The sequence below is a fragment of the Haemorhous mexicanus genome, chromosome 3 (assembly GCF_027477595.1).
Source record: "Haemorhous mexicanus isolate bHaeMex1 chromosome 3, bHaeMex1.pri, whole genome shotgun sequence".
Lineage (NCBI taxonomy): Eukaryota > Metazoa > Chordata > Aves > Passeriformes > Fringillidae > Haemorhous > Haemorhous mexicanus.
This window is the reverse complement of record NC_082343.1, coordinates 45,497,650-46,074,365: the sequence shown is the minus strand read 5'-3', so window position 1 is coordinate 46,074,365 and position 576,716 is coordinate 45,497,650. Positions and strand designations below refer to the sequence as shown.

Here is a 576,716-nt window from a genome sequence, read left to right as displayed (position 1 = left end):
TCAATGGCTTCTCAGTCACTTAGAGCAAAGAAAATGTTCGAAAAACTCAAGGAAATTAATTTAACTAGACATGGAGAAAACATCTTTGGCTAGAAATTCAGGCTTTAGCCAACACAGCGGACTTCTGCCAATTCAACTTTTGCCTTAGTCCTAGAAGCAAGCAATGAAAAGGCAGGGGAAAAAAAGAAAGAAAAAAAATTCCCTTCATTGCCCCTTAGATTTAATTGTGTTTTTTTGTAAGCCTCATAAATCCTGCCCAAATCACGTCATCAAGCCACAGGGAAACTGAAACCTTGCCCAAGGCAGGAGCCAGCAGGGCTGTTCAAGCCAGAAGGGTTACATTCAGGGACAAGTTCAATGCACTGCAGTCTTGTTTTGAATGGGAATGTGCTTGTCTGCGTGTGTGTCAGAAAGACACCTGGACACAGGAGATGGTCCTGCCTTTTTCCTCTTTGGATGTTAGAAAAGATCCAAAAGGAAGAGTGGCATGAGTGGAGACGAAACAGACATCCTTGAGGCCACCCCCTAGCCTTTCAAGTGTTTTTCCTCTTGTGCTGCAGTGAGGGGGAGCAGGAAGGGAGGGACAGGGACTCACACCAAACTGGCCAGTCAAAGCACTGTATTTTTTTCCTTTGGGCATCAGACAGGCAGAGGGAGGTGGATTAAAAACCTCAGATATCTAAGCTGAACTACTGAGGGTTTTCTTACCCTTCTCTCTTGTGGCTCTCTCAGACATTTTTGCATGTAACTCCCACCCAGAAAGAGAAAAGCAAGCCTGGAAGCTGAACCTCCATGATGCCCTTGGTGCCTTTCCTCAGTCCCTGTGTATGATGGGTGATGCCCAGCTGAGAAATCAGCAGCACCTCCCCAGGGAAAAAGCAGGACCTCCCCACCAGGCCAGCCAAAACATCACTGTTGGTGTTTCATGTTGGGGAATGTGCACAATAGATCCTGCAAGGCTTCAGCAAGTGCATTGGTTGGGTTTTCACTGGAGCAGGGCTTGGACCAAAGCAGTGGCTAGCACTGCACAGGGGCACATTTACTTGCCTTTGGCACAAAAGTGCCACGTTATGCCCCACTGTGCACCTCCTTTGCCTCAGTGGCAGGCAGACTCCATCTCTCTGGAAGGGATACAGCCAGCAGCAGCAGGCTCTGGTGGGGGCTGAGCTATTGCCAGCAGTGTTTAGTCACCCCTCTACAGAACTGCAGCAGAAACTGAAATTTTTGCTTATTTTTATTTGGCTTTTTTCCCCATCTCCTGCAGGAAAATACATTTAGAAGCACAAGAGCATAAGGCTCCCTCCCGCCAAGCACCAAGCCGAGCCCCCTCCGCTCCACAAAGTCCAAGCAACCTGACCTTTGCCTTCGGTCGGGCTTTTTTCAGACTCATCATTATTTTGGCTGCATTTGTGCTGTGGAGGAATGCAGGTGTTTCCTCTGTTCCCACCAGCCTGCCCATGCTCTGGTTTCTGAAGGATTGGGTAGGTTGCTCGTGCGTGTCCTGTCACGTTCCAGAAGGCATTTGAGGAAAATGTGGATGCAGTTCAGGCATATGACCAGGGAAACAACACATTTGCATGCACTTGCATGTAAGTGTAATTTAGGAAGGCAATGTGCCGAGCTTGCTTGAAAAACTGGCCCATGTTTTTCCATTTGTGGGCTGTTTTTTTTTTAAGGTAAGGAAAGGCAAACAACTTGTTCCTCCATTTGATCTGTAATAACCCGAGCTGGTTCCCTTGGAAAGCTTTTTATTCTCCTTGGCTGCTGAAGTGGATGCCGAATTTTGAGCATCCTGAGCAGAGATGGTATGCTTATGGGGTTCTTTGTTGCTGAAGCTTTTGTTGGACCATTATGAGACTCATTTATATAGCTGTTTATGTATTAAAATTGTTGGGTTGCCTGGAGCTACGGATAAGCGCTCCTTGTTTGACATATCTCTAAATAAATATAGAGGCACATTATTAATGGATACAGCTTTAAAAGCAAACACCCCGAGATGCACTTACAATAAGGGGAGGAAAAACCAAGGTTACATCATGTTGCTAGAAGCCAATTGCTTTGTTTTCTAAAATGTTTCTCTGTAGGACACAGATGATTTTTTGACTCATTCAGTGTTTGAGCATCCAAAAAGTCTCACAGTTGTTCCAAAATTCTTTCAGCAGCATCCCACATGGCATTGATAGACGGTTACAGTGTTTTACTCTCCAGTATATCCTTTTTCCCCAGTGGACTCATGCTTTTGTATTTCTGGAGAACTGTGTCCCTGCTGAGGGAGGAATCAGCATTTTAGGGCTTTTCAAAGTACATAATTTTTCAGTCTGAAGAAGAGCAGATGGCCTGGGGCTTTTACATGTGTGTGAGTGCAAGTGTACTGATGGGTGAACACCCTGGGCCACCAGGAGAAAGTGGCAGCTGACTGCTCCTGCTGTCATGCTGGTGATCCTGTAGGTGCTGAGCTATAGCTGGCCCAAGAAAACATCTCCTAAGTGCAGAGCTGGGTCCCTGACAGGCAGTTATGAACTCACTTGTGCACTCTCTGCCACTCCTTCTCTGGAGAGCAATGTTCCCATCGCTGTGTTGCTTTCTCCTCCTCCTCCTCCCCAGCTCTCTCAGGCTTAGAGCCAGAAGCTCCCACCTGGCTCTTGCTGACGGCCCTGCTGTTTGCTCCTCAGCCCTACCAGGAACTCGTAGTTGTTTGTTTTGGATCTGAAGAGCATGGATTCGAGCAGGGCTGTGACTGAGGACAGGTTGTCCTGCCTCTGAACAGGGAGCTGAACCCACGGTTCAGAACTGCAGGTCAGGTTGAGAGCTGGCATCCCTCTGCTCTCACTGCAGAAGGATCAATGCTTTTGCTGCTATTTGTCCCCTGGGCCAACCACCTGCAGTTTTGGATAGAGGATTCACCACCAGCCACCTATTCCAGGGGCCAGCCAGCTCTCTGCTCAGACCTCCGTGCTCAGCAAAACCCATGTGATGACATCTGGGACACGGGACTGAGAAATGCCTGCCGATCCTCCTGGGGAGCTGCACTGCTCCCAGGGCTGCAGGTGTATCCTGCTTTGGCACGCTGCGTGGCTGCATCCCTGCACACTCCTCAACGGCACTGTTCTGCCTGCAGCAGCCTGCAGCACAAGCCTGACTGTAGGCTGCAGTTTCCGTGGGCACAGGCCAGATTTCCATGACATGCCTGCTGTGCCCTGGGGGCAGGCTGGGACCTTGAACCTTCCCATGGAAAATGGAGCCAGAGCACAGCTGGGTGCAGCAGTGCTAATGCTGGCCCAAGGGGGCCCTATAACTTGATGAGCCCCTTCCTGCTCTTCACTAGCTATGGGGTCAGTTGCTTCTGCTCACCCAATTAAAAAGTTAATACACTGTGTTTGGAAAACCACTGAAGGAGCAGCTTGGCCAAGTGACGCAGCAGGACTCCTCTGTGTGGACATACTGGAGGCATGCTAGCAATTTAAGCCCTCAGAGGGAATGGTGAGACTCCTGGCAGCTACTCTGGCTCCTTCCTGGGACACACGGTCCCCCAGGCTGAGGGCTGGTGGCTCTCTGGAGGGTGAAAGCAAGGCAGGCCTTGTTATTGCCTGCCTAACTGGCCCCTTCAAGTGGCTCACCTCTTTCCTATGTGGTTGTTTGTGCTGCAGTCTCATCTGTAGGTGGGTGAATTGTTCTCTTCCTCACCTGGCAGTACTCCTTTGGGCTAGGAGGGAGTTGGCTGGTGTACTTCTGTTTGTTTGCTCTAGGGAAGCGGTGTGCATTCACCTTCCATGGGAGGGTGCAGGCTCAGCAGCCAGTGTGCCTCTTTTGGAGCCAGGTGTTTGCAAGGGCTCCTCAGACTGCTGCTGGCTCTGGGAAGCATGTTCCTTGGCATCGCTGCCACAAGCAGGGGTGGTGTCCCAGCCCTGCTCCATGAATAGCTTCCCTGAGAGGCTCAGCCTCGAGGCTGGGCAGCTGCAGGAGAGCCACAGACCCAGCCAGGCACAAGCACCCCTCTGCAGGCAGCCCTGGCTGTGGTGTCTCTGCTGTGCTGCATGAAAGTCACAGTCCCTGCTCCCTCCACTCTTGAAGCACTGATGTAGTGTCCAAGCAGTGGCTTCTCCCTGTGGGACCAAGGGTCCCATAGGCTGGGGACCATGCACATGGAATGCAGGACTCAGCAGAAGGGAAAGTAGGGAAGAGTGAAAGAACACAGAAGGTTTATCAAAAGGTGCAGTCCAGTTACAGTGTCACCACTGTCCCAAATATCTACCCCCTTGCACTTGCCTGTGTTGTTGGAATATGGCGAGATGGCAAAGGGGCTGGTCTGGGAACTCATGGGCTGGATGGGAGATGTTTGTGTACACAGCTGCTCAGCTGCTGCTCGGATTCCGAGAAGCTGTGAGTCTGTCAGGAGGGCATGACACCTCTGGCAGCACTCTTCTGTCAGAACAAGAGCACCCATGGCACTTCTAACCTCTAACCTGTGTCCTGGCCGGGCTCCAAGGACTTTTGCAATCTCCCACCTCTCCCACCAGCTAGAATTTGGTTCTCCTTAATTACTCCTGCCCTCTTCTGTGAACAGCCCTCTGTCAACCCGTGGGACAGCTCTCCTGAGGAATGTGAACAGAGCTGGCTTTCATACGTGTGCTGTTAAACATTAGCTGTGTCCCTCTCGGCAGGCAGCCACTTTCCACCCTCTGTGCTGTGCTCCTTGCCACGCATGCCGGCGTGCCTGCGGTACGAGGCACTCGCTCCTCATCTTCCTCAAAAGGGCAAGCAGAATTGCATGAGATCGAGGTGAATGTATTGAACTTCTGGTTAACTTACAGACTTTCACAGAGCTTTGGGATGTGATGAAGGAGACAGAAATGTTGAAAAATATGGAGAGAGAATAAAAGGGCAGGTGGGGGTGATCAAATTCCAGCCAAAAAAATCTCCAAAGCAGCAAACCAGAGATGGATAAAGAATTGCCAGTGAGTCAGGGGGAAGGAATGGCAGCATTGTCTCATGTTCAAGCAGAGAATCTGTAATGGAAGAAGATGAAGTGCCAGGGAACTAATATCCCTCTGCAGCAATTGTTTGATCCCTCCCTTCCCCTCCAAAAAAGCAAGCTGCTGCTGGCTAGCTAACAAGTTAAAAAATCCAGTCCAAAACCTAATCTAGTCTCTTGTGCCAATAAGCGCATCTGTCAGTGTGTCAGTGTTGATCCTCCTTCAGTACATGCCACATGCTCGTGTCTTTACACAGGATGGGCTGGAAGGACCATTAACTAGATTAGAAATTCTAAGGCACAATTAAAAACCATGCTGCTGCTTTGCTTTAATCTTCTCTCCTCTAGCTTCTAGGCTTGTTTTTTCTCTGGGCTGACACAGTCCTAAACTGTTTGGTGGTGGCAGGGTAGCATTACACAACCCGGGCTGGTTTCTAAAGCCTGTAACATTGTGCATTACCTTGGCAGCAACACGAGCGAAAAAAAGAGTAACACGACCAACTGGCAAAACAATAGCTGCATTTACTGCCTGAGGAGGGGAAGATTTGGGCATTGAAGCTGTGCAGCCAAGGACCAAAATGTGCAGCTTGCTCTCCAGAGTTGCCCAAGAAAAAATTGTACAAGGAAAGGAAACGTATTTGTTCAAAAAGCAGCTGTGCATCTGCAGACCTGTGGCAGCTGGAGGTACATGGGAAGGAGGGAGACTGGAAGGTTGCTGGCTCTCAGAGGTGCTCAGTGAGGCAGGATTCATGGCACTGAAGCCTAGAAGAGGGGCCCTGTGCCAGCTGCATGTCCCCCATTCCCACGCAGACCATTTCTCCAGGGAAAGCTATGATGCTGCAGATAACGCCATGCACACTCCTCCAAGACAGGTCCTGTTTTTATTCCTCTTGCTCTTCCTGCGCGGCCTGGCATAGACACGGACTTTCCTCGTCCTTCCCGGAGCAAGGGATGCTCGGGCAGTCCCTGCCCCGCGGCTGCCCGGCAGAGAGCGGCTCCCGACGCGCGGCTGGTGCTTGTGCCCCAAGGGCAAGGAGAGCCAGGGAGAAGCAGCGACATTTGGAGCATTCCTGACCTCCTAGGCAACATCTGATAACACAGGGTGGATTGCAGCCTCTTTTCCGAGACAGGGAATTGCTCCTTCATTGCTACTGCATTGTACAAATGCAGTGGGGATTTTACAGAGTACATAACATATTCTAAAATGACGGGTTTTTTATTCCTTGACTGTTTTCCTCATGCAGAGCCACATTTTATTACTAATAGCCTCATTGGTCCTTGTTCTGGTTCCGAGTCTTTATAGTTACTGTCATTATACAATTTTTAAGGGAGAGATTGAATCCTGGCCTACCTGCATTAAAAATTGTAGTTCAGAAATTAGATTTTTCACAGGTTTGGTCATCTGGATATTTTTGCATTCTGTCCGGTGCTTATTGTGATGAAAATCTCTCATCACCATTGCCTACAGAATATATCAGGAATATACTTCCCCTCCACAGAAAATTAGAGGCATTATAATTGTCCCACTAGGATTTTAGAAATGAATGCTATAATGTCCTAGTATTTCTGTAGGACCCTACTTGCTTATCCTTTTTAAATGCTGCAAGATTTTTCCATATGGTAATGTTTAGGATGCATTATGAAGGCCTTTCATCTTCTTCTGAAGCACAGGATGAAATATGGGTCATGGCTAGAAAGAAGCAGTAAGGCTTTGTGATCTGGTGGTCTGCTGCATCTGATGCGGCAAACCCCGTGCTGCCAGGAAAGCCATCGTCCTTTTGGGAACTTTATGGCTTGGCAGGCTTGCTTTAAAATTGCAGCTACACCTCTTTGATACTTTTTTGGTTGAAATAACAAGATCTTTCACTCTCCTTACTGTGGAGTGCCAGCCAGGTTTAAAATTAATATCAACCAATGTTGAAGAAGGAAGGAAATGAAAGAAGCATTTCTTCCCCAGAAACAGCCCTGCTTTCCTGCCTTTTCCATACGTGCACAGACGTCTGTCAGTCTTGGCACCAGAAAACATTAAAAACAAGAAGTTTTTTAAATACTGGGAATTCTTTCGCGTCTTTAAGTGTCGCCCAACAGGAATGCAGAGGCTGTAAAACGGACAAAAGAGAATTGAGTCAGTCAGTGTTTCTGCAGAGAGCTTATTCCTGCCTAACAAAACATTTGAAATATCCCGTGTGTTTTTGGAGAAGGCTAGAACAAGGTGAAAGGCTTTGCCTCTTGTGCCCTGGAGCATGGAAATTGAGAAGAAGCCCAGAGCTAAGGAGCAGAGGTTGAGTTTCCTGCTGTCCCAAATTCACTCCAGCTCCGTGGCAGATTCCAGGAGCCTGGGATAGCTGATGCGAGATGCCTGTGGTCTTTTTTGCTAGAAATACTGAGTACCTATCCTGGACACTGATTTGGAGCACAATAAACTGTGGTAAATCATGCTCTTGGCACTCTGAATACAGATGTTTGAAATGAACAGAGGCTCTCTCAAGAGATATTTTTCTCAGCCATAAAAAGGAGGAATAGCTACATTGCAAGAGAGGAGGTTAAATCACAGATTTTTTTGTAAACTGCTGTGAAGCTTTGGAGAGGAAGCCATTATAGGAGTACAAATTGCTCTTTATTTTTTATTTTATCTATTGCCTCATTCTGAAATAATGAAATTCTGAATGTACCTCTTTGCTAGCTGCTGAAAAATAAGAGAATGTGGGAGGATTCTTAATGACACTAATAAACCCAGCTGAACACTTTGCCAGCAATTATTTTTTATTGCAAAAATACCATTTTATTAATACAAATGGTCTTTGTAGGATTGCATTTGTTGTGATACAGTTTTGTTTAGAAAAATATATGGGCCAAATTATTTTGTTCAAAATGTTTCTTTTTTTCTCTGGTTAGAATGAAGCACTTAATTTCAGAATTTCATTTTGTAATGGCTTTTCTTTTTTGTTTGTTTGTTTGTTTGTTTTTTGTTTGGACAGTGTAATTTATATGCCACAATAAAAATATAAAGAACTGAAGTGATGTGATTTTAATGAAAGTGCAATTGTATTAGCACTGGATAGTTTTATGCAAGTGGAAGCTTCATTTAGTGGGAAAAATGCCAATATACTGGTGGTCCACTCTGCAGCCTTTCTGCCCTGCTGTGCTTAGGGAAGAGATGGAAATCTTACTGGAGTGTCCAGAACACTCCATTGTTGCTTCTTCTATTCAGTCCTTCTTGTTATTAGCACCTTCCTTAGCTAGAAGGTAGCATGATTTCAACTGCAGAGCATTTTCTGGCTGCAGCACATAGATTTTTCCCTTCTCTTGCTCGTGTGGAGATCGTGGCCATGTGTGACAGGGGATCATTCAGCTAGCAGTGAACGGGGGTGTGAAAATCCATCCCTTCTGCTGCTCCCAGCCACTGGCCTGCCATGCTGAGCTCTGGGGTACTCTGTATTTGTATCTCCACATACAAATGTGGCCGTTGGGTTTGGTAGGTGCTGTGAGAGCCCACGGATCATTTTCTTCCTACCAGCCCCATTGGCAGTGTGGTGCTGGCGAGATAAATGAATTGCTGCATTTTGTAGGGGGTTTTGCCTGCTGGTATGATGGTGCCACTTGGGTTGGGTGCCCCATTGACTAAAGATGATAAATTGTTATGTACAGTAAGTCCCATGAAGGACAAGGAACAATTTTGCCTTATTTTGGGGAAGAGAGATGTGGAAACATCTGCCCTTGGAAGCCACCAAGAATGGAGCAGGAAAAGGAATGAGCAAAGTGGGACCTAATTCTGTTAACGGGCACGCGTTGGAGGTGGTGCGGTGCTCCGAGCGGTCAGAGCCCAGGCAGAGCTGAAACCACAGCTGCTCTGTGCTTTTCCAGGAAAGAGGAATACATGAGGCTCTGCAATATGTGCACTCTGTTAGGCATTGTCTGGAGTGGCTTTTCAGGGAGCAAGGGAGCTCTCTGTGCGTTAGCTGGAACACCTCCTCCACTGAATGTACGCTCTGCTTCCTTGCTTCTCTGGACCACTCCCTCCCGTCTGGCTCTTAGCACTTCCAGCCTTCAAAATGTTCAAATAACTTCGTTTATCCTCACAAGACCTCTGTGGGAGGGATGGGTAAATCCTTAGTTTGCAATTGGGAAACTGAAAAATAATCCCTCATCCGTAATTTGCAGTGAGGGTTCAATGTGCCAGGCAGTGCTCAGACCACGCTGCAAGCACATGCCTGCACACACAGGAGAAAATGGACACTTCTGGGTGTTTCTGTACTGACACAGCTGCCTTTTTATGGCTTGGTCAAGCTGTGTGGGCACTGCAGGCTCAAACATAACTTGCTTTTGGTTTCCCTCACACAATGCACACCTGGTATGAGAGATTCTGGTTCCGGCTGCTTGTAAGAGATGTATTTCCCTCCTGGGCTTGGTCAGTGAGGAGGAGAAGGAGTGAACCTCGTGCAGTGACATCTGTGGCAGTGTGTACTTGGGCACAGCAAAGTGTAACCCACCAGTGGGGCTGGCCAGAGGTTCTGACACGTGCAGGACCCTCTGTCAGAAACCACGGGGTGCGAGGACCCATCAGTGCCGCTGCCTCGGGGCACTCAGGGCCCAGCTGCTGCATCTGGGGGGCTGGTTTGCTCTTCATGGAATCGAGCTAGAACCCTCAAAGGGTCCTGCATGAAATTTGTAAACCAAAGTCGAGCCTCTTTGTCTTGTGATGCTTGCTTTAATTTTACTGTGGGCTGTCAGGAGAATAATTTGTGATTAAAACTGAAAGCTGCCTTGGAACAGCTGCCAGGCTCGGAGATGTCAGTGGGGGCTCTGAAGGGTTTAGTGAACTCCAGATCTTTGGTGCATTGTTTTCCCCACATTTGGATCCATGTGCAGGATCTATTCCCAGATCTAATCAGGATTTGGAATTGCAAAGGGGTGAATGCTAGAGCTGTGATCAGAGTCTGGGAGGACAAGGCAGCCCTTGTGTGATTTACCTTTATGCTGCTGTGAGCTGCTTGAAACCCTTTATAAGAAAGGGGTGAGTCTGATTTGATGAATTTACCAAAGCTCACAGGTTTGTGGTGAAAAGTCTGTACAGCAGGTCTTTGTGAGCCACAGATTTATGACATGTAAATAAGTTGGTGTGCTAATTGTGGCTGGTATTACAGGTAGCAGGCATTTAAAAAAAGTCTCGCAGGGTGATTTATGTGGGTTATTTCACACACACTTGTGTGAAATACATTTATAGATCCTCTGCCTCCCCTCCCCGCGGCTGCAAGGGTAGGAGCAAGGAGCAGCATTAGGTGTAGGCTGGCCCACGCTTCCTCCCTGGGGTGCTGAGTTCCAGCAACCAGGAATTATTAAAACAGAGGAGAAAAAAAATGGCTTTTTGGCTGAGCCTGAGCCCTCCCATCAGTCTTGCCCTACAATCTCTGTACTGAATGGAAATGGTTTCCTCTCTCCCAGCCCTAAGCTTACAGACTGGGTTTCCTGCCTTCCTGTTAGTGCCTCCACCTACCCAGACAGCTCTGACACTTCAGACTTACTGATCAGCTATTTTCTACCACAGCTCTTTTAGCAAAGGTTTTATGCGGCGGTGTAACAGCTGACTAAGCAGCGAGCCTGTGAGTGAGAGAAATGAATGTAGGGCTTTTTTTATCCAGTAACCTGACAAGGCTCCATCTCAAACTGGGAGGCATTCCTCCATGCAAGCAGCCGGTTTTGTTGGGTGGGCTGATGTTCAGTTATGCTCTTGGAGCTGGGAGGCAAGCCCTGACAGGGCCCCCCATGAGGTAAAAAGGCAGGGGAATGCATCAAACACAGTACCTAGAAGAGAGGAGCATAGACACTTTGCATAGTGAAACCACGATGTGAAGATGTGCTGAATGTGTGACTCTGCTTTGAAAACAGTTATCATATGCAAAAGCAGTTAATACATGGGAGAATTCTAGAGGGAGACTCTGGACCAGAAATACGAAAGTTCAAAGTGATTTTCAACAGACAGCCTGTCATTTCAGAAGGCTGCAGAATGGGGCATTTTGGGGTACCACAACTGAGCTGGAACCAGCCAGCAAGCTCCAAACTGAATTTTAAGTGTGTGTGCATACATATATATATATATATATATATATACACATAATATATATATTCCCTCATCTGTGCTGAATTCCTTCCACAGTCAGCGCAGTGTAACCATTCAGAGCACATTTCCATGGTGCTTTCAGTTTTCATGCTCGCTTTTGCAAATTACTTCAAATATATCTCAAGAAATGAACTAACTCTGTCTTCAGTTAGTGATGAATGTACCTTAAAACATTAAAAGCACTCAAGAAGTTCTGATATCTTTGGTTGATCCTTAGCCAAGCTATAGCCTTGTTGGAGTCCCTGTTTTATTCAGACACCATTGGCAAAAACATCTGTAGACTTCCATTTGAACACTGTTGATCTACTGTCATCTATCATAAGTGGGTCTTTAATTTTACTACACCAGGCAGCTAATGAAAAAAAAACCCCAAATCTGGAGCATAATCCTTTGCAAATTTTTAGAATTGAGAAAATTTATGTTACTGTTGTGGCACCTGGTTTCTACTGTGAGGAGGTCTTATAAAGAAGTGCCACATTGCCCAGTGGGTGGTGTTTGAGGGCACAGGGGTAAGGACACCAGCAGGATATTGACACTTGCCCACTGATGAGGCACTCCTGGACAGTGCTGCTCATTCTGGGAAGGCATGTTCCCTCCTTCTGCCTGGAAAAAAGTGAGAGAGAATAGAGGAATTGACAACTATTAACAAGGCAAACCAGCAAAAGTGCTAAATGAGTTCATAAGGAGTTGAGAAAGGAAATAGAGAGCACAGATGCTCAGGGAAGTATTGGTAATGAGAGAAGATTATGTGGATGGACTTTGTGGAGGGATAAAATGTGGTTCAGTGACAAGATGGAGCAAGATTAGAAAGAAAGTTCATGTCTGACCTGTGTGCCTGAAGATGACACGACCTGGAGGGAAAGGTGACTTCATCTGAAGATGCTTTTCCCTTGTGCTTTGTCTTTTAGGAATATCAGTGGTACATTTCTATTGCTCCTGTCTCCACGCTGGTCAGTATCTCCTTGAACACTAACTTGCACAGCAGAAATGATGAAATATCCATTGATATTTAGAAGACATGGCATTCCTCTCATTCAGAAGGAATTTCAGGAGTACCTGTGAAAAGTGTTGGGAAGGCAACTCTTTTGAAACTTTTATTCTTTGTACTCAGTATAACACACATGGTTGGAGGAAGGTTTGCCCTCAGACCATGGGGAACTGAGAAGGATGCTCAGCCCTGGAGTTTCTACTGAATGGGTCAATAAGCCCACTGATGTGCCGGTGCCTTTCATGGCATGCCTAGAAACTGCTGCTGAATGCAATGCAGCACTGACACCTCAGTGAATCGATTTCTCTGAATGCCATGCCAAGCAGATGAGAAGCCTTTGTCAGCCAGTTTGGGTCAAGTCCGTCATCCAATCCCTGACCTATAGCTTGTGGGAGCGGAGTACAAAGGATGAAATCATCAGAAAAGTGCAAAGGTCTTGTGCCCTTGGAGGGGGGAGTTAGATCTGCAAGAGGAACAACAGATTCAAAATAAATCAATAAATCAAAGATGCCAGCCCTAGGCAGATGGGTTTCTGTGCTGATTCTGGTGCCCGTGAAGAAGCACAGCAAAGCAGGGGTTGCCTTGGTGTCTGGGAGGGGCTTTCACCCCCTAGGTTTGAAATGTACTGTTACCACTGGGGCATTAGGGGATACTTAACATGCAGTGCTGCGTGCCTTTGCTCCCCTGACCACAGGACTAAAGCCTGCAGGAGAAGGATTTTTCAAAATGGTGTGGCAGGCTAGCAGAAAAAAAAAAAAAAAATGGGTGCGTGGTGCTACAGCTGTTCCTTGTATGTAAATGTCTCTTTTTACTCTGTTCAGATTCCGTTTTCCTCAGGCTTTCCTCTGATTTCTTTATCTCAGCAGAAGTGGGTCAAACTCATCTGTATGTTCAAGAGGGAGGTCTCAACTACTGCATCTAGTTAAAATACTTTCAGTCAAATGTCACAGCCTCCCCATTCCAGTAAGGGGCATGGCTGCTTCTACAAGCGTGAGAAGGTCCCAGATCATAATGCCAGCACTGCTGGGCAGCCTGGTGGCTTTTCAGCTTTTGCCTCTCTGTACGTCCACGTCGATCCCAGAATTTGTGAGATGCTGGAGAGGCTGGATGTTCTTGTCTCTGTGGTTTGGGCAAGAGAATGAATAGGACTCGTCTGGCTCCAAAACTCAGGATATTAGTTACATGTTGGTAGGCTCTCCAGCAGGGCATGCTGACCACTGCATGTACCAAAACAACCTGGGTTGCTTTTTCTGGCATGACATTTCAGCTCCATGCCTTAACATGTTTGCATGGAAAGTGAGACAGCGGCAGCATTTTCAAAGGTGAGGATGCAGAGGTATGCAGGGACCGTTAGTGGAAGGGTTTGCTTGAAGAGCTGGAAAATTAAATAAGGAGAGTCTAAGAAGGGTGATTTAGGAGTGCAGGGGCAGCAAGATGCCAAAGCTATGGACAGATGAATGGAGTATCAATTTAGAGGAAATTGCAGTGTAACATCTCTGTGCACACAAGTATTATGGGATTTTAGAAGCCAGGCCAGTTTAACCATTTTATCCCAGGCCTGGATATGTCACTGCTGTGGCTGGACTGGCTAGTTCTCACAGATTGCAGGGTATTTCTGGCTTTTTAAAGATTGGACAGTTTTAGGTCTTGCCACAGCTTGATCCATTTATGGCTCCTGGATCCTTGTGTGGGAACAGAAGAAATAAAGTGAGAACTTGAGAAGAGTCTGGAGAATGAAAGCCCAGAGAAGTGAGAGGGAGCAGGAGGTGGGAGGCATCTGTGTGCCTCCGTGGTGGTGGTGGTGGTGCAGAGCAGTTCAGGGGAGTGGGAGGGAAGCCAAAAGGCTGGGGTGAGATGACATTGTCAAACAGATGCAACCACCTCCAGGCCAGGAGGAGAAAAGCCCCAGCCCAGTTCCAGCCCAGGCTGCTTTCTGGAGGCAGCTTTGGCCATGTCACACCAGCAGAGCTGTGGTGGGGTGTGCCCATGGCCTGGCTGACCAGCCCTCCCACTCAGCTTACGGGAGTTTGTTTGGCCTGTGCCAGCTCTCCGTGGGTCACTCTCCTTGTGCACTGGGGCCAAGCCTGCTCTGCCCATGGGGAGGCTGGCCAGATTTCATCGAATCATGGAATAGTTTGGGTTGGAAAGGACATTCAAAGGTCATCTAGTTCAACCCTCTGCAGTGAGCAGGGGTATCTTCAACTAGATCAGGTTGTCCAGAGTCCAGTCCAACCTGACCTTGAATGTTTCCAGGGATGGGGCATCCACAACTACTCTGGGCAACACATTGCAGTGTTTCACCATCCTCAGTGTAAAAAAAAATAATGCTAGTCTGGGACTAACTCCCCCATGGACTCCAGCACCTGGAGGTTCACTACCTCTCCACTCAAGCCCTGTGGCCCCACTTTCCTCTGGGGAAGATTGCTGGAGGCATTGGCTGGAGGGGCAACTTCTCAATTTAATTTGAAGTTTCAGTTGTTATCCTTGCAGGAGCAGGGAGTTGTAGTGGAGTGAGCTGTTGCCATTTCATGCTGTTAATACCAGTGACATTGTAATTTTCATGGCTGCAAAGATGCCTGGAGCAGAGGGTGGGCCCACTTGAAGTTAGCAGCAATAGGGTTTTTTTCATACTCAAGAGAACAAATGATCTTTCCAGCAAGCAACCTTCACTTCTGTTGCCATGATCTGCCCTCCTTCAGAAAGACTCTGCAGCCCTGCAGAGTGTGAAGGGCTACCCATAAAACAGACACACACACACACACACACACACACACATGCAAACAAAAAAAACCCAACAAAGCAAAACGCCACAAACAACGAACAACAACAACAAGAACAAGAAACCACCCACACCCCCCTCTCTGAAATAAAAAGCAGCTGCTGGAAGTGAGAGCTAGACTAATGTGGGGATGAAAGCATTAATGCAGAGCAGAGGTGGGGAATATTGGCTCGGTGGAGTGGGTGGAAGTGTCCTCATGAATGAGCAGCACGAAGCAGGGCTGCCTCAAATAACAAAGAGGAAAGGAGGGCGTTAGGATTTGATAGTACAGACTTTGGAAAAAATGAGAAGTTGAGGAGAGAAGGAAATCATGGCTAATTTAAAACTGCCTTGGAGAAGCAGGTGGGAGGAAGACCTTGAACATTTATTACACTGGGACTTGAAAGTAAGGAAATGGTAAAACAAGGGCTGGAAGGCAGAGCAAGGGAGGGCTCGTCTCCTGATTGCTCTTTAAAATTAACAATGCTGACTCTCAAAGAGAACATTGGGGAGTTTCTGAGAAAATGCAGAAGTCCTGGAGTAAACTGTCCTAAGGGAAGGGCTGGGGAAAGAGAATGAAGCCAGTGGCTTCCAGAAAAATGATGATGATATGATGAGTCAGAGACACTTTCAGTTGCACTGAAATATTTACTCTTTGTCTGCCTGTATCCACATCAAGAAATGAGGGCAACCCTTCTTTGACAGGTTAGAGTTATGCTATCAGGAGGTGTGCTAAGGGGACAAATAACAGCACCCAGAGGAGCTTTATCAGCTCTTCCTGTTGCTACTTGCTTTGGAACAAATTCCTATTGACTCAGTTGGGTGCGTGCTGGGGTGACCAGGAGCAGAGACTGGACACCTCTTCCCAGTGTGCCTGTGTTTCCCTTTTTTGCATGCTTATCTTGACAGAGGTGACAACTCCTTTAAACAAGGCACACATGACAGTGGCAGTGTGCCTTCTTGAAAAGTTGCCTGGGTCTGAATCCCACATTTTATACAAAGAGAGTGAGGGCCATCCAGAAAAAATAGGCACAAGCAGCCAATACAATCAGTTTCAATGTATTCTCCTTTTTTTTTCAAAAAAAGAGGCTGAACAACTCTCCAAAATAATCAGAGCTGTTAAATAACACTTATTCTGTGTGGAGGAAGTACAGTGCTAGGGACTGCTGGCCCATGCCAAGGAAAACACTTGGACTTGCTATAACAATGGCCCAAACTGAAGGAAATGGGAGGCTGTGGTGCCTATGTTCTGGAAGCAGCTGGGGGGAGCGGGACCTGGTGGCAGAGCCGAGGGAACAGAGGCACGTGGTGGTCAGCAGTGCCATGCATCTGGAGCACTGGTTGGCTCGCTCTCCCCCAGACATCTCCCAGCAGCTAAGCCCAAATCAGGTCATGAAAAGAGAGCACTGCCACCATGCAGCAGTTTTGTGGTGATCAATCAAATCACAGTGATTTCACTGAGGGAAAAACGTAGGCTTTATTTGCAAGAGTAAATATGTTTTTTTTTTTTTTCCTTTCCCCTCTGCTATACTAAATATTACCTGCTCATATTCAACAAATAGTCAATATTTCTGAAACACTGTTCAGGACCCAGCACCAGCACCGAATAAAGATGTAGTAATATGTATGCAAGAGTTTTAAAGCTTAGAGTACAAGGATAAACTGAAGAAATCCTTTAAGAACTGTATCTGATCAATCTGATATTCTGCCTCCACCTTCCCCATGCAATATTAATAACCTTGTTTCAAACCAGACTGTGTCTGTCCCACTCAGCCACATCCCATTCTCACAGGTATGTAGATTTTCAGACCTCTGTGCTCAGGTGTCTCCTCCATAACAGCGGTATTGAGCAGTCGGACTAGCTGCTGACGTGGCCCAGGGTGGGGAGGCAGGGAGACAAGCAGCCTGCTCACCACAGGCTGCTGGATGGAGAGTGCTGGTTGTGTGCAGCCAGATTCTATTTGCTGCTGCAGCAGCCCAGCACTGTGGCACTCATGCAGAGACCCATCACGGCTACGTCACACTTCACGCAGAGAGCCGTCACGTGACAAATGCGCCACTTGCATGCATAGGTGTCAGATTAAAAATGAGCAGTGTTTGGCCTGAGCAATTACATACTAGCTGTGCTTGCCTGGTGATGGGAGGGAAGGGCTTCAACTGTGTCAGAGATTTTGTATGGGAAAAGAGATTTAATGAAGCTCTCTAAGCTCACAGTCATTTTCTTGTGCTTTTCATGGAGCAGGAGGTAAAAATGTAGATTTGATTAGTATTGCTGGATCTGTTCTAATAAAAGACATCCTTACTTTGTCTTCCCATCCTCACACAAGGAGACATATTAGCTCCTGTGTTTCTTTTTTCTGCCTCTGCACACGAGCCATGTCTCCCCCTCCTATAGGTCTCCCTGTAAAGGTATTTATTCTTGATCTGCAGTTGCCCTTAGTCATCCCCAGACTCCAGCGCTGTTAGACAGCTGTTCCTGTCCATGGCTGTGCATGGGGCAGCCCCTCTCCCCCACAGCCAGCCCCATGTGCAGCTGCAGCAGGGCTCCCTTCTGGTCTCCAGCATCCCAGCAGCTGCTCTCCTGGACTGCATGAGATCCCCACATGATGGGCTTCATACAAGCAGGACGTGTCATGGTGCACAGCTGGAAAGGGGAACGCTCACAGAAACTGATATAGGGATGAGGTGGTGCCCCCCTCGGACTGCCCCTGCCTGCAGGGAGCAATGTGAGGATGTGGTACTGGGAGGACCAGCATCATGCCAGGGCAGGACTTCTCCTGACCCAGACCTGCTGTACAGGGCAAATCCCTCATGCCCTGGAGGCAGGAACAGGAAGGGAGGAATGGTTAAAACAGGAATTGCTGACAGCCTTATTTTGGTCAATATCCCACTGAAGTCAATGGGATGTTGCTCCAGGAAAAACTGGATAAGGATCTGGGGTTTGGCAGTGACAGAGGCTCTGTCTTCTCACTGTTTATTCTCCGAGCGGAGCCCTAACCCTCTGTTTGTGACTTCATGATCATTTCCAGAGCTGTGCTAATGATGTCATACCCGGGGGATTCTGGCTTCAGGTGGAAAATTAACAGCAGGAGCAGAAGAACTCTTTAATAAACAAAGTTCCTGTTTTCATGCAAATGTCTTTAGAAATAAGGAATGAGGGGAGTGAGAAATATAGAAATTTATGGTATAGAAGCGACACTGTTTGGAAACAGACTTTTTATGAGTTTTCCAAGAGGCGCCAGCTGCTCTTTAATGTTTTCATTTAAGAGTTTTATGTATGAAAGCCCTAGCTTGTGTAAACAGCAAGGCTGAGAAAGTTGCAGGGATTATTGTTAATGGTGAACCTAACAGGCTGGGGATTTGGCTTGGAAAAGACTGTGAGTGTTGACTTTTTTTGGAGTGGAGGTTTTTAACACGGCTGGATGATGCCTCTGATGTCGCTGTTGTTCCCTGGGCTCTCCTGCCCATGCCTCTCACTCTTGTGGCCACCCCCAATGTCCCTCCTTTCCTCCAAGACCTGAGAGAAGGTGGCACAAGCGCATGGGAAACCCTTCAGGCATGGCAGCACCTTCTCTGCTGTGCCATAGCCTTCTCTGCTGTGCCTCCTAACCAGGAGCAAGCCCCGGGTTAGGAGGTGGCCAGGTTTCCACACTGCACCTTGCTGAGCTCTGGAGGCAGGGCTGGCCGGGGTGCTGCTGTAGCAGAAACACAGCCAGCCACCCATGTCCTCCTTGTCCTGTGCCCTGCCCTCACCAACAGCCACTGCTGATCTGCATCAATTCATCTGCTGTTTTGGTGAGTGCCTACCATGCACTCCAGTAAATAGAATTGCTTTATTTTGCTGGAGAGAGCGCTGGAGCCTTTGCCACAAACAGCTTTGTGAGTGTTTTTCTGGTGGGTTCCCTTTGTTTGGCATTTAACCCTCCATGTGTGGCACCAGACTAAAAAAGAAAATAAATTAAGTCCCTTCAGCAAGGCCAGAGGACACCCAGCACCTCCCAGGGAGGACCTGGGAGAGGATCCGTGGTGCTTGCTGCTCTCCATCTTGCTCTCAATGTTTTTCTGCAGCAGCTTTCTGTTTGCTCATCTACAGGAATACTCTGCATCTCGCCTGCCTGTTTTTGAAAAGGTGACTGGTGATGACAGCTAAGATAACAAGAGAGTGGGTTTTGGGGGTTTTTTTTGCCTTCATGAGAACACCTCCAGTTCTATTAATAAAATTCTGAATCTGACTTGTCCTTCTGAGAACTCCCAGCCTCTCTTCACCCATTCAAATCTGTATTTTTAAGCTGCTGTAGGTGGATTGTCGACAATGGTTGTTATGCAAACTCCAAGTGCTGGCTTCAGGAGCTTCTTAGAAATATGCAATGAGTAATCTTTATGTTTCTGACAGGTCTACGAGGAGGGAGGGTGTGCAGTTTTGCTGAAGATAGGTTGACAAAATAAGTGTCAATTCATGACAAACTGACTGCCAAAAATACTCACATCAAACACTGAAAACAATTAGTGAACAATATGACAGAACATCTCTGAGGCTTGGGAGTGCACTGAGGACAGAATCCCTCACTAGTAAATGGATATTTTAATGTTTTTTTAAATTTGGGTCAGGAGAAATTATCAGGTCCTTTGTTCTCCAGCATTACTTGTAGGTTTGTGTCGGTTTTCGGTTTTGGGGTGTTTTTGGGAACTCATAGGCAGTGGCTATACTTGAAAGATAAGCTAGGTATGTTTATTTTTTGAGCTTGTTGTGTGAAGTGAGCACTGATCACACGAGACCTGGCTAATACAGTGGGATCGCAGAGGTGTGAGATGGACATGAAAATCTGAGGAACTGTGTCAGTAGCAACCTGGACTGCAGAGGCTTCTGAACTTGAAGCTGAAACAGCACCCTGTGCTCCAGCAGGCTGATTAATTTCATACTTTGGAAAAAATTTATCTGGAGAGAGATTTCCCTGAATAGAGAGCCGGCTGTTGATAGCTCCTTTTGTACTTGGTCTGCATCAGCAGTATAATATGCAAGCCTTCAGATGCCAAGCTGAGCAAAACAGGGACAAGAAAGACTTCTCAGGGCAGGGGACTGGCAGCAAGATGAGGTCCCTCCCAGATAGCTGTGCACTTGAGAGAGTCGCCATGTGGTGCAGTTTGCCATTTGACCCCAAGCCATCACATCCTGCGCTGGCTGGAATTAGGAAGTTTGGCTTTGCGGTAGCTGTTTCCTGCCTGCGATGAGCGGCTCTGCGACCTGCAGAGCATGCCAGCAGCACATGGGGAAGAGGAGCCAGCACAGCCCCGTGATGGCCCTTGGGCTTGGGGCTGCTACTGCCTCTGACACACAGGGTAAGCCACCTAGGAGTCAGTAACAGCACCAACCAGAGGTCCTGGCTCATCTCAGTTGGTTTTCCAAGATTCTAAGCTTCTCTCCATGATAGCTCACGGTGCTATCACCCTCCCAGCTCTCCCCAAAAAGGACTTTGGCAGAGGGTTTGAAGTGTCTGTCTGTAGCATAGCTGCACAGAGGTGACCCTGGGGTCAGGAGGTTCGGAAGGGCACAGCACCAGGTGCCCTGGATGACCTTATATTACTGTTCATGCAAAGCATCCTGTGTTGCTGTCAGTGGGCACACCCAAGAACCCATGGCATCTTTGCATCATGCTGGTAGGCACCAGGAGGCAAAACCCAGGACTCCACCAGCTGGAAAGCCCCTTCTCTAGGCACAAGGATTGCCTTTTACTACACCATAGCTCACAGATCTTCAGAAGTCGACCAGCTCTGTGAATCCATATTTTCTAATGCTGCGAGGCCCAATGCTTCTGCCAGACTGTTAGTTCCATCACTCTTCTCACAAGTGAGTCAACAGCCATCTGTGCATGCTAGAAATCAAATAACTTTTGCTTTAAGAGGTTTTTTTGTCACTTATAATGAATCCCTCTGCATCGCCCTGTGTGGGACCTAGTGATGTCCAAGATGCAATCAGGAGGAAAGAGTATGATCTGAAGCCACCCACACCAGCCTGGTATCACCTTTCCATCTCAGCTGCACTTCAGCAAGCCAGCTGAAATGAGGCGGTTTTCTCTGTGCTTGGTGCCAAACACTATTCTCACTGAACCAGAGGGAAGTTTTGTTTTTCCCTAAATAGGAATGATTTGGCCTTTGGTGGTGCTCAACTGGAAAGAATCCAGCAGTTTTCTGATCTTGTCAGAGTGGCTGAGATGGCCATAAATCAGAAGGGCTGCTCCAGAAATATTTTTCCTGGGTTTGATTCTCAATCCCACCATGCTGGTGTAATAAAAAGAAAAATTGGGCCCACCACTGGTTTAATTTTACAGATAACCGCTCTCTTTCCAGGCAATCTTTGTGATTAATTTTTCTCACAGTCTGTCTGGAGTTTTTTTGGGTTTGTTTCATAGGGCTGTTGAGTTTTTTTTTACCCTCCTCTCCCCTTCCATATGGGGAAGAATAAAGTGAAGAAACAACATTTTCAGAGAAGAAAGACTTGGAAAGAGTTGCTGTTTTCTGGGAGTCTGCTACAGCTGTTAATTTGTGGAAAACCTCAGTGGAAAGTAAGCAATATGGCAGCATCGTTTTACACGAGAATTCAGCAATGGCCTCGTTCCAAACCATGGCTGATTTAGGTTCTTGGCTTGCACAGCCAAAGCTTCATGTAGTGTCATGCTTTTTTTAATAGATAATGTTGATGCAGCTGTGGAAAGCTCTGATGTTCTTTTTTATTTGAACGTGGAATTGTCGTCATTCAATCAAGCTTAAGCATTGTGGAGCTGTGATGTTGTTTGTCTTTCCTTGTTAGATGTTGGTGTGTGAGCCTGAGACAGGCTGAGATGTTGTTTGAGAACAAAGAAAAGGCTCCCTCCCTTCCTCCTTGTCTCCTTCACAGAAATGCACACAGACACAAACTCCCATCCAAAAAGGCAGAAACGCTGAGAAAATTTGGAACTGGGTTTAAATATTGTGGGCTGGGACCCTTCTGGCTCTCCAGAGCATGCACACTCTTTTCTTCCTGTAGGTTTTGCTCCTCTCCAGCATTTGTCATGCATAGTTGGTGGCATATCAAGATTCTGAGTACTGTACTGAGTGCAGTAACCTCTTTTTCTTGGATGGACATTTTGTTTGTGGAGAATACAGCATGGTTCTCAGTTGTCTGGGCAGAAATGAACACTGAGGAAAATCTCAGCTATGTGCTGTCTATTAGATCAGAGATTAATTTTCCAGTAGAAATGTCCAATTATTCAAACCTCTCCAGCAGACGAAAGAGCTTTTGACAATCTGTTTTTCTGCAAAACCCTGCAATTCAGTTGGCATGGATTAGATGACCTATTAGAGATTAGAAAAGGGGAAATATATTTCTAATTAATGTCAGTCCAGCTGTTAACTTGGGGAATACCAGTGAGTGGTAGTGCAAGACAGCTCCTACAGATATTTCTGTGGTCACAGTTCATGTGTAAATTGCACCTGGACCTTCTTCACAAAGCATTGCCTGAGTTCCCCCTTTCCCAGTAAGGTGATCGTGTGCACCGGACCAGTTGCTGCTTCTTGGCTCTGCCTCCTTTTCCAAGGCAGGCTTTTATGAATGGGTAAGTCCCATTTTTTTTTCCCAGTGTTTCCTTGTCACACAGTGACTGATTCACCCACCTCCTTATCTCTGGGCCATACCACTTGCTTTGATTGCATCTTCCTCACCAGCTCAGCTATGTATCTTGTTTCTTTCCCCCAGGGTGAATTAGGGCAGAATCCTGCAATCCTTAGAGTTTCCCCACAGCATCTGGAAAGAAGAGGAAAACCAGAGATGAGCCAGAAAGAGTCATGCAGACAAAGATGTAGGAATTTGGAGGCGGGAACTATACACTCTTGGAATGAAGCTTCCTCCTGGCTGGCCTAAGGCAGAGCAATTTACGATTCTCTGCAAAATACACAATGGCCTAGGCTGTGCTCTTAGGAGTAAACATTTCTAGGGTGCCTGAGGGGGCCCCTATTTGTATTTTTACAAAGTATTTGGTTTTTTTGAGTTTCAGGCTATATCCCCATTGTCAATATTGGAGCTAACTTGAAGTGGGGTAGTGCCTCATGGAGATAGTTGAGCTAGGTTGAAGAAGTTTAGCTGTTAGAAGTAGTTTACCCACAGCAGTGTATTTGTCAGACTATTATACCTGCCTGCTGTGATCCCTTATCCTGTGCCAAGCCCTGTTTTAGGCTGGCTCGGGACCTTCCATGCAGCAAAGCTGCAATCCTGACTTCTCTGCAGCCACCCGCGGCTGCTCAAGGACCTAAATGCCATAGGCAAGGCAAAGCGTGGGGTTTGGGAGCTGGAGTCCTGCCAGTGCTTCTGTGGACATTTTGCAGGGCTGAACCCACATTCTCTATGAGCACTGTGAAATGCTTTCCTGTTTTTCTCTGTCCATTTGAACTCTCGCTGCAGCCCTAGCCGACGATCGCATTTTGTTTTTAATGACAGAGCAAAAGTGCCAAAATATTTCAGTAGCTCCCCTAGGAACATCTGCAACTTCTTTAGCTAGTATTTTTACAGCTGGCCATAACTTTATTTTATTTTTGAATGCTAATAGTTGTGAATCTGGGACCCTGAAGGAAAACAATGGCTAATATCCCTTGCATCAGGATTTAAAACTTATAAAAAGCTACTCTTGCACCTTTGAAGAAATCACCAGGAGGGGAGCTAAGGGGTACTTTGTCATTTGACAGACCAACTTTCTGAGCTCCAGACAGAGCTTAGACCAGCCTTCAGGCTCAGGATGAAGTCTCTGTTTGGAGCCACCAGGATCAAAACCTACAGACCCCTTATGTGACAGAGCTGCTGCTGCTGCTATTGAGGTTCATGCTGCTGTGTGGCAGGAGAGGCATCTGATCACTGCCTCCAGTGCAGCTCCTGTCATCTGTGATGAAAAAGGGAAGAATGAAATGTCACACCGCTAAAATGATACCAAAGTCTAGGAACAGGAATTAGGTTTGGGAATTTGAACTTCCATCTAGTAAAAATTCCGCAGACCTTTAATTGCAGCTCAGATTCATTATGTGCTAGCTATGCTTAGTTGGTCTAACAATGAAAATAAGCCAAAGATGTTTAGTCATTGTATCAACCTGTCACTCATAATCTTTGTGTGGCACCTCTCTCTCCCTCTACTGAGCTAGAAAAGCATGAAGGGAAAAACAAAGCATGCTGCAGAGCTACCAATTTTGTTTAACTACCAACAAAGCCAACAAAGAAATTTTAGACTGAGCTTTACACTGGCATCTTCTTTGACTCCTGCTGCAGTGGAAACTGTACCTGACCTCACATTCAGATGCAGCCCCAGGCACCACTTCTGAGTATGGCCCCCACCCACCTGTGAGAGCTGCCCCCTGCTTCTTGAGGGCAAAATGCTGGGGGCAGGCAGGTCTGCAGCCACAATTTCCACAATTTGAGCAAATGTACCAGCGGCACTTGCAGGCTGGTGACACAGGCAGGCTGCAAATCAGCACTGGGTGTATCTGCTCTTGAAGTCCTTGGTGGTCTACCTTTCTGGGGGGAGCCTGAGCTGCCAGATGAAGGATGCCAGTAGTGGAGGATGGTGTGAAGTGTCACTTTCTGAAAGCAACACTGCTTCCCAATGTAGGTGGATCCATGCCAGCACGCTCAAGCACCAATTAGATCTGACTGTGAGATTTCCCACAGCTCAGGGGAATTGCTGACGTGGAGTAGGATTTGGGGTTCCTGTTGGGGCTCATTCCCAGCATGGACAGGTAGCTCTGGTGGGCTGTTATGGTGCTCCCCTGGGGACGGAAAAGACAATACCCCTCTCACTTGCACTGGGACCACAAGCTTGTCATTCCCTCAGATCCAGCAGCATTTCTTTCCATGTGCTTCTAAGTGGGAGGGGAAGTAGGCTAGGAAATAAGACTTGATGCTTTTTTCACATTTCCATGGACCTGCCCTATCAAACTCAGTGGCAGCTTTGCTTTTAATTGCAACTCAAGCAGACACAATGTTGAATGTGATAAAATCCAACAGAAATCTATAAAACTCCCCAGATTACCTCCAGTGCTGCAGTTAATTTTTTGTCCGTGACTTCTCTAGGAAACCAGATAGATCTCATGCAATTCAAGAAGGCTTAGTGCCTTGACCTAAGTGCTAAGGTATTGCATGATCTGCCTGCCAGATACCACAGCCCCACTGCTACAGACAGGTAATTGGGTCACCACTTGGGAACTTTTGACACACACAGACTTAGGGCCTGATAGCATGGATGCCCTCAAGCAAGTAAAGGCAATTCACCTATCACCGTGAATCTAAGGAGCACTGAACTCCAACCATTGAGAATGAGGTGGCTTCAGTCCTCTCCATTTCAATCCTACCTGAAGGCACAGAACTTGTCTATGTGGATATCTTCCAGGAGATGCCCAAAGGAGCCGGAGAAGTGCTGTGCTGGCGCGGGACCGTGCAGGGACGCTCGCTGGGTGCTGTGCAGATGTGTGTGCAGTGCCCACTTTGGGACCCTCCACAGGGGCTAATGGTGTCCTTTAGTGCTTTAACACCTCGGCAGGAGGTGTATGTGTGCCACATTTCTCTGTGCCACAGCAAGCCCAGAGAAACAATGCTGGACTGTGACAGAGGAGCATGGCTAAGGAGTGGGCCTGGCAATGCTGCTGTTTCAGGCATGTGTGAGACAGGAGATGTCCTAAAAATGCCTCTGCTCATCTTTCATAAATGGAAAATGCAGGGTTTGGTCAGCTCACCTCCCTCTGTCCCTGCTGTATTTGTGTATTCTGCATATTTTTTCCTCATAATACATCTCAAGACACTTTCCCATCATCTCATGCTGTTATGTCACTCTCCAGTGGGTGAGCTCAGTATGACTAGGAAACACTGAAGGAAAATGAGATGCAGATGTGGTAACTGCATTAATATTCCCCTTCAATGCCGTTGCTGTTGGGGAGCTCAGGCTGCTAATTTGACTTTGCTCCTCCACAGAGCATGCATACATCAAAGTGTCAATCTTATTTGCCTTTTGTTTCAGCTCACCTACCCTCATGGAACGGCTTCTCCAATGCACTTGCATCGTCCCTGGTCATTCTCCATGGGTGCAGCACATCTGGCAGGGACCACAGGGGACACTGGAACCTGAGAGGGGCTTGGATCTGTGCTTCAGTTATGTCATGTCTGAGTGGTGGTGCTTGTTTGTGTATTTTCAGAAAACCCAGAGTAAAAGAGGTTTTCCCCCATAAATTAATAGTGACCTCAAAGCTCCCATGGTGGAAAAACTGCTATGTGATGCAATGCCAGTAAAATAAAAGCAACTGCAACTTCTTAGAAAAAGCAGTGATATTCTGATTAATTGCTCTGTTTTCTGGGGTTTCAGTAAAAATGTCTGCTGATTATTTCTGAAACTTATGATGACTGTCTAAGTGCATAACCCCTTCTTAACATCAATTTGGCAAACAGAAAAGGAAATATATCACACAATATTCCGCTTGTAGGGCCAAGTTCTGTCATTTATCTGCTTGAAAAGCCTCTGTTGACTGCCTTGGGATTTCTCCCTGCAGAATGATGGCAGGACATGATCCAGACCCAATATAAATGTAACATATGAACCAGTATATCTTCAGATGGAGAAAACGTGTGTGGAATTTCCCTGCGCTATCATGTGCATATTTTATAGGCAACTGCATGCAGTTATTGAAAAGAAGCACAGACGTCTGTGGTTAGACATCAATGACTATTGTGGGAGGGAGAAGAGGGAAACTGGAAGGCTTAGAATTTGTGCTTTATTAGTTTACTGCGAAATACAAGGTGAGATAAATGAAAGCAGTTTAGCATAGAACTGTAAGGAGGGAAATTGGCATTGCTGGCAACACTGATGAAATATAATGTCCTTGCCAGAAGAGTATAAATAATGAGTTTCCTGATAAAAAATGTTGATGAGGCCAGTAGGGGGGAGAGTATGAGGAAAATGTATGCATGTGGAAACTGAGTTTTATTTTGGCAGTGACTGAAAATAACCATGAAGCCTGGCGCTTGTAAACCTGGGAATCCTGAAATTAATAATTTTCAGAGTTAACTGTTGGAGAGTGACAGCCCCACGAGGACCATTTTCTTTTCAGGTCTTGCATATTCTTGCCTATTTTAAGTCCCCAGACTCACTGCTGGCCACATGACAGCTTGTGAACCGGTAGTTAGCTGTGATAGCAGCCTTCATTTCAACAGCAGCCACGGAGGCTGCCGAAAGTGCTGAGGGCAGCGAGCTGTTTGGTTAAGGGCTCTGCTTTGGGCAGGTTTCACATTGCACACATCTCTGCAGCGGCTGGTTGATGCCTTCCTCAGGTGTGTATATACCACCAGTACCTGTCCCGAGCTGTTCTGTTCTAGTCCTCTCTCCGTGGGGAGGAGGGTGTACCATATGGTGCTCTGCCTCCTTAGAGCTTCTCGCTTAAGTCTGCACTGTGGAATACCTGGAAGCTCTGGAGGTCTCTTGTCCAAACTCCTGCTCAGAGCTTCACAGGGAGATCAGGTTTTTCAGGGTCTTGCTCAGGCACATTCTGCATGTCTCCAAGGATGGAGATTTCACAACTTCCTTGGGCTGTAGGCCTGCTTCATCAAGTAGGATGATCCTTCTTTATGACTTTAGGTGACTGGTGCTGATCCAGGTTTTAGGCCTTACAACAGAGGATGCTGCTGTTCATTGCCTTTGGGGCGGGCTTGGGCTGCTTGAGTAGAAGCAGATGAAGGAAGATTTTCTTGGCTTGACAGCAAACCTCAGTATCAGCCCCAAGAAACTGGATCTAAAGAGGTTTCCACAAAGGCAAGCCTCAGGCTACCTGGCAGAGAGAAAGAGGATCCTTCAGGGAATAGTTCAGAGCACCTCTGTGAAGCTTCTCTTTTGAAATGCCCTCGAGAAGTACTGGCCTATCTTCACTGATAAGGGCAGGCATGTAGGAAGATAAATTTCCCCCTTGCTTCCTATGTGCATCCGCTATGCACCAGCCTTTCTACCATCAAGCCTGGAATTTGCACCCTTTTTTCTTCATCTGGATGGAAAACTGAGGAGCTCAGAAAAGGCAAAGGGGAGAGAGGTGCTGCTGAAGGGCACGGATTCAACAGTTTGGTTGAAGCTTGGTATACAAGTAATGATAATCCTGATGATTCATCTGCCCTTCAGCTCCTTATCCTGTGCATAGGTTGTGACTGTCCTTCAAATGACTTGGGAATGTGTTGAGATAGAGCAGCTTTTGAGATCAACCACTGTTTTTCATCACCTGGGAGCTGGAAAGTCTGGGTCTTATAAAGGATCTCATGGTCCAAGTCCCAAACCAAATCTACTGTCTTTAAACCTGGTGGCTTTCCTCTACAAATACAAATGTATTGCTGGTTAAGGTCTCAAAACAGCCCATCAAATGCATCCACACATTTAGGGAAAAGCAGACTGCTGATCAGTTAAAAGACTTGCAACTCTGTGCCCCCAGTCCCCATATAGTCAGACCCTGGCAGGTAGCAGAGGAAAAGCATTCTTGGTGGGTGGGCTCCTAAGCTCTCTTCCTCAGTGCCAGGAGCTGTAGTCTGAACAGCCAAGCAGCATTGACATTAGATAGAGAAAACCAAAAACATTACAATTGTCTAGAACAAGCACAACTCCATCAATTCTATACCATGACTTGGAAAAAAAAAATGCCAGAAGCTTTCTCAGAATTTTGCTTTCATATGCAGGCAGGATGCTCTGCTTGAGGATTGTCCCTGACCAAGGAGCTGTGTGGTGCAGTGATCTGGTGGTGTGCTGCCCAGCTGTGGTTCAGACCCCTCCATCCTGGGCAAGCTCCTGGCTGGGAGGATGTTGCAGAAGTGTTTGCTATATCCTCTTTAAATTTTATCTGTGCTTAGTTTTCCTGGCAGATAGGGCTGAACTTCCCAACTATTCATTTTGAAGGAAAAATATAAATAGTGTGCAGAATGTTTCATTTCACATGCAACTCTTACTTTGGTCCTTTGCTCTGTGTTGGGATTTGAAATGAAAAATCACAATGTGCTGCCACTCTTTTGGAAAACAATGCAGGTCACTCAAAGCTAGTGGGGTTACTCCTAACATTCCATGAATGTCTGCAGGTTGCTGGGTGGTTGGTGAACCTCTCTCAGTGCAACAGCATTCCCCTTGGAATAGTTCTTCCCTTCTGCTGCACTTGCAGCCTGGCTTCTCAAGACAGCAAGGCTCATGGGCTCTTGCTTCACTTATGTGAAAGAAAGTCCCGGACAATGTCTTTCAACATTTGGCAGATTTCAATCAAATCCATCAGGAGGGTGGAGATCTCAGCAACTTTATGCTCTCTTAACAAGTTTTGTGAAAATAAACAGCCAGAATAAGAGGAGACAAGTCCTCATTGATATTCCTATTGTGGGAAAGGCTAAAGTATGAGCTTGTATCTCCTTACAGCATCTGGATGGGCGACACAAAGCTCCAGGGTTTTCCCTTGTTATGGAGCTATTTTTTCATTTCCCCACACAAGCCCAGGCGAAGCACTGCACAGTGAGAGGCAGAGCTGGGGCTGGTTTCCTGTCTGCAGTAAAGATGGAAATGCTGGAACCTCTGCACTTCAGTGGGAGACAGCCAGTCAAGAGATAGTCAAGAGACTGCCTATTCCCGGGCCCCTTTGGATCACTGTCCGCTGTGGCAAAGGCCAGTGTGTGAAATGTGTGCACGTCTCCTTCTGGCTGCTGGACTTTTTCTACAATGGAGCACAAATGCTTACCCAGAGTCATCTGTCTCTGGCCTCCTGTCTGCAGAATCTCTTTTATGAAGTAAATGTTTATGCTTTCAGACTCCTTTTAGGCCTGCATACTCATTCAGCACATGGCTGCAGGATAAATCTGTTCTTGCAGTTAGCAAAGGAGTAAATGCATTCTCCAAAATCCTCAGTGAAGCCATGAGAATTGGAGGGACACCAAACCCAAACATTCTTCTCATTTACGCTGTTAGAGCTGCTGGGAAACTGGATATTTTGCAAAGGAACTGGCTTTTCCCCCCACTTCACTGCTCTTTTTTTCCTTGAAGTCTGCAGCAATGGAATGAGTGAATTATTTCCTGGGGCAGCTGCTGTGTAACATCCAATACTTTATTCTTTGAGCTCATAAAAATAAGCGCATCAAGAAGAAAAAAGTGGCAAGTTGCTCAGTGTTCCAGAGGATCGGGTGGCTCCAGAGATTTCATGTTTGTTTTCTTGGCATGTGCTAGATATGTCCATCTTTTCTCTTTCAGCTTCTGCAGGCACCACCTGCCCCTTGTTCTTCTTCAAAAATAGATGAAATAAATCTGAGACACAGGGCCTCGAGGGAGTGCCTAGGGAAGGAGTGGAATAGAAAACAGTAGGAAGAGAGAGGCTTGTGTCTCTCTTCAAGGGATGGAGATGATAGATTTAAAAAAGCCCTAAATGTCTGAACAGTTGGTGAAAACTGTCAGCCATCACGCCTTACTTGCATACTTACATACCTCTACAGGCAAATTCCCATCCACAAATTAAAGGAACAGACATTATATAAACATGGCCTTGGCCCCTCTTATGGCCCCATTCCTCTCCAAGCCATGCAAGGTGTCGTGGTCCCACGGCAATGGCCCAAGCTTAGGGCAAACTACTGGCTGTTTTTGATTGCTTTGCTCATCTTACAGGATCCCTAAGGCAAGCTCTCGGGGTGGAAAATACCACTTCTTTCCCCTGGAAATAAAGGCTGAGCAGGCACTAACCCTAGTCTTTGCTGTGGGATATGAAATATCCAGGCTCACTGGGAGTGAGACATTTCTCCCTGGTTACTGCCTACAAGGCAGGCTGGAGGGAAGGGGAAGGTGTAACCAGACAGCTGGGGAGACCAGTTAAAATGCACAGAAAAGGAAACCAAGGCCTGTGTGAACTGTGCACATCAAAGTTAGCAAGGCATAAGCTCACAAGCTTCTTTTCATCCAAGGCATGCTTCTCAACAGGCTTCCCATCATAAACCTTACCACAATGTGCCCATCCAAACAAATAGCAGAGGAAAGAGCAAAGCAGCACTTGGGCTTGAGGGTCACTTTTAAGGAGCTTGCACCCAAGAGATACCCAGCAGCACTGGGGTCCCACCCATGGTGTTGTTATGAAGCATTGTGGAGAGGGGACCCACATGCAGCATCTGCCCAGGGCAGCATCCTTCACCTCCTCCCCTCCCTCTCTGCAAGCAGCCACAGCATCAGCTGAGGCAAAGCTTGTGAAAGTCCACCTTGCTCTGCTGATTCACACTCTCCGAGGATGTGGCCTGCCTTGCTGCTAGCTGGTCTCCAGGTCAATATTGTCCTAGGGATTTTGGACACTTGTGCACAGGAAGTGGCTGTGTGCTGCATCTGATTGCACTTCAGAGGAACCCTCACAGGCCATATTTCTATGCTTCTTGAAATATTGCAGTGGTCTCCACTATTTCGTAGCTTTTAATGCAAAAAGTCATTCCCTTCTGCTTCATCTTAGATGTAGGAGTGGCAGAACACACCCTTGGAACATTCTTTAGGCAATGGATCTCTTTCATCCATCCTGTGCTGGTTTTCAGGCCTAGATACCCCCTGCTATCACTGAGACCTTCTTGGGCATAGAGAAGGGTGAGTGTGAGACCCCATGAGTGTGTTGAGCAGCAGCAGGGTGTGCTGCCCTACAGCTCTCACAGAGTCTGATTTGGGCTCTCCCCTCCACCCCCGTGTCTCTGTTCATCATCTTCCCATCTGTGAAATGAGGCATCTCTTTGCCTTTGGAGAAGGCTCTGAGATACTTGGGGGAGTTTTTTCATTGCTGTGTGTTTCTGTTTATGGGGTCTTTGGGGTTTAGTGGTGTCAAATGGTATTTAGTGTTGTCCTAGCTATCTGTGGAGGTTGGGAAGATTGAGAAGGACATTATTTGAGCTGAAAGAATGTCTGTCTGTGACCTTCTAAGGCCATAGCTCAGAGAACGTTAAGGAAACGTACAGACAGAAGCTTCCTGACCAATGTATTTTCTTCCTTATAACAATATATGTGAAGTGTTTTGAAGAAGGAAAAATACAGACATGACAAAAGTGATGAAATCAATAAATTAGTATCGTATTAACAAAAAACCACTTCATCCACAGAATGAAGGTTTAAACAAACATTAAATAGGAAAGAAAGTTGCCTGGGAGGAAACCAGTGCTGGAATTAACTATAACCAGATGCAAACAACCATTATCTTTGTGAACAATGTGAATTTATCTCCAGCAATGGTCCAAAGTGCTGCCACTTACTATGATGCTAGGACAATTGTTGGGGAGTCTGCTTTGGCAAGCTGTAGGCTTTTTTTGTCATAAGAGGAAAAATTCTTACATTATGGGAGGGATAGGCAATGAGACATACATATTTTTTAGATTATTTAAGTCCTTTCTTCTCTTCATGTGGAATTAACTAAAAAAAAAGAAAAACAAGGAAACTTTTCTTCTACGCAAAGTCCTGATGAGCCATGTGGAAGAATCCAGAATGTCCCAGTGCCTCACCACAGGTCTGCCACTGCTTTAGTGCACCACCTTGAACAAGTCACTTACCAACACTGTCCTTTTATCCTCTCTGCAGAAGGGATAAAGTATCCTGAAGCAGATGTTAGACAGTATGTTAAAACCAGGATCCAGAATTGGCTACAACAAGTAAAATACCCTGTTATTACAAGAGGGTGACCTCCTCCAGGACAGAAGCATTACAGTGATGGTCTGTGTAATAAAGAGGAGGGGAAATAATAAACAGACAGAGACCAAAGCCTTACCAAGGACACTGTCTGTGAATTTGCATGGGCAACTGTCAACTAAGGCTGATTTGAAGATAAAGTCCACTGGTTCAGCATCCTGGTGGACTTCCTAATCACAGTTTGAGTCTCCCTGTGCTATTTAGCTGTCCTCCACAAGTAGTCCCATGGACACTGCTACTGCCCCTGGAGCACAGCACCACTCCAGATGTACTGGGTGGTAAGAATCTCCTCTTAAATCAATCTTCAAAACAGGGATAAAATGCCAGAGACCTTTAGTGTACTCACTAAAAGTAATAGTTTTCAAATGCTTCCATAAAGTGGCACAGCTGGAGTTTGAGAAGGCTTTTTATGGCTTTGTGTTTTGCTTTATAAGTAAAGAGCAGGAAGGAATACACGCTATGTATGGCTGTGTTTATAAGAGTGGAGAGATCTGGGTGTGTAGATTGAAATCCTGTGTGGAAGTGTGTGAAGCAAACCAAGTATGTCTTTGGGAATTAAAATAAAAATAACCCGTGACCTTTCCCTAATGAGCTGTGTGAAAGGTTGGTAGTGATGGCCAATAGACTGCACTTGTCATAACAGCATCTCATATGCTGTTTCACAGTGGGGGTCACAGCAAGAGCTCACTAGTCCTGATTTCTCCATCCATTTCCAGCATGGCATCCACTCTGTGCCGAGTCCTTTAACTGCACTCATTCTTGCAGCTACAAATTGCTTTACGTGATATACAAGTGCTCACAGTATATTCAGATCCATTTTCTTTCAGTGTGTAGTTTTTCCCCTATGGTTTCCTTTCCCTATCCTGCATTTTTACATGGGAGGTGTGCGTGTGCCATCATGAGCCTTTTATTCATGGAGCAGTTCATTCTGCGCTGCCAGAGGGGCTGGAGTTTTAGGAAATATTGTGTGGTTGCCCACTAGCTCTCCGTTCCCAGTGAGGGAATACGGTAAGGGCTGTCCTTGTGTATCTAATTTAGATTAGAGATGAGTCTTTGACCCACTTTTAGATGTCAAGCAAATCACCTCCAGTGTTTCAAACCAGTGTTAAGTGAAGGAAATCCATGCAGTCCTTATGAAGGTAATATACTGGTATAGCATCATTGATTACAGACTTACCTAAACTGTCAATGTGTACTTGATTGTCATTCTTGAGGGTAATTTTTTCTCTCTCTCCAATGTGGAAGTATTTCGTAGCTGTGAGAGCAGTAGTAACTGTGGGCCCTTCTGGCTTTAAAGTAAATGCTTTCCTCAGTGGGAAAATGCCCTCTGGTTCCACAAAGAGCATTCATACCACACTGAAAACCAAAACAAACACTCATCAGATCTTCCTGCAGAAATTTGGGAACTTGGGTTCTCAAATTTGTGGGTGTGTGTCTCTTTTTAAAGACTAGGTTTAGGAGAGAGGAAAATGGCCAGTGTGAGGGATTTTTTGCTGTTTTCTCAGAGTGCCTGCAGGAGGGTGTGAGAAGAGGAAGGGAGAGTCTCCAGGCGCAAGCGCCAAGCCTGACCTCACCCTGCACCATTTGAGGCAGATGGGGTGCTTGGGGTGGGAACAGAGCAGGGTGGCTGTGCCACCACTTCCAGTGACAGCAGCAGGCTTGCTGGCAAAGTGGCAAGCAAAGTGGTTTTAAACAAACTCAGCAAGAAGTTTGTTGGAGCAAATGCAGCTCTTCTGCTATATAAGGGACTGTGGTCCATCCTTGTGCCTCTGTTTTCCTTCTGAGTGCTTATTAAGTATATTTGCACTGGTGGCACCTAAATACATCCAATTCAGAAGGAAGGCGGTGTCATCTTTTGTCAGATGAGCCAGAGGGATTGTGCTGCTTCATGCAAGCTCTACATGCATCCTCGGACTCTGGCACTTCCCTAGCTCCCTCTGATCCCCAGATCCAGTGTGCTCTGCTCCTCCTGAGCTACTGGGGCTGGTGAGAAAGGGGCCTGTGCCCAGAGAGCCTGGCTGTGGAGCTGCCTACTTTTGGTGTCCTTGGATGCTCAAGGCTGCCTGCCTCTGCTGGCTGGGACCATAGTATGCTGTGGCAAACACAATAATCTATCTGATAAAGCAGAGTTTATTGGAGAATCAGTATGGATCCATACAGCAAATGTAGCTTTCCTTAAGTTGTCAGCCTTTGATGTGAGAGTCTCCTCGGTCTCCTTGGAAAAGTTTCAGGACTTGGTTTCAGGACTTCTCAGCCTGGTGTCCACAGTATGGACCCTGGTGCCACCAAGACCCATCTCCTCTGTGGATATGCTTTTGGAGTTCCCTGCATGAACCAGCTGTGTTTGACCATTATGGCCCATTTGTTCCTACTCATCCAAATCATAGGATTTTAGTGTTCCAGCAGTGGCTGTGTCTAGACAGTCAATTACTCTCTGCTCTCATGTCTCTTAAGAAATTTCAGTGTGAATGTCTTCTTTGACCTTGCATGTATAATTATTTTTCTAGCCTATAAATAATGGATTTCTTTGTTGCTGGTTGGTGCCAATTCATTAATATTTTGTTACCTTCTTTAGTTTCAAACACACTTAGTGTCTTTCCAATCTACTCTTGCACCAAAGCCTGGTCCTTTGCATGGTTCCTAGCCCTTCTCTCAGATGCTGCTTCCACGTTTTCCATAATCCCATTCACTTTAACTGTAGGTCCTCCACTGATGTGCGCTATGACATCATCCTATCTTAGCTTTTGTTCTTTTGCTCGTGAAGAATAGGATGATTGTTTCCCTCTGCTCATGTGTTCAGACTCAGAGAATCTCCTCTTCATTTTCATCATCTCCATATAAAACCCAGGAATCTCAGTTTTGCCCGGTGAGGGAGAAGGAAAGATATGAGGCAAAGTGGGACCAAACCTGGGGGAAGTGCACTTTACATAATACAGAGTAATTTCCCAAGGCATTTAGTAGCAAAGCCCCACGCAGGGCAAACCCAAAATGAACCTGATGAGCACGTAGAAAGTAAATTCCAAGAAGAGTTGCAATGACACTGGCTCTGCTTCCCAGGTAATAGCTGATGGTCCCAGTTCTTCAATTTTCCCTTCTGAAAGCCAAACCAGGTCAGGTTAGCACTGCGTGTCTCGGGTAACCCCTCGCAGCACACGTGTGCTTCTGGGGGCAGGCACAGCACCACATGAAGCTTGGCAGGCAGAGCTCCAGCTTTGGTTAAGGCCCCCTCGGGCACTCCTCTAATTGAGATGCTTAGTATGGGTAATTAGTAAGGGTGCTAATTGTCCGTTTTTAAGATCTCATCTTTCCCGCAATGCAAATTGGCTGGTAGAGAGGTGAGAAGGCACAGGAACTGTCAATATCTCTCTACAGACAGCTCGCTGCACTTAAGGAAGCAGTCTTTGAGAAGTGCAGTGAGTTTACTGTAATCTGCCCAAAGGCTCTGTTGCTAAGTCAGCACCTTGTGAAAATGATAGCAAACCACCCTTTTTCAGGCAGGATAGGATTTCAGTGTGCTTGTCGAGAGGAGCTACAACCCTGACAAGGCTTATAGCTCTCGGATGGGATCAAAAGGGCGACTGGAGCCGTGCACTCAGATCTCTTGGAAAGGTGTCTTAGAAGGAGCACCGAGACTGTACTGTGATGATGCAATTCACTCATGCAGAGCGAGACGTCCTAGCCTCACATTTGCTTTAAGTGCGCTGCTCCACCCCCTCTCCCTGCATTTGGAAGAGCTGGACGAATGCTTAGTAAGTGGCAATAAAGGCACCCGAATGCTCAGGTTGCCTTTCCAGGATGAGGGCCCCAGGTGAGGAGTGTGCCGACAGCCAGTCTGTGTTCCCGGCTGACAACATTCAGGAGGGTCCTGGCTCCCCATCTTCTCTGTCCCGGGTGCCTCACCCTTGGCGATGAGCAATTCATCCCTGCCTGCCTGGGGGCACAGGGGCAGCACCGCAGCAGCGGCAAGAAAAGCAGAGTTGGGCTGAAGTGTTTGAGGCAGGATGTCACTGGCTCTGCACGCTGGCAGCTCTTTACCACAGCCGGTGTGATGCGCCCCGGTGCCTGCAGTGGTTCCTCCCTGCTTCCACCCTCCTCGCACTGCAGAAACCAGGAAACTGGCTCCTTGTGGCTGTTGGTGGGGGTGTTGGAGCGTTCCCCCCACTGATGGAGTATTGCAAAAAAGAGTTTTCCACAGCTCTCCACTGTTTCCCTGGGAGTTAAAAGAAGCTGAACTTTTTCTCGGTTTTACTGAGATCAGTGGGAGACTGACACACAGAGCATCAGAGATGCCTATCCTGCGGTGCCAATGAGTTCAGCAGCAAGGAGAGCTGCATCAGTGGCAACTGCTAATCATGTGTACCCCCATCAAGATATGGGATTTCCTCCCACCTGCATCTTGCTGCTTACTTGGGCTCTCCAAAGCTGTTTCCCACGGTGTGCGTGCAGCCCCAGTCTTGTAAACTGTCCAGCTTGCAAATACCAGCACTAACAACTGTGGGAGCAGTGAATACTCAGTTCTGAACACTGCTCACAGTGAATACTCGGTTCTGAACACTGCTCACTGGGTCCATGTCCCTGCTCAGGCTGCTGGACCAGCTGGTGGCTGGTTCCCATCTTCTCCAGGGATGGTGGGAATAAATAATTTATTCCTGATGCTCCTTATGCTGAAGTATTGGTATGCTGATCTGGAGTGAACAGTGCAACACTCTCTGCTTCACATCAGCTGTGTGAGAGTGTAGCCCACTGCCAGACAAAGAGTCTGATGTCTTGGGAAATAGTCTTCATTTGGCTCCTGCAGCTGGCTGGCTGGTCTGAAATGCTGATGTTTGCATTGTTTACCGGAGGCCCCAGCTGCAGACTACAATTTCCCAAGATTCAGGGTATTTTAGATCTGTGGGTTTGGTTTGGACTCTTGTTGAGAGGCAGTGACCAGTTGTATTAAGTGGAGAGCTGACTTCACATGATAAATCTGGTTCCTGCAGTTTTGGGCAGCAGCTGGATTCATCCAGTGCATTTGTGTATAAAATACCTAGATTTCAGAAGTCCTTTGTTCCATGAGCTATGGAATTTAAAACTTCCTTTTTGTTATATGTTTGTGTCCAAATTATGTTCTTACATTTTCTGCAACTGTGGCAGTGTGGATTTTACTGGAAACTAAGCACGTTTCATAAGTCTTTGCAAGGACATGCACCACCCAGATCTGGAGCTGCACCACTGCAGCAGGGCAGGGCATCCTTTGCCATGCGCAGACCTCAGGCTGCAGTGCTGGGCTACCATTGGGCTCGCTTAAAACCACACTGCCATCACCAGAGGATCTTTCTGCTTTTTCCCTGGTTCATGTGCCACAGAATGTGATGGGAGCGCTGCAGCCACACTGTGTGCAGGAACAGTTTGTTGTTCCAGGTGGAAGTGTGTGACTTAGTGGGACAGTGCTCAGTCTCCACAGGGTGGATGAGCAGAGGCAATCCACCCCACAGCTTCAGGAGCCCTTGGTCTGACACCAGGCAGATGGCAAAAAGGTAGGAGCAGGGGTGAGAGGCAGGATAAGACTGTGAACTTGCAGCAGTGATGCTGCATTAGGTCTGTGTTGGGTTTCCTTCATGCCAGGAAATGTGGGGATGACAAGTGCTGGTTGCACTAGGCTAACATGAGCTTCATGCTTGCGGGGAGGAGGAGGAAGAGGATGGGAGGTCCCATCCATTTTGGGGCCTGTTCAGGCAGCATAAACTCCTTCCTCAGAGCAGGGGGAGCCACCACACTGTAAATAAGCTACTGCATCCTTTTAGACCCATGCAGTGCCAGGAGATATCAGCCCTTCACTGTTAATACTCTCTTTGTTCCAGAGCAGATTTCATCAGTGCCACTGGATGCCTCTTTTCTCTTTCAACAGAAGACACACAAGTGAACCCAAATCCCCAGAACTTCCATTGAGCAATGGTATCATATTAAAAGAAAACAAACTAGGGTGAAGAAAAGCCCATTTATGTCAGTTTGCATCAAGATATGAAGACAGATTTCCAGAAGGTTGTGTGCACAGGGATTGCAGAGTGATTTGGTGAGCGAGCCAGTGCTGTCAAAATGGGAGGCAATGGTGTCAAAACTATTGATGACAGGAGCTGTGCTCACACAAGGGAGCAAATCCTTCCTAGTGCAAGTCCAGGTGCCTCAGAAATGTTCTCAGCCTATACCTCTTTTCCTCCACCTTGGACCAACTTGTTTTTCCCTTTCTGCTTCTATAAACCGCAGCAAGCTCATCCAAGAAGCTGTCATCCTTTTTAACAAAAGGGTGAAATAAACATCCCAGCATCATCCTCGGCAACGTGCCACAGAGAAACTGCTGCAAGATATGACAAGATGAATACTGCCTTTAAATGTGATACAGAGAGGAAACAAACGACACCCACTTGGAAGGAGCAGCACTGAGGCCATGCAGAGCTGATCCAGTGGTGGCAGGATGGACTGCCAGGGTCTCCTCCCTGGCACAGCACGTGGTCCTTGTGACCCAAAGGGTTCACTGGTCCAACCTAGGCCCTGTCTTAGCCATCAAACCAGGATGGATTTCTGTAAGCCTGGGCAGATAACACTGGCAGGGCTCTCACAGATGGTGTGGAGACAACATAGGGCAGCTGCACCTGGTTTTGTTAAGTTGGCTGCAAAAAAGGCAATACCCAAGGCAAGATGATTTTTTGTTTTTTAAGAAAAAGGTAATGCTAGTGGATCTAGACTGAGGCAAGAGGAAAAGGCTTACTTTAAGCTTGCAAAAGAAAACTCCTAGAAGAAAGGGAGCCACTAGGGAAATAAATGCAGTAGCAGGAAATGAGAAGAAAACATTGTGTGCAGGGCTGTCAGTCTGATGGCCTTTGAGCCTCCCAAGGGCTGTGCAGGTGCTCTGTGCCCAGCCTCTTGGCCTGCAGGAATTTGGTGCAGAGCTGTACCCACACATCAGCAGCAGGGCACACTTGCTTCTGGGGATGGGTTTAGGGGTGATCTGACTGCTGAGCTCTCCCCTGCCTTACTCTGCTTCTGTCTGTTCTGTGCCATGCAGCTCCTTCTAAGGCAACAGCAAGTGCAAGGCACTGAAATGTTGCCATTTAAAGGTGATCTACGGCTTGTCCTTCCAGTTCTTTGCTTTTAAAGCTTCTCGCTGCCAGGGACCCACCATAAAACACAAAAATGTAGCATGCTCTTCATGGAGAGACTTGAGTTATTTCGACTCAGTGTCTCTAATCTCAAAAGCACATCAGAGAAATGTATAAAGGATGTAGTCTTTGCCCCAGAGATATGATCTAAACATAGATAAAGCATAAGTAAAAAGATGACATAACAGGAGACTAGAGGGAAAGGCACTGAGATGTTATATCTGGGGTATTGCAGCCTTTGCTAAGTTTATGGAGAACAGTGATGCAATTCTCTGTGTGTGTGTGTGTGTGTGTGTGTGTGTGTGTGTGCATGTATACATACATGTGCATATGTGTATTTACAACCATTACTTTGGCTCTAGTTGCTAAAAATTTATCCCATAAATGATTTGAAGTTAAAAAGTCCTTAGTGATGCATAGTGATCAAAGGGGATGAAGATGAGAAGTGTAAGAGTTTTCCATGACCATCTTGTTTCCCCTCTGAACCTTCCAAAGGCTGCTGAGCTCTGTGTATTAAAATTCCAACTCCCACATACTCTTACATGTCTTCCAGGAGCCCAAGTCCCTGTCTCTACCAGTTTGCTAGAGGGCATTAGTTGTAGTGATAGTAAAAATTCTGCCTGGGACATGTAAATCTTCGGCTTTCCCAATGTCTGTGCTTTGGTTCGCTAGCTCAGAGCAAACCTTGGGTAGCTCTTGTAACCATGACTCGTTACAAAAATATTCTTGTGTCTGGAGAATGGGGATAATGCTTGGCTATATTTCTGTCAGGAGTTCTGATAATTAATTATTTAATCTTTCTGGAGCACTTAGATATTTGGATACCTCTTGATAGAATCACATATTCCCTTAGCTGTCAAACCACAATGGCACCTTTTCAGCCCGATTGGCAATGCAGCTAGAGAGTGTAAAACATCCCCAATGCCTGAACACACTCAGTGACTGGCTCTACCTTTATCAAAGTAAACCACAACAGGTTTCACTACTTGAATGAAATAAAGCCTGAAAGGAGATATGAGAAAGAGACAGTGAGGAGATTAATGCAAGTCTTGATGGAAGACTTCCTGGCTGGCTGCTGTTGCCCAGAAAGTCCCTTAGAGAATAGAATTAGTGGGTTTCATGCACACATAAGTAACATTTTTTCATCCAATGCCATCCATGTTCTCTGTGCTCACTTCCTCTTGTGGTTGTCCACACTTCATGTTCATAGTTTTGTAGCCTGGGCCACTCTTTCTTTTGTGTCTGTGCTGATGGGCTCATCTGCAATGTATTTCAAAGGCAGAGCAAGGTGGGGGAAGAGACAATACCAGATGTTCCTGCAGTCTGGATGGGTGTTTGGCTGTTGGAAGGCTCATAGCCTGCACGGGAATTGGCAGTGCTCAGAAATCCAGTTCAGTGGCACCGAGGGACATCCCATGGTCACTGCTGCCACGTCTGCCCAGGCAGTGGGTCCAGGCGCAGCTCAGGCTGAAGCAGCCAGCCTGGGTCACTTGCTCAATAATTTCTAGTCCTTTTCAGCAAATGGTGATGGTGCAGCGTTCCTCCTGGCTGCCAGCCATGGCAGTGCAGTGCCACCACAGGTGACCTCCACCTTGTGCTGCACTTGGAGCAAGGTAGGCTGTTTGTTCTCTTAGACTGGGAACAAAATGGCACAGCTCAGTACTTTGAAGCAACGCTGGATTTCAGTGCAAGCCAGACTTTGCGGACTTCAGCAGATCTGAGTTTGATTTAGTATCTCAGATTCAGGCATGGATCTGTTCTGGACCTTAGAATGGTTTCTGTTCCCTGTTTACTTTTTGGATGGATAAGATAAACTGAGATAATTGTGATTTTATCACTATAAAGAGTCACAAAATTTTCATCCAGACCATTGATGACTTCGGATATATTGAAACCCAGCTTTAATCTGTTTGTGGTTTTTCAGAATTGTAATACAGGTTAACTGAGCTTGCATAAACTCAATACACAAACTCTGCACCTCATCTTGGTTTCTATTACCTATCTTTAAAGTGGGATTTTTAAAAAAGTCACATTGAAGAAGAGCTTCAATTACATCCTGTTGATAACTAATAATTTAATTGCTACTTAGTGCAAGATCCCACCCCACCAAGGACTGGCATTTAAAGGATTATGCCTGCAGGGGTGAGGACAGTTTGGTTTCAGAGTTGTATCTCCTTGGTGTGACTGATCCTGATGGATTGTGAACAAAATTTTATTGTGAAATACATGTCCTTATTGGAATCGCTGTTAACTTCATAATTGCTCTGTAATTACTAAAGAGAGAGTATCTTACACTTCTGACAGCCAGGTGTATGTATTGCTTAATCTGTCTCCATTATTGACTTGGCCGAGTTCCTGGGGGTGCTTTCCTATTCTCTTTCAGTTGTGCAATACCAAAACTGACTAAATGGTGTGCCTGCTGTTTTGTTCCTGCTTTGGAGCTAACAACAGGAGCAAACAGAGGTGAACTTTGAAGAAGCTGAAGTGTCTGGCCGGCCCCGAGCTGCCACTGCTGCAGTGAGCTCCTTTCCCGGCTGGAGGCTGTGCTGCCGCCCCGCAGGAGGCTCCACACGGGGCAGTGGGAACAGAGCCTGGCTCAGCCCCATCGCCCCTCCTGCCCTGTGAGCATGGAGCAACACTGCAGCCTCTGACAGGCAGCTTTGCCAGCAGCTGAGAAGGCTACCAGGAGGCAGGTCAAAGGTCTTTCTTCTGGAGATCTTCAAGCTGGAATCTGGGTTAGCAAAAGTTTCATCTCAAACAGTGATTAAGAATGGGACTGAAATGAGATAAACAGTGAGTTGTCAGCAGCTTCAGAAGCGATTCCTGCCCTAGGGGAAGTGCCATTCGTCTGTTTTGCTGTATACTGGGTCAGAGCTTATGCTAAAATATTGCAGATTGTCAGCTTTGTCTGTGGCTTTGGGAATATTTCAGTGGCCCTTGCTGCATGCACTGGCATTCTAATGGAGCTTTATGAAAGGGCTTTTTTGGTGTAATCCATCAACAGATAAGCCCAGGGAGAAAGAGAAGGAGAATTCAGCTCCTCTCCCAAGAGAGGTAGCAATGAAGATGCATGCATTAAGCATCCTCCTCTCCCTTTGGTACACCCCACATAGCAGGGCCTCCAAGGATCTCGTCAAGCACAGTGTTAGCTGAGTGGGTGTCCTGCCTTACAAAAGCTTTTCTTAATAATCTTTTTCACTTACATGTAGAGAATAAAGTTCTTGACTTTATCATTCTTTTCCCAGGGAAATAAATGTTTCAGGTATACGTGCCCAAAAACCAAAAACCCCATGGGGTATTGTCAATTTTTATTGACTTTCCGGCAGAGCAGAAATTGATGGCACAGGTTACTGCAGATACAACTTGCTGGTTAGGCGTGTGACAGCCATGCAAAGCTCTGACCTGGCAATAATTTCTCCCAACATCAATGTTAAACTTCCAAGACCACCAGCAGTGTTCAGTTCTCAGGCAGCAGGAGCCCGTGGCAGGCTGCAGAACAGCCCAGCCCATCCTCAGCTCTACCCTCTCTCCCCTAAGTGGCCCATGAGCCTGCAGGGCTCAGATGCTTTTGTTGGCATCCAGCTCCAAGCAGGTGCCCCTCAGGGGAATGCTTATGCCCAGCACCTTTGCTGCCCACAGCCCAGGCTGCCTGTGCCCTGTTTTCTGGGCTCATTACTGGTAACTTTTTGCATCTCAGGCTGACAAACTGGCTTTGTGCACTCCTCTGCCAGGAAGATGGAGGTCCCCTTGGGCTATGGAGGCAAAAATGTCCTCTTTTTGAAGATGTTACAAGTGTCGTATTTCTCTTCAGTCACTGTTTCAAGCTCAGATGATGCTGGCATTGCTTTCTTACCCTCACTGGACTGAAAGCATACAAATTATCTGGCTTCCCCTGCCCTTTTTTCTGTTATCTGTTTATCCACATAGAGTAGAAGTTGTTTTTCCAAGAGCCAAGAGTGCACTTTGTATTATAACAGATGAACTTTTCAGCTGCCACAGCTCCCCTTTTCCCATTTCCTCTGTTGGTAGTGTCCCTTTTCTGCTGAGGAACTTTTTAGATGTGAGACACCCAGCAAAATACTGACATTTCAAGAGGTGCTGCAAAAGAACAGAACAGGGAATTTTTAATTTCAGTAAACAATTTTGTCTTCAAGGCCTCACAGTCGGTGCAGTTCTAGGAAAGACTTTGAACTGGAGAAGGATATGAGATTTTTTTTCAGTGACTCATACTTTTTATAGATTACCAGTTTCTCAGCCTTGGAGGCTGATAAGTCTGTGCACAGAGCAGGTGCAGCAAGCGCCCTGTGGAGGCCTGACTGGGTGCAGGGGAGTTGTGTCAGTGTTGCTGCAGGGAGATATGGCTGTGTGGATGCCCTTGACCTCTCAGCCCCGCTCTTGTGCTTGCTGAGGGGGCTCCCAGGGCTTTAGGATTCACAACCATCCATGTGGGCACAGCAGGAGAGTGGAGAGGATGGATGCATGACTCATGACGCAAAGTTGCACCCTTAGAGGGTGCAGGGAAGAGAAAGTTGATGTGGGGAGTCTTGAGGAGAGACCTGCACACAGGCAGCTGCTTCCCATGACATGGCAAAATGAATTCCAAGTGCCCACAGGTACATGATGACAGAGGCCAGAGTGTGTCTGAGTGGGCACTCAGCTCTACCTCTCAGCATCCCTGGCTCCGAAGGGAAGCCTGAATGGACTTCACAGAGAGCCCACCTTGTTCACAGTGTGTTTTTATTGCTCCTGTACCTTCCTTTCCAAAAAATGTACAGCTCCTTCTGAGTGTTTCGACAGTAAATGGAGGTTGAGGAGAGACTTAAATGAGGCACCACTGTGCTTTGTTACGTACAGTTACTAAATAGTTACAGGTCCAGCTTGGGGTTAAGGCCTGAACCCAAGTGTGACTTTGCAGTAATTTGCAACAGACCAGCTTTTGGAGCTGCAACACTTTGTTGTCTTTTCCTCTGGCTGTGGCATGTTCCTAAATGTCCTCCCTCCAAATACCATGTCCAGGTGCTTTCTACACATATGCAGAACAAATGCAATGTTTGTTTTTTTCCAGGAACACAACTTGGACCTTATGTTCTGTCATCAGTCAGATGAGAGTCAGCTGCTCTAGGGTTGCTCCTATTCCCAGTCTGCTCTGGAATGTATATTCTCCCAGATGTTTGGTTCTCACTGGAAACAAATTTCACATAGGAGCATTTTGTAAAAAGGCCCTGCCAAAATTTGGTCCCACAATTGGGCTGAGTGATAGCACGAGGTCTCCTTCTCCCTGGGTGCTGTGTCCTGTGCCGTGTGGCTCCGTGGGGCGTTGTTGGCTCAGCATTACCCAGAGGTGATGCCGCTCCTGCTATCATGATGCACCTTGGCCCCGGCAAATATAAAAGGCCTCATCCTGCTTGCCTCAGGATGAGTTACCAGCAGGTAACTCTGTCTTTATAACTTTCTGTATAATGTTTGGAGGCAGTGGCTTGTGTGGCACACATTTGTCACTGCCTCTCGATTACCTTGAGGCAGGTTAGCCAGGTTGTAGATTAACTGTGCACAAAAGCCTGGCAATTACAGAGCCATTATGGATATGCCATTATGTATATCCTTATGTTTATGACTTCATTCTTTCTTAACCCTATTTCTCAAAGGCAAATACACTGAATGTGTGGAGCTTTCTCAGCCTGGGCTCACTCAGTCTTTGTGTGACCTGCCTTGCGTCCAAATGAGATGGGCCCTCCTTCCTGCCCTGCCTGCTATCTGCTGATCCATCCTGGGTCTCAGCAGGATGACTGGGACTGAGAGACCTCAAGGAAATGCCCATCAGAGCTGCTGGGACTGGGCTGTGGAAGGAGAGGGCCTTGTTTGTGCTGCCTGCAAGCACCACACACTTCAGTGAGCCCTGCGAGCTCAGCTGAGAGCTGCCTGCCCTGCTGTGGTCACAGGGGCTCAGCTCCACTGGGGCTTGTTGAAAGCAAAACACAGCTTGGTGTCAGGAAGGAAGGCACGAGAACAGACTCTGCCTTGAAACTGCTGAGCGCTGACTATGGAGGAAGAAGGAGTAAACAACCCCTGGGCAGAGGGAGAGCAGGGTGCAGCCTGGATCCCTGCATCCTTCCCACGGAGGTCCCCTGCACAAAAGGCAGGCAGAGTGTGGTGTGGGGATCTGCGGGCACACCATGGAGGTATTTAGATTCCCCTTCATCTGTGAGCTGGCAGGCTGTGTGCATGCCATGCATCTTGGCTTGACAAGGGAATAGCCACCTCTCCTCCCTGCTCTCTGGCTACCATGCCTGCTCTTGAGAGGCCTGGCTTGCTGCAGGCAGCCGGGAGCAGGGGTAGACTCTGGCCTCACAAGGGGGCCGGGGCTGTGCTGGTGTGTGGGGTCATTCCTCTTGGCTGTCAGGGAACCCAGAGCACTTCAGCCTGCAGAGCTACTTCCAGTGCCTTCTCACAAGCTGGCTGATTTCCCTCTTAATGCACACATTATATTGGCAGGGCTGTTGAATGAACGCAGAAAGTGCTGGGAAATGCATGTTGACTTATAGACAGCTGGAGATATAGTGTGGTTCACAGAAACACCCAGAGCTGAGAAAATACTCATAAAAGCAACCAGCCACTCATTCTAGCTTAACACTTCCACTTCTGGCTGGTACAAGGAAGTGCCAGCTCCTCAGGAAAGAAAGTGGGCAGGCTCACTCAGGTGTGGCTGAACTGTGGGAGGAATTTGCCTTGAAAACATTTCTGATTCAGCCTCCTAAACCCAGTCCCTCAGCCCTCGTGCTGGCCCAGGTCAAACCCATCGATGACATCAGGCAAGGGACTTTTGGCACACTTGGGAGAGTAGTAAGAACAAAAGGGGAAAGACAAACCCAGACCCAGATTTTGCAACACTTTTGAGAAACCCCACCAAACCCCAGAGCCAAACATGGCTAAGCTGGGGAATACCACGAGCACAGTCTGCCTCTTGGGCCTGTCTCCCACGCTGCTCTTTCTCTTCAAAGGGCTGCCACAGAGCTTGCAAACAGAAAATAAACTCAATGTCATTGACTTCAGCAAGTCTCTGTGCATGTGGCAATGGTCCCATGAGCATCAGCAGGACTGCCATGCCCTGGAAAAGTGGCTCTGGGATAGGCTGAGGCTGGGAGGCACCATGGGCACGGTAACCCCCTGGCTGTCTTTAGTGCCAAGCTCAACCCATTGCTGCCCATTAGAGTGGTAGACAGGGTGGGGCAAGGGGGCTTCAGAAAGAAATTGCTTTTTGGGAAATACTCTGTCCTTCACCCTGGTGCTATCTGTTGCAGTGGGAGCAGGCTAGCAGATGCTTCACTGACAGTAGTCTTCCACACTTTCAAATTGCCAAGTTCTGCCCCTCTTTCTCCCTTCTCTCCTTCAAAACTAAAGAAAAAAAAAAGTCCATCTACTTCCTAAAGTTTAGAGTTTTCTGGGAGGTGCAGAGTTAACGAGGTGGAAGTCGAAATAAAATGGATTCTGAGCTTGAAAAAAAGCAGAAAACACAGGACAACACTGAGTGTAGTCTTTTGTTGCACATCCTCACCTGCATCAAGGCACCCTGCTGTTAGAAGGAAACACTCCTGCGCAAAGCGCACGCTGACACCCTCTCCCTTTGCAAGCAGAATTAATCATGCTTATGTGCCATATTCCATTTTAATTTTTATTGCACAGTCCAAGATTAAAGGTTAATGTAGTACATCTCCCCATCTCCACTCCCATTACAATGGAGTGCTTTGAATAACTATTAACTTCTCGGTTAACTGAAAGAAAATTGTTAATCATCTACAAGCTTATGTTGCATAAAAATCATTCTCTAACTTTCTCCTTACTGTGGGAGAGCCCTTTCCTCAACTCTGACCTTCAACAACACCTGGTACCTGCAGCCTGCAAAGCACAGAAAATCATACTACATGGGCTTATCTGCCAGCCAAGGTCATAAACTGCGTGCATCAGCGGAGTGCAACTTATTTTTCTTGGTGTTGATGTTGATCCAACATCCAGTTCTTCTGTCAGCAAAGATACAGTTCTCCGGGTCTTCAGAAAGCACCTAAAGAGCTGCTTTGTTTTGCTTTGTTTTGTTTGTAATTTATCAAATTAAGGCTAATCTGCGGCGTGCTGGGTGTTGCTGGGACACACAGGGTGACAGTACAGCCTGTCCTTCCCGCTGCGCGAGGCGTGTGCGCTCTGCGGGGCAGCGCAGGGCTGGGGCTGCCCGCCCCAGGGAGCAGCTCTCCACCGGGAATCGGCCACCTGGGGCAGGGGAAAAGGCCCTGGAGACTTTGGCATCCCCCCTGCCAGAGGAGCCTGCTGGCACCTCAGCTGGGGGATGGTGGCTTCTGCACCTTTCCGCCTCCTTGTGCAGCTGCTGCAAGGGGCCAAGTTTGGCTGCAGAGGTGCGGCCTCCCTGTTGAGTGATTACATGGAGGAGGCTTGAGTCCAGCCATTTGGGAAATAAATCACCCGCTGTTTGTGAAGTAGGAGGGAAACACTTGGGACGGTGAAAGATTGGACTGTAAGCCTCACAAAAATCCCCTTCTGGCTGTAAAGATGGGCTGTGGATGTTGTGTTTTTTAGCTCTTTAAATGATTATTTCTGTGCCAGACTTATTAGGCAAGATATTGTTGGGATCTTGGCAAAGAGATAAATACGGCTGCAGGCTCCGCAGTCGCTTCTCTCCACATCTGGTCACTGTCAGGCCTTCAGCTAATAGGCTGAGGTCTGTGTGCTACAGTAAACAGCCTCTGCAGCTGCTAGGGGCTAAATGTAACTATATATTGCTCCAAACACAAACATTTCCACATTAGGCATTGCATGTCCTCCCCCGGCACAGAGCTGCAGCCACTGACCTCGGGAGCCTGCACTGCATCAGCTTGCCCTGGCTTCTCCCGGGCCAGCAAATTCCGTCTCTTTTTATGGCTGTGGCTCTTGAAAGCGAGAGCAACAGCCCCTGCTCTCGGGTCAAGCTGCATGTGGCCAAGAATTGTGCAACCTCCTGCAGATGGACTCAGTGCTGAACAGCCAGGAGGGACTTGCTGGGGACAGAGGGCAAGGTGGGAAGAAATGGGTGGTGCCAGCATCAGGGAGCTGTCAAGGGAAGGGTTTTGGAGGAAGACACAGATCTCCTGGGACTTTCTAGATATCTCTGGCTGGGTGTTGATGTCCCCCCACCACCTCCCCCTGCAAGCCCTGCAGAGAACTGGGAGCTGCTCTTGTCTGGACTTAGACAAGCTGCTGTGCATGCAAACATAAAGTTTTCTGCATACAGTGCCCAGCTGCCCCAGAAGTGTCCTTCCTCCCCCCTTCCTCCTCCTCTGTACTTTTCTCTGCTGTCCAAGGCCAAGAGCACTTTGGTCAAGATTGTTTTCAGCAAGGTGTTTGCTACACTTGTCTCATGAGAAAGACAATCACGTCTCATCAGTGAGAGTCTTTGTTCACCCATACGATAAAAATAAAATCCACTTCCATCCAGTATTTGCAGGAGAGCTCACTCACACGTGAGGGAATCTGTGAGTGGAGGGGCTTTGGTGTAGCTGTTTTCAGGTCTGGCCTGTTCCCAAGTTGCTGCAGAGTTTTGTCCTTCAGTGCCTGCTCCAGTGAACTGGAGAGATGACAGGGCTCAGGGAGACTTTGCCCCTGTGCAGCAGTTGGGTATCTAAGGAAATCTTTCCAGAGAAGGCTTTTCCGAGACACGGCATCCAACACAGCAGGTGCATCCCAGGCACCAGCTCCAGTTTGGAAATTCAGCATGCTGTGCTGACCGGGCCCTGCCTAAATACCTTCTGATTTATAATCTGTTAGCCTTTTTACACCAGCCCTCCAGCCTGCTTGTCCACTGCCCAGCACCACTTGGTGCTGCAGGGAAGAAAGACGCCTCTTGCTGTTTGGTTGACTCCAGGCTGGATCAGCTGGCCAGGTGCACAGCCAATTTCCATTGCTGCTTTGAAGCTGAGAAGTATTTTGAAAAGAATAGAGCCTTTAGCCTTGTAAGTAAAAGCCATTTATCTAAGGGTGAAAAAGTGCTGGCATGGAAAAATTCCAATGCTATGAAAGTCTCTTTTCCTGAATGTCTTGGATACTTGCTGGATTAGGTTCACTGGTAAGGAGCTCGGAGTTATGAATGTGTCTTTTACAGAATTGAGCTGCAGAAGGAAAAGGCAAGCACTGGCATGCTTGTAAGTGGGACAGAGCGAGATTCCCTGTGGACCAGACATTTCTGAGGTTGCTTTTAGAGGTACGGTCAGTATTGCTGCAGCGAGTTGAGGTGGTACTGAATCCCCCGTTGTAACCAGAGCTGTTACTATTTCCCAGGGGTATAGTATCAGCAGAATACCTTACATAAACAAAAGCTAAGCACTGTTGGCTTTGCTCCGCGGGGCTGTTTAATTACGCTTTGAGCTGCACACGGACAGTGTCAGAGTATTTTATAGACACTAATGAAATTAGCCTCATGATGCTCTGCCGAGGTGGGGATGTGTTATTAGCCCTTTCCCTGGGCTCAGCGTGTGTGTGGTGTAGGATTCCCATCTACACCAGCAGCGTGGAGTGCTCATGTCTGCACTTTCCAGCAGTAAACACCCCGTTGGGATGGGACCTTCTGCAGCCCTTGGTCTGCTCCCCCATTCCCTCTCCAGATAGTTTCTGACTCTTGGTCCAGTGGTGGCAAGCATGATGCCATGTCACCCCCCCTGCTAGGCACAGACTTTCTCCTGGGTCAGAGCAATCTTCCACCACTCAACATCTGTTGGCAGGGACAGAATATTCAGATCCTTCTCTCAAATCACTAAGCACGTCTGCTACATTTCAGGACCACTGTGGCATACTGAGATGCTGGAGAGGAGCTCTCTTGCTTGCATTTTGCATGGCTCTGACCTCTTTGGGTGGAAGATGGGGTCTGCAACAGGTTTGCAATGATCCAGCCCTGCTCACGTGCAGCAGTCCCAGTTTTGTCACAAACACCAGTGCTGGCCCTGGGGTTGTACTGAAGCTACCACTGATGCATTGCTTTAAATAGATGCTAAGCAAACCTCTCTGTTTGTTTTTCTTGACATGGTACTGACTGGTGCTTTCCAAGAAACAAGGAAAAAAAGCTGGATTCACAGTGGTGACTTTGACTCCATCTGGCAAAAGCAAACTAATCTCCTAAAAGAGAAAGGCACAGCCATGAATAGAAAAAGTAAACAGGTCACTGTGAGAAGCAGCCTGTTCCTTTCGACCCAGTGTCTGCCAGTGACAGAATCATACTGGAACTTGGTTAGAAGATCCTTCCACTTTAGGATTTTCTGTGTTATGAGTAAGCCAAAGGTCTTTCCAGACCTTAGATGAGATCTGCATATGGAGTTTAGTGTTGGATTTCATAAGGTTTGCTGCACTTTACCCTGCTCTGCTAGATAAATATTTTGCTTCCAAATCATCATTTGCCTTTCTGGGTCCCATGGCCTGTGAGGCTGGACCAGACTGGGGAACCATCACTCATTCTGCATGAAATAAACTTCTGTGAAGCCCTCAGAACCTCACTAAGACACTCCACTGCTGTGCTACTGCCTTCTAGCTGAATGTTCAGCCTGCAGGAGCTGAGAAACCACCCTGCCTGTGCAGCAGTAACACACTGAAAGTGGCCATTGAAAGTGGTCTCCATGACTCAGAGTGGTGGGAAAATGCTATGCTCAGGCTGTGAAAATACTGTGCTGGAGGTAATTATTTTCATGATGGGCAGAGCTAAACCCCATATTGCAACACAGGCTTAAATATGGATGTGCTTGAAGACTTTGTCAGGCCTTGAAGACTTTGATAGGTCTGGATCTAAATTTTGTGACTGGTTCTGTCTTAGTGGCTGGCTGGGCCATGTGCTCCTGAAATCCAATTTGTCCACCTTGTAAAGCTCCACCTCTGAAGAGAAGTTGTCAACAGCATTGCCTATGCACAGCACATTGGGCGGGCTCCTCATTGAGGGGGTGGTGGTGAAAAATGCACTTCAGTTTTATTTTATGGCTATGTTCACACATCTTATTAGGCATACAAGCACTGACAGGGAGAGCTTGGGGCAGGTTTTTTCTTCCATGCCAGTTGATGAGCTGTGGGGAGAGTGTGAGCACCCCAGAAAGGCTCTGCCTTACTGGCTCTCCCCTTCCCTGCCTGTTGCTAATTAGAGCTCAGCTTAAGCCGTGAAGCTTAAGGGCCACTTCTACAAACTCTCTTACCATGACATGTAACACTGACACCAGTAGGCAGTCTTGGTGTGTATGTAGAAATTCCATCCTCGTCCAAGCTGACTGCTGGCCTTTTGCAACTCTGCTTGAAATTTGGGCTCTTTATAATGCGAACGATAAATCTCAGGTGCTTCCCACTTGGGTTTTTTTCTGCTTCTTGTAGTGCCCTGAATATATGTTAACAGTCTATTGATGGAAATGATAATTAGGGGATTTGTCATGAGAAATGTGCATGAACTTTTCAAGCTGTCATTCAAAAAAAGATTTTTTACACTCAACTCTCGATTATCTGTGGGTGCATTCTCTGAGCTGCAGATTAGATGTGCTGTGTTTAAAAAATGCAGAACTCTTTCAGAGCCATTATAAAGTATAATGTACAATGTTTTTTTCTCTTTATTTATAACCTCATGCTGCATCTTAAACTTTTTTTTCCCAAAGGTAAAGTATTAAAGTATTATGTTCCTGGGGCCTTATTTACATATATTTTGTATTATCAGTTTTGCTTTTCTTTCGTTGCCCTCATTACCCCGGATACTGAGAGCTGAACATACCAGCTTATAGCATCTGTGGAGGAGGGCATGTGACATGGTAACCTTTCCCCAGCTGTTTTCTTTTCTTCTGGTGCTGCATAAGAGTTTCTGCAGTGTGATGCTGCAGAGCCAGATGGGCTGGAGAGGAAGAGGAAGTGCTCTGCTGTGAAAGAAAAAAAAAAGGTCTGTACCTGAAGAAACTTGAGTGAATGACAAACAGCTGAAAGAGAAGGGATGTCTTAGAAACCATTTGTCAAGCTGAAGAAGCATTAGCTTGTTAAAAACAGTTAAAAGGATGAATTGACAGACGAAGGCTCAGTGCAAATTCAGCTGCCATCACTTCAAAAGCCCTCACAGCTGAATCAGCACTTTTCTGTTTCCATACATAATGGATGCAGCCAGCGTGCCATTATGATGCCCACGAGAAGACTTGTGTTAAGCTCTTTAAATTAGCTGTTTATGATAGTCACACTCTGTAGCTGTAACTTATTTTTTCCTGGGCCTCCTTCTCATCTCATCTCATCTCATCTCGTGCCTTTTGTTTTTGCAGCCCTGGGAACAGCTGCCTAAGCAAGGATTTTGGGAAGGGAGTGGTACTGACTCAGTGCTACCATGCTGAGATTTTCAGCCATGCCCTCCATGCCCTGGCTGGCCAGTGAGCTGTCTGTGTGTCCCCCTGGCTTGTGCTGGTGCTGCAGTCCCGCTGTGGGCCAGGAGCAGGTCTGACCTGCAGGGAGCCAGCCTGCAGGCTGTGCAGCTACAGCCCTGGGCACACCTGTACCCCCTCCTTCCTTGGCATCCCCTTCCTGCCTCTGCTGCCACAAACACCTTCCTTCTTCCACCTCCAGCTCCTCTCAAGGGTCCCTGTGTCACAGCGGCCAGGAGCTGCTGCCCTGCCCCCCTCCTGCTGGGCTGTGCTTTGGGGTTCCCCTCCTGCCTGGCTGAGTCCTGTCCATGTCAGGGTTGGGTACAGCTAGTGCTAGAGAAAAACCCAAATTAACCTCACCCAGGCTTTGGCAACCTTTGGGTCCAGACCCCAGGTTCGATTATAGAGTTCTCTAAGAATTGAGACCTGTCTTTTTTCAGTGTTGCTTGAATTGTTTGAAAGTAGCTCAGGATCATTACAAAAAATCCTGCTGAGTAAAGTATTTTTGAATGGTTGTCAACATTAATCCAAAACCCACTGCCCTACGAGAGATTTAATCTCCTATTTTTTGTGGGGGTTTTTTGAGCTGAAGGAATGACGAAGAATAAGAAAGAGTAAAAAAACCCAAACACTTTTTCTGTGAAAACAAAAAAAAATATATAAAGTTGGCACCTTTTTATTCAAATCAGAAAATCTTCTGAAAGCAACTTTTGGCTGAATGTTTTTTAAACTGTCGGCTGAGAAATGTCAACCAGCTCTAGCATCTTATGAAAGATGTTGCACTTAATAAAACTGCAGGCAGAGAGACAGAAATAATACACCCATTCATCTCCCTTAGCCACTCACTCTGTTCCCCTGCTGCTCCAGTCACTCCCGAGGGTGCGAGCCCTATCAGGTGATGTGAGCCCTTCCAGTGGCTTCAGTGTGATTTCCAGGCTAAGCAGACATTTTGTAGCCACAGCTGCAGGGCAGCAGCCTGCAGGAGGTAGGAGAAGCACACGTCCCTGCCCAGCGAGGGGGGATGCACAGCATCTCTGCCGCGGGGCAGTGGGAGCTGTGACACCTCTGGTGGATTTTCTGTGTGGAGGCCAGCAAAGCACAGTGGAGCAAGCAGCAGTTCTGGCTAATCCCCATTTCCTTACACAGGCTTTTTGCTTCCCTCTGTTGACCCTGGGGAAGTGTGAAAGCTGTGTTGCTGGTGGAGGAAGGATGGAGCAGCGGGAGCTCCGTGCAGCACCCTTGCAGTGGCAGCAGCAGGGCAAAGCTGCCTCCGGGGTCTTCTCCTTGCTATCCCTCTCCAGAGGTGGGACCAGAGGGGACAGCAAAGTGCTTATGGACCCTGGAGGCATAGGCAATGTTTCTGTTTGCTGTGCTATTTCGGGAAGTTTTCATAAGGTAAACAAGGCCTCCTTTTGATTCATTGAGGTCATTAGTGAGCCGTAGGATGGTATTTACATAGCTAAGGCAGTCACACGGGCTCTCTCCCAGACGCAAGTTCACCAGGGAGGAGGTGACCTTCAGCGTTTCTTGTTTTGCCCTGGATCTGGCACGCAGGGGGCCTCCCTGTTCCACTGGAGCACCTGGGTATTGTAACCAAAATAAATCATCCTTATCGTGGCTTGTGGCAATACTGCAATGGAAACAGAAACAGGCGCCTGCTTCGCACTTTGTGAAAATGGCATCACTGCGAGGAGTGGGATGGGAGGCTGGAGGATGAGCTCCAGGCAGCTGCAGCCACCACCTGTCCCGAGCAGAGCTCTCCTTTTTGGGGCCAGCCTCCCAGCTTGTCATGGATGAAACACTGTGCACGACAGGGGAACCGATCTGCTGTCCAAACTAAAGCAAATAACTGCTGAGGAGTATTCCTAATGAGAGAAAAGGAGAGAGTGTGGTGATGTTCTGGTTCAGCCTATCACAAGTTGACAAGGGAACTCTCCAACCCTCTGTCTCACCCCTCCCTCCCTGTGCAAGTCACAATACACAACTTTTTAATTTTGGCTTCCTAGTCTGTTTCAATGAGTAGTAGAACCATTTAGGACTGTTGGGTTTTTTCCTGTGGATTTATATAGCTCTCACAGTGCTAAAGGCTGACTGACTGAACTGTCATAGTACTGAAGAAAATGAGCACCTGGAGAATCTACTCAGACCAGCAGTGCTGTGAATACCATAATCACAGGAAAAAACTTTACAGCTTGCGTTGCATAGAGTTGCATTCATACCCAGCCACTCTATATAAGAGCAGGCCATGAGCTGAAGACTGAATTCTCTGATACTCAGTAATGTGTAATAATTCTTTCCCTTTGAAAGAGGATTTGTAGAGACCCTGTCCATCTGCACATTTTCGTGAAGCTTGTAGCAGCAACTTCCTATCTCAAAGGCCAAAATGTTTCAAAGAGGATTTTCCAGTTGGTGTCAAGGAAAACAGATGTGGGAAAGGTGGGGAGATGTGCAGGGAAGAAAGGGCTTATGCTTGAAGCAAAGCCAGGTGAAGGAGGTCCTGTCTCCTACCTTGAGCAAGGCAAACATTCTGCTTGTAACTCCTGGCCATAGGCAGGATGAGCATGAGTGATGTGGGCATTCAGGCTGTTGAGTGCTTTGAGTATGAGACATCACTCCCTCCTTCCTTCAAACCCCAGGCGAAGGCACTGGATCCACCACCTAGGAGAGGGAAGTCATGAGCATCCCAGCAGCAGGGTCAGCCAGGGAAAGTTCCTGCCTTGAGCTAGCCCATGTGATATCCCTGGTGATACTCTGCACCCTGGCAGAACCAGGCAAAGGGCTTTAAGATGAATTGCTTTAATGCTTCCACATTCCTCCTTCTCTCCCTGCCTCAAAGAGACAAACCTTAGCTTTGAAGCCTTTGAAATTACATCAAAGGATGAGATTTCCAGAAGAGCTTAAGGGAGTTGGGTGCGTTTGTCCCATTGATGGTCAAGAGGAGATGGGGAGATGGGTGCTTAATCCCTGGAGGCGCTTTGAAAATTTTGTCTCATGTGTACATCCTTGCTGGGGAGGAATGAGAAGCAGCTGGCAGCTCCTTGACTTTGTAAAAGGCAGATCTTGCCTTTTTTTCTGAAGATAAAACATGATGGATTTGAAAATAATGTCCAAAACTCAAGTTGGCCATGAAAACTTCCAACTGTTTTTTAAAGATGAAGGATCTAAAACCAGCCTGTGACTTTGTCTGATACAAAAGACGGCATCTGTTGATAACTGAGGTGCTGTTACTTACTTTCTTTCCCTTCTCATCACTGTGGGCATTGCATAACCTTGCTGGAATCCTCTCGGAGTGGAGGCTGCAGGTAGTGCCACTTCTCTGCCTCTCTTGGTGTCACCTTTCAGCAGTACTTCAGTACTGTGTTACTTTTTGACAAAGGGTATTGCCACTCGTTTGCTTTTCCTGGTGAATATTAAACCCGTGTGGTTTAACTCATGACACCCTGGAAGGGGAAATTGCAGCATGCACTCTTGGGATCTTCTCACTGCTGCCAGTGCTGTTGCCAAATGGCTGCTACCAGGCTGTCTTGGGACCCTGAGCTGCAGACAGGACTTGCTGGGAGCTGTAAGTGCTGTTTTGGCCAAGCCTGCTCAGAGTGAGGAGCCACCAGGCAAGCATGGGAGGTGCGGGGCTCATCCTTGGGGCTGCTGGTGACCAAAAGGAAGGGCAGTGGGAGGAGGTCGTGGCTGGGAGCAGTGCCAAGGGCTGGTGTTGATGGGCTCTTGCAGAAAGGCAAAGGAAACTGGGCTGCAGCCTTGCTGTTGTGCTATTTTTGTTCAAGGTAATAACAGGAACTCAGCTGTAAATAAAAATAGACAAGTGAAGAATTTCCCGATTCTGTCTCTACTCATTTCTTTCCTGATGAGGAATTATCCCTCTCCAGAAGCGTAAATTCTTTCTGGCTGCTCCTTGGAAACTGGGACAATAACACTGGAAGCGAAAGAAGAGATTACGGAGTTGTCACGAGGGCAGCAGCAACATTTTGTACACTGGGTGCCAAAAATGCCTTCTTTAAAGCAAATAATAGCCGTGCTCTGCGGGGCTCATCCTGACAGCGTGAGGGCGGGCAGAGGCAGTCTCTGCTGCTCTCGGTGCCAGCCGGGGCTGGGCTGGGTGCGGGCTCTGTCTCCCGGCTGCCCCGAGGGGCTCCTGCCTTGGCTCCACCACATCCCTCCCCTCCTGCCTGTCACCCACACTTGGCTGGCACCTCACCTTTGGAAGCACCTGCATTCCTGCATCAGCTGATAATCAAGGAAGGTGTGGGGGGTGTGACCTTCTTTCCCTGATGTTATCAAGTGCCTTTTTCACAAAAGACAACATCTTGCTGGGAAGTCTGAATTTCTGGGGGCACCTTTTTCTTACCACGTGGTCCAGGGCTCTGAAAGTCTCCCACCCTTAGCCACTGAATGTGTCTTTTGGTTAATAACTGCTGCTTCATCATAAAAGTGCCTTAAGGGCACTGTTCCCACAGAGCCAGGGGACTCTGACAAGAATTGGACTAACTGACCTTTGTCACAGCCTTCCTGCCCCTCCAACGGTGTTACATGGTGCTCGCTTGCTCCTTTTCAAGCATCCTTCACATTTGAGGAAGTCCCAAGTTAGCAGGAAATGCAAAGGCATTTTAGCAGGAGTTCCAGCAGATGCTTTGGGGAACCAGCAGATGTGCTGCAGACCGAAGAGGGGATGTGGCGGAGTCAGAGGCAGCGTCACACAACCCCAGGTGACAGCTTAACCCTGCCAGAGGGTTTGCTGTGTGCAAAATGCATGCTCATGCTTCCCATCCCAGACAGGGTTTGTAGGGAGAGCTGGTGACTCACTAGGGGTGGGAGTCTTGTTAAAGCTGTCATATGGAGGGAGCGTCAGAAGCTCACCCAGTTTCAGATGCTGATTTTTCCATTCGTGGCTACAGTAACGAGATGGATAAGCCCACTGTTATTGTCTGTACAGAAACTGAAGGACAAGTGGCATCTACTTTCAGAAGCAAATGCAGGAATGCTGTTGGATTTTTCTTCCCCAGACTGTAAGCAGTAAGATAGTGTTTTCAAACCTCTTATTTTTGAGAAGTTTGATTATGCTTTAACTAAAACCAAAATGTCAATACATAGAAGGCGCTATATCTTCTCTGAAAGTGTGTTACCCTTTTTTATAAAAAACAGTCACTGATATTGATGGATAGATGCTTTGAAGAAAGAGGGGAGGTTCTTGTTTCTGCCCCCAAATCCCAGCCACCATATGATCAAACTCGTGATCAAAGTTTACAAAGTTTGAAACTGCAGAGTAAATAGAAATGCAAAGCAGCTTGTGAATGGAGAGGTGTGAAACCGAGGGTGTGAAACAGCAGATCTGATCTGCCAGGTTAGCTTTCTCTCTCTACTGAGCTGTAACCCACAAAAGATCAGGCAACTCTTCCATACCAGATTTGAACTTGAGAAGTTTTTTTAAAGGCCTGTATGAGATGGATACCCATAGAAAGAGGGATCTGTGTGCATGTGAAACCTTGCTAGCAGAGATAACTGCTTCTGGGAGGCTGAATACAGCCTGAGAAGCCCAAGTTTTGTCCTTACTCATGAATACAGCTTCTGTGGACGGCTGTAGATGTTTGAAGGATGAAGCTCATGGATGGTCTCACTCCCTCCCCACCTCCTGCTGTCTACATCACTGACAGAGTGGATCTGGTGCTAAAGCTTTTTAAGCAAACATGAAGCTCCTCCATGCCTCTTGCCCAGGTTGCCTTACTGAGGAGCAGAAGATGATTGAGACTGACAGTAAACGCTGCAGGAGAAAAAGTGGGTGGTGGTTCTAATTTAGGGATGCTCTCTAATTTTACCCTTGCTCTCTAATTTTACCTGTTTTCTCTCTAATTTAGGGATTCAGTGCACATTGTTTGGCTAAAGCTCAGTGGAGACCATGCAGAAAACTGCTGTATCCATCCACTACCTTCCTGAAGCCTGGATTTTCACAGCAGCCAGCTACTAGTGTTGCTGAAGAGCAGGATACTTACTCAGAATATTACTTTTGTGCTTGTCAAGCATTTCCAGAAAAAATTAGTTGTATTTTAAGGTTTTTTTCCCCCCTAGAGTTTATGACAAAAATATTTTCAGTTCAAAGCTTAGCCCTCTTGATGTTTTTTCAGCACGGCATTAGTCTAGCCAAGCACTTACATCCATGCTTAAGTGTAAATGCATGCCTAATAGAGTTTAAAGGAGCTTCAAGAGTGTCCCTTGCTGCCCTACTGAACAGGCACGGGCAATGTGTAAATGTAGGTGTCTTGCTGAATCAGAGCTAAGTGATAATATGCTCTCACTAGCTGAGACAGAGCAGTGAACTGCATGTGTTAACAAGGTGAGATTTCAGAGTGGAAGTGACATTAGAGGACAGGGAAACCAGTTTTTAATAGCATTCGCTGCACCTTGACATTGCTGCGAGACAAGAGTCTGAGCTGAAGCAGTAGGACTCTGGGACTCAACTTGGAAGTGCTCTGGATGTTCTGCATCTCTGTTGGCTTTCTGTGTGGGCATACAGAGGGGAGGATTTCTTCTGTTCTCATGTGTGGACTCACACACCTTACTTTCTCATGGTAGGACAAATAGGCCACCAAGAAAGTAGGACACTTGGCCTGTCTCCTCTATGGGAGGTGCAGTGCAGATTGGCTTCTGAGAACTAGGACAGTGCCTCCAAAAGTAGAACAGCTGGTCACCCTTTTCGTGTGTTTGTTGACTTACAAATGTATCCTTTAAAGCTCAAGATTTAAGAGACATTTTTGGCCTACTTAGGGAAATGTTTTCTGAAAATAAGGACAGATGCACTGGAACAGACCCAGACCTCTGCTTTTCTTCTGGAGCACTGAGCACAGCTAGCCACTGGAGGATCCACATGCTGGGCAGATAAACCCAACAGGTGCTCTGTGTCACTTCTTGCATATTGAGTGATACCACAGTCACAAACTCTCTTTCTTTGTCTGGGAGGTGTTCACTTTTCAGATTGCAGAACATGGGCAGAAAGACTTGCACTGCAGTATGAGATGATGCTTCACTTCAGGAAAACTTTTACCAAATCAAACTTGCATCCATCTATCTATCATCCATCTATCTATCTATCTATCTATCTATCTATCTATCTATCTATCTATCTATCTACCTACCTACCTACCTATCTATTCCATTCCACCTACCTACATCTATTCCATTAGAAACTGATTTCCATTCCATGGAAAGCATCCACAGAGGGCTTCATTCTCCTGCATTAAGGTCCTTCTCTAAGTGCAATTAGGTCCATAATGTCTACAATCCCATTTGAGTTCTAGCAATGCCAGTGGGATGCTAGCATGTTGTCCTGTTCAGCAGAATGTGCCTGGGGACCATGCAGCAGCCTGTGTGGGTAAACAGGAGCAAAGAGTACAAACCAGGTCAGCTGACATGGTTCTTGGAAAGAAGCTGCTGTCCTCACTGGTTGAGAAAAACCCCTCCATGCCTCCCGTAGTGATGGCCTTTTAGTATTTCCACCTGGCTGTGACTTGGACTAATCCCACAGGAGCTCCTCACCTTGAGCCAGAGGTTACTCAAAGTCATTGTGCTGCTCTGAAGTCTGGGTTCACTCTCTGGGGACTCATCATTAGCCAAGTCAGGTATGAGGCTGAATCTTAATAGTTAGAAAGGAAGGCTAATAGAAAGGGAAGCCTTCCAATTTTTTTTCTCCAGTAAGTGTGCTATGGTAATGAATTTGGAACCTAGTGGCTCCAGTTGGAGTGGGAAGCTTACTGCATTGCGAGCAGGTCTTTAATCCACATAAAGAGGTGTTTCATAAGCCATATGTGATGGCCTGCTTTGAATATTAATACCTAGAGTACTTATTCAGCTCACAGCCATTTCATGGAAATGCCATGCCTCTATGAGGCCAGACAGAGCCCTTGGGTGCTCCAGTTTTGCCTTTTTTTTGCAAAGACAGTTTCAGGTTGTTCTGTACTCTTAATTCAAAATTCTCATTCAGCTTAGAGTCTCTGGAACCACTGCATCTATATTACATAATATTAACTGATTTTAGATTTAATGAAAATGTGAAGGAGACTATAGGACAGCAGGCTTGGTCTACTTAGCCAAGTGACCTGTTAGTTAATATACTTCATGAAGTTACTTAATCTTCTACACGGCAAGCTCTTCTAAAATGAAATAACACAGGAGGCAGGGACTGTTCTGGCAAGCACTGTTTTTAAAAGCCTTCTGCAAAAGCTGGGAAATGAATATTCAGTGTGAACTGAGATGCATTCTAGCTGTGTCAGCCGTGCAGCTTTTGTTTTTTTTACATTTATACCTATGGGCAGAGCTAGGGAAATTACAGCTACAGAGCCCCCGGTGTAGCACGTGCTCCCACCAAGTGCCATTCATCCAGAGCTGGGGGCACTGCACCTATGGCAGGCTCAAAGTGAAGTGGGTCTCTTAGAAATGGACATGGACAGCCCTGATTGTTTTCAATATTAGCATATGCCCGGGATAATGCCTGGGGAAGATGGCTCGGGCTGCTAGGCTGGGCCTTGGTCATACTCCAGCTCAAGCAATCCAGAGAGGAGCCAAGCCAGCTGCCTTGTGGGGGATCCTTCCCACAAAGCCAGACTCGGTAGGCAGTGAGTGGGTTGTCACTTCTGCGTGTGGATTGTTACAACAGTTTTTCTCTCCCAGTGCTGGAAAGGGGGGATGTAGCACGTATTGCTGTTCTCTGCGGGTGGTTACTGCCTTTAAATGTGCTCCCTATTAAAAAGTATTGTTATTTGCTAGTTGAGGCTGCAAAGCACTCTTGTTCTCTGGTGACCAGCAGGACACAGCACATACTTCCAGTGCAAGAATCCTGCTCTGAGGCAGGGCATAAACTAATCCTAGTCTTGACACTGATTAAGAAAATAAGTAAAAAATAGTTTTGGAAGGGAACATTTGTGTGCAAATCTCAAGGACATGGACCTTGCAAACTGTTTTCATCAGCAAACCATCTCATCCTCTTTGCTGTATTTATTCACACATGAGGTAAGAGGGTCACTTAATGCTTTGGACCAGATCCTTCTGGATTTCAGTTGTGTAGCCTATGGTAGGGGTGGTGTAGGTAGGATCACGCAGATCAGGTACCTTCCAGTGACTCTTCCAGGTGACTGGGGAGGGCACAGCCACACCACTGGCATGAAACACTTCAGCCTGGGTGGGTAAGTTCTTGCAGAGAGCAGGGCCTGGAGCTCCTCTGTGAGCAACCATGGCATTACTCTGCTGAGCCTTATAAGAAATCCTACCTGGGCCAAGGACAGCAACATAATATGATAAGAGAGACAGGAGTATCCTCCGGAGACTTCTAGGCACACAGCATGGTGTGGAGTTGTCCTGGGCATCTTTATATCCTAAGCAAGATGGAGGTGCAACTTGCAAAGTACTCTGTGGGATGAGAAAGCAGAAAATAAAGAATGAAAATGTTTACCCAAACCATAACTGTCCACTGATTAATTCAAGGAGTATCAAGCACCATCCTGAATTTTTAAAGCATGTCAGATAACCCAGCTTGAATTTCAACAGGAGGGTAAGTCACTCACAGCAGAGAGGGATGAAAACCTCAGGTGTGCTGCAGGCGGAGGGAGTTTCAATGCCCCTATACCCCAGGGAGGAGGTGGGAAGGTGAAGTGGGTGTTGGGTATCATAACCTCTGGAAAATCCCTCTCCCCTACCTGCCATTACCTTGGATATGGTCCTCTGCCCCAGCAAGTCCCTTCCCCTCGCCTGGTGGATATATTTCATTCCTTGAGCTTGTCTGGGAGATGGACCAGTGGTGCTCTCAGGGGGCAAGGAAGCTGTACAGGGACAAAAAAGAGGCAGCATGGCTTTGAGGGAGAGGCAACAGTGGTCAGAGACAGCTGAAAGTCTGCTCTCCCCCTGAGAGGGAGGGTCCGACCTCCTGGGGCTGAGAACTGCTGGAAGCTGAACATCTGTGTTCTTTCTCCCTGCTCGTGTGCTATCAGCTTGAGAAAATAGACAGGATTGTTTGTCTTATGACTGTCCCTCATCTGGACATGCAGGGAAAGCTGTATCAGGTGGAACAGAGATGCTGTCCCCAGATAACTCCCCCTGCCTGCGGTGGGGACAATGCCCCTATGGCTTTGCAGCGCCACTGGCATCCAGAAGCTGAGCCTGGGTGGCTGCAGCATGAGCAGAGTGGACTCTCTTCTCTGTTACACCCAGCTGCACAATCTGTTCCCCCTTCCCTGTCGGGGGTTATCTGTCTCTGCGAGCTTTTTCTGGGTTTCAGGGGTTTGCTCAGCTCTGACCACAAAGGTACGAGAAAGAGATGGCTGAAAAGGCTGCTCCTGGGAGGGAAAGAGTAAGGTGCTGGAGGAACTGATGAGCAAGGAGATTGAACTGGGTGTAACAAACAGGTCTAGGATGGTGAAAGGATCACCCCTTCAGTTAAAGAGAATGTGAGGTCTGGGAGCTTATTTAGAGGGTGTGGGATTGGGACAGGATGGCACTAAGCCCAGCCTTTAGCCTGGAAAGAATTTAGGCCTTTCTCCCTTTACTGCCCCAGGGGGTGTGTGCCATGCACAGGGTGGGACCGGCAGTGGGAGCACTGGGCAGGGAGGAGAGAGCATGGCTTTCTAGCAACTCTGCCTTTGTGAAGGCACTGACGGAGCTTCCAGGAAAGCAGAGGCTGTGCTCACGGTGGCTGGGTGGTGAACCGGGAAGTGTCAGGAGCTCATGACAAACAACAAATCTAAGGAGAAGGATTCGTTTTTCAAGACTGAAGTAGGCACAGAAAGTGGTATGAGGGTGATTTATGTACTTTAGCAAGGTTTTGGCATTTGTGCCCAGCTTTGTGGTTCATTTCCTCATTCACTCAAATGCATAAAGACTGAACAAATGTTTGGTAAACAGGAACCCAAGGTTTCAGCGATGAAAAGCTTTAACTCTCACCCACAGAGCCGCTTGCAGCATTGGCTTGGAAATGTTTTTGAGAAGATGATGATTTCCTCCTCCTCGGTCTCATGACTGGGGTAGCTGCAGCTGTGACCCCCCACACTGCCTCATGGCTGCACCCCCAGCAAGCTGCCAAGGGCTGGAAGGAGAGAAAAGTGTGTGGTGAGGTGGGGCCCTTTGGGCCAGCCTCCATCGGCGCTGGCAGGGCCAGCTCGGAAACTTGCACAGCTGCTGCCCGGGCTCAATTTGGGCTGTGAATAACTGGAGAGCTTTCCATCACCAGGGCTGTCAGTTCAGGTATTTGCAAGCACTTTCTTTGGTGGTTTCTTTTTAGTGTGGTTGCTGGACAGGGAGGACAGGATAGAGAGAGGAACCTTTCATGCTTCAGCTTCTGCAGCATCCGGCGTTTTCATGAAACCACAAAGGATGTTAAAGAAGAAAGAACAAGAGCTCTGTTTATAGGGATTTAGACTGTCAAAACAAAAAGGGGGCTGTGTTGTTCAGTGACCACTCAGAGTCAAGGAGGCAGAAGACATAGGTTCACAGTAGATGGGCTCCAGGCTGAAGCCCACCCTCCCCTGGCCACAGTTTGCTGCCCCTCGCTTGTGCTGCTACAAGGGTTGGCAGAGTTGGCTGGCACTTCATATCCACTGTGCTTCCCAGCATTGCTGTGCATATTAAAAAGTCTCTCAGGATGATGGCTCTAAATTTCTGCAGCTGCCTGGGAATTTGCCTTGTGCAGGACTTTTCCACTCGGAGCCCCTTGCAGGACACGTTGGATGCAAAGGAGAAGCGTGCAGCACCCCGACAAGGAATGCTTGGGAGAAGGAGTCGGGCAATATGTAGTCCACACACTGACATCTGCTGCTGCACTGGCTGAGACCAAATGTGTCCTTCCACCTGTGTTCATCGCAGATTTTTGTGCAAGCACGATAGTAGGAGGTAGCACTGAAACAGGTCTGAAGGCAGTAGCAGAGAGGCTTCTTCTCCCAAAGGTAGGCTGGATGTTTTTTGTAGGAGCATTGCACCAGGACAATGGCAGTGGGAGGAGAAGGGTGATGACAGCCTGTGATTCTTAATCTCTTGTTCTCTCCTCAGTCTCCAAGCTGACTGAAATGCAAAATGAAAGCAACTGTGCAGCATAAATCAGATGCTGGAAGTCCTTTGCATGATCTACACTCAGTGTCACCACCACAGCTCCTGGGCTCTGTGCTGAGGTGGCCAACAGGGTGTGAAGCTGCCCCAACCACCTCAGACCTTGGAGGAACAAACCACAGGCCAAGAAATGGCCTGCAAACATCCCGAGCCACCCAGGGCTGTTTTGTAGGCATTTGTGGAGAAAGGCATTTTGGAGGGATGCAGTATGAATGGCTGCAGTGCCGTTGCAGACTGAACATCTGTGCAATCAGTCCTGGTGGTGGCTACAGGATCCTGCCAGCTCCCACACCCCAGTGGCAGGCATGATTCCCAGAAAAGCAGTGGCAACACAAGGGTGGAGCGTGAGCGAGGCACAGCTCTGACAGCCCTGAGTGCCCTGCACCAAGGAGCAGCCACACTCTGCCTCCAGCTTGGCGCATCAAAACTTTTCCATCTGAATTAAAGTTGCTCTGTTTTCCTAGATAAAGAGACCCTCGCCCACTGCCAAAATTTCTGGTTTCTCCTCTCTGCTGGAGTGTGGTAACTCTTAGGAAAAAGAGCTGCAGGAGGAGGAATAAATAAATAAATAAGTTCTCGCTCATATTATTTAGTCACCCAGTGGCCATTGGATACCGCATTTAAGTATATTATTAGCAACCCAGGCATTTCAAACATAAACAGCAAGCAAGATGGGGAGTGTGTCTGTGTGTGTCTGTGTGTCTCTGTGTGTGTGTGTGTGTGTTTGCTGCCTCCAGACACTGCTGGCACGTGTCTGATGGGTGGGCTCTGTGCATCCCAAAAGTGTCTCCCAAGGCAGTGGGGAGGGCCAGCAGGAGGGTGTCAGGCAAGAGCCCTCCTTTGCTTTGCAGGGAGGGTGAGCACCCACTTCTGGCCTTCCTGAGTGCTCAGCCTGCCCTGAGTCAAAGGGTTGGCCATGTGTGGGGCTCTGTTTCAACACAACCATGTCCAAATCATCTCCTGTTAACATGCAAGGAAAATACTGGGCTAAGAATATTTTAGAAGCCTTTGGAAGGGCGAGGGCTGAATCAAATGCTACTGTTTTATTATCCAATTTTCTTTTTACAAGCTGTCTATTCAAGGAGTGCCAGTGAAATTTGGATGTCCTATTTTGGGTGTGGAAGAGACTTCACAATTTCTAGTACTTATGGAACCTGTGAAAGTTATTTTCTTTTTGAGTTTATGTAAAAACATTCCCAGAGTCAAGCATGTGGGGATTTTCTGAGGAAAAGGTGTGGAGATACAGTCTAAATAGTCTCCATGGTTTTCATCATCTCGGTAGAGAAAAAAAATCACATGTTTTACAAGGGTATTTTTTCCAAAAGAGGCTTGATTAGGAGTCTCCACATTGCATAAGTGACTTAAAGCTGAAGATTCAAGCTCATTAAACACATTTTCAGTGTACCATGTTGTCTGTGCAGATACTAATTAATCTAGTCTAAGACTTTTGGGCCCCTTTGTAGTCAGGTATTCCTGCCAGGTGATTTTAGCCAATCAGACATGAATTGTTTATAGCACTGATTTTGTGGAAAGCTTGAATTTGCTCCTAGAGGTTTCTGTTGACTCTTATGGACAGTCCTGCTGGTCCACAGTACTTCTGCAGAGCTCTCAGAGTGAATGTGCTAGTGAGTCTTGGATGTGTATCCCACACAAATGTGTCACCCACGTGCATGACTTGGAAAAAACAAATAAAGGCAGAATCTTTACCGGAGGTTCCCTCGCAGTTAAATTTCTTCATTAAGTAGCAGATATTCTTGTCCACCAACAGCATATACCAAATCATCAGCCAAAGGAATTCCTAAAAGGCTGTGGGACTGACCATGAGCTAGCCAGAAGGTCAGTGAGGTCTCTCAGGTTAACAGCAGCATGGGAGGGGTAACTCCAAATTCAGCAGCATCATCCCATACTTGCACGCTAGTGAATCCCACCAAGCTAGCCAATACTTCCAAGAGATTAGTTTTCCAGAACTTCCCATCAACATTTTTCATAGCTAAATTTCTGTATGTCACATCTTTAGTGTTATCTTGAAATATATTTTGGTGTCCTTTAAAAGTGTTATCACTCAGAGACAACACAAAGTGCCTTCAGACACTAGGCAGAGAGCCAGAACCTGTCCTTGGATGAATATTTGCAATTCCTCTTGACTCCATGTTATCTGAAGGTCAAGTTGGACCCAGACTGAAACATTAAGTCAAAGCCAAAGATGTTTTAGGAGGACAAAAGTAGTGATTGGTGGTTTCCACTTCCTTTTTTTTGGTGGTGGGGAAGTAAAATGTGAGCAAGAGGTGGCAAAGGGAACATCCCAAATACATCTCATAGGATTCCATGATCCCTTGGCTTCTAGCTGTCAAAGTGCAAGATATTTTGCTCTTACCTTATAATTTGTGCTGAGCTCTTCCATAACCTTTTCTGCCAACACTGAGCCCAGCCGTGTCTTTGACTGAGTGCACAGGTTTTGTTTTTGCTGCTGACTTTTTCTGTTGGGTCCATCTTGCTGGGTGACACTCCTGTGCCAGGCTAGGGCTGCTTGCAAGAGGCATTCAGCTGGGTGCACCTCCTCCCTCCCAGTTCCAGGAAGGCATATCCAAATGTAATCCTGCGTGCAAACACCGGTGAGTCAGTGGTACTAAATGCTGTCTGCTGAACACTGATGCTGGGCTTGGTCAGCATCTTATGGGGCTCAATCCTCTGCATGGGGATTGCAAACTGGAGAGCTGGGGCTGCCCATGGCTCCCCTTGGCGCAATCCCTGGTGATGTGCCTTTGCCTGGGGCTGTCACAGGGAGAATATCCTGCTTCTGTCCCCATTCATGGCTGGGCTGGCTCCCACACCCCACTGCCATGCCAGCCAGGGAGGCCTTCTCTCACCAGGAAAACACCTCCCTCCAGTTGCTGGTCTGGGGCCACCAGCAAGTTCCTTACTTGAAGTCATCTCCAAATGGCAATGACTCCTCTGAAGCCCACTAAATGAATTTTGCTCTTTACAGATAACGGGTTAGCATTGGGACCTAGAATATTGCCTTGTGGTTGCTAATAACCTGGGTCAGAACTGAGCTGGTGATTTATTCAGGAAAGGCTTTATATCTGCCTCCTAAAGTGCCTGCCTTGCTGCTTTGCCTCTCTCCCTGATCTCTCTTCCGTTCCCCTTACTCTCACTTTCTGGGTATTTCCAGCTACCTCTGAATGAGGCATTAATGCAGATAAATATTACTGCAAAGAAGTAATGGCCAAATACTCTCTGCATCATCTATATGCATTGGTTGGGGAGTGATTTTTCATTTCATACATCATTTGCTATTTCAGCATGTGGCAATTCTGCAAAATAAGGAGGAGAATTAAAGAGCTGAAGAGCCCACCCTTTGTTCTTGCTGTTCCCAGCACTTGCAAGCACAGGCACAGGGTGATTGTTGTCTATTTTCTGGCCTGAGAAGCCTGGCCTGGCCTGAGATGCATTTGGATGAGCTCATGTGAAACTTGTCTGGACCCTGTATTAGGGCACCCTGCACAACTTTATCCTTGTTTTCTTCCTGTCTTTTTGCCTCTCTCTCTTCTTTTCTGGGCTTTAACACAGCCATGTAATTTTAACCTCTTCTCATTCCCCACACCTCCCCTTTGCTGTATTCTGCATTGTTCAGTGCAATTGGTCCCAGCATATAACACACAACTATAAGCTCTTTCCCCTAACTCCAATAAGAGCTCATACCCAAGTGAAATAATCTTTCCCACCTGGGCTGCTCCAGTGGTTTCATATCACTCAATTCTCCCTCATGAGTTGAGGACAAGTTCAAGGTAACATCTGCTCAGCTTTATGTTGCTTGTGTTTGTACTGGAGGTCCCTCGGTTCCCATTGTCAAGCAAGGGAAAGGAATGGCTTTTCCAGAGTTCCACATTTTCTGGGAACATTTGCTGGAAGATAACCAACTCTGCTGGGCTCACCCTGCTATTAGAAGCCCCATTAAAATCAAGGATGTATGTTCAGTGAATTTATTCTTCTGGACCGCTGTGCTTGTTCCACCTTCCTATTTTCCCCTTGAGTTTCTTTGTGAATTCATTTCCCTGCTCTGTCCATGTTGCAGGTGGCACTGGGCTGTGAGACAGGATTTGAGCCACCTTGCCCTTGGCAAGCCACAGGCTTTGGTGGCCCTGCACTTTGCTGTGGTCCCGCAGCTGGCAGTGCTGGCCTGTCAGCCACACTGCTGAGTCTTGTTTCAAATCCTCTGCTGGAAAGAGCTACCAGATTTGCTTTGTGGGGACTGCTCCTCAAAGGCAAAGTACACCCTCACACAATGCTCTGCTGGCAATGCCCACTGTCCCTGCAAAAGCTGTGGGCAACAAGGCTCTCCTGCAAAGCATTTCAGGGGCCTGTTGATCGTGGGGATATATCTGAAGGTCATCTCCTCTGCAATATTGCAAGTGTGGTGGGAACTAAGGGGTGTCTTTCTGAAGATTTCTTCTCCTCATGGACTCACATGCCATGCAGAGCTCATTCATCTCTGCAGTGTGCTACTGAATGCCTTGAAGTGAGCCATCATTTCATTTGCGGTGACTTCCTAATGTGTTTGTTCCTTTTTTTCTCCAAGCAACAGCAGAGGCATTGCTGTATTTGGCAAAAGAACAAAGCCTTATTGTTCAAAGCCTGTGCGCTCCAGTATCAGCTGGGACAAACACACCATTGCACTCTTAGACCTCCATCTCAAAAGCCAGCTGGACAAAGAGTGAAAAGGCTCAAAATCACAAGTTAGAAAAGCATTTACCTTTATCTTCTCTCTAAAGGACTCTGCTGAGTACAGTTTTATATCTGTGCTTTCTTTCAGTTAGTAATACCTCTCTAGAAAGCTGAAAATAGCATCTCTTTCTCTATTGCTTTGTCCCCCTGAGCAGCACAGATCTCTCCCCCTCCAATCGACACTGCCCATGCTGTTGATTTGATTATGCAACTCTGTTATCAATGAATGCCGGTGTGGCTCTGGTCACACAAAGTGGGTGTGTTATCCTTTTCTTTGCCATTGCCTGGCAGCAACAGCCCTTCCCAGGAGCCTCCTCCACAGGCAGGGGCTGGGGTGATGCCTCAGCTCCTGCACAGCTCAGTGCTAGCCTGACCCTGGCAGCCAGCAGTGGACGAGCCCCAGGAGGCTCCTGTATCACTGAAACTGCTTTGTGGCCAACCAAAATGTGCAATGCTAGTGTAACATATCTCATATCGATCCGATGCCCAATTTTCCTCTCATAATTGTGCCTGGTAAAAAGGGCACCTTTCCTGACATACTTATCTACGCCTTAGAAGCGTGAGCCCAGTGTTGCTTTGCCACAGAGCACCTATGTAATTCTTTCTCCATAAGCCAATATTCTCATCTTTCAATTATTTTTTGCTGGTTTTCCCAGCTCCTCCTGCAGCCTGGCAGCCACGCTGGTCAGGAAGCACCCAGAAAGAAAGCTTGCACAACACTGATCAGACAGTTGCTTATCTCTCTGCCCTGGGGTATGTCATGAAGCCCAAAGCCACACTGAGACTTTTTCTGTTGACGTGACAAATTGTAAACTCCTGTTCAATTTCCTGTATGCTAACCCTGCAAAGTGTTTCCTTGCATTTGGGTCTCCTTCTCCCATAGAGGGTCTTAATTTTGCACTACTTCTTTCCTAGATGTATTATTCTGCATGTCCTTTGAGCCAGGTCATTATCCCCCCATGCCACGTATATTTTTTTGTCCTTTTGTGTTATTTTCCACTCCTGGCTGGTGATTGCATCTCCTCCCCACTGTAGTATCAGTTGCAGCTTTAATAAATGCACTGTCTAATGCTTTTTCTAGATCATTAATGAAGATGGTAAATAAAACTGGAGTTAACACCAGTTTCTAGTAATAACCCTACTGGATGCCTCCCCACAAGCTGACAGCTTTGTCGCTGATCACTATTCATCACCAAGCCTGAACGTCAGTGTCCCCATGTGAGGTAATTTATATTCATTTAACACCATTCATCACAAAATTGGAGAAAAGCATGGCTAGAAAGGACCTCAAGAGGCTGATTTCAGAAATATTCCAGAAGCTTCCAGCCTGCTTTTAAACACAGGAAATGATACAGGTTTTATATCCTTGCCAGGCAGGTGGGTTTAGTGTTGATTAGTCTTCCCTTTTGCCAAGCATCTAACTTTAACCTCTCTCGCAGCAATCCAGGCACTTTGTTTCTTACCACGCTCACAATGGATATAGAGAACTGTCTGGAGGACATTTATTCCCCCCTTCTCTGGAAATAGTACTGTCTCTCTCCTGGTTTCCTTCTTTCTGGAGGAAACAATCCCTATGAGTGTTTTTTTCCAATTCCTCTTTTCTAGACCTCTCATCCTACTTCCTTCCAGACTTTCCTGAACTGAACAAGTGCTGTAGCAGCGCTGGGTAAAACTGAGGACACAGCTGTGTATTTTACAGGCTGAGCTTTTCTCTGAGTGCACTGAGATGGCGAGTGCCTTGTGTATGACAAATGGCACTTTTTATTCATTTCAGGTTCCTGCATTGCTGCACTGCTCCACACCTGCCTAATCATCTGTCTCTCATTTTGTCCCTGTGCAGCTGACTATACCTACCTCTGTGCACAACTCTGCTTCTCTCCTTTTTTTCCAGACCTTTTCTCTAACATGCCAGGATGATTTTTGCTTCTAGTCCTCTTTCAGATCTTTGTAGATCCTCTCAGCTTGGTGTCATCTAAATATCTGATAAGGATGCCCACTGTCTCATAATCCAGTGGCTGGACCTCTGTCGAGCCCTACTCGACCCTTTCTTGTATTTTTACAAAGACATTTTCTTTCTGAGCACATTTTTTCCAACCTATTTTGCACTCCTTACTTAAGGTAATTTCTGTAGGGCATGTTTCCTTAAATTTACCTCTTGTAACATGAAATGAGACGGTTCCAGAGATGTACCAAAAATCAAGATACAAGAATTATCCTGCTTCGTCTCTATCCACAAGACCTGTTGCAGGATTAAATTAGGCTGATTTGACATGATCTGTGCCTGGCAAATCAGCACTGGCTGTTCCTCTTCTCCTGGTTGTTTCCTAGGTGCTGATGATTAATTTGTTTAATTATTTGTTCTAGTGCATTTCCAGGAACTGAAATAGAGCTGACTGGCCCTAGCTGCCTCTCTCCTCTTGTTTCCCCTTTCTGCAGCCAGGCAGGGTGCTGCTCTGTGAGGAGCCCCACTGCCCTGTGCTGCTGCTGAGGGTACACGGGGAGTTCCAGCCTGGGCTGACCCTTGTGTGGGTACTGCTGCAAAGCCATCAGATCAGTGCTTTCCTCAGCCTTCCTCTGACCACCAGTCTATGGCCAGAATGGCTCCCTGCTCCCTGCCTCTGTGTCCTGTGCTACTTACGTTTCATGTCTTTCTCGATTTTATCCACCACAGCACATGCTGAGCTTTGATGTCAGCCCTGAGCTGACTGCATGTATCTCAGTTTTTCTGTTTGCTTCCTCCTTCCCTGTGGGACCCCTGAAAACTGACTGACACAGCCACTTGATCTTTCTCCATATTTCTTAACTTTCAGTTTTGCTCAGCGTGACTTAGGTTTGTGCCATTGCAATTTGCTCCTGTAGACAATTCTGACATTCCCGAAAGTCTTGCTCCTTGTTTCCCTGAGTGGTTGCTTACCAGTGTGCTGTGTTGCCTGAATATCTGTGGTGCTCATCACAGCCTCTCAGTGGGGAAATGCAGAAACTCAGACTTTCAATGAAATGATGAGCTTCACCCATTTTCAACTGGACTTTCCCAAACTGCACAAGACTTCTTGTTTTCGGTAACCTCCTTATCTTTTAGCAAAAGTTAGCACAGTGAGCCAAATTCTGACCTCATTTACACCAGTAAAGGCTGGACCTGTGCCAGCAAACTGCTGAAGTTGTTTTGGGCTTACAGTGATGAGAATGAAAGCAGCATCTGCCTCATTAATTCCCCCAATCCACAGAAAGTAAATGATTCCAAGAGGAAATAGCTCCACAGAAGGGAGCCCTGGAAAGAATTAGAGACTGACTTAATGGGCTTAAGGGGGAAAAATGCTTAAACAAATTAAAATTGATCCTCTCTTCAAAACATTCAAGGTGCCAAAATAAATACAAACACTGTTTTGGGAAGGAAAAGGTTAAAAAGCTATAAAAACAAAACATCTCAGCCTCTTCTAATGATGTCCTGTAGCAGAATGAGCACAACCCAGAAAGGGTTGCTGAATCAGCAATACCTACCTGCTGCTTGCTGTTTATCCATGGAACTCTAAGGATGGAGGTTCATTTCCCACTGTATCCACGGTGTTCATTCTGCATTTTCAGGTTTGATAAAATACCCCTAGAAACCAGATGGCATTACAAGTAGGGTTGGGTGAACTGGCCTGGCAAATGGAAACCCCTCTCAGATGCTTCACCAGCCTGTCATGCAGACCCTAGAGCCATGCTCCAGTTGTTTCTTTTGCTTTCTGTTCTGCAGTTAATTACCATCTTTGCACATTCCTTCACCCATTCCACACTGTGCATGGCACTAGGATCAGTGGGCCAAAAATAAATATGTGCAAAGAGCCCGTTCCTGATGTGTTGCTGGATATCCTAGAAGCTGCACACATTCGGCCGGCTTTTGTACAGTGATGTGGAAGGGGAAATATCTTGAGCAACTGGCAAAAGCCAGCGTGATTCAGGCAGGCAGGTGGCCCCTCATGCTGGCTGGGAGATGGGCAGGAAGGAGTGCAAGGCTCACACTGCCTATTAGTGATAGCTGGAGGCAAGCAGGAGCTGTGGCCCACAAATGCGAGCTGTCTTCTTCACCTGCCTCCAGCAAGGTGCTGTCCTCATTCACCCAGGCACCCTGATCCACCTGCCAGAAGAGCTGGGGGAGAATAATTAGAGACTGGTCAAAACCTCAGAGTGACATGGACATCTCTTCTCCTTGTAGAGATGAGAGCACACTGCTGCCAAGGGCAGTCAAGTACACAGGACATGGACCTTCTACTCTGATGGCTTTTGAGGGGGAACAGGGCTTTGTGCTGAGCCCTTACCCTGCAGGGTGAGCTTGGCTAAAAGAAAGCACACGGAGGGAATATGTGGGAATGTACAAGGGCCACGAAGCACTCCCTGTGATGGGAGACTACAGAGTGCTCTACTTCACATGATTCAGAAATTATAAGACAACTTGATAACAGTGCTGCAGTGCTTCCATTTAGGAAAAATGTAGAATTTGCTAGAAGCAGAGGCAAAACAGATGCAGGGGAGAAAAAGAGGGTCTAAATGTTATATGAGGGTAACAAACAAACAAACCAACCAAAACAAAAAAAACAAACCCCCAAAAAACCCAAAACCAAACCAAACCAAACCAAAATAAACAACAACAAAAAAAGGGCTTTTCTAACATCCTAGTATCCTAGTTGACTCTCCAGACCTTTCAGTCTTTATGCCAGGACTAGGTTACATTCTAACAGATGCATCTGCAAACCTGAAAGAAGTTGCAGGCAAGCCTCAGAAATGACTGGGGTGGTACCATGGATCTCTTATGCAATAGGTTACACTTGATGATCATAATGGTCTCTCTTGACCTTCAGCAATGAATCCCTGACATTCAGCTGTGCTCAAGTGTGCCACTTTATTGTACAGCAGTTTTGGATCAGAAATAGCTATTATCAGTGCAGCAAACAGAAAAATTAACAACCTCGTTGCTCCAGCACCCCTTGTGCTCCTTAATTTGTTGTTTCTTTATTTTACGTTGTCCTTAAATTTTTAGTGTGCTGCAGATCTATGTATTGGATATGCAGAAGCACATTACAGGGGTAATTATAAGGCAGCTGGAGGGTTTTGGCAGCTGGGAAGGGGATAACAAGCACTCTTGGCTCTTTGAGAGGCAGTGTGGGTTTGTGGGAGAGGGATTTTAGCTGAATGATAAGACTGTCAGCAGGGAAAGTCAAAGGGGCTGACAATAGTATTTGCATCATTTTGGAGTTAACCACTTCCAGAAAAGAACATCAGTTTGCAGCAAAATAGAAGCCATTGTTTACCCTGCAGACTGGTAATCTTTTGAATCTTGCAGGAAAGGGCTTTTTTCAATGCAGCTTTAAACCCAAAGTATAGGCCATTTTACAGAGGTTTGAGGCCAAATGCTTCTAGAAAGCCACTGTCACAACACACAGCTCTCTGTGTGTGCTGTAGGAGTCTGCCCTGGTGCAGAATCAGGGTCCACATCCACAGCAGTGCACAGCTGAGGAAGACCTTGCTCCCCTTGCTTCACTTTGCCCCAATGAGTCTAGCTTGGGGTGTTTGTTCTCCTCAGAGCATAGACAGCACTACTCTGCTCCCTTGTTGCCTGTGAAGCTCCAGCCTTGCAGCTAGGGAAGGGTGGTCCACACTGGAACCTGGTTTTAGTGAGAGTACAACCAAAGCTGGAGCCAGGGAGGCAGGACCAGGACACATAAGGTGCCTCTCACTAGCATTTTAATTTGGATGAAAGAAACATCTCCTGGTCAGGCCACACAACTGGTTTGATGATTCATACCAGGAAAGAGGATTGCAGCATGCAAGATGGGCTCCTCTCGGGTGACACTGTGCTGGGAGAGGAGATGCAGGTGTGCACCTGAGGTGCTCCAGCCTGTGGCTGCTCGGTCACAGGTAAAAGGGACTGACAGCACACCAGCACTGCTCCTGAGCTGCTTTACTTGCTAAGACTGATACCTTGCCTTCTGTGACTGTGTCAATCAAAATACCCAAATATCTCTTGTTTCCCAAGATCAGAAGTGGTTAAGTTCATTTATACTTCAGAAGGACCCATCAAAGGAACTCTCCTGGTTATGGTGTGATCATGAGGAAGGCCAGCGTGTCTCTTCTGTGACTGACTGAGGACGTGAGGCTGGCTTTCTACTGAGAACCAACTTGTGCCTATCTTTCTCAAGTTTTTCTGCTTAATATCCCTGCCCTGAACCAAGGCTGTGCTAATTTTTCACTAATGTCTGAGTAACATTGTAGGGGAAATATAAAGTGGTGAGGTTACAGAACAGTCCTAGGCTTGGTTGTCAGAAGCCAGAATAATCTTTCACTGTCCCTGGTCAACATTGCCACAGAGGTGATTTCCAAGGTGAACCTTCCAAGGTGACCTTCACAGTAGGACCATTAGCTCCATTTATTTTAGCAAAATCCTCTCTAAGATGATCATACATTTCCTTTGCCAAACTTAAAATTCCCCTTTGGTTTTATGAGTATAAACTGTTGTTTGAATTGCTGAATGTTTTTGAAGACTGACCCTCCCAATCCATGCCAATGATAAGCAAATTGGATCCTAACTTCTATGTCATTTCTCCATCAGAGAACAAAGTGCTTTGGCAGTCTGGATCAAAGGCACAATGTAAATTCAGGATTACTGCTGTTATAGTGAAATGAGCTCCTGGAAAAATCATGTTGACTTCTCTTGTGAGATTGCTTGCAATGTGGAGCCTTTGATGTCTAATGGGTTGGCACTGTATCTCTTGTAGGTATAGCCTATAAACAGAAATTTATAATGAATAAGTAAATTATTTTTATTTTTAGGACCTAAGGACACATGCTTATACACAAGACCCAATGTATATACAGGGTCCAAAGGCGTTAGAAAGAGACTGATAGGTGAGGTGTTCTGTTTAATCCAGCATGAACATCTTTTCTGTACTCTCTATCTCATTAGAAATGGATGTTCAGTCAGCCAGATGAGGTGTTAGTTTGGACAGTGCATCTTCAAATTTTGTGTTGTTGTCAAATTGATGTGAACAAAAATGATATTCTGTATGAACTCCACAAAAGGGCTAGGAATTATGGCTGAGGAAGAGTCAGGACTCCATCAAGGCTCTAGGGGAAACTTCCAGACTTCCAGTACCTGAAGGGAGGCCACAAGAGAGCTGGAGAGGGACTTTTTACAAGAGCATGTGGTGATAGGACAGGGGTAACTATTTAATACTGAAAGAGGGCAGGGTTACATTGGATATTAGGAAGGAATTCTTTACTGTGGGGGTGGTGAGGCACTGGAACAAGCTGCACAGAGAAGCTGTGGATGCCTCATCCCTGGAAGTATGCACGACCAGGTTGGATGGGGCTTCGAGCAACATGGTCTAATTGAAGGTGTCCCTGCCCATTGCAGGAGGTTGGGAACTAAATGATATTTAAGTTCTCTTCCAACCCAAACCATTCTGCAATTTTGTGAAATTCAGTTACCACTTTACATTTTTATTCCAGGCCAGAGAAAATTTCACGTGCTGGGAAATGCCCTAACTTATAGTCCTGATTCCTTCTATATCTGTAAAAGACTTGGGGAAAAAACATTTTAAAATGGGTTGTTGTTTGCAGTCACTCTGCTCTGCAAGGTCCCAAAAATGGTGCTTCTGCCCCTGCAGCAGCTAAGCAGCCCCTGGTTCATGGTAACCTGCCACCAAAAGCCATGCTGGCCCTGGCCAGCTGGGGCTCCTACAGGGAGAGAGCCAAAAGAAACCTGCTTCACCTTCTTGCTTAGTCAGGCTCCCCACCCTGTGACTGTCACAGTGTGCCATGCCCTGACGTTTCTCCTTGTCATTTTCTGAACCTCTGAGCTCTCCAGACGACTCCAACAGGGATGAGCATATTGCCATGGCAACCAAAATACAGAAGCTGGGCAAGGTTTTTCCCCGATCGTCCCAGTCTGTGTCTGTGGGAGCATCTCTGGCACTGGTACAGGGAGTGGCCCTGGAGGGGAGCAGTATGGGGTTGAGTTTCCCAGCAGGAAGCAGAATGTGCACCTCTCATTAACTCTCCAGGGTGTACAACAGACCAGAGGATGGAGGGAAGGTTTCTTTCTCTTTTCCCATAAGTGGGCCAGCGTGGCACAGGTGCTGCATGCAGGACACAAAGGCTGAGGCCAGCCTTGTGCCTGCCATCAATGCTGGAGCATTGGTGGAAAACACAGCTCAAAGGAGAGAGCCAGCACCAGCATGGGGTTCCAGGAGAGAAGCACATGCTCCTGCAGGGCAAGTTTCTTAGCCCAGGCTGATGGGTAAGTTGGGTCTCTCATCTCATTTCTTTCTTTCTTTGCAAAATCAGAGGCAGTGAAAGGGGCATCGTCCAGCACCTCTGGAAACCTCTGCAGACCCTTCATCACCAAGGCTTTGCCAGGAGGTCGATGTGCCCTCAGAGGACTAAAATCCAGGCTTGGGATATGATTGGAGCAGCCCTGACCCTCCCCCTCCAGGACCAGCTGCCACTGCATGTATGCACATCAGGAGAGAGGAAGTTAGTGGGGAAACATCGAGAAACTTCTGAAGGTGCTAATTAAACAACTTTAAGTTATAAACATTTTTAATTGGACTCATTTTTGGTGTCACATACTCTCTCTTGATGAGACAAGAGCTAAAGCTAAAATTAAAGCTGTTTTAATCTCTCTTTCTCTGCTCCTCCTCTCTACCCTGGTTGTCTTTCTGGTTGCAAAGTAGAAAGAAATCACTGAGGCTTCTGGGCTTTGCTGAAGAATGCTATTTTTAAGGTGTTAGATTTGATTTACTTTAAATCTGACCAAAAATTCCACCTTGGGACTAGACCTCCTTTATCAATGTTATAGCTAACTTTCTGCTTTTGCATGTAGATTTTTAAGGAGGGAAAAAAAATGGGCTTGTAAGAGATGCTCGCTCACCACCTTAATGATGACAGCACCATCCTTTGCTCAGGGATACTGCAGCATACCACTGTCTCCTTGTGATAAATGATACATCATAATCTCTTTTTCTTTTTTTTTCTTTTTTTTTTTTTTACTATTACTAAATGTTTCTTAAATTGCAGAAGTGGTTTTGTATTGAATTACAAGATCCAAACACCATCAGGCTTTCCTGTGTGCTCCTTTGTCATTGTCATGGGCTAACCAAAACTCTCCAGGCTTTAAGAGAGTGGGGACTGTGGTCCAGGCTGGCTTGCCCTGGGAATAGCTAAAGACATCCCATTTCAACCTGTCTCTTGTGAGCCCATTGCTGCTTCACATGTGATCTCTACTGTGAAAGACCAATTTTAAACCCAAGGTCTTGAAAGTATTGACTCTCTGTGAGAGCCTTTCTCCAGGGGCTCTGGAGGACAGAGGTGGAAGGGGCTGAAGGTTTCACTGTCAGTCTCACCTTTTCTCTCCCTGCCCTGCAAGTGCTCCTGGATGTGGCACTCTGCTGACAGCAGCGATATTTTGGTCAATGTGCATGTACAGAGATGTCTGCTCATCTGCTGAGCAGCCACCAGCCAGGGATGTACAGCTCAAAGAGGATCCACACTGGAAGGAGCTAGCTAGCAGGTCAAAGGCTGTGCTCTCCAAGGGGCAGCTCCTGTGTTTTGGAGAGGCGGGAGGAGCAGACAGAGCTGCCCTAGGGCTGCCCTGTGCTCAGGTTTCTGCCTTGCAGCTGAGGTTTGCTACCTTTACCTCCCCATGATGGGGTCTGTACACTGAACTTCAGGGGATTTGTGACCTGCCCTACCAAGAAGAGACAGATATTTCTGGAAGCAGCAAGATGGGGTCCTGGCAGCTTCCTCAATTCAGCACTGAGGCTGGGTCTTTCACAGCTTGCATAACCCCAGTTTGCTGTGGGATTTTTGCTGAGGGAATATGATGCCAAGGGCTGCACTCTGGAGGGTTTATTTCACTTCCAGGAGGCTGTCTGCCATTTCTATATTATCTCACATGGTTATGGAGCACTGCAGGTAATAGAAACTTTCAGTTTTCATTGATTATTCACAGCATAGTTTGCTTTGCTAGGCATCCTCGTGGACCACAGAGCCTGCAGCCTCCCAACATGGGTGAGGGGACACATTTCCTTGTCACAGACAAGTTGGCATGAAAATTTCCTTGAAGTGTTCCAGCTCTGCAGATAATGAACACTTGGGTAACTTTCACTTGGGTTCACTCCTTACCAACTGCTCCTGCCAACTCTGGGCCTCCTGGATTCCTCTGGCCCAGCTGCTGCCCCTGAGAGGGTCTGGTAGCCCATTTATGCCAGGACCTTGCCTCCTTACATCCAGCCATGAACTCCATTTGCTAATCCTGATCTCTGCCCTGCAGGGAACTGGTCTGGGTCCCTGACAGTGTGAGCTGGGACCTAGCAAGGCCAGCAAGGAAATGTTGAAACTCAGATATCTCCATTTCACTTTAAATTTTGGGGGGAAATCCTGCAAACCTCTTTATGGAGATTGTATTTTTGCAGCAGCCTGTTTCCTCTTTCCCTCTCCTTCACTTTCTCCACCTCTTTGTCTGCTAAATAAAACAACCTACATTTTTGACCTGAATTACTTTATGTGTCCCTGAAGGCATATGCAGCTTCTTGGACTGCAGGAGGGTTTTCTTCTACAGTGCAGTCAGATACCATCATTAGAGATGACAGTCAAGCTGGATCTCTCCCCCCGCCCCCCCCCCCCCAGTCTGAACACTGTATTTTTATTTTGCAATACAAACAATAACCCCCTGAATTTCTGTAGCACTGGCTGTTAGGGAGAAGATTGGGCTGCTTCACAAACAGGCAGACATCAATCCTGTGGGCAAAATACCTCCCTGTTTCTGCAGGTGAGAACTGGAAAAGTAAAAATATTGCCAGCATCACTTAGCAAGGGCCTGAATCTGCCTGCACCTGGATTCACGTAAATCAGGAGTACTCCGGTGCTGTTAGCAACAAACCAGCAGCCCACCAAAACCAGGACCCCAACCTGAAGATGGCCCCTCCAGCCCCTGCAGCATCTTCCCCTCTGCCCTGCCAGTGCCTATCTCTGATAACCAAATTCTCCCAGGCTCCCCGGAGGGCATCCAAGGACCACGAAGCTCAGAGCAGCAGCAGGACAATGGGGTGGGGTGTCCTTCCTTTTCCCTCACCTCTCTGCTGCTGGAGCTGAGGGAGCAGCTAAATCCCTGCAGAGAGCCTGTGGGTCAGGCCTTAGCAAAGCCCCACACAAAGCACACGTTCTGAGTGGTGAGTTTTTTGAAAGGACAATGAAATTCCTCATTCTAGCTGATTTTAACACTCTGCCTCTAACATGCATGGCAGACTTGCTGAATTAAACCAGCCATGCTAATTTCTCTTGTTACAGCAGCCCTGTGTAACACACAAAATGCTCAGCTTTAGAGGATGATATTATAAAGAAGGACACTGTAATTTAGTGGCTCATTTAATGTGAACCAGGAGAAATATGAGGCATGCCAATGCAGCACTGGGGCTCTATTTATATCCTTTTTGGTGTACAGTATGATTTATAATAAAGGATCATTTTTATATAGTATTAGCATGGTAATGGACCTTACTGGGTTACCATGTCTGAAGTTAGAAAATATTGTATTAGAAGAAGCTCTGCAAACGCCATGTAAGAATAGCCCTTTCTACAATATTAAATCACGATTCCAAGCTTTTTAAAATAAATATTCATGCACTCTATTTACCTAGGAATCCAGCCTTTTATCAGTGCAGCAGGAGGATCTACCTCTCTGAGCTCAAAAGATTTGTGCAGCCTCACAGGGTTCATTCTGTGGCTCCCAGCCCCACTGCTCAGCACCCTGTGGCACCCTCTGGCACTGGGAGCACCTTCCTTTGCCAGGAGCCCAGGAGGGGGGCAAAAGGCAGAGAAAGCAGAAAAGCCATGTTGTTCTGGGGAGCTGGTATCAGAGCTTATGAGAAGTATTTCCTTCCTCTGATCCCCTGTGCATGAAGCCTTGTGCCCCCCCTCCAAGTGTCCCCTGCCTTGGGGATGTTGGTGGGGAGGAGGAAGGACCAGGATTTACCCCCTTGGAGGTTTTTTGGAGGCCACACAGTAAGTAAGTAGTGGAGCCAGGATGAGAGCAGAGCCACTCCTGGCACCTCGCCCTCTGCATGATTCAGAGCTCGTTTCAGAAGCAAGTGGACTGCGTAAAATTTCATTTGTCCATCTAGAAAGCAACGTGTTCTGCTTCCCATTTAAAGTTTGGGAACTTCATGATGATTCAGAGCACGTACAGGAATGCACCTCTACACGGATTTTTAGTGCCAGGTACCACAATGTGTGCCAGTGATTAGTTCTGCCATGCAGGTGGGCAAAGGAACAAAATTTGGTTTAGAAACAAGGGGCAATGAATCAGCTGGAGGATGCCAGCTTGAAGGAGAGCTTGCACAGGCAGAGCACTGCCTTTGCAAACATCACTTCCACCGGAGCTGAAGTGCAAGGTGGGGAGGTATGAAAGGTTTTCTTTAAAGCATGGAGGTTGCTGGTGTTGCTCAACCCTTAAGGAAAGATGCTCAGCCCTTCCTCTCGTCCCTGCTGGGCAGGGAGGAGCTGCAGGAGGCTGCAGTGCCCCTGCTGCCAAGCCCCGGTGCCAGAGTGCCTCTGACCAGCTGCCCAGCTGAGGCTTGCCTCTTGGGGTGACAGCATGATTCTTTTCAATGCTGGTGGGGCTGATGGCTGCACTGGCCATCCTGGACCAACCTGCAGGAAGGGCAGCCCTGAGGAAACCACCTTTGGTGCCATTCCTAACATTGCATGCAGCTGGCAGACTGTGCAAGGACATGCTCCCAGCCCATGGTCCCACCACGTTCAGGACAAGATGGATGTCACCCTGCAGCCCCCAGCACACGATGTCTTGCTGGAGGGAAGTCCCCCTGCTCCCCATTCTCCCAGCTCTGTGGGGACACAGCCACTGTTGCCAGCCAGGAAGGTGACATGCAGGACCAGACAAAGCCAGAGCTGACTCTGCTTCCTGCTGAGCCAACCTCAGGGAAATTACCCAGCCACTTTGAATAAAAGTGAATTAAGCAGCCTGGCAGTAACTCAGGCCATATTTTATTAACTTGGCCAGAACCAAGTAACATTAATCCACCACCCTGAAATTTCTTTTTTTACAGCCATGCTCTAATATATGAAAATATGCTGGCACAATTTTCTGTAGGTTACAACCCTCCAATTAGCAACACTCACACAGTGGGAGGGTTATCCCTTAGATGGAGGCTGAGATGCAGTGTGGACCCCCACACAGTCCACCCTAGCACCAAGGAAGCAAGTGATAGTTTCCCCTGGTGCTTGCTCTGCCTCCTTGGGAAAAGCCCAAGAGGCTCATCACATTTTTAGTGAGGGATGTAGGTGCCTGAGGAGCTTTGGTGGTCACTGGGAAACAGTAGGCACTGGCTTTAGCCCACAGGAGTGAACTGCTCTGCAGAGTTGCCTCCCTCCCTCTCTCCCTTGCCTGTGCAGGAAAACAGTTTTTCTTGGCTCAGCAATTGCTGTGGCTCAGTTCTGCAAAACTGGGGGTGCATCTGCTCAGACTGCTGGGTATGATGCCTCAATGCCCACCCTTGCTTTAGATAAGATGCACCCCAGAAAAAAGTCAGGCATCTAAGGAGAGGCAGAAATCACCTCCTGCACAGGTTTCCCCCTCTGGGCCACCCACCATACTTGGTGGAGTTCAGGACAGGGCTGCAGAGCTGGCTCCCACTTGCCGGTGGCCAAGAGCTCCTGCCACTGCCCCCACAGGAGCTGCCAGGGGGTCAGCACTCCTGGGGAGGTCTTCAGTGGGCTAGCAACCCAGCAGGATCCCAGGGGTTTATCTCTGTGTTTTACAGATGCTGCCTTTAAGCTTAGCACTGGCAAGGGGGTCGCTTTTGGTACAAATGAACACCTCCCCCAGTTTCTGCATTCTTGTGCCCTCTGTAAGCCTACCAAGAAATAAAATTGCCCTGCCTTCCTTATTTATCAGCAATAACAATCCTAATAATACTTCACACATCAGTAGGAGCTTCCATCTGAGGAAATGAATGCACTTCACAGACATTAATGATTCAAGATGCTTAGCCCATCTCTGAGATACGGAGGAAAACCATCCTTTCTTTTTACAAATGGGAAGCTGAAGCAAGCTGTAGCTAAGTGACTTATTGCCATGCAGGAAGGCAGCAGTGAGGCAGGGTGAGAGTCCAGTCTCTTTCATTACTGCCAGTGACTGTGCCTGGCTGCCTTTTTCTGCATTTCTGCAAACCTCTTCCCCATGCCCACAATGCTGCAGTGGTGCTATCAGAGGAATGGCTGCAGGCTCTTGGGGGCCAGACCAACTTGCTCACAGTTCTGTTTTGGGGGCTGTTTGCCTTCCCAGTGCTTGCTTGCTCAAGGTGGGCTGGTCCTTGAGTGGCTGCAGCTGCTTGGCACTGCTTGGACCAGGTCTGCTCAGCAGTTCCTACACTTTGGGGATGCCCTCTTAGTGCAGCGATGTCCCTCTGTGAATGTCCTCAGGGCAGGTGGGTAGCCTGTGCAGGGATTTGAAGAGGATGGCCCACTGGGAATGGGTTGGGCATTGCATCGCATCCTGGGCAGTGTTATCTGGCCTTTCACTGCAGCCTCAGCTGCAGACACACTCGACCATACCGGCGGCTGGGCTGGCAGCAAACACCCATTGCCCAGCGACTGTCCCAGTGCCTGAAGGGTGGGCGTGGGGAGCAGAGGTGATTATAAATAGTCAGATGAACTTCAGCTCACTGGGCAGTGAACTTTTTTGTATATAGCCTCTTTGTAAAATGAAACTAGTCCATGCCTCTCAGGGTGGAAAAAGAAAGCGAGTGGGGACCACACCTCTTCTATTATGTGCGTCGATCTGCCCATCAGGGTCTGGCAGCGCTTGCATATTATATGAAATGCTTGCTATAAACGTTGGACTGCTGGGTGGCTGGTTGTTAACTGTTTAGAGCACAACTTGAAATAACACCATTTAGCCTGAACCAGAGGCTGAAATGGGATTTTCCGCCTTAAGACGCCACCAAATCTGGGTTGTCTGTTTCCCTCTGCTATGCAGAGCTTATAAATAACCCCCTTGTCATCCTCAGAGCAGCTTCTTCTCCTTTTTTTTTTTTTTTTTACGCATGAGAAGGAGGGAAAAAAAATGCAGGCAGGCAGGCAAGCAATAGTGAAAGTGCCACCATGTTGTTCTATTTTAAACCCTGTTTGCCTGCAGTTTCGGATGCAGGCAGGGGAGGAGACCACTGGGTCAGCCCACCGCCGCCTGCCCGGCCGCTGCGGCGTGCGTGTGCCTGTGTGAACTTATTGTTTTATCCTCACGTCACCTTTCAGCCTGTGCCGCCCGCCCTCCCTCCCTCCCTCCGTCCCCGAAATCTTTGATTAATAAGTTTGCTTGCTTTTTATACCCACACATGTGGCGCATCTGGAGCAAGGCGTGCCTCCGCTTTCTTGTTGGGTTTTTTATCTCCCTCTCTATCTATACGTGCGCGATTTTTATTTAATTTTTTTTTTCCTACTTTACTTGCGACTGCCATGGCAACTGTTACATGTTTGGCAAAAAGCTTACGGAGAAGAAAAGGGGCTCAGCGCTCAGCTGGCAGATGTCCAGTGTAATCATGCTGCAGCGCCGAAATGAGGCCTTTGGCCGGCTGCCGAGCTGGGGAGAACAAAGATGTCAGTTCCCCGTGTTGGCGGCGGTGCTTGTTTGGCACCCTTATATGGTTTCCCAGAACTCCTCGCCTTGGCGGCTTTCCATTCCCTTTAGGGCAGCAAACAGGATTAGCACACACAGACTTGTTTTTCTCTTTTCTCCTCCAACTGTTCCAATGACATCATCCCTGCTGCATTCAGCTGCCAGCAGGGTGACTTTGGGGGTGGATTTTTTTTTCCCTGTTAAAAAAAACACCACCGCGCACACACCAGCAAGCACGATGATTTAGGTAATGCTTGCACACCTTTCTCGTTAAATTAAAGCCCCCAAAGTGCAGAAATCTCAGGCTAACCAAGCCAGATGCACTGCATTTTTTCCTCTTTTTTCTTTCTTTCTTTTTTTTTTTTTTCTGGTCTCATAATTGAATTCCTGCAAGATAAAAATCTCCTTTTCCTCAGTAGGCTGTAATCAGTGCTTGAAGAGCTGTGGTTTCCAACTGCCCTCGTCATGTGCTTCCTTATGAAATTCCACAGAGAAATCTTCTTGGCTTGGGCACTGATTTAAAGGGCCCTGGAGTGGGATGCAGCCCCTGTTGGTCCCCCAAAACTGCAGGGCTGCGACCGCCCAGCCTGGGGTGCGGGGGTGCAAGGGGGCCCATGGGGCTGCTGTGGGCTAGTGCAGGAGGCAAGCCTTGCTGTAAAGGAAGGACTTTGCCCAGGAAAGTTTTTAGTTGCTGCTAGCCATGGGGAGTGGGGACAAAGGTGTACAGGAGAAACCCTTGGATTTTCTGCCTTCTGGATGTCTTCTGTCCTGGGCATTTTCTTCTTTCCACCTGGTCTCTTTGCCAATCAAATAACAGAGTCATGTCCCATTCCCAAGGGGTGCCAGCATCTCCCCCCACCAGGAGGTGGGCAGCAGCCCTTGGTGGGGAGGTGGAGGCCAGCTGGGGCAGCAGAGCTGCCTCCCCACTCCCGCACCTCCTTCCCTCCCGGCAGCCCTCCTGTTTTCCTTGGCGCAGGCCACAGGATGTGATGCTTGTTTCCTCCTGTTGATGCAGGCGCAGGGAAGGGGCCCAAAGGGGATGGTGGGCTTTGCATGAAGTGTTGCTCAGTGAGTGAAAAGCTCCCCAGCTCAAGGCTTGCCGCAGACCACTGGATGTTAGTCAGCATGGGAAGAGCTGGTTGATCCAGTTCCTCATTGGGTCGTTCAGTTTTTCCACTGCAGAGGTGGACAGACAGACAGATGGACAGACAAATGTAGACGGCAAAGCGGGGTTGCTAGGAAAGCTTTATGTAAGCGGCTCTCGGCCGGCAGCTGACAGTGCAGCAAGTGTTCAGCTCCCAGAGCTCCACATCAAACCTGGCAGCACATCAAAACCTCTGTTTCATAACCCACTAGAAATAGGATTTTCTAGCAGCGCCAAGAGGACTCGCCTTGTTGTGCAGGGACCTGGGATTTTACCAGTTGTTAATGGTTAACTAGTCAATGCCCTAAAAAATTCTGTAGTGCCCTTCCCCATGATGAAGTACGTGATTTTACCAGGCACTGCTGCCATGCCACCCTGGTCCACCTGTCAATAACATAACTCTGGAGTTAATTAGCAATTAACAGCAACCAAATAATTGCAGAATCAGCTGTGAGAAGAGAGGCCATGATGCTGTGAGTAACTTTCCCAGGAGGGAACTGTCCTCCGCAGGATGTGTAAGCCTGTCTGCAGAGGGACCAAGGCAGGAGTGGGGGCTTCCCCAGGGAAGCACAGATTTCCCGAGGTAGAGATTTCATGGGAAGCAGAAGGCACCAAGAAGCAAAACTGATGTACCTCAATCCTGACACCTTAACCCCCGTGCAGTGGTGACCCTCACCTGCCCACTCCAGATGAAGAGGCTGGGCTGTATCTGGTGGGCTCCTCTGGCTCCCTCCTCTGAGGGAGCAAGGCAAGAGCCAGCCGTGTTTTGCAGTGCAGGACAAAGCTCCTGGAGTGCTTTGCAGAGCAGAGCTGGGGCTTTGGCTGTGGGGAAGGGGCTTGCTGCAGTGCTGGAGGGCAGAGAAACCAGAGCTCTGCTCACATTCCCTGCCTGCTAGCAAAAAACCCCAAGAGCCGCTCTGCTCCCAAGCACCAAGGGACATGGTTGTGTGCTCCCACCCAGGCCTCTCCCCATCCTGGCTCCATGCTGAGATGTGCTGATGGCACAGGAAAGGCACTTACATTTTTTTCAGACATGGAAAAAGCACTGAGTGCATTAGATACATAGATTCATGGAGATGGAAAACACTCAAGTATTCATCTTATTCACTACTCTCTTCTTGCTGATGAAGAGTTATCCCCTCTTGGACATGATCCAGTATTTTGTCCAGCCTTATTTCCAGTGATTCAAGTGATGGGGCTTCCTTTGGGAAACTTCGTCACTGCCTAATGCACTTTGCTGTTAGGAAGTGCATCTTGCCCTGCATTTGGCTTCAGCAGCTTGTCTCTAGGCTCTAGGCTTGCTTCCCAACGTGCCAGCTGCTTGTGGGCTCCTGATTCCTCTAGGCAAACTAGATGTCTTGGATTCACTTCTCTATCTCTGTGGGTCAGTCTTAATCCTTTAATAATTTACTGCTTTCCTCTTCTTGCTGCCATCTGCCCCACACTGGCCTGGTTCTGCCATACACGGGCAAAGTGTCTCTGGGTGGAGCAAGCCTCCCTGGTGCTGGGCTGAGGCTCCATGGGCTGGGATGGCAGTGGCTGCCTGACAGCTATGTGCTTCTCCAGCTCTGGGCCAGGGAGTGTGAGCTCAGTGGCTGGCACAGGAAAGCACAGCTGGAGGGATGCTCTATTTAACACCAACTACTAATGGCCTGAAGGGGTTGTTCTGGCCAAGTAGGACTGCTGAGGCATAGAAACACCCTGGCTACAACGAGCCTTTCCCTTGGCCACACTCCCTGCATAGGAGCAGGAGAGAGGGTTGGGTGAAGGAACCTCTCAGTGCAACTCCAAAAGGGCAAACAGCCCGATTAGTGTGAGCAGGGCGTTCTCGACGCTGTCCCCCCGAGGAGCATCACCAGCGCAGTTCCAGGATGCCTTATACCCAGCTGGGTGCCTGAGCTGGATGGAGCAAAAACTTCCTGCGTAGTCAAAATAGCTGGATTGGCCCAAGTTATATCCCTGAGGGTACCTCATGTAAAGAAGTCTCTTTTCCTCCATCACATTCGCAGAACTGGTGTGAGCACCCCTTGTCTTTCATGGAAGTTACGATCTGCAGCTGATTCTCATGTGATTGTCCTCCTCTGTCTGGAGGTGCAGGGGTGTACCTGTCCCTCACCCACCACCTTGAATTGACCCCACAGAAATACATTTTTGTGGTCACATTCCAAGTCCCTTTTTGTCCTCTCATCCTATTTCCCTTCTTTTGTGTCCCTGTACTTGCAGCTCCTCGGTACAGAGCCAAAGGGGCCATGAGCGCCTCCGCCCTGTGCTCCCAACCGCAGCGGGAGCGCGTCCCGGTCCTCGCTCCCCACCGGCTCCTCCGTCCCCTCGCACTCTGCACCCCCTCTGCCTCAGGCATTGGTCACAGTGCTCAGCACAGCTTGGCCTGGGTCAGATGCCTGCATTCCTCCTCGCCCTGGGACCCAGCGCTCTTCCTCTCTTTTTGTTTCCTTTTGTTTATGGTACTCAATCCAGCTCTCAGGCCATGCGCAAATGCTCTGCTCTTGGCCAAGTTGAATTCCTTTCAAGGAAGATTGCACAAGAGTTCAGGGCTGGTGCTCGGAGCCAGGCCTGCTGGGCTGGATGTTTTGTTCTCTCGGCCCCGGTCCTGCTGGAGGACCTGCTGGCATGAACTCCCGCCAAAGCGGAGTCAGCAGGATGCTTCACGGGCTGCCTGGCTGGGAGGAGCCAGAGCAGCAGTCCTGTGAGGTCAGGGACAGGCTTTGCAAATTCAGTTAAAAAAAAATAAAAATAAAATAAAAGAGAGCAAGTTTGTTTGGGACACTGCTCTTTGTTAAAACCATGCGGATTGATGGTAAACCCAGCTTCCTTCAGGTGTAAATCTTCTTGTTGCAGTGTCACACTGGGGCTGGGCAGTAAAAGCTGTACTGGCTGTGGTAGAGGAGCCAGGCTCTGAGTGGTGAGGAAGGTTTGACAAGCTGAAATAGCTCCCTCCAAGTCAAAGGGGGTGAGGTGGCAGGGGGTGAGGTGGTGACAGCTGTGGCTGTGTCCAGGATCCTGAACCTCCTTCCCTTGGCTCAGGGCTGGGGTTCACAGTCTGGCTGGCTTTTGGTGAGGGAAGGCACTTGACTCTCAAGCACAGGTTGTATTTCAAGTGATGTGAAATCCTTGCTCCAAAGGTTTAAAAAAGCTGCAGGCGAGTAGTAAAAAAAAAAAAAAAAACCTTTTTTTTTTTTTAATGGTTCCTAACTTTTTTTGAAGCCGGGTTTGTTATGTTTGGTTGTATGGTCTGTCTTTGTTGACCTTGTCAACAAAGATATCAGCAAAGAGATGATATGGGAATACTTGGAAAAATCTAATCTATCTGCACGAGCAGGCTGCAGTAGGGTGGACCCTGTGAGAGTAAGCTGACCTGCTGAGCCTCTGTCAATTATTTTTGAAAAATCACTGGGAAAAGTGAAGCTTGAGGGCACAGGAGGTTCCTCAGCAGCTTATGCTGAGATGTTGAAGTGCCTCGGGACACCCATTGCCATCACAACTAAGAAATTTTGTTTACTTTCCTTTACAGGACCTCCCCGCTTTGAAGGAATTTGGAGTGACTTAAAATCCCTTGGCAAATCTCTGTCTTTCTCAGAGGTGGGATTCATCTCAGCTGACTGTAGAAGTGTGAAAGTCACACAATGATCCAAGCTGATCATCCTTTCTCTTCTCTCACAGCATAAGGAGCAACAGGCATCTCACACACACATGTATATTTATGTTCAGTGGGGCAAATCTTTTGCTGGAAGTGCCCACCTCCTCTATGGAGCATAATGGGAACCTGGGAGTTTTGGTTAGCCACAGCTGTCCACTTTAGAGAAGAGGAGCACTAAATGGTATGTCCTGCCCTGGAGAACAGGCTGATTTTTGGTCCTTTGGAGCTGCAGAGGAGGTGCTTGGTGACTTAGGGTGGTCATGCAATGACACACAATTCTTTCTCTGGCTCCTAGCTTCTAGCACAGCTTCTTGGCTGTTGGCAATCTCATAAAAAACCCTGATGAATGCAAAGATGCAGCTCCTGAATAATTCTCACTTCCATCAGTTTCATTTGAGAACATGGCAATATTCTTTCCATACTTTACAGTTTAACATAATGCTGATAAATGATACGACAACGATAAATTTTCATTTTATTTAAAGCTGTTTATCATCCATATCTGTTATGGAAAGTCATCAATTATGCAAAAAGCATGAATGTTTAAATAGCCCCTAAAGTGTCTCTATTAATGGATTGTATGTTATGTATTCTTTACTCCTTGCTTGTGCACACACTGGAGAGGCTTCTCCACTAAGTATCATTTTTGCACAAAGAGCCTGAAAAATGGAACTTGACAGGGGAATCTTAGACAAGCTGGAGGCTTGTTGCAAAATGTGATAGAGCCATAAAAATTCCACATTCTTGGGAAAATCCCTCAGAGCTTGAAGCTGGGTCTGAATCAGAGGAGCAGTGAACTAGATGGATGCAGTGTATCCGGGGTCAAAAAGCCACGCTCTGTGGCTTGCCTGAAGTCCCCTTCCATAGCTTTGCCAGGGCCTCTCAGTGAAGGGGAAATAAATGGGTCCTTCATAAACTCTCATTAGCAGAGGGGTCCACACTGTTCACAGCCCAGTGATTTTTCCAGTCTGTGGTCCTTCCTAAAAGCCACAGGAGCTGAATCCCAACAACTGGCATGTATGTGGACGGCAAAGACTTGTGGCTTGCAAAGGTGTGCTCCTGCTCTAGAGTGAAGGAGCAAGATGGATGAAATGACCGAGATGTCATAAGTCAGGTGATACTGCTCATCTCTGAGTTCGCACAGCGACCTCTTTGCCACAGAGGGCCAGATTCTGCTGGCCGGCAGTGTCTTTGGAGCCACCTTGCATTAAGACCAGTGTAACTGGCAGCCTGTTTTGGCATGTGCATTAAATCACGGGAATGGGGAGCTCTTACAGCAAGGAACACAGGTCAGGGAGCGAATATCAAACAGAGACCCTGTAAAGGAGTTGAGGATGTTGGCATCTTGAATCTCTTCTTTCTTTCCTTTCAAGATGCTGGGGGGACAAAAAGAGTTAAAGTAAGGAAATTAGATCACAAAACCAAATTAACTAAACAGTAGTGCCCTGGCCCAATGCTGATCTCACACATGGTGTGCCAGCAAACCCCGAGAAGCCCAGCACACATCTGGGTGTTTCTGGGGCGGCTCTGTCCATTCAGGCCTGCCAGGGTGTTGGAGGGGGCCCGCAGCTGCCAGAGCACTCAGCAGCGTGCGACAGGAAAGGGAGAGCTTTCTCACACGTCCCACACAAGAGCTTGATTGTGGGGGTTGCTGACGGGTGACCTCCCTGTGCCACCGGTGCTGGGCTGCTGGTTCCTCTGGCACAGGCATCCACCAGGAGACTTTCTGCTCTTGCATTACAATGCCTGCAGCGTTGTAAGTGTCCTGTGTCTGCTGAAGACTCAGGTACTCAAACATCTCCCTGAAGTAATTAGTTGTGTTTTTAAATTACTTACAACCTATGTAGTGCTGTAGGGGATGTGACAAAGGAGGGAGCATGAAGCCTGCAGAGTGGGAAGTACGGTGGCATCTGCTATTTTTAAACATGCCACATAAGGTCACCTCCACAGTATGCCCACACTCAGCACCAGTGTCTACCACCCACCTGCCCTTTATGACACTTGATAGTCTTTGCCATGAAATCTTTAATTTTCTTTCTTTCTTCCTTCCCCCTTGTTGCCATCCAGAGATACCCTTTACACCGCCGTGCACCCTTAAGCCAAGTGAGCAATAACGCAGGAGAGGACTTGCAGCCATTGTGCCTTCAAGCAGTGCATGAAAGGCCTGGGATCAAAGGCTGCCTACATCCAGCACTAGAAGGGTTGCAGTGACACATTAGTAGGACTTTTTTTTTTTTTTCCCTTCCAGTTCAAACAGCCACACAAATTTTCCATTTTCAGCTTCTATTTTTTCCCTAGGTTCATGGGATGAAGATGAATGCCCTCTGAATCCTGGCTTCTTCTGTGGCAGACAGTGCCTCTCACTGCTTTTGTCCTGATCCAACCTGGCTGTCACAAAGCTCACTGTGGCTCTTCTACCCAGTGCTCTGACTGTTGGGCTGGTCCAGAACAGCTCTGCCAGAGAGGGACCTTCTGCTTTACAGTCATGAGCAAATCAGTTTCTCTTGTGCCATACAGAGAAATGTTATTGTGTTTTTGTAGCTTTCTCCTGTACACGGGGATGAAGAGAGAGCGGTTCCCTTGGGCAACTGCCCATGGCACTCAGCATCTCAGTACCTATCTGTGCATGTCATCGTCTCTGTTTTTCACCTTCTCTGCTGGACACACTCTCCAGTGCATCCTGGGATCATGCCTGTCTTTCCATAACTGCATCCTATTGGTGCCCAAAATAATTAACTACCAGCGTGTCCTTTTCCCCTTCAGCCAGTTCCAGATGAGCTCCCAGTTCACAGTGTCAGTTCTCGCTGTTAATCCATAAACTATAACCTTTACATTGGGTACTTTTCATCGTAATTAGATTGCTATTACAAGATGTTATTTCCTGCAGCTAAACAAGACTTGCCTTACTTAAGCAGCCAGCCCCAGGTGACGTTTAGTTGTAACCTTAGTGTTAAACTCTGTGCTTGCCCGCCGTTCTTTCAAAGCCTCCAGTCCACCACGCCATAGCCTGTACTTATCTTGACATGACACATTAGCAATCATCCGTAGCTCTCTGGCAGGGAGACCCAGCCTTGTCCTGCAGGATGAAAGGCCTCTTCCAAGGACCCACTCTTTTCATGAAGAGAAGAATAAAACCAGGATGGCTCCAAGTCAGGTCACCCTGACGGCAGCGTTAAGCACACTACCTGCTCTGGTGCAAGCTGGGGTGGAAAACAAAGGCACAACAGACCAAGGAAGGTCATTAACAACAATTTGATTGGATTACACATCTAAACCCAGGACTCTTTGTTTGATGATTTTTATTTTGTGCTGAGAAGGAAAGCAACCTTACACATAATAGAGCGGTGCTGGGTTCTGAAAGGTGTTGCCTCTCACATAAAGCAGCAGTAATGCTTCCTAAATCCACCTGTATCTTGGTTGAGTGTTCATTTGCCCTTGCTCTCACCACTGCCATTCCCTGTGGTTAAAAATGTTGGTATGCAGGAAAAGTTTCCTCTGACAGTGAGAAGTCTGCGCCACCCCCCTGCCTGAGCCCAGTGGCTGCTTTGATGCCACAAGAGCATGACAGTAAGAGAAATGCCTGGGGAAGTGAATCAATAGCGGCAGGCTGGCCAGCTGCAGGGTGAGGATGGGGTAAATTGCTGGAAGAAACTTTCCCAGCCACCGGAGGAGTTGGGAGAACAATGCGGAGAAGAGGATGTGAGGCACTTCCCGCCTCTGGCCAGCCCTGTGCCAAGGAGTGCCGCAGCCTCCAGTGCTATCTTTGTCCCCCTGTCATCCTCTGGAGGCGGCTGTTGCTGTTGGCTGTGGGTTTCTACCCTCGTTGTTTCTTTCAGCTCTCTCTCAGAGATCTAACTGTCACTGCAAAACAAGGGGACTGTTTTTCGCAACCTTTCTGGCTGGCATCCACTCACCCTGTCCAAAGCAGCTCTCTGGGCCAGACTGGGAGTGCGCTGGGTCCTCTCTAAGACCTGGCTGGTAGAGCAGTGTCAATTCTTTTTTCTTTTTCCCATCTTTTTTTTCCATCCTCCTGTTTCTGAGAGATGGATATAGTGGATTTCTTGTTTGTTCTGCTTTTGCATCACATTTCTCTATTACCAACTACTTGAATCTCCCTATCTATTTCCTGCAGAGCTGCTTCTCTCTGCAATATTCAAGTGCCTTTTGCAAGTGAAAAAAAAAAAAAACAAACCCAAAATCAAAAAGCAACCAAATAACCCAGCCCTGTGATTTTCCTCCCTGCTACCAGGAAACAGGTTTGTTTGTTTTTTAATGAATGCAAAAGAATGCAGATAGCTGTGAGGAAAAGCTTGGGCAAGGAGTTCAGCACTTTATTTAGGCTCCCCCATGTATATCAGCTGAGCCCAGCAGGAGACAAAGCCAGAGCTGGATGTTATTTCAGGAGAAGCCAGGTCTTTCATGGTTGAGACATAGTACTGTCCCTGGAGGGAAACTCTGGGCTCCTGTTGTGCCTGGGTGTTTTGAGCAGAAGAAGGTCAAGGAATTTCAGCAATGCTGCTTTTTTTCTCTGTCTTCCTGGCTCATTGTAGCAGGTTTCCCCAGGGCTGCCCACTGCCACTGTGACAAGTTTGAGGGGCTTCACACCCTTCTGCCTGGCCTGGTATTTCTCAGTGCTCTGGTGCCAGACATTTTTGGCTGCACGTGACTGGAGATAGAACAGGGAGATCCGTGGCACGATGTGAGGGATGGACGGTGCGCAGAGGTGCTGGGGACTTTGCCACTTATGCCACGTGGGCAAGGCAGCCAGCCTGGGTGGCACAGGCTGAGCACCAATAACAGGTTCATTCCAGCTGTGTGCTTGCTGGAAACAATGGACTGAAATCCGGCCTCACTGATGTCCACACCAAAAAGAAAAAAATCCCAAAGTGATGTGGAGATAAAGCACATCACTTCTCTTGACTTACTGCTTGTCACTTCATGCTATTTAGTCTTAGGTGTTTCTACCTTACTACAAGTCAAATTTCAGTCTTGAATCATCACTTTAGCATGAAAAGAAGAAATGCATTACTTAGAGCAAGATGCTTAGATTTCTAATTTAATTCAAATAGCATATATATTGCATATTTATAGCATATATAAAGCAGATTTTGGCCATGGCTCTTTGCTAAATTCAGCACAGATTCAGGTTTGGTCAGACTGAAACAACATTTTTCAGTGCATAAAATATTAATTGCACTTTCTTTACCTGGCCCTAGCCACGATATGGTGTGAATCACATCTTTGGGATACCTCAGTAGTTAAAGGCACATTTGTTCTTTGGTACCAAGCAGCTCTAAGACAGGTCATGTCTAGTTCCAATCCTGACATTCATTTTTCTGTGAAGACCATACTTCTTCCTTAGTCATACAGGATTTTTGCTTCTTTCAAAGTATGTCTTTTGTAGCAGATTTTTATGCAGATTTTTATGCAAGAATGTATTACTAGGTTGTTTTCTATTGATGCAGAGAAATCTTCCATGCAATTTGCATCCCATTAACAGCTTCATAAGAGATGATCCTGATTCGAATGGCTCTGCACAATATGCCAATACAGCCAAACACGGAAGGGATTATGGAGTGCATTGCTCTTATACCCACAGAATGGTTCATATGTTCAAGAGAGGCATTGACTCATCTGACACCTAAGGTTAGTCCTAAGAGTTACTACAACTGATATTTTTCAGCAGTCCTTGGTCTGTGTTTTATCTCCTGCTGGTTTCCATCTCAATTTTTTTGTGCTGGTAGCAGAAGCAGAAGAGGACCCCCAGTCTGCAGCCTTGCATGTGAGCGTCCAGCGCAGCCTGATGGGTGGATGCTGCTGGATTCCACAAAAGTACTGCTGTTACATCATTTCTCTAGTGCTGGAATAGCAGCAGAGGCTGCCCTGGGGCACATATAGGTGCTAGCCAGTGTCCCTGCCACTGACACCTTCCTGGTGGCATATTTACAGCCTGTGCTTTTCCTGGAGGAAAGGCCAGGTGTCTATGCTGAGCCTTTCAGACCTGCTGCCCATCTTTGATGCTGCTGGCACGATGTAGGTCAGTGGGCACACTTACCAGCTGTGGAGGGTGAATAACTCTCTCCCCCAGTGTCAAAGTTTCAGTCCTTAGCCTTGAGGGGTTTTACTGAATTTTGTAAATAGGGTACTGGAAGTGAAGAGCAAAGCTGAGGAGCTGGCCTCATGCTGCCTGAGACCCTACTGCAATGGGGTATCTGCATGGGGAAACAGCCCTGAGCTGTGGAGTGGCTTCTGCTCCCATCTCTCAGAGAAAATATTTGTACACTGTTTTTTAGAAAAGTAATGTCTGTGAGGGATGAGGTGGTGGAGGAACAAAACTGGTGGGAAGCAAGTTTGGAGGAGAGAGGTAGGATGGTGTGAGAGGGAAAAATTACACCCTTAGAAGCTCCTGCAGCACCAGGCCAGCATCTATGGATTTTGCCTTAATCAACACAAGTCTATTAGGATTGCCCTTCGTAAAGAATACTTTAGCAAAATTATTTTAATGACAAGTTTTCGTTATTTTCATTTCAAGTTTTTGAAACCTGAAACTCAGGACTGTTTTGGATTATGGTTCAGGCCACAACACTTACAAGTCAAATGTTGTGCTCCTCAGTATAGCTTCCTTTAGCTACACTTTTATTTCTTTGGGACCTTCTGTTAATTCTCTCTAATGTTTTCCACCATGGCACTGCAATGCCTGCCCTGACACTGGAGGCTTTTATATTCACTGGATGCAGTTAGGATCAACATGCACATGCAGACAGGGTCAGAGCTTCTGGGGTGGCTTTCTGGGGGATTTCAGGCAGGTGATGCAGGTTTCATTTAGGACATTGGCTGTGTGCAGATGCCTTCAGGCTTTGGGGAGCAGAGAGCTTCAGGACTGCTTTTGGTTAAAAGACAAAGTGCTATGCCCAAGGCTGAGGCCTTGACCAGTTACAAAGAATCACAGAATCATAGGCTGCTTTGGGCTGGAAGGGATCTTTAAGATCATCCAGTTCCAGCCCCCTCTGCCAGGAGCAGGAACACCTTCCACACCTTTGAGACCAGGTTGCCCAAACACGTCTGTTTGCAGTGTCACCTCCTATCACGCCTGCAAGGGAGGTAAATGTTTGCACTGTCATAACATTTCTCCTGCCAGAGCTTCCTGCCTGGGGATGCTGCAGCATTTTCTGCAGGGCACACCGCCTTGTGTGGGGGCGTGTGAGATCTCATCCAACAAAAGTACAGCTAGGCAATGTTTTATGTATCTGACATATATGACAATGCATACTGCAGCAAGGAGCTCAGTGTCAAGTCAGTACACAGTTAACAAGAACCTAGCAAATGGTAAAACAAGTGAACATACCCACGTCAGACTGTTCTACACAGTGCATCATCACATCCAAGGCATAAGTTCAAGGCACCCGGCCTGCAGCACTTATTTAAAAATGCGGTGTGAGGTTTTTACCTGTGCCCTGACCCCCCTCCTTAGATTATCTTTGGGTGTTTAAGGTCAGGAGGCACCTTTCTAGGCACTTATTCTGCTGTGCCAGTAGGAGACTGGGTCATGAGAAGACAGAAATTAATTAATCTGGTGAAGGAAGAAATGAATGCCAAGGATACAAATGGGATTGCTGAGGACTACCAGAGCTGCTGCTTTGCATTTTACTTGAGCTGAGAGGCAGTTTCCTTTTCCTGTGTCGAGTGCTCAGCTTTGTGGCCAGCCAGGCAAATGTACGACACTGATTTCGGGTGATGAAGTGTGGAAGTCTAGAGTGGCAAGTTGAGAGTCCTGGGAAGAGACCAAGGCCAGAGGGGAAGACATTGGTAAGCAGAGAGGGCTACAAAACCACATGATATAAAACACTGGGAAAGACTTTAAGGAGAGAGCTGTATTTCTAGACATCTAAGGAAAGGCAGAGAGCTGTAGGGGTTGGGGGTATTACAGCCAAAGAGGCCTTTGAGGCAAGGATTTCTTCTAAGAGCAGGAAGCACTTGCAACACTAGGACAGTCCCTAAAGGATACCAAAGAGGAGGATATTGTCAAGGTAACAGAGGACAAAGAGTGAGTGTGAGTATTCAGAGCCATTGGTGTTACTCAGTAAGCTGCAAGAGGAAACCTGTAGCAGCAGATTCCCAAAAGCTTGCAACAAGATATGACTTCTGTCCATGGCACAACACCAGGTAGGCTGCAAGCAAATTCTAATGTCACCCCATAATATTACACTGGCTCAATTGACACTGAGTTTATGTCTTCCTGTTGCCCTCTTTCTTCTGACCAAAACTATTTCATTAAAGATACAATTACTCTGATTGGTTTGGTCGTCCCCACTGAAGAATGGCCTTCAGTATTGGAGATGTTCAGATGCAAGCAGTGAGTTGAATCCCAAAGACTATCCACTCCTGGAAATTGTTAGTAGGCTGGAAGCCTACTCTGGTGCTCTGATTTAAGACTCTAGTAGCCCAGATGGACTTAAAAATGAGATTATTCCCTTCCTGTTTATATGCTAGATAATCACTATCATGTCTTCCTAGCCCCTACACTGTGGTACAGGCTAACAGGCTTTTTTGGGTTTAGACTATTCAGCCTTTTCCACTCAGCACCATTTCTGGATCATTGCCATTGCTCTCCTTTGCACTTTCTGCAATCAGCTCAATCTCTCTGAACTACAGTGGCCAAAACTGCAGAGATTACTTCAAACAAAGCCTTGACAACACAGACACCAGGGAGAGAATGGTTTCCTGTTTGTCACAAGCTGCACTTCTGTTTGTTCATCTCATTAGAGCACTTTCATTTTTTACTGCAGCATGACCATGCTCATTCATGTTGAGCTGACATTCCTAGATCTTCTTCTCAGAACTGCTGCTGTGCTGGTTGTTCCCCAGCTGGTCTTGTAGTCCATGATGATGCCTATAAAAACCAGAGCTCCATTTGTCCGTTCTGAATGCGCTTCGCTTCCCATCCCTCTACCTCAATTGTCAAGATTGTTTTGCATTCTCCTCCTGTTCTCCAAAGTGCTTGCTCTTCATAGTGTCCTGTGCTAATTTAATAAGTGTTCCCTGCTCTTGTTTCTTTTTTTTTTTTAAAGATATTAATGAAAATACTGTGTGCTGCCAGACACAAAACAGATGGCTTCAGACTTCATTTGATACATACTGCCTGTTTGACAGTGAAACATTTATAACTGCTCTTAGTCTGGTTTTCCAACCAGCTGTACACTCTTCTAATAGCAGGTTCTTCAAAGCTGTGCTTCTTTGCTTGGTTTATGAAAGTGTCAGGTGAGACAAAGGCAAAAGCTGCACTAAAATCAAGATCTAAGACCTACTCTAGAAGGAAATTAGATTGATTTGATGTGATTTGTTCTTGTCAAATCAGTACTCACTGTTCTTCATCTGCTTGTTTTCTTCTGGGTGCTGGAAAATAGTTTATCCAATAACCACTTCCAGTAATTTTCCAGGAATTGAAATTAATCTGTCTGGTCTCTGATTCCTGGTTCCTCCTGCCTGTCCTTCCCTTTTTGTGGCAGGTGCTAGATGTGCCTTTCCCAGTGTGCAGAAACACACGCCCCCATCCCTGACTTCCATGCTGATGGTGCTGAGTGGGCTTCAGCTGCTTTACCTGTCATGGCAGAAGACTTTTAGGGCTTGCCAGTTGGAATATGACTGACTTGTTTAGACACTGTCTGACCTCCTTGTTCTTTCTTGAAGCCAGTATTCTTACCCTTGGACTGCTCATGCTGTTGTCTTAAACGAGGCACTTTTGAGCCAAAACTGAAGGTAAAAATATCAAACCCTTTTGATATTTGACATCATCAGCTCAGTGTCTGCTTCTCTTTGTGAAACCCAGCTCTTTCTTTGGCTCTCCTGCTGCTATTAGTGCACTTCACGCCCACTGTTTGTTGCATCACTTGCATCTTCATGTTGTTCCTCCCCGCTTATGCTGCTCTTTCATACTTACTAACGTGACCTAGTTCCACTTTCTGTGAGCTTCCTCTGCACTTTTGAAACTAACGAAGCACTCATGACTTAGCCAGTTGATACCTTACTATCTTCCCTCTGCACTCGTGCTAACTTGCCCCAGTAGAGAGGCTCACTGTTGTGATGTGCCTTTCAAACGACTTCCTTAGGGCACTGCCAACTTCCCAAATGTTCTTTCTGCCTTGGATTTGTTCCTCTGGGCTTGTGTGTACTAACACTTTGAGTTAGCCAAAGTCTGTCTCAAAGTCCACTGTTTTGTCTTTGTGGGGTTTTGTTTTCTGCCTCCTTTTCTAGAAATCATGCCTTCTAATACTTCAAGATAACTCTTACACCACTTGCTTGTCACCATCACCTGCAAAATCAGTTCTCCTGTTTTAATTAGAATAAAAACTTTCAGAGAGGATGGCCAAGAAGTAGCTAGACAGATGGCAGCTGCAGTCAGTTCAGGGAAGGGCATAGACAGAGTACCAGAATAGAGCCAGACAGAGAGGACCCTGCATATTTAGCACTTAAAATTACTTGCCTATGAACTTGTTTCCAGGAGATGTGGCTAACAGTAGTGGAAATATTTGTGTTGTTTGTGTAAAACATGACCAGTAAAAGTGTGTTATTAAAATACTTTCTCAGTTCTGTTTGTCTGTGTTAGGATGGTTTTATGGTCTTTGCACAGTAAGAAGGCTTAGGCCTTACTAGCATACAGTTAATCTTCTTTATTCAGTTATGCATTGACAATAAAATGTGGTTTTAAACACAGAGATTCAGGCCAAGCAGAGCTGTTTTGTCTTCATTGCATCCATCAATGAGCCAGACCCTCCAGCCTCTCAATGGCCAACCAAGACACATCTGGCCTTCAAGACCAGATTAATCTTTTCCAGACAGCTTTTTCCAGTGCACAGTGTGCACTGCTCCTGGTAATGTCTCACTCTAGCTGCATTAGCACTAGAAAAGCTTTCTTTTCTTATGAAAAACTTTCTTAAGAAAAACTCCAAGCCAAAAACTACCTTTTTGGAGCTGCTTATCCTCTCTTCTCTGCTGCCATCCCACCCAAGCTGACCCTCATCCATCCTGGGACTGTCCCTGGGTGCCTGCCCCTGTGCTTTTCTGGGAAAGCTTTCCTGAGTGGGGTGAAGGCAAGTTGGCTTTTGGCTGTTATCTGTGGCCCTGGCGTGTTCCTGCTGACATCCCTTCAGGTACTGAGAGATTGGCCAGCAGGGTGTCTGGTAACTGCTGCAAGTTATTTTAATAACATTATTGATTTCATTACTTCACTGTAGTTTTGCTTCCCTACATCAACCTTGGCATCAGGGGTGAAGTAGCAGCTAGTTAATGCAGTATAAATGGTGTTTCTTTCTGAGGCATCCTGAACTAAACAGAGCTCCTAAAGCTCCCATGGATATCTGCCCAGAAGCTGGGATGGTTGCTAAAGGAGCTGCTGACTTTAATGCTCCAAACAACCATGTGAGCCCAACTTTGTAACTGATTCCTCTTGATATAATCATATAAAAAGAAAACAACTCTTCCACTATTGTAAAAGAGCTATGATGATACATCCACAGCGGGTATCCTTGCAAGCAGTCTGATTTCTGTTCTTTGTCTAGCAATTGTTGGTGTGACCTGTCCTACGATGGTTGCTCTTTGAGTCATAGGAAGCTCCTTGGGAAAGTGCAGAGACCTTCAGACCTCAGGGAGAATGAACCGATCCCAAGTGTTTGACTGGGTGAACCCACGGTGCTAACGCTGCACATTCTCCTACTCGGATGGGTCTCAAAAAACCAGTTTCTCATAAAAAAGAAAAAAAGCCCAAATTTACAAAATGCTGTCACAGTGCATGCTTCTTTTATGATTAACTCAGAATCAATTCTCATCAGTTGGAGAACACTCCTGGTCATGCTCTTGGTCTTTGGATCAGACTGTACAATGCTTAAAAGCACTGTAAAAAAGGTGGGAAGATTTGGAAGACTTCCCTGTAAAGACATGGATGGGTAATGTATTTATTTTCTAAATACATACCCAGAGGCTTAGACAACTGGTATATTTGCATCAGCCTACTCTTATTAAAAGAAATCACACTGCTGGAAGCAGAGAACCCCCTGAACCTATAGCTCATCTTCCCTGAAGTAAAATCAAAAGTAGCAGTGCCAACTCATCGTTTCCTAAAACAAAGCATCTATTAAAAGTAACTCACCTGAGGGAAAAGCATGTTGTAACAGATAGTCTTTCCACTGCTGCTCTGAGAACAGCCAGGGGCCCAAACCCCTGCACCTACCCCCCACTGCTCAGATCTCCTGCTTTGCCAGGAGAGCACTGAAAGCCACAGGTCAGTCCCAGGACTCATCCTGCTATTAACATGTTTGCAGAAGTAGCTGGAGAGACAATTTACGCCACCTCTTCCCTACTGTTTTTTTTTTTTTGTTCCTGTAATTCAGTTTGTGTCCATCCTGAAGAATTAGTCCACCAAAGAGCTTACCTTGTAGGAAACTGAAGAATGCTAGAGAGAAATTAAGTCCTAGTTAACAAATATAAAAACAAACAGCTCAGTGATGTGCAATACGAGTTCCAAATTTACATTTAGAACCTTTCAAACGAAACCATGAAGATGAGGCCTAACTTGGGTAACATTGATTAGAATGAAAAGCCAGCATGGAAAAATCCTGACTGAAATTGCATTTGAAAATGCTTTCATAAAAATAAGAATCATAAGAAGTGAGCTGGAATATAAACCAAATTTTGCAATAGTACTTTACAAATTGTCTGGATTTTGAAAGGATGCAGAGTGCATGCTAAGATCAGCTGCCTGCCCAGACGATTTTATAATAAATGGCATTACGTTTTTCATCCCCAGCACAATCTCCAGCCATACAGTACTTTTATTTATTACGTGAGTGTTCAGCTGCAATGACAGCTGAAGTGAGGAAGGAAATGGCTTCAAGAACATGGGAAGAATCCCATAAGGTTAAGGGAGTGAAATGGGGAAAGACAATTTAAAGTACAGGTGGTGATGTAAATTATTGAACATTTGAAATGTTTACCCTTGGTAATTTTAATCACATTGTGAAAGCAGTCACTCATGCTTTTGTGAGGCACTTGATTTACTGGAAGCTTTATGCCATCAATTGCAGCTCAGGAGCCAGCCCTGCACTCAGGGTGCAGCAGCACACTGAGCTGGCTCAGAGCCACTACTGCCAGACACCCACCACCATAAAAATAGCAGCAATCATCCAAACTGGGGCACTGGTGCCCAGAAGCACTGAAGTTGACCCATGAATTCTATGTGGACCCCAGAGAGCATCCTGAAAGCCATCCCTACCTCCAAGGAGATGTGCTCACCTGCAGAGCTGTGCTGGGCTGAAGGCTTGGGGTTGGTGTTTGGGTCTTCTTTGCTCTTCTTTTGCTTCTTTGCTTGTGCAGGGAATGAGCTGAGCATGTCTCAGTGTGCAGCATCTCTGACTCTTTCCAGACATGCCTGCTGGGGTCTGGCCACCTCCTGGGTGTGCTGCTCCAGGGCCAGGGCTATGGATTTGCTCCCTCAGCCTCCAAGGACATGTGGACTGTGGAGAGATAGCCTGGGAATGAAGTTGGTTTTGACATATCCCATGGAAATTGTGCCTACAGAGAGCTGGAAGGGCACCTCAGGGTGCTCTCTGCAAGATGAGTATTGTCAGACACAGAGCTGCTTTACAGATTTGGTAACATTTCCATCCACACTGATTCCACCTCTTGCTGGTCTTATCTGACTTATCTTGCCACTGTATTTGGAGATTTCACTTGTCTTCGTTATCTAAAAAGAACTAAATTATTTTCCTGGATGCTATTTCTTACCAAGAAAAGAGTTGTTGACTCAACTCACATTGTTAGCAAATGCTATCAAAATCATCCACAGTATATCATAACGAACACAGAGGTGATCTCGGCAAAAAAGGGTTGGGATAAGCAGGTGATATTTCAGTGTGATTAAATCATGAACAGATCTAATACCTGTCCAATGACTGGATCTCATTTACAATAGGCAAGATTTGGGTGCCCTGCCAGAGCCGATGACAAACTTTTCCTCACCCATTTATTTTCTTTTTTTTTTTCTTCTTTTTCCCCCTCAATTTCCCCTTAATTCCCCTTAGCTGGATTTCCTGAAACTATGTGCTGGATCTTTTGCTGGGAGTTTTGTCTTTGTCATTACTGATCTTAAATGTTCGGCATTTGAACCACTCACTCTGTCTGAACCCAATTTCAGCTATTAACAGAGATATATTGTGGCATAAATGCAGTACTCTTGTTGGGGCAGCTTTTTGCCTTTTTCCTGAAACGGATTTAGCAGATCCATAGGCTGAAGGATTTCCTCTTTACTCTGTCATCAGGGTACTTTACAAGGAAATCCTTCCCTTCCATTGGACTTCCCAGTGAGGTCCATGCTCCCATTTCTGTTCCCTGAGGGGTGACCATAAGGCGATGAAAAAGGTGGTGTGACTGGGCACCACTCTCTCAAACAACCTCCTGCCCACACACCAAATTCCCCTTGTTGTCAGTCAGTGCAATTACCATGATATAAACATTGTCCTGAACGCTATTAAAAATGCAAATAATGTCCGTCCAGCCTGTGAGGAATGGTGAATAAGCAGTTCCTCTGCAGCCCACTTCCTCCTGGCCCCAGCGTGTGTTGTGCAGATGATGCTCTGCTGTGACACGTTTGTGAGCTCTCAAAGTTGCATCTATTCTTTCTTAATCTAAGCAATGAAGCTGCAGACTTAGAACATAACAGCCATTTAGAAACTCTATGACTTTCCCTAACTGTCTGTAACAGTTTCAAGATAAGTCATTCAAAAAAGAATTACTTTAAACTGAGACTGCTTTAAACCAGACCTTTGTACTTCTTGTTTTTACTTTTATCTTGGCACAGATGCTTACCCTCTCTCCAGCTTCTTTGTAGAGTTCATTATGCAAAGGCAAAGAAGCTACACTAACATTGTAATTTTGCTTGGCAAGGTGAGCCACAAAACATATGCTGTGTCATGCCTTTTTATTACTGTGCAAGAATTGCCAAAGCAGCCTAAAGGAGGAATCAAGGACACAATCGTTGTGAGGAAAAGAGGAAACGGTCCAGTTTTACAACACTCAGGCTTGTAACCACTTGCGGTAGAGAGTTTCAGAACTGGTTTAATTTTAAATTATTTTCTTACCAACTGACAACAGCTTTGAAGTGACTGGTGTTTAACACCACCACTGAGTCTGATCCACACTGAGTCATTTTTCAGGGCCTGGAGATCCAAGCCCTACCTGCGAAGCGGGCGCTGTGTAGGCTGGGACTGCCCCGTCCTCTCCCTGCTCCAGGAGATGGCAGATCTAGAGCCAGCCCAAGCCAAAGGAGAAAGACAGCCCCCTTGAGCAGGCACTGACATCCCTTTTCCACCACAGGGAGGATGGCATGTCGTACCTTATTCTGGTCATGCTCCAAGAGCAAAACCTGCACTTCCCAGTCTAGACAACCTGTAATCAGGCAAGGGAAGAGCAGGCAAAGGGAACAATTAATGGGTGTGATCTCAGCCTCTTGCAGCCTGCCTTAAAAACCTCCAAGGACTGGTTTTATGAGTGGGCATCTGTGGGAGCATACCCACGGTTCCTCTGGGGGCAGCCCATGCCATGAGTGCCTCACTCCTGCTCCCTTCCCATCCAGTGCTTTCACTTGAAGGGGATCAAGGAAATTATGTGGCTGGAAAATAACTCAAAATGTAAATTATTCTTAACTAGGTCCCAGATGTGACCCTCCATGCCACTCCTGAACAGGGCTCGGCATGAGCAAGAAGTTTGAGAGGGGAAGAAGGAAGGCAGTTTTCACTATCACAAAATGTCCCCTTGCAATAGCTCCCAAGTACTTTGGTTGCAATTCCTCCAAGCCCATCTGAAACTTCAGAAACAGTTTGAAAGAAGCAGCTGTGTGGAAGGAGGCCTGGTGCCCCCAATGGGAGCAAACCCCAGGCACAACCACTGGCTGCCCACCCACCTCACAGCTGCTGCCCGTTCTCCACCAAGGGTAGGTAGGGGTGCCAGGAAAGCACAGGGCGGCAACAGCAAAGGGCACAACTCCCTTCACCGCTTGTTCCCAGATTTGGTGAACCTTTGGAAGGCAGAAGGAGGAGAAGAGGAAGGGATATTCATATTACAGCATACAAAAGAGGTAATGAAAGTGTGGCAATGCCAGTCACTCACTGCATGCCACGGAATCACAGGGCAGCCTCACCCTTTTTGTTGAGGCCAGGGTGTTCTTTGTGTAGAGGGAAGCAGGAACCACCCCAGCCAGACCCTCCCCCCACCCCCTGCAGGGAAGCAGGAAAGCAGGAACCACCTCAGCCAGATCCTCCCTGCCTCCAGCCACTGCAGGCTGGCCCAGGACAGGGGGATTGGTGGAGGGAGATGCGATGGGGGATGTCTCTGCAGGTCATTGCTGATCTGTCAACACAGGCTGAGTCAGGCTCAACGAGACACTTCTATGAGCTGGGAAAACATCCAAAAAGGAGAAGTGGTGATGTTTGCCTCCTCAGTCAGTTTGCTCACCATTAGTGTTTTCCTACTTCCCTGTTCTAATTAAACACTGTATGTCAGTCTTCAAAGAAGTGGTAACCAGCTTGAGGCAAATGCCAGTGGGAAAGGGACAAGGCAAGAATGCCTTGAGAAATACTTCAGCACCAGGCTTGCTCTCACGCTGCTGATGGCCAGCCCTCCCTGCTTAAAAGCAATGGTGCCTGTGAAGTGCAGACATGCAGGGAGCCATGGACAGGTTTGCAAGTCAGAGCTCAGAGAAGGAGAGCAGAGCAACACCAGTGTGCTGGGAATAAAAGACAGGTTTCCTCAGAGACGCAAACGAAACCTCGCTGGTCCACTTAGAGCTACTCTCAACACCACATATGGCAGGTGTCTGAAGCAAGGCAGTGACACTAAACATGTCCCTTCAAAGGACAAAACGGAGAAGAATCTTTCCAGCTATCAGCTTTTCGTAACTCAGACAAAATGTCAGAGAGGCTTCTTTGATTGGCCTGCCCTTCTCCTCCCAGGGGAGGACACGGAAGGGACACTGGCCCCTGGGACGGGAGACGTGCTACATGCAGCACCCATTGTCAGCACATTTGCTCTGACAGCCACCCTGGCCTCTGTGGATTTTGGAAAAAAAGTGACCACTGCGGAAATCTGTCACTAAAATTTAATATCCTGTTGTCTGTGAGAATGCAGTCCTTTTGGGAAATTCAGTCCTGGCCGTTAAAAATAAAGCAGCTGTGTGGAAACAGTGAGACAAACAGCTCTGCCCTGTGCACCCAAACCAGCATGCCTGGAGTCCTCAAAGTCCAGTTGTACTCAGCCCAGATCAAGTCCATTCCCCACAGGAGAGCTGTTCTGGAAGCTACTTGGAAATGCATCCCAGCAGAGCAGTATCACCCACAGCATTTACCTGTGGTTGATGTGGAGTTACAGTGACATGAGACTTCCCTATGGCTGCACCAGGCTATTTTAAATTCGAGGCAGGCATAAGGCATGTGACAGTACATGTTGTTCATGTGGGGAAACTCTTTCATTAATATTCATGCCTTGGGACTGGCCTAGGGTAGACAGTTTTTTTTGAGCATGCAACACATTTAAAATGCAGGGTTGCCTTTAATGCCTGGAACATTGATGCAGCTGAAATCATTGGTTCACCTGAAATCAGACCTTCACAGAAACCCCATTTCCTCCGAGCACCAACAGACTTATTTGTTACGGGCAGAAATATTCTTGATCTTCAGTCAACAAAGGCTAATCTCTCTCATAGTGAAAGAAAAAGTAAAACCTCAAGAAGCTGCAGGATGTGTGCAAGTTAATTTTTATATGTAAACAGTTATTTGAACCAACACAGTGGTATAAAAACACATCTCTACCCTCCTTTTGCTCCGGAAACACAGTTTAGAGGATTTAGAGGAGTGTGGGTCTCCAGGCCACACTGTCCGTAATTGATACAGGGTTGCCTCAGAAGTGACACATGTCCCCACGGCCTGCACTGCTGTGGTACCTGTGGCTGCAGCAGGAGGCTGCGGTGCCCGAACTGCAGCAGCTGGCTCCTGCAGCAGCACAGCTGCCCGCTGGCTGGCCTGGCAGGGCAGGGCTGCTGCGGGGCGGGCAGCTGTGTGCAGCCCCAGTGCAGGCACTGCAGGCACTCGGGGCAGGAGCTGCGTGCCCCTCATGCCAAGTTGTCTCTGCCTGTGAGTCACAGCCCTGACTCATGAGCTGCTGTGGATTAAGCTGTAATTTGAAGATGTTGCCGCCTACATCTGTCTGCACTGCTCCTCTCCCGGAGGTGGCAGAAACAAACAGTCGTAGAGTCATCCCAAAAATTCAGCCAGACATGCTAGTTCAAACCCCAGGTGAGGGCAGGTTAGGGTAGTGAGCAGGTGAGCACACACCTTGCAGCAATAAACCCGGGGAAGGAGGTTTCCATCCCACTCAGGGGCTGGAAGATATGTGCTGCTCCCGCCTGCCAGCTCCCTGCCATGACTCTCACATCTGCCCGTGCCCAAACCCCTTGCCTGGCCCCAGCACCTCATGGAAAGGTCTCTCTGCTCACCCCACACACCACAGGGGTCCTCTAGCACCAGAAACAGGGGCAAGTGTTTGTCAAATGCATGTGTTAATGCTCTAAGAATCATGAGCACCAGTTCTCTTGCCATTTGCATTGTTTTGGAAAATTAGCTATATTTGGACCCAAGAGCTAGAAACATTTGTAGAGACATATATTTAACTGAAATAACCAATTAAACTAAAATTGCTTTGATTTAAGTGAAAATTCAGACAAGTGGTAGAACCCAGGACAAGACTGAGGACTGAGGATTATTTGTGAACTCCCAGGCACATTTCTGCTGGAAGAGCCAAAATTCTGTACCATGTGCTTATTCTGGCTCTCAATTTTTTTTTTTTCCCTGGCATTAAACCACCTGTTGGAAGACAAGCCGTGCCTTATCCAGCATAAAGGCAGCCAGCACACTTGTCAACAATTTCTGAACAAATGGAAGCATGCATTTGTACAGGATCAGCACTTTGCACCAGGAAGTCACCGTGTTTGTGATATTTTGTTGGAAGCCATAAAGCCACACTTTTTTTCTTCTATCAGCAGCTCACGTGTGCAATGCCTTCACTAAAATGGTTTAACTTCGGCCCTTTGATTAGAGCAGCACAACCCCTTCCCACAGGCCAGTCCTCGGCTTTGGGTTAGTCATTGCTTTTGGTTTACACACAGGAATTGTATCTGATGCGGGAGCAGATAAGCAATGCATCTGCTCAGTCATATTTCCCCAGCGTCTCTCCCTTTGTTCTTTTGCCTTTTATCTGCCGAGTTCTCTCTGCAGACATCCCTGCCCTTGCCCTGCCACTTTTCCCTTCTTTTCTAAGCTGGCCCTTGCCCACCTCCGCTTCTGCAGGAAAACAACCAGCCACTCGCATTCAGCAATGCCCTCGCTATTTACCGATGTCAGTTCCCCCACTCAGAATTCATTTCCCTTTTGTTTGCTTTAGCTAGAGAGGTCCGTGAAATCTGCAACAGTTTCTCCCTAAATGAGAACAGAGAAGAGAGAAGCTCTGCATCCCGCACGTGGCAGCGCGGGTCATCCATCCATCCATCCATCCATCCATCCATCCATCCATCCATCCATCCATCCATCCATCCATCCATCCATCCATCCATCCATCCATCCACCCATCCACCCATCCACCCATCCACCCATCCATGCCACGGCGCTCCCCGGCGTGCCCGCAGCTCTCCCCGCTGGAGGCAGGGGTGTGCGCCGGGCCGTGCGTGCTGAGTCACCGCCCGGGGTTAGCACACCGGCCCCGCCGCAGCACAGACCCATCAGTGGAACAAAAGCGATGCTGACAGCTCCCAGCGCACAGCTAACGCTGATTAAAGGCCGGCTTGTGTCTTCGGGGGAGGAGGAGGGCGAGAAGGGGCTGGTGCCCAGGGCAGCCTCAGCGCTCCTCCGGCTGACTCAGCCAGAACTACCCCCGCAAGTCTCCGCACGGGGAGGGCCCCAAGCCCTTCTGTGGGTACACGGAGCTTCCTTGGCACACATGCCAGTCCTACGGCTTGTAGGTCTGGTGCCTCCAGGAGCAGCCCTGGGATGGGCCGGAGCGGGACAAGATGAGGCAGGCAGGGAAAGAGATGCTCCTGCCCAGGCTGTGCACAGCAGGTATCCCAGCTGGGACACATTTGCTTGCTGGAGTAGTCTGCAAAAGAAATTGCTATAGGCATGAATATTTAAATTTCCTTCCAATGGGTATCAAGCCAAATTCCACATCTCAGTTCCAGGGTGAATCAGGATGATCAGACACGCTGCTTCACAGAACAGAAACGCAGAGGTAAGACCGAATCCCAGCGCCTTCCTCCAGAGGGGATGGAGTGCCTGGCTAATTAATTCAGCAGAAAGGGAGGGAGGAATCGTAGCCCTGCAGGCTATTGGGTTTTTTTCATCTTTGCTTGGAGGGCTTACCTGGCAAGGCTGTTCCCTGAGGTCAGCAAGTTAAAGAACAGTGTCTGTTGAACAGACAACCTGTGACAAAGCTCCTCTGCTGGGGGAACATGACTTGTCTCTGTCAAATACTGCTATTCCCCTGGGAATAAGTGCTCTGAGCACGGGGCAGGAAAGAAAGAGGCAGATACACCTTCCCACCTTCTGGGATCTGCTTAAAAAAGGGCAGGGAAGTGTGTTTAAACTTCCTTTTATTTATCTCTGGGTCAGCTAGACTCGTCCTGGATGACACCAGCCAGATTGTACGCCTGGATAGTGCATCCTAGGATAAGGGGCACTGTACCCCAGTGTGGTGCTCCAGCATTGCCCAGCACCTCCATCCCACCTGGCAGGACTGCACTGCTGCAGCTGGTCTGTTCAGGTGCATTAGCACCAGGGCAGGCTTTCCAGAGCAGCCTTCCCCATGCCACAGTTTGCTTTGGTTGTGCCCCAGCTGGGCAGCCCTGCCTCAGGCAGCAGAAGTGTGACGTGCAGACAGGCTGCAGCAAGCCACCCCTGACACCAGATCCAATGCCTGGAGAAAAGTGTCCTAATCCTGCCAGGTTTGCTCCTTACTGGCACCCACGTGAGCTGATCCTTCCCAGAGCGTACCCAACACTCCCATATCCTTCCCTGGGAAAGCTGTTGGCTTTCTCACCTGGCAGCACTGCACTGGGCAGCTGAGCTGCCACGCATGGGGCGAGCAGGAGGCACCCCTGCCATGACCTGGGCTCTCAGGCTGCAGAGACAGCCTAGCACCCGGGGCTGCCCTGGCTCAGCAGCTTCCTCTGCAAACCTAACAGACGCTCACAGCAAAGAAACAGAAACCAAAGCAGAAAAATGAGGCGTCTGCAGAAATGCTTTGTTGGTGGACTGCTGCTGGGTACTGCTGGTTCTGCAGGGGCCCCCGTTCCTGTCAGGATCTGCCTCTGCTGCTGTTTGCAGCCTCCTCGAGCTGCCTCTCCAGCAAGAAAGCACACAGTGATCACAGCAGTGGTCCCTGGGGATATTACTGCACGATGGGAAAAGCAGCTACAGCAGCGGCTGGGCGTGATGCTGAAGAAGTCATCTTCCTACTGTGTCCTTAATACAAATACTTTATGGAAAATGAATCAGCCCTCTTTGGGCTTTTTTCCAGAGGCCCCTCTGACTAATTTTGTCCAAAACAGCCAGGCTGACCCTGCACAGCGGTATGACGGTGGCAGACAGGACCTGCTCACGTTTGGGTGGAGGCAGAGAAAAACTGTTTTGCAGGCCTGCCCAAAAAAAATCCTCAGGCTGACTCTGCCAAAAACCACACCAAACATATGGTAAACGAAATTGCTGGCAGGGAGCTGGCTTGGACGGCAGGAGTGTTTCAGCACTGTGGACTGCTTGTTAGCTGGCCTGAATTGTATTTATGCTGCTTTAAGCAGCTCCATATTTAAAGAAAAGAAGGCAAAGGAGAGTGCAATGCCAATTTTTTGGGTTTTCTTTTGATGCCTCCCCATGCACATTATTTTTCTGACGATGTTAGTATGGTCACAGTGCTTGTCCTGTCCTGTGGTTAAGAGCACAACAGCATCACAGAAGGTTTCACCTCCTCATATGGCAACAGTCTCCTGTGGAAAAGCAGACAGAAGGGCTTTTCTCTCTTGGAACAGGGACAGTGCCTATTTCACCATATGAATGTCGTGTACATTTCATGGAGCTGATGAAATCATGTACAGATGGGATCCATCTTAACAAAGGCTCTTATTCACAGGGCAGGTTTCTCTGTGGCGTATCTTGGGCCGTATCCCAGCTTGCATAGCCATATCAACCAAATGCATCCACAGAGCCCGGCAAATTTCTGAGAGGATACCAGACACAGAGATGCTGTGCCCCTGCTGCTGTGAACAGCTTGACTTACTTTGCAGCAGTTTGGCCCCTCTGGAAATCTGAGCCTTGGAGTCATGGCAATAAACACGCCTTTCTTCACATGACAGCCTTTAAAAGGATTCAGGTACCAGATACCATTTCCAGGATGCTGCCAGGTGCTGTGGAGAAAGCATGGCAAAGCAGCAAGTTCATAAGAAAGAGGTGCCTGATGTCTTCAGAAATTTGGTCGGCTGCCATAAGAATAGCTATGGTGGCTACAGCTACTGAAAGAGGATGAAAATAGAGCAGAAAAACAGAGGTTCCTTTTTTGAGTCTGGGGTATTGTTTTTCCTCCTTGAGCTAGAGTGGTGGAGTGCCAGGGGCAGAGATCACCTCCACATTCAAGGGCAGCTTTCCATCACCCTTTGCATGCTGCAGCTTGGAGCTCAACCATTCCCCAGCCCTACCCCATCCCTTAGTTTCCCCTATCTCTCTGCAGGATGTGGAATCCTGACTAATGCACTGGCAAGGGGCTTTTTCAAGAGAAGGCAGGGGGACAGATACCTCAGAGCTGCTGTCCTGCTCCTGACTCCATGGGCACACCTTTCTGGGGCTGAGTGATCATCTAAATCAATGGGATGACCAAATCCCACATAATCTGTTTGTTCAATAAGCTGATTTGGATAAGGAAAATCAAAGTTTCAGAGCAGACTTTTGGGGACAATCCAGCCCAAACATGGATCAATAAACTTTTCCCCCTGCTTTAAACTTTCTTAAAGTACATTCAGCACTCAGTCAGTAGTACCTTAGAAACTCTCACTATCTGCCAATGCTCATAAGGACAAAAAACAACAACAAAAGGCAATATACAGAGGGATGACTTAAGAGAGTTTGGAAATTGCTTCCCATATTAAACACTCCTTTAGTCACAGTCACAAAAAAGCATCAAAATTCCCTGCCTCTGATGTAAACAACAGAAAGAAAAAGTCATCTGGAAGGACAGGATGATTCATACCGAGGACCTGACTCGTAATATTCATCAGTGTTGAAATTGCCTCTGCAAGATGACTGCATGTGAAAATGGCATCAGCGAAATCCCAGCTTCTGCCACGAGAAGTATCATTAGCAGCAAAGTGGTGTGGTGAGACTCCAGTGGCACAACCCTTGCTCCGATGAGGGTGAGTAATCGTAAGTCATCCGACCAGTCCCAGCTAAAACAGCACTGTCATTCAGGTAAAACTGCTTTACATAAGGGCAGCTGCAGCATGCTCAGGCTTTGCAGCCATCTTCAACAGCAAAATAGAAGGGTTTTTTCTTGGCCCTGAAAAAAATTCCGGCTGAGGGCTTCCTTATAAAGGAAGAAAGAGCTGCTCAAGTTGGATGCTTGAAGAAGACTGGAAAATTGGCCAGTCTTCTCCCTTATGGTAACTGCCCTGAGCCAAGCGGTAAAAGGGCAAAAAAGGCCATGCTGACTTTATGCATTGTTAGGAGATACTTTCCCCTGCACATTTGAATCTGTTTACTTAATCTTCCAGGCCTTTATCCATGCATATTAAATTCCTTGATCACTATGCATTAGGAGTCATCTTCACACCATCTGTTTGTATTTGTCATCTAACCCTTGTAAATAATAAAATGTACTTTGTTCTCAAGTTCATGGATCCTAGCAGGAGAGCAATTGCTGTTGAGGAAAAGTACTGTGTGAAACTATTGGCAGTGACAGGACTTTTCTTTAGCCTCCCATCCTGCCACTACACAGGAATCAAACGAAAGCCAGGATCCAGCCCAGAGAGCGATGCAGGGCTTCTTTGAAGGGCCAGAAGGGATGATGGAGAGTTCTGCACCTCTGAATGTGATGGAGGTGCTCTTGCCCGTGCTTCTAAAAGAAGGCAAAGGCAGAAGAGAAGGCTGCACTTCAAGGGAGCAGCCTTACTGAGAGTCAGGCATGCCAACAGGACTGAGCTGCTCTGCTCAAGCAAAAACACAGCCAGGACCGGCAGGAATGGCTGTGGCTGTGTAACAGGGTGGCCTGGGCAACTTCCTAAGAGGTACTGGCACAAGAGAAACATCTGAGGAAGAAATAGGTAAATGAGCAGATAGACAATGTTTCTCTCACACCTGGGAGTGGCATTAAAGAAGTGAAATTGTCACCCATCAGCTGAGAGGTAAAGTTCAGAAAAGGCTAGGCAAATATCAAGGGAAACAGTGATAAAGTGCAGTTGTTACAATATGAAATTAATCCTTAGATGGAGCTCTGCCTGAAAATTTTATTAGATCATACAATGAGAACAGCCTTGACACATATTACAAAGGTTCAATTTCAACTTTATCACTGCAGATAAATGTGTGAATCCCTAGGACAGTGGACCCATGAGTAGAGAAAAACATGTGCCATGGTGGAAGACCTCTGTGGACAACAAAAGCTGGCTGGTGAGCAGCACATGGGCACAGTGCCTTGGGGAGCCAGTCAGACATACTTTGCAGAAGAATCACAGTGATTTACATTCCCTAAGGATTTGTCTCTCTGTGTTCCTATAAATTATCTTATATGCCACGCAACTATCAATAAGCACTCCAATTGTTACCATCCAGTTAAAACCTAATGTAGTTGGTTTAAGAAGGGATCATTTAGGACACTAAATAGAATCATATTATTTTTATCTGACACGTTGGTAGCAACAAATTTAGGCAAGAGAATGGTTGTCAAATATTTGTTTAACCGGAAGAGTTATCTGGTCTTGGACAAGATACCACTTGCCAGTCTGCTCAGCCTTGCAAACATCCCACACCAGGAGGTTACCTATTAAGAGATAGACAATGTAACTTGTTAATTGTTAGGGCATTATGACCTTAGACTTTGCCCAGGTATTCAATAACACCATCTGCTGTCTAGGCCTGCAATACTCTTATTTTTACATGAGGATTACTCCTCTTCCTCCACAAAAAAGGTTGCAAAAACAGGGCTAAAGGAGAGTAGGGCAGCGTGGTACTTAAACCTGACTGCCCAAGCAAAATATACAGGAAGCACAGTTCACCCAAAATATCACAGATGTATTGTCTTGAATCTGGAAATCTTGATGTGCTGAAGGCTGAGGGCCTATGATCCAGCCTTGTCCTGCCTGAGAACAAGCTGGGAGTGAAATGCACTCTGGTGCAGGCTGCCATTCACCTTGCTCTTTCACCTTGCCACCAGTGCTGTTTCCTTCACCAAAACAACAGCAATGGTCCAAAGGCCACCATTTAGGGATCACCACGCCTTCAGATCTTTCTCTCTTTGATAGCATGCTTTTAAAGCATGTGCATTTCACACTAAGCAATCACATTTATCAGGTTTTCCAATCCTCTTCTTGCTGACAGTGATGTGATTTTTGGCTTTGGCTTCTTAGGGAATTTAGGGAAGGGAAGAAAACAGTGTGCTTCTCTCAGCGGGTGTCTTCTGGTCAGTGTTTCCATGGGGTTTCATGCAAAGCCATTCCCAGTGCACTGGAAACCTGAACCTACTGGATTCAGTGACAAAAGTCCTAACAACTGAGATGAGCCACTTTCCCACTCTGGAATGTTGCAATTTTTGTGCAAATAGTCTTTTCCTCCCAATAAAGAGAAGCTGAAACCTGATAGCTGGTGAGCTGCCAGATGAAGGAGGAAGCATTAGAGGTGCGAACACCAAAGCGATCCAAAATACAAGGCCAAGAGAAAGAACCCAGAGTGTACTTTAAATTTAAAAGTGCACATTTGTAGTGGGTTTTCAAAAAATGTTTTTATTTAGTTTACTGCTTATTGGTGTATGTTTGAGGAATAAAACAATCATGAATCCTCCACACCCCCAGCTTAATTCCTATATGAGACCTAGGAGGTGGAGTGCTTTACTTGGCACTCTTTTGCAAGAGAGAGGTCAAATATGAAACTGAACATATGAATATAATTAGGAGGGTATGTAAAATATGGGGGCTGGATGTCTTAACAGTGTCCGAAGCAGGCATGTCTTGACATGCCATTGGTTGAAAATGATTTTAAGTATTCCAGTCTGTCGGACAGTGTATCTGATTACATCTGAAAAGAGTTTCTTAGTCTTTTGCTCATATGATTTTTCTCATATTTCAAGTGTAGGAGTTCGATTCTGAAAGCCTAGCATGCAGAAACATTCACATCTTTTTGAAGTATATGAAACAATATCTTTTTATTGCCAATGCTGGTTCTGGAAGAAGATGTGAAAAAGTCCAGATTCTTCCCACTTGTCCTGTATTCATTCTGAGACAAAGAAAGTTCTAAGGACATTTATACGTGTTACCTGGAAGTGCACGTAGCGATTTGTGATGTGATATTTTTTTTCCATTTGTAAACAGAGAAACTGATATTTTCTTACCATATACAGCTGAGTAAGTTTTTTTACTGTTGTTTCACAAATGACAAAGGAATGGCTAAAACCTGTGCCAAAAGTATGCACAAAAATCTATCTCTACTCTTTGCCTACGATTTGCATTTTCTTTTAAACCTTTCCAAGTGAAGCAGTAGGCAAAATCCCCGGCAACTAGAAGCATGTGCAAGGATGCAGAAAGCTTTAGAATATGTTTCCACACCCTGCTGACCTATTCATCAAAAAGTCTGCCAAAACACGTAACTCTTAGTCTAAAGCAAAATTCACAAGAAAGGGCCTCACTTGCATTAACCTACTTCTTTCCAGGTTGCGTGCCACTGAGGGATCTCCCAGAGGAAGAGGAGCTGAGCCCATTATGTGACTTTCCCGTCCTCCCTAGGAACTTTCTCAGCCCCTTGGCAGAGGGGGACACTGGCAGGAGCAGCCCTCCTTCAGCTCTGTGGGTGGGCCAGGCTGGGACTCTGAGTTGAGGCAAGCAGATGCAGTGGTCCTCTGGATGAGGCAGGAGTGAGCTGTCAGCTGCAGGGCTGCTTGACCTCACATGAAGCGGTGCAGTGCATCATCACCTCAGGCCAAATGCTGCTCTAGTGAAAATGCAGTGACTTGGCAGAGCTGCCCCCAGCGGGAACTATGATTCCCCTGCCAGATCACTGGCTTACTGAGGCTGGCAGGGGTGAATGAATCTAGGTTTAGATGTGCCTGTCTTCTTCTTTTCCCAGCTCTCTCTCCATTTGAATCACCATCCTGGTTCATGAGCATGGTGCAGTCCCAGGGTAAGGTTCTCACAATCCCAGAGAACATTTGTGGAGCCATAAACTTGACAGCAATGGCTTCAAATGGAATGTAGGCCCCCATACTGAAGTAGGCATGGGAATATGTTCCTCACCTCATGCCTGCATTGCATGTACCTGTTTTTGAGATTGTAATAAAAACTCCTATTTTATTTACACACACACACACATGCAGGCATGTGTTTTATTCTAGTTTTGTACCTATTAGACAGAGGCCCAATAAGAACAATAAAGAACAAATCGTGCTGGCAGTTTTTTTAGTGCTACTGAGTGATAAGAACACCCCTCTACAGTGAAGAGAAGTCCTGTGCAGAGGCCTCCCCACATTATCATTATTGCTGATGGAGGCAGGGCTGTCATCTTGCTCTGCACGATATAGAGCCCAGCCTTTAAACTCCTCAGGTCCTGGCAGGAAATCAGACCCATCTCCAGCGTGGCCCTGTGCCCCTGGGAAGTACAGCTGGTCCATGTGTCCCTCCCTCCTCTTCAATGTGTACTCTGGCAGCCCAGGGAGGGTTGTCACAGCTGTTGGTGGGTGATGGGAGGATGCCTGTGGGTGCAGCATGAGGGATTTCAGCAGCAGCTCCAAACTGATGCTGTTGCTGAGGCCCCTTCCCAGTCACCCATCCCCACCTGCTTCTTCTCTGCAGAAGCACCCCTGGCGCAGCAGGATAGTGGCACTAGGGCAGGTTTAGTTGCACTGCAGCTGTTGGTGCTGCCAGATTTGCTACAGCAGGCACATAAGCAAAATGCCGAGGGCAGTGCCGGCAGAACCGAGAGCAGGGGTGGGGGAGAATGGGACCACTTCTGCTGACAGCACCAGCTCGTGGTGCCCTCCAAAGCAGAGCTGCAGGTGTGCTGCATGCTCTCCTCTGGTAGCTCACCCAGCTCCCGCCCAAGGCCATCTGGATCAAAGACAGGATGAGACACTGCTCCGGAAACCAGGGCCAAGCTCCTCTCTCCAGCATGGTGCTCTGGGGTGGTGATTTGGTCTGCTATTATGTAAGATTCAACAAAAGCTGTATAACAAAACTATTTTAAGTAAGAATGTTAATTGAAGGCTGAGTCAGGCTGCAGCTAAAGCTGAGATGTTTTTGAGAGGCTTGTACTCTTTTTCATTTGGTCTGTATTTTTTCCACTTAATTACAATGTGTGTGGAACAGCAGTTAGCAATAATAGTAACTGGCAGAGGGAAAATGGATGAACAAGATGATCGTCCTCTTGCCTCTGGATCAGCCACTGAAACCCATCCCAGATCTGCACTATTCAAAAGTCATTCACCTCTGAGGCTGCACGAGGCATATGGGAAGTGCAAGCAGACCATGGAGCAAAGAGGCAGCTCCTTGGTGCTCCTGATCGTGATGGACTGCAGGTGGAAACTGGTGAGATGTGTTAGGGGCAGGCTCACTGAAGGAAGCCTGTGTGACACCTTCCAAGAGCACGTGCAAGACCCCTGAATCAGCAGCAAGTGGCAGCTGTGCAAGCAGCCTCTGCAGCTGCCCCAGCACTCCCACTGGCACGGCCATTCCCCAAGCTAGACACAAGGTCCTTCGCAGGACCCATTGCTGAAGATGACTGGTCCTCATCCAGTCCTCTTTGGGAGACGAAGCGATACGCTAGCCCTGGCCTTTGGCAAGCTCCTTTAATGACTGGAATTTGCGGGAGGAGACTGAGTTTAATTGCCAGTTCCAGCACAGGTCTACCAGCTATTAATGCTGCTGGTGTTCTTTTAATCAAATATGAACTCAACTGTACTTCCTAGGAGGCATCTCCTTCTGGAGCTCGGCATGAGCAGAAGGGATGTGGGTGCCTGGAAAAGGGATGTGTGTGATTTGCTTTGCCCAAAAGTACACATGGACAGAATGAAGTAATCCAATACAACTCTGCTGTTTAAATTTACAAATACATCATTAATGTCTAAACTTGTAAGTATTGCTCCTCAGCATTGCTACACATACACATACTACTCATATGACAGAATGTACAAGATAAAAATATCCTTTTTGACTGGTTTTTACTTAGCATGTTAGACTGCAGTCAGCAAAAAGACAAGGCTATGGGCTGAAGCACAGAGAGGAGCATTTCCTCCCCGCTCTGCCTGCCCAGAATGCTCCCTAAGGGGTTCCCTGCAGAGGAGGGGCAGTGCCTGAGCATCAGGAAGAGAGAAAGAGAGAGAATGAGAGGAAGTGCTGGGAGGTCAAAACCAAATTTTGTTTCCATTCTGTGCTTTCTCAGATTTGGGCACACTTCTGATGACTCTGGTCTCGTTGCAAAATTGAAATAGTATAGCTGCAATGACTAGCAGAAACATGGGCACCCCAACAATATCTCAACGTGCCTGGAATAAACCAAGGCTGCAGCCTAATGAACCATTTTGCAGCTTTTGCATGCCAATGATCAAAATTCCTCCTGAAGGAAAAGTGGTCTGTTCAAGGGACTCTCCTGTAGCAGCTGCCCACCGCTCCCTGTATTATAGTCCTTTCCCTAAAGAGCAACCCCTCTGAAGAGGGGGAATAGGGGAGCACACCAACAGAGTACATCTTGCTGCCCAGCTAGGTGGGCATGTCCGGTTTGCTACCCAGTGTTCGGTAGCTATACAATCCTAGCAATTGGTAGGGAATCAGAGAGGGAATCCATCTCCCCTTTTCTCTCCCCTGAGTCTTTTTGAACTAGCTGATCTGTGTGGAGGCCACATCCATGGGCACCTGCCCCCTGGAGGCCCCAGCCCCTCCAGGTGTCCGTGCTCTGCAGGAAGGACGAGACAACTGCTGCTGTGTGAGTAGAAAAATGGGATTGCGAAATGGCCGGCGCTGCCAGGAAGCCTGGATATCAGCAGCAGCACAGCCTCCCTTCAGCTGGGCTGCCTGCCCCACTGGTGGTGGTCCTGTCCTGCCCCAAACTGTGGGGCCACCAGCCATCGAGGCGGGGAGGCTTTTGGGACGGCGAGTTCTTCTGGCAGGCCCGGGAGGTGATTTGCCAGCTGGAGCTGTCAGCAAGCGCCAGTTTGCTGCTTCAGGGGGATGTTTGGGTAACGCAGGAACTCCCATGTTGGAAACAGCATTAATACCCTTGGCCCACACTTTGAGAAGGTCTGGTCCTCGGTTTTGACTTTTATTTTGTGTGAGGACCCTACTGCCAACTCCCACAAACAGGGAAAAAGCATTTCCCAGCCTGAACTCCCCAGCCCATCTGAGAAAGTCTTTGGCACAGCCTCCTTGGGGCTCCTCTTTGTGCTTTGCTCACGCACACCAGCACTTCCGCACATGCAGAGAGGGAACCTCTGCCCCTCTGCAGCTCCTCGGGGCTCTGCAAGCTGCATCGACATGGACTTAGGGGAATGAAGCACAGACAAGAAATAAAACTATCCAGAAGCCTAAAAAAGAAGGAGCTTTAAAGCCCTCTGTAATTTTTTCAACAGACGATCTGTTTCTGCTCTTATTTTGTAACGTTTCCTGTGGAGTCCTCGCCCCTGTCCAATTTTCTGAGGGTATTTGGAAGCCTGTCGACTCCCGCACAGAAGGCAGGGAGCAGAGCCAGCGCGGTGTCACGGAGGGGTCACTGCTTCCTGGGCTTCCTGTTTATTTTGGGAAGGGGTCACCCGGCCAGCCGGCCGCTCTGCCTGCGCCCCGGGAAGCCCCCGGCCACCACATTCCTGCCCCCCTCGCCCGGGGCTGCAGACAATTGCTGACTGTGGCTCGAAATGCAGAGCACCAAGGCGGGGTGTAAATGGGATAACCCGACATGCCTATTTACTCAGCCTGGGGATAAGGGGCGGAAGCTTTTCCACATCAATTGCCCTTTCTTCTGGTATCTGGAAGTGTCTCTCTGAAGTTTTTCGTTCTCTCGGAGGGTAGTAACCTCTGAATTTCTCAAGTATTTCCATGATCTTTTCCTCGCTGCTTTTTTTCTACTTCTACTTGAAAAAAGGGCATAAAGTCAACTGCGCTGTTAAAAACAGAATTGTCTCCTTTTTTAAAGAAAGCATGCAAATTTTTCTCCAAACTGCCTAGAGCAGAGCCCACCAATGGAGCAGAAGCTGTAGCACACAGGCTCTTGCTCACAGTGCGAGTCCCTGGTAACCAGCCCTGCCCAGGCTGTCTAGAGCAAAGCGTTAGAGCAGAATAGCAGCATCTCCATATTTTAGGACATATCCATGAACGAATGGTAAATGACTGTCCTATTGCTGTTTCCTCTTCTAGGCAGGCTCTGCTTACGTGCCTCGAAGCTCTTCAGAAGTTAACACCAAACAGCAGCATTCGATGCAGCTGTCTTCAAGGAGTAAATAAAAGGCCCCATGTATGGGAAATAGCAGACACTGAGTAGCTGCTCGAGTCCCTCTCAATCCTCTGGCACGTCCTGCCTCACACTGAGAGAGTGCAGTGACCTCTCTCCGGCCTCGGTGGAGTATTTTTGTGCCAGTGGCTCTGTCAGCTCCTGCCATCAGCAGTCAGCTCCAGGCTGCAGGGCAGCCGTCAGCACGCTGCTGACGAGCAGCTCTTGGGGAAGCAGGCTCTCATCCTGCAAGCCCGTAAGTGCACACAGCTTTACATTCATAGTGATGCTCCTGTGAATAAAGTTGTAGCTGGTTGTAAACATCTGCAGGATCAGTGGCTTACCAAGAGCCTGTCCAAACCCTATTTATGTCAACAGGCTGTGCCTGATGACACCCTCTTTGCATCAGTATCCTTTTTCCCACCCATAGCACTAGATTAAACATTGGCCCAGAGTCACCTGCATCTGACTAAATCCAAAACTTCAAGGACTTTCCCAGACTCTCCTCTCTCAGTTCTGAGAGAGCAACCACCATAATTCATTATGAATCAATGAAGGAGAGGTGGTAGCATCCTTCAGCATAATTGCCGTTCCTGTCTTGGCTCTGGCCATTTTGATATTACACTGCAGGACTTCTGCCACAACAGGAGGATGCAAATAAGAGCTGTGGAGGAAGCAGTGTGTATCTGCAGGAGAAGGATGTGAGACAGCCCTCAATCAGAAGGGAAAAAAGAATGCCAAGGGCAGAGGTGATCAAGTGAGGAGCACTGGTTTGGACACAGAGGAAGGGCAGGCCCCATGGGGGATAGGTATGTGGGTGAAGTGCAGGCTGGGGGCACAGTTCTGGGACAAGGGTCTGCACGCAATCACTCCTGCCAGTGCAGAGGATAAGTGGGAAAGGATATAAAACCCTGCAGGGAGGAAGAGAAACACAGCAAGATTTACGTGTAGTTCATTGACAAAAGCAAAAAAACACATTGTGAGAAGGGGCATGGCATTGATGTGGGGGGTGGCAAACAGTTCATCTCAAAGAGCTGCCCCATTACAACCTTTCCTCTCCTCTCCTTCCCTCACCCATGACACTGGGCACACCAGAACAAGACAAAAGCCTTCCACACTGTGCTGGACCCCCATCCATGCCATCATGGTGCTCCTTGGTCAGGGACTGCCCCAGACCTTCACAGCCCTGCACCCCATAAGACATTGTCCAGCACTTGCTGCTCCTATCTATAACCTTGGTGTGTTGCAGCAAAGGGCGTTTCGCAGAGATCTGGCACAAAGGGATGGCTTCTGTTTCAAAAAAGAGGAAAAAAGAACAAGAGACAAATGCATTATTTGTTCGATTCCTGTGCAGTTACTGCTGTAACAGTCAGCAGCTTTGAGGTATTCTTTTTGTGATTTGATACATAAACCACATTTCCTATGTAGCACTGCCACTATTTTTTTATCAGGTTTTTGACATTGAGCTTAACAACATGATTTTGTTTTTTTTTTTTTTTTCCTTTTCCACCAGAATGAATTCAAAGGCAGCAAATGCGGCAAAACCAGAATACTGCTCATCTTGACTTTTCCACGCAGCCAGTTTTCATTAAAAATAAAGGAAAATAAATACAGATCACATTTTCTGTCCTGCAGTTAAAAGCCTGCCACAGCTCAAAGCTTTGCTTTCTTCTTACCCTGCAGCCTCGCTCAGCTAGCACTCCAGCTCTGCTCATGATCTGAAATGCGCAAACACACTGTTTCTTGGCTTTCCACCAGTATATATAAATATATGTAATTTTTTCCTTCGGAGAACCTGGAGGCTAAAGCAAGAGGGCAAAGGAGTACGTGACTAAAACATCCAAACTTCCTCTTTCATAAGCCATCACATGATGAAGTGCAATTACAATTCCTGCCTTGTCCCTGCCAATTGCAGGCGCATTGCCTCACCCGAGAAACCCGGCTTCTTCCCCCGCCCCGTGTGTGTGAGTGTGTGTGTGGAGGCAGCGATCGCTGCAGCCGGCTTGGCGAGGCTCCAGGTTCGGGCTGGAGAAAGAGGGCAGTGGGTAGAAGACGAAAACAAAGATCTGTTTACTTAGCTTGCATGGATAAATCGTCTTTCCAGCCGGGGAGGGGAGGAGGGAAGAGAAACAGCTTTAAAGGACTTTGATGCAATTTGAAAGGAGGGCTGCTCGGGAAAAGCGAGCCGATATTAACCCTTGGCTCCCCGGGAGCACGTCGGGGCCACGGCAGGGCTGCCCCTTCTCCTTGCTCCTGGCCTCCGGCCCCGGCTGCTAGGAGCCGTGAGGGCTGCGGGGGTAGCTCCCGGTGTAGCAGCCCCGGCCGCCGCAACGACGTGCGGGGCTGGATTGGGGGCCGGGGCTGACTTTTATTTCGCTTACGTACAACCCGGCGCCTCCAGGGCGCCCAGCCGGCCGTGCAGTTGCAAAGTCACCCAACCTGGCACGGGGGCCGGCGCTGTAGCCAGCGCCAGGACGAGCAGGAGGCCGAGGCAGGGGGAAGCGAGGCCCCCCCGCAGCCCCGGGGCGCACGGGCGGCCGCGACACGCAGTACCCGGGCCGCGACACGCAGTACCCGGCGGGGAGGGCGGCGCGGGAGCGAGCGCGGGGCGAGAGGGAGCGGCTCTGCCCCCGGTGTCCGCCCGACGGCCCTCGGCAGCCCGGCCGAGCAACAGCGGCGGAGCCGGTGGCGGGGCCAGCCCCGCAGCGCCGTCGGGCGGCCCCCAGCCACGGGGAGGCACCTCCCGGCGGCGGCGACGGACGTCAGAGCTTCCCCAGCCCCGGCCGGCTCCCGCCTCCCGCCCTCTTTCCCTCCCTCCTCCGTAACCTACATAACGCCGTGGGAAGGGCGGCTGGAGCACGGCTGTCGGGGGGAGCAGCCTCCGCCGTGTTCACCCTGCACGGGCAAAGGCGTGCAGCCGACCGTACGTGCTGGGATGCGCCCGGTGAGGGGCGGCTTCACCATCCCGTGGCACACGAAGAGAGCAAACACCCTCTCTTGCTCCCTCTCTTGTCCCCATCCTGTGTTTCAGTGAGGGTGCAGGTGGCGGATGAGCGATTCACAGCGTGGAAGGGGGTCAGGGAAAACAGGTTTTTCTTTTTTGGGAACGAGACGGCGTGTGCTTAGTCTGTGTGAATTTCGCTAATCTGCATTAGAGAACTGCTGGTTTGTGGTTTAAAATGACAGGAAATCTAGAACGTCCTATTTCCTGTGCACAAACGACAACAGTTAAGAAAAAAAAAAAAACCCAAAAAATCCTGGGTAATCGTTCCATTTATTTCTAATGGTGCCTCCGGCTCCGGCTGGGAGAACAAAGCCGAGCGCCGCTCGGCGGGGCGCCGGCCCCTGCCCGGAGGTGGCGATGACCGGCCCGGCGGGGGGGACCTCGCAGCTGCGGAGCGCGCCCGGGGCGCCGTGTCCAAGGTCACGGGGCGAGCGGGGCGAGGGACAGGAGGGGTTACACTGAGTCCCGCACTGCGGGAGGCGCCCCGCGCACCGCTGCGCCCACGGGTGGGAGGTTTCGGCAAAGCCCCTCGGCGGTGAGGGAAACAGTAATACACCAAACAATAATAAAAATAAAATCAGAAAAGAAGGAGGGAGCTGCAGGGCACCCCCGCCCCTCGTCTTGTCCCTCTCCGCTCCCACAGCCCTCCCTGGGGGCGATACGGGGCGGGGGCGCAGCGGCCCCCCGGCGGCAGGAGGAACCCCCGGTGCCGGTGGCGGGGGCGCGGGCAGGGGCCGGGGCTGGGATCGCGGCGGCGGCGGCGGGGCGGGGGCGCCCATCGCGCAGGCGCGGCCGGCACTGTCGAAGAATCGTAGCGGCGGCGCGCAGAGGCGGCGGTGGCGGCTGGAGCCCGGCACGGCACGGCGCCGCCGCCAGCCCCGGCCCCGGCCCCGGCCCCCGTGGCAGTCCCCGCCCCGCCCGCCCCGCCGCGCCGCGCCGGCCCCCGCCGCCCCGCGCCGCCCCGTAGTAGCCAGAGAGCGGGGGAGCCGTGCGGGCGGCAGCGGCCGCAGCCCTGCGCCAGCCGCGCGGCGGAGATGCGCGTCCCCGCCGCCCTGTGAGCGCCGCCGGCGGAGACGGCGACGGGAGCGGCGTTCCCCGCAGCGGCTCTGCCTGCCGGGGCGCCCGCCGCGCCCCGCTCCAGCGCACGGAAGAGGAAGGCGAGGGGGAGGGGGCCCGGCGGACGGTCCCGCTGCGGCCGCGGCTCCCGAGCCTGCCCGTCGGGACTCCGGTGACGAGGGGCGGAGGAGGCAGCGGCCGAAGCCGGAGCGGGGGGCGCTCGCCGCTGCCCCGGGGCCGGGACATGTCGTCGGCGGCGGTGGCGGCTGCTTCCCGCAGGCAGTCGTGCTACCTGTGCGATCTGCCCCGCATGCCCTGGGCCATGATCTGGGACTTCACCGAGCCCGTCTGCCGGGGCTGCGTCAACTACGAGGGCGCCGACCGCGTGGAGTTCGTCATCGACACGGCGCGGCAGCTGAAGCGGGCGCACGGCTGCTTCCCCGAGGGCCGGGCTCCGCCACCGCCCCACGCCAAGCAGCCTCCGCTCTCCGCCAAGGAGCTCCTGGCGCAGCAGCAGCAGCTCGGCCACCCCTCGGCGGCGGAGGCGGCGACGCGGCCCCCGCCGCAGCCCCTGGAGCGCTACTCGCTGGCGGCCGAGCGGCCGCCGCCCCGCCTGGGCGCCGAGTACGGCGGCGGCCGGCAGGTCAACGGGATCCTGGTGCCCAACGGCTTCCCCAAGCCGGAGGAGCCGCCCGAGCTCAACCGGCAGAGCCCGAACCCGCGGCGGACGCACGCCGTGCCGCCCACCCTAGTGCCGCTGGTGAACGGCGCCGGGCTCCCCGCCGCCATCGGCGGTCTGGGCAGCCGCGCCGCCGCCGCGGCCGCCGCCTCGCTCGCCGCCATCTCCGCCGCGCCCGCCCCCATGGCCGTGCCCGTGCCCCAGCAGCCGGCGGCGGCGGCGCAGGCGGCGGCGCAGGCGGCGGGGCAGCCCGGCGAGCTGGGGCACAAGCGCCCCGGCTCCGTCTCCTCCTCCTCCTCCTCGGGTGGCGGCGGCGGCGCGGCGGGGGAGCACGACAGTGGCGCCAAGGAGAAGCGCGGCTCCGCCGAGAGCCTGCCGGCGGCGGCGGCGGCGGAGCTGGCCGCGGAGGGCAAGGGTCGGCCGGGCGCCGAGCAGGAGTGGCTGGCCAAGCCCAAGACGGTGCGGGACACGCTGCTGGCCCTGCACCAACACGGGAGCCACACCGTGGCCCCCTTCGACAGCAAATTCAAGAAAGAGCCGGGCATGGCGGGCGGCAGGCTGCTGGGCTACGAGACCAACGGCTCCGTGGCCAAGCCAGGTGAGGAGCCGGGGACCGGGGGGCGGCAGGGAGGGGTGGCTCTCCAGGGATATGCGGGGCGGGGGATGCCGGGCGGGTTTGGGCGTGCGGGGCGGCGGCCCGGCCGCTTGGGTGGCCGGGTGCCCGTGGGGTGGCCGAGGCCACCCGTTTCCGCGGTTGCTCGGCGATGCGTTGTGACTGCGCTGCCTTCTTACCCTCCTCCTTCCCCCCTCCTCTGCCTCTGCAGGGGCCCGGGCCGCCCGGAAGAGGAAGCCTTCCCCCGAGCCCGAGGGCGAGGCTGGACCCCCGAAGATCAACGGGGAGGTGCAGCCCTGGCTGCCCACCCCGTCGGAAGGGATGAAGCTGCCGCTGACGGCCACCCCCTTCATGTCGCCCCCGCCGCCCACCGCCTCGCCCCACTCCAACCGGACCACGCCGCCCGAGGCGGCACAGAACGGCCAGTCCCCCATGGCCGCCCTCATTCTGGTGGCGGACAATGCCGGGGGCAACCACGCCTCCAAAGACGCCAACCAGGTCCACTCCACCACGCGGAGGAACAGCAGCAGCCCCCCCTCGCCCTCCGCCATGAACCAAAGAAGGCTGGGCCCCGGCAGGGAGGTGCCGGGCCAGGGGGCCAACGCGGCGGCGGCGGGCGGGCTGGAGCCCGTGCACCCCGCCAGCCTGCCGGACTCGTCCCTCGCCGCCAGCGTCCCGTTGTGTTGTACCCTCTGCCACGAGCGCCTGGAAGACACCCACTTCGTGCAGTGCCCCTCCGTCCCCTCCCACAAGTTCTGCTTCCCCTGCTCCCGGCAGAGCATCAAGCAGCAGGGAGCCAGCGGGGAGGTGTATTGCCCCAGCGGGGAGAAGTGTCCCCTGGTCGGCTCCAACGTCCCCTGGGCCTTCATGCAAGGGGAGATCGCCACCATCCTGGCCGGAGATGTGAAAGTGAAAAAGGAGAGGGACTCGTGACTCGCCTGCGCTCGCTGCCCGACATCACCTTGAACTCGAACTGCTCGAATTCTGTATATATCTATAAATATATATATATAAATATATATATATCTCCAAGACAAGGGAAATGTAGACTTCATAAACATGGCTGTATAATTTTGATTTTTTTGAATACATTGTGTTTCTATATTTTTTGAAGACAAAAGGTATGTACTTATTATAAAGGCATTTCTTCTAATTCTTCTCTTTTTTTTCTGTTTCGTTTTTTCTTTTTTTCCCTTTTGTTATAGCAACTATTTGTTGTGCTTCCCTGGTGACAGTTACTGTTCAATGTAGGCTGTGACTTGCGCTGCTTTTTTTAGAGAGCACTTGGCAAACCAGAAATGCTTCTAGCTGTATTTGTATGCACTTGTTTCTTCTATTTTTTCTTTTCTTTTCTTTTTTTTTTTTTTAAATGCCAAATACACTTTCTGACATTGTAAAGATTGCCTTACTGTCTGTGATTCCTTATTCCTGGCCCCTGTCCTGTAGAGCTGGTCGCATGCAGGCTTGGTCTGAGGCAGCTGGGGACAAGAGTGGCTAGCCAAGGCAGGCATGCCCTTTGCCATCTCTCTGGCCAGGCGAGCTTAGGGAGCAGGAGGGCTTTCTCCCAGCAGTGCGTGGCTCGGGTTGTGATGGAAAATCCTCCAAATCCAGTCCCAAATTGCTCACTTGTTTCTCAAGGGAAGTTGCCACCAGAGTAGGATGTAGAGAGGTGTCCAAGAGGCGCTGTTGAGTTAGGGATTTCTGGGTTTGTTTGTTTTTGGTTTGGTGTTTTGTTTTGTTGTTTTTTTTTTTAAAGCAAAGTTGACTGCAGTTCTCGTGATCAGTTCTAAGATTACAAAACTGCATTTATTCACCAGTTGCATACCATAACATGGAATTTTGATAACGAACTTAGTTACATGATTGGCGAAGGTGCCAATGTAGCACTGCCATTTCTGAAGGTCTTCAGTGTCACTTGTGGGGCTTTTGTGTCTTTGGAAAAAGCTGGGGATGTGGGGAAGAGACTTCATTTTATTTTACTTTAATTTTCAGATAGTGCATATGGATTTTGATTTTGCTTACCAGTCACCTCTAGTGCTGTTGCTATTGTTACTATCGCTGACCCGGTATTTCCAAGTAGTGGCAGGTACGGTGTGGTACAGTGACAGCAGTGACTGAGACTCTGCCAAATTGCCCGCGGGCATATCAGTGACAGCCCAAATGTGGGTGGAGGAAACCTGTAATTTCCTTATTACGTATGCTTGAAACAAACCTACTGCTATTCTTTGAAAATGAAAATATAAACTGGTTGAAATGAAAGCAATTAGGGCTGCACATAATGGCCCTGGCCCTGCCTTTTAAGCTACTTTGGAGAACTCTTTTGTAAAGCCACTTCTTTTGATCACGCTTCTGCATCACCAAGCAGACTTCTAAAATCAATAAATCATTGGTTACTAGAAATAGTTCAAGTCTAATAGTGATGTTTTTGTGCTGTTTATAGTTCATTGGCAACGCTGCAGCTGTACGAGCCCTTCTGTCGAGGTGTTTATAACTCGGTTATATGCGGTTGTTTCTGAGCAAAAGGGTGGCGAGGTCGTCCCTTCCCAGGGACCAGCTAATAAACACTTCCAGTATCAGAAGAGAAGGAGGAAAAATCCATTCAGCCAACTATAAAATTGAAGATTTTTGGGTGCTTTTTACTCAACTGTTCTTATTGTGATAATGTTCAAACTGCAATTTAATGCAGAGAAGTTTTTTTTTTTTTTTTGGGGAAGACTACTTTTTTTAAAAAGAAAAGAAATGGTCATTATTAGTATTTGAAGATCAGAACTGCACATGCACAGTAATTTTCTATGAAGTGTTTAATGAGCACACCCACTACATTGTGTTCCATATTACAGGTCAATGTAATATTAGATAAGACTTGCATGATAAACAAATTCATTGAGTCAATATTACGCTTTAAAACTTATAGTCAAGATTGGTGTCTTATGTAAACACATTTAGTCAATTTGAAGAAAACGCACATTATATATATATATACCTATATATATACCTATATATAAAAAAATGCCAACTGTAAAGGATTCTTTGGAACCACTATGATCTGTGTAAATGTGTATTTAGGCACTTTATTAAAAAAAATGAAATTTGAGCTGATAGATGGTAACAAGTTCTTCAAAGTTGCTTGGCATAATACCTTACATGGGATGAAGTTCATGTTTTTGATTAAGGCGGTTTCCCTACACTTAAAAAGGAAGCCAAACTGAATTCCAAAGCCTGCCTAAAAGAGCCCCCCCCCCTTTTGTGTCATCAGGTGTCCCAGCTGTGAGCGTGCCGAGGGTGAGACCTGCTCCTGACAAAGTACACCCTTGTTTTGGGCCTCCTCCTGCCAGCCGCCCGCTCCTGCAGCTCTGGGACTCCTGGAGAGGATGGAAACTCCCCAGCTGGTGATGCCAGGCAGTGGCCCAGAAACAACATAGATGGAAAAGAAATGGCACACGGTGGCTGTGCTCACTCAGCTGACTTTGAGCCCCCAGCCAAGTCTGATCTCCACGATAAAACTTCAGAACTGCTAAAGAAAACAAACAAAATGAAACAAAAAAACAAAACAAAAAAAAAATTTTAAAAATTGAGGGTGTTCATACATAGCTTATTTTTCTCACATTGAATGCTTTTTTCTTTTGGTTGCTTTGCTTAATTTCAATAATATTCCAGTGGATTCTTCCTTTATTGCTACTTCCTGGGCTACAGGCTTTTTTTTTTTTTTTCCCCTATTATTTTGAAGTGCTTTAGCTTCAACAGTGCTACTGTTAATATTCCTTTTTAAACTTTTTAAAAGGTGATACTGTAACTTGTGTAGTATTAAAAGTGTTTTAATGAAGAATGTGTGATTACTATTTTTTTTTTCAACCCACTTCCATTACTTCTTTTTTCAGAGATACTTTTTTCTGGCAGATTTTTTCAACTGCACAGTGCTTTTGTTGATAGCTGCTGAACTAACCTGCTGCCAGTTTGGCATATTACAGGTTTGTTTTTTTTTTTTTTTTTCCTGACACTAAGCATAAAGAAACTAGGAACTTTAAATACCTACTGCATTTTTAAAATATATTTAAAAAGGAAGAAAGAAAACTTGAAAAAGCTACAGTTGTACAATATTATTTTAATATTTTTTTAAATACTGTCCTGACATTTATTTGTAAACAGCAGTATGGGACAGGAAGGGATGCATAGACCTGGTGGGTGCTGCCCTGTGCCTGGGTCCCAGAGGGTGGGAAAGGTGCCACAGAAGGGAGGCTTTGACCGCCTTTGCAGTGGCCTCAGGAAACCTGGCATGTTTGGGAGCTCTCCTTTTCGACGTGCTGTAAACCAGGCCATGGCAACCGCGTGTTTTTATGAACTAGCACTTAGGCAAAGGGTATAAATACATTTGAGAGTGCTCTCTAGTGGCTTGTTATGTCAACAGAGCCCCTGGATCCTTTCCTTCTGCACCTGGGCCAAGCCCTGCTTGCCTCTCTGTCCAGCTGGCAGGGTGGTGGCAATCAGTGGCACAGGATGGGACACTGCTCTGGGGACACCCAGCCACCTGCCTGCCTGCAGTGGGGCACCTGCCCTGCTTGTTGCCCCCACTCCATGTGTCCAGCTTGCCCCCAGAGCAGTGTGGGGCACCCCACAGTGCAGCTGCAGCGCCCACGCCAGCACAGCGTCTCCTCAGGAGGGAGGAGAATGCACCGGACTGTGTGGAAGTGAATGGCACCAGGGGTGGATGAGCTGCTTGGAGCCCTGACTCTCCTGCTTCACTCCCACAGGGCTATGTCCAGGCGTTAGGCTTGAAAATCCTCAGCCCTCAGCACTTCATGTTTCTCCTCCTTGAGCATTTGCATTTAGGTAGCTGCAGCTGCATCTTTTGAAAAATTGAAAAAAAACCCCAAACTCAACCACCACCTTTTCCTCAAGTGGACTCTTGTCTCTACAGACACTGTTGGTCCAGCCCAGTATAAACTACCTGCAGTATATGCTCCCATAGTGAGGAAAATAAAAAAAGGGAAAGGGAAAGGGAAAGGAGGAAGGGAAGAAAAAAGAAAAGAAAAGAAAAGAAAATAAAAGAGAAAAGAAAAGAAAAGAAAAGAAAAGAAAAGAAAAGAAAAGAAAAGAAAAGAAAAGAAAAGAAAAGAAAAGAGGAAAAGAAAGAAAGATTGATTTTTTTTTTCCCCTGTTAAAACAGAAGATGGGCTTGAGCAGTGTATGGATGCACTCCCTGCAGTAGGTGCATTGCAGCCAGTGACCCATGCCATTTGCCAGGCATGGCCATGGAACAGCCCAGCTGCCCTGCCCTGATCCCATGTAGGCCAGCAGTATTCCAGAGCCATCCTCCTTCCCCTGCCCTTTGTTCCCAGGAGCAGATGCCTTTCCTCTGCCAGGGCCAAGGTCAGGCAGTGCTAGAAGCAAATGAATGAAGTGCCTGCTTATCCACTTTATCACAAAGAGCTGCAGCTCTGCTCCAGAGGTAACTCTTTCACTGCCTCTGGACAGCCTCTGGAGCACAGGCTTTGAGCACTAAGTGTGGGGTTCAACTTCTATGGAGTGGTTCCAAATTCTCATGGAACTCCCTGAGAGGCTGAACTCTCCCTCCTGGGAAAGCAGGCACACTAACTTTCTATCTCCCATAGAAAGCTCCCAAGTGCATGTTAGTGCCCATATGGCTGTCTTGCTGGCTGGCACAGGTACACTGAAGATGGGGTGACAGCTCTGCAAGTATTTTTAGACATCACCTAGCTTTGCTTTTCTTTCTGCCACTCTAGAGCTGGTTTTGTAGAGACTGGAATAGAAGAGTGCATGCTAAGCCCCAAAATGTTGCATCAAGTTGAAAACCCCTATAAAACAAACTTACAGAGAAACCAGAAGTGCTCATAGAAGCTTCTTGTAGGTGTTTCTTCATCTCATCACCTCTGACCCAGCAAACACCACAAGAAACACCCTTGCCCATTAGCTCCCATCTCCAGCAGCACTGGGCCAAGTGTGAGAACCTGCCCTGCCTGGCACAGCACCCAGCCATACCCCCATCTCGGGGTCCCCTTGTCTGCCCCCTAACCTGCTGCCTCCTGCCCTGGTGGTCCCCAGCTGTGGAGTGCCCCCATTCCATCCTGGGGTGCCCTGTCCAGGGCTGGGGATGCCCTTCTGGATGGGGGGGCTGTGGCTTCCCTGAGAAATAAATCCTGGGGAGCCTCCAATTTGGAGGTACCTTGGAGGTGTTCAAGGTTAGATGGGGCACTGAGCAACCAGATCTAGTGGAAAGTGTCCCTGCCCATGGCAGGGGGGTTGAAATGAGACAGTCTTCAATGTTCCCTTTCAACCCAAACCATTCTCTGAGTCTATGATTTTCACCTGCTGCCTCTGGGAAGGAGGACATTCACTCTTCACTGCAAAAATGCCGAGTCTGCATTGTCTTTTGCCTTCTTTCACTCTAAAACACTTATTTCCCCCACCCACTGCCAGCCTAAAGAAGCCTCATGCTGTTTCCTTCTTTTCTTTTTAGTGACCCTTTAAAACAGCCAGGAGATAAGTACCCAGAGATTGAAGGGGTTGTTGGGTCACCAGGTTGCTTCCTTGCAGTGACAGCAAGCCCACCTGTTCCCACATGGCTGGGTGGGAATGGGGCTGCTGGGGGGAGTGTGCAGGTGGGGGGCTTTGGGCAGCCCCAGCTGCAATAGGGGGCTCACCCTGCCACCCCCTCAGCCAGCGGCACGAGAAAGCAGATGGACCTTCCCCTTCTTCCTCATCCAGTTTTGGGGGTTTTTTCCCTTCTTTTTGCACCTTTGTGAGCTGAAGGAGGTCTGATTTTTTGAGGGGGAGGGAGCACGGTTTGAGTAGACACCCTTAATTTTTTTCAACCAGAAATCCAATCATTGTTTTCTCCAATCATTTTCTAATCCTTTTTTTTTAGGTGTGTCATATTCTCCAACTGTATGTAGAAAGGGACTTACAGATATTAGACAAAAACTGCATGACAGAATGAGGCATTTAATTTTGTTTGTCCAGACTACTTACAAGTTTTGGGTTTTTTCTGTCTACCTTATTCAGGTGCTGCTAAACACAAGAACAATTAATTTTCTCTTTTTAGATGTCTCACCCCTCAGCTGATAGAAAAATCTAAAATCAGGGTATTGAAAGACATCAATCAAGCACAGGAAGGTGATGCTGAACATCACGTTTCTTTCACTTCACAAAAATTGAGAAATAAATCAGCTTCTGCACACTGACTCATGCTTTTGTAGATCCTACTTCAGAAATTGCAGTGAAGTCAAACCAGCATAAAGATGACTTTTTCCATCACACTTTCATAACTATTCATACTGTAATAATTTCAAAAATCCACATACTAAGTTCCCAGTGATTTTGTGGTGGTGATTAAATAGGATTCTATCCATCTTCCCCATGAGAATACAATTAGGGCAACCTCCCCTACAGAAATTACAGAAGGAAGGTGTTATTTTCCTTGCAGAAAGTACCATGCTGTCTTTATTAACTCTGGGCAACACAACACATCATACAGTAATGGCACTGGCTCTGGGCTTCCCCGTACCTGGAAAGAAGGGGGCTGCATTGGTCCAGCTGGGGCTTTAACTTGCTCTAATTAGTTAAAAATTCTGCTTAGACATCCATTCTGCTTTTCTTGGAGGATACAAGCCATGATAAACATGTTTAGATGTGCTTTTTAATTAGTATTTTGATGTTTACTTTCACACTGAGAGCTCTTCCATTTGTGTGAGCCCTCTGCTTTGCTTTGGAGAGACAAATAACCTGTGCCCTTAACTGAACCCACTCCTCTATGCTCCCAATTAATATTTTTATAATCCAAATGGTTATTTTATATTACCAGCTCTGCTTCTTTGGGTTACTGTGGCCCTTTGTCCAGACTTCTTTGTCTGACCATGACTTGTAAAGGCAAATGACTGATTTCAGCTCCTTTCCTGCACAACTGGGGTATTTCCTGAAATCTGCTTATTAATGGGGAGGCTCTCCAGCTTGTAAGACTTTCTGGGAATGGTGGTGCACTCTGGGTGGTTAGTCATTTGCCTCTGACCACCCCTCTGGGAGGGCTTACAGCAAGGGCTCTGGGGGGTTTTGTGTGTCCTGGCTCTGGTGGAAAGTGTGAACCAGCCATGCTGCTTCCCAGTTATCTTCCGAGCAGGAACATTTTGAATTGCAGCAGCAGCAGTGTGTGTTTCTTTACCCTGTGTCACAAAAGTTTCCTGTCATTTAGTGTTTTGGGGTGGATCCCTTCCTTTTCTGTGAAGAGTGCCAATTTCAGTGGTGCTTTTGATGGATAACAGTCCACGAAGAGCTGGAACAATACCAATAAATGTGGTTTGAGTAAGAACCCTTCCGGGTTCCCTTTTTAGGTGCTCCTTGGCTGCAGAGGGACAGGAGCACCAGCCCTGCCAGCCTCCCCTTTTCCCTTCCCCTGCTGCCAGGGGCACCCTCCTGGTGAGAGAGCCTTGAGAGGTACCTGCAGGGGAAGGGCTGTCCAAGGGCTGGGTCTCATCTGTATTGACCCTTCTCACTGTGTGCAACCTCAGGGTTTGTTTGAGCTCTCTCCAAGGAGCTTTAAAGACATGCTGTGCCCATTTCTTCCTGATTGTGATGGTGCATTCACCCCTGTTCCTCTGGAGCACTTTGTGATCTAAGGGATTCCTATCAGGCCTTGGGCTCTGTATAAAGAGTTGGCCAGTGAAGCATCTCTTAATTGTACCAGGAACTCTTGCATGGCCAGGGTGATGAAAAGAGCAGGAATAATCAGTCATTCCCTGACAGCCTTGGAACTTTCCTTACCTGAATTGTAGCCAGTGTGGAATGCTGTCATTATTACTGGACTTTAGAAAATTCTAGTAATTACTGACCCAGCTTGTGTCCAGGATGGAAATTTGTTGATTACTGAAGCCAGTCATCTCACAACCCTATGAACAGTGGTCCAGTGTAAGGCCCTTGGAGCTTATCTGGACTGCAGCAGACTGCCACCAGTACCTCACTGAGTGGGACACCTTTTGGAGCTCACAGATCCTCAAGTTTGCAAAGTTCTGAGGACCATCAAGGAAAGCTGAGAACAGGTCCTGGACTGAAACCCGGCACTCCTTGAGGGTCGACCTTTGCCTGTTGAGAGATGCCAAGATACTTGAAGTGAGTGTTTCACTGAACTCCCAGTAAATAGGAGGGGTGGTTCTTTACTGTCACCTTCTCGAAAAGGGACCAAATGGAATAGGAACATCTTGTAATCCTCAAGCTCACTGAAATACTCACCAGGGAGAGGCTGGTGAAAGCAGCCTGAATTTGATCCCTCTTGTTTAGCTGATACATGGCATGCTCCTCCAGGTGCCCTTTCTCCCATCACTGCTCAGTAACCAAGTTTTGGGCTTTGTCATGGTACCCACAAGTGTATCAGTCAGGGTCCAAATTGCTGTCAGGCAAGAGTGGTTTAAGGAAATGGTAAGCATTACTTGTGAAACGGTGTCATCTGGGCTTCATTTGCTTTTAAAATGGGGTTAAGAAAGGCAAATTAAGGTGAATTTCCTCACCAAGGAAAAAGCAAAGCTCATCTCCTAGGAACTGAATTGCTGACCCTTAGTTTAAAAAACAAAACAGAAAAAGCAACGTTTTTCTTTTGGAATCTGTTCTTCTAATTCTAAACTGGATTCCATCCTGCCAACAGCTCTGTCATTGACTTCATCAGCTCCATGGGAGCATTCAAACGAGTAAAGTTTCACCAGAAATGTGAGAAGAATCAGGACTTAAATGTAAATTATGAGTTATGACACAGACAGTTTTGCTTCAATTATTTATAAGAAATCATTTCGTTATAAATAGGTTTTTCAGTTAAATGTATTGCTAGCATTACCTTGTTACTTATCCATAATTAATTAAATCATTGCAGATTTCTATGTTATTATAATTTCCATAAAGTATAAATAATTCAGAAGAAATGTTGTTTCTTTCAGGGTACTTGGTATGTTCAGATAAGGCAGAAGACCAATCTGGACCTGAGCAGAGCAAAATTGCTCCATCCTCAACTTTTTCACAACCATGTCTTCAGAAAAACTGGGAAGGAAAGGGGCAGGGGGTGGCAAATGATTGGCCAAATAAAATGCTGGGTCCTGTCCCCAGCTTTGCAGCGCTTTTGTCTCCATGCTGGGCATGTCTTGGCTACTTTTCAGAATAATCAGAAGGAAGGGCAGAATTGAAGGAGTGAAGGACTTCATCCACTGGACTGGCTTTGCTCCACAGCATTTGTTTCCCTTCAAGTAAAAGCAAAAGTGGTTTTGTTGTCACTGCAAGTTTAATTAGCCTTTTGAAAAACAAGCAGGAAATGTTGTTGAAAAATTCACACTTAAACTAACTTTAGAAATGTTTTTCAAGTTAATTTACCTGGGAAATACAATCCTTGTTCATGAATAACAAGAGAAAAACATCATGTTTCCAAGCAGAATCTCACAAGTATTTTAAGACTTTGTTCATTGATGCTGGTATCTCACTGTTTTATAATAAATAGGAAAGGCTGGGAGAACTTCTTGAAGCCATTTATTACTGTTGCTGTCTCCTTAGCAATGTCTCAATGGGAGTTTTGTGAGTTCTTGGATGCAAACTATGTCAGGATCCGGGGTGGGGGCAGCTGGACTCCACTACTGGGATGTGCTCTGTTATTCCCCAAGCCTACTGGAGACCTGGTGAAGGCAGGAACTGGGGCAAGCATAGTTGGGTCAGGCTCATGGAAGTTACAATAGGAATTGCTTCAAAGTTAAGGAAAATAATAAGCTGGAGAACTGAGCTGGAGTAGTGAGCTTCATCTGAATCATTGGATATGCTCTCCAAGAGGTTTTCTGTCTGCTGGCATGTCTGGGCTGCATGTGTGCATTGGCATCTAAGGAAACCATGGGGAAAGAGGCTGGCTTTGTTATAGCTGGCTGGAGTGGAGCTGTGCTGGGTGAAGGAGCCCTGTGGCTGGTCTTAATATCATTTTCCTACTGGGTAGGGAAGCACCAAAGGGCCATGCAGGGCCAAGGCAGCGCATTTTGGCACGCACTGGGCAAGGGAGAATTGCAAGGGGGTAGCACCACCTCCATCAGGAGACACCACGAGGTGCATGGAAAAGGCCTTTTCAGGAGGAGGGCTGAGAAATGTCCTGCGTGCAGAGAGGTGAGTGGCATCCCTGCACCCCGGGAAGCACAGGTTCCTGCCAGCACAGGCTCCTGCCAGTACTTCCTTCCTCCCTCACTCAAAGTTAATGGAGGAAAAGATGGAGCTGAGAGGAACGAGCACATGGATTGGAGCCTGTCAGGCAAACTGTGTTGTAGGAGGTGCTTATGGTGCCCCAGCACTGGCTTGGCCACACGATACATGCAGCTGTGTGCCACATGCCTGGCGTGTAGCTGTCTGACTTTCCTTTGGCTGTAGTCACCCAGGGCACCCCAGCATGCAGGTGTCTTGCGTACGTGTTTAGTGGAGCTACCCTTGGTTATTGCCAGGACAGGGAGGTTTGTTGGATGCGATCCTCTGCAGGAGACAGTTGATGCTGGTGACATCTCCTCTTCTCTCCCCTTCCTAGTGCTCAGATCTGGGTTCACTCTCCAACCCCAGAGCTACTAAATACAGCCAACCCCCTGGGACAGCTGGCCCCTATCACCTGTGGGATAAGCAGCAGCTCAGCAAGCCCCACACTGGCCTCCTTTCCCCCTAGCTGAAGTGGCTGTACATGTACAGCAGCACAGCAGAGATGGGCACCTGGCCTTGGTGAGTTAGGAAGAGCTCTGTTCAGCCATGCAGGAGGAGGCAGGGGCCTCCTGACAAAAGAGCACGGTTAGGTTTCTCCGTCTGGCAGACGGCAACAAAACGATGTTGTTCTTGTTCTGGTGAGTTCCCCAGCCATGTAGAGAGTGGCACAGGGGATGGAGCTGCAATATGATGCCTCTCCAACTGAGTGCAGCCTGGAGAGTTAAGCTTATAGTAGCAGCTGGGGCCATTAACTCTCTAATCTCCTCCTTTTCATTACAGCAGAGTCTCTGAGCTGTGTGTTACACCATTTGCCTGTGGCAGTATCCTGAAGAGATGAGACTCCACTGAGATTAATAAAAAGGAAATGATTTGTTTGAAAATTAGTGGCTCACACATAGGGAGTTTTGTGCAGAGGCACATCACTGCCCACTGCAATGGGCACAGGAGACCTGCTGTGAAACCCAGTGCTCCTATGGACACAGCACGCGGTGGCTGCCTGCCTTCTCCCTGCTCCAGCTTCCCTGGGGAAGGCAAACTCTGCCTGACTTTCTGGAATAGCCATGACCTGTCCTGGATCAGGCTTTTTTGGCTGCTGGGTCCTATCAAGTTTTCCAGATAGCTGCTTGCTGTGAGGGGGCTGCCTTCTAGTGGGGCAGGGACTACAGGCCTGGGGGCAGGGGGCTCCCCCTGCTGCAGTGCCTCAGTTTTCAGGGCAGCTGGTGGGTGGCCAGAGCTGCAGTCAGCTCTGATCCTTCACTCTTTTTTCTTTGCTGCACAAAAGGATGCTCTTCATCTATCAGGCAAGGTGCCTACGAGTGTGGGGCCCCGTTTCCCACATACCCCCTTTTCAGCTCAAAAGGGCTGCTGCCTTGTGATGTGCCAGCCTTGCCAGAACCCCATTCATGGCCCATGGGCCAGCCACAATCGTCCCAGCCTGAGCAAACCTCCAAAGGTGGCACTGGCCCACAGTCCTTGTGCTTATGCTACGTGCAGGTGGCACATCAGAGGCAGCCTGGCCCAGTGGAGATCTGTGTGTGTGTGCATGAGCAGTGGCACAAGAGAAATAAGTGGTGCCAAAGTGATGCCAGGCAGGGACAGACTGCAGCAGTGAGAGGAAGGGCTGGTTTCAGAGCCTGCAAAACCTCCCTGTGTTTCTTCTTCCATCACCAACTCATCATCACAGAGAATCTGTTGTAGAGGTGGGGACTCAGCATGTCCCTTGCCTGCCAGAGTTCAGAGGGGATCCCCAGCAGAGCCAGCTTGCTTTCCCTTCACCCTCCTTTTGTGTGATCTTCCATCCCTTTTTTTTTTCCCCCTTTAAAGCAGATGGGAAAAACTGGGTTTAGAGGTCAATAACCCTGCTATGTCTGTACAGAGGCTGGTCAGCAAGGGGGGGTGGAAACAGTCTCTCTCCCTGCCCTAGGGAGCCCTGGTTCCCCTCCAGGAATGGCATTGCAGGCAGGAGTAAGCGAACGAGAAGAAATTGCCCTGACTTAGCAAGAGGTCATGCAGAAAGATCCATGCTGGCAGACGAGACAGTGTGCTAAAGATAACTGTTTGACAAACTATATTTACTCTCCCTTTCTGGGAGGACTTACAGGGGATTTGGAGCATTGTGCTAATATAAGCCATCCAGTGCCTGCGGTGGAGGAAGCGCCTACTCCGGGCTTCTTTGCGCTCGTGTCTTTACAAGCCTTGAGAGGGGACGCTGCTGAAAATAGCCTTGTCTCCTAATTGTATTCTTGGGAATGCTAATCAGCAGGCTTGTTCTTCCCACCAGCAGCAACTGGGCAGCAATACTGTGTGATCAAATGCAGCTGCTTCCCTCCCCACCACCACCATTTCCCTTGCCAGCAGCACTAGTTGTCCCTGCCGATGTTCCTTGCTAACCGGCATGGAAGGTGACCCACTTTGGAGGCTCTCAGAGCCAGGGAAAAGCCCATTGTCCAAGTTTTCTGGATGTTCTGGGAAACCTCCGGACTGCAGCTGGCTCTCAGCCTTCGAGGACACCCCACCTAAACAAAGGCACTGGGGGGTAGTGCTGGACAAGGGTACAAGGAGAGAATCCTTCTAAACAGTCATGACTTTTCAGCTGATACTCAGTAAGCTTTCCATCACACAGGAAAAGAGGCACTTGAGATTTTGAGTATGCAGTAACCATGACAAATGCAGAAGTACAAAAACAGCTCTAGGCAGCTAGAAAGAACAATCCTGAACAAACAAATTAGCCATCTGTACCATCTCTAGCTCCTGAAAGTAAACACAAACACAGACCCACACTGGAAAGGACTGTACTAAGAGTAAATTAATTAGCTCCACCAGCCCTTGGAGGCAGCAGGGGGTGAGGGGCAGGGACCGGAGGAGCAGGTTTCTCCCTGCCTCCCTTCAGGTTGGGTCTCTGGGCACAAGAAAAACTCTCCTGAGGCTTGGGGAGTAAGGATCAGATCACCAGGGTGCTCCCACTGTGAGTGACAGCAGGAGTGACACTGTGGAAAATCTTCACCCTGGGGGGAGGGGAAGAGAATGTCCAGCATTCATATTTCAGAGACTTCCTTTCCCAAGCCCCAGCCAGTGAGGGTCTTGTGATCCTTCCTCTCTCCTCTTCTTCAGGCGCAGCAGGGTGTTGGGAAGTTTATAAATACAAGCAACTGTTTGCTCTAATCCAGCTTTGGACATAGGGATAAGTAGTACACCAGGCTCCTCTTTCCTTACTCCCAATTTATCCCTGATTGACTTGCCCATCCTGTGGCTACCATTCATAATACTCAGCTTTCTTCGTTTCTTACTGATGTCTCCTTATATGCCAAACACCCACAGAGAGCTGCCTTAGAAAAAAACCATCTTGAGATGCAGAGGCATCAGAGTGGTGTGGGGCGGCTGGGGGAATCTGTGCAGCACTTTTGGGAGCTTTATGCCTCTCTGTTCTGCATGATGGGTGTGTTATTCCAGAGAAGAGTGAGGAGGAATGGGATTTGATAATAAATTACCTCTCTATTGTGGGAGCCTGAACTTTGCAGTGTGAAGACCAAGCCCTGTAAAGGATATCTGTTATGTTGTCAAGAAAGGGAGTCAGATCTTAGTGCTGCAAACCAGAGCTGTGCTCCTCACAGCCACCTCAGAGGTTAGTTGCAGTGCTGCATCCTACCAGCTGGGAAAGGACAGTGATAGGACATGTCTCCATGGACACTTCTCGTGGGTTTGCTGACTGGCTACCACCTCTGAGTCCCCTAGGCTGTCCCCAGCTCCTGTGACAGGTGCAAGGGCTGTGTGTGAACTGCATTGCTCACCTCAGGGGATATGAAGATGAGAAGCTATGCAAGGCATGCTTGCAAAGTCACATTGCCATCTCATTGCTGGTGAACTCTGCAGCAAAAGGAATTTGCTGTTACTGTAAAGTTCTGCACTAGCTGTGCTTAATCACATCCCTTTGGGGAGGGCACAAGCGAGTGAAACTTGAGTTGGGGGCACAGATTAGGAGAGCAATGCAGACTGGAGGAGAAAACAAACACACCCATGAAAGGGTGGCCTAAAATCTGTCACTGTCAGAGAAAGAGCAACAGCCGCATCTGTCTAATAGCACATACCATCGGGGTAGGAACTCTTTACTGGTGCATGACCTTCAAGTCATTGCCAGGAATAGATTTTGGCTCAGATTTCAACCCTAAGTAAAGCATCATCTCCTGTCATGATTTGGAAGCTGAGGCATTTCTGTTTCCAGAAACAAACAAAGCTCACAGGAGGCAGCCCGATGGCCCTGGCTGCTGCAGAGCCCAGCATGGCAGCACCTCCGGAAATAGCCGGGCTCTGCACTTTGGGAATGATGCAGGGCAAAGGGACTCCATGGGCTTCATTGCCCCTGCTCTTGTCTGTGTACGTTGTGCCAGTGCACTGTCTAGCCCTCACTGAAGCTGATAATGCAGCTGCATCTTTGCTCCTAGTATGTAAGAAAAAATGTTTTCAGTTCACTCAAAGGACTGAGTATTTTTAACAGCGTAGTTCGGTTTTTGTCCCAGGCTCTTGCTGATGGTTTTCATGCCAGAGCTGTGTTTCTCTCCAAAGACTCCAAAAACCCAACAGCTGAAGGCAGGCGCAGTTTTTGAAGGGAGGAAGGCTTCCCTTCAATTTAGCAGAGATGCACAATGGGACCCAGGGGCCAGAGGGCCTTCTATTTTCCATGGCAGATGCTACCTACAAACCAAATTAATCAAGTCTCCCACTTTGACACCCTCTAACTTGTTTTATGATGGTGGCTGAGAAACATGGAGTGCTTTGCACTAAATGGAAACAGCAGCCCAGAGAGTGGAGAGCAGTTGGGGGGTGAGGGGACACAAACCTCCTTCCAGGTGTCCTGCTAGCCAGGTTGCAGCCACCAGCCCCACCCTGGGTACTGCTGGGCACTGCTACCTTCCTGCTTTCTGAGATGGCAGTTTTGGAAGAAAACAAAGCACATCCTGTTCTGGAAGTAAGAGAAGGTCCCTGCTCCCAGCAGGGGTTTCAACAGCACTTAGAAATGGGGTCCTGGCTCCCGCACCTTGGCAAGCTCAGGTCTGAATTCACTTCCTCAGACCTAGCAGCCCACAGTGGGCTGCAATGACAAGGTCATGGCTACACACACTTGTGCTCCTCCAGTGATCTTCATACGTGGAGGCAGACAGCATGGGAGTGTGGTAGAGAGTGGGATTGGGTTGAAACAGCACATGAAGGCCTCTGCACATTCTGCCTCTCACAGCCCAAAACTTTCCAAACCAGCCTCAGGAAGAAAATGTTTCACTAAACATCACCTGAAATGAGAGGTTTCAGTTCAGTGAAAAGCCATGTGTGATACACACACAGAAACTGGGGAACTAAAATGAGAACCAGGATGAGCTCTGGAGAGGAGACTACTGCTTCTACCTCTGGTACTTAAGCCACTATACCTTAAGAGTATTTTCTGTGCTTGTTTGAAATGTCACTTCAGCAGCCTCTGAGGAGAATTCACACCTTTTGTTGGTAGCTGTGTCTGCTCACTCTGCCTAGCAAACTCCAAATGGCCGGGGGCACTACTCACCCCAGAGATAGGCAGACTTTCAGAAACAGAGGAGCAGAGAATATTTAGAGGGACTGTTTAACTTTCTAAAGCCTGGCACCATTAGTTGGTTTCACCCAGCTGAGGCACATGCTGCTGCTGTATAGACCCACCACTGCAGCAACTTCACAGATTCACAGAATTGTTTGCGTTGGAAGGCACCTCTGGTCCATCATCTAGTCCAGCTCTCCTGTCACGGCAGTGTCACCTCAAGCAGATCACACAGAAATGCATCCAGGTGGGTTTTGAATGTCTCCAGACAAGGAGACTCCACAACCTCCCTGGGCAGCCTGTTCCAGTGCTCTGCCAACCTCTACATAAAGAATGTATCTCCTGCATGTTGAGGTGGAACTTCTTGTGTTTCAGTTTAAGGCCATTGCTCCTTGCCCTGTCACTGGGCATCACTGAAAAGAGTTTGGCACCTTCCTTTTGATACCCACCTGGGAGATATTTCTACGCATTAATGAGGTCCCCTCTCAGCCTTCTCTACTCCAGACCAAACAGGTCCAGCTCCCACAGTCTCACCTCAAAAGAGTGATGCTCCAGACCCCTCATTATCTTTGGTCCTCTGCTGGATCTTCTCCAGGTCCTCCTTGTCTTTCTTGTACTTGCCTTGGCTAGTCAGGTATAGCAAGGAAAGGCATATAGGAAATGATCAGGACAGACAGGAGAGGTTTTAAATTCACTGTGTGCACTGGAGCACAAGGTGAGTGGCAGAAGTCCACCACACCTCATAAAAGCCCAGTGCAGCTGGATGTAAGCATGCTTCTTCCAAGTTGCTAAGAGAAAGCTGAGCAAGGAAAGCCTAGTTGTGCCTGCTCATCCTGTCGTTTTCTGGTGGAAGTGGTGGTGGTGATGGATGCTGTTATCTGCAGCTATGTGTCCTGCTGGCATTAGGATGCTTAGCAAATCCTGGGATCTAATTTTCTTCCAGCAGGTAACAGATGACCATGTAGGTGAAATCCAGTTTAAATGGAGCTGGGAAGATGCACTGTAGCAGGAGCCTGTGGTTGGCAGGAGATACAGTGACACTTTAAGTCCCTAAGGATGTAGTCAAAGCTGACAGAGCACCAACCTGGCGTAGCTAAAGGAAAGTAAGGCCTTCATAGGTTTAGGTCTAACATCCTACACAGACACACTAATGACTGTGGTGCTTTTAATCCTTCTGAAAAAAGCTGATGCACCTGAAATTCCCTGAGCTACTGGAGTAGAAAACCTAATGCTGCTCCTGGTGCAGCAGGGGAGCCTGCTCCTGGGCATTTTTGGAGACTGAAATCCACATCAGCCGCATGCTTTAAGCGGCCTGAAGGAGCTTTCTTGTGTGCATGGTAACTGCCAAACAGAGAGGGTTCAGTTCATTGCCACTTCCAACAGATGCCCTGCAAACCCAGGAGATAACTCCTGATGGTTAATGCTCTCCCCTAATTCCTGCCCAGTCATAGTTCATATCTGTACATTTGGATGAAGAGGAGCTGTGTATTTGAGGATTTTCAAACCTTGTATCTCCTGCATTCATGCCTTTTAAGAGATCCTCTCTTACAGCCATACATATAAATATGGTAGATTTGTGCCTTCCTCCATCTTCCTTCTTCAGGATAAAAGAGGTGCAATCAGGAGAACTGAGAGGGTTTCTGGGGCATGGCAAGGAAAATTCTTCAGTTTATGGATCATTACAAAGCTCTGGAAAATTAAACTATTTTTCAAGTGTAATGAACTATGCATGTCCTGCACAGCAATAAAAATATCAAAAGTAGTACTAAGAGCTAATGTGGGCCATAAATACCAACTTGTATTTGTAATATTTTCATAGGGCCATTATAACTGAAATATAAATGGACTTTTTATTTTAAACATTTAATATTAATCAAATGGTAATGAAAGTACATAACAAACATCTGTGACATACTCATGGCCCAAATAATAAAAATTAAATGGGTGATGAATTCTTGTGAAAATTTAATTTGCAAAAGAAAGAACATTGCATTAATAAGACATAATTATATCATCAAATATTTACCATTATTTGCTGGAATCCATTTTATTTTTATTTTTAACAATAAAACAGTGGCTACATAAAGCAGTAGTCTGGGGCCCATCCAAACACTCTTTGTCCCCCCCAGGTTGAACAGGAAATATGCTTTTAACTCAGGTTTTGCTGCTTTGTTTCACTGCTTTCCTCTAACAGCTCCAAATGCTGCATTTAGAATCCTGGAATCTCTTTTTTGCTACTCAGTCCACACCAGTAAATTATTTCAACCCACATCTCTATAGAGAATAAATAAAGTGGTTCCAAATTCCTTTGGAGACCTGGGTGAACAACATGGGCTGTCTGCTGGGTGCTGTCACACAGCAGCCACCTTCACTTCTTCAAGGAACAGGGGTGTTTCCCACCAGAGAAGCAATGAGAAGACAAAATCAAGCTGAGACTGTCAAGCTGATATCCCTTTCCACCCAACAGCCCAACTGAGGCTGCTGTCAGGGGTGCATTTAGCAGAGGATGACACCAAGACAACTTATGGCCCTACCCCTGCACTCTGTTTATTCCTAGTCAGGTGCTATGGTGTACTTCCAGCCATGGGCTGAAAGGATTAGGACCTTTCCTAAGATGCTCCTGCAGAGGTGTAGGATCCTGATGGGATTTCCATGCAAACAAGGCATGCCCTGAGCATCTGGGCAGGGTCAGTGATAAAAGGATAGCCCAGGCTGGAGCATCATGCTTTTGAACCAAAGCTCTAGATTCCAGCATGGTTGTTTTGCTATCAGGTTTGCAAGACGCAGTCGCTGCCACCCAGTTTTGTGTTGCACTCGTTTTAGACAGCCCTTGCTCAGCTCAGCCAATGCTGAGAGACTCAGAGGGTTCTTTGGGGTTTTTTAGGTTAATTTGGAAACTTCACTGATTACACACCTGCCAGCATAATTTACACCTCTGAGGATTGGGTTGATTAGAGAATCAGTGTGAATGATTTATTTTATTCATTGAAGGCAGGGCTATGAGTGTGCTGCAACCTGCGACTGAACTGGTATTTCCTTTAATTGTTCAGCTGGGTCCCTGGCAAGCATGAGCTGAAGCTGCACAAACTCGCTCTGTAAACATTTCTAGTAGTCTGACCTTCAGCAGCCCTGCTGAGCCAAACCAATCCCCTCCTGTCTTCTAGCTGCAAGCTTGTGGTTCAACACTCCCAGCGTGCACACTGCACATGGGAGCAGCTTTTTGGCTGAGGATGGAGGAAAGAGGCCCTAATGCCTGGTGCTGGTAGCAACAAGAGGCTGAGCATGGGACAATGTGCATTATCCTCTGTTTTTGGGGCACTACTCTCACCCAGGTGCCACCCAGGTGGCAAGCCCATGTCTTTTCTGTCTCTTGGACAAGAGTGCTCACTGCCCTGGTACCTAGAGAGGTTGAAGGGATGGGAGAGCAGTGAGCAAGTCAACAGTGCTGGATAGTGCTGCTAGTATTTACATTGTTAATGAGGAGCATAATGGAATAGAAAGTACACTGTAAAATCTGTGAGTTCCTCCAGGTGAGGAAGCACATTTGCAAGCACTTTGTAGGGCTGGAAGTCAAAGTGGTCTTGGCAAATGGGAGAAACTGTCTGAGATCAATAAAGTGAAACTCAATATGGGAGAGTGCTCAGCACACACTTAGAAGGAGGACTCAAACACAGAATGATGCTGTGGAGAAGTGCCAGGCTGGCAGCAGCAGAGTAGGGTGGGTCTGGGTGAGTGGCAAGGCAGATACACAGAAGACAGAGGTATAGAATGGGGAGGGGGCCAGGTGGGAGGTGCCAGAGGTCATGCCAGATGTGGGTTTGGGGAAATCACCATTTTCCCCTCATCAAGACAGAGCTGGGCAAAGAACAGTGTTCTGCTGGATGATGCAGCTGAATGTGGAACAGAGAAGGGCACGGTGGTAGCCTGGAAGACCTGGCTTACAACAAGAGATTGAAAGAACTGGTTTGCTCAGGATGGACAACTGGAGGATGAGGGCAGATGTGGTAGCATGTCAAAAATCTCAGGATTGCCGTTAGACCAGCTAGTTTTCAGGTAGGCAGAGAAGTTGAGCTCTTTCTCAGTCAGAGTGAGCTGGGTCACAGCTAGAGAAAAACATACTGCAACCAGCAAGTGAGGTGAGCCCCGGTTGAGGGCTGTTCCTGTCACCAAAGATATCTTCAAAAGGTTAAGCACACATCAGTCAGGAATATCAGCTAGAAAGAGAGGGAAGGGGAGGGAAAGAGGAGCTGGATGGTCTCTTGAGCCATACATGTCCACGACTGCTGTGATTCAGATTGGGGCAGTGCCCAAAATGTGTCTGGTGAATTCCACACGTGCCCAGAGTGACTCCTAATGTTGTCCTAAAATGGTACTTGATTTTAGCAGAGAGGTGATACCTCCTATAAAATGTGATATTTAGGATATCATTAGCATTGTATCCCTAAAGCACAGGGGAGATATTTAATATTTGAAATTATTTTCTACAACTCTACATCAAGCCTGGCTGAGTTTTACACTCAGATCAAAGTTTCTCTGCTGGCATGACTACAATGCTGGCAATGCCAAAGCTAATATATAAGACAAATTGTATGATAAGTCATATGAAATATTGTTTCATCTATATCCAGCACTAATACTGTAAGATGTAGAACAGTAACATCCTTCCTCAAAAATAAAATGAGAAATGCCTAAAAAGAGGTGCCAGGAAGAAAGCAGAAGCATTTCAGCATTGTGCTGGGCACTAGCTTAACTAGGGCACTAGCTTAACTGAGTGAAGCTGATGTGCAGAATAGTTCGAGTTAGCCAGTGATATACTAAAGAAAGGCTGCTGTGTCAGGCATGGTCTGGTTAATCATCATGAGGATTAGGTACAATAGACTCAGGAATGTTGGAGCAAGGAGGCTGCATTTAGACTAGGGAAAAAAATGTTTTCAGGTGTTGTAATTTTAGGCTCAGCTAAATTCACTCACCTTTTCTACCTTTCTTTGTAGATGTACCCTATGGGACCTCCGGCAGCCTGAGCTGTGCTGTGTTGGACAACCTTTGTCTTCTCCCCCTAAGGATGGGTCAGAAGTAGCATTCAAACGTTCTGTACATTTCACTATTTATGATGTATTTAAAGAGTCAGATCTTCTGGTAGGAAAGATAGCTCACATAGAGAGAAGAGTGCAGATCATGACTCCATGGTGAAAAAAAACAAAGGGAAAGGAAAATCAGGTTTTGCTACCAGTTGTCCTTGCTTGTAAGCCCCCTCTGCCTGCCGCTAGGTGGTAACTCCCTGGCTTGCTGGTGTTTCCTGTCACCCGCCATGGTCCCTGTGCTATTTCTCGCTGTTTCCCCAGCTGGCCGGGTTGTGCACCAGCGCCTTTTATGGCAGGGCAGGCGAGGCCAGGGCTTCAGCTGTGCCCCCAGCCCGCCCGTGCTCCTGGGCCAGGCGGTGGGGCGCAGGGAGGGTATATTTAGCCCACCGAGGAGGAGGGCTACAGCATGACATCAGCCTGGCTGGCTCCTCGCAGCCAGGCCACGCTGCACCGCCTGTCCTACACCCTTGGCAGCAGCGCCTGGCGCCGCCCCGGTGCCCCGCTCCTGCTGCGGCCTGCTGACGCAGGCTCCGGCCCAAGTGCGAACACAAATGGCTGCGTGCCCGTGTGCTCCGCCGCGCACAGGGCAAGAGCCAGGGCAAGCCCTGTCACTCACCCGCCGCTCTTTTGGCAGCACCGGTGGGTGTCAGCACGGGTTGGAATTTCAGTCCCTGCCTAGCTCCAGCGACAGGCCCCAGTGCCCCCGACAGGCTCTGGCTGAGCGCGGCATTTATCGATAGTTATTCCAGGGCTGGGAGCTCGGGGGCTCAGAGGTCTGCAGTCACAAGGAACACACATTCCTCTGGGTTTATCCTTCCCACTTCACTGTGAGCGGCGTGACGGGAATAGTGATTCCAGCCTCTCTGGTGTGGTGAGCTGCGGGCACCCACCTCTTGGCGCAAGGCAGATGAGCCCCAGATTGTTTCAGCTCCCCAGCCTGGAGATTTTCCCCTCTGTTTGGCAGCCGGGAGCAATGTCTGACAGCCAGAATTTTTTCCCTGCCTGGACTCAGGGCTTCAGCAGATGTTATGGGTATCTACTGGTCCTTAACTGCAAAAGGGGTCTGGCTTTTCCAAAGGAGCTGAACACAGGCAGTGAGATGTACACTTTGTATTTTTGAGATTAATGAGGCTTCGTTCACATGTGACACAGATGGCTGGATTTTTGGCAGTGCTGAGCACCTATGACTACTACCACATTCACTCAGAACATGTTGGCACGCAGAGCTCTGGAAAATTAGGCCATGTTTCTCCAGTGTAAAAGGCTTGTTGATGTGTGGGATATCAAATGTGTAAAATTATTTTCACTCTGCTTCTTAATAACAATAAAAGGATGAGTCATAATTCCTTTCTGAGAATATTAAAATTCTAGACATGATGCGTCTTACACCGTACAGTGAATCTCTACAGCACAATGTATTAAATGCCCTCCTTTATTACAGAATAGTGATGTCTAATAACTCCCAAGCTCAAGTTTCACTGCAGTATTTATAATGCACATCCATAATACCATTTTCCACTTAGCAGTCTGGGGCAGGTGCTACAATGTGTTGTACAGCACGGGTGCAAATAATGAGATAGGGTGATGTCATTGTATAGCATTCCTCCTAAGGGAGCTAAAAATACTCTCTCCCTCTTTCTCACCTTTCATCATCGCCTGCTTCTTCCCGCCTGATGCTTTTGCACCTGTTTCCATGGTAACAGCTTCTATTGTAGCCCAGACCCTCATGCAGATGTTGTCATTGATCCAACACCTTGCGGCAGCTTTGATGGTGCATTGTCTTCTGTTTCCCACTCTCCTGTCTCTGTTGTCCCCCAGAAAGGATGGGTTGGGGATGCTTCCTCCTGCTCAGGGCCTTTGATCTGAAGGTGGAGAAGGGAGAAAGTAATCGATTCAGCTTTATTACCAATTGTAATCCTTCCTGGAGGGCTTTCTGAGAGCTAAAATAATACGCCATGGAATCAGTTACAGGTTTGCTTGTGTGGTTGTTAAAATGGGTCCCTTAAAAAAAACCCCAACCAACAGAGGAGTCAAGAATGATTAGCATTGGAAGGCCATAATTAAAATCTCTCTCTGACAGAGCACGGAAAACTGCTTTGCTGGGGGATGCTGCTGCTTTACAGCTTGCACAGTCTGATCAGAGGCTTTTATTTTTTTTTGGCCATTTTCTTTCTTCTGCTTTTTTTTCCCTTGTGAAGTGCCTGAGGAAGTTTCCACATTTTGGCTGTGTTCATTGTTCAGGCTCTCCCCATCCAGGCTTGTCACTCCAGCTTGGCTTGAAGGGAAAGGGAGGGAGGCAGCAGAGCTGTGCTAGAAAAGCTGCACCATGGATTACTGCTGAAATGAAATGTAGCTGTAAGGGAAAAAAAAGCAGAGAACAAGGAAATTCTGCTTAATCACCTATTGTCTGCAGTTGTTTTGCATTCTTCACCTGTCACTCCTTGCTGGAGTCGGACGTTTTTCTCCTGATGATGAGAACCTGACAGACGGATGGTAATGAATGTGTAACTGAAAACCTGGGCTTTTGCATCTGCATTATTTATTCACCTAAAGCAAGAACTGCTCTATATTTAGTGTATGATGTCAGGCACCTTGTTTGCATCCTTAGAAATTGGCAGGGAGCCACATCTCACATGACATATGAAATCACTGATAAATGCTTCTTTTCACTGAAAGAAAAACAGCTTAATAAATGCAGCTCTTTTCTGCTTTCATCTCTTCCCTCCCCACCACACTCCCTTCCCCTTCTGGGATTTGTCTCTCCGTGGCAGAGCTCAGCAGCATCTGTGAAGTGGAAATGAGCAGGCAGTACAGCAAATCAAAATGAGGCCGTGGATAAGCTTGGGAAGTTACTGCCCTCCCAAGCCCCCCTCTCCTCCCCCCTTCCAAGTCTTGGGGCTCTGCCAAAGAACTAGCCAAGCTGGGCGGAAAGGAAAGAAGGGAGAGAGGGAGAGCCTCCTCCTCCACCCAGCACGGGCTTTGTGGGGATGCTGGTATTCCTGGTATGTAATGAGTTTCAGTTGGGTTTTAGCAGGCAGGCAGCAGGGGACAGGCCAGGTCCCACTTGCATTGGTGGGTGCAGAAATGGCACGGTGCCCAATAAATACCAGTTTTCTGCCTTGAACACGTCTTCAGTGCAAGTGTCCAGCAGCAACCTTACATTGTGCTTTCACAGGGGAAATGCAGCCAGGGCACTTTCCTGGCATTGCTGCGAAGCCAAAGGCTGGGAAAAAATAGCAAGTTTTATGTGTAAAAATATAGGTTTGAGTGCCAGAACTTCATCTGCCATTACCTGGCAGGGCTCCACTGAGTTTCCAAGCACCAGTTCAGGCCATTTCAGGGTCTGATTCTTAATTCAAACATGGCAGAAGTCAGGAGCGTAAAGAAGACCAGCACAGCTCCTAGCTCACAGGGTCCTGCCCATCCCAACACCTTGGGGCTAGTTTTCCTAAGCTGGCAGGTGCTATGGTTCCACAGCCCATTTTGGCTTTCCAAAGCAGCAGTGGTAGGACCTGTAGGGAGCTTCAAACGTAGCATCAACAGATCCCAAGGTTACAATCTGGGGCCTGAGTGGGAGGCTGCCTCAGATACAGAGCACAGCTTGCCATGGGGCCAGTGTCTTCAGCAGTACCAAGTCATACATGAGAAATAAATTTAAAATAGCTGGCTGACCCATAGAAACAATCAGTCTGTTTACTTTGGAAAGGATTTCTTGCAGCAAACAAAAGCACTAAGTGTGAAGTCAAAGATCTACTCTCCCCAGCGTTTCCCTACCAGGGTTTAGCATTACTGCTGCTGATGCAGACCCAGTGAGAAGCAGAAGTGGGAAGACAGCCTTGCTGCAGAGCTGCTGTGCTGCAGATGAATGACTTTTCCTATTAAACAAGCCCATTCAAGCTTCCGCTCCACAGCCATTTACTTGATGGGCTTGAACAATAATGAATCAGGATTAAAAAAACCTGCCCCTGAGAAATTCAGGCTGCCTCAGCAAATGGGATCAAATAAAGTTGGGAGTATCATGTGGCCTGCTAATATTCAGAAATGACATCAATGTATCCTGAGCTTATTCAAACCAGCATTTTGCTTTGGTTTGTTGAATAGGGCGACCTAGAGGTTAAGCATCAGAGAGACATTTGAGAGGAATTTAACAGAGAAAGGTGGGGACAGAGCACAAAAGGAAATTCTTTCAAGAACTTTAGCATAAAATGTCCTCCATAAAGGAATATGTGAGACAAGGTTTTAGATGAGACAGTTGTCCTCCCAGGAAAAAACATCATGAAGTTGATACACAGAAACTCATTAAAAAAAAGAAAAAAAAAAAAAAAGTCAGCCAATGCCACAAGATGATATCTCAATAGTCCCAGATGTTCTGTGTTCTGGGAAAAAGGAGGGAAGATTACTCTCAGAAATTCACCCTGTGTTGGCACGATACTGAAGGAAACTTGGAGTGAGTTTGTAAAATATAGAAAGATGCTGCTCCTTGGAGTAATGTTGGCAGCATCTATAAATAGCTAGCTGTCATTTCCAAAGGCTGAATGAAGCCTGATGGCCCATACTGGGCAGGAAACAGTACAATGGCTGCCATGGGTTTGGAAATTAGTAAATGTGCATTTATTCCTGATCATGTAATGCCTTTTTTGTATGATATCAGGAGATCCCAACAGCTGTCTGCCTCCATTCCTCTCAGTAACACTGGAAAATCACCTCCTCCTTCCCCCCAAGGTCATGATCCTCACATTTAAAAAGCTGAGGACTTGGGTGGTCCCTTGCTGTACCTCCAACAGCTTGCTCGGTGTCAGATACTTTGCTCCCTGTTTGGGCTTCAGCCATAGCCATGTGGCTAGTTGAGAACAGCTGCCTATACCTGGACCAAGTCTTGCAGAATTGCCACTCACCATTAATGCTCTGGAAAGCTGCAAGGAGCTCATCTCATGGTGACTGGACAAAATTTTTTGTAGCAGTGTTATAGCTGAGAGACTGTGGCAGAAATCTGTGGAAGGGAAGAGGAGCCCCCATGATGAGATGAAGCTGCTGAGCCTCACAACAGGATGCTGAAGGGACATGGGTAGCTGAGGACTTGTGTCTGCTGTTACTCTGGAACTAGCAGCCACCTCCCAGGGAGTGACAGTCAGCGCAGTCCTAACTGCAGGTGAGGCAGGTGGCAAGGAGAAGCCCCAGGTGAAAATGGTGAAGCAGCTTTTTTAACACATTGCCCCCAAAATGCCCACTGTGATCAGACCTCGCTTCCTTTGAGAGGAGAGTGGCAAGTATGGCTGAGACAGTGAGCTGGGGTACAAGAGCAATGACTGTGGCATCTCCCTGCTTCTTCCTGGTCATCTTAAAAGTCATATGTGCAAGGGAGAAGATAAGAACTGCCTGGGATGAAGCAGGGATGAAGAGCTTTAACCTGCACCTGGAGGAATGGGAGGGGCCTTGGGGTGGTCTGGACCTGATCTAGTGTAGCTTGCACTGTCAAGTTTCCTACCACCGGCTGTAGGCCAACATCACAGTTATGTGACATGCAGACGCAGCTCTCAAACACCTAAGCCAGTTTTACATCACACCTTTCTTTATTTTGGTAGGTGTTTCCATAGAGGTTCTCATTTCAGTGTATTAGTCCCCTGTTTCACTGCAACTCGTGCTCTGAATGTGACTTCAGCATCATTTAGCAGCCAAGAAAATGAGGTGAGAGAAGGCTGAACTGACAGCAGGCTGGGGTAGCAGGGACACTGTCATGTGGCCCTATGCAGATGAAAGTCCACTGAGGGGGGGGACTAAATCAAGAAAGCTGTGATTACTTTTTTCCCCTTCTGGTGAAAGCTGGGAGATAACTCACAAAGCTTTGCTCATGAGCAGAGGTGACAGAGAGGGTGTCCAGCGGATACAGCCTTTGTATCTTTTCAGCAGCTCCCTGGAGCATGAAACTGCTCTTTTCAGGCTGAAGCCATCAGGAAGGGCACCTTAAGCTTGCCATTTTTGATGAGAGGATTTAAGGGCCATCCAGCAGAGGACCCAACTCTAAACCCACATGCAATCAATTTGTTTTGATGCTCTGAAATTGCTGTGCTAAACCAAGAAAGATGGATAAAATGATAGAAAATGAGCGACAGAGTTGGGTGGTTCAGCCAGATATGGTGAGTCTCTCTCTGTGACATAAGCTCTCTGGTACATACCTTTCTCTTTGGCCCACAGCAGTTGCATTTCAAGGCCTGCTAATGTGGATCAGTGATAGAGCAATTCTCTTACAAAGGGTCAAAAGTGCTTCTCACATATTTTCACACTTTTTTTAACATAGCAATAAACTGTGTCTTTCCTTCTCAAGCAAAAGGCAAGTTGCTTTGGTTATTTATCTTCATCTATACTTTTGCTTCATGTGAAGTTGCAAATGAGAAAAGTATCTGCATATCCTCTAAGTTCCTAAACCCAAAGCACTTAATAAGAAATAAGCCATTAGTGACCTGCCATTCCTTTGCATCCAGAACAATTTCCAGCTGAAGCCCTGACAACAATGGAATGATCCAAAGATGTTTAATGAAAATTTTCTCAGACTATCTAGTCAGATGGAATTCACAAGTGCACTCTGTTTGCCATCAGACAAATATGATATATATTAGATTCACCTTTACCCATAAACCAATCGAAGGAGGCTTCATCAAAGAAAGTATGCTTCTCATCATGCTTTTTACTGGCAATAGAGCTGTGCCCAGAAGCACTCTGCACTAAGTCTTTTTCTTGTAAATGCCCACAGGCTTCTTGTTCACCCCCACTCATTCAGAACCTGGTGGCATGTCGGAAGGGGAACACCAGTTCCACACAGTTGTTGGTTCTGGTAGCTGGGGAGTCTTCCTTATGCTGAACTAGGGAAGAGAAACAGCTCACTTCCCCCACACTTTTGGAGCTCAGCTTTATTGCAAATGTGATGTCCTTCAATGTAATCAGTTATTCCCTTGTACTGAGCTCTCCTAAGTGCTGATTGACCTTCACTGTCCCTCCAGCTCTTTGTCCCTCCTGGCAACAGATAAGATAAAACCTGTCAATGTGTTGGAGAGGTCTAACAGATCTTTCCTGTGTGCATTACGTGGTGGTTGCTCCCTGACATTGTGTTGCCCACTTGTCCAAATTTGTCTCTGATTGATGGGAGCTAGGAGGAGTTGTTTTAACAGACACAGCAGTCCCGTGGCATGGGGGAAGACAGGGTCAGCTTAGGCTTACCAGTGTAAGAAATGAAGGGTGAAGGCAGTCACCCTCTGCATCTTTGCTGCATGTGGTGTTTCATATCCCTTCCCTATATCTTACCTGCTGGTGAACAGAGAAGGTGTGATAGAACTTGCCAGAGTTTCCTTCCCTTTCTCCTTTGCCTACTTCTCAGTTTCTTTTCATCTGCCTTCTCTGCTCTTTCCTGCTCTTGTCCCTCTCATACCTCTTTATTAGCTCTTGCCTAATTAAGACCTTAAACCCCATCTCTTTTCAGACTGATCATGCCACTGCTGTGATATTTACAAATCCTTTTTTTGTCCCCTCTGCTTCCTTGTTCCTTTTATTGTCTTTATTGTCTCTCTGAGATAGCTCTTCAGGTCAAGGACTGCCCCACAGTTCAGACCTGTGCAATGCCTTGCCAAGTGTTGCTCCAGTTCTGCTTGGCTGCAGCAGACAATGGAAACCTCATGTGCATCCCAAAGCTATAAAGCTCCTGAGCTCCCCTTTGCAGACTGAATCTCCTACTGGCGATGGACTTTGTCACCTGGCGGGGCAGTGAAGCGAGCTGTTTGTGCCTTGTGACTGCTTGGCGGGAGCCTTTCCTTCCTGCTGCCAGATAGGAATAGGGTTAGGTGCTCATTTCCAGGATCATCTGATGGGCACCCCTTCACAACCCAACAATCAAACCAAATTCCAAAGAGCAGTGGAGTTGCTGAACTCCTGGAAGCAGCTGTAGGAGAACATGTTGTGGGTTTGTCCGCAAACTGGAGCGGCCTATGCAGTGCAGTGAGGAGGTGGACAGATCTGGTGGGGTGTGTGGAGGTGCCTGGATCCTGGCAGTCAAGGAGCCTTGCCTGAGTATTCCCTCAGCCTCCTGGGGGGAGGCAAAGAGGGGAGCAGCTAGCTGGAGGCATCTGGCAGGGTGGGCAAGGGCTGGGAGACCCTGACAGCAGTGAGGGAAGGAGGGAGTGGCTTTATGCAGCTGATTAGGTGTCCCTCTCTGCTGTTTCCTGACTTTAAAAGATCCTTAAACCTTCAACTGGAAAGAGTGATACAGGATTGGGCAGCAGCTACCTAGTTTTCTCCTGGCACTCTTGCACACCACCCACAGCTGGTGGGGTGAGGCTTCCCTGAACCAGCAGCTGCACTGATACAGTCTTCTGTCTGTGAGCGGGCAGACTGAGGGAGTGAACTGCTGGCTGCATCACTTCTGTCCCAGGTTTTTAGTCTGGGAAATCTGGTCACTCTGCCTGCACCTGTGGGTGAAAGAGGTCTCTTGTTCCTGTTCTGGCTGCCAAGTAACAGACTGCTCCTTCTGTGCTCCAGAAGCGCCCAAGACATTATGGTGACAAAGACAGGAAAGGTGCCAGCAACAAGATTGGAATACCGCAGGGTGTTTTGGGGCTGCTCAGTAGCACAAGTGAAACCTTGTCTTTCCATCTGGAGGCTGAGCAGCCAGGACCACTCTGGCCATCAGACAAGGGGAAGGGTGGAGCTGGAAGGGGGAGATGTGTGGCAGGACCCAAGTGTCCTGGAATTTCACCCCCTCAGCAGGCTAGCCACATCCTGCTCAGCCTGACCTCTGAGTGGTGGCAGCAGCAAGCCCAGGACCCAGGACTGCGGAGCAGACAGAATAGCTGGTGGGGACATGGCTGTTTTGGTGCCCTGAGTCATCTGCTGCCCTAAGGGCCAGCCAAGCAATACCTACATCAGGCAAAAGCTGGGCCTGAGCATGACCAGCTGCTCCATCACCACCACTGTGCAGCTGGCCCCTGCGCTGGGAAGCAGGACTGTGCCATCTGTTTGGCCAGGGGCAGCACAGGCAGCCCTGCTACTCGCTGACACTCGGCACAGCCTTTGGGACCAGCGCTGCTGGGCTCCTGGGGACACGTGGGGTGTGGGCACCACCTTGCACAGGGGGTGCAATGAACGGGGCCAAGCAGGGACTGCACAACCAGTGGGCTCACAGCAGCAAGCCCACTGTATTTCCCTGGCCTGCTTGTTTTTCTCTCCTTGTATCCAGGCTTTGGAAAACACTGGGGCTCAGTCGCACTGGGAGCCATGTGAGCACTGGGCTGTGGCCGCCCTCCTGCACTGTGGCAGGCTGATACCTACTGTGACCTCCTCACCCCGTGCACTTGGCACAGCTCCTGGCATCAGATATCCCAGCTTTGCATGGTTGCAACTCCTACTGACTTGGGTCAGAGTTTACCTGGAGGGCCTAGAGCAGTGGCACTGCTCGGGGCTGTTGTGTGATGAGAGTGCCTCACTGCTCCCGCTCCCTGCCTTTCCCTTCACGTACAAAACAAGCAAGGCCTGGACTTGTCCCCATTCCCATCCCCTTATCTTGCTTTCCACACAGCCTGAGCAAGCAGACCTGGGAAGGGTGGCCTTGCCAGGACCTGGTCTGCACCCCTTTGCCAGACTTCTCTTCCATTTAGTGGACACTGAAAAAAAGAAAAAAGCTCATTTTCTAGTCATTTAAGTCCATTCTCCCCTATCAGTTGCAGAGACAGCTGTGGGAGAAGCAAGAATTTTCACCCATGTCTCATTTTGGGGCAGGCTTCCCTGTCTCACACGGGGGTGACTCCCTGCTCTCTGTACCTCCACTGCCCAGGGCACACGGGGCTCCTGATACCATGGTGCATCTGTCTCCCTCCTTATAACAGCCTGCCACAGCAGAATTCACTCGCCATCGCTGAGATTTAGCTCTTTCCCTCAGGGGTCTGCTCAGCATCAGATATGCACATGTGCAACATCCATTTAAATCCATAATAAATGTGCACACACATTTTGCGTGGTGACTGGCCCCCTGACTCACACAAAAATGTATTTTAAATGGGCTTGGAGGATTTGGGCCGTCATTAAATTTCAAGGAACAAGGTCCACTCCTGCATTGCTGTGCACCAGGGACCTGGGGATGTACGTATCCTGAAAGACCAAACTCACGCCGCCCTTGCTGCATCCCCCCTTCCCAGCCACCTCCCCGGAATGAAGAAACATGAGACTCCAGCACTTTCTTGGTGGCGTAGACTTCCTGTTGCAATCCTCCTCTCCCTCGCCAGCACAGCGAAATCTGCTTAGCCTTTACTTTCTCACACATGTTTCAGATGTGCAGGGGTGTGATTGTAAACAATGTCATCGGCCGTGCCAGAGCTGTCTGCTCCTGCCGTGCTCCCTTCCCAGCACCCCAGGGGTTCCCGTAACAGGGCGTAAAGCAAACAAAGCAAAACAGTAATCTGCTGTTCCAAAGGCATTTTTTTTGTTTTTAGAAAATGTTAATGATAGGTTATGTGATTACCCTAGGTTTGGCTCCACTTACTCTTTATTAAGCACATCTGGTATTTAGTAACAGTGTAAGTAGCAGGAGTTTTTCTGGCCCGCAAATGAGATTATCCAACGTTGCCATGCAGTATGGAAACTCCTCAGGGAAGCCAGTGAACTGCGTGGAGATACAAGACTTTCTTTTCGGCCGGGCATGCAGCCAGAACAGCTAAAAAATGTGGATTGGCACAGAGCTCTTGCCACGCAAACACTTCTGGAAATTTCTCTGTTCAGGCCTGCCAAATCCTTCCTATGTAACATGAGTTTCTGTCTTCCTCAGCAGCCCGTCTGAAGCCTGAGCTCTCCTGTACACTTTAAAAAGGAAAAATGAAAAAAAAGCTCCAAGGCAACCTTTCAGTCCTGTTTCCAGCATGCCACTGCCAAGCTAACAATTTCACCGAATTAGGGGGAATTTCCTAAAACATTTCTTTGAGCTACATTGAGTGCAACATGTGGGAGACAACTGTGTTTCCTGGAGAAGAAAGGAGAGCTGTCTCACTCGTGGAGACTGCCTAATGTCTAGCAGGAGAAAAACAACCAGCCATGACAAGAAAATGTTTTTTAAAACTTGGCGCGAGAAGCAGGTTTTATTTATTTTGAATGCCTTTTCCAGTCTGGTCAATGTAGTGTATGAAGAGAGGGTTGGTGGAGGGAAGCTGGTGTTTTTGTTAGGGCCCAGGGCTTGGAGTCAGGAGGTCTGGGCTCTATTTCTGGCTCCGCTGTAGCCTTCCTGTGGGACTTGGGTGAAGCTCTTGGAGGTGAGTTGTTCCAGTCTCTGAGCTTCTCGATGCGTTTAATGGGGGTATTGTTTGCCGGTTTCATATGTGCTTGTGTGAACTCAGGCTCCGCGGCCAAAATTATTAATCCTCGGCGTTTCTTAAGGAAAGAGCTGGGAAGGATATGAAGCAGAAAAGCAAATGTTCGTTTGTTGCTTGACTGCGCTTGGCTGCTGCTGTTGCAAGACGCTGGCCTTTGGATCTTTAAACTTGGTTGCTTTGTGTCTAGGGATCTTTGTGGGTGTTCCTGACAAATCTCTGTCAGTTTTGCCTCTCCCACCCCTAACAATGGGACACATGCATTTATACTGCAACTTTGTTGACTTAGTGATGGTACCCTTGGGAAGGAGTTAGTCCGTGTAGTTTCTAGACTTTTTCACTGTGAAGAGAGAATTCAGTGTGAAGGCTGGCCACGAGCAGAGGGGATTCATCACAGCAACTTACAAGCACATTGTGCACTATTTCTACGTGGCCAGTGACCAGCTCTAGCACCCAGATTTCTCATGGCTGTCCTTCCTGTGGATCAGCTGGCAGTGCAGCAGGGAACTACCGGGGTAAAGCTCAGAAAGGGAGTGCAAAAGCACCCTAACAGGCACTGCTGCCTGCTGTCTGGTGTCTCAGCTGTCCTCTGCGATGAACTTCTGATGCAATTTCCAGCCACAGAAAGAACATCTCATCGAAAGAGATGACGCGACTCCAAGCTGCATACCGACATAAGTGGAAGAGGGATCTGGCTCTGCTGCTGCGTGCTTTTGGCCACAGTAACCCTCCCCACTTCCAAGAGGGACAAGGGAAGGGGCAACCAGCAGCCCTTGATCTGTGCAGCACCCACAACATTCTTTGGGAAAGTGGGGAAGGATTAGTAACAATGACAAAACAGGCATAGCTATGCAAAGGACAAACAGATAAGCTTGGGATTTTCCTGTCTGCTGACCCACCCTCTGATAAGCCAAACTAATAACTCTCCATGTGTTAGCTTGTGCACAAGCAGAGTTTCTTTTCAGCCCAGTCTTGCTTCTGTAAACATCACTCCCATGGCTGTGGCTCCTGTGGCTGTAGTGACATCCATAGCTTGTCAATGACGTTTTGCCAAGTAGCTAATGGGTAAAGATACAGAAGGTTTGTGGGGCAGTGGGGTGTGAGGGAATAAGAATAACATAGAATGTAAGAAAGGGAAGGACTGCAAGAATGGGGAATAAGAATGTGTAAGATTCAAGGTGAAAGAACTTCATTTCCTCAGGGATGCAAATGAGAAAACATGGGGATGCAGAAGAGAAAACATCAGACAGGGAAAAGTGAAGTGAAGAGAAGAGCAGTTGAGACCTAAAGAGCCAGACCGAAGAAACTGAGGCTGACGATGGCCAGGAATAAATGGGAATGATCAGAGAAAAATGAGAGATGTAGGTAAAACTGTAGTGTAAAGAAAAGGTGTGGCATAATGAACAAGAGAAGAAAATTGTTTTTGAAAGAGGGAATGCAAACCAAAACATGAGAGAATTATGTGGAGAAAACAGAAAAAGTTGGAGGTGGAAGGAGGAATAATAAGACAGAGGCACGGGAAAAAAACAGGTGAAACAAAGAGCCTCGCACTGTTCTTAGGTTAATGAAGTTTCTTTTTACTAGTTCAGCGTTGTTTTGCAATGTCCCAAGAGGCATTTTGTTTCTGTGGCTCTTTTGACCACTTATGCGAATTATTCTGGGTTCCATGACTAAGTAATTAGAAGAAAAGGAAAAGAGCCTAAAAGTCACCCGGATGTGTCATGAGGCTTTGTCTGAAGGACTGCTCCCTTCAGAGGGAATTGTTTCTAGAAAATAGCTGGGACGCTGACATCCCCAGTGTACATGTGGCTGGCCTCTGTGTCGCCTGGGTAAGCTGTAGGGGCTCAAAGATTTCTGAGCCCTACCCACCCACTTTGCTGCAAATTACTCTGTTCTGCTTGGGAGGGATAATGAGGAAGGGAGGATCCTAGCAGAATCCTCTTGCCAGCATGTCTCAAAGCTGGCTCTGATCCGGCAGGATTTGACCAATATTTGTTGAAAGTGGAGCAACTCAGAGTGCCGGGTGGTTGGTCCTAGTCCCCAGTCAATGGGAAGTAAAAAAAGCAGAAGCAGATTGTAGATTTCTCTTCTGATCTAATACTCCTTTTCTTTATATGCTTTGCTCACAATAACTTGGTGACTTTCATTTACTTATTGAAGAGACACATAAGTGTTTTACATTCAGGAGACACCCGACAATTCCTGCATTCACTAAGGAACCTGAAGCCTGGGAGTGAAAATCAAAGGAGAACTTTTTCTCTAGAATTATATAATCTCTGTTATGGTAATATGGTGTCTAAACAACACCTTGCAGTAAAGGGGCAGAACATCTTAGCTAATCTAAGCAAGGCATGTAACTGCACTGTATGTCTGAAATCATAGCTTCATCTAAAAAATAAAAATCTGGTCTAAAAAGCATTCTGTGCTGGACCAGGACATCATAGCCATGTGCAGCCAAGCACTGGACAAGCACAAACTTACTATGCTGGTTCAGATATGTTTGACACACTCTGGTAGACACTGAACCGAATCAGGTAATGTCTGTCCTCCAGTCAGCATAAAACTGGCACAAACACCACATCATGTGCTCTGACTAATTCAACAGAAACATACTGGTGTGCTTATGCCAGATACAGATCCAGTACACGCAGGAGGTGCTCCTGCAGTGCCAAAATCTCATATTAATGAAGCTGGAAGCAGAGCCATGTGCATTAGCTGCATGTTTTGAATTCTTAGGAGTGGCAGCCGTTCATGGCAGGGGGCTTTTTCAGAACAATCATAAAAGGACTTTCTTTTTTATCCTGGGGTGACAAAATTGTTTCCTTTGTTTTCAATAATCTCAGCATTTGAAAATACTGAATTGGTCCTTTTGTTTGCTGTGTCCATTTATTGCAGATTGTAGTTTCAGTGCAGCTCATGTTAGGATGACCAGGCCCCCCGCCTCCCATCACACAATTATGCCAGTCTGTTTAAAGATGCTGACCAAGCATTATGTTGACCGCCTTGCCATGAAAGCAGTTTGCCATACCAGAACTGTTGCTTAAAATCAAACATTTAAATCATTTGAGACTGAAGGAAATAATTTGGTCAATTGAAACACTCCCCTTGGTTTTTCTTGATGTACATATCCCAGTGATGTGCCAGAATGGCTCTTGGTATTTTCTTGTTAAAGGTTCATGAACAAATTGGGGAAAAGCTTAGAATAATTTCTTTACCTCTGAGGAAAATCACAGACTCTTAACATTATGTTTCACCATCCCTGGTACAGATGATTTATTCCTGGGGCTCATGAAACATTCTTGAAAGAGTAAAATTTTTGCCTTGTGATTGCAGCATATTGCACCAAGTGTTGGACACTTTCAAAACAATTTCCTGAGAGGATGTGAAAGGTAGATTGGGATCCGATCCAAAGGGACGCATTTTTCTCCTTTCCTTTCATATTCCCAGGACGCCTTTGCACTTCTATAGGAAATGTAGTGCGGAACACTCATCTTGGTCAACTAGAAGGAACACTTTTTCTCATTTCAAAGAGGTAAGCAAGTCTGAAAAAATTGAAGCTAAACCTGGTAACTGTAATAATACTTGGCACTTACATGCAGGTTTTCATCTTCTAGCCACTTTACATTAAGTAATGAATCCTCAGGACTTCCCTGTGGAGTAGGTAGCTGAGTATTATTAGCCCCCTTCTGCAAATGGGAAAACCAAGGCAGAGATGTTAAGTACCTTGCCTAAAGCCAATGAGGGATTCTGTCTTAGAGTTGGGATCAGAGGTTAGGAGTTCTTGTGCTTTCAATTCCCGTACCTATTGTGTCACTTAAGTACAGAGCCATAATTGAATATCGTAATGACCCGAGGGTGAAGCGATTCCAGATACTCAGATCCGAGCACGGCTCCTCTGACGGTCACAGACTCAGTGGCGCTGTTGCACGCAGCCGGACAGAGCACGAGTGCCTAATGGGTAGGACAAAGAAGTGTCATTCTCTTTGGCCTCCCCAAACTTACCACTGGGCCATGTTCACCAGGCCAGGTCTCAGCTCAGCTCTTCAGCCAGCTGTGCCTTCACTTTGAGGCAGAAGGCCAAATGTTCACCTTTGATGGGTGTCTTGCCACTAAGAAATGCATCTTCAAAGGCAGATGCTGCTGTTAAGACCAAGGTTATTGTTCATCGACTTTTGTGTGACACTTGTTATAACAGAACAGGCAAGTCCCTTTCTTGCTAATTCATGCTTGTGCAGAAGTGTGAGAAGAAACCCAGGCCTCCGGGCTAAAGCAGATTCTCCTCTGCTTTTAGGAATAGAATTTTTGTGTTCTGCGGTCCTCACATCACCTGAATGGGAGCACAGTCCAGCTTTTCACAGGGCTGCTAGGAGGGTTCACAGATTTCAGCCTTTCCCCTGAACAGTGTGTGCCTTAGACAGGGAACAACATATCAAAAAAGAGAGTATAACATGAAAACCATGAGGAAAATTACCATAAATTGTCACACAGTTGTTAACGTGAATAAAAGAAATGTGTTGCCATTAATTCAGGAAAGAATGCTCAATTTCAGTGTTTCTCAGGCAAAGAAATGTTTGCTTTTTCTTTTCTAAACGCCCTTTTCCATTAGCAGCATTTCCTGCATGTTGTTCAACCATGTTTTCATCCCATCCAGATGCCATCGGGCATTAAAGCCTAAGAACTGGCTTGTGTCTCTCACTTGCTGCCAGTGTATATTGACATGGTACAGGATGAGGCATCATAATGGGAAATGCACTGTTCATTAAGATATTCCTTCTGACCCTGCCATTAATATGGGATGGACACAAATACATCCACAAACACACTGACTCCAGCCCTGCACACAGGGGTGTGTATTATTCCAGCTGGGTACTGGAGTCAGTTTTGAACCTGACCCTTCATTTTGGCAGGGAATCAGAGGTTTTTGGAACTTGAGACTGATCCACACCCCAAGTTTATTTTGTTTATATATAGGAAAAATGTGGAAATCCCCAGATGCTGCTGGCCTGGATAAGAATGATTCTTGCACTGAAAACACAGAACCATATTTGCTCTGCCTATGACAAGATGACATTTTCTCATTCCTGTGAATTTTGTCTCATGATTTTGCCCTGAAAACCACCTAGTTTTACTGATTGGTACCTAGAGATTATAAATATCAGCCTTGCATTGACATTTTAAAACAAAATACCAGAATGATCTTTTTGGAGCTCTCTGACTAGTTCTAGGAGTACTGCAATGAAGTAGGGTGTTTAGAATCAGAAAGATTGTGTGGTAATGCCTGAGTCACATCAATTGGATTGTCAGAGACTACTGGACCCCTCCATAAGTGTGAGAGAAGCTGGGAAGGCAATGAACCTTGCAGGGCATTGGTGCTAACTGATATGTGTCTTGTATTTTAAAATACAATATTTCAAACTCCACCTAGACCAGACTATTGGCTTGTCTGGAGTCTTCTCACTTGGGTTTGTGTCCTCCAGAGAGGTGAGTACACCACTGGAGCAGTGCTGGACCCTGAGGAGCCCCGCTGAGCTGCCTGGAGATACAGAGTAGGTCCTTCATGCATGATCTGGAGATGACCTCCCATGGTCAGAGTGCAGACCATTTGCTACAAAGGAGGTTCTCCACATTGCATTTGCTGGCACTGGGATTTTTGCTATACATCAATGTTTCCAACTGTGCAAACTGTTATAAAGCACACAACACATCTGTCAGAGCAGAGTATGCTTTTAATGTAATGTAGTATGAGCATGTGGAAAAAATAATGGAAACTGTTCTCCACTCAGAACTCAAGCACAACAAACTGTATTTACATCAAAATTTTTAGAACATGTTTTTCTTAAGCATTTCATTAAATATTAAGAAAATGTAAACACACATGTTAAAAAATTGTGCCAATGTCCTATAGATTGCATAGGAAGGACTTGGAGTTTCCTTTCGCATTGGTATTGCATCATAATTCCATGAGGTGATCTTTGTCTGCAAGAAGGACTGGGCTTATAGTTCCCTCCCTGTTACATCTATATGTGCTACAAAGGGAGGGCAAGTCTGGAGCACTGACATGTATAAAGTGTGTTGAAATGTATCTTTATGTGAGCTATTGCCTCTTCCTTACTCTTTTTTATTTGAAAGGGAAATATGCTTTCTCCTCCTGTACTGACACGTGAGCAACCTCAGCTAAATCCTTTGCAGGAGAACAGCAGTCTTTGGAGGTCAAACATTTTACCTCTTCACAAATTAGGGAGAGGGTAATATGATTATATTAACACTCTCAACTAGTCTGTTTTATGAGGCTGTTGCAACAAGACTAGCCAATTGTTTAGAGTGTCTTTTGGGAACTAAAGGCAGAGGAGCCAATGTTGGGCCAGGAAGCATGGAGCAGGATGGGTGGATGGAAGAGGGCCATGGCTTCTGGTGACCAAAGGTGTAGAAATAAAGGAAGAAGTTATGAAGCCAAATGCTGTCCTCTTCTTGCTTTTGTTTTGCCACACCTGCCTGGTTTTTTTGTAATTCCCGCCTCATTCTTCTTCCCTGTTTTGCTCCTTGAGCCTTTCTTTTTGCCTGCTGGAGAAATCCAGAAAACCCTTTTACAGACCACCACCTGCGTGTCCCTGCCACAGTCAGCCCTTCCTGAAGCGACTGCTGCTGTGTCCAGGACTCTGCTGGTGGGGAATAAGGGGCAGAGGAGGGAGGGATGGCCACAAGCAGCACTGTGCCCTGGCAGCTCCTGGCAGAAGGGAGGCAGAAATACAAGGGAAATACAAGGGAACACCGGACAGATATGCAGGGCTCAGCTGGGTACTGGTGAGCATCTCAGGGGAGCTTTATGCCATGTGGCTGCTTGAGTAGGTATGGACTAACATGAATGGACATGGATTTCCTCCATTTTTCCTGCAGTGAAAGGAAGGGTCAGTTATTCAGTCTGGTCAACACCAACTGCTTTAGAAAGATTGCCTTGAGCGTGGCCTGGGGAAAGATGTGGTTGAGAGTATTGCCTTTTTAATCTCCATAGGCCATGGAACTGGATTTTCCCAAAATACCAACCCAGCTCTTGGGCTGTTCTGTGTACTTGACCCTCTTTGGAAACCCAGAATGATGTGGTTAATATTCTTCTCACACCTGCCAGGAGTTAACCCAAGGACCAATAACATTACTGGAATATCAGCTTCTACTTTTTAGAAGTGTTTTTTCTAAATTTTCCCTTAAATATTACCTGATAAAGGGGGAACAGAAGGAAACAGTGTATTGTCCTTCATAATTCCTCATCACATTAGTTAAACTGGGATTAGACTGGAATTCATCTACTTTGTTACACTTGGATTTATCTTAAAATTTTATCTGGGACGAGAACACCCTTAGGTACTTTCCCAGCTGTGACACCAGTATCCTGTGAAATAAACTGACAGGGGTTTATCCCTTACAGGAAATGGTGTACTGAAGCAGGAAGCTGCTCTATCAGCTCACAGCAAACCAGTGCTCTTGAGTGGTTTAGGTGCAGTCAAGCAGTGGAAAGGTTTTCCATGGTAGATGGTATAGAGCCAGGACTACATTAACTGGAAATTACTCAGTATTTCAACATTCTTCTTTTATGAGGAAGCCAGATTGCTCCTCAGATAATTGCATGGTAATTCAGGATCTCTGGACTCCTTTCCTGCTCATTTCTTGTTTTAAGGTGCTGGTGTTGGTGGCACTATGAAGGAATTTACACATTGACTGAAGGGCTGGTGGGTTTTGACAGCTACTGACCCACTGTGCATCCTTCACTCTGACTCAGTGCTGCCTCTCCTGCAGCAGTGTGCTGTAAATCTACCTTAATCCCCACAGAACCCTCTGGTACTCACATAACTACAAAATGTTGTCATTAAAACAGAGACATCCATTTCATTCCATGCTATGACTGATAACTTGGTTTTTTTCCCATGCCATTTTGCTTTTTTTCCTCTGCCAATACCTCACTTAGTAAAGGAATTGGAAGGCTCTTCTTGTACGTGATAAACAGCCAGCCCTTTCTCAATGTGTGGCCCTCGCCTGGACTTGCCATTGTTTGAGGTGTAGATGGGTTTGTGTACAAGCCTGAGCACACACGTGCGCGCTCGCAAAAGCACACGCTGGGTGAGCTCCAGGCTAGCCATTAGATTTCCCCTGCTATTACTCTACTGTACATATTCCTAGTAGATCAGAGCAGAATTTTTTTTATGCGCTCTTCTATAAAAAGTGTGCTATATTGATTGCAGCTCAGTGAGCTGCTGTGGTTGATATCCGAGCACTAACCCAGATAGGGATTAGCATTACATCAGCCATCAGGCGAGGGAACCTGGCGAGCTGCCAGCCTGTAAAAATGGAAGACATTTGCGTCACTGTTCCCTTGGTAATGCTGCTTGGAGCCGTGTCAGCTGTCCCCCGAGGTTGTTTCCTTAATATGTCAACAGACATTCCTGAATCTTTAATGCTGAATAGCTCTTTTTCCTCTTCCAGAAACACTTAGGTGACAGTGTAGCTAGGGTCTCCTGCTGCCCTATGTATTAAAAAATTATATACCTATGTAGATGAGGCTTAATACCTTTTTGGGGGAGGGTCACAGCAGTTACAGTCAGATCTGGGTGAAGCACAAAGCCCATCTGCAGCGGGATTGCCGTTTGGATGCACAGAGAAAGCGGCAGCCCTGTTCAAAACCACTCCTCTGCCTCCGGAGCATCCCACTGGAGGGAGTGAAAGCATCTGTGTTAGATCAGTTGCTGGAATTTGCTAACATTTGGGATAAACTATCTGACCTTGCTGTAGGAATTCCAGTTCCACACAATAACTTCAGGTTAATGCCCGAAAGCTGTGGGACTGTGCGCGCAGTGACCTCTAGCTTCCGGAAGACATTTGTAAGTGCCAATTTTGAGAAAAAGTCCGAGGTTTTATCCAATGACATTTTCACCTTTCTGCTTCTCCGTGGAGCCAAATGATATTTTCATTTTGAAGAATTAGAAATGCAAGTAAGATACACTGCACAAAATTTGAGCATGTGCCCTTTCAGCTGAAAGTAAACATCCGCTATCAAAAAGACCTTTTGTTCTTAGGTGACAGTTTAAAGTCTGCTGTAGTAATTAATCACAGACTTGTAATTTAATAGTTCGCGAAGAGAGAGCAAAGAAGTAATTCTAAGAAATCACTTCGTGAGTAGCTTAAGCTTGGTCAAGGAGCACTACAAAGCGCTCATGATAATTTATCACTGTTGCATGCATTTCACGCAACCCACTGACCGAGCAGGAAAACACTCTGCTGGTTGAAACTCAGTTCTGCCAAGAGGACAGAGAGCTCTGTCAGTCTGCAGTCTTTAGCCAGTACTGAAGGACTTCCAGAATCCTTGCTTGAGGAATTTGACCCCAGCGCTGGAATTCGTCTCCTGCGTCGCCCCCACGGCGAGCAGTTTCCTTCGGCAGCCGTGGGCAGGCGGCGCGGGGAGGGAGGCGCTTGCTGGGGTTACAGACGGGCAGGAGGGGCATTCCCGAGCACCCCGGCTCGACCGCCTGTGTTTGCAGCCAGGAAGGGACTGAGCCCTTCCGGTGGGGTTGGAGACAGGCAGGGCAGGAGGGGGATTCCCGGGCACCCCGGCCCGACCGCCAGTGTTAGCAGCGAGGAAGGGACTGAGCCCTTCATGTGGGGCGCTCGCACACGCCCGTGCACAGACACTTGTGAGGGAACTAGTGCTCCTGCTGCGCCCCGTGCCTGTTTGTCCTTACACTTTGCCACCCTCCCGCTCTCCAATTCTCGTGGCCAGCTTTACCCTTGACGGGCAGGTGATGAATGACTCAGTTCAGTGGGAGAACGTGGAGTGCCCACTGCAGCAGCATCCTTCGGGAGGAGCAGCCATGCCTTCCGCTGTCTCAGAGTGCCGGCAGAACTGGCTTTCCCCTCAACCCCGGGACACCTGAATCCCACACAGAGATAACCAAGCTCAGTGCTTGGTCTGCACCCCAGCTTCCCTCACAGAGCCTGGTGCTCATTGGGTTGGAGCAGATAATGATGGGTTCAGCTTTTGGCCCCACGCTGGCTCTCCGCTGGGAGAGCTGGAAGAGGGAGGTAGGAAATATGTGACTCACAAGGGTGATCCAAATCTGGGACAGGGTCATATGCTGGAGGCAGGTGGAGAGTGCTGATGTTCAAACCCGGGGGTGTTTGGCTGTAGGTTACCAGTCTGGCAAGGGGCAGGAGCAAGGCCCCAGCTGAGCAGCTGGGCTTGAACACAGATGCCAGAAGCAGAACTGATCCCAGCTGTAGTTGCTTTTGCCTCTTGGCTGCTGCAGAGAGGTCTGTGTACAGGTCTGTGGTTGCCTTCTTGAGGGAGGTTGCCTTTGTGCTTCAGGGACAAGAGGCTGAGGTAGAAGAAGCTCCCACAGCAGGATCAGCACACAGAGGGAGGGCAAAGGACAGAGAAAAATTTCCTTCTCTGAGACAGAGCTTGTAATTCACCCCTCCAAGAATTCCCTCCTTACCTCCATTCTCCTGCTATGGACCCCAGATTTCTTACCAAGAGAGATGAGCCCCAGATCTGACTTCAAAGCCCTGACCCTTCCAACTGTCAGCCCTGTGGCTCCTCTCTGTCTATTGCTATCACGTATTTCTATATATAACACAAGGCTCCTGTCTGCTGCAAAGGGTGTTTCTGAGGTAAAGTTAAATACACAGCAAAACCTTTAGAAACAGAGCCTCGAAAGCACAATTGGTCTATCCTGACTGCTTGTGTGTTACTCAAAAAGATTGTTGAATGAAGGTCAGCTCTTGAACAGGTTTGAATTTTTATGATTTTGTGAATTAACTTTCTCCTGGTCCCAGAAAGCTGCAAGTTGAGATCTTTTGTACTACCGAGAGCTAGGCTTTGATAGTACTAGTGATATCTGAATCCCTAAAACTTCTGTCCCTCAAGAGTACTTACAGTCACCAAGCAGCTGCAGCTGAAGGAGGTGGGTGCCAGCTCGCCCTTGAGCTATGCACTTTCTATCAGCTTTCCAATACCATTTCCTCCCTGTTTCTGGGTGCAACAGAACCCAGAACACTCCCTACCTATGCACCCAAAGAAGGCAGTGGGAACCTTGCCATTGGCCTCAGTGAATGTAGAAGTACCCTCACAGCACTGATAATGATCTACAAAGCCCCAAGTAAGTTCAACTTTTTGTCTTCTTCCCATGCATGATCCAGGATGGAAAGCTTCAGAGGCTGTGCTGACCAGCTTTTATATCTGTCTGAAGAAAGCCATCCTCAGAGGCCGGCACAGATTTGACACATCATGTTCTTTTGCCTCATTTAAGCATGCCAACTTAATAGGAGTAGTTTTGATCCATGATATTCTGAAACAGAACACTGAAACTTGCTGGAGGACTAGGCAGTGTCTTGCCTCTGTTTGTGCTGCAGCAATACTCCATTAAATTAGCCCTGGATGCAGTCTGGCAAGCCGATGTACATCCATACCAATTTGCTAGGCTGTCTGCAGGTATTCCCCTGGGGACCGGATTCCACGGTGATTTATAGTTAATCATTGTTTCCCAATGACTTTGTGCTTTTTAAGCCAAATGCTCAGTATTCTGGGCAGGTGTCATATGGTGCAACTTCCTGCTGTGGTAAGCAGAGAAAGTCAGTGGCAGCCCGAGGAAATACTGAGTTAGGAAAGTGTGGCTTTCTGGTGGTAAACACAGGTCCTCAGGTTGCAATCTAAAGGACATTGCTGCTTTGGCTTCACCTGTTTTCCTCTGTTATGGAAAGATAGCACAACTAGAATATCTAAAGTCCCAGCACTGAGCCTTTTGTTTTCAGAGCAGAGCTTGAAATGAGTCACCTACAGGTGAGTCAACTCAGAAGCTGCATGGAGAGGGTGACAGATGCTATGGTAGCAGAGGAGGAGCTATGCCGGGCCCATAAAGAAAGGAATCACATGTCCTTTTGGGATGCCAGAGTATTTAGAAACTCAGGCCTGGTTTTGGGATGGATACTCAGCCAAATATTCCCATTTAAAATGGCTTGTCAGCTAACTGTGTTAGTCCACCCAAAGCAGGTGCTCTGTGTTCAGCTGTTTCTCCTAACACAGGAAAGAAACCTGGTTCAACTCAGCCAGTCAGCTCAGAGTGCAGTGCAAGGGAAATTCCATAACTATCAGGGAGTTTGAGTTAAAACAGTGTGTACAGAGACTTATTTGAGATTCCAGATGTTTTGAATTGTCTTTATAAAAATAAAAGAATCTTTTAATACTTCATCCATGTTATAAAAATCTGCTCTGTTTGTGTTTATCCAAAATTCATGTTTGTCCTGGACATTTCATAGGTCTGTGCTAATGGATATCAAAAGTGCTATGACTCCACATGTCAATTGCAGAAACCCAGCTTGTCCTCCCATGCCCTGACTTAGGAAATCTCTTGCTGGAGACTTGGGCCAGGACAAGGAGCAAATGAATATTTCCTTGTGTAGCTGCGGAATGTGGGTATAGTGAATGCTTGGGAGACCAAAGGGCAGATAGCCATGCTGAATGGAAACACTGGTTATTTCTGGCTAGAATGTGCCTCATGTGAGACATGTATGCTGTATTTTTGGACACCTCTGACAGCCATGAGTGCTCTTGGGGGCATGGATGTGAATAGGACAAGATTTCTGAACCTTGAGGACATCCAGATAGGATGTCTATGAACTTGTCCTGGTGGGTCAAGGAAACATTACTGTGGGTAATGAGTGGTCTGTCAAGCAAGGTAATGTTTCTCACTGATTTCACTGAAAAACCACAGTATGTGCTGGGTGTCATGTTCATGAGACGAGCTGGTTCTCAATGAAATCTTCCAACCAACTTGCTAGTTTCTTGGGTTTTGTGAAAAATTCAAAAGCTAGTCATAGTTGATAATTTCTCTTTTTTTTTTTTTTTTTTAAATTTGTGATTCCTGCTGTTGCAGTTGTCAGTGGAAATGGCTATGTTCCCCAGACCCCACCCTGAACTAAGTGTCTTTAATGGGATCCCATTTTCTATGCCAATAACAGTAATTCCTTCCAGGCAACTTACTCCAATTTTACCTTCCGTTCTGGGGCTTCCTTCAATACAGTAATACATTTCCCACTTATTTCCCTTATTAATTTCTGTAGCAGACTGATGTTCAGATTCCTGTACTGGCTCTGGACGTGTCGCAGATTTTGGAGAGGGATCTTAAGTGAACTGCTGTCTTAGTTGTAGGCTTGGGCATGGGTGAGTGATAGAGTGAGAGTAACGAGTGCCTGTGTGGAGGATGTTACCTGAAGATGTGTCTCAGCAGGTGCAGGTAAGAGTCATCTGACCAAATGTAGGTGTCTATACTCTATCTGAGTATTCATCTTGATTCCCTTTATAGTCAATAGAGAAAAATAAGCACTTCTGGAGTGTGATTCATCTTAGTCTAAAGGAGATGTATAAAGTAAATCAGATGATTCACACCCCAGACATGCCTATTTCTCTGCATTGAATATGAAAGGTGCCTTGCTCAGATGTAGATATCTAAAGCAGAGTGAGACAAATCCCACTCAAAGCATCATCTTTGAAATGACAGCTCAGGAAAATATGCAGAAATAATGTCCTCCCAACTAAGCAGTGTTCAACTGCTTAGCTGGGAGGACATTCATCCACCTTCTCCACATCTTTTCTCTACACCTGCCATTATGAGAAGTGTGTTTATTTTAAAGGATATACCACAAGTCTTTTATTTGTTGACTTCTTCAGCAGGAGCATTAGGGCATTGTTGCAGGTCTGTAGTGTGGAGGGGAGCAGAGAAGGTCTGTGTGTCTGACCCACGCAGAAAATGTGCTGCCAATGTGGAAAGCGTGGTCTGTAGTTCAAGACTCGGTACTGTGGGAAAGCAGCATGTTGAACTTTCGTGTTGCCATGGTGCATGTCTCTTGCATCTCACACCGTGGGCCAGGGAGTATTAAACACTCGTCAGACTGAAAGCCTCTAATCTTTGTCTAGAAGGAGAGAAAGGTTGTATCTGGGAAAATGAGTTTAAATTGGCTTGCTGCTGTATTGTATTTTGTAGATCTTCCCCCTGCGGCCACTTTGAGCTGAACACTGGTGACTCTGTCCTCCATGCTGACTTCTGTCCATCCATCCTCAGGGAATTCTTAAGCTCTGACTATGCTGACTCAGTCAGTGCTTGGCTGCCCTGATATATCCTCCTGTTGACAGTGTAAGTTAGCTATTGCAGTGAGCACAACAGGAATAACAAGGCCTGGAGTCAGATTAGTGCGGACGCAGGCTTTAGAGACATAAACAAACTCCTCTTCTTGTTTTTGCCCGGTAATGTCCTATGGGTACGTGCATTTTAGAGAGTTTTCTCCAAGTGGGAATTTCCATCTGGAAGCAGCATTTTAAAGAGGGCAATCAAGCCAGGACCCTGCTGGCATTGGATGGGGAAACATGATGGCTCATCAGTTTCCTCCACTGGATCGGTGCCACCATGGCTGCTCACCAGCCGCTGGATGGAGGGCGACATCTGCTCAAGGTGATCCCTAGGCAGGAAAGGGCATGCAGAAAACAGGCACAGCCAGACCAGATGTGCAGTGACACTGTTGGTGATAGAAGTGGGACAGCAATGTTGTAACCACATGAGCTTTAAAGGCACCGTGATCTCTGTGACACAGTTGCTCTAGTTCCAAGGGCCGGGGGATGTTTCCTGCAGCTGAGAACATCAAATAATTAAAGGAGAAAAAAAATGTTGCCTGGAAGCAAGACACTCTGAGATAGATTTTAATAAGTTTTTGTAATATTACACTTCCAAAATTGCCGGGCGTCAGTGGTGGGTCCTTAATTTGCTTCCAAATGTGCTGGCTGTTGGAGTGCAATGCGAGGTTCTGTGTCGGCTCAGGCTGGAAAAGATGATTTTGGAGGTCTTATGCAACTTAACTCTGCAGTGAGATGACTTAACTATCTGCAGGCCTTTGCCATTGTGTTTTGCTGAGCATTATCTGAAGCCAGAGGTGTTGTGAGGGGACCTTCATAAACATCTGAAAATGAGACATTTGCATTTCAGTGTGAGGTCTGATGGTTAACATCTGAGGACTGTACTGCAGAGCTGCCAGGTGAGAGGTGGTGGGGCTCCAGAGTTTTACAGGGTGCCAGGGTCCAAGGCCAGCAGCCTGGTTATACAAAGGAGCAGAGCTATGACTCTTGCCTCAGCAGTAGGTCCCCAGGAGGCCGAGAGCCGGAATACTGGAAAAACCGGACAGATCCCTTCTCTTTCCCAATCAATCCTCTGTAGCAATCAAAGTGAAAGAATGGCATGTGACTCTAAGTTGCTGGCCTAAGCTCCTTGACAAGTGCTCTGGGAAGGGGCTTCCAGTGGTCTAGCAAGGCCCATACCTTCTCCCCAAAGAGCTGACAACCCTGTTGTTTCTAACAGCCAATGAGACATGGAAAAAAGACCCAAGATTTTGGTGATGTCTTCATCTCGTCTGTGCCAGTTGCGGTGCAAGACTTCACGCTCCTCCTGTTCAACAAGAACAGTTCTTCAGGAAAACAGCCCCACAACCTTTTAGTGTTTAGATGCTGCAAATTTCCATAAAGGTTTTCTTCTGTTTTCTTGGGCAGGTTCACTTTTGATTTTTTCACCATCAGTGATGTATGCCAGCCTAGGCTGAGAATAATGTTGCAGTGACTTGAATTATGCACCTAGTAAAGTGCATGGGATTGGCATGATGTGGTATGAGGGAACCCTCTAAGGTTTCCTTTAGGATCAGGAGGTTCCTCCTTAGCCTCTCTCTCAGACCAAAATAAGAAAAAACTCTCACATGCAACCCAAAGAGCAAATGAGGATTAGAAAGTTTAGTTCAATCCTTAAAAAAAAAAAAAATCCAAATAAAAAAAAAGAACAGAAATATTATGGACATACTGATAAGCATATTTTTAATACAGTTGTTTTGACTTTCACAAAAAGAACCAAACAAAACAAAACAAAAAAATAAAGAAGCTAGTACAATTGAGGTAATCTGGGATGTAGATCAATGCCAGAGGATTTCAATATTTAATCACAAGTTTTCTAACCTTTCCTTCTGTCTCCAGAATTTTCTTGGGACTTTTTTTTCCACAGCAGAACCATTGCACTTCTCACTGCATTCCCTGTGGTATGGGCAGATGGATCTGAAAGTCATCAGTGAGCAGTGAAAGTAATGCAGGTAAATGAAATTGCTCCCAAAGTCTGGGAGGAGCACATGTGGGGAAGAGTATTTCATTGCACAAATTCCACACTGGTGGAATGTGGTTTTTTTCTCCCTGAAATTATTACTTCATGTGATCAAGGCTTGTGCAAATGGAGGTTGACTGTATATTTACTCAAGGCAATGAACACAGATTACATTTTGGAACATCTTTCTAACCCTTGAGTAATGTTGACTTGTTCCCATTCCCTCCTCTTTGACTATGATCTCCTGTTTAGTGTTTCTTGTTTAATCTAGTAAGCTAATGGGTCATCTTCTGGTGTTGCCTGACTCAGTAACGTGGTTAAAAGCCTGCAGAATATGTCAATACAAGCAGGACAGAAATGAGTGGCCAACAGAATTGAACAGGATGGACTGGTTACAGAGACAGTGAAGTTCATCTGATAGTGAACTGTCCAATTGCCTTCTAGCTCTCCTGTTGGGTGGTTGTTTTGGTTTTGGTTTGTTTGTTTGTTTTTTTTTTTTAATTTTTCTTAATATTGATTTATTTTGATTAATCTTGATTCATATTTAGGCTGTAGTCATAAAATCCCACTGTGTTGGTCAGCAGAAGTTTGGTTAAAACTGTTTCTGGATCAGATACATATTATTCATATGACTTTGGGAGTACGAGAGTGAGTGTTTTCAGAAGTACAGACCCATTTGGAGGTGCCTTAATTTTTGAATTTTGTGCTTCAGCCTCTTGGAAGACGTTTCAGTAAATTGTCCCCAAACTGGTTCCCACAGGATTCAGTCAGAGGAAGCAGTCACTTCATTCTTTTGTAATTGCGTTGTAACCTGGCAAAACTAGGTCCTTAGTCTCACTGTCTTCCTGATTTCTTCACTCTGTAAAGGCATATTTGCCCCTTCTGATGGAACTAAAGAAGGTTTATTCAGTAAACCTGAGTAAATTTCAGTAAATTCGGTTAATTTATTAAGTAATGCTGAGAGTATTAGGGAACTCAGACAAAAAAGTAGCACCGAACTGTAAAGCATTAGCTGTCTTCACATACCACTATTTTTTCTCTCAGTGAAGAGCTTTTGAAAAGCCTCTCTGATTTTCATCTGAAATTAAAATTCCATATGCAGCATATTAAGTGGCTAATTATGTCATTCATTTTACAGCCTTCCTCTGAATGACTTGATTGAAATGAATGGATTTTAATCTTGGGGGGGCGGAGGGAAGGAAGGAATAAATGCTTAGAGGTTTGCTCTGTTCCAGCACTTGTATTTTGAAACCTGAGTTAGGTGTTTAAAACAAATATGGAAATGTTTTTCCTGGAATTAAAAACTGGACAGTTTTGCTGTTTGATAACACCTTTTGGGATGTGGTAATTGTATGTGTGATTGACAGGTAGTTTAAGAGGGCAATTCTTTGGTTCAAGGAAGCAAAGGAAGGCAGCGGAGGAAAGTGCGAAGGAAAGTGTTCTAACTTACGGTTAAAATGTGTTCAGTCATTCATTAAAGCTTATTCATAAAACTCATTATTCATTAGGGCACTTTGGGGAGTGAGGGGGGAAGCACTGAACAGCAGCAGTCATTTATTTACACTAGCAATTTCATCATGGAATTAGATCATGGGGCCAGATTCGCCTCTGCATTTCAGCAGTTCAGTTTCACTGACATCATGGAATAACTACCAATTTAGACTAATCTGTGGCAGAACAGAACCCAGCCCATACTGCTTCTTTAAGAGGATGCCTTGGGCAATTTCTTTGCTGTCTTATTGCTATCTAGGTCTTGGGAAACTTTACAAACTGATAAAAAATTAAAGAAGTATGAGAAATGGATCTTCTCACTGAGCAATGTTCAACTGAATCATTCCATTGAGTAGGAGATGGATGTGAAAAGCATTCACATTAATAATTAGTATCTCATTTTAAAGAGTTTTTACCCCTGCTGTTCTGACAATTTTGAAACAAGCAGTTTAGATTTTCAGTCCTCACATAAAAGGTTTGGGGTGACAGCAGAGGACAGGAAGGGATAACACCAAAGCTCTTATTTTGTTAAGATGATATACAGCATGTAAGATCACAGTAGACAGAAATGGGAAAGAACCTGTAAATTACTGAACTCATGCCTTTGCAAGGAAAGGTGTGTTAGGTAATGATCATTCTTCTTCATAGCAGCACTGAGTTCTTCCTAACTGATTTTTAGCTGAGTCTCACTGATGGAGCAGCCCATGTGAGGCTGAAGAAGTGACTTAGCACCTCATAATTGATACACAGAACTGTCTGCAGGCTTTCTGCCTGGGGGCGAATGTCATGCTTTGGAAATTTCAGGCAGAATTTTTGAAGCTTGTTTTCATTGGCATTGCTCATCCTAGAAATCCTACATGTTATTTTATGATTTGGGTTCTTACTGTAAGACTGAGATAAAAGATACTCCATTCTGTATTAGTGAACAGCAGGTTAGGAGACAAGAGTAAGGGAAACAAACACTTTGAAGGCATTCCTTATCTGTACCCTGATGCCACAAGTATTGTATCATAGATGGGATGGCACTGGCAAGAAGCAAAGTCATAGCACAGCTGCCCTGTGGGTCTTTGTCCTCCACCATTTATGGTCCTGAGTCAAAGGACTCAGGACTGACATACGGCACCACTCACATGGAACCTGAGGAAAATACTGATCCACAGGTCTACTAAACCAGGTGGTATTATGGAGGCACAGCATGAACTTGAGCTTTTATTGAGTCTCTTGTTTTGCTTCCTTAAAAATCCTTCTTCACTGTGACCTTGACCTCTCCTTGTTGTGCAGGGTGATGATGTAAGTCCCAAGGAAACAGCCATGTGGAAAATCTGAAGCTCATGGTCATGGGGCCAGGTTCTCTGATGACAGAAAGTGGAGTAGTTCCCCTGGAGTCAGTGGACTTATTCTAGCTGACAATCTGACCTATTGAATTTCCAGTTCCTTTTGTGGGAACAGCTCAGTGAATGATTTGATCTGAATTTCTGGGGCAGAGCAAGCCAGGAAGATTTCAGACTTTTAATTGGCAGTATAATGTCTTTAGAAATTCAGCCTTTGTCATTTTATCTTCTGATCATCTTTCAGGCTGCACAGCTGTCTCTTACTTTGACTCCTGTACAAAATCCACAGTCTCCATTACGGCAGTCCTTCCCTAGTTGACTACTTAAGTCTGTCCTGGCACAGCAAAGGAAGACCCAGCAATTTCCTTTTGGGACAGGCTGTGTGAGCTCCAGAAGAGAAGGCAGCTCTGCTGGAAAGCAGGGGAGCTGCTTGCCATCAAAGCACTCCCAGAGCAGGAGGTAAAGGGGAGAAGAACCATCAACCAGCACTGGCTCCCTGGTTCTCCCTCAGGTTCATATTCAGTGCTAGAGTGGACACTGGATATTGTGGCAAAAGAGATTAGGCAGCCATGTGTCACAGACAGCTGTGAAGACTGGAAGAAAAGAGGCAAGGCTACACTTCCCCAAAACTCAGAAGTACAGAGAAGACATCATGGGTTCATAGCAGGGTCTTGGCCCTAAGCTGCAGAAAATAAAAGAGGAAGTATTGGCATTAGCTCTGCTGGCCCTTTCTTAGAGTGACACGGGGTGTGTAACCCATTGGTGGGGGGCAGAGTAAACAGGAAGCCAAAAGAAGCCCATTCCTGCTGTTAGCTGTACTGGGCTATAACTCCCATGTGTTTCTGCAGTATCTGGATGAGTACCAACTGCAGACTGGAAGAACTCCATGCAAAATCCTAGAAATGTCTCAGAAGCACTTCCAGTCCTCAGAAAAATGGCACATAGGGAAGGTATCTTCCCCACAGTTGTGTAATCAAGAAGCTGGAGAAACAATACATTGGTATGCTGCCAAACTTGCAGAAAATGGCTGACTCATGCGAGTACGCAATCTTAAACCTGAAATAATTAGTGTTAGATTCATAAGTAGGAAAAAAGTGCAATGAGTCTGCTGAAAGAAAAGCTGTCCTCACTGATAGTGTACTATAGAAGTGTTTAAAGCTGCTGCAAAGCAGAGTGTAGGTGGGGAAGACACGGTTAGTTCAGAAGGTAGAACTGAGAAGTATAAAATAATATCAAAAGCAAATGCATAAATATGAAGCAGAAGACATCAGGGAAGACTTTAGTGCTGTGAGAAAAATGTGCACATGATAGAATGCACAGCAATAACATTAATATGGTGCAAAAGGGCAAAAACAAAACTCTGAGCTATGTGCCAAGAGAGAGCAGCAGCACTTAGTTGGAAAAATGAATGCCACGGAGACAGTGGGACATTACTAAATGTGTTAGGATACAAGGGCTTCCTTGCAGCTATGTCAAGGAGGGAAAGGAATTGTAACCATGCAAAGCTGAATTAAAGCAATGCAATGACCCCATGCCATTAGGCAAAGTAAATTGCAGGTTGAATCAGTGATGCTGGCAACAACAAATCATACTACTTCTGGCTGCACCCAGTAAATTGCCACCACACAGGGGCTCTAAGTTTGAAGCAAACAATTCATGCGGGCAATGGAGGTAGAACAAATTTAAAAAATAATTACATGTGCCAAGCTGGCAATATTCACTAGCATCCTTGCAATGAAGCTGTTGGGAGGCATATCAAGAAGTGTTCAAAGGGGAGGATGTCTTCCAGGCGTACAATTGCCTTCATCTATTTCTCTCTTTTCAATTTGTGCCTCCAGGAGTGACTACAGAAAAAAAAAGAAAAAATAATTGGAGCAGTAGAGGGAGCAGAAAAGAAAGACATTTTTAAGTAATGTTAAGTAGCAAGTCAAGCAGTATGGATGCTGAGACTGCAGACAACCTACCCCTTTCTGAAAGCTGAAGCACCTTCCACAAGCAGGAAAAGGCTGTTCAGCTGAATTCCTACAAATGAGGGCATATCCAACTTGGTGAGAACAAAGACATTAAAGGTACATCGGGTATTGAAAAAAACTTTTGGGGAAAGGAAGAAAGAAACTACCTTGCCACACCCAGGAGAAGAGCATATGCAAATGGTTGTGAGCAGTGCTGGGATCAGATGTGAGATGGAGGAGTGTCTGTGCTGTCAGCAGGATGCCTCCAAAGGACTCTGAGGGATCAGTGCAATGGCTGCTGCGTTCTGGGGATGGACACAGAGATCGTGTGGCAGCAGCAGTGACGCACCATGATCCCACCTTCATCTGTCAGCTGGAAAGAGTCAGGGAACAGACCTAGAGCTGAATTAAACCATCCTGGTGTGGGGACTGTTTACAGTATCCTGTATGACACATCTGTTGATCTCCCAAGAGCCGAGACCAGCCTCAGCAATTTAGAGCATACCGAAGCCTCCTGCTCCCAGATGCACTCACTCCATCCACAGTCTGTTGGGATTTGCAGCCTATCTGACTACTTTTCTCCCACAGCTTTCACATATGTGCAAGTCATTGATATAGCTCCTGAACAGAGATGCAATATGGACAACTGGTATCATCAGAGAATACACCATTTACTCATGTGAAAAAACAGGCACCTAATTATCTCACTTTTAATAAAGAGGCACATACATAGCATATTGCTAGTGAGCAGTTCTACACCTTTAAAAGAGACACGTTCCTCTTGCTAACCTTCAGCTTAATATTAGTATCTCCAGCACAACAGGGAGATAGCTCCAAACAAACTTTTTTTTTCCTACTGGAAAAGCCAGAGAGCAGGGGGAAATTACTACATTTTCAGGAGTACTGGATCTACTAAAACAGGTTGAGGGTAATCACAATACCCAGATTGCAGGGAATGGACATTTTCTTTGGGAATTGTCCAGCTCTCCTCTGGATCTGCAGTCTGTGCAGAGGAAGCCAGAAATACTCTGTTGTAGCCAAATATGACAGGAGCTAGCCAACATCTGGTGGTCTGTTGTGCCACGTTTAGGGCAACCAGCAATGAAAAGTGGAAGCACACAGCTCTTTCCACCATCCATGGGGAGAACAGAGATTTGCTTCCCAGCCCCAAATTTGGCTATTTGGGCTGCTACTCTGACATCTAGTCAAGTGGGTGAGTTTAAAACAATGAAGTACTTTAACAGGCAGAATACACTATGTGGAGGGAACACATCTGTTTCCTTGCAATCCAGCCCCAAATGGACTCCCTTCTGTTACCACCACAGCATTGCCACCAAATGGCAAAGTCAAATTAGCACTTAAAATGCCTGAAATTTTATTAATGCCAAAGAACATGAAGAAAACACATAGCATCTCTCTTCTTGAATGGAGAAACAATCTCACAGAAAAACCAGCTCAATCTGCTTCCATCGTCTGGTACCGTGAGCTGTGGCATCACTAACGTGACTACCTGCAATGAAAGCAATCACGTATAGAAGAAACACCTGAAAGCCAAAGCCTCCCATGACTGATGAAATAAAGACTTCACAGAACTACCTGCAGGACGAGGTATTTTTATCAGATTATTTCTGCTGGACATACCAGGTTCTGGGATGCAAATGATTTTATTGAACACGTAAGCTCTTGTTTCATGTGATATAGCATTTTAAAATGTGCATTTCCCTGAAATGCACAGAAGACACGGAGATAACAGTGAATTATGCACTCTGCAGACCTGACTGAGAGGGCACTGATCAAAGCAAAAGAGCAGTGACTGTGGGGACAGACGTGATACCCCAGAAATACATTGCTGAAGAGCTCGAGCAGAATACAGTCATCTGTGCTCACAAGTGAACAATACACCAACTCCAACATGAAGGCTGCTTCCAGGCATACACACAAGGCAGTACAGTACCCTGGCATGAAAGAACAGCCTCTGCTGACACAGGAAAATAGCCTTGCTTCCAAAAGAAGTGAAGAGAAAAAAAAAACCAAAACAAACACAACCCCCCAGCCCAGTACATTAGCTACAAAATGAGACATATTAAGAATGTACATGTAAAGGTTCTCACAGGTTATGCTGTTCATGTTTAACGCTGTGGTCTCAAATGTGACTAAAGCTACAGAACTGAAGTGCCCATTTGGGACTTGGATATTCGGGCAGAGGATAATGTCACCTTAGCCAGCAGTGAATGAGAAGCACAGGAGGCACAGAGGGAGGGATAAACCTGCAGCAAGGAAAGCTGAGCTGCAGGTAGCAGGCATCTGCAGTCTGGGTGGAAGGCAGAGGGGAGGTAGGGAGCAGCAGAGTCCCTGTCCCTAGGGGAGCACAACCCTGGGCAGTCAGGCTTCTGTGCCTGCCGTGGAGCACAGGAGAGGAGTGACATTTCTGGTGGCCCTGGCAGTGCACCTTACACACACATCATTTTAGGGGACTGTACTGAGGGCAGGAAAAAGCAACTACTGTTCATTCTGAAGACCCTAAAAGACAGTGTGCCTACAGCAACCTTTTCAGGCTTGAGCACTTGAGCACCTGGCCACCAAGTCTGCAAAAGGCATCCAAAAAAATAAGCCCACTTAGCATCACTCAGCACTAGATAAATGCCCTCTCCCCTGTGCCCCCCAAAACGCAATAGGATGCCCACTGATCAAAAAAGGGTCTAAACAGTTTTATTTTCTACCTGCTGTAATAAATTAGGCCTGGCTGTTTGAAAACTATTTGGGGAATGTATTTTTATGGGTCTTCTGCTAAGGCCAAGAAATGCTTGGGGTGCTTGTGGGATTTAGGTGCCAAAACAATGAGTGAGAGGGGTGTGTCATGCTGTTACTGACGACAGAGCTACTGCCTGTCATCCAGTGCTTCTGCGCTAGCACTTCTAAAAAGGGGGTCCCTATTGCTAGCATTTCTGTCCTCACATATCTGAAGCCCATTCTTATTACTGAAAATGTCACCAAAATTGCAGCAACACTGATGGGATTTTTTTATATAATAGTTGATCGTTTATTGGGAAAATTCGGGGTGCCTTTGATCTGGATCATCTCTCAGGTGTTTAATGTCTATCTTGATATGACATAAGCCAGACATAGAAGTTAGAGAGAGAGAGAGAGAATATTTAACAAATGAACCAGATAAAACAAGATGTCAGCCTCCAATTCTTAGGATTAGAGCAGACATATTGCTGGATTCCAGGTCTTCACTGGCACTCATGACAGAAAGCTGCTGCAGATAGGGAGCTCTGCAGGGTCTTGTCACTCAGAGTGCAAATATGGTCTGAAAAGCATAATTTCTTTTTCTTCTTGTTATGGCTTTGGGTAATGCAGATACGATCTTCAGCAGCACCTGAATAATAAATCAAAATGCTAGCAAAATAAAAAACTCCCCCCACCAGAAAAAAAAACAAAACAACCCCCCCCCAAAAAAAACAACCCACCCAATAAAATACAGTACCTCTGTAACACAAAAAAAGAAAAAAAAAAGGCAGCCAGCAGCATTTTTATTGGTTAAGTGATATTTTTTTTTTGTTTTGTTATTTATGTCAATTGGTTTAAAACAAAGCCTCAGGTCCATAGTGAAAAAGAATACATTTTCCATGCTGGTCAAAATCACAAGATTTTTGGACACAAAATGCATAGCCAAAGCAATTGTGGTCCTATTTTTGTTTTTAACACTTAGATAGCATTATGAAAAACAAGTCAGTAACTTCCTTTAAGGACTAATGTCTATAACACAATGCAAAGGGCTTTCCTTTAGCACTGTGGTCTCCTTCCACCATCTGCCGGGCCTCCTTTGCTATTGCAGGAGTTAAAAGGTTCTTTTCTAAGAACAAGATTAGTTCTTTTAACCTTCCCCCTATCCTTCATCTCTCATGTTTATTTTGTCACTTATGAGTCCCCAAATAAAGCAGTATTGCTAATCCTTATTGAAATACATCTGCCAGATTTATGGCCAGATGAGCTTTTTTTTTAAGGTAAAGGAAAGGTTTCCTCTGATTTATTAAAGATAAAAAAAAAAAAAAGGCCAAACATTTTGGGTTAATTTTATTTCCAAAGTGAAAGAACATCTTGATGACAAAAGTAGGTTGTTTCCTGTACCGAACAGACTCTGCTTGAATCCTGTGTTACAGATCTTAACAGGATGAACAGGAATTTGGCTTGGACTTCATACCATAAGCAATGACTAACCAAGTAGCTCCTGCAACAAGTTATTTATTAACAGTGATTCACAAATTAGAATCTACACAAATGTTTCTTTTTTTAAGAGTCCAGGATGAATCTGCCTCAGTACCATTTAGGTGGAGAAAGTATTTCTGTAATACAAACTGGATATATTTACATAGAATTATCAAGAGATGAGAAATGCAATATTCCCTTTCCACACACAGAGTCAAACATACACACACCTCCATGTTATATTTAGACTTGTTTTTCTCAGTTGCAGCACATTTTAGAATGCCTTGCTTCCAGAATATGGAACTAGCCGGCATTTATACATTTACTGTCAAAAACAAGATGCCTTTTTGGGTATGTGAGAGGATCTCATGTGAAGGATAAAGAAGGAATATACATTTTGGCTAAATCTAGAACAGGTGTTATGTCAGTTTTTCTGAGAACTTCCTTGCAGCGCTAACCAAAAGCTGGGAGTTTGTGTGAGGAAAAACTTTGCACCGTGATCTGAAAACACCATTTTTTAAAAAGCACAGATGGTCAAAGATCCCTAGAGTGGGCTTACAAATGTAACTCCAATATCAGCATGTATTATAAAGCCAGCTTCCCCAGAAAAAATTTAGAGAACCTCCCAAGAAATGGCTTTGCTCAGCATTGATATATATTCAGTCATTTCAGTGAAAACTGGAAGGGAGTCTCAGCTAAGGCCAAATGCTTCTGGAAAATGGCTTCTCTTTTTTTTTTTTTTTTCTGAGGAAAGCATAGTTTTTACAAAATAGTGTTATGCCTCTGCAGTGGAAAGTTTCAGAATTATGCAACACGATTAAAAAAAAGAACTAATTAGATGCAGTGACAGGAGGCGGAGGTCGAAGAAAACATCTTAATGCCGAGATTCTTGAAGATGGAGAGTTATTTTGGATGCCTTCATATTTGGGCAGCTACCAGAGGAAAGCCACACTTTTAGAAAATGTTTCAGCTTCTGAATACTGGGTTCCATTGAAGTATTTCTTTTTGCCCAAAACTTGGCAACTAGTTACTGTGGTCTTGAAGTTGTGTGATTGTTGTGGTGCATTCTCCTGAGTGTAAAAACCTGGTAATAAATACCTCAGCAGTGTGCTTTGAGGCTTCATACATTATTGTCTATGAAATGCTTCAAATAGACTTTAATGGAAGACCTCATAAATGTGTAAAAGACTACTGTTATCATTTTTTACAAGATTGAGATTTAAGGGGTGAAGGAAAAAAACCCCATTGTGGCAATATAAGTGCTTAGTTTTACTGTTCATGTATGGGCAGCAGGGAAAGAACCCAAAGTAAACCTGCAGGACCCAGGTAAAATAATTAATTAATGATTGAAAAATATTTTAAGTAGCACCCCCTGTCTTTATAATAAAATTGTAAAAGTGAGATATTTCTAAAAATTAGCTGATCTTGAAGTTTTTCCTTCAATTCTAGTATCTTTAAAGTACATTACAGAAATAGAAGAGATTGTAACCTTTCGGCAAACCTTTTACAGCATCAAAGAAGAGCCCTCTTCTGACTTTGAAGATATCCTGCAATCAATTAGGAAGGCCCTAAATGAGGCTGGAATGAGTCAGGAGTTTTGCAGAATAACTGGCAGGCTTCCACTTAGAGAGGATCATTTGGAATACGAGAAAACAGGGAGGATTAGCCATCCCCATTAAAGACAACAGCATTAGAGCTGTTTTGAAAACACTAGAGCTGCTTCTTGCCTAATGCTTCCAAAACTGCTGTTCTCAGCTAAACTGAACTGATTTGTTCTGTGTCTTTATTTTTAGCATGGGAAACTCAAAATAAACTTGGAAGAAGTTCTTTTAAGTGATATGCACAAGTCAAAATGTGAAAATTGCATCTTAGCACAGCAGATTTGTGCTTTTTTCCTTGCGAGGTTAGTTAAACTAGCGTAATCTAAAGTTCTATGGAAGATGAAGGAGAATATTCTAAAGCTGTTTTCCCTTGCTCCCCATTGATGTGAAAGACTGTGAGAGAAGGAAAGCAGCAGTGGTGTGGGTCTTTCATAATCTGAATTCCCACTGAGGAAATAACCTTGGTCTCAACCAGTGCCTGACGAATTCCTCCACTGATCTGAAAACCAAAGATAACTTCTTTGTACCTAGCAGGCTATCTCTACACTTCCAGAAGGGACAAATTAACTTTAGCTCATCTGTGAAAAGCTAATCAGCTAATCATCAGGGCTCTATTTTCTGAAGCCAAGGAGCTACAAAGCTCTTCATATTGTGCATTCTGAAAGGACACTGACATGCCAACCTTCACATTTGCAAAGAAAAATACATAGGAGTTAGAAATAAAGTGAAAGCTTCCTCCCTTCCTCTGTCCTCCCTTCCTCTGTCCTCCCTTCCTCCCTCCTTTCCTCCCTCCCTCACTGCTAAAAAACAACAAAAAAAGGGTGGCATTTTGCTGTATTCCCAAGGAAGTAAGAAAGAACCAGATTGGTCCTTGTGGAGTGCTTTGCTTATGTTTGGGGTTTTTTTAATCCCCCTTCTTGCAGTGTTATTCTCTGTAATAACACCAGGACTTAAAAAAGACTAAAGGCTCCCAGGGTTGCCACTGGTAAATTTTCATGCAGAAGCTACAAGGTATTTTCCCCACTATAGTAGATCCTCTTATCTGGTTCATTATCAGTAGAATCCCCTGTACAGCAAAATCCAGAGGCAGCAAAATACTCAGGCATGTGCTTAGAGATAAGCTCATACTGACATGGTTTGCTAGATGAAGACCTATAGACAAAAACTGTTATGGAGAAACTGTGATACCATATGGACATTCTCTCAATTGTCACACTGCTTCCACATCTACATCTGCTCTTCAGGCTGAAAGCTGGAGAAGAATGTAGTACATACATTTCAACAGCCCTTTTGCTTCCCTGCAAAACCAATGGTGAAATCTATTTAGCCTTTAACACCCAGCTCTGAGTCCTAGTGAAGGAGACAGGTCAAAAATTAATGGCGCAGCTTAAGCTGAAGCCAAAATCCAAAGTGTTTGTTTTTTTTATAAAAGGAAAGCAAACAAGGACAATAAGTGGGATGGCTGACTGTTATTGGGAAGCATTTTAATTCCAGACTGTACAACAAATGCTCTTCAGCTACATGAAGCAGATAAAAAATATCTGCAGATTTCAGTAGTATCCTGTCAAGTAGGTTTGCAAAATAAAGACAGATGGCAAAGGATTATATTTAATTCTTTTTCCTAATTCATCTTTTCCTGGCCATTCCACTGCACTCAGTCTAACTGGAGAGATTTACCAGCTTAACTTTCCCTCTGTAGCTTACAGTGACAAACCACACAGTAGATTTGTAACTTCCTATCATTAGGAATGTTTAATTGGACACAACTGCTTTTCATCAGCTGTCTTTAAATGCTGCTTCTGAACACAGGATGTTTACAGCATTACAACAGTTGAACTCTGGCTTTATTTTTAAAGTAAACATCCTAAAAAGCCCAGGAATATTGTAGCATTTCTGGTGAATGTAGCTGTCCTGCTCAGTCAAAGAAGAATTTCACGTTGGAATCTCTTGCACAGATGTGCACAATCTCACAACACAACACTAACAGCAGTGTCCTTAAGATACCTTGCTGTTCCTTTCCAGTGCTGGTTTTTCCCCATGCAGATGAAGCAGGGAAGCCATGTAGCACAGCCCTGATAAGGCTGGAAGCATGCAGCCTGAGATTCAGTGTGAGAGGGTCCGTGCTGCACTCTCAGCTCCTCCCTGCCTGCCTGACCCTGCTCTTTCTTCTTCTCCACTCCGTTACTTAATGCTGCTTTATAAAATTCCCACTGTTTTTTGATGTCTTGTTTTTCAAACACCTGGCTTGAGACACGCTGACCCTGATGATCCCAGTGCTGACGATCAATGGTAGCTCCTTATGGAGTCACTGGAGGACTGCTGGCATTCAGCACCTTCCTAAGTGTAGTTTACAGTATCTTCAGAGAAATGAGGAAGAGTGTATCCAGTATATGGCTGATCTATGCTGCCCTCTCCACTCCTCCCAATTGCTCTTAGATAGTCCTTTTGGTTTTCTATGCATTTATCATTCTTCCCTTCGAGTTTCTAAATTTCTCCAGTGAAAAAAAAAATCCAAGAAATGGCAGTTACTTTTCGCCCTGTACCTTTCCTTTTAGTTTCTCGCCTCTGCTTTTCTTTCTATCACTCGCTTTCTTTTCACCAGGAAAAAACCTGAGAGGCACATGTCAGTGACAACAGCACCATCTTCTGTTCTGTAGAGATCATGAAGGCTTCCCTCTTGTGTCTGAGTGCTTCAGACATGAGACTGATTGAATAATCTGGAGCTACTGCTGGATCTGAACTAACTCTTCACGAGTTTCAATGTCTGAACAGCTCTGAATGTATGTGGGGCAGTATGTGTGCATGCAAGGCAACAAGGAGTTCTCATAGCACTTCTCTCTGTGAGACACCTTTACATTTGCCTTTTACTCCTCTCCTCACAAAAGTTCACTTGCAAACATTGGGCTCCTTCCCTGCAGCTTGACTCATTGATGGTTTCTGGGTTTGTTCATTTATTTATTTATCACAATTAGTGTTACATTTACTCTCTACCAATAGTACTGTACTAATTGTCACAATTAGTGAAAATATGCAGCACCAAGAGATGACAAGATGCACACAGACAGAGGATCAGCTTATCAGTCCACACAGAAGACCATAGATCACAGAAGGTCACAGAACATGTGCTGCCTCAAATTTGTGTCACTGTGACAACAAAGGGTTGTTTGGGGTGTAACAGAGGAAAATTAGGTGGGAGTTAGCGCAAGATAAACTTTAAGTCTTACTTGAAAGACTAATACATGGACAACTCAGACTGGCAGCATGGGTAAGTCAGTGTGAAGTCAGTGTCTTGGTATTAGATGAGAGGATAAGGAATGATAGACTAATGGGTCTGAAAATGGAAAGGGAAAAGAAACAGCATGTGTTTGATGTAGCACAGAAGAGGGAAGCAGCAGAGGCACATAAAGGGAGTGGTGGCAAGGTCAAAACGGCAGGTTGAGAAACAGATCTTCACAACAGCAAGATCTAATTAGGGTAAGATTGCTTTTGTTAAGCCAGAAAAGGGGATGTGGATGTGATACACCAACACATCAGAGAGTAATTTTTAAGTATGTAAGTAGATAGGAATGTGCCTGTTTTGGGAAAATTCTGCACTCAGACTTTGCAATATAAAGGGTTTATTCATCTTTCATAAAGCAATTTGGGGATAGAAATGTGACGCTAGTAACTCAACAGGTAGCTTGTGAGCAATCATAGCTGATATACTGTAATAACAGCAGACAGGGTAGTCAGATTGGGATACACAAATCAGACTGGGATGCCGCAGAGGACATACTCCAGGCTCACTGTATGTGGGTAGTAAGTTCAGAAATGAGAGAAGGTGATGGCTGAAGGGACTAGCTGGAGAGACAAGCTGAATTTCATTTTAAAATGATGAAGATTAATACATGCTTGCATTGTGATGTGAAAGAGCTGGAAGAATCATTTGTGGGGCTGGGGAGGCAAATGAACCAAGCACTGGAGGATGAGGAGATAACAGCACAACCACCTTGTGGAAATTGTTGTGACCAGCTTTCCTGCTGCATGTCAATGATTTCCTCTTTCAGTTAGAACACTTCTGCCTCTATCTGTCTTAGCAAAAGGGTTCAAGGACTTTAGGGAAAACTGACAAAAATCAGGCAATTTTCTTCTTTCCCTTTCTCACCTCCTGTAAATTTCTTTTTCTTTTCTCCTGGCAGAGAGGGGAAGTGCTGTCTCAGAGTGAGAGTCACATAAAGGCTGTGTGTGCTGCTGGTTTTCTGCACAACAGCACTGAGCAAATCTAAAAGAAAACATGAATATATGTAACCATAATAACTGGTAAGGTTTATTGCATGGAGCACATCTGGGCTTTTAATGTCATTATTGTGTGGGAGAGATGTGGTGGGAAATTTTCTGCATAACTTTCAGAAATTTCCCATTTCCTTCTCCTTCATGCAGTGGGAGAGAGAAGAAAAGTGTTACGTATCCAGTCCCCCTAGAGACCTTACACTGTGCAAACACACTCCCACAGACTCCTGTAAGGAAAAAAAAATCATGTACAGGGTTAGGTGAGCCTTCCTCTTGATGAACTGTACAGAATTACCTGTAAATGTGCAGGTGGTAGTATGGGACTTTCATGAGAACAAATGGATGTTGTGTGATCTAAAACCATCATTGAAACAAAACTTTTTAAAGACATAGACTTGGCCTGGGTTCTAATAATCTGTGGTGCCTCAGCACTTTAGCAGTGGCTTTATGGCAACAGCATAACACATCCTCCCAAAACTGTAAGTGGGGATTTCAAGGACTTGTAATTTTCTGTAGTTTCTACTGTGGTTTTGTCCATAATCCTTTTCTAAGGTAACCAACCCATAGAATGATAATCCAGAAACTTTTCCTAGTCCAGAATTGCATGTTTGTGTGATCACAGGGGAAAGCAAATACATAAGAACAAATATAGATTTGTCCTAAAGAATATGCAGGTAACTAAAGGCTGGTTTTTTAACTACAAGTCTGAGGGAGGAACCTCAGTCCTCTCATATCGCTAAATTGGTGTAGAATTATGGGCCCCAATGAAAACCAATAAACTACTACTGTAAAGCCTTTAAATTATAAAATCAGCCCAAATTTGGTCAACTTGTTATCATGTGCTGGAAACCCACACCATCAGCAAAGGTACTGTTACAAAGTTCAGAAAAAAATCAACAATAATACATTTCTCATCATTGTCCTGCCTCTCATTGGCTCAGTAACAATATTAAATGACACAGAGAGACCCTGGTTAAGGAAGCAGAGTGTGAAGTGAGCTCTACATCTGGAGTTGCAAGGAGCTGAGAAGTATTTTGTGGCCTATAGATAGAAGTGGTCCATGAAAGGGACATGTTCAGACTGGCCATTTATTTCAGCAATTGTGGTGAACTACTTTTGATGTTTCAGGCAATTCCTCAGTCTTATATTTTTAAGATAGACTAATCTGATTGGTACGACAGAAATAAAGAAAGCATATACAAGATGTCCTCTAAAAAAAAAAATAAATAATCACATCAATGTATTTCAGCCTTTGATCTAGCCTGCATGCTGAGTTTGGAGGGGACCTGGAGAGATCAGGGAATACAGGATACCTTATAAGGAGGAGTTCAGAGTACATGAGACATTGGCAGGTGTGGGATGTTCTGGGTGCTCAGGCACTCTGGTGCAGCAAACCTAGGCTGAAAAGGCTTTGGGACCCTACAGGTGCCTGCAGCTGGCAGGCTGGGGGCCTGAGAGCAGGGCTGGCTTAGGAACAAGGCAGAAGTGGTTGGGATAAGCTTGGAAAGCGGAGAAAACAGAACAGGGCATGGTCTTGGGTGATGCAGGGGTATGTGTTGGAACTGTAGAGTTGGAAAGCACAAATTTAGGGTGCTACGATCAAGGCACTTGACAACCATGATATGAGGGTATGAATGGTGCAGTTCTTGACGCCTGAAAATTACAAAACTCTGCTGAAAATTACAAAATGCTTGCTCATTTTCTCTCTCTTAACTCCATATCCACCTTTCTGGCTTGTTTTTGTTTGTTTTGTTGTCATAATATTCCACTCAGAAGCTCCCCAAGCTCGACCTCCCTTTTTGTCTGATAAGACAATCTACAGAGGAACAGTTCAAATTTAAATGCTGTTGTTTAAATTGGTGTAATAAGACTTTAGATTTGGCTCCCCACTCTGATAAAACTAAAGGCAGAGCAGAATTCAGACAATAATGAAGAAACAGCACAACACAGCCTATTTGATTCTGTTTTGATTACTAGTTGTCATGAAGACCATTAACTCTTCATTTAGTTACAGATTCCAGGAAGGGAAGAGTAAACCTATAGTAAGAAGGGATCCCCGGCTTAGCAATGTTTCAAGCCTGATAAAAGAAACTCCTAAAAGTCATCAGACTGAATGCTTTAAGTGGAAATGAAAAAATTACTAAAGAACAAATAGAAAAAATATATTATGGCATGTAAGAGATTTCAACTATAAGCATCCTATTTACTAAAGCACATTGTAACAATTCCTCCTATGAAACATGTTTCTGTGTGTGTGAAACAAAGTACCAAGTTTTACTTTACATTTGAGTAAAATGTATAATTTGAACTGTTTTCTAGAGCTTTTACCAGATTCTGTAATTTATGTGTAACAGAACACAGAGTGGTCAGGCTCATGGAAACTATTTTAGCTGGAGGATTTAAAAGAATTAATTTCCGCCTTCTTTTTCCGAAATATATTGCATATATAGTCACAGTACAAGCTCAATTCTAATAAGAAAATTCAGTGATTTTGCAATCAGTAGGATCTCAAAGATTAAAAAAATTCTAAAAAAGTTTGGAGAAAACGGATAGCCAGGAAAAGGAGAGACTACTCATGTGATTTGGAGAGGAGCGATTAAGTGGAACCACACTTGGAAAATTTGCAGTAAGCCTTTCTTGTTCATTAGACTCTAATCAAGTACATCTTGGCCAAAGTAATGCCCACACCCATTAGAAAGCACGTTGTGCTGTGCCAGGAATTTGCTATCCATTGCTTTCACAGGAACAGAAGGTTCCAGCTTTGCCTTTTCCTATGACCACATCTAGGAGAGTCGTCTGCCACCACTTTTGACATGCAGATCTCTAAGTTTATTTTTCATGTGAATTGTAATCTCCTGTGGTGAATTTACACTTACTGGATTTTCTGAGTTAAGTTTGGCTGCACTGGTACACTGAACTGCACGGGAGTTTTTCTCTGGCCTCAGTGCTGGTGACCTGGGCCCTTCTAACAACCCAACAGCATGGAGCCAGCATCCAGGAATGCCTCTGACCTGAGGCAGACACAAAGCACTCAGACAAACCTCTGGTACACTCTGATGAGAACAGTGACTGGTTTCAGCAACTTCCTTTGGCATAAATGGTTAGAACAAATATGACAGGTGGGAAAACCGGGCATTTTGTGTATTACTGCTGCCTGATCTTGTGCTGTAATGCACATGAAGAATAGAGAGAGTTTTTATAGCACACAAGGATGGAACTTCACCCCCTCAAGCGAGAGGCTCGCACCTGGGATATCTGCACCATGCCTCCCGTGCTGGGCCAGGATGTGCTGAGCAGCCGCCACGGCTGGGAACGCTCACGCAGGCGGGTTATGACCCAAAACTGTAGAATATTTGAAACGCACACACACGCAGCCAAACCAGTCAATCACGCCGTGTTTTCGCCTCCCGCCGCCCCTCGTGGGCCCCGCCCGCCCCCGCCTGCGCAGCCGCCGCTCCTCCTCCGCCTCCCCCCGCGCGATGGAGGTGGTGCTGGCGGACACGCTGCTGTCCCGCTGCGGGGACCGCGCCGCGCTGCTGCGGGCGCTCGGCGCGCCGCTCTCCGCCGAGCGGGCGGAGGCGCTGCGCCTGCTGCTGCAGCGCCTGGCGGCGGGCGGGCCGGCGGCGGCGGGCGAGGCGGAGGCGCTGCGGCGGGCGGCCTGGGAGGTGGCGCTGGAGCGGTGCCGGCCGCTGCTGCGGGGCGGGGAGGGCGCGGCGGGGAGCGGGGAGCGGCTGCGTGCGGCGCGGGCGGCGCGGGGCGCGCTGCGGCACTGCGTGCAGCTCTGCGGGGCGCCGCTGGCGGCGCGCCTCGCCCGCGACGCGCTGGCCGAGCTGGCGGCAGGCGGCGGGGCGAGCGCGCAGGAGGCGGCCGTGGAGGCGCTGGTAGCGGCGGCGCCGCGGCTGGAGGAGCCGGAGCTGCTGTCGCGGTGCGCGGCGGCGGCGCTGGCGCTGGTGCGGGAGGAGGGCGAGGGCGAGGCGGCGGCGGCGCTGGTGGCCGGGCGGCTGCTGCCGGCGCTGGGCGCGAACGGCGCGGCGCTGCCGCGCGTCTGGGAGGGGCTGCTGGGCGCGGGCGGCGCGGCTGGAGGACCCGGGCGGGCGCTGCTGGCGCTGAGCGCCCTGGCGGACGCGCTGCTGCCGCGGGGCCCGGCCGCGCCGGGGCTGGACGCGCGGCTGTGCCCGCGGTTCTGGCGGCTGGTGCAGGAGGGCCTGACGGAGCGGGACGGGCTGTGCCGCAAGCGGGCCCGCTACCTGCTGAAGCGAGCGCTGGACCTGAGCGGCGGGCAGCGCGCCGAGCTGCGCTGCCCCCCGGACGGCGGACACGGTACGGGCGGACACGGTACGGGCGGGCGGGCAGCGCGGCCCGGCGCGCGGGGCCGCGAGAAACGCGTGTCCTTGGCTTCTTTCCTTAGAGCCGAGTCTGTTTTGGTGGTCTGCTGAGAAGAACGAGCAACTCCTACAGTTTTGGGAAACTTACATTTTGATAATGGAAACTTTGGAAGGAAACCAGGTAGGAGCATCGGGAAATCTGTGCCCATCCTATATAGGCGTGCTGCCTCACTTGTGGCATGTGTGAATGTTTGTGTAAGGCAGAGTATTTCTGCTTTTGGTGATGGAGGATATCTAAGTCAGCATTAGCTGGAAATACTTTTGTTTCAACTCTTACAACACAGTATGTGTTATTCATTGGGAGTAAATTCAGAGCTCCTCTCTGTCATACATCTGGTTAATGCAGTGACAGAAACCTGGAGTGCAGGTAAATTGCAAGACCAGGGTAACTAGCTTAGTGAAAAATCCTATGATTGCACTTAATAGCCTCTCTTTCGTCGAGGGGACTATGTATGGTGGAGTACCTTGCATTAAAAACATTTTGTGAGTCCAGTGTACTTGGCAGAAAGAGTCCTGTTGACTTGAAGCTTCCATAATTGTATGGCGTTGTGGTGTTAACTGTTAGTAGTATGCCCATCTCCCTGCAGTTATTTTATGATATTTGGACATGATTGTCCTGTAACTGAGAAACTATTAATTTAAATGTTTAATTTTAGATGTGCTGTTTTAATTCTGAGGAATAGAATGGTTATTAGTAAGTATTTTTCTGAAAATAGGGTATCATTGAAGTTTTTTTCAGTGCTAAACTGCGACTGAGTGTTGCGTACCACAGGATTTGCAGGTTTTTTTTAATGTACTTTTATTGTCAATTGCTATATTAATGCTATTGATAGTAAATTTTAGTCCGAGTAACTTGACAGCTCCTGGGTTTGAGATATAAACTATTTATACTTGATTTGCATTTCAGATCCATGTCATAAAGCCAGTATTACCAAAACTAAACAGTTTATATGAGCTTGCCATATCAGGGGATAAAGGTAAGATGGAACTTTTTCTACTTAATCTCTTAAATGTTAGTCAGTTAAGTTACACTTCTCTGTTTTCTTCTTCTGTTTCAGTGGCAGCTTTCTGTAATGTTTTGTTTCTCAAATTTGGTGTTTTCTCAGTGGCTGCTCCAGTTTTTGTGGGTTTGCTTCATACATAGGTTGATTGGCAAAGATGCATAGGCAGTGGCCGCTCTGCTCTGAGAAGAAATCCTAGTATATATTTATCGCTTACTATATTGTCTTGAAATACTATTTTTTCTGTCAGAAAATCCAAATAAGTGGCAATTTCCCATTGTATTTTGCTTGACTTAAGATAATGTGAAAATAAAGCCAGAGATTTTTGGGGTTGTAGGAGACAATTCACCTGCACAGCTTTGTAAAAGGGGCAAAAAAAACCCCAATCTAATTTGTTAGAAGTAGGGAGAGGATAAATAAAACAAGTGCTGAGGCAGTGTGTCTAGGGCATATGTGCACATTTAATTAGGTAGTGCAAGATGTTAGAGATTTGTAAAGTGGAAATTAATGTGCAACTTTTGTGGGTAAATACATTGGTATAAATAAAGGAAGGAGGATGTGGCACTTTTTAGTGATTTTAATTTGTAACTTATAAAGTAGATAGTAACTTTGGAAAACTGTGATAATTTTAAAATTATATTTAGCAGGGTGTTTTTATAACACTAATAGCTGTAATGTGAATAGACTTTTTGAAATGTGAATAGACTAAAACATTGTCCAGAATGTCAGTATGTTATGTGTTAGTGTGTCACTGTCACTTCTGTGTCAGTTCAGAAGAATTTCTTTTTTGTAAACAGGTTGTTGGCTGTTTCACCCATCGTGGCATGTGTGCATTTACAGACGAATGTTTGAGAGTGAGAATAAAACACTGACAAAGGAAGGAATTCTTCATTTTCTGGAGCTTTATGAAACAAAGTGTCTTCCAAATTCATTTGTGTTCTCAGAGGTAAGGGTGTTACTGTCACTTGCCACAAGAAACAAATGTTCTGATTTGTAACAGATCTTTACACTAATTGCTTCAGTAGTTGGAATTGGACAAATACTTTCACTGTAGCATAATCAGTGTATTACTGTATCCATAAATCTCACACACTTTAAAATATTCTTTAAGTGGGAAGAAATATTAAAGCTTAATTTTTTTTTTTTTTTACTGTCATATGTGTATTGACTGTCCATCCAGCCTACACTTCAGTAAGGAATTATCTATATTATATGATTTAAACTTCATAGGAGCATTCCCCTCGGAGGTTAAAATTCCTGATTTATACAAACTAAGTCAGCCTTTTGATGAGTAACTTGAAATAGTCAACCTTACTATGCACCCTACGTCATTTTAGCTGTGTTGGCTCTTTGTTGTTCTTCTTTTTAATGTGTAAATCTATTTTCTCTGTCTGTTTCCCAAAGGATTTCTTACTTACCTACATCTTTTGCAATACTCTATGAAATGTATTTAGTAGAAAAATCTCTTTTCTTGTTCACTTTTCTGGTCCCCCTTCCCTTTAGTTTCTTCCTCTCTTTGCTTCTACTAGATACCACTGACAAGAGTATTCTGTGATTTCTGGCTCTGTCCTATGAAGTCTGGTGAAATAAGTTTAGTTAACTTCTATGTAACAGTGCCTTGGAACTGTAGATTTCACCATTGTTCTTGTTTCTTTTTTTCAGTTTGTTATTGGACCACTAATGGATGCCCTCTCAGAAAGTTCCCTCTACAGCAGGTAAACCAGTGGTTTAATTAATCAGTTATTTGTTTAATTTTTTGTTTGCTGTAAATGTTCTAATAATGCTGGCTTAAGTATGTTGGTAAAATCTTAGCTAAAGGAAAACACGTTAATGAAGAATGGTGCTGCTAAACTTAATGACAGGGAGAGTTTCTCAGGAAAGATGGGTGGCTGAACAAATGAAGTATGGATCTAGTGACAAGACTTGATTTTTGCAATTTTCAACGCTCCTTGGTCAAATTGATGGTCATAGGCTTGATCTGGTGGGGGAAGCCCATGAAACCAAGAGTTCAGTGGATTAATATGTTCATTTTGGGGGGGATAAAACTGTCACCGGAGATAGTTTGGATTAGGTGATTATGGATAAAGTGTAGTCAAAATAGGTTGTTTCATCTAAACATGGCAGGACAAGTGTGAGCTCTGCAGGCTCTTGCATCAGTTAAGCATTCCTCTTCTCAGTCTGCAGTATCTTTCCATGGACATGTATGGATGGGAATTCAGAAGGTGAAGCAAATGCCAAATGTTTCAGTATGTTAGAGCTGTGTTGAATCAATACTTCATAATCTTAGTCTTCTCTCTTAGCACTGTATTTCTGGTGAGACATGTTGGCATGTGTAGAGGAGGGTACATGTTTGAGTACACCAAGAATATACAAAGTTGCTGCAGTTAGTATCAAGCTGAGAGAAAGCTGTAGAATCTCTTGACTGACGCTCATCCTTAACAGCCAGGATCCTGAGACTTCTCATGAGGCATAGGTTGTCTCTCTTGGTCTCATGGAGTGTCAGTGAGTGACTTTTGTTTAAAGGCAGTTCTAAACATTTGAGATCTATTAGATTTTAGATTAAATCTGTTATGTCTAATCCTGAAGATGTTAACATGCCAGCTGTGTAACTAATGTTTTAAAATCCAACAGGATGCCAGGTCAGTCAATAGGAGCCTGTCCTCCTTTGGGAATGAGGTTACAGAAGTTTTTGGCTACTTATCTCACTCTTCTTCCAGAAGAAGAAAAAGGTAGGTTTCAGTTTCACCTTTATCTTTTTTTAAATAAACCACAGAAAAACTATGGAGCTGCTTTTGGTATGTCATGGGGGTGTTTACTTGAGAGAAAAAACTCCACTGTTGTCCTGACAGTGGAGTTTCCAGAGAGAAGGTCTTCAGGGACTTTAAGGTATCATGCAGTACAGAGCTGCAGAATTGTTCTAGGGGCAAAATGAAGCAGATTTGCTTTTTATTAATGGAAAAATAAAAAGCCCAAACAAGGTCCTGAGGTCTGAATTGAACAATACTTGGAGATTCTTTTTTCTTTATCTGCCAGACTTTTTTAGTCGTGACTTGTGTAGTGGCACTTCCAAAAGGGCCAGTCCATGGGCTGAAACAGAGTAAGGATTCTTTCAATGTGAGATTGGGTGGGGGAAGATTTCTGAGACTGTTCCAAATTTTGATGCTAGTGTATGCTAAAGTGAAGGTGACCAGAAGTTAATACCTGGTCTAACTGGGTCAAATCAGGGTAGAATCAGCTCTCTGCAGCACCCTATGGGTACAGGTATATCCTGCTATATATTTGTAATGCCACAGATGCCCTATTTCTCTGCCCTGTCCCAAGGCATGTATTTTATCCCTAAACAGGGGTCTGTGGTGGGGAATCCTGAAATGGGTAGCCTGCTTCCACAAACTGTGGATGTGCTGGCTTGTTGAGAATTGCTCTGCCCTTTCCAGTATCCATTTTACTGGTTGAATCACTATGGGCAGCCATATCACAAGCTCAATATCAACTTGAAAAAGGCATTGTTTAGTACTCAAAAGAATCAAATTAAAATTCCATTCCTGAGCATGATGATTAGAGCAGATGACCAAAGTCAAAATTAGGTTTATTTCTGTTTGTCTCTGAATCATATCACCTTACTGACAGGTTTCTTTGGAATATAATTTTTTTCACTGAAAGAATTAGGAAATTATTCTGTTGTCTTTCATTTGATTGTCAGAAATTACAATAACACTCTTCTGCTGGAGTTCATGTTATTTAAAAGCATTGGAGGGCACAAAATCACTCAGGGTTCTTTTGTTTGCTTTTATTTTAAGGTAGCTTCCTGTTAAAATTTATTCAGAAGATGACAAGTAGGCACTGGTGTGCTGTTCCTATTTTGTTTCTTTCTATGGCTTTGGCATCTATCCCTGCATGTAGAGTAATTGGTGCTGAAGGACTTCATGCTTTAAGGTAAAATATATACTGCCTTGTGTTCTTACAGCCTTCTTCCAAAGAAATGTGCTGACAGTCTGGAGAGCCAGAATTGGATTCATGTTTGTTACTTCTGAAAGGATGGTTGTGCATGGGGATAGAAGGTTCTGTCTCCTTTGTGTCTAATTTGCAGAGGAAAGCAATTCAAGAACCACTGTATTTATATCTTTGTATGAAGTTAAAAAACACTGAGTTTTTGCACTTTAGATCTTCATAGTTTCTACTTTTTTAGAGTAATTTTTCCCTGTTCTTCCACAGTTCCTGGTTGATACATACCACCTTTTCTTCTAGTTACATTACAGCCTGGTTCAATAGCAATTGAGGCTATATCACAATGCTGAAAACTGGAAGATTTCTAAATAAAAGTCTAGGTAAAAGTTCATGGCCTCACTATGGACCTTAATCATACTGATATTTCCTAAGTGTCTGCTTTCACTTCCTTGAGCCACTAAAAATCAGTTGTCATTCCAGTTCAATCAAACTGGAGTGTTTAAATAAAATCTTACTGGTGGTTGAAGGAATACTGAATAGAAGCAGCTTACAAAGAGAAAAAGATGTTGGACATGCCTTTGCTGATAAAAGATCACTGAAAGTTTCTTTCAGTTTTTTGCTTGAGTGAGATTTTGATGGCAAACATTGTAACTTGTTACAGATAGAAATGCTAGTATTAAATTACCAGTCTGAACTGATGTGATCATGGGGATTGTTCCTTTAGTTTTTGTTTTGTTCTTTCTTCTCCCCCTTTCTGTTTTTTTTTTAGGTTTGTGCTCATGCAAGTTTTATTACCTGTTTTTGAAAGTACATGTGACAGTAATCTTGGTTCTGGTTTGTTCGTGCAGTGCCTGATATTTGTGCCCCACTTAATAGAATATGTCTGCTACATGCAATCTAATGTATTTAAAATGGTTAATAATGAGAAAATACATTAAAATGTTGACATTTTGAGTGTGTGATTTATACAATGTGTGTTTTTCCTCTTTGCAGAGATGTCCTCCAGTGTACTATGATTACACATCAGATTTTGTTGCGTGGAGCTGCTCAGTGCTATCTTCTTCAAACAACTATGCATTTGACAGATGTGGTCAGTTTGGGGCTTTGTGTTTTGTTTTATTTTTTGTTTTTTCTTTTTCCTTGATGTAATAGAAACACAGTGACACTGTTACAGGGCCAGCAGTATTCAAAAAAATGCTAAATACAGTATTTATACTGATTTTGCTGGATTTGCAGTTTTTTTAGTGGCTATTTAAATTGTGCTGTGTAAGTATGGTATACTTCTGTTACCTTTGGTTTTCCATAAAAAGTATTCTTTTTCATTAGTTTTTATTAGTTGATGTTTTATTGTAGGGTTTTCATGTGGTAGTTGTTATAACAGGATATTATTCCACATCCTCTATATAAACTCAGGTTTTAACAGATAGAAACAAGACTTTCCTGTAGTTCCTAATAATAAAAGTATTTGTGATACCAAAATGATAAAACAACCATTAACGTTGAAATAGCAGGACTGTACTTATTTAGTAATCAAACTATTCATGTTTTGTTTGTTTTATAGCTAGCTTTGTAAATAAGTAGTCTTTCATGTTGTGTGTTGTGGCTAGAAACCTGTCTGAATTTCTCTTTAGAAATGCAGAACTAGTACTTCTGAGTGGCTCTTACCTACATTAATTTAAAAGGTGTCACCAGTGAATGGTGCTATTCTTACAGTCATTCGTTTATTTTCAGGTAGACTTTAATACTTGGGAAAATTAAGTTTTGTTCCTTGGTACTGATAAGTTGGTCCCAAAGAGGCAGAAATGAGTCTGAATCACAAAAAAGAAAATTAATTTCTTTTACTGAAACTTGCCAGATAAAGGCAAACTTCTTGAGTTATCATACAAGTATTATTTATTGAATATTTTGTTGGCAGCTATTGTATCTTGATTAATTTCTTCAGGAGAAAGTGTCCTTCCCAGAAGTTTCAAGCTTTCTTCTGTCCCTTAGACCAGAGGAGTCCCTAAGGAGAGATACTTTGTTATGGACAGAGGTGAGAACTGAAGCTGGTTTTATGTTCATCAAGCCCATCACTGGTAGAAATAATATCACTGTCAGGATAATTTCAAAGGGAAAAGTATGCATACCACATGGAGTGAGACTGTAAATTGTAAATATTCACAGGATATGTGTTTTATGTCTTTTCAAGATGTAGAATGCTGTGAATGAAAGTTCAAAGATGAAATAATTTTTTATGTAGTATGTACTAGAGCCAGCTGATCATGTAGCCATAACTTTTGGTTACTTGTACAGCCATATAATGCTAAAGTGATTTTTTGCATAGTGTCTTCTTGTCATGTATACGGTACATTTTATCTTGCTCCGTGCATTTTTGGCATACAATTTAAAAAAAAAAAAAAATCTGGTCTCACCAGATAACACGTGATTGGAAGAAACCCTTTTGACATAAGGGAATTTTTACCAGTGTTGCTCAATTTTAGGAGCTGTTGTTTTTCTTATATTGGTACCATTGACTTGTTGGGGGTGCTCTGAGCTAGCCTCTGGAAGAGCATTTTTCTGTGTGTAGTTAGAAGGGAATGGTCTGCGAAGGCTTGAGGTAGCTGAGGTGACCACCTGCTGCAGTGTGTGGGTTTGCTGATGGGAGAGTTTGTGTTTGACAGTGCTCTGGTGTGCTGCTGTGAAATCAGTGGTGTCAGGGCACAGCTGCCAGACGTGCTCAAGGAGTAACATGCTGTTCTTCATTCAGCTTTGCAGCTGGTTGCAAGTGAATGACAGGTGCTTCAGGAAGTCTGTAACCTCTGATTTGGGACGTCAGGAGACATCATCATTATGTCAGTATGTGCGCAGTCTTGTGGGACAGTACCTTAAGGCACCTGCACCTGAAAGTAAGTTAAATGTGTATTAATAAAAACCACCATTTTAAAGAGAATTTAAAAATAAATTTACAACAATCCCTTGGATTTTAGAAAAATGGTTTGGTTTTTTTTTTTTAATATTGCACCTGTTAAAGTTCTACCCAACCTGTGTATTCACAATTCTTAAGTTTGAACCTTATTTTTTAATTTCATAAATAAAATTTATATATTTCCTTTCCTCCATAGATTAAAGTCCTGCAGTATTAATTGAACATTAAGTCTTAATATTCAGTTTTAATGCTGCCCTGATGCTTGTCCATTAGATTTATTTTGTCACTCTTTGGGTGGTGTCTGAAAATTCTGGAATGCAGGGGGCAGAGGAAGCACAAGGGAGTCTGAACCCACACAGGTTCTGCCACCTTTCTCAGTAGAGCTTTGTAAAATGACCAGGTGTTTTTATAGAGGGAAAAGAGCCTTCCTTGATCACTGCCACATTTTGAGTTATTTACAGTGTCAGCTTAGTGTCTTCTTTCAGACATATTGAAAAGAATGGCAAATTGATTTTTTTAAAATATTTCAACTTCTGTGTGGCATTTGCCATCATAGTGAATTTTACATGGTTTTATATTGTCAAAAAGTCAAAACTGAACACTTTTAAGTACTATATGTATAGGAGATAAAAAAGCTAGGTCAGAATTTGCTGACCATAAATAGCTCCAGAAACTTCCTGCAGACCAGGAAATTGACTGGATTGTCTTACTGTTGGAGAAGTAGTAACAAAATTATCTCTGTTGATACTTCAGCATAAATGTGCTAAAAATTTTGGCAGGCCTTCTTCCTGACATGTTTGTTTAGTCCTTGGTCTTTGTTATCTGCAGTTCCATGGCAAGCATCTGCATTTCACTTGTAAAAAGTGATGTTTGTAATTCTGGTTTTATGTGAAACTTAACTAATAGGAAGATTTTTAGAGGGGAAAAAAAAAAAGAATCATGTCCAGCTGCTTGAATTGGACCTCCCAAGTGTGTTTTGTTTTCTAAATTCCCAAAGCCAGAAACATACCAGTTAAAAAACCCCTGAAACCAACTTACTGCTATTTAAGAATCATTTTATAAGTATGATGATGAAGTTCTGTATAAAAGATCGATAAAGAGACACAATTTTTTTTTATAATTTCCTCTTTACAGAATAGTTCTGGTCCTTTATGTGGTTAGTTCTGTGGTCAAAATCACAGCTGATTTCAGATGAAGCATAGTGGAATTATGTTCTTAATTAAATTAATTTGAATATGCTAATGTATTTTTTAAAGTAACAGAAAAGTCTGTTGTGAACTGCTACGTAACATATTGCCTAAAATTTATTTGAGCATAAAGACCAATAGAGTTAAATTTATATCTAGATAAAAAATTCCAAAAATTAGTAGTAATACTTATGTTAGCATTGTTTTTTTCTACTATTAATTTATTTAATAAGTTACAAACCCAGAAGTTTTAGAAATTAATGCAAAGGTATTTTTAGTTACTGTGGAAACCTTAAAATATCTTTAATCAGGAGAAAATTGCTTTATGCCTGACTGGTTTGAAGCTAAGCTTGTCTCAACAATGATTCTGTTGGCTGCTGACGTGGAGCAGATGAAGAATAAATACAGGTAAGTATGAAATACCTTGTTTTACGTTTCTGTCTTTTTCAATCCCCTCACTCCTGAAGGATCCAGTGAAGCCTGATGAAGCTGGGAAGCTGTCCTCTTTTCTCTGTAGACTTTCCATCAGCCTGATCATTCCTTAGGCCTTGTCCAGCTGTTGTTGCAGACATACTGGGTAACATTCTAAAGATACTTAAGTGTCTTGGAAACGTGTCCTATTTATTTCCATAAGTAACTTCAGCACTTAAGGCAGATACTCAGAAGAAGACTTTCTTTTTAATTTTTGTTTTTGTGTAGTGGAAAAAGCAACATAGAGTGGATTGAACTAGAGGCTTTCTTGAACCCTCTTCTGGATGTCTTGATGAAACTTGGCAGTAATGCTTACATACCAACACTGAAAGCAGATAAAAGCCTTCAGCTTCTCTTGAAGTTATTGCAGACCCGTTGGTTAAAATGTTCCAAAGCACAAGATGGTTAGTGACATCTTCAGTCTACTGTGTCTTCTGTTCATTACAGTCTTAACTGCAGCTAAGCTACTTCACTGTTTCATGGCCATAGTGTCAAACTAATGCTTGCCTAGAAGTGGTAAATGCAAAAGTTGGCAAAAATCTGGCATGTCTGTTATAAAACTTGCGCTGTGGGTCCAGTGTTGCAGGTGTCCTAAGGACTGGGAATTGAGAATGTGGAAGCGTTCTGAGAAAGTAATTGTTGTCCATTAGGATTAGATTACCTGTTAAGATTTGAAGAGTGTGGCTGCATTGCAAGTATTTATAGGCAAATGAGTGGATTCCATGAATCATTTAGACCCTTCAGAAAAAAGTTACTACAGAAACCCAGCCTAACCTGCTCAGATGCCAGTTTCAGCCAGAGTCTTCCCTGAGTGCATAAAGTGATCCTGCTGCACATCCTGTTTTCTGAGTTGACTGGAAGGCTGAGAGCTGACCTCTCTAAAAGCCTAGTGATCTGTCTGTCTGGGGCTGTTGCCCCCCCACAGATGGAGCACTTTAACTTGTAGACCTTTCAGGAGAGTTTTAACAAAAACTATGGAGTCCTTACTATTCCTTTTGAGAGAACTTGGTCTGTTTGTAACCAGAATAGACCTGCATGTTTTTCCTGAGAGCAAATGAAAAATTGCGGTATTATTTTCATTGAATTTTGGGATGCTGAATGGGAAGAGGAGGGATCTTGGTGTTTGGTTTCTGCTCTCTCAGATTATTTTGTGATTTTATTCAGGGTGTTTATAATGTGGAATAGAAGAGTAGTTTTGGAGTGGGGAGGTTCCATATCTAGACATATCTATCTTATCTATATCTATACATATCTATCTTATTTGTAACAAAAATAGTTTTAGGTTATATGTCCAGGTTTCGTATACATGTCTAAGTGCAGTCCCAAAATAAATGGCCACCCTCATTTTAACAAGTGCTGTATACATTCAACCCCCTGCCCCCTTAAATTTTATCTGTTTGTGTAAAATACTGAGCACTAATCATGCAGGCTGTTAAAGCTGATGTTGAGCCATGGTCTCTCTGACTGGTGAAGTGGGTTCCTTGAAGTGAACTAAACTGGAAAAAGCGTCCACGAAGCCACCACTGCACATTCAGCCTACAGCACAAGGATAGAACAAGCCTGGAACAGAGCCCTACAAAACACGTGCCAGCGCATGCTGGTTTTTTAGTATCAATAATAAAGTTCCTTGTGCCTTTTTTCTTGTGCTTGCTAATGTACCTACAGTGGATTGCTCCTGCTGTGGGAATTTTGATGCCATTAAAATGGCATGTTGAGCTCTGCTAACAGAGTTCCAAAGGTATGGCAAGGCTGAGCACTGCAGTGTCCCCATCCTTATGAAGGTCCCTAGAGGTGCTCCAGTACAGCCCATCATCAGTCTGTTGAGAGGCTTTCTGAATTGCAGTGCAGTTTTACATTAGGCAAGGATTGCTTTTCTTAAAATTGTTTTCTGCAGTGTTTTTGTGCTTCTTCCTTCTGTGCAGGAGAACCAAGTAATAAATCTTTTTTTTCTGCAGCTGTGAATTGACTGAGGTGTGGGGTGGGAAGATTAATGCTGTGCAATACCAAAGTTATGTTTCTGTGTTGATTAAGTGGGAGGTGAAAAGTCCTGTTTGTCAAATGCAAAACAGTAAAATGGTAGGGAGTAATAAAAAAATTTAACCTTGTAAAACAAAAATAATTACAAGTGGGAAGTGTTTTATTTAAGAATATTTTAATGGGTATAGACATGCCTGAATCACATGCTGAAATCATCAGCATACCTCTACAGTTCTTGCTGTCTAAACTGTCATTAGATTTCATTATTTTAAACAGTAAGATTTTGGTAATTTTTATCTTTTGCTGGTGTCACAGAGCCACTGGTAATGAATTGGGTTTTATGTCAAACATGCTTATCTGGAGATTTTATGTCTATAAAGTGCAGATGATGTTTTAGTGATTTAAGACTCATGATGAAACATGATGATAATCTGACATAATTGAACTGTTGGTTCTAAACAACTTAAGCATTAGAAATGTGATCCAATGAGCCATTTTAGTAGGGAATGTTGAAAGTAAATACAATATGGATTTGGAACTTCTGGAAATATTTTCCTTTATATTTTGACTTTTTGAAGGCCTTCCATTTCATAATAGGTTTGCTACATGAAGTGGTAATTAGGGTCATCTCCAGAAAGAAGCAGCAGCTGTAGCCTCTGGGTAATTCTCCTAAACACTGGAACTAATGACTGGTATTTTTAAAATAAGATGGCCATCCAGAGTATTTTACTCTCTTTTCATACTGACATGTTATTTCCTTGGCTTTCAGCTAGCCCTTACCCTTGAAACACAGACTGCAATGGGTTTGTTGCTCAATATGTTTTACAAGAGTGACCTACCTCCCTTGTGTATAAACTTGTGTCTTGGTTTGTGGAATGCTATGTACATGTGGTATACTTGGTAGCCTAGCCTTTTCTTGTGGACAATACCACATTTCGTGTCATAATTTTGTATTTTCATTTACAATGTTAAGCCTGAAAGCTAAAATCTTGTAAGGTTACAGTATTTCCGAAGGTGAATTTTTCCTAACATCAAAAAACCAGACCAACAACCAGCAAGCCCCCAAAAGCAGTTTTCAAGTCAATAAATATTAGGAATGAAAAAGTGTATTTTTCTCACATAAAGTTAATTGCTGCATGTGAAAGCTTTTGGTATTTATTAAAGACTAAGTTCAATAATAAGCTGTTTGTGCAGAGTGTTAGGAGTAGGACAAGTGTGTATTAAAAGTGTAAAAGTTGGGCTGTGGTCTTCTGGTCTTATGTGGGTTTGGTTCATTAATACATTGTGAATCTCAGGAAATAATATAATCTGGTTTGATTCTTTCAGCCTTATGGCTTACACTGTGAAAGAGTACAGAGGTGTTTCAAGTTAATTTTGGCTATTTGAGTACTGTTACTGTACAACTTTGTAACATAAGTAAATCTGCATGATAGAATAAGATTCTTAAGGGAATTGTATTTCTGTATATATACTTTTTTTTTCTTCCACACAGACGAAGTACTGTTCTTTATCTGGAAATCTCTTGTGACACCCGTGGAGAGTATTCTTGAATTTGTTCTCCGACGGCTTACTACCAATGAGTTAAGCACTGTAAGTAATGATTATGAGACATACTTTGGGGGGGTTTGCTTGTTAGTTTGATTTACCAGTGTTCCTAAAGTTCATAGAAAATCTTTGAACACCTAGAAAGTCAATTTGCATAGAAACACTCCTGTTAACTTTTTTGAATGGGCACAGTAAGAATGAAAAAAGAAGTGTCTTCACAAGTACTGTTTAGTGTCTGTAGTCTGCTTTTCTTTTTGCTTCCTAAATCTAAAGAAATCATGTAGTAAGAAATCCTGAGTAGCATGTACTGCTTAATATCTACTAGTTTAGCTGCGGGTTTTAGTACTCGGCCTGGTTATCATCTTACTTGACTAACTTAAACTGTTTTCTCATTGCTGTGCCCAGTGTTTTCTAAGTTCCAACCCAAAGAAATCTAAAAAATGGACTTTCAGATGGCATTCCATTGATGCAGCTCTTTTGATTTGCTCTTTTTAAGCAAATCAAAAGAGTTGCATCAATGGAATGCCATCTGAAAGTCAGTTTTTAGGATTTAGAATTTAATAACCTCCCCCAAACAAACCCCCAAATTAAAAGTTGTTCAATTGCAATGACAGTTTTAGTTTTCCTTCTGCTGTCATTGTTACCAGTAGTTTTCTTTCTGATTTTCAGTTTAATTTTCCCCCTCTTACTGATGGGGATTGCGTTTGTTTCCTCACTTTTAGGTTGGCGACTTGGATCGTTGTGATCTGTACTTGGCTTTAATTCCAGAGATAATGAATTTGTGCTTGAAAGTCAACTTGAAGAAAATGTCATCTATCAAGAATTTCCTTTCATCCCTGATAAATGCATCTATTCGTAATCTTCAGGAGAGAAATTCTGAAAAGGTTATTTAATATATTTTACAACAATAAATATTAACATAAAACAAGTCAATATGCTAACAATTCTGCTAATATGCAAAATTTAGATTCTCCATTACTAATTATATAGACATACTATAAACATAAGTTAACATACAATTACTTATTTCTATTGTGATGTTTATAATGCATAATATTATATCTAATGTGAAGTTAAATAATAGTTTGTGTGAATGTGTATGTGCATACATATTCCTTAGCACACAAGTCTTTATTTGGCAGTGTAATATGAATGTATAATATTTGTAGCTAAGATTTTTAGTACTTTGGTTTTTTATATTGCATTATTTAGAAGTCTGTATAGCTAAAGTAAATTCTTACTGTGATCATGAACTATGAACTCAAAGATTTTTTCCTCAAACATGAACCAATCTTAGTGATCAAGTAACTGTTAAATGAAAATATCTTTTGTGTTGTTTGGCTTCAAACAGAGAAAAAGAAACTCCAGAACCCAGCATTGCTTTGGCATTTTCATATAGTTATGTTGACTGTCCCATAGTTCTATGTGTTAGGCTACTATATCTGAAATAGATACATTTTCAAAAGGTAAAGAGACATTAATAACTTCCATGACAAAAAGGAGATTTAAATTAAGATTTGTTGGGCAGTATACACATTGGTCTTATTATTTGGTATCATTGTTTTGTTCAAGAACAGTTAATAACACCTTAAAAGATAGTAAGTATTTGATTAGCTATTTTTGTGTTTTAAGGGAACAAAGAACTATACTTAATTAATTTTATTTTTTTCCTTCATTTATGTGAATTATACACCTTTTCCAGTAGTTTCTAAGTAAACGTTTTCTGGTTCAAACTTAGTGTTCACTGAGGGCCTTTACACACTTATTTTGAATTTAGGGGAATTATATTTTCATTATGGTTTCTTTAGCTGCTTCAGTTTCAGGAGAAGAAGATGCTGAGTAATAACAGATGAAAAAAGTCTTTCCTATGCTCTAGACAGCAAAATGTAGCTTGGAGATATTTAAATAACATTGAAGGTTTCTTACTATACAGGCATTATATGCTTCTTGGCTTTTTTTTAAATGAGACTTTTAATTTCATGCCTCTTTTGAATGTATATATGTTTATATGTGTTTATCACACAAAATAACCATGGCATGGTTGTGATCTTTTGCATGCTTGGAGCAGCTAGTGTGTCATATTCCAAATTTCAGCTGTTGTGTTGGATTTCTGATTAACTGGACCCACACCTTTTTTTCTAATTGCTCTCCAGCAATGTGTGGGAATTGGCAAGATAGGAGTGTTCCATCACAGTCACACTGCCTGCACTTCATGCCCAAGTGGCTGTAATTTGGAAGATTTATGTGCTTGTGACTTTTGAGCATTTTTGCTGAGCCAGCCCAAGCCAAGCTGCATTAGGCTCAGGGGAAGAAAATACAGAAGAAGGATGCAGACACCTTATGATGTCTGTGGTGATGCCAAGAGGAGGATAATTTGAAGTATGTTATTAGTAGTTATTTGTATTGAATGAGAAGTTGGTGTGTTTGTTCACACATGATATTTTTTTTACTTAGGAGCCGAAGGTTAAGGAGCAAATTAGAAAAGTAGCTGGAATGGCTTCACTGGCAGCTGTATGTGAGATAATGGATGGAGAGCTGGAAGTGCACCTGGAATCTCTGCCTTCTGTGGATGCTCTGAAGAAGTTCATTTCCTTTTCTCAATTCAATGAAGTATTAAAGAAGCCATCTTATATTGAAGAAAAAAATAGGTATGTCTGCTAAAACTTCAGTAATTCTCTAGGACAAACTTGATTAATGTGAAGCAGCAGTGGTTAAGGTGTTGGTTTTTCCTGTTCTTTGACAAAGGAAGAATTCTGTACACAAACTGTTCGCTCAGTTGCTCTTTTGTTTTAACATCCAGGTTTTGGAACATTAAGGCAGCCATAATTGATCAGATCAAAGGTTATTTTGTTAAGTCCTCTAGTTCTGTGAAGCCAGGGCTAGCTATGAACACTGCTTACCCTTAGGCCAGATTAAATATAGGTACACTGCAGTAAGCCATGACATGTACACAAGCAAGTTTAAATGTAAATTATTTACTGTTGGGGAAGGAAACTCAAAAGAAGCCAGAGAGCCAAAACCCAAATACTTGGGTAACAAAAAACCACAGCCAGCACATAGTGATGTTTCCACTGAATACTCTCACAGGGGTTTGACTAATGAGTCTGACTAGGCCCATAATTGATTTTTCTCTTTTAAAAACCACTTCATTTTTAGATTTCTTTTCTGGATACTTGTCCACTCTTGCCTTGAGCTGTATAAAACTTAACACCTTGAGTACAGTGAGTACTCAAGTGAGTAGTACAGTGAGTTTGTGCAGTTAAGCACTTCCTGGTGGAGTAGGAATGTGCAGGATAAACTTAACACAATATTTATTTAAGAGAAGTATTGTTTTTTCACAGCTTACGCGAAGAAACGACATCTCAAGGATGGGGGAAAATTGTTGCGCGCTTTGTTTGTGACCAGTGGATTTGCCTCCGTTTTGTTTTAAACTCATCTGCAACCCTGGCTCAAGGGTGTGAAGAAACCTCAGCAATGTCACTGTCCACAGCTGGAAGGTCAAAAGAAATTTTACAGTCTGCATTGGAAGCCCTGTCCATTCTCCCTGCAGACCAAGTTTCACCTGTGTTTGACTGCATGAAAGTCCTTGTTCCCAAGGTAAAATATTAACCTGCACAGTATTAATAGTTTTTTGGGTGTTTTTTTTTTTGTTAAATGTAACTCTTTTTTTTCTCTTTATTTGTAGCTTCTGGGCTCATCAGAGGCTCTCTGCATAGAAGCATTTGATTTGGCTTGGAAAATTATATCCTCTTTGAGCAACACACAGCTAATATTTTGGGCCAATCTAAAAGCTTTTGTTCAGTTCATCTTTGATACTGAGGTTCTAGCTGTTGCTGCAAGTGCAAAAGGTCAAGCATATACCAAAATAAAAGAGGTCAGTTTCAAGAATTCTTGTGTTTTATTGAGAAGGGAACATAAATTTTGTGTGGATGTAAAAATGTATTTGATTATAAAATGCTTTATTTTCCCTTTAGCTACTCTTGTGAATTTTTCATTTCTGAAAAGGTCCCGGTTTGAGAGTGTTAAGATAAGACCTGAGAATAAGATTGAAGATTAACAAATACATTGTTTCATCTTGTGGCACAGAAAATGAAAAGTACCGTGTCTTTGATTTTTTTAGACTGTTCAGTATCTTCTGCATGCAGTAAAAATATTTTTTTTCATTTCTTTTATTTTTAAAAAAAATAAATTTCCTCTTCCTCTTGACTATTTTTTTTAGGATTTGACACCTGAACTGTCATAAACTACGAATATTCTGGGAAAATTATGCCTTTTTCTAATAGTTTACTCTTTATGAAAACGGTGTCTTAGATGAAAAGCTAGAACAGTTCAAAATTTTGTGGATGCTCTTGGATAAAGCATTGTTACTGCTTCTTTAAAAGCTTCTTTTCCCCTGATGGTCCAGGTGCAGAAAACAAAAACCACACAGTCACCTTAGAGTTCAGGTTAATACTGCATGATAGACCTGCTTCCAGAGTTAAGAAGAAAAATACAATCTTTATTCTTCTTTTGTAAGATTTGTGCAGCTGCCAGAACTTGAGAGTTCTTGCATGTGTCGTGGTGCTCTTTTTTGATTAAGTCCAGAAAACTGTATTCAGTACTGGGATGTTGGTTCCTATTGGCTTTATACACTGCAAAGTTGTTTCTTTTTACATAAACTTTCTTGGGGATTTTTTCTTTTTTTTTTTTTTTTCCCCTCTCTAAGCATTAATTAAATATTTCTGCAGAACAGTCCACAGTGAGTGCAAGACTTTAATTAGGGCAGTAATAATTGTGAATTATCTACCAGTATATTTGTCTGCTTAGATTTAGTACCTCATGTGCTGCTTTGCCCTTAGCACAAAAATCACACTGGGAGGGGTTGCACTTTCCCTTTGAAGTCACCATAAGTAGCCCTGTCCTGGTGTCACACTCATAACTGTAAGTAATAGCAAATGTCTCAAATTTGTTTTCATCCCAGACAAGCCAAAATTGTTTTTAATAAAGTACAGAAAAATGGACACTTCCTAGCTATTTAAAACTGCTGTGATATATCAATATTAGCCTTAATTACCTTGAAATGTAGTCCTATTTATTTTCTCTTTGTTTTTTTTTTAACTTGCTTCAAGTGAATGTTACCATTCTCTATTTTAAACATTTTGCATTTATAGTCTCTCTGTGGACCCAGGCCAAAATTAGAAATGTATGTAAAGATGGTAAATAATCTCTTCTGTTGTAGAAGTTGGTTGGCTTTTACTTTTAATGACTATCTGTAACAGCTCATTGTATGCTCAGTGTTGCAATAACTAACAAGCTGTAGTTAGTATTTTATTTTTCTTGATCTTAAAACTTTATTAAATTCTTACAGTTACTGCCTTAACTTCAGCATTAATATTTCAAGCATTATGTAAGGTGTGTTTTGCCAATGTTGAGAGTGTTGAGTCCGTGTGACAGCTATCCCATTGTCTGCAGTGGGACATACCATGACAGCAGGCATCAAGGAGCTAATGAAGGTCTCCTATACTCAACAAAGGGCTTCTGGTCGAGCCACCTTCTGCCCCTTCATAAGAAAATGAAGATAAAGTTCCCAAGCAAGTGCCTACTTATGTATATTCTTATTCCAGTCCTCGGCAGTCCCTGTTGCCATTGTCCCACTGTGCAATGGTTGTGCAGTTGGAGCTAAAGAGAAGAGAATATATGGACCTGCCTGATGTTGATTTGTCACAGAAGCACTGCTTTAATTTTGTCTACCACAGTGCACTCTGTCTTTTTAATAGTTGAAAGGGGTGGAACAAAGGGGTATTTTTGAGTCAAACAAGGGAATATTGCTATGGTAATGCCGAGAAAGGCTTCCACAGAAGGTGCCCAGGGCACTTCTTTAGCTTAATTTCTTCTGATGCACTCTTCTTTTTTATTTGTGATTATTCTTGTGTTAATTATGGTAGAATTTAAATATCTTAAATTTCTTTTGTGTTTCCTGAACATCTACTATATTAGTGAAACAGTTGAAAAAAATTTCAGGGTTGAGAAATGCATACTAAATGCTGTGCTGCTTCCCTACAGGTGAAACGGTAACTTAATTTTGGAATTACTAGGAAAGTTACAATGCCTGTCTTTGCACTAGAAAATAGGTTTGAATTCTTGGTAAAAACCCCACATGCTTCTAGTGTAGAGCTTTCTTTCCAGCAAGTGTTTCTCCAGACTGCATTGCAGTATTTCGGTTTTAAGTTCTTCATGAGTTTCTTGGTGCTTTAATGCTTAGCAATTCAGAACAGCTTTCTCTATAAAACCAAAATTACTGTCAAGGGATTGTCACATTATCAAACTGTCATTTCAATGCAGGGAAGCAAAGCAGCTTTGTCTGTTAGGAGCTGTTACACCTTCTGAAAAACCATTGTCATGGACAGTTCTAACTGATGTCTAAAAACAAATTCTTAGAAAACCCTACTGTCCATTCTGCATCTCCTCGCCCTCTCCCAGATGCTTGCAATCTTTTTTTCTTAGAAAAAAAATTACTTTGAAAGTGAAATTTACTCTTGCACTTATCCTAAGGAAGGGAAAGAAATATTTTGGGGCCATTTTTCTTGGTTTGTTTTGTTTTTCTTTTTGGAGAAGCTTTAGATAGCAGTTTCAAATATCATAAATACATTCTCCTTAAAAACAACAACAACAAAAAAAAAACGGTACAAAGACACTTTTGCATTTAACTCAAATATGGACTTTGACATGAATATAATCCTCTTTAAAGAACAGAACTAGTGATGTGGAAACTTATGTAAGAAATTTTGCTTAATGTTTAATTTTTTTTTTCTAAATTGGTAAGGATTGATTAAAACACTAGGTTTGTGCTCATGAAGTAAGCCCTGGCTCATTTGTTCTACTTACCAGGAGATTTGTTTAAAGCATCTGGCATTTTATCTGTTTAAGCAAAGATCAGTTCTGGTTTATAAGTATATCCTGGGCCAATTGTTGCCCATTCACCTGCTCTTATATCAGGGAATTATAAACAAATTGAAGACAGCATTAACCTAAACAGAGATAGGATGCAAAAGACCATGAGACCTATTAAAAGAGATATCACTGCAATTTTATTCTAATAGATCTGGCACTTCTGGAAACTAGATTTTGAATCTTTTATTTCTTATTTTCAGATAATTTTCAAGCTCATAGATCTGTCCACTACAAAGACTGGAGTCTTCAATATAGTCCTTAGTCATTGTTGTCAGTCTTGGATATTTCCCGCTGTTGATGAGAGAAGTGCCTTGACAAATGCTTTCTTAAATGCTGGAAATTATAGTGAACTTATCACTGAGGCTTGTGTCTTTGGAACTGTATTTAGGAAAGATCAAAGGTATATTAAAAATATTTGTGATTTATGTTTTAAGTTTTTGTATTTTTTTTTTCTTTTAAACTTTGAGATGACTATTGAAAAACTGAAAACAGATTTTGTATGTTACTCTGCTAATTTTATTGCTTTGTGTTCTTTCATCTCTGAAGACACATTCAGGATGTGCATGCCTTCATAGAAAATCTTGGAGAAAAATGTGCAGCAAATGTTGTTACAGAAAGGTAATGCTTTCAAGGATATATCTTGCAGTATTTGGTGTGAATTGTGTCTTTGTCCTGGTTGATGCTCTGAGAGGAAGGATGCTGATTTTGAAGTCGGCTGCTTCTCATGCAATCATAGGATATCATGTGTTGGAAGGGACCCACAAGGAATATATTCATAACCTTTTAAAAGACTGGTAAAAGGGTTGTACATCACATTATATTCATAATTAAAATACAAACTGTAGAAAAATGGATTTTCGGGAAAATATATCTCACTTGTTAATCTGACTGTGGCTGAAATAACTACTTCCTCGTTGTCTCACCTCAATAAAGTAATATTTTTTAAGATGCTGAGCTAATATATATTGTGTTATTGTAAGAAAGACAGTTAAGAAACTCAGGTTTTAATGCAGCCAGATTTTGAGCCACCTTTTTACCGTTGGTTGCAAGCCTTTTTCTTGGCTCTGCCTCCAGCCTTTGAAATGGAGATGTTTGCTACTGGATTGTTGAATTTTTTTATAGTTTCACTCCCATTTTTATTCAGTTAGAAGAAAGTCAGAGAAAAAATTCTGTCACCTTGTTTTCAGAAATGTCCATAGTTTATAAAACCTGAACTTCTAAAAAAAATCTACTGCAAAAGTTCACTACTCCTGTATTTTGTCCAAGAGCTTTTTGGTCATCATATATTTTCTTGTGATGCTGTGCAGCTGTCACAACCTATAATGTCATTAATTTTACTCTTGCCATGAATTATTCTGGATGTCTGTACTTAACTAATAGGAATGAAGTGTTGTTTGGGATTAGCTATCTGACCAAACTGTAAGCATAAATTAGTTGTTAAAAGATTACAGGCACAAAATTTAAAAAACTTTCTGATGCAGCTTTTTCTATAGAAAAGTTTTTTAAACACCTAGATGTTACTAAAGAACTCTAGATAGGGTCAGGTTTTGAACTCACTAATGTTTTTCATCACCAATGACAAACAGATTTTAAAATTCCGGTTCTGGGTATTTGCATGTTGTCTCACTGTAGACATCTTGATGGCTCTATGTTCCAGATGATGTTTGGTGCATTTTTTATAATTTAGGAATTATCTTTATGACTAAACAAGTAGAGTTTGATTTTGATTTTTATTAATATTTTACAGTACAAATCGAGATGATCACTTTGTGCGCATTTGTGCTGTTAAATTTCTGTGCTTGTTGGATGGATCAAATATCTTGCATAAGACCTTTATGGAAGACATTTTCATCAAACTACTTGATAAGGTAAAATTAATTTCTCTTGGTATATAAATGCACTGTTAGTACAATTAGTAAAATGAAAAATATTTACAGTTGACAGGATGCATTTATGGTTGTTTCTGTAGCCTCTCTAGATTTGCTGAGAAATACACTTTTCTTCGTTATGAGACAGAAGTTAATTCAACCAGAATAGTAAAAATTGCATTTTGCATTTATTTCTCTCTTTTTAGTGGATATTTTGGCTTCCTGGAACATTATCCAAATTTTAATCATTGTTCCATTAAGAATCTCCTTTAGGCTGCATTCTGAAGCACTGCATTTCACTTTAACAATTGCAGACTCTCTCCTAAATTGAGAGAGCTACTGTCTCCATAGAATACCTTTATAGATAAAAATGATGGAGAGGGTTGGGGTCCAATTTCCATTTATATCATAGCTGCTTATGCATTGGCAGGAGTCTAAAGTCAGTGGTAAATTACTGCAGCTGCTATTAGAGCATCACCCATACGTTCTGGTACTGTTGAATCCTGCTTTTGTCTGAAGAAGTAGGAATTGGTGGCCCCCTCATTCTTCTCAATTAAGTGCTGCAGAGAAATGATTAATACTTGTGTTGTGAGATTGACCAAGTGGGGGAAAGTGAGCTTCAGTAGATATTTGCTTACTTTATTGTTTAATTATAAGCTTCAGAATTAAATTCTTAATAAATTAAGTAAATATATTTTCCTAAGCTTATGTTCAGTGCTGATCCTAGCTGTGTAGTGAATGCTGCTTTCTTAGTACAGAAAAGTGTATTTACATGTATTCAAAGTTAAAGGAAGAAAAGGCAATAAAGCTTTTAATTTTCTTTCAGGATGAACTGGTGTCCAGGTCTAGAACACGCTATTATGCAAACTCTTTGCAGCATAGAATTAAAAACCGGGTATGGCAGACACTCCTGGTTCTTCTCCCAAAGCTTAACCAGGTATTGCTCTTTACAATTACTTTTTAAATAAATAAATAGGTACCTACTTTCAAGACCTAATTTGGTGTCATGCAAGGTGTGTATGTTAAATTACAGCAGGGTATAAAAGGCATGTAACCCATGGCTGATGTGGAAGTTCTGTGTTGTAGAAATTTTGTGTAGTTAATTCTTTGTCTAAAGTCTTGGATTTATGGTGCATTTCTAGAGGACATTGCAAACTGATTCTTAGATTTGTGAATTTTAGGAGGCCAGATTGTTCCTGTTAAACCTAACTAAAAGTTTGTGCTGACTATCTGATTGAAAGCTTTTCATTAAGTAAAAACTAAATTGCTAGTTTATGAGCTGTCAATAAATTGACAAGTGTTTCATCAAATGCTGCTTCATAAAAAAATATTTGAGAAGTCTATTAAAGATATTAAAGATAGATAAATGTTTTAATTTGCATCTTGAAAAATATATCTAATACTATGATAAATGTGAGAATGTTCTTTTATTTATTTTTTGTTTTTCTTCATGGAAGTAACTCTAATAATATACTAAAGGATTGCCTGATTTTGTTTTCTCAGAATTTTTTGTGTGAAACTCTTGACAGAGTTTTTCAGGCTGGATTCAGTAATAATCAGGCATCTGTGAAGTACCTTATAGAATGGATTGTTATCTTGACTCTACATAAATATCCTCAATTCCTTGATAAATTCTGGGACTGCTTTTGCTATGTAAGTAAGACCTTTGGCATTCATTTGAAGAGTAATTTGAAGAAAGATTGTACAGTTTGTTACCCCATTCCTTATTTTTTGTGTATTCCAGTCTTCCTTTAAAAGCAGAGGGCTGCTGAGCAGTTTAGCTTGTGAGTCTGAGCAATAATCTGAGACACCGAAAAATGGCCAAAAAAAAGTCAGTTCTTCCTGTTGAGAGATTTCCTTTTATGATGTTTTATTCTGGGCAGAGTGGAGCTGGCATTGGGAGTCAAGAGTAGTCCAATGTAAGAGCCATCAGGACCACATGGATGCCCTAGATCCTGGGTCTGGAGGTCTAAGTTTGTGGTTTCCACAGCTCACCTTTGTCTTTTTTGTCCCATCCTCTTTGTCAGCGAGAACACGACTTGGATAATACAAATTCAATTTGCAGCTTCTAATGCGGACTTTCCTCATGGTGGAGTTCTGTAATGAGATTTTAGAACTGAAGCAGGGTTTGAGTGATGATACCCAAAAGTTGTGAAAGGGTTGACTGAGGAGAGCTCACTGTTTCAGAGTTCCTTCCAAAAGCTCGGGCTGCTGGAATTGCTGTCCTTTTAGCAGATGATAATTTGTTGGATCAAAGTGATTTCATGCTGATAATAACAAATGTGCTATCACAGTGGGCCCATTCAAACCATCAGAGCAAGTAGAAAACACAGAGATTTATGAGAAAGGAATACAGATTGCATTTTCAGAGGCTCTCCTGGTGTTGAGGAATACATTTAGTGCAGGTGGCTCCGTGCGCAACTGCAGTGTGAGCTGCAGATTGAGCTCTGGGTAGCAGGAGCCCCAGGCAAGAGGCTGTGGAATGGTGCTGACCTTTTGCATTCCTGGGGGAATACAGTGAACTTGGGTTCAATTTTAGCTCACTTACACCACTATATACTTCATTCTGATTGATGCGTTAGTGAAAAGCAAATAAGGTGTTAGGAAGAATGAAATCCTAATAATAGCGACCTTGTATTTTCAGAAATTTGGCTGTGGAAACACGTAGATTTTTAATGGTGTTATTATTATTGCATGTGCAGAACATGGTGTGAAAGTGCATAAAGTATAAAAACATTTTGTATATGCATATCTCTTGTTACATTCTTTTTTACTTACTACTTACTTTTACTACTACTTTTTTACTGTAGGATGAAGAAAAACTTAAAAAAACCATCTGCACATTTTTATCAGTGTTGGCCCACTTTGACATCATTCTTCAAAACACCTCAGAGAAGGTACATTTCCCTAAGAGTGTTCATTCAATATTCATTTCCAGTGCTTTTACAGAGTTCTGAATTGAAAATAGACTGCCAAAATGTTTAAGTATCTCTTTAATACCCACTTCCTACTAAGGTATCCTTTGTTATGCAAAACACCAACTCTTCCTGTCACCTCTGTAAAATACTGGACTTTGGAAAATGAGCTAATTTAGCAGGTGTTCTGGATACATAGAGCCTGATTACCTGTGAAATTTTCTAGAATAGCTACCCCAGTTTTATGTAAACATGTGGATGCACCTGGGTTTGTTTTTCTTGCTGCTCTTTTAATCAGAAGTAAGTAGAGGTTTCCTTGTAGGCAGAATAATGATTTTTTAAAGCAAATTATTACCTTTTCAAAGAACAAGTGAGGCTGTAGGTTTTGTCCTGATGAGATGGAAAGAAGGAAATTAATATAATTTTAAATCTTTGTGATTTCCAAAAAGGTATCTTTTGAGGAACTGTTTCTTGGGCCACTCATAACTTCTGAATTGCACATTAAAACTTGACATGAAAGAAGCTTCTTTGTCTTTGTTTCTTTAGAAGCCAGCTTTGAAGAAAGGCCTCATAGTTGTTCTGCAGTGGTGTTTCAGCCATAATTTCAGTGTTCGACTTTATGCATTAATTGCCCTTAAAAAAATCTGGGGTATGTGCAGAATGCTGCATGTGGAAGAATTTGAAGCTCTGACACCAGTTATTGAATCTAGCCTTCAACAAGTGGAAAACATGCACGGCACAGGGTTAGTAACATTCTTTACAGCTTAACATTGTTCTTCTGAGCCATTTGCAGCAAGTTACATTTTCTAAAATGGCACTTGATAATTTTTATGGGGGTTTTTATCTCTATTTAAAAAGAAGTTGTTATGGGGAGACATGATACAGGAAAAAGCAGCAAAGGGAAGAGTCTTGACTTAGTTTTTTTTGTTTGTTTGTTTAACAGCTAAAATCTGACACTGAACCATGGGCTAGTATCCAGTTTCCATGGGATACTTCTTGCCAAACTCACTCCTTTTGATAATAGAATTTGGAGATATGTCTTTCTTTTGGGCATTTCTTGAAATATAAGTAAAGCTTATTTTCTGAATGCTGTAATTTTTTAAAAATGGGCCTTTACTTAATTGTTGAAGTATTTTCTTTCCTATACAAGATACAGTAAATAAATTAGGTTGCCTTATGCCAATCTTACAATTGAATTTTAAAATTTAATTTACGTTGCTTTTTAAATGTATCTTACATTACTTTCTGCACTTGCAGGAATGCCAGAAGGAACTGGCAGCGAATCCAAGATCACTTCTTCTTTGCAACATTTCATCCAGTTGAAGATTATAGTCTAGAGGCAAGACCACGCTATTTGTCTAGTTTTGCAATTGTATTTTCATCTTTTTTGGTATCTTCTAGTGTGGGATGAAATTATCAACGGTTATTCATTTAATAATCCCCAAAATAACTTCACCCAGATTGTGATGGGCTTTAGACTGAGATTGCATCTTAATTTTTTGACTCGATAATGTGTTAAAAACCCAGGTCAGTTAGGAAGAGGTGTGTGTGATGAATGTGCCTATCTGTGGGAATTAATCAGGTTTATATTTGTGACTGGAAAGGTTCATTCTAGTAAACTGAAGAGCATCTACTTAGTTGAGGTAGTTTATTAGGATTTTTAAGGCATCTGTTCCCAGAACTTTCTTGAGGTTGCTTAGCTGGATTGTTTGATGTGAATGGGATAGAGATACATCACTTCCACAGCACCTTTTTCAGCCACCTTTTTTGATATAGCGCAACTAACAGCTGAATAAACATTTTCATCATTGAAAATGGAAGGAAGGCAAAAATAAGGATGCAGATAAATAGAAGAGACAGAAGAACTAAGGTCAAAATACAGGATATTCATGGATAGGAATGGGGTATATGTTTTTGCAGAAACAGTCCCATTTTTGACGGAAGAATTTTTTTCTTCTTTTAACTGTTGTTCAGTGAAATATTTTTGTGAACACAAATATGCTAAACAGTGGAAAGTAAAAGTCCTTAACAGGAGGAAAAAACCCAACAAAGCAAGACTAATATTTGTGAAGCATTTAAATGTATTCAGGGTGCATCTTCACCTTTGTCTTGGAGGGCACATTGGGATAAACAAAAAGTCTGGGTTTTAAACTCTTTGACTTACTCAGTCTTTCCCTTGGGATGTGTGTCTTTTCCTCCTTGATAAATCATGGTTAGCTAGATGTGTTGGTTGTGCTGAGCTGGATTTTACCACTAGATCTTAATGCTCTTAACTGTTTTACTTTTGATGTTAAATAAATCCGCATCCTTTGCTAGAAAGTTCTAAGAGTGTTTGACAACTCTTCAGTGTTACACATACAAGATTTCCTCTAGACCCTTTGCTGACAAGCATAGTGTTAATTATTTGGTATTCTAGAGTTTCAGTACAGTAATCGGTGCAGATCCTCAGGAAAAGTTAAATTCGAGAATAAGTCCAGATTTATGGAAGTTTTGGATAGCACTATAAGTAAAGTTATGAATACTGAGAGATATATACTGGTAAGTGTATTAAGTACCAAGAAAAAACAAGTATTAAAAGCATAGGAGGCTAGATAGTAGACATGTTCCATTAATTATCTATTTTTGCTTGCTTTAGTGACTCCCTCCCTGCTGATAGCACTGTGTTCCATTGCAGACAATCTTTTACATTCTTCCCCGCCTTTCGGAGCTGGCTGAGGATGAATGGATCTCCCTGTCTAGATTTGACAGATTCACTGACATTCCTTTGCCAGCAGCATTTCAGTGGTGCCGTTCCCGAACGGAGCTTCATGGTTTGAAACCAAGTGACTGGTCTCAGCAAGACATGGGTAAAATAGAGCCAATCTGTACTATTTGTAATTATTTGTGTGGGGTAGCTGTGTACATCTGTTTTCAGTCTGACCTCTGGTTTTCAGCTGAAGTCAACTTGCATCTATGTGAGCAGAACATGTCCCATAAAATAACAGTAGATCATGAATGGGATCCCCAGTATTAGCATTTGGATTATCTTCTTTATTGAAGCACTAGTTCCACTCCCACTTGCATATCCATATGAACGTACAATTTGTTGTTACAGGTTCACATTTGGCTGAAGCAGACAGCCAGACAGAGTGGACTGATGTTCAGAAGAAGATTATACCCTGGAAGAACAGTACTCCTAGTTTAGACTTGGAAGTGGCATTTCAGGATCGTGCTGCTAAACTTGGCAAGTCAAACAGCAGATTGATTGTGGTGGCTTCACTTATTGATAAACCTACCAATTTAGGAGGTAAGGTTGATTGCACATAGTCAAACTTTTATTTTAGACCTTGGAGCACACTTAGAGAATAGAAGTTAATTTCATTTTATGTTGATAATTAGAAAATTATTTAAGTACTGCTCAGAAGAATAGGTCATTATTATCCTGAAAGAAACTGGTAGCCAAGGAAAATCCTACCTCCTTCTACAGTTACATTTTAAGGAAACAAAAAGAAGTACTTACACATAGCATGCATTAACTAAGTAGAATTTTGCTCTAAATCATGCTCACTTTCTTGCTAATTCTGTATTTGCTACAGTTGAGTTTTCCAACTGTGTGTACAATTAAAGGAAATTATTTGCCTTTGCATTTTTTTTCTGTAACAATTAAACCAAATCTTGTAAACCTACACGATTCTCATGTCTGTTGGACAGCAGGGTCCCATTTCCCCATTAAGACTGCCTTCACAACATGTCAGCTGTGACATAATAAATCCTGCAAATACTTTGTTGCCATTTGTTTTTGCTGTTAGCAGTTTCAGTAACTGCAGTGAGTAATGAGAAGCCCACAGGCTAGTGCTGTCTGCATTGTAATGCTGTTATGTGTCATCCTCTTTCATTTAACAGGTACTGGGTTTAAAGCTCAAGCTTGTGTGTGGATGTGTCAAACCATCCATCCTTGCTAAGGCTTGGACACTTAACTCCTTACTTTGTATAATTAATATTGTAAAAGCATGTTGTCCAGACACACTGCTTGTCTAATTTTTATCTTTCTGCTAAATTACAAACCACTTTTTTCGTGTAATTTATATGGAACAAGGTGTGTCTTGGAAGACCTGAAACTAATTAAAAATAGATAACTAAAGCAGCCATTTCTCTTTTGCATTCTTTGTAATTTTTACTTGGTGTTCTGGCTTGGTGTTTATTTTCTACACCAATATCACTTTATTTCTTGTTTTTGTAGGTTTATGTCGTACAAGTGAAATATTTGGGGCATCTGCACTAGTTGTTGGCAGTCTTCATTATATACAAGATAAGCAGTTTCAGCATCTGAGTGTTTCTGCAGAGCAGTGGCTCCCCCTTGTCGAGGTGAATGGAAACATTTTAATGGCTAAAAAAAATGTGCTCAGAATCTTTAGTTTGTCAGATGCATAGTTCAGAGCCTTACATTTTTTTTATCTTGAAAAAAAAAAAAATCTTTTTGTTTAATGGAAGCTCCTGCTGTTATCTCTGACACTTAATCTTGTATGTTTTGGGTCAACCTTATAAAAAAGAATTTAGAAAATACTTGCAATTTCTTACTGCTGTGATAAACTGATTATGTGAGCTGTAATTGTAACATCTTTCTTCCTGGTATTGGTGGGGGTATTTTGTGCCATTAAATTTTAGTGCTACTGCTGAAGAGCTTTTAAAATGTTAAGCTATATATATGGACAGAGTCTTTGGGGATGGAAGTCATTCATCTTAAAAAGTGTCCAAATAAATGGTTTGGTTTTTTTAACAATAATTTCTGAAGTTTACAAAAGGTGATATTAATTTATTTTTATATTTCTCTCTACTTTTAATGCACAGGTGAAACCATCTCAGCTTGTTGATTATTTACAGCAGAAAAAAACAGAAGGCTACACTATTATTGGTGTGGAGCAAACAGCTAAAAGTTTTGATCTTACAGAATATTGCTTCCCAGAGAAATCACTGTTATTGCTGGGGTAAGAGCACACACTGTTTTGTAAACCTACCTCTTGCACTCCATCCCTTTCTCTAGTCAGAGTTTGGTCACATGAAAACCAAGTGACACCAGTAAAGGTGATTCTGGAATGGAAAATAATCATGGAATGAGCAGTTCTTGGCTTTGTGTGCTAAAGACCACAAAGTATTGACATTTACTGAATGACCCTTCTCATATTTAATAACCTATGCATACACTGTAACACTTTTTAATAAGGGAGTGAAGGTAGCAACAGCATGGGTTGTATTTTCTGGGAGTGCTAAAGACACCATCTGTCGAGTTGAGCTGTTTGGGACCCTGTCTGTGTGGGCTGTGGTGAGCTCAGTGAAGAGGAGGCTGTGTTTGCCCTGCTGAGCTTGGTGAGAAGGGCTGGAGCAGACTGAGTGTGCATGGCTGGGAGGTGATTTAAGAGTTCAGGATGAGAGGCACAAGATGAAGTAGCAAGTTTTTGCAATACAAGCAGAACATGGGACAACTTCAGAGAAAAGCAGTTATCAGTTTCTGTAAGCAGACAAGCCTCAGATGTGATACAAAGGTGGGAAGGCTACTTAAAGAAATCTGCAGTAAAGCACATAGGAGTGAGAAAGCTCCTGGCATTGCAGGGCTACTGAGTGAGAGCAGGAAGAAGGGCCTGGCTATCCTCTTAGGACAAAGATTTTTTCCAACTTTTTTACATGTAGCTTGTCTTCAGAGTGGAGCGCTTGTAATCACTTTGTTCTCTTCTAATTAAAAACAATAGTTTTAATTACCAGTAAACTTCAGTATTCTCTGGTGTGCTCAGTTTTGAACTTCCTTTGTGCCAAGACCTGCATGTAAACTGGGCAGTTGAGCTTTCCTGCTGTGCCAGCAGCTTCATACCGTGGTGATTTCACTATGAGAGTCTCTGTATTGGGTGCTCAGCGATTGCTGGACCAATGAACTGAAAACCGAGTCTTCCACCAGGTTTTTCACATCAAACTTAAGTCAGCTCTCTCCATGTTTTCTTAGTAATGTATTACTGTTTTTAAACACTTCATTTCTTGTCATCAGTTACCCCACAGGCAGATGCACCATTTGTCAAGAGGTATTTGGATGCTATTTTGACATTTGTGTTTTTTGCTTTCTGGAACACACATGGCCCTCTCTCAGATGCAAGTTACTGTTTCTTCTTTACTAGAAACGAACATGAAGGAATCCCAGCCAACCTGATTCACCACCTGGATGTCTGTGTGGAAATTCCTCAGCAGGGCATCATCCGGTCACTCAATGTTCATGTGAGTGGAGCTCTGCTGATCTGGGAGTACACAAGACAACAAGTGATCAAGCAAAAACAGCAGCAATGACTGCCCAGAGTCTCGTGCCTTACTGTACAGCTGGACAGCTTCCTACGGTGCTACCACGTGAAGTTCTGGATAGATGAGATGCAAACTCAGGGTGAACGAGGATTCTTAACTTTGCATGTTCTGTTCTCTCTAGTGTTCAGACTGATTTTTAAATGCCTTAATACTTTACCTCCTTAAATTGTTGCATTGGAAATAAATGGTATTTATATTGCAAGTGGTGTGTGTGTGTTTTTTCTGCTGAATGTCAGTATAGTACTGTGAACAAGCTCAAATTCAAAACACAGGATTTTTACTGCAGGAACTTCAGTTGTGGTGACTGTGCTTGAAATTGAAGTTGTGCCTTTAACCATAGTATTAAATTATTCCAGCCCTTAGATATACTAGGTTATATGATTTTTGGAAGGCAACTCCACTTACATAATTACAGTCAATGCTGCTCCTTGTTTAAATGCCTTCTAGAGTCACATTAATTAATCCTGCTGTAACCAGTCTGTACCTTTAAATAAAGCTGCATCACTAAGGTAATCCAATTCTACAAAAGGCCATAATGTGAGAATTGTCATAAATAACTGGACATACTTCTAGTAGAGATGCTGACTGAAAACCTATCACCAGTGTAAAAATTCCTATTGCTTATAAAAAATGAGCATACTCCAAACAGAAAATAACATATCACATGCACAGGATGCTTTAGCTCTTCTAATGACCACTGTTGTATAAATAAATATCTGACTTAAACTGTATTTTAAAATACTTTGAAATACTTGGTAAATGACAAAGTTTATTATACAACCCACTGTTTTTGACAAGAAAAGCAAGTTGGAATGGACTTTTTTAAATTTAGGATAAAGGTGGTTCACTTACTGAAAACCAATTTCATTTTCTCTTTCGAATATGTACATAGCAGTATTAAATAATCATTTGTTCCTGTGAAACAATTTTACTAATTATACATTCAGACCCTTAAATTTGTGAACAGCCCTGCACCATATTTCTTTGACTTAAACTCATCAAAAAGCTGTCCATGACTCCTTTTTTTAGCAGACACGTAAGACCTGGCAACAAGAAGAGCAGTCTGCATTTCAGGGAGACTGCTACATTACCAGTTCTTGCACTCAAGCAGCTTCTGTTTCTTTCTCTGGCTTCTTCCTTCTGTAGTTACTCTGACTTGATTTGAGAGCGGAGTTCCTAAGACTTTCCAGCAGCTTCTGGAGGACTATACCCTTCTGTTTCAAGCTTCTTTTTATATTTTAAAAAGTCTCTTCTTTTGTCAAAGTGTTTAACCTGTTTAAAAAGAGAAACAATGTTCATTTTAAGAAACTAGCAAGAGGAAGGGGTTTTGTGTAAAGTCTTTGATCACTGAACTGAAGGAGGATTTTAATGCACTAGTTAGGAGTTTCTTTTGTTGAAAACTAAAGAGTGGCATGTTTAGTTTTTGGGGGTTCTTTACCATTTTGATATTGAACTACAGGTTTTTTTAAGTTCAATGCCTGTTACTTCATTAAGATCTTATATGCTTTTCTCTTTTCACTGCTCTGAACAAAAAGGTAAGTCCAGCAGCTTTTCCATGGTGTCACAGCCTATGTAAGCTCTGAGTTCTAGAGAAGTGTCTAGAGTGGCTGATGTGCATGGTGCAAAGCCCTGCAGAAGAGACCATCATCCCTAGAGATAACAAACAACAGAACTGCACTGTTCAAAGTGTAAGTCAGTGCAGCAGCTGTGAAAGTACTCAGGCTTTTTAATTGCCTTCAGTCTACCAGCTGCAACAGGAACTGTTCAGACCCTCAGAGTGCCTATTAAAAAAGAATTATATCTTGAGCTCAGGAGACTAAAAACCACAACATGAATGAACTGCATGTGGGGCAGGTGCATTACTGTGACATTACACTGCAGGAAAAAATGGCATTTTTATGCACGAGGTATCAGATGCCAGTCTTAAAATGCCATGCACTGCACGGCCTGTGAGGCAAAGTTCCCTTCTGTAGTGGCCTTTAAACAGGAATTTCTGGGTACTTCTACAAGCTTCTAAAACATTTTGGTTTTTTTAATTACAACAATAACCCTGTGTGTTTATCTGGAAGTTTGAGACAGCATGTTCCTTTCTCTTCGTACTATACCCTTAACACTGCTTTTCTTAGTTCCCGGGCCAGTCAGGGCCGCGCTAGGAGCCGTCCTTTCCCGGCCAGCCAGAAGTGTGCAAAGCGAGCTCCGCCTGGCAGCACGGCAAGCCCAGGCTGCCGGGCCGGGCACTGCGGGCAGCTGGAGCTGCCGGGCCGGGCACTGCGGGCAGCTGGAGCTGCCGTGCCCGAGCAGCAGCAGCCGCACCCCGCACGGAGCTCACCCACTGCTGCGGGCAGCGCGACTCGAAGGCCCGGCGCAGCTTCTCGCACTTGGCGGCGTCATCCCCGTGGCTGTCCAGGCACTGCCAGAACTCGTCCCGGGCCCCCCAGCACGCCTTCCTCTCCGCCATCGTCGGCGCCGCCATCCCTGAACACACCGAGGCCGCTGTCCGAGCGCTGTCCGAGCGCTGCCCGCCGTGCCGCGGCTGCGGGGGAAGGCGGTGCCGCCGCCGCCGCCGCCGGGACAGCCCCGCACGGCCCCGCACTCGCCCACTCACCCACCCGCCCGCCAAGGTCGCGCTCCGGAAGCGATCCCGGCCCTTTCCCAGGGCGGGCCGGCCCCGGCGAGTCCCGCCCCGCCGCCGGTCCCTCCCCGCGGTCCCGCACAGACCTGCCGTCCGCAGGGTTCTCCCCGCTCTCGTTCCCTCAGGGCTGCTGTATGTCCCGGTCGCAGATGATGTTCGGAAGTATCAGTTGCCTGATGTGCTTTTCTGTACTTAATTTCTTTCCGGTGTCGCCCGCTGTTGTGTAGCCCGCGATAAAGAGCTGTTCTTCCCGTGAGTCCCGGGCAGTGCCCTAGAGGATTGTCTGCTCAGAGGAACGGAGTGTCGCTGCTTTCCTTTTTGACGCATGAGAAAGACAGCTGGATAAAATCACGGCGTAAAATGTTTGGGGCCGGGACCGGTTTCCATGTGGTGTTCATAAAGCCAAGTCACAGGAGTTGGAACGCAAGTTCCAGTAATGCTGAGCAATGGCAAGCGCTCTGAGCTACTTCAGGCTTTGTTAATTTAATGAATTAGGGGCAAAAAAAATCTGAGAGCACTTACAGCACTGGAAATTTGCCATGCTTTAAATAGCATGACAGTAAGGTAGTGACTGGGTGGAAGGCTGATAAAGATAGCATATCTACATAATGCATTTTTGACAGTTTTCCTTGCAGCAGGGTTCCTCCTGAGAGCTGGTCCATTGATTTCATTCAGCGTGCACAAACCACTCTAGAAAGGTTTCTTGGAACGGACTCTGTCACGGAATCAAGCTGAAAGTGAAGGAAAAATGTGCCCTAGCCATGGTGGTAAAAGAGCAAGAGAAGCCTGGGGGCAGCCAGGTGGTGACCGAGGTCTGCAGCGCTGGTAGAGAGCATCCAGAGGCACACTCTGTTTCATTATTTCATTTGGGACACGGTGGCATTTCCTGCTTGCCAAAGAGTTGGTGGTCTCCTTTTATGCATCAATTCCACCTGGAAATGTGGACCAGTTTTGCAGTTTTGAAAGCTATGGCACATGTTCCCATAGTAACATAGTGCAGTTTTGGGAAAGGTGACATTTGGGCAGCTGGGAAGAGCCTAACTCTGCCAGCTGCTGAGCCCTTGGCAGCTCCCAGATGCCCAGGCAGCTTTACAGGCTGTTTTTTCTGGCAGCTCCCAGAATGTCCAGCAGCTGTCCTGGGAGTTTGCTGTAGCCAATGCCCTGTCTGGTGTGTGAGGCCACCCCGCAGCCTGTTCAGGGGGTGGCTGTAGCTGTCAACCCACCCTGAGCTGGCTTTTTTCCTCAGCACCTGGTAATGATTCTGGCTGGTGCTAGTGGGCATCCTTTCCTGGTCCTCCTTGCAGGTGGCTCACTCATCATGGTACATGAAAACTGTTGTAGGTGAGGGCCAAAGATTTGCACTTCTTCAGCAGAGCCCCCTCGTAAACCAGCCAGATCTGGAGGGGATTTTGTTTGTTGAAATGCCCAAACCATTCCTTTGGAAGTGGGAAAAATGCCAATCACTTGTTATTAAACTTTTAAAAGTTTAATAATAATAATAAAATGGTTATAAAAATAGCAATATAATTAGAGTAATAATAATTTGGACAATTTGGAATAGGAAAATATGCGACAATAGAAACAAAGAGTTACGGACAGTCCGGGTACCTTTTTCTGGGCAGCACAAGCCTGAAAAAGGGCACATGTTAACAGAGGATTAACCCTTAAAAACAATAGCCTGTTGCATGTTCATACACCTCATATATGATGCATAAATTCCATTCAAACAAAGGATTCTGTCTGGTCAGTGTCAGCTTCTTCCTCTTAATCCTGACAGCATCTTCAGGGCTGTGTGAGGTGGGAAGAAGTTCATTTCTTCTGATCATGGAGCAATAAATTCCCTTTCTCTGAAAGATTTAGGTGTCCTGTGGCTGCTACCTCAGTGCGAGTCCTCTCTTTAAAAAAAGTATCTTACACAGCATAGTTTCTATTTTAACATTTTGTTATAACCTAAAACTATATTTATCACACTGCTTAAGGAAATTAATAGAGCATAACTTTCTAATGTAACACATATAATATTCATTTTAATATTTGCAAAAAGCCAATCATAAAATACACATTTTTCACTGGAAGGGGTGCTCTTTTGGAGCAACCTGAGTGTGACTGCTGCTGTACACTGTGTGGTGTATAACACTTGTCCTTGTTCTCTGCCCTGCCTATCTGTTTAAATGTCTTCTGTTTGCTACACTGTGATAGGTAAGAGACAGAAATGCAGTCATATACTTGTTTCTAATAACAGAACAAGGAGTTTAAGGTGAGTTAAAGTTACTGCAAAAATAGAATTTCAGTTGTTCTTATGTTGCAAAGAATTAATGTAGAAGTAAATTTGTATTGTAGCTCACTTAGGACCCTTTTGCACTCAGGCTTTTGCGAAGCAAGCTTTCACAAGCATTAATATTGAAAAGAAAATTAATGTTAAGTCTTGAGACCAGAGCATGTGATAATGGAATGTAATAGTAGGAAATGCCAGTTGTGTTTTAGATTTCAAAATTTATGATGTGTGTAAAGTTGTTTAGTTACTGCACTTATGAAATTGAAGGGATAATGTGATTATATATAATTAATCACAAAGCCCAGATAGCACATCTGGGATATTTGTTATAAATAGTTTATTCTTTAATGACCTGTAACCCAAAAAGTAGTCACTGGAGACAATTGTAAATAACTCTGTGTAATGGATATTAAAGAAATTTAGTGATATGGTTTTAGAAAGTGCATTAAAAAATACACAGATTCAGATAATAAATTTTTAATGGCAATATTTCCATTTGGTTAAACTGCTGTCTATAAGGGAGTGGAGGTTTTTTGTTGTTAGTTGACCAATTCTAAGTATTTATCTTTAGTCTTTTATTTTGGGAAATGTGCCCAGGGAGTAATGAATGGGATATTTATGGTAATAGGCAGAGGCTAATGTTCTAGAAAGATGGGAGGAAAAAATTCCAGATTTGTTAGGTGTGCTGGTTGCCACAGTTGAAGCCTTTGAGCTACATTTCCATTTAGCAGTTAGTGAGATAGATGTTAAAGAAATAGCTGCCAGTTTCCCACTGAAACTCTTGCCAGCAGTATGTTAAAGTGAATCATGTGGTGTTTATACAGTGGTTCAGCTCTCAAGCTCCTTTGTGCCTGTTCTTGCTGATTGGGATAGGGCATTAGGTCTGCTTTGCCTTCCAGTTATTCCCTAACAGCTCACTCCTCACCTACAGCCTTACTAACCTGTATTTAATTGAAATTTGCCCAGCAGATTCTTCATTTGTAACTATAAAGATTTCTCCTTTTACTTTGGAAGCAATTAGCATGTTATTGGTGTCCCCACAACCAATAATAGAAGCAATCCTTGATGTACTGTAGCTGTGTGCTTATACAAGGAGTTCAGGTAATTTGTTTTTCTTTCATTGAAATATTCAGATGTATGATCCTTATCCATGACAGATTTTCAGGGAACTGAATTTAAAAATAACTTCTTTAAGCAATATAGCCCTTTGTCTAACTATTTATTTTGCCGGAAATATTAAAGAAATCTTACCTGAGGTAGCCTGGGGCATTTTCTTCTATTGTGGAATAACAAGAATTTTTTCAATAAAACTAAAAAATACCTAGTTCAAGAGATGAGATATATGGTTATATACTAAGATTCTTTCCCTCCTTCCCACATTCCTTCTTAAGTGTCCATTAAGGATATAACTCTGACTTCTTTGGCTATACAGTGTTCCTGGTGAAAGAAAATAATTATAAAATAGCAAAAACATTACAATGATTAATTGTACTTGGTTTTGCTATTAAAAGGAGTAAATTAAGCAAAGAAGCCTCATTAACTGCAGAGTAATCTTAGATTGGAAACATTTAAGAAGTGTATACTGTACTTTCTACAGCCTTATGCAAAGCACTTCTCTTCATTATTTCATAAAGACTTCACTCTGTGTTTTACTTTTGTGATTTCTTTTAAACAATAGCATGCCTAAACTTCAGATCACTTAGCAAAAATTTAGGTTTTTGTATGAATAAAGAAGGAGGAGTGTATGAGGTTCTCCTCATACAGAAAACTGTAGCTTTTGTTGGGTAACCTTAGCAGATCAGTTCTCCAGATCCCTAAGAAGATGTGAATTATCATGTGGGTTTGTTTGCTTGCTTGTTTGTTTTTCTGACTGTGTGTTGGGATTCTTAACTCCATTTCTTCAGAAGGCTCTCTTTGCTGGGTGTTGTGATGGGTATCCCTGCACTAGGGAGTGCCAGTGTATGTGAACCTAGAGGATGCAGCACACTGGGGTTGGGACACCTGGGGAGGGACAGAGGCAGGAACACTGCCTCAGCTTTCTGTGCAGCTCCGTGGGGACCAGAGGCTGGCTGCGTGCATTCATCAGGTAGCACTGGAGGGGATTTGGCTGGGAAAGATGAGCCATCTGTGCAGGCTGATATGGAGACAGAGGGGAAAGAACAGAAGAATGGTTGTTCTTCACCTTCCCCAGGCTTGTGTTTGGTGATTTGAAGCCTGCTGAGCAAAGACTTGTCTTATCTTCATGGCCTCTCCCGGACATCAGTGGAGTACTTTGGGGAGTGTGGTCTGAAAATCACTAGGTTCCTTGAGGCGTGGTGACTATGGTGAAGAAAAAGCCAAAAAACTGCAGGTTTTGGATTCTTTTAGGTGATGAAGTAATTTACATTATTTTTAGGCACTTGTTTTTAATTCCAGAATTCCATTTTTGTTCAGTTGTTAGAAAGGAAGAAAACAGAAAAAGGGGTATTTTGGGAAAAGCAGGCGATGGTGGGAAGACTGACTAATTCTCACTCTTCTATTGGCTCCTGCTTAGCAATTCTCCAAGCCAACCAAGGATGAGACAAGTTTGCTTTGCAGGAGTTTTGATGCTCAGCTTTTTGCAAGAAAGCTAGATGGGAAACTGGAAATTTGCCTGTTCTACAAGCAGACTTCAGTTTTCAAAGCTCTGTAGCTAGAAGAGGAAAACTCATCTTTTGAGTTTAACTGGATGTCTTCAAATTTCTGTGACATGTTAAGTACTAAAGAAAGAAAGTGGTTCCTAATTCTCTCTAAGACTGAAGCATATCCTAAAAATTTTTATAAAATACCCATTTGCATTCTTGCATTCAGGTATTGTGTTTATAAACTCATCAGCTGAACCAGTTACCTTGTGTGCACTATAAACATTGTCTGCAGTGTAGGTGTACTGTACCAGATGGGATTGCTTACACATGCACAAAGGCAGCATCGTTCTCAAACATGGTATTTGCTGCCAAGATCAATATCAATTTTCTTAGTAGCCAAGTTAGCAAGTGAGATGCCTTTGACCAAATCCAAAATCACACATCAAGAGTGATGCTTGTTGTACAAGTCAGGAGGGCATTTAAAATGTATAATTGGCCAAAAATCAGCTGGAGACCATTATGCAGCTCACTCTGCCTTTTAGGCTGCAGTCATTAAAAACTTGGCAGCTTCAGAAGCCAAAGGGGCAGTGAGACCTATTGCTGAGAGACTGGAAAGCTACATTCACTGGCCCATAATATGTGCTTATAGCCAGGAAAGACAAGTTCACATTTTTTTAAGTATTTACAAATCCTGCTGCTTGGAACTCGCAGAAATCCAGATCTTAATTCAAGAATCTTTTAAGTGTCTGTGTCAGTTGTGAGTATGTGCAGAAGCTGGAGTTTTGGTGTAAATATTCTGTGGAAGGGAGGCAAGAAAGCCCTTCCTTAAGGAAAGGCAAAATATTGCTGAAGTCTCAGTCTCTCAGTTGTCTTGTCCTTTCATGTTAAAAAGAGTCTGAAGAATGGATGACTTTCTGCAGACTTATTTTGGCTATTTTTTTTTTTTTTTGAGAGAATCAGAAACACTACACTCAGATTTTTGAAGTGTTTTTAATGATGCTTCTTACAAAAGAAATTAAGCTACTGTGGATAAAAGGACTTTTTCTTGTGGCTTAATAACTGGGTAGTGAGGCAGGAAATAGGAAAAATCTGCTGTTCAAAAGGAGAGAGATTTCCAAAGGAGCTGTGCTGAGGTCAGTCTTTTTGGTCACTGATTGGTCAAATGATTGGTTAAAAATCCCTTTACTGATAATACTTTTTTACTGATTCAAGAGACTAACACTGAGAGGGGATCTGTCACTGTCATGTAGCCAAACAGCAAAATAGCTCTTTGATTGCTGTTGTTCCCAATCAATGCTCTGATGGCTATCTTGAGGTGTTAGGGGGACTGAATCTAGAAGAGGAGGGAAACCTGTGGATAAAGAGTTGGAAAATTCTCTTCTGAAGGGATCATCTGCTTCAGCAGTAGGATTAAAGAACTGTCTCTGGGTCATTGTAGAAAAATTGCATATATCGGGTTCCTAAGTACATTAGCAATGTGAGCTCCACAACCTCCCTTGTTTAAGCCTTTTCCAGAATTGTAACTCTGCTTAGAAGTTCCACTCTTCACTTCTGAGATGTTTGCTTCCTAGTGTATCTGTAAAGTACACAGATAAATACTAATTACCACCTTCTTTAAAATAAAGAAGGTGCATATATGAAGATCCCCCCAACAGAGTTTCAGGTAGAAAAGAGAAGTATAAGGTTTATTATTTTCAGAAACACTCATTTGAGCTACTAGTCCTGTCCTTAAGAGTTTGATTTCCCCTTAGAAGATTTTTAGGCTACAGGTCATAAGATCTTTATGCTTTCTTTTTCTTACTTCCTTTTTAATGTTCAGGACTTCTGCATAAGGTTCAGATTATTATGGAAATGCCCTAGAACATGCCAGCTAAAGAAGGGAATGGATTGCTTCTCTTATAATAATTATGAGGTAATTAAATTAATCCATCAAAATCCATTTCTGCAAATTGTTTCTGCAGAGGACTTGCATGAAGACTGGACTGTGAAAGAAGCTTCTTAGCCTTGGCCTTCACCAAGAATAGCTCAGGTTTGGAGGCCTTGAAGGCTCCATCCTTTCTGCAGTACAAGCAGGGGACCTGGAGCCGAGCTTGCTGTAGTTTGGCTTTACAGCATGTGCAGACTCCATTTCTTCAAACTGTCCATTGCAATGGGCATCTGTCCCTGGAAGGTGTTTCACAGAAGGCATTTGTTTCTGATTCTATCATCAGCTCTCCTGTGCTTCTGCTTCACATGAGCTGCATTGTTTCTGGCTGCTTTTCTTTCCCCCTTCCTTGAAGAAATTCCCAGTCCCAGGCTGCTGCCTGAGCCCACACAGCCAAGGCAAGGTGGTTGGTGCTATTCCTAGGGCTTCTGAAGGGCTGGAGAATAGACATCCTTTTCATTGGAGGGTGCTTTCATGTGTTTCAGTTGTGCCCGTTTGTGAGTTTATTTGGAATATGACCCAGAGCTATTCAAATCTGTCTAGGCTTTCATGTTCACTCACTGCACAGGGAAACCTTCACTTCTCTGTTTGTTTTTGGGCCTGCAGACACCATAGCAGGCAGGTTTTTGACCAGAAATGGTGTCAGCCTGGTCCTGTTGCTTTCCCTGTAAGCTGAAGATATCTTTATTTTTAGTAACTCTGACCAGCTCAATATTGCACTCATTTTGTTTTAGACTGCTCTGGAGAGCTGGGGATGAGAGATTTGTTCCCAAGTTCATAGGAAACATCAATTAAGCCCCAGAACTTCATGATCTAGAGTCATGCTAGTCTAGCCTCAGCTCCCAAAACAGTTAAGCCACAGTCTGGTTTCAGTGTCTTTTGTTCATCTGTTGCTTACTGTGGTTGGATTTCTGAGGACTACTGATATGAATTCTAGACAGCCATTCTGTCTAGCCATTCTAGACAGAAGATCAGGAAAAGCTTTTGAAAATAAGCCCATCTCTGACCCATGTGCTGATAGAAGGCTCATGCAGTCTCTGTGGAGAGTTGCAATAAAAAATTATTCTAGAGGTAGCAGCAGGAGACAACAGGACAAGAACAAAGGCACACAAGGCAGGAGGAGGACTGCTGTGCCTTCTCGATGCTGTATTCTGCAGCAGTGAAAGCCAACAGCTGCAGTGAGGTCTGGTGATGCTATTTGCTTTTCTGAGATTGTTTCTCTCAATTTGCTGTTATAACAAGCCCACTGGACACTTTGAGCCCTAAGCTGGGGCAGGCAGTTGCCAGTCCAGGTCAGCCCTTGAACAAGTGTGCACACTTGTGGCTGGGAGTGCTCTGTCAGGGCAGGAGATGCACAATGATGATGCAGGAGACCAGCTTCAGAAACACCTGAAGAAGCCTCATGCTGGAGGGACCTGCACTTCTGCCTAAGGAGGAGGTTCAAGGTGGACAATGGTGGGCTAAAAGTGCTAATTCCAGGCTTGTGTTGCTCTGTGCTGCAGAGCAGGTATGGTCCTGCAGGGCAGTGTGGGGTCTGACTCACAGACTGCTGCAGAGATTGCACACAGTGCTTTGGCCTCTGAGGGCAGGCAGGAGAGTCTGCCACAGCTCAGCCCTCCTCTCCAAGGCACTGAATCTGTCCTGGACATCCTTTCACAGTCTGAGATCAGGAGTTCAATCTTGCCTTCACCTGAAGTGTGGCCCAGTTACATCTAATGCCTTTTCAGAAGGGTTTGCTCTGGCTTGTCCTTCTGGTGAAAGCCATCAACTCCAGTTTTTTTGATTCCTCAGCTTCAGACCTGCAATGCTTTGGCACTTAGAGATGTGCACATACCATATGGACATGCTGCATTCTTGTTCTCCTAATCACATCCTGGACTTCACTGTCTGGAAGGTTTTTCTACCCAGTGGCTTACTGTCAAGTCAGGCATTTATGCTTAGGGCAAGGTGTTGCCTGAATAAATGTGGCTCCTTTCCTGTGGTTAACATGGCTAGCTCAGAATTGCTTCACATGGGGAAATCTAGTTTGCACAGTTCCCACTCAGAAGAGAGATGGTTCATGAAGTTCTGTTTGAAGTCCCAGCCCTTGCATGTGTTTAGCCTGTTCTCAGGAAGGATGAGCCAACAGAAGCAATGACTTAGTTGCATTTGGTAAATCAGAGTTTTACTACTGCTGCTATCCATTCTGGTGCATAAATTCCCCACAGTCCATACTGAATGCTAAAAAACCTGCTTCCCTTTTGTTTAAAAACACACATTAGTTGCAGTTTGGGCATTTGGAGCCTTTTGAATACTTACAGACTGCATCAAACACAACAAAATGAAGTGTGAAGATCACAGTAGATGCCACTTTCTGGGACTATGGAAAATGGAAGGACTGTTTATATATTCTTCTCTGGCCTTGCTCAGAGAGAAGGTTTGAGGAGAATGACATCTTCAAGGATGACAAAATTATTTGTCTGAAGATGGAATAAACTTAACTCTGGGAGTTCTGAGGTCAAGTCTCTATGTGTGCCCTTCAGTGCAGTTATTGGAGTTGTACCTGTGATCCTGTCTTGTGCCTTTACCCTCCTCTTTCCAAAGAAATATATATAAAAATCCAGGGGTGTAATCTCTGCTTGCAAGTCTTTAATGTCTGGTCATCAAGAAAAATGGTGGGGACAAGCATACAGGGCCTGGACTAGGGCCTGGTTATTAATGTACAAATTCATGTCCCACACACAGCCCTAAGTACCTGTTAGCATATGCATGTATGGCTGCTCACTGATGCATTCAAAGATCAGTTTTTCCTTTGGTCTACTTCTGCTGGATGTCTGTTTCCTGACTGATGCCTAACAGCATCCCTCTAGATGGCTTTGTCCAGGTAGTGTAGAGCAGATTTTGCTGTCTTGGGCAGACAGGCTAGCAGTGCCGTGAGATGCAGCCTTGGTTGCTTTGATGATGGTGTCTCTCCCTTTTGATCTCTTTGGCCAAATACCACCCACAGGAGAACTGCAGTAAAGGTTCAGTCAAAAGAAGGAAAAGGATAGCACTGACTGAGACTGAGTTTAAAATCTTTTATTATTTAGCTTTGCCAAACAGATAATGGAATCTGAAGTTGATTTGCTAAAATGTTTTGAAGTGGATGCCACCCCTGCCTGAGACAAAGAGGACCTCAGCGGCAGCAGGGACCTTAGGCTATGGCAGCAGTTCAAAAGAACACTTTTAATTTTGTATGCAACAATGTAAACTTCAAAAATAGTAAACTATAACCTTTCCCCCCCCCCCTTTTTACATAGCATGTGATCTATCACAGATAGAAATTTAATGGCGAACCAAAATCGCGTAAGTAAACATCCTGGTGCTTACAAGTTTCATAAAAAGTGTTACATTTGATGTAAATATCTTACATTTTTAACTCTTAACACTCACAATTATGGAGTAAAAGCAACTGGCGATTCACCCCCTTAGTCCATGCTCTCAGACTGTACATCAGCAACCACGCTCTTGCCAGCCCCTTGGATCATTTTCCGTCGGACCGTCCCACACGTGACCGAGATTCCCCCTTCCCCGCATTGGCATTGATCAAGCGCAGCTCCGCACAGGGGTAAAACCTGTGAAGTGAGAAGAGAACCAGGTCTCCTGCGCTCGAACTTGCAGTGCCCTGGGCCCCACGCTCCCACGGGAGCCACGGCGTGCGTGGGAGGCACGTCCTGATGGCGGTGGGAATCTGGGGTCCTTCGGGGCCACAAACCTGAACCCTGCCCTTGCAAGTGCCTCGCAGCAGGACCTGGTTCTGCGTGGATAAAGACAAGAGTTCTGTAGAAGGCACTGGATTTCTCTTGCATGATTTTAAACGTGGACTACAGTCATTTGCAGAATAAGGAGATTTGGGCTCTAGACTACTTTCTCTCTATGCTTTAGTGCAAGCAATTTTTTGCGCTTGAATTTTCCCTGTTAGCAGCGCAACATGCGCTCATCTACATAGAGTGATTTCTAAATCTTCCTTCTGCTCTTCCCCCCCCTCTTCCCGTCCCCAAAAAGATTCCCTTTTTTTTGCTCCTTGAAAACTTTCAAAGTACAGCTCTGGTCAAAAATAAACATGTGATGTAGCATAGCATTTGTTTCTTTTAAATCACAGTGTGCAATGCATCATTCAGTACCTAATGTTCAAAATGTCTGCCCTGCTTTTCATGAAAGTCATTCTTTAAAATAACCTATGCAAATATATTTTGACTATATATTACATTCATTTAAAAAGAGAAGAGAGGTTCTTGGTTTGCAGTTTTTTTCAGTGTACTACTTAAGTGAAAGGTCAGATGTGAAAAAAGTACAAGCAAACTGGACATGCCAAGACTTGATGCTTTAGATGGTGATCATATCAAAACTGTACAGGTATGTACACCGTGTTGGACAGGTGTGCTTCTTCCCAAGAAAAGACCTTTGCATCATCATATATAACGTTAACCACAAAGTTTTGGTAAAAAGAGCATTTAATGAGCAAAGGATGACATGGAAGGGCGAGTTCTCCGGCTTTTATTAGGCAGTCCTGAAGCAATGTCTCCATTCCCTTCGGGAATTTCTTCCTTCTTCCGGACTTTGAGACGTGTGAGGAGCTTTATTACCCAGACATCCCATTCCTCTGGCAAGAGCAGCAGGAGGAAGCCCAGGCCAATAATGATGATGGCGATGACTCGGACACTATTGAAGACAATTTCACTGGTGTAGTGATCAACAACTGTGTGGGACATTGAACGGGTGTTGTTACATGGGAAAAGGCATTAGGACAGTATCCCCTCACCTCCCCCTCACCTCCCCAGCTCTGAGGGCTGGCTGTGGCGGGAGAACATGGCCATGGAGGCAGTGATTGCAAGGGCACAATTTCCTGCTGGTTGAGCACACAGCAGAATATCTCCACCAACAGCACAGGAACTCCTGCTGAGGTGCAGGGACACAGAGAAAGGGGCATTTCCCTTCCCTGCACAGCAGCTTCCGGTTGCAAAGTTTTCTTGTCACCCTGAGTGCCCTGTGAAGCAAGAAACCCTGCCCAAGCTGAGCCATGCACACACTCTGGAGGGATCACACCTTTTGGTAGCCAAATCTGCCAGAGCAGTGCCCAGCTCTGTGTGCACTTAGTCAGCATGAAGCTGGGAGCTGCCACCTGCACTGTGGCACCAGCTGAGCGTGCTGGGTTTTAGGAGCTGCTTTAGGTTGGGGTTGTGTCTGCAATCCCCTGCCCAGCCCTCTCAGACTCTGCAGTCTCTTGGCTTTCACTAAATTTCAGAAAAACTGTCAGAAAAATGTACCAGGCCATGTCCAAAATTGAACTGTCCAGTGTTCTTGGTAAACACCCACAGTGTTACTTACCAAGGCAAGCAGAGTTACTATTACATATCTGCTCTAAAATGTAAGCAATTATATTTGTTTGAATTTAGTGTTAAGCCTGCCTTGAAGACACCATTAAGAATTGATTTCTGCTTTATCCATGGGTTTTTATTCCAGCCCAGAGATGAATGTCTTCAAATCTACTTTGTTTTTCAGTATGCAGGCTTCTTCGGACAGTAATTTTAAAACAAATTTTAGGGATTATGAATATCCATGTAATATTACACAACACATATTTAACACATAAAGAATAAATTTTTAATCAGTGTAATCTCTGTAAGTCCTCGAGAGAAGGTGCCAAACGTTTAATAAATCTATTTTCTTTCATCCCTGCTGTGTATTTGAAAGGCCACAGATTTAATGTATTAATTAAGATGCAAAAGACAGAAAATCTTACCTGCATTCACTGGGACACTCAGTACAATTCCAAGAGAAATCAAGGTGGGGTAGGTAATAGCAATCCCAAAATTTAGTAGAATATTGAATGCTGATGAAGGAAAGAAAAATGTCTTTTAGTACAGTGAAATTAGCCAGAAGGAATGTCACTTGAAACACTTATGCTTTATTACTCTATTTGTTGTTCAAATAAAGAGCACATCAGCTTCTGTTGTTCTTCCTGAAGATATCAGAGGACAAAGCTCTGTCTGGTGCATGGCCACCTGCCTGAGACATTGCTGTTTCTGGGGAGCTCTGTATCCCTCTGGATTCCAGTGGCAGGATCAGGGTGGGTTTTGGGTACAGCCTGTCTCTCAGCATCCTGTGCAGTAATTCCCACTCTTCATACTGATCCAGTGATCCCCTTGGCCCTGCTGAAAGAATTAACACTCTTCATCTGGGAGATTTCAGCTGAACAGGAGCTTCTGTCTGGGTGCTTTTCGTAGAAAAGCTGCCTCCAGTTGCAGGTGGAAGATGCTGTAAATCTAACCCTCTTCCAGGCAGGAACTTGCTAAATATAATTTCATACAACGAAATTATACTATCATTACTAGGAATGATTATAATATCACTCCATTGTAATACCATACACAGTTTGTGGGGTGTTTCATGACCAATTCATAATTGCTTTTGATCAAATTCACCCTTGTTTTAAGGTGATCAGCTCTGGCAGAGTCAGGAGAGCCTTGCCAATCCTGAGCTTGTTGGGAGCTGGAACTTTGACTGTCTTCCAGTAGTACCCATGTATTGCACATGCCAGGGATTGCTTGCCAAGTTCTGCACCTCTTTCTTACAGACAACTTCCTCTGAGTCCACTGATAAGTAACCTGGAGGTACTTCTGGAGTTGTGCTTGTTCAGGGTAAAAGGAGCTGGGACTCAAGACAGAGGCAGAGAAGAGCTATTTCCAGTGGAAATTAATGTTTTAGGAGAGGGGATTCCATCATCCACTGTAGGGACCAACTGTGGCAGCAAGTCAACACATCTAATTTAACAATGGACAACATCATGTTTCTGGTAACCTTTAAAACTTAGATTGGCATCCCTCCCCTCTGGGCTCCTTTGGTGACACAGCAGTGGCAGCAGAAGAGAGGATTGCCACCTATCAAAATTTCCATTGCTGTGCAACACTACATTTTCAAAAGTTTCCTCCTCTTTAGGAGCAGCAATTAGCTACTCCTGCAGGCAGCAGAGGCGTTGGAGTCTGGCCTAAGCTCCTTGCTGTGGGATGCTGATGAGCCCAACATAATGCCCTCCCAGCAGGGCTGCTTCCATCACAGCCCAGGCAAGTGTTACCTGTCTCTGTCACACAGAGTTCATGAGTAGGAGTTAGGACAAGCTTTACAGTTTAGTTCCACAGTCCCTTCTAAAGAGAGCCACTGTGTTTTGGTGTGGTAATAACAGCAGAAGTGAGGGCTACATTGGCCCTAGGAATGGGCCCTCTCATAATATCTCAAGTTAATAATTAAGTTGAGAAGGGAAAACAGCTCCAGTACAGGAGAGGCTTGCAGTTTCCACCAGTAGCCAGTTTCTGGCACCCTCCTCCACCCCCAGCAGTGTGAGAGCTCCCCCATCTACTCACTCAATAAGAGAATTGAAAATCCGCAGAGGTTCCCCCAAGGAATGATGTCAAAAGAGCTCCAGTACTCCACTTTGGTAAAATAAAGGATGACAGGAATACAGGTAACGAAGAGGACATTGAAGACAGCTAACACAGACAGGAATAAGGCAGCTTCTCCAAATTTAGCACTGCCCAAAAGAAGTTTGAATAAAACCTAAAAGAGGAAAACACATGAGTTTAATTTTCTTGCACCACCATCCCTGGAATGCTGGTGTTCTGTTCTGGCACCTATGCAGTGATGCTTGCCAGACACTTGGGATGGCTGCTCGTGGAACTGTGGTGAGCAGCTTGTGTGGCCCAGCCTTCACCCTCCTGGCACCCCTGGAACACAGGCAGGGGCAGCTGCCAACTGAGTCCATGCAGAAAGGGGATTCAGCTCCTTTGTCTGTGCATGTCCTGAAAGGAAAGGTCACTAACTTAGACCCTTCAACCCTAGCTTAGACCCTTCACTCTTTCACCTCCAGAAAACTTAACATTAAGAAGACTGTGGAGCAGGGCAGGGGGAGGAGATGAAGCAGTCTAGATAAAGAATCTCCCTGCATGAGACATCACTGGTCCAGGCCTCTGGACAAGCACAGTCCATGCTGACTGGCTGTCCTTCCACCCTCTCCCTGGGAACTCATCTCCAGGAGGCAGATAGCAGAGCAGCAGCCCCACAGCCCAGAGTGCAGATGCAGCCTGGGCAATGAGACTGCAGGGAGGGATTTGAAAGCTTTGGTTTGTTAGTGGGAAAAGAAAAAAAAACCAAACAGTAGAAACGAAGGCTGTGAACAGCCCGTCTGTGGCTGGGGACTTCCTGTGGACAGGTCCTGTCTGGGTCTGCATTGGTTTTCACCACAGAGCTGCAGAGATTCTGTTGGATACCATGGTCTGGGAACAGTTTTCTTCTGCTACTGGCTGCAGACCAGGTCAGCCAGTGGACTGTGACTTAGTGGTTTGTGCTGCACTGGCAGTCCCCCTCACCAGTGTCAGTTCTGTCCTTTGCCTACACAGAGCAGGCAAGTCTGCAGGGCTGCCGTGCTAGCAGGGCTCTGCCCACTCCCACCATCCCATCACTGGCCAGTGCAGCTGTGTTGCTGCTCTGCAAAATGTCCTGAAAGCCACTTACTCCTTGTGTGCCACCTGAGGACAGTGTGTTGTGTTGCCACCTGCAGGGCCACCTCAACCTATCCTACCCCAGATTGGCATTGGCTCTGCTGCACGTGAGATCTGTCTGCCTGTAGATCTGCCTGCCCCTTTGGCACACCCATGGGAACCGAGGCAGACTCTGAAAAGCAAGAGCAGGGTGGCAGCAGCGTGGCAGCAGCATGTGTTGCACAACAAGCTGCAGAGCTTCATCTGTCCTGGCGTGCAGAGCACACTGCAGAGTAACACCCTGGTGGCACTGCCACCACCACCTCTGTGCACGGGCTCTGGTGGAGCAGCCCTGAGACTCCCATTCCCAGAAGGAGTGGCAGGGTCATGGGAAAGGGAGCACAGCTAGGCTCTAGCCTTTAATTTTCTCTGGTTTGGTGGGCCATGTCTCTGGTCCGGCAAGGAAACACTCTATTAGAGGAATGAGCTGTGTGAAGCTTCCTGACCTTCCTAATGTAAGACATGGTCTGATCTGAAAAAGTGAGTATAAGCATTGCAGCACTGCGCTGAGGGACACAGGCAGATGCTTCTCAGTTGGGCAAGTTTCCCTGGACTGCTGGTGTTAGGGCTGCAGGGCTGTCCTGGCCAGGTCCTGTTGGATGACTGGTGCAGTGCAATTCATTAGACCAGATGAAGCTGTCTACACCTCTTCCTGATCTACACGTCTGAGCCAGGGTGGGCAAATCATGCTCTCCAAATGCTTATTCCTCACTGTGGGCTGTGACTCTGAGCACTATGAGCAGCACAGAGGCAAGTACCCAGAAGTGTTCCAGGCTGAGTGAAATGGCTCTGCTCAGCAGAGAAGGCTGCATCTTACACGTAGTGCAGCTTATCCAGCTGCTCAGGATGAGGTCTTGATTCATAGGCACGTGCTCTGCATTTTAAGGATGCAATTGCTTCCATGATAAGCAATTCTTGAAGCTCAATACAGGCTACATATGTTACTGAAGGAGGACTGGCAAGGGGAGGTAACCAAGTGACTCAAAGAAGCTAAATCTCTGCAGGGTGCTTCCAGAATGAGTGCTTGAATCCAGAATCTATGGAAAAGCGGCCTCATTTTTCATGAAGGTGGGACGTCTGTAAATCCTCCCCCTGCTGGAGAAGCACTGGAGAAGACTATTGCAAGGAAATAGGAGTTTTTATCCTAAGTGAGAGCAGACATCAAAGCGAGGGAACACTTGAACACAGTGCTGCAGAGCCAGCGTGTTTATGGCAGAGCTCTCAAAGAAGGGCACAGGGCACTGAGCTGCACAGAGGTTTGCAAGTGAGACAGGAACAGCCAAAGTGAGTGATGAGGGTGACAGGCATCTCTCTGGGGGGAAGGAGCCAGGTGTGCTTACCTTGTAGAGAGCAGACATTGAGGCAGAGCCCACCACCAAGGCTATCCCGATAACGGAGTGGCTGTGAAACCCATCGGCGTACGTCATCATAACTATCCCTGCAATAGCAAATATAGCAGCCACAATCTGGTTGGAGATAAAGAGAGAAAGCAAGAAAGTGTTACTAGACAACCCCCACGATGGAGAAACAGGCAATGCAGATTTACAGGCGAGCACTGTACTTCTGCATCATCTGCTTATGTAGAAAATAGTAGCAAGCCCAGGCCAATACCCAGGGAGCAGATGCAGCCTGCCCTCGTGGATTCCCTGGCTGCAGGGAAGCTGCAGGCAGAGCTGCAAAGGAGTGGCTGCTCTGGGCATGTGTGACAGGCCAGACTGCAGGGCTCAGGGCCTCCAGCTGAGCTGAAGTGGGGATTTAATCTCTGTCACTGAGCTTCCCCATCAGTGGGTCCCTGCAGCCTGTGCATGACAATAATACACAAGTGATAATTCCCTGCAGCTCACAGAAAAGGCTTCGAGTCCTGTTGAAGTTTCGGAGCAAAAAGGTTACAGAAATAAACAGGGGAATAAAATTCATACAAGTACTTTCCAGTCTAGACGAGTCATTTCAGGAGTAGGAGGAGGTTTTTTCCAGCCAGCTCTGCACATTGCAATGCCTGAGGGGTGTCTCCCAAACAGAAGGAACATTCACAAAGGCAGGGGATGCGCTGCCCCTATTTACCAGGGTGTGCAAAAAACCCCTGGCTTCTCTGGGATTGTCCTGACAGATGCCTTCAGCCTCTCAGGGTGCTAATTCTGGGGTGAATAGGGCTTTCTGTATGCTCATGCTTCCAGGCTTTGCAGGGCTGTGAGGGATGCCCCGCTTACATCACATGTCTTTTGGCTGCATACTCAAGGTGATTCCTCCAAGATGACTGAGGTATTAGTTTATTTTGATCCACAGATGGGTAAGTGCCAACCAGCTGTCCCCTCTGGCAGGACTAGACTGGGGTTTTAAGCCCCATCCACAGGCTGCAGCTGCCTACACATCCATGAGCCTCCTCTCATCTTTCCTGCTTCCCACCAGAAATACTGAGGCTGCTGTGAAGATGCAGCAGGAAAGTCTGTGTGCCAAGATCAGCAAGGTGTGGTGAGGTAGCCTCTTTACCAGCTGCAGATCCCAACCCCAGCAGCACCAGCAGTCTCTTCTCTGGGCTGAGCGCAGGCTGGTGCCAGGGGACACCCATACACCAGACAATCACCCAGCAGATCCTTCCCTCACACTGACATCAACACTTTCAATTTCCCCTAACACAAAAATGGCCCATTTTTGCAAACAAAACTGTATCAATTTCTACACAAGGGTTGCTGTATAATGGCAGGATGGCATAAGGCAGAATACTGATTTACGGCTTGATCAGGGTGGAGCCCAGCACCAACTGCAAAGGCTGGGTATACACACTGCAGATTTGGAGAGTTCAGATACAGCATCAGCATCGTGGCTTGCAGCCCTGTTGGCATCTGGTGTCTCCATTCACAGCTGTGGGACATCATTTCTAAAGTGAAGGTTTGTGGTGGTGTAACTGGGTCCTATGGTCCAGGACAGGCTTCTTTTTAAGGCAAGGAGAGAACCCCCCCTGCATGGCTCTACAGCAGTGTGCTGTAGTTCTCTCACCAGTGTGCTGGTGCTTCTCAAATAAAAATTCAGAAGCACAAGAAAAAAGGTCATTGCATGAGACTAGTATGAAGCAGGTGCAGAACAAGGAAAAATAGATTTGCCTTCACCCAACACATAATTAGGTGAAGGAAAGCTTTGCTGTTGCACCCTGTGTATGTGAAAAGTTTACAAGGATAAACTCATGGAAGAAAAAAATTCCATCAACGACTATTAGCTATAGAAACACTGCTTCCATCTCAGGAAGTCCTTGAGCCTCAAATTGTTGGAGGCTGGAGAGTCTCTTGAGGAAATATCATTACAGGCTTTTCCTATTTAGACAGATTTTTCTAGGTGTCTACTACAGGCAGCTGCTGCAGGCAGGCTTCTGGGGCAGAGGCACCTTTGCTCTGACTCACTATGGCTCTTGGGAGAGCTGCAAGGTACATGGCTCGGGCTTAGCTGAAAGATGGCAACTCTGTACCTTCCTTCAACATCACCTGTGCTAAAGATGAGTTGACAAAGAGTGGAAGATGCAGCATGTCCTGTGGCATCTGCTCCAGGTGTGGCTGTCCTCCTGTGAGCTGTGGGGGGCTTGTCCAGCCTTCACTGAAGGGCTGAGGAGAACCACAACCACATTCCAGGCTCTGGCACCCAGCTGGCACCTCCAGGTGTGTGGGTGGAGGAAGCCTGCCTCAACCCCCTAAGGCAGCTGTGATGCCACTGCACTGGAAACCTGGGGGGCGCATGCATGAACTGCAGAATGAAAAGTCTCCAGCTTTGCTTTTAACATCAGGAGCTGATCAGCTTCAGAGCACCTTCCAAGAGACCGTGTCTCTCCAGTTTGAGATTTGCTAGGATATGTATTTCCAAGTCCCACAGGCAGATGTGCTTGTCTATACGTTATGTACTCAGAAGGTGCTTGCAGGTGATGGCTCTCTTGGATCCTCAGCTGTTTTATTCACCGTAGCATGGAGGGAAACACCAAAGTCAAAGCTCAAAGCAAATAAATGCAGTCTGCAAACAGTTGAGCTGGGGCAGAGGTCCTTGCCCCTTCCATCAAGCATGTCACAAGTGTCAGATGAGTCTTGGCCTCCCTTTGCAGTGTCCTGTTGACCTGCCAGGGGTGCCACAGACACCTTCTCTGGAAGCCTTTCAGCCTTTCCACGCAGCGCGTTGTTAGTGGCGGTGACAGGCTGCTCACACCACAGTGCCCGCAGATGTCACAGCACTGCAGGGCTCACAGAGGCAGTGCTGCAGGCACTCACAGCTTCATTATCTCTGGGTCTTTGACAGCTCCCAGCCCAGCCAGTGGTTCTCTGGGCACAGTGAAGGGCAAGGGGGAAAAGCTGAACTTCATTAGGGGAGATGAAGGCACTTAGAGGTACCTAAAGGGCAAGGATGGGAACTTGTAATTGCTCTTACACTGATATTGCAGCTAAATTGTGATTTATGTGCTTAGAGAGCTAGTAGTTGTCCTTCTGAAGGCCAAGTAGAATAACTGTATTTGCTTTAACCACACTGAGCAGCTGCCTTTCTCACCTTGCCTCTGTCAGTGGGCAGGAACAGGGACACCCAAATGTGTGGTCAGAGCTCCGCTGTGGCATATCCATCCTGCTGCACTGGTGTGGGGATGGAGCAGGAGCGGGGAAAGGCACTCTCCTCCTTGCAGCCTTGTCTGCTAAATCCTCTCTCAAAGGGTGCTTTAAGAGGGTCAGCAGCTCTGACACAGCGTGGCCCCGAGGCACCATGTGCTTTGGAGCCAGGCTGTGTGGTGGCTGCAGCCCCATGGTCACTCCCAGAGAAGCCCTAGCAGCTGTCTTTCCTCCTGGTTGCCAGTCCCAGGAAGAAGGCAGTGTATTGGGGTCATCCTGAGGCTGTCCCCCAGCTGTGCCATTCTTTCTGCCTGTTGCTTTTCACATGGGCTGTACAGAAAAAGAGAGGAAAGAGAGAAGAAAATTATTCTCTCCAAAGGTTCCATGCTATGTCCTCTGCAGACAGGAGTGCCCTGGCACTCCCACTGTGCCACACAAAGCCGGGTGGTAGAACTGCTGTGCTGCCATGTGCTCTTCCAACCTCCAAGGACAAGTGCCTCCTCACTCTCATATTGCCACAGGTCAGGGTGCCACAACTGCTTAAGAGCAAACAGCCAGTCTGTCTGCAAACCCCTTCTCCCTGCACCCAGGTTCCTTGCTGGCCTGCCACCTGGAAGGTGTGTTCCTTCTTGGATTCAGGAGACAGCTGGGCTCCTTCTCAGGAAGCCCCCCTGCCACAGTCTCACCAATGCCAGGTTCCACAGGGAGGGGCTGGAACACATGGCAGGAGTATCACACAGCCACCACTGCTCTGGCCCCTCTTCTGCTTCTCTGCTTCATTGCTGCTTCCCCAAAGTAGCGCAGATAGGAAACAACAGACAGCTGGGCATGGCCAGGAGCAGCACTGGGGTCTGCTTCTCTGCTCCTTCCACTCCTTCTGCCCCTTTGAGAAGGGAGGCATACAGAACAGGATTCATCCCCCAGTGCCTGGCCCCTGCCATGGCACAAGACAACCTTCCCAAGAAGCTGCTGGAAAGTCCCTGACCATCCTGGCTTTTCCATCATGGCAATAAACTCAGGAGAGCCCAAGAAGCACCTCTAGTCCAGCATGTATGTGCCCATGTGGGTATCCCTACGCACACAGGTTGGCTTCTTTCCCTCCACACCACAGCCATATCCCATGGTGGGAGACAGCACATTCAGACTGAGGAGCAAGCTGCAGGTGCAGACTGCAGTGGCCACCCCTCCATACACCATCTCTCCTGGTGTCCCACCAGTGCTACAGCTGAGAGTGCCACAAGAGAGATGAAGACACAAAAATACCTTTTTTTATTTTCATTTATCAAAATGGCCAGCACATCCAGCTTTGATAACAATGAGACTTCTCTAGCTCCAGGATCATTTCAGGATAGCCTTGCTTCTGCACTCAAAAATCACAGTTAATTTGTTTTTAGGTTAGGGCTACTTGGGCAGAGGGGTGGGCAGACACCAGCTGGCCACGCTGAGCTTTTGGCAGGTACATTTTGCAACCATCCCCTGAGCAGCTTCTTGGCTGCCACCACTGAAAGGCTGGCCAAGGTCTCCTGCCAAACTCTCCTGCCAGAGAGCAATACTTCCCGAAAAGTTAACTCTCAGCTATTCCATGCAACAACCTCTTCTTAGCACCACCAGCCTAGGTGGGTGAGCAGGGAGCTCCTCAAGCAGCAGGCAGGAGACAGGAATAATTACAGTTATTGCTGTCGATCTAGATTATTAATTAAAATTAATTGGTGAAACAAGGAAAGAGGGACCCACTGGTGCCTTTTCCTTGCAGTTGCTCCTGGCCCTGGCAGGAGCTCCTTGGCCCTGGCGTGATGGGTTACCCACCCACCCACTCTGCTGCCCAAGGACGTGATGTGCTGAGGGCTGCTAGACTGGCAGCAGGGTCAGCAGGGACCTGGGGTGTTTCCTGATAAACCCTCTGCACGTGGTTCTGCTGCTGCTGCTGAAGGGGCATTCACGTGGGGTGCAGAACTTAGGGTGCAAGCAAACATTTGGGGTGTGACCTACAGCTCCTGGCCAAATGCAAGTCTCTGTGGACACCGACCTTCCAGCAGTGACACGTGCAGACACACGTCTGGGCCACAGGTGGGCGAGGGCAGCCCAGCTCTCCTCTCCTGTCACAGGAGATGCAGAAGACAACTGTCCCACCCTGCAAGCCTGCTGTCCCACATGGGAAGGTGAGGGCCTTGTTAAATTCCCAGGATGGGACCAGAAGTGCATTGTGTGTAGCCAGGGCTTGTGACAACGTGCAGTTAGAAACAACCAGGTCTGGTGGCAGCCTGGGAATGGTCACTTGGGGGGCTTTGCAAGGGCTGACACACATCCACAGCAGCATGGAGACAGCACATATCCTTTGTGACCCACTCTGGAGCAAGTCACCTCTTTCCTGAAGGAATGTGCACAAAAGCCATTGGGCTGGGGGAGCCAGGGGCTCCAGGAGGTCACAGGCACTGGGAAAGGCTGCAGGGAAGGACACAGCCCTGCTCCACGAGGACTTCTGTGCCTGCACAGCTGTCTGCATGGGTGCTGTTTGACTCAGCTGGCAGGAGGCAAGGGGTAAAGGAAAGACACAAGGAGGAGGGGGAAGAGGGGAGACAGAGATAAGGAGTCACTTACCCTCACTCCCATGAACCTGTCCCTCAGAACGATCCATGAAAGCAAGAACACAAAAGCTTTGTTGCAGCAGAACAACACGGAGACATCCGTAGTGTTTATTTTCTTTATTGCATGTAAGTAAAGGTAGTTTGTGAGTGTCCAAAGAACACCAAAGGGTGCTGCCTTGGTAAAAAACACCTTCAAAGTCAAGCCATTGTCTCCAAAAAATCGGCAGCACTCCCTAAAACAAGGAGAGAAAGGCAGCGTTATTACATAAGCCAGTCACAGTCTGCAGCAAATAAATGGCTTTTTTTGCTCCTCTTCTTTTCCTTTAGGGAAAGAGAGGCACACACCTTAAAGAGGAGAAAAAAACCAAGTTTCAGCTTCTGCTGCAACAGCCAGCACCTGCACAGGATACAAGCAGGCAGGGGCTGCAAACAAGGGAGGGGGCTGCAAAGAAAGAGCAAAGGGAGAGGCGACGACAGGAGGTGAAATCTCACTCTTCCCACCAGTCCCTTCACAGTGAACATCTTGAAGCAGTGTGGGGCCATCCTCCTCCCTTCACCCCTGTGGGTGCTGAGGGCCCAGGCTTGGCAGCAAAGCCCCTAGCTTCCTGCTCCTGCTGAAACCATGGGAAGCTGGTGCCCACCTGATCTGCTGTGTGGGGCCTGGAAGAAGCCTTGCAGGAGCCTGGTCTGGGGTTTTTCCACCCAAGGGGAGGGACCTGGCTCAAATCTCCAGCAGCATCAGGGCAGGAGCAGGAAGGGGTGGCAGGCAGCTGGCTGCTCCCCCTGAGGTGAGAACATAGCATGGTAGCAGCTGGGGACACTCTGGAGCAGCTGGAGCAGCAGTGGGGAGTCAGGAGCTGATGTGTGCAGTCCAGGCTGGGGATGCTGTGAATTCCTGAGCAGGAGGCAGCCTGGGCAGGTTCAGCCCTGGCACAAAGAGCACCAGCAGTGTGTCTGTGTCCTGAATGCAGCAGCAGGACACAGGAGGTGATGGGGTGCAGCTTGGCCCTGCTGGCAGGGCTGGCATGGGGCTGCAGGGCTGGGGGAAACCTGCCTGCAGCCAGTGCCTGCCTGGCAGCAGAGCTGCAAGCTGCCAGCTGCATGGAAATTCAGTAACACACAGAAGGAATGAATCAGCCTGGGGGCTGGGGCTGTGGCCAGCAGCCTGCAAGGTGTGTGTGGGGCAGCCAGCACAGTGCCCTGGCCAGCACTGCCACTGCTCACTCCCAAACCTGCAAACTCCCCCTCAGGGGCCCTGAAGTTCTTTACTGGGGTGTTCTGACAAAACCTGACCAGAATTAAATTTCCTGCTGACGATGATGGACAAATAGTTTTTCACTGCTGTCATGAATTTCAAGCTGTTTGTTTCCTGAGACTGGGCATGTAAAGATCATTATTTGGATACTGATGAAAGCACTGTTTTGATCCACTTTCCCAGAAGACAGGGCTGTACCAGATGAGTACCTAAAAACCCCCATCCATTCTTTGAGCCCCATCAGATCTCTGCATCCACAAGTCCACATCAGCCTACAGTCCCTCTGCTACAGCAAGGCTGCAAGGTAGAGGAAACACATTTTTTGTGTTTGTTGGGTTTTGTTGCCTGCTGGTCCTTTGTGTCAAATCATAGCTATGCAGAACTTGCCCATCTCTGGATGTGATGACCCTGTACTTTGGCTGCTGTACATGGGCTCTTTCATTTGAGCTGCTGGTTCTGCATTGTGTCCCTCAGTGTCCCTTGTCCTCTGCAAGACTGCCTGCTGGCAGCAGCCTATTCCCTGCCAAACCTGTTAACTGCCTCTCAGAATCAGAAGAGCTGCCCATCTGCACTACAAACCACAGCCTGACTTCCCACCTGCTGGAGCTGTGCTGGGCTGTTCAGGGATGCTCATGACCCTGACAGATGCTGCCTGTGCTCAGCAGGATCCATTCTCCCCTTCCACAAACACTATACCCACTTCAGTCCCGCACAGCACTGACTGTACCAGACACATGCCACAGGGGACACAGGGACTGCAAAAGGAAGCAGAGGCACACTGAAAAAGCCAGTCCCAAACTTGGTTAGAGGCTTTAACCTGCTTCCTAAGACACCATGGAAGGTTTCACTGCCAAGGTGTCATAGGCAGCCAGCCTCATGCTCTGAAAACAAAGAAACACAGGCACAATTACAATTAAATGACATGAAGCAAGATTAGTATGAGAGGAACAGGAAGGCTGTACTCAAATGAAAGGACAAAAATGGAATTTATGTCGGGATTCATCCTGGGGGAAAAAAGTTCCTCCTGCCAAAAATCTGTTCCACCCATATAGAATTGGCTATCACTACTTCATATACAGTAGAAGCATGTGCTTTTACTGTCCTGTGGGCCTGATTCTTGTTTAGTGTATACCACTGGATTCCTATGGTATCACAGCCTGGATGCCTGAAGCATCCAGTGCAGTGCCACGCTGGCCCAAAGGACAGCCTTGCCGTGACATGGATCGTCACCCTGAGCTGCAGTGCCCACTTTGGGAGTCTCTCTTTGCCCTATACAATAAAGCTTCCTTTTAGCTGTTCTGGCTGGCTTCACCAAACGTGAATTACTTTTCACAGGCGGCTCCAGCTTTTAAAGGAGACCTCCTTATGGCAGAGATTTCCTTATCCAGCACAGAGGACTCCTAGGGCTGTGGAGGGTGCTGCCAGCCATGCACCCATATCCACAGTGAGCCCCGTTGTTCCAAAGAGGGGCACTCCAGCAGATGGGTTAGATGGCTGCCTTGGACCTGGCACCTTCAGCAAAGCATGAGGAGCATCTGGGAGAATGTGGCATATTTTGTGCACCAGAATGACTATGTGCCATACAAGAAACCTCTCACAATTAATTGTCTCCCCAGGTTTGTCCCTGCTTATTGGGAAAGCTGATTTTTCCTCGGTGCTGTAGCACAGCTTGTGAAGCCATACCAGGAAAGGTTTGATGAAGAGAATTTTCAGTGAGTAATGGTAGATAAATAGTTATGGGAAGCAAGGCAGGACTGTGGTATAACCTACACTGTAAGCTCAAAACAGTCAGGGATGATTCCAGAAAAAGCAACCTTCAGCTTAAATATTTGGACAGAACATTTGAACACAAATGTTCCTGCTGTCCACTGATTTCTGGGCCCAGCACAGACACAGGCACATCCACTGTGTTAACCCCTACACTGTGTTAAACAAGAAATTGTCATCTTAGACTGACCAAACCTATTCCTGGTCACATCACCAGAAATCCTGCACCCGCTGCTCTCACCTTCCTCCTCAACCCAAAAGCTGCTTTGGTACTCTCTTGATGACACAGCTTTGCTTGCTGGGAACACCCTGCTTTGCCCATGGAACAGTGGGACTTTGGGTGTGGACAACAGCCAGAAAGGTTACAGGGGAAAGTAAGGGCAAAGCTCAGGTGTGCCCTGGCCCTGTGAATCCCCAGGTCATGCTGGGCGTGGCTTCTCTTTGGCAGAGAAGCTGCCCTGCAGAGTCCCTCTGCTGAGATGATCTCCCCTCTAATCCTCTATGTGAGAAGTAAATTCCTGCAAGTGCCAGAGCTGTGTGCAGATAAGGTGGCAGCACACAGCAAGGAGCTGTGGCATTGCAGGGTGTAATGCTGCATTTTTGACATAAACCATCTTCCTGCATTATTCTCCTCAATTCTGCCATTGTGAGCTGGCACTCCTTTGTAATCACAGCAATTAGCTTAAAATACAAATGCAAGGCATTAACAAAGGCAACAGCCTTTGTTAAGGTCTGTTTAAGACTGGAATGGAATGTCAGAGGAAGGAGACTGGAAGGGAAACGTGCTGGATTAATTGCCACAGTAGCACTACAGAAAAGTTTGCTTCCACCTAAAAGTGTCACATTCATGCTCAGACAACCTGAAGGCTGCTACAGTACTACAGGAATTGGGGTAAAAGATGCTACAGAAAAGCCTAAGGCACGGCTATCTTTTGTTTGTGTCTAAGCTCTAAATTGTTCGCTGGTTTCTTTAGTTTTCATGTACTAGGTCTTGTTCTTCACACACTTTTTAGTGAGTATCTTCATTAACCCAGCAAATGGCAAATTAGCTCTACTCCATTAGGCAAGTCTTCAGCACAATGCTTGCAAAATAACTCCATCACTGGAATCAAGCATCCCTGGTGAAGTAAATCAGAAGTCATCAGTGCCAAAATTCTATGCTAAGTAAGAGTTAATTATATTGAAAGCAGGTGTTGCATTCAAATAAAACTTGCAAATGAAATATGACAGTAAAGCTCCACTTTTCCCCCACTGAGTTAACAATTTTATATTTAACACTATTCACCTTCCACTGCCTGTTTTGTCTTTAACCATTGCTAGGCAGTCGTGACGTTTCCTCACTTCTCTGAACCTCGTGCAAATGAATTTATAAAATCTGGCCAATGCTGGAATGAATGCTTTTTCCCCTATTCTGAAAAAAGAAAATCCCAGCTATGAAGAGAAAAGGTAGACAAGAACGAGAAAAAGTACACACAGTGTGTTGCCCCAGGCCAGGGGTTTGGTCTCTTGATACTCCCTGCAGAACAAACCTATGCCAGAAAGGGTTGTAAGCCATTGAAACTGCCATTACATCTTTGGAAAATCTGCAGTAAAGTAGAAAATTTCTGGGAGTAATACACATCCTAAGGGAATACTTTGCACAAGACAGTTATTTCTCCTTTCCAGACTGTTAACTTTTGCTAGAATTTTTTCATTGTCTCAGTGCTCATACTGGAGCCTCTTCATCCAAACCAGATTTGGATCTGCTGTTGCTCTTAGAGGGTAATATTATTTCTTTGTAGACTGTGCTTCTTACTTTGACCTTGCAAGGTCTGTACCTGCAAATTGAATTTGGCTAAATTGCTTCTGATTTTCAGCAGAGTGAGCATCACCTCCCTGGAGCACAGCGAAGCCACCACTGTGCCAGTGAATCCGTCTTCTTGATTAGAGATTGGCAGGCAAAACGTGTTTTGCTAATCCCTGCACCAATTAGGCCTGCATGGGTAAATAATCTGCAGATGTGCAACAGTCTTACATTTTCTGTTCAATGTACAAAAAAAAAAAGACATGGACTAAAATGTCATGCCATGTCTTCTGGGAGGACTTGTAAGCCAGTTGTAGGAAGCAAAAGAAAAGCAGACGGACAAGATGTGTTGACAGTAATAGGAGAGAAGGAAACTAGACTCAAGTTTAATTTCTCCCAGTGAAAAAGCCCCACATGGACATTTTTTGTAATTCATCCTGTTAGGACCACAGCATCTCTCACGCATTAAGCTCACAAGTGGAGGTGATATGACTGCTGTACACATAACATGCAAGTTAACTCAATATATTCTTCAAGAATGCCCTCCAGGAAAGAAAAGATGTGTTTTGCAGAAAAAAGGATCATGTCTCCAGCTTTGCTTCCTTCCCCTCTGAGCCAGCACTGACCCAAAGGGTAGCCATGACAAAATAAGCCTCTCAGATGGGTGGATTTCAAAGCAGTGCAAGAAAAGGGTGAGCTCATGAAATCCATTTTACAGATGTGCAAGCTGGGGCACAGAGAAGCAAAGTCCCAGGGTGCTTTAAAGTGGCAGGATGAGGGCTGCCTGTTGATTGCACCTTCAGAGAGATGGGGATTTGCTCTTCCTGCATGCTTATTTTAGAGCCAGCTCCTGTTTCTTATCAAGACAGTCCCTGAGCGCCTCTTTCCTGAGTCACCACAGGTTCACATGCCAGCAGAACAGTTGCACGGAGGTTCCTGTGGTGTGTCCCAGATCATAAATGCTGTGAATAAACCTGCTGGCCTCAGCACTTTGCAGAGAGATGCCCGGGACTCCTGCCATGGCTTTTATTGCCCTGCTGGTCTGAGGCTCCTACAACAAAACCTGTGTACCCCTGTCTGCAGCTTTCCTCAGGAAAACTGCCTCCAGGTGCTGGGAGGGCACAAGTTTCTCCTCAGCTTCCATGGGACAGAGGTCTGAGAGCTGTCCTGGGTGTGCTGGTGTGCCCTGCCTGCCGTGCTGCCTGCAGTGCCCACTGAGGAACGCTGCAGCCCATGGCCAAGGACCTGCTGCCCCTCAGAGATGTCTGTACTTATGCAGTCTGTCTGTGCTGGGGCTGCACACTGAACTAGGGCTGCAAACCCTGTCCCTTCAGCCTCGTTATACCCTTCCTAATGGGAATGGCAGCCCTGCAGCCCCAGAGGTAACATTAGCCCCAGAGACAGCTCTGGTTTCTGGAGATGGATACAAAGGGTGGCTTCTCTAAAATACTCTAATGGCTTTTTAATGCCCTTAGTCACATGCATATTTTTCTGTAAGCACATTATTAAATGCAAGACATTACCACAGAAGACAATCAAGCATCCAGCTGCCACTTTTAAATGTCTGTGCCTGCAACTGACTTGATTACTTGTTTCTACACTTAGTTTGGGGCTGGTGTTCTGCCTTTAAACTTTTATCTGTTCTGGGAGTTTCCAGCTCATTTGCAGAAAATACATTCTGATAGGCAATGGAATGAGAAAACTGTCTTCTCTTAAATGAAAGAAAAAAATAAATGAAATAAAAAATCCACAGGCTGACCTTCTCTGAAGTAGAGAGACAGAAGCAATTGGTTTTGCTCAGCACTGCACACGTGCCATACTAGACATTTGCACAATAAATGGTCCCAGGAAATGCTTAGCTATGGATTTACATAATAGACCAGAATGGCTCCAAAAGAAGCAAATAATACAAATCTTACAAACCACCTGAATACACATTTTCAAGACAAGTCTTAGAACAGACTCAGAAACCTTAATGAGAGACTGTTTAAACTAACATTTAAATAAAAAAGCTTTAAAAGGACAAGACCAAACCACATTTCAGAAAATGCAGCAAGTATTCCTGGCAAGAAGAAGCTTTTAATGTGGCAAGATACCTTCAGCAGTCAGGCAGCTGAAATTATCATGAATTATCCAACATTTTCTGCCTTTAGACCCCAGAGGTACCCAGAGCCTGAAGTACTTTACGCTCGTCTAGACAACCGGCACTATACAAATAAAATGTGAGACTGTTGCTATGTGCAAGCTCCTAACACCCACAGACCAGGCAGGCATCACACTTGAACACAGAAATGAGCTTTTTAGTTTCACTCAAAGATTGCTTGCTGAAGCACCTATTTTTTTTCTGAGCCCTTGAGAAATGCAGCCCTTGACTTGATCTGGTGAAGCACTCAGGATTGGCCTCAAATCTTTGTTAGAGCCCACCAGAGCAGAGGCCAGGAGGTGCTCACACTGCACATTCCCCTCCACAGCAGCAGGGCCTGAAGCTGAAAGGGGCAGGAGGGGAATGAAAGCCTCAAGGGCTCCTGGGGGTTACTGGCATGCCCAGGGAGGGAGAGTTCCTGCTGGTGTTTGAGCTGGGGCTGGAAGATGAGCTGCAGGGAACTGACCCATCTGCACAGTGGGCTGTGATCAAGAGTGTGCTGGGACCCAGAACCACGCCCAAATGGAGAACAGGCAAAGGACTGTCAGCTCCAGCAGCACCACGGACAGCCAGGCACAGGCAGCCAGGGCGGGGTGTGAGCAGCAGTTAATGATCTGTATGGAAGCTAATGACAATCCTTAGGGAGCTACAGAGCAAGCTGAGAAAATGAGCAGCGCCACATCATCAGACAGCATTTACTCAAGAGTTCAAAAAAGCCCAAGAATGAAATAGGGAATTCATAACAGGACTCTGTAATTCCCTTAAAACAGCTTTCTTGCCCAAAGCAAATGTCACATTGATTCTTTAAATCCAGTTTGTGCAGTGACTGTGGCTGGCCATAAAATTTGAAGATGACCATTGATTGCTAGTTAAACTCTGCACCTCTTCCTCCTCCTGGGTTCATCAAGGAGCAACAAGGACAGGGAATGCCCAGTTCAAGGAGCATGCTGGCACAGCCAGGTGTTGCAGGCACTTGCAGGTATTTTCATCCCAAGAGATTGGCTGGTGAGCAGATGTCCTTAATGCCTAAGCCCAGCAGGAATGCTCCTGCTTGCACCATGCACCTAGTGGCTGCTGCCATCCTCCAAAACAGGATGCTGACTGCTTGCAGCAACTTGGTGCTGATGAACTCAGACCTTCCTGAGGATCTCCCACTGCACCAGTCACATGGAAGTGGCCTGGGGCTGCTGGGTCTCCCGAGGGACATTCCTCTAAAGGCTCTTGCTCCTCACTTTTATCCCCTACAGCTGCAACTAGAAAAACCCCTGGGGCTCTGCCTGCCTGAAGGGAAGCAGCTTCTCCTGGACAGGGAGCAGCACAGCACCACAGCTCCTCAGCACCAACAGCCTCCTCAGCCACCTGGGCCCTGCTGGGGGAGCACACCCCAGCTCTGGGGAAGGGCATCCCAGCTGTCAGATCTGCTTCAGAGCCTTTTTTTCCTTGCCCACTGCAGGTGGGTGCTGCACTGAAGAGCAGAGGCTGTGTTTTGGACGGCTTGGGAGATGCACTGGCACCACAGTCACAACTAAACTGTGTCCTGCATGGCCAGTATGAATGGGTTTGCTAATGTTGGCCTTTAAAAGGTTAGTTAATCAAACTGGTTTTTGGAAGGAAACCTGAACCACAAACCCACATTATTTTTAATGTAGATTAGGCAATTCCCTGCAGGCCCCAGCAGTTTGGAGAGGCACTTCATGCAATGTTTCAGTACTTCATTTACTGAAAAGATAAAAAGCATGGAAAGCCTTCCATGGAAAGCACTTGGAAAGGGCACCAGGAGGCTGAATTTGAGATCCATAGTGATGGTTTATCACAAATTTTCAGCGAGAGCTTGGACAAGTCCCCCAGCCAGCCTGTCCCCCCTTGGCAGTGGGGTTTGAGGGCCACTGTTATTTCCCAGGGCTGTGCTGAGGTAAATGCAGCCAAGCATTTGTGCTGCATTCGGCATGTGCTGAGGGACAGCATACACAAACTGAGGCAGAGAAAACCCAAACATTCGACTCTCAGAGCTTTGACTGCCGGAGTCAACAGCATCACTGCTCTCCATCACCATCCAAAATTTCCATTGACGTCAGTGGATGTTCTGGGTGTGAAAGGCCTGCAGACTCTGAAACTGTGCAGCAATTGCTTGTGGATATCTTAAGCATGGCCTGATGTGATTTAAATCCAGCTTGTCCTCTTCAGCTGTGACCTGAACCACTTAGTATTTTTTGGAATGGTCAGAATGAAACTTTTAGGAGAAACTGGCCAGCTGGCCTTCTGCAAATTAGATTTTTGTAGTGCTTGGCATAGGCAGGCCAAAAAAGTATGCAAGAATAAAGTGCTTTTCTAGTAGTTGCTGTCTTGGCTTCTGTGCTCTGCTGATATAGAAGTACGGTGCCGATAGGAGTGGGAGCAGTGCTGCTGTGCCTTGGGAGAAGGAACAAGACAAGAGGCAAAACAAAGAGGAGAGAAATATCTCAGTGATAAAACTGGCTATGCTAACACCCTGAGACAGCTGTTACTGAAACATATATATATATATATATACCCTCAGACACATATTTAATTTACACCTTTATGCCTGTGGATTGTCAGAGAGACTTTGTGTGGAGATTTGGCTCCAGCTGGGCAAAGCCCTGTTAGCCCTTGCTGCTGGCACTGCCAGCCTTGAGCCAAGGGCATAAACTAATCAACTTTACTGCCTAAGTAATAATTGTTCAGCACCACGACAGGACACTGGGGAGACAGGAAGGCACGTGAGTCAGGAGATACTAAAAACCACACCATTAACTTGGCAGCTAGTCTGTGAAAAGAAAGAAAGTTATACAAAGAAGCAAGCTGAGAGTTTGCTGACATAACAGAGAAGCTGACACAATGCACAACTTGCACCGCGATGCATTAAGTAAACGGGACATAGAAAGGAAATTATCTTTCCTAAATACTTGTATTTGTGGTCATTTTTAGAGTACCTCCTCCCAAGAACAGGTGAATCTTTTCTGTTTGAAGTTTGTTTGCCTTTTTAGTTGCACTGCTGATGTCCATTTAACACAAAACCAGAGCACTCTCTGCCCTGTACTCCCTTACTTTCTGTTCTTCAGCAGAGTCATCCCAATCTTGCACACAGCAGCAGAGCAAGGAGGGGACCATGGAAGTGGAGTGAGGAGGTCTCAAGACTCTGTGATGGTATCTACCCTCATCCCAGAGCCTGATTGAACAGCACCTTTCAGAGCACAGCAATCTTTGGCAAGCGGCCTCTAAAAGATTGAGAAATTCAGCAGTCACATGAGGTGAACGAGTACAGCTAATGAGTTTGGAGCCAAAAGAGAGGGCTGTTAGAAAATATGATGTCCATTGCTTCTGAGATTGAGATTTCTAAGCAGTTTTACTTGTTTTGACCTTTCTCCCAATAGGCTAATCCTTAAAAAACATTGATGTTGCTAGTTGCATTAAATTTGTGTAACACCTTCGTATAAGTGGCAAAACCAGAGCAATATGTAACAGAAATTGAATGGCTTTCATCTCTGCTGCTGGAACATTGAGGTCTCTCAAGTGGCATACAATAACTGAGAATGGCTTGAAATCAATTTCCTGCTGTCCAAGAGAAACATGAAATTTTCCACTCCCCATATAAGCACTTTGTTGCTTGAAAGTAAACATGCAAATTAAAAAATACTGAAACTGACTGTGTTTTTAAAGGACCAGATAGCACAGAAATGGAGCCACAGTAGATGAAATGCCAAGATAATATATTCATGAAGGATTAGGCAGCAATAACAGTGAAGAGCTGCAGGAAGTCGTGTGGTTTGGATTTTTGAGGGCAACATCTCCTCTACAATATTATTCTACAAATGTTGGTTGAAAAGTTGTACATGTTTTTTTTCACTCAATTTGCAGTGAAATAAAATGTCCTTTCACTGAACCAGAAGCTTCTGAAGAAGGGTACAGGTTAACAAAAAAATCTTAAAAAATTCTAAAATAAGTTTAGAATTTTTTTTATTTGAACAATTTAAATGAAATTTATTTTTTGAATTCCTAATAAATATCAACTCAGTCTGTAGTGGAAAATAATGGAAGTGAAAAAAATCAGCAGAAAATTATATCAAAAAATAGCCCAGATTGTATTGTACTTGAAAGGTGGTTTTATTCTAATTTCTCACCTCTGTATGCTCTTGGATTTTGCCTGTCATCCATTTAGAACAAGATTTCTTTTAAAATTTCAGAATACATCCTAGAAAGCAAAGTCTAATAATGACCCTTTATAGTATCCCTTAACAACTCTTCTCTGCGACTGCATTAAAGGCACTGCTGACCCAAGCTTCACAGCCAAGAAGGGACTTTCTTGAAGAGAGGGAAGGCAATTTTACCCTCCGTAGCCTTACAATATAGTTTACAGTTATCTTCATAACAAGACCTGTGGAGGAAATATTAAAAAGAAATAATAAACCTGATCATGCTCATGCCAGCTCAGAAGCCTTGTCTCCAAGGTATTTTCTCCTCCCTACTCTTCAGAGTTATAAAGGAATCTGTAAAATTGCAGTATTATATGAGGATCCTATATAAAAGCAAAATCTTCTCTGAAGGCTCTTCTCAAGATACAAGTGTACAGAGCATCAACTTCATTTTCTTTCTGAGCATGAGAGGCGGGTCTACAGGATAAATACAGGATAAATACAGGATAAATACAGGATAAATACAGGATAAATATAGGATATGGTTGTCTTTCAGTCTTCTTGCACTCTGAGCTGTTGGCATCTTCATAATTCTCTCAAGCTCTTTTTATGCTTATGGATTGATGGGCCACATTCTTACATGGTTCAGAAGCTGAATCAGTTTCTTGATCCATAAATCTGCAGGCTGTGAACTTTTCTCCTTTGTACACTCCAAAGAAGTGAGCAGGGTACTGAATTTTGTGATAGATTCTCCCTCCAGAGAGGAAGCTGAGCTACTGCAGAACAGTTCTAGGAACATGATTTGTGCCTACTTTTGCAGCTCAGAAAATTTTCAGCTCCTTCCATCAGCTCTTTGAAGCTCCCCAGCCACCCCAGGTGAAAAGCCCGTGACGTTTCAGAGTTGTGGAAGTAAGTAACCCTTGCCTTTCCTCCTCTGCTCAAGCCAGCAGCCTCCAATTCCAAAGAAACTACAATTGGTTCTCTCCTTGCGAGATGTGTCATTTGCCTGGGAGAAAGGGCTTCCTGTAGGCTGGGAAAGCACAGGGTAGAAAAGGAATCTCCCGAGGTCTGCCATGAGCAGCCCATGCCAATCCGCACCTTCTCTGACACAGGAGAGCTACAAAGCAATCCAGAGACAGCGGCAGGTGCAGATGTCCTCCAGCAGTGTCAGGAAGGACAAACTCCATCAGAGCCTTGCTGAAGATGCTGGTGTGAACCTGGGGTCCAGAACCAGGAGAAACATTAAACACATGCCAGAGATCCAAAGAGCTGCAATGCCCCTGCTGTGCATGTCGCTGCACCGGTTGGATCAGGACGTCGAAGCAGATGTCAGCTGCCACGGCTATTTAGTCTCAAGCTCGTTGGAATTCCTGAGTGGTGTAGCTTTATTTACCTCCCTGGTTCCTACTGGAAGTGTGGAGTGGCACATGTGTGGGTCACCCTTGTGCCTCCACTGTTGGCTATTAGAGCAGCCACCTTTGGTGCTGACTTTTCTTCCAGTTGCTGTCAATGCCCCACTCTGGACTTTACAGCCAACATCCTCCTTAGACCAAAAATAGTAACATAAATACCTAATGGGATTATTAGCCTTCAGTTGCTTCATTCAGAATGGAGTAAAGCAAGGATGATATTAAAAAGAACAGAGAAGAAATATAAGAAAAGAGAGAGATCAGATAGAAATTAATTCATTCTACAAGTAAGCAGAAGGATTATGGCACTGAGATGATTACACTGCTTAAAGGTTATAAGAAAATGAGATCTATTTGAAGTCCCTGAAAAAAACAGAAATGAGAACCATGGTGGGGGATACTTAAGGTAGTTTCAGATTTGCCATATTTAAAAAAAAAAGACTTGAATTTGAGATGGAGGAGTTAAATAGTGTTTGTGACTAAAAATTGCTGGAAGCCAGGAAAGTCCCTCTGAATAGGATGCTAACCATTATTATTTATGTGTTTGGATGGAATACACAGCTGTTCTTCAGAGGCCATGCAGAAATTTGTTTCGAGTCTGAAGCCTTCCATAGATACAATGCTTCAGAGTGCTCATCTGTGTGTTTTAAAATGTTATATTATTTATATGAAATATTTTATATATTTAAGGTTTTCCTCTTACATGATAAGAGGTTGTGAAGCACCAAAAGTCTTTGGCCAGAGTATGGTTCCACAGAAGTAGGAAAATACAAAGCAGTTGCATCTTGTCACTGCCCTGCATGTGTGGGGGGAATGTCAGTGTGGTTTGGATAAGGCTGTTACAGCACACACTGCTCTCCTTCCTAGTGACATTTTTTATGTACTTGTCCTTTTTATTTTATATTTTTATTGCCTGCTAAATGGTTTCTTTTGGCTCTGCTTTGTGTGAACCTCGGTGCAAAGAAAACAGTTCTGTTCAGAGAAGCACTTTGCAAACTGCCCTGAGGAGGAGTGAGCTCGTGCCTTGCTAGCATATGATGGCTAGCACCATCCTGATCTTGGCTGTGAACCCACAAACGAGGATTTCAACCCTGTCATTGCTGAACATACCCATTTACTTTGTGAAAGGCTGAAAACCAGAAAGGAGCCCTTATTTGTAATGGTAATAACATAGGAACTTTTTGGCACACGATGCAGAACTCCTGAGGTAATAAACTGGAAAACCCATCTGCTGGTCCAAATACCATACTTGTCTTTTTGGGAACAAAATTACTGAAAGACTAATACAGCATCAACTGTCCCTTCCTTCTCTGCCCAATCTGTGTCAGTGAGGCATTCACTCAGAGGTGCCTCTGAAGAGATGGACCTGGATCCCACAAGAATTACCAGCCTGTGTCAGCCAAACCCTGTCCTGGACCTGGACCCCACAAGAATTACCAGCCTGTGTCCAGCTGCTGATGGCAGAGGCACCAGGGACATGGCACACATGAAGAAACCTGTCCCCCAGGACAAGCTGCCACTTTCTTGTCTTTGTCTTCTTGCTCTCATGCTTAATCCACCTTGCATGCATTAGCCATGTACCTTCACTCAGCCTGTAACACAAGTGTAGCTCCCAGCAGTTCAGGAGCAGTGAAAATTAAGTTTCATTAGTTAAAGCAGTCTGATCCACTCAGGTATAAGTACAGAGCCAAAGTATTCTCTATTGCCTTTATGAGTCACTGTTGTAAGTTCCTGATTATCTGCACAGATCGGCCAGGACTTTGCTACCCTCTAGGAATACACTGCATGTGCTTGGTGTGACAAATCTGGGACTTCTTCCTGTGACAAGAAACCATCCATCCTGCATGTTGTGCAGGGCAATTGGGATTCACTAAGACTACATCTCTGGAGAGAAAACTGTATCATTACCTGTTGGGAATTAGCAGAGCAGATAGAGGAAGAATACAGAATATTCAGGGTGAAGGTACACTGTCTAGCAAGAGCTCCTGGAAGACTTGCAAAGACAGCCCTTGCTTTCAAGTAGCAGAGACTGACTGATGACAGTAAACTTAAGGTGACTCAGAAACATGGTATCTGGATTTGTCTCAGGAGTATGACTGTGACATTTGAAAGTGTCAAATGGAAATGACAACTTTTAACATGGATTTCCCTTAATCGGAATAGATCATGCATTTCATGCTGGAAATGTTCTGGCTGTTATCTGCTTCTGTGCTATTACATTTTGATGTGCCTCTGGAAATGGCTTTAATAAAATGTCTGGAATAGAGCCTGGTAAAGAGTTTTCTTAGATTTAGATGTGCAGATACCACAGGATTGACTGTAGCACAGATGAACATCTGCATTTTATGACAGAAGATTTCTAAAATAGAAGGTAAGAATATTAGGGAAGACCCTCATGTACTACAACCTGATTAAAAGTCACAAAAGTAATTTCTGTTCTCTGACTATTTATAACTAGAGGAGTAAAGCTCCTTCTAATCTACATCAATGAAGCATGCAGCATATCCATTCTTACAGCAATCACTTTTGGCTAAAATGAAATACCTTTGTGACACACAGCTGCAGTTTATGGCACCTTCTTGGATTTCATGAGTAGAGGCAGAACAGGGACTGTGATTTTCTGAGTGAGACTGGAAGGGCTGTGCAAGGGGCCTCCCTCCTGCTTGTTGGTTCTGAGAGCTGAGCTGCAGTGAGGAGAGCCAAGGATTTGCCAGATACGAAATTACCGGGCTCATTTGTCTTCCACCTTCTACTCCTGTGACATGCTTATTCCTTCCTTCATTTTGGAAAATGACCTTGTGTTCCTTGCTTCCAGCATCACACTATTTCCAGAGCAGCTGCAGAGAGAGCAGTGAAAAATCTGCTCCCTGCTATTACAGGGTAAAAGCACTATGAGGGAAGGAAGCACAAGGTGTCCTTGCAGCAGGAGCCAGCTCCTGCTGAAACCTTGCAGCTTGCCACCTAGGAGAGAATTGGACCTTACCTAGCCATGATTAATGCCTGCCCTGTGGGTGTGCCTGCTCTGTCTTCATTTTAATAACAAATTTTTAAGGTCTGTGACAGACTATAATTGTAAAATGGCTTTTCTGGCCCTCTCCCAGATCTGTGGCTCCAGAGGCCAACATCAGAACGTGCTAAATAATTTGGTTGCAGTTATGGCTAACCCTTTGGTTGCAGTTATGGTTAGTGCAATTGCAGCCACGTACAGTGGATTGCCTGGGAAATGAAAATGGTCTGGTTTATAGCAGAAAGCATGAGAGGAGGAGGCACAGGGCTGTTCTGAGAGTGGTTAAAAGCAGAGGAGACAAGCACAGTTAGCCGGCCTGTTTCAGTGTGCCTGTGAATCCTTACACATGCATAGCAGGGGGTGTTGAAAAATTTAACAGAATTGCTGCTGGGGATTTATCACAGCCTACATACCCTGTAAGCACTTACCTCAGTTTAAGTTCAGACATAGATTAATTTAACCAAATAACCTGTTGGTTTTATCTGGAAAAACATGTTTACATCTTTCTAAGACGCTGAGATTTCTTTCAAGCTTTTATTTCATAAACTACTTCTGGTTAAGCCAGCCCAGCCAGGCTGAGCTCAGAATTGCAAGCTTTCTGGGGGAGCTTTGGAGTGAGACTCATAATTTGCCTGCTTCTCACACAGGGCTTCCTCTTTCATTAGTAAGATCCTCACTGTCATTAGTAAGATCTGGACACCTTATGTCACATTCTGACATGAACTTATGATGGCAGAAAGCAGATCTCAGGCAGAAGAGGAACTGGGCCTTTTGAAAATCCTGGAGTTATTTGCATCTACAAGGATGTTTGTAATTATTTCCCTTCCTATTCACCTGCCAGGTTCCGCTACTGCATCACATGTTGTGTTACTTAGGCTCATGGTGAGGTCCATGAAGAGATGAGAAAAGCATCTCCCCGATGTCTCCATCCTTCTGTCCAGCCTTAGAGTCAAAGAATCATAGAATCACTAAGGTCTAAAAAGGCCTCTAAGATTACTAAGTCCAACCATCAACTCAGCCCCATTGCCATGTTCACAAATAAACCACGTCCTCAAGCATCACAGCCACATATTTTTTGAATATTTACAGGAATGGTGACTCCACCACTTCTCTGGGCAGCCTGTTCCAATGTTTGACAACCCTTTCCATGAAGAAATGTTTCCTAATACCTGATCTAAACCTCCTCTGGCACAACTTGAGGCCATTTCATTTCCTTCTGTCACTTGTTAGCTGGGAGAAGAGAATGACATCACCTCACTACAACCTTTCATGGAGTTTTAGAGAGTGATAAGGTCCCCTTCAAGCCTCCTTTTCTCCAGGCCAAATGACCCCAGCTCCCTCAGCTGCTCCTTATGAGACTTGTGCTCCAGACTCTTCCACAGCTTTGTTGCCCTTCCCTTGGCAAGTACTGTGGGACCAAAGCCCCTCCACAGGTTGCTGAGCAGCAGATGAAGTCAGCCCTCACCAGTACAATGAAAAATGGCAGGTGTCAGCAGGTGTGTGCCTCAGCCTTGATGGCAAACTCTGTGGCACAGGTGCTGTGTTTTTTTCCTGCTGAAAAAGCACCTAGCACAAGCTGGTCCAGATCAGGATTTCCTGGATGCTAATTTCATACAAATATTAGGCAATAGTGATACTTGCATGACTGTGTGAGCTAGGAAAAGCAGACACGGGCTTAGATAATTGAGATTTAATATAGCATGTCTCTAGGAGAGGAAGGGAATTAGAAATCAATAAATAGAGTACAAAAATACATGAATGAACTGTTCAGCAACAAAAATGTGTGTGGCTTGAGTTAAGCCATAGAGCCCTGAGCCTGGGAGAAAAAGTGAGAGATCAAAGCTTAAGGCTAAGTCTCCCTATTGCTCGTGGCATCTGAATAGCATGTAAGATGACAGATGCATTAATTAGCTGACTGCATCTCAGGAGCTGAAATAGTTGGTAGGTGGGCTGAGCCATAAACTAAAATAATCCCAGCATGTGAGAGAGAATGAGCAGGCAGCTTCAAGATTATATGGGAGATGGAAGCAAACAATGTCAACTGACCGAAAAGAAAACATGGAATAATGTCTTCAAATTACATAGTAAAAGACTAATCTATCTAATAATGCTTGCTCTTTGATATGAATTTTATTTTATTGCTGTGCTTGTTCAGTAAAAATATATTTAGCCTTTTCTCTTCATTATCAATAGCATATGTCACAAGGATGAATATACCAAGGTTAGGGTATGTGGTCAATGCAATCTTAGAAGGGAGTTTTCACTAATTATGATTTGTGAAATAACAAATATTTTTTAGTAACTCCTCATGTCCATTTTTATTCATGTTCACTGCCAGAATGGGGTAATTGCATTTTATGTGAGGCTGATATTGAAACTTAGATTGTCCCTGGAGATCTTTGACAACTGAGGTTTACAGGTGTTAGGAAATGGCTCACAATCCCACTTAATGTATGCATAAATCATCCTAAAAAGTAAACCAACAGGCACAAACGATTTGGTGTTGGTGAGATTGATTAAATTTCTCATCAAGACAATACAAAAAGAATTTGACAAATAATCCACAGACAGCACAAATGAGCAAACTGCAAGAAATGACTTGATTACACCACCTTCACACTGAAATCCTAGGAGGATTATACCAAATTAAAAACATCAATTCATATTCAGGTACTAATGCACTGACTTTTCCAGTGGGCTGAAGATTGTCTCTACCCATAGGCTTCAAAACGAATTATGGGTGATCAGTTTGGAACTTAAAATAGGAAAGTTAAGTACAGTGTTTCTCACACAGGGCATCAGCCATGGTGGGATTTCAGCCCAGGAGAGAGTCAAAAAACTTTGCTGAAGGAGAGTTTTCCCTTTTGGAAGGTTTGTAGGCAGGTGAGTGCTGGGGGTGCCTTGCCCTCTTCCTGGGGCTTCAGCTCTGCCTGCAGGCAGGGAGGAAGGGGCTTTGGGTGCAGCAGCAGGCAGTGCTTTGCAGACAGGTGCTTGAGAATGGGCAGCCTTCTTCCTGCTGGGAGAAGGCAGGTGCCAGCTCCCTCAGCAAACAAACTTTCGCCTGATCCTGGAGGAAAACCCTGCTTTTCCATCCAGACCCCCAGGGTAAGATACTTGCTGCACAAGGGAATTTTTCCACCCATTCAAAAGCATGACCCCACATTGATCCTAGAGCTGGAAAGCACAAAATCTGTGGTTTCTTTTTCCTTTCAACAGTTAGCAGTTTACAGGAGAGCTCCTGATCTGCAGGATGTTCTATGAAGACTGTCAAAGGTAAACCAGCCTGTTACCTCCCTGGGAAATCCCTGTTCTTGCAGGATAAAGGGGCTCAGTGTGTGTCTGATGTCAAATGGTGCCTATATCCGCATGTATCTATGTACAACACCACAAGGAGACATTTCCAACAGCTTTTACTACTGGTTCACCACTCCTTCCAACTGAATCTTTACAGTTCCACAGCCTTCAGCAAGAATAGAAAATCCAGCAGCAGAACCTCAAAAACGCTACCCAAAATATCCTGACGCCTCACTAAATCTCAGCAACAGAGTCATTCAGAGTCACAGCGCCCTGTGATATCCTTATCTGTCATTCCCTTCCCCCTCTCCCCCCAAGGTACCTAACACAAAATCTGGCTCATTTTACTGTAAATGTGCACTAGGGAATCTGCTAAATTTGGCTCTATCAATACTGCACCTACACAACTTGAATAAAGAGCTTCAGTGTTTGAACTCAGCCCTTTCTCAAAACTTAATGCACTGTGATGAAACTGAGGGAAAGGGAGGTTACTCAATAAGCTTAAGCCCTTGAGAGACAAAAAAAATGTACTGAACAGTAGTTCATATTGTTACTAATTTTAGTCTGACTTTCTTTACAGATTGTTTCCCAGGAAGAGTGACAAAAGTGGCGATGCGGTTTCAGCTATCTGTTCAGAAACCTGGCAGAGGCAATGCCTGTTTTGCTACCCTAATCTCTGCTGGATCCCTAGCAGCGAGGGTGCTGTCCTCTGGCAGGCCCCTGCTACTGCAGGGAAGGGATCTAAAGCACCTCACTATGGCAGGTGGGCAAAGCACTCTGAGATGCACAGGGCTCCAAGCAGCTGGGGATACCAGCTTCGTTATGTCCTACGGTACCTGGATACCTTCCCAGTGCTGGAGAGCTGGTCAGCTTTGCCATGGCCATGTGGGGGTTACCCAGGAGGTACAGCCTGCGGAAATCTCACTGCGACAGCAAGCACGAGCTGAAGAGCTGCACAGCTGGCTGGTCATGGGGGAGGGAGGTGGTGTTTTGTTGAAGGGATCCCACAGCAGGAATGACAATTCCTGTTCAAGCAGAAAGACCAATGGCATGCAGTGGCAGAAAGCAGGAGAACCTGGCATTCAGCTGGACACATTTTCCATCTCCCTGCAAATCACCTGCTCTTGTTTATTGTGTAGTGATGGTCTGGAATGAACAGCTCAGTGGGAGCAGGGGAGAGGCATGAGATGTGTTGTGAAGACTGTAACACAGCTATCGGGAATCACTCAGGCACACTGAGGATTGTGGGCACAGCACCAGGATTTGTACCAAGTCTGATGGAAAAATCAATTAATTCATTCTTGAAGAAGAAACTAAGTTGCATTAACAAATCTTACCTGGTCAGTGCTATTTACATCTTTAATTGCCAGAAAAGGGAAGAACATCAGAACAAGGAGGCGGCAATAAACCGAGTCCCAGCAGAGGAGGGATTGACCAGGTAAGCATGCACTTAAACCAGGACACGTCTTTCAGCTGTGTGCACTTTGTTGAGCATGGAGAGACTGTTTTCAAAGGCTTGGGTGAGTTGAGTGTGTGCTAAGGAGCTTATCTGCTGGAGTAGATTAGATCAGCCATGAGAAGCCAAATTAAATGGCTTGCATCTCACCTGCTGCTGCCAGTGCCACTGTATCTTCAGCCTGTCTGTGCTTGTGGAGATGGATCTGCTTATACCTTACCTCTGGCAGAGAAGAGAGGCCCCTGAGGAGGAGGAAATGTCTGCTGGAAGCCACACACATATGTTTAGGGCTGTTTGCAGGATGGGGCATGTGTCTTAGCCTTTTTGTGTCTCTGACCCTTTGACAAGCTTGGCTCCTCAGGGAGGAGAGCCATTCAGCACTGCTGAAGATCAGCACTGGCACTCCTAAATTTTAGTGATTAGTCAAATTAATTATTAAAGATACAGAAAATAACACTAGCAAGGAATCACCAGGGTTTGCTGATTATTCTCTTTCTATTTGGTTACTAAATGTTGCTGGGGAGCTGGAAGGCAGTTTCAGGTAACTTACACTAGTCCAGATTGTCATCTTCACCAGGGCTGTGCCAACATGAGATATTTTTGGTTTGAAAAGAGTATAAATGAACCGAGAGTTTGGCTCATGGGTGAGGATTGGATAACATGATGACAGAAGGGCTTTATAAACATTTATTATTCAAAATCTCTTCTGCAAATGTGAACACGCCTAGGCAATTATCTTGCTTTAGCTGCAGATGGGCAATTTTGATGCAATTATTATGCACCTTCAGTACTACAAAGCTTTCAGTGCCATTCCTTTTGAAAACGTCTGAATTAAAGGGAATGAAAAAACTAATGAACTATTGCATCTTTTTCCTGTCAGCTGCACAACATCTAGTAGATGCCATCAGCATGCTTCATGTGGAAGAACTGCATGGTCATGGCTGTTAGCCCAAAGGCTTGTAAAACTGAGCTTTTTGCTGAAGACAAACCCATCTGTAGCCTTTGGTAGCTGAGTTGCCCGAGGAAGGATAATTTCTTGTTGCACACTCAGATCACAATGTGACATTGATAACAAGACTTTGTCATCTCTCAAATATCCCTAATACGACGTTTCTACCTGTCCCCAAAACCTGCGGTTATTTACTGTTCTGAGCTAGACAAAAGCTTTTTGAGACTCCAGATACCAGTAGCATAATAGTGGAAAGTGTCTGAGGCCACACTGACAAAGAGAACAGTTTGTTTTTAGCTCAATTGCTATGGAGGAAACACACTTGTCTCCAGTTTCTCGAAACCACTTGTGTCTGGTTTCTTGGAGCAAACACATCCGGGAAGCCAGCTGTTTTTTGTTTTGTTTTGTTTTAATCCTTAAAACAAAGCAAAGCTCAAGGAATATAAAGCAGCAGACAAGTTAGTTTGCGACTTGCCAGCCAAAAGTAAAGTCCACAATTAACTATACATATAACTGGCAAAAGTTTCAAGAGCAATTTCCTCATTATGACTCCTGTTCACCTGAAAATAAAGCCAATTCACTGCTTTCTTTTGAAAAGACTACAAGAAGATATCTTTAGCAGTTTGGCAAATTTTAGTGGCACATTCATTCTTTTTAATAAACAAATCCATGAAATACACATGACATAACTCTTGGTGGTATGATTATATCTGCCCCTAGGTGGTTCTGAGTGACTTATTTGGACCTCTGTAACTTGGATGGATGCTGAGCCAAACCAAGCCAAACCTGGTATATCCCATGCTAAGAGCCAGCAGCCAGCCACAGGACCCTACACACGAGCAATGTTACAAGAAGCAGACTGAAATCCCACAGGATTTATTGAGCCAGCTTAGCTCATAGAGCAGCTATAAGTACTAGCACTCATGCAGATGTTAGGTTTCAGCAGAGCTCATGCACTCTGCTTCCACAACACACAACATTTGGCCCACTATCTCTTCTGATTCCCAAGCATGCACTAACCACTCTTTGAAGTTCTTCTTGTTTTTCAGACTCCTGACAGCTCACTAGCATATTGAGAGAAACCACCTTCCTTGTTTCAAATACCCCCCCCTTATTCTGCTTGATGTCACTTAGCTCTTTCCTCACCTTCCTCAATCCATGGTTTAGCTGATCTTTATCATACTCCCATACAGCTACCTGTCTTACACGATCAAGAGTACAACTCTGCTAAAAAAATACACATGGAAATTGGTAAGGCAGAAAATAATGGCAGGATCTATCTGGAACTACAGAGGAGCATGGTTTTGTAAATTCTCTGGAAAACCTATGAAATCAATAGAGCTCTTTGTTAAATGCTGTAAGACTTTCAGATGGCTGGCCTTAATTGTTAAAAATTTCATGAGCAAGGGCAGGTCTGCATGCATATTAACAGAAAGCAGCTGATCATGTGTTTGTATAGTGTGCCTCTTCTGGCACACTATTTTTAAACACTAAGTTTTTCTATTTCACTTCTCCAGAATCAAAAGACACTTAAAAAAAAGTAATGTGGAGGTGAATTTCAGGGTGAATTTCAGGCTGGTCAAAACCTGAGTTCCCCTCTGCAAGATGAAACACACCTAAATAGTTATTAACTTGGTATTTTTAATATTCACTCAGCCAGACACTTTCTGATAGAAATTAGGAAGAAATTAGTAGCTGTGAGGGTGGTGAGGCACTAGAACAGGGCGTCCAGAGAAGCTGTGATGCCGCATCCCTGGAAGTGTTTAAGGTCAGGCTGGATAGAGATTTGAGCAATCTGGTCTAGTAGGAGGTGTCCCTGCCCATGGTGGGGGAGTTGGAACTCAATGATCTTTAAGATTTCTGCCTTTCTGTGATGAAATCAGCATTCTGTCATGGGGCTCAGTGGAATTATTCTAGATAGGGTCAAGTGCTGCCTGCACCCATCACATTTAATATAGAGAACTTCATTACAAACTGAAAATGCTAGATGAAAATTTATTTGATTATTAAAGATAATTTAAGCTCTCATTTTAGTGGCTTAATACAATTTCTTTTTAAATTTCAAGGTTAATAAAAAATAAATCAAATGCTCTTTGTTCGAATCAACATATCTTTGCCCGAGGACAGAAAAACATTTAAGAAGCCTCTGGCAAAAAGGGGCAAGCAGAAGAAGAATGGGTACATTCATGGCAATATGTTCTAGCATGTATAATTTTGGGATATCCTAGAGACAGCACAATAAAAGATGCAATAAAGCACACCTAAATTTAATAACAGTTATGCCTCATTCAGTGTCTGCAGACCACTAATCATTAACAAAATTAAAAGGTAGATCTGATGTGGCTCTGCACTGAGCAGGTTGGACCAGAGCTGCCTCCCCAGGTCCCCAGCAGCTAGAATTACACCTTGATTCTATGACCTGATGTTCAGGCATCACAGTGAGATGGTCGAACAAGACCACCACTTGTTAGATGGAAAAAATATCATTACAGACAACGTTACAGAGCTGTGGTTTTGTTTTTCTTCCAGTCACTCTTCAGAGGTACTGAAAGTAGAGGTGAGATTCCTGCTATTTTCTAGTGTCCTATTGCATAGGAGGTTTTCATATTGGAAGAATTATCTTTCTGTACTTGGAAATCTATATGTAATTCAGCTGAAGGTATAATAAGCCAGACTAGTGAAGAAAGCTACAGTTATAGTGCAGAAAAGGCAAAATAAAATTTTCAGTTGGCCTGGCTAGCTTCTTTAATAGATAGAGTGAAGAGAATAACATTTAAAAAATGCAGCATTTTGGTGAAGCAAAACATTTCTTCAGATGCAATGCAAGGGCAAGTGCCAGATTATGTAGAAGAAAAAGACATAGAGTCCTCCTCTAGCAAATGGACCTGGATTCACACCATCCAAGGTGCCTCATCTTAGCCATGTACTATGTGAAAGTTAATAATGCTCTGTCACTGAAGGGGCACTTGGGTGCTTCAAGGGACTTGAGATCCCTGAGGCTTAACAGTTGAGGATGCTGAGAGAGATGGGGGATGCCATCCTTCACATCAGGCTTCCAGAGGCCTGCTCCCCCAGTGGGAATCTGAATGTTTCACTCAGGCAGTGGAAGGTTTTTGAAGACATGAAGGGAACATTGCAGCAGTTTCTAAATGCTTGTGAAAAAAACAGCTTCAGTTAATGAGCAAACAGCTCCCAGCTCAAATAGAAGGGACACAATTTATAAATTAACAAACCAAAAGCAACCAACACCAGCTCTAGGTGGGGAAGAGTTCAGTCAGCTCATATCTCAGTCAGAGATATGAGGAAAAGGGAACAGATGAGGCAGTCACAGGAGACTTTGGGCAGGCTTGCTTAGCCAAGAGACCCAAATGATGGCAGTGACCATGAAGTAAATGAGGCTCTTCTCTTTAAACTCTCTGTATTGTAGCCCTGATCCCAAGGACTGGCAAACAAACCAACAGGAGGATTTTTTCCTTTTCTACAGCCAGGATGAAGAGAAACAGTCTTCACTAACTGTAACCCAAAGCAGGTGAACAAGGTAACAAAACCATATGTTGTTTGCCTTTCCCATTTTTGAATCAGATTCTCTGGAAAAAAAGCTACTACTTGGAAAGCTATTTTAGCATTGGAAAACAAAAAATGGTTGTACATGAGTGTGTGAACACATATATGAACCTGCCTGCCCATCAGCTCATACCTTATTTCCCTCCAAAAGCCCTCATGATGTTCACAGACAACATTATCTAGCTGTAGGGCTTTTCAGTTTATGATGCCCTGTTCATATACCTCTGTTGCTGCCAGCCTCCACCTTTGGCTATTTGTCTCTTTTTACCACTTATTGCTTTGTCCAGCAAGCAAGGGTGGCCAGCTCCTGGAGACCTGGACTGAACAGGATCCTCAGCCAGGTACGTGTGCATTTATATGAGGCTGCCTTTTCATACAAACACAAACAATCCTAGGAAATCTGGACACAGTCCATAACCACTAGGCAGCTGGACAAATAGGTTTTTTCCACTTCTGTAGTACTGTCAGCCTCCAACACTTCTCACTGTATCATCCGTCTTTATTGAGAGCTGTTAATTATAGCTACAAAGTCTGTTGCCATACATGCACTTTCCTTTTTTAAAGCAGCTTTAAAGGTAGATGATGCCTTCAAGGTATTTTGACACAGATCTGTGCTGGGAAAAACAAATGCAGAATTCCTTATCACTCCTTCTTGGGTTTTGTAGTTATTTTTGTTGCTGCTGTAAACATCACGGAGAATCTATCTAGGACAGTCCCCATTTAATGAGTTTGTGCACTGGGGGTCAAGGTACTTGGTGTGGTGACCAAGGTAAACAACATTCTGCAAAAAGGCCACCTGTGAAACCTTCTTCCATGTATGATGATTGGAAAAACAGCAAATCCATGCTCACCTCAGCTCTCTGCTTCTTCCTCTATGCAGTAAACTCTATCTCATGCTCTTTTCCCAGTCTTTTTTTTTCCTTTTCCAGCCATAAAATACAGCTACTTTTCTGTCTGTGTGTGCAGGTCATGCCTGGAGGCAGGGAAGGGAGGAGGTGACCTGAGGTCCCTTCAGCCTGGCTCATTTTTGTCCCAAGGTCTCAGTGAGTGCAGAGAGGTCAGATCATCTTGGGCGGGACCAGCAGAGGCAGATTTGCTCTTGAGGTCTCCTGAGAAAAGCCCTAGCAGTGTGGGAGCTTAGCAGCTTGCTTAACTAACCAGAGGCAGTGCTAATGAAATGCAGTTTAACTACTGACCAGAGAGATCATTCCCTGCTGCAAGACACACCATTTTTTTCCAAGCAAAAGCCATTCCATACATACTTTGTTTCAGAGCACATGCCCTGTCTGCAGGTAACAACAATTACTTCTCCTTCTAGTCCTTGCCTCAAGCGCTGTTACCTCATAGGAGGCAGATAATATAATTATTTTGAAGCATCTGTTCAAGCCACAGCAGAGGAGACAAAAGTAATGGAACAACAAGACAAAATTACAGGACATTACTTAATTCAATCATCCTTGGGATGATTTTGCAAACCAGGCTCAAGATTAAAGAATGTGGGTCTGTCCTGATCAGACAGTAGCGAATTTTTATTCTCTATTAGCACTTCACTGATGTCTGAAAGCCCAGAAGAGGTGATTCTGAAGAGATGAAGGCTCTTCAGATTAAGGGAAAGCTTTTCACAGGACACAAATATTTACCTCTTTTCAGAACATCACGGTCTGAAAAACAAATGCAAACTCCAAGTATGATCTGTGAGGTAAAATTAGAAAGGACTGGTGTCCTAAAGAAGGACCCACGACCATTTTCTCACAAAAGCTAAAACATGTGCTCCAAAGACAGTGTTAGCTACCTGAATAGAAGCAATTAGCAAATTAGTCAAACAGAATTTTAAAAGAAATCTCTCAAAGGTATTTCCAGGAAGTTTAGAAAGGGAGGTAAGCATATAAATACCACCTTATGTTCCTGGGCCCACCATGCAGGCTTACCATTGGGAGAGTTACCTCCAGAGAAGATAGGACTGGGCCATTAATTGTGTGGCTTTCTGCCAGCCACTCACATCAAGAGTCTGATGCAGGTACCAAGCTCCATACCATGCATGTATCACCTTCACCATGGTCCAGGAGCAGTTTTTTAAGCTTTTCAATGGAAGACATTGAGAGGAGCAGTATCTCAATTCCAGTTAGGTGCCTAAATCTGGGATGGTGGAGGGCTCCCACTAGCAGCCAGTTGGACCACAGCCTTTTCTCTTTCTCCTCACCCTTTCCTGCTGTTTACCTTACACGCCTCACATTTGTGTTTCTGCTGTAGGTTTTGCTCTCCCTCTGAGTTCTGTGGGGAAACCAGACATTCAGCTCCAAGCTGGCAGTGCTGGAATATGCAGTGTGACACTGAGAAGCCAGCTGTGTCACATTTCCTCCCTAATCCAACCCTTGCTACTGTCTTCAGAAGAGACTGATGAGAACAGGAGGCTCCTCTAGAAAAACTCTGGAGCTGTTATTTTCTCAGGAACAGGCAGCCTGTTGAGCATATTTTTGAGAGCTGGCTGAGGAAATTTTGTTTCAGGGGGCATAAAGACCAAGAGACAGTGGCATTTATTTAATCACGAAAGAGCACAAGTCTCCCCAAAGAAGCAGCTGAAACCACAACTCATGCAATCATCTGGCCATGGCACAGCACAGCTGTATTATGTCAAGGCAGCAGCAAGAAGCCCCTCCAGAACCCCTGTGGGGTGACAGCACACCAATCCCACCGCCCATGGGGACACACTTTCCTCTTCAAAAGGCAAGAAAAGCAGCTACTGTAGGTTTCATCAGTAAGAGGTAACTACTTGACTTAAGAAACAGAAGTTAACACCAGCATCACCCAGAGCTCTGTGGCTTGGGCTTCAGCTGAGCTAACCCCAAACAGATGCTCCACAACCAAGCTAGATGCCCTACGGACAGAAGGTTGGACACTGGACACACATCCACCAGCACTGCCACCACCACAAATGCCATGCTGCTCCAGCAGAAGGCTTCACTACTGCTGCTGCTTGCTCTTTGTACAATTTGGTCTTGTCTTCAGCCAGGACCTCTGGCAGAAAAGTGTATATTCACTGAAAACAGTCAGAGAAGAGATACAGTGGTCCGTCAATAACACAACACCTCCAGCCCCTCTCCAATATCTGTAGGAGAGATAGAGATGACTACAAGTATCATAAACCTCTTGTACAATATCCACATCTTCTTTTAATTAATTGTTTTGATACCAAGCACAAAGGTGACAGACAACTGTAGACATCAAACTGAGCTCTTGCTGTAGACATCAAGCTGATTTAATCTGGAGTTACTCCTAACTGGTCTCTGTCAAACTCAGGTAAGAATCAGATGCTTTATCTTTTAATTTCAATGGTTTATTTTGTTTCTTGGGTTTTTTTTTTTATTATTATTTTTATTTTCCCTAAGAAGCTAATGTGAACTTGAAATGTAAAGTGATTTTATTTTGAGGAGCACAAAGTAAATAGGTATTATTTTAAGGATAATGTTCTGAATTAGACAAATAGAGTTTATAAACTGAAGTTTTTTGAAAGAAAACATGCTTCATTGGATGACATTTGCTAAAAACACTTGGATTTGTCATGTCTTGATGCCTCCACTGCTTATTTATGACTCTCTTAATGTTGTCTGCTCTGGTGGCGAAGCTCCCACTAAGTAGTAATATAAATCAGCAGGATGCCAAAAGTTAACCACACTGCAACATTTTAATGTTGCTGGGTAAGAGAGACTCACGAACACAAACCACTGAAAAATCGATAGTAAAACAGCATCCAGTCATGCCAAATGGCTCTGACCTTCTTTCCCCTTTGAGCTGCATCATGGCCAGGGGTTTGGTTAGCAGTGGGGTTCTGTGCCTGCTGCAGAAAAGGAGGGCAGTACCCATGGTGCAGTGAATTGCACTTCATATGGGTCAGGATCAAACTAATGGACTCAGCTCCTTGTACTCCTTGAGGCTGATGGCTGCAGTCTCATCTCTTCTATCATAGCAGAAATACCTGTGAAATACATTTAGAAACTGGCCCACATTCTCCTGGACCTCAAGTGAAGCTATGGCACTGAAACTCTGTGACCCCTGAAGAACTAAATCACGATTCTGAGCCCATGGACACATAGATCAAAAGTGACTTTTGTGTACTCAATATGTTGGTATATAAAATAAGTGAGATCTACTATGCTCGTCCTCTACCATTGCTGCACCAGTATTTTGATTCAGTTTCAAAGACACAACAGAACTTCAGTGTTACCTGTAACCTCTTCTGTATTTGCAAAGAAAAAGCTTCAAATTCTGGAGGATGAGTAGCAGATAATTTGGGGGTGATATAGAGACAAAACTCTGAATTGGTGAAAAGAACATTCTAAAACATGTTCAAATATGGTTGCAGATCAGGGCAGGGGCTGCACTGTGATGATTCTTTCATTCACCCAACACATCAGGTGCATTCAGTGTTTCAGAAGAGATTTAGCTCTAGCTTCTGGTGTTTTCTTTAGTCCTAAATCTTTATGAAATAAAAAATCAAGATCTAAATTATAAATAAATAAACAATCCAGCTAATCATTCCTGCAAGTCCTTTCCTTTCCTTCTCAAAAAAGTCATTAGGTAAGACTATACCATCAAAATAAACAAGCTTTCTGAGGTATTTTTTCTAAAATATGAACAAACCCCTCTATGATTCCTCCTAGCTGGAACACAGAGGGTGAATCTTTATAAAAGGCATGTTTTCTGCCTAGAGATACACAAAGCTAAGCAATATCTTGCAGAGATTTTAATTTAATCTTTCATGTAGCCAGGGAGTTTTAAGCCCTAGTGCTTTTAATTTATGTTACGTCATAAATTAATAATGTAGGTATGATGGAGGATAGCTCATCAGATTAAATGTGTCATTTTATAAAGCAGTTTGGAAGCAAAAAGTATGAAGTACTCTTAAATTATGCATTAGGTGCACAAATCATTACATGTGTTATTTCTGGACTGGACAATGGTTGAAATGAATAATAATTTAGTTACAGTAATTTTATTTAAAGCTAGTGAGCACTTGCACAAGAACTAGGAGAGTGATGCTGGCATGCTCTTCCGTGGCCTTCCAGAGCTTTCTGTACCACTTCCATGCATGCAGTCCTGCACCACTACATCCTTGGTGGCAACCATGGGAGAAGTTCTCCCTGAGCAGTCTACACTTAGGCAGAACCCTGGCAGCATTTGATGGAGCTGCTCAGGGAGTGTAGAGCAGCTGGAAGCGAATGCATGAGTTCTGGTTTGCTATGAAGAGAGACTCTCTCCCCACGGTGTGCACACGTTGATAGTCTACTTCAGCTAAACCAGCAAGTTCCTTACCATGCAATATGGTTCAATCATAAGTCCTTAATACTTCACATTGTGGCCTAATACTCAAAATCTGATAAAGAAACTGAATAAACCTGCTCTAACATTCAATGTGTCACTACAAAATTTTGGTGGCAAATCTACTTCTATTACACATGCTATAAAAAGGGAAAAAAAATCTGGTTTTCTGTCATAAACCAGCTAAAAACTGGTTTATGTCCATGACAGGTATGTTCTTCTTGTGAGACTACAAAACATAAAAATTCATATATTTACAGCATAGCATACATACAGGTATAATACAGCATGAATTTAAAAACTGTAATAAACCATATCATCTATGCAGAAAGGACTATACATCTCTTCACTGTTGCTACATTTTATGATCCCCCTTTATGTGTATTTTTCCTGGTGGCTGCTGTTTTTTCCATGCCCTCTAATTGTATAGAGAGGTACCCAAAGGACACGTGCTGCCTCTGGTGCCCTCAGGAAAGGGCAGTGTGAAAGCACTGCCTGTGCCAGGGCGAGGGGTGGCTGAGCAGCCCAGTCCTGCTGATGTGGATGGGCAGGTGTCCTGGGGGAGCTTTGCTGCCAAAAAGCATCAGGTACCTGTGGATTTTAGCAGCCTGTGTAGGGAAGATCTGAGAGCCCCTTCCTTTCTTACTTCACTGCTAAGGTGACTTAGACATCATATTTCCACCTTTTCCCACTATTGCCTTTTAACTTATCTTGTTCCAAATTCCTGCCAGTGAGCTCAGATAAGATGTAAAATATAGATGAAAGTAAAGGATAAAAGAAGTAGAAAGTGATTATGCCAATTTCTTTACAGTTCTAGGTCAGAATTGTCTTCTTTTAACTACCCAGAAGTCTGTGAAATACCTCCCTAATGTGTCCAACCATGCCTGGACCACAAGCTCTCCTGAAGATGGTGATGCCTCACATGGAGCGGCAAAGTCCGTGTGTATCTCTTTCTCTATGTTTGCACACATATATAACATGGGGAAAAAAAGGAATAATTAGGAGGGGAGGCTGGACTGTAATGCTCTGACATATACACATGTGACGTCTCAGCTGTAATGGAGCAAGCAGGTGAACAGTAAATAATTTCACAGTAATTCTTGGTGCAGCACCACCAAAAGGCCTCAGTGGGGATAGGGGACATGCTGAGGCAGACACTGTGTAAACACATGGCAAGGAGGAGTCCTCCCTCCTCCCTGAAGGCTCCTCCAAAACAATAGGGAGGACAATGAAATCAGAAGTCTGCAGTGACTTGCTCCAAACCACAGAACAAATCTGCAGCAAAGCTGGGAGCCACAGCTGCATCTCCAAAGGCACACATCTTCCCTGACACCCAGAAAAACCTCTCTAAGTTGAACCTATTCCATCTGCTTGTCAGACACACAAACACACATTCTTTATACAGCCTGGGCAAGCCTACTGCTAATGATGTCCCCCTGCATCCCAAACAGGCTGCAGGGCTTGCACCTGCTCTTCCATTCAGCCCTCATTTAATTAATGAAAGACATGAAACTACCAACTGTATCAATTTACTGCAGCAATGAGTACAGTGCTCTGGGTTTTTAAACCCAGGGATCTGGCAAACCACAACAGCTCACCCCAGAATTCAGCGGTATTTAAAACATTATCTGAGAGCAGCTGGGAAGAAAAATACTTAAAACCAAAGAAGCAAAAAGGTATTTGCTTTTAGGCTAGTATTTGTTGCTGGTTTTAGATTAAGCTGTAGCTTTCTGTAACCTCCATTCTCATCTCTGTATTTGCTGTGAACAAATACAATCTGAAGACTGAAGCTCAGGAAACATGGCACTTATGAAAATGCCTTTAGAACTCTGGATCCTGCTCTGGAACCTGCAATGAATGGTCATATCCATTATCTGCAGCTCCCACATTATTTAAAAGACAAAGAAACTGTAATGATGGCTAAGCAGTAAAATTTCTTAACCCTAGTCATCTGAGGTAGAGCATTTCCTGAGTAATCTGGTTTCTTAGATTTTTCTTGTAGTAAGTTTCCACCTTGCTGCTGCGCAGCTGGGAGCTGAGAAATGTGTACTTCTTGCTGTTTACTTTTCTGAGCTACTTCATTAAAAGTCTATGAGCCCCACTGTGTAACAGAAGGGAAAAGGTTGTTCACATCCTTCCACGTATCAGGGAAGCTCTCTAACATGGGACATCTTGATGGCTGAGTCATCCCATCTGTCCCAGACACCTCTCAGGCCAAAATGAGCAGAGCAGAGCTGAGGGAGTGCTCAGGGAGAGGCAGTCCTTCAAGCAGCACAAGCATCCTCAGCCTCTCCGGGAGGACGGGCACTCAGGGCTTTCCATGAGAGGCTCTGTGGGTTTGGCTCGCTATGAAGACAAGGTGTGCTGAAGACAAAGTGCTGCCTTTGGTTATGACTGCGCTTCCTCCCGGAAATAAACACAACAGCTCAAGTTTAACTGGGATCACAGCTTGGCCTTTGATGTCAAGGGCGTAGTGCCAGGAAAATACTGCAGGACTTTTCACTCAGCTATTCAAGGCTCTGCTCTAGTCCTCAGCTTGCAAAAGAAAAGCTTACTTAGCTTACTCAAAGACTGACACAGAAGTCAGCTGTGGGTAGGGGAAAGAAATATTAATTTAAAAAAAAAATGTTTGCAGAAAACTCTGGATAAATAATTGCAGAAAATGCAGACTTTTGTAGCATGACTTGCATGCGTTGGAAATAAATCTGGATTTCCTACTGCTGAAGTGGAATTATATTAGGAACAATAACAGCACCTAACACAGGACACACAATGAACTCAGACCATCCTTCAACAAACCTGGAGAGGAAAGCAAACACAGGTTTGATGTAACTGACTGATTTGAACAAAATGACTGTGAAATGCAGAGCAGCATGCAAGAGCCACGGGATTAAAAACAAAAGCTGCCATACCTGTATCTTTGCTTTGGAGACTGCTTTTCAGCTGACTTAAAAACATGTCCAAGATAATACAAAGGAAAGAATAAAAAGTTCCAGTTTGTTGCAAACCACGTTAGAGTGAAGGGTGCATCGAATTTCTTAAAGGTCAGTTTTGCTAGCTGGGTTGAGCCCGACCAAGAGGAGCAGACACCCAGGACCACGGCCACACCCCAGAAAATCTTCTTGAGTTGCGTCACGGAACATTTCCAGCAGCAGCGGCTCACCCTTCCACTGCCTTCCGCCCCAGCTTGCATCTGGGCTTCGGCTGGGGCTGGAGACTCCCGGGAGCGCTCATCCCCTGAGGAGAAGAAAACACATGGCTTACTAAGGAAATCCATCCTGCATTTTAGCTTTCAAATCTTAGGCCTGTCTGAAGTCAGGTGCAAAGGAACCCACCGGATCCTGCCACAAAATGTCCTTTGTTTTTAGATCATTGCAAAGCCTCTGGTTGAACTGAGGCATAATTAGAAGGCAAATAACAATTATCGCCTCTAGATTTAGAAGCCTTGGGTAAAATGGAAGTGAAAATTACACGTTGCTTTGATGTACATAGAAAGGCTTAACACACCACTTAAACTCGTGCTGTTAGGGTGTGTAAATGAATGAAAAATGTGGTATTGAGTTTGATAAAGCAGCAAAGGGAATTATAACAACACTTGAAATAGTTATTGTCTCGGAAAATGCAGAAATAGCCAGTTTATGGAATATGGTGTTTCTTAAAAGAGAAGGAGGGCAACATATTTAATCTTGAAGTTAAGAAAAATCACTGCAACATAAATGGCATGATTAATACTGAATTGGATCACCAGGCACTTCAGTGATCCCTGGAAAAACAGGTCTCCTGTGGCTGTAGCCAGATAGCAAAAACTAGACCAAACCACCTGCTGCCTGCCCTGAAGTCCATCTCTGACCTGGCAAGCCTAACTTTTTTTAGTTCGAGTCCTGCACAAAGACTGGACTGGAGCTTTGCCCCATTATAACTAAGCCTGGCACACTGCTGGAAATTTTTCACCTAAAAACCTTGCCCTTTCAACCCTCAAACATGAATTGTTAAAGCCCTGCTATCCTACAGCTGTCAGTCGATAATGTATCCAGCTTGTGAAGGAACAAGGAAAGGTTAGCTGGTTGAGTTCTCAGAGAGATCAAAACATGCTGGCAGACCTCAGCAGCAGGTCACTGCCTTCAGGGCCTTCTACCTGCCTTTAATTCACCTCATTGAACATCTGCTGAAGTTGTCAGTCACCCACACACAACACTCAGCAGTGATTTCTCTAAGAGGCTGACTGCAGTTTAGCTGGTCCATTCACCTAAAGCAGGAAGTCACAGTAGTTCATATTGAAATTCTGGAATCTACAACTTCAAAACTGTCCAGAATTTACTGCGTGCATTGAAAGGTGAAAACACATAAGTAAAGCGAGGACAATGAAAGACTGTATCATTTCCAAACATTTATAAATATTCAAGGCAGACTAAGTGAGGTCCACATAAAAAAACCGAAAAATCCTTCCTTATACTGGTGTGAATTTATATGTGGAATGGAGAATCTCTTATTTCAAGCTAACCTAAATTTGTATTTATATGACCTAATACATTATGAAGGAAAATGTTTCTTTCTATAGAAACAACTATTTAGTTATCTCCCTACAGATAAGAAACACATGATCTGAGCTAAAAGTACCATTAGGTTGCCTGGTAAAGCTGTATTTTATAGGAAGAAGGATTGTGGCCTCTGTTTGATGGCCTGATATCTAAAAAGAATGTACAGCAGCAAAGATATAAACATCTAGCCTTTTTGTGTAGCTTCCAGAGATCTGATCTCTCCACTTATTTCAGTTTTCAATAGAAGATTGTGTGGGCAGCCTCCTACATAACAAGAGATGCACCAGCAAGCCAATGACTTGTCCAAAGTTAATATGACCTTGTATTAAACACATAATGGAAAGGTTACAAGCCACCTGCCAAATGTTTGAATTGAAAACCAGACTGCCTGTGAACGCTCAGCTCGTTCAAAGTAATTCTGACGTATTTTCTTGGTGACACATTGCTTGTAGCTAATGCTTCTTGCCTCACTTGCTGCACAGACCAGTACCAGGGTTCAGTTTATGCTAATCAAGGGTATACTCATTTCTTTTAACTTCACCATGTAATGGGCATTTGCTAGAGCCCTCTTTGCTGTCCACCACACAAGTCCTAGAATGATTACCAAATTTTTCCTTTCCACTCAAGATTTTCTTCCGGGCATTGTCACTGCAATACCAAACACTTCACACACCCTAACAAACTCCAGCACCCTTCTTCCCTTTGACCACTGGGTTTCTGCAGAAAAAAACAATTCAGGAAGCCAGCATGCCAAACGAGAGCTTAAGAGTTTGTGCCTCTGTGTCAAGGCAACTTCACTCAGAGTTTATGTTTTTGAAACTACTTGGAGTGGTAGAAAAAAATGGTCCTCCTTCTTGAGACAGCCAGTGGGGTATCTGCAATTTGCATCTTTCACAGTTACTCCCCGGGGAAACAGGAAACCAGGATTTAAAGCACTCCTGCTGAAGATATTTAACACTAGGGAACGTGCCTAAAGCCACTAGGTATATGAGATTTTAAGACAAGTAGGTGCTCTGAATCACAACACTGAAGCTGTGTTATTTTTCCCTAAAAACAGAATCAATCACAACTGTCTGATGTACCAGACACTCAACATCTGGTAACACAGTGCTGACAGACAGCCCAGTGCAGACACTGTGGTGAAGATCTTCCCCCCACAAAGGGCTGAAGCCACCTGCCCAGGTCCCCACTGTGCTGTGCACGTACACAAGAGTCAGCAGCTCATCTCGACAGCCTGCATGAATATCACTGCCTTCTACTCTGCTCCACAGCAATTGCTCCCTAAAGCTGAAGTTACTGATATTTTCTCTGCTTCGTAGGCAAAATTACTTGTCCAGGTATCTTTAATTTTGTTTTAAACACACCAACAGAAACATTTGCTTTCAGCAATAGACAATACTGTATGCATAACTTCTAAAATAAACTTGCACCTGAAAGGTTAACTTTCTAGGGATGTTCATTCTTTTGATGCATCTACAGACTGGAGGGACTAAAAACTTATCCCAGGCACAATGGATTTCATGAAGATAGGAGTAAAAATCACTGTCTGATGATTAACAGCTACAAGCTGAGATTTGTAATATCTATCAGTATCTGTAGTATCTGTCTGTGAAACCTTATTGTGTCCTCCTGATTGCTTGTGCTGCTGGAGGGTAAGATGCCAAAGGGGCACAGACTTTTCCAGTGGATGCACCACTGACCTGAAGGATACCTGAAGGATAATCTGCCCCCAAAAACCAGATTTTCTTTGGAGATGGTGGACCCTACAGATGATATACAATCATGTGGTCTCATCCTCTCATTTACTGTGGAGGGCTCTTGCCTGCCAGCTGGCAAACACAAAATCCAGAGCTGTAGTTTGCCTTGTCTAGTCCCTGTGTCTCTCCTGGGGACATTTTCCTCACCCAAACCACAGGTGCACAGATGGGGTGACACTAAATCCACATGTGGCTGAAAAGCTTCTCTCTCTCTCGCACTGCACAAGAGTCAGATGGCAACAGAATGCACATGAATTTAAAGATGGTAAAATGTTTTAGAATCAATGAGGCAGGACATTGAAGAATTTTAGTTCTGCAGGCTTTTAATGGGTTTTTTCCACTGCTTCCTGCAGCAAACTGCTCTGTATGCTACAGTATCCCCCAAAAGAACAAATTAAGATAGTGAGGTAGAGGAAAAATGCCTATCTTCCTTTCACTCATCTTGGTTTTTCATTGTCCCTCTTGCTTGTGCATTTTCCTTTTCATAAATCTCAAAGGGAACCATTTCTCCTCCCTCCCTTTCAGTCCAACCTCTGTCCCATGGCATTCAGAAACAAAGGAAGGAAATAATTTCCAAAGCTACTGCCAATGCCATTTGTCTCAGAAAACAGATGTCCTTCTGTTTCTTCTACTATGGCTAAGACCCCCTCAGGTGACTTTGGATACCTGTAGCAGGGGCCATCTACACCCAAGCTATTTAGTCCACAGACCCAGCCAAAGGCCATGAAGCAAAGGAGGCATGGAAAAGCACTGCACCTTTAAACCATTAAAAGTAACACCTTTAAATAGGCTGTCCAGGCCTCTTCTAAAGTCTGTACAAGAATCTTAAGACTCCTGTGCACAGAAAGACAGCTATGGGCTTAGTGTAGGACCACACTGTACCTAAATGTGTGTATTAAAAATACAATACTGATAAAAACCAAGGGTGGCACTCATCTTAGTTTGAGACATCTGCCATGCCGACTTGTGTATCTGAGACAGTGATTTACACTTTCGGCATAGTTAGTAGACAGAAAAAAGACATTTCCATAGCACGATTTATCTCCTCCTAAAGTGGATGATTAAAACGAGCCAGATGAATCACTCCCTCTGAGTGCTTGTTTCTCTCCACCAGCTCCAAACAGTCTGGGGCGACAAGCTGGAAGTAGGTGTCTCTGGTGTGGGTGTCTGAAGCTGGGTGAGATGAGTCCCACCTCTACACCACTGCTGTCAGGAACAGAGGGTAAAGCCACCACAGACAGCACTGGGGGACTCAGAGCTGTGCAGTGCACAGGAACATATTTAGCTGTCATCAATGACCTGCTTTAGCAGCTGTCAGCTAGTCAGCAAATCAGGGAAGGAAGCATTACACAAATGCTGGGTGCCCTTTCCAACCCTTCAGAATGAGAAAGTGACCCTTACAGACTAAGGTCCTGCCTGCTAGGGACAAAACATGTACCTAATGATAATGCTCAACTCTTCCAGGTTCCCCAGGCTAGGAATGTAAAGTAAGCATATTCTTAAACGGTTCTTCTAAATCAGGCTTCTGGAAAAAAGTTCTGATAAGAAAGAACAACCCTCACAGGTCTTTCTGACAGTTATAAATGAGATATCCTGAAGGCATTTCCATTTTGCCAGCCTGTCAAATGTTTTGTAACTGCTTGAGCATTGCGCAGAACAAGCCTGTAAAGCTTGCAAAAATATACGCTTATAAAGAGGGGAGAAGGAGCTGAGGGAGGTCCTGTGAGACAGTGCCTGATCCTCAGCATGGTTAGAGCTCTAGAAATCTATGCAGAGGCATCAGGGCCAGATACTACCAAGGCATATTCTCACAGCCTTGAATGCTGTGCGACTTCTTCACCCAGTATTTACTACGTGGAGGGATCAGTGGGAGACAATTAGTGCCAACACACCTGAGAAGACACAGGATGGCTTCTCATGGTGGTCTCCTGGATACCCAATATTATTTGCCTCAGTAGCAGACTCACAAACTCCTCAAATTTTGTTTTTATCCCCTTCCTGCCTACCACAGTTTTTACCCTGTTCCTACCACACTAACCGTGCACTATTTAGGTGTTCAAGATTTTTGAACTAAGCCGTTAAAAACCAGCTGAGGCATCATCCTGTGAAGATGAAATACCAAATTCACGGAGTGATTTACATCTCTAATTACCACTGTAGCTGTTTAAACCTGAAATGTTGATATTTGTTCAGATCTGTTGCCCAGACATTTTGTTTGCAGTCAGTCAGGTGAAAGAGCGAGGTCTCAGGGACCCACTTTTTGCCTGGCAGACCACCCAGTACCTAGTGCAGCTTTCTTGTGCCATTGTCAGTGATGGCCTCTCCTTTCACAGGTCATCCTGGTGTCTGGTTTTGAGAAACTGCTAATATTTCGTTTCTGAAGCCAGTAATCTCCATATATCAACCTTCCTGCACAGTTGTAATGAGAGCACGTACAGACCAACTTCTGCATCAAGGGACATTCCCTCATTTTCCAAATTAGCTCTAGCTTTGCCAAAGCTGCTTGTAGCAGCTGTAACCTCCTAACAATCCCACTAGAGCCCATCAGATGCCAAAGAATCTGTTCCTGGGCATGCCAAAGGACCAGGACTTCTAACACCCATGCGCCTCTCTTACACCCAGACTCTGTCAGGATTCAAAGACACATTTGAGAGTTCCCGTCTCTCATCTTAGGAGTCATCTCCAAGAAATATCTCCATTCTGTATTTAAAGTAGTCACTGGAACAAGGCTAGGGCCTCACTTTTTCTCCTCTGGGCAAATGACCTCTTGAATTTATGCTTTCCTAATAAGTAAGGATGTTTTCTATTCTGAGCCAGCCAGTTTTGCTGCTAGCTGGGTTCTCCTGGCCTTGGAGGGCCTGTGGACACTGTCTTTGGCAGATGGATTTCCTGCTCCTAGCAGAGGGGTGGAAGGCTGCTCTATGACTGAGCTACTGAAGAGGGGCACACACTCCACCTCCAGTTTTTGAAGGAAAGGTTTCAGCCACTTACCTGCCAACTCAGCTTTGAAACAGAGTGGTAAGTGCTAAGGAGAGTGAGCAATAGTTAGGATGGACATCTTAGACAGCATAAAGGACAGCATTATGTACTGGGCAGACAGGATGATTCATCCTGCAGCCTCACCAGTGCTCTCTGACAGTGGTCAACAAGCACATCAGTAAAGGAGGTGCAGATACCCCTTCCAGGTTTTGAATAGGATCCTGAAAAAATCCAAAGAGCCTTACAGAAAATGGGCAGACAGGGAAAGTGCTGGAATGGCTAAAAGGCTCAGTACAGACCAGGGAACCAATGAGGAGTATACACAGCAATGGGAGCAGCGGCCAAAGCTCTGCAGAGGTTTGCAGCGGGAGCTGCACCATTAACCAGCTACCTCACCACGGGAGTGAGCCACAAGGTGACAAAGTTTCCTAATGATGTGAAGCCAGACAGGTCAGCAAGGGCGGGCAGTGGCCAGCTGCAGGGATGAGAGACAATGTGACTGGGTCACACCTCGGCAGATGGAGAAGTGTGCTGAAAAAGAGGTGCAGTGGGAGTAAACAAACCCACACGCTGCACGCTCGGTGACGGGCTCTGGCCACCAGGGATTATGAGCTCTTCACAGGATGCTCCATAGAAAAGGGCAACTCAGTGCTCAAGAGAAGTGAAAAAAAACAAAATCACTGCCAAAAATACTAGGAACAAAGCAGAAAAAAATATTTTTCTACATCTGGGCAAGATGCAGCTCTCAGCACACCCACACTGTGAGAGATGAATGGCTAGGAAATACATGTTCTTGTTCAATTCCACCAAGCTGGAGGCAGGACCTGATGGACATCTGGTCAGGCCCATATGGCAGCTGCGTGGGATTTTTGAGGAAGCTGCTCCTGGATTCCTACAGGAAAGCTGTGAGTCCCTGTGGGTGGCTGGTGTGTGGGACTGTAACAGCACTAGAATGACTTTGGGTTTGCTCACAGTTCCCCAGTTTTCCAACCGTGGTCAGGGCTGAAGGTCTAGAAGATCAGTGCTCTATTTTTTATTGAATATCAATTAATGTATCACAATAGAAAAATGACAAAACCCCGTAAAACCTTATTAAATCGGTTTTTAAATTAGAATATTTGGTCAACACAGCATTGCACAAATAGATTTTTCAGATGCTATTTGAGAAAAGTTTAAAGTGCTTTCTTTAAATACTTTGCTCTTACAGTATAAGATAAAAATAATTTTACTTAATTTGATCATGAAATAGAATTACTAAATTTAGTATAAATTAATACAGAGAATAGTTTTAAAGTCCACAACAGAATTATTTTAAAGAACAAACCTAGGGTATTACCCTATTAGGTCAGAAGGTTTGAATTTGCTTGAGGCTGCAGAATAAGGGATGTAGGTATATGAAAATAGGTAAAATTGCATGAACAAAAACTGAAACAAAGAAAAAAGCATTCTGAGTTCAGACCCTATTCTGCTATTGAAATTCTTAGTATAAATTAACTAATTATTAAAGTGTTACAATAATCTACGCAGGCTATTCAAACTTGTCTGATCCTCTCACTTTAATTTCAGCAGGGTAGAAAATAGGACTTTTGGTTCATTGACAATCAAGGTGATTCTCATCTGTGGAAATCTGTCCCATATTACTGATGTCACCAGATCATCCATATAGCTTGATTTGTATCAAACAGGCCTAAATTTCTTGTAGCGGGTATTCTCATATCCTGAAGTATAAATCACAGATATAGTGGGTTTTATCACTGATGGTTAATATATATTAATTCCTGTTTTATCCTGTGCTAAATATTATATCTAAACTTACTAAGAGCTGGAATTAAATAATCTCCACGTATTTTTGAAGACATGCCAAATTCTCCTCCCTAGCATACATATGCCCTTCTGCCTCTGTCAAATGTGCCAGCAAGGCTTTCTGCAAAATACATATTCTAATTCCTGTTAGTCATATATAAAGAGGACTGAAAAGTTATCAACTTCACACTGCAGCAATTTGGACTTTAATCCATTTAATTCATCTTCAGAGGCAACTGCCTTGAAATTCCATTAAAAGTGCTGCATTCGAACTGGCCTGATTATGATATTCTACTTTGAATTTTATGAGGTGAGGAGTTCCCCTAAATACTGTCCTTCTTATTATTAACCCGAATTCATGACCAGAATCCACAGTGAAAATGGAAGATACTGGGTGCTTTTTACAGTAGCAGTATTGTGGGACTGGAAAGTAACCACGTGCAAGGAGTAACCCTGATTATAAGTTACGTGTTCTTGATATTGTTCTGCATTCCATTCTTGAATAAAAATTGGATTGAATCTTAGAGTGAGTTACCTGGCGAGGTCACTGGGAGTTTCACCACTTACTTTGAGGGGTTATGGAAGCAGAACTGCTATTAGAACAAAAATCAGACATGAGCAAAACTGTATTCTGGGCAAATTTTGATCAGTCCGTTCAAATTTCAGACTGAACAAAGGGTTGAGAGATGGTAAAAAACCAGTCTGGATTCTCTGCAGGAAGCTACTGTAATAATTATCCAGGCATTTGAGTGCTACATGTCTTTCTTGAGTAATAGTTTTATCTCCAAGGGAATTCAATTACTTACATACTAATATAAAGAGCACATTTATATCAGTGCATATATACAGGGAGATAAGTGAATTCATGCTAACTGGGGAGGCTCTGCTGACTACACTTTATCAAAAACAAGACAATGTTCTTTCACTCTTGAGGAGCTTTCAAAAACTCAGAGCTGCCTGGCTTTCAAGTAAGCACAGTTTTAGACAGAAGACTGTTGTGGCCCATTGGTTTCTTCCATAGTGAATTCCAACTCCACCTGATTTTTCTCCTAGAAGCTAATGGTTTAACCTGCCATTGAACCTCAAACACAATGCTCTTCTTAGCTCCTAAGTTCAGATCCAGATAGCTGGAGCATCTGTTCTCTGTCAACCAATAACTAGATACTAGTGGGACTTGACAAGGACTTGAGCGTGCTCGCAGTGGTTAGAGTAATGCACATATACCCACAGAAGTCCCCACATGATTTCCTCAGTGATGTCCTGGGAGGAAGAAGAGATGCTTCCTCACCTCTCAGCAGCAAACTCATCAAAAGCTGAGTCTCCTTTAAAAAAAGGCAGGTTTGGCTAGGCCCATGTGGGCACGGAGGTACTCAGTGTAACTCCATGCGAAAATACATTGCACGCAAAAATTCTAGTTTCTATTTTCTCTCTGATATTGCCTCATCCTCTTTGCAGTAGAAAGGCTTTTGCAACCCACCATTCCTCACTTGTTTCAGTCAGCTACAGAAGAGAGACTCATGCCTTTTTCAGTCACAAATTAAATCTTACCCTTACTGAGAGTTGTGCTAGGGAATTTGAGGTGATTGTGGAAAAGGCATTTCGAGCTCTTACCTCCTCACTTTTGTACTTTTCATGACTGAATGACAAGACTTCCAGGGTTCACACTTGTTTGGGTTTAGGGTCAGAAGTAGTGAAACTGAACTAAATGCATACCTAATACTTCCAGAAGAGCCAACATACAACTTTTGCATAACCAAAGGGTGCTTGATCTTGGTGTCAAAATTCATGCCTTGAGTAGGGCTCAAAAAATTTCCAGGCTGTATACCCCTGCATTATGTCCAGATAGAGGAGATCCACATGTTTGGAACCAGGCAGCTAACATGGGAAATTGGGGACCTGGTTTCTCCAATAGATGGTGGGCAACTCTGCCCGGAGGCAAGCCAGCTCTGCACTGCTGAAAACACCTTTGCCTGTTTCCTGTTGTCTTTGATCTTATGCCGCAGTGGCTGTCAGCAAAGCTCAGTGAAGACTACAAAGTGAACCTACTTTTCATTGGCCAAATTCCTGCTTCTGCAGGATGCTATCCAGGTCTGCAGTGCATCTCACAGTTTATAATTAACAAAGATTAACTAGGCTGTGGACTCAAGGTTGGCAGTGGTGCTCCAGCCAAGTGGAGAGAGCTGCTTACTACATAAGTGAAAGTGCTGTACTGAGTATAATGTGCTAGGAAAGCAACAACATAAATAATCCTATGTATGAGCCTTGTTGCTGGGAAATTGCTGGGGAATACATGTTGAGCTAACTTAGACTTTTATGTTGAACTAGGAGTCTTTTTGGAACTCTGGCTCTTACACTGAGCTAAAAATCCTACTGTTTACGATTGTCAGCCATCAGGAAAGAAGGACAAAATTCCTTTTACAAGATTTATAAAATTAAAATACAGGAGACAGTGAATAATGCATTCTGGTGACTTCATATTTATTTTTTACTGGTTCTTGTTCCAACTTCTCATGGGAGAAGCCTATAATTAAATAGGTGGATTAGTAATCTGCTTATTTTTTGAAAGCAAATGCCTAAATTGATTCAAGATGACTACAAAATGGACCTTACTTCATTTAGGGATAAGTGGGTGAAATGTAATGGTCTGCAATCCACGGAAGGACTGAGAAGATGATCCAATGGATGCTGTCATTCCTAAGTTCCACCACTGTAAGTGAAACTACTGTTTGTCCATTGTGTGTACATACTGTCTCATTTCAGCCACTAAAGTAAGGAAGCTTAGATAAATCTTTAATAACCTCTCTTTCTGCTTTGTGATGCATTCAAACTCCTGCTCTGGCATTAGTTTAGTAACATCAAAATGATCTTATTTTATCTTTGTATCATTTGAGGAGGGGACACAGTGCAGAAGTAATGAGTCACCTCCAAACCTATAACTCATGAGTTTGCACAGGCGAGATAGTAGACGAAATAACCGGGGGGACATGATCAAAGATAAGCTAGAGGGACTCCCCAGTGAGTAGGATAGCACAGCTAAGAGCAGCTCATTTTGACGCTGCTTAAAGCCTAAGAAAGCATGGTGCCATTTGGGAAGTGAGCCAGGTGTTATGCAACAAGAAACTCCTCACGCCTTTGGAACAAGATCTTGGCTATCTGCTCAAATATGCTGTTGTACTAACTGAAAATACTGCAAGGAATACAAAAATTGGGCAAAAGCTGCCCTGGGCCAAAGCCAGAGAGTAATTACTGTCCATGTGTATTTAACACTCAGTACCCACAGCAGAAGGTACTGCTTTTCTGTCAGCTGAGTAAGTGACATTATCCTGCAGTAATGGGGTGCATGCTGGTAGGTCCAAAGGAGAAGCAGACACACAGCAAAACCAAAACCTGCGTCCATGTGAATTTGCCACCATCACCTTCACCAGTTCTGGTCAGGAGAAGGACAAAACTGCTGCCATAGCTAAGGAGCAAGAACCAGGTAGGTTAAGGTGTCCTGACTGCTCACACCGAATGCTGTCCCCTGTGCAGAGAGGCTGCCTGGGCAAAAGAGAACACTTTCAAAGTTAAGTACTCCATGCACAACCCAAGACAAATTCCTTGCCAAGGCTGCTTCAGTGGGTGAGCACACCCAAACCCACAGCCCTGGCTGAGCCCCCAAAACACCAGCCTCTCTTGCTCACCAGCTGCTTCTGTTTTCTAGGATGCATGAGCACTGCATAGGTCTGCCATGTATGGCTTTCGTAGGAAAAAAGACCAGTGGCCACCAAATCTTGCTTCTACAGGTGTGAAGTCCTGGGTGAGATGTTCACACAGCCTGCCCTAGTGCTCAGTCGTACAAGCATTGCCTGTCTACCAAAACCTTTGGATACCACTAGCAGAATGCTGCTAATAGTTACACAGTATCTATTCAGAAATGTATCTATGCAGCATTTGAGCTTATTTTCTGAAAAGGAAGCTTTAGTCACTGATTTCAGTAAACTAAAGCTTCTCTGGCCCCTGTTGCATCCATTCACGGCCCTCTCATGGCCACAAAGATATGTGTAGAAAGTTTGGGCGTCCATTCCTATCTGCTGTTGGTCTTTTCTTGCCTGCTCTGTCAAAAGATGTGCTGCTTGTTTTTAGGCAAGTTGCTTCATTCTGCAGTTTCTCAGCTGCTCCATCTGCAAAATGAGGATAATAAGAATCTCTTCTCTTAAAGATGCCAACTGCTACTCATGGAAGTTTTTGCTGTGCTTGGGATCTTTAGTTTGTGCTTGCTAAAGAAGTGAAAAAGATTTATTATTAAAGCGATTACAGTGTTGATACGCTTGTGATGAATTCCCTGCAGGCATGCAAATATACTAAAGGCCAAATTTATTTCTCATTCATACTTATACAAGTTCCCTGCAACTCCAGCAAAGCAGGCAGGGTTACTCCAACTGAACATGTGGTTCCTCTGGTTCCACAGCAACTCAGTTTAGATGTTTATGTGCAATAACTGATAGCAGAGAGATATCTTTTTTATAAGAAACTAGGAATATCACCAGTCACTCATTCCTGACAGAACAGTGCAGAGGAAATGTGCTATAGGGGAGGCTGCAATAGCATTTCCTTGGTGCTGAAAGCCTGGGAATAAGCAGCTCCTAGTAGGGGCTAATGAAGTGGGGGATGTGTTTTCTCTGGTGTGATGATTGTTCTGCATTTCTTTGTCAAAGCTGATGTTACCTGTCTCTGGAAGATCTTAAGATGCAGAGCAAGAATGGAGATATTTACCTGCCCAGGGAAGAGAAGTCAGTCCTCAAAGCACACTGTGCTTTCCTGTACAGATAGGGTGAAACCAGTCAATTGGCTGGTCTGAGAGGAATGCCACTGCAGTGTGGACAGGAATTGGTGAGAAAACAACAACAGAAGGAAGAAAAAGCACAAATCAGGCCCCAAGCATATATTTCTCAAAATATGAAGGGTGTACAATGGTACCAGGCACAGAAAACACATGGTATGGTTACTGCCTGCCTGAGCAATGTAGACACAGTTGTCTTTAAAAGTGCTGGTACAGCAGGCTCTGAGCATACTGATGATTCAATCTCCGAAATAATTGGAAATGGCAGTCACGCTTCTGAACGCACCAAGTCCTTATCTTCCTTTTAAAGCAAAGAAGTCACTGCACTGGCAGGAAAATACAAGGAATGCTGGAGGGCTTTACAGCAATGCATATCAATGAAAGGCTCCTCTTGGCTAACCATCCCAGAATGAAACATATTCCTAGTGGTTCTGCCAAAGATCCTTGAAACGCTTTGATGGTGCTTGATAGGGGAGAAAATAATCATAACTGTGAAGCAGATGAAAGTTTTTGTTGTCTTGCTCTTAGCATTGTCTATGCCTTTGCAATGGACTTGGACTACCAGAGGAAGGCAAATCTTTGCCAGAGGTACGGCAGCCAGGCCAAGGGAAGTCAGCAGTCCACAGTGTGCCAGCTGTCTCACTTTATTTTTGCCTATAACTACATTTTTTTTTTAATATGGCTTTAACACCAGCTGGCAAAATTAGTCAATGTTAGCCTGAAAGAAAATGCTGTCAATTGGTTTGGAAAAGAAAGCTCTCAAACGGAGCCAGTCTGTTTCATTAAAGAGAAGGAAAGAAACTCCAGGCCCTATCATACACCATCAAGGCAATTTAGATTTTTGCCACTGATGGTAAAGGAAAAAGGAATCTGAAGTAAAGAAGGAGAAGTCCAACTAGGTCAACAAAGTCCCTGGTGGGCAGCAATAGGGTATCTGAGACCTGTTATGCAGAGCAGACATGGAAATGCTTGAAAGGATTCAATTTTATGGCACAGTGAAGATTGCTCTCCCTTTGTTTCTATATAAGGTAGGTAATAAACTGTATTTGAACTGGTAAAAGAGGAATGAGATGACCCACATTTCAAAGCTGGAACCTGGTAGGTTATTATTATTTATGATTCATAAAGCTTGTGCGGTGCACCAAAAGAAAGGGAGGCGAGCTCCTAGCCCAGAGGAGCCTCCAATGCAAACCTCGAGAGAAACACTCTACTGTGCATGGGGTCAACTCCAAGGGCTTTTTAAATTCTAATTATAGTGTAGTGAAGATCAGGCCTGCTCTTTCCATCAGAAAACTGGGATCCCTTTTCCTATCTCTGCAGTAGGTGGCTTTTATGTTATGGGAATGCAACAGCTGATTATTCTGTGAACTGAAATATGAACCTTCAGGTACCCCTTACTTTCCACTCCTACTTGCTGCTTTTAGTTCCTTTTCTCCTCTTGCACATTTCTGCATTTTCTCACTTTCTGTTCCACAGAGCTTTTGCTACCATTTTTTCTTTTCCTTTATTAATTTCTCAGTTTTTCAGTATTAGTTTTTTCTTTTTCATGAGCTTTCTCTGGAGCCTCACATTCACACTTTATGTCTTGCCATTCAATCATTCCCTTTTTTTAGCTTTTCTTCCTCTTTGCCTCACTCTTTTCATCCCTGTTCTGCCTCTCCTCCTTCTATTCCCCCTGGCCAACCTTTTTCTTTCACCAACACCATTTTCTCAGCCAACGACATACCCCAGTGGTATTCCCCAAATCAGCAACTTTCCCTTTGCGCTTCCTTCAGGAACAGAGCTCTGTATCCATCCTTCAGTCAGGCTCCTCTCCCAGACCTGCACCCTGCCTTTGCATTCATCCCTCCATCTCTAGGACAAGGCTTACAGGTTTCTACCCAAGAAAACAGCTCCTCACCCTCAGATTTCTCCAGGGAACCCTTCTGAGCACATCAGTGTCCTTTTCAAGGTCCCTGGCCATGATCCCTGAAAGTCTTCAAAGGTCCCAGTGGTCCCTAGAGGTCTGCCAGTCCCCACTGCTCTTTGGCTCTTATATCCCTCCTGGCCACAAGACTCCAACTCCACGGCTACCTTGCAGCTGGATGGGCAAACAGAGGTGAGGACAGATGGCTGGAACACGGGGCTGCGTTCCTCACATCGGGAGAACAAATCTGCCGAGCATCTTCCTTCCCTCCTGCCAAGGGTCCTGCACGGCAGATACTCGCCCACGGGTTTGGGGGCTGCTCCCGCGTCCAGAGGGGAGGTCAGGAGAGGTGCTCTGCCTTTGGAGTAAGGGCGAGGAAAGCCCCGGGGCTGAGCAGGGCGGTGGACAGGGGTAAGCGCCGGCGATGCCCGGCGGCGGGGGAGCTGCGCGCCCCGTGGGCTCCCACCGCCCGCGCACGAGTCGCGCCGTCCCCCGCCGCCGGGCATCGCCCCAGCACCGCACTCGGTCGCCCCGGAGCATCCCCGGTCGCGGTACTCGGTCTCCCCGGGATACCCTCGTCCCGCTCGCAGCGACGTCGTTTACCTTCCACTTTGGTGAGGGTGAGGACAGGGCTGTTGCAGGCGCTCAGCGGGGCCACCCTGGCCGAATGCTTCTTCATGGCGAGCCCGTCGCCGGCGGCAGCTCCCCGCCGCCCCGCGCCTACATCCTGGCGCCGCCGGAGCCCTCTTCGGCGGCGCTCCCCGGTTCGGCTCCCGGCCCGCCGCCCTCTGCCGCAGCACCGGGCGGCGGGGGCTGGGGCTCGCCCGCCCGCCCGCTGCCGCTCGGGGCTGCTGCAAACCCGACGTCACCGGCACGGCCCCCCCCGCCCGCCCCCAGGGCTCCCGGGGCCGCCCCCCGGGTCGAGGCGGGGGAGGCGCCCGGACGCCGCGGCGAGAGGCGCTGCGGAGCCCCCGGACGGCGCCGGCCCCGCGGTCCGGCTCCGGCGGAGGTCGCAGGGAGCTGGGACCGTAATGCGGCTGCGGACACCGCTCCCGCTCCCGCCGGTGCGCCAGGGATCCCCGGAGCGAGCCGCGATCCCGGCCCCGGCCGTGGCTGCTGGCGCTGGGCTCCTGCACCTCACGGAAAGGGCTCCTGGCTCATCGCGCTCTGCTCAGTTCTCTTAGCACTGTCTGAGGGAAAAGGAGAATTTACACTCTCCGAACCAATTCATTATTTACTCACTATTTTCCCTCCTTTGTTTTTCTTCAAGTCCAGACACTATTCTGGGTCAATTTTCATCCGTGCCTTTAGTAATTTCTGCCATCCTCGCCACAGCCTTTCTGTTCCTGCTGTATCCTTTTGGAGGGAGACCAAAACTCGACCCAGCAGCCAAGATGAGATACTCCATGGATTCACCAATAATACTCCAACACCTGCAGTAACATACTCTACAGCTTTCCTAACATAATCCAACAACTACTTTTTGGCACAATAAGGCAAAAAACGAAGTATGTCCATATCCACACACATTAAATAAAATGTCATTTGTCACAACTGGATGCTGCTTGTATGTAGCAACCTTTTATGGCGTTTTTGGTTTTTTCAGCAATAACTTTAGGATCCCAAATCATGACATGCCACAACATGTGATAGAGCTACCCCTCTGTCAGAGCACAAAAATCTAACTGGCATTAGTTAATGAGACTTAATGCAAGTGGATTCAGGAGAGAACTCACCATAATGAATGAGTATGAAAGATGTGAAATAGATTTATATCACTGTAAGCAGAGCACCAGAATTCACAAGATGCTGAGCACAGTGACCTTAGCACCCTTTGCTCCTTGTGATTTTTTTCTGTGGATATGAAAATACTCTGCAGATTTATCAGGTTCCAAACTGAGCTGCGTCAGCAGACAGAGCGCAAATACTCAACATTTCTTAAGATCTGGTCAAATTAAAATGAGTGTACTTTGCAAACAAGACCAGGCAGCCATCAATACTCCACAAACATTCCAAAGTATTCTTTGATTACATAAATAGTAGATATTGAAAATCAGTCCTGACAGACTTTTCAGGAAACCGTGGGAAAACACCACCTTACTTCTGCTGGCTAGAAAGTTCTTTATATTTAAGAGGCGAGCTTTCTCAAGGGGCCAGAGCCACATTTTCAGTTTCTGTGGGTCTCACTGGTTGATCTGCAGTCTGATGAAGCTCCAGGGTGTTTTGCACTTCCTATGCCTCTTCTGTGCAACCTTTGGGATGATCCTTTCACAAATATAATTAGGCTGCTTTCAAAGTGATTCTTCTGAAAAAAATCAGCATGTGCTTACTGCTAAGACTACAAAATATCAGCTTGGTCAAATGATGATTACTGGTTTTCATGGGTATTTACAAGACATTTTAGTAGAATTGTCTGACCAATTCAGCTTCCTGGGATGTTACAGATCATAAGCATTTGAGAACCATGGGTCCATCTTGTTTCATTGCACTATTTAGTATCAGAGTCCAATTGGTTTCTGGTTATTGAAAGAAGTTACATAAAGAGAGGCAGATTTCACCTCAGATGGTTCTGTCCATGAAATATTTTGCGATGTTGCAGTGCCTGTTATCTGAGGATTTCAAAGCACATTATAAAATATTAACTTATTTTACACTGCCTTTGGGAAGAAACTTCAGGCTCACTGGTAGTTAAAATACAGCCACATAATTTAAGAGACTCCCTTAGATTCAGGTGACAAGTAACACCAGAACCTGGAGAACTCTGTCTGGCTTCTGCTCTGAGCAGATCTTCCAGGATCATTTCAGCCTCTGCTATATAAGGAGGAAAACACTAAATCAGCATTTTACATCCAAATGTCATCAGTTTTTCCCAAAAGTAAATGGCTGCCTAAGGATAATCAGACTTCTCTTCTGGTTATACTTGTAATCAATAGGATGGTCATAAGAATTAAAAGTATATTCATTAAAAAGTCTTTGTTGCTGAGCACTTATATTCTTTCCTTCTAACAGGCTCATGCTGTCTTCTTTGTTAAAGGAAAGACACAGTAACTACATTCTTTTACTTGGAGGGTGGTGCTGCTCACATAGAAAGCCACAGAGAAAAAATGGGGCTTCGCATGACATGTTACTTTAACCACATGTAATATTTCAGGGTTTGCAGAGTTGTTAACACATTTCAGGCTCACAGTGTTTTATTTAAGCCCGGAACTCCAAATGTGTATTGGCAGTAAGTCTGTTCTGTGGCTGGCTGGCCCCTCTGCAGCTGGTGCTGCACGACACCTAAGAGGCATCTTGTGCTCCTTCCTCCTCTGATGATGCCTTGCACTGCCACAGCACACAAGCTTCCACTCCTCAGTGTTCAGTTTAGTCACCCTGAGAAGGTTTCAAAGCCATTCAGGACATTCAGTATCCAACTAAGGCTGATTTCAACCGTGGGAGAGGACATCCAACCTCTTGTGGGCTGCTGGAAATCCTTTGCCCAATGTATATGTGAAGCACAGCTGATTCACATACAGCTCTGCTCAGCTCCAACCCCTGACCATTTTAACAGTCTCTGGTTTCTCTTGCTGCCCCTACAGGCACACACACTTACACCTGAGATCCACACTAGGCCCCTGTCTTACACTGGCATAAAAATACCAGCCACATATCACAACAACAAAAAAATGTTGTGTTTATTTAATGAAGACTAGGGTGCCTGAGGACTGTGTTCCAGGGACTCTTCTGCATTTGGCAGCAGGTTTGTTACTTTCTGTAGCTGCAGCATCCCCACCTCCCCAGGCTTTGACACATTTACTGCTGGATTACATTTAATTTCATTTACCATAAGCATCTTATAGTATAAGCAATGCAAAATTGATTCACACAAGGTAAATTTTCGAGTCAAATTTATGGCTTTTTAACCTTTAAAACACCACTCCTGTATTCAGGAGGCAATGGAGGAGAAACTGGTGGATGTCTGGGTTGTGGACAGCTTCCAAATGTGGAGAGAAACTCTCAAACCTTGGAAACTGGAGAATGCAGATTTTCATTACAAATCAAGAGCATGAATGTGAAAAAGAATGTCAGATTAAAAATTCAGAATAAGGCAGTCAGAATTTGCCCAGGTTGAAGAATTTGTAGACTTTGTAGTTTGATGGAACTAGTTTTGTTAGAGTTGGCTACCCTTCTTCATTTTAGATTAAAAAATTATATTAATTGGGTTGGTTTTGTACATATAAACCTTTATACAAGTGTGCTAACACTCAGCATCATACTGCTTTCAAAACTATGGGTCATAACCCCTTTCCTGAAAGATTCTTTACTTACACAGGAAGGTAGATTCAAGACAAAACAAAATTCTCTGTTATGTGTGCTATAGCCTTTGATTTTTATGCTATTAGCTAGTTTGTTTAACCAACATAAAACACAATGCCCTGTTGCTAACAGGCACAGTTGGTATTTTCCCAGTTCAGACATTTTCATGTTTAGTGTACTCATTATTAGGACATTTATTAATTTATGTGCTTGTCTTAGCACTGAGGGCAATAATTGTTGTGCTTAGCAACCTTAAAGGAAATGGAGTGTGGACTTTAACTCGTGCAGCCAATTTCCTAATAGGCTCCATCTCATACCAGAATGAATTCATGTGCAAGGAGTCAAACACATGAATAATACCAACACTGGCCACAACCTTCCAGGAAAAAATGACCCTTTCCTCTACTATATTTGAAGTAATTTGTGAATATTGTCCACAAATAATTATCAGTCTCTTTATGAGGAGCTTGTTTTACTTGACTGCTGTGTTACTTTTGGTTGGCTACAATAGCGAATAACTTTATAATCTGTTTCTATTTCAAAGCTCAAAAACCACAGATGTCAAAAGCACATTTCCAGCACAAATATTAGCTATTTTGGAAGTTATGATTTCTGTTCTGCAATCATTCTGAGATCTGCATTGAGATGCTCTCTCTGGTGACCATCTACCACTATTCTGTTTGCAGTCTCCTACATTCACAACCTCCACTCAGAACAAATTCACATTTTTGTCAAATTTACATATAGTTTTTCTCTGCAATATTAACCTAGCTGTAAGGACAATGTCTTTCCAATTTTCCCTCTTCCAGAATAGTTCAGTTACTTTTAGCACCATGTCTTGAATTCACAGAACAAAGCTGTAAGAGGAAGGAGAAAGGAAGAGGAGGAATTCAAACCTCCCCGGCCAAAGGTGCTCAGTAGGCTGCACCACACAGACTCTGCTGTAGAGTCACTGCTATCTATACCTGAATGCCTTCTCTTCCACCCTGGTCAGAAGAGAGTGCTGCAGATAACAGGGACGTGTGAGGTGCCATAAGGGCTGCAGACTGTCTACATGACAATATATATCCAACAGTTCCTAGACATAGATGCAAAGTCCTGGTGAGAATATCTTCCTCTCATTTTTTCTAACCTTCTGTTTTTAACTGCTGTAAGCATTACTGGAGGAGATGGCACTGCTGGATTTTTGCAAGTCTCATAAAATATTAACTATTTCCAATATTTTATGAGAGGCTCTCCTGGTTTTGTGCATAAAGAACAGCTGCATTTCAAATAATACTGGTGAATTCTGCAAAATGTAAGAAAAAAGCTAGATTTAATCTCAGAGTTTTAGCACCCTCCTGGATTTATCTGGCAATGGCTTTTCCTTGTGGATTTGTATATGGAACAATGTCTGACTACAAGACCTAAATCTCCCCAAATCACAAAAAAATACATTGTTACACCACCAACATCAACAATGCAGCAACAATAACTTCTTAACCCTTTAATTACCTAGGATACATACAGTATTAAATATAACTGAGCCTCACCTCTACATTCTTCAGCACCAGCCCGCTCCTGGCCAGTTGTTTTTGTAAAGCAGTGGATGTGAAATGCATTTCAATGTAGTTGTGCACATTTTCTACCCTCGTAAACATTGTGTAAGCTGAGTTAAACCTCTACTCCTGAAACACCCCAGCTCAGGAGGACTTCTAACAAAGACCCAAAGGCCAGGAGAACATGTTTGACAGTAGCTCACACTTTGAGCACTGAAGGAAAAGTAGGTGAGAAACATCTAAAGTTGGAATATATGAAAACAGAATGAAAATGTCTAAAACCTAAAAACATGAATAAAAAAAATCTGCTGTTCTGACTCTGACTCAGAAAGAAAAGAAATAAATTCAGTCTGTGAGGGGATCTTTTGTCCTCAAAAAAAAGGTTCTTTCAGAACTGTCTGAGCAAATAAGCACATGCTCCTGGCCTCAAACATCCAAAAACAGACCACAGGAACTGAAGACAGAATCACATTTCTTTTCATATTCTCACCTGAATATTTACAGAACTATGCACTGCCCTCCCAATTTGTATTAGGCAGGACAGGAACAAAAGATGAGATGAAAAAGAGGCATCCAAAGATCTCTCAGAAAGTAACAGTAAAGATACTTCTGAGGAGACATATTCTGTATTTCAAGTCACCGGTTTTACAGACAGTGTTCTAGGATGAAAATCACAAAATCTGTCCAATTTAAGTTTTGCTGCCAGCTGCTTGAACCAAAGATTAGGTAGGATTTAAGCACTCCCAATGGCCTGTGAAATGGAGAGGCTTTCAACCTACATAAATAACTCGCCAGATATTTGCCAGGAAGAAAACTGCTGCCTATTTAAAATACAAGGATGTGTAAGAGCAAGAAGATCCAGACTGATTCCTGTGTTCCCCTTTTACCAGGAAGACTGATTTTAAACACTTTAAATAACTACATTCTTTCCTGTTCCCCTGTGTATACTCTGCACTTTGTCTTTCTTCTTATTTTTTATTATCAGTATTTCCTTGGTTCTTTTTTCCCTTTGCATTGTCTTTTGTCTTTCGTGTCTTTCCTCTGTCAAGTTCCTCCCAGTGCCAATACTAAAGAGCTTGCAGTATGAACTGGATGCCACATCCACTTATAAAATTACACAGACAAACAGAAAAATCCATTCAATTGTGCCATTCAATTTTTAACTGTTCATGTCCATCCAGTTAGTACTGGGACTTTTGGAAGTGTCTTAGACCTCACGATTTATGGCTTCAAAGTAAATTTGCTGTAGCTGTCCAGAAGCTCTGCACCTCTCAAGCTCTCAGACCCTTTGCTCTATGATTTAATTTCTGACTGCACAATAACAGTGCTATGTCCAGAAGAATTCAAGATGAGGATTAAAAATAATGTCTTAGGCACAGCCTCACCCCAGATTTTCCAAGTATGCCCTGCCAAGTGAGGTTCAGCAGATTGGGCTTCTGGGTTAATTTTCTGGAAGCAGCAAGTCAGATCTCTGGAAGCAAACAGGTTAATTTTCCTGGGAACTCTTGCTGAAATGCTGAAAGCAAGTAGCTGTGCTGATTGCCCTCAAAGAGACCAATCAGTCTGGCACACTGAGTTCCCCCTTCAAGCACAGATATTATTTAAAAGAAATTATATAGGATGGGCCTTTTGGCACCACGTGCTTTGTAATTATATCCTCCCTATCCTGCTATCCTAATCACTCCAGTCTCCCACTCTCACTGAGGCCAATTGTTTTTCTTGAGCCCACTGGCTATTTCTCTTTTTTGGGAGGAGCTTTTCCTTTTACTTCTTTCAGCTGCCATTAGGGCACATATTAATATTGCTGGGTCCCAGCTATCTTATTATGAGACAGCAATATAAACCTGTTTCCTAGATGAGTATCTGCCTTCTGACACTGGGAAAAGGAAAAGAGAGAAAAATGCTGGGGTGGAAATGCCTACTGTAAAATCTAAAAGCACACCAGTGTGTGCAGTGAGCAGTGGCAGTGCAACCCTCCCACTCCATTTCAGGCTCTGCCACCATTGTGGCACCAGGCCTGAGTTAAGCTGCTGCCACCAGTTACTCACCAGTACCTTGGGACAAAACTTGGCTACTTCATGTGCTTTTGAGATCCTATGCTGAAAGGCCCTGAGAACATCCAAGCATTATTGTCATTCAGCACTCAGAGTATATCTAACAGGCTTAATATTTGTAATCTATTACCCTTCCTTAATGAAGAGGATGCCTTTTATTATTAGTGCAGAGGGTGAAGATATTATTGCTACTGTTTCTCACTAGTGCAAGAATAATTAAAATCTTTGGGTCACATGTAAAATATGAATTTTTGAAATGACAGTAAAATAGTGCTTTGTATACTAAGAAGTACCTCTCTTAATACTCTAGATGCTCATAAATTGATTCACAATCTTTACAAAGTGAATTATTTTAACCTCACAAGTGCATTGCTGAACAATGCAATGTCAGATGAATGCCTACAGCAAAGGTATAGTGACTGATGTTCATGGGCAACACCACAGAGAAAGAATAAGTCCTTTGTGCTTGTTTCAAGGCCATGGGAGTTTTGATTAAAAGAGCAGGCTTAGAGACAGGAAACTAGCTTGAGGTTGTGGCTGGAAAGTTAGGAGGGCTGCTCTGTCCCTTCAGAAAGAAGGTACTTTATATGAAGGACCATGGATACAGTCAGGAGATTCATAACAATGTAAAATTAGAATAATTCCACAGATTTAAGTGTAGCCCTATCAGATGAATGCATGGGCAGCAAAGAGTATTGCCTACCCCAAATATTTTGCATTAAATTCAATCTTTTACTTAGACTGTAACATTGTGTTGGCCGAAGCCTTCAAAAGAGGGCTGAGACTGAGGAAAATGGGAGGCTTTTTTCCAACAGTTTACTTTGGATAAACAAGGCAGGATTGTAACATCGTATTTTCTATTTGATGAATTTGATCTAAAATAAGCAAAAACTTTGCATGTTTAATTCTTCAGACAGGAAATTCAGCTTAGCTCTAAAATACTTTGTACATACTGGTCAGATGTTGGTGAGAAGGTTTTTACACATTGCCCTAGGTTTCAGCAGATATGGGGGAACCATACCCTTAGGATCTGTGAAGGAGGTCAGGAAAGAAACAGGAAGAAAATGATGGTTTCTCCTAGTCACTCTTATGCTTCTCCCTGTTTTCAGCTGGTACTGTACTATGGCATGTAAATTCACTACAGTAATTAACTACATTTACTACTTTATTTCTTCCCCACCCACCTGGGCCCAATGTATATGTGTTGTTTGTGGAGGTTCTGTATGATACAGGTTCTGTATGCTTTTAAAGCTATGCTTTAATCCTTTCTCAGCTTGATCCCTGCCAACATTTAGGAGTTTGCAATTTACATAGTGTTTCAAAAAAGCAACGGTTTCTACAGCCTTCCTTGGGATGTGATTATCCATTGGTGGATCTTGTCTTTTTTTCTTGCAGTATGAGATGAAAGAAATTATAGTGGGTTCATGCTGTCTCCTGCAAGCAGAAACCACAAAATCTTTACAGATCTTGTTAAAATAGTCATGGAGATTTTTAAGAATGCTGGAGTAGAAACTCCAAGTTCCATGCTTATGTGACAATGACGGTGAGCAGCAAAGATGTGTCATTCTAAGCTATAAGCCCTGACTTTCACACAATAACAGGACAACTCTTTATAAAGCCTTCTTACTGCTTATCCTTAATCCCCCAACTTCTAGACTGGATTTGGTTAATGCTTTTGGGGAATGAATCTGGATGATTAATTAACAGTGCCAGGGATATCTGTAATAAGATTACACATGTGGTTTTACATTCCCATGACTCAGTTGATTTTCTTTTGAACTAATGGGAACTTTGTTATTGCTTTCAATGCACTCTGCGTTGGAGCTGTCAATGCTGATAAAACTGTAATAATAAAACAGCTAAAAGGAAACCAGATTTAGAATGCAGACAAACAAAAAATATTAGCTTCTAGAGTAGTTGGAGAGAGGGTCATGTTAAGCTAGGAATCCACAGGAAAACTAAAAGAGGGCAAAACAGCAGGTAGAAAAATCCAAGATAAAGAAGGAAAGTGAGGGCTGCCAGATAGGATAAGCCAAAGACAAACATCAGAACACAAATACAAAACATAATTGGAATAAGAAATAGTAAGACTGTTAGGTTAATCCAGAAAAATGGAAGCAACTGCCTATTGTGAGAAAACTCCATGTGTGCTTTGGATAGAGCAGTGGAACTCATCAGATCCTTTCAAGTAGAGTAAAAAACACACTACTAAAAATACAGTTTTCTATTAAAAGGAGGCTTCTTGTCTTATAATGTGTTGTTGGGGGTTAATGCGTCCTTGTGCAAAGAGACTTCAGACTCGTACTTTAGCTGCCGTTTGATCCCTTCACTGTGGTCACCAGGACAAATCCTTTGGAGAATCCAGCTGATTTGTATCCTTCCTGTCACGCAAAGCAGCCTTGTCAGATATTTCCAAAGGAGCATTCACTGTATGGCACATAGATATGAAGCAGGAGTCATGGGGAGACAACTGCCCTCCATTAGAGGCTCCCTTGGCTGGCACCCAATGGTCTTAGCATAACCCTGGGGCAGCATCAGCTTCTAGTGACACTTACAGTAGGATGAGGCGTGCTCTGATCTTTGCTAGGAGCTGGACAGAAGCCTGGATGATCACAGCACAAGGGACCTGAGGGCCAGAGACAGCCTATCTATCTCCCTCTCAATTGCACTGAAGCTCCATCAGACAGGCTCCAGCCTCTGCGCCCTTGGCAGAAACTTTCTCCTGAGATCTGGAACAAGGAAACTCCCCCTGAGTTGACTGCTAGTGCTCTTCTTCCCTCTCCCTCTCCTAGCAGATGAAGGTCTGGATCTCAGGTTAAATTTCCACTGAGAAGCAGGAGAGCAGATTTATACCTTGCACGTTATTTCCAACAGCATCCCCCCAAGTGTATATAAAACATTACTATAATTCTGTCCTAGGGTTATGTTGGTAATAATAAACCACTTGAATTTTGCTCTAAGTAATTAAAATCACAAGTATTTTTTGTTGCAGTTACAGGCAGGAGGCAAACATGGCTGGGGCTTTATTATTTAGATATGTGTAATAATTCAGGCAGCAGCATGTATTTTTTCAACTGCTTTGCTTTCACATAACAGTCTAAAGCCTTGCAATGCACAGTCCCTCAATGCTTCAAAACATAAATCTAGATCCCATACCACCTGATGGAAATAAATAGCATAAAAGCCAAGCAATTTATTCCCGATTAACTAAGTACAAAACACCTTGCAAATAACTTATCCTTGTTTCATGTAGTAACTCACTGGAAAGAAATAACTCTTCAGTGTCAATTTATACCTGGCTTGGATATTGGCATTTCTAATGCAAAACGTAATTACAAACCGAGTATTGCTCACTGGGATCTAAAAAATAAAGCTTTAGACTCAGCCCAGGCTCTCTGGCTCTTTCAGACACCACTAGGAACAAGCCAGCACTTCACCAGAAATAAGCATGACTTGCTGTTAGCTCAGTCTTTCCCCCACTAATGGCATTTCTCTAGGACTGACTTTCTAGAGCAGGTTAAAATGACAATGACAACAGACACATAGAGAAAATAAGAGAAAATCAGTAAGCAAATGCTCTTATAGGAGACTGGGAGGTTATAATGCCTCTCAGCCCTATTTACTGAAGCCCTTAATCACTGCATAGGACATAGCTAGTGCATTTAAAGGAACTTAGGAACCCTAATCAAAAAAGCATATGTACTCCCTTGACACAAGATTATTGTATGGGAATTGACAAGCTTTTTCTTGGTTTCTTTTTGCCCATCAGAAAAGCTTATCTTGTGCTCTTTTCCTGATTGTTTGGATAAACAAGAGAGACTGCAGAACTATGCCTGGAAGGCTTGTGTGAGATAGATGAAAGACTAAAAACACAGTTTTAAATCTACAAGGAGTTAAGACCATTGCATGACTAAGACTGAGATAACTTCTTGCCCGTCAAACAGGAGAAAAGACTCTTGGGCTTGTTAACCAGGATCTCAAAACAGTTTTTTCATTCTTATATTTAAGAGCTATTCTTACATTTAAGAGCTACTTTTATAATCACTGTGTAAAATAAGGTCTAGCTTTAAGGCAAATACATTTAGATGAAAACTGGCCCTTAATTTCTATGCTTCAGTGTCATACAGTAGTAATAATAATAATAATAACAATAATAATATTAAGGCTTCATCTAGGTTAATGCTATATACTTAGAAGAGTTTTGACCCCGGTCTTCCTCCCCTGCCAGTGTATAATGCAGACAAAGATAAGAAAATAAGGTGTTTACGTTTTAGTCAATCCATACCAGCCACACAAGCTTCACCCAATTTAACTGCCAGTTCATGCCTGACTGCAAACTGTCTAAATCCCTAAGGAGCAAGACTGGCTTAAGTCCTTTTACTTAAAGTCTTCTTTATCTTGTATATAACCATACAGCTGCTTCAACAGTTGTTATTTTTCAATGCAGCCAACACCTAGATATTGGCACTCTATCTGATCATTTTCAGTACTTTAGCATTGAGCTAAGCTATTTGTTTTTATCTTGCTACATCCCTATCTCCCCACTATCTTATCAAACACAACTTTGTCATATGTAATTGCTAACCCTAAACAATTCACCTCTAATGGTAGAATAATCTGTTTATCATGTGCTGTAATCATTGAATACCACCAGAAGTAGTGATGAGCACCTTACATTCATTGGAAAAGCCTTTTATCTCTGGTGGGGATATCCTGTTTCTTCCTATTATTCACTTCCTTCCTGGGTCACTGCAGTGGAAAAAAAAACAACGAAAAACCTCTTGTACATTTTATTTCACAGTGATTTCTACTCCTCCTACTATTAATTGTTTTTTTCTTTTTTTTGGTTTGTTGATTTTTTTTAAAAACAGAAAAAGTCTTTAACTGAAGAGATACCACATCCTATTGCATTACCAGTAAAATGACCACATTTCAGTGTGCAGAGATGTATAACAAGTTCAGCTAGATAGGTCTCACTTCCAGACAGTTTATAGTTTCAAAATTGCTTTATCTGCTTCAAGGGAAGTCACCGAAACTCACTGAAAACCTTGCATTTATAAATGGTAGTGTGATGTCACTATATACTGGCAACAACCAGGGCCATTATGTTCTACCTTTCATACCTACCTTTCATTCCTTTAACCCCATCAGCAGGAGCTTTGGGAAAGTTCTTTAATCTGCTCTATTTTTTTTTTTTTGTGTTTCACCTGGAGAAATTATGTTTTCTTTTCTATTTCCAACTCAAAACAAGTACAATGTATTCTGTGTGATGAAATTGCTACCCAAAGGGACTGCCAAGGATTGCCTGATCAGTGCTGAGAGTGATGGCCTTCAGGTACTCTGGTATTGTTTTGGGGTTTTTTTGTTTGTTTGTTGGGTTGGGGTTTTTTGGGGGCAGGAGGGGGAGTGTTCTTTGTTTTGGTTTGTTTTTTGCTTTGGTCTTGTTTGGTTGGTTTTTTTTATAGTTGCACAACTTTGAGGTGAAAGGTATAGAAGAGAAAACAAAAATCATTAATGCTTCCCTTTTCACTTATCTAGCAACATTCTGATATTCTCCTGCCTGCTTATATGCTGCACATGAGCATTAACAAACCTCATTTTAAAAAGAGATTAACAGAAAATTGTACCCATGAATGTAGCAAATGGGGAGAGGGAGCTTATTTGCAAGTTGAAGAATGCCAAATCCTCAACAATTTGCCAGTAACAGAGGAGAATATGAGCAGAATATCTGCTGCTGGAATAGGACCATCTCAAAGAAGAAACAGATTATTTATAAAATGCTAATGATTACAGAAATTCCATAATTAGAATCACTGCTACTTCTGTTGCAGATAATACAGATGGATGAAAGGGAACAGAGAAGGTCCTCCAGGCTTGCAGGGAATTTTTTGCTGTTCAGCACTGAGGATTATTATGAGAATCCAAAGCCTAAATAAGAAGAGGGAGAACGTGAATAAGAAGGAGTAGGCTAATATGTCTGGAGGAGAAAGGCAAAGCAACTGTGGATAATACATAAGAGAAAAGAGTGTGTCAGAATAGTTTAATATAAATCTCAACCAAGAGCCTATTTTAATTTGTTCTCATTTTTCTTTCAGACGTTCCTTCCTCAGTACATATTTTAATGTGAAGGAGCCTTAGGAATTTGCAATGGATCCCAAGAATGACTTGAACTGAGTCTCAGATTCACAAGAACAAAGGAAAGTGAGCACAGAACAAAATAATTTCTATTACAGTCATATAAAATAGCATATTGTAAGTCATACACTTTTATCTGTCACGTCAGTAACGTGCCATGATTCCTGACAAAAGCCATGTATATTAAGTAGGCTCTACATCTCATCAGCTGAAGCCAGAGCAATGGCAATAGGGGGACTGCTTTCAGATATTACACCTTTTGATACATTTGCATTCTGTGTTTTTCTGCTGTACTGCATGGTTCATAATTTCATGCTTGTTATGCTTGCTGTTGACATTACCCCTCAGCACGTTTCAATTTCAAGCTCCATACTATGGAAAAGTGCCCAGGCATATAATCAAAATACCAAATAATGAAGCTTCAACTTAACCAACTTGAGCAGATCTTCAGAGCTCTGTAGCTGCTTACAAAGTGATTTGCTGAGTGGCGTTAAGTAGATATTTAAAGCTAAAAATGTGCATCAGTGCTGTACTGGTGCTGATTCGCCTCCTTCCCTCCATGTCATATATTAACACTTTCATTTGATGTTGGTGGGACTACATTGAACTCCACCCAAAAAGTCCCATCCTCTCCTGAGTCCTGCTGAACTCACAGTCTCAGTATATTTTTCATTGCAGGAGTCCAACAGGTCAGTTTTGCCCCATGTGAAAAACATTGCTTAGATTCACAGCTGCTGCCTATCTGCTTTACTGGCTAAGTAATCCAAAACAATTCTCTTATTTTTTTTTTTGTTTTATGAGAAAATTCAAACAGGAGAGGACTGAAACATGATTCCTCCACCATCTATTTATTTTCTCTGCATTCACTTTGCTCTCTCCTATTTAACCCTTCTCTAAAGAAATAACTCTGTCTTTCCAACCTCTCTTCATTCTGGACCTTCTCTGTGATTCTGGTCTTTTCCCCTCCTCATGTTTTCTCCTATTCCTGCTGAAGCTGGTCCATGAACAGTTGGTCAAAACTGAGGACAACAGATAAATTTAATGTAATAAGTAAGGAATTTAGACTTATGGGGAATTATGCTACTTCAGTGTGCAGCCCAGAAAGACTGGAAGGGTAATGTTTCTTTAAATTTAGCCGTCTGATTTAATGTGATTAATCCTGCCAACAACTTTGACAGAAGTCAGAGGAAGAAAAGAAGGAACTGAAAATACAAAGTCACATTTTAATGTTTTGAATGTTAAGGGAGAAAGAGAACTGGCTAATGTCTGTCTTTACTGTAAGTGAATTTGTGAGACCAAAATGCTGTACAGGTATTGCCTTCCATAACATGTAAATCACATTTACCTACAGAAAGGAGGAATGTTTACATTACAGTCATTCTGCCTGGGACAGAAAGAGACTGCAATGTAATTAGCAGGAAGATATGTCTCTTATAAAAGGTCACCTCTCCTATGAAGAGAAGCTTTGCACAGTCCAACCTAGACAGGCTTGAACAATTGTACAAGAACATTCATTATATCCATTATAATGTCTCAAGCACATTTGCAGCCAACCCAGGCTGAAAATACAATATATTTCCCTAAGTGGATTAATAGGAAAGCAGAGGTCCTAGAATTACTCTGACATATCATTTATAGACATTGTAATCCTGACAACTCTTATGTATTAGAGAAAATCCAAGCAGAGACTGTGCAAGGAGAGCCCACAATTTATTACACTCTAAAATGCAGCATGCTGATCTCTTGATTAGCCCTCAGCTGTAACAGCTAATTGATGTCTCAGAAAAAGTTTAAAGACAGAATATTCACATATATGTGTATATATATATATATATATATATATATATATATATATATATATAGGCTTTTATCTCATCTTCCTTTTTCAATATTCTTATTTATAACCATGTTTTCATATTTATGATCAGGAATGGAGCCTATTGCTTTGCTAGACAATGCTTTTTTTCATTCACTTTATGCCTGCCCATCATTTAAATCTCCTGAGACAGATAAATTTCTTCCTGAGAAGCAAAAGGATGAAATGAAGCCGTACTACAGTCAGGCTGTGGATGCCAGCACACTAAGTCACACCTTGGACTTCCAAGCAGCAGCAGCTGAGAGAAGTCTGCACTGCTGTGGGTGAAATGCTGCATGTGGAAACCCATTTGTGACAGAGCCAGGTGTCCCCAGCTCCCCAGACCAAGCACAAGAGTTCTGCACAGGCACAGCCTCTTGCAAGGCATCTGGGGAGAGGAGATGTGTGCACCCAGACACCCAGAAGCTCTGCAAGTAAAAGGTCTTGCTCAGCCATCCTGGGTGAAGACCTTAAGACTCCTGCAGCATCTGACAGTGCTTTTAGGCAAAATTTGTGACAGTACTTCCCTCTCTGCTACTTCTGTGGATGTACACTCTGGTTTCTCTTCAGATCACATAAGGATAAAGATGTGTTCAAAGAGCTTCAGTAAAGCAGAAAGGTTCTGTTTTCCCTTTCAGGAGCTCAGCTTGCTACTTGTATGAGGAGATGTCCTGACTTTCCTCAGCATATCTGTACAAGCTGACTGTGTGGACTGCCTATTGACCCTCCAGGGGAAAGGTATCTGCAGCCTGGTCTTGAAAATAAGATGCAAATTCCACAGGAGTCAACAGAGAAGCTACTGCTGCTATCTCTGGAAAAATCTCCTGGGCAACTCTGGTAACTCACGAAGTGCACAGTTGGTCTATTCTGCTGAAGTCCATGGAATTGTAGAAGAAAAGAAGTGCCACAGAAGGAAGCACTCAGTGAATCACTTCCTTTTCAGCAATGAACTGCACCATCAGGAGTGCTGGAAAGTGTAGAAGGTTTTCAGTGGAGATTGAAAGAACCAGAGCAAAGGATTTACACCAGGCATGCCTCATCTGTGAACAGCTACCAGACATCAGGTTTCCAGATGAAAGAACATTATGAGAAGTATAGAAAAATTGTGTAGGTATTCAGAACATCGTATTTATAACCTGTACATATGACATCTTAAAGTGCATTGTAAAATAACCTTCATGTAGACACACTATATATAGAAAACTCACTTGAACTAGAAGGCAAGAGAGAAAAAAATCCTGAAAATTTTATAGAAGTAATTCTAGTGATAGAACATCTAATTTAATTTGCTTCCTCAAAATGTCCTTGTGTTCATACATAACTGGTGCATGATAATAATCAAGTAAGAGAAGATTATTATTAGAACCCCCAGTATACTGTATAGTGACTTATTTTGCATTTAAGATATGGCCTATGTCAAATACTTCTCTTCAGTTTGAGCCCCCCTATAAAGGCAGCAGAAACTGCTGATCTGCTTTTTATAAAACATCTTTGTCAAAGCACTACAATTGGACTCTAAGTCACCAAAATGCTTTAGACTTCCACACAAAGCATAATAGGGCTCTTCCTTCTCACTCAGCCATTTTGGCTGGTTGTTACAATCACCTTGAGATTGTTCTGATTTGGCTTTGTTATGTGTTTTAGAGCTGAGACAAGACATTCTGCTTGCAGTGCTACCAGGTGTATTTGGCATTTGCTGCAGCTGTGTGTGGCTGTTGTCAGTGTGGAGCCACATAAGCAGCGACAGCGCAGTGTTGGGAACAAACCGTGGTGGAAAGTGGGGGGAGGATGGTGCATGGAGAGAGCACTGGTAAGAGCATCATATGCACTGCTGTACACTGGGTGTGCTGTCTTTGCATAACTCAAAGCAAACAGAAAGCTGAGAGCCTGTTAGCACAAGCATAGCGAATATTTTAGATACATGATTTATAAATATGAGACAGTCCTGGAAATGGAGTTACCATGAGTAACTAGCACAGTTATTCTTGCACAAAATGCAGCGACCATTCAAACTTGAAAGAATGTGCTAATTAAGCAACACAGTGGAGAGAAAGAAAGGCCCTACTTGCTATATTAGCATAGTTTTATTTCAGAGCTTGGTGCCAGATAGGAAGGTAAAAGGCTGCTTCATCACAGTTGTTTGCTTATAGGCACAAAATCTACCTGATGGTGGGTGGCAAGACTGAGATGACAGAAGATGGGAATCCATCCTGTAAAGAGGAACAGGGTAGATTCAAAAAAGTAGGAGAGCTCCCAAAGCAAATCAATGTGGCAAACTAAGTTGCCTGTAGTTTTGGAGACTCACTCCATGGGCAGGGGATTGCTGCCAAAAGGACACTTGGTTACCACTGCCAAGTCCACACTCAGAGCCCTGGCTGCCACGCAGATGGGGTGTTCTGACAGTGCAGGCTGCTGTTTTGCACTTCTCACTTTGGTTTTTTTTTTACATTATTGGAGCACCAGTCTTCACCAGAATAAACTTGGGTTTGTATTTTAGGTTAATATTGAAACAGATTTGAGACAACCTAATGCCCCTGGGTTTTCTTACTTCATGGGTTGGCAAGAATCCAGACCAAAGGCAGAGTGCAGAAACCCACTGTGTCTGCAGCTTGGTATCTATGAAGAGACCCAAAAGCCCTGGAGGTGCTTATGACCAAGTGTTAGAGAGAAATCAGTCCTGCCTCACAGTCAAAGGGATGTAAGGAATTGCTCATTTAGCACCTTGGTGACCCTCAGTTTAACAAAAGTATACATGTATTCCAGAAACCTGAAAAAGGGGAGAAACTTGTAAGGCTGGAGGATAAATGAGTAATCTCTCCCTACAAGAGGAAAGAGAAGCAGAGTTTAGTTATTCTGAACCTTACAGGGTACATCAATTAGTTTGAAAGTAGGGTACGTGGCAGCAAAGTGTAGAAGCACTTCCATTGCTGACAATATTAAAAACATCAAAAGACAAACACTGTAAATTGGGATTTGAGTTTTAGTTGTTCTGAAGAGCTGTTAGCAGTGGAAATTACCTCGCTACTGACTCCCCAGACAATCTTTTCATGCAGAGAGAATGATCCAAAGGTAATTAGCATCAGTGGAAAAAGCTCCTGGGTAAAATTTGTGTCTGCACTGAAGTGAAGATGAAATGCTTTAGTTGTGGGGGGAGGATTTCATCCAATGCACATCCTGTGAAAGGGTTACACCCAGTGAGCACTTCAGACAAGAGAAACATATCTCCTTTCTGTTCCCCATGCATTCCTCTTTGTTTTCTCTCAGACATCATCAGGAGCTTCCCCTGAACATCTTGTAAATAAGGACTTTTCTTAAGAGTGACAGGACATGCACACCTGCAGTATGGTTATGCTAAGTCAGTGAGAAAACAGTCTGAAATGTGCACCCTCTCCTTCCACTCCTCAAAATAAGGACTACTCACCCATCTTCGTATATTTAAAAATAAAGCATTTGTAGAAGCATGATGTAAAAGTAATTTTAGTAGCTCCATCCATAAGTTTGCCAGCTTGATAAGGTAGGAAGAATATTTAACATGAAAAAATATGTGTGTGGGATAGGAGTAAACCCCCCAAACTGCCTAATGACCAGCTAATAATATATTTTGCCTCACATTATTTGATGCCTAAGCAAATAAGAAAGACTTCAAGAAGAAAGTGTTTCAACTGGGCTATGAAGTCTGTAGGATAAAAGCTATCCAATACTGCCCTGGGTTACATTTGTCATATTTTAAATACACTATTGGTATCCTTTTCCATCATCATTTTCTTAATCCTACATCCCCCAAAATGCATGTGTTCCTAAGCCAAGTTCTGTTTTTAAGAATGAGTGCCCTTGACTCTTAATTTCTGTGGCACTTGAGTGCAACTATGTCAAACCCTCAATGTTTTCTAAGTGTCCTTCATCTTGTTCCACATCTCCAGGCCATGGTACATTGCCAAGTCTGGAATTCAAGTGCATCTCTAACTTTCCTTATCCAGTGCTACTGAGTCATAGCAAAGTGATTAGTAAAGTACATATTTGTGCCCTATTATTCATCCATTTCAGGTGAAAACCACAATCTAAAATTTTATTTGTCTTAGCTCTACAGAGCTGGCACAGTTTTAAGGGCAGACATTTGAGATTGAGTCTTCTGCCTTGCACATCATCAACAAACTTTTCCAGGTAATTTCCCCTTTGGAATCTTTAGTATGAATAATTGTATTACATGTAATTGTGTTAAAATCTTTCCTGCCTAAGGTCCCAAGTGACTTTATATTTCAGGAAGTAAAACCGACATGTTTTTCCTGTAAATTTACTGAGTATTCATACATTCTCCATGTGAGTTTTGAGCTGAAACCTCTGCAGAACCTGTGGGGAAGACACATGGACAAACTAATGGCTTTCTGTATTGTGGAGAGAAGGGGGAAAGGGACACTTCAGTTGTGCAAATGAATAATTTGTCCTGACATGTTGAAGATCATGGAAACCCTAAAACCCAGTTATGTTATGTTAAAGCTTTGCCCAGCAGTGTCAAGCCTGTTTTTATTTTAAAGTCTACTTGAACGACTAACTTAGACCAACCTAGATTTTTAAACACTGCCAAGAAATCATTAGGCAGAACCTATGGAATGTGTCTTGGACATGCGACCTGATGTCAGCCTGCCCAGGAGCTGAACCATCAAGTCTCCCTCTCTCATCCTGCAAGAATGATGCAAAAGATGCCTTACTACAAAGGGAAGGGGTTTCTTTTCCAGATGAAAAACCTCACACATCAGAAATGCCGCCACACATATCAAGTCTTCTGCAAAAGGATCCAACTTACTGAAATGCCAGAAGTCTCCCTGCCAAAAATACAAAGCTTATTTGCCAGTGATACCCTCCTACTCTGCTGCAGCCCACAACTTGCTTAAAATAACTAGCCAAAGGTAAGCTTCAAAGCCTTCTGCCTTGAGCTTCAGTTTCAAACAAAGCAACTGAAATTTAAACAGAGGAAGTAACTGTTGTTCTGTTCATGATTTCACCCTTCAACCAGAAATAAATATAAATCCCTTATTCCTTAACTATTTTGTGGAACTTTGAATCAGGTGAGTGTTCATGAAAGCGCAAAGCATTGTTAAAAGTTACAACAGTGGGGTAACTTCCAGTGTGAAAACACAGAATGCTTGGGATGGCCCTGCTATCTCTGGTCACCTTGCAAGTATGAGGAAGGCGTCAAAAAATTCTCTAGTGCATCCCTGTATTTTCTCTGAAATATTGCTACACAAGTACTAAACACTGGAGGCTGGAAATCCTGAACCATCTTCTAGCGTTAGCTGCTGCCTTCAGTCACAGTCAGCCTAGCAGGCTTTACCTTCCAGTAACCAGAATGAGCCATGAGAGAGACAAGGAAGCACCTGCCCCACTGCCCATAAAACACAACTGTGTCACACTGGTGGATTTATGCACTACAGTTCCCTATATCCTGTCTTTTGCCTGCCCCTTCTGGCTTTCACCCCTGATTTTTGACCCAGTCAACAAGTCAAGCAGGCTCCTGCTTGCCTTTCCTTGGAAAGTTTCTTTTGTCCCCTGGCAAATCACAGTATGTGTTATGTGTTTGCTGGGTGACCCCTTTCTGCCTCAGCCAAATAAACAAACATGACTCCCCTTCATTCCTGTCTCATTCTTCTACCAAACTTCTCTTCTTTGGTTTCACATAAATGTTTTGCAGCTTGACCCTCTCTTCCTCCAATCCTTCTGAGGTTGTAAAGGGCTGGGAATCCCCATTTCCTTATACCTGAGCCATACAGAGGCACTGCTGACTGTGCTGGGAGCCACCCTGGGGAAGCAGATGTTAAAACTTATTAAATTATTTAATTATTAAATATACTGGTTATGAAGCAGCATGAGTGAATTTGAGGAGATGAGTTTCTAGATTTTCTGTAAGTGACCTGAGAAGAGTTAACTGCAGTTTGGGCAGGACAGACGAACATTTTCAAAGATAGAAACCCTGAAATGTCAAAGAACAGAGTTATCAAAACAGATCATTGTTAACAAATGGCTGTTTATTGCTAACACAAAGCAAGTGTACAATTTGAAGCTGGATTCCTTCTGTAAGTGTTTACTGGAGGAAGAGACAAAATTAGACATTTGTATCCTATCACAACTGCTTCCATATGGCCCACTACTCTGCTGTTTTACTTCCAATTACTTTCAATTCCAATTGCTTTCAACATGAATTCCAACTTTTGGTCTTTTACAACGATCCATTGAGTGCAACACTCTCAATATTACTGTAGGTACATCCTATTCCCAGTCTAATTGTTTAGAGGAAAATTAATTTGAAATAGTGAGCAGAATAAACTTCGTGCAATTGAAGCTCTCAAAATATCATTCATGTCTGGACAAGATTTGCCATGTCACAGTTGATTTTTTAATCTATTGGTGACTGCATTGCTTAGTTTGAGTTTGTCACCTCAGTTTTCTTGTCTAAATTCCTGCCAGTATCTGTGCATCTTTGGAAATGAATTGGCACCTCTTTTGTGATAGGAATTAAATCAGTAATGCATAATGCACAGTGGCAAAACCACACTGCAGAACATGATCTGATGAAAGCACCACAGAGAGGAGGAACTGAAATTATTCAGACAGTTCAGAATACTGTTTTCAAAAAATACTCACCAGGACGTTTCATCCATAACTAGTTTCTGTTACCATGGTTTTTCTTCCTGCACATGTTCAAGGAGATAAAAAATGGGCATCAAGTGCACATGCCAGCTGAAAGTCTCATCCCCTTGCTTCTGTGCAATACAAAAATAGTATTTCTGAGAGCTAGGCTGTCTGCTGTCCTCTGCCAAACAGTGGGAGAGTCAAAGGTAGGAAAGAAACCTTTGCTGCTCTCTTTGGCATTCACTGTCACTCATGCAGATATGACATTACAAAGTCACATATGCCAGCATCCATTAAGTGTCTTTACTGTAAATCTCACTTTATTTCTGGGGCAGGCCATCTCGTCCCACTGGAAGGGCCATGAATGCAATAGTGTGTAATTGAAATAACATTTGCAATGCCATCTGAGAAAAGGCTTCAGCTTGGAACTTATTAACAACCTAAGGATGAAACAAACCCACTTGATCTACAATTTGAGGGGTAGGTAAATATCCAGCAGACTTTGATGGCAAGGCAGGGGAGAAGGAGCTTATCATCATTTGGCCTTCTGTATGAGAAAGAAAGAGAACTTAAACAACACTGCCTGGCTACAATGAAAGGCAAGGCAATGCAAGAAAAAGATCAGCTATCCAGGGGCACAGTGTGAGTTCTCAAATATTTCAAACACAGAGACACAGAAGTTAAAAGTCACAGCACTGCACAGGTGGAGCCAAAGGCTGTTTTCCCTCTGTGCAGGATACTGAGAGCTTGCTGGCACCTCAGAGCAAGGGCAGGCTTGGTCAGTGCCAGCGCCAGGTCAGCCATGCTAACTGGGGGAACCATGACAGGGGAGGATGGCAGCAATGAGTGCTTCTGCATGAGCTAAAGATGGGAGCAGGGGCCTCTGGGGGTTAGGTTGTTTGCTAAAATCCATGTCCTCAGAGCTAGCTGGAGCAAGCTGGTGAAAAGGAGCTAGTATCCCACTTTTGTTTTATGCATGGACATGTCCCCTGCTTATTAAGCCTGGGCTCTAGTATCAGAAAAATGTGGAACTTGTTCCTTCCCCTGACTTCCAGAAGGAATGCCAGGAACCACCAGTCTCTCCTTTCCAGACCCCAGTCAAATAAGGAAATCTGCTACCACTCAGTACAGCCCCTGCCATCAGCAAGACCTCACCTACACGCCAGAGGCTTCACCAGAATGATTGCACCAGTCCAGACAGCCAAACAATATCTAGTCCCTAAAGTATGAAACTTTCCCAGAAAATGGCCCAGTGTGGCTGTCATACTGACAGGAAACACTTCTGCTGACCTACCCAATCTCGTTCTGGATTAAGCTGCACAGGCAAAAAAATCATTCCTGGTAAGGAGTAAATTTAGGAGGGTTGTACTCTGCTATGCAGCCACATCTGTCAAACCTTTAGTAGAGGCAAAGGATGAGTTTGTCAACACTGTCACAACAAAGAATGATCGAGACCTGCTTTTAAATTCCAAGTAAAATAAGCCCGTTCAGCCCACTGGTCACAGACTTGTGAACTGCCGAAGTTTTAAATCTCTGAAAACAGAGACATTAGCAGGCATGGTTGCTGGGAGGCAGGATTTAGTCTTTGGATTATAGCAACAGCTGAGAACTCCAGCTAAGATCAGTCTGTCATGACAGTGACGTGGAGACAAACAGATTGATGGCGATGTCAAGGCAACCAGCCAAAAGCTTTCTGAGGTGAAGTGCTTTCTCTGTCTCAGTACAGGTGTTTCATGCATTCATAAACTAAATGTACTCAAAATTTGTGACTCATATAGCAATTCCAGAGCTTGCTTCAGGTTCAGTAATCAGTCTTTGCAATATGCTCAGGCATTAGGGTCTCTTCTCAGCTGTTCTTTGAAAACCATGAGCACCAGTGAGAGCCAAACCCCATCACACAGCATCTGACACCAAACGTGTGTGTTCTTATGCAGTTTTCTACATTATTAATTTTCTACCTGATGGCAGTATGCTCCTATTATTTTTGCCTCCCACTCGTGTTCTGTGATGAAAAGCCTGCAGTAAAAATTCAGACTAATTCCTTTTATTTTACTCTCTCCTGCTGCTGCTCTATCTGTCAGAACTGCTGCAGGAAAGAAAAACTGTAGCAGAACAGACTAATGAAAATACTGCTCTACCTTTTAAGATATTAATACTGACACAGTTTCATAGCTCCCTGTCTCAGACAGTAAAGAAAACAGCTCTTATTTTTCACATCCCAACTATTATTTTCCCATTGTCACAGGGTAGCACAAAATCAGAACCACCCACCACCTTCTGCACAAAAGCCACCCCTCAGAGCTGCACACAGAACACTGTCATCTCCCAGTGGCTTTAGTGATCCAGCTTTCCCGACTTCTTTTGTTTGATTTTTTGATTTGTTTTGGGGTTTTGGTTATTTGTTTGTTTTCTACATCACTATTAGCATCCAGTGTGGGGCTAGAGACAAAGCAAAATATCAACTTCCACCTGCTCTGTGTCCAGAAGGGAAAAATGCAGTCACCTTTGTGCAAATTCTCCTCCACCACCTGATGTGGAAGCACAGTGCAGAAGTGGTTGGGAAGATGATCAGCCACAATATGAACAACCAAATTCGTGATCCCCTTTTCTTTCCTTGTTCAGCCACAATTATGTTACTTAGTCACATCTTAGAACCTACAGTGTCCTTTGTACTTAACAGCTGAGACATGTTATGTTTGATTAGCAATGTTGTATGAATAGTAACAGATGGATTGCTAACAATTCAGGTAAGCACCTAAAAATGTCAATTCCTGGTACAACCCTACAGCTGCAAGTGTTACTAGTGATACTATTGAGATTTAGGGAACTATTTTGCCCTCTACTTTTTTTTTTCCCCTTACATATCTGTATTAGTAAAATATTCCTCTAATGCCCTCTAGTGTCCACAAATCAGAGGGATTCTTGCTACTGCTTTGTCTTGGCATTCCTTTTGGCAGGGAAGTTTACAGCCTTACAAGCTGCTGAAGAGCATGCAAGGAGTTCAGATTATTAAAGATGAGACACGCACTACTTATTCCCGTCTGCTGGGGAGAACAGGCAAGTCCCAGCAAAGCTGACTGGGGCATGCAGGGTGACACTTTGTTTTCGGAGGAAGGACACACGTAACGCTGAAGTTAATCACATGTGAACTTGGAGAAGTTACTGACTCAACCTGGAAAAATCCCCAAACTTTCTCCTGCTCTTCCCCTACCATTCCCATTGCCTTGAAGGCAAAGATGCCCTCAGAAGAGAAGTGTAGTGACCACAATAGAAACACTTTGCAATGTGTTTATCTAAGCACAGATATAATACCGGATGTGCAGGAGCCCAGAAAGGATAACCTGACTTATCCAAGGTCACAGCACACGACCACGAATAGATCCAGACCTCCTGGCTCCCAGACCTGTGCTTAAACCACAACAGTGTGCTCCTTCCTCTCTGCAAATGTGCTGAGAAGTTGCACAACCTGAACCTACTGGTTACATTTCTCTCTGAAGTTCCTGACAGCAATCCATAGCCAGATACTTCAAACTCAGCACTGCGACTGCGATCTGCTGGTGGTCACACACACACTCTTTGTGTCTGATGCTGTACCAAGTCACTTTTAGACAAAAATCTGGTCCATGATTAGCAGCTGAGGTGCAATGTATCTGCAAAGATCTTAGAGTCTATACAGTGAATTCCAGTGCTTTCCACAAGACTTAAAATATGTTGGTTTAGGATCATTTTATTGCCACAAATAGTTTAGCTATTACTATTTATTGTAACTTTTGAGTTGACAGATTCCTATTCACTTAACTAGTTTTGGTTTTAATCTTAAAAGGCAACTGCCAAAGTATCCTGATTTTTTAAATGGGGTCCTCCCTTTAACCCAGTTTGCTGAAGGAACATTTCTCCCTCCCCTTACTGATTTTAAATTCACTGGAATTTTACAGAAACTCAAGAACTGAGCTGCAGCAGCACTACCTAGACATTATGAGAAGACTATTTTGAGCCTGGAAATCTATTATTTAAAATTGTTCTTGTGCCAAGTTACTTTTTCTGATTTCACAGATTTGTGTGATAGTAATAAATCAAATACCTTTTTTCTTTTCTTCTCTTTTCAGTTTTTTTTTTTGGGTTTTTTTTTTTTTTTTTGGAGCTGGGGGAGACCACATATGACTTCTGCTCTATGAACTACTGAAAGTGGCTTGCTGTTTAGTTAGTAATAGGAAAAGGCCAAATCCCCAGCCTACAGATGGAAGGTCAAACCGAGGCATCACCAGATTTGGCTCCTAAAGTGATAGCAGTACAATTTTGGGGGGACAATTCAACAGAAACAAGTGACTGAATGAAATTCTGTTTTACAGTAGAAAACATAAAAAATACTTTTTACTTCTCACATATGAGTGTGCCTCAGGGATGCTCCACAGCTGCAGTGAAGAAGAGATGGAAGGCTGTTGAAATTGCCACTGGTGGTAGCACTTGGCTGAGGTACACCACTACATGCTCTGTGTAGAATGCAAATGCCCTTTAGGTGGAAAGCGTATTTCACCCTTTTTTATTAATTCTACACCACTTAGGCTGTCTTCTTTTCCTCTCACTTCTGGGGCTGCAACGTATAATCCCTCCCTAATCACCCACCCTCCCCTCCCCCAGAGGTGCAGGCTGCTTCCCAAGGGCAGGAGCTGCCCATAGTGCTTGGGGAACCTCTGCTCCTGCAAACCCTGCATGCCCTAGAGCACATTGTTCAGGGCACAGCATCCTTGGGGGACAAAAGTCAGCACAGTACCACATGGGACCAAGAAGGACATGCAAGAAAAAATCCTAGTAATGTTGTCTTAGTATTTTATCTTCCCATTGGGAAATGTAAGATAAAATGATTGCAACCGCAATGCTGATCTTCCCCAAAAGAATTTAGGGTGCCTGAGGTCAAGGAGCAAATGACAAGGGCGAATTTACTGAAGACAGTGTACCTTGAGGGTCATGTATTTAAAGGTCAGAAGTCTGAAGGTAATGGTATGTATAGATGAGGAACTTCAGAAGCTGATAATATGCCCAATTTCCACTGAAATTAATGGAATCGAAGAAGCTTAGGTCCCCAAAACTCCATCTGTAACAATAGATATCTCTCTGCAGCTCCAGGTGCTTCACTAACTTCAAATGCCAGGCCAAAAATCCATCTTTCAGCTCTTAGTACCATGTGTAAGAGGCACAAAAGCTTTTAAAAAAATCTTACAAAAATAATTTAAAAATTACAAAGAAACACATTGTGAAATGTACCTTCACTAATTCAGGAACCAAAGATTCTTTTATAGTTACAATAACTGAAGGGCAAGGTTTTCAAGGGTACATAAGGAATAGGCAGGTGCTTATTGAATAATTATTAGAATTGGTTTTAAAACTATTAAAATAGGAAAGATCAACATGATTTGATTAGTTTCATGTAAACACACACACACCTCAAGCAGAAGGTACTGCCATAGGGCTATTTATTCTAACAGTGTTTGCCAGCAATATTATTCTTTCCAGTGTTTTGAAGACAAATAGGCCCTTCTTTCCACACACTTCATATACCCAGTGAACGTGCTCAAGAATCAGCTTTATTAGACACTGGTAATAGTCTAAATATTGACTTTTGTAATCCCCTTAACAGATGCTGCTTCCTGCCCTTGAATTGACACTCAGAACTGAGTATACCAATGACACCCTGTTTAGAAATTACTTGGGTTATTTAAATCCTAGGATGTGTCACAACAGATATAAAAACTGAAATAAATGTAAAGAGGAAACATCAAGCTTGCTGGCAATATTTAGCTATGGAAAACATCCATAATTCATAAATATTCACAGAGCTTATTTCCCAATAAACATTTCAAATCAATAGTTTTACTTTTAAGCTTCACATGTATCATCTTAACTAACTCTAGATCTGATGCACATTTCCACAGACCTAATATGCTTATTGCAAAATTGTACTTTACTCATGAAAGAGGTTCCAAACACAGAAACTTTAAAAGAAATACAGAATTATTGAAGTAAAAGAAATGCTGATTTCATCTTGTAAATAAATTAAAAATTTTTTACTTTTTACGTGAAAGCAACATGAAATTGCAGTATGGACAACATTCTTGAGCACAGTGGCAATAGTAAAAACAACATAAATACTTTAGAGTATTTTTAATAATACTGTGGTCCATACGTCCATGCACTTTCCAGCCTCGACACTGCTGACCAGCACAGATGCCCCTGCCAGTGTGGGGAAGAGGCAAGCAGGGACAGGGATGCACTGGGCTGGGAGGGGATGTTTCTGCCCCCTCCTCTCTGAACTGTGAGGCTTCAGGGCAGACAGCAGCACATTTCTGGCCCGTATCAGCCCCTGCTGATTTATGCAACTCAGTCAAGTACTTTCTCCTCTCAGTCTGAAGGCAGTAAGGAAGAGACAGAAGCAAGCTCCCAGTGCTGAGCCAATGACCCCTTGCCCCCTTCCCAGGAATCAACCAAAGTAGCTCACACAGTCTACAGTGACAAGCAGCCAGCTGGCCATGGCCAGGGAGGGTGTCTGTCCTGTACGTGGGGCTTTGCTGCTGTAGCACTGGTCACAGACTGCCTTTCATCTTCTGCTTTGCTCATGGACTTCCATATAATGACAGCCTTTTTTAAAATTAAGAACTACTCTAGCAAAATTGTATATCTAAACCTGTTCGAAGTGACAGGAACACATCAGTCAAATTCTGATAGGCTGTTCTCCTATCCTTTATTTTAAAACTCAAGATTGTTCTTTGGACTCAACCTTTTCCACATCACTTCAGATTGAAGTCAGTAATGCTAGCCCATGTCAAACTGAAACCTATTCAAAATAACTGTCTTAGGAAGCCGTGTTGTCCACTCCCTTTGGAAACACAGATTTGCCTCATATCACCACAATGTGAAATTCTACTAAAATTCATGGTTTTATTTTTAAAGTTTACCTACGTTTTTCCTTGTTACTTGTTGATGATGGACTCTCATATCTCTTATTGGAAAATACTGCTGAAAGGTTACTTTTAAATTGCAATGGTATAATACAAACAAGAAACTGATTGCTGACAGTGTTGTATTTGGACCATTACAAAAAACCTCCACACCTTTAAGGTGAAAGTCACATGCATAGGTATTGCTGCTGAACTAGCCCATAGCCCACTTGTTATAAATAATACTTTAAAAATATATCCTTTAAAGGTACCTTTGAAGTGAGGCAAATATGTTTTCTAAGAAGAAATTGCCCTGGTTTATCTAGTTTCCAGCTAAAGCAAGTTTTCACAAATAACCATTTTTGAACTATGCCAAAAAAGGCACAGACAAAAAGCCCTTGGTAGTGTTTCTAGGTAACATTATGAGCAGAGTAAATCATACCTTCTCTTCTACACATGCCAGTGGTGAAACTGTTGCATAAGCAGATCTTTACTTGCTCATTTCATTTTTGCACCTGGTGAGAGATTACCTATTGAGTTACTAAAGCAAAATTTACTTTTTCAATTTCACCACTGAGCTGAAAGATAAATACCTACTTAGATGCTTGAATTCAAGCAGACAGGTCTCTGGAGCACTTCAGAGATTTCCATTCATTTGACATGGAAGGCAGGTGCTTATTTTAGGAGGCTTTCTCCACTAGACATCTAAAATTCAGATCTAAGCTAGACAGTCAGATGCAGAGTTGCAATATGTAGATGCAAGCTGGGTCCTACCCCATATGATTAACATTTTATGAAAGTCAGATGGCCTTAAGTGAAATGTCTCTCCCAGTGTTCTTTCTGCCTTCAAATGGCCATTAAGATTCTGAACTATTTTTAGCATTTCAATATGATTTATTAAATATTTAGGTAAGGAAAATTACTGTATATTGCTGTCAACCTGATAAACAGCGTGATATGAAAAGTTTTGGAGTCTGTAACTCAGACTCTATTTGGGTCAGCACAAGACAAGTAATGAAGGAACTTCATCCTGCAACTACAGACAGTGAAAGGAGGTCAAGAAGTATGAATGCCCAAATGAATAAAGGATCATACACTCTGAAGCTTGGAGAAAGAGAATGAAACAATTCCAAACCAACAGTATTGAATTCACATTGGGAAGTAATTAAACGATACAAATTTGGATTAAGTAGTCTCATCACCCAAGACAATAACTGTAGTAAAAAAGACACTAAATTTAAGAGCAAAATCAAAATCAAAGGAAACACTTCCCTATTAATAAAACAATATTTTTATTCTAGATAGAAGTACATATATTCTGGAAGTACATACATTCAGTTCTATGTACGTCCCATAAAATGTTTTGGTTTTGTGACAAGAAGTGATTTTATGAGATGTTCTCAGCTGACCAGCTGCTATTAAGATGGTAGCAGATGTCCAGAGTGCTGCCCAGAACCCTGCTGCACCCCAGCTAGTCCTTGTTCTGCAAAGGCTCCTCACAGCACTGTTCTAGCACACCCCACAAATCACAGGAGGCTGCACTTCCCACGCACTCCCATTTCTTGTAGGTGTTATGCTAAACACTTACTCTGAATTCATTCTTATGGGGTCACACAAATAAGGTCTATACATCTTTAGGAGAACTACTAAATGGTAGCATTCTTATCTGTGTCTTATATTGCTAAAAAGTCCTTAAGATTTCGAATAAAGTGAAGCAAGGGAATGCTGAAATGTCTTCCAAAGCAATGGAAAGAATGATCTGAAAACCTTAGAGTCAATCAAAGGTACAGTGCTTTGTGGACAGCTCTGCCAAACAAAACCTGCTGTAATATGAATACATCTGGCATGTGGTAGTGATTTTAACAATGATAAATTGTGGGGGATATAAAAACAGGACTAATCACTCCGTATGAAGCATTACTCACCAGAAATGTGCATTCTGAGAAATAAATGAATTCCTGCTGTCCTTTCTGAAATGCATATTAATAAACTTACTGATTTTGTCAGTGACTTTTCCAAGGTACAGTATTCAAATACAAAGTATTTGCCTATTATCTCTCATAAAAATAGATGAAACATTTAAGTACGGCAGAAGTTGTGTCACTGAAATTATCCCCTATTGTTGGTAAACTTTTAAAACTTAAACAGCAAGGGAAGGGCTTTCTATAAAGCAATTAATTTTACGGAAGTAAGTAATCACAATCTAAATTTCAAAGAGTTACTCTACATTTGTATGTGATTTTATTTTTAAAACCGTCATCCTGTAGGTTGAGTGAAACCCTCCACCCCAACTGTGCCTTTCAAGGGCAGCGCTTGATCTGGAAGCTTCCACAGCTGCCTAACAATTCATGCACATCTGGCAGCCCTTCACGTGCCTGAAGAGTGCAGAAAAGAACACAGATGTTGTTTTGTTTTTTGAGATGCTTCAGAGGCCCTCCACTTCTGTATCTCCTTTTGACTTTTTGGCTGCCAGCATCACAAACTCATTGCAAAGCCTGCAACAGGACATAACACACACACACCCACAGCTGCGGGCGGAACAGCAGAGGCGCACAAAATGCCAGCTCTCAGGGGGGAAATGTTTGGCTACTAATGTTTAACTACTGAGTTTCTTTTGTGAATACATCCAGGTGGCTTGTCTCTTAGAAACCATGGTACCTGGAGAATGTTCTCCTTAAAAGTGTGAGACAACTCCACTGGAGTCAGATGTAAAAGAACAATGAGAATAGCTGGAGCTAAGACCAGCCTTCTGAAATTGATGTTACATGGGGAAAGGACTATTACGTATTTGCAAGAATCAATATTAAAAATAAACTTAAATAGTGTAAATTAAGTGATATGGAAAGAGAAATAACCTGTAAGAACAAGAGCAGTACAGCATTAAATAGGTTAACATTTTACCTAATTAACAGAATAGCTTCTAAGGCCGACTGTCAGAGAAAAGAAAGCAAGACACTCAAAGAGAGAGTTCTAGAGCAGAGAAATTCAAATATATCTTGTAAACCTCTCCAACAGGCTTCTTAAGAGTTTCTAATTCAAATTCTTTAATCCTGCCACACCTCCTTCTCAACTCAGTACTTTGAAGATTAAAGCAAATATACTGGAACAAGTGCCAACTCACCCTTTAAAATGATCAACCAAAAGTAAATATTGCACACCAGCTCCTGAAGCTGTAGAGTTTTGGGCCACTCACTAATTTTTTCTTTTCTCACTTTTCTTTGCTATTTTCCCTTCTCAGTTGCCTGCTATGGGCCAATTTCTCAAATCAAATCTTTATCTCCAATTACAGAAAAGATACTGCTCTCTATGTACTTTGGAAAATCTGAATGGACTTACATGACAATCAGATTTTAAGAACTACCCCTCTTCCCTGCCAACTGAGATGGAAAATTCAGACACATGTACCTGCTCTTCTTTCATTACAATTCCATTGGGCCTAGACCTCCAGTGTACAAATACATCAGTGTGCTTGTGCCAGTGTGAGTGGTGGAAAAACATTTACACTTTAAATTGAAAATAAAGTAGCATGTCAATGTCTTGGAAAAAAAAAGAGTTTGATGATTACAACATAATCTTACAACACAGGCATGTTAGAATGTTCTAAATTTGCAAAATCTAACTCCTTAATAATGAAAGATTTTGCATGGTAAACTACTACATTGGGACCACCAATATCAAGAAATCAAAAAGGTTTCTGACTGTATCCACAGAGCTTTCTTTCAACTAGAAAAAAGAAGACATTGCCAGCATCAGCAAATCGCTGTCAGACCTTTACAAAGGAACATTTACCACAGCTATTAAAAAATAGATATTTATAATAGAACTTTGCCTTGCTCTGGTTCACCCTTGCTCATCCACCACACCCATTTGTGATCCTATGATGAGATGTTGCCATTTGTAGGTTTTGCTAGATAGAAAATAGATACGTGTAGGACACAAATATTTTAGCTGCCATTTTAATAATAAGGCAAGCATTTTCTCTTTGCAAAAAGAACATGTTTAAAATCATGGTTTTGGTTTTGATCACCAGACATGAATAATGTGAGTTGCTACCGAACCCTGCTTCTGAACTCTATTACTGTTTGTATCCGGTGTCCAAGGTGTTCTGTGATTCTGTTATTCTATAATATAGCTCTAAGATGCCAGCAGCAGCCAACAATGTTTGAAATATTTTGTTTCAATACAGGGAAAGGGTGGTATAGTGGCTGCAAATGGTACTGCCTTGGAGCTGGCCTCATTGCTTCAAACTGGTGCTGTTAAAAAATACTTGTAGACCTTATTAATCCAGAACTTTCAAAGTCTCTGGCAGCAATTTGCCTGAAAAAGGGTAAGCACGGGCGCTTAGAATGATCTTCTCCTCCATCTCCTGTGTCCCAAGGCATGCACATGACACCCAGATGGGGCTGATGTGGCAAAAGGTGTCCAGACTCTCACCCTTGTAAGTTCCTATTTTCTTTCTCTGGTTTGCAAGGGATGATAAAAGCCAACAGTGCCAGTGAAGATAATCAAAAAGAGTTTCTACTACTGTGAATCAGTTTTTCAGGGTTGCAAGTTCTTCCAGTGACAAATTGCTCACAAAATGGCCCTGTATTAGCTTCCTGGAAGATGATCTCCTATGAGACTTTTTGAAATATCTTGATTGCTCCATCTCTTTTCTTACGGTAAAGTAAGATTGCAAATGCCCAGAGACTTTCACTAATGAGATGTTCAATAAATGGTGGGAATACATTAACAGGTTATGATCCTTTGTGTCATCTCAGTGAATACAAATTCTTTCAAAAGGAAAACCAACCCATAGTATTTTCTTTACTCAGAAATACAAAGTATTAAAACTTTCTGTCTCACATTAGATGAGAGAAACAGCATCACCCAGCATCACTCACCACAGGCACAGTGCTAATGAGAAATCACAAATGCAGTGCTATTACTGAGAAACAATTGGGGTTTTTTGATCATAACTGAAATAAAACATCTTCAGGAAATTTTGCAATAATTTAACTATTTAAAGTAGGAATCTCACTAATTTTTATTTTAGATACCATTTCACAGCTTTCCACTCCAAATTTAGAATATGAATGTGCCATGAGTTTAGGAAGCCTCATTGCAAAACCTTACACATATTATTACTATTTGTACAATTAAAACATTGACATTGCTGTCAGGCAGAGGAGCTTGTAAGGAAATGGGTGTCTTTGGCTATGTTACACATGTGAAAAACAGAAACAAGAACCCTAATGAAACTGTTCAATATGTGCAGTGTCTGTGAGTGCTCCCACCTGTGGGTTTGTTTGGGGGCATACTGCACAGGAGCTTGGAGGAACAAAGGAGAGAGGGAATATACAGTGGTATCTCTGGTTGTACCCTTCTGCCTTCCTGCAGTTTGCAGCCAGAGAGCTTTGTGAAAGAGAAGATACCTTCCTCTCTTTGCTTAGCTGCTCCTTTCCAGCTGTAAATTCATTAAGTTTCCTGTTTACATATAGAATCATGGAATATCTCAAGTTGGAAGTGACCCGTAAGGATCATCTATTCCAACACCCTGCTCCTTGTAGGAGTACTTAAAACTAAAAAAATATGAACAGCATTTTTAGATGATAGAGCTTTTTTGAAATTATGTAAGCATGTGATACAAGATAGGTATTTTGACTTCTATACTCACTACAATAAGCACTTTCTAAGGGAAATGCTTGGTGTCAACCATGACCATGTTCACTGAATGAGAACTTCTCAGTCTGCCTGAACAAAGCTTCCTATTGTTTTAAGAAATCTCTGAATTTCACAGTTCTTTTCCCTGATTTCCCTTTGGTTTGTTTCTTGGATTTTTTTTGTGGTTTTTTTTTTTTTTTTTAAGCTGCAGCGTGCCCAAATGAGAAGCAAACCTTGCTTCATCCTCCTAGGATTCAGAAATCTCTGGCAGAGAAGCCAAGGCAGAAATGCCTAAAAGAAAGAGAGCAGCAAACAGTTTCCTTGAAGCACAGGGATGGAACTGGAACTGCTATACTTCAATTTAAATACTGATGTCAAGATTCTGAAAAGCATCACCTGTTTCAATTAAACACAGTACAGACACATGTTCAGGCTTAAGGGAGGACTTGGAGGGAAGTTAGCATCCCCTTGGGTCCAACTCCAAGTCCTTTGATGAGGAGCACTCCACAGTGGCTGACATTTGAGCCAGCACCTGCCTCCCAGAAAGGAGCCCAGGTTCTGTATAGTTGTAGTGCAACAGGTTACAGAGGGATGTCTCACCAAGGTAATTTAGGACATCTGCAGAAGTTCCTGACTAAAAGAGACATTTTGTCTCATCAAAAAGTGACTGGCTTATTTATTGCAACACAGAGATTTTTCTAACCTACACTTCAGTTTTCTTCTTTTGAAGCAATGTACCATGAACAGGTAACTACTATAGATCAATTGAAATTATTATTTATAGGCTAGAGTTCTACTTCCAAATCAAATCTCAAACCTTTCTGCTTTCAAATGTCTTTTTAATTTGCTATGAACAAAGGAGAGGAAATCTATCATAGAGGAATGAGGCTTGGGCTTACATTTGATCATTTTCCTTTAACTTTGTAGACTAACACAAAGAAATCTTTATATCACTGAGCATTTCAGATAAGAGCTGACAGTACCTACTTGCGTAAGTCAACAGAGGCATTGGTAGACTTTATTCTGTCTAAAAAAAAATAAATCAGGCTGATCCTTCTCCTTCAGCTACATAATACAAGCCTCCAATAAATAACTGTAAATATTTACTTGTATTTTAAAAAGCTGAGATCCACCGAATTATCATCAGCAAACTTCTCACTTTCATTACCTTTTTCTGTAACTGGTAACTAGGAATGCTCCAGGCCAGAGTGTCTCCAGTGCAATCAGAGGTACAAGGCCTGGGTACCACCTAAGTGTGAGGGATATTCAGTCCCAGGGCTCACCAGCTGTGCCCACGGAGGTGCTGTGCCTCCCCAGCACACAGTCACAGCACCACGCCTTCCAGGTGCTCCCCACCCACTCCAAAAGGGTGACAAAATGCCAAATGCGTGGAGTTCTGTCCAACTGCTTTACTGAGCAGCTGTGCACGTGGTACTCAGTGCAGCTTGGCTCATTGGCACTGATTTGTTAAGCCACTATAATATGCTTCTCTTGTTGCCCACCCCCCTAAAATACCTGCTAGCCCAAACCAAGGAAAAAAAGGGAATTCAGCCCTCTGTACTGACAATCTTTTCTGTTGTTTTCCACTCTGCTACTCTCATTTTTTGAGAAGTTCTGATTGCTGACGTTTTATTTAGGATTAAAAAAAAAATCTGAAAATTAGGCCTACCATTACTACTTTTTAAATTTTATTATTTAATAACCAGGTGTCTTCTTGTAGAGCAGAGGCTGCAGATTGAGATGAATGCCATGTGAAATTTGTACCTGCTCTAGGTAGTATCAAAGAGTAAACATAATATCACCAAAAGTGTCTTACACTGATCATTGCTGTGATTAGCATATACAACATATTAATTTAACTGGTTGTAGTAACAAACTACAACCAGCAGTAAAATTAGACAGTTATTAACAACATAAAGTCTAAATAACTGGAATACTTCCCTAATTTTTTAGGTAAATAAGAAAAACAACTTGTGGATTTTTGTTCCATACTCAACATGATAGTGTGAAAGACACTTTCAGCTATTGATACTGTAGAATCATAGAATGGTTTCAGTTGAAAGAGACCTTCAAGATTACCTAGTTATACAATCCCCCCTGCCCAGAGACAAGATGATTCATTTCACTAGGAATTTCCCAGTCAACTGTTTTAATAAATACACTACACATATGTGCACCCAGGCTTCATTTTCACATATTTAGAGATAGTAAAATGAAATTTTTTGAAAACTTGAAAAACAGAAATACAGTTTTTTTATTTATTTTTAGTTCTGCTGCTGTCACATTTCAAAGTAGTTTGAAAATAAAGGCTTGCAAGTATTCAGTCATGAATCACTGCCAACCCACATCCTCCTCATAGGGTAGACCTAAGCCAAGACTTCCCAGCTGAGCTGACATCTGCAGGACAAATGTTTTCCTAGGAACTGAGGCATGGATCATAAAACTAAAAGGAACACAGAAGGTGTTTATACACCAATTTGGTGCCACTAACACCTTCAAAACTGCTGCTTCCCAAAACTGCTGTCACAGGACCTGGAGCTGAGCACAAGGCACCCTCAGGACCAGTGCCACCTGAGAGCAAATTAGCTGCTCAGAGATCCAACATGGGCTAAACTTTACAGCTTCCCAGGACCCAAGATTATTTCTTGACACAAGTCTCTCCACTTATTTCCAGCTGTAAGACATTCTCAGAGTGCTGATGGATTTATGGATAGAGATGGAAAGACACGGAGACACCCACAAGTTTTGACTTTGGGAATACCACAGGTGGGAAATGGTTTTGAGCGTATTGGAGATTGTCTGTGTGGTGGCTCTGACAGAAAATTGGTTAAACAATGCACTAGCACCAAGCTGGGAGGTTTCAGCAGCTCCTTATATAATTTCTCTCTTTCAGATATAATTACTCTCTTTCCAGATTATGAAGTATTGTGCAAACCAGAGATGTTTTAAAGGAAGAGCAGTGAATACCAGATGACTCCAAGCCTTCTGCATCAGTGGCCAGCCTTCAAACTTCCTTTGGGGGTACCATACAGCATTTATATGCAAGCTTTTATTTGAAAATCATATAAAACTTGACTGATACAATTATCTGACATGGACTCATTGACATATGATGGAACCACAAACTAAAAGTAAGACCTAAATTTTTGTTTAGGTTAGTAGCTGGACCCTGATCTTTCCCAGCAGTAAGTTGGAGGTGTTAATCCCTGGCAGGCATTGGGACCACATGACAAGGGGTGTTGCTTTTAACCACTGTGATATCAGCATTGTGTGATACCATGGTAGGCAGTGCAGGAAGTTCTGGGACTAAAAAACTACAGACAAATAAAGTACCCTCTAATCTTATGAAGGCAATCATTCAGAGCTAAATAATCTTGTTAAAAAGATACAGAGAAACTCACAGCTCCACACTTTAGTGCCATGGCAGTTGTGTGAAAAAATTTTGAATGCGTTTGCAGCAGTTATTGTTTTATCACATATTTTCTTCTGCTAAAGTTCCAGCCATGGATAATGGATCACATTTTAAGGTTTTTCAATAAAACTGCTTATAGATCATGACACTGTGAAAAGAAGATCTGAACCAACCATCTAGTACAATTTTGTGTCCTTAGAAACCAGGCTTGAAACACACAGTGACAACATTTATGTTTGGGACCATAAGAAGAAACAAGCATATTGTGTTTTGTGAAATAATGCCTTGGCTGTGAAGAGAAATTCACATCTTTTGAGTGCTTGTGGCTGATGATAGGATTCTAGGATTCCAAGTTCTAATAACTGGAGCAGCATTTGTGAACTCATTAAAAAAAAAAAAACCGGGCGCCTCCTCAGCCCAAATACTGCATGTGCATGGTGTATTTTATGACATCCAACAAGGCAAACAGTGACCAGTTGTGCTTTTATAAACATTTTCACACCTATGAAAATGAAAGAGCAATGACAGAATGAGAAACATTTCAGAAAATCTTCTGTAAATTCAATAGAACATCTTGTTCCACTAAATTTGTAACCAATGAGATGTGAAATCACCAGATCCAAGTCAGCAATAATATAAGTTTGACTTCAACTTACATATTTTTTTTAAGTGACTATCACAACTTGAAGATAAAGAATCCTTGAGATAAACTTCTTGAGACTGGCAATAGCTAAAAGCACGGCTTTTAACTTGAAACTGATGTATATTTTAATGGATGCCAGAAATTTGATCACATACTGGGTAGCCCCAGGAGGCAACATGCAAAGCAGAATGAAATTAATGCTACTGGCCCAACGATTGTACATTTTACACATGGGGGAAAGCAACCAAGAGAGGAGGAGAAGATGGATGATACAGATCAAGCCCATCTCAGCAAGTCAGTCAGTCAACACCACAGGTGCTCCTCAGATTCTATATTTTCACACTTTTGTAAACAGGGTGGGGAAGGGCTTAGTATTTGCATTGCGTTTATTCCGTGTTTTCAGAGCAAAAATTGCAGAGCCTGTGATCAGCTAAGCCACACTGCTGAGGTTGATTCCTATTAATTTTACTGTAAATATGCCCTTACAAATTCCTGAAAACACAGATGAAGAAACAAGAATGCTCTCTGTGGGCCTATTAAGAGCACCACAAAAAAACCCATTGACTCAGAAAATGAATTAAACATTGCAACATTAATTCCTACAGTGCCACCTTGTGTTCAGACACATTTTCTAATACTTTCAACCCCTCAACCATTTATTTGTGCCAATGAAGCCTTCCAGCCCTAGGCACTGATTCACCCCAAGACTAGTTTAACATCTCCCTGGACATTGGAGAAGGTACTTTTCACATGTTTTATCATTAAACTCCTTCCAGAGACCTCAGTTCAGAACCCAGATTCTTCTAGAGCTGGGATATTCCTGAAGCCACTGCAGTACCTGGCAGTTAGGACTTTCCCTGATAAACTGGGAAACAGGAAAACTTCCTGGAGAATGAATGAACTTGCTGCATTTTAGAACTTTCAAGCAAAAGTTTTTGCAAAAAAAACATTCAAGCAAATGACATTAACCTGACCACAACAAGCCACAAAGATCTATATACAAGTATAGGTCCAGATTTAATCTCTCTCCACACAGAGGAGTTTTTTTTAATTTACCAGCAACTCACTTCTAACAGCAAAAAACTGGTGAAAAACCACAAGCAGTCATTCTATATGCAGTGCATCACTAAAGTAGGTCACTTCTATTCTGAAAGAGAAAACTTGCAGAATTCCAGGGTAGCACAGTGAGGAAAGTGTATGTAACAATTATCAAAAGCCCCTAAAATTTCTCCCAAAACTAGTAGCACAGGTGAAGGAATTCTGCTGAAGTTCAGCATATTATGGTCATGTCAACAATATCACAAGAAACTAGATGCTGTACTCAAACCCCCAAAGCAGCAGATTTATTTGTTTATAAATGTATGGTTTTTACATCTTAGACATACTTTTAAAGAAGTTTAATGATCACAGTTCAAGGGTTTCCTGGTTAGATGAGGTTTCCAGATGCAGCAGAGACACCAATGGGGCAGGTAAATCAGAATTTATGGATAGGAGATACATCTACACCTACTGTGCAGATTTGAGGAATTTAGGGTGCACACAGGAGTTTAGCTGGACACGGGGCTCTGTTTCAGCCCTTGTGGTATGAATATCAAACGTGCAGCACCACTTGGTGCTAGCCAAGGACCAGAAAAGCTTAACTGGTTCAGTGAAGTGCACTGCTGCACACTTCCTACAGAGCGCCGGGAGGCAGAGCTCACTCCTGCACAGGGACCCAATAAGAGCAATCCCTTCCAGGGTGCTAAAGCCATACAGGCATTGTCCTAGGGAATGAATCATGGAACATGATGCAGATGAGATTTCTAAACCTCATATTTTACCCAACTCACAAGCACTTTCCCTGCCTCTGACCTTCCGAAACAGCAAACCCTGAAACACCTCCCATAGCCTGGCAGCATCCTCTGTGACACTGCTATCTCACCGAGGCATGCTGTGGTTTAGTGAGAACGAGGAAGGATAGGAGAGCGACCTGGAGGTCGCTTGAGGCAGGAGGAGCTATGGAGGGGCTATCCCAGGAGATGGCAGCACGGCGCAGGATCATGAGCAGCACCACCACCAGGCACACCGGCTGTAACCAGGCACATGAACAGTGTTGCTGGACACTCTAAGTGCTGACCTGCTGCTGTGTGTCGGCACTTCTGGGCCCACACACTGTCCTCACTTCAGTGACAAGTCTGTCGGGTGCCATTTCAAGCCAGGAAGACTAAAGTCACTAATTTCAAGAAATGAAAAGCCACTTTCACTAGAAACTGACAGAAGGGCTGAGGCAGGATGGGAGCTCTAGAAATCATCTAGTCTGAGCCCTGCTCTAGCAGGGTCAGCCAGAGCCAGTTTCCTAGGACCATATCCATATATCTTGAATATCTCCAGGGATGGAGGCTCCACCACCTCTCTGGGCAACTTGTGTCAGTGTTCACCACACAGCCCCACTGTGGATCTCCAGGACCTTTACCACCTCTGCCAGAGTGGAAGGAGCATTCACAGATCAAGCAGCTGAGACAATACTTGACAGTCCCAGCTGTCTTCACTCTAGAGTGCAACTTACTTTTTTGAGGTTTAAGAAGACTTTAAATATTTGAAGGGTGAATGTGTGAGCCTTTCCTTTGCCAAATACCACAGCTTTAAAGAACTGTGAGATTCAATAAAACACAGTTCAAAAACCAAGATGAGAAAGTGAGCAGATGTAAGACAAAATACTTTGACATTTCAGCTGATTTGAGCCTGTGTTTTGCAGACTCCCACTGCAACTGGTAGAATTCCATTAATATGTGCTTATCTGGATTTGTTGAACTAAACATTTGTACACAGTGACTGCTCCTTAGGCAGAGCAACCCAAAGGCTCCCAAACTCTTTGCAAGAGAGCTGCCTCCTTCTCTCTCCCTAACTTCAAAACTTCTCCCTGCAGCTGCAAAATCTGCTTCATTCCTGAAGTACAAAAAGCCTCTTGACATATGAGTCCTCTTCACATTCTGTCATGCCAAAGACCTTGCTGTGCCAAGCTTCCAGATGTTATGACCAGGCCATGGTCAAAAGAGGGAGCACAAGCCCCTCTGCTTTTATTCTCAGGGCTCCATCACCAGCAAAGATGCTCAGTTTATTTACTTCTACTTTTTTTTTAACATGGCATTTTCAGTTCTAAATAATTTATGGAAGCCGTTTGGAAATTCAGAACACTCTTCATCACACAATGCATGAAATCTGAAGATAAATGGATGGTGATTTAGGGCCTGAGAAATAAGAATTCAAAATCAGACAGGATTTATATAGGTTACTTCAGAAATACAAAAAAAAAAAATTCCCCAGACTTGAAGCTATGACTTTCAATCCTTGATCAAAACAAATCCTGGTTCACTGGAGAATTTATGTGTATGTATATGTATAGACATGTATTGCATCTATATGTATGCATGCATGCATATGTGTGTTTTACCACATCTAAAATGAGACTGAACATTTCTATCCCTTTACAAAGAAAAAAGAAAATCCCTCTTTAGCAGGTGGGGACAATAAAATACCAAAGACACTGCAAGGATCTTGGCCAGACGGCATCAGTGACAGGGCTGGCAGGACAAACTTGGGGCTTTAAGCTCATGGCTGGGTGCAGATACCTGTGCCTCTGCTGAAGGACTCAGCTCAGCTGAATGTGGTCACAGTTTACAGACTGAGCCATCTCCCATTTGCTGCCTTCTGACCCCAGGCACAGCAACTACACAGCTGCTTGAATTTCTCTGGGCTGCTACAATCTGGAAGGCTTGACACCCACTCCGTTGTCAAAAGCTCAAAACCACATTGTGTCAGCGACGAGAAGGCGTTCAGTTGTCACGTCTGGTAAGAAAGGAGACATGCAGGGTATAGCTGAGCAAGAAGAGCATCCTATGGGAATGCTCTTGCTTACAGTATGTGGGGGTCTGTGAGGTCTACCTTTGGAAACTGCAGATTTTTAAGACAAAAAGGAAACAACTACCCACCAGCTAGTTTACACAGGAGAGGAAAGCATTGCTGTATCTGTGGGTATTGTGACACTACTAAAAAGAAGCCTATGCTTTTGGCTGCAAAAAATCCCAGTGCAGAAATAAACACAATGAAATCTTTGTGCAAAGAATCATATCAGTTTCATTAAGGTCAGACTTTAAGGGAAAAATATAACATTGTCAATGTTCCCAATTTCATGAGGATTCTCAAGACATCTGCTATTCTGCATCTACCACAACTGTGGATGTGTCCCTGTGAGAATCTGAAATACCTTTAAAAACATTCCTAGTTCTGTTGGCTAGGGAAATATAGTCAAAAATGTGATGCACATGCACTCTGGGATTCAGTCACAAGGTGAAAAAATGAATAGGTAAGAGCAATAAAATGTTACTACACTATTATTAATATTAATATTATTATGATTACATCGGCTACTTTTCAAACCTTCCCTTGTGGATTTCTTACTGGCAGTTCTGGAAAGCTTAGTGATTAAAATACTGAACATCCAAAAAACCAGCAGATACAGCTACTGAATTTACTAGTGCAGTATAAAGTGAAAAGAAGGCCTGGGTATACAATCACAAAAATCAGGGATTGAACCAACAAGCGACTAGAAGGGCTTCTGCCTTCCAACAGAGAGAATGAGTAAAGAAAACAAAAAATTACATCTCCTGTTTCATCACAAATCAAAAGATGTGAGAGCTTCAAGTTCCTCTGAGAACTAGTTAGTCAGAAAATGAAATGAAACATGGACCCTCCAGGCAGTGCACAGACTCCCTCATTAGTGGCATTCCCAGCATTCAAGAAAGTCCCAAGAAATGCCAACAGCAGGATAACAGCAAGGTTCTCACTAGGTCTCAGGCTTCTCAGCAATACTAACAAATCCCACTTCTTCTCAGTCCCCCATTAATATTTCATCTCTTAGCTCACTCAGTTGTACTGCTATGAGTAGGTTGGAAAATAATACCAAATTATACTTCACCAGGTGTAGTATATGCAAGTCTTATAATACATGCACTAGCCCCTTTCTTCACTTACTTTGACTGGGAAGGTAAAACCATGCCACAATCCCATTGCAAGGACTGTTGGGGACATAGTGAGCATCTTGTCATGAAACAGCACTCAAAGCCTTTTTTTTACAGAATGAAAGAAAGGATTTGAGTTTTGAAAGTTTTGACAATATTTTGATCCTGATTTGCACAGTAACGTTTGCCAATACTCAGTGCTGCTGTCCTCAGAAGGGAGAAAAGTCTGCTTCTTCCCCAGCTGGTGCCCAGGAATAGAAACAGGAACCTGCACAGTTAGTGCCAGCTTACACATAACCCATTTGGCTGCCAGCTCTGCATATGGAGAAACATTCTTGCTCCTGAGTCACACTGAGTTCATTTCCCCGTGCTCTGGTAGGGTAAAAAAGTATAATGATTAACAAGAGTGATGTTTCCATCAATTTTAAGGATCTCCTGAAACTGTAAGGATGCTATGAAGTCATCTCAGTAGAAATCTCAATTGGCCATATCTGAAACTAGGAAACTACTTTTTCTGGGACTGCTGAATCTTGTGTTTATCCACCTTTCAACATTAAAGCAACAAACTCATTACTGAGCAACAGCAATATGCTAAAAATGTATTTTTAATTCCTCTTAACCAGAGTCTTCAAGCCCCTTCTTGTTGACTTCTCCTACTTATTCCCTCCTGTCCTAGGGTGACATTTTTTGTCCCAGATTTGCCCTAAACCAGGACACCTCCTTACTGCTACTCTTTCTCCATCCTTCCTGCCATCACCTCTCACAGCTTTGCCCAAGCAGTCTGACACACTGGCATGCAGCAGTGGCCTTCTTCCAACCCCGGCAGCTGCTTTATTGCTTTCAAAATTCTGACAGGAAACATGAAAATGGAAGGCTTGAAAACAGAAGGAAGATTTTTCTGAACACTGCTGCTATCACCCCTCTGGAGCAGGCAGCTTGAGCTTCCAACTAGTCTTTACAGAGTGGGAGAATTTAGCAAGTTGGTACCAGTTGGTACCAGTGCTCTACATTGGTCTACATGAAGCCTTCTGCTCATTAGAGCTTAAACCATTCCTCCACTGAAAGCCTTAATTATATTAATGACAACTACCTTCACCCCTTTATATTTCTCTGGGTAAAAACTACATGTAAATATACCTTCTAATGTTTCTTCACATCATTAGGATTACAGAAAGAGGTTTCAATGCAAATGAGAACAACACTCAGGCTGCCTGAAATAAGTTATATGTGCCTTTTGGTAGGACACAATATGCTCAGTTCTTCATTCTGATTTTTCATGCCCCTATCACTACTCATTTTGAGCACACTACTGTGAAATTACACAGTAAAAGGAAATTAAAGATCAAAGAGATGTGGGACAAATCAGCATAGTCTTTAAAGTATTGCAGCCCTGTACTCACTTCACAAGTCATCTGCAAGTAGACTGTGAGTGCTACTTCCCTGCAAACGCTGCGTGGAAAGCCGAAGGAAGGTGAAGTTAATGTGGGACATCACGTATGTAAGAGAACACAAAGTCCTGCACTGCTTTGCTGTGTAGGTAGCAAAGGACTAACCCGAAAGCTCTCAGTGGGTGTATCTCAACAGCTTGGTGAGCACTGCTTTGGGAATGTCCATGTGAGCTGCTAACTACACAAATGACAGGGTCTTCTGCAGAGATTGGTGTCTGGTGACACCAGAGTGCTGTGTCATTAGGCTGACTATCAGAACCATTCCCTGGTGGTATCACACAGGCTGAGCCTACCACTACTGAAATTATTTCAGAGCTCCTGACTCTAGACCAGGCTTGCTCCGGGCAGCTGTGTGTTCTTCCACATAGAACTGAATTGCCCTGTATGACTTTGCCTGTGTGCTCCAAGGTATGGAGCATACCTTCACAAACTTTTAACCATTTGGTCCCTTGCTGTATGTTATCAAGATATATTAAATTTGGTTTATTTGCAGATGGAATGTAGTATTCCCAAATTTACGCCCAGGCCAAGTCACCTTGGTAAGCATCAAATGGCAAAAGAAAGAGAGACTAAAATTAAAACCAGACTTCTAGGAAAACTCTCAGTGTCAGAGATTTCTGTGAAGGCAGCAGGGAAAGAAATTCAGAATTGGGTCATATTTGAAAAATGGTTACTATTTAGCTGACAACAAAAGGAAGGTTTGAGAGATTTAGTACAGTGTGAAAACCCCAGAGCAATGTCATTAATAGAACTGCTAAGAGAGAAAGTAATGCTTTTCACCTGCAAAACACTTGCATTTAGTAAGAAAGTCTCTACTATTAATTTGGCTAGTGACAATATTTCTCAGGAGTAATCTGGAAGTACAGAATATTCATCTCCAGATAAAAGTGCCTCCTTGTGAGAGAACATTATTTCCTTTCAGATCCAACCCATGTGTATTACCTCCTATATGTTATGGTTATGGACTTGTACTTGAAACGTGGATGCAGGACTCCACAGTGGGCAAATACTTCATAATCACTGACCCTGCTGTTTATCTGTAATTGAAATCTCCAGCCAGGCAGGGATAGTGGTAGTTAAACTTAATCAAAAACCTGCTGGCCTCAAAAAGCAGCAATTTCTAACAAATCTGAGCAACTTCTTTCTCATGTAAGTGCCATGACTAAATCCATTCACTGTCAGGAAAGAACAGAAAAATCAAAACTATCCAATACTCTTGAGTGAAAGGAAAAATATGAACAAAACGTATTACTTAGCAACTTGTGACAATTCATGATGAGGGAAAACTTTCAGTTAAGAAGTTCCCATTGGCTTGCTGATGCATGCCCACATCAAGCATTCAAGACAAGAACATTCCTCTAATCATTTTAATAAGAAATACAAAATAAGCAATTCTGTCTCACAAAATCCATAGAGGAGTCAAGTTTATTTCTACCTTGCATGATGGAGTTTAGTGGAGGCATACAAACTGATTCTTTATTAGCTAAATCGGGTCCTGGGCATAGCATTGGCTTTAATGGCATTTCTTACAGCACCTAAGCCTAGCAGCCTGTCTGAGAGGCAGGGTAAAATAGCCTAGATGGAGCACTCTGTAAACATTGCTGTAGGTCTGTGAGAGCCTGCACTAAACTGTAGTGCTTATATATAATTTGGTTTAAGCCACAAAGATATAATCTGACTCATATATACCAGGAAATCTGATGTGTGCACCAGTGTGCCAACAGCTGTTGCCTGAGACCCTGGGAAACAAAATGTCAGCTGATGACAGGGTTAAACTTATATCAGATAATCCCTCTGCTTGAAAATAAGCAGTGAAGAAAGCACAGCTAAAAGTTGTAATTGCTATGGCTCACTGAGTGTTCCCTTGGGCACTGTATTCTGAAGCCTGGAATGAAAGTTATCAGCACCCTGAATGGAGCTGTCAACCCACACTTATTAGCAAAATTGGTTGATAAGATGAAAAATCCCCTTTTACTTGCAATTGATAGAGGCAATAGCTCAGGCTTGCCAGAAGAAGCCTCTAACAATGATGACATCTGAGGCAATTTGAAATCATCCAGAACTCCTTGATGGGCTTCTCTGAGCTGGGCTCCCAAGGGATCCTCTGAAATAAGCAGAGTCTTGTATAAAAATCTTTCCATGGTTGAATGTTTATATAGCATATATATGTCTGATTTCTAAGCAGTGAAGAATATCTTCTTGATAACAGTATACTCATGGTATGTATCACCATCACAGGAGGAAGATGTCACTTGCAAAAATTTACATTTTTTCTAATGGTGTTACTGCTTTTCTTGTAGAAGCTGGCAGTTCTGCTTGTGAGCTGTCACTGTTACAGAACACAGCTCTATACCCCTTAGTCTACAGAGAGGGCCTGAAGACCAGGAAACATTCAAATCACATGAATACTGTTCTCAATGGAGCAATTTACAGCTTTTCTCAAAGGATGGAGACTCAAGATATTCGTAAGAGAAGCCAAAGTAGCTGAAATGCTCAAGGGAAGAAAAATTGCAGGAGGTTTCATGTTAGGCAATTTTTTTCTAAGCTTGCTGATCCATGCATTGGACACAACCTATTTGTCTCAAGGCTGATAATGGCTACAAGGCTTATTCATACATAATCCCTCTGCAACATAAGAAGAGAGACATTTTTTGTTAGAACTGTTTAATGAAACACAGAAAATTGATGAATCATACTAAGAAAGTGAATGTACCTTCTGCTCCTCACGGGAACAACCACAAACAACATTACTGGGAATCTCTCCTGAAGTCAGCCCAAAAAGAGTTCACAGAATCCAAAAGTTGAGCAGAATCCCCACTTGTTCAGCACAATCTGTATCTCTAGAGCATGAGAAGGAAAATGTGCCTGTCTGAACAATGAAAGCAGCGGGTGGATGGCTGGCATCTGCAGCTGACTTGGGGTAGAAATAGCCACTCAATACCAAGAAGCACTTGGGATTCTCTTTCATCACAATTACTGTTCTCACCTAACACAAAACCTTACAGAGATGCCCCAATATCAAGAGAGCCATGCTATCCACATTTTGACTCTGTACACTAAATACATCTGTATTTTTACTTGCATTCATTAACACTGTGGGGTTTCTATTTTCCCAACAGAAAGCAATGCTGAGCTAATAAATAGCTCAGATCTCCAGACAAGTGCTAAGCAAATCTCCCACAAGCCTTGGGCTGAAACTGGTCAGATCTGCAGTAAGTGCTTTTGCAGAAATTCTTGGGAGAGGCATTTGCTAAACATAGCCAGTACCAGGCTTTTTTTCCTTTAAGAAAAACTGGCATCTGGAAGAGTCATATTTTAAGGAAGACAGCCTAAGGCAATTCATTTTCTTAAAAGAAGCTCAATCCAACACAAGAAGCAGCTGAGTTTCAGTGCAAAATTAGATCTCAAATGTCACAATTGAGCCCTTCAGCATAAGAAGAGATATATTCCAGACAGAAGAGGAAGAGATATATTCCAGACCCTTGAAATCTGCTAAGCTTGAGAGATAATAAATCTTTTTAAGCCTTCTCCTCTTGGGTGAGCTTCAGCATCACAGAGTCATCAAGGAGGTTCCTAAGCCCCGCTGCTGGTTTTTCTTCACTAACTGACATAATCTGAAATGTGGTTTCTAGAAAAAAACTGTCCATGGTTTCATCTCCAGAGGAGCTGTTCTGATATCTGTTCTAATAAACTTGTAGCTATTATGACCAAACTAAGACTATGAATAGAAGATACAAATCTATTTTCACAATAGACTTTTCATATCAGATTCGGCACAGAGTTTCCTTTCTAATGAAGATAAACTAATTTCAGAAAGATCAAGTGAAAGATCAAGTCTTTACTTGGAGAATTTACATGAACCTGGCTATTTTCTCCACCACCAGCTCTACCTGGGAGCTGAGTGGAATTTGTGAAAAGTGCAGACAAGCAAGTAAATTCTAAGGGTAAAAAATGTCTATTCAGTGCTCTGAAGCACTGAATGTAATTCTTAATGCATTTTGCCTTAGCAACACTTCTTGTGTCTCAGAAGCATCTCCATGTAATCTGAAAAGACAGATTCTAGCAAGTCAAACCAGCCTAATTTTACGTCTACAGAAGGATGTTTTCTCAGTGGAATCCTGCTAAAATCAAGACCATGTACAATTAGTCTCCTCTTTTCACTTTAAGTTATTGCATTAAAAAATAAACATGTATAGTGCAGCCTTGAAGTTCATAACCTCCTTGAAGTTACCTGCAGCCATTTGACTCCTGCTCTGTTGTGATGTGGTGGCACTTTATCAGCTTTGTTACCCCACTGACTGCCTGATGTGAAATCTAGCATATGATTTAAAAATACTCTTTCTGTACTCAAAAGGTAACAAGACAACTCATATCTGATCCACTTAGGTGCTTCTTACACATAAAATGAACAAGGAAAAATCACTCTTAATTCCTCCTTAAGGCAATTTTTAGCATTTCTTTTTAGTGCTTTCTCTCCAGGCTATTCATATCCTGGTTCTAAGATGTCATTCAGGTATCCAAAGAAACTTCCCCAGGGACGTGGTAAGAGCAGTCCCCATCACTGGAGGTGCTCAAGAAGCAATGGAACAGGGTGCTAGGTAACCCCAGATGATCTTTTGAGGTCCTTTCCAGCCTGGGCTCTTCTATGATTCTGTCTCACATCCAGTGGTTCCATCAATCTGAAGTGTGTGTAATGTTTTAGCTTTAATTGACCACACTCCTTCTGTACTTCTTAGTCCCTTTTTTTCTGGCAAAATTGGTACATGTGATGGAATATGCAAAAGGAATGTGTGCCCAAGTGCAAAAGCACACTCAGGTTCTTCAGCCAAGTATGCATGAATTACATCAGGATATTCATTAAACGCAGAACACATTAGCAGTATATTGCCCGATTTTACATAATAATTTTTGACTGCTTGAGCATCCTGTGGCTCAAATAGCAAAACCAATTTTTCTGTTTTATAAGTTACTCTCATTGAAAGCTCCAGATGAAGATTGATAGTTCTGCCCACTGTGTAACAATGCCATTTTTCAAACAGGGGCCTGCAAGTGAGGCAACCTTGCTGTTTTTACTACTCCCATAGTAGACTCAAACTCTCGGAGAGCACAGGCCTTGTAAAGGACTGTGATTTACTGATTCATGGTCTTTTGAGGGCAGTGTAAGATGAGATCTGCAGAAGGAACTGGCACATGAAAAAGAGCAAAGATAAATGCAGGGAAATTTACAAAAGGACTTGACTTCAAACAGAGGTGGTGCTTGTTCTTTCCTTAACTGCTTTCAAATCCCAGTGGTGCCTCTGTGGCCCTAAATGTGTTTCAGCACCTTTTCAGGTGCTGAACATACAGCCAAACTTTCATAAAATGTTGAAATTATACAATATGCAGTTGAAAATATATATGGTTAGTGGAAAAATGGTTTTGGCATTATGCAACAGAAATGGTCAAGATTCTTTTATCAGACAAACAGTTTTAGCAAGCTACATGTTTTAAAAATTCAGCAGAGCTCATACAAAACACTTTTGTGGAGGTGTCACTGACCATGTCCTTGGGTTTGTGGTCACATCTCTGTTGTCTGATCTCCTGTTGATATGCAACCTTCAATTCTGCTTTAGCCATGCAACAGCTCAAAGCCCAGGGCTTTGTAATGCCAAAGAGTTTACGTCTTGCTCACACCCAGAATTTTATATATGTGTGTGTGTGTGTGTGTGTGTGTGTGTGTGTTTGTGATACAGCATATTGCACATTATGGAACATTTATCCTCATTCTTTTAGACCGTCATCTACAGACAGTTGAAAATAAATAAATAAATGACATACAGTTATAAAAAGAGAGAAAATAAACGCACAAATCAGGGTAGTGTCAGGAAGGAAACAAGCTATTACTATGCCTTTTCTTTAAAAACCAAACCAAACCAAACAATCACCCAAACCTAGTATTTTCAAACGTATGACTGTGGACACTGCTCTTAATTCACTCACCTCTCCCATTTCACATCTTAGACTTTAATCACTGAAGTCTATATGAAAAATCCCATAGCTCTGTGAGTAATTACTACTTGTGCTAGCTCTCCTATCAACTGATCTTTTTTTTCCTCATGTAAGCAACAACTGCTTTCCTGTTTCTTTCCCTCCTCTTTCTGTTCCTCCTCCTGAATGCTCCTTAGCATGACAGAAAAGATGCTTTATTTTCTTTTTAAATTACTGTTGGAACAACCCTGTATGAAACCCTGCCTTGAAGGTTTCCTGTCAATCTATTAAGCTGTTATGCTTTAGATACTGCAGAGACAAGCACCAAAAAATGCTAGGGGGGTGGAAATCAATAAAATAATGTACTGTATGGGTGAGACATCGTGAGCATGATTTGGTTGAGCGGTAAGTCACAGCATGAATGACCTTTCGATCAAGAGAATGTGAAATGGTAAAAACCACTGACCTGTCAGACCCTGATTAGCAAGAAATGAATGTACAGTGTAAGGGTTAGGATTCAAGTAAGCCCTGAAAAAGAAATGTCACATGCGTTAAGTGAATGCAGCATGGCTACATTTAGAGCAGACTTTCTGGTTTTTAAAGATGTTTCTGGCTCCATCATTACTTCTGAGAGGGGGACTTTCAACATGGAAGCACCTGCACCTATATGCAGACTTGACTAATTGTTTCTGATTTAGTTTTCATATTTTTAAGTTCTGATTTTTGATACCTTTGTGCTTATACCACTGAAAACAGTTTATACCCATCCTAAAAACTGAATGTAACATTTATGTCATATTCTCAGCACTCTTTTTGCACAGATATGTAAAGTATCTAAGGTCAAGTTTCTTTCTGTGTGCACATGGCATATAAAGTTGGTTAAATCCTTTATGTTTAAGAGAGAAGGTACAACTAGAAGAATACCAGGGCAGAATCTTCCTATTCACATTGCCTATTAGACTCAAAATATGTTTCCCACCAATTCAGAGAGCACAAAATGGAATTCAGACATGCAATTGACAAAAAGGAAAGCAAGACCAGTGGTTCCCAAGTATCTCAGAGATAAAAATAATAAATACCAATAAAATATTATTGTTGTTGTAGTTGTTGTTGTTTACATTGAAAAGCCTAAAGCAAATCCTCCCCCTTGCACAGCCTCCCTGCTAGGGAAGGAGAAAGCCAGCTGTGAACTTGTCTACCCATGTGGGCTGTCCTTGCAAGCAGTGCACATGCAGCAGCTAATGAGAATTCACCAATACACTACAGGCATTTCCAGTCAGCCAGCTGGCTCTCACCCTGCTATGGCTCAGCTTCCACAGGGCTTTCCTTTTCACCAAGTCTGCAGCAAGTTATGGGGCCAAGCGTCCCACAGTGCTTTGTCCCACTGCTGGGTCCAATACTGTGAACTGAAGACAGTGAGCCATTCTGGAGGAACTCAAAGTCCAAGCAACCAGAATCTAATAAAGTATGTAGGGTCCAGGGTTCAAGTCCTGGAAACAAAGTATGTAAGGTCCAGGGTTCAAGTCCTGGAAACAAAGCTGTGACATAGATGTATACAATTTTCTTTTTTTTTTTTTAACCTCTAGTTTTTCTTAAAAATCTTAAAAATTCAGCAATGAGCATGAATCGTCACACCAGTGCCAACAAACCCAGCAGTGCCAGGGCTTGCAGACCCCACGGTGGTTGGCTAGGCTCACTGACCTGCTGCCTCCTAGCCTGTTGTAGTGCATTTTTATGTTTATAATGGTTTTGTCTTTGTATCCCCTTATTTTCCCCAAATGGTTTACCCCAGACTGTATACCCTCCCTCTACCTGTGTAATCCCTCTCCTTTGATGAAATCATCCCCAATCCCTGCCCTGGCTCTCTGTCAGTCACTCGGCATCCCATCCCCTCCATCTAGAACTTTCCGTCCAGGATGTTGAGTGATTAGCCGGAGGCTAGGGGTCAACCCCCCAAGTGTTACCCCATACACTGTCCTAAATGTCCATTCTGCCAGTATCTATCCTTTAAGTTCACTTATTGGTCAATAAATGTTATCTACTGTAGGTTGCCACCTCCCTTGAAATGTAACCTTGGCACCTCTCCCCGGGGCTCTCAGCAGCAGGCCCTCTGAGCTGATAGGGGCTCCCCGGAGCTCCTGAAACAAACCTTGGATTAACCCCCGCTAAGAGTCGGCCCCTTCATCTTCCGCCGCTGCTCCAGCGTCTCCTCCGCTGCAGGCGATCAGCCTGGCTGCCCTTTGTATCCCCGGGGCACGGGAGAGTGCTCCCTCCCGCTGTCCACCGGGTCGGGGCTGGCCGGGGTTCCCTCACTGGCACTCAGAGGCACCGGGACACTAACCCGGTGTAATACAAACAAGTGTTTCCTTGCAGGGCACACCAGGCTGAGTAACCAGCTATGTCCTGATACACTAGCAAGCCTCCTTGTAGAGCAGATGCCCAGGCAGCACGTAGCGACACATTTACAGTGCCTACCAAAGGAAACCAATAACAACGATACTCAAAAAAATCCCTGAGCCACAAACCATAGGAGCTGGGGAGAATACTCTGGGGAACTACAGCTGCATTCCTGCCCTGTCTGCGACTCTGCCCTCAAAGCCTGCTGCTGGCACTGTTTGAGATAAGAAACCGTGCTGGACAGATCTCTGGGCTGGATTGTCACAGCCATTCTTGATTCCTAACGCTCTGGTGACAGCTTGATATATTCCATGCTCACTAATTCATTGTGACAAGGACTTGTTCTAACACTTCAAACTTCAAAGCAGGCATTTTTCAAAGGACATTCTGAGTCAGAAAAATATTCCTCTTCAGCTCTGTTTGGCTTTAGCACTGCAAATGTTGGAAAAGGTAGCACATTTTAAAATTTCATTTCCAACTACGGACCATTGAACCAGTTTGATGCAGTGGATGGCCAGTTAAAAACCAAAAACAGGTAGAAAAAAGTAGAAATGGGGTTTCTGCTTTAGTCCTGCTTTTCAGGTTTTTTTTTACTTTTCAGTCTTCTGAAAAACTTTTCAGAAAGCTCCCTAGGATTTATAAGCCTACTGCCTAGGTAAGCTGAACTACCAAGGTGTCAGCAACATGCCATCCATAGCATGAGAGTTCAAAAAGATTAACTGAGCTCTCCCCTTCCCGGTCCTAACTTTAACACAGCACCTGGACACATACACACAACCCCACCTCCAAGGCAAAGGATACAGCTGAAATTTAAACAATGGCCACAGACTTGTACACCACAAACACTGCAAAGACCAGATGCTCCTGTGCCACATGGCACCTAGAAAAATCATATTTATGAGCTCACAGAGATTAGAAACCACCTAAACCATCGGCCTGAGAAAAAATATTACTTCAGTTTTTCATTCAAAAGGTACAGCACAATTTCTACTGCTTTTTGTATGGCCTAGAAATAGCCCCTCAGTACCTTTCAGGTTAGGATGTAGCCAGCTCCTCCTCAAAAAAACTCTGGTTGAAAAACTACCCAAACCTGCATAGTTAAGCAACATGTAGTTGTGCTATGCATTAGAAAGATATCTTCCTCTGATCCATTATTAACAGCTGGATAAAGGCTGAGACATCCATAGGAACATGTATCTAGGTTCATCAGATTCTCAACTTCCTCATACTGCAGAATGTACAACCATTACAAAATGCATGAACACATTCTGGCAAGCTTTTGAAATAAAAAATGTACAAGAAGAAAACTCTTTTGGAAGAACAGATAAAATGTTGAAATATAGACTAGTTTTAAAGGAAAGGGGATTTTGAAATTTTACTGATATTTCTGGAAAGAAAGAGAAACACAAACAAAACCCTCTAGCTATAACACAAGTCTAATTCCTCCAGGTGGTATCTATAGTTATACTATTTATTTTCTCTTTTTCTCCCTCTTCTCCATTTATTTTCTAAAAATATACCATAAATGAGAATGGAAAAGATTGAATGCACTCAGTAATCTTCTTATAAACCATATATGCAAAGGAGGCATATTCTGAATAAAACAGAAGTAAATATTCTCCTTCATTACCCTTGATTACAAGTGACCTTCATTGTCAGTTGAACTTGCGACATTAGCAAATTGAGAAAAATATGACAGACTGCAAAGTTGCATTTCATCTACTTCTAAGATTAAAAATATTTAGGAAATCCCTACTTGTAGGAAAATATTTTTGCAAAGAAATACAGCTTTTAAGCTGATATAATTTCTCCAAAGCAGAGACAGATGAAAGTAAAATTATCAAGAGAAGTGGGGTTTTTACTTATGTTTTTTAAATTTCATCTAGAACAAGCCAAATTCATAGAAGAGCTTAAAAAGTACACAGATATCCTAAAAAAATCACTTGAATTGCTTTTTTGTCTTTAATTCAGTCACTTGAAAGAAATAAACATATATTATGTAGCTAAGTAGAAAACCTTCAGACATTTCAATGGCTTATTTTCTAAATATCAGGCAGTAGTCTAAGATAAACCAGGATCAAAAATTAACTTTCACCATTCCAAAGTTGTCTCATAAAGTAAATTGGAATAATGACATTACCCTCCAAGTAAAATTACCAATCACGATATTAGCAATTAACCAGGAAAACAATTTAGTATTTTTAAGCTGCTTTTAAAATATCTTGTATTGAGGCAATGAAGTGTGTATGGAAAAAGAAAGTATTTTAAGAAAAGGTTTAAAATAACTGTGAAGTATTAAGCATTTTCTTATAGCTTTGAGCAACTGAAGGTTCTGATACTACATTGTAACACAGAATAACTTTTCTGATGGCCCAAGAAAAACCAAAATTATCAAAATGAAGGGCATTTCCCACAAGTACTGGTGTTTTCATTTTCCAGTAAAAATTAAAAATCCAGTTACACAACTGCTTCTTCTAAGATGATTTCTGTACCCTCGCCTTACCACAGCTTGAAGTGGATAACTGTGTATATTGGTTTGGATGCTGACAGCTTAACTACTCATACAGCTTAAAGAAATTACTCTGCTTGATATCAAGCCAACTCACTTGAAGGTTGTACCTCCTGGACTCACATTTCAGAACACTAATTTCACCAATAAATTCATGTTAATGTAATCTGGAAGTGAACATGTGTTGAATAACAATATAAATCAAGAGACAGCCCTATGCTACTTCAGTGAGTTATGAAATAAGGATTTTGGAGACTGTCTGACTCAGAAGTTAATTAAATAGACCCTTAATTGTCACAGATGTATTAAACAAAAGAGTGAAGGGGGGACAGGGTCATTATTTCTTCCACTCTGAGCTTCATTTCTGCACTACAATCTTCAGCTGTTAATGTGGTTGGGGTATCTCAGCGCAGCTCATAAGGATTCTCCTATCATGGGAGGAACTCACAGGTAAACTACACATCAAGCAATATATTAAGCAAGCTTATACACACAGTCACAAATTTAAAGAATAAGCAATACAAGTTTCAGGAGATTGGTGACAAAAGAGCCATCATGCAGAATGGTAGAGAAGTGTTACTTCATGGTTATCACACTAACGGGTGGAATAACTTTGGCCATCTGGCTGGAAATTAAATTCTTGGAACAAATTAACTTTAGCAAGAAACTTCACACATAATTTTTCAGGTATACAATTGATACAGGATAAATCTCATGATCCCAACCATTCCAGTAAAGATCTTCCTTTTCTATGACCTCAAAGATGAAATTCAGTCAGCAATAGCTGAAGCAAACTTCTCTTGACCTGAAGAATGCACTCCTGAGTAGAAGATTGAAGGGTGCTTAACTCGTGTGCTGAGGACACTTGGCCACTTCTCCTGCACAAATAAAAACTACTGATTTCTTCCAAGGGTAAGAAAGGAGTGTGCAGATTTTTTTTTTAAAAAATCATGCTGTGAAGAATCAGTTCACCAAGCGCCAGATGTTTCCCCTCTCAGTATCTTTACATCAACATTTAAAATGCTAATACAGGACAAAGACCAAAAAAAAAAAAATTACCCTAATGCATTTACAATAATAATAGTATATAAAATAAAACTAAGAACTGGCACTTAGATTAGCAGAGAATTACAAACTTGGGCCTTCTTGCTCTGCTAACAAACAGTTGAGTATTAATATTAGTGCATCTTCAGTGACACAAAGGAAGTTCACAGAGCAGGAAAGGAAATTATCTTAGACAATATCTTATACAATAGAAATGTGGAGAGAAAAGAAAGATCAAGGCATTTTTTTTAACTTTTATGATTTCCAGTCATGTTTCACTCTGATCCAAAGAGAAAAAAGAGGAAAGTCAATGGACTATGCTATCACTGGCAACTGGAACAGCAGCATGAAGACACATTCCTGATCTCAAGTAAGGAAGTATGATAACTCAAGATGGATGTCACTGAAAGGTGGACTCTGGCAACCTCTTTCTTGGGGTTTGTCATGCTTTTTATCCCCATATTATGTTTAAAATTTACTTAAAAATTCCAGCAATTGCATGAAGGTCAATACTGAGAGAATAGACAGGGCCTACACCAACTTTTACACACTTGTTGCAATTTGAAAGAAGATCATACTCAAGAAGAAACCCATGAGATGATTTTTGTGCTTCTCTACAGCACTGCAGGGAAAACACAGATGATAATCGAATGCAGAAGTTTCTCTGTGAAAAAGATCTGAACAATTAGGAACTAACTATTAGGAACACGCTTAGGAATAGTTTTATAAACAGCACAGTAGGGTCTTCTGAATTATACTGCTATGAGGGGTCTTGCTTTAAAAATGGGAATGAGCCCACTGGAGTAAAATGTACACCATGTGCTTAATGAGATACCCCATAACTGTGATTTATACCTCTTTGGTATAAATCATAATTATTCAGACAAGTCTAACCAAAGACACATTTTTTATTAATATTTTTAGTGATTAAAATTCAGCTGTCTGTAGAAATAGCTTTCCATTGTAAAATGAAAATTACAGTAATATATGATTATACAGCTTTGAGTGTGGTTAAAATGATGCTATGGAATACAAAAACTTTGAATTCATAGTGGCATTGAGAATTAAGAGGATTATGCAGATATTGTAAAGTCTTGGCTGTACTTTCACAAAATACAAATTGATCAACAAAGTAAATTGGTCTATGTATAACATTCAGAAGCAGATTTTAGAGATTCCTGAGTTATGAACCTAAAAGCATGAAGTAAATCAGGTATCCTCTGTGTGTATAGAACAATTGTTTCAGTTTTATGGCAGTGTCAAAATGAATCATAATTCTCTGCCCTCTTTCCCTGAGCACGACTGTCCAGGGAGGTGCAAGCCAGACTGCTCTGTGGACATAAATGGAGGAAGCAACAAACCTGGGCTTAACAAGAACATGACTGAATCAGCTGGGAAGGAGCACATTACTTGATATATAAAGTTATACATGGAACAGCTTCTTGCTGTTTTGTTCTGACATAATTGCGCATTTTCTGTAGAAATTACAGTAAAAAGGATTTTGTATAGAAACCAAAGCAGCATCTCCCAGGGCCTTCACTTCTTGGGAGGGATTTTGTGGCTGGGGTGGGCACTAGAAAAGGGTCTGTAACTGCACACAGCACTGTTCCTCCTGTTTTGACTAAACTCTCCAACCAACAATAGAAAATACTGCCCAGATGTTATTTGCCTTTTTTAAAATTTTTTTTTTTGGCTGCTGTGTACAACAACTTAATAACAATCTCCCTTGTCCAGCTCAAGAGGGGTAGTAATAGAATGGTTTTGGTGGATTCCTGGTGTGCAGCCAAGGTCAACCCACCACAAAATAGAAAAGACAAGTCAACTGGATGAGAGATGGATGCTTACTAAGTTTTCTTCATGCATAATGAAAAGGCCTCACCTTATTTTTGATTCCTGGAAATTTAAATTAATGAGACATCTGAAGTTTTTTTAGCTCCTTTATTATCAACAAGGATGAGAGACAGTCTGTACCAGCAGAGTTCAAATTTCATCCCTAAGAACTGCAAAAAGATAAATCTGTGATCAAACTACAGAATACAGATTGTCCATTATCAGCTGTTTGAATGATTCATGAGATACCCTACGTTGGCACAAATACTTTGCTTAATCACAACAACACATTTGACATTGCAAAGAGGCTTTAAAATGTCTTTAACTTGCATTTCTCTGCTTTAAGAGTTGAAATAGAGTTGATAAAGTTAGGGCTTGCTTCACAAAAAGATGCTAGATAGGATGATGCTGGGCTTTCAGAGCAGAATCCAGCCCCCGTCCATGGAGAGGGAGAGGAGGAACAGAATGGGGCACAGAGGTTAGCACAGGCCCTGAAATAAGGCAGCTCAACAACTGCAAGGGAGTAGAGCACACATCAGGAGCTGGCATTGGCTCCCTGTGGCTCCTGTTACTGCACTTAGCACTGCAAGGGTGAGATGGCTCCCCAGGACACAGCCCAGTGGAGCACCCTGACCTTGACTTACAGACACATCTGGAGTCGAGGTGTGGAATTGCCATTCCTACTTGTAAAAAGGTAACGTGGGAAACAGAGCTGTGTATTCTTGAAACACAGAAGAAAGATGGCTAGAGAAGCCAGTGCACTCATACAGGAGGACAGATACCAGGATTCCACAGATTATTGAAATTCACTTTTTTCTTCTTCTTCCCAAAACATACAAAATGTTCCAACCTACACTGGGGTGTTTAATACTAAAAAACAAGCAGTCCTGGAAGCAGAACTTTGATGTTTAGACCGATGGATGCAAGGACATATTTGTGTGCCTAGCTACTTGGGCATAAGAGGGGAAATGCTGTATGGTCTCCGTTGCTTTTCATCAGGAAAGGTTAATACATGTTTTTCATCCTTTCTTTTCAAGGCAAACCTCATAACAAAAGACAACCCAGCAGTTCATCAAAGAACATTAAGGGTTTGTTTGGGGTTTTTTAGAGACGTTGTGCACCAGTATTCAAAAATAAAATCAGTATGGCAACTGAATACAGCTAATACATGAAGAGGTCTGGGAGAGTTCAAAAGCTTGAAAACTACTCACAGATGTGGTCAGGTACTCCACAGTAATGGACCCTTGTACAGATACAGCAAAACAAAGAGTGGGAATGTGAAACAGTCTGTGCTGAAATATATTCTAAGGGAAAGAAGATTTTTATGTTCAGTTTGCCCAACTTCCAATGACACATCCAACAAAAAAGTATACTCTAGACAAAGGAATAGCACTACTTCTTTTATGGTAATGCAGTCTTCAGCTTGAAATGGCCTCAGATTGACCTTAACAACATAATTATAGTTTACACTTTTTGTTTTTCAGCCACAGATAAAATAAAAATATTTATGTTCAAAATAAGAACGCTAATTATCCCTTATATTAAAAGCATTTTAAAAAATAATGGTAAAAAAAATGGGCTTCAAATTTTATCTATGTTTATTTTAAGCCTTCCTTATGCTGAGTGGAGCAACACCTTGCCCAGGAAGTCATTAGGCTGCAGATATTGGATGCAGTATTAGAAACAGGTGTCAGGATGGGCTCGTCCTGATCTTAGTCCTCCTTAGAAAACAGTTCAGAGTCACTGATGGAGTGAAGGTGCTGAAGCACCTGGGCCTTTGAAATGACCTAGTATAGCTCTTCTTGTACTCAACACACTTCCTCAAGCATCATTATACTCTGCATTGCACACACTTGCTTTCAGTCCCTTAAATCTGGGCTAACACAGAACTACTGAACGTAAAAATTAAAAATGAAAAAAAGAGAAAGCACAATAAAGAAGCAAGTCATCAAACACATTCAGACATATCCTATAGAATAAAATGAATGTTTTAATGTTTTTCTCAGAAGCTAAATTCTGAGTTTCTTTGGTTTATTCCTTTATATACATTTACTATCCAGGACCATTTACATTTAATATCTACCAGTACTTGCGAGACTATTGAGACATGAGATGTAGTTAACCCAGAGAGCAGCAATTATTTATTTTCACTATTAGGCTTTATTTTAACTATTTTTGCAGTTAGGCTTTTGCCTTTGGCTAAAGATATGGAAGCTACATCACAGAAGAAGTACTCTAGATGCAAAGTTACACAAGAAAGAGAACAAATTGATTTAAAAATATAATGTTCTAAAAAGAATGTTTAGGCCTTTTTTGCACTAACTTTCTCCTGTTTAATGATTGGAAATGTGTTCCCAAAACTTAGTACCTACTAAAGAGAGATGAAGGCAAAACAACCAATCTGTTGCCAGGAAACAGTAAAATAAAATCTGAAGAAAACAGCCTTTAAATTGTAGCTACAATATGTGAGCTTCCATTTCTGAAAATCTTTGCAGTCATACAACTTAAACCATACTCTCAGAGCTGTGTACTCTTCTTCTTCACTGTGAAATCCTAAGACCCTAAGCAAATGAATTCCAAGAACAGGGAAGTAATTCCTTACCAGGAAACCCCCATTTTATGTGTGTCCTGTTCTTACCTTGCTCTCAAAATATCTGGTAATAGCCACTCCAAGAAATAGCACACCTTGGAATTAGATTGACCTATGATTTTCTACAATGGTATAACAGTGAGTCAGAAAAAAGTTGACAGGTTTGCACAACCTACAATATCTCTCTCCCTCTGTACTGCTACAGCAATACAATTTTAGAGTTATGGCAAAGAGATGAACAAAGACTGCCAAAGCATTCAAAGACATCCGTTTAAAAAAAAAAAAAAAAAGAGAAAAGAAAGAAAGAAGGAAATAAAGAGAAATAAAACACTCAAAGGACACCACCATATACACAAGATGATTTAAAAAAGGTTAAGGAGAACTGAAAATCTTGGATAGATAGGTACATGAGAAATACTCTTAGGAAGACAGACCCCTATTGAAAAACAGGTTGTTCTTAATACATTTATCATTTGTCTGTGTTCACATATACAATATATCTATCACTGTCAGGTCTTGAAAGGAGCTCATTTAGTAAGACTTATCCAGAAACTGAACAAATATAAACAGTATTATGCAAAAAGACTGAAGTAATCCATAATTCTATATTAGAAATCTTCCGTTATTCAAACAAATAGTATTTTTCATTCTAGCACCTCAAGATTTTAGCAAAATTTTAAAATGAATTATCATACAAAAAATGATGCATACATAGCTCCTCTGTATGAGAACATGTGGAAAAAGAGAGATAGTAAACCTGTCCTAGTGGTGCTTACCACTGGAGTGCCCATCAAAAGGAAGAGTAATAAACCAACCTGATGTCTGCCGATGACAGCCGATTGAACACTAATGCTTAAAGTCACTGATCTAATAGTGAATAAACTTTGATGTGTCTACCTTCCCTGTGAATTTCCCCAAAATCCGTAATTCAGCCCTTAATATACAACTGCCCCATCTTCAAGCTAACAATTTACAAAGCTTCTTCATTTCTGGTGCTAAATCAAACTCTTACTTTGAAGATCCTCTTCCTGCTGTTTCCTCACAGATTTCAAACTATCATGCAAAACTGAAGTATGGCTAGAATAATGCATGACTTGCCCACAAATAACTTTTCCCATCTACTTCTCTCCTAATTTCCAATTAATTCCTCCAGTGATTCTACAGCTTCCACTGAACTGAACACTTTCAGTTTTCTTAATCCCAAAGCTCTCTAGAAATTATATGTAAATGGTCAGGGTGGGAGCTGCATTTCCAATATATTTTCTGGGCCCAGCTCTTGCCATGCTTTTACAGTGTCATACAGACACTGGTGGTGTCACAGAGACTGAGAACAAGAGGAGACAAACCAGAATATTTTCTTCCATAAACTAGAAGAAATTTTTTTCATTCTCAGCCTCACTGATATCCAACAAGAATTACAGTAATGAAGACCCCTTTACTGCATTTTCACCTCAAGTTTTCCTGTTGAACTGCTATACATCTATCTAGTTCCTATTCTCTCACTTCCCTTTAGTGTTCACTTCCAACCAAAAATTTCCATTAATACATTCACCTGTTGAAACCCTCTCCCTGCTTATGCTTTCACTCAATTCTTTTTACCATCCCCCAAGTTCATCCTGTAACAAGCACAGCAAACATAGATGGAAATCCGCTGTGTACACTTTTCAGAAATGTGACAGTAAGACTCAGCATGCTTGGTAGTCCAATGGACTGGTTTGAAAGAGGAGAAGATGGGGAAATTTGGAAATAATATACCCAAGACAGAAAGTGTTTCAAGTAAGGGTAAAGTTACGTCAAAAGGTGTCTTTAGGCCTCTTTCTCTCAAGCTTCTCTAAAGCACCGTTTTTTCCCCCAGAGTTAGTTTAGAAAAACAGATTCTTTCTGCTATTTGCAATATTTCAACATCCTAAACAATCATTTGCTGCCATATTGTTTCTCCCTTAATTGATATTTTGTCTCTTCAGACTTTCTAGCAGAGGTTATAATGATATCCAGTATTTAAATGGTCCTTCCTTATATGCTCCAATTGTTGGAAAAATCAAGTTATAAATGCAGGTCAGAGGCAAATGGACCACACCAAGATGGGAAAAAGATTTGTGATTTTCTTTGCTTGTTTTGTGTGGGTTTTGTTTATGTTTGGGGTTTGCTTGTTGCACGGAAGGGTTTTGTTAGTTTGTTTTTTTTATCAAGTTGTGCTTCCAAATTGGGGATGGTAATTTGAGAAAAACATTGATAAACAAAACATAATCCATGGCTTTCTCAGGTTGCAAGTCAAGAGACCTACATCATTGAAGCCAACCAGGATTAAATGGGAATTTCTTAATTGATTTACCATCTTCCAAAAACTGCACTCTCTGAAGAAAAAAGAAAATCTTAATTTCTTCCTACCTATATCTAAGTAGTCAGAATAAAATGGGTTCTTTGCAAGCATCTCTAATGGCATTTAAAGATGACAGTCTTGTCAGTCACATTCCTGTATAGGTTGCTATTAAAATCTTTTTATGAAGATCATTTAGCAAAAATGTTTAAGGTAATTTTTAAAAGTGAAAGGTAACAAGCTGCATTTTGTACAGATGGAATGAAGGCTACCTGGCTTGCTAATGAAAAACAATTTCCAGCTGCTAGCATCCAAAACTCAATCTGGAACAAAAAAACTGTGTGTCTAATTTCACATGGTATGTTTAGTGTCCTAGTTTCTGAACTCCTGCGGTAAAACTGAAGTCTCCAGTTCTCCTTTTAAAAGTCTGTTTGTAGCCCCCTGCATACATGCATGGCATGGTTTGCTCTGAGCCACGTGCAAAAGCAGAGTGCAAGAAACAGGAGTTCCAAAGTTGGTACATGACCTCTTCAAGTCCTAGCTCAGACAGACCTGCTTTTGCAATCCTGAAGCGAAGACAGTGGTGGCGGGGAGCATCCCATGTCTCTGTCTCCCTTCCAAGGCTCTGCTGGCAAAGTCTGAGCCACACTGACACAGTACAATGTCCTTGTCATTACCTCATGCAGTTTAAAGGTGCTTGTGATCCATCAGCTGAAGTTCTGCGGGAGGTTTTACAGAAGAGGAAAAGGAAAGATGTTGATGACAGCAACAGCGGGAAGGATGCATACCTGCTCTACTGTGAATACACTATGCAAGGCAAGTAAGAGCAAGAAAAATTAAGAACATGCTTTAACTTCTAAAATAAACGCCCATGGCTGTACCAATCTGAGCCGCAGACTCATTTTTCAATGTAGGTAGGACTACACTGAAAGTCTTGAGATTTTCCAAGCATGAATGTGGCAGCAATTCAAGTTCCTGAGCTGAAAAAAACCACAGAGAGCTTTAAGGAGCTGACAGAAAATTATCTGAGGAACAACTGCAAAGTATAAACACATGGATTTCCAGGCTTTACTCTGTCCTTAGCTAACTAGAGATGTGATGAACACCAAGGGCCAAATAGTAGTTCCGCTCAAGGCAGTTGGAGTTTTGCCATTGACTATAACTGAGCTGTATTTGCCCCTGGAGTCAGAATTTATCATCATCTTCACAGGAAGAAGGCTGTCATACTTGGCTGATGTTTACACTAAATGGAAGTTTCACTGGAGGTTGAGATGAGATGCACAATATAAGTCTGCTACTCTTTAAAATATTTTGTTGGAGAATCTTGTAAGCAGGGATGTTTATGAACACTAGTACAAGAGAAGAGTCAGACCCAGTGTGGGTGGGGTGCTGCATAAACAGAGGTTTCATACTGGAGCCGTTACCCCCAGCTTCTTCACAACACTGTCTGGAATGGCCAAACAGTGGATCTAAAGTCTGGTTTTGTTCTTGGAGCTTTCCAGATGATGGCTGCAAACACAGCATAAATATATTGCAGTCTGTATTGCTTTTGCAACACATGGAGTGGTTTAGGGAATGCTGCCATGAGAGGCCCAGACTCTCTCCAGTTGTGATTTATTCCAGAATCCCAGGCGAGAAAATCTGAGATAATATGGAGCATAAACTCTGCTATTTACCAGTGTGTCTGCACTGATATTATAATTCGCAAGCATTTAAGAAAACATGGTGGTAATAATTTCCTCATAAAACATCAGAACACCTGTAATCTAGCAAAATATTCTTGATACTTACCTTAAGAGGTTATAAAAGCTTCAGGCATGTTCTGACTAATGCAACACATTCACAGATGTACTCAGGAGTAAACACCTTAATCTCGTCTGATAAATTACAGCTTCTACCTCATTCATCTTGAAACTCCTCATTGTATTACCCTGCATTTTTCAAAGAGGATTTTGGTTTTTCACTCCTATCAATTTCTCTCTCCTCATAATAACTCATAACTCTACATCATCTATAAGTTTCACAGACACAGTACTCACGCTCCTCTTATTCAGCAAGATAATAAAGTTTTACCTCTTTAAAAATCCTTTGATTGCTGTATTATCTTTGTTTGAAATTTCTTCTGTGACAAGAAAACCTAAGAAATTTGTCTGTAAAGTGAAATTAATAAGTTGCAAGAGAGGGATACATTTTTCAGAGGTTTTTTGTTCTCCTTTCTATCCATATAGACACATGAAAAAGTAATTATTCAGCATAAGGTAAGAAGTTCATAGATTCTTTTCTTTAAATACGAAACCACACCATTGTGTATTCAGTTACTTCTTTAGTGACAACCTCAAACTTCAGAAATGTAAAATTGTTCCAAATATTACTCAACTATTACACTTACAGAATAATTACTACTTTGACAACCATAAAGCAGGAAGAAGCCTCAGTTTAAAAAATCTTCTGAGGAACTGCACCTTCACGTCTGCATTTATGACTGTTCAGATATATTGCTTGACTTCGACACAATACATTCCTTTTCTTAACAGGGTCACATGGAGTATCAGAAGGATTTTTGAATCCCCAGTGTGGTCTTAAACAAGATGCATTTAAAACCATCTCTAATCACAAAATCACTTCCTACAACTTGTATCAAACCTAGTTAGACTTAAAACCTCTAGCTTGACTTTGGAAAAGACAACAAAGTGACATGGGAAGTTCTAAAATTGCCTGCCCAAGGGGAAGTCAAAATCTGAATGATCAATATTTGGTTCACATGCAAGGTAACAGTATTACTATGAACACATTAGGCTGAAGAATAATTGTAAGGCTGAAAATTGACTTTACTCACAAAGATATATAAATCAGAAAGCATGTTCTTCTTTCTATTAGTAAAAAAATCATGGAATCGTGGATAAAATAACAAAACAATGCAGCAGTCAGTACAGAGATGTAAGCAAGCTTCAAGCAGTGCCACATAAGAGAAACTCCATTTTGTTACAGTGACCCTGCAGCAACAGTTCTATCTGTACCAGATAAACCACAGAGGAATATAAAGCAGAAGGTACAAGATGCTGCTGCAAGCCTGCTGCAGTGTCAGCTCCTCCCAGAGCTCACAGTTGTAGCGGCAGCTTGGGATAGAGATAGGAATTTATATCCATTGCTGCATAAATGCCATGAGTCACCTTCTTCTGAGTGCAGGCCAGCAGGCCCCACAGAGCTGCTCAGCTTTCCATCCTGCAGGTGGCCAAGTGGGTGGTGAGAAAGTCAGGCACCTCTTCAGTAGGTATAATGACACTGTTAAACCTCCTTCCTGGAGCATTTGCAATGGTGGCTGCAGTTTATTCCTGTCCTGGAGCAACAGGCAGAGGTAACAAAGAGCTGTGTGTTGGGTGCTGGCAGAGCTCTGCTCTAAGTCTCTATCCTAGTTTAGCTGTTTGTTCTCCTCCTGGCAAGTCTAACAGGGTTCTCCCCCGTTTCCTTTGAGAATGGTTACAGACCAAACCTTCTCTATAGCTGGGTGGAGCATGGGCATTCCCAGCACCCCTTGAATCTCTCACTTGGCTGAGTGATGTGTCTGTCTTCTGACATGCCACACTCTGTGTCCAGAATAACAACACGGTTTTGTCCCTCCTGTGTGGTATGGTTTAGGGAAAATGTAGCAAACAATTTTTTAGCAACTGCAGAACCTAAATCATGAACAGCATCCCTTTAAATTGGTCTAATTTTTCTGGAGGGTCAATACAGGATCAGAGGTTTTTTTATGGCCAGTGGTGAGTAAAAGCACATGGAAAAGATTGACCTAACCAGCTACTAACTGGCTACAGAGGCTGCAGTGGCCTGGATTCAGAAACTCTGATGGCTCCACCTACACAAATTGGGTCACATCCAGGTTCTACAGCAACTTAAATTCTAGCATTTGCAAATTACTCCCCTTTTCTGTTTTTGCAATTTTATTTTAAATGAGAATTTCTCTAGATTTTGCTACTTCTAAAGTGAAAGCAAGGAGAAAAAAAATAATCTCACAGCATCCACTGAAACTTTACTCATGCCAGGTGAAATATTTCTGAGTGCACTATCTTTCTGTTACTTGAATTAGGGGAAGAATTGACACCAGACATGTAGCTAGCATAGGGTAATAAGCATGAAGCACAGGTTTTCATAGTTATTTGTTAACTTTAAGGAATATCAAGATTCAGAAATCATGGACCACGTTTCCACCTCTGAAAGGGAGAATATTTCAGCAGAACCAGTCTTTTCTACTGGCTTGTTGTTTTTTTTCCCCAAGAAAAGCCTTGATGTCTGACCTTCCATAGTCTGGGCTATTCGTAACTGTCTCTAGATACCAGATTCATTCTTGGCTGTGCTATCTCAGTCACAGTTCCATTAAATCATTTTCTGAATCCTAGTCTTTCCTTTTCCTCCTAAAAGCAATAACTGAAATAATTAGAAAGTAAGCTTGTAAGTCTATCTCCCACCAAAATCAATAGAACTAGTATGAATCAAGAGGTCTTTTTAATGGATTATTTAAAAGTTAAATTCAGCTGGCAAATAGAAACAAACATTTAAAGGTACATCCAATTTTAAACCTTTAGCTCCTGAGAATAGTCAAGTATTTTAGTAATAAAAAGATAAAAGTGAATGGCAGAATCAGGTAAAATAGAACAAGACAGTACTGAGATAATAATTCTGGCCTTGTCATCTGAGGTTCTGTAAGGATTGTTGATAAGAAAAAGTATTAGGAGCAAATGGAAAGCATTTCAGAAAAACTTTCCCCAAACTCATGTAGATCAATGCCAGTTTCAACACAGACTCTGCATTACTGATCCATCCTAACAAATCCAGCAGGAGATCAATTTGACCCAGATACATATAAACCTGTATTTGTCAGAATCCACATGATCTGTTGTCCTTGTGCTGTTCCAGCTGCATAACTATGAAGATTTAGAATCCCAGTCTTAGAAAAATTTACAGTCTATCACAGATACAGTGCAAGGTTCCTGAGACACTTTCTTTTCCAATAGACTTGGTTACTAAATGCTTCTATTTGTCACATACTGTTATTGCTATTAATATTAAACATGCTTTTGCTGTGCATAAAGAGGAATAAAACTGGATTACTTATTTTGGCTGCTCGGTCACATGCAGGTATTTTTGTATTTCCCCATTATCTACCCCACTTTGGCTTTTCCTTTCAAACAAGAATGGTCAATTCAGATTATAAACACTAACAATTTAAGATAACAGAGTTCACTCTGGATAAAAGAATTACCTATTGCAAACTGTTGCTAATTTTCTGCTTTGGCATATGTTCTGCAAGCTTTCACGGAGGCTTTAAGCGTAAGTCTCTTCTATAAGCTCTGTAAAGCTTTAAGTGGCTTTTTGACAATAAAATCCCCATAATTTTTTTTTTCTTCTTGCTTGCTGGATTTGGTGGCTTTTAAGTCTAATTCAAGCTTCATTCTGCATTTTGCATGACTACTGCTTTTATACACAGATTAGTCCAAAGTTATCTTCATATGCAAATATATAAACCAGTACTGCTTCTCTGTGTCATCCAAAGAATTGCTAAAACTTCCTTGTATTAGATTTTGCCAGGTGGCAACCTCTGCAAAGCACCCTGATCCCCTCTGGACAAATGGCCATTGTTCAGTATTTCCTGCAGCAAAGGTCAGGTCTGCAGGAACCATCAAGCCACACTGGCTGCAGACAAACTGATTGTCAATCCCACTCGAGTCAGCTTGCCAATGGCACTGCCTGCCCAATTTTGTTGAATCAAATTGCTTTAAGACACTGGGACTGTGTGCATCCCCCATTGCCAGACAACTCCAATATTACTGCCATTGCTAATACTAAATCTGAAAGCCAAGAAACACAGTAAACACCACACCTCGTCTCACACCACAGAAGAGCACTTCACACAGATCCTGGGGCTCTTGGACCTGAGGTCCCCAGCTCCACTGCTTTGCTCAGCCTTCCTCTTCCTCACACGTGCACAGACCCACTCCGGCCTGGCTGGCAGCAGCAGGTCCTGGGCAACATCTGGTCTCTGACAGGTAATAGATTACTCTGGCCTGTGTCACCTGCTTGCTTTCAGAGCCAAGGCAAAGGAGCTGTGCTGGGATATGCTGCAGTTTCTGCTTGTGCAGATCTGCTTGTTCACCTTGAATTCCCCAGGAGCTCTATGGCAATGTTATTAAAATTACCAGGGAAACTGCTCTGATTGAAAATTAGCAGCAGCACCCCAAGTATGTCTGCACTTGTGTGGATGTGAACAGATTATTTCTGCTGCTGAAATATTTCCACTGTTAGGAAAAGCACAATTAATTACATCTGCTATTCAACATACAAGGTCATTTATTAAACCCACCTATGAATAATCTCATTTACCAACACCAGTTTTGCTTTTCCCTGAATCACCTTCCTGCGAGCAGATGCCAGGCACTTTATAAAAGAGTTTATGAGCCTACAGATTCAAGTCTAGAGGGAAAATCCTGCTGACCAGTCATAAGAGAGAAAACGCTACAGCTGCTGAGCAGCATGTCCTTAAAATATTTGCTGTTCTCAATGCTGAAGGACAATGGGGTCTCAGAGAGGTCTCAGACTTCAAATCAAATCTGCAGCACATAGATACTGTTTTTGCAGTGCAGTTTGTTTAAGAAAATCAAAGGAGCTGGAAATGCTGCATCACACAGCAACAGAACAGTAAAACAAAGATAAGAAAGAATAGAGCAACAGAGGAATGAGTAGACGAGGAAAAAGATGCCCTGGAGGTAGTTGAACAGCCAAGAAAACAAAGGCAGGAGAGGAGGGAAATGGCTGAAAAAACCCCAAAGAGCAGTGATTGTACCTACCTTTAGAAATTACTTTGGTTTTAAAAAATAATTTATAAAATTTTTTTCATAGCCTTAAATTATATGAACAATTGTACTGCTCCAATTCTAGATAAACCTCTACAATAAGGGAAATTGAAAAGGCTCCTCCAATTGAAATAAAGGAAAATGAAAATGGTTTTCCAATTTACAAAAAAACCCGCAATCTCTGTGGGCAAAACACACACTGCATATTGTTATTCCTAAAATCTTTTACAAACTGTTTTTGTACTTGAAATTAAGCATGTGTATAATTACTGCAGAATCGGGAGCTTTTTATTTTTAATTTCACAAGATTTAGTTCCATCACAATTAAACAGCACAGCCTTAAGAAAGGAAAGTAATTTTGATTTTCAGACTTTCAGCACAGTTATGGTGAACTTCTGAAATACAGACAGATTTAAGAACTTTTGAGTGACTTCTGAATTCATGCTCAAACACATCAAGGAAAATTTCCAAAAGCATTTAAGTGACACAGAAGCACAAGTGACATAGAAGCACAAGCCCCAGAACCCTCATACAGACATGCAGAAGTGCAGGATACAACATAGCAATAGTGGTTAAAAATATCATCCACAACATTTACTTCCCAGCTTTGCCTGTAATGTGTACTGATATTTGTGAAGCCCTGGAACTGCATTTTGAGGCTTAGACAAGCATTTAAAAGCTAAATTAGTAAAAAAAAATATTCTGACATTCTGAAACTGTAGAAAAACCTATACAATCTGAGGCTTTCACAATTAGAAAAGTTAATCTATAGACATTACACATTCCAGTTTACAAAATACAGAAAATAATGAACCTGAAAGATTCTCATTCTTTAATCACAGTTTTATGCAGGCTGTAAAAGTGTGTGGAAGGAATTCACTGGGAAAATACAAAGACCAGTTATGAAGCACCGACTTATGGAAATGACCGTTTCAGGGATGAGTACCCATTTGAAAAGACGGTTGTTAAGCACCAGCCAGAAAATGAGGCAAATTACACTGTCCTGTATAGTTCTTACCAGAAGAACTCTCACAAAGGAAAAAAACCAGTGGTATGATTTATGTCTTACTCTGCCACAAAGAAAAGTAAAACCAGTCTTAATATGTTTTCAAAAGGGAAGAAGAAGGAGGTAGCATCAAATAGCAACTGCACCAAGGCTTTTCTCCACACACTACAGAACTACAGTAAAATGTACTTTCAATATAGAACTTTCCTACATTATGAAACTATAATTTCTATTTCTTTGTAAGAGAATAATTTCATGGATGTCCATTATTTTTTCACTATCTCATCACTCAGATTTCCCCTCGGGATTAAATCCAAAGCAGAGGAATCTGGCATTACTCCTGTGAATCACTGGGCACCTGCTAAAGTTCACTCTCAATCCATCCCTATGCATTGCCATAATTTCTCAATGTGAATATGTACTTTTCTTTCCTGGTTCACTTGGCATCCAACACATGATTTGCTACACTAGGGAAAGCAGAAACAGCTGTCCAAGCACCTCCTGAGTTTGTGCTGTCTCACCAACCCCTTGATGGGAAGGCTGGATGCTGTTCAGCAAGCATAACTGCAAGGTCCTGAGTGCTGGTGGGAAAACCCAGTAACACTAATATGGAATAAGTAGTATTCCTGTAGAAATGCAGGTTGCTGTGGATTATCAGTTGAACAGAAGTTACTGAGACCACACCACTGTCTGGGATGCCCAAAGAGGAGAAGCCTGGATATTCACTGTGTACATCTAGTTTGATGCACTCTAAGTGCTTTGCCTTATGGTGAGGCTATGGCCAGGAGAGTGCCCCAGGCATAGGGAGGGATCCCCCTGCAGCCTCCTCCAACAACTGGACCCTCACATGAGGTGTGAGCTAAGCACAGCAACCAGCAGGCACTGCACTGCTGCTTGAAGTGCCACATGGGCATGCAGTCCTGCAGCCTGAGCAGCACCTGGGAAAGAAGCCCCAAACATTGAGCACAGGTAAGGCCACAGCTGGAGGAGCTGCCAACCACAATGCAGGCATCTGGACAGAATCAGACCATCAGAAGTCAGGCAACAGTGACCTACAAACAGAAGTCAAAGGCAAGCAAAATACACAGAGGAGACAAGGATATTAACATCCTAACAAAACATGAAAAGGTGCTGCAAGGGGGAAGGGAATAATGGTCTGCAATCCATGGAGGGAAGAATAAAACGTGAGCTTCAGTCACAGCCAGATAAATCCAGGCTTGATGTTTGTGATGAACTATTCATCACCCTGACAGGTGTCTAATGACACAATAGCAAGCACAGGCTTAGCTGAGTTAAAGGTTTAGAGGCATTGACTCGAAGTCCAATTAAGTTCCTACAGAGGTGACTCCCTTTCCACACATTCCTAAGTAAGGCTGGCTACACAACCAACAATTTGTGCAAGTGTTTCCACAGCTGATTGATCTTCTAGATAATGACCTTCTGCGAAGGTCAAGAAGCCCAGATGGAGGTGGAGCTGTTTATCTGAGCAGAAACCTACATCAGTAGGAGGTGGCCTTCCATTTCAGACTACTGCCAGTGACAAGGAAGTGTCAGTGCTCCCTATCACTACTGAAGAAAAGCGTTCTCTGTTTGCTTTTTCTTCCCTGGTTGCTCAGCAACCACAGAATCTTTTACATCTGTAAATGCTGCAAATATCTTATTTTGAGTCATTTTAATATTCAGCCTGGTGAAGAGCTGATTCATTGTCACTTTTCTTCAGATGGCTATAATTAAGCTTTGAACTGTAGTGTATGTCTCTGGAGTTGGTAGTAGGTTGAAATTACAGTAGATGAAACAACAGTAGGAAAAAAACCCACAGGTTGGGCATCATTTGAAAGGGAACTGACATGCTGTTCATTCTTCATCCTCATGTGGATCAAGCCTGTATCACAATGGCACTTCCCAGAATGGGAATTCTTAGATAAATACATAGAATTCTTCTGCATGCTTAAGTTATTCTGTTTCTATTGGGAAAACGTGTACAAGAGATTAATAAACATAAAGGGTATCTTACTGATGTAACAGTTATTAAAATTATTGGCACTGTAGGGCATGCATAATTTCCATCATGTTTAGTATCTCCCAGCCTCTCTTGAAAAAAACAACAGACAAGCCAAATTAATGTGGATGGATTCTTCTACCACTACATGGCATCCATTATCAGTTGCAGTATTACACACTATCAATAACCTTACCAAAAATACAGTAAATGATCCAGTTCCCCCACAACTTGTCAAAGTACTAACAGGTTTTGTGGCAATCTTGCCGTGGGAGTGCATGAGTTCACTAGTTCCAGCTCTTTTTTCCACTGTGCTGCCTGCTCTACCTGCTACACAGCAGCAGAAGAGAATTGGCACCTATGGCTCACTGGTTCCCATGCAAAGCTTTGGTTTTAAGAATCTGAGCTGAAACAGCTGAAAGCTGAGGTGACACTGGGTTTGAGCAAAGAAGGTGCACTAAAAAAGGGACTGTGCTGAGGGGTTTTCATACTAGCAACTCTTGCCAAGTCTGCCACAGGGTATGAGGCTGTGGGTGACAGCACCTAAATCTTGTGCACATAATATGCCTCTCACAACTGCTCAGCAATGTTACAAGACTCACTGGTTTGAAGAAGTGAGTGGAAGGTAAGGAAGTACAGGTTTTTTGGTTGCTTCCCTCAGGGCTACTGGGCACTTAGCTAATTAAATTGTGTTTATTTGGTGCTTTTGAAAGCCCCTTTCTGCACATTCATAGCTCTTGGTGTTGGCTGCTCTGAAATCAGGAGAATTCTACCACTGACACTTATGGGAACAAAAGCAGATGAAAGTAAGAAACTGTAAGAACCATCATCTTCCCTGTTAAGTTTTCCAAGATGATGCAGGACACCAAAGCTTCATGACATTTTCCCTGCCATGTCGTGTAACACATGACAGGTCTTCTTACTTCAAGCCCACTGTAGTGCACAATAAGTCATATTCAGACAATCCACAAAAGATAATGACAAAGCAAATGTTTCAAAAACACCTCATATAGGGAATAAGAGAAAAAGAGGATGTGACCTCATTGACCTACATGAAACATCAGTACACCAAAACCTTACCAAAGGAAGATACGTTGAACTTAAGAGAAACTGAAACAAATGGAGTAAGATTCAAGCAAAATACTTAAAATTATTTCCAAATAATTTTAGAAGTAGAAAATCCAATTTCCCCAAAGAATAGCAAGATAAAAAATAGGCATATGAAATGACTGCATGAAAAAGTGAGTTCTACATGATCTCATTTGATTGACCTTAGAATTCTCCACTATTCTATTTCATTCTAATTACAATCATGCACAATAGATTCTCTTTAAGAGCAAAGCTGACATTTTAAAACATAACTAAAAGTTCAGCTTTGATATTGCATTAAAAACTACAGGCATTGATAAGAAATATGTTTTAGCTAAAAACTAAGCATTTTATTTTAAAAATTCTTCTTAATAAAGGTGTAGGTCTGCTAGACACAGAGACTACCTCAAAAAAAAATCCACATGAATGTTTTTGACTATGTCCTTAGTTTTTCTAAACAATGATTTCTGATGCAACTCACAAGATTAGAGATTATGACATCTTTGACAGAATATTTAATTATTTTAGGAGTAACTGGACTGCTTAGTAAAAACAGCAATATTATTCTATTAGGAAGTGAGCTGAAGTGATTGGGAGTCTGCAGTGCTGCAGTGAGAATAATACCTGGTGTCAACCTCAGGACAAGGAGGTATGCCATCAATCATGATTATGGGTAAAAATTCATTATTAATTAACCTAAATTACCTGTAAAACAAAGTAAGCTTAGCTATTTGCAGCAAGTGTGTAGGGAGACTCACACATTTCTTGAGTTGTTCAGACTTTCAGTGTCCTTGATCCATTTGCTTTGTCTCAGCCCATGACACCTGGATATAAATCTCTTCTAGCTTCTAACCTTTACAGTGCCTTTTAATAACTTACAAGATCCTGCAGAAAGGTACAACTTATTTATGTGCCTGCAAACAGAGCAGGACCTATTTTTCAAACGTGCCACTGGTAGTACCCATGGTACCTCAAGGAAGCTTCCTGTCCAATGAAGGTTCAGGAGATGCATTACAAGTAATATGGTAACCACTAACAAACCAAAGATGTACAACTCCACTAAGATCTCAAGCATTTTCTACCAGGAGGTCTGATGCTTCACAGTCAGAAAAGCACTTCAAATCCAGTCCTGAGTCTATTTGTCTTAGGCAATGCTGATTCCAATAATCTATGTAGAAAACAGCAGAAGCATTGTCCCTTTACTACCTCCAGAGACTTGAATGCTAAATTCAGCATGTGTTGTGTTTCTGTCCCTTTTATTTCTTAAGCAAGCTAAATACTGTATTAATTTATACAATTCTTCTCTTACAACATGGCCCCCTCCAGCCACCTAATACAAAATACATTATTTCCATTGGGTTCACTCAAGTTTGACAATATACCAAGGAGGTGGTGCTCAGAACCAAACCAAGTGTATTTGCAGTTCAATTCCCTCATTGCTTCAATTGCCTTTTTGCCAGGATGGGATGATGATGCATGAAAAGCCACCCTTTTCCTCCATATAGATCCCATTATAAATTCATGTCTGTGGTATTTTTGCTACTGTCAGACAACCCTCAGTACTGCTGTGTTGCAGACATTTTCTCTTTCTAACAAATATTTACATTGAAAATTTTTGTTTGAAACTGCATAAAGTAAAACTCTTACAAGTGTGGATGTGACTTAGCAATTTTTAAAATACAGCTTTTGCATCTGTCCATATTTCTAAAATGTTTTGGTATTTTTATATTACTTACTATCCCTACCGATATTCTGCAGACTTAGTGTTAGAAGTGTAGCTGCATTAGTAGTATATTACTTTCTCCAATAATTCTTCTCCCCATTTAATCAGAGATTCTGAGGTAATTTTCAGATTAATGAAAAGATACCATTCATTTTTAAGACAGAATTTCCTATCTTTTAGTAACATGTTAAGCAGAGAACATCTAACACTTTTGATCTTTTAAAATCATGGCTGTTAAAGCATTAATTGTATTTTGTTAGCTAATTAGAATATCATCTTCACAGGTACCAATGACTGTGTAATAAGATTAAAAAGGAAAACTAGCAACAAACCACAAACAAACAACAAAACGCTGAATAAACAAAACACCATAAAAATCCAGCAAAACCCAATTTGTCAATAATGTAACCTGGCTGTGCCACAGAACTATATCCTCCACATTCCCTTGGCCTATTCATATTAAAAGCACCTTAAGTTATGAAAAAATAAACAATTCCTTCAGACTATTTGAAGCAGATGATTTCATCAGTTCTAAAACTTAATTACAGAAGTTCTACACAATAGTTTGCGTGGGCATCTGATAAATATTCAATTAAGCAATGTTATTAAAACCCAAAATCACTTGTGAGGAATAGTAGTGCTGGGAAAGCACAGCAGTACCAGCACTGCTATGCAGCAAACGTCATTTAGAATCCAGCACTTGGCATGCTGGTCAGACTTTCTGGTTGCATTTACAGCAGAGATGTACTGAGACTACAGGTTACAACACTCCCAAGCCAGATGCAGGTTCTGAAAGAAACACAAGCAAGAAGACTGGAAAAGAAGAATGGACATAATGCATAAGATCACTAGATCAAGAGCACTAATTTAGGCACATACCTAACAGCTTCTGCAAGAAAATTGCTTTATGCAGACAACATTGACTGTGGAATAAACCCCCACCCCCAAAACAACAACATCAACACAACTATCTAGTAAGTTTTAAGCATTAAAGGAAAAACATAAGGAAGAACCGAGGTTATTCTGAGAGAAAAATAAGAAAAAGCAATAGGTAGGAACTTCTAGGTGGAAGTCTAAATGAAAGTCTATTTTTGTTTCAGTGATTAAAAAGGTCACCTAAAAATTCTGTCAGAATTAGAGATGATTATGTCTTCCCCTGTTAATTAAAAAGAGACCTTGTATCCTAGGTCTAATGAAAATGAAATTACAGATACTTTACATAAGTTGGAAACATGCAGATGCAGTCAAACACAAGGTGCTAGGAAAAATACCAAATATATCAACAGAGCAGAAATATTAAAAAAGGAAAAAAGAAAAAAAACCTATTTTAGATAAACCGCTTACAGTCAATTCATCATAGCAACCAAGGCAACAAACTACAAATAATTTAATGAGAAACTCTAGAAGTTAACTAGATACAACTGTTTTGTGACATTTTTTTCTTTTCCAATAAATACAACAATGTATAATAATTTATACCTAAGCAGTAGAGAAAAACTGAAGACAAGCCACATGGTTAAATATACTTAAGCAATCACCAGAAATATTGATAACTTCATCCAAACTGTAACATTCCTTTCAACAGAATCCAAACTTTTCTCACTGTCCACAAAGCATTGCAGTGATGTGTCTGTATAGGGGCAATCTCTGAGTTTGCTGCTTTAGAAAACAAAGAAAATTAGTAGGGTCTCAAAATTCCAGACAAAGCCAGAATGAAATAAGGTATTTGACCTGAAAAGCAGCATTGAATTCTATCCACACTAACCTACAGAACTACTCTTACCAAAGGAAGGAAAAATAATAATATTACCAATAAAAAAGAAATCATCTGCACAAGTTAGAATGAAAGGAAAACATTTTCAGATGCTGGCAAGAACCTAAAAAGATCACTAACATGGCAAAAAGCAAACAAATAAAAAAAAGCTGTTATCTTTTATTCTCTCTGTACAAAGAATGAAGGACTTAGAAGGAAGTGTTAAATAAAAGATATGAAAATTGTTTCTCCTCATGTTAAGTAACTGTAGATTCCTCAGGTTTTGATGGATAACTGAAAAATAATGAACATGTGGAATCATGACAGAATAAAGCACAGTGGCTTCTAACTTGGGGTCTTCTCAGTAAACAGAAAGGATGCCAAGTCCGGCTATTTTAAATTCTTTATTTATTTCTCATTTCTGCTTAAACTTGTTTAATCTAAACTCATGAGAATGGATGGAATAAGCTCACACTGTGAACAAATTCTTGTAGTACTTCAGAGGATTCTCAGCTGGTGAAGGATCTAGAAAACAAGCCTTATAAGAGTAGGATGAGGGAACTGGGATTCTTTAGACTGAAGAAAAGGAGGCTCAAGGGGAATCTAGAGAACTAGTATAGCCTTTAAAAATAAAAAAAACCAACAAAATCAAAATCACATACTGCATCCTCATTCACAGAGCAGAAAAGAACTTCTTATTGTAATGTGATCTTCAGCTTCCAAGCTTACTCATTTGATTTATTCAATCAAAAGAAAATTCTTTCCACTCCTCCAGAATAGATTACAAATACCAAAAGTGGGCTCAGCCATTCAACAAATGCAGTCCTGGTTAAACAACCAGGGACTGCTACCTCTTTCACTTTTGACATTTCTTAACACTTCAGCCACAAACAAAGCTGTTACACTGATCACTTTTAGAAACTCACTTCAAATTATCTGAATAGATTATAAGGTCTTTACTTGGGCATAAGGTCCCCTAAATTTTCAAAATTAGGCTTTACTTATGAGACCTTTTTGTAGACCTTTAAATAATGTTATATATTTATTTATCTATATAAAGTAAAGAAAATATACTCAGTTACCATGTCCATCACTAACAAATCTAAGACTGAAAACAAGAGCCCACTCTGCTGGAATTGAGGAATGGTTTAATTTCTTTTAAGAATGTGAGGCAATTCAGTAAACTTCCAAACGCACAAGTGAGATGCATAATACACAGCCTTCAAAAAAAAAAAACAAAAAACCAAAAACAATGGGAAATTCTAGCCTTCAGCATTCAGGCTTTTGCAAATCTCATTCTTGTTTTAAAAGGAGAAAAATGCCATGCAACGTCACTAATCAAACAAGTCTGCTCACTTTGTCCATACCATTCTCCTACCCTCTGTTGCTACATCAAAATACTCCTCAATTCAAACATAATTTAATTACTTTATAAATTGCTTCACCAGACATATCCCTCCTCCAAAAAGACTGCCATGCAGTGAAAAATATCTTTTTCAGCTGTATCATAGAGAGGATAGTTAAGCCTGACAGAACAAGAGAGAACACCTTCCTTGCAGATGCCATCACATTGCAGAAGCATCAACATCGAAACCAGAAATTTTCTCAGAGGTTCATTCCAGATACAGTATGCTCCCCTTCCTGTGCAATGCATAAAAGAATTAAATAATGGAGAAAACCATCCAGGAGGGAGCTACCAGCCACAGTAACCAGAGAGGGAAGAGGCCATCACTCAAGCTGTTCACTTCCCTCGCTGGGTTGTCACTGTTTCCTGGACATAACTGTTGACAGGTCAACTCACCAGGTGTTGAGAAAAGTCACCGCCAAGAATAGTGCTGAATGTCATTCTGTTCCTCCTGAACTTACATTCAGAGATGACTTCAGTTTGCTTATAACAAAATAAGGCTATTGTCTATCCCATCTCTAGTCACTTCCTATCTCAGCCTGATCTGCACAAGGCTTGATTTATGTTCCTGCACTTCACACTTCCACCCTGGGAAAGAACAAAACTTGTCAAATACTTCTTGGCAATTAACATGATGTAATCTTTCTGAATGCATTAGTCACCTTGGAATTGGTGAAAAAGGCATTTTTAAAAATCTGTAAAAGATCCAAGTTGTGGAGCAGCATGCACCTGAAAGATCCAGGCTGCCCTCAGTTTGAGGTCACTCACCTCCCAGTGTGATTATTACAGGTCACCCAAGAAGACATGTAAAGGTCCAAAACTATCCTGCAGGACACATGTGAAAAGAGAATAGCATTCCTCTTCAAGTCATTTTCTAACAAACGTCTACAGCAAATCCAAACACCCCATCTCATATTTATAGATGTTATAAACAGGAAAGTTCTCTCAATTACCTTTTTCTATTAAAGAAAAGAAAAACATTTATGCAACTAATACAGATGTCTTTTTTCCAGCAAAACCGGGAGAACCCAAACGCTTTGTCTGACTCCATGAGCTAGTTCCCAATAAATAATAAACCACACACAATCCCTCCTTCCCAGCCATGTCACAACGTATGTTATTTGACAGGTTTGCTGAGCTGCAGCCTCCCCATGTCAGACAAGAAACTCACCAAACCTTGGCATTACAATCAGTGGGCATAACTTGGTATTATTTATATTATGGTAACATTCAGGATCCAGCTAAACTGGTACCATCAGTACCAGTAACAGAATTATTATATAGAGCACTTTCCAACCAGTACTACAAAATAAACAGGATCAAATGGGGGTATAACAAGAGGACAAACAGAACTGGTCTGGGGAGGAAACACAGCAGCAAAAATCAAATCACAAAATATACCTCATACCTGGATAAGCTGGGAGCAATAATCAAAAATAATACCTGTTAACAGGTTACAGGTCTTTTTGGATACCATGCAGGAGAAACTTTCAAGAGGTGGTTCCAGTATGTGAAAAAACCTAGCATGAGAGACGGTGTTCATGCATAACATGCTAAATACATTGGAAAACATAACAATAACTGAAAATCTGTTCCATTAAAGACAAAGTCAAATTTTCACAAGATTGATATTGTGAAACAAAATAAGTGAATTTTTACTTACACTTTACATTTAAAGATCTTTTGCATTTTTCAGCAGTTTAAGTATATGACCAGCTTGCTTTTTACTTAATGGGGATGAATACCCCTGTAATTGAACTGTACTTATACTTTTGTAAAGGCCTCCTGGTTTCAGAAAAAAATACACATGATTTATTTTGAGAAACAGACTAAGAAGAAAATAAGTCTATCTTCTGATGATACTTTTGAAAATTAAAATTTACTTTTTTCACCTTCCTCTTCTTTACCAAAACTGTGTGGAATCAGTGCAGCTACTTTTTATACTTTTAAGACACATAAATATTTTAGGTTATACTCCTTTATCTGGTTCACCTGCTAGTGTTCCCATTTCAGACAAGTTTGTTTCCTAAGACACATGGCATAAGGGGGGATGACATCATGTTCTGATATTTTTTCACTGTTACTTTGGTAGCTAGGCTTTTTATACTGCTTAGCAAAGCATGATTTCATGATCAGCTTGCTGTTATCTTTCAATCCTGTTCCACCTTGCCAGGTATTTGAGAATTATGCATTAAATCAGCGACAATCAAATCAATAAATACACCAATTTGCATGTCCAAAGATAATTATTCCATACAGTTATTATCATAACTGGCACAATATATTCTATTTTGTAGTTTAAATCTACATAGGGAAGCTGTTAGATTATTTTAAGATGCTATCTGAACCTGTAAGACACCACCTGCCAAAACATTCAAAACCTGAATTTAAATACGTGAACTCCTATTTTTACCAGCTAACTCAAAGGGATCAGAGAAGAAAAATCAAAAAAAAGACCAAGAAAACCACACCAAACAAACTAACAGCAACTTTCTGGACAGGTTCTCTCATAACACCTTCTCAGACCTGCCTAACCGTGCTTTCTCTTGAAAGCTAAATAACAATTAGATGGAACCTAGAGCAACCATGGCAATTCCTGTATTTCTATCCTCAAGTAACAGGAATTACTGGAAAGAAGTGTTGAAAGAGCTAATGGGCTATATCTAGGTGTTAGAAAGTCTAAATTAAAAGGACTGTACCAGCCCCAAATAAGCACATCTGAGTTGGGGCTTGGCAATGTAATTATGGTGTTTTCTGGTTACAGTACCCTGTCTGTGAATCCTAAACCTTATTGAATAAGAAGCCATTTAAAAAATTCAAACTTTCTCATTATAATTGTATTGTAATGTTATTTCAAATTATACTTTTATCCATCACCTGCTCATCATTATGGATCATGGACAACACAGAAAATTCCAGTATTCTGAAATAAATTTTCAATGCTCATTCCAATTTCTAAGTTAAAAAAAAAAAAAGTAATTCTGCCTCTGAATTCCACTGAGCACCTAAAACAAGGATCTTAGTACACTGTGGGTACTTACAGACTTCTTAGCAGAACAGCTTAGTCATAGGAAAATGGCACAAATTTCTTTCCTAATGTCTTCCCTCTCTTTTTCCTTAAAGAGGTTTGCCTTGTTTCTCCTGGCCAGGAAAAAAAGCGTAGTACATAGAGTTTTTTCCAAACTCCCTTACTAATTTTTCCATTTCTCCATGAACACCACTCAAGGAGTGCTCTGTGCAGGTTGAAATAACTGGTTGTCAAACTACAATATTCACTGCTGTAACAGTAGAAAAGGCTAAATTAAGACTTTTGCAAAATGCCTTAGATGAACAAATCCATAGCTGGGATAGAGACAATAAATTCAGTGTGAAACTAATGGGCTTTATACAAGTGAACAAATTAACCTATTAGAAACGCAAGGGGGAAATGAATTGCAAGAACAATCAGTCAACATAAAGAAACCATCCAAACATGTCAGTGGGGATCATTACCTAATGTTCTCTTGTGGCACTTGTTCTGATCAAACTTAGCTGTTTCTCTTCAGGGACACATTTCACCAAGGTAACACTAAAAGCCCAACAGCACTGGCTGCTAACACTGCACATACATGCATTTGGTTTGCATGTGTGAAAATCATAATAATATTTAAATCAATGAAAAGCACAGAGCACCGTAACATCAGGATTGAAATCTTCATTTGGATATCTGGAATATTGCATATGAACAGACTCAGTCAACAAGCAAAGGAGGGAGAGAGAACTGTGGATTTCAGTGTTATTTTGACAAGAACAATTTATCTGGGCAGGAAAGGTACCTTTCTCAGACGACTTCCCAGTACAAACCACTTCTGGAGCACAGACCACTTCAATATGTTACTCCATTTCCTGCATCCCTGTTATCCTGGACTGATGCAAGTCTAAACAATGTCTGTAGAAAATAACAGATAGGTCCTGCTGCTTGTTCTGAGATCACAAAATTGTACCTCATTGCCCCCAAAATCTACGTTCCATGGAAGATGTCTCTCTTCTCTGTCCCTTATCAGGAACAGTTGAGTTTGCTAGCCAACAAATTTCTAAGTCAGGAAACAATACTAGGTGAGAAAAGGCATAACCAAGATCTGCCCACTATTTTTGTTTATTATGGATGCTTAGGATATAGTACAGAGAGAAGGAAATGTTTAAACTGAAGGAATCTTCTTAACATTCTCTTTAATTATTTATACAGATATATGCAAAGGTAATTTTGGACTGTGTGGGTTTTTCATTTGGTTATTTCAGATAAAGTTGCTCTTTTCTTTTGGCCTACATAAAAAACAAAAGACTTACAATTGCAAAATAGCCCTGCTAGTGCTCACCTTTTAACAAAACTTGTTTGGGGCGCAATAAGTTCATGTGTTAATGTTCAAGCTCATTATGTGTTTAAATAAGAGAATAACAAATTTATGAAGATACAAGAAACCTTGACACTTCTGAGATTTTCAACAGAAGAGAAGCCTAGTTTTCTTCCTAGTTCTAGCTCTTCAGACCTGTTTGAAACTTTCATGACCTCTCCTATGCCTTTGCTATTCTTCAGTGGTTTTTTTTATCCTATTTATTTCCTTACAAGTTTTCATAGAGCTCACATAAGATGCAAATTTGGCTGCCCGCAACTCAATGTTCCATATGGCATCTCACCCACGTACTTTTACACTTCCATAAAAATCTCTTTCACTTTGTGTTTTATTTTGCTTTTAATCTTTTACTTAGTGAATTGATTCAGAGTATTCCTCAGATTTCCATATTTTATCCCTGTTGCTCTGTTACTGCCAAAATCGTTTTTGTTAGTTGCCATACATATGAATATGGATAGTCCAGCACATCATGACTATCAAAACCAGAACTCAGGTGAGTTATGTGACATTTGCTGAACTGACATTTCTCACTTTGCCTGCAGGAGCTGTGAGGGAACACCAGACAGTTTGTCCAGCTCTTCAGAAAACACTGGTTTAAAGGAGGCAGAGAGCTTCAATACAATTTACTAATATTTCATTCTTAGAGATGACTGGCTACACACAGATTGGGAAATATATTCTTCTGCAGGACAGATATTACATTGCATTCATAATAATTGTACTGATGCCCAGGAGTTGTACAGATCCTATCACAAAGCAACTTGAAACACCTAAGTTTCTATTTAGAAACCTAAGTTCACTCATTTTTAATTGTCAAAATTAACTGGTATAACTCATTATTTACTAGCCTCCCCCTTTACCATTTTTCCCCAACTGCTTTGAGAGTTGCCTTTCTAGTACTGGATACCTTATCTCTTTGGGTTTCCCACAGAAAATATTAGCAGGGTGTTTTTTTAGCACGTTAGTGTCCAGAATGTTGTTAGGGTTTCTGAATTTCCTTTTCTTTTAGGTCTGGTGTTTATCTATAAATGACCAGAACTCTAGTTGGAAGTGCAGCTGGCTGTTAGAAAATGAAAGAGATCTCACCATGACAGATAAGAAACCTAAACAGGAGAGGGGAAAAAAATCACCAGTAGTTGATAGAAAAGACAATTAAAGTGGTAAATGGGGTAGAGAGTGCAGAAAGGAAGAAGCTGAGGGCTCTAAATAAGAGAGTGATAGAACAGAAAGCAACAGTACAACTTCTCACAGGACATCTCCCAGCAGGTGAGATTAATTTCTCTTCCTCTCCCCACACTCTTTGTTCAAATAGCAGCTAATCACTTGCAAATAATGTGTGGTTAATAGTGGCTACTTAAAGATGGCTGTCCCTTAAGTGATGTTTATATAGAACAAGAAGAGTTGTGCTCTACATAAGAGACTATAAATCTTGTACAGTCTACAAGTCTGTAAGACTTGTGCATTAGAAAAGCTCTTGCAAAAAACCTGACCCAGAGTTAAATCTTAACACATAGGAAAACCCCAAACAAACAAAAAAGCTCAAAAGAAAACAAACAACAAAAGCAACCAAACAGTAAAAAAACACCAGAAAAAGGTAGCTACAGTTTCTTCTCACAGGCTGCATTTGGGACCCAAGGCATTTGAACTGTAGTTTTATTTCAGAGAGTAATCTGAAAATTTAATGTTCTTTCCCCCAAACCCTACAACTGATAACTGCCTTTACTTTTCTTTTCCAAGCTTATTTTAAGCTGTATTCTACAAGCTTGTACTGCTTAATTAGTGCTTTATTTCATTAAAGTCAACTGAGAGCTGATTTAAATAAAATGAATGATGTATTTGGTTTGAAGAGGATTTTATGCTTATGGAAATGGTGCTTCTTGCAAACAAGTATCAAAGACTTAAGTTCTCAACATGTTGCAACAATCCCTAATTGCTCACTCAGATTTATTACCTGAAGAAATATATTTTTTTAAATAAGTCAAACATCCATCAAAACATCAATTTATACAGGTTTTAATTTGTTATTAGATAACCACAAAGAAACCCTGTCACAAGGATTTTTCCATATAGACAGACTTTTGTGTCATGCTAAATTGCTCAGTACATGCCAATTATTTTGGATTACATTACATTCTGAAAAAATTACAAGATCAGACCATTGAAAAAATTAAAGCATAGATCAGTGATTACGTTGAAAAGGACAAAATGACTAAGAGAATTCAAGTATTTTGACAGTGCTGGAATTATTTATGTTTGCACCAAAAAAAATTTGGTCTATTTACACACAAGTTGACTTAGAATTCATATATGAGAGCAAAGATGCAATCTTCTAGATAGCTAGACTTAGCATAGACAAATAAAATTATATTTTACGAAGTGAAGAATATTAATATTTTCAAAACAATTTTACATTCACTGTTGGCTAAAACCAACTGCTTAGGGCAATATAAATAATTAAAATTCTCAGAGCTAATATATACAAACAAATAATTTTAGCCACAAGGCTTCTGCACAGCTTAAATTACTCATATGTAATTTTGCAGGCTTGAAACTTAAGAATCAAGTAGTTGCAGCGACACTTCCTCACAAGTCAGTAACCCCAATGAAATACAGCTTCCTCCTTATTTCGCTGAATAAAACCACTAAAGACCTATTTTTCAATTGCAAAGCAGATGCATGATTCTGTAATTACACCCATGGGTGTTTTCAGCTGTTATTTTGGTTACTGGATAAGGCCCTTAATGGTGTAACATTAGCATTAAAAAATTATGAGAGATGAAGAGTAGGAAAAAATGGAACAAATTCAGCTGGACAGGACCTACCATGATCATCTCATCCAACTACCAGCTTTAGGGCTGACCAAAAGTTGATGCATATTATTAATGGCTTTGTCCAAATGCTTCTTCAACGCTGACATGCCTGAAATGTTACCTTATAATAACTGCTATAATGTTTAAATTTCATTCATTACTTAGTTCCAAGAGCTTATAAATGCAAAATTATTTGATCTATATTATTTGTATTATGTAATGGTTGAGAATTGCTCTAATTTTAACACTAGAAAAAAAAAATCTAATGAAATCATCTTTATGAGATGACAATAATTCAGCCTGTTGGGAAATAAATCAACAGTAACAAAACACCCAAGAAATAACAGACTTGCCAGGTTGATTATTGAAATCTGTCAGTGAAATTCATCAGCTTCAACACTGAGCTGAGATTTCTGCCATTACACAAAGCAGATTACAGCGCAACTATTTTAACCTTGAACTGAGAGCTATACATCTCCAGTAGAAGAAGCCTTTCTGCAAGGTGCTGATTCTGTTGTACTGCCCAATTATTCTATAATGCAAGTAATTCAGCTAGAGCAGTTAATATCCAGGGTATTTTATGCCTCTTGATCTCTTATTTCTCTGGTACAATTCCTAAAAAATGGGCACGCAACTTTGCATAGGTTCTACAAACTTCCCTCCAAAAAAGTGTTTCAAGATGCTAATTACCTCAACATTTGAGATTCTTTTACCTCTTCCTGCTTTGAACTGCTTCAGAGAGAAAGGCAGTTTCACCTACTCGTTCCCATGCTGTTCTCACCTAGCATAAATAAGAAGGATCATTTTGTTATAGATAATTGGAGGATCAAAAATAACAACTGTCTAATTGCCTTCTGCATGGGAAAAAAGTGAAGGAAACAAAAATTCACTAGATGTTCACTAGGGGAATGCTCTTGGCTGGAAGGGAATTTTGTATACATGTTTCCATCAATAGATAACTGCAGCACAAATGCTCTCAGTTGGAAGATAGGACCTGACCCAGTCACTCTGCACTTCTATTTGAAAAGTGCAGAACAAGTTCTAATAGCAGAGGAAACTCTAGCCTTGTGATATAGTGGATTTTATTTGTAAAAATACTTTGGTGAGCATGCTCTGGGACTCTCTGGAGGCTTAAGAGTATCCAAGCTTGCCAAACTGCACAGCTTTTACAAACCTATTATAGGGTCAGACCAGAACCCTCAATTCCCTTCTGGACTGCAGTGTTCCTTTGTGCCATTAGTTACTGGCGTCAGTTAGGCAAAATTCTTCTTAGCTTCTATCAGTTTTACCAACATGAAGATGGAACAATTCTGGCCTTTGAAAATAAACAGATAAGAGGTTAATGCACTAACTCAAACAACTTCATTAGATAGATTTTAAACTTTACCAGGGAGTTTCTCCAAGCCACATGCTGCCCATGACACATATGGCTTTGAGGTGGGATAATTTAACAAAAACAGCAACAAAACCAAAAACCTAGGATGGATGTACAACATTCTGATATCTCTAGCATTCCAAATTTCTCCAACACTGTAATTCCATCCCAATGCACACTGTCCTTTGTTTATATTTGCAAGGAGTTCTGGGTGTATATGCTCCTATTCCTTACCTGACTGAGACAGGGCTGTCAAAAACTAAGTGGCTTCCAAAATGCTGCTTATACAAATGATGAACTAGAATACCTTTCTTTTACTGTTTTCAAAGGCTTCTGCCTCAGACTCATTCAGTGACACCCACTCTAGTACAGGCAGATTGTTTGTCTCCATCTGAAGTGGAAAGACATGAACTATGTTTTATTATTTAGTAAAAATATAAGTTTGAGCTTAGGGCAATACAAATTTTTTTTTCCCTATACTGCTGCTTCTATGGCATACCCTGTTAGAAGCCTCAATCCTTTACTCCTAACTTAAAGCTGTAAACAATTGTATATGTATTCATTTTCCCTTCAGCACCTGGGCTCTGGTAGTCAGTTTTCTAGGCAATGGGAAAAAAGAGTAGCCTCTTCTTAATTCCTAGTAGATGCTTTCTACTTATGTTGGGACAAGCTATTAAGTACTAACTAAACACCAAGTTTAAAGAAATTTAAAATTGCACATCTATTAAAAGAAATAATTGTTCTATAATTTAAATTGAACTCCTCAGTAGTGCTCAGGAACATATAATAAAGACCATGTATGGGTAGGTGTAATTGGATGCAGTTGCCTTAGGAACAAATGTTCAGCACACAGAGCAGGAAGCCCTGCTAAAAGGCAAACTCAAACACTTAAGCCTGGTAGCTGAAACCTGGCTTGACTGAAGTTACTGAGAAAAGTATCACATCTGGTACTTTTGGTACTTGGCTGGAGTCAGGGATTCATCCCAAAAGCTTTTTTAATTCTCTCTGTCAGTGCTAAACTAAACAATACATTAAAAAGTGCTGTATTGGAGATGCATTTCCCTGTTTCCCTTGTTCAGTAAGCTTATCACAAAGCAAAAACTACCTAGAGAGTCATAAGAGAGTTTAGGCTTATCCTCTTAAGATTCTAGTTTCAGTACCATTTCCAGTGTATTTTCATTATATAGACATGAGATATTGTGCCTTTAGAGAAATGTTATTGTAGGGTGCAAAAGAATTTGACATGCAGAGATAAAACACTGCCTGGTATATGAGTATCATTTTAAAGCAATATTAATCACAAAGATTCCTATAAAGATGCTATGTAAAAATCTTTTCATTTTGTAGAAATAAATACAGAATGCCTAATAATGTTTGCCAGAATGATTTCTAGTGAGATGCAGTTTTTACTACGCACATAGCAGCCACAGAAGGCACAGAAGTATTGTTCCCAGTACGTGTTTCTTGTCCATGCATTTCTCTACAAAGAAATTACTCATCTGTGCTTCTATGACTTACTCTCATTTCTGTTTTCATTTGGAGAAATATTATAAGACACAAAACCCTGGGTGAAGTCAGAACACATATACAGCCCTCTACCTCTTGAAATCACTATTTGCAAAAGACAAGGATTTTCCTACAGATATTAAACTACACATTACTAAGCTGTAAAGTTTGAAAGCAAGTTGTCTTTGAAACAAGAAAATCAAATACAGAAGTTGTTTATTAAATAAGTTGTTTATCAAATAATACTTCCCAAAGACTGTGAAGTAATTTTATGAATGGAACAAGAGATCCAATTCCATGCTGCACCCCTTAAGAGGATCTTCCTAAGTCTTACAAGCCAACAACCATGGGAAGGCAGTCATTTAAGGTGTCTTTGTGCATTCTTCATATATTCTCTCAAGACAACCTGGCAAGCTGGAGAAACCAGGCAGAAGACATATATCCTCCTGAAATCCCTGAAGCCATGCACACAGTAGCTCTATTCCTTCATGTTAACCTAGTTTTCATTCCAACTCATGTATATTCCCAGACTGATAAAGAGGACTTTACTTCCCATATATTGGAAAAAAGTTCATGTGGCTCTATGTAGGAGTCTCACGTTATACCTACAATAATAACCGAATGTGGGCTTATGTTCATTTCCAAGTCAAGACCCATCTGTCATTCTCATGTCTATTGAAAAAACTTAAATAATTTTTGAACTCCTGAATGCACCAGAATTCACCTTGTCTGGCATAATCTCTGGCTTGCATGAAACCCAAGCTCCCAAATTCAGGCCCATGGAATACACTTGCAATGTACTTAAGAAATAGCTGATGTATACCTCGTGAAAAACAGAGGCCTCTAGTCACAACCTACGAGGTAGAAGTGTCAGGAAGCCAAATCTGTAAAAAAAAAAATTGCCTTTCTGCTCTTTTCTCACTCCTCTTGCTCAACTTGAAAGTAATCAAATCTCCTGATTTAATTAAAGACATTTTCCACGGCTCCATTGACTTTAAGGGGTTTGTTTCTTGACTGCCTTTTTCTACCTTTGCACTATTTTGTAATTTCTTCTCTTTAACTAGCTTCTGGTAAACAAACCTAAACATATTTCTTTTCATTATAAGTGTCTTGTTTCTGAAGCAAAGAAAGACCCACAACTGAGAAGTTACCAGGCCAGTAGTACACTAAATGCTATGCAGCAAAAAATCATTTCAGCAGAAGTACAAGGAAGAATGGTTTCTGTCAGTGATTTCTGTTCCATGGAAAGTGCTAACCAAAACCATAAACAGTAGCTATCATCTAAGCTTAAAAAGTAAACATGATTACCATCTATGCTTGTTCAAAATAAATGGCTGCATGTTAATTAAATTAGTCTTAAAGTTTCCAAGAAACATTGCGTAAAGTGAGCAGGAGAGACAAGAGAATCATAAAGCCATGAAGTTGTAATTCCTGTTTCACAGGGCAAACACTGCACCATTGTATTAATCCTGGCACTGCATATTTCAACTAGGGCAAAATTTTGCAAGCAGAAAAACTCTACTGAACACCCAGGAACCAGACTGTCTGGAAAGCAGTTACTCTTTGAGAATGGAAAGACAACTCCAGGCTTTCAGGACAGGACCATGAATACACCATCAGCATCCTCACACAAGCTCATCAGCTCTGAAGGAGCAGGTCCTTGCTTCACTTCCCACCTGAGCACAAACGTGCGCTCTGTTCACACAACTGCTCGGATCTGGCAAAGCCAAAGCAAGATGTCCTGGAGAAGGCAGAGTCTCCAGGCTGCCACCGGGCTACAAACAGGACAACAGTGAGCTTAAGGGTGGAATGACTTGGCCTGCTCAACTTGGAGAGTGGACAAGCAGGTCCATTTCCACGCTACTTTTGTACCTTAGCTGGTGTGAAGAGATAGCGAGGAAAAGCACCAAATTTGTGGGATTTCTGATGTTTAAGAGTCAAGGAAAAGAAATACTCTTTGGGTTGTTACCATTGGATCAGCTCTGCCACAATATTTATAATTGCAAGGGGATCAATAGGACTCTGCACCAGTACTCAGAAATGAAAATCTGTTTGCTTCCTTTAGACATACAAGGCATAATTCATTTTCATGAATTATCTGACAGAGGCCAGTTACACCAAAATAAAAAGAAACTTTAATTGCAAGATTAAGACCTTATAATTTCACTAGAAGTTAGTTAGTGATAAGTCTCCCTTATCCTGGAGAGGCTCAAACATTCAAATTTCCCTGCCTCAGATGATTGCTTGCTGAGTTAATAAAGCCTATCAGCTATGTGATGTCACTGTTATTTTCCTAAATGTGATGCTACGTAAATTCCAACACTGCTGGAAGAGCTTTTCTCAGAAAAACAACCCAACTCCTATATTGGCCAGATACACCCATGGAAACAAAATTACAGGAAAGAAAATAAGGCACATTTGGTAAAAAAAATGAACATTATTAGGCCCTCAAGTTGCAGAGAAAACTAGAGGTGCACCTGAAACCATTCAGATGAATTTTTTTATAAGGGGAGATGACTGAGTGGAGAACAAGCTTCTCAAATTCTGAAGAAAATGAAATCTGGGATATCTCCGCTGCATCCCTTCTGTCTAAGGACTACTTCAATTAGTGATTCATAAAACAAATACTTCTCTATGGTCTTCCACACAATCACAGCATCTTTTTTTCTTCCAAGGATACGCTGAGGGATAAAAGAACATGTGCCTAGTGAAGACAAACAGGGAATCATAAATACTCAGGGAAGTGGTTTCTACAATAAGATGTACCACATGAAGGCAAGCTATTGCCTAGGTAGGAACCATGATCTGCAGATAAATTTCTATGAACATAAGTGCTCCTTTTATCACTGTTCTCAGAGTAGTCATCATTCACAAGCAACCATGGAAAGTCTATGGCTTCAGCTTCCAAAATAGCAAGAGGGACAGAACTACGCCTTCATGTTCCAAAGGATGGCACTTGCCAAAGGGCCAAAGTGATTTTACATAACTTTTCTGTAGGATCATAAAACAATGCAGGTTGGAAAGGACCTTAAGGATCACCTGGTTCAACTATACCTCATTGCCATCTCCCTCTTTCTCTTGGTTTATTTTATCTCAAGTAAATGGCAGAAATTATCAGCAATTTACACAAGGAACATGAAACACAAACACCTCATTATATGGAAGAGAGATTATGGCACAAAAATTCACCTTGAAGAAAGCTCTGACATGAGCTAGAATCTAGTAAAATTAGCTATTAAGCTAATGAGCATTGATGGTCGTTGTCCTTTTGTGGCTTTGTGTTTCAGTAACACTCCAGTAACACAACAGTATCCGATATCACAGTAGGATACCAACAACACAGGATTTGTAGGCTGATTTCAATACTATTATCTTTTGCAATTAATTGTTTCTATTAAAAAAATAATTATTTAAAGTTGCAAAGATCCATCACACAGTGCATTCCAGAGCTGATACAGAAATTTACCCTGAGGAAGGGTCTGCAATAAAAATAGTTCCAAAAATAAGTATTCATTCATAATTCTTGATAGTTTCAAAATTAGTTTTTCAAAATTAACTTGCTCCCTCATTATTCCATATCAATTTAGAGTAGTATGTGTTTTTAGCAACAATCCATTATTATTGATTAGTGAACATGTTCACATTCCTATTACAAAATAAAATAAATAAATGCAGTTTTCCAGTGGAAGGATTCTCAAATGCCAGGTAACACTCTTCAAAAGTGTTAACATGGGCCCTGACATTGCAAAGATGTACAGCTAGGTTTTCATGGTGGAGACTTCAGTGGTATTTTCTAGCACAGCAGCATTCAATGATAGCATTCATTAAGGGTTTAAAATGAATGCTGGAAATCAACAGACTCTTAATTGCTGTCCCATGAACTGTTTTGCATAAATGGCTGAAGATGACATGTAATTAAAGCTGCACTGAAAAAAAGCTGAAAGCAACGAATTAATTTGTTTAAACAGCAAACAAACAACAAAAAAATATGGTCCATTTTGCAGCCGGTAATTTTTAGTTTTTTCACTATGAAAATGAGATACAAAACACAAAGTATTTATTCATCTGCCTAGTTAAAAGTGGTGGTTACTTAACACTACACAATTAAAACTGTTAAGTAAACAAGTTACTAAATATTCACTAAACATTTATCATTTACTAAATATTTATTAAACAATCAAAATGTTTAGCAAACCAGTTTAAATGAGAATTTGCTTGGCTTGCCAGCAAGAAATTTAAGACTTTAAGTTTGTGATTAATTAAGCTCTATATTGTAACAGGAACCAGTTTTCTATTAAGAAGTAGCCAAAAAAGTTTTACCAATTTTCAAAAGCCTAAGAACCCCCATGTTTCTTCTTTATTTGAATTTTCCTGAAAAAGAAGATTCTGAAAGGCTTTTTTAAAAAATATTCACCTGGTATCTTTGCAGCTGCTCAGTATTCAGCACCTGTACTGCTCTGAAGTGCCTCAGGTGGCCAGACTGCGCTCATTCTCAGTTGCAAGACCACCCAGAGAGCTAAAACCTAGGAGACCCAGGAGGTTCTCCTTCAAAAGAGAAATATACCCTGCAGTATTTGGGATACAAACAGACCTGTGATTAGGTCTCTGAAATACTTAAAGAGACTATTTCAGGGGACAGTATCAAAGTGACTACTACGTCATGAGGGAATTGCCTAAGAAGTTTTTGTGTGAGCTGTCACATGGACACAAGTCAGAAACATCCCTGGTTCATGTACCACCACGTGGGTTTAGCCTGCGGCAGAGAACTGCGACTGACATTAGAAAGAAGAACGCTACAGTGCTTTTAAATCTGCCATGCCATCCAGCACCATTGCTTTCTTTCCCCTGTAGGTGCTCCCGTGTTTTCTTTGGTTTCCTTGGGAACATAAAAATTACTGATGTTAGTACTGACAATGAAGAGTTGAAGAGCATTGATTAAAAAGTAAATCAGGCCTCAGACACCATATGCCTATATTAAAAAAAAATTATATATAAAGCACATATTTTTATTCATCTTCTAATCTTCAGTGCTGACCTACAGATTGGGTGTTGTGGAAGGGCTGTTGACCTATAGATTGACCCTGGGAAGAGAAACTTGGATAGCTGCACCAAGAAAGAGGTTACCTGCACCTAGAGGTTACTCCATGTTTTCACCTGAAAATCAAGATTCTCACATAATCATTTGATCTCAGAAACAGCAGCAGGAATGATGCCACCAAGTCTTGCATTAGTTATAAACTTATTACATTCAGTATTTATGCACTGGAAAGCAAGAAAGCAGTTTAAATTAATTGCTTACAGTTGGCCTGAAAATGGCTTTCCCCAGAGAAAATTATAGTCTTCAACTTATGTCTTTGAACTTCTGAAGTATATCACCTCAAAAAGTAAGTTAAATTCTCCCTCAGATGCAAATACATGAAAATGGTATTTGCACAAACTCCTCTTGATTCATATCCCCACTGGATTTGCTTTTAGCAACTGTGAAATTTCAGCATTCAATGGAGCATGAAAAGAAAATCACAAGGAGGAACACTGGGGATCAGTTGGAAACACTGGTCTTTAGCTATATAACTGATACTCTAATATTTAAAAGTGCTCATACATTTAATTAGCTAAAACCAACACCAAACTGCTACCTTGAAAGGCTGTCAAAATCTCTAAGTGGGAACAGTCTGCCCAGAGGAGTTAGAAGTACCCCATCTCTGTGGAAGTGTTCAAGGCAAACCTGGATTAGGATTTGAGCCAGCTGGTCCAGTGAATGTATCCCTGCCTATGGCAGGGGGGGTTGAAACTAGATGACTTTTAAGATCCCTTCTTACCCAAATCATTCTGTGGTATAATTCTGTGATTGGCATACTCAGACAATTATGCTTTCTGAGCAATCTTCGGGCTATTCAGCCAATGTGTTCTGGTATGTTACTGATATTGGTGACAGCACCTAAATTCCACATTCAGGTCAAGACCTAATGTGCTACACACTGGATGAGTACTATATTGAAATTTTGTGCATTAAAATTATATGGTTTATTTTGTTGCTGCTGAAATAACTATGATTAAACATGAAAAAATATTAAAATTAATATTTAAAGTAGCAGGGAGAAGCAAAGCCAGAGAACTTCATTTAGGGGACACAATCTTTCCCTTTCACCTGAATATCATGTCTCTTAAAAGTTATCACTGGGACAACCTAGAAGGTTGAAGTCTCAGAGAAACGTACTTTCACAAGCCATAATCCACAGACAGGGGTCAATTCCTAAAAAACAGAACTAAGAGGAGTTAAAACTACATACCATTCTCTTCTTTCTGCAGGTATGGAAACATCTGTAAGCACACAAAAAATGTAAGTGAATAAATGAGGAACGCCAAGGCCCATACAATCCTGATTTGTCCATAATAAGCCTGTATTTATGAACACATGCTAAGGATATACAAAAGTCCCTGCTTTAAAAAAAAGACCCTAATCTTAAACAAGGAGTAGAAGCAGGTGATCTGTAGGAAGAAGATTGCAAAATAGGGATAGCTGGCTCAAGCCCACATGAATGTATTTAAAATACTAATCACATAATGACACACTGTGATATTGAATCACCAGAAAATAGACCTAGTTAGGGAAAAATGAATGTTTGGCAAAGGTGATAGTTGTGAACATTTCCTGTGGAAACAAGCACCCTGCCAATTGCTACAACCATTAAAATAGATGACTCTTCCATACTGACCAGGAGGACAGTCCAAGAGTTTTGTGACACCTGTATTTCTCAAGTACAGAAAAGCTGCTAGGGAACTATACTTGGAAAAATATTTAGAAAACTAATTCCAACTGACAATGCTGTGAAATGGAAACTTAAAATATGGCTGTTCACCTCCAAACTTGCCTCTGCTCTTCAACTGAAGTCCCAGGCTTACAGAGGCAGAAATCATGAGAATTCACATAACCTTCATGGAAGAGAACGGCAGTGCTAATACAGCTCTAACAACAGCTTCATCTCCCTACAACAAGAAGACTGTCAGTGGGATCTGCAAATCTCATGGTATTGTTTTGGTGGCTTTTTTATTAAAGCCTTTGATCCCTATGTTCTAACAAAAAGAAAAAAATAAAAGTCAACTTATCTCTTACTGATACTGAGAATTTCACAAATATTGAGCTCTGTTACATCTGTAGCTGCATAAGGATGATTCTGCAATCTGACTCCATCTTACTTGTTTCTTACCCTCTCCCTTTAAATTAGAAAAATCAAATCACATTCTGCAAAATATTCCCCATGGGACACATATGAATAATTGATTTAGACTGGAGAGCAGTTAACCACATAATTAGTTACCGTGGAAATCAAAGAATTCAGAAAAATAAGAACTACCAGATTAGAACATTCCTCCTTCTAGAAGTTGGCAGATGCTATGAAGGGAAGCACAAGAAACCCTCAAGAAAAGTCTCCTCACAGCCTAAGGAGGGGCTAATTCAAATTCTGGATAATGAAGTTTAATATTATCTCCAGCATGTTTCCCATTTTATCACAATTCTAGATCTTATCACTGCTATTATAATTCCTTGAAATCTTCATCTCAAGAATAAATTACATGTTTTCTTCAATATTATTTCTTTTTCTATCAGTCTTTAATTGATGGCTTTTCAGCTTCTTTTCCTGTCTACCTTTTTTCTCTTATGACCACAGTAAGAAGAAAACCTCTCTACCTAAGCAACATTTGCCACTACTTTCCAACACTGTTGTTTCAACCTCTTTAAGGTAAACAGCAAAAACTCTTGAGGCTCTTTACAGATTCCTGTATTCTTCCTCCTTGCTCATCTCAGAGCCTCCAGCAATATTTTTTTGAGAGCAGATAACCATAATTACCCTAAATTTGCTGAAGGCACCCTAACACACAGGAACTACACTACATTATTCCAGCTCCTAAAATCTGGTTTGCAAGTGCAGTCAAACAGCAGAGGTCTTCCCTGAGCTGTGTACAGTCCCAAAATCACCAGTCAATGTAATGTGAAAGTTGGCAGGTAATTTTAGCATTTTCAGAAAACGTGAGGCTTCTGTTTATGATAGCTGAATGTCATTTATTGACATTTCAGCAAGTCACCTGGCTGGGACAAGTCTCCCTAGAGTAATGTTACAAGTCCTTTCTCATTCTGTGCAATCCAGAACAGTTTGTGTCTTAAGCACATTTTCACTTCTTCCTCCTCTCTTTCCAATGAATTTATAAGAATATTAAATACTGGAGTTGCTACATAACCTTGAGGCATCCAGGTATGATGCCAGGTATGATACTGGAGTTGCTACATAACCTTGAGGCAACAGTTTCAAACTGTTCTCCAAGCAAGTTTTGGGGTCATGGTAACACGATCTCAGTTTATCAGTGCTAGTTTCCCTAATGGAGTTTTGCTAAAACAAAAACCACTAAATAAGCAAAAGCCTTCTGATTCTCTCAATTTTATACATCCATCCATACAGTTATATATATAAAAACAATCTAAATGAAGTACAAAAGGAATGCATTGCAGTGCAAAAGAGGTAGATCTGACCCTACAAGCAATTTAGTTACAACAAAAAGAAAGCCACCAAGAAAGATAGACTAAATAAATCTATATTAGACCACACTATGGACTTATTTTCTGCAAAGCAGGCCCATTCTTAATGCAGTCCATAATTATAATCACAGTGCATCCAATTGTCTATAAGGATGCAAAATAAGATGACAAAAAGTACCCAGGTTGCTATTTAAGCTTAACGAAAATAATTTGTTCGCAGTACTTCGGCCAAATAAATTTTCTAACTGCAAAGTCACAAGGAAAGTCCATATCCCAAAACTAGACATCAGCCCAACTTGAAGGAGTATTCAAAGATGTTTCAAAGCAGCTGTGACAAAGTTGTCTTCCCACTTTAGATGAAGTCAGCTATTCAGCTGATACAGATCAACATGGCTCTCCTTAAACCAGGCCATAGAGATGTATCTTCTTCTACATGTCCTTCTACGTTCCTAGTAACTCAGATTTAAAATTGGTAACACACTCACATAACCTATTATTTTTAGACACACTTTTATGAAACTCAGACACTTAGTATATTTATTCCCCACCATTATAACTCAAGTATGTAATTTTGTTATTCAGATCGAATTAGGAGAGAAAATATAACTAGAATAGCAGGCTTAGGCTTGCTATTAACTTTTTCAGACAGAGTTATAAATTTCAACAAATAGGTTATAATTGAGGAGCCAGCATGACCTTTATTATTTCAGAAGGTTCAGCCATAGCAGCTCAGTGTGACTTTGGCTAGACTATTAGTCACTCTGTCAGATAGAACCATTAACATCCAACTCAGTCTGGCATCCATATATGATCTGATCCTTAAAACTGGCCTGAAAAAGCTTTACTTTCAAGAACAGCCCCAATCCAGGCACTGGAATTGCTCTTATAGAAATACCATACTCCTAGTGAGTAAAGCAGCAAATATCTGATATTTCTGTCATAATTGCAATCATAGGAAAAAATAAAAAAAGGCTCTCACATAAGAGTATTAGAATGTTTATTAGTAAAGTCCTATTTTCAGGCAATCAGGACCAGTTCTCCCTCAGAGAAAAACTGAACTAGTTTTGTGTGCCATGCATTCTTGTATCACTCTATTCCATTATTAAGCACACTGCCAAACAGATAATCCAGTAGTAAATATTTCAGAACATTTGCACTTAATATGTAGGGAAGTACAATATGAAAACAACCACTTTATCAGAGCCAGTGTTTCCAGCAAAGCAGTGATTTCTGTTACAGAAGAATCCTTTTATCAACAAAAACCCCTGTGATATTTCAAACGACCTTAAGACAACCAAAATAATGTTATTACTTCAATTAATTGGTAAACTATTCTAGAACTTTTTCATGCATACAATTGACATAATCATGATGAAAGATGGACCAAAAATACACAAAAGATACTAGCTGATATATTACAACGACGCGAGGTAATGCTTCCTTTGTAAATCATGTATGTGATGGAAACAGCTACACCTCTCTTCATATCGTTATCATTTGAAGTTTCTTTCTCAAGTGTATGCATACGGAAGAAACAGCTCCACTCGACATAGGAAAAGACAGATCATTCAGCTCAAGTGCTGCGAAAATTTGACAGAAATTTTCTTCTAAAACAACAGAAATACACGCTGATAACGCGTTACTTGTGGAAATGGTATGTGCATGAGCGTGCAGGGGCTTTTACACAGCTGTCAACCCACGGTAATCACCGTCGCTAGGTGTGCCTGCAACGTGAAGACAAATATTTGACCTATTTTCTTAGCAGAATTTAGCTGTCATCATTCTTAGCACCACGCTCTCGTGAACCAGCCACTGCCAAAGGACTAAGGCAACACGGGCATAGAATTCTTCGGCGAGAGTGAGAGCACTTCCTCCCACGGAGCGAGGTTTGTTCCAGCGGTAAAGCGATCGGCCCCTCGAACCCACATCCCTCTGCCGGTTCCGGGCTGCGCCCGCTCGCCCCGGTCCTGGCAACCCCCCGCGCCCGTCCGTGCCGGGGACTCACGTTTGTAGCTGGCGGCCCAGGGCTGGTAGCCGTAGTAGCCGGTGATGCGGAGGATGCGCTCCTCGATGGAGGTGAGCCCCACGGACGCGCTGGTGAGGTCTTCCACGGAGCGGGACCACTTCAAGTCCTCTTTAATGGCCTCGTCCACCACCAGGTACTTGAGCTGCCGCAGCTGCGGGCTGATGTCGGACAGCCGCCGGGGGCTGACATCGGGGGAGCGCCGCATGCCGCTGCGGGTCGGGAGAGGGGCGTGAGCCCGGGGCCGCGCCGCCAGCGCCGCCGCCCTCCGCCGGCCCCGGGCTGACGCCCGGGCGAAGTTGGCGGCGGGCGGCGGGACCCCCGCCGGCAGGGGAGCCGGCCCGGGCCCGCGGCACCCACAACTTTCCTCGCCGCCCTCCACCGGAGCGACCCCCGGGAGCGGGCGGCGCCGCCGGCCAGGCTGAGGTGAGGTGAGGTGGGGAGGTGTGAGGTGAGGTGGGGAGGTGTGCGGTGTCCCCGTCCCCCCGGCCCGCCCGCTCGGCCCCGCGGGTACTCACAGCGTGGCGGCTTTGCCCCGCGCGGAGCCGTTGGGGAACTCCCGGATCCCCATGGGGAGAAGCAGCGATGGCTGGGGGGCGCCCAGGCTTCCCGGCGGGGCGAGCCGGCGGCTCTCACCGGCCGGGTAACAGGCGGAAAGGAAGGAAAAGAGCGAGCGGGGGAAGGCGGCGCCCCCGTGGCAGAGGGTCCCCGGGCTGGCGCTGGACCCCGCGGGAGAGGCAGGCAGGGAGAGAGGCGGGCAGGGATGGAGGGACGGAGACGAGCGGGCCAGCGCCGCCGCCTGCGAGCCGCTGCCGCCTGCGGAGCGCCGAGCGCCGGCGGCGGGGGCCGGGCAGGGCAGGGCGCGCTCCGCGCCCCCCACCCCGCGCGCTCCCGCCGGCCGCCGGCAGGGGGAGCCCCCGGGCCCGCCGCCGCCGCCGCCACGAGCGGCCCTCGGGCGGGGCGGGGCGGGGCGGGGCGGGGCGGCCTCACCCTCCCAGGGCCGCCTCACCGCCCTGGGCGCCTTCGCCCACCTGGTGTGCCTGCCCGGCCGAGCAGCCAAGCCGTTCCCAGTGCTGTTCGGTGGCGACAAGCTCGGAACGGCGCGGGGTGGGGGGCGGGCAGCCCGAGCAGGGCCGGCTCTGAAGTGACCGTGGAGCCCAGCTGACGAGGGGACTCACCTGGCTAGCCCCGTAAGGCCGCTGAACCAGCACCGGGGTCACACAGCCTTCCACCAAGTCACACTTATTTTTTTTAATCCGCCACCAAGTTTAAGTGGCAAACATGCAGTTAAGCTTAAATGAACATGTGAGCATAGATGTTACCTTATTCAAAGAATTCATTCACAGACAAGTAAGATTAAAATCTGATAATAGATTCTTGGGCAAAACTTGTCACCTAGAAGTATAGACAGTTGAAGTCAAAGAGTGCTTTGTATAGATGTATCCATATATATTTGGAAGGGGGTAAAAATCAAGTCCAAGGAGAAAAGGTTGTTACCCTTCACTAGCTCAGTTTACTTGGAACATTAAACCACTGAGGTATCAAATGTGGAAGTGAGCTGGATCGGTGAAATGCAACCTTTCACTGTGACTGAAGGGAACATTACAGCATCACTGCTGATGATATTCACCATTATCAGAAAGAGAAAGAAAAAAAAATAGCCAGCAGATGAATATCAAACTAAATCTCATCTTAAATACACATGTATTGAATAAAGCACTAACTTTATTTTATTTTCTCTCCAACCCTTATTTTGAGCCTGTGAAGGGGGAAAATGTTTGCTGTTGAGGAAGCTGGTTCCAAAATCCACTACAGATGACCAGCAGTGGTCCAGTAGGGCAAACAGAGGGTAATTGTGCAGGTGTGTGATGCTGCCCACCAGTAATGACAGAAACCCTTGCAGGGCGCACAAATCAGTGCAGAAGGATGATTTTGGTTATGATGAAGGGATAAAAACACCATGCTCCCTAAATGTAAGGATACTCATCACTGTCATGATTTAAGTCTCTCTAGGGCATTTAGGGCAGGAATGGTGATGAAAGGCACAAATGGGATTAATCATTTCAGTCAGGCCTCCCAAGGCCATCACTGGATCAGCACCGTTTGGTATGCACAGTCCATGCTCTCTCTGGCTTTAAGTGGTGGACAAGGATAGGATTTCTTCTGAGAATTTCCCATAATACTCCATGTACCTAGTGCAAAATTCCTCTATGATTATAGGTCCAGAAATAAAACATAGTCTCAGAGCCAGCAAAGGCTCCAAGAATAAAGGAAGCCAAACGTTGTTGACCAGCCAATAGTGACTGACACCTGCTGAGCACTCACCTGCCTCTTGGCATGGGCTGCTGCAAACTAGCACAGGCTGGTTCAGCCCTGCTAGAAATTTTGCCTTCATCACTGATATGTTTAGCTGCTCACCTCCTATAGCACCAGAGAGTAGCTGTGGAAGTCAGAGACCCTATTACACACATATCCATTTTGATATGCCAGAACCATCTTATTCTTCTATCCAATAAAATTTTTTCAGCTGTTTTATTCCTCCCCAGCTGCTGCCATTCCAAGGTGTAAATGAAATGACAGATGGGTGTTTCTCCTCTCACACTCACAAGTGACTTTGAACAGCTTGGGTGCAGCACTGACAAACCTGAAGTGAGCATGCATCTTGCAAGAGAGGAAAAAAATGCATGGCAGTGAACATCTTAAAGTTCACTGAAACATTTAATAAAGATGGCATTTCAAAATTTTGTAAGATGCAACAGCAACATCTACCAAGAGCTACCTCTTAGGATCTTACCAAACCTTGCCATAAGTGATGTTTCTTCTTTAAAAATAGTAGTTGCTGGAGACAGTCAAGTAAAAATTCTCATGTATATTATTTTAATTATGTTCAAGCATTGTAGCTAAAACTGAAATGTTATGGCATTGGACAATAAAGCGTAAAGTATGGGGTTCCACATGACTTGGAATTTGTAGATTTATGGAGCTGTTGAAGATTTTTAATAAAAGGAGAAGAAAATATTGTGGTATTCTAGCAATTCCACAAAGTGTAAGGAAAAAAATTTGCTAAGCAGAATATACCTACTCTGAGAATAGTGAGCAAAATGGTGTGCAGCACCAAGCTGGAGCCACTATGAACAGCTTTCTGAACCTCTTACTAGTGAGAGTTTATTACTTTAGTAAAACACCTGCAGACATTCAAACACAGAAGGGTTAGGAAACTGTATTTTTTTAAGAGGCAGAGCTCTATAGCAAGGGAACAATAAGTAATTATTCTAGTGTGTGGTGCCTTATTCTGTCCTGTTAGATACTCCTTTTTATGTTTATCCAGACAACATGAAATTATATGCTTGACTGATATTCAGCTCTTAAAAGGCGCATTAAGATATATTAGCATTGTTGTCTACAGTGTGATGCCATATCAAAGGAAAATATAACTTAAACTGTATTTATTTTCACCTCCCATCAACACTAGCTTGCCAGAAGATTCTCTGGGATGGAAGTTTACATTTCTCAAAATACTTCTCATTTCATGAGAAAGGTGAGTGCATTTTTCTATTTCCCCAACCCCCACCTCAAGATAAGAGTTTTACATTTAAAAGATTCTCTGACATACTAGACTAAGATAGAAACAGAGTTTCATCAGGCAATAAAACAATCACTACTGCATAAACACCAGCATGAAGTTGATGTGGTCCTTCTTTCCCAGTTCATAAAAATCAGCCTTAGAACCTGAGTCTTTAGAAGACAAATTAGCTCCCTCCTTAAGCAAGGAAACACTTAAGTGCCCTTGTCACCAATTATTCTGCATTTGATGCATAGTTCTACTTCTTAGTACTTTTATATTTAGCACTGAAGGTATAAGCCCAAGCCATTAATAAGATGTTCCTGCCCCAGGGTATTTGGGTGTTGGACAGAAATACAATATAGGTGATAAAAGTCCTATATAATATATGGAAATGCTGTATGGCAAAGCTATTCATTTTCTCCAGCTGGGGTCAAATTTGACTTCCACATGAATATAATGCTGCTGCATAACCCAAATGACTCCAGCTCTATCCATAGCACTAATTTTAGCATGTTCAGATTGAACAGGAATGCAACTTTGAGCAAAATGCATTTCACATACAAAATTTTGAATCAGCAACAACAACAATAAAAAAAGCAGAAACTGTCTAGTGCATCCTAGTTATTTGCTTGCATTCATGTTTTTAAAATATTTAATACCATCTTGAAATGGTTGAAATAAACCCAGAGAACCAAGAAAAACTGATCCAGCAGACAGAGAATGGCCAGTTGAAGACTGAACAAGAAGCAAAGGTCAGCCAGTTGAAGACTGAACGAGAAGCAAAGGTCAGCCTGACCACCTCCGACAGAATCACCCTTGCTCTCTCAAGTAGAGAAACCAACACTGTGCTTGAGAGAGCAGTCAGACGAATTTAAGACAAGTGAGAGCAAATTTTTCACATGAGCTCTCGCATTGCTCTGATCCTCCTGCAATGCGTGGCAAAACCAAATGAGCATCAGAATTTTTGTCATGACACCTTGCTGAAAGCAACTGGAAAGCTCTGGAAATCACCACCTAGCTGCCTGTTATAGTAAAGAAGGGCCATACACAGTTAGTGTCCCAGTTCCTGGGAGGTATGCTGACTTATAGAAAGCTGATTCTAATCTGCTTCTTTGAAGTGGTTGAATATAAATTTTTCACTTTCTTTCTTTGACAGACACAGTGGAAAATAAAAGTCCTTTATGTTTGGAATGGAAAATAGACCTATTTTTTGTTTTGATATCCATTGTTAGATGAGAACTGCATAAAAAAATTAGGACAACTCATCATGTCTTAGTGGCATATGAGCCCTGCCAGTGCTTCTCTTCCAAGTTCCAATCAAAAACTGAAATGTAAAGAGCAGAAAAATAGTAACATTTCCTTCCTCCAGCAAGAGCCCCAAAAGGAGGTGTTAATGAGAGAATGCAGAAGAGACTTCTCCAATATCCCATATCTTGAGAAATGTCAGAAGTGTCAAGTTCAAAGTCCATTGGTATGCTATGTAGCCTTGATACCCCTTCATGTTCTGCCATTTCACATTATTTGGGCTAGAAATAGCAGGCTGCAAAACCCAGGTTAAGGAAAGGCTGGATGCTGGTACTGCAAGTTTTCTATATTTAGCTGTGCATGACTCCTAGTTCTCCCTTGTCCCACAGGTTTGCTGAGAGGCGAGCCAAACAACCAGGGAATGAGGAAGGGGGGGAAAGATATAGGAAAGAGAATTAAGGGCTCCAGATAGAACATGAAAGAAAACTTTTATTGGATTTGTGCTCGGGGAAGGAAGTTGCTTTAACAAACTAGAGCACAATATTCATGTTATGTTTAAAGTGGCTTATCTGGAAGTTGTGCTAGCCCCAAGAAAACCTAATAATTCTCACCCTTCAGATAAACTTATGGGTTGTTTTCTAGTTTTGAAGGTGTTTTTTAAGTTGGATTTTTTTTTAATACCAAAAAATGTGTCACTAGCCTTGGACTGCACAGATTTCTCAGCAGGAGAGATTTCTGAAGAGAAACACTTGGAAACTGATTTGACAGGCAATTTTTACTGTATAAAATTAATGGTAGCTGTTTGAAGCTGCACATGTGTCTGAAACATTAAAAAACCCACAGCTGAATTTTTGATCTGGAAGCGTAGAAGATCAAAAAAGCATTATACTTTTGCCAAATGGTTCCAAAGTGTGGAGCAAAGCTGCTTACTTCTATGTATGCATTTTCATTCCTATTTTTAAGTTAACCATACTTATTTTTCCAGACGTGGAATTAATTTTGGAAGCTACTGTAACTATTCTGTTGCACCAACTCAGACCTCACTTCTCCCTTCTACATACAAAAAAGTGTCCTTTCTCCACCTTTTGTCTCCTACAATGAATAGATTTCATCATGTCATGAATAAAGACTGTATCTCACTACACTTTTTTCCCGGATGTTCTTTGAAATCAAAAGACTTCATTAGAAAAAGTAAATCTCTTAAGACAGTGAGAGCAACAGTACGAACCAGGGGCAGACAATTTGCTATGCAGGTTGCTCCTGCAGATTGCAACACCCCTATGCACTGCATACCCACAGAGAGGCAGACATTAGCACTGCTGTGAGCCTCAAGGCTGCACTGCTTCTTAGTGGAAAATGATATAGCATTAAAAATGAGTTCTTTCATCTTGTATTTCCTTAGTAGATTCTTTTATTGTGGTGATAAATTTGGAACAATGAGATTATTTGATTAAACTTTCTCAGTCACTGCTGAATGGACTACCCTGCTTGTAGAATTAATAAAAAGGCCAAGACACCTCATTAACATGCTTGGTATTGAGCTGGATTGGCAGCAGCACAGCTTAATCCTGCCAAAGGCCATTTGCTGAAGAAAGTCAGAAAGCTTTTAAATCATATTCTTAAAGGTTGAGTCAGGAGAAGATGACCTTGCAAAAGCTGTAGTCCTAACTGTCCAGACTTCCCTTCTGCCCATTCATGCTAGAGCTGCTTACTACACAGAGCAATATGTTAAATGTTATGGTTTCTCCATATGCAATTCAATGCATCAGACTTTATTTTGCTGTGCATGCTGATTGGAAAGCTAGATACAAAAGCTTAGTTTTGAAAAAGCCATATATGCCAATGTCCTGTAGCAGGTTTTTTGTGTTTTAGTTGTTCTTATTCTCTTTTTTGGTGGCTGGAAGTATGCAGGCATCACTTCATGGTCTAAAGGTACATTTTCATTTGCAAGAATTGATACAGATGTACCACACACTTTAACTATTGCCTCACAATCTGTATAAGCAAATACAGCTCAGAAAGACATGGACAAAGTGGATGAAAAGCATGTGTACATAATCATGCCTATCAACAAAACATCACAAAGGTCAAGATTAATACCATCACTGTTATTTAAAATCATTCATCTGTGGCACAATAACTATAGAAAGATTTATTGTCAAGTAAGTTAAATTATAATTCTAACACACTTCAGCCTATAAAAGAGATCTCAACTTTCTGTTTTGGAAACAGTGCTTAGATTATTTACTTAAATATGTACAGTGAATGTCCCAGATAGTTAAAATATTTTTTTTATCTGGTCACCTAGGTGGAAATAGTTTTTTTCTATATAGACACAAGCAACTGCATTTCTCAACAGTAGCATTCTAGTTTCAAGACATTAAAATTTATGGCAAAGTTATCCTCTAAGCTAAATTAACTTACTTCATACCAGTGAAATTTCACCAGCTTAGTAGAGTTGCTTCCAATGTCTAGTCTCTGAACTCACAGGTAGGCTCTCATTGTGAAGGGTGACATGATTTTTGTGATCAATCACCTTAATGTATTTTCAAAAGAAATGTGACTACAAGAGAATCTTATTGCAAATATCTTAATTTCTTCTATTTTTGCTTAATCTAAACACATAAGAATGTCTTAAAAGTTCATAGAACCTTGTGTTGCTCTCTTGGTAATGTTTCTTCTAAAATGCATTTTTATATTCTTTTTCTAGGCTACCTGTATTGGTTTTGTGCTAAAGGTTTTCCTTGTATAAAGGTTTTCGTTTGCTGGCCCTTGCAAAATTCCTATTAAAGTAAAAATAGGTAATGTGAGAAAATTAAAAGAAAAATTGAGCCCTATTAACAACATGATAAATATGAGGAAGGCAAACTAACACCATACATGTAGGTAAGGAAGAGATCACATTATGCTTACATATCTTCATTAGAAAAGGGACACTCCCCTTATCTGTCTTGCAATACAAATATTGTCCTTGAAAGAGTAATCCAAAGACAAAAATTACAATTCCTAAGACAGAGAACTCCTTGGCACTTCAGGAAATGACAGTGCTATGTGAAACAGAGGATCTGTAAGAATGTATCTCCCCCACAGTCTTCTTCTGGTCTCTGAGTTTTTTTGGTTTCTTTTTAATTGAGTATTTGGCTTTAGAAATAAGTGAAAATGTTAGCCTTGACATTTAGAGTCTGTAATAAACAGAGAAAACAAGGATATTGCAAACCTCCCTAACTGGATTTTTTTATTGCCTGCCAGAAATAATTTTTTTTTTGTATCAAATAGCTAAAAAGAGAAATAAATAGAATAAATAATTTTTCTTTTATTTTTCTCCTGCAGTTGAGATTTCACCCATTAAAAAGTTGAAAATCAGCAACTTTTTATGCTTTACAGTGCAATGAAGATGTAATTTGCACCTTCTGTGTCTCACATGGGATTTTTATATTGCCTTGGATGCACTTTCAAAACATTAAAAAAGAAATAAAGTAGCCCAAATAAAACACAACCACTGTTATTTCCTGAACACTGAGCTACAGATAGCATTTTGCAATCCTTCAGTACTCATACACATTTGTGACTGCTAAAATTATTGTCTTGTAACATCAAATGTATTTCTCTACTAAACCAAAACAAATCCTCATCACAACATATTTTAGCCTGGCTTTTGACATCTCTTAGGGAGAAAATATTTATTTATTACTTTTGTTGTCATAAACAAAAGAGCCTTTTTTTGTGGCTTCTCCTCCCACCTGCTGAATTGTGAGTTACTATGATACCATTCAAGACAAAAGCCCACCCACACAATGTAGTTACTGAGGTGGCTGTTCTATGCCTCTAATTCACTTTGGCTGCATTAGCCCATTTAAAACCTGGTCCTTGCAGAGACATGTCATGCTCCCTTCCCTCCCTCCTCCAGTAGTTGTGGATGTTCTTTGCTCTACCTGGTAAAATATTCTTTAATATTATACACAAACAAAGATACTGCAGTATACAGAAGCCATTTTTAAACCCTAATTTTAACAGCCAAATTTAAAAAAACCTCAGCAGTGAAATGCAGCTTTGCTCATGACTTTAAAGAGATATACAACAAACATGCACTGTACCAACAGCAGTTTTCCATCCTAAAACCATAAAGTGCTTTGCTTAGGCGTGTTTGCTGCAGCCTCCACGAGCATTATGGAAGTATCAGGACACACACGTCAAAGCATGGATTCAGTCTTGTCCATCTCCACAGCAGAGACATCAATCTCCATTGCTCACTGGCAGCAGCTATTTCATGTGCCAGGCAAAAATCACACCAGTAAAAACACAGACTCAATATTAGATTTTGAGGGAATCGTTGCTGCTGTTGCTGCTATTACACCATTTAATATTTTGTATTGCATTAGTCAATAGCTACCTCTTTATTTGCAGCCTCCTTGCTTTTTCCATTTTATTACGTTTTAGTTGTCAAACAAGTTTGAAAGGAAATAAATCCTGGGGCTTGTGTAATGACTTGTTTTCCCTTTTCTGAATGCCCATTCTCTGGTTAAGTATGAAGGCTTTTTTCACCCCCCTCCAGAGTTATCCTTTCATCTGATGAAATTTAATTACTCTTGATTCTCATGTTCTACTCATGAATGCTCATCAGCTCCCTGGCCTATGAGCCAGCTCAGAGCTGCAGAGTGTTATCTGTGTCATACCTTTCAGAAATGCAGTTTGTAGCACTAACTTTCAGAAAGGTTCTTAGGTGACATTTTGTAAGGGTAAAAATGAAGCACAAAAGAGATTTCCATGCAGCCTGCAATGCAGGGGGATGTTAGGAGGAGCACTGCTTGCCTGCTTCCATGGCTCCAATGTCACCACATGGAATCATAGAATAAATGGAGGTGGAAGGGACCCACAAGGATCATTAAAGTCCCACTCCTGGCCCTACACAGAACCATCCTCAGGAATCATACCATGTGCCTGAGAGTGTTGTCCCAGTGCTTCTTGAACTCAGGCAGGCACATGAGTGAGGCAGTCATCAAAACAGAAGCAGCCAAATCACAAGGGAAAAGTAAACAGCACCAAGAAAAAAAAAAAACAAAACAGAATCTCCTCCCACTACTCAGAAGCAGAAAAAGGAAAATTTGGGATGAAAAATTTGTGAACATCCTTGAGAACTCATTAATGTGGAATCTAAATAGCTGAGCATCATACAAGAGGGCCTATAGTTGTCCACCAGTGATAACAATTATCAGCATGCCATTTTCTTCTAAAGTTCAAAATACCTTTTCTTACCCATTTCTAGAATAGGCAGGATGGCTGTGGACACCTGCTTATCACCTGAGGTCCATCTTACTGCAGGGGTTTGCACCTTGTGCTGTCTGTGTTGTGGTATTTCTTGACACAGACCAACAAGACAAACAAATATACAGTGGAAAGGTCAGGGAGAGACCAACTAATCTGATTTACAGAAAGTTCCTGGGATATAAAGGAGGTTATTAAGACCTCTTATATGGCTGTGGCTGAGGATAAAAAGGTAACCATTATGCTGTTCACTGATCAATTATATTTTTTACTTGAGTTTAAAAACTTTTTAAAACCCACACTTCATTTCTATACCTTTCCTGAGCACCTGTTGATTTTATTTGGTTTTAAGTTACTTACCTACATGGATTCAATTGCCAGTGTTAAGCAAAAGGCACAAAGAGCTGAAGGGATGGTAGGAAAAATATCCCCTGAGAACTGTGCAATTCTGTAATATGAAACTGCCCAGGTATGTGCCAGCATATACATGTTCTTACCCTCTGTTAGTTCCTTCCCAATAAAGTACGTGTGTCTGCACACACACACTTAGCTCCAGACCATGGCATTGATTAGCTCATTCTCCAAGCTGCTGTACCACTTGTGGGCCCCACTGGATGCAGCTCACATGGGGCATTTTTGCCATCTTCTGCAGGAACATGGTAAGGCCCTAAATTAACAAAGGATCTAGCTGTAGAGGTGTACCAAGAGATTTATCTACCCTCCCTTTCTCTACCTGGGATCCAACTCAAGCATAAATTTTTTAATAGAAGAGCAGTTTTGTAGTCACTGGCCTCTTTGATCATCCAGGCTTTAAAAAACAACCCATTGGTTCTGTTCCTTTTGAAGTTGTACACAGCAGGATCATTAGCAGTAGAGAAGCAGACAGATGCAGTGCTCAGCGTTGGGTTCCCACAGTCACCATAACAACATTAAGTAGGGTTGCTGAGCTGTACCATCACTTAAAATGAGACTGACAAGTGCTGCAGAGTGGTGGGCAGGTGACACAGCCTTTGTTTGGAAGCTGTTCTCTCCAGCAGTGAGCCAGGAACAGGGAAAAGGACCAAACAAGAAGCGAGGGCACTCTGTGCTTGACAGAACAACTGGAAACTTTTAGCTCTGCTTGTCTCCTGGGAAGAGATGAAGCTTTGCAGGCCTTGGTAATTACTTGTGCAGCTCCTAGTTCTGGGTAGTCTGCAGCTTCTGCTCTAATTGTCAAGCTAGAAAAGCTTCTGTAAATGATTGTCTTCTTTCCTCTCTTCCCTCTCTTCCCTCTGCCACCCCAACTCTATGGATCATGATTAGATGCAACTGTAATGAGCTCAATTCAAAATTTGAGAGTCATTTATGCATAAGCACTTGTGTTAGATCTTCCTTTTCTAAACATACTATTGGTGGAAAGTGGTGGTTGAGGAGTCGTATGAGAAAAGTTTCTTATTTCTCCAGAAACTAGATATTTGAACTGTATTTAATTTCTAGGCAAATATAAACATTATCAACATGAATTAACAGTCTCAGTTTATCCGCAACAAGATAACAACTTGTGGCACTCAAAGTCATAAATCCTTTCCAGTGACAGCTCCATGACTATGACATGTAATAATCCTTTGTATTGATTGCTTAGTTCCAGACTGTCAGGCAATATAAATAGGTAATCAAGGACCTGGTTAAAACTGCAAAACAATTGCTAGCAATATGTATTTTATGTTGAAATGAAATGATTCCTAAATTTCTATCCCACTTGGAGATAAAGAGATCACTGAGTTGCAACACTGGATGCTTCATGGCAGAAGGTGGTGGAATTGGCCTCAACCTGCATGTCACCAGTTCTTCTACGGCAGTGTCTAGTCAATAATCACTTCTATCAAAGCAGCATTTCTCAGTGTTGTAGGTAGCTTCAACAGCTAAGACAGAGATTTAGTTAGTATCACCAAAACCTTATGGTTGACATGGAAATGAAAGCCCAGTTCCTAGCTCTGATATCTAACCCACAACACCCAGTAAATGATAGTGAAGCTTCAAGCACCCACCTTTTACAGGAGCTGACAGAAACCCTGTAATACACTTCACTATAGGGTTACCTGGCATGACTTTTCCCACCCAAAAATGCATAAGTATCAGTCAAGTCAGGTGAGTTCACCTTGGAGATGAGTAGTTTGACATTCAAACAACAGCACAAGAGTTTGCTGTCAGGAGGAATGGGATGGGGGGAAATAAACGAGGACCTTAATTTAGGACTTGCTTACCATCATGGTATTGGCAAATTTATGCTTAGTTACTATAAAGCATTGTTTGTGGTGAAAACAGCCACAAGTACCATAAGGGAATTCCCAGTGGAATGAGTTTTGGTGCTACATAGCATCAAGACACTAGGCTGTCTCAGTAGACATAAGAGAAAAATGGCATTTCTTATGAGTTTGGAGAGGTTAATTTCAGAGAAGCCTACAACCTCCAGATGGTGCAAAAGCAAGGCTTTGAATGGGTGAATTCAGTGCAAAGCTCCATGAAGAAGGTTCTGCTGCTGCCACATTTTACCACACTCTATTACTAGCACTTCTTGTCCATGCAATGCAATATATTAATTTAAGATGTGATAATATTAGCTTAATAAAATATATCTACAAGGTTCAGTGTTAGACTGAAAATCAACAATACCACACTGATGCAAACCTCTTCATTCCACCAGGTGCATGCTTGTTGGAATAATAGTAGCTTTGTTTTCCATTGTTCGTGCATTTGTAGTTTTCCACTGCTTTGAAGATTACAATGAGTGTATTGATTTTCTCATGTCTGCACATACAAAACTGCAATATAGCTGTGCCGTTGAAAAGCCTTGCATACTAATATCCTAGCTGGTGTGTCAAGGGAGCTGCTTGTGGGCACTGATCTCTACTTCAAGCTAAAAGAAACTGAGCCCTCTTTTTAGAGTAAATTAGAAACATGACAGAGTCGACAAAGATACAGATCAAATAACTCCAGCAATTCTAAAAGCCAGCATTCCATGACTATGCCAAAGCACACTCTGAGCTTACTAACTGAGCAATTTTTACCTCTAGTAAAATGAAAACTTGCAGGAATCAAAGAGCAAGAACTTTGAAGCAGAACCAAAAACCAGTGTACTTGTGCATCTCAGTACCAACATTTTGTCAGAATAATATCCTGAAACAGCCAAATGCTTTGGCCCAGTGGCCTACAAATTGCAGTAGCATAAGCACTACTGCCCTTAAATATGACTGTTTGTAACTTTAGTCACATGGACATCATCTGCTTTCATTGGAGCTTTTAAAAAATAACATTATACCACACATTTTGGAAATTTTTGAGAGAAAAGAATAGTGCATGCTGGCCTTTGATTTGGTGAACGTGAAAGTTGAATGCAGTGCATATTGATTATTAATTGCAGAGTTCATTACAGGCTGTACTATCTTACAGCAAAACAGTTCAAAGAAGACAGGCAAAGGTAAATTCTAAACAGAAAACTGAAAAACCAAAACAAAAATTATGGATAATGGCTCTAAGAAAGGAGAACAAAGATTGTGGAAGATGAATTAAATCCTAGAATTCCCAGGCTGGCTGGGACTGTCACATGTCTTTTTCCATGATGGTGGTGGTGTTCATCTAGTTCCTCCAGCACTGCTAGGTAAAAGCCACCAGAGCTTGTTTACTGTCATGATGGTGTTAAAAATTAGATTGGCTTCTTGAGTTCTTGAGCACTTGTGGAAGCACTGAAGTTTTATGTTAACACCCCACACCAGGAACAAGGAAAACACCATAAAATAGCAGAACGCCTCATGCCTTCATTCTGACATGAAGACAATGCTTTTAAAACATGAATGAATATGCCTTTCATCAACACTTCACTTTCATTTATTATTGCAGTCAGTTATATCCAGCCACTTTTCTGATGACCCTGTCCGCAGCTTTCACCAGGACTCTTTCAATATTTTTCACTTAACAAGAACAGGACACAGGTCCTGTTTCCTGCAGAAATCCAATCATTTATTTGGGATTAGCCTAATCACTAATGAGACAGTGTAGAACTTCAGGATTCCATGTTCTTCTCCTTTCACTTCTCTCCCTTAATGGCTCACTGCCGATGCCTGAATAAAAAACCTAATAAGCTTGATTGAATGAGCTCTGATCTTCCTAAACATCTAAGACATGGCTATAGCACTGACCTAGGGAGAAAGTGAGATTGAAAATCCTCCAGCATTCATTTGATGTGGAAATAAGTCTCCAGCTTGCACTGTTTTTATACTGTCATCGTCTCCATCCTGACATTTTTAAGTCAGTGGCCAGATTTGCATTTTCTAGAGGGACTTGAGTTTGCTGGCAAGGTTCTTAAAATGTAACTACTGGCCTTGTTGGAAGATAAATATTTCTTCTGGATTCCAAAGAGGTTCTAAGAGTCATACAGCTGAGATTTCTGACCAAAGGAACACTCACCAGCTTAATAATGGCAGCTTCTAGAATACTGCAGTTCAGTGTCTCTTGTTCATGCATATTCAAGATTTTAATCATCATCTTTATCCATCACAGAAATTCAATAAGAGCTTCAGAACTGACCCTTGATCAGATTATAGAGCTAAAGTCAATGTGAGAGATAATCTATTTTCTGTGGCCAGTGAAGATGCACCAGTTTCCCTTAAGGATTGCTATGGGCAGACATATGAAAACACTGTCATGTTAACACCTCTGGGATAACATAATTAGTTTAAAAGGGGAAAGTTGCTGTGCAGGAGCAATTACAGCTGGAGAGAGGAGTGAGAATATGTGGGAGTAAGAGCCCTACAGACACCAAGGTCAGAGAAGGAAGGGAAGGAGGTGCTTCTCATTGAGCAGGTTTGTTGGCAGTCTCCAGGAGGGACTCATGCTGGAGACATGTGTCAAAAAATCCAGCCCATTGGAAAGACTCCCACTGAAGAAATTCACAGAGAATTTTCCTCCATGGGAGGGAACCCATGCTGGATCAGAAGAAGAGTGTGAAGACTCCTTCCCCTGAGGAAGATGAAGCAGAGAAAACATGATGAAATCTTCCACAGTCCCCATTCCCTGTCTCTCCGTGCTGCTCATGAGGAAGGAGGTAGAGAAAATTAGGAGTAAAATTAAGCCTGGCTTCCCAGGGAGGGGTGAGTGGAAGGAGTCTTAAGATTGCAGGTTTTTTCCTCAGGATCCTACTCTGATGTGATCTGTAGTAAATTAAAACTGATTTCCCCAAATCAAGTCTGCTTTGCCTCTTGCAGTAATTGTTGAGTGATTCCTCCCTGTCCTGATTGCAACCCAGGAGCCTTTCATGATTTTTTCTCCCCCTTCCCAGCTGAGGAGGGGAGTGATAGAGCAGCTGTGGTGGTGGGCACCTGGTGTCCTGCCAGTACCAACCCACCACATTTCTCTACTTAGTCATCAACACAAAAGAATTTTGTTACTGAAAAATATTGAGCTATTTGAATTCTAAGAACTGTTTTGCTTGCTAGAATGTCAAGGCTGACACTGACACATGCATACTCTTCATTTACAGGGAGAAAATGTATTTGAACAGAAGGGAAAGCAGATCAGACTTTGCAATACTTTCCAAAATACCATCCATTTATCTCGACTAGGTAAGCCTTTATCAAGATCTTACAAAAAAAAGGTAACAGCATTTTTCTCCTCTTGCCTGCTTTGATCAGTTGTGAGGAAATTAAAAAGGCTGTCACTATTCAGCCTTAGCACCAGAATCCTATTGAGATAAATGGTGCAATTAACACCTCTGAAAACATTTGCTTGACCATTCAAGCAGTCCAGAACATCATCTTTCTCCATGTAAACCTTTTTATAGTTGGCATTTAGTAATATCAGTAAATGTCAGAGATATTAAATAGAAAAATTGTTCTAATTTTCAAAACTCAACCTGTAGAGAATTCTTTTTTCTAACAGGACCGTATAACTTTTCACTGTCCTGGCCTTAACTGGAAGCTTAAATATCATTAATCTGCAGGTAGAAAGATTGCATCCAGGTTTTGATTTTTAAAGCACATTAGCCTAACACATTAACTGTGTCCTGTTTTGAGCTCCTCTGTTCGGGAAGGGCATTGAGGTGCTGGAGTGTGTCCAGAGAAGGGTGATGGAGCTGGTGAAGGGTCTGGAGCACAAGTCCTATGAGGAGCAACTGAGGGAGAGGTGTTTAGCCTGGAGAAAAGGAGCTCAGGGGCACAACTGCTTGAAAGAAGGTTGTGCCCAGGTGGGGGCTGGTCTCCCAGGCAACCAGTGACAGGATGAGAGGACTTAGTCTTAAGCTGTGCTAGGGGAGGTTTAGGTTGGACATGAGAAAAAAATTCTTCACGGAAAGGGTGGTAAATATTGGAATGGGCTGCCCAGGGCAGTGGTGGAGCCACTGTCCCTGCAGGTGTTTAAGGCAAGACTGGACATGACAGTGCCATGGTCTAGTTTGCAAATGGTGTTTTGGTCATAGGTTGGACTCAATGATTAGAGGTCTTTTCCAACCTAATTGGTTTTTTTAATTAAAAAACCCCAAACCAGCAAACCCTTGTTTTACCTATTCTTAGCAGCCCAATTGTTAATTTTAATCAAAAAGCCCTGTTAGAGTACAGTAGAATCAAACTGTATTCTAGTATTAAAGAGTTTGTCTACTCTTCATATGAAATAGTAGATCTAAAAATATGGAGAAGAACTTGGGCAGGTGCTTTGGTTATGCAAATATTAATAGTTGTGCTTGTTTAGGTCTTTAGTTTTTGGGAAAGTTTGATCATTTAGAACATGAGGTGTTCACCCAGATCCTTTAGAAATTATGTATTTGTAGATATCTACTACGCCTTCTCCCAAGACAAGGTATTCAGAAAGTATGAAGTCAGCTCCTTTTTGTGTGTACATCTACTATTGCCTATTTAGGACTACTTAAGAAGATGAACCATTTTATTCAGCAGTAGCCACTTCCTTTCATTCAGAAAGGGATAGGGAGAGCTCAGTACTTCATCATCACCTTTTTAATGCTATCTGGAGTCCCAAGCTGGTAGAGGGTGTTACCACCCCCTGTAAGCATTCCCAATACCAGACAGATAGCAGTACTGTGATTTGAAGTCAGGCATCCTCTCTGAGATCATTGAGAAGAGAATTCAGCCCCAACTTATTCAACAGGATTCATAGGGTTTTCAGAATAATTTCCTACAGATTATCTGTCTTCAGGAGCAAGAAAAATAAAGAACTATTAAATCAATATCAAGGAGATGGGAAATTTCACCTCCTGCTTTTCTTGAAGCATAGGAAGAGAGGGCAATCTGAAAAACCAGTGTGCACAGGGAAATATATGAATTGTTTATAGAAGTTCCCTTTACTGAGCTTTAATTATGGTTTTCATAGCTCCACAAGGCAAATATCTTAATTTTGCAGTTCCATCAGATCAGCATTAACTATTGCAGAGGTCTTGTTGACTTTATACTTCAGTCTGTAAGATGCAGCAATAATGCTTATTTTCCAACCAAACTGAAGATCAAGCCCAGCTTACCCAAGCAGACACTTTAGAACAGAGTGAGGATGGGTTTAAATGGATCCCTCAACAGTGATAGTAGAAACCTGCTGAGCACAAAGGTCACATGCCAGAGCAGGCATTAATACCAGCTTTATGTTAGTCCTTCTTTTCACTCTGGATAGGAGTAAAAACTCAAACAATCAGCTGATGATATTAGTGAGATATATATCATTTCCTCAGTCCCACTTTTCCGCCATGAATATTAATCCTCTCAAGCAAAGAGGAAACAAGAGACCTGTACTCTAATCTCCTATGCAAACCTGGGAGGTTTGTCTTTACTAACACAGATTATGCAATATCTATTTTCCCACATTAAAAATCTATACTTCAATGTTCAGTATTCTGTATTACAAAGATTCATGTCCTACTTCTTGTAAACACAATGAATATTTGTATTCCACTAGCAACTTGTGATAGGTCCTATGATCATGAAAAGAAAAAACAGGTAGAGCATTTATATTTCTTGTTAAGATGGTTAAAAAATTGTTATAATATATTCCTGCAATTAGTCAAGTAAACCATAACACAGCAGCAAACCATAACAGCAGCCTAACACAGAATGTACCTACTAGAGATCACTGATTCAAAAGCTTTTCTAACACAGTTAATGCATTATGTATGCAATAAGTGGCTTCCCCTTCCAGCTTAATCAAAATTAACTGCTTGGATCACAAATACTTTCTATTCTCACAGTACTGAAAACAATTATACAAGTACAAAGAAATTTCAGAGAAGAACTATGTAACTGAAAGTAGGAATCAGCATTGATCTACAATAAGTTCTGCAGTTCTGTACAAAAGTCAGTTAATATTCAGTGATCACATAAAACATCTTCTGTAGAGTTGGAAGTGTGCCTGAAGTGCATCAGCTTCTGAGGGGGGGAGGGGGTCACTAGAAGTACTTTAATAAGAGCTACTTTAAAATGAAGACCTGAGTGTTGTGGATTTCCTAGCAATTAACAAGTGTTTCTCTTCTTTCCTTGAGAAATCCCAGTCCTAGATTCATTATCAGTATTTCTCAGAACATGCCTAACTGATCTTTGGCATAAAATCTCCAACCATTGCCCAGAAGCAAGTTTTTCAAGGAACCTCTGGCAGCTCAGCAGCCCTTTTCAGGACGAAGCTCCAGCCTGTCTCAACCCTTACCAGCAAAGACCTTATTCCATTTGTTTCCTTCTGTCTTCCAGTCTCTGCAGTTAGATGATCACAAAAGTAACCACAGATTACTTCAGCTGAAGCAGAATTCCTATTGAGAGTATTTAGACACAACTCTTCCTATTTTGAGGGTCATACACTTCAGTAGTAAGCATTCATAGAGATGCAGTAGGTCCACGCTGTATTTGTGGAAACATAGAGCTAATTGTAATTCTTTACTTTAAAGTTTACTTCAGAAAGCATCACTGTTATGAAGAACTCATTATACCGTGGGTGCAATACTTATTCAATATGTTTCTTCCAAAGTAAGACTGAATCCCTTACTCAGAAAATATCAATTTGGTTTTCTTGTAGCCTTTCTGTCAAATATTTTATAAAAAGCATTATATGAACTGGCATTATCATGTCATCTTGGTATCAGTACTTTTACAGTAAAAAATCATATTTTCACAATTAAGCAGCATCAGAGGTTCAACATGTTCATCCTCTGTGACTTAAATTTGTTCTGTGTGGGACAGGGAGGATTGTGGAGCCTGTCCTTTTCCCTCAAACAAGTATATCTTATGGCACCGCTGAACCTCAGGACAGAGCATATTCCAAAACCAGTTTTAATTATTCTGTGTTGAGAGGTGCTTTACTGTGATCAAACTATGTGTTTTAAATTCTAAAAGACCTTATGTTTGAGTGGGGGAGCTGAGGAGCTGTGGGGCATTGCCCTGTTGCTCACCAGCACTGGAGCAAGATACCCCTGCATGCTTTGGGCAATAACTCACTTCTCAAGTCTCTAAATTACCAGTTTCTCACTGGATTCTCACCAGGAATCTCTTTTGAGCTACATGGAAGGGAGAATGGGTCAAGCTCATGTCTGCTGACAGCAGACCAAGAAAATGAAAGAACCAGATTCCAATTTCCCTGCTCTGATGTTATGTTGTCATATAATTACAGAACTTAATTTCCTGCCTTTAAAAGGAAAAGCTCATTGCAATACATTTTTGTGAGCATAATCGCATACCCGTGTAATTCAATCCTCGCTGTATTTTATACTGCGCATTTACAAAGTTGCGTTAGGAAAAAACTTGATGGTTGTTAGTTGTTAACACATTTAGGGAATTAAATCAAGCTTAAAACCTATGCTGAAATATTTGACACAAACATCAGAGGCAAAGCATAACACAAATATCTACTATGTACCCTGTTCTGCAGCTCCTTATTGGCTCTTTGGGTAGGAGTGGGAGCATGTACCAATTTACCTATAATAACAACAGCTTCTAACAGAGTTGTGCGCCTCTGATAAATAATGTTTTTCATGCACCTCATTAAATGTGTGGCAGGTGGAGTGGGTGGCTGGGGACGCAGAAAAAAGCCCCTTCTCCATGGTATCACTGGGGTGTAGTTCCAAAGATGGCTTTGTCTTCATTTTGCCCAGAAGAGCAGACACTGACCGACGTCCTCTGTGCACCCAAACCTTCATCTGCAGGCATTCTGGGTCTATGGACTGTGCAAAAAAGTCTAGCCACCTCTAGATTAAATTTCTAAAGAAAAATGTGCTGCCTGTGGTCTGTCGGGCTGTTAAAAAAAAAAATAGCAAAACAGTTTCACAGAAGCAAAACATATACTCAGGCAAAAATATTTATTCCTTGATGCCCTAGTATACGCAGTTCCCTCCCTCAGACCTTGTGAGACCAATTCTTTTATTCACACTATTTCAAAATCCCACTTCATTGCATCCTGCTGTAAAATGGAGGGGTACCTACTACAAGAGGGGCCTGAACTGCTGTCTTACACAGTCCAGTCAGGTACAACTTATTTCTTGCCTTTCCAGTTCCCTCACAGTTTTTGGCCTGTTGTCTTCTCTTGTTCTATGTGAATTTATAGGTGTGTTCTTCAGTAGCAAACACATCTCCTTTTTATTCCTGGTATGACTGACATAAAATGATAGAGTCCAAACAAAATTAGCATGAGTGGTTGGCAGACTTCAAGCAAGCATACTTTGCATAAATCTATTCACACAATGCCCATAAAATATTAGGTGGAAAGTGTAGGGAAGTAAGAAAGATAGCAGTTATCTTAATACAATTTTCTTCTTTGTCATGAAAATCAATTATGTCTTTTTTTCCTAGATCTGTGCCATTATTTGTAACCTGGACCATTTTAGAGCTTTATGAAGGACAAAAGGAAAAATCAGACCACAATGCTTTATGCATCATAAGCTCTGTGTGATGAGTTTAGATCTCAGGGATCCATGCAAACACTTTCAACAAATTTCACAGCGTAACACTTCCAGAAGAACAATTGTCTTTCTGACAAAACACATTCTCCCTGGTGAAAGCAAGAGTACACTTAATGATATTTTAAAAAACCCTAAACCTCATTATTGAAAAAAAAAATCTATTAAACAAGTAATGTAATATTTATTTAAAGGCAGCTAGAGAAATTGTTTATTTCTGATTATTTTAAAATTTGATGCTTTCAAGTTGTGATTTCAATTAGTGTAGGAACCTTGCAGTAACAAGGTTGTGTAGGAAACAGGGATTCATAATGAAGTATTAGTTTCAACTGATAATTGCTGTGAGTCATATCTTTTCCCATCCAACTTTTCACCAGTGTGTTCCTGATATCCAAAACTCCAAGAAGCAAAGTTTATTTTGTATATTATATACAGGCAAAACAGGGAAAGTGAACCACAGCCCCCACACGCTGAACCACAATGTGCCAACTACCAAGTTTAGGGAGGAGAGGAAGCAGGGAGTTGCTCTGGACCACTAGACCAAACCAGAGGAAGAGATTGCATGCAGGGGCAGGCTGAAGGACTCACACCAGTAATTGTTCATTCTGTGCTCACCAGTTGTCAGCAGCTGGCAGCTTCCTGAAGCACAGTTCTGCCAATTACACTGCTTCTGAAGAGGCACTTTGAGCTGACATCTCCCAACTGAGGTCACACTGCACCTCCTCCAATAGCCTTCACCTGCTGGGCTACCCAGCACAAGCACAGGCATCTCCCTCCTCCCACTGCCACCTGCAGAAGCCCCAGGTAGGGCTTTTTAGGGCTTCCTCTCACCCAGAGTGCCTGGGGCTCAGACACCTACCCCACCTAGCCCCAAACAAGAGACCACAAATTAGCACCACTGATACTACAGCCAGAGTGGGTCAGAATTCCATACCGGCAGATGGACTCTGGACCTCAGTTTTGTTGGTATGAGGGACATGGGGAGTTTTGTTTAAAATAAGATCCCTCACCCTTCCCATGTGAGCCTGCAAAGGGTTCTCATTAATTTCTTACATGTAGATCTCTTAAGAACCTTTCTCTTTTTTCACCCTTTCCAGGACTGTCTTGAGGAGCTTCCTTCTAGAGTAATACTGCCTAAAAGGCAATTTAGGCAAGAGGAGGAAGCATGCTTCTTTTAACTCTTTCCAGGCTGCTACAGTGGAAAGAAAAGGATGCTTGTACCTCCACATGGGTTATGAGGTGTTAAAATAATTGTATGGGAAAGTGGGCTGATCTGATGTCTTGGGGTAAAGGGTGCAGAAGGCAGGGGAAACCTTTGTGGCTGGTGAGGCTGATATTGCAATGGAGCATTGTGCTTACCTACTCCATTGTTTTTTAAGATTGTTACAAAATCAAATGAATGGAAAGAATTGTTGTGAAGTAATTAAAGGGCAGAAACAAATTTCTCACAGGGAAAGATTTTAAAATGTAGTTCATTTATTTTGTTAACAGTGAGCCTAAGTGTATTGACTATAGTACATAGCTGCCTGCATGTAAAAAGAAAACCAAGAAACCCTGTAGTAATTATCTATGTAATCCAAAACTATAAAAAATTTCAAATGAGAAAGCCCATGTTTTAGCTTTGCATGAAATTTAACTTTCAGGAAAACACCCATGGAGCAAATTAATGTATTCCTCTTTTTTTTTTTTTTTTAATCTTCCTTATTCAGAGGTTATAATTTGGTATTACTTTCTTTTTTTTCTTCTTCTTAATGTAAAAACCATTATTCCTCTGTGTCATCAATAAAAATTTTTATCTGTATTAGATTATCTATTTGTTAAACACAGAAAAAGTGAGACAAGTATGTGAGTCTGGTTGCTTGACTATTAATTATGACTTTGGCAGAAACCCAACTTTCAGTATCTTTTTTTAGAAAGGATCATAAGTTTCTAAAGGCATTTTTGAACTAAGAGGCAGGGCAGGGCTAGAAATAAACTGCTCAGAGGAAATAGAGGCAAAGTCATGTACTTTCTGGTTTGGATGCTAATCAATTTATGGGAGATTCCTAGAGAGTCTGATATAAAAGTTAATGGGTTTTCTCTGTGGCAGATCTCCTTAGAAAGTTCCCTGAATATCCGTAGGGAACTTAAATCATCCTTCCAATTGCATTTTAAACTGATGTTCTTGAAATATCTCAGTGGAGAAGGTATTCTGTATTAACTTCTGTAGTTGTGACAATAGTTTTTCAAGCAGTCTTCTGCTCTAATCATTTTTAAACCCCGTAAAGAGCCTTCCAAGGAAGTTTAACTGTGGTTGAAATTGTGTCAGCTTTTGCATAGTTTTACATAATCTTACCTTCTTCACGATATGTGGAGCGGAGCCAGCAGCTCAGCTTGCCACCCCCTGGAGCAGGTGGTCACCTGTACCACCAAGGTGCTGCCCTTGGTGGTACAGGTGACACTGGGGTGGCGATGTGGCTCCGCTGAACAGGTCCCAGGGGAGCCCTGGCTTCCTCTACTGCCAGGCTGGGGACATGCTGGATGGAGTGCAGTGCACGTCTCTTCCTCAGCACTGCTGCTGTGTGTCTGTCTTTGGAATGAAGTCACGAGTGTATGGATGTGGCCTGGCTACTTCTGGGAGATCCCTGGGTCAGAAATGGCTACTGCAAGTGCCCTCTCCTTTCTAACTTAGTCTGAAGGATCTGTCCATAAAAGTTCTTCCCTACCTTCCTGTGAGATTTTCTGTGGTCCTTTGCAGGGTGCATGAGAAATTTAATGGAAAGTTCAACTAGCAGGTTTTCGGGTGTCTTAGCTCTTCCCTGACTTCTAAACCCAACAATCTGCATCCAAGTGAATGCAGTGGCCAGAGAGCATGACTGTCATCTCAGCAAGACAGCTTTTGGGCCCAGCAAGGAATGCCATGGGTACCAACTCCATCGATGTTCATCTTGACATGTTGTGCTTCTGGGAGCTGCCAAAGAGAGACAGAAGTAAAACCACTGGAAGTCTCCATGGCACTCCAGGCACATCCTGCCTCTCTATTTTCTGTTTGGCCAACAACCTGGCTCATAACCTGTTTTGGAACTAAATCACTGAAATGGTAGCTAAAGGAAATAACAGCCCAGCTCTGGCTCCTGGGGGCTGTTTGCCTGTGTGGAGGATGGCCTTCCATGTCTCTTGAGAAAATGACAACAGGGAAGGTGGAAGCATACGTGCAATGTTCGTAAAACCTAAAAGAGAGCAGTGGTGGAATGGCAGAGGAAAGCATCCATACTCTCTAAAGCCTGGGATTTTGTTACATCTTTGTCTGTATTCCTATGTTAGATAAAACTTTAGTAATAATATTGTCCATTCACTTCAAAAATTCATGCTGCAGTACTTGCCCCACTGGCTTCCTGCAGCAGTGCAACCCATCAGCTAATAAAAGTCTGCTTAAAGAAACATCAAATTAAAAAAATATGTTTGGAATGAGAATGCAAGAAGGCAGGGGCATGACCACACTGCAGGTTCACAAGGGCTACAGGCTGACATTTTTGGTCTTGAAGCTATAACTACACAACTGTAGATGTTTTTTAGGAGATGACTGAGACAGTTTTAGCATTGGGGTCTGTAACACACAATCTGGTGGCTGAAGGAAAGGACCTCTCAGAGCCAGCTCTGAACAAAAACTTGCATCTTGCTCAGTCTGTTTTTACTGAAGAGGGCAGGAGATGCTTTTACCTCTGTGCTTGTCTGCCCTGTAATTACCATTGTCCTCATCAACCAAGTTGTGATAGGAGAGTAAAATTGATTAATGAAGCAAATTCTCCCTTCTTACCTCACAGTGAAGTTCTGGATGTAGGCATGTTTCTATAGTAACAATAATGTCCTCAGAAGAATTTGTTGGTTTATCTCCTGGTAATAATTCTTTGGAGCCTTACAATGCTTGGAATTTAAAACATCTTCCTTCTCCACAGAAAGCAGGTTGCTTCTTCATTCATAAAGAACAACCAAAATTAAAGAACATACTGACTGACATTTAATATTACTAAAATAGGATATTCTTAAAATTTTATAATGCCAACAAACACCCCAAGCCAGCTCTTCCCCACCCCAAAATAACTAAGCATGGGAGGAATATCTGTGAAATATGCTGAAAAGGATGGATGAAATGGTCTTTTCATTTTGTAGAGCAGGGCAAAGTCTCATGACAGGAAAGAAGGTAAAGGTGTTTTTTCTAAAACACAATCATTTCAGTTCAAAATTAAACCATTCTATACACTCCAGAATACCATCTTTTGGTATCTTTTTCATAGGATACAGGCTTTGAGACACACTTTTCTTGTTTGCAGGTGCCTTTGTACAAACACTTGGGAACATGTATTTTTATGCCAATGTGATAGAAAAACTGCTTGAATTTCCAGAAACACTTGGCCCTTTTTTTGCATTTCCCTGACAACAGAAAAATGACACAATGCAATTCCTTCATGCTGGCTCTTTTCAAGGGGTCCTCTACACTTTCAGAAGGATCGGTGTATTTCAGTTAGTCTTTGCATTGTGCTGAAATTAGTTTGTTGAGAACAGGGTCTTTAATTCTTCCCATTATTTTTGCTCAGTATGAGCTCCATGCCTTTTATCCCTGTCTAAACAGATCTTTAGGGCAGAATGCATACAGGGCCATCTTATTTTCAGGTGAGTTTATGGGTCAGTACAGAATGTAGGAGTTTGATTTATGTGACACTCTGTGTCCTTGCAGAGCATGTTCTGGTACACTCCTGGGGTTCTGTAGACTGTCCTTTCCATTCTAAAAGATATTGGAGACCACTATTCTGGCCTTTATTTGTTTATTTTAAAAACTGTCCCAAATCTGGACATGGTCCTGGGCAACCTGCTCTAGCAAAAACCTTGTTGAGCTAGAGGTTCAACTAGACTAGATCAGCCCCAGAGGTACCTTCCTGTCACCCTTGAGCCAGAAAAGACACAAATTCACTCGAAGGCTGGTTTGCTTGAGACGGAGACTTTAATACGAAAACCCTCTCTTTTATAGACAGATTCGACACATTCTGCTTGATTGGCTGATTAACAAAAACATCTTTCTCACAAACAGTCCTTGAGAAAAACAGAAAAACAGAGTAGGAAAACACCACCTGCAGGTTGTTTACACTAACAAGTTATCATAATTTCTCTACAAATTATCATAATTTCTCTCCAAGTCTCACAAGTCCACTGTGAGAAAACAAAGCCTGTTTTCTCGCTCTCTGACCAGGCTGTTGCATCCCCACCTTCCAAACTCAACCCTTCTGTGATTGGAGGGGGTTATGGTTTGCCTTGGCTGTAACTTCCTGCAGAAGTATTCCCATGCATCTCAAAGCTGTGAGACCAGGCCAAGGGTTCTTTCTACACACGCTCATTTTATGCAGGGCTGGCCACGGGGACAGAAGCTTGTCAGATAGTGGGAGGCAAGGAGAGACACACAGAGATATTACACAGGATGTGCAGAAGTCACTAGGGAAAACACAACTCTCCTCATTACCTGGGAAGAGGCAGCAAGCACCCAGCAGGCTGCAAGGTGAGCAGCAGAGCTCTGGCAGATGTGCTCTGTGCTGCTCTGGGACCTCGCGGCTGCACTCCAGGTGGCCCCAGGGCTGTTGTGCCTCTTTCTGCTCCAACAGGGAACAGATAGAGCAAACACTGATGTGGCTGATCAGGAGGTTTAGGAGATCTGTCAGTAGGAAACAGAATCCTCTGATATCCTATATCCTCCTCAAACACTGTTAAGCTGCTCTTAGGCTCCAGCTTTCAGTATCCATAATTGTTGGTTGACTTATCTGAAGAGATACGCGCAAAGATAAACTTACACATTTTTACCAACTTGAAAATTGTTGCATAAAACCTGTGAATAAGCATTAGTAATGGAATAAAACAACTTTTTAAAAGGTTATAAAAACCTTTTAACTATTGCTAATCAGTTGGTTTAAACTTATAACCCTTGAACACAGAGAGAACCTGACCTGTGGCAAAGAAGCAGCTATAAGCACAATATACTCCATGGTTTTTTGTGGTTTGTATTCTGTAAATACTTTCATTTGTGCTCTGACAGTACTATTAATCTGGGCAAGCATAAATTGTCATAATCAGTGTTTAAAGACTAGTAAACTGGGAATCAAAACAAAAAAAAAGTAGTTCCATTCATGGGAGCAACACTTGTGGATGTGACAGAGGTCTATATGTCATGGCTCCTACACATTGGAGCCAAATAGCTCTGCAGAGGTGATTTTGCAGCCTTAAAGTCTTGGGAATCACTTTAAAATAATTTGTAACTATTTGTCCTTGCTTTAGGTATTTTTCTCCTCAGAGTTTTCAAGATAATGCTAAGAAACTGACAATCACATTTACATCACCTCACAGAAACTATAATTTCTGTCATGATTTTGCTTATTACTTCCAAATATGCCAAAACTCCTACATGCTACTTGTTTCTAAACTGGCAATGTGCAAGATTTTAGTCTATTTCAATGCACCTTTTTGGTATTTGAACCCAGGTACATAACAACTAAAAACCCATGAAAACTGAAACCAATTGAAAACTGGAATGAAAGCTGAAGCCTACAGTGTCCATTTGTTTTTTTCAAACAGTTTGCTATGTCCTAAGACTTTAGATTTTCCAGCTTCAACATCTTTTGTGTTGGACTCCATAAACTAAGCTAAAGAATTATATTTTATCTCAGCATTTTTTATGAACTGGAATACATGTGAAAATTTTTCATCTCCTATAAAAAGGCACTGCAGAAGGTGTGTATTTTTCTGAATGAAAGAAACACCATTATACTTTTAGTTCACTTACAATAATAAAATGGATGGATAGGTTCTCAATGACCATTCATAATATGATATTCACACTGATATGCATAGAAATCGTGGGAAACAGACAGAGATAAGATTTATTTCTGAGAAAAATAGTTTATTTTCATTTGAAGACTCTTACTTGCTTATACTGGGATTCAAAAGAGTATTTATTTTTCAATATACATGATCTCTATCTTACCTGTCAGGTTCTCCTTACTGCCTGAAATAAAATCAGTGCACTCCTAGTAGATGGACTATGGTTAGGTCTGCAAACCAGGACAAATCCTAATAATACCTGTTGAAATGTCTCTCCACATTTCTGTGGGATGAATCAGAATTGATGTGTGCAGTGCATCTTTTTATGCAGGGTTCCCCCTTCTGCCTAGACTGAATCCTGGTTACTTCTGCCAGGAGAGTCCTGCTTTTCAGCGCTTCTCTTCTACAGGTCCATTTGCAACTTCATGAAAAGTTATAGGGTTTTTTTTCCTCAAGGCTATCCCAGCTGAGTGTTGGGTCATGCAAATTCTTTGGAAGGGTAAGCCAGCTTCTCTCTGAATAGTGAACATGCCAGCCCACTTTCCCCTGAAATTTGTTGGGATATAGCTTTGAGTCTAACTGAATACTCATCAGCCTCTGAGGGATCATTAAGCTAAATATTCTATTATTCTGTCTAATATTCTGTCTATTTTAAGGTATCAGAAAGCAAAATATTGGGATTTTTAAGCCATGAAAGAAACCAGTTCCAAAGTATATAACCAGCTCAAAGGTTTTGAACTGCAAACATCCCATGCAAAAGAAAGGACTATGCTGCCTTTCTGTCAGTGGTGTCATTATAATACAACTCTTCCTTGTCACAAGATCTTTCATGAAAACAACCCTTTACTCAAATAGCATTATCTGAGGGAGGATGAAGTTAAAGAGCTGTGATGGAGTGAAGTAAAGAATTTAAAAACTTGTATTATCAAAAGGAGTTTGATGAAGTGACTCATTCTGTTATTGCATGCCAGTATAAGCCCATACTTTCACCATGTTTTCATTGATTTTCATAATATAAAATAATGCTTAATTTTGAGTTTAATGTGTTCTGTATAAAGACAGAAAGATAATTAAAAGTATAAAAGTAATCATCTGCCTATAGCACAGAATATGATACCTGGATGAATTTTACTGCCTTTCTTCATGGTACTCTGGAGCAGGAATTTGGAGACACTGCAGTCCTCCAAGCAAGAAATAGAATAGATGGAGCAGATGACTGGTATATCTTGGACAGTGAAATTTTACTTTTTGATTAAGCACAATTTAATTAACTTTTGGGTTACTTGTGTAGCAGTGGCTGTTCAGTATGGTGAGGGAAGATGTTGCACTTAAAATTATTATACAACACAGTACAATAGGGGGTTGGAAAGAAAAACATTTGGAAATCAAGAAGGGAGAGAGATATTATTCCTCTTGCAACTTTACCATGGTGTCCTTACTGCACACTCTCTTGTGGGTGCTTATAGGCAGTGCTCTGCACAGGAACTCCCTCCTTCAGATCATGGGATGAACCTGCTTGCAGAGTGAGCCAAGGCTGTGCAAGTTGCTAAACCAACTCCTGTGCCTGTTGTAGGAACTGGAAAGTACTCAACAGATGAGTCAGAAAGGATGAGCTCATGGCTCAAGCAGATAAATGCTGCAGAGGATACAGTTTTCCTGTCACTGCCTCAGCCTCAGATGACTGTCAAGTGCTACCAGTCACTCACTCCTGTAACAATTTGCACTAATAAGCTGTATTTGATGAGATCCAGGGTTGGATTTGTCCACTGGGTGTTTGCACACACAGCAATGACTGCTCTCAAAAACCCAGGCTAGTCCTTGTGACCCAGCTTCTCCCTCCCACTGGAACACTTAACAGCAGGTAACAGTGAGCAGAGGTCCTCTGTATCCAGGATTGCCTTCCCACATGTTTCATCTGGCTAATACTGTGAACAGGAAAACTTTCATGGTTTAGAGCTCTCTAATGCCACAGAAATATGAATTTCCACTTTGGAGGCACTGATGTGTGCAGTATGGAAGAAGTGCTATCGCTGCTAACCATTTTGCTTTGCCCCAAAACACTCCAAACTCTAATCTAGCCTGGAACCAGCAGTAGAATGAAAACCACCCTGAAGATGATTTTGCAGCATCAGTAGGCTCTGTGCTGCTAAAAAAAATGCATTCAGACAGTATTACTTTTGCAAACCAAACACCATCACATAGGAAGCCTTGACACTGTGACAGATCATGAAATTGCAATATTGTGTTGCCTGTGGATGCCTTAACATAGCCTTCATTTAAATGATACTTTGGATGGAAATAGAAAGACTGTGGAACAGCAAATTGCACACAGATTTTCAGGCTTGATGATCTTTAGTGTTCACCTGGCAAACTCATGTCAGATAAGAACTTTTATTCCATGATCCCCTGATCCACACAAAGCTCTGTGCCAGTCTCCACTGTCTTCAGTGGGTAAGGTATGTTTGTATAAGCTGTAAGTCAAACTGGCATCTGGTTGAAAATAAACTACATTTGAAAAAAATGCTTTTTGGCCAGCTTTAACCTGAATACCAAAGAGAGATTATGCCTCTGTTTCTAGTACTGCTCTCTCCTAAATCTTTTTAAGACTGAGCATTCTCCAGCTCTCCTGAACGCAGTCCTTCACATTTCCAAGACCAACAGGTCTTTTAAGACAATGGGAGGCAATGATCTTATTTTAAAGACAAGCAAAGACAGGAAGATATGAAATCTGTCTAAAAACCTCATTAAGCAAAGGGAGTCCACAGGTCCTTACTTATCTCTTTGGACCTAAGTATCTAATGTGAGAATTTTCATTCTGCTTTAATTCCGAAAACAGTGCTCATTTAAACAAAAAAACAAACACTGTAAATACAAAAATATTGAGTCCAAGATTATGATACTGACTACATTAGTTTTGTAATAATCACAATAGATTTATGGAACATTTTTGTCCTCTGTTTCAAATCAATGAACAGGTTCAGGCAAGACTTACTTAAATAGTTTACTGCTGATGAAAGTAAGTTAACTGTCCAAAGTCTATGCTGCTAAAGAATGCTTTAGCAAAGGGACAGAGCTCTAAAACCCTCACACATTGCAGTCTACCCCTTGTGAAATACTTATCAGTAATAACCATTCATGGGAAAAGCAGAAATCTGAGATACAGCATTGGTTTCACTTCAGTCTGTTCACAAAAGCTAGAAATTATGTTACAATTTTAAAGTAAGTTTTAAATTCAAACACTGAAGTTCAATAAACATTTAAAAAATATTGTTTCTCCTATAGCTACATGATTCTTGAAGAATATTTTTTGTGTAATATTAACAGAAATCTTTACCAGCTTTGGTTAACTGTCAATATATTTTTGTTTTGGAAGGTGCAAATTCACCAGGCAACCAGTTCCTTTGTGTTGCTAACAATTAGTGTTCCTGGTAATTAATGTATTATATAAGTTGGTTTGCTTTTTTTGTTTTTTTTTTATTTCAAGTCCATGCAGCACCTTGGTTGTCCATTTACTGTTTGTTTGATAACCATAAAAGAGAAGATCTGCAGTATAACCAAAGCTCTCACTGCAGCAATAGTTTTACTTCTCTGAATGTCCAGGTATCACCAGCCTGTCTGGATTACCCCACATTTCTGGAGGGTGACCTCCCATGTCACAAATTTATGCACAAGACTGGACACTGCAACTCTAATTCTCATGAAAGGAGAGAGAATTTTTCAGATACAGCCATTCCATTAAAAGCACACCTGGGATTAGATTGTACCAAACACAGAATGTCCATAGCCAACAGTTTGTAGCTGTTTAGGGCTGGCAATAGGATCACAGTCACTGCAAAGAGAGTATTCACATGGCTGGCTACTGCCACAAAGCCAGGGCAAGCTCTGAAAGGAGTGTGAGAAAAGCTATGTTGACTTATGTGGAGGTGCTGGCCAAAAAAAATAAAAACCCAGAAAACATAACAACCAGCAAGAAGGCAACAACCAACATAACACTGCACATTTGCACTGTGAAATAGCACTGCAACTCACTGGAGCAGAGATGCCAGCCACACCAGCCAGAGCACTCACTGTATGTTCAGCTCAGGCAACAACTGCAGCATAACTCTCATAGCCAGAGAAACCCCAGGCCTGGGGCAAAGCTAAAGCACGGAGGTGTCATTTGCCACACCCTGATAGGGAAGCTAGGCTTGCCAGGAGGTTTTGGTCACGTCTGTGCTGAGTAGTAAGGCCAGTCACGGGGTTTGTAATTGCTCCCTCACCCCCAGTTCAGGGTCCTGAAGCACAAGATAACAAAATAAGAAGATTTCACAGGGCTTCCTGGCAGGCAGACTTCACTCTGCTGGTTAGGTTTCTCCACAAGCCATCACACAGTTATGTTGGACTGGTTTGTGCTGGCTTGAGCTCTTCTGCAAAACTCTTCAAGATTCTTCAAGACTCAAGATTCAGATGGGCTTAGATTAATACATTTTGCTCTCTCACAGGTGTATGTAGCTGCTGATGCTAGAGGCAAAAGTAGGAAAAGGAGGCTGAAGATCTGAAATTCGGCAGGCAATGCCTGCCTCTGGTGGAGATTAGAGCCAGTTTGTGCAGAAACACTCTATCTGAACAGTATTTATTTGTGCACTGTGGGTGTTAATGCAACTCAGAGCCACCTTCACAAGCTGCATGAAAGTCTTTGCAGACTCTTAGGAAGCTTCTTATTCTTTCAAATCTATTCCCATTAGTTTCCAGAGGAGATCAAAAGTGATAGAATGGGAGGTCATAGCCCATTAAAATTTGCAAATGATAACTGTGGCTTCCCATTGGTGAAACACTTTTACAGAGATGCCCAGCAAATTTAGACAAAATTCAGTGTATTCAAGCCTGATCAGAGATCATAGTGAGTGAAAATAGTTACCATTTTAAAATCAATTGCAGCTTTCATGAGTTAGGTGCAATTTTCAGAGCAATCATGTCAATTCTGCAGATAATCATTCTGCAAGATTCAAATATAAATTGTATATCAAAGAGAGAGAAAAAGCCAATTCCTTTTGAGTTCACATGATTGCAAGTGAAAGGCAGCAAGAAACATCAGGGAGTCACTTTTAACAGAAGTACAGATAGCAGGTGTTTAATTAGTCTCAGGTCATACGTATCTGACTAAAAATGTGTCATGCATAGGTAGCACTTCCACAAGAGACTCAGCTGATAATCTGTACTTTCAGAAAATGTGTACAGAAATCATCCTGGCCACAAATAATCACAAACTGACTGCTGCAGACCTGCATAGAGGATAACTTTGGGCATAAAACATCCTAAAGTATACATTCAGTGAGGCTGTAGTTTGTATATAATAGAAAAAACCTTTCTGCTAGACCTTGCCCATCAGAGATGTGCAATTTAAATTAAATGAAAAAAAAAACCTACAGAAAGTTTTTTAATTGCTTGGATTTATTTCCCATCCATCTGACTAAGATGAAGACATGTCATTTTTAGGATCTCTGCTAGTACATTTGGGAAACAATTTTGTAGAGCTATATTAACAGCTATAGGTTTTAAAGCTGCTTGACTTCTTGTGCCAAGAAGAGAGAAAAGACAGTGATGGGCTGATCATGGGAAAGATGCTGGTGCCAGGGAGAGTTAAATGTATATAAGTAATCCCATTTCCATACAAATGAGACACCAGTTAGGGAAAATTTCTAGAAAAATTCTTCTTTACCCAGTTGTTACAGAATCTACTAGCATGGATAGAATCTAGTAGCATCTGGGGACTTCTCCTCAGCAACCAGCCTGCAGGAGAATAAATAAACCCAGATTTTCATCTGTATGTTGTTTGTTTGAGTACACAGCTCCAAAAAAGATTGTAAACAAGAGCTCTTTATGACCCAAACAGATTTCTGAAAATGCTACTTGATGAAGCTTACAAATCTTCTCGTGCCTTTCTATAGTAAGATTTCTCCTGGCCTCCAATACTTCTCATGAATCCCTGAAATGCAGGTTTTGGAAGTATAGGGAAACACCTCAGCCAGAAGAATGACAGCTTAGCTTAGTCCAGAAATTAACCTGATTTATGGTTGAACAAGACCAAGAATTAAAGGACTGTCTTTGGAGACTCTGCTTTAAGCTGGAGGGATAAATTATTTTTATACTTGGATGATCCTGTTTACATTATACCTGATGTCATTAGTTTAACAACTTAATATTTCTTTGAACAATCATGAGAAAAGAATTTCAGAATTGCTTCACATCTATATTAGTAGATTACAAACTAAATTGCAAAAGTTCTCTGACTTCCAGTTTGTCAGGAAATAGAGATGTGATAGTTTATCACTAAACCACCAAAAATTTCCTTTTTTTGTGTGATCTCTTCTTCCTAAGTATTCAAATCCCTTTCTTATTCACATACCTGTGGACCTGATCAAGTTACCCCTAAACCTTCAACTGCAATGAACAAATCAATTAAATTTTATATTTTTTCCCTGCCATTTAAATTTTTTTCTTAATCTCTTTTGAGCAAAGCATAGTACAAAAAAGTATTAGCACTAGAGCAGGTTGTTTTATTCCTGCAGTGGTGGTATTATTAACTGTATTGAAAGAGCATGTCCTTTCTGCTCATGTGATATTTCTCTGCTTATACCTCCTTTGGTCCAGGACCAGGTAGTTTCTTTATTGTCACAAACAGGTATTTGAAGAGTGCTATAATGCACATCAGAGCAGAGACCTGTGTTATTCCCCTTCCCTCAGGAGAAAAATACAAATTCTTTAATCAGATTTCAGTCCCTCTCTTTGTCTTTAATATTCATTGATCATGGACTGTTCTTGTTTTTTAAAACTTAAATATTATTTATAGAATATGAAACAGGTCCATAATGGTACTGGTTGGTTTAGTATCTTGACTAAATACTCTGTTCATGCTTCTATTATGCAAATGTCTTTAGATTCTAAATAGTAAAAATAGAAAGTAAAAAATAACGGTGACATATATATTTATACATACATGTAATATATGTGTGTTAACAGGGATATCAATATGTTAAATTAGTACATTCTAGAACAATTACAATGTTTAAAAATCAAAAGAATGATTATAAAAATACTTATAACATGGGAGGGGTTGTGACATAATCCCTGCTCATTCAGTTTCCTGCAGCACATTTGCCTTTTGAGTGTTACCCCTGAGCTCTTCTTGTTTTTTTCCAGAACCACATTCTCCTCCTCCACAAAACCATAGTGTGATTGTGCTTTGCCCATAGGCACCTGCAGAAATTAATTTTTAAAGTAGAAACGTGGTTTTAGAGATAATTCTGTCTAGCAGATACAGAATAATCCTGAGCCAGTGGCAACACCTTGTTTGGAAAAGTAATATTTAGAGATTTGACAGGTGTTTTGCCGTAGGCATGGACAGCCCTATGGTATGTGACCCGAAATTCCCCGTGACAATGCAGATCCTTTCTGCACACAAAGGAGCTGCCTATCTCCATCCTTCCCTTGATTTGGGCAGGGTTGCAAACACCCAGGGGCACTCCATCCTTCCCCCTTCTGTTTGTCAGTAATTACAGCAGATAACATCACACCTGTGCAAAGTGCTGATCTCTTCTGCCTTTCACCAGCTGGTGGTTCAGTCAAGGCCCACCTTTTTCCTTTTAATTTTGAGAGTTCAAGGCCCACCTTTTTCCTTTTAATTTTGAGAGTATCAGTTAAAGAAAAAAAAAAAAATTAAATCCCGACACATTAATAGATCCAGATTTAGGGCAAACTAAAAATGATATCCCAGCATGTTATGACTTTTTTTTTTTGATTATCAGTGGAAAGGGGGTTTATGAAAGAGTTTCTACATATTACATAGATCAAATTGTTTGTTGGAGTTTGTTATTCCAAATCTTCATTAGACATGCAATAGATAATTTAGACTTCTGAAAAAACACCAAGTGGTCTGCAGCTTTTGAACCTAAGGCTGCCTTCTCACTTGAGGCACTTGAAAATATCTTTTTGTGATATGTATTCATAAAAATGAAATTTGCAGTGGAAAGTGCAGTCCCAGAAGGTCTGCTTCTCAAGAGCAAATGGGATTTATAAATCCCATTTTCACATGCCACTTTTATACACCATAAACACATGAGCCCAGTTTCTGACTATTTATTTGCAGACTTTTACATCAGCTGCATGTTTTGATCTCCTTTTTTTTTCCCCAGTAGAACTTCTTCATGCTTATTAGGTAGATGCAAATCATCTATGAATATTAAGTAACATAGAAAACAAGTAGAGATAATATATAACTTCCACTGATCTCCAAGTTACTTCCATATCCCATAGACTTTGAGCCATGCTCTTCTGGAAAAAGAAAATAAGGTGGCTGCTCAGTCTGCCTATGAGAAACAGGTGTGGGAACTGGGGCTTGTGAGTGAGCCTGAGAAGAAGAGTGTCTTAGCAGCTACTAAAGGATGGAAATAGCTGCTGGCAGGTCAAACAAAAAAAAAAATCCATGCTAAAATTGAAGAAGAGCACTGAGGTACATGACCCAAGCATTGGAAGGACAGAGGGCCTCTGAAAGTGAAACCAGGACAGCGCTGGCCTGGGCAGTCAGTGAGCAGACCAGTGACATTTTGACAAGAATCATCCTTCCAATATTCAAACTAAAAGGTAACTTATGTGTCTGCTGAAGGCCAGTAGGATAAGAGCACCTGAAAACTTCAGCCTATCAATTACTTGAAGATAAAAACCCATTTATATAAGAAAATGTGTACAACACTTGGGCTAAGTGAAGATGGATAAACACCTTCCCTCCAAAGTGAGGAGAGCAGCACAACTATTTTTTTCATAAGTAAGTAAAGCCATCTACCTGGAAAGCAAGTTGTGGCATCATTTATGCTCAACTAATTGAGAGAAGTCAGGGTGTGAAGGCCCTGCTCCCAGACTGGTACTGAGGACCTGCTGGAGGATGAAAGAACCTGGGCAAGATGCAGAACCAAACCTCTGTCCTCTGCAGGTGTCACCTTTTGAGGACAAGGGCAGGGAACAGCAAAGTGTTGAAAGAGATCAGGTAAGATTGGGTGATACCTGCTAACACTGGTGCAATGGAAAGCTGGAAGAAGACATGAGACTGGTGACAACACCCTCCCTCAAGAGTGTGGCCATGCTAAGTTAAAAAAGTATTTGTATCCAGAGAAGAGGCACTCATATTTTTAATCAGGTGGGCCAGAAATGAAGGTGGCCACTGCTATTTGATGCCTCACATAGCCCTTCCAGGTTTCAAAGATGCCCCAGGAGAGTTGCATCAATGAGTTTAGATCAAATTAACTGGCGAGCTTTGAACACACTGAAAGATCAGTTTTTAAATCAGAAACGGTTTAATCAGAAACTGTTTCTTTGAATTGTATATACTTTCAAATTCCTTTAATTAAATTTAAAAGATCAAATTTATAATTGTACTAATCTGTTGTTAACATTTAATGAAGAAGGGGGTGATTAATACTTTCCCCTCTGAACAGAATTACTTTTCATACCAAACTGTCTTGTCAAGAACTCACAAAGCTGAACTTTTCCTTTCAGAATAAAGTACTTCTTTCTTTTCCTTTTCTGCTCAGTCATCAAACCAGGAGAAAGAGGTCTATTCCATAAGCAATCCCACCCACAGGGGAGGCAGCACAGACATCTGTTTATGAGAGACTGCCTTGTGTGATGCTGGCTGTACAGAGGAGGCAAGGGATGAACAGACAAACCAGACCCACATGGAACTTCTCCATGCCTCTTCCCCTAGCCCTTCTGCTGACCCAGTCCTGTCACTCAAACCCTGATTTCCCACACTGAAAGCAGTTTCCAAAATGCTGTTTAGCTCTTGCTTCAGCTGCATCCCTTTTCATACAATCTTTGACCTGTCATGCCAAATGTGCAGCACACTGCATGGCATTGGCAGTGCAGGCATTATCCAGTCCTACAGTTCCAGGGGGAGTGTTATAAATGAAAGCCTGACCATCTCCTGGCATATCAGCCATTTACCTTCATAGAGAATTTCTACTGAACACACCTGCAACAAATCTCATTTCTCCTTTCCTTTTCTTGGATTATGAGTAAAATAAAACACAGCCTATGACATTAATGGTCTTGTAATATTCTTTGAACTATCTGGATGCTAGGAGACACTACAGCTGAGGTCATTTTTTCAAACAGTGTATTGAATTACAGGTTTCCACTTGCTTTTTGTTTTGCTTTTTCCTGTGGGACCCATTTGTACACTGAACAAAGTAGGAGCTTGCTTGTTACAGCTATTCAGTGTTTTATCTCACCTTCATTGTTTTGTCTGACCACACTATTTCCGGGGTTTTTTTCATGAAAGGAAATCTGTTGCTTCTTTTGTGTTTTTCTGCACACTCACACTAATGTCTAGGTGTACATTTACTGCCACAGAAATCTCGTGTTGAGGGACTTTTTGTTTCTCTTCCTTTCTAGGGGGACGATAAAGAGAAATTGAAATGTCAGAGCATCCATTCATGGCATGGTCAGCATCAGACGGGTGAGATTTCTCCTTACAGAGCACTCACATGATACAAACTTGTAACACATGATAATGAGAGAGTTCTGTAACAGCAGATGTGCTGTGGGCATGGTGACACTTGGACTAGTTCAGGTATTGTAGGTGAACCAGCAGTGAGAGCCACAAAGGATTGCAGTATGTGCATTGTGCTAGGGAGCCAGCCCTCTCAAAACCCAGTGCCACCTCACCTAGGCACCACCTCTGGCTTTGAAGCCCAGGTCCTGGCTATTTAGTAGTGGTGTGTTGGAGTGTTGTGTGCCTTTGTAAGTCTTAAATCAGACAATAGGGGGAATAAATTACAGGATTTGTCCACACAGCAAAATGAGGTGTTTCGGCTTCTGCACAAACAGCTGAGTGCAGCTCATCCTGTGGGAGAAGGAGACTCAAGCAGGCTGTGTCACACAGGGAATAACCCAGCTGGTAGTGCATGTTCACTGCTCATGGCCCATGTACTCAGGCAAAACTTTTTATTTCTGCTCCTGTTTGTGGCTTGCAGAAGCAACTACACCACACTACTGGGTGGTTATACACGGTAATTCTGAAATGAGGCCACTCTTTGTCTGCTCCCAAGAGCTGTCACAGTGTCTAAGCAGTGACTCAGGTGGGAGCTCCGTGCCTGAAGGCAGTTTTGCCTGATGTCAGCATTTAATTGCCAGACAGCTCCCTCTCATAGAGGCTTAGAACGTGGGTTTTGCAAGGTTTGACCCTTAAAACTGCATCTTCCTATGGAGAAAGCCAACAAGATTCCTGCACTTTTCTTCCAGAAGCTGTCACTGGCAACAGTAAATTGTCGAGAATTAAAGTCTTTCTGTCCATGTGATCTACAAAAGTTCAAATCAGTGCCCCTTCTCTCTGTGTCTTACTTCCTTGTGGCCCCTTTGGCATGGTCTCTATTTCTGGTCTTTCTTCTCTTGGTGTCCCATCCTGTGCTGTTCATCTCCTCTCCTGCTTCCCTCAGCTTGTAAACTCAGCTTTCAAAACTCCTGCTCCACCATCTGCTCCCACAGGACCTCACCCAGCTCTGCCAAATCTTTGTGCAGCCCTTGTTCCCAAACACATTAGAAAGTAAATCAGCACTCCAGGCTCCTACAGACGTGGGCAGAAAGTCCAAAGAGAGTGGTTTCTCTTTTGCTGTCTTCCAGACCAACAATCAAAGCAATGGGTTCTTCTGCCCAAGAGCCCTGGCTATCTCCCTGTCAAGTGATGTGCAATTGGTCCCACAGCAAACACAGGGCACAGAGAGCAAGTGAGGCCACAGAGAGTATAAAAAGCAAATTGCCCAGCTGCTGAGTTGATGAAAGCTTAGAGCTGACAGTGTCTAAAAAAGCATTACTTCTTCCAGTGAACACCAGATATTTATTATGAAGTCTGGTCTGGGTTTGAAGGCAGTTTTTTTTTAACTAAAAAAATTGGCAAATGTGTGAAACCTTGAATCTGGGTGTACTGTTAATGCCAGCTGAACAGCTTGGGAAACACCAGCGTTCTACACACGGAGTTCACAGGATTCAGTATTTTTCCTTTCTTCCTCTCACTCAGCCTTAGTGTTTTGGTAGCATAGAGAATTGGAACTACCATTTTTTGCAAGAAAAAAACTTAAATACAGCCAAAAAGAGTTTATAGTCCACAGTCTTTAGAAGGAAGTATCAGCTGTTAAGGTTTGTGCACAGGTGACCAGACCTTAGGCTGAACTAACAGGAGAACAGTGTAGAAAAGCACCAAATATTGCACAGAAGAGAAGGGAGAAAACAACTGGCCAGCCACACCTGGGACTCAGTAATCCAACAAGAACTGGGAAAAACTACCAGGCATTTCAGCAAGTGAAACGGGAGCATTGGAAACTCCCTTTAGGTGAAACCCCAAGAGCTAGGGAGGTGCTGATTTATTGGCTGTCACTGAGGTCAAATCAACAAAACTGAGCCCTGTAGGTGAAAATTAAATAGAGGCAGGTTGGTTATTTGGGAAAGGGAAGGTGTTAAAAGGGATTGCTAGGTGAAACAGCCCATGTGATTTGGGCTCTGTGGATTAAGTAATCCCTGCAGCAACATCTCAACACAGCCTGGAGCAGGACAATAAACCTGCTGTTGTAACCATGCTCTGTGCATCTGGCTTCCTTCCCCTGTCAGAGGGGGCAAGAGGGTGAACTCAAATGTCAGGCTGGATGGGTTTGAAGATGGAACAAATACCACCTTAACATCAAGGATTCTAAGCAATCTTCCTAACACAAACCCAACTTTGTTATTTATTTTTGTTTTAATGAGGATTCAGCACAAGAAGAAGTGTTTAGAAGTAGCTCTGTTGATGCAGAACACTGCTCCAAGCCTGTTTACAATCTCCTGCCACGCTGTCCTTTGTAGCAGCCCTTGGCTTAGCATGGCCATGAGAATGATGCCTGTGCTACAGCCACACCTTGGTGCTCTGCCTTTACCCTGTCCCTCTTGTTTTCCTTCATTAATACACTGCTCAGGGAAGGCTGAGGGACTTGGCAAAGCTGGGCAGTTTCTGGAGCTGCTTCAGTAAAGAAGTACATGGGAGCTTGTGTCAGTCTGTCTTGGATGTGTGCCCTTGTCCTCTTCCTCCTTCATTCCCTGTCAAAGATCTTCCCTGGTCAGCAGAGCAGAACTGAAACTTTAGCAGCACAGAAAAATCCTGGGGTGCAGTCTCTTTTGAGCCAGTGACTTTGCTAACTACCCCACGAAGAAAGTTAGGGAGAGAAAAGAGTCCTTCAGTGGAAAAAAACCCCGATAAAATAGATGTGTTTGTAGCTGACAGTCAGCTAAAGATAAACTCAGAAGCAAGAGCTCTGGCAGGCTGCAGCTCTGCAGTGTGGTTTTTCCCAATCTAGTCATATAAAGGGGGGGTTGACAAATCAAACACACAAAAGCTGTAATTCTGCATGTCGCAGGCAATTCCATCAGTAAAGCTTGGCACAACAATTAAAAAACCAAACAAAACAAAACTAAAACCCCCTGCCATGCTGCTTGGTGTGGGATGCCACCTGGGATACCCTAGCCTTGTGGGCAGAGAAGAGCCCTACCAACATCATGGCCTGCTGCAAGCCACAGCTCCCTCAGCTGAGGCCGTGTGAGATGCAGGCAGAGCATGAACCTCCCTTAAAGAAAAGCCAAGGAGGAGGGCTACAGGCACATGGAGGCCTTTGATTGCAACTGCAGGTACTCAAACACTGCTTCCCTGTAGGGTACCTTCAAAAATACTCAAACCCCTATTCCATGGGGGCTTTTTCATTGTGCTCTGTGCTGGTCCTCCAGGAGCAGCTCCAGGGCCTGGGCTTGGTGCTTTGCCTTGAGAGGACGCCCTCAGTCAGAAGGTAGTGACAAGCACCCTGGGTCAAGAGACATGCAATTTATTCAGGAAAGAAAAGAGGGGTCCTGTCCTCAGCTCCTGCTTCCTGGGGTGCTCAGCTGCAGCTATAGGTCCTGCCTCCTGCCAGGCTGTGGGGTCAAGCAGAGCCTCAGAACATGTCCATATGCTCCACAAGCCACGGTGTGGGTGAGGTTTTCATGCCAGCCCAGACTCAACCTGGCTGTCCAGCTCCTGTGTGCACTGCTGTGCCTCAGCCCTAGGTGATCCTCTCCTTCCCACAGGCTCAGCACAAGTACTGTGGTGTCCCATGTCCTACAGGTTACCCTCAAGCAGGAAATGCACCTGAGTTGTTGCATGTGGGAAAGACATTTTCTGTGTGAAATTTCACTCAACCTAAACACAGCCAAGTGCTGGCCTTAGGAGGAGATTGGGCAGAGGTCATATCATTACAGGCGTGCTTTAACCAATATATACTTCCACCTTCCCACAGGGGGATGTCCCATGGAAAAATCTCTCCCAAATAAGCAGAGTAGAGACATATCAGACTTCCAGTCTCTGACAACCTACATTTTGCTGAAGGTTGCTTCATTTTTTGGAACTTTGTGAGCATTTAACCCTAATGCCTGACACCACATGGCAGTCAGCTCTTTGGTGTTCACTTGGCATCACAATGGGGAGATTTCTTCTCCTGGGAAGTGTCTGGAGCAGCTGGGTTTGTAAAGGTACCAGAGATTCACCATGCACTTTTGCATCCCAATAGGTTTTAAATTGTTTGTTTGTTTGTTTTTTGGTGAATTGGGCAGGGACCAAGGAAAGAAGAGCCCAAGGGATCCCCAGAAGGGGATTGTTCAGCAGGAGGTGGTCAGAGGAGAATGGTGACAGGGGTGAAGGGAAGACTGGGAGAAGAAAGGAATGGGCAGTCAAGGAGAAAGCAAGGAGGACTTAAGGCAGTTACTGATGAGGGATCACTTATGACATTGATATGGGTGACAGCTGGGATTTTATGGAACATTTGAAAGAGAGGCATGCTTTTTAGGCATTTTGAGTCTTTTCCACTGCTGTGTGATAAGGGAAATGCAGCTGCAAGAAGGCATAAGGCTCAGATAAGAGGAAGCTAATAAACATATGAATGAGGTTTAAACCCAGCTAGATCAAAGGAATATATTTGGCTATTCCCATAACAAGGGCTTTATCCTTGCCTTGCTATTTCCCTCAGATAGGAAACTCATCCTTTAGTCCCAGGGCAGTTTAGCCTTTTTCCCTAGGTCTCCAAGCAGCACTTGTGAGAATCTAAAAAGAAAATTGATCTTCTACCTTACACTTACTTCCAGGAGAGCCCTCTGATTCTTTTCTAGTCTCAACTACTCACTCCCAGCATCACCCTCAGTCCTTCACAGCTGCACCCCTCAGGCACCAGCTGCAACCCCTCACCAGCCCTGGCACCCTGGATCAGGCCAGGATGCTCCACAGCTCTGACCCTGAACTGGAGAAAGGCACAAGTGAGCAAGAGATGCACATTTGGGTCTTACCTTTTTCCAGGAGTAAGGCCAGAGCTGTTGAACATCCATGGATGCACTGACCTGGATAGTCTGCCTGCAAGGCTGCTCACACCTCCTGCCCCTGCCAGCACTGATGAGAGCCACCATCACTCTCTGCTGCAAGCCCCCACTCCACAGCTAAGGCTGTCAGGATTTGTTTTACCAGGTGGGTTTTTTCCCTTACATTTTCATGATATTCCTTTTAATCTCTCCACAGAGGAGAAACTCTTGCCCTTCAAACCAGCGTCTCCCCACCCAGCCACTGATTGCCATCACCTACATCAGCTGCCTGGCTTCATTGAGGCCATGTAGAGGTGGAGCTGCCTGGACCCCAGAAGACAGGCTTTTTTGTTTTAAGGAGCTCCACAGATCACTCTGTGCCTGTACACTCATCTTAACACAGCAAAGTTAGCAAATATGTTCAGCTAAAAGAAAATGATAACATCTTAAAGATAGCATTGAGTATGATTTGGGGGCAGGATTTGGTCTACTGAAGAATATTAACTCACCCTTTGAGGTAATATCTACTTTATCTGTTGAAAAAAAATACAGCTTTGTTTACTCTCTGTTGGTATTTGCCCAACAGAAAGTATTGTCTAGTTTTGAAAACATATCAGGCCACACAAAAGAGCTGCCAGGCTCTTAGTGAGCTGATGATTCCTTTTTGCATCATCGTTTTCCTTATCTTGGGATCCAGGCTGTCATCTTTAATTATTTTAAAATGAACTGCCGCATCTTTATCAGAATATTTTATCCCCTGGTCACTCTTCTATCTCTTCCTTATCCATAAAAGCAAAGAATTGTGATTCATTTTATTTGATTATTGGTGTTTTGCTTCATTGCTTCTTAAATTGAGGAAACTTTAAAAAAAATATATATTCAGCTTCCCTTAATATTCTGGCTCTCTATTGTGAGTGCCCTTCCTGGCTGCTCAGCTCTTTCCAGCAGACTTTTCTCACATTCTGGGTGATGAAATGCTGTGTCTTCCTTCCAGTTTGCCTGGAACTAATCAGCTCTGTGATGCTGGAGAGGAAAGACTCCTGGAGTCTAGAACAGGTGATGCACAAGCCCAGCTGTTCTGTCTGCATTATTCAATTTCTCCTGCTTTATCAACCACAGATCTTATGTCCTGGTCCCTGTGCCCTTCCCCACCAGCCCAAACACCATGGCCCTTTCCTGTGTACACCAATTTCCTTTATTTTAATTGCAGCCTCTTACTCACAAAAATCAAAGTCTGATTTACACAATCTAGTCCCACAAAGCATGGGCAATATATAGATAAATATATATATACACATATACATATCTGTAGATAAATGCCTAGGTAGCTACATTTCTATTGGTTCAGCACAACACGTGCATCCAGTGATCAACAAAATGCAAATTTGGAAAAGTGGGGGTGAAGCAAAATGGGTTTTAGCATTTTCATTATTACAGACAGAATGTAATAAAGCAGCTCTATACCACGACACCCAAAGAGTCATCTTATAATCTACATGTGCCTCTCAAGAGCCATTAATTAAATATTTTACCATATTAGGTTTAAAATTAAGAAATATTCTGTGCAGAATTGCAATCTCATGAACCTGCAAATACAAGAGGATGGGACACGGAGGTAGAGTAGAAGTGGACCAAATATACAGACTAGGAAGACGTAAGGGTGGGGCACTGGGCACTAAGCTTCCCTGGTACAGACAAGAACTTGATGAGAAGAGGCCCAAAGAGTGGTGTAGGGCACCCCACAGAGCAATCAGAGCTCCACACCAGAGAGCAGAACAGTAACTGGCATGAGAGCAGAAGCTGAAATGAAAGCTGACAGTGGAACAAATGTTGGTCGGTGAAACACAGGCTGATTATATACCAGTTAGCATTGATTCGTGTGCCAAGAATAACAGCAGGCACTGCAACAGAGTGGGGGAGTGTGAGGCACTGAGAAAGAGCTCAGCACAACAGAGCAGGAGATGATTAAACAAACAAACAAACAAACAAACAAACAAACAAACAAGCCCTCACCCCAAGGAGGAAATTATTAAAGCAGCATGAACATAGAGCAGCAGCCGTCTTCTGCGGGAAGCAAATTCTGCAGTGAGCCTGCAGACTAGGAAAGCCCACAAATGGCAACTCTGCATTACTGGGGGAAAATGGAATGGTGAGAGCTGCTAGCCAGCATATGTTTGACCTTTCTGAGAAAAGTGGCATAAGCACCTTCATTAATGACCACGGCAGGGAGAAGAGCCGTTCTGGAAGGAGGTTTGATTTCCGGACCATCTGCGATCCCGCCTGCCAAGCAAGGGGAAGGCACCAGCCAGCCCGGGCCCTGGCCAGTATTCCTCTTCACAGGCAAGGGAAGGTGAGAGAGGCTTCTCCTCACTTCTCATGTGCAGGGAATCTCATTTAACTCTTGAGCACTTGGGGACCTGTCGGAGATTGTGCAAACGAAAGGCACTGCTCACTTGAGCAGAAGCAGATCTGGGCTCTCTGTGACCACCTCTTACTGGGAGGAAGGAAAGGATAGCCAGCAGAAAGACCCAATGGATTAAACCATTTCAGGTCTAGTATTTCACATGGACAGCGAGTGTTTTGGTATCCATCAAGACACAAGACACTTCTTTCTTTCTTTCAAGCACACTTGGCAAGTATTTTTCATCTCCTTTGTTACATTTTATCAATGAGAGGGGTAAAGCTGGAAGGTAGCAAAACCCATTTTGCTCACTGAAAAGAATATGTGATCGTGGAAATATCTGGCTGTCACATACAAATACATACAGATGGGAAGTGCTGTGAAGAAAACACAGATTGGTTGGCCTCATCTCTACAGGAGAGTTTAGTACCGTGACTCACAAGAATTTGTTTGCAAAGTTGGGATGTACTTCAAGAATTATGAACAACCTGAGGACTTGGGCAAACAGGATAGTATAAAAAGATCAATTGTTAGGGGTGTTACCAGCCCACAGAGGTATCTCAAAGCACAAATTAGCCCATTTCCCTTCATGCCTATGATGCAAGACAATGCCCGTATTTATAACGGATGACTGGATTCTGTCACAGGAAGAATTAGGTACTCCTGGAGCTAGTAAAAGTATGGAATGGGATGGGAAAAAAGTGTGACATAATTCACCTGGGATCAAAGAAGAAGGTGTGTTGTCTTGTGCTGAGATATTTTCAAGCAATGCTGAGGAGGAGGAGGAGGAGGAGGATCTGGTTATGCTGCAGAACTGTCCACTGCTGCTTAGGCTAAGTGCCACAGCCAGGAAAGACATGATAGTGGATCCAGGAAGAGTCACCTGAGAAGTTGTCCACAGTGTCATGGAAGGTCACTAGCTAAGTCTCCACAGCAGCCTGATTGAGCTGTCAGTGTGCACTTCTCATCAGCTGCCCTTCAAAAAGAGGATTTTAAACAGACAAAGGGGAAAAGGGCTACTCATGAGTAGAGTCCCTCTGTTTCTGAAGGGTAGATCAAATAGCCTGTTTTGTGTAGCTGTGTTAACAGAAGACTGAGAGAAGGTTGGATTACATTTGAGTAATAAATACAGGAAGAGAGAGGAATTATTTCCATTTAGATAAAAGCTGCTACAAGATCAAGCAGCTGTACACTGACCCTGAAAGAATTTGGCTTGGAAAGAAGAAATTTAACTTTCAGAAATAAAGTGCCAGAGCAGCCTTTGAACAGGGATGCTGAGAGAGGGTATTTGACTGTTACAAGATAACCTTGGATTAATTTACAGAAGAGATTGTGTGAATACTGGGATGGTTCTTGGGTTAAGAAAAGATGGTAACAGATGGGGTTTCAATTGCTTTAGTGTTACTCAGAATTCCAGTCAAAAGGAGACTTAGTCCCATGTGTTTGTGACACAATATTTAGCTGCTGAGTCTCATGCTAGGCCAGGTTCCTGGTTATCCTGGTGCCAGGACAGATTTTCTCTTCTGTGCTTGATGCTGTTCATTTTGGGTTTGTTTGAACTTTTTTTAGGGTACTACAGCTTTTTCAGCCAGCACCAGGATGTTGGTCCAGGTGTGTGGATGCCTCAGTGTCATGGGGACAACTTTTCAGCAGTGCACCAGTTTGCATCCCCCACTGGCCTCAAAGTAGTGCAGCAAGCAATTTTGCTAGCTCTTTTCCATGAAATTTTAAGTGGCATTAGATAACCTGGAGGAAGTCTCTCATGTCTGGCAGCTAAACTGAGAGCATGAAACTGAAAAAGAATATGATGAAAAAAGGCACTGCCATTTGCAATTGAGATGTCTTTGCAACTCAGGGGTTTTTTCCTCTGATCTGAACCGAGTCCAATTCTGCAAAGATTTCTGCACATCAGTAGATCTGAGTTGGGAGAGATCTTCTCATTTTGGGGAAAGTTTGCCTACAGAAACCATGACTATTTGTAAAGTACAGCTTTCAGTCTCTACCCTTCCCAAGCTGAACACTCATCCAGGTTTTCTTGTTTTGTTAGAACAAGAGAAACAAATCCTATCAGCTGACAACAAATTGAAAATGTTGCATATAAACACCTGAAAAGGTACAAACCATTTACATATAACCAACAGAGCTGTTATGTAAAGTGCACATTTTTAACCCAAGAATATTTCCCAGCTGCTAGTCTATAATCTAAATGAGCATGAAGTCTTCTTCCTTCAGCAGGAGCACTATTTAGTGAAAATCTCCTTCAGAACCAGTCTTGGCAGCCATTAAACATGCTGGATGTGCTTAGCCTAAACCATTTGACAGCAGGATCTTTCAGAGGACTGATAACTGAGTAAGACTTAAACCTGTTAAAAACCTATTTTCTGCCATAGCATAAATACATACCTGCAGCTGGTATGAAGCCCAAGTCTCTATTTGTTTTGAATTTGTGCCTCAAATTGAATTGTCACAATTAACTTCCTGCAATCCACTTAGCTGGGTTTTAAGCTAAACAATACCACACAGAAGAACAGAAGTTAATGTTCTGATTTGTGTATGGCCTTGAAATTTGGGTGCAAAGTAGGCCAAATTTATGTAAAGTTTGCCAAATTCCATGGGAATGTGCACTGTGGCTGCTGCATCAGGGCAAGAATATGAATTGAATCTAAGCAAGACAGGAGTTGAAAATCACCTCTGATCTCACTGCCTGTTCTTGCTTCCTCAAAGTCCTTTAAGAGACCACTCTGTCATTACAGAGATGAATTTGGACTCTTGAGATTGAGGGAGAAGCTCCAGGTCTCATACATGCTTCCAATTCTTGGATAAACTATTTGTGTCAATGCTTTAATCTCTGGTAAAATAGCAGCAGAAATACAAAGGGGACAGAATATGGTTGCATTTTTAAAGTGTGATAGAGCCATGATCTACCAAGCAGAAGGGTTTATAAAATCCTTAAACAAGATAAACTGGGTTCTTTCTGAGACAAGTGCAAAAATACAGGCAGAAAATGGAGTGGTAATTCCTTGCAATACTTGACACAAAGGTTTTCTACTGATTTTATATCTCACATTTAACAAGATGTGAGGCTAAATTATGAGATGCAATTAAAATTGCCAGATTGACCACATGACCTCAGGGAATGCCTCACGGAGCTTGCAACATGAGAGCATTAGCACACCATGGTGCTGCTGATGTAACATCTCTGAAAACATTTTAAACCAAGCCTGTATTGCATTCAAGAAGGGTGGCACTTCCTGGATTACAGGATGGTGCAAAGAGCGACGGTGACATAAAGGCAGAAATACAGCAGAAGCAAATTGTTCTCTTAGCTGTCTGCTAGATCAGTTTGGTGCAAACACATTGTCTTGTTTCTTGGAACTCAATGAAATTATCTTATTGGGGGTCTTGCTGAACCAGGGTTGTGTGCTTTCCATTCATCTCTGCTCCAGCTGCCACCTCTGGGAGTTTCATCCAGGCTTACATTTTGCAGCTGGGAAAGAAAGTCCTGGGTAACCAGGACTTTGCCCAGGGGATCTATTTTTGTCCAAGCTTTCAGGATCAGTCTGCTGTCTGTGTACCAATCATTACATTATTCTGTTTAGTCACCAAGCTCACATCTAAGGGCATTCAGGACTAAAACTTGTCAAAAAACTATTTTCATGTTGAGATTGGTTTATGTTTCAATGCATGACTTGCAAATCAAAAACTGCAACTCTTATTAGCCTCCTTTGTGAGAAGATGAGGCAGCAATGCTTGCACCATCAGAATTATCAGTAGCTTGGCAGATACAAGGTTTTGGATTGCTTAGAGGTGGGACCCTGCTGCCTAACTCAGGACATTGCTTTACCTCAGTACCATGGAGGTGAATCTCTTGCCTCATCTTGAATAGAAAATTGCAGCCTCAGTTGCATTTTAATGACAACTAGACCTCACCAAGGGGGTCGCAGTATGAGCATCCCCAAGAACATCACAGGGCACTTCCTATCACAGGGGGATGCTACAGCCCTGGAGCAGCTCCAGTGCATGTAAGATTTTTTTTTTTTTACGTGTACCCTGAAGTTAATAAAAATACATCTTCCTACTCTGTGCAATGCCCTCCCTGCAAGGGGCTTCACTCCTGACCAAGGGTCATTTATACATTCATATTTGTTCTCACCACCTTGTTGATGCCTGAGGCACAGCCAGGAGAGCAGGAGGATTGATGAGATAGCCCTATGGCCCAAAACAAAGTGCTCTGAGATTGCCTGAAGTAAATTTGCAGTTGACCCTTCTGGCAGGTCTGCCCACATTTCTTCTGAGCTCTGACAACCTCTTGCATCCCAAGGGTCTGCACAAGAGGCAAACAGCTTCTGAACAGCAGGCTGGGCAGATGGACTAGGAGGCATTTACAAAGCTCCTGGCTCTTGTAGGGTGCAGCAGACTGTGTTTAAAATCAATGTCTCTGTGTCAGACACTTAGGAGCATTTAGGGCAGAGATGCTGCCACAGATTCTCTGTCCCCATGCACCTCCCCCAGGTTAGCAGGGGTAGGGACAAGTATCAGGTGTGCTTCACAAGTGGGGAGAGGGATGAAGGGAAACTGGAGGTCCCCAAAAAGAGGGAAAGCATGGAGGTAGGGGCATGGTGGCTAATGCCACCTCCTTTTTCTACTCCCTGGCCACAGCACAGCCCCTCTGCAGAGCTACCACCCTGGGTATTGGCAGGACTGTGGCACCCTGGCTTCAGTGCTGTGCTGAAAAATGCATGTTGAACTGGGAATGAGCTGAGCTTTTGACAAGATGCTCATGTTCAGCACTCAGAGGAGCATGGCCTGCTTCACCTACTAAAGAGGACATTTGAAGGATGCTTATCTTTTCAGGGCAAGCTGGTAGCTAATATAATGTGGTCTGTAACTTAGCAGAAAAATGCATAACAAAGTCCTATAGCAATGCTGGTTTTAGAACAATTAATTAGAAATTGTGCAGTTAGCCAAAGAAGACAGGAATTTTTTAACAGGGAAGATAATTAGCATCAGGGACAGAGGATGAGTGGTGGGACTGTTTCTGTCAGACCAGGAAGTCCTATCTGCTCTAATACTGCACGTTTCTTGGCTGCTGTAAGAGGCCACAGAAGAGCATCAAAAGGGTCCTTTCTGCTTTTAAAAGACAGAAAGTCACCTTCTCCCTCCTACTTGTAACAGATTGACTAGTTTTGTTCTAGTGACACCATCCTCTTTGATAATCCTGCTGTCAAATTATTCCCCTCCTCTGTTCACATTGCCTTGGGCACAGGTTCCTCCCAGGGGCTGGGCTGGAGCAGGCTGACTGCCCCTGACCCTCCAAGTCCCACCATGGCCCCCCTTCACTGGCCATCTTTGCTACTTACCTTTGGCCTCAGAGCAGCTGTAGTCTCTGCTCTTGTGCCCCATGGAAGCTGCTCTCCCTGCACCACTCCACCTCCTTGAGGCTGATGTTGTTTGCAACCTTCCCGGGGCAGACTGCCTGACTCCACGCTCTGCATGGGTCAGGAAAACCAGGGCGTTTTCTCAGCTCTCAGCAACAGCAGGTCAAGCTCCCCAGAAGGGGGCTACAAAATGAGGGTCATTTTCTTCTTTCGTATTGATTCTTCTCTCCACTGAACATGAAGCAGGAATTTGAGTTAAATGGAGTGTGGATTTTCATTTTTGCACAATAAATTTCAAACTAGGGCTCCTTTATCCCATGCAAATAGCATTAATCTGCAACAGTAGCCTACTGAACATTTGAAGGACTTTATCCCAAAGGTGACGTTGTACTTCATTACTGGGCAATGATATTTTTTGTATCCCTGTTCAGAAAGCATGCCTCAAATCACAGCTGGCAACTGCTAAACAAATTTAACAGATCTTTGCCCAGAATCAGGAAACCAGCCCAGAAATGCAGAATAAGAATTTGCTAATTCCTAGTTAAACTGACACTACAGTTTGCTGTCTTCTGTTTATGCAAACATGCTGATTAATTTTTGCCCACGTGGGGTTGAGATGGAAGCTATACAGTTGTAGGATAATATGTCCAGATATAATATTGCAGGCCAGGATTCAATCAGTCTAATGCTCATAAGCAAAGCAGTAATACACTCAAAAAGAAAAATAAACCAATTTATTTCTTCTAGATGCACTATTAGTTTTTATATCATTATGTTACCATTAGCACAAGCACTGGCTGACATGCACAGTACAGATGAGTGAATCATACAGTCTTTTTGTGCCAGACATTGGAAATGGTTTTAGAAATAAAGTGGTGGCTGCAGCTAAAGCTAAGGGGTGGGGATGTGGCTTTCTTGTCCCCTCATCTAGTCCCCATCATTAGGGCAGATGATGAAGTCACTTTCTACTCTCTGAATCTCACCTTGCCACCTATTGAGACGGCCCAGCTGAGAGATGGCCCAGTGAGAGCTTAAGGACAATCAGAGAATATGGTGAGCCATGTTCCTAAATGGAGAAGAGAAATTCAGAAGGTTAAGGGGGTAAACCAGTCTCAAAAAAAATCAGGTATAGAGAAAAGGAGTGGCAGTTCTATGGGCTCCTCCAGATACTTGCACATATGCACTATACACATAAGACTATGAAAATCCTGGGATCAGCATTAAATGGATTTGGGAAGTTTTGAGCCTCCCAGAAGAGTGGGTTTCTCTCTTTTTAAGGTAGAGAGTTCATTCCTATCTTTCTAGACAGGCTAGGCACTAAAATGAAAGGCTGACCCAAGGCCAGGCAGTGCCTTGAGCCACATTTGCCCTTGCAAAGTTTCAGTAATGGCACTGACCTATGCTCCTGCTCATGGGTCTGAACACCAAGTAAACTTCAGACAGAAAAAGCTTGTTAGGATAACAAGCATAACTTGCCTCAGGGGCTACAGGAGCCATCTACACTGGGGAAATGCCAAACCAATATCCTGATTCATAGACTATATGGTGCAACTGCAGATAAATGTAGATAAATGGTGAAAAACTTCCACTAAACTTCATTTCAGATGACTTTTGGCAATGTCCTTGCTCTTCCTTCCTCTAACTCCCAGTGACAGGCAAAGAAGCCCAGCGAAAACTGTGTGGTCACTTAGCAGTTTGCCAGGATGATTTCTTCCTGACATTGGCTGTCAGCCCATGCACCTGCTCCCAGCCACACTGTCCCTCCTCATTACCTAAATCTGTCATTTGGCCCCAAATGATCTCACTGCCACGAGTGAGATTGTCTTGTTATCAGCTAAGGCAATGGCCCTGGCAAACCTGCACCATCACCAGCAAAATAACTGCATCACAGTCCTCACACTCAGTGGCAACACGATGACCTTGGAAGATAATTGTGGTAAGAACTCCGTGATAAAAAGTAAGTGGAAAGGTAACTTAGGAAGCAATGAGACTGATATAGTAAGAATTAAAATTACACACACCAAGTACCTAATCTGCATTAAGCAAGATGTAGCTTTGCAGAAGCAGGCTCCAGAATCTCAAAAATATGGTTTCTGTTTGAAACAAGCAACAAGAAATTTTTTTGGCTCTCCAGAAGCTTTTTGATATATGCTGCAATACTGATGGTAGTGCAGAGAAGAGAAACCCCATTTTCTTGTACTGGTGCACACTTGGAATAACACTGCTTCCCATTACAGTAATTTTTTTGCTTTATTTTGCTTCAGTAGAAAGCAGAATCTAGAAGAATGAATAATGGAATAACGTTAGAGCAGTGGTATTTTTAGCAACTTATCTCACTACATTTGTGGCAACGGTTTACAAAGCAAATTGTAACATGTAAATGTAATTGTAACATGTAAATACAAGATTTGGCATTAGCAAACAGGTTCTGTGCAAGTTCCTATCTACCTACAGGATAGCACTGTCCAAGTAACAGCACATAAAAGGCTTTCCTCTTTCCCCTTTTTCCCTTACTCCCTTTTTCAAGAGCCCATTCCATGCAAGTTACCTGCTAACTGCAAAGCACCTAACTTGAAACAGCTTTGTGGGAAATCTCCATTTGCTCCTTTGCAGGACAATCTCTCACTGACCAAAGCAGAGAGCAGGCACCTCACTGTAGAATCTCTTCCACACACCACACCTACATTGACTTCCCACCCCTCCTAGATACTGTCATGGATCCAGAGCTGCACACTGCTGGGAGTTAGAACATCCTGGGCAATGGTTGCTACACACTTGCCCCTTCCTTACACAAGTTCACATCTTGCTCCTGGCCATTGCCAGAGACCAAACACTGGGCTAGACAAGTATTTAATGTAACCCAGAACTGCTGCTCTTATGCAACTCCCCTGGCATAAGCACCCAGCTAGGGAGGTTTTGCAGTGCTGACATTAAAGCTGTAAACTGCCCTGGCCTCCGGAATTATCTACTTCAAAAATAACTCATTTCAACCTCCAGCAAGTCTTCAGCACCCACACAAGGTGCCATTGGTGGACCTTGGGAAGAAACTTTGGGAAGAGAACACCTTCATTAAGGGACAACACAGCTGTCACTCAGCTTCAAAATCAAAACTCGAGTGGGTTTTTCCATTTTCTTTCCTCCAACACAATGAATATCCTGCCAGTCCTTTCCCTTGAAATATCAATAAAACAAGTTTATATTAATGACTGACAGAGAATGACAAGATGGCAAATGTCAGCTGTAGCACAGGAATAAAGTTATTAATGGGATATATGCCTGGAGCAATTGAAGACAGGAGAGTGAGGACATAACCCAGGCAATTCTTTTCCGTGTACAAGTAATTTGCATTTATGTGTACAAGAAATTTGCTTGCATTTCTAACTCTCTCTTGTGACTTTTTTTCAGCACCATTGCTCTCCATCTGGGTTTACATGCACCTGCTTCACAGTTTGCCTCTAGGTAAGGGATGCACTTTATACTGAGGTTCTTGCATGATAATCTTTCTCCTGATCTGGATTCCAGATTCAACTCATCTTATATGCTGGCTTCATGTGAAGATGTAAAAGCTATATGAGGGCCATTGTTTTCATCAGTTTTTCAGATTTCTCAAATATTGGAGTAGTTGGTTCATAAGGACAGGACAAATGCTATTTCACTATTTTTTATTTGCTATAATCAGTCAGTATCTGAAATAAAACCAAACATACCTTGGATTGCTTTTATTTTTTTTTTTTTCCTTTAAAGGAATAACCAGCACAATACTAAGCCACAATTAATATCAAGGTTAGGTACAACACTGGCATTAACAGAGCCTCCTTGAGCTGAGGAAGGCTAACTAAAGGATGCACAAATGCAGACAGGATTTCTTCAAGGCACACATTCCACTAAAGAAAATACTCCCACTTCATAGTGCAGGCAGGCAAAAGCCAGACTTTTTATTTCAGTTTAAAATAACAAATATTCACCTACAATCACAGTATACTGCTTAGTTTATCGCTTCTGCTTTGAATTCTGTGCTTTCACTTCACGTGTCTACATTTTGCATTTGTGTACACGCTGCAGAAGTAACTTTGTATATCATTTAACATCTGTGCATATCTTTTAGAACTTAATATTACATGAAAATTAAAATAAATTTTGAATTTTAAGGTACTGAAAACAATCAATAAAGTTCCACGGAAAAAAAATAGTATAAATGTTTCTTATAGTACAGTACTCATAATTTTACATCAGAGTCATTTTAATGCCATAGTTTTCAAATATTGACTGTATAAAGAGGAGACAAGGGGAAAAATTATCTAAAATGCCTTTCCTAAGTCTGTTAGACTCTGGTGATTTATGATATATGTACAGTATATAAATAAATTTATGTATATATGTACATATATATTGGTTAACATTCGTTATAAATAGAACTGTGTTAACCTAAGCAGTATAAAAATAGCCACTTTCCTGGGAACATGCAAACACAATATGCTCTCACCTAACCTATAAAACTCAAAACAACCAAAACCTTTAGTTCTGATTTTCTACAAATATAAATTTCAATTGAAGACTTTCAGCTGATTTAACCATAAAGTAAGTTTTTCCAGTAAAGATATAAAAAACTGTTTGATGCTAGCTATAATTAAGCTCAAACACAGTATATTTTGGGTTATTTACTTTCAAGTATTTTTCCCACGTGCGCTAAATCTAGACACGCTGCATTTGTTTTCTTTACAGTAAATTATTATTCAGCTCTAAACACTAAAAGCCAAATTACAGGCAATCTGGCATGCTTGCACTGCAGGTAAAAGGCTCTCCTCTACACTGTTCCTATGTGGGAGGCTGTCCTATTATGGCTATTTGTGCTCCAGATCTTTTGTTCATTGCAAAGCCTTATCAAGATTCCCCTATCATAAGATTCTTAAGGCCAGAAGAGAAAGTACTACAACCACTTAAACGTCATCTCATGCTCACTGAAATTCACTCTGAGGTACCTGCATTCAGCACAGTGACTGGTAGCTGGACTAAAACACCTCTGCTGTTACAGTCAAAGAGGTTCCAGCTTCAGAAGTTGAGCAAGATCTTGACTTTTTAGTGACTTTTCCCAAGGGGAAAAAAAATCGGTTCCATCCGAACCAAATGTGACATTTTTCCTTTTTTCTTGCCATACGAAAAACTGAAAAATTGTTTTGCCCTGAAACATTCCCTTCTCCTCCAAAGTGATCCGGATATGAGTTAGAAAAGAAAAAGAAGAAACAAGAGCTGTGTTCAAAGGTGATGCTGTTTCTGTTCCTCCGTGTACCCACCAGCTCAGCAGAGCACACGCTGGGCTGGACTGTGGGAGGAACAGCACTGAGTCCTTCTGCTGAGCAGGTTTCAACCATCTATTAGGAGAATGCCACAAGCACATGACTGTGCCAGTCATGTGCGGCATATGCTGACTCGTTTTTATTCCATTCCAGGCAGCTAAATACCCACTACTGCCCATTTCAAAATACTGAAATGCATCTGTCTTCCTTCCCTACCATGTCCCATCATCCAGAGCTTTGAATTGCTTTTGCTATCTCTCAGGAAAGTATTTCATACAAAAAACAAACAGCACAGAAGACCCAAGGCACACTTTCTTCGGACAACATTTTTCTGGTGATTGGAGGCCCTTTTAAAGAAGTAGGAAATTAAGATGTAAATAGCATGGGCAAAGGAGGGATTGCAGTCTTATTTTTTCCTTCCTGGGATAACTGTTTACACCTGCAAGTTACTGGGTAATAGAGGGATGACCTAGATATTCCCCCCTCCACCACATCTAGAGATATTACTCCGAAAATGTTTTCCAGATTAGGATGCTAGCTATTGGATTAAATCTGTGGCTATCCTAAGTGCACATCCCAAAATCTGCTGTCAACCAGATGCAAGACGGGGCATGCAACTCAGAGAGCTGAATGTCAGTGAAGGCCTCGTCTCCTAAAGATGTTCAATGAAGTTGCTTGTGCAAGCCTTTCTCTCTAGCATCTCTGAATGCAGTACACCTAAATCCTTCCCCCTCAACCAAAATGGCCTTATGTTCCCAGCCACATCTTACATTTATTCCCTATTCCCAGGGTGGCTCCCACATTTTTGCCAAAATCTTTTCTATGTCAGAAGTGATGAATCCTTGTTAAAGTAGCACAGTCTTCCAGCTTTTATAATTTGAGAAAAAAATATGAGGCTTTCTATTTCTTATGGTAAGTAGCATAAATGCACCAAAACAGTGGTATGGATACCCGTGTATTAATTGTTTAGAGAGCTGTCATTGGAAGTTGGGGACTGGGAATTCACAAAAGGCTCATTTGCCTTCTGATCGTCCTTCATGGAGGCTGCTTGGTCTGAGATGGAAGAGAAGGAGAGCTGGTCATGTTCCATTATATGCACTTGGTCCTCTTCCTTGTCCTTCTTCACATAAAACAACTTCCTAAACTTTTTGAGTTCATGGAGTTCACAGAAAGTCTCAAGAACCACCAACATTGCGATAAGGCCCATCAACAGATAACCTGAGTGGAAAAAAAAAAAAAAAATATTAGCAAACCAGGTAGGGCTGGACCAGTTTCAAGCCTGTGACTTTTCTCACCCCAGTCATCTCTGGCCAATATGTTAATTTTCTTTATGGCATAATTTCAGAGCTTTGAACTGTGATATCCTTGGTTTTTTTCCTTTATTAATTCTACAACCAGAAGACCCCACTTAAAGAGAAAGAGTAATACTAGTGGCTTCAAATCTGTTACAACTGTGCAAGAAAAAAAACCATGTAAAGGTATTAAAAAAACCATAATAATAAAAATTTACAACATGCACACTCCCTTACTTACTTAAGACTTTCATGATTAAGTGGCCTTCAAAAGATTTTGATCAGAAGACAGAATATAAACTTTTACCACAATATTCCTGTATATTACAAGCAGAAGTAAAAAAATATGAGAGCTAATTATGGTCACTGGTTATCTGTATCAGTTTAGCACGACAAATCACTTACTACTTCATGAAAAATTTGGAATTATTTCCCTCTAAAATTATTAGACACCCAACACCCTGAAATACCTGGAAAAACAAAACAACTAGGAATGTGTACAAACCAAATAAAACCAAAATGAAAAATTATTGTAAAATTACTCCTGGAATTTGAAAAACCTGACACAGTTACTCCATCTTTTGGGCGCATTTGCAATGTTTTACTAAGGTACACAGATTACCCAAAACCTGGAAGTCTTATCTCAAATGTATTACAAATTACTTTAGCCATGTACTGACTGACTTATTTTTAAAGGTAATAGTCAGCTCTCATAGACTGAGACTTTTGGAAATGGAGATCTCTATGACCAGCAGTATGCTGTACTCTTTTTTTTTATATATTCTCCGAACATAAATGTGTATAGTTTAAAGGAAGGTATTAAAATGAATATTTATTAATCTCAGTGTTTCATCAGATCCCTACTTCTGATCATTACAATTAAATGAGGAGCATGACTACTTATTTATTTTATCATTTCAATGAAGTAAATGAAGCAGAAGCTAAGTGTATAACCATTAGCAGAATGCGCTCATCCAAGGGGTGCACACTGGACATTTTTCAACACAAGTGTGCTGAAAAATCAACACAGATTAATGATTATAATATCCATATGGTCACTGTTCTGTTACCTAAAGGCATAAATATCTCACCTGTAGTTACAGATTATTCACTGGCAGGAACACTCTCCTTTTCCTTCCAGGAGAACCATTAATCAATTTTTTTAATAATGAATACTCATCTAAATCAGCACTACAGCTAAAATTTATTAATTGTTTTTAAACTTTATATCATAACATCAAATGGGAGCTATGCATTTACACAAGGAAGAACTGACAAAGCTATATAAATTGAAAAGCATCTATAAATCTGCACTGAGAATTTGTAATTATCTCTGAGACTCAGTCCAGCTGATTGTCACTTGATTTAGAACAGGACTTGTGTTCTTCTAAAACTTCTTGAAAAGCCTCTAGTACGCATTAAGCATTTTCTGATGTAGAAGTCCAAAATATCTTATAGAAAATTTAGGTTCATGAGATAACATTTTATTTGGTTCCTTGAATTGCTCACATGAAACGAAAAAGAATAATTTAAAACTTATAACCTTAAAACCTATTGAAATTAGATATTCTTATGTCATGACTTTGCCTAAAAGCTACTGTTTCCTTTAAGTATTTTCTTTAGTACTTCCTGCAATTTACTTCCTAATTGTTGTACAGCTTTAAAAAGCTTTAATCTGAGCCATAATGTTTTCTTCAGATTTTGAGTTTTCAGAACAGCAAGCTTGTAACAAGGCCTTTGCCATGTGTGACTTTCCATTCACTTCACCACTTAGCATCCCCAAATCAATTCTGCAGATCAGCAGGTTAAAAATTAAAAGCTACCATTCACAAGATAAACATAACAGGGAGATGAGGAAATCTGCAACAGCAACAGGCCTGGCAGGATAATAAAACAAAGTATTCTATTGGCTAGTTCAAGGCTCTGCTTCAAAGAATGAAAAAACCTCTCATCAGGTAAAACACAAAACCAAGTTAACAGACTCTTTGCCTACATCATGATTGGATCATGACTGGATCATGCACAGAAGCATAGCTGAATGCAGACCAGCCTAAGAATTGAACCTTACAGGAAAGGTTTGCTTTGGGTGCTTAGATCTTTTAACTGATGCCTCGGATGACCCAAAGACTGCTCCGGCTGAAGCTGTATGAGAAACTGCCATCCTTCAAAACACTGTTGCTGGAAAATATTGCCCTCAGTATACATTTACTCAGAATACCAAAATAAAGGTAATTTTCTTCTTAAAATCTTCACTTTCTTAAAATCACTGATCACTACAATTTCTTCTGTGTCAAATATAATGAAACAATTTAAATCTAGCATTCATGATCTTTCTTTTCTACCATCTCAGTCTACTTGACTGTCTTTGACAGCTGGTATGTACCAGTGCCAACTTCAGCTACCTTCTGTTACAACTGGAGTCAGAAGCTTTGCTATTCCGCCTCGTTTTCCACGGCTTCTTGACTCATTTCTGTCCACCTGTCATTTAACCTTATGAGATGGCCTTAGGTTGCACAGATCATTTTGGCTCTGCAATGCACTGAAATGTTAGCCTAAGATGATCTTAACCATTTTCATAACAGTTACATGAGGTTATTTTTTTCCTACTATTAATAAGAGAGTAAATATCTATGGTTAGAATAATGGAATTCTCGTTTTAGCTTTTTCTTCCTTAACTATGAAAACTGACCTTACTTTACAGTTTCCTCTTTACAGAGCTACCTAAATTAATGCCCAGTTTGCTAGCTGACAAGTGATCATTATTCACAGAATGGAGAGGAAAAGTCTGATTGTCAGTTTGATGTTGATTTTTTAAAAATTTTTAATATAAAATGCCTTTTACTTAGCTGCTTAGTTTGACACTTACATGTAATTCCAATTTTATACAGCTCTCGGAATTTTTGATTGTAGCCTTCTCCTGGCACATAGTCTCCAAGACCAATGGTACTCAGGGAAATGAAACAAAAATAAAATGACTCCAAAAAATTCCAGTCATCTTCCAGGACAGAAAATATTGCTGCTGGGATTAAGAAGAAGCAGGAGACAGTGATGAAGCCGAGGACCATAGCATGGATGATTGCAACGACCTGCTTGGAGAAGCCCCAGCGGATGTGGAAGTAGAGCACCGGGCGCCTGGTGACATAGACGATGATGCGCTGCACCACGGCCGTCAGGAACAGCAGCGTGAACGGGATCCCGATGACCGAGTAGATGATGCAGAAGGCCTTTCCCCCATCAGATAAAGGCACTGTGTGTCCATAACCTGCAACAAAGCACAGCAGGCATGGGTTGAGTCAAAGTTAGGAGCTCAGCTGCCAGTCTGATATTGGCTGTACTGAGTGAGAAGAATAAGATGCACTATCAGTAATTCTGAATTCTGCTACTCTTGACAAATGCTGTTCAATGGTCTGTTTTAAGCAGGCAAACAAAACTCAGTACGAGCCACGAGCAAGTAAACCCAAATATTTTTATATTTCAAAATTGTGATCATCATTGTATAAATGCTTGTTTCAGAGAAGGAAGAAAGGCCTAGTCAGGAGTGGAAGCCAGAAAATTTGTATTTGATTCTGGGTTTTCCTGCCGAACTTTTTATTTAGTTTTATAAAGGATGTAACTTTTCTACCTACCTTGTAAACTGGAATAATACATACTTCAGAAAAATGTTCCTACATCTACAGTAGTAACACACTCTAACACCTTTTGTGAAAATCAATTAAATTACATAGAAGTACTGTAATTGACATTCAAAGCTATCTAATTCCATGTCTCCACAGATTATAATCCATCAAAAGGTATCTAAAAGCAGAACAAACATTTTTCACAGCAAAACTCCAAGGATCTAGCCCCTGTGGCTAGATTTCTGCCTCACCATTTACACACCAGGAGGATGAATAGTGCTGCGTTCAGAGTACAGGAATGGATCCCCTGGTGTAGGGGCTGATGACAGCCAGCAATCCCAATGACACAAACCTGTGCGATTGTACCCAGTGCAAGTGGCTGCGCTGCCAAAGCACATTCTGACAGACAGCATTTGGTTCTAAATGTAAGTCATCATCACAGAAGGGAACAGTAAATCCAACATAAACCAGGAATGCTTTCTACTGTTTGCCAACCAAGGAAAGAAAAAAGAAAAAAAAAAGTATTTTGTTTTCATTGCAGCTAGGAAAAGGAAATCTCTTGAGATTTAGGTTGGGCAGCCTTTACACTGATATCAAACCAAGCAAGTGCAGACAGGCCCTACCAATTCTGCAGCCCCAGATCAGCCACCTCATTTGAGTTATATTGCTGCTGTACAGCAAGGCATTTTCCAGAGCTACTGTAACTAGCTATCTTGAACAGTCCAGGCAGAACACAAAGTGAATTCAGGGTTATGCTGCTTCTGATTTCTGAACTGCACTCTGCACCACCCCAGTTTGCCCAGTGCACCACTAGACCGGACATTCCATGAGGCCTCCTGGGAACTCTCTGCCTGCTCTCCTGTGAAACTGGTTGTTCTGCAAGCCCCTTCAATTTTTATATGAACAAAAGAGATTTCTTCTCTACTTTGATGGATTTAATAATAGAATCATTCCTTTTTAAGTTTTCCAGAGGAGTAAACAAAAAAATAATATTTCCTTTTCTTAAGATATATTAAGACATTTCCAGACAATGAGAGACCAGCAAAACATCTTATCACTACAATGTTCAAAGTCTTGTAGAAGAAACACATGAAGTGTAATTTCTCTGTGTTAGCTAACCCAACAGGAAATTTCAGTTGTACTTGAATTTTAATGATATTATGAATAATTTACCTAAGCTCAGTCTTTTGAGGCCTGGTAAATTGTATTAATTAATGGCTTTTTTTCCTGCTCACCTTCTGTTTGCTTTATCAGCTTTGAGATAAGAGGATGAGAACTGCAGAAAGTAGTTCAATCAGATTTATGAAACTGTAGACAAGTATTCTACTCTGTGCCTAATAATGCAGGAGGTCTGACTGGCATTACTGACTACTGCCAAGCTGAGGTTTTCTTGGCCCTGTCTATCAAAAGTCTTGGATCTTAAATCCACCAGGGCACATCCCATCACTTAATGTTTGAAACTATGACTGAGCATGATTTTACCCACACTCATTTTCATGTGACAGTTTACTGCCCAGTTGCCATGGGATTCTTCCATCATCCTTACTGCCTTAATTAATGTTGTGTATTTAGTAAACTTAGTTGCTTCCCTCTTCCAGGTCATTTAGGAATAAGTCAAACAGCACATGCCCAACACAGTTCTACAAGGAACACCACCTGTGACAATCCCTAGGGGAATGAACAAACCAGTCCTTCAAGAACTAACCACTTCTCCTACTCTGTTTGCTACCTTTACATATCTCAGGCTATGGCAAGTGGAGATGAAAAGGATTTCTATTTTTTCCCAGTATGCAACTGCTTTTATGTAACTTTTCTTGACAATCTTAAGTGTCAACAAAGTTGCCGATAATCTTAGTTATCACTGTACAAAAGTCATTAAAACACCCCAAACCAACACGGCTACACTTTAAAAGAGAGGAAATTACAGATTCAAGGCCCAAGATACTTCATTGTCTGCTCTCAGACACCTGTGCTCTATTGCCTCCCATCTCTGCTCCTGCACCTGTTCATACTTCGTACTGTGTCCTCTTCAGGGAGGTGTGTGTGCCCATTAGCCTTTTTCAGTGGAAACCACCATGATCAGGAGCATTACAGTTGCTATCCTAAGGTATTATTTTTGCTATGAGAAAAGGATGCTCACCAAAAGGGCACTACTTATGAAGGTATTTTTTATTCTATCAAGGGCACTTGCTATGGTTGACCAGAATTAAATCATCAATGCAGCCTGTCTGATAACTGTATTACTGATTATGAAGGAAACAAGATTTATTGAATGCTATATTTTCATACTGTATAATGAACATATCAGATAACAATCACCCATTTAAAAGCACTGACCATTGAAAAATCAAACCCTCAGAAAACCTGGCCAAGCACTGCTACTCACAGTGACACTAGAGATAAAGGATATCACCCAAAAGAAAGAAAAAAAAGGAAAAGAATGCATCCAAGACCAGCAGAATTTGCCAAATAAGTAAGACCAATGATCTACCTAGCTCAATGGATGGACCATACTGGATTGATTACACAAAGAGTAAAACTCCACAAGATGTTGACAACAGAGTTTCAGTTCTGTTCACATGTGGGGATTTTTTCCTGAAAAACCTCTTACAGCTTGGAGGATTTCTACTATTATATGCTTATATAAATATAGAAAATGTCTTTATCAGTTCTGATGTAATTCTGAAGGTAGTCACAAAAGTGAAAACATACATACAAAAGTGTTTATTTTTAGAAATAATTTACAATACTTATATCTTTTTACATTTACTTTGGTGCTGAGTTATTCATGTCAATGATGTATTCAATAAAAAATTTTCCTCTTGCTGTACTTTAAGTTAGTCTTCTGCTCTTATATCTTTCTAAAAAGGCTCAGTCATGACTTTTCTACACTTCTCAGTATGTTGCATCCCTCTTGTGCAAGTTCCTCTTTCAGTTATTTTGTTTTCTGTCTTAGCTGTGACTAATTGCTTCTGTTAGATCACTCTGTAGGTAAATACATAGTATTGGCCATTATATTCCAGGTAAGATATATTTTCTCCCTCCATTTTCATATACACCATCAGACTTTGTTCTCCAGACTCTCTAGGTAGCTTCCAACAATGTTACTAATTCTTAACAGCCTGTATCAAACCTAGCACTGCCTTTGAGCAGTTCACACTCTTCTGTCCTCTGTTAGCTTGGCACTTGTTGACAGTGGGTGTTTTTCCCTTTCATCCTTCTCAGACAGTGCTTTGACCAATCTCAGTAGTTGTGTATCATCACTGCTTTGTCTCTTTATAGTTCAGTCCCTCCTGTAGCTCATTAATGAGCTCTTCTCTGTGTTAAGAGGCAGTGGCTGCCTTACAGGTCTTTCAGGACCTTGAATTGAGCATTTAGAGTGCCAGAGTGCAGAGGTGCCATGGTTCTGTGTTGTAATAACCCAGCCTAGACTTCCACACAAATCCCCACATGATGCCTCAAAGGGTGAATGTTTGAATGGGGAAGATGGATCTTACATCAAGTGAGTAAGTAACAGACAAACAGAACTGCTACAGCCCTCAGAAAGCTTCCCCCAGCCAGCCTCTCCCAGGCTGTGGGGATGAAGCCTGGCAGGTGTGTACCAGGTGGCAGCACTGCCTCTCTCTTCCACTGCCTATTCATAGTTTAGAGGTACTATTCCTTCTATGAAAGGTTTTGTCAAGCCACAGCTCCCTCTGGCCCCAGGTGACCTGCTGCAACACCACCAGCCCTGTGTAGCACCCTGAGATTCTCAGGGCATGGAGAGGATTACGTTCAGCACATCCAGTGTCCTCCCCAACACACCCATTCAGATGGCAGAATCATACCACACAGCGTAACACAGCAAGTGTGCTCATCCCTTTGATGATCTGAGTCAGTGTCCTTGAAGAGAAGTCAGATCTTTAAATCAGCTCATAATCTCAAAATGCCCCAATAAATTAAGTGCATCATGCACTATGTATTTTTAAGTTATGCAAAAATCTTTAATTCATCCCAAGCATAACATGACTCACTGGAGTATGATGAAGATGGTCAATGATAATATTTACATAATTTCTAGACTTTCATTTTATAAGCCTTTGACATTTTCCACTGTGTTTAACAGTGAAATACATCCTTCTTCATAAGTGGTGATGAAATTATCTTCCAAGATGAAAAGGAAATGTCAGGTGATGGCAGATCTGTGCGGTAAGAGAGATCACCTTGGTTGCTGCTAGGCTCTTCCTTGCAATAGAAAAGAATAGTTTGAGACCTAGTTTTATGAAGAAAGATGTATTTAATTGTTAAACTTACTGGGCTACCAAACTGGAAACACTTTGGAAAAGTTCCCCAACACCATTTTGCTAAACAAATCAGGGAACTTGGATTTCTAGCCATGCTGAAATACGCCACCCTACATTGCAGAAATGAGGAGGAAAAATTCCACTGTGACAGGCATTTCTAAGTAGAGGAAATCCATTTGGAAATTACATTTTGCTATCTCCTCAGTTGAATTAATGAAACTGATTTTCTGTGCATTAGAAGAGGGAAGAGGAAGAAGTGCTGTAAACCAAAATTGATGAAATAATCAGGGAGGGGAGGGGAGGGGAGGGGAGGGGAGGGGAGGGGAGGGGAGGGGAGGGGAGGGGAGGGGAGAGGAGGGGAGGGGAGGGGAGGGGAGGGGAGGGGAGGGGAGGGGAAGGGAAGGGAAGGGAAGGGAAGGGAAGGGAAGGGAAGGGAAGGGAAGGGAAGGGAAGGGAAGGGAAGGGAAGGGAAGGGAAGGGAAGGGAAGGGAAGGGAAGGGAAGGGAAGGGAAGGGAAGGGAAGGGAAGGGAAGGGAAGGGAAGGGAAGGGAAGGGAAGGGAAGGGAAGGGAAGGGAAGGGAAGGGAAGGGAAGGGAAGGGAAGGGAAGGGAAGGGAAGGGAAGGGAAGGGAAGGGAAGGGAAGGGAAGGGAAGGGAAGGGAAGGGAAGGGAAGGGAAGGGAAGGGAAGGGAAGGGAAGGGAAGGGAAGGGAAGGGAAGGGAAGGGAAGGGAAGGGAAGGGAAGGGAAGGGAAGGGAAGGGAAGGGAAGGGAAGGGAAGGGAAGGGAAGGGAAGGGAAGGGAAGGGAAGGGAAGGGAAGGGAAGGGAAGGGAAGGGAAGGGAAGGGAAGGGAAGGGAAGGATTTTGAAACCTAGTCCATTTCACTAATAAAAACTTACTACGCAACTCTCGAAGACTTGCACTGGCACAATTAGAGACGTGATGAAGGGTGTGGCAGAAACCTCTTAAACCAGTTTTGCCACTAAAGAAAACAGTCATTAGGTTCATTCTCACGCAGCACCAGTAAACGTGATTTAAAAGTGATTTAGACTTCAAGCTGAGGTCATTTAGTATGGTGCTGATCCAGTTCTCTTCAATAATAATATACTCCTCAAACCTTACCAGAATAAAAGTAGTAAAACAATATTTAAATTAATGTAACCATGAAGATTACATCTTCCTCACAGCAATATCTCACCTAACCACTTCTCAGAATAGAATTGTTTTGTTTTGCCAATTTCTAGAATGAAGGGGCTTCTTCCAAAAGTACCCACCAAGCAACCAAAACTCCAAAGAGATTCCAACACACTGATTTACATGCATCTCCTATGTGGTTTTGATTCCTTCTGGGGCTGTTCTCTGCTGCCACTAGCTATCAAAGCCAAAGACTGCTAATTCCTCAGAGTCAGTGTCCTGCAGCTAGGTTTGGACTATGGAAAGGCCTGTGTTCATATAATCAGCTCACAAATGTCACCTGCTGCACCAAGTTGAAATGGCTTTTAACACAGTCAGTTTAGTAAGAAATACTAAATACTAAATAAATACTTGTATGAGCAATTTGGCTGACTGTCAGAAATATCTGAACTAAAGAAACAAGTCATGGATATATTCACTTCTGTGGTCAAAGCCAGTTTCAAAACCAATTTCTACCAGAACAGCTGTATGTCAGAACATTTTTATTTTACAAAGCATTTAAAATCTGCCTTGTCTGTTCCTGCACAAGCAGCAATATTTCACCTGCCCAAAGAAACTGCATCCACAGATGCTGGGAAAGGGGCATGCTAATGAATCAAACTGGGGAGAATGTTTGTATGAGGACAAGGGATACTTTCACACTTTATTCATATTAATATGAAGAAGAACAGGTTGCTCTACAGTCTTATGTTTGGTATTGTTTAAACTGCCTGTGGATTTGTACCAGTGCTAGCAAACCACTGATGTTCACTTCCTGTTATACATTCTGCACCGGCTTAAATAACTGGTGTGAAAATGGGTTTACTGTGTATGGACATGCAACATATCCTCATTCAGAAATCACGGTGATCACAAATAATAATAAAAAATCCAACATATTATGCTGGAAGCAAGAATAGTAACACTTCCAATTTCCTACTGAGTATGTTCCTAGTTGTCTGAAAAGCCTTCCTACAATAAGCCCATCTCACCTCTGACTTCCCGGGGAGTCCTACATGAAGAGACAAGAAAGCATCTCATTGACTGGGACCTTTGAACAGAGTGGCACTTCTGGTGGAAAATAATTACCCATATAAAAATACATTAAAAATTTAGCCAGTAATTTGTGTTTATATGATTTTTAGATAAATGTAGTAAGCCCATGGAATTTAACATATAAATAGTTAAAACTAAACTAAAACTAATGTGAAAGTATTTTATGTATCCTGTAATAATTCAGTTATTTAACACTTACTGTGCTACCAAAGCAGAATGAAAATATTTTCTTGTCCTCAAAATGTTCAGCTTAAGTAAAAAAATACTAGCCAGCCAGTGAACACGAATGAAAAGGTGGAAAAGAATGATCTGACAGAGGCAGTGTGCAACACAGCAGCATCCATATGCCACCTGCAATATCAGTCCCTAACCTACTCTTTCAGATATTCATATACACTGGTGAGCTCCCCACAAAACCTTTCTTCTCCAGGCTCAGCAGTCCCAGTCTCTCCCAACCCTCACAGGAGAGAGGGTCTCCAGTCCCTTCATCCGTTAGTAGCCCTTGGATGGACTCCCCAATATTTCCATGGTTTTTTTTTGCTCTGGGGGGTGCAGAACTGGAGCCAGCCCTTCAGGGTTGGCCTCACCAGGGCTGAGTAGAGGGGAAGGATCACCTTCCTCAGCCTGCTGGCAGCACTCCTGGTGCAGCCCAGGATAATATCAGCCCTCTCTGCCATCTGGGCATGCTGCTGGGTCACCTGCCCCCATTAATTATGCAATGAAAAATGAAAGTGCTTTAAGTCTTTTCAAATGAGTCAAACAAGTAGGATCAGAATAAGGGCATAGATTATGTATCTATTAATTTTCTTAACTAGAGAAAAATTACTGAACCATTTATTTGCAACAAGAAATCCTGTATCTTTTTTGCTATTGTAAGATCATTTACATTTTTCTAGAGAGATACATGCTGTCATTTCAATCAGCAAGAGAAAATCTGCAGTAAGTGCAGGAGGATTCCTGGACACTACAGATGTGATGGTAATTTACTATTCAAAACATTATCATTTTTGATACTCTACACATACCAGCAAGGCAGCAGGAGAAATTGTAAGATGAAGTGATAAAGAAAATGTTTTTGTGTTGGGCTTGTGAGCAAAACTTCAAAACATGAAAATAGCTTGGTTGCAACAGGAGTTTAGATCTTGTATCTGAATGTCAAGAAAAAAGGAGTATTTTGATCATATTACTTAAGAGATCAGATATCTGCCAATCTGCCAATTCCTGCCCAAAATCAATTATTTTGACCACTGGAATGCAAAGTAGAGGCACAGGATAAAAAAAAGGAACAAAAAAAGTTGCACGGTCACCTTGTTTACATTAGTATTGTAGCACAATAAGTATTGATCCATAGTGCATACCACTTGGTAGCATGTACCTAAATTCAAGATTATATTTAGGGAAGGCGGGGTTTACTTCAGATTTGCTCTACTCTGTTCACAAAGACTATAAGCCCAATAATAGCTGAGGTACTCTTTACTGCTTCAGGTTGTTCAATTAGAAAGAAGTCCAGTCTACATGCTCCAAAACTGTTCCACAAGCGTGAACCAAAGCAGGAAGTCAAAATTATCTGTAGTGCACTCTTGATCTGAACCCAAGCACAGGGTCAAGAAATAGGCAGACTTCAGCTGCCTTCAGAATTTGAAGCTGAATTCAGTGCTTCCCTAACATCAGCTCCTCCGATGGTATTCCACAGCAGAGCTATGCCAGACTGGCTTAATTTCACAGCTCCCCCTACTTTCCTGATGGGCTCCAGATTTTTGGAGGAAAGACTTTCAGTTATCATTTCTGAATTTCCATCATAGCTCAGCAGGATGAACAACAACAGTACTAAATGTCAGTGAGGCTACCTGAACCCCAGGTCACTTGATAACGCACAAGGACACTCTGTTAATTTAAGGGAAACTAAATATAACTCTGAGCCAAACCAAACGAATGCTAGTATTTCCTAACTCTCATTTCCTGTCATCAAAAAGACAATCCATGTATCTCTAATAACACCAGGCAAGGCAAGGCACAGTCTGATAGGAATTGCAAATGGCAGCAAGCAGTACCATTTTGTCCATTTACACTCACTGCTGTTTTAGACAGTATTTGCCCATAGCAAGTAAGTGAAAAACATCACAACCCTACAGCAGTGATGCTAATGAGGAAGTGATTCCCATATCAGCAGTGGGGGGGTGTGTACAAGGAAGGAATTGTTACTAGAGCAGCACAACAGCAGATGGAATCCACTGCACAGGAACCAAATGCAGACATAAGATTAAGTACAGAAATCAGTATCTCCCCCCCACATCTGAGATGATTATTATGAGTGTTTGGTGCAGTATTATCTCTTCTTAACAGAAGTATCAGAGGGAAGCAGCTCAAAAGACAGTGACTTAAACTGGAAAATGATAGCACTCTTTCCTGCCACCACCCAGCACTGGATCTTGCTCATCCTGCCTGGATAGATTATGTATGACCAAAACAGGTATTATCAACCCAAGGGAACTGTTACACCCTTCCAGTAGAGCCTATGTGAAAACACAAATTCCTTGCCACCAGAATTATACCTACCATGTGTGAGACAGGGCTCCAGGTGAGACACATTTGCCATTTCAGGGCTAGTAAATAAGCCTGTAAAAAAAACATGTTCCCTGCAGGAAGAGCTTGTGCTCTCCAGGCACTCAGAGAGCAGGCAAAGCTTTCCCACTTTCCCTGCAAGTGAAGATTTTTTCAAACCCTGCCTGTCAGCTACATGGCTCCCATCAGACTGCCTGTTGAGAAACTCCTTTTTGTTGGGACATGCTAAACTTCCAGCCTGTCATGCAGTCTGTGTGGGCTGGACCCATACTCCCACAGAGCCCTGACAACTTCAGCCATGTTTTTTGGATGCGTCATTAAAGATTTCCTGTCCTCTGTGTGCTTCACAGTGCTCCAGGGCAGGAGTAAAGACTAAATGTGAGCGGCTTCAGCAGGCAGAGGTCTGCTGAACCTCTGCTCCAAAGCATTCAGGCCTTCTATCACAGATGATAGTCAAGAGGTATGCATGTATTTGTGGGGGTTTGCCATTTGGGTTTGGGTTTCTTCTTTTTTTTTTTAAGCTAACAGCACTTTTTCTTTTTTCTTTTTTTTAAAGCCCAAAGTCTTTATACTGGAAATTGGTTCCTCTTAGTGTCATCCTGAATTTAAGATCCTATAAGGGTTTAGCTGCAATCCAACCAGGATCCATCTGGTGTTGGGCTATTTTTCCCCCACAGAACGCTTAATAACAGTACATTTCTAGAAACACCTATCCAAAACACAAACATTGTGATGTTTAGATCTGCCTCTAGCAAAGATTTAGCATAAATAAACAAACTCTTATCTTGTTTCAACAATTCTTTTCTGTTATCTCAGATTCATTTTCCAATGGAGAAGTAAAAATTACAAAAGTCTTTTGAATAAAACTCAACCAACAGGTCAAAAGCAAGGTGAGACTTCCTGAGGGCTCCTCTGAGAATCCAGCCAGGAAAATTCCAATTATTCTTTTATTGGTTTACTTGCCCGCTAGGCAACAGATGGTCAAAAATCTGTATCAAAGTAGGGGCTCCAACAGACTACTTTATTATTAAGGTTTCCTAATAGAACAAACTACCTAAGTCTCAGAAGCTTAAATTTGCTAAAAGAGAAATGTGAGTGAGTTTTATTAGCAAAGTTTAACTTGTAGTCCTCTGAAACATTAGAAAACAAGATGAGATTTTTGCACTGGAATGCTCAGGTACGTCTGTGCAGCAGCGTTCCCATAATAATGGATTTTTAAAGCCACTGATCACCAAGATTAACAAGCAATCAAAGAAACAAGTTCTTTAAAAACCTTCCTAAGAACTTCAATACCAACTTCAAGGTATTGAAAGGGGTTGTTGTGGTTTAACCCCAGTGGCAACTAATTACCATACATCAGTTTGCTCACTCATCCCTCATGGTGGGGAGGAGAATTAGGAACAAAAAGTAAAATTTATGGGTTGGGAGAATAAATTTTAGCAATTGAAACAAAGCGAAATACAATAATAATAATAACGACAATAATTATAATGAAAAGGAGAATGAAAGGAATAAAAGCCAAGGCAGACAAAAGAAGCCCACACAATTGCTCATCACCTGTTGGCTGATGTCCATGCGATCCCCCTGCAGCAACTGGCCTCTACCAGCCAACTTCCCCCAGTTCATACACTGGGCATGATGTTCTGTGGTATGGAATATCCCTTTGGACAGTTTAGGTCAGGTGCCCTGGCCATGAGCCCTCTCAGCTTCTTGTGCACCTGCTCCCCGGCAGATCATGGGAAACTGAAAAGTCCTTGACTTGGGGTAAGCACTACTGAGCAACAACTAAAATTTCAGTGTGTTATCAACCTTATTCTCATAGTCAATACAGAACAGAGCACTGTACCAGCTACTAAGAGGAAAATGAACTCTATCCCAACTGAAACCAGGCCAGGGTACAAGCCTTTTTACAGTTCTTCCTGAGGTTCACATCCTGAAATATTCAAAGAAGGACAAAAAGAACTTAACATGGACAATGTTTTGGCAGAGAGAAAATGTCATTAATGATTAGACTTAGCCAGCAGCTTGTCCACGATATTGATCTTCTCATTTCTCAAGTTGATTCAGTAAAAAAACATGATGAGGATTTCACCTTGACTGCAGCATAGAAGTAGTATATCTCACACAATAGATTTTACACATCCAGATTTTGTCTGTAATTCCAGAAGTCAGCACCTATGGAAAAATTCCTTTTAGCAGCTAAGACACATTTAGCATCTAAGTGTCAGTGAAGCTCAGAGGACGCACACTTTCTGAACAGACTGATAGAAGATGTATCTTTCTTTTTACAGAAAAGGTCTGGAACCACAGATTCATTCCATGCTGCAACTTGGTCTTTCCACAGCCCCTCTAATTTTAATGTAACAGGTTTTCAAGTTTTTATCAATTACTTCAGCTTTCTACCACTTGAAAGACCTTGTGAATGCATGGTGTACCACAGGGATGTACCAGGTGCTACTGCTGAACCCAGCACCTGTGCACTGTAGTGCTCTGCTTGAAGCCTGGGACAGTGCACTAGGAAAGAGATTTCTAAAAATTTATAATTCACACCTGTTACCATCCCAAATGCACCCTGGGATGTGCCAAAAGCTTTGAATGTGTTGCAGTGGCACTTACTGCAGTGTTTTAATCACATATCCAGTTACTGAAGAATACCTTCTAGTCTTGCAAACTTAATTTTTTGCATTGAAATGAGCCACAGTTTTTCTTCCTACCGTCTGGAAATAAAAAGAAACAACCAGCTGCAAATTAGTAGGCTTTCCACCTCCACTTTGAAACAAAGATTGCTCTATTGCACCAGCAGAAATTACAGAGCATGAAAACAGTGAAGGAAACTTGTATTGTGGGCAGAAAGGATTTATTACACAACATTAAAAAATTAGGCCATTTCACACTGTGGAGTTAAAATCAAATCTGTAAGCAGCATCTTTGCATTAAAATGCAACCTCACGTAGAAGAAAGTGTTATCTACTAGATGCAGCAGGGGAATAGGAATATTTACTTCTAATCTTGTTATTGATTTGACATCTGGAACTCAGGGAAATTACAAGCATCAACTCTCTTGTTTGGCAGAGAAAGACACATTGTTCTTGCCTATTTTTGTAAGATATTTCAATATTTCATATATAAGTTAGTCAGTCACCATAATGTATTTGAATGTGGATAAATCCTATTACTATCTTCTGTTTCAATAGCTATTTCTCAGAAACATGAAGATTTTAGCAACACATAAAGTCAAACAGAAGCAAAACAATTTAACACAAATAGGAAAAAATCACTAAAGCAACTAACAAAACCACACAGAACTGAAGTACATCACGCTCCACTTTCATGCAAGCATGTTCCATCTGGAATAATAAAGGTAAATTACGAGACAATACTTAAATAAGAAATAAGGACCAAAGTGAGATATTTTACAGATGAGATAGCTTATTCAAAACTCTAAATCTCAGTCCTAAATATGATGCTTGATGATACTCTCACATCTGAATACAGTCTAGCTGAATATGTTCACCATTTCAAGCTCAAAATAGAACACAAATTTGCAAAACTCAATGGGGAAATACTTCAACTGTTGTGAGAACTAGTTTACTGAACCACAAACAGATTTTATAGATACACTAGTCCTATTCAATTACTCACATGTTTAAGACATCCCACATAGCAAACAATTATTGTGGGAAACACAAATTTGATTAGTTACAGTGGAATAAGGACAAACAGGATAATCACAGCTCTGTGGTTGCCCATACTATTTATGTTCACAAGCAGATGAAATGTAGAGGTTTTTGCTTATCTAGAAGTTATTTAGAAATAAACAGGAATGTAGCATTTAGAAAGGTAAACTACACACACAAGACATTTAGCCAGCAATGTAAAGACAGAGCAACTTAAATATTCTGTGGTTTTCAAAACCTATATTGTCTGTTTAGGCTAATGGCAATTTGTTTTAAAACAATGCACTTCACTTTGCTACAAAAATTACTCCGGGTGGGATAGTTGTTGATTCCTAAAATTCTTACACCTATAGGACGACTTTTCTAGCGGCAATACATCATTTTAACCCCCTCAGGGCCAGAATAAGATAGCCGTGCATACAATGAAAGCAGGCAACATTAAATCAGTATGACAATTCATCAAAAAATACTCCAGCTGCCCAATCACAACTCTGGACTCACCAAGTCAGTCAAAGACCATCAACACCAACCAAAGATTTTGAGACCCATTTCCTTAAATCCCTTTGTAGTAAGGCAGCACACATCTCAGAAATGCTTGGCGATCATCTGTGCTGAAGGTTTCATGTTCAGCACCCTCCTGCCAGCACTTGCATTTGCAGTGACCAGCATGGAAAAGGCTGGATTGACACAACCTGTGAATCTGTAAGGAAATCAGCGTGCTGTACATGGCATCTCTCAGATCTCAGCATAAAGGAGAGGGAAATGTAAAATTATTGGTAATTCCAAAAGAAAGACCTAGCACTGAAGAGCCTGAGCAGCAATGAGTAAACTGATAGTTAACACATCTTTACAAGGGACAGATTTCTTTTCAAGCGTCAGGTCCCATGAACACATCCAGTTTCTTGTAATTGTCAATGATAAGAATTTGTAAACGGGGTACCATGGTATGACTGCATTACTTCCTTACTAACTACAAAGACAATGCAATTTACCAGATGACAGTAGTTACCCAGCAGGAAAAAATGAAGTTCCCCTGAAGATATCCAATTCCCTGAAGTTCCCTGAAATACACTGGAGAGAAATATTTTAATGATGGCATCTGAATTAACAAAAAGGAGCCCAGTTAAAATTCTTTCAGCTTTGCTAGCTGACATTTTAATCCAGTGTGAAATAATGCTCCTTTACAAGGGACAGCCAGCAATTGTCAGATATGTTATCAGTACAGGAAACACTTTCTCAGGTTACCAGCTCCTTCCTTGTACCTGTTGTTGATTTGGCTGTGCTTTTTTGATTCTTCCTGTGCTTCTACCACATAGCTACATAAAATGCCTAACTAATCCCAGAATAACTGCCAGGGAAAAGGTTGCTGTTGGTTCTGCCCCCTCTTGTATTGGTTGCAGTTTGCTCAAATATAGTAACTCAGAGCAAATTAATCCAGCAGGAAGGGAATATGCTCCTTCCAGTCTGATAAACTGGCCTACTGTTATGGTCCTGTTGGCAACAGATCTAGCACAGGGCTGGACCCTAGGATGAGAATCAGGGATCCAAGACATCTTCCTACCACTGGCAAAGCTGTTAGGTAGGCTCAGCCCATTTTGTTTTACAACACCCTGAGCAAACCCTTTGCTAGGTAAAGAGAGGCATCCAGCATGCTAAAGCAGTGAAAATGCTGCCACCTTCTCACAGAGGCTACTCAGGCATTCGATCAGTTACGTGGGCAGCATTATCTGGTATGTAGTGTGTTTTCTACAGATAGTACACAACCAAACAATTCCCTAGAAGGAAGAGACAACATTTCTGGATTCTCCACTGAAGTAAAGATACAGAAATGTGTATTGCACACTTTGATGTTGCTTTTGTAAAACTCTATTCAAGTAGCTGTGATTTCCTCTAATATTACTGAGCAGAAAAACTATTACTAAAGGAAAAGAAGAAAGAACATCAAATGCAAGAAAATAAAAGCCTGCTGAAGTGCATCCACAGGATGGGAAATCAGCTTACTGTATGGTAACACAGTCTAGCAGCATAAATGAAGAACTGCAAGACAAAACACACAAGTTCCTATTCTCAACCATACTAATGGCTCATATGTGGTCTTTCCCAATTGTTTTTCCTTTGTTTTAGCTTATCCTTTAGCAAAATACATACAGAAATGTCACTGTGATCTCTCAAGATGCAGAACATAACAGCAGTGCACTAATCAGCAAAGAAGTTTTCGGTATGCACAAGCTTCAAGATCCACTGATAGAACATTATGCAGAAATGTGAAAGATTATCATCATCTTCCTCATGACATCTGGTGTACTGCAAGGTTAAAACCAGGATCTCAGACTTCTGTTTGAGATGTTGAGTGAGCTTCCATCTTTTGCTTTGATTGAGATTCATGGCTAACAATAACTCCCAAGACAAATGACATTTTCCTCAAAGCAGAATACAAAATACTCTCAGGTGGCAGCTAGAAAACCTGACCTGAACATTCAGGAGGCTTCACTGACTACACAGAGCTGCACTAAAGGATACAACTGAAAATTAAAGAGGTATCTTTCCACTATAGGTAGGCGGAATGTAAATACATAACAGCCATAATAAAAAACTGAGGCCTAAATCTAAGGCCTGAGATTAGTCTTGGATTTAATTTTTTTCCTTATCAACATGGATTGTTGATTCACATAGTGCTGCATCCTGTAGTGTTCACAGTTCCTTGAATACCCAACCAGAGTTGCAGCAGTGGACCAGGAGTCAGGTTGAAGTCCTGGATTTCTCAACAGACGTGTAAATGCACAGAGGTAAATTAAACAATCCTCACATTAGAGAAATTCATTCCTAAGTACTAACCACTCAAATTATTTACAGAATTTTACGTTAATTTCTGTGCACCACTAAGAATTTACAGTAGCTGGCATTTTCAAATAGTAACACAATGACATTTCTTTGAGCCCTTTGTCCATTTTTGCTATACTGCTCAGTCAGCATCCCAACACTAACCAAAACAGAGCCATGGAAATCACTGATCATAGAACTGTTAAAACTCTCCAAGATCACCAAGCCCAACCATCAGCCTATATAACATATATAAAGAAGTAACAAGACCTGCTGTGAAGTGTTTAAAATTTAATTGTCCATTAGTAAATCATACAGCCTAGAGCTTCTAAAACTCTAAAAGAGATGGAAGTTCTTTGGTTTGCTTTAGAGTTTTCTCATTTCCTTTAGGCTGTAGGCTTCAAAGGAAAAGGTCTATGCAATTCTTACACAGCATACAGCCGGAAAAATAGCTACTTTGAATAACATACAAAGCAGAGATTCCAAGGCCTTCCCATATTAAATACAATGATCAATTTTTAAGGCTCTTTTCCCCTTTCTGTGGAGGGAGATGTATGGACTTCTATAATGAAGTCCCCAAGAGTTAAACATCCAAACTATTTAAGTTCTAGCAGATCTCCGGATATGTTGCTACTTTCTGAACATGAGGTTTTTTCGATTTTAAAGCCATATACAGTACAGTCTCAGCCTATCAGGGAAGAGGTGAAATCAGATTTTTGCCTTGTGTTTGCACTTGGTGACTTTGAAGTAACACCTCCTTTTCAAACTATATTGTAAACAAAAGAGGATACCTACCCTAACTTGCTTCTGGACTTTGGCATTAGTACTGCATGTTGCAATGTCTGAGGCCGCCAATCACTCAACTGAGCAAAATAGGTGTTCATAGTGTGCCACGTATTTTTAAAATATCAAAGAAAGTAGAAGACCAAGTGTAACATAAGAGAAAATTCAATACAGACTTTAAAATAAAATCATACCTAAGTCCCATTCCAGCCAGTGCTGCATCATTTGAGATTTTCTGAAGGATTACTTTTGCCTCTTAATGCTGAGAAATAATTATAGTTTTTGTATGCATTTCATAGAATCATAGAATGGTTTGGCTTGGAAGGGACCTTAAAGATCATCTTGCTCCAACCCCCCCCACCATGGGCAGGATACCTTTCACTAGAGCAGGTTGCTCAGGGCCCCATCCAAACCTGGCCTTGAACAGGGGGCCTCTATAACTAAATTCATCTCTTATTCTGCTTATTGGAATAAAAAAAAAAAGACAACCATGAGCAATGATGTGTCTTAACCTTATCATTTCAATATCTAATTCTGGTTGGTCTCTCTTTTACCTGCAATCAATTATATGTCTAGTCTTAGAAACCTTCTGTGAAGAAGCTACTATTAAAGAATTTAAGGTTATTCAGCTGAGTCAATTTAAACAGTGCTTAAATAACTGAAAGACACAGAAGGAGGTACTCATACTACAAGGAAAATGAAATTCATTTCAGCCATTTCATTTAATTTTGAGTTATTTTAAGCATATCCAGAAAAAATACTCGGTGTGTCAGACATGAAATGCATGAGGAACAAAATATATGACAAAACCCCATTCTCGTAGTACCAATGCTCTCCAAAGCTGCATTTGCAATGATATTAAATTACGCTTGAAAACATTCTATACAGAGATTCTGGTCACGCCAGAAGTTTTCAATTTGTGGTTAGAGGCAGAAAGCCTCCACTTGCTGCTATCATAACAGTCTGGACTCACAATTTGCAGGAGAAAGATGGAATTCTGCTGTAAAGTTTCTAGCACTAAATAGTATGCAACTTTGTCAGAGGGCACAGACTCAGTTTCTCACACACAAGCAAAGGATACTTGGAAGATTACTGGGCCAGCTTGTTCTGCTGGCAAAACCTGTTTCCCAGCCCAACCTGCAACTGGCACTTCCCTGGTTCCTCAAAGATGATGTGATAACTTCCAAACCTGCTGGAGTGACTGGCACAGAATCAGAGTACAGACCATGGTAATACTTAGGAAGCATCAGTTAGTAAATGTTTGGAGTCTGGTGACAGCTGGTGTACCACTCGGATTCATATGTGCTTTTCCTACAAAGATGCTGGCACATTCTGTTTTCAGAGATGAATGTGTATCCTTTCCTTTCCAAAGGAAAGGAAATCCATATGTTCTTCCAAGAGGCACTTGGATACTTCTGTGAAGCACAGCCACTTGAAAAGCTTTGCTCCATTGATTCCTCTCAGTCCTGCTCTTAACCAGAACCACATTGCTGTTTTGACCTCATTAGAAACAATCTGTTTAAGGTTTAGGCAGGGCTCTTCCATGAAAAAAATGACTGGTACACTTCTCCTAGACCTTCTGGGTCACCATCAGTAACTACTATAGGTCATCAGTTGAATTTTGTACAAATATCCTAACTCTCAAGCAGCTGAGGTCACACCCAGAGTAGCAGTAGGTATTTAGGTAGCCAATTCCCAAGAAACTTTTTATTACTTTTCTTGAATCCTGAAGGCATCAAAACTCTCACAGGAATCCTAATTTTTCCTCAAAATGCTAAAATTCTACTTCTTCACAGGCCAAGAAATATTCTGGTCTTCATATGGTTTAGTAGCTTGTAACCTACTTTATAATTAACCTGGAGCAGTGACTAAAATAGACATTAGTCCACAGATACGATGTTACTCTATTTTAAAAACCCCACAGATTATTAAAATGATGATGCAGTGGGCCAAAGTGAAACAAGGAAAGAACCAAAACAACCAACAAATAAATGAAAACAGGAGAAACAACTGGTTTAAAAGACCTTTAAACAATTATATTCAGATAAAAGTGAAAATCCTAGTAATGGCCAGGAACTGCAGGATTTGGTTGTTAAGTTTTAGAAATCCTGCTCTGAAAGTATATATGACTTTTAACTTAGGACTTGATTTGGAGATGGCAGTAGAATAATAGTACAAATTCCAGCTTTACAAAAGGGCTGAAACATAGAAAATGTTTAATGAAAGGCAATTTTGCAGGAGATTACTCTCTTGCTTTCAACTGTTTGTGTTTCAGCACAGGAGAAATGACCCAAGGTCAAATACAGAAGGACTACAGAGACAGCAGTTGCAGTCCTTCACCAGCTGAGAGCTGCTGGTGGGGCGCTTCATCATTGGCAATTTAGCAAGGCAAGAGGAAATGGAGGATACAGGAGTGAGGACAGAGTTTGTAAGAAAGACATTCCGTCCATCAGCAGCCAGCAGCACTGGTAACACAATAATGCAGTCTTGGTAATCCATGGCTTCCCTGGTTTCTGTCAGGAGATGGTTTTTCTTACTCACTGGCCTGTAAAGAAGGCCAAATATTGGTTTAGAGTGACTCTTGACACCCTTTGTTTCAGCAAGCACAAGCAGGATTTTTGGCTTAGCTAATTGCTGTAGTCCCATGAGAAACCAGGAACTACCACCCTGCCTGGAACACAAGACAGGGAGAGACCCAGATTTCCTCCCTGCTACAGATTACTGCAGTAGAAGAAAACAAGACCTTTGTCCTGGGCATACAAGAGATAATGTGACCAATCTGCTGGCTGTAGCTCATCTCTGTTACTCATCTCTGGTAACTGAATGCCTTCTGTCCCGAAGTCCAGAACCTACTACCTTTCTCAGAAATGTTTATTAACATGGATTTTGACAAAATACAGGGGGTTTGGAGATATTCACACCACACATTTTTATTTTGTGTATTTTGGCAGGTTTGCTTGGTTTTGCGTTGTCGGGGGTTTTTTTTCAGTTTGGTCAGGTTTTTTAACTGGTCAAGTCCCTTCTTTTCTGGTTGCAAATGTGATGTTATTTTTCCTTTTTACTATTTCATTGAACATTCCCATGATTTTGTGTTGTAAGGCAGAGATACCAGAATCATTCAAGCTAGTTTCTCAGTATTAGTCCATACATACTCAACTTCTTTCACAACTTCCCTAGATGGTGGTCTTTTTGTCTCCTCTTCCTAAGGAGCTCTAGAAAACCCTAGTTCAAAACCCTAGTTCAATCCTGAGAATAACATTAAGCCAAACTCAAGTAAAATCTCCCACATCCCAGGAGACATCTTGACCCTGGGGCCAGACTAAAATGTGACAGCAGCAAATCTGGAACGGCTCCACGGGTATAGAATGAAGGAACTTCCCTTGAGAAGAAAGCAGACACACAGGCAGACAGAATGACTCTTTGACTTTGTGTTTATACCACTTAACGTAAGAGGTAGGATGCCTGGTTCCAGGACAGTCTATTGATCTGGAGGCCAACAGCCTTGGGGCCAGTAACTGCAATTACCCTGCCCCAGAAAACCATGTAGGCTTCAACTACTTGGCTTCAGATCCAAACAGTCAGCTTATTGAAAGTAATCCTTTTCCTCTGGCATCTTTCTCAACCTACCTCATGATTTCCTTTGCTCTTAGAATGTCTCCTGTATAAAAACCACTCTGTTGCAGAGCACAGCACAACCTCCCTTTGCTTCCGAGATCATCCATAGCAAATTACCTTTTCCTGTAGATGTTATTTCCAAGTAACAAACAACTCTTAAAAGAAAAACAAAGTTCCCAAAGTTTGGCATCCTCACCCTGGTGAATAGCTGCAATTCATCACAACAATTTAAATAATCTATGAGTGCTGCAGTCAGCGCAGCAGCACAATGAAGCTTCAGTGTTCTGCTGGAGTCAGGGGTGACTACCAGTGAGCCAGATCTGAGTTTAATCCATCACCAAGTTTGTATATTTTCAGATAAGAGGCAACAGAGAATCTTATGCCAGGTCTCTAGACAGACATTTGGTATGAATTATGAAACACATTTATTCCGTGTGTATTAATGAGATAATACAAACATCACCAGGGACATAGCCCACATATTCTGACAAAAATATGTGGCAGCAAAAATAACAGCAAAAATAACATATGCGTTTTACACTGAACTCAAGAATGGGACAAAAACCCTTGTTTTCCCTAAAGCCTCTGTAAACTGTCCTCTTATTTATTATTTATTATTTATTACCTTAAGTTATATTCACATCTTTCTATACATGCTTGAGAGATCCCAGTAGTTTCTTCCACCTGAGGGCTCTACTGTAAGAGCCTACAAATCTTATGATGTCTTTGTAATGTTCAATTGTGATGCTTTCATTGCACTCGCTCATCTTCTATGGATTTGTTCAGATCTGTAATGCACACTAAATATGGACTGGATGTGGGGCTTGTTCCCCTGAGGGAGAAGAAAGGCAAGAAAATCAAGCACTTGTGAGAAGAACATGGAGAAAATGATGCAGCCTGCCAGGCTTCTCTTTCCCTGGTCTCTTCATACAGAATGCACTTTCTTTTGCAGTACATCACAACCTCACAGCCTGCTACTTGTCATAAATAAAGGCATAGTTTAGTTTCTCTTGCAAGTTATCAGTAGCAATGCTTATGAGAGTCAGATCTAACAGAGAACACCCTTATAAATCAAATTATAGATGCATCAACTCCTCATGCAGCTTGGCAGTTAAATAACCTGAATCAAAACTTTCCCTGAAAGCCATATTGTATCTTTACTAGCCCTTCAACCAAGCACTTTCAAAGTAGAGCCTCTGTCAGCATTTTTCTGCAACTACTGAATTACTACTGTTCCTTACTCCATTCAAAATACAGCAAGCAGAAACCCAAACTCAGTCCATTGTGGATCTTGGGTGACAGTTTCTGAATGCAGGACAGTACACCCATCCTCAGCACCAACAATGAGATTGGTACAGGCTGAATTCTGGAGACAATGCTGCTTTCACAAACCACTTTGCACAAAACCATGTTACAGGAAGCGGCTGAATACGGACAATCCTCCCCCCTCTTATTGCCTTAACTCCTGTGGTTCAAATGAGAGGCCAGCTTACCTCAATCAAAAAAATTTAAAACATGCATTGCCATCATAGAAGAGGCAACTTCTCACCTTTCCTCTGCAAATCCCTAAATCAGGGCAAGGCTATCCTCACTTCCTTCTAATGGTTATCTCGCCAACACTACCAAAGTAGAGGAGGATACAAAGCAGCTGTTCCTCAGGATCCCTCTGGTGTCTAAATGTTATTTGAAATTTCTAGCCATGCTTGTAGGTGGCACGGCTTATAGATGAAGGCAAAAATAGTCAAAGCTGGACAGTCAGAATAAGTCTTACAGCCTGTTTGTATAAAATGCCATGGAATATCCTTGCACTAAGAAGACTCTTTCCAGAAACAAACATAAAACTACAGGCCCCAAGTTCCTAAACTGGCAGCTCCTTTCCCTCCCTACCTATTTTCCTTCAACAAGCAGAAGTCGGTGTACTTTTCATATCTCTCGACACAACCAGTATCAATTTCTTTGGTTGCTTCATTCTGTTTACAACTCGTGTAATGCAGTATTCCCATATTGTACCAATATGGGATAAGATGTTAGACACTGACAGCACACCAAGACGAGTGAAAACACCCCCTGCAAGGGTGAGTGCAAAAAATTACTTCATTTTTATTGTTAGAAATAAAAGACTTTTGTACAGATGGCACCACAACAAAGCCAACCAGAAAGAACTGCTTCAGCATAATTATTTGATGGCATCTAGCACTGAAAGAAGCAGACCACAGATGTGTGTCAGGTATTAATTACAGGGAATTTCCAAGCCAGCTTACTTAAATGCACACAACTGTATATTCTTAGTGTTTAGGTTGTCAATTATTAATGACCAAAGTGCTTCACCTTACACATTGCTCATATGGCATTCTGCACAACTGCTTAAGTTGCATAGAGAGGAATAAAGTCAGAAGAGAAACTTGCTACCTGTCACTGCTACAATCTGCTGAAGCCTCACCACCAGTCCATTTCACTGCCCTTTGCTTGCCCGTCCTTCAGGCAGCTTGTGACAGTCCTGTGACAGCCCATGTGCACAGCAATATTAATTGCTTTCAAGTAGCAATTTGCCTGATTCTGCAATCTCCTTTAAGATTTTTTGTTAAATTCATAACTGGCTTTATCATTTTCTTCATGGTTTTTCTCTGATGAGTAAGAAGCCAAAGACTATAATAAGGACGGGAGGGAACTAGAAGAAAAGTCAGGGCTGCCAAATTTAAACATTTCCCCACGGGCTTTATATAGAAAACTGAAAGGCTATGAAAGAAGCCGTGTCCCCTGTACAAGGGGTAGGTGTGCATTTATTTACATATGAGAGACAAATTCAGTCAGCTGAACATAAGGAGCATCCAGCTGCTCCCTGTAATTTCAATTACACACAGAAACAACCCTCAGCTAGCACCACCAGTAGCAGGGTTCTCTTTTCTGCTTTTGCCCTTACTGTACTTGGCAAAGGGAGGGCATTTCAGGTGTACACTTTATAACAATAGAGCATATTTTGAATGTTCAAGCACCTCTGAATAACTGTTTGAGGTGGCCAGGCAGGTTCTTCTGCTTGTCATCCCTTTTAATGACCATTTCAAGAGACTTGAAAGATTTCTTGCACAAGTGTAGAGTCAACTGAGGGGAAAAAAATGCACCTCACCAGAAATACCTGTGCTCTGGGGCGAATTTGAACAAGCATTGGAGGTACTGTATTGGTCTAGATTTATACTTGTCTACTTGTACAAACTCTAATTTATATTAAATAGAGATTACGTGCAGCTGAAGGCCACCACATAAAACAAGAAACAGATGGATTTGGTTAAAAAGGTCCCAAGTCAAAGGACTATCAGACACAGAAGGAAGTACCACCACTTGATGCCTAGTCTACCACATCAGTGATGACTGGATGACCGCAGTTTATGAAACTCACAGAAATAATGAAACTCACCTAACGAATGTCAGAGCTCTGCACACATGCCATCTAAGTGGCATTTTCTAAAAAGTTTTCCATTTGGACAACGGTACCTTGAGTCTTCTTCCCTGGCAAGGCCTCTATGATCAAGCCAGCTAAACATGCAGGGCCAGCTTATGCCTTGCCCTTCAGCACACATGCAGTGGGAAAGATACAGCCTGAGCTGTACTACTGAAACCAAACATCCTGTGCTGTGCATCAGCAGGAAGTGTCAAGGTGTTACCAACTCAGACCCAGCCCCACTGTCCCAATGGTGAACATTTTTTGCCTGAGTCATTTAAAAAAAAAAAAAAAAAAGGACCTTTTTAAATTCCTTTATTATTATTATTTTAATGGGAGTTACTACACTACAGAAAAACTAATTTCAATATAAAAATAGCTCTTGGAAAAAATAACTTAGATTTTATAGTACCTAACAGTATAACTGATTAGAAATAAAAAAAACAGGTCAATTCAGCTCCTTAAGTTTTAAGTGCTTTATACCTTTACTGAAAGAAAGAAAAAATCTGGATGCTGAAGTACTATCACAGTTCTATGCTTTTTTCATCAGCAGTATTCTATATGTTGATTAATGCTTAGAGATTTATTCACTGAAAGCATTTAACTGCTTTAAGTGGGTCACTTTCTCTCTTCTTACAAACTCTAGTAATTAAGAAGTGGGCAGGGGAGGTGTTGTGGGGACACTCATAACCCTGTTTTACTTTTTAAAAACACAACTTCCTTATAACCCTAATCTGTATACTCAATGGCAACTATTTATAGGAGAAGCACTGCCTGTTTGACATCAGTCAGGAAGAACTAACATATGAACAGTAACAAATTATTAAATGTCATTATTAGCATCAGCTGATTAAATTTCCCATAATAGAAGGAGTGCTAACTTGGGGGCAAGGCGGTAAAAAAAAATAAAGAAACAGTGCATCTTTTATATCAATATCAATGTTCTGCCAAGACACAAAGCTCTCTCTCGTTGGACAAATTTTGGGGTGATTTTTTTAAAACTTTTCTTATTTGACAAGCCCTTATTATTAGTGTCAGTGACCTGCATTCAAATCACCAGATCACAGCTTCCCAGCACAAATGCCTGCACTCATCCTTTAGAAGGCTGTCCACTATGATGGTATGTGAAATGTAACTACTGTGAAAATAACTGCTCCTAAAAGCTATGGTCAGAGGAACGTTTCCTCGAGTTTTTCAAAACACCAATGCAAACTGCTATCTGAAAGAAAGGAAGCATTATCTTTCAGTCACTCATATGCAAGTATTAAATGGAAATTGACAATAAAACATGAAAATGAAATTTAACTTCGTTATAACTGGGTTAGCAGTCCATCCCCGTCCATCCGTGTGTGTGTGTGTGTGTGTGTGTGTGTGTGTGTGTGTGTGTGTGTGTGTATCCCCCACCGGGAAAGAATCAGAATGAAAAATAAAAAAAAACCAAAACCAAAGGAGAACGCAAAGGAGTCACCTCTAGAAGCATTTAAAAGTTCAAAGGAAGAGCCGGGCATCTCGCCGGCTTTTCGAATCCGCCAACGATTTCAAGGTGGGGGAATCGGGAGTCTGGCTCTTGGCGCCAAATTCACGGGGGGTCAGTCACGGGTGATGCCCCCTAACAAAACACGCCTGTCGCAGGGGAGAGTTTGGGAAGCAGGCTCCCTCCAGAGCCCCCCTCACGCCCAGGCCCGCGGGCCGGCGGTTGCTCCGTGCCCCCGGCCCCGGCCCGCAGCCCCGGCTGCCCCACACCGGCCCCGCCGCCGCCGCGGGGCCCTCGGGGGTCCGGGCCTCCCCGGAAGGCCTCCGGCAGCGGGCGAACCGCCTCTGCCTTACCCGTGGTGGAGAGGACGGTGCTGGCGAAGAAGAGGGAGGAGGTGAAGTCCCAGTTCCAGTTTCCCGAGGCGTTGCTGAGCACCGAGACGCCGTAGTTGCTGGCCTCCAGCACCCGCATCAGGAACTGCTCCAGCTGCTGCTCCGAGAGGCAGGCGTGCTCCTCCAGGAAGCGCTGCTTCAGCTTGCCCAGCTCCTGGCGCAGCAGGTCTTCGTAGGGCAGCTCCACCGAGGAGAAGACCACGGCGCCGAACACCAGGTAGAGCAGGTAGCCCAGCACCAGCAGCGCGAAGCACCAGGCGGAGCGGTGCTGCTCCACCAGCCGCACGCAGGAGCTGCCCGCCAGCGACTGCAGCATCTTCCCGAGCCGGGGCCGGCTGAGCCCCGGGCCGGGCCGGGCTGGGCCGCTGAGGGGAGCGGGGGCTGAAGGAAACAGGGAAGGCAAGGTGGAGCGCGGCCGCCGGCTGCCCCCGGAGCGGCCGCTGGCTGACTTAGAGGGCGCGGAGCGGCGCTGATGTGGCGCTCACGTGGACGCGCGGCGCAGGTACCGCGGCGGAGGGAGGGACGCAGGGAGGGAGGGAGGAAGGGCCTTCCCCCCCTTCTCCTCCTCCTGCCGCCGATCCTGCTCCCGCTGACTCGTGTTGGGACGCCGGCACTTTCTCTGCCTGCTGTTCCTTGTCTCCGAGTAACGCGTGGAATCCCCCCGTGGCGCTCAGAGAAGCCGACCCGAGAGCCTCCCCCCGCCCCGCGCTGCGGCGGACGTTTATTCCCCTTTCCGCGCAAAAGTCTCTGGAGATTTCCTTGCCCCGCTGCTCTCCGCCCCCTGCCGTGAGAAACCCCCAAAACAGCGATTCCTTCCTCTGTTTGTTTGTTGTTATTATTTACTTATTCATTCATTCGTTCACGTTTCAACGCAGAATAAGGTGACGCAGTGTGAAGCGGGAGGCTGACTTTCATTCAGTGCAGGATGTGATGAGTTCAAGGAGAAACCCAGATGGCAGGTGCTGAAGTCCTCCCTCATGTCTGTAACTTCAGAATGGGGCCTGTTTGGGGGTGCGGTTTGAACCAGGTGACCAGCTCCCCAGACAAGCTAAAGGAGTCTTTGCTCTTGTGAGACACTTTCTTTTTAATAGTGTGGAGTGCCTGGCTAGTGCTCAGAGCAGCATCCATGGTGAATACAAATGCACTGTGCAGCCAGCCCTCTGTAGCCCCAGCCAGAGTTCTTCACAAGTTTCACTGTGAATGCTTCTTTCTTCATCCATCTTGAACTCCAACCAGCAACCACACTGTAAACTTGACAGATGAGGCTCCTCACCAGATGAAAAGGAACAGTAAAAATTACAGCTTCCCAAACTGTCTTATAGGGTGAATAAATGCAGCTTCTAGTAAAGGAGAGAGAAAGTGTTCCCTGGTCACAAAGTTCTGCCATGGCCCTTCCACCTCTCAGCTAATGGCAATTTATACAGACACAAAGGAGTAACTTGCAAATTAGAAATTTACTTGGGCTGGGCTAGGGAATTTGGACAGAGTAAATAAAATCCAGCAACCTATCTTAAGCTGTGAGGTACCCCTCTAAGCTTTAAGGACTATTGAGGGAAAATAATAGAAAAATGAAAGGCAAAAAAAAAAAAAAATTCAAGCTAGAAACTTAAAATTATATGTCAACATTTCCTTTTATACAACAGCTACATGAAGCTATGGGATAAATCTGGCCTGACAGAACAGCTCATCTAGTTACTGGTCTGTTCCCCACTGCCAGCCACAGCTGGGTCATTCCAGGGCCTTGAACACATCCCCCACCCCCGTGTTTCATTAAAATGTAAATGTGCTCTTACATGCAAACAGCAACTGCTTGAATGGATGGTCAGTAGAGCACTGGGGGGATGTGGGAGGTACACAGGAGACAGGCTGAGCAGGAGACTCGCAGGCTCTCCATGATGTGCTGGGAGAACGCATGTGTGGTATTCATGATAGGCAGTGGTCATGTCTTTGCTCTGAAACAGAATTTTCCCAACCTTCAAGCCAAATATTTGTTTAAAGGTTAGAAAATGTTTGCCTAAGAACACACCTCTCTTCAGTTATAGGAAACTGTGGCTGGGTAAGCTGAACCAGCCTCCTTCAGTTTTCCATTTTTATGAATCAGTCACTCTCCATTTTTAGAAGCCTCTCACACTTGAAGGTTTGTTGGGCTGAAAAGAAAAGGAGGACTCTCTGCTGAACAGAGCCTGCAGTACTCTCCTAACTCAATTTTTATCTCCAAAGCTTTTTAGAGGCATGGGCTGAGGGGAACAATGGCAGAACATCACAGCTGTGTCACCAAAGCATTCAGTTCTTGCTTCCAAAGCTAACATCTGGACAGTCTGAGTTTTAGCCACCATTACTGATATTCATATTTTAGCTCAAAGTGCCTAACATTACAAATATTTATAGATTTCTTTGGGATAGGAAGGTGTCTTCATATTCAGTTTTCTGATTTTGAGCGATTGTATTTACCATGATAATACCACATGTGAATGTAGTTATGGCATTCCAGCTTCATTCCATAGTATGCTATATCCATTTACATGTTTTGCTAGTCAAAGATTAGGCTAGCCAAGGATTCAGTGTACTGAACTCTGTGTTATGTCCTGTATAACAGGATGTCACAACATGCTTCAGCAGGGAGTCACTGAAATTGGGGAGCAGGCTGTTACAGGGCAGCCTTTCCCCAGCAGAAGTTTCATTCTACAGTGATCATCCCTCTTAATAAAACATGAATCCAGTTAATAAAGTGTACCACATCATCAACCAATCCAGTTAATAAAGTGTACCACGAGCATTGCTTGTCCACCAGCAATGCTCTGTGGTGACTGGGCTCCTTACTGTTGGAGAAGTCCAGCTGCAAGCAGTGTGGAGAAACCCACTCTTGGTAGGTACTGGTGCTCTCCATTGCACAAAATTTCCTCTGAGCTACAGAAAATGCAAATACAAGCTGCCTGTCTACAGGGGCAGAAAAGAAGGCAGACATTCTAATCCACCATAGAACTGAAACAGAAACCACAGTTGTGTCCTGGAGTGCTAGAAAACCACAGAGAAAATTAGTAGTCTCCAACTCTGCTGCCTGTGGAGGTAGAACAACTCCTCTATCACATCACTGGGCTAGCAGCTTCTATGGCATAGTCCAGAGGCTGAGAATACCCTCTCTTGTATATATGAAGTGTAAGAGCTGTATGAATCATTGACATTTTCTGTTGGGAGAAGTGAAATTGAAGTAAAGAAACTTTGTGTTAATGGCAGTCTGTTCTTCTCTGAGGTTAACTGGAATAATCTTTAATTACCAAAATATTTCCAATGAAAAACTGAAGGGCTTGAGGCATAAGAAGATAAAAAGATGGTGGCCAGAGGAAGAGGACAGCCTGGTGGCAGACAGCGACCAGAGAGGGGGATCGCTGCTCTCTAGTCTTTTGTCCAGTGACTGAAAATGACAATAGATAAAAATAGTAGCTTCAGTGAAAAGCAATAATAGCTCATAGCCCTGCTCCAGTGCCCAGAGCCTGGTCTGTGCTGGGTGGCATAGGCCAAAGAGGAGATTTGACATGGAGGCTCTGCTGCTGTAATCGCTGAGCTCTCATCAGTGAGCGGGAATGAGTCTGGGGAAAGGGAAACACCCATGTTTGGCACTGTTACTTCTGTCAAGACTATAAAATATTTTCAGCACCAAAAAGAAAACTGAAAATTACTCATATGCACAGAAACTTCAAGTTGACTGAAAGGATTATTTATTTTCCTTTTTTTTTCCCCAAAAGAGCCTCTTAGCCAGATCACAAAACTCCATCAGTTTTGAAAGAAAAAGCTCTTCCTCACATTATGTTGTAGAACCTTAAGTCCCAGGAGCTGGGTAAATAAAATTAGTTACCAGGCAATACTTATCCTGCCAAACCTGTTCTGCTCTGGCATACGTACAGCAGGAACTCACAGTACAGGGAACAGAGGAGGTGGTGGTGAGGAACGGTGGGATGAACCAGGACAGTGTGGGAGGCAGGAGAAACTTAAGTGGGGAAAACGTGAGGCAGTATCAAAGCTGTGTTACCCTGACAGCTGAATATCGAATAGCAGCAGGGAACTGATTTGTCCTTCAGAACCTTTCTTCAAATTTTGCATGGATATAAATTCAGTGGTTATGGCAAGTCTGAAGTCTGATCAATCCTAAATTATGTATACGTGAGGAAAGATTGCCATAAATGTGAGGTTCTCTGAATTCACTTCTATTAATGATTCTGCCCCTGGAATATTTTTTAATCACACTGATAAGAAGTAGAATCCTTCATGATTTGGTCTGTCTGTTAACTGAAGGCTGGAACATAATACATTTCCTTTTATAGAAGAAAATTTTTATCTGATCAGTTTTTTCTAAATATTCCATTTGCCAGCTTTTACAGAAGTTAGTACAAGGTTGGCTAGTGGCTCTGATTGAATGTCATAGCCCTGTGGGCAGGCAGGATGTGAATTTATAAGAATCACATCCTCACAGGCACTAACACAAATGTAGTTAAGTTGAGAAGTAGTCAGATGGGTTGCCATGTGTTCTGTTTCCAATGGGTAAGGTGTTCTATTTTGGCTAAATGGAATCATAGATTTGGGTCAAATAAAGTAAAAGTTACAAAAGTTAAGGCAACAGAGCCTGACTTTTCAGGGGAAAAAAAGTAATCTGTGAAGAGGGGATGCATTCCTGTCTTAATTTGGCAGGAGGATGGAGATGGAATAAGAGATGTATTTAGGTCTTTAAAATTTATCAGCAGCATACTGGTGACAGTAGATATATTGCTACGGAAGAAAAAGAGTCAGCAAATTCTGTGTCCGTGTTCAGGTCATTTCCAACAAATCCTGCCTGGCTAAATTCTACTTGAGATGGAAGGGAGAAGGCTTGATATTTAGTGGTTTCCTCAAAAAAACCCAATTTTATGCTGTTTACTTAATGGTGCAACACTGTCCACAAAGGTTAAGACCACTGCTGTGTGATAGCAAAGGAATCAATGTGCCTAGTTTGGACCTACATTTAGGGGAGGGTTTGCATCATGAAGTAGTAGTGTTTAGAATCAAGGAAGTTTATATGCATGGTCAGGCACAATTTCTTTCTTGAGTGAGTCATCCTTGTTCAGTGAAACTATAATTTTCCTTAGAGTTGCAGTAAGTATTCATATCTAACCAATGATCTTGGTGTCCAGGTAGATTAACTGATGGAGAACTGTTTTATTAAGATAAGCATTTTTTGTCATGGAAAAAGTAATGTCATGTATATTTGCCATCAGGTTTACCAGTGACATTATCCAGAAAGCAGCCTGGTTTCTCTAAGAGGTATAGGTCCAATGGGAATGAGGGCTGCATATATGTACATCAATACACACACCCATGTATATACATACATGGTCTTATATAATTATATATATAGCATGCTTCTTCAAACTCCTCATTTCTATTATATTCCAAGTTGTGCCCTATCTTTGTAGAAAGGCAATTACCTATTATTTGTAGGATTGTGTTAGCACTAAAGAAATGTACTAGCTCAGAGAATTCAGGATGTCAACATGACCTTATTAGTGAATTACATTAAATAAAATTCAGCGTTTTCAATAAAGTAACCTTGCCTTCCTAAGTCCTGTGACAGTCACCCAGCAGAATCGGTCTTTTTAGTCTCTTGTTTAAGATGTTGAAAAGACAAATGCTTGATATACTTATTACTTTGTACTGAAAAATAAGGATTCAAGTCACAAAATGCTTTATATCTCTTTCCATCTCCTCTGTAGAATTTTTTGTCCTTCTTCCCCCAGCTTGGCAATCTGTTCTTAAAGGCAATCATGGTGGGAAATAAAAGTAGCTAAAGTGGGCTCACACAACTGTGGGTGTCCAAGCCTCCGTCCTGATCTTACCAGTTCTGAGACCAGTTTTGGTTTTGTGCCAGTTCTTGGGCACCTGGGAAATGATGGTGTCAGCAAAGCCCACCAGCTTTCTCTGGGCCAGTTTCAAAACATACAGACTTAGAATGGATTACACATTAAATGGTCTGTCTGTAATTACTTTTTACAGTAGTTGGGCTCTATTTCCGTGGTTTCTGATTCTGGTTAATTAGAGCGTGGTCCCAGTCTTAGTTTAGTGGTCCTGTTGGGCTATAGTGTACATCCTTTTACCTCTTTTAATTCAGTTTGCATCGCTGTAGAATTTGTGTACTTGTTGTAAATCAATTTTATGCAACAGGCTGAGTTGAACTTGTGTTTCAGTGGTGGACAAAAACTTGGATCCAGCGTGGTGACATTCTCTCTGACAGCTCACGCACTCTCTCACCCATTCACAGAAAGGTCACATTAACTTGTCAAAACAGCTTTCAGCTTCAGCTCCATTTGACTCTGTGTTCCTGGGCCACAGCACGTGTACACAGCACAGCACTGCTCTCTGAGGCCTCCTTGCCCTGGGCTATGAGTTTGGATGGAACAATATGTGCATGCTTGGACTGGATGTACTGGGGCCAGTGTGCTGTAGCCTGGTCTGGACACTGACTGTTCTTTGACTCTGCCTTAGGCAGCTGGGCTCCAGCTACTGGAGATGTTTCTGAGGCTATTATCCTTTGTAGCAGTGAATGTCTTCATGCCTGCAACACAATGGTTCCAGCCCATAGGAGACCTATCATCTCCAGGCCAAGATTCTTCACTAAAGTAGGGAGGTCTGGTGCTGGGTGTAGCTGCCTGCATGTGGATCATACAGGGCAGGTTCTTAGGATGAGTTTCAGATGCTGCCTAGATGCTGCCAAGAAGTAATCAGCTGTGGAAGAAGTAGGGTTGAAGATTTGAGAAAGGATCTCTTTCCTGCTACATCCATAGCTGGTAGCTAGGATATGCTGCAGCTTGCCTTTTCAGGGCTCTAGGCTCCTAGAGAGCAATGCTAGCGAGAGGCCCTAGTGAGAGACTCTTTACAGTGTCTAATATGTAAAATACATTCTAACCCAGATACTCAGGCATACCTGAAAACAGCACTTGTGTCTGACCTCGTGTGTTTCCTGTGCTGTTTGGATCCTACGGTTTAAAGGAGCTTAATGTTTTACTGCAGGGTGGCATAAGTTCCAGTGCTTCCCTGAAAATGTCCCAGCAGGATGGAGGACCCAAGCAACCTCTTCCCTGGGCACAGGCTTTACAGCCAGCACGTGGTGGAGGGGGACACTGAAGCAGGTATCTTTCTTCTGCATCTTCTGTATCTTCAGGTATCCTTCTCTTTCTGCAGGGCAAATCCGTGTGTTTCCGTGGTTGGTCCTGACAGCTCAGAGGCCTAATGGCTCTTCTCTGGGAGTGCAGCACAAACCAACACACTGTACCAGATGCCCTCAGCCATGGCATTTATTCCCTGTAGCTGAAGGCCCACATTACCACAATGAAGTCAGCAGGAATTACTACTCAACAATGAGGAAACACAGGCAAACCGTCTAATTTGGGATACTCCCACCTAGCCATGCTATTTAGACAGGTCCATTTTCCAGGCAACCCTTCTGCCTCAGCAGTGTTAAGTTTTAATAAGTGCTATTATTTGCCTCGCTGAACCAATGTCTGGAACAGCCCATGGGTACTATTGCCACATGCACGTGCTGTAATGAACACCAAAGCCTATTTCAGTGACCTGAATCTTTTGAAAATTTAGTCCTTTATTTTTATCCACTTAGAGGGAGCACAAGCTACAGTGTCCTACTTTTTCTCAACTGTGTCATCTGACTCATCAATCAAAATTGAGGCTGAATCTTCTTATCACCCACTGACTTTCAATCAACCTAACAAACTGATCAGAAGTACAAAGGAAATGTTTTGTCACTCAGCCCTCTACCTTTGCAAATATTGAGTCATGTGAGATTATAATTTTACAGTTTACAAAAAATACAATTTCAGGCCAAAAAAGTTTACAAAAAATACAATACAAGGCCAAATCCTAAACTCTTGGAAGTGTAGGTAAATTTACCTTGGAAAGGTATGCTTAGAAAGAACATCACAGGACAAAGAGAAAAACTTCTGTGAAGTAGGACAACTTTAATATGAGCTTCTGTACTATTGGGTTGCTTAATTTTAAATATAATACAATAGTAGTATTGTTTTATCCACTTCCATTAGAGTCCACTGTACACTCTTATAACATTTACCAGATACAGAAATATAAAAGGTATTTGGCCTACAGGCTGTTAAAGAAGTGGCTTAAAATGTAGGTCTATCCAGAAGGACCTCTGTTAAAAATGTGATAGGTTTTCCCCCTGTACTTTAGAAAATGCATGAAGCACTTTAAAAATAACACATCACCATCACCCTTACCACCAAAATCTGTTTTTCTTGTTGTTATGGCAAAACAAGTGTCAGTGACCTGATCCTATTCTGTCTGACTCATGAGACATACATAGGAAACAATTATAACACATGCTAGAAGATCATTCCTTCCTTCCTCTTAGAAACTCTTTCCCAGAATTCAGCCTGCAATCCTTCAAAATGTCTTCAGCCTGGCCAGGAATAAAGAGTAAAAGACTGAAATATCCCAGTTTCCAAGGTAAACAACCCACATTTCTCACTGTGCCACTATTTGTCTTCTGATGTCTCACACCCGATTTTAAGACAGATCCTCAAAAAAGTTGAAAATATGTTAGGTTGGGACCTAACATTTGCAGCCCTTTCGAACATTGCCAACTGTGGGTTTTCTTTTTCTGCTGCATTGTGATTGTCTCTACCCCCCCTACTTCTTGTTTTAAATTAGTCCTACCTGTGCCTCTTCTTGCTCCTAGTTAAAGTCCTCTTCTCCTACACATCCCAGAAAGTAAATTTTGGACTATATTTTCATAAACAGAAAAATGAAATAAAATTAACATTGTGTATGTTTTTCAAGGTGTCCTTTCATAAATTAAGTCCTAAGCATTACCTCAGTGCAAGCAACTAATGATCAAATCCTAAGCCAGGCTGCAGAATTGACCATCAGCATAGGTTTTCCAATGAAACTGACTTGGTGTTAAATTAATTTTGGGACAATAGATACACAGCTTAGTATTAGGAACAATCTTGCTAACAGGTTTTATGCTTTGGATGATCCTCTGTTTCCAAGTCAACCTCCTCATCACCTTATCATACACCTCATCAACATGAAACCAATGATTTTTATGAAGCTATAACTAATAGTAATCGGATGTATTGCCACAATGACAATTACTTTTATTTTGTGTTCATTAAGTAAATTGAAGTTTTTTTCTAGGCAGTGTGCAGGGAAGGAAAGATGAAAGAGAAACCCTAATATTATTGGTTGTTGGAGTTAATATCACCAGTCAAAGGGACAAATGAATAGTTTTCACACTGTACTGATGTCTTCTGTTTCACTGCAGTTAAATTCTTACTATGGGGAGTTTGACTGTAAAATACAAAGGCTTTCATATGCTGTGTGCCTACCATACCACAATAAATGTTTCTTTTTGAAAAAGCATTATTAATAGAGTGCAATTTACCTACAACAACACAAAACACTCTTGGTAAACAAAAATAAATCTGCTGATGAAATTCAGTACATCTAAAACCTCTTACTGAATTGAAAAGGAAAGTATTGTCTATAGAGAAGCAACTTCTGGGCTGTATACTCTTCTTCAGTTAATCTGAGCTTTGATTACAAATATGTAGTATAAAACATAGTACATTCCAAGGAGCAAAACCAGAAGAATCAGACTGTAATAAAAGAATGTTTCAGTAAGATTTTTGTGAGAATAGTGCATGGTGATACATACTCAACATTACGTTTCACTGATGCTAAGCATTTAGGTTAGTGCTGAGTAGACCCCTTTGTCCTCAAAGGATTCTCAGTTCCATTCCACAGAGGACACAAGCATGAGAACTCAAGGAGAATATGCAGCAAGCAGCTAGAGGCTAAATGATCTCCTGTCAGAATTTCAGTAAGGACAAATCTCCCCTAGCCAAGATCAGTGAAAGGATCTTGTGGAGTTGCCTCAAATGTTTAAGGCAACTAGAAGTGAAATACTATTTGTCAAGTAAAAACAGTTACGAGGATCACACAATGGGTAAGGTTGTATGGGAATATATTGATGAAGAAAATTATGATGGTTATTCCTGCTATCCAAAACCATAGCAGTTTGGTCCAGGGTTACAAAGAACCCCAATATTATTGAATATTTATATCTTCATGCTGTTATCAAATCCATTCAGCCACAAAAATTTATCTAATAGATGACATTACTGTGCTATAATTACTGAACAACTTAATAATTTTGAGCACTGAAAAGAGAGAAAGTTTCAGTGCTTTAAATCTCCTGACAGCTTGCAAGTGAGGAAATTCTGGTTTTCTGATTTTCTATCTGAAAAATGGAGTAATAGAAACCGAAGGTCACTTTCTGAAAGCCAGTCACCATGAGATTGGGAGAGGCATTTAATAGCATAGTCAGGAGTGCCAGCAAGCCCCTACTGACATCATTAGGAGTTGGCATGTGCAGTTGATAGCAGTACTTTCTTGCAATCCCATGAAGGACTTGCCTGCCTCCTAAACCTCTAATCCCCAGTAACTGAAGTCCCTGCATGGAGGAGAAAGCAGTGATGGAATCAGTTGCCTGCTGCCTGGAAATGAAATCTATGTGCAAAGCACGGGGAAGGCAGATTTTTCGACAGCATGTGAAAGGGATGTCTGATTTCCAAGCTGGCCTCTGCCAGAAAGTTTCATTCCCTGGCAGGGTCTTTCCTTGCTCTTTCTCTGGGCCACACTCTTTACCTGTCAGTAATTCCTGCAGGATTTTCTGAGTGCTTGTATGCATGCAGCCATGTCCAAAATTCATCCAAGTAGAAAGGGCTGATGGTGACCGGCATCAGCAGTTGTGCTCTGCTGCCAGTCACCATCAGCCCTTTCTACTTGTCACCCTCCCCTGCTAATGATTCAACAAACCTAGCCCCCACTAAAGAACAACAGTTGTTTCCAGTTTAAATGGCAATGGATGAAGAATCCTATTGGTGTGCAGTCCTTACCTTCCAGCACAGCACCTCAGGCAGAACTGGCCCGAGTGACTTCCCGTGGTGTCCAGGCTGTGGTGGAAATGCTGGACATATGCCAGGGACTCTGCAGCTCCTGGTTTGCTGCCTTCTCCCTCATGTGGCTTTATGTGGCTCATGTATGGTTTTCCACTGGCAAAGAGGACAACAGACCTGAAGGACCATTGCACAAAAGAACCTGTAACAGCTCAGGAAAGCCAAGAGCCTTGCGGTTAATTCCCTAAACAGCAGTTCTGAAACTTGAAGATAGACACTCCAAAATTTTTAGCCACAGGCTTCTTTCTGCTTAGACATTTCCATTCATATTCTGTGATAGATAGACATTATTTTGGGAGAACAAAATGGGCTATTACCACAGGATCATATAAATTCTCCCTGTCTTCTGGGAGGTTCAGACTGAAAGATAATCTGGATGTAACTATCCTAAAACATTAAATATTTATGAAAAATATATATCACAGCATCTTACATACGATTGTGCAATATACTTTCATGACTTTGCTCCCAAGGCACTTCTTTTAGATATTAAATTGATGAAAAATGGTGTGATGCTTTTCAGCAAGAAAAGATCTCTCCTCCAGCCCCCCAAATGAACTCCCTAAGACATATTTCTTCTGCTTTGTGTTAAAGCAGAAAACTGCATTTCCACCTCATCATTTTATATTGTAATGGTTCTGGTTATGAAAATGGAATAATCAAGAAAGCTATTTTTAAAATAGCTTCACTAAAATATAGAGGAAATTTTATTGTCTGCTGAGTTAGAAAATCTGTCTATAATTAGATTTCAATGTCGCTCCTTTTGGTGCATTTTAACATTTCTGCAGACCGTAGTCTTTATGAAGTATATAGTTCCAGAGTATAGCTTTCCTCTTTTGAAAATTATGACCCTGTGGCATGCTTTCAGGAGATGATGTCTTTATATCAGCTGTTACAGATAATCTAATAGTTGATGCAGTCTCATTCCTGTGGCATAATTTGTTTTCATTTGCTTTTCTCTATGTATTGTGTGTTGTAAGATTGTGAGGAAAATTATTCATCTGTATCGAAGGATAGTACAGAATTTTAGTATAAATGTCTCTATTTTGTATTTTACAAGTGATGGTTGTGTATATGAAGTGCTATTTACATGAAGAGCAGTGGAAATTCAACAATTGTAGTATTGTTTCTCATTCTGCAATCTTACTGTATAAATAAAGAAGTTATTAGTACAAAGTTATTAGTATGAAAGATATTTATATAGCTGTCCTTTTGCAGAAAAAATGCTAACTGACCAGCTCTTGTTGAGTTTTTTTATTGCCTGCAATAATGCCTTCGCTTATGAGGTTAGGTTTTTGTGGTAGATGTTTGCAAATTGAGACTTGTTTTCTGGAAACTATACTGAAGGGTAAAAAGTGACTCCTAAAGAAACTGATGGCACCATATTGCTAGTTCATCTGGTTATCAAGACATTGCTATGCTTGTGTCTTCTGGGTACACCTGCAGTATATAGGATATGTATAGGGTGGAGAGATGGAGAGAGGAGGGGGACACACAAACAGCTTGTGGTGTCCCCTGGCCACCTCACAGCTCTGCCATGTTTCCTGGTGGTGTGTAAGTAGTTGCTGCCTCCACTATCCTTTCCTCCTTGCCTTCCAGTCCACTTCTAACATTTGACCAGTTCAGATATGTTCCCCAAATCAGTCTCTGAGCAGCGACGGGGAGGGAAGGGAATGGGGAATAAAGGTGCCCAAGGCCAGATCATCAGCCAGCATTGAGCAGAGTAAACAAGGCCAGTGTAGATGGTTTGTCAGGGCTGCAATTCTGATGTAGTTGCCTTCATCTTTGAGAACAGCAGAGCTGACCCTCTCCTCTACTGGCACACCTTGTTCTCAGGTGTTCAACCACTGCTGGATTTGTGTTTAAATCAATTGAAGTATAATGCAGTGGAAATATTTTCCCTTTGGGACCTCTGGTTTTCAGAAGATATAGTTCCCCTTGTTCTCCAGAAATGAACTGTAAAAATCACACCTCAGCCCACATGAATTCTAACTGTACTTGAAACTTCAACCTAATTAAACTGTTAACTTTAAACGCCAGCATAAAAAGGAAAAAAAGGAACAATTCTCACATTATGTAGGTAACATCTCCCATTTTGGTGGCCTTAGTACCACACGACGTTGAGTTCAGACTAATTCAAATCTAATTAGGACATATACATGGACTTCCACAATCTTGTGATGTAAGTAAGTAGAGCCATGATTTCCAGCTCAGGGGACCCAGCCTGCCTGGCTCTCCTTGCTTACCACCCATGTGGCTGGTGAAACAATGCAATTTCTTTTATCAAAAAGTCCTGACTCCAAAGATCTGTCACTGCAAACAGTCATGGGAGCAAATCACATGCCAGCCTAAAAAATCAATATTGAAGAATAAATTGAACTATAATAGTGTGTCTGTCTGGTTATTTAAAAATAGATGAACAAAGAAAATGCAAAGCACGCAAAGCAGCCAAGAAAGGTTTACAGAGATTACTCAAAGGCTAAAAAATTGCAAGGAAACTCCCCTTCTAGAAACAGCCTAGTTCAACACCCTCTGAAATCAGAGAAGTGCCTTTTCCTTTGACTTTGAAAGCCTTCTCAAACACATCATTTGTGTCTTCCCAAACACAAAGACATAGTAGCTAATTTCCTGAGCTTATATGCTCCCACTAAGGCCCATTGATAGTGCCCAAATAAGGCAAAGGGAAGGGTCTTGGACATGTAACAATTCAGCCTTCAAGCCATGAACTTTCAAGGAAATGGCACACAGCAAATCCATGAACAAACAGTGAGCTGAGATTGTCTCAAGAGGGCCTATTAAATTTTCAGGAGAACTATGAACTCATTCAAAGGGTTCTACTGAATATTGCTATCAAACCTCTGAACTGTTACAAGCATCTTCTGGTGATACTCTTGAGGCTTCTTCTAACATTCTAGAGAAGATGCAGTTTTCCTTTAAACTCCACAGGGTACTTCAAAAGTCTGCAAGGGTTATAATTTTCTAGTAAATATCACTGTATCAAACATCTCTTTTAAAATTGTCTTTCAAAAGAAAAAGTAATGAGAAGGAAACAAAAAACACTTAGAAAACAAGGTTTTGACTATCAAGAAAAAGTGTAGATAGCTGAAAAATTTTGGTATATGTGAATATAGTGAAACTCAAGGATTCATAAATAAATTAATGACATTAATGAAGCACTAGCAGGGATCTGTAAATAATTATACATTAAAAGCTTCTCCAAGTGACACCTTAGTTGGACAAACATCTCTTGACATCTGGATCCATAGGAATAAACCTTTCTGGGTGCCATATCAGAGTCAGCAGTTTCTCTCTAGAAACTAACTTTTAAATAATAATATTTTTTTAAAGTTATCTGTTAGTTATTCCTAGAATTATTCTCTGCAGCTGCTCCATTTCTCATTTCTTTTGGGGTTGTCCTCACTGGGCAGGGGGAACCTGTGAGCTCCAACTTGATCAGTTCCTCAGAACCTGGCCAGGAGATTCATCATGGGCAGGGCTGATCTGATACCAGTTCCCTAAATGTTGTGCTTGAGTCAGCTCCTGGCTCAGTGGTTATCGGAAGCCTGAAGAGATTTTCCTGAAGAAGCTGAAATAAATGTTAGCTTGTTTTACAAGAAGTCCACCCTGCTTTCAATGAGCTAATTACCTTGCAGTCTTATTGCTAGTTACGCTTTTCTAATGCCTTGTGAAATCTGCTGAATCTGGAGGCAGAGCAATTGTGGCACCTCAGGTTCCTTTGTGATTATGGTTTGTCGCTGTGTAAGCAGTGACTGTTCTCACAGCTCACATTGCATCAGAGAAACTCAGAGCATTTTATGAACACTCAGAACAGTTGGAAGAATATATCAATAATTAATAAGATACATTCTTATGTTTGAACATTATATGCTGTCTTTTCTTCTCAGAATGTTTTCCAATAAACAAATATACTAACAGCTTCATTCTCCGTGGCACTGTATAGAGTTTATGATCAATCTAATAGGGTTTAGGGTAGGAAGCAAAACTATGGTTGCTAGAGAAAAGGACAGAAACCACTCAGAGATACAAAAAGTAAATACACAGAATTTGGCTTAGGATATGGAAGCTAAAATCTGCATACTCTTGGAAATGAAATAATGCCGTTTTTAATGACTGCTGTGTCAAGGGTGTGCCCTTACAACTGTTTAAACACAACTCCTATTAGCACCAGTCTGGATTTTATGTTAACACAAGGTCAGAGAGATGAGTCATGCACAGTGCAGTTAGAGCAGATTACTGAACCCACACCCGGGTGAGTGTCCTCTACACTAGCTGGGCATTAATGGTGTGTGACTGCTCTGCTTAAGGTGGCACAACTGCAGCACTCAGCAGGGACAGGATGGATTTTCTCTCTGTCCACAGCAGAGAGCATGCACTCCCATCCTGGGTCACACAAAGGATGGGCAAACATGCAGAGGAAGGGCAAGGTTTACGTAGGGACAGGCAGCCACAGGCATCACTCTGCTCATTCTTGGGCTCTGTGCAGTAGATAAGGGGTTTGGATATGGGAAAATAGCTGATGTAGGGATTTGGCACACGTGAGAGAAGGCAGCCGTCCTGACACCCTGCAAAGCCAAAAGTGTTGGTGCTGAGGCAGTCTGGTACCTGGGTGAGGGCGTGTGCCAAAGAGCCTGCTGGCTAATGGTAGGATGATCGAGGCAGAAGGAGTCTAAGTATTTTTGAGTAGTTGTGCCACTAGCTGGTAAGAGAGAGGATATTTTACAGGCAGAGAACTGAGACAGTGATGAGGTGACTAAATCAAACCTGAACATGGGAGGCAGCCAAGAAATTAACTAACACCTCCATACTCCCTGCCCAGGTTCTTAAAGCAGACAGCGTTACGTGCTCTACTTTTTATCTCTGCCTCTGTGAGAGGCTGTCCCTGTTGAACAGTGTGCACTGCTTTGCATGCTAACAAAATACTGTGCATGATGAAAGGCTCAAAGCCAGTAGCTGTAGCAGCCTTATTTAAAAATGCAATTAAAACCCTGGAATGAGTTACTGTTAGCCAAAGGGGCTAGGAGAAACCAGAAGGTTGGTCTGGATGGGGTTTTTTCCCCTCTATCGTACTGGAGTGGGAATGGAGCTAGAGAGATAACACAGCAATTAAAAATGAGAAATGGATTAAATTAATGATGAAAATGGCTGGGAGAGGCTGAATTTTTAATTTTTTTTAATCTGTGTATAGTATATTAAATGAAGAAGTTTGAATAATCAAGAACTCAGAATGATGCTGTAAAATTAATTGCTAATTAAGAACACAAAAAAAGTAAATGAAAAATGTAAGATATATGATGAGCTGGCTCCAGTTATGCATATCTCTAAGGAGCTAGAGGAATTGTAGTATGTGAATGAATTTGATGGGGTGCTGTAGAGTGTTTGCTTCATCTGGGTTTATGTGCCTAAAGGCAGTGCTGAGTTACAAGACTCACCCCTCTGTAGTCATGGTGAGGGAGTCACTTCCAACACCACAAAAGTCCATGGAGAGACCAGAACAAGTGTTTTTCATCAGAGATAGATATGATGAAACCTGATGATGATAATGGTACTGCTTCACTCAACTTATTACCGTGTTCTTATTACCAAGACTTTAGAGCCTTACTGATATTGAGTTCACACTGGCTCTGTATTCCCTTAACTCCATGAGCTTCCAAAGGAAAAAAGGAAAGAAACTCTGAGACAGAAATGAGGCATCTTCAAAGGGCAAAGTTGCCACTTCAGTTACTGTACCAGCACTAAGCTCAGAAGGGTAAACTTCAAAGGGAGTGAAGCCTCTTTTCTCCAGCAGCTGTATGAAGCAAATATGACACATATCAACACAGACAGAGATTTTTTCCTGAATCCAGGGCTGAGAAAACATCTCTCATGCATCTAAAGACTTGGAAATCAAAATTTATTCCCTCTCAATTTCATCCTTGTGCTTTAATCCTTTAATCAGAAATGATCCCTGGCAAGAATCTTTGTTAATAAGAACATGCAGCAAACTGTAGAGTTGGTGTGCCTCAAAAAGCTGCTGAAATTGTGAAAATAGCCAACAGCAGGACAAGAGAGGAAGATATCCAGAGATCAGTGGTTCATCGTTCCACTGTGTACCAGCCTTGCCTTCTGCTGAAGATTTATGCATCCTTGATCATTTGATCTCCTGCCTGGGCTCTGAAAGCGGTGTGGAGTGACTGTGCACAGGGTAGTCTGGAGGGAACATTCCAGTTGTCACATAAGGAAAGCGCTGCTGTGCTGGTGTGAAAAGAGAGAAAACAGTTCTGACAAGCAGACCATGTCTGAATTATTAAAATGGTACCTACCCTGGCTGCTGGAGTCCTGTATCCAGCATTAGTACACCGTGTGCTACAAACAGGTGGCACCAGGGAGTTTAGGAAAGCAAGGGAAAAACTATTTTGCATATTGTGTTTTTTTTCCTATAAGGTGCTAATTAAAAACAGACACATTAAAAAAAAAAAACCAAAAACCCAAAACTCAGCCCCACAACCCAATGTGTATTGCTGCCCTGCCTTTCCTGAGCAGTCTGACTGGGACAGGGCTGTCTGCATGCTGCCATTCCCAGCAGGACATTGTGTCCACCATTCCAGCTCCACATAAACATACCAGAGAGGACAGAGGGATGGCAGCTCACTGGCAGCATGTTTCACTCATCATTTTGAGCTGGAATAAGGGTAGAGATCTGAAACTCCCAGTTCAGTCTGGAAATAAGCCTAGAACCTCATCACACTCCATCTCAGAGACCAGCAAAAGCAAAAGCCATCAATGGGTAAGACGTGACAGCAGAAGGCCCCAAGCCAATAAATGAACAAATAATCTATTTTAACTTGTGCTTCCAGGGCTTAATCCCAATGGCCTCCACCCTGCCCATCAAATCAGCTGGAATAAGGCTAGGTTCATCAAATTCCAGTGGCTTCTCCTGGATGATTCCTCTTAATGCATGTGTGCAGAGGTAGGCAGGAGAAGCTTGAGTGACATTATTAACAGCTTTAGCCTGCAGTAGCCATCAATGTGTCACTGGTAAAGGAACCTGAGTGTACCAGTGTATCTAATTCCTTCATAGTAGCCATCACTGGTAAAACACCACAGACTCTCTCTAGTATGCACTCAGGGCTTATTAAGTGAGGGCAAAGGAAAGCAGAGATTAATAGCATGAATTTGATGTAGAATTTTATGTCATATTTTTTCCTTAGCCTGTTTGCAGTCTTGAACTCCAGTGCATCCCATTTGGTATTTTTCAGGCAGCATTTTGATATTTAGTCAGAAGGGAAGACCTACTGCAGGCAAATGAAAGATGAGCAAAATATTTCCATCCTGTTCTGCCATGAGCACTGGCTGGTCACCTACACATTTCTTGTTCAGAAACCCTGGGAATAAATTTGCATGAAACTGTAAAAATGCACACTGAAAAAACAAGCAGTGCACAAACTGGGAAAAGCAAGGGCCACAGCAGAAAGATCAACTTGAATCTCTTGGTCAGATTTGTTTTAATACCTTGTACTTCTTCAGATAGATCCACACGGTGTTTCATCAGCTCCTCTGACCTGGTCTCAGTGTTATTCCTTTGACTTTACTTATTCTCTCTTCTGTCAGCAGAAGATATGGGGGAAAAAGGCCTACGTCCACTGGGTGTGGAATGCATCACTCTCTGCCCTAATGATGTTCCTTGATGTGCTCCCTCTTCCATGCCTATGTTCAGATCTGCTCTTTTAATGATCATCTGCACCAACCTCTGAGATTCAAATGAATTCCCCACCCAACTTTCCCCACTTGTTTGTCCCTACTGAGAGTTTTATGAAAAAACACAGCTAACTAACATTACTTGGCATGCCCCCCTTTGGTTTTCTGAGAGATGTTAGAGTGGATATACTCCTGCAATGTTAAAACAGGGAGCCAAATACATCCCCAAGACTTCTACCTTCTGTAAGTAAAAATCATCAGCACTAAACTCATGCATGAGTTCATCACCTCCAACTCTCATTCTGCTTTCAGGAGTAGGTGCTATTGAAGAATACAAAAATAAAATTCCACATTAAATTCATGCTATTAATCTCTGTTTTTCTTTAGCCCCACTTAATAAGCCTTTAGTGCACATTAATAGTCCGGGGTGTTTTAAAAGTGACAGCTACTATGAAGAAATTAGATACACTGGTACACTCAGGTTCCTTTACCAGTGACACAAAATAAATGAGAAGATTTTAAGAAGAGCTTCTGATGGCTTTGAATTGCCTGATTAGCACAAAATTATGGCTGCAATGCACTAAAAAACCCACTCTATAATCAGTGTAATTAAAACCTTATGTACCTCCTCCTGTTTCCCCCACAGAGTGGTCATTTGTTAAATTGCCTCATAAGGCTCCTGCATCCGCTTCACATTTCAGCCTGATTTCATGGTGTAATAGGGCTCTCACAATCACTCTCTGTGCTTGCTTGTTTGTAGGTAGGTGTGTCAGCACTTGTCTAATCACCACTGTACTAACCAGCCAATTTCAGTCAAGCTTTGGGGGTCTCAGAGGTATTCTGGTCCTGTAAGATTTACAACAACAGAAAATTCTGTGGAGGGAGAATTTTCTGCTTTTCCTGAAAGAAATGTAAATACCATCCACGTTATTTGATGTAAGGGAATCCACTCAGAAGCCCAATTAAGCTTTATTAGTGTTCCAGTTTGCCAAACAATTTGTAAGTAACCTGATCATCCCACATGTGCAGAACCATTGCAAAATAAGGAAAACAGGGACCTCTGGGAGACTTCTAAACCAACCAACTGGATAAATGATACTGTCTCATACCTGCTAAACATCTCTCTAACCTGTTGAAGATTCCCAGCCCTGAGGTCTCCCCAGGCAATTGTATGAGCAAACAGCTTTATTCTGCACTGCCTTATGCTATGGCTGAAACTTTGTAACACATTAGAGAAGCTCTGTAAAGTATGGTTCAAAGCCTGCAGTTTGTGGCTGTGTTTGCAGCAATTTTTAAAAAAATTTCAATCTAGAGCAGCCTAGGTAAGGCAAGGAAGGTAAAGCAATGCTGCCGCATTGATTTCTCTCAGGGACATGACTATTGCATAAAGGGCTCTGCTAATTATAGCCACCAGCTATCAACAGACCCCACAAAACCCACAGCAGCACTACAGCTCTTTGGTGCCTGCCACAGTGCACAGCTCTGCCAGCTGAAAGCATCTGTCAGACTTCAGAATTGATTTCCAAAGGTAATGACCCAGCAGGCCCCTGCAATAAAATAAGGCTGGACTTGACTCTGAAAGGTCCTTCTGATAGTGATTTGCTGCCAGAGCACTTTCCTGCAGCACACCTGGTTTTAATTGATGGGACTTCTCAGAGCTGGAGCCATTATGCATGACTCAGCTTCAGGACTTTAATCCCAGAGAGGTCACTAGTAAAGCTCCCTTAAATTTATTTTGGAAATTATATGGACCATCCTTAAAACTAGAAAGCACAGGCAGAAATATGCAATTCAAATTTATCTGTTCATAAAAGACTCAAAAATTACATTGCTTCCTAAAAAGCCAGCAACTATTTTCCAAGTTAAATAGGATGGATCAGTCTGGGTAAAAATGATTGTCTTCATGGAGATATTTCACTGCCTAAACATAAGGCTACATTTGGAGGGATATGTGATAATTTTATGCACAGTTTAAAACAGTGCTTTGAGGAGGATTAGGAAATGCCATCCTCTCTCCTTTCTCTGGCTTGAGGGAGTCCCAACTGCTTGCTCTTTTGCTTCCTGCCCAGCTGACACCAAACTTCTGCTCACTGCCTCTCTGTGTCCCTAGGCTCTGTCTATACATGCTGTAAGGTTTGGGGAAAGAGGCAGCTGAAGCAATATCCAGAAAAAGCAATCTAAACAACTTTCCTTGACCAGACCTTAGCTCTTTGCCTCTCCCAACCTTTCCCTAGGAGTAAAAATTTTAGTGTGAAATTTCCTTTGGTGAAAATCCTTGGTTCTGTTTTCAGCATCTTAAAAATCTACAGACTGCTGCAGTTTGGCAGCAGCTCCCCCTACTCTCTCTGCTGCACAGGGGCCATGTTGGCTTCTGTCAGGTTTGGCTGCCAATGGCTTATCAGTGCAAGAGGGTAATTCCTCAAAAGAGTGAGATAACTTCATAGAACAAGGCAGCAATGCCATTCACACCCTCCTCTCCCTAAGCCTGCCTTCTTGCCAAAAAATGACAAAATATTTAAGCATAACATAACTTTTTAATGGTTTGAGGCATTTGGAGTTGAAACTCTAAGCAATAATTATGCTAATGAGAGATAAAGTCTGTTCTTGGCAGCTGAACACTTTTTTGTTGGCATTGTCATTGATTTGTTTATTTGTTGCTTTCTTTTCATCATTGCTGGCTCTTATTTGTATGCAGTAAATGCCATTTACAGCTGTCCTTGAGAAAACTGCTGCATCTTCCAAAACCTGGTTTTCCATTTCTTCCTTTTTTTTTTTCCTTGTTTCAAAAGTAACAGCTTTTTGAGTTTTCAGGCCTTTGGCATGCCATGGAGTTTTTCCCTGGGAAGGGTAATGACTTTCTCACCAGAGCAGCACAGCAAAGCACCAGGGGAATAAATGTGGGGACTTGCCATTACAACAGATAGGAGAGAAATGAAGTGCCTGTCCACAGGGGCCTCAGCATTGGGTTGAACGATCACATTCCCATTTCAGTTCTTAATTGCACAATGAGCAGGATGGAATGGAGTAGATCCAGGGGGATCTGCAAAGGAAAAAAGCAAATACTCAGCCAGAGCTTGCTGCAGAGAAGAGCTTGCTGCTCTTCAGCTTACACATTTTGAGCGTAAGGAGAAGCTCTATCTAAAGAAAGCCATTTTCATAGGCAAATCCTTTGAAAAACTGGTGATTCAATTTTGTTTTCCTCCTAAGATGGGTCTTTGCTGAGCTGGGCACAGGGAGGGTGAGCAGAGGTGGGAAGGCAGGGGAGAGGAGGCTGCTGGGCATTGCACAGTGCCCCCCTCAGTGTGCTGAGCAGCTGAAGTCCTCAGGGCTTCTGCCCTGCTGGGTTTGGGGCTGTGTGTAGGTGTGCTGTGCCTGCAGAGGAGCCCCACCCACACGTGAAGGACCTTCGGCTTCCCAGCACAGAGTGAGGAATGGAAGCATCAGTTCAGCTGCAATGGAAGGATGCCTCAGTCCCTTAAGCACATTAATGTGATCTGCAGGAGCCAGAAAAGCCCTTGCTGGGAGAGCTGGGTCACAAGCTCCAGGTAGGAGCACTGCTCTGCAGTGTTGGTGACAAGGAGCAGGACTGGGAGTCTTTAAGCAGAGCCTTTAAAATGGATATGAGGCTGATTTCCCAGTTTCCCCTGTCACACCTGTGATGTGGCACACGGCAGGTTTTTGGCATTTCTTAGTAAGACACAACTGATTCTGTTCAGTGGCTGAGTCATCCTGTGACATTGGTTTGAAATAATGTACATAGTGAATTTTGTGCTTGAATTTAAAACTGTAATATTTGTGTAGCTCTAAGAAATAAGGAGCAGAGCACAGAATGTCTGCTGGATCTACTGTCCCTGCACTGTGTTTCTAGCATGCAATAACTGACATTCTTTTCTTCTTTTACTCTTTGGGGGCATTGCTTGAAAAATCTACTACTCACCAGATCAGTGAATCAGTAGATGCTTCTCCTTGTACTAGATCTGCACTAAGCACAGCAAGAAAAAACAGCCTGTCAGACCATGGATGTTCATGATTTTAACACACAAAACACATATCAAAGCTATATGTTCCAGCACTTTGTGTTCCACATCACCATTTCTCCACCATTGTGTATACTTGGTGAACAGTTGAGTTTTTAGGTTTTTAATAAAGAGGAGAGATTACTTCCAAAATTACAGAATCATCTGTAATTGAAAGAACTGCAGACTGACCAAAATACACCTTGTTGATTGCTTGGGATTATGTCAGAAGCCCCTTTCTGGCACTCAGCAGGCATTCCTGAGAGCTGCCCTGCTGCACTGAGCGCAGCTGCTGATGACAATCCCACCACCCCAGCATGACTTCTGCTGTGCTGACACAGCCCCACTGTCTCTAATTCTGCTCCTTAACAGAGGATCAGACCTACTCAGGGCACACTGCTGCTGGGAAAACAATGCAGTACACACATAAAAGAAAAACAATCAGGAATCACAAGGGTACATGAAAGAGCATACACTTTGTGCTGAATGACGTCAATGCAAGCACCAGTCACTGGAGACTGAGGCTGTCCTCTCTGGCAGATGCTTTTCCTGCTTCTCTCTGGGCTCTAGTTCTTTCCTTCCTCATTGCTTTACTCAGTACTCAAAGCATGTAACACACCATGCTGTTATACTGTGCAACACATCTGTAACTCCAAACACAAAAGCCAAAACAAAATAAAAATCAAGGGGGGATGTTGTGGTGTTCACATGCCCTCAAAACAGAGAGAAGCAGAGAAAAGAATGATCAAAACAATTCCTATCTCATTTGCTGCTCCTGGTTTTGCACATGTGGAATGTGTTGGAAGATTGTTTATCTGAAGAAGTTTGGTAATTGGATTCTGGTGGAGATTGTTGATGTTAATTAGCCCATCAGGTCCAAGCTGTGTCCTGACTGTGGGGGGAGAGTCACCGGTTTTCTAGTTAGTTAGTGATAGTTCTTGTTAGTATAATATTCTGTAATATAGTAATTAACTGGCCTTCTGATATCATGGAGTTTGCCCATCATTCTTCCTGCTCGGGGGCACCTTGCACCAATAGGATGTCACCAGCTTTCTAACAGAGAGCAGTGCATGTATGAGAGAGGACACTTCCAGAGGGCTTGGGGTGAGCCACTGATGTATCCCAACTCATTCCTTGATACCCAGGCAAGCAAAAAGGAAAGGAGGAGTTCAGAAGTTGCTGCCGTCTCAGTATCTGTTTGCTGCTGACACCCAGCCTAGGTAATCATTTACACTCATGTTCAGTGTTTGTGAAACTCTCCCCAGATTGCACTTCAAATTAATTTTGCACTCATAAGGAGAGCCCAGATGCAAGCTCAGGACCAATGAATTTCTACCTGTTTCCATGTGTCATCCTTGGGTAGCCCCATGCTTCAGAAAACTCGGGATTTTTCTTTTCAGCCACCTGCAAGATGCAGCTCTGGTGTTCAGCTGTAGGTTACTCAAAGGGACTGGTGCTCCCTGTGCCTGCCTTCTGAATCCTAAAGGAAACTGAAAGAGCCCACCACCCATGACATATCAGGATTTACATTTCCTTAAGTGTATGCCTTGAAATACATTCCAATTCCAGACCAAGAAGGTTACTATAGTTCCTTGAACATAAATGAGGGCATTACATCACTTTTAGAGAAGCAAAGAAAACAGTGATGGGGACTCTGTCCCAAAGTCTGAATTAATTTTTAGTTTTTTGCTGGAGGAACATTTTGATATTTGATTTTGCTGCACCAGGGAGTTTTCTTTCCATTCCAAGAGTCTGAAAATTGATTTTCCACAACCAGGTAGCATGATATCTCAAAGATCTAGGAATCACTATACTGGGTTTCTTGAATGTATTAATAGCTATGTTTTTTTACTAGCCTAGAGGAAGGATAAGGAGGAGGCAGGTGGCAGTCACTGGACAAATAACCTTCAAAATGTGGAAAATACCAAGCAGTTTAAAAGATGCTGGCTGTAGCAAGATTTTTGCAAGTGCTGCTGACTACCAGGGAGATAATTCACACTCAGGTGGATGAAGCTGCACTTGATTTGTGCAGAATGATGAAGGACAAACAAGGCAAGGCAGAACCACCTCACATCCTTCAGGATCTTTCCTCCATTTCCCTTTAAGCAGCCCAGACAACATTCTAAGTCTAAATGTCATCTGAAAATCTGGGCCTCATCACAGGACTTAAATCTCTGGTTTATAGAGGTTATTGAATTTCTGCACATGATAAGATGCTTGGTTGAAATATGCCTCAGAATTAGAGCTGAATGAGGAAGAGATGGTCAGTTTTATCTCACAGAGGATTTAGATGTATTAAAATCTGGTTTTCCTCCAGTTCCAGTATTTCTAGTGTTCCAGAAACTCCCAAATTTCTAGAATAGTATTCTAGATTTCAAAAGCTTGTATTTATAAAGTTTGTGTAAACTGGAAGGGAACACTCTACACTGAGGTGGACCAGGAGGCAAAAGTGCCACAGTTCTGCCAGTACCTGGAGGAGCCCAAATCCCTGGATCCCTGACAGCCACATGGGAAGAGAAAATACAATTTGTGCGTGTGGCAGGTGGGAGACAACTACTGTCAGAGGGAAAAGTGGCTTCTAAACAGAAATTCAGACTCTTGTCAGGTTGTGCATAGAGATTTGTACATGATTCTAATCAAAGAGCTGCTGTGACTGCTGGGATTATTTTGAATATGTATGGCATTGCAGTGCCATGTGACATCTAAAAGAAGTTCCCTTCACTTGAAATTTATACATATTATTTCAGCAGATTTGGAACTTCATGGTTGTAGAGTCCTTTTATACTCTCTACAATCTTATTCTTAATTTGGTTTGTGAAATCAGATTGATTTTAAAGTGCTTATAGATGAAGTTATGTCTGTTTCATTTTTACATCTTGTAAAGGACGTGCACTAAAAGATTGTTTTGCAAAGAGTACATACTGTAACATGGAGAAGAATATAATCAAAGGAGAGAACACCCTTCCTTGTGATTTGCCTAAAGATGAGTTGGATTCTGATATTCATCTAGTTCAAATGAAGCATACTTAAGGTGTTCATTCTTGTACCTGTGGTTCATTTACTAACATGATTTTATAAAATCTTGACACCTTTTATGTTATACTTATGTACTTTCAAATCATCTTAGCTCTTGGTGCATGATGACCCAATCCATTTCTTGGCAGCTGGATTTAACCATGTCAGAAAACAACAGACCACTACAGAACTCACACTGTTGAACTTTGCCAGTTAAAGATCTGTCCTAATTTTTCCCATTCTATAGAAATCAGAATTGGAGCATAGTTTGCTTTACACATCTTCTCAGGTGTTTCTGTTGCCAGGTGCAAGTTTCCTGTGTACATAAAAGCACATGGTCTTTACCAGTATATTCAGTTACACCTTATAGCTGATTAAAAGTGACACTATGTACAAAAATGTCACCTATTTATTGTGTGAGCTTTCTGCTCCGAGTACCCTGGACATGCCCTTTGCATTCACAGCAGGCCTTGGAAAGATGTGCATTGGTTTTATAAGCAGCTCAATAACCTCCAGAGTGTTGTAGGTATGATTTGGATAGTGTGCTGAGATCGTGCTTGGCAATTATTTTGAGCTGGTTTCAGCCTTGCAGAAATGAGGACAGACTAATTAGACTTGGACTCTTCAGCTGAAAAGAAGAGACAGCTGAGAAGGGAGATAATAGAGGTTTATAATGATAACTGAAGTAAACACAGAACAATTAATCTTCCACCCACTATGAGAATTAGAAGGCACCACAATTATCAGCAGCAGGATTAAAACAATGAGAATGAAATGCCTTTTCCCCTAACATCCAATTAAACTGTGAAACTAAGTGCTCGTGGAGGTTGCAGAGGCTAAACTTATAAGTGAATTAAAAAAGGATCAGACAAATTCATGTAAAGATGAATGTCCACCAGTGGTGAGGGAATGTGACAGTCTGGATGCAACCTTTGGCTCAGGAAGCCCCTTGAAAGGAACCTGTAGCTGGGAAGGTACTACTTTGCATTTGTCCTGCTTTCTGCTCCCTATAAGAATCTGTTTCTGGCCGCAGCTGGAGGCAAGATGCTGGGTGGATCTTTCGACTCATACAGTACAGATGTACTGTATTTCCATTACAGTCTTCACTGGGCTGCCATAGCATTATTTCAGGCATCCATATATGGGAAATACAGTAACAGAAGAGCTGTGAGAGATGCTGAGCTCCATGGGATGATGAGGAGAAAGTGGACAAGTCCATCATGCCTTCAGCAGTGCAACTAACCTGAGGTGGGTGCCCAGTCTGTGGCCCTAGGACAGTACATCTGAGTCCTGGACTATTTCTGCATTGCAAAGTCACTGCACTGGAGCATGCATTCCAGTGCTCACCATGATAGGATGGTCACCATGGCAGGAGTCACCACAACCTCCTGCAGGCCACGAGCAGGATGGGTTCTGGGGCCTCAGGCAGCACCATAACGTGGAGAACCACATGCACATATACCCTCTTCAGGACTTTTATTGCAATAAGAGACCTCAAAAGCAAATTAGAGAGTTGATCTCTTGGGGGAGAACAACATGACCTAGACATTCGGTGTAGTGCAGTGACTGCCTCAGTCCTTGATTTTCAAACTCTTGTACAGTTTGCTGCTGCTCCCAGTTGTGGCATGCTCTAAACTGGGAAAGGCACATATACACACACAAAGGCACAGCATTGAGCACATGCAACACATCTGCTTTCTTCTCCAAGATCACCAGCTGGGAGGAAACAGGAACTCTCTACCCAGCATTGTTGCATTGTGCCTTTTGCTGCTTGCAGCCTTTTCCCCTTCTGAGAAGCATAGCCACAGGGCACCATTCTCCATTCAGTAGAATTAAAGTTGTGAGACAATCAAGATTATGAGCTCTCCTGAAAATAAAATTTATTTCATTAAAGGAATGAAAGAATCTCTCTAGATAAAACAAAAACCTATTTCAGAGATCATACAGTAATAAAAAAAAAACAAAAAACTTCTAAGCCAAGGAAATCACTGAGGAATCATTATATACAAATTTCAAATATTGGACAAATCACCTCACCAAAGTGATGGAAAGTGTCCTTTTAGGAGCTAACAAATGAGAGAGAAAAGTAGTCTGAGAGACACAAAACTGAATCAATACTTTCTACTTTCCCCCCAAATGAAGATTGCTTTCACTCTTGTTTTCTCTTAAAAAAAAAAAACAAAACACAGGGGGGGAAAATGAGACAAAAACTCAAAGAAATAGTATAGTTCCCTTTCATCACAGTTCTTTCAAAGCTGATTTTAGATTGTAATCTGCCTGGAGATGCTTCTTGAACAGTCCCATGGCTTCCTATCTGCTGGTCCAGGCTGAATGAAAGGCACAGTTGCTGCTGATAAAATAAGCTTTTTCTTTTGAAAGCATGCCAACTTGTGCTCTCTGCCATCAGCAGGTGAGCCAAATAGTTCTTCTGAGGAGATACGAATTTGGAGACAGCTCAGCTATTAGAAGCCCCAGCATAATAATACCAAGAACAAAACAAAACAAAAAAAACTTGCAAAAGATAAAAGAATCCCTTCTGTAGCATCCATAAAGACAAAACAAAGAGATAACAATCATTATCCACCTAATTTAAACTGATGTGCAGAAAGCATGCAAGGGGATTTCAGGAAATTTCAAAATCACTAATGCCACAGCTCAAATATATAAAAAAGGTTCACCTTTTGATCCAGTGTAATTCTATAAATATATATGTTGCAGGTGATAAAACCTTCAGTGTGACAATCCAGATTGCCCACAAAAAAAAAAAAAAAAAAAAAAAAAAAAAAAAAAAAAAAGCAGTCTAGCGAGCCAGATTGTGCTGTCTCTGCCCACCTTCTGCCATTTGCTTCCCTGGAGAAGCTCCAGCCCAGCTTGCTGCTTGTGGAAAAGGCCCAAGCCAGATGGGAACAGAAGCATCTCCTCAGGAGCAGGCATGGCAGGTGAGGCTGCAGGAGCACTCTCTGGAGCAGGCTGCAGAGGACTGGCTGAGATTCCACCTTCAGTGGAACCTTTGGCCTCTTTGCCAGAGCATTGCCCATGCAGTGGGGCTGGGAAAGCAAGGCATATCCCAAACCTCCCCGAAGTCCTAAACAAACTTTCCTTTATTATAATTGTTTAGCTAAAGACCCAGATGTTTTATGGAAGCAACTGAGAGGCAAATGCCTTAAATTTTCCCATTGCTATCCTCCATAGCAGGCAGTCCCCTTGGGGCTGGAGGGCCAATCCCAGAAGAAAAGCCTGGCAGGCAGCTGCTGGGTGGCCGTGTACCAGCACCCACACTGGGTCTGTGTCTGCGCCTCAGCCACCCTGCTGGTGGCAGAGATTAATCATCAGGCTGCTTTTCTTCTGCTGGAAAAGGTGTCCTTTCCCTTTTGTTTTCTCTTGTTCAGGCGCCATTTCATTTAATTTTATTTCATCATTTTATTTCATTTCACCAAGGAATATGAAAATACTGTCTTGGAGCCCTCAGCATCAAGTGAGGGAGAAAAACCACCCCCTGCCAAAAAGTCCTAATTAAAACTCTACACAGATACAGAAATAGAAAGACATGTTTTGATCTTTATACTGTTATTTGGGGAAAAGCTTTATCCTGGTGATTTTGGAAGCTTTCTGGCTGCCCCTTGCTGAGCAGAGCTGCAAAAAGCTCTGGACAGTATGGATCACACAGCAGTGCTTGTGCTCTCTGCCAGCCTGCCGGGCAGGAGCTGTTTTCCAATCCATACATCATGTACAGTGTGCTCCTGTATTTCCACGAAAGCTGGAGCATTTTGTCAGAACAGCCTTATTCCATGACCAAGTCAGCTGTACAACAAGAAAAGACAGATCTTGGAGGGTAGCAGTGTGGGAGAGGCTGAGCCATATCCATCCATGGGGCTGATGCAGAAGGAAGGGCTCTGAAGGACAGGAAGCCAGTCCAGTGCAGTGTTACTGGGAAAAAAGCTGCTGGCAGGATAAGCAGAAGAATGGAGACAGGATCAGCAGCCAGCTTTGTCCACCTTTCTTGGCTCTGGCAAGCACATCCTCGATCTGCATTCAGATTCCTGCCAAACTCACAGTTCATGAGGATTTTCTACAAAAGTCCTTGCAAAAGCACGATGCTGTTTAAGGATGGCTGCTTTGACACGTAATACTGACGTACTTCATTACAGAGAGAAAAGTCACTGTAAACCTGAGGAGTTCTGTGCTTGCCCAGGAAACTCTTCAGACAGGGGGAACTTCATCAGACATTTCCTGTAGAAGCTGCCTGCAGAAAGTGTGACAAAAAGGTAAAACCCATGTCATGCCTCACCTGGCAAATTCAAAAGCCCTTGATCCAAGTCTGAGGGTGACAGCATAAACCAGTAGTTCCAGTTCACTGTGGTTTGCACGCTCCAGAGGTTATTCTAATAGCAAAACCTATTTGAACTTTACTGAGCCAGCAACACTGGATGAGAACTGGTTGTATATTTCAGGCTGGAAACACATGCCTGGGTCTGTCAGCATACCTGACCCACCTGAATGGTGGGTCATTTGTCAGGGAGAGATGTTGGCATGACGCAGATTCAGACTGCTGTGTGTTTTTATGAATAATCAGGGTAAAGCAGAGATGTAAAGCTTATTCAACAAGATACCAGCAGCTAAGGCTGCAAAGGCAATGACATCCCTAGAAGTTATTGTTTCCCATTGCTGCAGGTAACGTGCAGGATCTAGGGCTATTTGCACTGGAGATTTACAACCAGGACCTAAAGCTGTCATCTGCATTGAGAGGGCTTAGCTTGGGTGGAATACAGAATAAATGAGCTAGTAGGAAAAAACTACAAGGCATAAAGAATAGAGAGAGGAGTAATAAGTGAGTTGTTGAGCTTATGACATTTCAATGAGAATAATCCTTTCTCAGACCACAAAAACATTTAGAGAGGAAATGTTGCAATAAACCTCAGAGAGGCACTGATGAGAGACTGTAAATTCAATTCCAAATGTTTGAGAGGTTGTTAAGTGGACTAATATTAAGTGGAATTATAAGTGTAATGGCATATAATACAGCTTTTAAGTAACTAGGGAAGCATTATGTGAACTGACAATGGTGATCTGTGGCTGTGGGACCTTAATAAATTTATGAGAGTTTATTACTAAATTTCATTTATTGCTATCATAGGAAATGCTCACGCATGAGAACTTTATATGAATTGAGGTAATTGATCATCCAGGGAGATGTCTAAATGCATTTAAGGGAAACTTTGAAATAAAAATTTCAAATTAACAAGAAAAAAATTTAAAATCTATTCAGGGAATATTGTTGTTAGCAGGACAATGCCAAGCCCCTTATGCAGGAAATAAATGTTCCCTGTTGTATTTGATCTTGACTGCAAGGGAAGAAAAGTTTTAAATCAGCCCTGCCAGTACAAATACTCTCCCCAAAGACTCAACAGTCCCAATGAGCAACACTGAAATCAATTCACTAGAGGTCTAAGTACCAGCTTGGGCTCTGGTTGCTCACGTGTAATAATTGCAGCCTCACACTCAGCAAGTTACTGCTGTGATCTAAATCCAGAGAAAAAGCCGTGAGGGTTTCTTCAACATGAGTTGTTCAGGCTGGAAGGTGGCTCCAGGGCCATCTAGTACAGCCTTTGCTCAGCTTTCCCCAAGGAGAAGGGATATGGAGAGATGGGAATATGAGTGTTTTGTGCCCTCAGGTGAGCTGGGGGGAGCACAGGGTCACCTCCCTTCCCTGCACTACTGTAAGCCCCTTGTGGAAATTATATAGAGTCACCAATGGCCGCAGCTGAGCCCCAGGAGCAGTGAGGGAAGGAAGGATGGAGAATAGGAAAGAAGAAGATGTCGGAAAAATTATGAAAGGTAGAGGAAGGGAAAGTGTAAGGCATAGGAGAAAGAGCAAAAAAAAAAAGAAAGGTTTTTACAAATGGAATAGGGACGATCAGAAATAAACTAAGAAATTGATCAAAGAGAAAATTTACTTGAGGAATGGGCAAAGGACAGTAAAAATTACAAAATAGAAAGAAGAAGTCAAGGACAGAAGTTGGGGCTGCAAATGCTACTACAGAAGTCCAGTGTCAGATGTCACTGAGCCTAAATTTGGTCTTTTTATGTTTGAATGTGATATTTTTGATGGATTTTGTGGATTTTCATAGTAGTGCAAAGAGCTCCTCTTTCAGTAAAATTTCAGTTGTACAAGAGTAGATGAACTCAAAACATTATGACCAACAGGTATGGAAAACTCAAGGAAGATAAGATGAAAAGGCTGCAGGTTATACTGTGGGCACAATGAATTACATGTTGGTGAAACCAGCCCTTGGCTAAGGTCCTGAGCAAGTAAGAAAGAAATCAAATCATGTAGTCCGGAGCCACATAATTCAGCTGGGACCTAAATGACAGCAGGCCCGGACCCAGGGAGAGATGGTGACAGCTTCCCAGCTGAATCTCCATCTTTTTCTCTACTAACCTCACCCATCTTTACAACTTTCAAATGCTAAAGATCATCCCTTATTCACTCGTAGGTCTTAGTGCATCAGTTTGCCTGGCCTTTTTTTTGGGCATTTTTATTTGAAAGCCTTAAAATATATGTATATTCATGATTTATCTGCTTGGTAAATGAATTTGTTTAGAAGGCTTTGAGTAAATGAAACTGTTTAATGATGTGAGATGGTTTTCCATAGGACAGTGCCAAATCAGGCAATCAGATCCAAGAAGCAGTGCTGATTTTTACTGCAGCAGAAGCACTGTCAAAACCCTGGAGAAAGCATCTGGCAAATTAGTAGAATATTAAATACAACCAAATAATATAAAGTCAAGAGACATCTCCTGTGTAGCCTTGGGAGTTTATTAGATGTGTTCATTTTTTAAAGGCAGATGGTGACCTTTGGAGCCTCTCTGCTGTACAAGTCTGGGAATGAGCTGGGAGCAGAAATCAAAAGGGTTTTCATGTGAGAGGGTATCTGCAAAGAGCAAGTGGTGAGAGAGCAGAGCTGTTTACACCTCCAGTACTTCAGAAGCAGGCAGCAGGACACTGCCATTTTGAGCTAACATTTGTACTTGGCCAAAATGGCTTTTTGGTGATACATTTCCAGTCAAAGAACTGTGTGTCATTGGCCCTGCACCATCAGGATGCAAACACAGGTCCATCGCCACTAAGCCACCTGTGGAACACACAGGCAGTGGGAAAGCAAAGGGGGGGAAGGAGAAATCAGTGTCTGTCATCATGATAACCAGTCATGATGACTGTCCCTCTGTACTCTCACTTGTGAGGACACACCTCAAAAATGCTGTGTCCAGTTGTTGGCCCCTCACTTCAAGGAAGACATTGGAGGGCAACACAGCTAGCAAAGGTTCTAGAGGATAAATCATGAGGAACAGCTGAGGGAACTGGGGTTGTTTAGCCTGCAGAAGGAGAGTCCTTAACATTCTCTACAGCTGCCTGAAAGGAGGGTGTAGCCAAGTGGGGGTTGGTCCCTTCTCCCAGGCAACAAGTCACAGGACAAGAGGACATAATCTCAAGCTTCACCACGAGGGGAGGTTTAGGTTGGACATCAGAAAGGAAGGAATTTTTCACTGAAAGTGTGGTCAGCCATTGGTAAGGGCTGCCCAGGGAGGTGGTGGAGTCACTGTCCCTGAAGGAGTTCCAGAAATGACTGGATGAGGCACTTAGTACTGTGGTTTTGTTGACATGGTGGTGTTCTGTCAAAGGTTGGACCCCATGATATTGGAGGTCTTTTCCAACTGTAATGATTCTATGATTCTATTCCCTTTTCTTTTCATCTATGTCCCTTTCTAACCATTAGCCCATTAGAAAAAAAAATAAATAAATTGAAGTTATCTATCATTTTCCACTTGTGTATGTGAAGTGTTGCAAGCCAGCAAAGTGATGTCTGAGCGCCACGGTGTGGGTTGAAGTCTGCTCTGTACACTGGATCTGCTTCTCTGGCATCTCTTTGAAGTGCAGATGTAAATATCCTTGGTCATGAGTCATTAAGAGTCTGAGAGGTTTTGAATGAAGGCTGGGCAGCTCAGTGAACCAATATGTTTTTAATGAAACTGTAATTTAATTTAAAAAATTCACTGGGCACATTTTTGACATATTTTCTCTCTTATTTCCATGTATGTTAGGAATGGAGATCTAGGGTAAATAAGGACAGAAGAGTAAACTCTCACTGGAGAATTACTAGCTGCAGCTCTACTTTTGAAATTAATTTCTTGTCTTCCTTGCTCCAAAATGGGAGAGCAGGAACACTGTGTCTTATGTCCTATCCCTGGTGACAAGATTTATGAAGCCTTTGATCAGATGTCCCAGCACACAGAGCAGAGTCTGAGTCACTGAGATGTTCCTGTGGCAGCACCCTGGGAGGCTCAAAGGACTAACTTAGATATTACAATTCTTGTTGTATACGTGTCCCTCACCAAGCCCTAACCCATGGCAGCACCCCTTACTACCCTCTCCTGTCTGGATGCAGGTATGGAACAGGGACACAGTGCTAAGGAGAGCAGGCTGGTTCCATCCCATTTCCTCCTGGGTTCCTGGCAGCATCTGGCCCGACGTGTTCACCTCCCACTAGAAAATCAGCATGTATTATTTACATTCACTTAAACTGAAAGCATCCCTACTCTTCTTTCCCCTTGCATCCCATTTCTCATGTCTTGAAATTGTAATAATCCCTCCTCACCCCTTTGTATCTGCTAGTCTGAAATCTTGTTTTCAGAATAGTCATACACACACTTGGGAGCTCAAGCCCCAAAGAAATAAGAAATCAGATTTTATGAACTGATGTGCTTGTGGGAACATGTGGTGGTGACTTTGAATCTCAGTATCAAAAGAAGAGTGATCTCCTGAGACTTCATTTGGAGTTCTATAAATACTTAGTGTTTTCATTTTAAAAAACAAATTTTTGTGCATTTTCAAACTGAAATGAAACTTCTGGAGATCTCAAAATGTCTCCCTTCTAAGATAGAATCTAAGGTGAATGGAACATAATATACAAAACTAGTCCCAAGAGATATTGCAGAGAATATGATAAGAAAAGTTCATTCCTCTAGCAGAGATCAGATATCAAGGTCACAATCCAAACATCTTTTGCCAGAAAAGATCTTGCAGAGAGAAAGCTTCTTGCATCAAAGAGAATCCCTGGACTATAGTATGTGAGTCTTGCTATCCAATCAGTTTTCATCTTTATTTCCATCTAAATAATTTTTAAAAGCAGACATAAACAAAAAAAAAAAAAAAATTCTGAGGAGCACAGGCAGCTCCAGGACTAAAAGATTGATGCACCTTGCACTGAGGACATTCAAGAGTGGAAGCTGAACGAGGTCTGGATATATCGGTAAATATAATGAGTAATGAGTCATCAAGTGTTAAATCTTTTTTTGTTGTAGTTAAACAAATTGCCTAAGGAAAAAACATAGTTGAAAGCTTTCAATGGAGATGGGATCTTGAAAAAAGAACAAAAAGTTTTTCTCACAAAAAGGCATTTTCTTATGCAATTCTCAGTATGATTTTGAATGCAGGAGGAGCAGCACTGAAGACTCACTTGAAGACCAAGCTAAGCAGGAACTGGAGGCTCGGAGCTGATGCCTCACCCGGGAGAAAGCCTTTTTTTTGGAGGTGATGGGTTCCTGCTGAGGCAAATGTAGCAGGAATCATGAAACACAGAATGTTTCATCAAACCTTTGTCTTGATGAGGAGAAGCGCTGGCTTTTCATCGGTGCTGACATCAGGTGGGATGGATGAGCCCGCCACACCTCAACTCTTGTGAGCAGGTACTGGAGGAGCTCAGAGTAGCGAAAGCACCACTGCTTCCTGCTCAGGAGTGTGCCAGAGAGCAAACCCAGGACAAGGGAGCAGCAACCATCATGAAATGGTCTCTCCCTCCACTGTCTCCCTCCAAAAAGACTGGTATCACCAGCCTCTATGGTCCCTAGGGCTGGCAGTGAAATCTCAGCAGGAGTCTGTCTTGGTCCCTTCAATGACAGTCAAGGGTCAGGCTTAGAGCCTGTGGAAGAAATGGGACTTGCCTGAGTCTAAGGGAGTGTCTGAATCCCCTTTCCTCCCAAAAGCTTCAGGTATTGGAAGGATCAGCTTGAAGAAAGCAAACTGGTGTTGCCATAGAGCAGAGTCACTCAGAGGCTGGTTCATGCCTTCCTGCACCTACTGAGTTAGACAGTGAAGGAAATGGTGCCATCTGGTACCAGATGGTTCAGTGCCTTTAAGATTAAATCTTTACAAGCCAGCAAAAACTTAACTTGCTTTAGTTAGATCCTCATCTTTCAGTCAGAATTGTAGTTGTAGTTGGACAAGCTGATGGAATAGTTTTGAAGAAATGCACTGTAAGACAGCTGTCTTGAATCACATCATCTTACTTAAAAGGCACAAAATAGTGTTGTTGACTGCAGTAATGATTTGATATTTGGGAGAATGCCTATTCCTCTCATCCTTTAAAACTTGCACAATGTCCTGATTCAGCCCTGGAAGCGCTGGTGCAACTCAAGGGATCAAACAGTCAGGGGCAACTCAATCCAGTGCTTTGTGCCCAAGAACTCTGAGAGAGTCACTTTGGCCAACAGCAGATTTTATTTCTTTAAAGTAAGGATATCAAGACCTTGATAAGCAAGGAGACCTAAGGATCAAACAAAAGAAGACTCCGTAAGCAAAAAATTTTTACTGGGGCCGTGAGGGCATGTCAAGTTTTAAGAGCAACTCTGTGTGAACATATGCTATTTCTTCAATACTTTCTCTTTATAACCTTTGATAAACACATAGAAACTTCTGGCACTCGAGGGTGAACCATGAGGCCCAATGATGCTTACAGAGTCTAAAATAATAGTCTGTTTGCTGGCCTAGCCACACCACGTTTACATTTACGAGGGTATCTTTACTGGTGCCTGCCACGCATGATTCAAAGTGCACTTGAGGAAGTCTCCTGCTGTGACTTCTCCATTCTTTGAAAGTTACTGCAGAAAAGTTGGCAGGGCTGAATGATTGAAATGATTTATAGCGCTTGTCTGTTGGGTGAATGATTAAACAGCACAAGTCTGGAGGAAGAAATAACACAAAAGGTTATTCATGTGCACTTGAATTGGTAGAAATACCTCATAAAATACACTGTACAGTTTGAGAAACAACATTTAATGGTGGATGATTACCAGTGATATTCAAGGACATCTCAATTGATGTTATATATTATAATCTAACTTCTTCTACCAATTGTAGCACTTTATATTTTCCACTCTATTTTTCCTCGTAGATCTGACGTGTTCTGTACAGCAGAGCCTACAGCACCTAATGCTTCAACAGCTGCTTTTGCTTCTTTTTTTGTTTTGATAGAGGATTTTAGAACAATTACCAGTCAATGTAAAATAATGTATAATTCCACACCTAGCTTTGTAATGAACTATAGAATGAAAGGCTCCGGAATTGCTGCAATTACCATCTCCTAAAAGGGAATCATTAAAAAAAACCCCAAAAGAGTAGATGATCTTACAAAACGGAGAAGAAAATCACACCAAGCACTAGGTATGTTTGCAAGGCTGTAGTGTTACATCTAGTACAACTGGTGGAAAAACATGCCATCCATATGGTTTGTGGTACAGACACTTCCAGAGATACCACCCAAAGTAAAAGTATGAGGTATAAATGTTTCTCTTTTTTTCATTAAGGAATTTTGTATGATCAATTGCTTAAACTCTGATCCACAATGATATCACTTCTGCTATTCAAGACTTAGATAGGCTGCATTTTAAAAATTTCAAGGAACAGATCAATGTAGAAAGTACTTTTCCTCTCATTCACCCAGCGGACCCTTGGCATAAAGTTAAACTAAACTTACCTAATTTGAAACAGTAACAAAGAAGGAAAGAAGGGAAACCCAGCTGTGCTACATAAAACCTCAGGCAGTCCTGTGGGGTACCTTTAGCTTCAAAGAGTGCATCACTACGAAGGGAAAAGCCATTCACACCCAGATTCAGATTTGCAAGGAAGCCTCTCATAGTCTAAAAGAATCTCATGAAAATGACAGATAATGACAGCAGCAGAAGTAAAATCTAAATGGTCAAAAACCAGCTATTGTAATTTTTAAGTATAATCCGACTATTTCAGTCTCAATATTAAAAATGAAGAGGCTGATCTGTGTTTTATAAAAGACAGCTAAAAATAGGACTAACTAAACTAAAAATAGAGCAGGGAACAAGAAAGGGTTTATTAAATAAAGAAGACAGTACCCAAGGAGATCTCTAAATGAACAATAGCAGGAAAGCATTTCTTATTTCTTGTAGGTAGAATACAAGGTGCAACAAAAGGTAAGGGGAAAAACTTATCTCCAGTCTGCTTTGTAGAATGGTTGTAAAGATGACTTAAAACATTTCTATAAGCACAACTGTCACAATACATAATGAAATACTTCTAAAGAGAAGATTTATGATGGCATGACCAGAAGAGAAAAGGCTGTCAGGACAATCAAAAATCAGTCTCTTCCATTTGCAAAAACAGGGAACATTGACTGTTTCTGTGATCTGAACTGCAGGGACTGGAGCTTTATGGTGACATGGGAATTTTTCTACTGAGTTTATAATGAGATTAAATCATTATAAAAACCAAAACCAAAAAACCAATCAAACAAAAAAAACCAACAAAAAAAAAAAAAACCCCACTGAAGAAATGTACCAAAATTAGTTACTGCATTTCAAATGCTGGTCACCAGCAGTGAGAGCCTTTCTTGAGAGAACATAGAGTCCTCTGACTAGAATGAAAAATACTTTTGTTCAGTAAAGTCCCTGCTTTGTACTGGACTTAACCACACCACAATCAAGACTTAAAAGGCAAAATACAGTCATCTGTGAGGATGGTTGAATGCAGAGCACGACTGCAAGACAGGGTCTCTCACTGAGTTACCAAGAATATTTTGGAGCCCCTTCTCTGTACTGAAAGTGTGATTCTAATGTTACCTCTCCATTTTAAAACCATTATGACTTTGCCATTTACTACAAAGTCAAGTGGTGCCATCAGGAACAACTGCTTGGCTCCTGCTATCTAGACTCCTGGTAATGTCCTTCATGCCAAACAGCTGGTCAAGCCTGAATCATTTGTAAATGGCAGCTCTTAGTATTTTGTTAAACTGGGAGTAGCTGTCCCATACTCTGAATAGTTTGTAGTTTAAGGATGAAACCACAAACTCTGTATCTAAATGCAAAACTATTAGGGAGTTCAGTTTAGAAATTACCAAGACTTGGATCTGGAAGTGGATCCATTTTGCCCACATGTCACTGTCAAAAGAGTGAAGGATGTTATGCAACCATAAGCTACACCAGCACAAAATGTATTTAGAACATAAAGATGTTTTGCAGAAGTGAAGCAATTAAAATAGCTTTCCATCTAAGCAAGGTTATAATCAGGCCCCTAAGACCAACTTTAATATCTCCAGTTAAGTTGGTTCTAGTCTTTTATGGTGATTATGCAGTGTGAAAGTGCAGGCCAGTAAAAAATGAGACATTTTTATAGATGGTAATGACAAAAATTAAAAATTACCCTCCACAGAAAGAAACAAGAGTAAACTAAGAGAAAACAAGAAAGGTGCCAGAAGTCTCTACCAAAGACATTGATCTGATAACTTGATTGACCTGGGATGAAATCAGATGTGGTTGGAGGAGAGAAGGGCTGGCTGGAAAAACTCCCAAGTTTAATAATATTTGATGGTATCTTGGGGCAAGAATGTGTCCTGGTTGCTCCTAAAGTTACTAACAGATTCCCAATGGGCAATAGGCTTAAGAGGCTTTTGAAATGACAAGCTTATGCCACACACTGCCACAGGAGTGCAGGAGGAAGAAATACCTACACTTTATTTATATTTTTATAAGTCCTATGAGCAGGGATTAACCATTCCAAGCATGCTGGGGTGCTGAGAATGTACTTGCTTTCAGGGTCATCCAAGCTGACTTTTCCCTCCAGAAAAATGAAAAGCTGCCTCTCATTTACACAACCATGGCCAAAAAACCATTTCTATTGTCCATATCTCAATTTATGCAAACCTGTTGTTTCAGAAATAATGTAAAAGGACTTGGAGACAATCCCGGGTCAATGGGAGGTTTTAAAGTTACCTGTAGGTCAGTGAAAGGACAGTGACTGAGACTGTCAGAAGATGACTGGGAAGGTGTTGGTATGGGACCAGTATCATCAATGCAGTAGTGGGACCAGGAAATGGGAAAAGAAGGTTAGGTTAGCTGTGTTATTGAGGATAAATCAGTTCATTCCTTGCCAACATTTCATGAAGAAATATTTTTAGCTTAGCAAGGACCTACTTGGTATCACGTCTATCGAAGATTTCTGCACTGTCCTCACTGGTTCTGCTACAGAAGATCTCCATGGATCTGTAACTACAGCTTTATGTAAATAAGAAGACAGATTAGACAGCTAGATAGATGTGGGTTTATTTCTTTCTTAGAAAATACAATCCTTGTGTTTATATTCCTAAGCACCTAATTAGTTAGGACAAATGCCCCTCATTCAGCATTGGTAAGACTTGAGAAAGTAAAAAGTATTTTCTGTAACTTGATAGTTTTGAGCTACAGGTATTTTATTTTATTACAGAAATTTTAAATAGCATAAGGTAATCGAATTTAAACCGCAAAAGAAATTAGAATGTTAGAAGACACATGGATATAAGCCAACAAATTGGCTAAATAACTGTCTGGTGAATATTAGCTAAATGTTTTTCCCCTTAGGAACATTACTAAGCTTGATTTAATTTATTAATATAGCTTAGTAGATAGTATTTCAATTATGAAAATAAAGTAATATGAAACAAGCAGGATCTTCTTCTAGGTGATACCTTGCTCATTTTGTTCCACATTAGGTTTACAAAAATATGGCCATGCCCATATATGAAGGAAATGGAATTCAGCATACTGGAATGACTGCCAGCATTAGGCATGCCACCCAGGGAACTGGCCCAATCACCTTAACAGGATTATTCCTACTGGTTATAAGAGCTGAAACATATTCTGCAGTGCACTTAATACCTCATTCAAAGCACACTGGACATATTAAGCCTAATTAGTCAGTAGTGTAAGATCAAGAAATACAAATTTGTTGCTGGCTTGATACAACACTACACTACAGTCCTTGATTTCAGTCTGTTACAAAGATCTTCTCAGTATGTTTTCCTCTCAGTTATGTGTGTTTCTGTTCCCTGCTCCCTGTGAACACGCATATTAAGTTTTGAAAATTCTTGGATGAAAATACTCTGCAAATGCAGGGATAGAATCTCACATTAGCCAACAAACAGTCAGCAACCCACAGCAGTTTGATTCCTTCTCAACAGGTTTGAAACTGAAATAGTTGTCATGATAACCTTACCAGTTCTCTGAATTATCCAGTTCTCTCCCTCCTCAAACACTGCTTGGAAACTTTAGCATGTGAGTCACCCTGCCTTTATTGCAAGTGTGCTGAGGCACACTGAAGAGATTTCATTAGAATTCTCTGCAGGCTGGAATAGATTATAATAAGATTACTGTCACCAGCAGAGGGAAAACTGCAAAGGTAGATAAGAAATTCTAAAGGTTGCTGGAGGTGTAAGGGATGCTAGAAAAATAGGATTCTTTTGAAATAAACAAACAAGTCAAGTCCCCTTAGGGAACTGATAACAGCAAAATTGCGGAAGTGGTTGAAGAATTGTGTGGTAGAAACATTCCACATTTGCTAGAAGTGCCAATGGAAAAGAATTTGCAAATCATATGAATTTTAGAAGGAAGACTTTGAGGTTAACTGCTTTAAACTTTAACTCTCAGAAGAAAAATATAGCAGTCTCCCAGATGTACGTAACACTTTTTAGAGAACAGCTGGTATAATATACTGCTTAGAGCTGAAGAAGTATGCTCCAGCTGGATCCAAAACTTGTCCCAGGTACAGGAGGAGAGGTTCTGGGTAGTACAAACCAGGTGACTGCAAGAGAAACCTAGAAGAAAGCATCATTTCTACCTCACTTACCTGCAGACTTATTGATAAACAGTGTAAAATAAATACTGATTTCCACCCCAGGTCTACCCACACCTTCACTCCCTTGTCACATTTTGAAGGAGTCACATTCTTAGGATCCTTGTGTTGCCCTTAGAAGGAACAAGTACAAAACACAAGCAGAGCCAACTGATTGCCACCTTTGAAGCCTTCTTTTGCTGTTTTTCTACTTTAACAGCAACAATTGAGAAATTTAACAGCAATTATGACGCAGGTCTACTGGGAATTGCTGGTTGTCACCGCATGTGACGTTTCCTTACTGTTTCATTTTAACCTCTCATTTGACCACATCTGTCATAGTGCATTCTCTCTTGCAGGGTGCCACTGCCTAGTCTACTTCTATAATAAAATGCCCTCTCTTGTTGCAAGTTATGACTATTATAAACATTGTTACAATGAGCAGTTCCCTGCCTCTTTTTTTTCAGAAATAGGAAATACCATATATTCTGTATATTTGTGGCATTTGTCAAAGGTTATATTACTGTGACCAAAACTGTGCTAAAGATAGAAGGGTGGTCTTGCAGTATCCAACCTAAATGGCTAGTTCCAATAAATTTCTTAACAATTAGAGATATTCTTGTATATCAACACTCCAAGCATTTAAATTTAAAAAAATATCCAGATCATGCAAACAGTTCATACAGTTCTGACCTACCTTCACAATGCCTTCTCACAGTTATAACCATCACATGAGAGTGAGTGCAAAACTTACCAATACAAAATTTTTGGAATTCAATTGTATCTCTGAACACCTATACTTTATGTCAAGAGTAACATATTTCGTTCATTCATACACTCATCAACACCTTTCCCATCCTTACAAACTTCACTTATACACATTTGAACTCTGGTGAAACAGAAAGTACGACTTACATTGCTTTCTATTTGCAAAGCAAATCCTTGGTCTTCTTCATGTTTTCTCACTGCAGATCAAAATAGAGATCCCCCGAAGTCATATGTTATTTCCTAGACACATGCCAATTTGAGTAAATCTGATTTATGCTGTTATGTGAATACTTGTACCTCAGTACATTTGATTTCTAAGTGAAGGTGCAGGACTGAAGCATTGCTGAACAATACACAGGTTTTGGTGCTGATATCTTTTTCTTGAGCGCAGGATAAAAATCTGGCTTTCACACACTTTCACTTTCCTATGAAAGTTCATTTTGATCCTTTGTTGGACAGTGAATCCAAATTAAAGAATTTTTTCCACCTGCAGTGAATGTCACAGTTTTCAAGAACCTGCTTCATTGACTACAGGGATAAGACTGGACTATAATTTGCTCTTCTCCTGTCATTGCTGGCACTTGCATAATATTATGATTGCAGTAGGTCTGTTTTAATCACAGCAGTTTAAGAAAAAATCATTGTTAACGACTGAAGCATTTGGATAGATCTCCAGGGAACACACAGTGCAAGTAGGAACTCTCACAATCCCTTTTCTGCAGGATACTGTGTGTTGGATCCTCTGGTAAAAAGAGACTGCAGCTACGCCAGATGCATCCATATGGAAATTGCTGCACATATTCAGTCTACATGGCCATTCAGTCCTCAGTCTCTCTCTTGGGCCTGCCAAAGGCACTGATTAGTGGGCTGTTTTGTTATCTGTGTGCTTCTTCACAAGAACTGCAAATAACATCATTACTGTGCTCAACAGAGACAAGAAAAAATGGCTATAACTCATTATAAAGGTAGGGTTTGGTGCAGTGATTTGAACAACAATGTTCCATATTGCTTTACCAGTTCTTTCACTCAGCCACTGCTGTGAAGTCCCAGGATGTTTCACTGCTAAAGAATATTGGCTTTATAAATAAGATCCAAGACACAAAGTTTTTGAAATCAAGGGTCAGGTAATGATCAGAGCTTTCTAGCCCTCAAAAATCATCTTATATTGTTGAGTACACCTTTTTTTAAGGGAAGATTATTTGAAAACTCTTTTTTTGGTGTGTCAGACATTGCTAAATACATAAATGGAGCTTTCTCTACTCTTAAAACTGTCAACTTAACTAAGGTATATCATTTCCACGGGGCTTGGTTTACAGGCATTCATCTTTTGCATTTACAGCTGTAGGGCTGAGCTGGTGTACTGCTTTCTAATCCTTGACTCACAGCTCACAAGAAGAGCTTAGAAGAGGTTCAAGGTTCTTCTTCCATCACAGACTGGGGGAAAATGGGGCTGAAATGGCAAATCACTGTATCTGTCCTCCAAGTGCAAGGCCAAATTAGCTGTGCATAAGACATTCCTGACAGATTGGCATTTGAAAACACCCATGATAGAGAACCTACACTAGAACAACTCCAGTTTTAATGTCTGTACTATCAGAAACATTTTCCACAAAAGTCAGCATACTCCTCACGTGCTCATCTGTTGCATCCAGAGTGTACCCATAGAAAAGTCTGCTCCTCTCTCTATTCCAGCTATTGTTTAAGTGTTTGACAGCCATTTTCATGCATCTCAAGTTCCAGTTACTGGTCCAAGACATATTTTGACTGCTGTGATGTTGTGGGAAACAAAAAGAGCTTTCTATCTCCTCGCTCTCTTTAGCACATCAATCATAAATTGATCCTGTCCTTATGTTGGTACATGCAAATAATTTACTCCCTTTTGTTTGTTCATTTCTTCCTTCACTCTCCTGAGCTTTGTGTTCACTAAACTGAATCATTGTAGGGAAAATTGGATCTCCTTCCATGGAAATAATAATAATTTGACTGGACAAGACCCCAAGCAACTTGTTCTAATGAAAAAGCCTTCTTTGAGCAGACAGTTTGGCCAGATGACCTTCAGATGTCACTTTCAGACTAAACTATTCCATAATTAATATTTGTAGGTTGGAACATTTAGGAAGAATGTCTAAATTAGCCTTTCCAAAAGCATCATCTGCTCCACATTAATTGTCAAGCAACAGATTTCGTTTAACATCCTTCTCTTCTACCCATGATGGATGAACATTATCTCATTGTGAGGGAAAGGTGTGACTCTTTAAGAAACCTAATGCAATGGCAGTTCTTTGCTGAATAAGTATGTCCTGAGGTTTAATTGGGTGAGGGAATTACACCTCCTTTTTCCTCATTTGAACCTGGTCACAAAGTCTCTGCTTTTGATTACCTATTCTGATTGATTGCCACTGGGCTTTTGCATTTCACATTTTAAAAAAATTTTCCTTCCTCCTCACAGGGGCTGCTCTGCTCACAAATATTCATATATTTAAGCATTCTCATCTACTGGCATCAGCATTAGCCAGCATGAGTTTTCCCCCTCTCAGCTTTGTGCTTTCCAGAGGCTAAGAACACAGCAGGAACGGTGGTTCTTGTTCTCCTGGGTGACTGAGTCACTGGTTCAACTAAATGAAACTCCATTAATTATGAAGGAGTTACAATAAATAAATAAACTCATCTGTGAAGATTTGCTTTATCTGGTTTAACCATAACTAATTGCTTCTTTAGTAAGTGTTAGAATAAGTGAACAAATTTTTATGTTGCAGCAAGTGTACTTGAGTGTCTTTTAAAGGAACAGCTTTTTATTGCTGATTGCATTTTAGTGGGTGAGCATATAAATAAGAAACTTATTATCCATCTGGGAGCTCTTGTCTCTTTCTCCTTAAACATAATTATTTTAGTTCAAAGTCTTCCCTTTACTTCCAGTAAACAATATAACTCAGGATTTTAATGCACAATCCACTCTTTTCCTACCCATCATGGGCCCTGCAATGCAACAGAGGTGAGTGTTCTGCCAGAAAATCTGCATGACCTGTCCCTATCCATCCAGTTGGGACCAATCAGCTATGACTTAGAAAATTAGATCAGGAGGCCAGTCATGCCTCTGGAAAAATCACATTCCTGAAGTGCAAGGTTCAGTCTCACTGCAGATTGCTGGGAAAAAAAACAGGTCTAAGGTGTTTACTGTAAGAATGGATTGGTCACAAAGTATTTAGTGCACCCAGGGTAAACAATGAAATGTAATGATTGCAATATTGTGAAGTGCTCTGCAAACTCTCCCCTGCAGTCTTAAGGCAGTAACCTCATCATGGCAGCAGTGTCCTGATGAATAAATCATTTCAATCACAGGACAGCCATGAAGAATCTCTCTCTGCTCTGCTAGATGCATGCTTAGGAAAGCACCAACTTTGACCACTAGCTTTCTGTTTTCTGTGTGCTGTTCACTAATCCTTTGTTCTAAGAGGTGATTAATCATGGAGAATCACATCTCTCACTGCTAAATTAGCATTAAGAAACCATGAAATATCTCAAAGTACAATTAACATCCTCTCTGTCCGTCTCTCCATATATGTACCAACAGATCAAAATATTTATAATTTTTTTTTTTTGCAATTTCTCTTATGCAAGAAATACTTTAAAATATGGTAATTTTCCATTGTACTGAAGTTCCAGGAGTGAGAAGGTAATCTTACATTGCTCAGTAGAAGACAGAGGTATTTTGAAAATACCTACACTGGAAATCTATTTATCCCAACTGATTCACTGTTTTCCCTTTCATGAAGTCACCAAATATATAAACATTTTCCAACAAAAAAAAAAAGCTCCTTAATTTTTTGTTTTAATAAAATACAACTTTGGAAATGTTTGTACGATTATCCACCTCTCAGAGCAAAGAATGCCAAAGCTGTCAACAGCCTATACTCCATGTATCATCCAGTCACAGAGCTTCCTTTTTTCCCTTAGTAGGCAGAGTCTGTCAAGAATAAGTAATTGGTCAGAGAGGAGGGAAAGGAAGTGCTGAATGATTCTGCAGGTTTCATGCTAGTCAAAACCCCAGTATACATGATTATTTTTGGAGAGGGAGATGAAGACCAAAGCCTTTTTTTGTGCAGGAAGAATGGTCATCTTCACACATCTTGCACATTAGCCACCTGACTGATGGATGTGCATTTACTGCTTGAATCATAGTTGGACTTCAGAGATAACATCCACAGAGATGGAGAATGGCAAATCCTTGTCACGACATCACAGGACCACCTCCTGTTCACAAGGACATCCTTCGTGACATCCTTGTCACGAAGGATGTCCTTGTGAACAGGAGGTGGTCCTGGAGCAGAGCACAGGGCTCAAGGTGCACTCTCAAATTCAGAGGCTGCAGCTCATCACCGGCCCTGGTATTCATGGGAAGATAAAGTCCTCTTCTCAAACTTCAAATATAACAGCTGACATTTGTTAATTAAATGGTTCTTCTCTGAGCTGCTAGGTACCTTCTACAGCAGGAACCTTGGAGAAGAGCATTTATCACTGATGTATTTTTAATAGAGCAACTGTCTCTGAGGAAATCATTGATCATTGCAGCTAATGACCAGAATATCATACAGTGTAATTAATAATTGTATCAGCACCAGCCAGTCTTTTGAAAAAGAGAATTTTTGACCTTTATAGGGTTTCTAATTCTACAATACCTATGATAGAGGCTGGACAATGAAAAGCCAAGTTTTAGGGCTCAGAAAACATTTAACTAGAATCCACTTGGATACGAAGTAAACAATGGTCACAGAACCATTATATGTTGCTCATCATTATTTCTGGGTGCAGCCACAGTTAGTGAAACTGAAAGATCCTGTCCCCTGCATGAAATGAATATGTATTTGCAGAGGAGGAGAATTACACCTATGGCCTTTTTTTGCAGTATGCTCTTGTTCTGTTGCCTCATTCAAGCCTTTCTTATTTTGAGCCTTTAAATAACCTTTAAATATGCGCCTGAGCAGACAAATAGCAAAAAGTACATGTCAGGCTGACATTGAGTCAAGCAAGAAAACAAAAGCAGCAGAAGGATGCAAAACAACACACAAAAACCTGAGACCTCTTGGTCTCAGCATAAAAGGACTTGAGTGGAACAAACACAGCTCCAAGACAATCTCACACATTTATTGATCAGCTGGTGGGAGAGCTAATTGGCTGATACTTCCTTTGAGCCTAGCAGTGAGGATTTGGAGAATGCAAAATTGAGATGTTTCAGATATACTGAGTGAAAGGAGCAGGTCAAGGACAATGTGACAGAGTAGAAGAAACTGGAGATATAAGCTCTGAGGAATGCAGAAGTTTAAAGCTCAGTAAAACAAAATGACAACACAGCAATACACTAGAGAGCAATTAATATTACTTTGTACAAGCAACAGAAATTGTGTAAATCTGAGATAATTGCCAGCATGTTAAATAACCAAGAAAGAACAAACAAACCCCACCTACCATGCACTACTTACAATGGTAAACATCTCTGCATATGGAACAACATTAGAACACAATGGATTTATTCATAGGTGTCTATTCTAAATTATAATAGCCTTTATAAGGCCATGTTTGATTATCAGTCATACTTCCCCAACGTGATTTCTTTCATATTAGTATGGTACCTGGAATTCCAGCAGTGCATTTTAAGAGTCAGATGTAAAGACTACACCAGGGGGGATCAGCAGGGTCTGTCTGGGATGTGACTTTTCTTCCACACTGCCCCTGCTGAGGCTGTGTCCATGGACAGGCAGCAGCTCTACACTGGCAAGTTAAGCAGCTTCTTCCAGGAACTCAAAAGTAAAAAATGACATACAGAGCCTGCTAGCAAATATTTCAGTGAAACAATAACCATTGTGACCGAGTATGGATGAACTTCTCTGTTTTTTCTCCTTTTTATCCAGCTGCCATAAGCGGCTGCCCCCATCTGTCTCTGAGGCTGCTCCCACCAGAAATAAAATGTGGTTGGGTGCTACTGTGGAAGGAGACCCAAAGCTAGGACAAGGCCAGGTGGAAAACATGGAAAAAACAGCTACACGTTCCAGTTATTTATGGCATCATGACAACTGTCCCTTACAGCTCCCATGGAGGCACCAAACCATGCCCTGGCAGGAGGATCATTCTTTGGCATGTTTTCCCTCAGGATGCAGGCACATCCCTTGCAGGCTGCCATGCAAAGCAGCTGCCTAGGGAAAGAGCCAGCTCTCCTACAAAGCAGACTTTGGAGCCTTTGATCATAGGTTCCTTTCACATCACTGCACTTCACATACTTAAAAGTAACAGGAAAAAACAAGGTGAAAACGTGCACATTCTGTGAGAACCTTCTACTTTCCTTAAAGTTTTCACTGTCCTGCTTCATCACCCCAAAATGTGCATTCGCACATATGAAGACCAGAGAATGCCTATTCCTGTGAGCCTAAGTCCTGAAAGGTTTAGCAAGAAGAATGAGAAAGAGAAGATGTGGATCAATAAGAAAAATCTCAAAGAAGCCACAATTTTCTGTGGATAAAATGATAAATCACAAATAGAGAAGCTGCAATCAAACTAAAGGCTCCTACAAACACAGCCTCCTCCAGCAGTGCAGAAAATCTGGCCAGGGAAAGATTTAGGTTATGAAGTACCTTATAAAGAGAGAGAATGAAAAAAGAAATTGAATGAATCCCCTGCCCTGACAGGTCTTGACTTTTAATCACAGATTTGAAATGTATTTTCTGCTCCACTGCTGTCTAGTTTTCTAGACACTAAATCTCCCTTTGTGCTGGTCACTGTCCCATCAAAGTGTCAACCATCACTGTCTCCCACTTTGCCTGGTCTTTGAGTCCTCAGCTGCACCATCAAACCTATCCTTGGGGCTTGGTTTATTCAGCACAAAAGCAAAATGTGAAGTGCTCTGCTGCAGTAAGCTTTACTTGCTTAGAGGATCAGGATTTTGACCTTTTTCCCTATCTGTTCTTAGAGACTTGCATCAAGGTGGGGTTTCTACTGCCCACTGTAGAAAATACTGCAGTCCAGGGTTTTGGCACTGTACACAAATCTGTAGCTGTACAACTTGGACACTTCTGAGGAGGGGCCAAAAATAAAGTAAAATTGAAGCCACAGAGAGATATTGCAACCACTGTTCTCTCTCATAATATCATCTCTTTGTCTGGAAGGAGTGAGGAGCTATTCAGAGAACACCCAGAGCAAGGAACCTTGGGGAAACATTTACAAGAGGGCTGTCTCTGACAACCCAAGGAAGTTTTGACTGGAGCAGATGGTGCTGTGCTTGCCTTTGGTGCCTTTAAGCCAATCCTCCAAGGATAATCACCCTTTCAAATGATTTGTACAACATGATTTGGACAAATACTTTTTCCCATTTTCCAGATAAGATATCCTGATAGACCAACAAAGAAGGGAAACTAACTTCTTACAGGCTTAGTCAGACACGGAGGGAAAGATAAGCCAGGCCTACGAAGAAGAGGAATCTAAGTGAGCACAACAGTGACATCCAGAGGGCAGAGACTAGCAAGCAAGATTTTACCTAATATAAGTAAGGAAATAAACACCAACACCACCACTGGAGGTGAGTTTCAAGCCCACTTGATGGTAGGCTTCTCATCTCCCACAGATATTGCTTTATTTGTGTACCTGACAACCCAGGGAAAGCAAGGGATAAGGAACACTTCTTAGACATAAATGACTGACATATCCCTCCTTTTGTGGGGCAAATGAAGATGGATCTTCCTACACTGAATGGCACAGGAATGCAGATGAGGTGCAGCATCACCCCAACTGGTCCATTCTGGAGTAGTCCCAGCCTTCTGAGGTGACTCAAGCAGTGTTACTGGTCCAGGCAGGCTTGTCACCACTGCCCCAGGTGAACATCCCCTGCTCTTTTCTCTGCCCCACTGGGCATGCTGTGAGCTGACTTTTTGCAGCTCTGGCTGACCGAAATGGATTTCTAGTCTCTCCCCATTGTATGAGTGCTCTCTCTGTCTCTCAGTCCCCTATGCCAGCCCACATCTGGCCCACTCCACTTTCTGCCTCTCTTCCAAATCAGTGATTTGACACGCTTTAAAAAAGTGCAACACAAATATGTACTGGAGCAGGTTGCTGTTTTCTGCAGTTTTCACCAGGGAGATTTAGTGTCTAGAAAATGGGGCAGTAGGAGAGCAGAAGATATGCTTCAAACTAGAATTGTTTGTCTAAGGAAACCCCAAGACCACAGAATCCCTATAATCATTTATGTGACACATGGTGCTCTGGCTGCTTCAGGGGCAGGGATTTCAGACTCCTCACACATTAAAAGAAAGAATGCTGTAGGAGGGGTGCTTGTGCAGTATCTGCTTGACCCATCCAGATCAATCTGGGAGGGTGTTAGATCAGGATTTATTTATTGTACATGGCAGCAGGTGAAAAGGAGCATGTTCTGCCCTCCTGCAAGGCAGGCTTGAGCAGGCTGGGTTTCACTTGTCTGCAGGCTTAGCAAGGCTTCTGTTTCTTCAGGCAGGAATAGAAATCCCAGAGGGGGAGACCATTATCCTATTTACTGAGTCACGATGATTCACTTAGTATTCAGCTTTCATCAGATACTGCAGCTCCTGGAGTTTAAACTAAATCTGTTTCCATCCTGCTGTTATTTCAGCTTCTCACTGGCTTATCCAACTTCCCAGAAACTTCAGCTTTCTGAGAGAAGAAGGTAGAAAGTAAGTCAGGGTGTTTGTTTGTTTATTTATTGAAGAAACATTTGGAGAAGCTTATTTTAAGGGTAAAGTACAAGGAGACTAGGCAGAGGACAAAGCACACAGTATTGTTAAAGTCTTCAAAAACTACTTGTCTTGTTTAGAAAACAGCTTTTATGTCATTGAATGAAATGTTCTCACCGACCGTGAAAACAACGTCAATGAAAGACATGGTGAAAAATGCTCTGTTTTGAAAATTCAGCCAAACTGTGGCATAGCCAGCTACAAACAGGGTCTTCCAGCCAGGAAGCAGACAGCTGTGTCCAGGAAAGGGCAAAGGCACAGCTTCCATGTGAGTGCCAGGGGCAGCAGAGATGCACAGCAGCTGCAACCCTGACCGGCTCTGTGGCAGTAACTCAGTGGTGGGAGATGAGAGTGTGCAGATGGACACCAGAGGGACAGAGACAAGTTCTCCTTCAGACTGACCTGGAACAAGAAATCCTGCAAAAGGGAGGCTTCTTTTCTCCTCAAAGCCCAGTGCTACAGAAAAACTGATGTTGTGCCCAGGATCAGAGGGAGCCTGCAGCAGAACCATCACTCTTCCCCTCCGCCCTGGAGATTTCCTCGTGCTCCCTAAGTTCTCAGTGGGCATCTGGATGCTGCTGTGCATCTCAGATGGGCACAGGTATATTGAGAGCACATTGCTTGCAAATGTTTAGGAGGACCTCTGCTTTCAGCTACATTCCAATCCTCACCCCCTTTTCAAGTCAACAAAAATTCCCACAGATTTCAATGGGACTTTGATTTCAGTCTGTAAATCCATCTCTCCCCCACTCAAATTAGAAAGCATGGTTTGAGCTTGAAGACATATGATAAATTATAATTTCTACTGGGCAAGAAAGACATATCAGTTTAAAAGACATAACACTATGTACAGCTGAGCTGTGTTCTGGTCTTACTCCTAGAAACAGTGCTACTGTCCCAATTTGATATACTCTTTCAGGTTCTCCTTGCATCTCCAAGGAAAGAGGTTTCCCAGGAGCCATTTAAAAAATATCAAACATTACAAGCCACAGGAGCATGCCTCTGAAAAATCCTCCACAGTGAGTAGCAATAATTCCTGAAGGAGCAAGTTAGGACTGATAACATATTTCCAAAATGCAATTTTGACAGCTCCAGTGGCTTGATCTATTTTTCATGGCAAAACAACAGCTTTGAAAAGTGACTTTAATCTTTGCTCATACAGCTTGTACTTCACTGCAGATCCTTCAGGCTCCCAGGGCTCAGGACTAGGATTTAAGGTACTTGAGTCCTCACAAGGGAATGTCAGATTTGCGAATGATCCAGGAGCAAAAAGCTATGCCAAAGCCCCTTAAGGCAGAGTTGGAACCAAGAAAGTCACAAGATCAGCAACACCTTCAGCTCCCAGGTCTGTGGCAGCACTTGCAGGCACCATGTCCAGCTCCAGCCTGGTGAAGCACAGGTTGCTGTGAAATCTCTTGTGAGGACTTTCAAGCACTCCTGTGTGCTTGATGAGAAAGAGACGAGGCACACTTTATATCTAAATGAACCTGGTAGTTTCTTGGGCTGCTGTATTTGTCCATTCCAAAGGGCCATTTTCCACAAATGTTCAAGGAAGAAGCACCTGGCATGAATTATTTTCTTTTTAGCCCTGAATGTTCATTTTTCCCAGTGTTACTGCTGTATTTTGTTTACTAAATCAGATAGGAAAATTTAGGGAGTGTGAAATCACTGCTTTTTTGGTTATCTCTTCATATGGTGAAGTTTTCTGTAAAGGGCTACTGCCATGGCTAGTGAGTGGAAAGAAGAAGTAGTAGAATTAGGTCCAGAAAAAGCTGAATTTATTATATACTCTTTGCTTCATTCTTTGCAAGGAAGGGGAACACTAGCTAGACACCTATGCACTGTTTAACATCTCTTTTCTCCAGCTGGCCTGTATTCCCTCCCCTAATTACCGAGGTGCTGGATGACATCCAGTGAAGACACCTAACACACTGAACAGTCTTGAAGAGCTCTGGAGAATGGGAAATGTCCTACAGCAATGGCTATGATGCTTAATGATCTTCCCACCAAATATAATGAATAAATAGAAGAATAGAAGCTCCTGTAAAGTTACACTTTAGTCACCTTAATTGTGACAGGAGAAAGGCCAAGTTTGGATCTATTGAAATGACTATATGCTACTGACATGAGTGATGGACTAGGAAATCCCCTTCCAAAGGCTCCAACCCAAAATTTTATCCTGTTTTGGGGCAGGGTTAAAATTCAGAGTGTTTCTCCCATTTATCAAGCTCAGTCTCAAGGCAACAAACTGGAGCTGATTTTGGGAAGTGCAGAATAGCACACCACAGAGTGGGAGAGAAAAGGGATGAGCTGTGCTCAGATGGAAGGGGAGGGCTCCTCAGGTCTGCAGGGTTAGATTCGCTTTAGGTACACGAGAAGAAAAAGTAATTTACAAAATGAGGGAGGTAATTACTCCTCTGGGGGGGTCACAATAAATACCACATCTAGTCTTGGAGAAATGGCACTTAAAAAAATGTGGGAAAAATTCACAGTCCAAATTGGAGCAACATTAGTGATCAAAGGTTCAGAAATATGATTTGTCAGGAAAAGATGAAAGAGCTGAACTTGTTTAATGTCCAAAGGAAAAGAAGAGGGGAGCAGAACAACAGTCACCAAAGATAAAAAGGGATTTTATCAAGAGAGACAGCAATCAACAGATTATACTCTCTATCCACATGGGAAAGAAAGGAATTTAGTTGAACTTCTCATTATAAAACACCACTATTTCTGTTAAAAAAGGGTGGACATCTGTCAGGGATTATACAGGTAAAGCTAAGGGCATGTCAAAGCAGGGCAGCAGGCCCCTTGACATCTCCTTTGGAGATTGATTTCTTTTGATTACATTATTTTATCTGTCCTCGGTCATTTCTTTTAAGTGCCCACATTATAACTGCTAATAACAAAAGCAGAGCTCCCTTCCCTTTGAAACCACTTTTCTCCACTGTATTATTGTGCATAATGACCATATCATTAAGTGTCAGCAGGACTAAAGGTTTTCTGTATTTTTGTTTCCAAGCACTGAAGCAACAGACTTAGAGAGGATAAATGCAGCATAACTGTTGATTCTGCTAATGAGGGAGAAGAAAAAGGTCAGGATCAATATAGAAGGAAAATGCTCCACATGAAGTGTGAGGATAAAAGCAAGTGTTAAAGAAAGAAATGTAGAAAACCAAAGTTCCTTAGCAACCCAGAGTGACAACCACTCCAGAGAAATACAGTAGCTCACTGAGAGATATTTGTTACTCTGAAATTCACAATACTGTCTATCCATGTTTTACAGTTATTTTAGCTTCTTCACATGAAATACACATTCATATTTTCTTGATTCCTCCATGAATTGAGGTATTTATGGAACTATGTCAAAACTATTTTAACCTAATGATGTTACAGTGAATATAGCACAGAGCAATCCTTGACCAATTCTTGCAGCTCAGAGAATCTTGCACAATTTCTTCCTCCACTCTTGCTCACCAACAGATAATTAAAATGAAATTATTTACTCCCCTCTATAGATTTTTGCCCTTGGATAGAGGAAACCTTCTGTGCTTGGGAACCAAGTAGGGAAACCCCAAATCTAGGCTGCTCTGAGGTGTGAAAAACAGGCTTAGTGGTGCTCCGCTATTGAAGAAAAAGGATGTTGTTGAGTTGAGAGTGGTTTGGACAAGGTTTGGAAAAGACTCTGTTAAGGAGTTCTAAAGAGAGGAAGAGAGGCTGGAAGGGGGAAGGGAGCTCCTCTGAAGATGGTGAGCCAGATGAGAGCAAGGTGGGTCAGCAGGACTGAGTCCCACTCTGCCATGTATTGTGGCACCAAGTAGTGAGGGATTACTGATGGGGAGCAGACTGTCTCAGTTTATCCCCCTAAAAACATCCTTGTGGCATTCACATTCTCTGAAAAAAATTCCTTCACCCGGGGTCTTTCTCCTGGGAAGCTGAAATGCAGCAAGAGAGGCCTCAGAGAAAAGGAAACCAATTCTTATCTCATTTGCTTCTCATGTGTTGTGCTCATGTGGAATGTGTTTGGAGATTGTTTACCCAAGGTGATTGCTTCATTGGACTCTTCTGTGAGTTGTTTGACTCATTGGCCATATGGGGCCAAGCTGTGTCGGGACTCTGGAAAGAGTTACAAATTTTCATTATTATCTTTTTAACATTCAGTTAAGTATCCTTTCTGTATTCTTTACTATAGTATAGTATTCTTTAATATAATATAGTATAATAAAGTAATAAATTATCCTTCTGAGAACATGGAGTCAGATGCATCATTCTCTCCCCTCATCAGTGGACCTGCGTTTACAATACATCCTGTTTTCCTTGGTAGAGTGAGGAGGGAAAGAGAGCTGTCTTTGCCCCTCACCAGGCATCTCCCATTAAGAATAAGTTACAGTGGATTTCCTATGAAGCCTGCATAGTCAGGAGTCCAATTTCATCCTGTCAATGAGGCTATAGAGAAATTGGCCTTTAGTCCCTTCCTACTGCCATCCCAAATCTGACCCAGATGAGATAAACCAGCAGACACAATCATATTTGACCTGAAGGTCAGGATGCGGAGGCATCTGGCAGTGGTCAGAAATCAAGTGTCTTGTGGTGCTTCTGTTTGAAGTGCTCCCAGCCCAGCTCTGCACTGGCTGCTGGCACTGATCCCCTACCAGGAGCACTTCAGCACCCTTGACTCTGGAGGCAGGTGTGGCTTCTCTGAGCACTGACAAGAGCAGTATCATTTCTCAGTTGAGGGCTCTCCTAAATGATTACAATGCAGAGCAGTGGCTTGAATTGCATAGTGTGGCTGTGGCAGGTCACCAAATGCCAGGGCTGTGGAACTAATTTGGTTTTTTTCAGCTTGATGCTGAAATAGACATTGTGACTGTTTGGACCAAAGTGCTGCATTTCATGTTTGTGTCATGTGCCTCTTCTGCAAGGCAGGTAAGGGTAGATGGAATCTGGGAAACCTAAGAAGAGCTGCACTGAAACCTTAGATGTCAAATGTCCCATCTTAGGCTTGTCAAAGTCAGCAATAAACAGTTTCAAATGTTTGCTCCTACATTTACAACCTTTTCTTCTTTACATCTTGCAAATTTTTTTGTCACAGAAGAGTCAAAAGCATCTTGTATGGGGGGAGTGTGTGTGCATGAACTTTATATAAAGGGCAACTGTAAAAGAGGGTGATTTTTCATTTTCTCACATTAAAGAAGTAAAGTCCTACTTATTTTAAAAGGTGTTTGAGCACATCTGGTATTCCATCATCCTGACTCAAAACATAACTTGATAGACAAGAACTCATTTTTACCAAAGCCAACCAGAAGGTAGAAGATCACACCAAAATACTGACTAGCTCTTCCCCACCACACCATGCTTTCCCGTGCTGGAAAACAGGAGTGTGAGTTACTGACTCCTGCCCCTTGCAAGTGCTGTGAGATCGAAGAATTTTTGGGTCTGGCCACATCCCCTTCCCAGCTGCTGTAAGATATTAACGCTGTCCTGGCTGAAACCAGCACACAAGCAAACAAGCTGGCCTTCAGGAGAAGCTGGTGCAGTTGCCTTTGCTAAGGAATTGCAGAGCAGCACAGAGTGTTATCCAGTGACCTGCCTTCAATCCCAGAGCAGATAAAGATGATGCAAAGATGATACAATTTCTGACTACTCCAGGCACTTAAGACAGCAAAAATAAACAAGCAAACAAACAAACAAAAAAAATAAAACACCACATTTGTCTTGTCACAAAAGCTAAATTATTTTGTTTGGCAATCTATTTAACTCATTACTATATCACATTTCAGCCGATGTGCTAGGTGAGTCACCACCATGTCTTGCCTAAAATAAGGAAAAAGAGGTTGTTTACAAGAGCATCAAAGTGTCTCCCTGTATGAGCCGTATCATCCAGTGAGCTTAATTGACAAGATGGTTTAAAAGTGCAAGCCCAGCAACTTGCCTCTGCTGTGGAAGTGCATTTGGCCATAGCCATTTGAATACAATAACTGGCAAAATTTGCAATTACAACCACTGACATACATAATGATCTCTATCATCTGCTGCACCTTAAGTCAATTACAGAAACTGATGGCTTCAGTTACTGAGTCATAACCTTTAAAACTCAACAGCAACTTTAACCCCAGAACCAAAGTACTGGTCAGATAGGCCATATCAACTGCAGCTTTGAGAAAAATCAGCAACCCTGGAACCTGGAAGCACGAGGGCCTTTTCTGATGAAAGCTCAATGCCTGCAGGTCTTTGGAGGTCTGTGATCAGAACCAGCCCTCGGTGGGTGCCCCATGAAGTGCAGAAGAATTGCCTCTGTGCTAAAGGCATCCAGAAGTACTCTTGTCTGCCTCCAAGGGGCATGAATCTGACTCACTACAGTGAGATCACTTTTTTTTCTTTTAACACAACTTCCATCCATCACTTAATATTACTTGACTAAGTCTCCTGCCCCACCCTGTGTCTAGCAGCTTCTAGGAAATATATTTGGATGGGCAGACAGGAATTCACTTCTCACTGACAGAATTATCCCCAAATCTTTGAATTCAGTTATGTCAAAGCTGCAAGTTTTCAGCTACCACTTTCCAAGACCAAAATTACATTACAGAACTGTGCAGTATAGCTTAAGGAAGGGGTGTCTGTCTGACTTTGATAGCACTGGATCCTTTTCAAAGCTATTTTTTCGAGCCAGCTTGATGTACTGGTGTTGACCATGTTTAATTGTATGAGCTGTCTGCTCTGCACTGCAGCACAAACATTCAGTGAGATGGTATTTTGGATGCCACAGCTCCTTGTTCGTTCCACAGTGTGGGCAAGGATCAACACGGGATCAGCACAAGTGTTGGAGGGTAGGTTAAGAGCCCAAAGACCCAGTCTGTATTCTGCAAGCATCTCCTGCCCACAAACACAGGAAGGGAGGGAATACAGGCTGTCCTTGGGGAAGATCTAGGAAGAAAAATGTCATGTGAAATATCACCATCCCTGTCTGACATTTCAGGTGAGTCTCACAGGCAAACAGGAAATAATACTGCTACCCAAAACATAATTCTTAAGTCGAAGGTGCCAGTTGCTGCAGCATTATCTGGGACCCACCTGTAGCTCTAAAAGACTGTTTGCACCAGCTCCTTGACATTATCAATTTGTGTTATTTGCTGCCTCCCCAAATGTCAGCTGCCTAACTTTTCCAGGCTGCTCTTACACAGTCTGGTATTCCAAAGCTCATTAAATATACCAAAGACCAACATTCCTGTGTAAACCTTCGATCAAGCCAAGCTGCAAAGGGTTCAAAGGTCTTGGTATTCCACCTCAGACTTTGGGTACATCCCATTTCTGGATGCAGAGGTCTGCCCTCCTTGTGAAACTGTGAGAAAATGAGGGTTTTTTCTTTTTAATGGTGTAGACAGTGCTACTTACAGCTAGCTGATTTTCTTTACAAACATACTGCAATCATAAATTGTAGGGGGATACAGTATGGGTAAATGAAGGCGGCATAGAAGGTAATCTTATCCCCCAATGAGTTGCAGCTGGACCAATCACTAAAGATTAGAAGCAGTCCTGATCTTAACAGGCCACACCTGTAGCCAATAAGAACAAGTGGTATAAAAGAGTAGATTGGTGGGCTCTGGAGTGAGAGGAGTTGGATGGCTGCTGCAAGGACTGGGAGCAGTCAGTGCTTAGAGGAGGTATGCAGCTCTGGCAATATGAAATCCTTGCACTAGAATGATGTTAGAACTTGTGCTATCTAAGACAGCAATAAATATTCCTGGCTGCACAGGGAAGAAATCATCAGCAGAAGTCAGTTCAAGGCCCATTCTTTGGTGTTCTGAATTTCCTCTAATCTGTGCCTATTGTTTAGATTAATCCCCAGTAAGGATGTCTGGCACAATGGGCACTTTATGAGTTTCTAGGAAATCATGAGACTGCTGCTATATGATCAGACATGTCAGTATTAACAGCAGATGATATTACATTATATTCCAGATACTATGCATTATTAAATTTCTGAAGGAAAAAGACCACCATTAAAGTGAATTCTTCCAGTCCAATATCCTGTTTGGTTTAGGATTTTTTTAAAGGAAAAGTAGTAAACCAAGATTTGGTGTTGTCTCAAACTGACTAAAAATCCCCACCAAAACCTCCCTTCCAACCAGTGAGTTTAATTACAAAAAACTTCTGTGAATTGTAATTGAGGATTATTCCAGTGCTAGATTGTCACGCATGGGATGATGAAAGGCTGAAGGGAAAATGTTCTCTTCCTTTCAACACTGGGAAATGTTCCCTTAAGGAGGCAAGGAATACATTAATAGGTTTCCTGTAACATAACTAATGAAGTGCAGATCAAAAGTTACCTCACTTGTCCATTGTACATCAAATAATAGAAAAGTTGCAGAGAGACTTCAAAAAAATCTGTCTCTCTCTTGTTCATTTCTACAACTTTATATTTCTTATCAAAACATATAAGAAGAGATGATGAGGATACAAAGAATTAAGTTTTGTACCTGAACTCCTCTCATGACCTTCATCAATGGATCACTAAAACATATTGTTTTTCAATGGATGTGAACTGAGCACAGCGCTTTCAAGCAGATAAGGCAGCAACATTGTTTTGATCTTTTCCTTCACTAGGGCCATCTTTGCGTACAGCAAAGAGCCTAAACCTAGCTTTGATTCCTCTAATGAGCAGAGAAAGGTGTCTGAGTGCAGGTCAGAAGTTGTTCTGTGCAGTCAGAGAAAAGGCAGGTCACTGGTAGACATGGGATTAGGGCACCCACGTGCATGGGGGATACAGCAGAACAATCTCATCCTAGTCATCGTGGTGGTGTGGACATTACCCTTCCTGTAAACCTCCCAAGAGAAGCTAGGGGTTTAGCTGACCACCTTGTGTTTTCATTTCCTCTGGAGACACTAGTGGGATAGTCTGATGGGTGGAGTGGGATGGTTTTAAAACCCAATCTGAGGTCTTCAGAGATTGTGCTCTTGCCAAAACTGCTGATAACCACGGCATGGGTGGCTCTAGGGATGCTCAGCAGAGTGGGTGGAAGCCAGAGAGCTCATTGATGGATAGCAAATGCCAAATGAGACAGTTGTGCATCCAAGGCATTTAAGCACCCCAGGGGAGCTGAGATTAACCCAGGTGATTTTGCCAGATGGAATTTTACATTATCAGTCAGCGAAGGAAAGCAAAGCAGTCAGTAACCTCCAGCAGCAGAGGATAGACAGAGACATGCAGCGTGGTCAACATCTGGAGCAAGGCACACATCCAGGTAGCTCCAGAGGATGCCCCTCCACAGCCTCAGAGCTGCTCACTCTTCGACTGAAACTGAAGTGATTGCAGAAGGACCATTGTCACCAGCAGAGCTGGGGCTGGTGAGTGGGGCTGCTGTCATCAACTGAGAAGACAAGTTTATTTTACAGATGTGTTTGGCCAAATCTAAAGAGCTCTGTGGAAGAGATGAGAGTCAGTGCCCACACCGAGCTGAGTCCCCACAATCAGCAGAGGAGCACTGTGGCTTTCTCCCCCATTCCCTGCCCTCTCAGAGGAAACAGGCTCTCTCTTACTGAAAGCTGCTGTGGATAAGGTCTCTTAGAAGGTTATTTTTCCATTACGGTTGTCCCTATGCATCTTATCTCAGTTTTACCAAGCTGATCCTGAAGGAGTTTATTCCATAATGAAGGGTTATTCCCCTTTAAAAAGCAGACTTAAACCTGTTTCCCCTAACTCATATTTGCATAATCACTTTGATGCTTAGAACCATCATTAAAATAACTCAGCATCAGAATTTCACAGATGCCATGGGACCAGTTCAGCGCTTCCCAGTAAGTTCAGATAATTGAAAACACACACACATCACCTTTCAAGCAATTAAAAAAAATTTTAAAACCCACAAATACCACCATCACCCCAACCAACAGCAGCACCCTGCTTCCTTTCTCTGCCCCCTCCAGGATTCAATTCTATTGAAGCAAATTGTCAGGGATTAAAAAAAAAAATGAAAAAGGAAAAGAAAAACACCAAAACCTCAGGTCTTGCTCTCCGTTTTGACACCAAGAGTAAGGCTTACATTAGGAACTGTGCAGCTGTGTCTGGCCTTTCCAGCTTCACAGCTTATACATGACAGCTTATATATTTCTTTAGCATTTACCCTACAGTAAAACCATGACGTCAGAAAGGTCCAGGTTACCCCATTGCACTTGGATCCACAGAAGGCTTTAACATAAACAATTTCAGTCAAGATGAAGCAATAAAAGAAGATTTTGAATAACTTTTGACTGTTTATACTCCATGATTTCATCCAGGTTAGCTGTCTGTGTCTCAGCCCAGGTGTTATGCTCTCTGCAGAACATATCCTTCCTGCATGCAGGTGTTTCAGGGCCTTCCAGCTGCTAGTATGGTGGCCCAGGGGAGAAATTTAGCATTCTTGCAACTGTTCAAAGATTTTAAGGTGTGGATATTCTCAAGTAAAGAGCTAATCAGGTGCAAAAATGCTTGCAGGAGGGTATGGCTGAAGATGCAACAGGTGCCTTCAGAGAGCCTGAGCCAGTTAGATTTATAAACACAGCAGCAAGCTCAAAGCGCTGCAGTAAAAAGTGTGCTGGCATCTGCACACAAAAGATGAGAGCCAGATTTGCCACCCCCTTCCACACCAAGAGCCTTACTCCTGTGCATGGTATCCCTGCCTTTCCAGGACTAAGACCTTTGCTAGAGGCAAGAAAATGCTCCAAGGATTGCAGCCTGATCACAGAGCTGCAGCCAAGAAGTAATTTATTTCTTCTTTTAGTTTCTTTTATTCTGTAGAACTGCTGATTTAGTTTTGTTTGATTTTAGGGTACGTGGTAGTGCAGCCAAGGGCTCTGCCAAGATGGAAAAAGCAAACCTGTTTTATATTTTTTGGGCCTGATCAGCACAGCACTGATGGTGGGGTAGGAATATTATACCAGCTAAAAGGGGTTGGACAGTGTAAACACACACATTTTGTACTGAAAGGGAAGGAGAAATCAGCAAATGTAGTTTATAAGAAACATCTGCAGGAATGTGATAATAAGAGTTTGTTAATTAAGTCAATACAGGTGAGGTTTTGTTGGGTTCCTCTCCATTCTTCCAGCTCTTGGAGTTCTTGCAGTTTTATTACCAGACATCTTAATAAATTTTAATAATATCCTTAATTACCAAGCCAGACTCATGGAGCAATATTTCATGAAACATCTTAATACAGCAAAAAATAACCAAACATCCCCTCTAATGCTTTGTAGCATTTGCATTGACAGCAAGAAGAATCCATTCAGACTAAAATTCAGCAAAAATAGTTGAGATAACAGCTACATCATGGAGCACCACAGGAAATAAAAAAGAATCCTACCTGCTAATAGAAACTTCCATTAGAGGTAACCAAGATATGGATCATGACAGAAAACATTAGCATTTGAATATACTTACTATTTCTCTTTTGAAAAAAAGCTTCCAGAAATACAGATATACCTTAACCATTACTCTTTCTGAAGAAAAAGATCTTTGGAAAAAATAAAACCCCTCTTAGAATACAGTGTGAGGCTCCTACTCTTCACAGACACAATTCTACAAGAAAAGCCATATGGCAAATCACAGGGCTTAAAAGCATCACTTCTTTAGGATACTCTGAAGTATTAAGGTTTAAATATTCTTCCCTATCCCCTTATGGTGTTCTGTGAGTGAGAACAAAAAGTTTTTATTATTAGATCATGACTATTCTTAAACAAGGCTCATCAGGGAAATACTGTTCTGCCAGAAGAGCTATATGGGCTACTTGGTGCAACAATAAGTTGAATTTAGAGGATGCAGTTCAACATCTTATTCAAAGCAAGACTAGTTTCAAGTGGTCGAGGTGAAGAACAAAAGGACAAGAAGCAATTGTCACAAATTGCAGAGGGGAAACCTCAAGGTAACCACTTCTGTTGTGATGAACTTCTTGAGCACAGGAACAAGTGCTCTGAGGGCTCTCAGGAATTCTTGCTGGGAAGCCTCAAAACTCAAACACACCAAGGCCTGCACAGCCTGGTGTAACTGTGAAACTAGCCTTGCTTTTTTCCAGAGGCTCTTTACCAATGGACAGCAAGCACTGTGTTCAGAATTTCCCCTTAGTTTCATCACCAGGAAGCCCAGCTAAAGAACAGAGTTGCTTAAAGATAACGAAATAGCAGTGCTTCATACAGGCCTTCAAACAGATTTCCATCACTTGAGTAATTAGCCATACCCTGGAGTTTGTGCAAAACACAGATATTTAAGCACAGTTTCTATGGCTACCCTCATTCTGCTCATTATCTCTGAAGGATTGGATTAGCCTGGGGATTCTCTTGAAAAGCTGTTAAGAAGGGGGACTCATGATGGCTTAGTATTACTTGGGATTTGATGGGTGTTAGGGTTGCAGAAAATCTTTTTTTTCAGAACATTACTTTCAAGACCCTCTCTATCTTGGTCAAGTGTATTTGTGCTTTTGGCTCGTGACTAGTCACTCACAAACCTGCAAAGAGCTTTCCAGACAGAAACAAGTGAGCAGAGTTCAGAACTGCAGCCTAAAGATGGCTCCACCTGTCCCCTCCTCCTCCAGCACAGAGGGAGATGGTCAGCGAGCTAAAGACTCTACTTACAAAGAGCTTTAATTTCAGTAAGGTTAGGGAAGTGGATGGAAGGAACAGAGGAGATTCCCTTTAAGCTTTAGGGGAGCCAAAAGTAATCAATTTATCTCTACGAACTTTGCTTTTGTGTCTGAATCTATGACAAGAAGGAACTGGAATCCTCCAAGAGGATCATTCTCTGTAGAACTGATGGAAAAGGAGCCTCCTTCTCCCTGAGCAAACCTGTAGACTTCAAAGAGTGTTTTCATTCTGAAAAGAGACTAAGAAGAAAACATCTTGGAAATTTCCACAAGAAGAAATAATTTTGCTCCAATGTCATTACAAAGGCTTTTTGAGCATTTATGTAATTTAGGTTCTGACACAAAATTTTAGAAATTAGAAAGTTGTTCAAACATCTGGAGAAATTAGATGAATTTACATAAGAAGCCACTTAGTGCTTAGTGTTTTTTCCCCTTGATCCTTGTTTTGCAGCTATAGCACCAGACAGACCTTGAAAGAACAGGTGAGCACTAAGCTGAACCTCAGTTGTGGGTCAAACCCTGGGCAAGTCTTTATTGTCTGCACAGCTGAATTTGGAAGGCTCAGGAGAAGCTCTGCCGTCTTGCATAAAGGAAAAAATCATGGCAAATGAATGATAAGCAGCAAGAGCAAAATATTTCAGGGCACATTTTCAGGCTTACCAACACAAACAGAAATAATAACACCTTCTAGATGCTGCTCCCTGTGTGCTCTAGTCTTAGGTGACTTCTGCTACCAGCTTTGTACAACTGATGCTGGAATGCCAGCAGGCTTTAAGTGCCTCCCTAAAGTCTGAAAGGGAAACTAATGGCATTTCAAAGTACTAATGAGAAACTTGGGATTCCTGCTCTCCTGTTATAGGAGTAGAAATTCCCAGAAGGCCATCTACCATTAAACTAGCTGCAGCCATTTTACAGCTCATTTTAAAAAGCCACAGCAAAACCCACCAACCAAAACACCAACACACGGCAAATTCCAGAATTCTAGTTCTCGAAAATTTTAAGAGCAACTGTATGGTTTGGGGAGTTTAGAAGTGCTGTAGGAACTTCATAGGGGTTTGAAATGTTCAGTTATACCTTACATGATTTGGCAATAGGTACAGCTCTGTAGCAGCTGCATTAGTATAACCACAGTGGTACAGTACCACGACAGCCTCCAGAGCTTTTCAGGGCACAGCCTCGTTGTGCTCGAGACTGAACTCACTTGGTTCCTTGGGAAAAAAATGTCCCCACTCCTTCTGTGCATGTCAAGGCAGAAATGAATTTTTAGGAAAAGTCCCTTTCTTCTAGGTTGTTACCATACAAAGAACAGAGGTTTCTTAAGCAATGGGGCTCCCACCCATCCAACATTGATAGAAAGATGCTGGTTGTAATGCAAGGCACCCTCTCCCAGTCCGACAAAGCAACGTGTGAAACGAAGGCCTCATCTCAAAGTTCCAATAGCTTAGAGAAGTAGGTTTAATTAGAGTTTAGCCATCTCTTAAATTTCCTTGCTCACAAAATTGATGCTTGCAGGAATTGGTTCTAGAGGCCCGGAAATGGCCCCCTCTGCTCCAGCCCCAGCAGTCTTTTCAGCAGCCACAGGTGGGAGAACAGCCATGCAGCAGCTGTAGCTGAGAGAACCTGTAATCCATGGGAGAATAACTGAGATCACACACTCCCAGCTTAATATTCAGTCCTACACCTTTTTGCTTTTATGCAGAAACAGTTGTCTTCCTGCTTACTTCCTGACAGCATTTAGTGCCATGCTCTGGTTGACATGGTGGTCTTAGGTCATAGGTTGGACTCGATTTCAGAGCTCTTTTCCAGCCTGATTCTGTGATTCCTGGTATTATTTCCTTTTTATTTTTTTTAAATATACTTTTAGGAGGCTTAAATCACTGTAGTTCCCCCACAGCTTGGGTAATGAAACACATTAATCTGTCAAGCAATTTAAGACAAATGATGGATAGCAAATGAACCCAATATTTGTGTCACTGCTAAACAGATTTGGAGAGGCAGAGCGTACCTCTGGTGGCAGGCTGCATCTCTAACAGGATAAACTTCAGCTTGCTAATTGTCACCAAGTACAAATTGGCTGCTGGTGTTTGCCTGGAGGCCCTGGGGGATTGACTGAATAAAGGAAATTCCTGTGTAATTGCCCAAAGAGATTTGGACTGAAATCTTTAACCACTGTTTTAATGGCAAAACAAGAATTCTGCTTCTGTCACTATCAGGTCACCAGTTCTGTGTTGACTTTTGCCTACCAGGATTGGAAATGGCTCCTGGTTTGTGTTCTGGGGTGCAATACCTAGGCCTGCTCATGCCTAAACAAACCCTGCCCTAGGAAAGGTGGAGAAGTCATAAACACAACAAAAACACAGAGAGAAGAAAGAAACTCCATGTTCTTTTTGTGATAATCCAGAAAATTCCCCTGCCCAGAGAAAGTGGAGGGAGGGAAATGACAGGCAAGGAAAACCCGTCAGTCCCCCACTTCTGGGGAGCAAGAGACAAATATTTTTCAGGCTCTGTCAAATCCAGTAGCAAAAATCTCCTTCTGGTGGCAGAGTGGATGGATGACTGCAGCTGCAGCCAACACTGTACTTGCAGTTAAATCCCCTCAGTACTTTGCCCCAGCTCACGACGTCTGCACACACAACAGAAGGATGGGCACTCCAGCTGTCTGCTGCAGGGCTTGTTCTGGATGTTGTGGGAAGGAGCATTTTGGAAACAGAAACTTCTTCACAAGAGCAAAGTCTCCATCTGCCTTTCCAAATTCTTTCCTTTCTATAAAGCTGTGCCTTGAAGGAACAATAGGCAGAAAATAACCCGATCAAGGTCATGAAGTTTTATGTCCTAGCAGAACAGTATAGCTCAGTTCACATTGGTAAACAAAACTTGTGGATTTGTATGTACACCATAAAATAGCCATCTAATTCCCTACCTTCTTTTCTTCCCCCTCACTAACATGACTTTTGTGAAAAGATTCAGAGCCCAGGGGGGTTGTATTCTCCCGTAATGAAGTGTGGCTGTCTTAAGAAGCTTACAATCCAAGATGTAACACCACTCCTGATATTCCCTTGGATCCCCGGGGCCTAAACCACAACACTACCTGAAAATGCACGTCCCTCCTCACACTCCTGCTCTCTCCTTTACTCTGACAGCAGGCTGTGCAGCACCCATTTATTTGTTTTCCAGTACCAGGGCTATCACACTGAGAAGGTACTGTGACATCCTTCTTTTTAAGGAACATCTTGCTTTACAACAGGCTGGCCTTGAATAAAAAGGTAACTTGTTCCCCAGCACCTAAACCCAGTAATAACTCTTAGAAATGCAACCTCCACACACAGATCATCCAAAATGGCCATTTTTTTGTCATGAACAGAGAGCCCCTTCTCAAGGCATTACTAGTGCCAAATGAATCCTTATTCTGTATCACAATACTCCAGGCAATGATAGTATGATGACAAAAAAGACCTTTTTAGCCACCATTTTGGACCATATTTTCTATGTATGTTATGGAAAAAAGTCTCACAGATTTTTCTGTCTTTCAGGAAGACAGATTGTGGCAAATTGGAGTCCCTTTGTATAATACACTACTGAAAGTTGATTGATTGGTTCAAATACTGATTAGCTCAGTATTAATAACTGCAATTATTATGTTTACATTGTGGATGGACATCTCCTTAAATCTCTGGGACAACAAAAAAACCAGAGTTCATCTTCTTTAATATAAGCTTATTAGTTAAGATCAAGTATAATTCAGATTTAAACAACATTCTCTGCTAACAGGAAACTAATCAGACAGAAGGAGACAAAGATTCAAGTTTTCATATCCATTTCTTCTCAGTATGAAGGACAAGTCGGAGTTCAGCAAGCTCTCCTTTCCATACATCCACTAGTTTCCCTTTTATCTGGGCTTCCCTGCTCCTCCTTACAGGCCCAGCAGGGAAAGGTGGCCCTGAGCAGAAAGCCCCAGGTGTCACTAGGGATTTGTCCCCCTCGTAGCACCAGCAACACAGAGGGAGAAAATAGCAGAGGGACTAAACTCAAGACTGCAAGTGCATTTACTGAGGCTGAAAACAAGGTGAGGTCTCGGGAGATCCTGAGAGGAAAAGTAACTTTAAGCATTCAGCAAGGTGATAGAAGAAAGATTAGATGTCTTCCTACAGCTGGCATTACTCTAATTCTGTTTCAATCGTTTTACTTCCAAACACATGCACACTTCTGCACACCATTCCCCCAAAAAATATTATTAATATTTCCACAGACAAGAAAAATTATAAAGGGAACAGGGGTTTAAATTTTTTTTAAAGTTCTCCCATCCCAGAGAAAATGACTGACTGTCATCACTTGATTTCTCTGCTTTCTAAAAATTTGCATTTCAAAGAATAAGCCAAAAGAGATTCCACAGTAACATCAGCTTAATTAAAACAATTGTTGAATATTCATTTTCCCTCTCATCTCCACAGAAACACTGGTACAGCTGTAGCAGTTGCATGATGTGCTTACTGAAGACGGGAGCTCTAATTTCATGTCAAAGAATATCTATGCATTTTTATGCTTGTTACTGTAATTATAATTCAATATTTTCATTGCAGTAATGCTTAAGCAATCCCACTGAGATTCATTCTCCTATGCAATGTACAAACATGTTGACATGACCCCCAAAAGGGCTGGATGGTTGCCAGTCCCACCTTGCAGGCACCTACATGATTTAAAGGCTAAGTCTACAAGGTTTTTGACAAGACTTGTACATTTGCTGCTAGCACAAGCTCCTGAAAGGTGCTAGGAAAGGTGAAATGAACAGGAACAAGCACTTTATCATGTTTTTCTATTGTGCTTACACACAGTGGAAATTCTGCAGCTCTGTCTCTGCAGCTGAAGTGAGTATAGCTCAGTATGGAGCACACATTGGTCCAGGCACATCCCCAAAGCCCACTCAGGAGGACACAAGCACTACAATTTTGGCTAAGCACACCCCTGTGTTTGTGAGTTAGGTAGCTCACAGGCAAACCAGGATTTTTCATTCATTGAAGTGTTGTGCCAGAAGACCTCTCAGAACTTCAAGCGATCAAAGATCTGTGGAGATTCTGAGTATTTACTCCTACTGACAGACAGCTTTGTGTGCATGCATAAATGCATGCCTCTGTGTGCACACAAACATCCCCTTGATACCCTCCTATACCCAGAGAATTTACATTTTGACAGCTTAAAACAATGAGCAAAGAACAGTCACAAAAATTCTCAGACAGGGAACAATGGAGGAGTTGCCCAAATACCCTCATAGCTTCTCCTGGGATGCACGGGATGGTCCTGGATGGACCAAAGTTGCTACCTCTCAGTAAATCCCACCAGCTTTAGTAAGGGACAGGAAATCCAGAGACCTCTCAATATTCAGTCCCAAGGACTTGCAGGGTAGTAGAGACAAGCACCCCAAGACACAGGCCAGCAAGTCTGGCACACCTTGACTCTCAAGTCAATCATCAGCTGTGCCAACTCTGCACACCATTAGCACATCTGCAAGCCATTAAGCCCCACCTCGTTTCAACTGGACTCATGAACTACTACTTTGCAGCACTTTCCCCTTAGCCAGACCCTACTGTTGCCAGATTAATTCATACACACTAGAAGGAATTTTTGTGCTGTGAAGAAACCAGATAGAAAGCATTTACATGGAATAGCAATAGCACAACAAATGAAAAATCACCTTTCTGGCAGCTGAAGACCTGCACAGCATTATATAGGTGTGCTCTTGTACCATGTGGCTCAGCTGAAATCACAGGATAAAAACACCAGCCTGTTTCAGGGACCACAGCCTTCCTCTGCATTTAATGCTTGTATTAGTTCCTGCCATATTCAGCAAGCCCTTTCAAGCTTCAGCTAGTGATGAAATCCTAGTGAGCCTAGGAAAACTCACCTTCATTAGCTGAGATGGGCTGTGAGCAGTGGCAAAAGTGGTTTTGCAAGCCATGGGCTGTCTCTGGTGTAAAGAGGGCGAAATTGTTCTCCATCAGCACAGACCTGAGTCCACCCTGGCTCTGCAGCAGGTTTGGTGATGCAAGGGGTGAAATGGGGGCAGGCATCCAAACATCTGAGCCCTGAAATCTCTTCTCCCTTCTCTGTGCAAACTGCCACAGGCAAGTCAGGGGCTGCTGGGAGCAGCTCAGCTCCCCACTTGGTACCTGGAATGACAGCCCCATTGTCTGCCCCATTTCCAATTTCCCCATCCACTGCTCTATCAGTGGCAAGCTGAGCACAGTGGTCAGTGCTGGCAGTGAGACCAGCACAGGCTCCTGCAGGCTTGATGTGGCATAAACCCATGAGTCCAGAAGTTTGTTTCATCCAGAAACTTGAAAAAAAAATGAAGTCAGTCTCTCCCCCTCCAGCTTGACTGCAGCATTTCTAACAGCACCTCTCACCTCTGCCTGAGTCCTTAAAATCACTTTCCTTAAAATAAAGAGGTACCTTTAACACTCTTTTGATTCTTCGTGTTGAAATAATACAAGCAAGTTGTGTAGAAAACAAAAGAGTTTAGAAAACAAAATGCACCCAGATTTAGTTGGGTTTTTTTTCATTAGAAAAACAATTTTTATCTTGCACCACAGAAGTCAATGAAATATCTGCTGCTTCTTCGAACCCTTTTTAAGGCGAGCATTTTACTTTGAGCAGGCAAAATCTTGATTTTGCTTCTTGGCCTCATTTAAATTAGCTTTGGGTGGAAGAAGGCACACTTTGTATCATTACACACGACATTCCCATTTTAACAAAATAAAACCATCAATACATGAGTCACCACATCTGCATTAGCTGGTCAGCCTGTTCCCTTTAGTAACACTCACTTTCTCCCTGTGGAGCTCCAGCTGGCCTCTGGCAGAGGAGGCCTGGCAAGAATTCTTCTTGGTTTGTTTAGTGCCAGGGCTTTTATCAAGGGAACAGAAGAGATGTCTGGTGAGGATATGTAGACTAACTTGTTTGGAGAATATTCACCTTTAAGCCTCTTCGTAAAAAGTGGTGATTCTTTAGAGCTGTTAGGTAGTCAGTAAAAAAGCACCGTGTCTGAAATCATTCTATAGGAAACATCTTAGGAGATAGCAATAAACGCACTGTAGGCTCACTGCAAAGATAATCCAAATCTCTTGTTCATTTCAATAACGTTTCCCATCATGTTGACAGCCGCAGAGATATAGGAAGGCAGAGGAAGGTGCTACAGGACTCTTTAATGTTCCTGTCAGCCATGGAGTTTAATTTGATCTCTTTATTTATTTGCACCTGAAGAAAATTCAATTCTATCATTTTCTCCCTTGCTCTGAGATGAAAAAACTGTGTTTTCCCAGAGATGACAATCAAATGCTGATCACAGTGACAGCTGCCAGCCCTAGTAGTCTGTAAACAAATTAATTCCATTAAGATCTAATGATTCTCCATTGTGAAAATGCACCACTAATATTTAGATTCCATGCATCTCCAGACACAGGCTTTTGAAGCAGTCATGAATATTATTGTAAAGCAGCCAGTAGGAATACCAGTTTCATCTGAACAAAGGTCCTTGTCAAAAACAAACTTAATGAAACCCCTACAGTACTGACTTTGCTCATTTGACAAGCAAACAGCATTTCTCAGGTAATCAGTGTTCCTCCTTCATGTCAGTTTTTTCCTCCTGTCATACTTGTGGTGACAGCCCATCTTTCCACATCTTCCCCTGTTGGCTGCCTGCTGCCCTCCAAAGGTCCACATTAAGGAGACTCCAGCCCTGCACTGCCCACTGAACAGTCATAGCTGGAGTTTTATGGTATTTCCAGGTCTCCATCCCTCTGCATCTGACATAGATGCAGGACAAGACAGCTGTGCAGCTGCTGCATGGCATGGGCAGTCCCCACTGTGGCTCCTACAGCCCAGAGCTGGAAGGCAGAGGCGGCTAGTTCATCTTTTTGGCTGGTTTTATGGCCACAGAGCTTAACAAATATAAAAAAAACTGTGCTGTTGCTCTTATCCAGCTGCATTTGACTCTGCATCATCTTTCAGCCTCTGCAGCATTGCAGCTCTTTATTTTGAAAATGCATGGTGGAGGTGGACTGTAGAGTGGCCTGAACTTCCTGATGGTCATGGACAGCAAGGACTGCTTTGTTACAATCAGAGTACCAAATTATGGAAAACCTAGCCATGGTATGAAGTACTAAGGTCTGAAAAACAGGCCCTGAGCAAAAGCTGACCTCTAGGTGAGCCTTCCAACCACATGTTATATATCTACATTCACTCATTAACAAAGTATTGTTATATGTGTTCATTTATTGGCAAAACATGTATTTACCACTCCATATCTAGAAACCAGATAAGGCTGGTTATCAGGAGAGTATAGAATCAAAGACAACTCCCTTGGCTCCTCCTTGAGCCTTGGCCAGGGTTTTCAAGAATGCCAAGAGAAGAATGGAATTAGAAATTATGTCGGCTTGTTTGTTCTACAGTATAAAAGCTGAGCTACTGTCACAGCGAATGGGGGAGCTTTGTGTCCTGCCAGGTGGGTGCACCATAGGATTTCCCAATTCCTGGGTGTGGTTCTCCAGTCCTTTATGTGACAGCTTCCCCCCACAGCTGATGTGCAGATTTGGATGATGCTAAAGTATCAGGGCAGCTGGTGATGCACCTTTCTTAATCATTATAGGAATTCTTTTGTAGCAATGATTAGGTGCATTGCTGAGCTTATCCTTTTGTGATTGTTTGCAATTTTACATTATAGTAAAATATGCTACTCCTTAGGCTGGTGTGTGGGTCTGTGTCTCTGACCCTACCACTGGCAAAACATGGTATCAGACTTCAGTTCTTCACTTATTAGACAGGGTTATATGTTTATATAACTTAAAATTTCCAGAATATTGTGGAGACCAAAAGAACAACTGGGCTCAGAGAAGAGACTGGCAAGTTTCTGACCGAAAAAAAATCCACTAACCTTTTCCCTCAGTTTGCTCTCCTTGAGAAATGTTTTGTCTTTTATCAGGGACAAGGAGAGACAGACTATTCTGCAAATCCCCAGTAAGTGCTCCATCAAACCTTCACCTTTGCTGCAGCTAATTATCTCACTCCAGCAGAGAGTTCTTATCAGAGACTGTGCATTTCTCTGCAAACAGGGAAAATAACATGCTGCTCTTCCTCTGTGTGTCTCTGACAGCTCCAGCTATGTGTATCTCACTGTATTCACAGACAATATCAGTAGTGATGGAAGTAGGATGAAAAACGTCCTCAGAGGAAAAAAAATCCAAAGTGTTTCATCAGCAAAACCATGAAACTCTTACACAATAAATATTTTTCACTTTTTTATTGTGAATATTAATTTCTCAGATTAAGACTGTGCTGTGATGCCATGTAAATCTATAACACCATGCTCAGGAAAACCACACTACAGGGCTTCAGCATTTCAACAGAGCAGCCCCTGAGGAATGCCCGAAAGAAATCACTTCCTTAAAATTATTTTCTTCTTCCAGTACATCTTCAATAATCTTAGCACTCAAACATTTTCAAGCCCTTCCAAAAAATATTGTGGCAGATTAATTTTTAATTAGCTGTCTAAAAGATTTCCCTATTACAACACATAAAGTGCTGTAACTTACAAAGAAGCCTTGTAGACAAGCTGTATTTCTTTTCATAGGCTGCAACTTATGCAGTTAATTAAATGCTGCTGAACTCATTCTGCTCATTGTACAGCTCTGTAACCTATTAAAACATTTTCCTCTGCTGCACACACACTGCACTCATATAACTATTCTGCACACCACTGGCTTGTAACTAAACAACACAAGAATTGTTTTTATACTCATCAGGACTGGGAAGGTGAACAGCATCTGCACGCTGAGAGCACAAAAAGGCCACGTCTGATTTCTCATTTCTCTTCCCACAGCGGTAGGGACAGCCTGAAGGGCCGGGGCTGTGGGCAGGGGGTGGCAGGGAGGGGACACACTGGGCCAGGGGAGCTGCAGGAGGAGCTGCAGGAGGAGCAGGGCTCAAGGAGCATGGAGTGACTCATCTCTGCAACAGGTGCATCCCTGCGACTGGTGCATCCCTGCGACTGGTGCATCCCTGCCCGCCCCGCGGGCCGGTGCCAGCAGCACCACAGCTCCTGCAGAAACAAGGTCAGGAATACTCCCTTCCAAAAGACAAGGAATTGCTGTAAGTCCAGTGATGGAAAAGCTCTCTTGATGTTTCATGGCTGTGTGTTTGTGACTAAGTTCAGTCAGATGGGACAGAGTCCTTAGCTGGGTATCACAGATTCATGGGGAAAGCAGTGGCTGAAAGGATAAGCTTTCTTATGGAGAAGGGTGTCAGGCTGTTGGCTACTTCAGCAGAGAATGAAAACATTCAATGAGGAGCACCTGTGATAAAAGAAACTGAAAACAGGGTTACCACACAGCAAAGTACTTCAGAAGATACCTCACAAAGCCAATTGCTTGGAATTGGGATATAAAAGTGCATGGAAGACATGGGAGAGTGACTGTCTTCAGCATTTGGAAAATAATGGAAGGAAATTTAAAACTTTTCACATTTTGGAGCCATGTGCAGTGAGGACCATCCAGCAAATGCTGTAATTCTGTACAGTGGGAGGCAGCACAGGTGGCAGGGCAGACTTCTCTGATGGGACCCTGTCTGCAAGAGCTGAAACATCCAAACTAACTCTTTCACAAGAAGCAAATTACATCCAAACATGCCCCTGTTCTAAGAAAAATAGAATTTAGAGGCAAAATCAGAAAAAATTAGACTGGATATGAAGAAGCTGAAATGTCACCCTAAGGGGGGTTTTCCTGCTTTAAAAGCCTTAAAATGAAGCTATCATCCTTGCATGATGCATTTACACCAAAAGACAGAGCAAGTTTTCTACAAACACCTCAGAAGGCAACATAAGGCACAGTATGTGTGCAAGAAAATGACAAACTTTGGGTGTGAGCTACATATGCCCCCAGAAGTCTTGCTGAAATAGAGTGTTACTGCACACAGGCACACTCAGTGGAGACCAGATCTGGCAAAAACTGGCAGTGACGATTCTGCTGCATAGAGAAGGATTACACCTTGAGAAAACTGGTCTTTTTCAGCTTTAGCTATATGGTTTGTCTGCTCTGTGCAAACTGCAATATTAGCTGCTGATGGCAGACGTGCTCCTAAGAGCACCTGATCAATCTCAAGCTCTCAAGACCCATAAGAAAAACAACATAAGGCATGCAATGTCTGTATATGAGAATTAACTCTTGAGAAATGACATAGAATGTATTTACAAAAGCAATAATGAAAGATTAGATAGTTGCAGAAAGTAATTAAAACTTACTTTATTGGGTGGCTGTGGAATTTTGGCTACATTGCCAATTCAAATCACCATGGCTTTCTGTAATTGCTGGCTTGAAATTTAAGGGTGAGAGAAAAGTGCTGCCAGAGGCACTACAGGCTGACCTGCTTCTAAAAACACAAGAAGGCAAAAACAAAGGAAAAGTCATGTCATCTACTGCACTGGCTAGTACTCTGTTTTCTCTGTCCACCCATGGGAAACTTCAGCATTGGAAAAAAAACCCCAAGGCTAGGATCATGATGTACATGAAGTACCTGTGTTATCTTCCTTCTAGAAATGAGGATGCAGAAGAAGAATATTTTTTTTCTAATACCTCCACAAAATGAAACAAATGTGAAAGTCTTAGAAAAGGGCTGAAAATCACCTACAATCAAAAGAGAGGAAAAAACACCCCTTTGAGAACAGCCAGGCCATACAGGGTACCTGCAAAGTGTAACAAGTACTGATAAGCAGCCCACAAAGCTGGATTTTGCCACACAATAGTAACATTGGATAATTTTGGATAATTTTCTATGGGTAGAGTGGAAAAGAAGTAAAGAACAGCAACTGTTGCTTCAAGAGAAGCTAAATATTAGAAGACAAACCAATGATCCAAACCAGTTATGCCAGGAGATGAAGGCATTGCAAGAAAGGGAAAAAGGGGTCTGAGCACTGACTTCCAACAGACTCTTGTTAAGTTTCTTCTCTCTTGTATGCTCTATTTAAGTCTCCTCCTTGAACCTTGCTCACAAAGTCACATAAAAGAAGTTGAAATAAATGCATATCTCTTATGTTCCAGATGGGGGCTTCAGCAAAATGACACCTTTCTCCTTAACTAAAGAGAAAAACTTTCACCAAAAAAATTTAGGAAAATGATGACATTTTTGAAAGAGGATAATCCTGCCATTTTCATTTCTCTTTTTGGTACTCCAAACAAAAATACTTTTGATTTAATATTCCTGCCCATATTTAAAATCCCTTTACTACCCTTAAGCCTAAGACTGCTTCTCTTTAAATCAAAGGCAAGCTAAATGAACACCTGAGATAATTACATCTCATGGCATCTCCTCAAGTAACTGTTAATATCTGGACCTAAGGCTAAAGGAACTTGTTTAGGGGACCTCCCCTGTACCACACCCTTCTCTGCTGAGCTTTGACTCTTGCTCCCTGCCCTTGCTGTGTCACCACCAGTGCCCACGCACACAGCAGCAGTAAAAGCCAGCAGCAGCCAAGTGTGTGAGTGTTTTTTGAACCTGTGCAATTCAGGATGATCAGAAGTGTGGAAACCCAGGGCACCGGGAATATTTCTCTGTCTGCTCTGGGGTGCCCTGACCCCCAGGGAAGCACTGACTTTGAGCCTTGTTCATGGAGAAAGTTTCCTGGACTTCAAGATAGACTGGAATCCACAAAAGTGGGAAATAGATTATAGAGAGTATTGTAGGTGTATCACTTGGTGAGAAATTTAGGTTTTGGGACTTTTAGTATGTTGTGGGTGGAAGCAAGATGGAGGGCATAGGGTATTGTCCTGGGTTTCTTCATGCTTCTTCTTCTTCTTCATGGGTTTGGGTGGAATTTTGTAATTGGGCAGAAAAGTGCACATTGCGGGCTCTTTGGGATCAGTTATTGGGTTAAAAGGGAAAATAATCTAGGTGTCAGCTTTTAATTGGATAGCTTAGTCTTAAAAGACCTTGTAACGAGATTGTTAGCCCTTTGTGCCTTCTAATGAAAAGCTGCCGAATTCACAGTAGTGAGACTGTTTTACTGATAAGAAATAATAAACACCTGAGTCCGAACATGAAATACCTCAAGTGCCTTCAATCCAGACCCAGAAAAACCAACGACTGGGACCCCCAGAAGAAGCATGCAGGAAATCCCACTTTCAACAGGTCAATGTCCTGGGGAACAATTAGGGAAGAGATACAAGAGCTGATAAAGCACGTGGCAGAATCTGACCTGAGAGCAGCGCTCAAAACCCTCCAAAAAAAAACAAGCGTGTTGCTTTCACTCCGTGCAATGCCATGGTTTTTATCCGCTACCTGCCCGCTTGTGTGTAGTAAAAGGCAAAAAGAATGGAAGGAGGCTGAGGATTTTGAAAAAGCGCCTGTTTATTAAAACCAAGAACAAAGGATGAGGCCCCAAGGTAAGCTTAAGGCACACACAACAAGCCAGAGGAAACAGTTTGTGCAACAAGAAGTTTCTCCGGCCACAAAGTACCCTAGAAAGACATCAGGTGCTTGGCACCGGGGCTTTTAAAGTCTCCTAAAGGTGCAGGATTGGTGTGTTTTCAATCCACTTGTTGACTGGTCCTTTGTCTGGTGGTTGGTCCATAAGATGGGGCATTCCTGGCCAATCATTCTGGAATTCTGAGGCCTCATTGGCTGGAAAGTCTTCCAATCACAGTCTATATTACTGTTATCATCTCAAGAGGTAACTTTCTAGAACATTCCCTCACTCAGACTTCACTGCCTCCCCCTCTAGTGGGCACACACTCATATTACAGCACATTGAACTCCATAACTTATTACATAAATCAGGCATAACAATCTATTACATTAATTAACAATTCAGAATAAAATTACCTTATTAACAACTCATAACTCTGCCTACGAGAGCCAACTTTATTTATAAGATGTGGATAAACACCAAGCCCCCCTGGCCCACACGTTTTCCAGTCACGTTTCCCAGCCAGGCTGAGTCCCCCGATGTCCCCGGGCTGGGGGGCGCTGGTGACATCTGGTGGCACATCTGGTGGCACATCTGGTCTGCAGGGCTCCTGAGGGGGCCGTCTGACCTCCTGCCCGAAAAGAATTTGCCGTCATTCTCTTGAGCTTAACTTCTGCGCTGGCACGGCACCACACAGCGCAAATTCGAACCCAAACCTCACATCTCCTCCAGCAACAGACTGCAATTCCTTGCTTTCTCTCCTTTTGCATACCAGGACTTGCTGCTGACAATCTTAGAAAAGTACAAGCAATCGACTGTACCGCAAGCATTCTTAAAATAGAGAAAAATGGTCTGCAACATCGACAAAAAGGATTTTTTTCCGGCATGAAATCATGCTGCTTGCAGGTACTTCCTCCTTTTGCCTATAGCAACAGATTTAAGTGAGCCAAGCCTCTTTTGATGAGAATTAGTAAGTGTAAGCTATTAAACTCATCATTTGAGTGGGTCCCAGGGGATGTTTTAAGGTTTGGTTTTTTTTTTTTTTTTAATTTTGGCAATTATTTTTACTTAACATCTGAGAAAGGAATTTACACAGTTTACTTGCTCTGCTAGTCCTTTGTCTTCCAGTCTCTCCCCACTTGCTTTCTTTCAGAGAAGAGACACCCCCAGCCCCCCGACCAAACTGGCAGACTAAAACAAAACAGATGCTGCAAGGAAAAGTGTCTCACTTAGCTTTGACAAGATCCATGGAAGGTTGGTAAATGGTTTATAATAATTTCTCAGGATTCAAGTCCCAACTTTTTTTTACATCTACACAGCTCCAGCAAAACTGCCAAGTTTTTCACCTTAATTATTTGTCTCATATTCCCCTCAAAAGCTCAAGCACAGGACTGGAGCTTCAAGGAAACTAGAGATTTTTATGTAGCTACAAAAGCCACTTGAAGGCCCTTTAAAAACTTTTTTGGAGCTGTAAGGCTATGTTTGTAGCAATTCTATGTTTCTTCCATTAATTTTTTTTTTTATTTTTAGAAAAAAAATTTAAAATAGAGACTCCATCTCTTCCTTGAGATGGAGTTTAAAGATATTCTAAATAGGAGCTTCCACACCAATTCATCCCCAGGAGCATTTATGCAACATGCATTTAGGGTATGGTATCTTACACTTAGTGAACTTCTCAAGAAAATTATTTATAAAGAGGCACTTTGACAAAGCTTTAAAAGGGAATTAAAGCAGCACATCAGGAAAATTTGGCCTCTTCTTCCTGGAACTTTAGACGTACTGCTCAAAAACAAGGTTAGCAGTAATATATATCCCCCATGCTGACACAACACAGTTCCCTTAGTCATGATCCAGGGAAAGAACTGGTCTCTTCACTCAGGCTCACACGTGACCCCTTTTTCCCTCTGCTCCAGAGACAGACTGCCAGGTGCCTTGAGGCAGCACCACCCCATGAGCCATCCCCTTCTGTACGGTGAGCATGTGGCCTTCCAGCTTCTGTCTGGATTGGTAGGGCTTCACCCCCTCATATGGGGTCTCCATCCAGTCAACCTTCATTTCTTGCCCAGCCAGTTTGTTTGCAACCTCCCCCACCCTGTATAATTCCAGGGAAGAGACCTTGAATTAATGCTGCAGAACTTCTCTTCTTTGGTCATCCTTCAACTTCCCCCCCAAACCACAAGATTACTAGTTCAGTCAGCTGTGATTGCAGTGAAGGAAGCTCAAACACAGAGCCCCCCTGGTAATCCTAGCATACCATACTGAAGAAGCAGGTAGACACCACTGTGTGTTTTAAATGACAAATGAAAAAAAAAAAAACAAAACATTTTTTTTCTCATAGGAGAACTCCAATGAGTTCTCCTTTGTTTGTAAAGGAATTCTATCCTCCTTAATTATGCCACTTGCATATGTGAGTTGATTAATAATTCTGCTGGATTGCTGCATACACATCATCATGCCTCTTAATCATGCTCAGTGAAGGAACACTGATTTTCTTTATCTGCTTATGGTTTTGCTACATCATTTCATGCAATTCTTAATAGATTACTTTCTTGTCAGGATTCCTACCTGACAGTCCAATGCTCCAGTAATTAACTGGAGCATAAGATTCAGTGTTCTACAGTCCTTACTTTTCCAAGTGCAAAGACAACTTTTTTCCTCAGCTGATGTTGCTGTTCCCAACTTCATCACTGTAAGCAGCAGAGGAATTTGGCATTGGGCACATTCCATGATTACTGGAGGAACAAGGAATCTAACTGGCTTTGAGAATTGAATGGGTTACAGTTCAATTTTCCCTCTAATCAGCAGGGGCAAACAGATCTTGAGTATTTATATTTGAATAGAAAGCAAATTCTGTTGCTATGCTCACTATAGGTATGGGGCAGGGGGGAGGAGGCAGAAATTGCTTATATTTGTTGACTTGAGTACCAAAAGATGGCTGTTGATTTTCTTCCCCACAGCAAAACCCCAGCACTTCCACATCCCAGCAACTGCAGTTGTCATAATTTGAACGGTCTCCAAGGTTCACCAAGTAGAGCAGATTCATCTTGACTTCCTTTTTTATCTCCCAGCAAGTTAATCTATTGCATGAAGTACCAGAGGGCGTACTTCGAATTTGTTAGTAGCTGTTTTTAAGTTCATGGCTTTGTAAGATATCACTTTTCACTTATTATTTCTCAACCACGTGATTCAAATTACATCTGAAAGTTCATTACAGTAGGTCTTAAGAAAAGCAGCATCCTCATCCACCAAAATTAGCATATCTAGCATACCAAGGAATAACCAACTGAAATCAATAAATACAGAAAATCTTAGGCTTCCAAACTCCCTCCAAAGGCATTTATGACATTGTTTAAAATCCTACAACAAACACAAGGGTGAGGGCACAGAGGAACAACAGCAGTTATTGCTGAAATGTAATTGGTTGTACGCTGCAATACAATGGCTCAGCTATCAACTCTCTAAGTAATTCAGAGAAAAAAAGAAGTATCTTTTTCTGTAACCATCACAGAGCTAAAAATATGTTGAAGTCTGGCCATGATTTGAGTTCTAGCCTTAAGAAAAGGGTGAGGTTAAGAATTTGTTTTTCAGCATTCTACCCTAAATATGTTCTCTTGAATTGGATTCTTCTTTGGGATTACACTTTCCCAGGTGAAAAGACTCAGATCTTTGGCCATCTATCCATTTTAAGCTTTCGTATGATGAACTTGACTTCAAAATACTCCAAAATAGGAAAATCACTTTTAATGTAAAAACTCCAAGGAGATGCACAAAACTCAGGTAAATACAAGGTGTTCCTTTAAGACTCCCCTTCCTGTATAAATAGGCTTATAATTTCTCGATGATAGGAAATTGTTGGGATATGAGAGATGAACCAAGGATAAACTGGCTATCAAATACATACTTTGACAAAAACTTGTGCTTTGGCAGTTTTGCTTTTCTTTTGTCAAAAAAGTATTGCGGAGAAGTCCCTACCAGCAATTTAGTCCCTTCTAAATGCAAGCAATGTATCAGTGACACAAAAGGGACTGACTGGCTGTGACTGCCCCACCATTTGTGTACAAACACAGCAGCAGGTCACAGCCAGAGTAACACAGTAGGCTGCATGATCAAAACAGTAAAGGTAAACAAAAGGCTGACTATTAATCAGCAGAGACTTTGTAGAAACACCTCCTCAGCTCCTATAGGTGGTTAGCTTTAAGGGCAGAGCACTGCACTTCTGCTTGTTTAAAGAGCCGAAACTTGGCACGGAACGGTGCTACCATGCTGTTCTTCCACCAACTGCTTACCTCTGGAATTTGAAGCTGGAGGCTTCAAACCATACATTCTTTCAAGCTTATTGACTTATCTCATATTTATACCCTTAAAGCACAGAGATACCATGGTGGTAAATGCTGGCAGTAACAGACTCTCTCCCCCTGCAGTGTGCTACTGCAGGATCTGTACTTTTGGGAGATGAGATTTACGGTGCAGCTCCAGGCACCCGACTTCCGCAGCTCAGTTGTGAGCCAAGGCTTTCCGTACCATTGCCTGAGCCTCCGGAGACCCATTCAGAGCTCACTCTTGCAGTTCACAGCAGGTACTTATTTCTGTATTGCCTAAATCTAGATGATGGAGTAACACTTCTCCTCCCTCATCCTTATGTTCCACATTAATTTATTAAATCCCTTCTCCAAGGTAAAGATGGAGCTGCTCCAAGAGATAATGCTTCGGTGAAAAAGACATTTGAGGCAATAAGCTGTAACATCATTCCTTAGGACGTATTTGCACATTTGCTGCCCACTCATAAATGGGGAGCAACCAATTAACACAGTTTGTAAGAGCAGTATTAATCAGAAGTGGTTGAAATAGGATCCTTTCATCCAGACAAAGGAAAATACCTAGTATCCTAACGAATTCAGGGTGGGAGAGAACAATGAAACAAAATTTGTTGTATGAACCAGGAAATCAATCCTAAGCTGTAATTGCTTTGACCAATCATGAGAATCTTGAAAAAAACCCAACCAAAAACAAACACTAAACTTTGTGTAATTATTTCCCTAATGTGGCAGTTACTGGCTAAATCATTGCAACCAGTTGTGACTGGAATTGTTCCTTGCCAAAGTTAAACTTTAACTTGTGAGAAATCTGTGCTGTGAAAGAAAAGTATGTACAGCTGTGGTGTATTCAGCTCCCAAGCTGAGTTAGAGCTCCCCTTTGTGTGTGAAGTCAAGGCATTTCCTGCTGCAGCTGTTGTTTACTGCTGAAATGTGGTGCCTTTGATCACAGCTCTGAAAGTGCTTTACAAAAAAGGATCAAGTCCTTGTGCTCATCTTACAGACCAGTGCTACAGTGTAAGCAAAGAGAAATTCAGCAACTTGTCCATGATCAAAAGCCAAACTTGCCCTGGAACCAGGGTGTGATCTCCAGTTTGTACTGCCTGCAACTAAAACTTTCCTGCTGAACTCATTGCACTGAAAACTGCAGAAAAGTAAAGCCATTTTAGAAGATGCTGTTCAATGTTGCATTTTCAAGATGAAATACTAAAACATCACAAAGTAATAAGATAGTATTTACTTCATTCAAAGGTAAGCAAAAGTTTTCAGAAGCTTAGATCTAACTGGACTTCAAAACAATTTGTAGAACTCCTAAAGTACTTGACTTTTACAACCCCAAGCATAAGCTAAACTGGCTGCATCGATTCAATGCAATTACATGGGCAAACTTTTTTAAATCTTTCTTGAAACACCACTGTTAATTATTGTTGAAAGTGGCATGGGAAAGGTCACTGAACTGATAACACTTCGATATAGTGGTTTTAACTCTTTGATACTGGACACCTCTGAGGACAAACCAACCTAGACAAGCTGTTGGACAAAGATTCAATGTAGCAAATTGATTTCTTACCCTAGTGAGGATGATTTTATATAAAGATTAAATGGGGCAGTTGAGAAAGGCACACAGGAAAATAATAAGGCAACCTGGACATGGGCCTAAATTGAGGCCAGATGTATTTACAAATATGGTAACAATAAAACAATGAGAGAGAAGAGCTAATTAGACTAGTTTTTCATGTTTGTAAAGATGAGGAAGAACCAAAAGTCTTAATACACTGAACAAGATTGTAAGTAAATTATTATATTATATAAGAACTATCATGATCAGAATACAAATCATAAAGGCCAAGGCTTATTAAATATGGGGAACTGATGGAAATGTTGCTTTTCTTATCAGAGATTCATATGCTTGCTCAGTAGTCCAAAATACAAGAACTACAAGTTTTGAGGAAAATCTGTGAACTTATCTGAAATGGGGACACTCCTCAATCGCCCTTCCCCAGACTGACAAAACTAGATTTCAGTACCTGAAGGACTCAAATATAGGCCAAGAAATAAATGGGAAAAATAAATTAGAAACTTTGGATCAACGGTATGACTTCAAACAAATTCTGTGTGAGAGAAATGTGATTCAAGGGGAGGACCCAGCACCTGGTGTTGTGGAACTTCATACAATTGGCCTTGGCCCGTAAGTCCAGCCTGGATCCCTCTACAGTCTTCCTACACTCCTGTGATCAACACTCACACCCAACCTGTTGCCATCTTTTACACCAACACTCTTCAGTTTTGATCCTCTGACCTCCTTTCCAGGGAGAAAAAACTAACTGGCTTGCATTACAAGAATTAGATGCTTGTAGTACCTGTATCTCACTGCTTCACACGGTCAGGCCTGAACTGCTATTTTTAAGTACTTTATTTCACATGAAGGTTTTTGTGGACTACAGGATCTCTGGGATTTTTCAGTGTTAACAGCAAGATAAACTTAAATTGGATGATATGGAAAAGGACGAAATAAAGGTGAAACTTCTATACTTGAGCTTCTTTTCAACTGTAACCCAGCCTCATTTTTTTCTGACTTCCACAAGTATTCAAAAAAAATTCATCAGGTAATACTTCTTAAAACAAGTACTACAATCATCATTGTACACAAATCTGGGGTAATTTTCTCTTTTTGAAAAGTACTCGCTGTATGTATATTCATCCTATACTTTTATCATAGAATTATCTCCAGGAATATCTGTTGGAGCACGTATAAGCCAGACCCCCTCTACTTGCCTGACACACAGCATTGCCATCCTTCTTCCCTGCAAACCCTCAAAGTGTTAAAAGGTTTTAAAATAAAGGGAGAAACACTGTTCTAGGAGCCTATTTTACAGCTCCAAGAGTATCTCTCTTTGCTTTCAGTATCTACAAGCACATGATATGCAAACACTATGATTGTCCCTGACTTTCTCTAAGGGATTCAGAACTCTGTTTAAAAAATACAAATTGGTGATAGGCACACTTTTATTCTAAATATACTGCACAGCTGTGGAAAGAGAACCTCATGGTAACTCTGCAGGCCTGAAGAATATACATATTCATTCTGTAGAGTTTCCCTAACTTGGTAAAGTGATCAAGCTTGATGACTCCATACTATGATACTCTTAATATGCTTTAGATAGTATCTGTTCCTTGCATCTTCTAACTATAGATGGTGACAGTACAGGTTTTCTTCATAATACACCAATAGAATTTCCTTAACCAAAGAACCACCACAGTAAAAACCACCCAAACCTGAAAAGGCACCTGAAAGATATGCTTTTGTTGGATTAAATTTGAGGTACAAAAATAAGGAAGACAAGGCTATTCCCTTGCTCACAAGTATCTGCCCAACAAGTATTTCTTGTGGGTAAGCTCAGGTGTTGGTATCTTAGCCCCAAAGATAGCCATCAAGCAGCTGCATCACAAATAAGAAGGAATTGGGGCCTTGGTGATGAGAATTTTGATATCAAGAGTGGAGCCACCACGGTCAATAACTTCCAGGGTTCTACAGTGAGAAAAATTAATATTTTGATGAAAGTGCGATAAAAGAGGCATAGAATCACTGTTACTTCTGCCTTAACCACTTCAGGTGGCACATACACTGAAGGAAACACACTCATGTCCCTAAAGACAGAGTCAAAAAGGCATACAACCATATGAAGGCCACTTCTGGAACAGCAGTGGATTCACCCTCTGGGTGAATACCCTGTCCCTGGAAATAACCTGCAAGGCTCTCAGCACTCCCAGGAGCCATGTGCTCAATACAACTTAAGTGACTGGAAAATATATGTCTAGTATGCGTCTTTCTCTTACCTAGACTGCTGGCAGATACACCTGATGTTTGGTTCACTTGCTTCTTAGCACAGCTACCTCTATCAGGCTTGGAAATAAAATCCTCCAAACCACTGACGGCATTTACCAGGCAGAATAAATGGCATCCAGCACAAGGCACAAATGTCACTTTTGGTCTGGAAGGCAGCAGAGACTAAAAAGTCTCTGTAAAATATTATTGCCTAATTCTCTCTGCCATAAAAGTATGTTAAGAAACTTTTGAATTATGCAAGTGATTTGCAAAACAGTGAGCAGAATGAACAGTCCTATTGTTTATTTTCTCCTTTACCCCGTATTTGCAGACTTCCACCTGCTTTCATAAGGACTGGCAAGCCCTCAGATGACTAGACTGTTCATAGTGACTACTGCTACACCAAAGATCTTATCTACGTGTATCTGAAGCTGGCTGGAAGACAACAGCACATGTGCAGATTCTCTGGCATGGGGAGAATTCAGCAGCTACAGTAGGAATGGCTGCCCTGGGCACCTTTCTTTGGAGAAGCACTAACAGTGTTCTGCTTCCGAGGAGTTCACAGCTGTGGCCTCTCTGCCTCCCCTTCAGAGATCAGAGTACTCATCAATGTCTTCAGCAGCTGTAAGAGATTCAAGTTGTCAGATCCTGTAACTGCATACTTTATATAGTGGGAGGGAAGACTGATGTTCTCAGATGTAACACAAATATTTTTAAAAAGTCCACTTAGCAGTGCCGCAGAGCATGTGACTTCATATTAATGAATGCTCAAAGAAGTAACACCAAATGTGACACCTGACCGAAAATTAGTTTGGTCACCTGGGGTGAATTGATGACTTTGCTTCTAAAGCAAATTGCAAATTTTTTGAACAGATTTGAGCTGTTACATCAAGCAGCACAGAACTCAGGCCATCCTGATGCCAAGTATCAACTACTGAAGCAATTCAATAAGGCCTAGAGCTGAGAATGGCCATTATGTCTTTATTTTTGAAATGGAAAGGAAAAAAAAAAGCATTTGAAGAATTGCAATTACCAAAATCACTTAGGAAAAATATTTTAGATTGTATGAATAAAATATAAGATGGTTTTAATTATAACTTACTTAAATGTCAGTGGTGGAGTACCCCAGGGGTTGACAGAAGAGCTGATAAGGTTTAACACCTCCATTACCAACCCAGCTGTCGGGACAGGATGTATTCTCAGCAATGCACAGACAATTTAAAATAGCAGGAGTGGCTGATGCACCAGATAGTTGTGCTGCCATTCAGACAGACCTGGACAGGCTGGAAAACTGTGCTTAGAGAATCTCATGAAGCAGAAATGCATTTGGGGAGGAACAAGCCCACACACCAGTACACACTGGGGACCAACCATCTGTAAACCGGCTTTGCAGAAAATGACCTGAGAATCCTGATGGACAAGAAGCTGAACAGAAGCCAGCAATGTGTCCTTACAGCAGACAGCCAACAGTTCTCTGCATTAGTTACGGTGCCAGCAGACTGATGGAGGTCATCCTACTTAGAGAGAGGAAGGCTCTTCTCAGCAGTGTCCAGCAACAGGATGAGAGGCAATGGGCACAAACAAACAAACAAAAAAACCCCAACAAAAAGCAAACAAGCAAAACCAAAAGCAATCAACATGAAAAAACCAAAACAACCCAAAAACTCTAATTAACAGGAAATTCATTCTGAATATGAACAAATGTTTTTACTGTGAGGATGGTCAAACACTGGAAGAGTGCCCAGAGAAGCTGTGGAGTCTCCATCCGTGGAAGTACCCAGACCTTCAATGGTCATGGTCTTGGGCAGCCTGCTCTATCAGAGAGGCTTAGACTGTTTCATCTCCAGAGGTCTTTCCCAACCTAAATGACCGTGTGATTTTGTGAAATAAAAAGTAAAACCATCCTACCGGCATAGCTCTGTATTCCATTCTCCAACTTACTAGATGAAAAAGCACTTATTTTGGTAAAAGAAACTATGTTATCAGACTATCTGTATGAAGCATGTTGGATTTCTGTTAGCAATGGGTTAAATGACTCATATTTGGTTTGTTCAGGAAGAATTCCACTACATCCTGGCAAGGACTTGGGACCTTATTTAGAATACCTAATACTGCTATCTTAAGCACCACCAACTGTATAAAAAAAGTATTATATAACAGAGTCTCCTTAGCTCCTCATAGTGCATACACCATAGTGATCTGAATAGTTACATTAAGAAAGTGATTGGCTACACTCTGATCTTTTCCATTACCTCACACTTGTACGCAAATCTTCGTATTACCATTGTAACTCTGTGTATAAAATAAACTGCCTCTGCAGCTTGGCTTACAATCTGGGCTCCATACTGACACTCACAGGCCACATAAATATTTGTTATGCAGCCAGTCTCACTACAAGCTGAATGCAGGCATGTCTTTGGAAGATTTGGCTTGCAACCTAACAAATTCTATATATAATTCAATATATTTCTGTTTGAATTTCACTGTATCTTGCCTGTTGTCACTGTTCAAATGGATACTTCCTTTTCCAAACTGAAAAATGGGCTAATGCATCCATGACATAATCAAGGAAGAGTGAAGTTCAGAAAAGGTATTAAAAATATTATAAGGAAAATACTGGCTTCATTAGCCTAAAAAAAAACCCCCACAAACCTAACAAAAAACCTCAAAGTACCAAACCCCCCCAAAGAACCAATGGACCCTGCCAACAAAACCCCACAACAAAAGGACGTTATTACTTACCTGTATTCTTGATGCTGAGTTTATTTATATCCACTACTCTATCTCCTCTAAGACACTCAGCCAACATTGTAAAAAGCATCAAAAGAATATTATGGTCACATCAAAGGAAAAAACAAGCTCATGCTAAGTGTTTCTGCCCACATCAAGTGCAAGATATTACAGGAATGCTCTTGTTACTGTTCAGGATTCTTAATCTTAGAATAACAATTACATTACAATCTTCCAAGAACAGGCTGACCATAGTCTATAACTCCTGGTTATTCACCAGAGAACTCTGTACATGTTAAGAAAACATTAAAATGTATTTTTCAAGAAAATTCAGGTCACTTTGCAATACAGTAGCTACAAAACATTTATTTTTTAAATAAAAACATTTAAATCATCAGGTTTTGTAAAACACTATATCAATTGTTTATCTCAATTTTTGTACTGTAAGCACCTTCAGTTTTATGCTAAAACAATCAACATAAATTATTATTTGGTCAGGCTATCAACCTACATTGAAATAAATATCCTTTTAACCAAGACAGGTCACTTGATGCATACCAGATTTCTGTACCTTCACAGAAAATTTCTCTGGTGATATGTGAATTACAGACTGAAACCATGATGGAAAGAATTGTTTTTTCTTTTTAATTACAGTGAAGACTGGCCTATAATTTTAAACTATAAAGACAATTATAAAGCACTACAGACTATAGCTTAAAAAAACTGCATCACATCAGAGAAATATTTGAGATGGCTTGCCTAAACTGTCTCAGAATAAGAGATGGAATACAAACTCCGAAATTACTTAGAATGCACTGGGCTGGCCATATTATATGTCCCAATCTTATGGGAAATTGTTCATTGAACAGGAAGAGAAAACTGTTTAATTACAAGAGAGATAAGTCACTAATAAAAGAAAATATAGCTCAAAGAGCTTTTTATGCTGATACTATTGATTACAAAATACAGGGTGCAAAATTCAACCCCTGAAATTATATAAACCTTAAAAATACAGAACTTAACAGAAGTTAAGTTTACAAGTCAAAATACTTAAGCACCTGAGATTTTCCTGTAGAAAGCCAAATAGAGATACTTTCTTCAGAAACATGTAATACAATCAGCTCATTTTCTCTCAGTATTACACACAGGAATAATTGATCAAGAAAGAGTTGAAATATACATAATGCTCAACAATTCTAATTAAGCCTTGAAGGTAAATGTGCTGTTAATCTGTACTTAATATTTAATGACTTTATTTTATAAAAACATTTTGTATTACGACTGGAACGGACAATCTATTAGTGTTCTGATGAATTAAAGTTGAAACAGAAGACAAAGAACAGTATGTGACTTGAATCATG

The 576,716-nt window shown here is 43.0% G+C and overlaps 5 protein-coding genes and 6 long non-coding RNA genes across 20 annotated transcripts; 6 read left to right on the top strand and 5 right to left on the bottom strand.

Annotated features, from left to right (window-relative positions):
• Positions 1-11,325: 11,325 nt before the first annotated feature.
• On the bottom strand, positions 11,326-16,837 carry LOC132325796 (uncharacterized). The gene is made up of 3 exons (XR_009486025.1): positions 16,647-16,837; positions 11,918-12,146; positions 11,326-11,693 (listed from the first exon to the last, which is right to left on the bottom strand). It is a non-coding gene; the product is annotated as an uncharacterized LOC132325796 (long non-coding RNA).
• A 93,322-nt stretch (positions 16,838-110,159) lies between these two features.
• On the top strand, positions 110,160-117,975 carry LOC132324960 (uncharacterized). The gene is made up of 3 exons (XR_009485801.1): positions 110,160-110,659; positions 112,553-113,825; positions 117,329-117,975. It is a non-coding gene; the product is annotated as an uncharacterized LOC132324960 (long non-coding RNA).
• An 8,277-nt stretch (positions 117,976-126,252) lies between these two features.
• On the top strand, positions 126,253-128,590 carry IRF2BP2 (interferon regulatory factor 2 binding protein 2). Its single transcript, XM_059841621.1, has 2 exons — positions 126,253-127,422; positions 127,649-128,590. The coding sequence occupies exons 1-2, from the start codon at positions 126,390-126,392 to the stop codon at positions 128,368-128,370; spliced, it is 1,755 nt and encodes a 584-aa protein (XP_059697604.1). The 5' UTR covers positions 126,253-126,389; the 3' UTR covers positions 128,371-128,590.
• A 31,294-nt stretch (positions 128,591-159,884) lies between these two features.
• On the top strand, positions 159,885-184,307 carry LOC132324958 (uncharacterized). Its single transcript, XR_009485800.1, has 2 exons — positions 159,885-160,556; positions 181,437-184,307. It is a non-coding gene; the product is annotated as an uncharacterized LOC132324958 (long non-coding RNA).
• LOC132324957 (uncharacterized) lies at positions 176,483-181,848 on the bottom strand. Its single transcript, XR_009485799.1, has 4 exons — positions 181,718-181,848; positions 181,563-181,620; positions 181,296-181,442; positions 176,483-180,280 (listed from the first exon to the last, which is right to left on the bottom strand). It is a non-coding gene; the product is annotated as an uncharacterized LOC132324957 (long non-coding RNA).
• Positions 184,308-195,106: 10,799 nt separating the features above from the next.
• On the top strand, positions 195,107-227,278 carry TARBP1 (TAR (HIV-1) RNA binding protein 1). The gene is made up of 30 exons (XM_059841618.1): positions 195,107-195,949; positions 196,038-196,135; positions 196,922-196,991; positions 197,813-197,961; positions 198,678-198,730; positions 199,647-199,748; positions 200,817-200,948; positions 201,954-202,050; positions 202,903-202,992; positions 203,707-203,845; positions 205,364-205,460; positions 205,752-205,927; positions 208,993-209,090; positions 209,768-209,929; positions 211,500-211,693; positions 212,387-212,642; positions 212,731-212,919; positions 216,176-216,375; positions 216,522-216,593; positions 217,723-217,843; positions 218,670-218,780; positions 219,347-219,496; positions 220,654-220,740; positions 221,305-221,501; positions 222,016-222,097; positions 223,433-223,604; positions 223,853-224,044; positions 224,978-225,102; positions 225,586-225,722; positions 226,899-227,278. Exons 1-30 carry the CDS (start codon positions 195,109-195,111, stop codon positions 227,062-227,064), a joined length of 4,755 nt encoding a protein of 1,584 aa, XP_059697601.1. The 5' UTR covers positions 195,107-195,108; the 3' UTR covers positions 227,065-227,278.
• A 547-nt stretch (positions 227,279-227,825) lies between these two features.
• On the bottom strand, positions 227,826-229,688 carry LOC132324956 (cytochrome c oxidase assembly factor 6 homolog). The gene is made up of 2 exons (XM_059841619.1): positions 229,406-229,688; positions 227,826-228,348 (listed from the first exon to the last, which is right to left on the bottom strand). The coding sequence occupies exons 1-2, from the start codon at positions 229,547-229,549 to the stop codon at positions 228,253-228,255; spliced, it is 240 nt and encodes a 79-aa protein (XP_059697602.1). The 5' UTR covers positions 229,550-229,688; the 3' UTR covers positions 227,826-228,252.
• Positions 229,689-239,552: 9,864 nt separating this feature from the next.
• Positions 239,553-401,638, bottom strand: SLC35F3 (solute carrier family 35 member F3). 3 transcript variants are annotated; one of them, XM_059841613.1, is made up of 8 exons: positions 401,319-401,638; positions 400,783-401,012; positions 285,222-285,546; positions 252,229-252,448; positions 246,403-246,528; positions 243,890-244,082; positions 242,272-242,361; positions 239,553-241,227 (listed from the first exon to the last, which is right to left on the bottom strand). In XM_059841613.1, exons 1-8 carry the CDS (start codon positions 401,369-401,371, stop codon positions 240,983-240,985), a joined length of 1,482 nt encoding a protein of 493 aa, XP_059697596.1. In that variant the 5' UTR covers positions 401,372-401,638; the 3' UTR covers positions 239,553-240,982. The 3 variants fall into 3 exon arrangements, with proteins under 3 accessions (XP_059697596.1, XP_059697598.1, XP_059697597.1); XM_059841615.1 differs by lacking the exon at positions 401,319-401,638 and adding an exon at positions 396,535-396,565 and having other exon boundaries at positions 400,783-400,923; XM_059841614.1 differs by lacking the exons at positions 400,783-401,012; positions 401,319-401,638 and adding an exon at positions 300,715-300,899.
• On the top strand, positions 400,800-456,790 carry LOC132324954 (uncharacterized). 3 transcript variants are annotated; one of them, XR_009485796.1, is made up of 5 exons: positions 400,800-400,936; positions 404,273-404,338; positions 416,388-416,469; positions 439,041-439,104; positions 444,202-456,790. It is a non-coding gene; the product is annotated as an uncharacterized LOC132324954 (long non-coding RNA). The 3 variants fall into 3 exon arrangements; XR_009485798.1 differs by lacking the exon at positions 400,800-400,936 and adding an exon at positions 401,075-401,226; XR_009485797.1 differs by lacking the exon at positions 400,800-400,936 and adding an exon at positions 401,809-402,661.
• KCNK1 (potassium two pore domain channel subfamily K member 1) lies at positions 455,667-487,697 on the bottom strand. Its single transcript, XM_059841617.1, has 3 exons — positions 487,197-487,697; positions 461,216-461,611; positions 455,667-458,275 (listed from the first exon to the last, which is right to left on the bottom strand). Exons 1-3 carry the CDS (start codon positions 487,549-487,551, stop codon positions 458,016-458,018), a joined length of 1,011 nt encoding a protein of 336 aa, XP_059697600.1. The 5' UTR covers positions 487,552-487,697; the 3' UTR covers positions 455,667-458,015.
• A 173-nt stretch (positions 487,698-487,870) lies between these two features.
• On the top strand, positions 487,871-575,752 carry LOC132324953 (uncharacterized). Of its 6 annotated transcripts, XR_009485790.1 has the most exons (6): positions 487,871-488,021; positions 488,111-488,214; positions 517,128-517,244; positions 565,262-565,392; positions 565,640-565,740; positions 567,444-572,894. It is a non-coding gene; the product is annotated as an uncharacterized LOC132324953 (long non-coding RNA). The 6 variants fall into 6 exon arrangements; XR_009485794.1 differs by lacking the exon at positions 517,128-517,244; XR_009485791.1 differs by lacking the exons at positions 565,262-565,392; positions 565,640-565,740; positions 567,444-572,894 and adding an exon at positions 572,957-575,752.
• The last annotated feature ends 964 nt before the right edge of the window (positions 575,753-576,716 follow it).

Coding starts and splice junctions, on each gene's coding strand:
- IRF2BP2 (XM_059841621.1), top strand. CDS start 126,390: ATGTCGTCGGCGGCGGTGGCGGCTGCTTCCCGCAGGCAGTCGTGCTAC. Junction 127,423..127,648: donor CGGCTCCGTGGCCAAGCCAG/GTGAGGAGCCGG, acceptor CTGCCTCTGCAG/GGGCCCGGGCCGCCCGGAAG.
- TARBP1 (XM_059841618.1), top strand. CDS start 195,109: ATGGAGGTGGTGCTGGCGGACACGCTGCTGTCCCGCTGCGGGGACCGC. Junction 205,928..208,992: donor ATGTTCCAAAGCACAAGATG/GTTAGTGACATC, acceptor TCTTCCACACAG/ACGAAGTACTGTTCTTTATC. Junction 211,694..212,386: donor TATATTGAAGAAAAAAATAG/GTATGTCTGCTA, acceptor GTTTTTTCACAG/CTTACGCGAAGAAACGACAT.
- LOC132324956 (XM_059841619.1), bottom strand. CDS start 229,549: ATGGCGGCGCCGACGATGGCGGAGAGGAAGGCGTGCTGGGGGGCCCGG. Junction 228,349..229,405: donor CGCGCTGCCCGCAGCAGTGG/GTGAGCTCCGTG, acceptor CTTTTTAAACAG/GTTAAACACTTTGACAAAAG.
- SLC35F3 (XM_059841613.1), bottom strand. CDS start 401,371: ATGGGGATCCGGGAGTTCCCCAACGGCTCCGCGCGGGGCAAAGCCGCC. Junction 246,529..252,228: donor ACAGGTTCATGGGAGTGAGG/GTAAGTGACTCC, acceptor ATCTCCAACCAG/ATTGTGGCTGCTATATTTGC. Junction 241,228..242,271: donor GAGTGTCCCAGTGAATGCAG/GTAAGATTTTCT, acceptor TGTCCCACACAG/TTGTTGATCACTACACCAGT.
- KCNK1 (XM_059841617.1), bottom strand. CDS start 487,551: ATGCTGCAGTCGCTGGCGGGCAGCTCCTGCGTGCGGCTGGTGGAGCAG. Junction 461,612..487,196: donor CACCGTCCTCTCCACCACGG/GTAAGGCAGAGG, acceptor GCTTTGTTGCAG/GTTATGGACACACAGTGCCT. Junction 458,276..461,215: donor GTATAAAATTGGAATTACAT/GTAAGTGTCAAA, acceptor TTTTCCACTCAG/GTTATCTGTTGATGGGCCTT.